Consider the following 451225-nt stretch of genomic DNA (forward strand, 5'->3'; position numbering starts at 1 on the left):
AAGATTGTTCAGTACCCTTCTCATGATCCTATATATCCTTCATAGTTCATACTGAAAGGGAGGCCAATTTCTTGTAACCACAATGTTTTCTCGAAATCTCTCTTGCTCGTCATTTTCAATAACTGTAATGTTGTAGCTGCAGACTGCGGAATCCATAAAAACTTTATTAGTTCGCTAAATTACTGAACTGCGAGATCAATACAGAGAGCATAGCTTCTTTTTCTATTCTAGAAGCTATCCAATTACACAAAATGAAGCTGAAACCAAACTGTTATAAACAATAGACCCTGACTTCTCATGAAGGAAACGAAGATTTCTTGTCAGGACAGGAACCAGCAAACGTGTTATATTATTTATTAGAAATTATAAAATAAAATAAAAAAATTTACGACAAATTTTAAGTTGGCCTAAAGAAATTTTCAATATAAAAACACACACTAACCTGCAAAATTCCTTGAAGATATATTAAAAATAGTAGCATGCCAGTTAAAGAAATAAAAATCGCGAAGAGATTCTCCCATGCATGGTTGCTGGTCTGAAGATTTTGACCAAAAGAACTGCAAAAGTTAGCAGAGCAAGCAAATATCAGATCATACATTCATACAACATTAATCATGACAATCGTATCGTCATTGACTAAGCAATTCCACAATCACCAGCCGTTAAATCAAAATTCAATTGTCGACCATACATGATATATGGATAAAAAAGAAGACATGCTTAAACCAAATGACATAAAAAGGCAACAACAATCGACAAGACAAAACGACAGTTGCAAATCATCTTGACTTGCTTTGTTTTCTGTTTGTAATTGTTGTAACATATGTAGTTCAATTTACAAAATCCAATTAACATATATGCAAACCTTAGATTCCGCAAGCCCCACCAGAAATAGTGCAGCAATTTTGGTCGAAAATCAGTTGTCCCCACCATACCAGATTGAAGAGAATCAAGAAATATACCAAAGTTGAAGACAGTTGCATTTGATGGATTTATAGGACACAATTCACTTAAAAGTATGATATTTCTCAATGTACGATCATCATCACAGTCAAAACTATTAACTTCACACCCATTTTTACTTTGACACGCGTATTGCCAGCAAGCTGTCTCTCTTTGTATAGAGAAAAAGTACCAAAGAGCTCCAAATACCTAAAACAAAAACAAATTAACAATATTACTTGCTGAACAAGAAGAAGAAAAAAAGCAACCGCGAGACACTTGTTACATTTTGGTTTTGCTAATTAGTAAGATAATAAGTATTGAAACTTACATGACTTACGACGATGATCGCAAAGGATTGGTAAATACTTTTAACCCATTTTCCTCTTGGAAATAAGTAAAGTTCTTGGGTTGCAAAGTAAATGCAAAGAACTCGTGGTAGGAATTGAAATAAAATAAGAAAGTTTAGAATCAAAGATGTCGGGCCCTTCATTTTTGTCAAAAAAATGAAAATTACTACCTGCACACATTCCAGAAGCTGAGGCCAAGGACTAAATCCAATCATCATATGACAAAATTTAAATAAACAGAACTAATTGGCAATGGAGGAGTGACCAAACTCTTCACAAAGTTGTACAAAATTTCTACATGTGTGACAATTCATCCTCACACGAAATTTTATAGTGAAATTTATATCCTAACAACAAGTTATCCTCTTTGGACGTTAAAGAAAGAGATGAGATTAGAAAAACAAACTTGTCGTACCTGGGGAATTGGCAGAATCGCTAAAATGTCAATTATCAAGAAACAAATTAGGATGCATGAGCGGGAAATCTTCCTCGTTAATGGGAAAACCCACTTAATTTTCTTCTCCCATACGGTTTGACCATAAAAATATTGGAAAATAATATGCACCATGTAGAATACATCTGTGAGTGATCGCAGAATAAGAACAACTTTCTTTAACTTTTTGTCCAATCCGAGACACTTGTTATCTTCGTTAACAATGGGGATGTATAAGAACAAGGGATCCACTAAGACTGAAAGCACACATGAACAAATAAACACAGGATACCACACTACTGGGATCGTTTTCCAACTTGGATAAAGAATAGACGCCCATTTCGTTGTTGGTATATCTCCTCCATATGTCACTGTAGATTTTTCCTTCACAGTTTCATCTGGAATGCTGAAGAAAATAAAACGAAAACAAAATAAATTTGCACCTATTAGCTATTAGCTAGAAAGAAGAAACATCAACGAAGGAGCCACTGAACCTACAGAAAATAGTCGTTGAGTTAGAGGAACTAACTTAATCTTCTGTTCGCAGATCTCCATGACTGCACATATAGGAACAACTCAGAGTTAGTGAGTGAATGATAATTTTTTTAAAAATCTGATAGTGAAGGAGAAAATGACTCATTTGAGGGGAAGAGAAGAGACAGAAAGGAGTTAGTTCAAGTATGTTTGGAGCTTTACATCAGACCAGAGTGATACCTCTTTGACTCAAATTGGTAGATCTGGATAAAGAGAAGGATAGCAGGAACTCTGCAAATGAACATGCAGCAGGTCCTTGTTTTAAAACAAAACTTGGGAAGCTAAATCAGTATTGAATATGGATTATAGTTGACTTCAAATTAAGACAGTAAGTCCACATCTTACAGATGTCAAGCTAGTTTCATATAAATTAAGATTTCAGTAAGACAAGCTTTCTTCGAGTTTTGGTATAAATCAGTTTATTAATCACTCAACTTAGCAACTTTCCCAAAGTTGCTACTGACTAAGACCTAGAGAGTGAAAGGAATCTCGGGTAGGTAGTAATAAAACATTAAAAAAATAAAAAAAAAATAAAAATAAAAAGAAAAAGAGGAAAACAGATAGGCATCTGGAACATTTATAATTTTCGCAGGTTGCTAATTGAGTTAGACCTTAAAACCGACAAGTCGGAAAGGAAGAAAAAGGAATTGTAAACCTCACAAAGGAATTGTATAAATCAGTTTATTAATCACTCAACTTAGCAACTTTCCCAAAGTTGCTATTGACTAAGACCTAGAGAGTGAAAGGAATCTCGGGTAGGTAGTAATAAAACATTAAAAAAAAAGAAAAAAAAGAAAAAAGAAAAAGAAAAAGAGGAAAACAGATAGGCATCTGGAACATTTATAATTTTCGCAGGTTGCTAATTGAGTAAGACCTTAAAACCGACAAGTCGGTAAGGAAGAAAAAGGAATTGTAAACCTCATACAACATGCAAATTGGACTTTTAATTACTTCGATTGCATTGACTTTATGTGAATAACAAAACATTACCATTCATTTTGGGAATAGGTTTGAAATTGGCATGTTTGTCTCTCCACTCTCAATTTTAACGATTACATATTCTAACATTTTCAATTTTTTGTAATCTGGTTTCGGCATTAGTCTTACTGTTAGAGCATTCCACCCATTTGCCATGACAAAAGGCAAGAGTTGTTACTATTCACATGAGATATGAGGAGATGAATTTGTATAGAGTTTTGGTGTGGGAAGTGAAGAATATGACTAGGTATTTATAATAAATAAAAAATTATGAATTTTTTTTGTTTTTTTGGTTTTTTTCTTCTTCATTTTTTTGTTATTTAAATTGACTGATGACGTCAGCATTAAGTCATCTTACCCAAGCAAGTCTTGCCTTGGGACTTGCCTGGTCTGGTGGAGCCCAGCACTTGCCTTGGCAAGTCTTGGCCGCTGGAAGAAATATACATAAATTGCTGATTGGGGGCCTAGGGGACCTCTTGTCCAGGCTAGCCCCTCTTGCTGGAGTTGCTCTTAGAATTTTCATTAAATGTTGATGTGGCATATGTGAGATCCACTTTTTGAAAACTAAATTGCTTAAAATATGAATAAAAAATTAAAAAAGTGAATCCCACATATGCGTCAAGTAAAAACAATGATTGTTGCTGGTCTTTAATACATTGGCTGTGAACTGCTGTAGGGAGGAGGATATTGAAGCAGAGGAGGAAGAAGTAATGGAGCAAAGATTTCATTTTGGATAAACATTTTAGATTTTGGGAAATAAAGTTTGTGATGGCTTTAGTATATATGTGTTACCCTACAAACACCGAGAGAGAGAGAGAGAGAGAGAGAGAGAGAGAGAGAGAGAGAGAGAGAGAGATGCATGAAAAGTCATACTCCCATAAATGCATGTTCATGTTTTTTTCCTTGAAGTTAAATGCATGTGCTATGGGGTTTCCATATAAAAGCATGTTCGTGTTTTTCTCTGTTAAGTGTCATTTGATCAGCAAACGTGGGATATAAGTAATTGTACGCAGCCCTTCAAGCAAGGCAAGTGGAAAATTTGATAAGAGAGTACTTGTGGAATTGTGAGATTGCTTTATGGATTGACTTGTGGAAAATTTTTCTTTTTTCATTGCCACTTGCTAAAATTTTGTTTTTTTCCTTTTGTTTTTGTGATTGAGTCGGTGCCTGCAAGAAATTGGCTTTAGAAAAGAAAATTAAACTTAATATATCGTTGTGTTATTTCAAGTTTAACATAATTTTAACTAATTATTTTTGTATTAAGCCTTGTTTATCCCCAAGCAATGACCGGGTTTTACAGAATAAGTTACATTTTTGCAATATCAATCTGCAGTTTGCTTACTTCCCAAACACCACCCATAAATTCTCAGTGAATTACTCCAATTTAAACCCAATAAAACTAGAATTTTTAAACATTGACCAACCAAAAAAGTACTAAACTCTAATAACACTTTTAAAATAGCGTGGGTTATAAGTAATTGTAGCACAAGTGGAAATTTTGTCGCATGAGATATTTTCATATGTCATTGAGCAGAAAGACTTGTGGAATTGTGAGATTGCCTTATGGATGGACTAGTTTGTTAGGAAATAAGTTTGTATAATATCAATTAATATCAATACTGTTGTAATTAGGATTTACTTTCCTAGTAAGTTTCCTAGATTGGAGGACTTGTTTCCTTGTAGACTAAGACACTCTTGTATAAACCAATTGTATCTATCAATTAAAATAATTCTCTTCCAATATCAGATTCACATAGTTGACTAGTTGACTAGTTGACTTTCAAGTCTTGCCCTATTTGTCTAGTTGGATTTTTCGTGGCTACTTACTTCACTAAGGTCAATGGTCAGTCAATGACTCCTTACAAACACAACGTCATGGCTCTAGGTCTAGGGTTCCCATTATATGGACATATTTTCATGTTAATTTCCGGGTTGGTTGGAAGAGGAATTCTCCATAAACTTGGGATGGATGTTTGGTCCAACCTCAGACATGAAGATGCTGAGGGAATTTCGAACTAAAGAGCAGAGTTGCTCTGTATTGTTACAATATCAGGTGAAGAATTAATCTAGTGCCTACGCATACTGGATAAATTTCATTTGGGAGCTTTAAAAATAAGAAAAGGGACAATAATGCTGGCTTTTGCCAGCCCAACATAAGCAAATTTCTAATCCTTTTGATTGGTTGTTTAGAGCCTTATACATGAATTGAACCATAATCACTTGAGAAAATGGCAATCATGCAGAGAAGAAGGGCCGCAAAAATCATACTCAGTTGAGGATGAGATCATGACACGGTTTTCATTTCTTAAAAATCAATGTTCTCTCTTGAGCGGGTGTAAATTACGAGAAATACTTTCTTACTCATGTTTCATTATTGCGACTTTCTTTTTTTCTCTTTCTCTCCCTTTGATAAGTGACATGAGGAGATAAATAGGAAGAAGACAAAGAAAAGGGAGTATGAGAGTTTTTCTCATGAATAACCCATTCAAAATATAGTTAATAAATTTGCATATAGCACCTTATGCATTCTTTACATTTAATACATGTATTTTTTTTACAATTTTTTGAATAATACAAGGAAAAAAAATACTACATTTTAAAATTTTAATAAATAGCCTATAATAGGTGAGTCTTTCACTGTAATTTTTTTTTTCCTGTTCCTGTATTTCACTAACTATAACCTTTAAAGTATTGAAGTAATTTCACCTATAGATTTATCTTGTGACGTGTGCATGCCACTTAGATCATTTGGTAGATCAAATGGAGAAGATGAATTGAACCTTGACTGATTTTATGAAAGCAGATGAGTTTTGATAAAATCAGTCGAGGGAAGGGGGGGTGCTGGCTGATGGGTTTTTCTTTTTAATTTTATGTTTATAATATTTTATATTTTTTTTAATGTTTTATTAATATTTTAGTAATTTAAGTTTTAAAAAGTGAGTTTCACATATGACACATTAGTAATTAACGGAAATTCTAACGGTAAAACTAACGCTGGAACCAGATTGCAAACAATTAAAAAGCTTAAGGTATGTAATCGTTAAAATTAAAAGTGCATGAACAAACATGTCTTAAGAGTAAAAATTCATGGTACTAAATTGAAATTAGTAACTACATAATATAAAGTTTGAAATTTCACAATATCTCAGGTGAGACAAAATGTTTATTTCTTCACTTACAATACAATTCGATAATTTCTACCAACAAACCAAAATCCTTGAAGCGATGGATCCCAATCTCCCCTGCCTCTATCTTGCCCCTCCCCTCTCCTCTCGCCCCTCTCTCCTTTCCTTTGTTTCCCTTCCTCTCTTTCCCTCCCTCCTTTAGTTTTCTTCCTCACCCTTTTATTTTGCTGTGACTTTGTGATTTTCTTTTATTTTGCAGGGAGTGTGTGGTTGGGTGTGGGTGGTTTCGTTGTTCTGCTCCTATTCTGGATCTACTTTGTTCGAGGATTGCCTTTGTGTTTCGATGGTTTGGGTGGTTTCCCCTTCCGCCGTCGCAGTTGCTTCATTATTTCCGTTCTTGTGTTGCAGGCCCTTTTTTTTGCTTTTTTTGTTTCTTTTGCACATTTGAGATTTGATTCATGCTGGAAAATTACTTCAGATATGTGATTCGCTCTCTCTGTGATTTGGTGGCAAACGGGGTGACCAAGTGTGCTATGCGATTCTCTTCAGCATTTTGTGCTGCTTTTGTTTTCAACCTGTTTGTGGTGTTGATCAAAATTCTCTTCTAGTTTTTAACTTGTACGAGCCTCTAGTGCTTGATATGCATTTTCTCCTCATACCACTGGCGGCTACTTCTCGGCACCTTCCCTTCACCACCATCTTCAGCGCCTCGACCACACAAGGGTTTCCTTTCCTTGATGACTCTTATGCAATTGGGGTTGCTTTTAGAGTGCTTATGTCACTTATTGCTTGGATTATGGTAGCACTCTTTGTAGCTTCGGGGGCTTGTCCACCACCATTTTATGTCTTGAGCATTAGTTACTGGTTCCTCTCTGGTGGGTGTGGGCTTGTGTTGATTGTGCTTCTGGTTGGTTATGGGTGGTGTGGCATTTCCCTATTCCATATTCGCTGCCTTTTGTGTGCACTTTGCTTTTCATGGCTTTATGTCCTCCTTAAGTTTTATGATGCAGTAGGTTTTATGCCTTCTTGTGTTGCAGTTCCTCGAATTTCTTTTTGGAGTTCACTTTGTTGCAACCGGCTTTTGCCTTATATCTAATAAAATTTGATTCTGACCCCAAAAAAAAAAAAAAAAAAAACACTTGGTGCAAAGTTGTATATATGCATCATGCATGGGACGTCCTTGCATTGCATTCATGTCGTAGTGGGCCCCACGGGAAACATTTGGAATTGAACACAACATTGGCCCAAACTTAATTGGACTATAAAGATTCATTTCATTTCATTATGAGCGATGTTATATGCACCCGTCAATCTACTTAGTGCACCCAACATCTAAAAAAGAATATATCCAAATGGGTGGAGTCTGTTGAATACCGTAATCACTCAATTGATTTTAGGATTGAATACATAAAAATCATCTTATTGCATGCAACAATTTGAGACACATTATGGGTTCAACTCAACACCTAATTGCTGCTACTGGTGGAAAAATACATAATAAACTGAAGATTTGCAAAATCAATATAATGTTTGCAATAATCATTCAATCGATACACAATCCAATTCAGTACAATACTGAAATTCGATAACTCAGCAACAAATGAATCAAACTGGTGACACAAAATCTTTGAACTCTGCACATACAATACAATTCAGTGGTGTGAACAAACCAAAACCCTTCAAGCCATGGATCCCATACTGTACATGATCATTGTATCCTCGTATAAGATTCTTAAAAAACAAAAAACCTCAAAACCAATCAATTAATCTCACCCAAATAGTAGAGAAAATAGTGTTTTTTTTTCAATGGTGTCTATGTTGTTGTAATGTATGTATATACAAACACAAAAATCATGTATAGTAAACAGAGGATGACTGCAATGAAAATTTGATCAGTAATTGAAACTGTGTTAGACTTTTTTCTCGAATTCGAAAGCAGTGGGACTTTGAATTGTATGGAAAAAGAGGCTTGGCTTCTAATGATGTCTGGGACAAAGATCATTTCCCCTGAAACACATTTAAACCCCTGCAGGCTCCAAATAAAAACAAACCCAAGTAATTCATTCAGCAGATGAAGAAGCTAAACCAATCAACCAGATGGAAGCTAGAGCTTAGCCGAATTACCTCAAGCTGATTTCCAACAGTGACAACTAGAGTCTCTGGCCCTGCATCAAAACACAGAGAGCCTCCCTCTCCCTCTGATCGGATGTTGAACTGAGAATGCTCAAGCGGAAGGTGAAGGCACAAAGCATGATGATCCTCACACTCACGCAAATTATTTCCATTAATGATCTCATTCTGCAAATAATTACTACTTGGGTTTTGCTCCATTGAATGATCTTGATGATTGTATCTGTATAGCCTAACTTTTCCCAGTTCACTTCTCATCTTCTTCTCAACTTGCTTCTCTGGATTTGCGAACAAAACTTCACTCACTTGATCTGCAATTGCTTCAACTTTGCTTGCAACCTTCTCCATACTTTTACTGCAAATTAATTAGGAGAATTAGTACTTCATTAAAAATTTAAACTTGGGTTAACTAACTGCAATAACCCGATAAATAAGATACAGAGTTTCGGGTGCTTAATTACCAAAAGACCCGATATTTTTCGTCCTCCGCCACTTTTTGGCCCGATTCACGAACCCATTTAATCTCCTCACGATTGCCAGTGGGCTCAACGAAACGTCGAGTGAGATTTCCGTCATTTCCGAAAACCGATTCGGCTTCCCGAACCACCGATCCCAACTCCTCGGCCGAAATCCCGTGATTGGTGATCCGAAACGCGCCGGATTCTCTGGCCGATACGAGAAGCCGCGCGATGGCGTCGCTGGAGAGCGATCGGAGATCGACTTCGGCGGGAACGGAATGGCGTGTGCCGGAGAAGTGAGGGTGAAGCTGAGGTGGCCATGCGAGGTCGGGGATTTGCAGGCACTTGTCGAGGAATTGCGTGAAGTTTTCGTTGGATGCAGAGCGCGATCCTTTGGCAGTCGGGATCGGTGACGGCGGTGGCGCCCCCGACGTTAACCGGCTCCTCCCGCGCATGATAGCCATGGTGGAGCAGGATAACAGCTGACTGAATCAGAGTGGCGTGGTGGTGATCACTAATTCACTGGTGAGGTTGATCAGTTATCGTGTGAAACATGAAAGGGTGGCAATCTGCTTGTTCTTTTTCTTTTTTCCTTAAAAAACCTTTTTTTAATTTTAATTGATTGCATTGCACGTTCGAGTTGTTTGAGTTGTGAGTTGTGAGCTTGATGGCATGGGACCCATGGGCCATATCAGGGTTCGTGGTTGCTGATGGCCCACATTTTATGGCCCAAGCTAACTACAACACGAGTGATTCGTCCATATGCGTGAAAGTAGTTATGAACTATTGATGCATTGTGTGATCCGCTTGAATTATCAACCACGGATGCATTGTAAAATCCAATTATATCAACGGTTCAAAGTCACTAACATTATACTTACATAACCAATCGATGCAAAAAAGACCCCCAGCCATTATTCTCCACGTGTCAACATATGTTTTTTTCTTAAAATTTCAAAGCTGAATATAGCCGTGTAGGAATACTAATTTTTAATATAAAAATGCCTCTAACCTGACGCCACGTGTCAACACATGTCTTTTTAAAAAATATTTCAAAACTGCGTATAGCCGTGCGACTACACTATTTTTAAATATAAAAAAGACTCCAGCCACGTGTCAGCACGTCTTTTTTAAAAAAAAAAAAAATTAAAAACATGAAGTATAGATGTGAGGCTGTACTCCTTTTATAAAAATAAAATGAAGAAGAACCTCTATCGTTTAAAGCCACATGTCAAAAATAGGTATAGCCAACCGGCTATACTATTTAATTAAAAAATTAATAACAAAAAAGGACCCTAGTTGCATTGGTTTGAAGCTTATGGATATTAATTTGCAATATATCCAAAGTAGATATTAATCTTCCTCTATTTGATGTTTTAATATAATTTTTATACCATATGTTATTCTTATTCAATAATATTTAAAAATTATTTGTATAATACGTGAATTTGTGTGTTACTGAAAATTTTGTAAAAAGTACGTGAAAATTTTAATTTAAATAATTATCTAATTGCTTTTTATTTGAATTTCTGCGTGTTATTGAAAATTGTTGTAAAAAATAAGTGTATAAAACATTAGAAATACGACGTATACGTACAATACGACTATTGTATGTTTACTTTTTAAAGAAAACGTCAGGCGTGTATAGAACACGAATGGTTTGTTGAAAAATACGTACCTACATATGTGTGTGTGTGTGTATATATATATTTTTTAATTATTAAAAAGGTCCCCCAACCATTTGGAGCCACGTGTTAACACATGTCCTTTTAAAAAATTTCAAAGCTGAGTATAGCCGTGCGGCTATACTATTTTTAAATATAAAAAAGGTCACCCAACCATTTGGAGCCACGTGTCAACATGTCTTTTTGAAAAAAAATTTCAAAACTGAGTATAGCCGCCCGGCCATACGATTTTTTCATATAAAAAAGGTCCCCCAACCATTTCAGGCCACGTGTCAAAACATGTCTTTTAAAAAAAAAATCAAAACTGAGTATCGCCGTGCGGCTATACTATTTTTAAATATAAAAAAGACTCCAGCCACGTGTCAACACGTCTTTAAAAAAAAATTAAAAATATGGCGTATAGCCGTGCGGCTGTACTCGTTTTAAAAAAATAATAATAAAGAAGAACCTCTACTGTTTAAAGCCACGTGTCAAAAATAGGTATAGCCGGTAGGCTATACTATCTTTTTAAAATTAAAAAATTTAAGTATAGCCGCACGGCTGTACTATTTAATTAAAAAATTAATAACAAAAAAGGACCCTCCTCGTTGCATTGGTTTGTAGCTTATAGATATTAATTTTCAATATATCCAAAGTAGATATTAATCTTCCTCTATCTGATGTTTTAATATAATTTTTATACCATTTGTTATTCTTATTCAATAATATTTGATAATTATTTCTATAATATGTGAATTTGTTTGTGTTATTGAAAATTTTTTAAAAAGTACATGGAAATTTTAATTTAAATAATTATCTAACTAGTTTTTATTTGAATTTATGTGTGTTACTGAAAATTTTGTAACAAATACGTGTATAAAACATTAGAAATACGTACTTACACGTTCAATACGACTATTGTATGTTTGCTTTTTCAAAGAAAGTGTCAGGCGTGTATAGAACACGAATGCATTGTTGAAAAATACTTACCTACGTATGTGTGTGTATATATATAGTTTTTTTTTCTTTTTATAAGGAAACTGAGTATAGCCGTGCGGCTATACTATTTCTAACATAAAAAAAGATCCCCCAACCATTTGGAGCCACGTGTCCAAACATGTCCTTTTAAAAAAATTTCAAAACTAAGTATAGCCGGCCGGCTATACTAATTTTTAATAAAAAAAGGGCCCAACCATTTAGCGCCACGTGTCAACACATGACTTTCTTCAAAAAATTTCAAAATTAAGTATAGCCGTGCGGCTATACTATTTTTAAATATAAAAAAGAATCCAGTCATGTGTCAGCACGTCTTTAAAAAAAAATACAAACATGGAGTATAGCCCGTCCGGCTGTACTCTTTTTTTAAAAAAAAATAAATGAAGAAGAACCTATATTGTTTAAAGCCACGTGTCAAAAATAGGTATAGCCGGCCGGCTATACTATTTTTTAAAATAAAAAAAATTTAAGTATAGCCGCATGGGTATACTATTTAATTAAAAAATTAATAACAAAAAAGGACCCTCCTAGTTGCATTGGTTTGTAGTATATGGATATTAATTTTTAATATATCCAAAGTAGATATTAATCTTCCTCTATTTGATGTTTTAATATAATTTTTATACCATATGTTATTCTTATTCAATGATATTTGACAATTATTTCTATAATACGTGAATTTGTCTGTGTTACTGAAAATTTTGTACAAAATACATGTATAAAACATTAAAAATACATACGTACACATATAATGCGAATATTGTATGTTTACTTTTTAAAGAAAACGTCACTCGTGTATCGAATACGAATGGTTTGTTGAAAAATACATACCTACATATGTGTGTATATATATATATATTTTCTTTTTTCTTTTTATACAGAAACTGAGTATAGCCGTGCGGCTATACTATTTTTAAATATTAATGACAGGACCCGACCCAATTTTCGCTTTGGAATTCGAGCCAAGTCCTGTGCGTGTCCGACACCTGGCAAATGTCGGGCACAAAAGACCTTTTTACCCTTCTCGTTTCAAATTCTTTTTAGAATTTCCCTTAGACTTCTGCCGGAAATTCGGCAGAGTTTCCCCTGTATTTTGACCAAGCCCAATGTCTTCCACCTGTCAAACAAGCTCAAATATCACACCAACTGCCAGAATATCTCAAATAACAAATCTCAACTCCAGTTTTTCAGTTTTAACTAGATATCAGAGCATTTCTACAAATTTACAGAACTTTAAGAAATTTACAATGAGATCCTATACTTTATGGTGGTGAGGCGGAAGCTGGGAGGATGGCCCGAGTGGTTTCCTTCGTACTTCTACGGCCTGGGGGCGAAAAACAAGTTTAAAGTTGTGAGTGGACAAAAATAAGGTTCTTAAAAACAAGTTAGAACATAATAACCCCCGTTTTGAAATACATAGGGATATAAAAGCTATGATTCGATCATAATTGAACTCGAGACATTCAAATGAACATAGATAAATATAGTTATATAAATGCTCGTATAACTGAACAAAGATATTTCGATATAACACATGCATAAGTATCGAAGAAACTGATATAAAATGAGTGAAAACAATAACTGCATAAAAGTGCTTAAATTCCTTTAAAAACTACCACCTACTTGTACCCCTGTAAAGTCCGTCAAATCCCCTGGCAGGTCTCGGCGACACAAAGTCTAACCGAGTCGCAAACTGGCGAAATCAGGGGACTATGGTCAGCCTGATCCGCCGGCAGGTCTCGATGACACCAAGTCGACTCGAGCCGCTCTGGCAAGATACAGCAGTCAGCCTGATCCGCAATCCTGGCAGGTCTCGGGGACAGAGTCAGCCGAGCCGCAACCCTGGCAGGTCTCGGGACACCAAGTCTGCCGAGCCGCAAATCCTGACACTCACGGTCTGAGCGTCCCCGAAACTTGTGAGGCAAAGTCAAGTGCACTGACGTAACTGAAATCAGACCGGATGTCCGTAGACATCGGTCCAACTATGGGTAATCACCATAAGCAAATGGGTACACGGTGGTTCTAAAATAACTATCTCTGATAAAATCTGATAATCCTTTGTATTCAGGTAAATCTGAGCTAAGTTACTAATTCTGTATCAAAAATCCTCAAATCTGCTGCTCGACTAAGTAACATGAAAATAAAGAGATTTTACGATACAATTCATGCTCAGAAACCATGCAGTAACACTTATTCAAGATCAAATATAAAAGTTAATTATAAAAACTGTTTAGAAAAGAAAAGTCCACTCACGGATGGTCCGAGCTAGCTGGACCCTTCAAATGTCCCTCATGTGGGTTGACTGGACCTCTGGTGCCTGAATAATAAATTAATAAACTGCTAAATAAAAAGAATTAAATTAAACACCCTGCCCCGACTCCTAGAAATATGTGCACTCGTTTTAGAGTCACTCCTACGCCCACTTTAGCTTTTTAGACAGTTAGAACGGCCTTAAAAGACTCGAAACTATACTAAGGGCCAGTTTGGCATTGCTGTGCTGTGAAAATAATCACTGTCAGATTTGCTGTGAGAGAAATCAGCTGTGAGATAAAGCAGTTTGGCGTTTGGTAAAATTTTTGTTAAAAGTGTTGTTGGTATTGGTTTTATGCATAATCAGAAAATGATTGCCGCATAATCATTAAACCCAGCGCCTCTTCGAAACTGATTCCTGAATAATCAGAAAATGAAAGCACCTCATTAGCTGCTTTCCTTTATAGCTTTCTCTCGCAGCAATTTTTAACAATAAGTGATTTTCTCACAGTTTACCAAACGGGTTGGACTTCTTAAAATTTTAAAAAAATCACTCATTATCCCAAATAAGCAATGCCAAACGGGCAATAAGCGATAAACCACCAGACCGGCCGATCCTAGACCCCGTTGGTCCACGGTCTCCGATGGCCAATCTGGGCTTCTCTGAAGATTCCTTATAGAGAAGGAACCATGCTCCGCGAGTTTAGTCCGAAACGGACGGTCGGATTGGCCAAAATCGCGTTATCGCTTAAAATCCAAACTCTAGCCCCAGAGTTCGCGATTTCGGAGTATCCGGGACTCCATTTGCAATCCGTCGAATTCTACACGATCCTGAAATCATGTAGACCGACATATCCAAAATTGAGTGCGATCCAACGATTTGACGACACTGCACCCAAGGATCGCGCGATATGGAAAATTCGTTCGGGGCTCAAACGGACTCCGAATCGAGATCCGCGAAATCCTATGCACTCGTGACGACACTAGGATCACAAAACTACACAGAGTCACTTCACCACCCTCGCCCACTCGCCGCCACACGCGCGGGCAGATTGGGTGCCCAAATCGATTTTTGGGTTGCCGAAAAATCCCCGAACCAAGACTCCAAACTCCTATCCTAGGTAAAACACCCCATTTGGAGTCACTTTTGTTCTTGGACATACCCCAAAAAGTGACCGAAAACGGCCGATCACGACGGCTGAGATTTCGACCGATTTTCAAGTCGAAAATAGAACATTCTAGAGCTAAAATCGATCGAAACCCATACATCAATCAGCTAGAACACGAAAAATAGATGAGAAACCACACCTTACTAGATCGATTTGGTGGAGAATTGAGGGAGAACGAGGAGCTCAAAATTCAAACTGAAAAATCGACAAAAATGGCGATTTCCGGCAAACTCCAGCCACGGCAAGGGCGGCAACGGCACGGGGAAGGACGGCGGGTGAGTGGCGGTTCGTTTGGCACTGGTCTCGGAGATCGGCTCCAAGTGTGGCGGCCGTGGCGACGGTGAGAAAGAGGAAAGGTCGCTGGCTGGGTCGAATCGGGAGGAGAGAGAGAGAGGAGAGAGAAATGAGGAGAGAGAAGGAGAAAAGGGATAAAAATCTGACTTTTTGATCAAATTACCATTTTGCCATTCGCGGTATTTTGATCGTAATTTCTTCGTTACAACTCCGATTCGGGTCTACTCCATGTCTATGGACTCGTTTCGCCGTGCTCTACGCAACAGCGCAAGCGGAATTGCCAAATTCTTTCTCGATCAAAAAGTTAACTTTTTCTCTATTAAAATATGCGAGGGCAAAATCGTCTTTTGGGAAGAATAAAGAAATCCTAATTTCTAGATATTTTGGTTTGGGTTATTACAATTAAAAAGGTCCACCAACCATTTGGAGCCACGTTTTAATACATGTCTTTTTAAAAAATTTCGAAGCTGAGTATAGCCGTGCGGCTATACTATTTTTAAATATAAAAAAGACTCCAGCCACGTGTCAGCACGTCTTTTTAAAAAAAAATTAAAAACATAGCGTATAGACGTGCGCTGTACTGGTTTTAAAAATAATAATAAAGAAGAACCTCTATCGTTTAAAGCAACGTGCCAAAAATAGGTATAGCCGGCCGGCTATACTATTTTTTTAAAATTAAAAAATTTAAGAATAGCCTCACAGCTATACTATTTAATTAAACAATTAATAACAAAAAAGGACCCTCCTAGTTGCATTGGTTTGTAGCTTATGGATATTAGTTTTCAATATATCCAAAGTAAATATTAATCTTCCTCTATTTGATGTTTTAATATAATTTTTATAGCATTTGTTATTCTTATTCAATAATATTTCAGAATTATTTCTATACTACGTGAATTTGTTTGTGTTACTAAAATTTTTGTAAAAAGTACGTGAAAATTTTAATTTAAATAATTATCTAATGGGTTTTTATTTGAATTTCTATGTGTTACTGAAAATTTTGTAAAAAATATGTGTATAAAAATTCGAAATACGTACGTACACATACAATACTACTATTGTATATTTGCTTTTTAAAGAAGACGCAGGCGTGTATAGAACACGAATGGTTTGTTGGAAAATATGTATATATATATGTATAATTTTTTTTCTTTTTATAAAAAACTGAATATAGCCGTGCGGCTGTACTATTTTTAAATATAAAAAAGGTCCCCCTACCGTTTGGAGCCACGTGTCAACACATGTGTTTTTAAAAAATTTCAAAGCTAAGAATAGCCGTGCGGCTATACTATTTTTTAATATAAAAAAGGCCCCCATCCATTTGGAGCCACGTGACAACACATGTCTTTTTTAAAAATTTCAAAGCTAAGTACAGCCTTGCGGCTATACTATTTTTTAATATAAAAAAGGTCCCCCAACCATTTGGAGCCACATGTCAACACATGTCTTTCTTAAAAAAATTTCAAAACTGGGTATAGCCCTGCGGTTATACTATTTTTTAGTATAAAAAAAGACCTCCAGCGATTATGCCCCGCGTGTCAACACATGTCTTTTTTTTTAAAATTTCAAAGCTGAGTATAGCCGTGCGGCTATACTATTTTTAAATATAAAAATGCGTCCAGCCATTAGGCGCCACGTGCCAACCCATGTCTTTTAAGAAATATTTCGCACCTGAGTATAGCCGTGCGGCTATACTATTTTTAAATAGAAAAAAGCATGGAGTATAGCCGAGCGGCTGTACTGTTTTAAAAAAATAAATAAAGAAGAACCTCTATCGTTTTAAGCCACGTGTCAAAGTAGGTATAGCCGCCCGGCTATACTATTTTTTAAATTAAAAAATTGAAGTATAGCCGTTTGGCTATACTATTTAATTAAAAAATTAATAACAAAAAAGGACCCTCCTAGTTGCATTGGTTTGTACCTTATGGATATTAATTTGCAATATATCCAAAGTAGATATTAATCTTCTTCCTCTATTTGATGTTTTAATATAATTTTTATACCATATGTTATTCTTAAGCATTGACCCAACTAACTAGGCATTTAACCTTAAGCCATACCCACAATCCACTCAATTAAGCCACTTGCATAGCCAATACAAGCTATTCTATGTCCAAGAGTAAGTCCTATAAAGACTTCCAAAGAACTCTATTGTTCCAATGTGGGAACTCAAACATGTTTGCAATGCCTTGCATAACCAACAAAACTAAATTATGCTTCACTTTTCAAACAACACTTTCCTCAATTTGTTCTAGAAGATGAGATTTCACGTCTACATGGTGCTGACTGCAACATAAGGTGAGACGTTCAATATGAGTTGCAAGGCAGGCTATCATATGATTATGACTTTTCTTTTAGTTTATATCTCTAATTTTTTTGAACTTAGTAAATAGGAGCACAATATTTACACAAAATAGAAGTTTACTCTGCGGCATTAATGTTGCAGGCTCATAAAAATCATAGTCTGCATATTCTCACTATGAACCTTAAAAATTTTCTTCAGGCTCAACATTTATACAAGCATTACTTACACACACTACTACAAAGCAAGTGTCAAGAAACTTGCTACTTGCCAACCAAGGAACCACCGCAGCTAGCTTCCTGGTGTTTGAAATCCAATGTTCTCCACAGCCCCAACAGTATTAAACAACCGCCTCTTGTTGATCTCCTCCACCAGTGACCGGTGCAACAATTGGCTTCGCACGTCGATGAGCGATTGAATCCTGGGTAGTTTCCTTTGATGATGACAAAGAGGATGATTTAATTCATGAGGTCTCTGATGATGCAGCTGTGAATTGCAGTGTTTGTAGCAATTTGCAGCCCTGCTTTCTGAAGGACAAAATCTAGATTTGTGGCTCTTTCCAAAGCAAGAGATTAAGTCATGGTGGTCAACTTCAGTGCCTGAGAAGTAGTTTATGTTGGAGTCGTTGCAGGAGCTGAAGGAGCTCTGAGAACTTGCATCATCATTGATAAACAGATCACCTGCATTGACAAAATATTAGACCAAATGCAGTCAAAGACAAGCAAAGACTAGTTGGAGGAAGTCCCTTTTAATGAACATACCTTGAAGCCAATCTTGGTCATTAGAAATGTTCTTCCCACAATGGAATTGGGTCTTACAGTGAGAGCTGAAAGCATGGAGAGAGTTTTGGGAGGAAGAACAGGAGGAGAAAGAGTAGAAAGGATGGTGACCATGATCATGATCATCATCTTCATCTTCATAGTTAAAGCTGTGCTGATGAGCATGATAATCCTGGGGTGTGCCCCATTTCTTATGACCTGGAATTAAAGAAGATATCTCTTTTTCTATCATCTCCGCGATCTCCGAAGGTTCCCAGTCACTGATTTCTAACTCTTTCACCATCTCCGTTGCTACAGCAATTGCAGTGTCGTTCACAATGTCAAAGGGAAAGTATATGTTCCTAGCATTTTGCCCTGTTAAGAAACCACCATCATCAACAATGTGCAAATAACAATTTAGACCATAAAGTATGGATTATGAATTTTTAAGGATCTCCTCAATTTGCATGATCAATTAGTCATATATGCAAAAGGGTTGAGAGAGGGAGTACCATCCCGGTCCGAAATCTGAACTTTGAGAAAAATTGTATCATCCTCTGGATTCATTTTCCCAGTAATGATCATGTTTGTGCTTCTTTTCAAATCAACCCCCAAGTCCAAAGGTAGCTCCTCTTCCTCTTCCTCCTCCTCCTCCTCCTCCAACTCCTCCACCACTGCTGAATCATCATTAGGCATCAAATTTTGAAATGGGATTCTTGGGGTGGACAGCAGCTCTCTATCATCAGAGGCTAGAAAAGGGTCAAGCAAGAGCTCATGTGCTGGCAACCTCTTTGAGGCATTTTCCAAACACTTCCCTACAAATCGTTGCGCCTCCAAATCTTCAATCTTGTAGAACGCGTTTGGTAGCTTCCCCTGCAAACAAAAGAAGTCACAATAATTAGACATGGTAAATGACCAAAAATGAAGTGTCACATACTGAAGTGACCACCAAACTTACTGAAGTCACTTTCTTGTAAATTTGGGCAGGATTTGAGCACTCGCTATATGGATATTCTGAAGTGAGCATTTCCAGCACACACATGCCAAAGGCGTATATGTCTACTAGCTCATTATATTCCTCCTCGTATAATTCGGGTGCCATAAATTCCGGTGTACCTGATGAAAAGAGAAGCATATTAAAATTGAAAATTAGGAAGATCAGATTCACTTAACTAGAGAGAGTTGGAGATCATTGCCTATGACACTGTGAGCATGATGGGAACCACGAAGAACAGCTGCCAAACCCAAATCACCAATCTTGACTTGCCCAAGATGGCCATTAACAAAGATGTTGTCACACTTAAGGTCTCTGTGAATCACAGGTGGATCAAGTTTGTGCAGATAGGCAAGTCCACGCAAGATCTGCCGAGCCCAATTTTTCACTGCTCCAATATTCATTCGCTGGTACTTCTGTCTGTACCTGTTTCAAGTTCCACAACATTCCTCATTAATCAAACAGTTTTTCAGTTAGTTTGGTTTCTTTTTTCAAGTACGAGGATTTGAATTTAAGACATTTGAGTTTACAACTCATAACATGTTCTAGCATTCAACTACCTTTAACACGTACATTCTTTTTGAGTGTTCCATGCTAATATATATTATAGTTGTAAGTTGTGGTTCATTACTCTCTGAGGGTGCCGGAGGTGAACATTTCGGTGATGAAGTTGAAGGTTCTCCGATTGGCGTCGATCCAAGACATGTAGTATTGGATGATGGAGTCATGGTTGAGGTTCTTGAGGAGGTGCACCTCCGAGTAGAGACGCTGAAGTTCGTCTGGCGAACCAAAGACATCTTTGAGCTTGACTTGGTTCCAAGCCACCTCCATTCCCAGGACCTCATCAAATGCCTTGTAAACTGTCTTCATGGCTCCTTTGCCAAGCATTTCCCTGAACTGCTTATGACACAGTAATTAAGACCACAAGGCCCTCTTAATTAGTCCTCATGATCTCACTAATTATCATTAAAACCAATTATAATTCTAAGCTTGGTATGCATGCATGGCTGTTAAGAAAAGTCTGGGAGGAGCCTATGGCTAGCTAGCTCGGCTCCATTGAGCCGCTCTGTATGAGTGGAAAGTGTCTGATCTTCATGCCGCACAAATTGGCATGCCGGACAGGTTTATTGTACACATTCATCCAATTGGGCTAATTAAATATTAAAAGTGAATCTTGGATGACACCTTTTTTTTTTTTTTTTCATTTTAAATCAAATTAATACCATTTCACAAATGAAGGTTGACCAGCACAACAGGAAAAATGCTCCAAATAGCTCAAGATTATATTTTTCTATTCAATATGATCCAAATTTACATTTTTGTCATATTAGTTGACGAAAAATGTGAATTTTGTCCTAACAAATTTGCCAAGCGTAGAAAAATCAGAAAAATTATTTTCATAGTTGATGGTATCAAGTTTGAATTAAAACTAGAAAGATCGAATTAAGGATGCTTCTTGAAAGATATTATCCAAAATTGGGTAATTTTCCCTGCATGTAATGATGCAATTTACATGCAACAAAAGTGACTTCATTTACAGATTTTATATAATAATAATACGAAGAGATCAAACTTACACGTCCATAGCGACCAGATGGATCCGTTTCAACGTATGCAGGCAACTGTGGCTTGCCTCCATCGGCACACGTCCTTCCCAACCGGGTGGTGTTCATGGCTGAGAATCCAAGCAACCTCGGAAACTCTCCGACCAAACAAGTCCCGGCTAGCTTTTTCACTTTGATTATATACTACGTATAAAACCTAATAATTATAAACTAATAATTCAACAATACTTATATGGGATGTGTATGAAAGATTCTGTGGCGCGTGCTAGAAGATCCGAGGCTTTCCCTCATGGTTTTCATAGGAGAAGACCCGGAACAGCAACCAGAAAAGCCTCGAGTAATCAACACTAAGCATAATCCAAGCCATTTCCACAACCCCACGTGAACACTCGTAGTTCTTAGCAACCATTTGTGTGAAAGATGAAGTTGAACCAAGGAAATTAAATACAGAGAGAGAAAAAGAAAGATGAGATATATCCAATTCTAATCAAGATTTAGTTTCAGAAAAGGACAGAATAAATGGAGGAAACTGTTAAGAGGTGGATGTGGTGGTAGGGAAGAGGGAATAATATTTTGTCAACTAATGGACTAGAACTTGAAAGAAAATAAGCTTGTGGAGGAGGATTAATTTCCACAAAAAGTTTAGAATATCAAATGATCATATGTAGGACTTTGGCATGAAACTGCGTTATTAATCCTAAACTTGAAGAATCTGTGGCTACACTTTGATGGTACCATTTGTGGATGTAAAAGCCACCCTAAAAAATATGAATCAGAATTAGGGAAAAAAGTTGGAATTGATGAGTTTGAGAGAGACTTTCGAGCTTGGAAAGATATGGGCACCCTGCAAATTCTGCAATCAAAAACAATATGCTTAGAGAAAAAAGGTGGTGGTGGTGAGAATATTGGGATGATTCATTATAAAAGAAAATAGGTAGGACTTTTAGTTTTTTTTCTCCTTCTTATTTTGTTTTTTGTTTGGGGTCCCCATATAACGGAGGTGACGATATTGGAAGAAGTCCAAACTCCAAAACACAGTAACATTATTGCTGACAGCGTTGGTTAAATTGTTTATGATCAATAAAAAGTCAGTGATTGTATTGGGAAGGGGAAGTCTAGGTTCTTCTGTGATGGAAAACTGCACACAGAAGATTCAGAACTCAGATGCCAGGACTTCAATTTGAGGCTTTATTATTTTCACTCAGTCACAATAAATACCTCATCTGGTGCTTACCCTTTCCTCTTTTATTTTTTTTTATTTTTAATTTCCTCGGGTGGAGCTTGCTGATCCTAAACATGTGGCTATGCAATGCTTACCTACTAATTAAGAATTAAACCAGTTTTTTTATAAAAAAAATAGCTGAGATACTAATTAGTGATCTGGTTGACAAAATAGCAAACTTTCGTTTTCAAGTTTTCCAATTTGATTGAACATTTACATCAGTTTGAAAGAGTCTCCTCACCTTTTTTTTTTTAATTCTTATCCGTTCTCTGTATGCATACAGGTGTGCCCTCAAATTTGAATTTGAGGAGTAAAATATTTGTTGACATCATAGGTTTTGTCCCATGTGTGAATTGTGACTAATTTCTAAGTATTGGTTTGATCTTACTTGTTAGTTGTTAATAACCCATTTTGTATTTTATTGTGGATTAGTGCAATAATTCATTTTTTAAGGAAATAAAATACTATGGAGCATGTGTGCTGAGACAATTGCCCAAATTTGTTGTGACACAATTAGGCATTAGATGAAGTTATAATAATACAGGTTGCATAAAACAATACAATTAAGATATCTTCTGGATGGAGATATAAGCTTAACCAAGTTGACTAGAGTGGATGTGCTCCCCACTCTGCACTCGAGTTCAAATTCCCCTCCCTGTAATTTAGATTAGATTAAAGTATAATATTGTTTGTATTTTTTTAAAATTAAAAAAAAAGAAAGATATCTTTTGGATATGCTACATCAAATGGCAAGTAAGTCTTTGGAGATGGTTTCCTTCCTCCTCTCAAGCTAATCATCTACAGTTGAAAGAAAATAGGGTGTATGATCTCATCTTATGTTTAATTGTATACTTGTCTTGTAGAAAAGAAAAACAGCATAGTAGAAAATAGAAATTTCAAATTATGTTGAAGTAGCCATGTCCAAGGACGAAAAATGAATGAAAAAGAAGAGAAATTGTGGAGGGATGGGTGGCCTTCACCAACACAATTTGCCCCTTGCATCACCCAAACATTTACATGGCCCGCGCATTAAGCATATTAGCTGGAAGGTCCTAAATTTGTCAAAAGAATCAATCATGATTTTGTGTGTAAAACTAGCTGGAAGGTCCTACTATGATTGTGCATATCTGCTACGAGCAGATTAAAAGGAAATAATGAGCCATCTAAAAGGCATAACCCAAAAATGAAGATTGTGAATATAAAGTTACATCAAACATCAGCAACAATACTTCCAACAGTGTTCGTACAATTACCCAGAGGGGCAACGGTGGGAACAAAACCTGGGGAAAAGGATTGTAGTCAAACAACCTATACATGAAACTACTCGGTGTGCAAAGCACAGCTATCAAGGTTTTAAAGGGTGTAACAATTATTAGTTGAAATGTACAAATGGCGTCCAACAAACATCATATCTAACTCCATATGTGACGTCTATCGAAAAACAAAGGAAGAAAAAAACAACTCCATATGTAAACGCTTCCAAAAAAGTTGCGGCCGAGCCATATAAGCGCCGAAAGTTCAGGCTCAAGCCAGTATGTTAGCAATTCCTGTAAATCTTTCATCCGACCAACCATATAAATAGATCATCACTCGTGCTGCAGTCAGATTGATAATGGCGGGAAATCATCTTCATCTTTCAAACGGTATGATTGTGCGGCAATCCTACATGTCCAAACAAGAAACGCTTAACCAGAGTCCTATCTGTGCTCATTAGTGATAGATAAATATTCAGAGAAACCACAATGAAAACCATACCTATTTTCATCAGCACCCAATTCAGCTTTTGTCCACTGCATCCCTGGTGATCCATGGCTAGCACTCGAGTTTTGACTGACTGATGAGCCAGCGTTGGTATGCCTGCCACTCCCAGGTGCCTCTGATGGGGCATGCCCAGTTGACCCAAATTCTACAACTTGCTCGGAGGGATGCATTGAACCATTGGTATGAGGGTGTACTTTCTTCCTAGGGGAACCAGAGGGGCTATCTGAAGACACAGATTTTCCCCCACCTTTATGATGAGACATTTGTACTTGTGGTAGATCACGACTGTTTCTCTCAGACATATGATTCTCTGGATTTGGTGTCATAGAATGGCTATTGTTACGAGGAGACCTGACCGGTGCTTGATTTCTTCCCCTTGTTATCATGGGCTTATCTCTGAAATGGTTCTGCAAAATTTAAAGCATAAAAACACTTCAGATAACAAGGCCCAGCGACTGAAACATTTACCTGGAAAGAGAAACTACAAACTACCACAAGATTGACAGAAATCTGCACCTAAAAATAAATTATGATTTTAAGAACCAGAAGTTTCAGAGGCTTAGAATGAGTATACCGTATTAGGAAAGTATGTTCCGGTTCCTCGTGGCTTTGGCATTTCCTCTACACCAAAGCCTGCACTATTAGGTAACATTGGTGGGTTCATAGGATAGAACGCTGGTCTAGGGACAATACCATTGGCATTCATCTGGGAAAATGCATTTGGTCTGCGCTGCACTGACTGTCGAATTACATCCCATGGTTTCTTGCTCTGAAACTGTGAATGCACTGGAGGTGCCACCATGGGAGGAATTGCAGCATTTAGCTCATATTCGTAGCACCAACGACCATAGTTTAGACTACATAAGTGACTATCATGATCCCCACTGAGATCTGTCAAAGAGTTGGAAGGTTTCGGACTTCCAGCAGTACTACTTGACATTGGATAACCAGAATAACTAGGATGGAAGTCTTCAGAGGAACCCACAATAGAACTCAACCGTGACAGATGGTGCTTAGATCCAACAAGAGACAAAACCTCCTGATTACAACCCAACTGATTCTCATCCTGGTTACCAACCCAATTATCAGCCGAACCAAAGCTTTCTGGCAGTTGCTGATCTTGATTTCCATTGCTAATGTCCCCATTTCCAGTTGATGAGTGAGAGAAATAGAGGTGAGGTGCATGATGGGCTTTACCTAAAGGAGATATACTCACTTCGCCATTGGAAGGAGAAGGATTTTGAGCATCACTTGAAATTGTAAGACCTTGAAATCTGGAGGTAGCAAGGTCTTTTGCATCCCCCATAAGACGGTATTCCGAAACAGCAATTCCATTTGAGGAACTGTCATCTTCCGAGAACATTGTTGGGGATGCCACCTTCATACCGCTTTCATGTGGTCCATTCACACATTGACCAGGTATCTGAACATTTGTAACTTCACCATTCCATGATCCCTCGCTATTTAACCCACATTCCCCAATCATGCCACTTGAATAGGCAGATTCTGATTCATAATTGATCTGATCTTGTGACTCTGTACCTGCAAATAACGACACAGAACCATAACCATCATATCTGGACAATGGGACAAGATCTTGGACATCAGGCCTTTGTCCACCTCCATGTCTATCCAATGTGTTTGCGAAAAACTTTCGGATCTCATCATCTATGTTATCTTCTGTCTGAGAAAGGATGCGCCCTAATTTACGAGCACCATATGTGAAAGCACTTCTTATTCGGTAAAAGTTTCCTGTAATTAGGAATACAGGGTTTCATCAACTAATGAAAATACAGAAAGAAAGAAAAAAAGGAGAAGAGGTCTATAGGGAAACGTAGTTCACCTTTACTCACACTTCGGCCAAGATTGTTATTGTCTTTAAGTGGATCAACTATGTTAAAATGCTTTGGTGGAAATGTTCTATAGTTTGTCTCATATCCTCTTGACGGAACTGAGAACATTTGCACACACTCCTTGAGAAAATCATTACTAAGTAATAGATCATTTCCACCATTCTCTGGTGTCTCAACTGCAAAAAGGACCGCAAATAATCTCAATTAAACACATACGCTCATACAGCATGTCGCCAATGCAAAAATATGTTGCTCACCCAAGAGTTCTGGAAGTGAAGATATGCGAACCGGACCACTCAAGCTGATGCAATAATTGTCCCAATCAAATTTACTAAAGTAGTCCAAGAATTTGTATAGGACCTATAGAACATTGAACAAGAAGTTAAATTTATGTCATAGAGATATGGAGCATGCTAGTGCTAATTCATTAGAGCACCCACCGCTAGAGGACCATTCAAAGATGCATGGAAGAGATGGAAGATATACAGGACCAAAGTCTCCAAAGCATATGTCGAAATCAAACCATGATGGGCACCAAGAATCCGGCTCTCATAATAGCACCACGCCTTGATCAGTATGATACTGCGCTTAAAGAGATGGTCTTTGCCAATGAGGCGATCAACCTATACAGCATCGTGGATATTATTAGGGAAGAAAAAAGCACAAGTAAATTCCATAAGACCAAAAAAAAAAATTATAAAATGGCTTGAAAAAGGATAGAAGAGGGTGGCCAACACTCAAAAGAGTACCGATTGAAGATCCTTCAAGGTTATCAGTTATAAGGCATAAATCAGCATATACTTTCTACAGAAGTCTAGAAAGAGACATTGCACTAGGCAAAGCAGAGCTTCCAGTGAAAGCATCCCTTTGTATAAATCTGGTAACCCATTCAATTCGTATTAAACAAATCAAACTTCATTTTCAGTTCAGCTTTGTATGAAAGATTACCTGCTCAAGAAAGCATAGTGTGCATTACCTGCTCAAGAAAGCATAGTGTGCATAGCCCTCCTAACTGATTGAAGGAAATATCAACCACAATATTTTGCACAAGGCACTTTACAAGCTTAACCTGCCACAAGAAACCCTCATATTCTTTACCAAGGAAAATCAAAATTTGAGTTAGGAAAAGAAAGTTACACAACATACTAGCACTCGAAACATAAACTTACTGGACATACATGATGGCATTAATCCTAAGTTGTAACTTATACCTATCATCAATTTCTTTCCATACGAATACAACATCTGTTTGACTCAACCAATGATCTTTAATAAAGTACAGGGGTAAAAGCTAAAAACCTCTGCCCGAATTAATTGGACATCTTTCACCATAAACTCAGCAGTTCCATTTTGAACTTCCCTTTCTAGGACAGAGCAGACGTCATTGGCCAGCGCCTCCTCAACATTTATACCACCAAAAGCGGTCAAATCAATATCTCCATCAGGCAGATAGGTCTTTAGAGGTACAGACCCAAATGGGAACACCTGCCACAATTTGAGTACAAAATCAAAATATGCCGCACATGGTTAAACCCTCTAACCCTCCCTGTAATATCACACATTTGTTGTCGAAAAGCAAAATGTGGAGTTGGGAGGACAAATCAAATGATTTGACGAGAAATTACATATGAAAGTACCCAACTTGCTCAAAGTAAAATTATAAACAGAGTTGCATAGCTTAGCTAACACATAAAATATTAGATATATAAATTCATGCAGGACCAGCAAAATTGGGATTGAAGTAAAATACCCAGCTAATCATAGAAAGCATGTTAGACCAATTGAACCAATGAACTACACTAGTCATAAACTAAACTCAAGGTCCAACCTTTGTGTAGCTAAAGCTAGACTTGACGGAAATAACCAAATTTTAGGGGCTTTAATCACCAAGTTTTCTGTAATTCTCAAACAAGAAAACGTCCTTTGCAGTCCCAACACATCGTAGAACACTAAATTCAACTTCAATACTATGATTCATTCACATGCGTATATATATACGTAATGCGTATGTATATGTAAAAAGACGGACCTCGCAACCAAGACAACCTCTAATGAGCCTCTGAACGTAATCAATGACCGCCTTCCTTCTCCTCTCGGACACGTCAGTAGGCTGAACCTGAGCTATGACCCCCTGCGTCGCTTCCTCGGCTTTCTTCCAGTACTCGGCGCTAATACCGGCCGCGGCCGCCGCCGACGCCGGATTGGATGAAAACAGCAACGAAGTTGATGATGACAACGACGATGCCGAGGACGGCCTCTCCTCCACAACGGCGCCGTTTAGTTCAGACGACCAATCTTCCCGAAGATCACCCATGAAATAACCGAATTACCGTGAATCACAAACAAACCGAATTAAACTTCCTCACGCCGCTTGACCGTAAAACCATGATGACGACGGTGAAGACGAAGACTCGAATTGGAAATCGACGGCGCTTATTCGATATGGAACTTTTATCTCTGGCGATCAGATTGTGCAGATTGATACGGACGGTTGAGCAAAACGGCAGGGTAATTGGAATGAAACGACTTAAATTTGCGATTGGGGAGATGGTTGGTTTTTTTTTCAGATGAAAAGATCCCAAGTGGTGAGTAAGTGGGTTGTCGATTTTATGTTTTTTGAGGTTTTTTTTTTTAAATTGGGGGGATTTTGTTTTCAGCCAAACTATAAAACATAAAAACGCATCTGTCGTTGTTTTGTTTTCTTTGTCCGTCTCTCTCTTTTTTTCCGTTCCCACCTCTTTCCGTTCTCTTGCGTCAATGTGTTTCCCTATTTCCAATTTTACCATTTCAGGCGCGAAACGTCAACGTTTTACCCTCCAAGTTTTAACAATGGGCCAGGGCTGTATTTGAGCACCACCTACTCTACACCTCCTTCCCTTTACAGTCCGATAGCTATGGTTATCTTTTCTTTTTTAACAAAGCGATATTTCAAACTAGTTTAGTGTACGAGAATGGGGATTGAATTTGATTGAAAGGGCGATCACATTGTCTTGGTCAACCGGCCTTTTCAATTTTTAAGATATGATTTTATCTTCAATTTTGCATAATAAGAGGTTTTTATATTATTACCATAAATACTCAAATTCATGTCATCATCTTATCTTTCTCGGTCATTTTCTTTTCTTATTATAATTTCCTTATGCAGACGTTTCTGAATTATTTTGGTCAAAGGGATAAAATGATAAGAAATGCTAAATACCAAATATGAAATCCCACGTTTATGTACATTTACGTAAATAATTTTGCTTAATAGGATACGTATAATTACACAAAAAGGAAATTTTCTTTTGTTTGTATTAGGTGAATGGATCATTATGAATTATAAACTAACAAGAAACCCTCATTTTATATCTTGTTTTATTTGTCGAAAAGATGAAATTTCATTAAACGGAAACATTGATTACAACATAATCGTTATCAATAATACAACAAGGTTATTCAATTGATCGTTTTGTTCTCTATTAGGGGCATTATATAATTAAACCACATGATAGAATGTCATTAATTTATTTCCTGAGGTGATTAGTGTAAATTCCCAATTAGCTAGCTAATGACCCTAAAGCATGATGAGATGTAGGGGTTGAAGGAGGAGGCAAGAGGCGCAACTCAACTATAGTGTAGAATGTCCCACAAAAGAAGTCGACATAGGGATAGAAGAGGGATTCTTGAGAAGAATAGGGAATATACAATGGAGATCCAAACTATGCATTTATTATTCTTTTTAAAGCCATTTGGTCCAATTCCCAAATGGGAAAGTTATCCAAAGTAAAGTTAGAGGGAATATCAAAGTGTGGAGGTTACTTTCAAAGACTCCACCCCCACCCACTTGATGACTTCTATGCCATAAATAAAACAAATTTTGATTATATTCTATGAACACCACCATAAAATGACCAAAATGAACAAAGCATTAACAATGAATACTTGTTAAAATAAAAAGCTCATAAATATGACAAATACGAAGAAGAAGAAAAAAGGGCATATATATATATATATATGGGTAGAACTAGATTGGATTATTTTAATTAAAATGAATAAGAGTTTTAACTGTTGGTATGGTACAAGTAAATTTATCAAATTGTATAGTAATTCAACATATTGTATCTTACACGTTCCACCTAGATGGGTGAATGAGACTCGTAAGAACTGGCTTGGACTCAACTCAAACTAGGTCACCAAACGAGGTCATAGTTTATGTTTGGGCCAAAAGTCGGCTCACATATTTCAGGCTTATTTTATACAACCCGGCCTTCATATAACTTTCCTTTCTGTTTTGGGCCCTTAACCCAAATGCTCCAAAGTCCAGTCCGAATGATATATTGTTCACATTTCTGCCCGGAGACTACTTGCTCATCTGCAACCTCGAGTCTTCAACTCAGACAAACTTTAAGAAGATCGAGTGAAAGCTCTGAGTGAGTGATAGAAAATACAGGATGGAGAGAACTGGAGGGAGATCAATTGTCTCGCTGTTTCTGATCCTTCTTTTGTCTTTGTCCATGTCCTGTATATCTGATGCTTACAGGCCAGGTGACATCGTCCCCATGAGCAAGACGGGTCTTTACCACTCTGTCCGTACTTTCTCAGTCTCTCTCTGTGAAGTATTTTACTCAATTATGGCTCAAAATCTAATGGGTTTTGTTGAATTTGATGGTTTCAGATGAAAACTGAATGGCACGACATGATCGGTCGACATTGCCCAATCTTTGCTGTGAATCGTGAGGTAACCTCAACCTGCCTGCCCTTCATTTTTTTTTTTTTTTTGTATTTCTCAATTAGGGTTTTCTTTGTCTGTTTGGTTTGCAATGGTTAGCGTTTTTATTTGTTTTTCTGGTGTATAAATTTGTAGGTGTTGATTCCTATAGTGAAGCCGATGGGTTACACGGGTGCTGATGCCTACAAACTGTGAGTACAAGTAAAGGCTGAAACTACCGGCCTTATGCTTCGAATTTATTTTCTTTTATTCTATTATCAGTATTGGATTGCTAATAATGAGAATCAGCTAAGCTACCTATAGGTAAAGGTCAAGTGTTTCACAATTGAGATAGTTTATGTAATTTAAGAATTTCAAGTTTTGAGGTTGGCAGCTGAATTTGCTTTTGCATTTGGTTTATTGAATGTGAAAAATCGCAAGTCCATAATTTTACAATTAATAGCAATTGTTCGTTAAATTTCCTTTGACAGGCTAGTCATGTGATAGCAAACATGTTTTTTCAAAGATATCCTTGACAATTTACATGCCAACTCTTAGGGTCTCTTAAGAATCAATTAATACTTGTTCTTTATTTTATTGAGATACAAGAGATGCTTCCTGGAGCCATAGCCTTAGATTGTCTGTCTGCTCCTGAATTAGGTTATCTGGGTAGTGGTTGGATATCTAACTTATGGTCTTTGGAAATTTGTTGTTACAAACATGTCTTTTGCCTTTGCTCAAAATCATGCTTACAGAAATAGTTATTCTCATGCAGATCGTTTCAAGTTGGGAGAGAAAAGTTTTTAATCCCATGGCTTTTTGTGATAAATCGTAAGAGTTCTGAGGTTCCAATGATTGACGTCCATTTGGTAAGTCATGGTTTATGAGCATTTCAACATATTTACCATGCCATCATCTTTTGAGAAAATGGAAAATATGGGCTCCCTGGACAATATTGTTTCATTGAGATACAAACATTGATTCTGTAAATTTAGGAATCTATATGGAAAAGAAAGAAGTTATTATCTGTATCTTTTATTGGCTAATCTGTTATTGTGATCAATTTGTGTGCAATGCAGAGGTACTCAGGAAGTGATTTGCATGGTGTCACTGCTAAAGTTGTGGATATGCCTCACCACTGTATGTAATTCCATTTTGCTCATTTCTTAATCTAGTTCAATGGTTTGCTTTCCATAGCGATTCCAGCAGGCCCTTTTGAAGGGCTTGTGTTGTGTTGTAATTTAGGCTCTTTATTTTGTTTTTGGTGAGTTAAAATTTCTGTGGGTCAGTCCTTAATGGACAGAGGAATAAGACTCCTCGATTTCATTGGTGCAGATATAAGTTTTAACTATCATCTTTGGAAAAGAAAAAAGCACATATAGTTGTAAGAGTTATTTTCGCCCTTGCTTGAGGAGTTTTTATAACATTTTGTCCTGGGCAGATGTAGAAATCCATCCAGACATTCGTAAACAATTTTGGGATCCTCAGCACTGGCCAAAGCATGTGCTGGTCAGATATACATGGTCAGCATCACTTCACTTTTCTTTTAGTTATGATTTGCATAAATCTTAGGATTCCAAATTTTGCACTCTGTGAAATGTGACATTATTTTGTTGTCTGCATGCAGGCAGGAGCAATCAGAGATAGACGTGACTTCCGGATTTTATGTACTGTTTGGATCAGGTAAAAATCTGTGCTTGATCAAACAAACAGTTTATCATTCCCTATCTTCCTGCAAGCCTTGCCTTCAAACAAACAGTTTAGAGAACATACAGTTTCTTTGGCTCTCAAGATGGACAACCTAATGATATATGTATAAATTTGATGAGAGGCGGCCTACAAATGTGGAGCCTTTCTGACACCATTGCTACTAAATTTCTTCATGCATTCAACAGGTCTGATGCTTTCTTTTATTCTCTCAATATACATCTTGCAGTCATCGCGAGACAAATTGGCCAGGTACTTCTTGGAAATATTTGGGTATTTTGTTGGCTAGAAACTATGTTTATGGACAAGCTACCAAAATTTCATTCACTGTTGGTGTGGTGATTAATGCTTTGCTCTACCTGTTTTTCTGGTAATGTGATTCTTTCCAGGTTTGTGAGGGAGAGAGTTGCAGAAAGCAGCATGCCTGCTGGAGGTGTGGCAAAGGTTGAATGATAGAACAACCTTGAAGCATCAATATGGGGTCTTCATGTGCAACTCAGTCCTGAAGAGAATTATATTGGTTGGGGAAGATATGATGCCGTGAACGCATTTCGTTACCTTAATTTGGTAAAGAAAAGCAATCCCCCATCTCTGTCGCAGCCCAAAAGCTTGGACCGAGTTCAAACTAATCAGAGTAACAATTTTTTGTTTTTTCATATATGCCAGATTGATCTGCACGGTCTAAACGTTTCTGTAAACTCTCACAGATGTACCTAAAAAAACATTTAAACCATGCTAATATCAGATTTGTAGAGTAGAGCAATATGTTTCTTTTGCTGATTGGTCTGGATGGTCAAAGCATACAAATCCTGCTCTGGTTTGCCTTATTAGTTTTCATTTTCATATTTTAAGGAAAACAGAAAATAGAAAAGAAAGAAAAAAAATTAGAGGCCAGAGTGCTGCTCGTTCGTTTGCTTATGCTGCACTTTTAACGATTAAAGCAACACTTTTGAAATCCTCTGTTCTTATAATAAGCGTGGGCTTCACAACGTGAAGAAAAGAAACCAAGAGAACTGAAGATATTAAAACTTGTAAATTCAACCAGCCATGCATTAAAAATAAAACACAGGGAAGCAAGCACATAGAAATTTGAAAGTACGAAAAAAACAAAAAAAGAAGATGAAAATGATCATATACGTAGTACAATTAAATAAAATGAAGACATAGAGAAACTTATTCTTTATTGATTAGAGAAGTACCAAACCCTAAACATAAAACTTCCAATCTACTGCCGGCCGACGACGATTATTCTAGCCCTAAGAACACGAAAAGAGAAAAACTAAAACTAAACACGAACGAAACTAGCTCTAATGACCACTTCGATGTAGTATAAATAGCAGCACTCTTTACTTTATCATAATTATTTGGTCTAGATCACAGCCAGTAGCGTTAAAATTTTGAGCAACCGACTGAATGGAACTGAGGAAAGGGACCTTCAAATAGCATGAAACAAGGTGCATGTAACGCCTCGTCCTTGCACCAATCCTAGTATAACAGTTGACATACAACCTGAAAATGAGGTCAAAACTCGTACTATTCTTTAACTTGGAAACCTCATCTGCCCCAAGAGCCACCTGCGTCTCCCCCTTGAAAAACCATGTATTAAATAGCTTCACTCTCTTGGGGCCTACATTGAAATCGTTACTAAAATAAGTTTCGTTTGTTCTTTGGAGCATCAAATTATTAGTCTGGTTGATCGCGGAATAAAGGACGCCGTCAGCATGGTTAATTACGTAGGCGCATTTTCTGTTAGGGTTTTCGACCGTTCCGTTGACGGCTACGTAGTACTGGAGGACGGTGTCGTTTCTGGTGAGGTTGTGCGTGACCAACCAGATATATTTCACTTGATACTTGAGGAGTTCACTCCGGCCATCGAAATGTAAGAAATACATGATCATACCATGGGCAGCTCCGGCAACAAGTAGAGCAGAAGTCACGATCAAAATTAGGACGATGCACCTTACCATGGTCGTGAATTTCTAAAGAGAAAATAAAGAAAGAGGACCAAGTAATTTGTAAATGAATAGCCAGAGGGTTTTTAAAAGATGTGAGATGGCAATTCAAAAATGAATACAGGGTTTGAAAATGGGAGCAGTAATTTCGGGATTTCGTTTTGTGATCTTACAAGTTTAGGTCGAAACTAGGGAAACTAGTGCTTGGCTTATAAGTTTTATTAAAGTTAATTAAAATTGAGTGCTGGGAATTAATTACTTCGCAAGTTCCTTCTTTTAAGAATATCAAAGCGGATGTGATTGAAGATTTGAGATCAATTACTAATTACTATATAGACTAGTAAATTAATTGTATCAAAATTTAAGCCCTACAATCGTGGCAATTATATTCAATCAGCCAACCTTATATTGGCCATTAATAAATCAATAATAAACATTGTAGCATCTATATAGTGTTTGTGAGTTTAATATGTTATCGTCCCTCTAAATAAGAATGGTCTTTAAAAAAAGATTTCTCAGTATTCTCATTTCTCGTTACGGTGACTCTATCATTCTCCTTGTGTAGAGGATTATTTCATCTTAATTTTGTCTAGTGTGAGAGTTCGTATTACTAAAATATTCAAAGTATAAGAATCTAAATGGCTTGGGTGAGACCAAAATTTAAAACTTGTCAAATTAATGTAACTTGCTCCAAATAAAAAATAAAAAATCATAAGGTCTTGAAATTAACCCAAGGGTTGGTTGGTGGAATCGATTTCCTATTATTTTAACAAAAGAAAGAAAAGATCGTTCTTATACTTATGATAGATATAGAATTATATGAATATACAGAAATAAATAAAATAATACTTTCTTTATTGATTTGATAAGCAAACTCCAAACATAATCCGAGTCTACATAGCCAATGCCATTACCATTATTACAACGTACGAAAGAACAATAACACGAAATTAAAGCCAACAATTAAACATAAAATTATTAACTAATAAAACATGAAACCCTATTAATGTTTGTGGACAGTGCACAGGGTAACGTTAAAACGTTGAGAAAATTTTCCGTCGGAGATCAAAGGGACCCTCAAATAGCAGATGGCTTTGTAATTAAAATGCGCATGTCTTCTACCAAGCTTGGTCGAACTTCTACCACTGGCGACCCACAACATATCGAAAACCGTAGCGCTCCTCAGCTTCGAAACCTCATCGGCCGTAAGATCCAGCCGCAACGCCTGGTTCTCCGATGTAGCCAAATAAGCCACTCTGTTGTGGGGTAGATCGAACCGCTCAAAAGTGCTGGCTGACAAAATGTTATTCTTAGACCCGAAATATGCAACGGTCATAACCTGCTCAAAGTGGTAGGCACCTTTCTTGTTAGGGTTTGTAGCGGATGCATTGATGGCTAGGTTGTATTGGAGAGTGATGTTGTTGTTGGCCAACTCAAACTGGGTGAAGGAGGCATCGAACACCTCGTACCTGATGTGTTTAGTACGACCATTGAAAACAAGATAGGATATAAAACCACTGATGGCTCCAAGAACAACTAGTGTACCAATGGTGCTTAAAATAATGCCGACGCATTTAGACATGGCTAATTTCTAGAGCTAATTCTAGAGAATTAGAATGAGAGAGAGAGAGAGAGAGAGAGAGCAGAAAGTGATTGATTTGTGAATGAATAGAATGCTTGAACGACAAGAAAGAATGCAATGTGGTGTAAACATTGAGGGTTTTATATAGGGTTTAGAATGAAACAAAGTGTGTTAGGGGTAGCCGCGTGAAAATTAATTACTAATTAGGCTGTGATTTTGGGATTTTGTATTATCCTCTTACATGTGATTGTGTGAGTTTTGGGAAACTAGTGCTTGTTGATGGGAATTGCTTGGCAAGTTCATTTCTTTGAGAGTGTCACGCGGGCAATATCAGTCAGATCAATTACTTGTATTTACTATAGCCCAGTAAATTAATTAATTTAATCCCTATAATTATGGCAATTTGTGTGAATTTAGTTTTGTGGGCTTGGAGCCTTGGACTTTGTTTGCTTGTTTTTGCTTGGTTCTTCCAACTTCGGGCTGTCTTGTTTCTCATGTGGGCTTTTTTATAGAACATTTCAGGACCAAAAATAAGAACAAATAAAGAACAAGGAACTTTTCGTGCCCCATATTTTGACATAGACAGATGTTGCCGTGTGACTCCAAGGCAGCACTTGGGTTTGTCTGGGATTAAACAAAAGGTGGTCTAGACTAGAGAAGCCTTAATTGATTCTCTATCAACTCCATGAAGCTTTCCTTTCATTTGTTTAATTTTTGTTTTCTTAAGCACTTATCAAATATTCATCATCAGGACCCACACTGACTAGACTTCCAGGGAACAAAGAAATTTGGAAGCTATAAAAAATTCCCAAGTGTGGCTAGTCATTGGAGGATTGGTTGGTCCCCACTACTGAGATTCATGGTACAGGACGAATACAAAATCACTAATCTTTGTTGAGTGACTTCACCTTCTTCTTGTCCCCAACAACGACCCATATGGTCCTAGTCTCAGATTTTAAATCAACCAGCTCAGTGAAATTAGTGCATGTCCCGGTGGCTATAGTGGTAGACGTATATTAGAGCATATCTGTCTGTAAGCAACACAGATTGTTAGGGTTACTAAAGCTTATCTAGTCATTTAGGCGTGTTTATTTTCCATTCCCGATTTTGAGGGTATTCGATTACTAATTTTACGGTAGAATTCACATAATTCTTTATTCCTTATGTGTTAGTAAACGAGGGAGAAGTCAAGAATTAGAATAATTCCAATACCTCTGTGTTAGTAAACATAAAATAAGCAAGAAGTGGAATCAATCCAATACTCATTCATTATAAGTAAACATGCCTTAATTAATTATTAGAGTAGAAAATGCTAAAGGAAGTTGAAAATTAGTGGACCTAATGGCAAATGCATAGCCTCTAGGAACTAGAGTTTTGATATCGTGTTAGGTAACCTTTATACTCTAAAGTTTAAATTGTCAAAGATACTTCTGAAACATACGTGACGACACTCACATTGATTGAACTTTGGTGGCCTTTATTAATTTACCTAATCTATATATTGAGATAACGTAAATTAATGAAAGTAGATATTATACATTTTCCTCCACCCCTCTCATAAGAGCAGTGCAAGCAACCAATTGTTGGACCGAATAGTGGTATGCATTATTACAGAGATTACTCTCTGCTCCAACGTGTTCTCTACCTTTATAAGTACAATGATAATATAACTATATTTCATGGTTCCCCGAAATTATTGGCTCAAACAACAACTTCTTTTTTCACGAACCCTAAACCCTAATTATTTAGTACACGCGCATATGCAACAGTCCAAAACCCACACACACAAAAAGAAAGAAAGGAAACCACCAAAAGCATAGATCTTAGTCCAATAAATTTATCTCCAAAAAGGTTATACAAATACACAAATATACTTAAATTATGAAGCTAGATTGACAAGTTGGTTCCGGTAAACTGCCCCAAACCATATGCTGAAGCTTTGGTTGGTCCTGTTGGGCATCTTCGTACTTGTGAAGGGTTCTCCTTTGCTGCTGGTCCCGACTGATTGGGAACGTGAGGTTGTGATTCTCATACACCACGCTTGCCTTTCTTAACCTACATGCTTCAACCTTTTTGTAATTTGTAAATTGCACTTAGTTTTTTGAGTTTATTTAAGAGGACTTTTTGGGTTAAAATGGTTCAATCTAGTGTACCTCTATGGTTATTAATTATGTCTCTAAGTCCCTCTATTATTAATGGAAACACACTTTACAGCCGAAAGCTAGCTAATATCCACCTTTGATTGGCTTCAACTTGTAACCTAATTAAGTTTCAACATCTTAATTTGGGGTAACTATAGTACTAGTATAGTACGGTAGTATTGTCACGGTATAACTTGTCCACATGTTATAATATAAACCCTGTCGTCTACCCATATTATGACACGTGTATACGGCATGACAATACTATTGTGTTTATATTACTATTTGGTATATTTGTGCTCTCTATAAGCCACACAAGTTGTGTCTAAATTACTTAAACACAATTATTTCCTTATTCTGTTCAAGTTGGACACAAAATTATTGTGTCTTCTCTACATATGACACAAATACTGCATATATGTGATTCAAAAAGACATATTTGTGGCCTTTGGATTGTGATTTTTGCCCAATTTTATAATAGTGCATATTATAACAGTGTATACCAAGCGACAATACAACCGTATTATTCTATAATTTCTCCTTAATTTGGTCATCTCTCATTTCAAGATAACAATGAGCACATTCCTGCTTTATACAGATGCATATGGTGTTTTCCAGTCGCAAACTTTATCATAGATTATAAAAGATTATGCTGAGCAATCAATGGCCTCTCGTGTGGTCCAAATCGATCTATATTTATAAAAGGGCCTCCCGTTGTTGACACCATAATTAAGCAGTGGCATGTTTTGTCCATCAACTTTCTTATTGGACGCCACAAATTTTAACCCTATGTTGCTTATAATGGGGATTGAGCTCATACCAATCAGAAATCTTGTTGAAGCTGTTCCCTTGAAAAGAATTAATAAACTTGGAAGTCTCCTTTGTTGAACCTAACATTTCAGGTACGTGTGTGGAAGTAGGAGACATGGCCATGGTGGACATCCATCATTTTGTTCAGCAACCACAAATAATTGAAGTTATGAACCAATGACAAGGGAAAAAGTTCAACCACGGGTTATTTATAGTTTTTAAAATAAATAAATAAAAACTAGCCGTCCATTTTTGTAAATTGGAAAAAATATATAATAGTCCAAAAAAAAAAGTGAAAATATATTTTTATTAAAAAGAAAGCTTAGGCTTCTAGCTAAAAATCAAAACTTTGGTTACTCAACTTAAAAGACATGAAAAGGAGATTAAAGAAAAGGGAAAGACATGCATGCCCAAGTGGAAAGAAGCCAATAGCGTCTTGGTACATTGTTAATAGATAAAAATAAATACTTTAAAAGCTAATTGTATGATTCTGTCTTAATTAACTTTTTATATTAGAGACTAATCAAATGGTTTAAAGCATCAAAAAGCTGAATTTGAAAGGATTGATTAACTTTAACTTTTTCCAATTATCTTTAAGTGTTGCATTGCAACCATCACCATGCTGCCCATTAAGCAAAGGGAATCTATAAATAAGAATTAATATTTACAAAATTGAAGTCAAAAAAAAGAAAAGAGAAGATCAATGGAAGTAGAAATATTCTTCGTTTCCATTTGTGGTCAGCTTAGTCAAATGAATCCCCAAATGAAAAAGGATCCGTACGTAGTACAGCTGAAATGGATTCTAAACTCATGGCTTTGTGCAGATGTCTTGTTGTAAAGGATGGCGCACACAGACACATCCGTTGATCGACTCCAAAGGGCAGGGCTTAACACAAAAGAAGAAACCAAAGGTGCAAGGTATGAGATTACTTTTGAAAAAAGAACAATAAAAAGTTGAGGAATAAAGTAGTTAAGGGAGTGCTTTTGGTATTACCGATCAACAAAAGCGTTTATTGATACAAGAAATATCGAGAAAGGGAGATCAAATCTCGGACCTCGAGTGCATGGATAAATGCTCTTAATTATTTGAGCTACAAACTCCTCGCACAAAAGCATTTTTAAATAGCGTTTTGCTGAATACGCAAACAATATTTTTGAGACTCGATTCTTCGTAAATGCTTATTGAATTAGTGTTTTTAGGAAAAAATGGGAGATTTCCTATTTTAAGGACATTCTTGTTTTTGTTCACAATGCTCTAGAAAGAATCAAAGAATCAATCATCATTCTCAAACTACCTAAAATGACAAGATCAACTTATATGGTAAACTTTATCGCGGAACTATTCGATAGTAGAACTGGTTTTTCCCCAAGTTCCTCAATCTTGGTCGGGGGAATGTCCCATTACTTGGAGGTATAGGTGTCCTAATTATTGTTCCCTACATGCCACGTAGGTGCCTTTCCTTTCTTTAACCCTACTAATACTAATAGAGTAGTAGATCAGGTCGATAATTCTCATTCAAGATGAATAAACAACGGTTTCCAAGGTTCTTATATAATCATATTCCATTTGCCTATTAATAATAGATAACAGGACCATATTATATAACGACATAAACAAAAAATTATGGCATGTTTTGATGAAGTTCATACTAACGTTCGTGTGAGATTTTGTAAATAAGACAAGAACTAGGTGCATGCATGTTATGGAAGAAATGGATTGCCTCAATTCTCGTGTGGGATGGCAACAGGTTGGGTAGGGGTTGGGTATGACAATACCATTTCGTCCCCGCTCTTCATCCCTGCTTCCGTCTCTGAAGTCATCCCCATTTAATAGGTTTTGGGGAATTCCCATTCTCGTTCCCGTCGGGGGACTATCTCCCATACTCGCCCAAAATCCCTGATTTTTTTTGCATAAAAAATATTTATAATACATTTTAACATTAAGTTTTATATTAAATTATCATTCAACACATTCAAATTAACTATAAAGTTCAACTCAACTATTCAAAATCACATCAATATGAAATTCCAAAGAAGATTAGGAAGAATTAGGAGAGGGATGAGGACGCCAATACCATCCCCTCCCCATACCCGTCGGGGATTTTTCAAGTTCGAGGATCTCCGTACCCGATATCTGTTTGGCCCCGAAATCTCCCCCTGTTAAGGTCGGGTATCCGCCCCCTTGAGGATTTTTGCCATCTCTAATGTGCATGGTGGGTTTAGGGCACCTCCCATTTTTTAGGACAAAATCTGATTAAAGATCCATAATTTCCCAATAAGTTAAACTTAAGACAATTAAATGGACTAAATATCACCTTCCCACTAGTATAATCTAAAGTGAGCCGACATAAATTTAGCTAAGTTGGCTGCACCCAAGTTCGAATTTCTCTCCCTATAATTTAGACCAAATTTAGTGGTCCGGTCAGACTTAGCAGTGATTAGTTGAGCATAACACGTCAGCTTCAACCCTGTAAAGTTAAGAGTCTGAATAAAATATTGAATCAAACATTTTGATAAATTATAGCTTTTAGGGTTTAGCTTCATCACTAGTCTCTCTGATATTCCAATTAAGCCCCACTTGTATATATAAACAGAGAAAGCACATATATAGTTCCAAGTTCCAACTTATTTATATATTATTCGAGTGCAGAATTGTCCTATATATTTTATTTCACTAGAAGAAAAAAAAAACCATCTTATTTTCAGACAGACAATACAATAATGTGACAATAGAATTGATTGGATAAAGCCAAAATTTAGGTGGACATAGACAGAGTGATGCGCATGCTTATTATATGACATAGCCATTTTCACTAAGCTGCACACTGTATAAATATATATATATATATATATGTGTGTATATAATTCAAGGCCTAGGGATATGCAAGTTGATCAAAGCTGCTCTGTTTTGCTCTGTTTTCCCCTGTTTTCCACTCTCCATGTTTCAGTGCAGCATTTCTTGGTTGCTCTATCTTCTTTGCAATAATAGCAAGTGAAAGGCCAAATACACGCTGCCATGGCCGAGGAGGAGAAGTAGCAGCTGCAAAGACAAACAGTGTCCCAAGACCCCAAAAGTGACTGACAGACAGCACAGACAGCTTAAATTGGGGCTTTGAAAGTAAATACAAAGGTCTGTGGCTCTGTTTTTGAAATGATTTTTTAAAAAAAAAATTAAAACTTTGGGTTATGATTATGATTATGATACGTACGTATTGGGTTTTGTTTAGTTGATGTTTATTAATTATTTGGAGGAGGATTTTTTTTTGTTTTTGTTTAATATATGTATTTATATTTATACATAGAAAATGCACATAGGACCCCATTGGACAAGGCGTCTCTAAAACTGGACCGTGGGCTGTACTTTTTATAGGATTGTTTTTCTTGTGTCGTCGGATAAACATGTGCTTGCCTGGTACTGAATCTCGAGGAATTATAAATGGTGGTAATCACCCTCTGATTCCAAAGCATCATGTAGTTGAGGACTATAATGGAGACTTGACAATGAGAGCTAGAGGCGAAGGCGGCGCCACCACCACCTCCACTTCTTCTTCTACTTTCATTCAGACCTTCCTTCAACGCCTCCACCAGCTCCCCAATAATGGCCTTCTCGAAGGACTTCCACTTACTGAGGTATGTACCCTCTAACACCCTCATCTCTCTCTCTTTCTCTCATTCAAATGTTCCGGCATGCATCATATTACGTATGTCTTTCGACATTAATATAGCGTTCTAAAAATTTATCTTTACTTACAATCTATGTGACATGCCCCACAGTCACACGTGAATCATCTTGAGCTTTAAAGATGTTATGTTATGTAAAACTATTTATGTTTTTTAATCATTTTAAGTGGAAATACACAATTAAGTGATCGGCTTGCGTTTGCCCAAAGAATAACCAAAGTATGAGCTAAAGGGCTTAGGAGCGGAACTTCTTTCATGCCTCCGAGGCTCACAGAGAGCATGTTTCAGAAGGAGCTATACCTTTTTACACACACACAAGCCTGGCCCCACAGGCCCACACTCACACGAGTGAAAGGACCAATTTGGAACCTACATGGGTCCCATGATGTTTTTGTAGGAACACGTAAGCGCCCAATTAAGAAATAATTAACAACCACAAACCTCCTAATCATAACAGCATGTTCAGGTATTGGTCCTCCCCAAATGCCTCCCAGTCTAAGCTATGCTTAATTATCTCAACACAAAATTAGGCTAGGCGTAGTTTTGCAGCAATGAATTAACCAAAACACAATGCATTTCTCGAGTCTTGCAACTAAACTGATTGAGAACACAAGTCTGACAGATTCCAGCTTGTGATTAATTAAGAATAATATCAAACATTACTTTCATATTATATAATACTAATCATAGGTGATAACCTTAATTACTCTCAGCTCCAAGTAGAATCATTTACATGACAGCTTTAGATTCTTTTGACGTACGTTGACAATTTTTTTTAATTAGCTTCATCTGTAAAATAGCCAGTGCCCTAGAAAAGTTTACGAATATACCTCACTAACTTAACCTTTTGCCCACTTGCAACTTTTATAATGCATGAAAAGGTCCAAATTGATTGTCAAATGGCTATAAAAATTCTAAAGCTCACTTTTAGACTGCATTTCAGTATTCTAGGACCTTGGGACGAACATAAGCGACATAGAATTGCTGTTTTTTCACGTGTGCATCTGTCATTTTTTGTTTTTTGTTTTTTTAATATAAGTGATAATTTAAGATATAAGGGGGTTTTCAAACAAACACACTATCAATGTGTCATAGAAATTCGAAGTTCGAATCATAAACTCTATATCTCTCACTTAATCTCTCTCTCTCTCATAATGTGAATCTTATGTAGATAGGACAAGAGTTAAGATCGTTGGTAAAGATTGGGGGGCCAATAGTGGTGACATCTATTCTCATATATTCAAGGTCTCTAATTTCAATGCTGTTCTTGGGGCGTCTTGGGAAAACAGAGTTGGCTGGAGGGTCATTGGCTCTAGGGTTTGGAAATATTACAGGCGTCTCAATCCTGAGCGGCCTCTCAATGGGAATGGATCCAATTTGTTGCCAAGCTTATGGAGCCCAAAGATGGGCAATTCTCAGTCAAACCTTTCAGAAAACAGTTTGCCTCCTCCTGCTTGTCTCCATACCCATTGCACTTTTGTGGCTCAACATGGAGCCCATCTTTATATTGTTGGGTCAGGACCCTCAGATCACAAGAGTTGCCAAAGTTTACCTGGTTTTCTCCATCCCTGAATTGCTAGGTCAAGCTCACCTTCTACCATTAAGAACCTTCTTGAGAACACAAGGCCTAACAACCCCACTAACCCTAGCAGCTGCATTTGCAGCCCTCTTGCATTTGCCTATCAACTATGTTTTGGTCACATACTTGAATTTAGGGGTCGGAGGTATTTGTTTGGGCCTTGCTTGCAACACCTTACTATTTAATTTGGGCTTGCTCATTTACCTAACTATCTCAACCCATGCTTTGAAACCTTGGCATGGGCTTACCATGATCTCTGCCTTTCAAGGATGGAAGCCATTGATAAGTTTGGCATTGCCCAGTTGTGTTTCAGTGTGCTTGGAGTGGTGGTGGTATGAAATAATGTTGTTCTTCTGTGGCTGGTTGAGTAACCCACAAGCCAGTGTTGCAGCAATGGGGATTTTAATTCAAACCACAGGGATGTTGTACATTATCCCAATTTCTTTAAGGGCATCCATATCGACACGTGTGGGCCATGCGTTAGGAGCCGGGCAACCGACCCGGGCCAAGTGGGCTGCCATAATTGGGCTTATTGTGGCATTTGCTTGTGGACTCTCAGCATTCATCTTCATGACTGCTGTGAGGGCCAAGTGGGGGACTATATTCACCGATGAGCCACAAATTCTTGATCTGATTTCAACTGCACTGCCAGTTTTGGGCCTGTGTGAATTTGGCAACGTTCCTCAAACAGCTGCCTGTGGAGTGTTATCAGCTACTGCAAGACCTAAGCTTGGAGCCAGAATAAACTTGTATGCATTTTACCTCATTGGATTGCCAGTTGCTATTCTTGGAACTTTTACATTCAAAATTGGGTTTCTTGGGCTTTGGTTTGGGCTACTTTCAGCACAGGCTTCTTGTGTGTGTATGATGGTGTACACATTGATTCACACAGATTGGAACCACCAAACAAGAAGGGCTGAGCAGCTAACACTGGGTGTGCAAGAGACTCAACTGAATGAGGAGAAAAAAGAGGATGAAGAAAGTGGGCTGCTACCTCCTACTGCTGAGCTCTGAGTTTACAAAATATCAAAGTTTCAGGGATAATTTTACATAGACAAACTCAGTACAAATTAATCATATTTGGTCAGAAATCACAAATTTTTTCTCTCTTTTTTTTGGGGGTGTTTACAGCATTGGAAAGAAACAAAAAAAAAAAATCAAAATTACTTGATCATTAATTATTAAATGTAATGTTAATACATCATTTTTCCATCACAGTTCCCATAGATTATCCTTTATGTAGTATGAAGAAATATTAATGTAAAAAAAAAAAAACAGGCCATATCATTTGCACAGTTGATATTATGTGAGGACATTTTTGTTAGATGAAAAACTTGTAAGGTTACATGAATGACAGACCAAAGATTAATTGAGCAATTGTGAACTTCTTTTCACTACGGCAAATGACACATAGCTTGGAGATCGAGACCAACCGATTTTATATCATAATTTCGTCCTTGTTTTCAATCCACTTTTTTCTATTTGAAAACCATGTGATCTGCCTTCTTTTTTCATTTCAACCTGTGATTGTGGAGAAAAACTTACCTACATTCGGAATGTCACTGTAGCACTATTTCGAGTCAATCACCTATTATCATGTATGAAAAAGGTAAAAATTTATCATTTTTTAATATGGGATGTTATTGATTGATCTCTTCTTTTTTCTTTTTTCCCGAAATTTTACAGATTGAAACTCTTTATGTAAACGCGTTATCTTATATATATCTTTTGATTCCTCGGTTTATGTTGAACGAGTGCATAATTTGATTTGATGGGATCTTGGATAATCAATTTCTAAATTTTTAAGGTTCTTGCAAATTTGTGGAAACTGCATGGGAGGTTTCTTTGTCCATACATTTTTGGTATTTCACTTTAATTGCGTTTTGGATAATCAAAATTTGTAAATCAGTACCTAGACTGGGGCTGAAATTGAAGTTTAGAGATTTACACAACATACGGTTTCATCTATTATTTTCTATCAATCCAAATACGCGGCTGTGCACATTTACATTTACTTTCCAATTTAGATACCTAGAATTCAATAACACACAAGCACACACATTCTCTTCTCAGTACTACTACTATAAATACCTCTTATTGTACATCTACATCGTATACCAATTCAAAATTCTCTTTAATTTCCTCAACCATGGGTATGTGCACTTTTTGCTGTTGCTCCATCATCCTTGTGGCCCTAGTTTTTGCCCTAGGCATCACTGGGTTTGTGTCCTGGATCATAGCTGGCTTTGTTCGTGTTTCTCATTTGAAACGCATCAACTACCAAGTGACCGATGCCTCACTTCTCCAATTCAACGTGACAGACAATAACACCACCCTCGAATACAATCTAGCCCTCAACATAACCCTTCAAAACCCTAACGACAGGATTGGTCTCCACTTTGACCGAATCGAAGCCAGTGCCAGTTTCATGAAGCAAACCCTAAATAATGTTAGCTTGAGCTCCTCCTCCTACCTAGGGCACAAGAAGACGGTCTTATTACCGGCATTGTTCAAGGGGCAGCGACAAGTGGCTCTCGGGGCTGATGAGGTCTCCAACTTTAAGAATGCTGGGGATTTTGATATCATGTTGAACCTGGATGTTAAGTACTGGGTCAAGTTTCTTGCATCGAAGGTTAAAATTAAGCAACCTCATATAGCATGCTCTTTGAAGGTCCCTCTAAACAACGGGAAACCTGCCGAAGGTTTTAAGGTTACGCAATGCAAAGCTCAATCATCGGACAAATAATAAGTTAACTTATTGCTTATTGTTTTCCCCTTCTCTAATTTATGACTATAATAATTGGCCATGCATGGTAATGTGATTGGCTTAGGTTTATGTATAAGCCGAATTATTATGTTTATATTGCTCGAATTAATAAATAATTTCTTTGTGTGTTCATATAATTAGTGTATAATTCTTTTTTGAGAAACTCTAAAATTACATTTATAATTCAGCTAAAATGAGATTTTTATTAATTATAGTACATGACAAAAATACAACAAAGTAAGGTACCTTATAACTTGTAAATCAAGCATCTGAGGATGTGTACATAATCTGCCATATAGCTTGTGGATGGTATGGCATATGAATCACGGGTGGGTCCAAATATGTGATTGATTGTGCACGTAGGATGGCTATCCCTGTACATATGGCAACTACTCAATCGTAAAAGGTGTATATATATATTCTTTTCAAGAAGATAAAAGAAAGTGGGGCCAATATGTTTGGTATTTATGTTGACTAATTCATAATAAACAACGGTCACGGTTTTATCTCTTGATATCAAAAGTTGGATGTTGCCGACATGTCGTCCACAACATACATACTCACAACACAAAAAAGGAAAAAAAAAATCCCAGGAAGAGCCACACGTCCATATTACTAAACATTATTTGCTCTACACGTGGTTTTTCTCAATATTCACGTTGGATAATTTGAATGTTCATGCTCCATTCGTCGGTGATCTTAGTCTTTAAGAGCACTTTCATTTATTTGTCATGATAGAAGGTAAGGAGAGGCAAGAGTTGTTACTATTCATGTGAGCAGTGGCAGTCCTTGCAAAAGGCTGCTTGTATTTCCACCTATTGCTATGGCAATCCAAGGGCAATCACTATTAACATGAGATATGAAGAGATAAATTTGTATAGAGTTTTGATATGATAATTAGATTTGAAATATCACCTAATAACTTGATAGTCACACTAAAAAAAAATTCTATAAATTGATATACCATGTACAGTCCCTCATCATGATTAACATTGTCTCTCTTGTTGAGTCTCTTTTTTAAGCCCAAAATCTCTACAGAGTTTTTTTTTTTATCTAATTCAAAATCTTTAATATAACTAATTCGACTCTATTTATAACATTGTTTTACTCATAAACCCTTCACGGAAGATAAATTTAACTTATTTTATTTTAAAATCCTGAGTCCGTCGCAAAGAAACTGAAGTTTGTATCCATATAAATGATCCTTATAACATGCATCATTGATTTGATAATTTGAACATGAATGAGTGAAATGAAATAGTGAAAGAAGAAGGGAAACCGAGGAGGCTGCATTATGAACCAACTCTACTCACACGAATAATCTGAATGTCAGAATGTCCACACACTGGTTCCAATCGGATGGCGATGGAACCTGTGGGGACCACATATGTAGTCATCTGACTGACACGTCAAAGTAAAAAAAATCAAAAGGATGGGGCAGTGGGCCTTTTTGATGAAAAAGATTTGAAATCAGAATCAATGGTCCCCCAAGGCCCCAAACTCTCCACACCCTCAACCTCAATCCTCAAACAAGTCAAGTCATTGCCCCAACCCAACCCAACCCATGTCACACAAAACCCACGTCTATCTCACACGTGTCATTAATTAATTGAAAAAGGCATTTTTCTTATATATATATATTTTTTTCCTTCCTATTTTCATAATGCATATCCAACATACAATACAAACCACTGGAATTTTGGCATATGCATATTTTCTCTGCTCGAAATTCAACCCTTCTAGTCACAAACATGGAAAAAGTCCTCCGGTACAAAAGTTGTGCACCCATCATGGTGATGTGGTACAAAGTTTTTCTATGCCCATCATGCTATGGTGTGGCGACAAAGATTTTTCTTTATTTATTTATTAGCCTTTTCGTTCGCGTTTGCACGAGGTTTTTTTTTTTTTAAAAAAAAAATTTAAGTTTATTTTAAAATTAAAAAAGATAATGGGTAGTTGCGTTCTATAAAAATAGAATACATTATTTAAATTTTCTTTTAATTTTAATTTTTTTAATATGAAAAAAATATGAATTTACCATATTATCCTCATTTAATTAATAATTTCAATTCTTAATGTTTGCATTAACCAAGGGGATTTTATGGTACTTTGAATATTTTACAATTCTCTACCTTTTGCTTTATATATATACATAAAATTCTTACCACCAATAAACATAAATTAACACTAGCCCTCACGCAGGTGCCAATTGGTTTTCTTTTTTATTTTTTATTTTATTTTTAGTATTAAGAAAAGATAACATGGAGAGTTATGTTCCATAAAAGTAGGACTTATTATCTGATTTTCTTTTTTTTAATTTTTTTAATATGAAAAAAAATGTGGGTTTACTATATTATCCTCCTTTAATTAATAATTTTAATTTTTAATGTTTGAATTAACCAAAGGCATTTTATGGTATTTTGAATGTTTCACAATTCTCTGTCTTTTGCTTTATATATATGTTAATTATGTTCCATAAAAGTATGACTTATTATCTGATTTTTTATAAAATTTTTAATATGAAAAAAATGTGGGTTTACCATATTATCCTCATTTAATTAATAATTTCAATTCTTAATGTTTGAATTAACCAAGGGTATTTTCTGATATTTTGAATGTTTCACCATTTTCTGCCGTTTGCCTTATATATATAGATATACTCATAGGTCTACTAAAAAACTAACTATTTTAAACAAAATTTAGAGAACAAACATGTTCTAGGAGGTAGTCGGTGGAGTTGAATTGTGGTATATACATGTTCTAGGAGGTAGTCGGTGGAGTTGAATTGTGGTATATACAGACCTTTCATATTGACTATCATTAATTTCAAATTCAAACTACACTAATTGCGGAGTTAGACTCCATATATCAAAGGCGAATAGTTGAAAAATATGTGAATTTACACATCGATATAAATAGGAAGAATGAGAACGGGTCGTAGTTTTTCATGAGCAGACCATAATGTAAAGTCAACCTACACCATGTAATATTCTAATACATAATAAAACTAATGAACGTTGATAAATAAATAAAAGTAAACTAATGAACCCATCTAAGTACAAGTAAATTCTACCTAACAAAAAAAAAAAAAAAAAAAAAAAAAAAAAAAAACCTCGTGTGTCAAAGCAAAGAAAAACATGACAATTTATAGTGGCCGCCCCTCCTCATCAAGCTGAAAAGATTGGCATTAAAAACGAAAATGGACACTTTTGAGTTCATGCAAATTTGGAGAAATATCAACATCCGCATTAGATACACAAATACTCCAACTGACTTTATAATAAAATAAAATAAATAAATAAATTGTCTCCCTCATTCATTAATTTAATAATTATAACGAAATTAAAAGATTGAATGGATAAAAAAGGATTGTCCTAACTCCTAACTTCCTTCCTAACTCTCAAGCAATGAGCACGAGGCAGAAAAAGCTGACCGGCTTTCAACCCAAAGCCAAAATCGAGCTGAGCCGAGCCGAATACGTTTTGTCGCTATACGATTTCTCGACCAAGAATGTCCAAATCGGCTGATGCCACGACTGAAGCGAGCAAACCTTGTTTATGTGCTCTCCACTTGGCGCTTCTCCATTGGCCATATCACTTTCTGCTTTTGGAAGAAAAAGAAAATGAAAAATTTGCTCTCAACTTTTAAACTTTAAACCCTCCGTCGGAACAGACTCTCGGAATTTTATCTTTCATCGGAGCGCCTCTGTTTCCTCTTCAGTGGGTAGAGAGAGAAAAAAGCGCGATTTCTAGAGAGAGAAAGAAAGCGGGCTCAGAGGCACAGAGAGAGGCTCGTGCTTTCTAGGGTTAGGTTTCCTTTTCTATGTAGAAGTTTAAAAAGAAAAAGAAAAAGAAGCTCCGAGCTTAATTAGACGTTAAAGGCAGCGATTCTAGCTTTATTGTTATTCATTATTATTAAATTTCTTTTCTTGGATGAATTTTCTCGGGAGAATTTAGCGTCGACTGTAAGTTGCTTTTGTGTTGTGTTTATCTGGTTTCCTTGGCTGTAAATTCCTTTTATAAGCCGACGAGGCTTCCAGCTCAAGCAAAGTTGTTCATAAAAGTTTGACAAGAGAGTTCATTTTCGCAATTTATATTCGGAAACAAAAAGAAAAGCCTTGCCATCGGTCAGAAAATTGACTCCTTTTCTTTCCAACAATTTTACTTTTTTCTTTCCTTTTATACTATAAATTCGTGAAGTAGTGCTGGTGGAAGTAGAAGAATCTTCTCTGAATGTTTAGTCTGGATAAGAAAGCTTCAGTCTTGATAGGAATTGGGTTTTTCTGTGATGGTGGTTTGAGGGATGCTATGGAAATTGAAGCAAATGTTCACTGAAGCTTGATGAAGAGCCGGAGTATCGGATTGGGATAATGTCAATTGTGTGATTAAGCATCGTGGAAAGGAAGGGGTTGAAATGAGGAATTCGGGTATCATTTGAGAGTTTCAGCATGAATTGCAGCGTGAACAACGGAGGAAGAGGAGAGAGGGCACATGAGCAAACGGTTTTGCGAAGGTCGGTGGAGGTTGAACCGATATTGGTCCCGCAGCAGCTGACGATCGATGAGAACTTGCTGGTTGACCCGAATTTGTTGTTTATCGGGTCAAAAATCGGGGAAGGAGCACATGGGAAAGTTTATGAAGGAAGGTCAGTCTCAATTCCTTGTCAGTCAACTATTTATGCTCAACTTAGTTGCTCTTTGCTTGCTTGGTGTGATTAAGTAAAGAATGTATTTTTAATTCGTTGTATACTGTATGAATTATTTTCATGTAACATTTGTTCTGGTAAGGATATGCTTGTACGGTTCTTTAGGAACACATTTCAATCCTGTACTTGGATGAATAGGAGGAGGAATCTTTATTATTAGCTGATAAGTGGTTTTTGTTTGTAAACTAGAGGGAGTTACTAGTTGGTTGCCATTACATGAACTGTGCCATTTTGTTATTGCACGGAGTGTTTATGAGTAGTTTGTCTGTTGTCTAGTGTACTGTGTACTAGTTATGTACGTCTAGTCTAATGATTTTCCAGGTACCGTGATCGAATTGTTGCTATCAAAGTCCTCCATCGTGGGAGTACTTCTGAAGAAAGAGCTGCACTTGAGAGTCGTTTTGCTCGTGAAGTTAATATGATGTCTAGGGTAAAACATGAAAATCTTGTCAAGGTAAGTGCTGTGATTAAAGATGTACTCTCTAGTTCTTTTTATTTAAGACATTTGAAATGGAAGTTTTATAAATGTATTCATGCCTGCTCTGCTTGAACTGTTGCAGGCCTTTGGCTTTCAAATTAATAATTTTACTGGATTCTGTAATTTTTTTTTTTTTGGTCTCGACAGTTTATTGGAGCTTGCAAGGATCCTCTAATGGTGATAGTTACTGAGCTATTACCCGGGATGTCACTCCGGAAGTACCTGATGAGTATTCGTCCAAATCCATTGGAACTCCATGTGGCAATTAAATTTGCTCTTGATATCGCTCATGCAATGGAATGTTTACATGCCAATGGGATTATCCATAGAGATCTGAAACCTGGTAACATTTTGAGCAGTACTTAACTACCGTATTTGGTACTGCTGGATAATGACAATAGAAGAGGGCTTGTTAATGCTTAATGAATTTATTGACATTTTTTTCAAAATTAACATTTGATGAAAACTCCAATACTTAAAAAGGGAATAATGTGCTCTAATTGTGTATCTCTGTTCAAAGTTCTGTTAAATAATTAGTGGAAATTGCAGCAGTGCTTGAGCCAGAAGTTTCCGTTGTTTGCTGTTATTTGTATGTTGTATTCTGCTCTTGCTAAGCTGTGCTTATCTAGTAGGCTGCAGACATGGCTTAAAGTTCTCTCCAAGTGGAATTATTCTTTCTGTTGGACTCTGCACTTAGTTCACAAGATTGCTTTCATGTGATCAGTTTATACTATCCTAGGACCAACATTTTGAAATAAAAAATGGTAAAAGAAGGCAGCTTCACTTGCAAAACAAGGCTGTACTTTTTGTCTTAGGTGTTTGTCCATTTATTTTTCAGTTGGGGCCTGTGGTGGTGTTTTTTTCATTTAATCTTTACTCTGAAAATTATTAGGTTTCGCTCTTTAACAATACATATGATGTCTATTGTAGACAATTTATTGCTTACGGAAAATCAGAAACATGTAAAGCTTGCGGATTTTGGTCTTGCAAGAGAAGAAAGCGTGACAGAGATGATGACAGCAGAAACTGGGACTTACCGTTGGATGGCTCCAGAGGTTTGTCAACATGTTTAATTATTTTCAGTCTTTCAGCTATCTGGGGTCTTTCGATGTTCTTGAAATTGGAAGTAGTACATCTTTTTATTTTGGAAAAGTTTCATGGTTGTTTGAGTTGACTGCAGAACGACAAGCTATTACTCTCTTTCTGGCTTTTGAATGAATTCTGTATCTATGATAGATAGAATTGGAGATGATGTATGAGGGGGTTGAACTGGTTACTATAAGCCCCAAGTAATGTTAAAACACTAATTGGGTGCCAATCTTGAAGCCTTATGCACTAATTTGGGTTACTTTGGTTGGTTTTTGTTTCTGAATGTGCTTGAAAGTTTATTTGATCTGCTTCTAACGTATTTTACTATTCCTGCACAATTGTTAGTTCCCTTTGACCAACTATTAGCATTTGCAGCTGTATAGCACTGTGACCTTACGTCAGGGAGAGAAGAAGCATTACAATAACAAGGTTGATGTATATAGCTTTGGGATTGTCTTATGGGAATTATTGACCAACCGCATGCCCTTTGAAGGCATGTCCAATTTGCAGGCTGCTTATGCTGCTGCTTTCAAGGTGCAACAACTAAATCTGTTATTGCTGTTAATACATTTGGCTATTATGCGGAGTCTGATATAAGAAACAATACCTCTATTTATGTTGCTTACTCTTATATTGTTATCCGAGAATGCAGCAAGAGAGGCCTCGACTTCCGGAGGATATATCCCCTGATCTTGCCTTTGTCATCCAGTCATGTTGGGTTGAAGACCCTAATTTAAGGCCTACCTTCAGCCAGATCATCCGCATGCTCAACTCATTCCTCTTCAAACTCTCACCACCCTCACCGCCTATACCAGATACTGACACCAACGAAGCAGCAGCAAGTAATGGTACCATGAGTGAATTATCTGTTCGGACAAGAGGGAAGTTTGCTTTCCTTAGGCAACTGTTCAATGCTAAGAGGACCAAGAACTCACAATGAGCAGTCAAATTTTTTTGGAAACCATCAATTTGTTCCAACTGGGGGAACAGTCTTGCGATAGTGGATACAATTTTTAGCGAATTTATGATTGATTACCTTAAAAGATGATGGTGAATGCAAAGGATGAGAAAATGCTGGAAAAAAATTGGTGCTGATGGGGTAACTCATCAGGAAAATAAATAGATAAATTGAGGATGGTTCTCATTGTGTAGGTGACCTATTGTAAAGGAGAGATACATGGTTTTGGACAATTTTCTGTTCTTATCAATGGAACCTTCCCTTTTTTAGCAAAATCATTTTCAGTATTTGGATTTCTAGGTGATGAAGTATCTGAATCCAGCCAAAGTGTTTTGTCTTTGCATTGCATCTGAATTCTGATCAAGATTTTCAATAATGGGTAAAATAGTCGTAACAGAACTTAAAACCATACGTCGTCGTTTTGAGTACCTAATTTCAATCCAATATATAGTGATGATCCAAATGAGCCATCAAGTTCAGAGCTTTCGGAATGGAAGATGTTGAGTGCGACTCTCGCCGTTTCCCACATACTTTCCAAGCTTCTTCAGCTTCAGCAACTCTCTTCCATGAAACAAGTCGAAGCAGCCCAAGGTTTCCTCACGAAAACAGGTCTCTTCTTTACTCACACATCCATTGTCGCAAAGCTCGTTGCTTTCGCATCACTGTCACCGCTAGGCTGCCTCGTGCACGCTCAAGCCCTGTTCGAAGAGACCACCATGGACGACCCCTTCACCTGCAACACCATGATCAGGGCTTACACCAACAGCGTCTTCCCCATCAAAGCTATACATATTTACAACCATATGCAGGAAACGAATGTTAGGTCTGATCATTTCACATACAATTTTGCGCTCAAGGCTTGTGCTAGAGTGATGAAACGTATGGAAGAAGATGAGGTGAAAGATTGTGGCTTTGTTATTGATCGTAAGGGAAGTGAAATTCATTGCCGGGTTTTGAAGTTGGGCTTTGATCGTGATTTGTATGTTCAGAATTCGTTGATTTTTGTGTATTCTCAGTGTGGGTCTGTGGAACTTGCCCGCTGTGTTTTCGACGAAATGACTGACAGAAGTGCTTCTTCTTGGAACATAATGTTAACAGCTTATGATCAGGTTGCCGATTTCGAATCCGCGGATTATCTGTTTCAGTCAATGCCTGAGAAGAATGTAGTCTCCTGGAATACTTTATTAGCAAGGCATGTTAGGTTGAGCAACATTGAGGCTGCAAAAATAGTCTTCCGAGAGATGCCTGTGAGGAATTCGGTTTCTTGGAATTCGATGATTGCTGGCTATGTTCAGGTTAGAGATTATGATGGAGCATTGAAGCTCTTCCGTGAAATGCAAATTGCTGAGGTGGAAGCTACTGAAGTTACGCTTATATCTATCTTGGGTGCTTGTGCTGAAACTGGTGCATTGGAGATTGGGAGGAAGATTCACGAGTCCTTGAACCTACAGCACCATAAGATTGAAGGGTATTTGGGTGTTGCCCTTGTAGATATGTATTCTAAATGTGGGAAATTGAGTTCAGCTTGGGAAGTGTTTGGTGAGCTGAAAATGAAACCTGTTGGCTGCTGGAATGCCATGATTGTGGGTTTGGGCGTCCATGGTTACTGCAATGAGGCTTTGGAATTGTTTGCGGCTATGGAAAGGCAGCTTGGTGAAGTTACACCAAACCGGATTACGTTTATTGGTGTTTTAATTGCTTGTAGCCGTAAGGGTTTGGTGGAAGAAGGACGCCGGTATTTCAATCAGATGGTTCAAGAATACAAGATTGTGCCTGATGAGAAGCATTATGGTTGCATGGTTGATATTCTCAGCAGATGGGGATTGTTAGACGAAGCGTTCGAGATGATCAAAGCTGTGCCCTCCGGGCCAAGCTCTTTGTTGTGGAGAACCTTGTTGGGTGCTTGTAGGGTACATGGAAACGTAGAATTGGCAGAGCAAAGCTTCCAGCAGCTTGCCAAATTGGAGCCTCTAAGGGATGCAGATTATGTTTTGTTGTCAAACATCTATGCTGAAGCAGAGAGATGGGATGATGTTGAGCGATTGAGGAATGAGATGATTTGTAAGGAAGTCCCAAAAACGCACGGCTTCAGCCATGTTGACATGAAATAATGGAAGCCATTCACTTGGTATGTATGTCATTTATGGATAATTTGTCAGCAAAACAAAACAAAATTGTAACAGATGTAATTTTACCAATAAAAAAATGCCGTTAGTAATATATTACTCAACTATCATCCTCATTGATGCGTGCATATTGGGGCTGGAACTTTAGTTTTCCTTGAGACACTGATAGATGGCAACTTGGCAAACTTGAAGTTGCTACTCAATGGTGGTCCAAGGACCACCTGATTATTTCCCTTGAAAATTTGACCTTGTCATAGCAAGTGTCAGGTCTTCATGTCTTCATGTGGCTGCCCTAGCAGGCAATGGTGCTCTGCCTGCACATTGTGCGTGCGTGTTGGCGTGTGACCTTGGGGTCTTGAAAAGACTGATGAGAATAATGATGCTTGATCAATATCAACTCTTACTCTTTCATTAAAAAATATATATATATCAACTCTTACTCTGGTCTGAAGGGTGTCATTGATGTCACTATCTAATTTACTTTTCTGGCCGTAGACAAAGGTTCCACTTGTAAAAGGGTAATTTGAGGTTTCCCCACTGCAAAGTGCATGGCTCTTTTGTTTGCTTTTTATGGGTAAGATTTGTTGAATACAAAGAGATCTCAAATCCCGGATCTCAAAATTCTGTACATGCATACCATTTGCGGTAGGCAGTAAAGTCAGCTATTTGGATAGGTCTTGAACTTAGCTGAACTTATCTATTTGATTGAAAGCATTTCCTTTATATGGAAGAAACAAATGCAGCTTTTTCCAAGGAAAATACTAGAACCCAAAGTAGACCTTTGTCTTTTTGAGTTAGGGGAAGGCTTGCAAGTGTCAAATAGCTTAGCCTTTTTTAGATGTGCACACAATGCAAAGCCATACTATTTTGTTTTTATTTACCCAAAATTACTAGTTTTTGGCCTAATTCAGATAGAGAAATGCTAGCAACATTCTCTCTAACCTTCTCTTTTGGACATTCTCCCTTCTTCTCATAACAAGTGTCATTTTCCTTACACTTAAAACAATGTCATTAATGCATCACACAAGTTAGTTTTTGTTTTTCAAATTTACCCTTTTAAAATGTATTGGCTTTTATATTTCCTTCAATTTTATTCAAATTTTGTTACGACTTTTTTAGCACTTATTAAAAATTAAATAAGAAAAACGTCATTTTTTAGAATTTACAAAAAAAAAAAAAATTTGTTACATGACATTGTTATCATATTTTTTTTGTTTTTAACAAAACACACAGTTCTCTTTGGAAAAAAAAATTTAAAAACTTCAGTTTTTATTTTCTTATTTAATTTTTTAACAAGGTGATAAGAAAGTTGTAAAAAAAATTAGCTTGTTATTAAAATAAATTAATACATTTAATAAGGGTAAACTTGAAAAACAAAAATTAGTTTGTGTGATGTATTAATGACATTGTTTTAAGTGTAAGGAAAGTAATACTTGTCATGAAAAGAAGATCAAAAGAGAAAATTAAAAAGAAAGTTACTAGCACTCCCTATTCAGATAACCCAGATTCTGAGTATCAGTTTAGTTGGCAACGGCAACTTTTTAGTTTGAATTGTATCCGACATTTTTGAGTCGTGGAGAGATTTTCGTGAGGAGGACGCCGAGGAAAGGGGAAAATAAAAAAGTTGAAACCAATAGTTGAGCTCCAATCCCATAGGTCTCTGTCCTACCTGACCAAATCAAAGTCTAACACGACTGTTTTGCCGACTTTCTCAGAACCGTCTGATCAAATCAGAGATGCACGTGTCAAAGCAAACGTTAAGGTCGAGGAAAATGCACTCACACATTTATGTGAGAAAACAAATACTTGAAGTCAATGCCCTCTGTTGTTAACTCGCAAAGTGGTAGAAAGTACACGGTAGAGAGCAAAATTTACAGAGAGAATTGTGGAGAGACACACAGAAAGAGAATGAAAAATTGGATAATTTTTCCATGGATTTGAGATCTAGAGGAGGAGATAGAGCTTCAGCTTCGTGAATATATCAATTTAAAGATTTTTCGTAGTCAACTTAGAAGAACACAGAGAGAGAGAGAGAGAGAGAGAGAGAGAGAGAGAGAAGAGTCTGCTGAAGAACCAGTCTTGAGCTTCCTTGAGAAAATGGTTGAACAGAGAAATCTTCAAAAACCCAATACTCAAAACGTTATGATTATCCAATTGCTTGTGGGTTTCCGGGAAAGTTTCCAGCTTGGTTCTTCTAATTGAGCTCAACAACCCGAATAGGGAACTGGGTTTTGGATTTGGGTCAGTTTTCCTAGCTGTCTCTGCTTCTGATCAGAGAAAAGTGAGGTGTTCCACAGTATTCTGATGAGAAATGGGAGAAAATGCAGCAGCTTTGCATACAGCTGTGAACTCCGTACAGGCATTAGGAAGAGGCTTCGACGTGAACTTCGATACAAGGTTGCTCTACTGTAAGGGAGTGGCAGGGTCTAGGATACTAGAGCTTGATGAGGAGCACACTAAGGATCTCTGCCTTTATGATGATATAATTGTGCCAAATGTTTCTAAGGACATCAAGCAGTCTCAGGAATCCATGGGGCGTCAGAGTTCTGGAGTCTGCAGCTTCCATGAGGTATGCTTATTAGCTTATGTTAGCCTTTTGTTATTGTACTTTCTTTGAGGGTTTAGTGGATGTCTGCATGTTGTAGGTGCATTAAGGTTTGGGGTTAGGAGTTTGTGAATTAAGTTTAGATTGCAAACAGCTTACTATGCTGAGATTGTGGTGAAAGTGGATAAGTGTTGAACTAATGAGATTGATGTTCATTGAGAAATATGTCATGAAATTGAATAATCAGCAATGAAGAGTTGCAGCAAACTAATTGAAACTTCTTAGGTTTTTTTTATAAAAATTATCGGACCCATTTAATTTGAAGGAGTGGAAATTATTCAGCTCCAAATGCCTCCACCTCTGTGTTTTGTGTTCTTCGTTGTTTCATATGTGATGGACAAGTTTTTATAACCTTGCGCCCATAATAGATAAAACATTGTCTACTTCCTTTTGAAAATGTATTGAACTAGAAAATGTTCAAGCACCGCTTGTTAGTTACTTGTTTGAGCTAGTTTACCAGCCAAACTCGGGATCAAATTCTAAGTTTAATTAGGAAAATAAAGCTTGCACACAAGAGTAGCATCTTTGATTGTTTGAGTGGTATTGAGGCATTCGTGATTATGATCAAGAACATTTGTGGTCCGTTGCATTTTTTTAAGAGGCTGTGACTGCCTCTAAATCTGTGTGTGTATAAAGAGAGAGGGAGAACCCCTCTTAAAAGAATTGATTAGCTTAAAGCATAATGTAGAGAACGAACAGCATAATACTTTCAATGCATGAAGTTATTTAATATATTCCTCATGGCGAATGATTGCAGATGGTTGAGTATTTTAATCAAAAGTCTAATGCATCTGGAGGCTTTCCTCTTGGGAGTTTCAACTTTGCATTTAGCTTCACTGGTTCAAAGCACATTGATGCTGCAGCCACGAAGACCCTTTCTGTGGATGGATTTTATATTCCACTTGCTAAGGTCCAGCTTTTCAAAACACCACTAGTGTTGCAGGAAAATGTGAAACAGGCTGTCCCGACTAATTGGGATCCAACATCTTTGGCAAGGTATGAATAGGTAGATCTTTGGTGAAAAAATAGTGAAAAAATAGTTTTAAATGCTCCCTAATTGTTGGCTACTCTTTCTTGACAGCTTTATTGAAAATTTTGGGACCCATGTCATCACATCTGTAACAATTGGTGGAAAAGATGTAATTTATGTCAAACAACACCAGTCATCTCCTTTGTCTACAATGGAGATCAAAAACTATGTCCAGGATATTGGAACTCAGAGGTTCTCAGACACAGAAAGCAATAGAAGTTCAGGTCAAATGAAATTCAATGATAAGGCTAGTTCTGCTTTGTTTCTTTTCCTTGTCATTATTTAATATAGCTTCCTTTTTTTAAAAAACTTGAAATCTAATTTCTAATTATCATTTTTTTAAAATATATGTTTCAGGGTGTTGATTCTGGTTTATATAACAGTCAAGGGATATACCCTCAGCCCACTACTGCACCATATCTTGCTGGGAAAGAAGTATGTTACAAGTATTTATCATTTGTATACGTATTGCACTTAATGATTTTTGTTTATTCATTTATTTTTTCTTCTTTGAACGTTTAATTTCATTTTCCCAAGTTGTGATACTTACTATATGTGATTTCTCATTACCTTGGATCAGGATGTCACAGTCATTTTCAGAAGAAGGGGAGGGGACGATCTGGAGCAAAACCACACCCGATGGGCAAGAACTGTCCGGTCCTCTCCAGATGTAATCGAGATGACATTTTTCCCGATAACAGCTCTCCTAGAAGGGGTAACTGGAAAGGAACACCTTACTCGAGCGATTGGTCTTTATCTTGAATGTAAGACAACCAAATCCTCCTAGATGGATTATAGTTTTTTTTTTCCTGTAATGTGCTCTATTATTAGCCATAAGGTAATTCTGCTAACTGTTTTGAAATTCTTCTTGCAGATAAGCCTCCAATAGAAGAGCTGAGATATTTCCTAGAGTTTCAAATTTCTCGAATATGGGCTCCTGTATATGACAGGAATCTGGTCCCCCAAAGAAAAGAACCTGTTTGTCCATCCTTGCAATTCAGCATAATGGGGCAAAAACTTTATGTCAGCCAAGAACAGGTAAGGAATTTTTCTAGTAATCAATCTCTCCTCACTAAGAACAGGCAAGGACTTTTTTTAGCAACTTAATTGTCATGATAAAAACATAAATGCTTATAATTTAATTCCTCAAATGTAAAACACAATAGTCATGTCCTTGAGATGTCTAAATAGCCCTTAAGAAACTGATGAAGGATACTTAACTAGATGACCCATTTGTTAATTTCGTGATCTCTCGTTCTGAGTTTGATTCGTGATTTAATGACATAGTGATAGTCCGTCCAAATTACAAATTGTCATAGGTGATTTCATCTAATCCTTTTCAACAAAATTTTGCTACACACAGGTAACTGTTGGACGGAAGCCAGTGACAGGTGTACAGTTATGTCTAGAAGGAAGCAAGCAGAATCGACTTTGTATCCATCTTCAACACTTAGCATCTCTTCCAAAGATCCTTCTACCATATTGGGACACCCATGTCGCAATTGGTGCTCCCAAGTGGCAAGGACCCGAGGAGCAAGATAGCCGATGGTTCGAGCCAGTGAAATGGAAAAACTTCTCTCATGTGAGCACTGCACCTATTGAGAACCCCGAGACCTTCATAGGTGACCTCTCTGGTGTCTACATAGTCACTGGAGCACAGCTTGGAGTGTGGGATTTTGGATCAAGAAATGTTTTGTACATGAAGCTTTTATATTCTAGGCTACCAGGCTGCACTATACGAAGATCCTTGTGGGATCATACCCCAAAAGAAAAGTCAAAGAAACTGACGTCCACCAGTGACTCAAGTTCAGGTTCAAGAGAAAATGTTGCGGGAAACAAGTTGGTGAAGTTTGTGGACATGTCCGAGATGAGCAAGGGGCCGCAAGATGATCCAGGTCATTGGTTGGTTACGGGTGGAAAGCTTGGTGTGGAGAAAGGAAAAATTGTTTTGAGAGTGAAATACTCGTTGCTAAATTATTGAGTCTATACATTTGCATGATTGATGTGCAGTGGTGGTTTTTGTTAGGGAAGAGGCAGTGTCTTTTGATGTTCATCCTGCAATGTAACCTTTGGCTGTGTGATGGACCGAATGAGAAGAGGATGTGTCTTTGGGTTGTTTTAGAGTGTGAGTAGATACTGCCTCTTGAAATATGTTTGTAAGTAAAGTTTGATATGTTCGAGTTGATTTGATGAAAGAAACCATGCTGTAGAGCACTTGTTTCCTTCATTTCCACGGATCATAATTAACTTCATTGATTTTACTTACATTATAATTTTATTTTACAAAATCAAAGATGCAAACTGCAAAGCAGTTTTATGCATGATTTATGAACAAGTCTATGTATAAGTAATTCTTGTCCACAGATTATCTAAAATTGACCACCTTCAAAGGTCTGTCCAAATTTCCAACCAGCAGGCACGACACTGGAGCTGGTGAGTGTGAGTCCATCGCTAGCGGTGACTTTAAAGGAGAGGCTTTGGCCATTGAGGTAGGAGTTGCTCTGCCAATTTTGGCCCCAGTTTCTTGACATTGGCAGCCACCCTGTTTTAGACCCCTTGATCGATACTGCTCTCACATCCCCTGCACCCCCAACATTTGTTATCAACACCAAGTTGAAGTATGAGTGACCATTCATGGTGAACCTTATGCCTCCTTTCTTCACACATGGAACCCTAAAACAAGAAAATTACAACTAGGTAAGCAACACAAATATCTCCCTAACCAATTACATCTAATTAAGTTTACGACGCGAATTTTCATTTCTCAGACAATCTAGTATGTTATGTTGTCAGACTGTCAATCTAATCGTTAATCTGATGAGACAAAATTTAGTATAGTTGTATCTCAAGATTCACAACTTAACAACATAACATATGTACCATCCATGATTTTTGGAACTAAGATATGTTACCTTTTGAAGAGTACGGGGACAATTCCGGCACGATAGGCTGCAATGTGCAAGAAAGCAGGCTCAGCCAAATCGAAGTGTTGAAGAGGAGGATTGCACCACCCACCATTGTCATTGGACAAAGCGTTATTAGGAGGACAGAAGTTGGTGGCTGTGATAGTGATGCCACCAGGGAGGCACCATTTGGGGTCACTCTCATGGTTGCATCTTAATTGATAACATGCCCCGCAGCTCAAACCATTGTTGAACAGAGCAGTGCTTAGAGCTGCTGTGCTAGTTCCGTAGCCTTGGCTGTACAAGTTTCCGTAACCACATGCCCCTCCTACAAAATATTATACTCACCAATTTATAAATTATAATAATTCGAAATTTGAATAAATGAAAAACTGTCACGATCATATCACGAACAAATTTAGTGAGTGTAGAAGTGCTCATTTCGGATCGTGAAACTAATTAAACCAGTATCAATCATTTTAATTTCTAGCTTACCCATTGTGCCAGAAGAATCACTGCCACCATAAAATGTTGCATGGGCAGTTTGCCATTCACCACCATATCTGCCAATGCCATGTGTGGCTTGAAGACTTAGATGGAGGATAAGCAAGAGAAATTGCAGGATGTTCATTGCTTTCATAGCCATTGTTCAATTATCTGATTCAATTTGTGTGCCTGAGAGAGAGAGAGAGAGAGAGAGAGAGAGAGAGAGAGTGTGTGTGTGTGTGAAAGGGAGGCTACATATATAGTAAAGGAAAAAAGAGTGAGAAATATTAGTCGAGCATTGAAATGAATAGTTTGGTTGGGTGCGGTTGTCACGTTGAGCCGACCTGGAATTGAACAACCAAACTAAATGGTTTTGATTCAAACTCGGTGACCAATCACCATCTGATCAAAATATTAACATAAACACATGCAAAATGTTATATGTTGGGCCCTCCTTCCTTGATCTGGTCTTCTTTGGACCCAACTCTCCAACTCACTCGTGCTCTTATCTCTTTTTGCATAATTGCTTTGACTTTTGACTTGGGATTTAAATTTAAATTTTCCTTTCCTCTAAACCGACAAGCTCATAACTATTAAAGGCAAATGTCAACCCAAAAACACAAAGTTTAGATGATAATATAGTTTAATCATGTTTTGTTTAGGGTGGGGTGGGGGAGTTTGTGAAAAGTAAGAAGAATCACGAGAGTAAGAAGAAACAATAAACTGACGTGTAGTGATTGTTGGAGGGTTGAAGTCACATGAATATGGATATGAGGGATAGATAATATAGATTGATTGGTTGACCTACTGGCCGTCCAACTAAGGGCTCTTGTTAGGAAGATGATGATATGTCCGGATTGACATGTACATTGTAGAAATGGAATTGAGATAGTAGTAAATTTCCTAAAATTGTCAGTTTTTTTTTTATAAAAAAAATAAATAAATTTATTTATCTGTGTAACTATTTTAATATGTCTGTAATTTTTGGACTTTTCAAGGTTTGTATGGTATAGTTGATCCCATTGAAACTCTCTTCATTTTTACGGAACGTTCAAAGGAATTTCAATTACCTTATTTTTAGAAAAATTTGCATAAATGCCACCTGAACTTTTAAGCATGTGCGAGATTACCACTTAAATTTTTAATTTTCATTATTAACCACCTAAATTTTATAAAATGTAGCAATTACCATCTACGCGTAACTCCGTTAAAATTTCTATTAATTTAAATTACCGTTTATAAAGAAATCAATTAAATATTGCTGAATTGTTATTGATTTGCAAAGTTTGCCCTGTTGTTTGTGACAGGACCCGAATCAAATTTCGCTTTGGAATTCGAGTCGAATCCTGTGCGTGTCCGACACTTGGCAAATGTCGGGCACAAAAGACCTATTTGCCCTTTTTCTTAAAATTTTGACCTTGACTTCTACCGAAATTTCGGCAGAGTCTCCCCTGTAATTTGCTCAATCCCAAAATTTTCACCTGTCAGAATGAGCAAAATATCTACACAACCAACTGCCAACACTTCAATAAATATGCCAAAAGTTCCATTCTCGCTTTAGGGCAATATATCAGAGCAATTTTGATAGTTTACGGATCACTTAATTGTTTTACATACCAACACTTTTGAACCAGAAGGCGCGGAAGTCACGATGGCCCGGTGGTGGATGTCTTGTGCACGCTACAGCCTGGGGGCACAAAACAGTTGAAAGTGTGAGTGGACCAAAAATAAAGGTTCATAAAATATCTAAGAATATACTAACCCCCATTGTAAAAAAAATTAGTGAAGTAAATCTAATTACGTATTCTGCATTTAAAGCATACTAAACTCAAGGCATTATATGTAAATCATATTCGAACTCGATAATTCTCGCATAAAAGCAATGAAATCAGATACAGTTGAGTAAAACTGAATATCTAAACTATCTTTGAAACATATTAAAATCAACGCTGTTACATATTTATAGAAATATATGCAATCGCTTTCAAAAGCATTAAAACTTGCATGAAAGCATTGAAATCCAAATTCGCATAAACGCACTGAAATCAAACCTGTATAAAAGCAATGTACTCAAAACTTGAATCAAAGCACTGCAATCAATCAAAACTACCACTCGGATGTACCCCTGTAATTCCGTCAATTTTCCTGGCAGGTCTCGGCGACACACAGTCTATACGAGCCGCAAATCCTGGCAGGATACAGGGGACTATAGTCAGCTTGATCCGCTGGCAGGTCTCGGTGACACAAAGTCGACTCGAGCCGCTCTGGCAGGATTCAGGGGACGGTAGTCAGCCTGATCCGCAATCCTGGCAGGTCTCGGGAACACAAAGTCAGCCGAACCGCAAATCCTGGCAGGTCTCGGGACACCAAGTCTGCCGAGCTGCAAATCCTGGCACTCACTGTCAGAGCGTCCCCGAAACTCGTGAGGCAATGTCAAGTGCACTGACAAAACTGAAAAAATTAGACTGGATGTCCGTAGACATCGGTCCAACTGAGGGTAATCACCATAGCTGGGTACATGGTGGTTTAAAAAATATAATATTTTAGAAAAAGTCTGCTAAATAACTGCATTTCAGTAGATCTGAAATTAAACTGCTATTTCCTCTGGTAAAATTCTCAAACTCTGCTTTTTATCACTTTTTAGCATGCTCAACTAAGCAGCATAGGAATAAAAATACTTTACGGCATAAATCATGCTCGGAAAACATTCCATAAAACTTAATCAAGTTCAAATAATGAAATTTATTCATAGAAATGCATTTATAAAAACTCATTTATATAGAATCATATAAAATCATTTATATAAACTCATTTATATAAAATCATTTATACAACTCAATTATATAAAATCATTTATGGAAGTAAGTCCACTCACTCCTGGTCCGAGCTCGCTAGACCTCTTGACGGTCTCTCCTGCAGGCATGTCTGGTCCCGGGTGCCTGGGTAAACCATAATGAATGTTTAATTAATAAAACTGCTCGGTATAACTTTTTAAGTAAAACTCTGACCCCCGACTTCTAGAAGTGCGTGCACTAACTTTAAAGTCATTTTCCTGCCCACTTAGATATTTCAGATATTTACAATCGTCTGAAAAGACTCGAGACTTCATTAAGCGATAAACTTCCACCTTGGTCGAGACGGAACCCCGTGGGGTCCATGACCTCCAATGACCAATCTGAGAGTTGCTTTAAGTTCCTCACGTTTGAGGAACCATATCCTGCAAGTTTGGTCTGAAACTAACGATCGGATTGACCACGATCGTGATATCATACAATTTCCAAACCCTAGTCCCAGGGTTCGCGATTTCGGAGTATCCGGGACTCCGATTCACAATCCGTCGAATCCTACACGATCCTAAAATTATTTGGAACAACATATCCGAAATTGAGCGCGATCCAACGGTTCGGTAATATTGGACCCGGAAATCGCACAATATGGAAACTCCGTTCGGGGCTCAAACGGAATCCAAATTGAGATCCGTGAAATTCTACGCGCTCGTGAAAACATAAGGGTCGCAACAAGATACAGTGCCACTGCACTACCCTCACCCACGCACCCCAGCACGCGCCGGCGGCGATGGGTGTCTAAAGCGATTTCGGGTCGCCGGAAAAACTCAAAACCAAGGCTCCAAACTTCTATCCTAGGTAAAACACCCCATTTGGAGCCACTTTTGTTCGTGGACATACCCCGAAAAGTGGCCGGAAGTGGCCGAAAATGGAGGCCGAAAATCGACTGAAACTTCAATCTCAAAATCCGATGGCTACACTACAAATCGATCTAATCCGACCCAACAGGCAGCTAGAACAGATCGAGAGGTTCAAAATCCATACCTGGGTCGACGAAAATGGTTGCCGGAGGAGGGAGATCGACGGCGTTGAAGTTCGGGTGAGTTCCCGTCGCTTTTCTGCATTTTTCGGCCAGCACAGGCCGTGAAGCCGGCTGAAAAGGGTCGGGAAGGATAGGGGACTCGACGGCGGTTCCATCGCCACCGGTCCCGTGGCCGGTGGTGCCCTGAGGCGGCGCCAGCAAGGCGGGGCAGTTTCGTGCGAGAGGAGAGAGAGGGCTGGCTGGTTTTTATAGACCCAACTTTGAAATATTTACGGTTGTGCCACTGAGACTCTTTTGACCATAACTTTCTCGTTACAACTCTGATTCGGGCCAACTACGTGTCTATGAACTCGTTTCACCGTGCTCTACGCAATGGATCAAGCGGAATTGTCAAATTCCTTCTCGATCAAAAAGTCACCTTTTTCTTAATAAAATATTACGAGGGCTCGTAAAATAAAATATTCCTTAATTATGAATTTTTGGTTTGGGATATTACAGTTTGTGCAGTTGGAGAGAGAGAGAGAGAGAGAGAGAGAGAGAGAGTGGGGGGGAGGTTGGGGGATAACTAATTAGGTTGAATTCTGTTTTTTTTTTTTAATTCTAATAAATTGATGAAAATGTCCTTTAAAAAATATCACACGTTCAACATGTGATTTTATTTAATTGTAATTTTAGCGGAGTTACAATAGAAAATATATTGCTACACTTTGCAAAGTTCAGGTGATTAATAGTAAAAATTAGAAGTTCAAGTGGTAATCACACATATAACTAAAAATTCAGGTGACATTTATACAAATTTTTCTTATTTTTATTCACACGATGACATCATATATTGAATTGTATACATTATTACATTTTGCACATTGTCTTTACATTTTATTATAGCCTGACATACGTCGGCCATAACATATAATATTTGTTAATTATGATGAGATGAAAGCACATAGGAATTGAAGCTTTCTTTAAAAGAATGGTAAAATGTTTGGAGCATAAGTTTGAGCTTCCGTCATTCATTTTTGGCTTCGGTTTCAAGGTTTGTGTTGTTCACTTGTGTTTCAAGCTTTTCCTCGTTGAGTTTGTTGGATAAAGCTTTTCGTTTCTTCTGAGTCTCACTTGGGAGTTTCACATCTGTTGCCAAACCAACAATTTCAAGAAATCTTATTACATACCAAGTGACATCAACTTCCCACCATTCGAAGCCATGCCGAGCTGAGTATTGAAAAGCATGGTGGTTATTGTGCCAACCTTCTCCATGTGTAAGCAATCCAAATACCCTAAACATGCAATGACAAAATATTATTTGAATACACAAATACACAAATATCTACAATATTTGAGTGCATAAAAACTACAATATTACCAGTTGTTTCTAGACATATCACCAGTATCCCATACTTTCTTGCCCCATCTATGGCAAATTGAATTTAGTGCAAAAGTAGCATGGGCAAATAATGCCGCCCTCACACCCTGCAAACAAAGAAAACCAAACGTCGGTTCAAGGCTGAGCTAGAATTTTATTATTTTGCTCAACAAAGCTAGCACTTCACTAACAAAGAAAAACAACATTAGGAGCAATCTTACCAATCCCCAAGTTAAAAAGGGCATTCCTCCTAGGGCATATAGTAAAACTCCAAAAGCTATTGAGTGAAGCGGGTATGTGACATGAAGAAACCTATAGAACTTCTGCCTTTTTAAATCATCAACATTCTTTAGCCGTCCTTCATACTGCAAAAATCAACTTAGGTGTTAAAAAAATGTTACGTAGTGCATGTTGAGAGAGATAGAGAAAGAATGTGTTGTTTTCTATACACTTCCAAATCGAGAACGATAATCAAAGAGCCAACCAATGTGACTAAACCACAATCCTTTGATGGGGCTATGAGGGTCGTCCCACGTGTCAGTAAACTGGTGGTGATTCCTGTGTGTGCTCGCCCATTCAATTGGACTTCCCTGCAAACCAAAACCGTATATAAAAATTTATAAAAAATAAAGTGTTACAATTAAAACTTGTCACATTTGATTCACAGACCTGAACTGACAATACACCGCAATAGGCAAAGAAATATTCAAGCCATTTGGGAAGCTTAAAACTCCGGTGGGAAAGTTGCCTATGGTAAGATAGAGTGACACCTAGGCCTGTGAGATAATAGAGTGCCACGGCCAACCAAAATGCCCTCCAGTTGAAATGAAATGGCGCCAAAAGAACAAGGACATGCAAAGTGGAAAGGAAAACGATTGTGCCTATATCCACAAAGTTCCATTCCCTCCCCAAAAATTCAACCCTCGACTTCACCACCCAAGCTGGCATATGTGTCACACAGACTCTTAGTTCTGCTTCTTTAGCAAGTACCTTTGTCTGATCTGTTTATGAGAAGATGTTCGGGTATATATATAGTTATAGTTTTAAATGGATAATGAGTTTCTAGCTTCTTCGACCTCCTGAGCATTCATTTCCAAGCTAAAACTCTTAAACGAAGAATGTGGCTGGATTTCATGTGTGGGGGATGCATATTTCATTAATTAATTTAGTGGGGCATGATGTTTAAACAACTTTATCTTCATTCATTTGATATACATTGTTGGCTCATTTTCTGATAACTTAAATTTTTAGAGAGTGATAATCTAACATAATATCGTTGCAACTCCGATTTTATAGTCTTTGTTCTGTCTTTCTTTCGGACAGCCTTATTGACAGCTTAAACTTTTGGTCGAGTGGTAATCTACCAATCTCTTCATGAACAATATAAGAAGGGCCTTTTTGCATGTATTTGCTGGAGCTATAGCATTTGCCACGTCCCCAAATATGCGTTGCAAGAATATAATTTCGAAGATAATATTGCAACAATTGCCTGATATGAATGGTGATTGTGGGGCCACGGGAAAAGATATGGTGGAGAATGAGTAAGTTGATGGTTGCAACTTGCATAGACTTCTATTGCCTTGCAGCTCTAAAATTAAAAGATATGGCCTTCATATTAATTCGATTATTAAATATATGGGCCAAGATGCGGACCAATATCCAGTCTATTTGTGATTTTGGTATAGAGCCTGACCTAACAATTAATGGATTACAGTTAGGGGTGGGCATCAATCCAGCCAAATTAATGTAATTGGCTGAATGAAATTATAATTATCGGTTTGGTTTGGTTTTGATCAAGAAAAAAATTAAATTATTTAAAGATTAAATCGGACCGTATATGATTTAGTTTGGTTTGGTTTTGAACTTTTATAAACCGATTTAAACCAAACCAAACCATTTATGTGTATATTTATTTATTTATATTTTATTTACATGAGTAATACTCTAATTAGTTAATTACTATATATGAAAATTTGAATTGAACTATATTAGTTAGTGAAATATGAAGTTTTTTGACATTTTGAGTTTTAGGATGGTTTCGTATATTAAAAAAATGATTTATGTATTAAGCAAGTTGTGAATTTGTTGGTTAAAATTGGGCAAACAATGTTGAAAAAATGCAAAAAGAAAGAGAATTGGGCTTAGGCCCAAATCGGTCAAACCAAACCGTCTTAAATTGGTTTGGTTTGGTTCAGTTTTATTTATAACTTTTATCCAAACCAAACCAAACCGTCATATTGTAATTGGTTTGGCCTTGGTTTTGAGGTGAAACCAATCCAATATGGACCGTGCCCACCCCTAATTACAGCCTATATAAACAAAGAATATAGTTGTGAATGTCAACATGGTCTAATCCAGTTAAAAAGGGTTTTAATTTGTAAATTAATAGTTTCATGTTTGAACCTCCATGACAATATAATAGTGTGTGTGTATGTGTGTGAAAAACCTCATTCCCACATAATTTTGATTATCGTTTGTACTAACTAAAAGTAATATAATTGAGAATAATGCGTGTGTCCTACAACGCATCAACGGCTTACCGTCATCAGATTAAGAGGAATGTGATTCGTCAACCTCCGTTTTGTTTTTGTGTTGACTTTTTGTCAACCTTGTGCCTCATTCATCTTACAAAGGGCCTTATTGATCCCCATGCAGCATTGGGCCCTCCTTAGTAAGAAGTTTGCATGTGACCCAACTCTCCAAGATTTTGTTGTTCAACCTGAACATCAATGAAATCAAGTGGGCGTTTCAACAGGGCGGCTATAACTGGCAAACTTGATGTACAAATCCAAAAGTTTGATTGGGCTCCCCCCTTGAATATGTTATCAATTTACAAATTAAAAAAAACAAAATAAAAAACTTGAAGAATGTGAAAAAAGATGCAACAAAATCAACGGTGGCAAATTGGTAGGTAACCTTGTCGGATTTGAATTGGATGGTGAATTCACAACCACATATGAGGTGGGCCCACAACCATTCAGAGAAATAATAGAGGCCTCACGAGAGGGTCCGTATACTCGTCAGTCTCCCATCTTCCGTTCCGTCGTCCGAATCAATCATAAACGAAGGACAGAGACGTACGACGTGTCGGAAATGCAGGATATATGGACGCGTGTCTCTGTCTTTCTTTCATTACTTGTGATACCGACACTGCCTCGAGGCTCAGCTCCATCCTTCTCTCTAGGTAAACGTGTTTCTTGTCCTCACAATGCATATGACTAGTGCCAAAGGTTCTACTGTTTTATATTTATTTGGAGTAATGTTTTAAAGGAAATATTTCATGTTTTTTTTTAATAAAATACTTATTCATTTATTAGTATTTATTTGGCTTACTTACTCCAGCGTGGCTTAAAAGTATGGTCAAATTTTATATTATCCTTTGAAGTTCAAAGCGACTTAATTTGCTCTTGAAAGTATGGTCAAATTTTACATTATCTTTTGAAACTCAAAGCGACTTAATTTGCTCCATTGATTAGTGTTTGGTGTCTCACTCGTGCCAAAACAGTAAAATGTAACCAGTTTTATAGTGATGCAACAAACATGGAGGCACACAATAACTACAAACTCATCACAATTATTTCATTGGTGCATATTAATATATTTTTGCCTTCTTTTTCCACAAGGAATGCACAATATTAGCTGTGTTAAAAACAACACTTGATTAAAAAAGTGAAATTAGGGTTTCTAACTATCAGTCTTATAATTATAGGAAGGAAAAGAAGACTTTACTCATTTGATTGCGAAAGCATTTCTAGCTATCAATCTTCAAGGCCTATGTGAACGTAGGTAGAACCCTAGTTAGTTAGTTTGCTGGAAATATGAATGAATAATGCAGGGGAGGGCAGCCGTGGAAGGAGGGTGGACCACAACCCATTGTTATTGCTTGTTGGCTTTCGGTAGGAAAGAAAAGGCATGGCGCAATGTCAATGTGGTCGGCTCACTTACACATCAACGGGTGTGGGTGTGGGTGTGGGTGTGGGTGTGGCACACTAACCCATAGTAACAAATATTATTGGTAATGGTCAGTCAGAGAGATCGATGACTATTCAATTGCTCTTGTTGTTGCAAAACCCAAGGACAATAGTCTACAAGGTACAGCTACTGTTTTTCCTAATTTAGAATGCTTGCTTTCTTTTGCAAATGCTATAAGAAATGTGAGACTCAGTTCTATCAATTTCACATAATTATATTCGGGACTCATAGCAATTATCAAGAATAAAAACGTATATATACAAATTCAGATAATCTGCAAAAAATTTACATTAAAATTGAACAACGCAGCATGGGAAGACGAACCCCTGCCTCAGGAAATGTCAAATTTTGCCAATTAATGCAGTAATGCATTCAAGTTCAACTACCAACCAGCAGTCAGTCAGGTTACATTTAATTTAATTTAATTTTTTTTAATAAGCGATAGAAGAGGGTTACATTTTACATTTCTCAATGACAATTACACCCTAGAAAAGCAGTAACTTTACCAACAAAAGGAGACAAAGAAGAAAAAATAAAAAATGGTGACCAACCTTTCCCAATTCATATTGCCCATGTTCTATGAGCTTGACCACGATCCTAAAGCTGGTGACCAACCTTGCCTGTGAGGCTATGACTGTGACTCTTACCCCAATTACAGGCGACCATCCTTGCATGTTAACTGAATTCGGGCGCCTGTAATTGATGAACCACACGTAAACGTAACCTCTAGATCTACTTGTGTTGAATTCATTTTTCATATGAGTATTTTATTAGAAATTCCAGAACACATGCATGCATGTGTTACATCTTTCTAACATTCTTGCAATCTCATTCTCTTGTTAAAGAACCAGAAACTACATCAAAAGATAATTGTTAGATTATTCCAAGTTAAATGCTGAAATAACTTTTAGAAATTTGATCAAAACGAGGGATCGAATCAAATAAGAAAAAAATATATATGGTACTTGAAATAATTGTGTGGATAAACTTTGTTCACCTTGCAATTTTTTCTCCTTTTTTGCAAATATATGAAATGAACAATGGGATTTTTTGATAACCCAACACATCTTTCTATGAGCTGAGACTGTCGTTTATAGCAATGCATGCACATCGAGTCTCGATCATCTTCTGCATGCGTTTTGGAGGGCATTGAAACCAGACGTCTACAGTCAGTGCCATTAGTTCTGGACACAGAAAAGCACAACCTCCCACTACTATTTTTCCCTATAAAAACACCACACTCTGCACCCCATACATCACACACCAACATTAATTCAACTGATCAGAGCACCCCAAGCGAAAGAAACACTACAACAATTGCCATGGCTAGCCTTAAGGTGGTTTGTGCTCTCTTCATGTGCATGGTGGTGGCTGCACCCTTGATCACCGAGGCAGCCCTTACTTGTCCTCAGATTCAGGCCGGGCTTGCTCCATGCCTGGGTTACCTCCAGCGAGGAGGTGTACCCGCTGGGGGCTGCTGCCCCGGGATCAAAAGACTGGTCGGCTCAGCCACGACCACAGCTGATCGCCAAAATGCTTGCAAGTGCTTGAAAACAGTTGCTGGCGCAGTCAAAGGCATAAACACAGGCTACGCTGCTGCCCTTCCTTCCTTGTGTGGCGTCAAAATTCCCTACAGGATCAGCGCCTCCACGAACTGCAATAGGTAAATTTTGTTCATCAAATAATCTGACAGTTTTTTATATATTATGTTTTAAAATTTAAACACACTTTACGTATTATTTATTTTGGGTTTTGTATGTGTTGCAGCGTGAAGTGAAGTGATGATACGGAGAAACATGTGGAAGGATGATATGAGATGATAATATAGTAGAAGTAGCTAGGCTACGTTAAGAATAAAGAATGAGTGTTCTGTCGTTCTAATCTCTTTTTATTTTCGTGCATGTCACCGATATCAGTCGGTTGTGGTTGTACTTGTACGTGATGATGGCTCTTGCCATCTTCCTCAGGCAATCTATATCGTTCGTTTATTTTCCATATGCTAGAACAATCTTGGATCTCGTTCGTTTCTTTTCCATTTGCAAGAACAATCTTAATTAATCTAGTTCGTTTGTTTAAATATATAATTTTTTTTCCTCATTTGTTTGAAGGCTCAGTATCCTCGAAGGGATAGGGGCCATATACCATAATATCCCAAAGTCACACACTTATTTGATATTTTGTTAAATTTAATTCATAGAGATGGACCATATTCATTCATGCGAAATTTTATTGACAAATTAAAAAATTATTTGTGGAAGAATATTATGGGGTGGATCCTATCCAAGGCTGTATCTAACGGTCAAGAAACTTAAATCAAATCAAATGAAATGTCATGATCAGTACCAAAAATAAATTTCTTGTTTTAAAAGTTAAGGTATTCAAAGAAGATATTCTAACAAATTACAAATTGCAATATTTGGATAAAGCTTTTTCTCACATCCCGAATCGGCTTCGCCATAGCACGATATTATCCGTTTTGGGCCCCTTGTCATCACGGTTTTGTTTATGGGAATTTACGAGCAACTTTTCAGTGGGTCACCCATCCTGGGATTACTCTAGCCCAAACTTGCTTAATTTCGGAGTTTCTATAACTTCGAAGCCAGTGAGCTCCCAAAAGGCCTTGTGCTAAATAGAGGTGGGCATGTACATATAAGATATATCACCCCCTCTTCGATGTGAGATGTTACACTTTTTGTTCAAGAGAGTGAGTGTATGAACAAATAGCTGGAAAGCTGAAAAGTCGGTCGGATTTACCATGAAAGAGATGGTTCTTAATAATTTGCCTCGTTTTACAAACATATATAAAAACAATAGATTTTGATGACCAAAAGTTTTTTCGTACCTGGTTTTGGAGCAAACGCGAATGGCAGGGGAGACACGGCTCTGGTGTACTCGAACGTCAACAAGAAACATTTAAGTGAAACAAATCAATTATGCAGTGTGCACCCTTTCACATTAATATCATGGGACCCCGACCTATTGATTGTGCACCTAACTAAGTTGACAGCAAGCCCTGTTTTGAACAGAGATAAGTTTGAGGTGCCAAGTATAATTTTTTTTTCAGCGAAACTGGGGGAAGACATTATCCAAGGTTAATACGATATTATCCTGGTTTTACCCTTTTGGGATAGTCATGATCCATGAGGAACAAAGTTTCAATCAAGTGTGACAATTTTTGTAAATGACACAATAACATAAGATCTACATTATAATTTATATGTCGTGTCTTCATAACAGGATTTTTTTTTGGTTCGATATATAACATGAGCTAGCTTGTCACAAAATTGATACGAAAAATATCTAAAAGAACATGATTTCTCTTTGTTTTGGCCTTCTCTTTCATGTAGGTAGTAAGTTGGGGGATCATTTATGTGATTAGGCTAAATTTGTGCTTAAGAGCATTTAAGGGATCCAACTGCAATCTTAAAACTTGAACATAGTACCGCAAGCATTAAATCCACCCCAACTACCAACTGATTCCCTCCCAACTCCTACACATATTTTGGGGGTCATGTGTAATATTTTTTGTTCACAACTGCACGTTTGTTGTAAAAGGTTAACAACTGTGGGGAAATTTAATTTTACCTTATCTAATTTATGTTGCACGACTGTAAATTTAAAGATAAAAATTAGTATGATAAATAACTCAATTTTATAATATGAAATAAAAATATTATACTTACATCGTATTAGCATTATTTTTAGAGATTTTTTTGTTTGTATAAATTATGATGTTAGAATGAATCTATTTATAAAATACTATTATTTTTAATTTGACAGTCAATAATAATAATTGATGTAATAAGTAGGCATCAATAATTCACCTCATTTCTTCTCTATATAAACACAAGAGCATGGTGCCATACTACTCACTACTCTCAAGTTCCCCAAGTCAAGTGCTTACAAATCCGTTTCAAACTCCTTTTTTCTTCGATCATCATAGTCGAGAGAGATGGCTTACTCTGCCATGACTAAGCTTGCTTTGGTGGTGGCCTTGTGCATGGTTGTGAGCGTGCCCATTGCTCAAGCCATAACATGTGGCCAAGTGTCCAGCAACCTTGCACCATGCATACCCTACGTGAGAGGCGGTGGAGCTGTGCCTCCAGCTTGCTGCAACGGCATTAGGAACGTCAACAACTTGGCAAGGACCACCCCTGACCGCCAGGCCGCTTGCAACTGCCTGAAACAGCTTTCCGCCAGCGTCCCCGGAGTCAACCCTAACAATGCCGCAGCGCTTCCCGGCAAGTGTGGAGTTAATATTCCTTACCAGATTAGCCCCTCCACCAACTGCGCCAAGTACGTATTAAAAATTAAAAGAACTCCAAGTTTTAATTTTGTAGGTTTGATCAAAATTCAACGGTTCATATTATCTCAAAACCTAACTTTTTAAATGTGGATCGTTGAAATTTTGGTCTAGCTTGTTGAGAATTAAATGCGGAACATTACATAACTGACTGACTTTTGGGTTTGTTTTGTTGTGGTGTTGCAGCGTGAAGTGAGCTTGATATGGGACAAGTATTTTCGGCCGCAGATAATATTAGAGAGTCGGAATAAAAATGTGGCTATGTGATCCACTTAGGGATTCCTCACGACGGAATCGTTAAGTTATTCTATGTAATCTTTATCTTTGTATAACTAATAATATTTATGTTTAAGTAATCTTCTTTTTCCTATAATTATTCAAATCCCTCTTCCTCAATCCTAATAATCTAAGAAAATATTTATAAAAACAAAAATAAAACTAGCTTGCTTAAGTCCACGGAGATACAAATTAAGACGTGTATATTTTATAAGGGTTCAGTACAACTGTACAAGAATGCCTGCCCCCATGTGGGTTTGGACCCACACGGATTCGTGCTCGTTGAATAATAATTCAATTCTCTGTTCAATTATGGTTTTTGGCAAGATTTTTTACTGACCAAATCCAAATAGTGAGTTATTGGTATATTGTGTTTTTTTTTTCCCACCGAGGCGATGATAAATACTCTAAATCACAATATTAGTGAGTCTTTTGCATGTATATTGTGTTTTTAAAAAAATGGGGAACTAGGGCTTATGATGGTAAATATCTCAATCTTACAGACCAACCGGAACAATGAAGCTAGATGGTAGGCTGTATGTTGGTCATGTCCATGGTGGTCGGTGCACCACCTGAACTGCGCAGATTATTTAGGATATAATTAAGTTTGATCAATCTGTGCCTAACAGCATTTAAGGGACTCAACTGTAACACCGACTTCCTCTCCCCAACTCCTACGCACGTGTTTGGCTCATGTAAACTTTCTGTTCCCACCTGAATTCACATGTGTTTAAGAGATGGTTACATTTTCTTTTACCATGTTACCAAGGTAATTATACTCACCTTAATATTAATAGTTAATCTAATAAGTACACATTAATCCACATGCTAGCCATAGATAACGAGTTTATACATATAATATCAATAGATAAAACATAACGAGTGAAGTGTAACACTATATGATAGTGTGACAAATTTCACTCAGAAATAACTCATCAACACCAACATATTTATCCAATGATTCGATGATAAGTCTTGTCACTCGACCTTCCATTCACCCAATTTCCTCTCTATATAAATCACCAGACTATGTTGCCTTACTACTCACCCAAGTCCCCAAACTAATCAAGTGAAATTTTCATACACAATTTTTTCTCTGAGCATCAAAGTCATTTTTTATGGCTAGCTATGCATTGATTAAGCTTGCTGTGTTTGTGGCCTTGTGCATGGTGGTGAGTGTACCCATAGCCAATGCCATAACATGTGACCAAGTGTCCCACAACCTCGTTCCATGCCTAGACTACTTGAGGAATTGCGGTGCTGTCCCTGAACCTTGTTGTAGAGGAATTAGCAACCTCAATGACTTGGGAAGAACCACCGCTGAGCGCCGGACCATTTGCAATTGTCTGAAAGAGAATGCTCCTAGCTTGACCGGAGTTAATCCAACCTTGGCAGAAGAGCTTCCCGCCAAGTGTGGAGTCAATGTTCCTTACAAGATTAGCCCCAACCCAAACTGCGCAAAGTAAGTATCAAAAACGCCACAGTGCTCAACTAGGGTTGCATCAAAATTTAATCTAATTTGACTGCCAACCATTGCATTTTGATGTAACGGTTTCATGTCATCGAAACTCCAAATTAACTTGGTTTTTAACTAATACATGTTTCTCATGAAGGAAAAAAAAGGTAGTATTTTATTGATTTTGCTATGTTTTGTTGTTGTGTTGCAGCGTGCAGTGAACTTGATGGGAGATTAATTTTTCGGCCCCAAATAATATGAGAATGAAAACAAAGTGTGATTCCTCATCGTCCCTAGTACTTCGATTTTCATCCACATGGTGATGAATATTGTAATACTTATATGGAATTTATAATAAAAGAAATGTTGTTCTCTTTTCTCTTTTACTTAACTTTCTCCTCTTTAAAAAAACGAAACTAAAAATAGCAAAAGTAGCTCATCTGAGCAACAAATTTTGGACCTCTATTAAATTAAATTCAATAGTTAATGGTGAATTGCTATCGCCCATCTCAATAGAAAAGTTATTCCCATCGATAATTATAATTAGGTATTCAGGCGACAAGATAACATCAACAATTAACAAATGAGTGCAGTCAAAACGAAAAAATAATTTGTCAATTGGTGAAGATATAGATTAAACTCCTTTATCTCATTTTCTTTCATGATCATTACACACATAGACCAATTGGACCAACTCACACTGTTGATGACAGCCCAAGCCGAACCAATGTCTTGCCATATTGGGCTATTTCAATAAGGGTAATGCTAGACTTATCACATTTTTATATTACGTTGTGTATCACTTTTCTAATAGAGGTGGAGCCCATCAATACAATGAAGTCCAACTTTATTAAAGAGGTGGTACACAATGTGGTATAAAAAATGTGATAAGCATAGCATTTTCCTTTCAATAACGATTCGGCTAATCAAGAAAATTCGAGATCACTTACAACCATTGGTTACTGTTGGTCATGGATTGAAACGTTAGGCCACGTTTTTGTTTACCAATCCAAATTGTAGACCTCTTTATTTTGAAAGTGATCAAACGTTAGGACACTTACAAATAAAAAGTGGAGCTCACTTGTCAAGATTTAACATGTACTTTATTCATCAAATATGGCAAACTCTGGTGCACCAATGAAGGTAGCAGTTCTTGTGTTGCTCATGTGCATGGTGGTGGGTGCACCCTCAGCCATGGCCATAACGTGTAGCGATGTGACTGCAGCCATGTTGCCATGCATAAGCCACCTGACTGGTAGAGGATCAGGCCTGGGACGGACCTTTAGTTTGGCAAACCTAGGCTATAGACAAGGTGGCTTCTTTTTTCCAACCAACTCCCTCCCAACTCTCCTACACATATTTTATGTGTAATTTTTTTTGTTCACAACTGCACATTTGTTGTAAAAGGTTAACAACTGTTGGGGAAATTTATTTTTACCTTATCTAATTTATGTTACACGACTGTGAATTTAAAGACAAGAATTAATATGATGAATAACTCAATTTTATAATATGAAATAAAAATATTTTACTTACATCGTATTAGCATTATTTTTAGAAATTTTTTTGTATGTTAGAATGAATTTATTTATAAAATACTATAATTTTTAATTTAACAGTCAATAATAATAATTAATGTAATAAGTAGGCATCAATAATTCATGTATCACATCAATAATTCACCTAATTTCTTCTCTATATAAACACAAGAGCATGGTGCCATAATAGTCACTACTCTCAAGTTTCTCAAATCAAGTGCTTACAAATCCATTTCAAACTCCTTTTTCCTTCGATATCATCATCATAGTCGAGAGAGATGGCTTACTCTGCCATGACTAAGCTTGCTTTGGTGGTGGCCTTGTGCATGGTTGTGAGCGTGTCCATTGCTCAAGCCATAACATGTGGCCAAGTGTCCAGCAACCTTGCACCATGCATAGCCTACGTGAGTGGCGGTGGAGCTGTGCCTCCAGCTTGCTGCAACGGCATTAGGAACGTCAACAACTTGGCAAAGACCACCCCTGACCGCCAGGCCGCTTGCAACTGCCTGAAACAGCTTTCCGCCAGCATCCCCGGAGTCAACCCTAACAATGCCGCAGCGCTACCCGGCAAGTGTGGAGTTAGTATTCCTTACAAGATTAGCGCCTCCACCAACTGCAAAACGTACGTATTAAAAATAAAAAGAACTCCAAGTTTTAATTTTTGTAGGTTTGATCAAAATTCAACGGTTCACATTATCTCAAAACCTGACTTTTTAAATGTGGATCGTTGAAATTTTGGTCTAGCTTGTTGACAATTAAATGTGGAATATTATATAGTTGACTGACTTTTGGGTGTGTTTTGTTGTGGTGTTGCAGCGTGAAGTGAGCTTGACGCAGATAATATAAGAGAGTGAGAATAAAAATGTGACTTTTGGGATTCCTCTTGACGGAATCGTTAAGTTATTCTATGTTATCTTTTATCTTTGTATAACTAATAATATTTATGTTTAAGTGATGAATATTGTAATACTATATGGAATTTATATAATAAAAGAAATGTTCTTCCCTCTTCTCTCAAAAAACACTCTTAGAGCCTTTTCCACTTTGAGGGGGGAGGAAGCCATTGTTCTTCCCCCCTCTCCCCTATTCTCTTTCTCCATTTTCAGAGACAAAGGGTTTTCCCTATTTGTCTTAGTTTTGTTATGATTTTCATCAAACCATTATAGGCGGCTGCTGCTCAGCGTCGGATCTTCACCTGCATTTCGGCATCAGATCTCCACCACCATCTTTTTTGCAATTTCTTAATGTTTGGAATAAGTTGCAGAGACTCTTTGGGTTCTCTGTGTAGTTTTCACCTCTCCTTTTGTGAGAGTTTTTCATATCTCCTTTGTGAGAGCTTTTCATCTTTCCTTTGTGAGAGTTTCATTTATATTGTTATGGTTTGGTTTTTTCAAACTTTATCTTTTTTTTATTATTCTAAGTTTGTAATCTTAGTTGGGATGCCTATGTTAGAGTTTCTTCTATCATGCCTGATCGTTAGTGGAGACACACCAGATTGTCTTAATTTTGATATTAGATGGCTCCGTTATTGTAATGGCCCTTTTGTGGCTAGTTTGTATTGACCCTTTGTGACTAGTGGCTTTTTGACTGAATTATAAATGCAATCATAGAATTTCTCAACCCAAAAAAAAAAACAAACAAACAAACAAACAAACAAACAAACTCTCTTTTCCTTTTGTAAGAGTTAAATAAAAAACGAAACAAAAAATAGCAAAAGTAGCTCATCTGAGCAACAAATTTTGGACCTGTATTAAATTGAATTCAATAGTTAATGTTGAATTGTTATCGCTTATCTCGATAGAAAAGTTCTTCCTATCGATAATTATAATTAAGCGTTCAGACAAAAAGATAACATCAACAATTAACAAATGAATTCAGTCAAAATGAAAAAATAATTTGTCAATTGGTGAAGATAGATTAAACTCCTTTTATCTCATTTTCTTTCATGATCATTACACACAGACCATTTGGACCAACTCACACTATTGATGACATCCCAAGCTGAACCAATGCCTTGCCCTATTGGGGTATTTCAATAACGGTTCGGCTAAGCCTTGGCCCTTCAAGAAAATTCGAGATCACTTACAATCATTGGTAGCTGTTGGTCATGGATTGAAACGTTAGGCCGCGTTTTTCTTTATCAATCCAAATTGTAGACCTCTTTACTATGAAAAGTGATCAAACGTTAGGACACTTACAAATAAAAAGTGGAGCTCACTTGTTAAGATTTAACATGTACTTTCTTCCTCAAATATGGCAAACTCTGGTGCACCAATGAAGGTAGCAGTTCTTATGTTGCTCATGTGCATGGTGATGGGTGCACCCTCAGCCCAGGCCATAACGTGTAGCGATGTGACCGCAGCCATGTTGCCATGCATAAGCCACCTGCCGACGGACCTTTAGTTTGGCAAACTTGGGCTATAGCCTAGGTTAGGTGGCTTCTGTTTTCCCAAGGACGGACCTTTAATTTGGGGAACCTGGGCCATAGCCCAGGTGCGGCTTCTTTTTTCCAGCCGAAAAAATAAAATCCTAGCTTTCCCAATTTAAATAACCTAACCTCATTTAGTTATCCTCTTTGCACAGCACGTAGTCAATAAAAAGAGAGAGGGGGGGGGGGGGAACACACAAAAAAGAGAGGGGGGGGGGAGGAGAACACACAACACAACAAAAGAAAAAAAAAATAAAAGAGAAAAAATAAGGGAGATTCACTATTATACCCAATATGAGGGCTCAAATTATAAAAATACCCTATATAAAATGGACTTTAGAAACACACCCAAAGCCCATTTACAACATAACAAAAAAGCTTTTAACTTTTTATAAATTACAAAACTGCTATTAATTTCTTAAAACAAGCCCAACCCCAAAATCTCATAAAAATACCCAAAGCACTCAATAGGGTATCAAAGTAATTTAATAATCAATATTAAATTCAATAAGACTAGCTATCATTTTTTGGGTTTTTTTTGGGTTTGTTTATAGGAATTCAATTGTGTAGGGTTTATTTATAATATTAGTGCTAGAAATGGGTATATCACTAAATATCTCAAAAAATAACTCTCACACACAGCACGTAGAAAAAAAAGAAAAAAAGAAAAGAAGCACCACCCTACCCTTGCATGTAGAGAGAACAAAAAAAAGAAGAAAAAAAAGGCTCTTGTTGATGTTGCACTCAACTTCAAGACTTAATTCAAGTGAACCAAGTTCCTATATTCGTCATGTAAGCTTCTCTCAATTTCTTGATGCTTTAATTTGAGGATTTTTTTGGAGTTTATGAAGTATCAATTAGGATTTGTAATTGGCACTTATGAATTATCAATTAGGATTTGCAATTGGGACATCAGTTTCAGTTTATGAGTTATGAATTATCAAATAGGATTTGTAATTGATTTTATTGTTCTTGCTGTTTTTTTTTTTATTAAAAAAAATCTTATGTTATCAATGAAATCACATGGTATTGTTGAATTTTCTATCTACTTAGTACCTAAATTTGGCCCACCTTATTTTAAAATCCTGAATCCGTCCCTTAACAAGAATGCCAATACCACCGCTGAACGCCAAAACGTTGTCTCTGGCCTTCCCTCCAGCTGTGGACTCAACCTCCCGTACAAGTTCAGCTGCAGCACGTACGTATAAATTTATATATCTCACAAAATCACATAATCAACGGACTATATTATACGTTAAGTTCACTTGTTATGGCGATAAGTTCTCAAGAGATACATGAATTACATATATATATATATATAGTAACCACTATTTTTATGTATTTATTGGATTTTATTGTGTTGCAGCATCATGTGATGAATGAAGTTGAGATGGACGAGCATCCAATATTAAGAAAAAAATATGGTGTGTGGGAATTAAATATTCCCCATGTGATAGCATCTAGCCGAGCTAAAAAGAGCCTGGATTTGCAGATCAAAGGTCTCATATTTGAATCCTCATGACATAAATTGTGTGTGTAAGAAACTCTCATTCTCTATAATTTAAACTATCGTTTATACTTAAAAAAAACATAATATATGTCATTTTTCATGAAAAAATCTGTAGCATGTATTGCACCGATCAAGAGCTATATATATGACGTACGTAGTTCAACAACAAAGTTTGTCATGTAGTTAAAAGCATTGAATTTAGCTGCCAACTAATATCCATATTTCGGAGCCACATGTTCGTGGCCTTTGTTCTTTACTCTCCCACTTTTTCATATATAAACCCCTCCAGACCACTCGTCCCTACCACACAGTCAAACTCACAAACCTCCATCTACAAGTATACATTTTCACAAAGCTCCTTCAAAGTCTCAATAGTTCTTCTCAAGTTATGGCAAGCTCCCTGGCCTTCAAGCTTGTTCTGGTGGTCCTCGGGTGTACGCTGGTTGGTGCACCCTTAGCCCAAGCTGTCATACCATGCAGCAGGGTGTCACAATACGTGGGACCCTGCATAAGTTACTTGAAGACGGGTGGGGCCGTGCCTGTACCATGCTGCAATGGGATTAGGTCCCTGATCGGCTTGGCTGGGACCACACCTGACCGCCAGGGCGTGTGTAGGTGCTTGGTCGCGACTGCTAAATCAATCACTGGGATCAAGGGTGAACTTGTTAGCGGACTCCCCAGGGCTTGTAATGTGAGGCTTCCTTACCCCATTGGACCCAACGTTGACTGCAACCGGTAAAATTCATGTTATATTACCTCAATTTTCACATTGAAAAGATGGATTAAAATAACCTTAATTATATTTTATTGTGTAATGCAGGATCCACTGAAGTTGAGATGGGGAGGCAGTTTTTGGCCGCGAGATAAAATCTAGTAGGTGCTAAAATAAAGTGGGTGATGAAGAACTCTCTATCATCAGCTCCTTAAAAGTACATGATCCTTGTTTGTAAAATTCTCTCTACAAGATCTGTACTACCTTCTCTTTTATGAATAAAAAGAGTGATCACTTATCCATGTTTTTTTTTAAAATCTCCTTAAATTTTAATTTTTGGAAAAATTAATATAAAAACATTATTATATATGATTATGATTAATTAGAAAAATTAACTAAATTAATAAATTAAAAAGTGGCATTAGTTGTACCGACCATTTCTTTCAAAGTCCTAAATATAATTACGTATGTGAGATTCACAATTATGGATGGGTGCGTGACACCGACCATTAATTTCATTCTGGACGAAATTCATTTAAGTTTCTTTTGTCTTGACCAGAAGGAAAAACTTATGGCAAAACATTATGACAAAAATTAGGTACGTGTTAAGCGTTTTCTAGAAAATCTCTTCTGATGAAAATATATTCCAATCTAAGTTCTAGATCTATCAAATATTAGTTAGATTTTCAATATTATGGTAGGGCTTTTTCGGAGTGATTTTGGATGGGGGCCAATTGAGGGGGCTAAAATCAATTCTATGGAGAATTTAATCACTTTTTATGGTTTTAAGTGATTTTAGGGACAAGCATATGAAATGTGTTTTTCTTAGAATCACTTAAAATCACTTAAAATGATTATATAGACAAGTACATGAGAAATACTTATTCCTGTAAGTGATTCTGGCATTCTTAAAATCACTCCCAAACAAGTCATCAATGTCTTGTGTGCTGCAGCCTTTTAGCTTTTTATTTATTTTGGGCTTCGGAGTCTGTTATATCGGGCCTTTGTATGTCTTGGGTCTTGCTGCCGCTCTGAGTTATCTATGAATATTTTCATACCCAAAAAAGAAACTTGTTTCTCCATGAAAGTTTTTGGTTGAAACAAACAAAGTCTAACCAAATATAGAGAGAGAGAGAGAGAGAGAGAGAGAGATAGAGCTTTTCTGAAAATATCGAATTGTACAATACAATTTGGTCCTTATTAGTTTGTTAATTTTGTGTTTCTCCTTGTAACCGAGAAATTTATACAATAATATTAATATATAACAATAGTTTTGATCTCTTGGACTACAGGGGTTCAAGAGATTTTTGGTTACTATGATGAACATTGGATGTAAATTCAACAATTCACTCACTCTTGCACTCTTTTTAAGAACTATATGATGTAAATTCAAAGATTTGTTATAGCATGCACCACCAAACAACTATATGATGAACTTAATATATGGTGAGGGCCTACTATGACCATGACTTCATGAGCCTTGATTATTTAGTTTGTGATTCAGCTACCTCGTACAAAAGAACAAAACAAAAACCCAAGATTGAAACAAGTATATGGATTTACAAAGACAGACACCCCTCAACGCCTCCTCATACAAGAATACTAAACTTTCCTTTGGGATAGAATTTGTGACATGTCACATTATCTACAATTTGCATCAGTTGTCATGTCTAACCCAAATGACCTTAATTTGTAAATTAGTGGTCTCAGATTCGAAACATCGGACAATAGAAACTCAGGTAATGACCTAATAGTAATAGATAATACTCTGAATTACTCTTATGATAAATATAAAAAAATTAGGGAAAAAAATTATTTATTAAAAAAAGAAAAAAGAAAAAAAAAAGGACCCCAGTATAGCCGCCCGGCTATACTTTGAAAAAAATTATATAAATCTAAGGCGTATAGCCGCGCGGCTATACTATGTAAATCTAATGATATATTTAAAACAGTATAGCCGCGCGGCTATACTATTTAAATATAATAATATATTTAAAAAGTATAGCCATTCGACTATATTTAAAACAGTAAGTCCCCTTCTATTGAGGGATCCCTCAAATAATTATTTAAGGGACGTCCTTTAGCGTACCATACCATTTTTTTCCCAATGATCCAAACCATCTATTTTTTAGGTCTTCATTCATAGATCATCCTTACAAAAAACTAGACAAATCGGAAACCGTTTCGACATCCAATTGTGTCTTACAAAATCAATGAACACGGTGCTTTAAGAAAATACTAAAATTTCAATAACTCAATTGAGTGGTCAAATGATATCTGATTCAAGTGATTTTTTGTAGAGATGATCTTTGAATGAGTATCTACAAAATAGATGGTTTGGATTAGTGAAATACAATCCGGTTTGGATTAGTGACAGTTGGAGCTTGAAGCTTCTCTTTTCCCTACAATCATTTTGAAAGCAAGATGTTTTCATGGATATTTTCTATCAAATTATGGAGTTTGTTGGTGTTAGTACTCCTTTCTGCTGTACTGTTTACAAGTCATGTAGAGTAAGTCATTCTTCAGTCCTTGTAGTTGTGGACAATACTGCTGAGACCATTTAAGCTTGTCACTGTTTCTTCAAGAGGCGAGCCATGCTATTGCTTGTAAACTTACAAGTGGTCATGCAAGAAGCTCTGTTCTTTCATATTTTCATATAAACTTTTCACAATGCCCATGTTGATAAATTGTAACAGAATGCCTGCGTCGCCTTGCTCTTGGGTTGTTGAATTAATGAATTTTATTTAGTATAATTTTTGTGACTGATAACTCAAGTGAGGAAAAAAGCAAATTTCTTCCGGCACTAATTAATGCCCTTTCATATGCGTTCTTCAATAGTTATAATCTGTACATGGCAATGGTTCTTTTTCGCTACTTCTGTATGCACTTTATTGTATTCTGTTAACAAATGGAAGGACATTGTTAAGTTTGCATTGCTCAAATTGATACATTGCAGCAGAATGCCTTGCTACGATATATCCTAATGAAAACTCATAATTTCATGAGTATCTACTTTCTCTCTCTCTGACTCATCATCTTGGTGAGGTCAAATTCTGACCTAGGTAGCTTCGTAATTGGCTAAGTTTAGAAAGTCTTTCATTTATTTGCGGCCGCTAATGATACAGATTAGTTTGCAGGTAGAAGGGATTCAAGTTCATGCAGATGAGGGTGGAACCACACAAACCCGTGGTGGTGTATTATACTGTATCTTTGACCTATTTTATTTTTCAGTTAGTTGAATCTTTAGCTCTTCTCCATTGAGAGCTGTGTCCAAATATGTTCTATGTAATTGTTTCCATTTACGTTTCACTCCAAATCTTGGTTCATCCTTTTTGGGGGATGCTATGGATTATTGCATCTACAAATCTTCTTACTGCACGAATAGCTGCTGGGTGTTTTGTTGCTGCTTTACTGGTTGTACTGTTTATAGCTAAAAATGTAAGTACTAATTCACATATCATTTACTTGATTTTGCCTGTTACCTTGCTTCCTATGCTAAAATGCACCTATAAGCATTCGAGTGGGTACATGCAACAGTTTAACATGAGAAATTTGCAGAAGAGTGTCCTTGCTGTACTGGTTGTGGATGGGGTCATTGGGGTGTCATTTGGTGAGCTTCTTATATTGTTAATAAGATTTTTGCCTGAGAGCTTTCCTTCTGATATTTTTTATGCATTTCCATTTCTTTTGCTGGACAAAGTACAAGGGATGCTCTTATGCCGTACTTGTGTGGTTCTTTCTGACTCTGAAGAGCTTTACTTGTGGGGGTTTATATCTTTCTTGTTTCTCTGCGGAGCCATGTACCTTGGTCTTGTGATTTTGTCTTGAGGTATATGCTTTGCTTCCACTAAAGCTGAAATGAATTACTTGTGTAGTTACTAAAATGGTTATATTTCTGTCATTCTCATCGCCTATTAGCTCAATCACTTTCCCTCCATCATGCTATAACTTCTGTAGATTCATTCTTTCCAACGCGGTGGATCTCAGATATCTTAATTGTGCCAATGAATTTTGTTTATGGGGATTGTATAAGTTTTCTCATAGAGTTCTTTGGAAGTGTTTTTCAGCATGCATCCACAAAACATGTTGGTACACGAATAGCTGCTGGCTGTTTCATCGTTGCCCTATTTGTTGTACTCTTTTGAGCTAAAAATGTAAGTATCAGTGAACCTATCTTCTACTTGGTTTTGAATGCTAGAATGCACCTATGATATGAAGCATTTGGGACAGGCAGCAACACTTTGACATTAGATATCATGGAAACTAATTGGAAAGTAATTGATGAAGATCTAGAAACCCTCAGATTCCTGAAAAGCCTAAAAAGCTCAAAATATGTACTGATATCCGGCATGAAGAGCTATTTCCCAGGGTACACAATTGGTTTGTAAACTCAATTTTTTTTTCTTTTATATATGCCTATAAAGGAATGCAAAACTTGCTAACTAAATCCTTACCCTGTTGTATTTGTACTGCTTGATAATGTACAGTGGACATTTGGAGGACTTTGTATAGGTATTTCGTAATCCAATCAAACATCTTCCTATTACAACTAGCAATGTGATAATCGGATGTTTTATGTTTTGTTGGAGCATGAAATTTCGAGTTCTCCAACAAATAATCTTGTATTCCATGTTGAGAAGTCGGACACCATCTTCGATTGCCACCAATGAGAGGGGAGTACCTGCAAGAAAACACTCCGACACTCAGGAATATTGTGTAGTCATAATAATCTCATACCTCTCTCCCCTTATGCTGGGAAATTAATTGGCCTTTTATAGGCACTGAATCCTTAGACTCCAAGTCTCATATCCCATATTTATCTCCACATTCTATGGTAGTGGATATCATGTTATTTGATTCCCTCCACTTTCTCAGTTTTAGGGTTCATGAGAAGTGGCTTGTTACTTGGGCCTTAATTTTTGCTCCCACAGATGCCCTGTTTTCTCTCTCTCTAGACATGTGTCTAGGGTGTAGAGGGAGAAAATATTCTTTGTGGGAAGAACACTTCGATCATGAGCATGTGAAATTTCATGGATATGGTGGCCTTTGGCAATGAGTATGGTCTTCAACCTTAAGCTTGATCATCTTTGGATTTGGCCTTTGGCCAAGAGTTTGGTCTTCGACCATGATTTTAAGTCTGGCCTTCGACCACAAATATGGTCTTCTACCATGATTTTGAATTTTGCCTTCGGCTACAAGTTTTGCCTTCGATATGGATTTGGCCTTCGGCCTTAAGTATGGTCTTCCACCAAGTTTTGTCTTCGACATGAATTTGGCCTTCAGTCACAAACATGGTCTCGACCACATGAATTTGAATTTCATTCACAATCATGGTCTTCAACCACTTGAATTTGACTTTCAGTAGCAAGCATGAGTTGAGTATTGGCATGCCCCCCATTGGTTTAGAGTGCATGCGTTTACTAACTACACATTGTGGCTCTCGTTCAGCCTCTGTTTTTGTTGATTTTGTCGTTAGTTGGGCTTCATAAATTGCCACCATATAGAAATAGGCTTATGGCTTATCTTGAGTGGTGCAGTAGCTGCCCCCCACCACGCAAAGGTAGTCAAGAGGTTAACAGGCTGCCAAATCTAACCACACGATAATTTCATCAACAAAAATCAGTTTCAATGTACAGTAAAATTTCACCATGTACGAATCAATACGTAGGCTTAGTAGTATCTAGATATTGAGCAGCATATGACTAGATTCAAATTCAGGCATTTTATAGAGCCATACATGCAATTGTTCGCATCTCCCAAACCCAAATGCAAGAGGAATAAGTAAAATACCTTGGCATGTGTCAAATGTATATATAATCAATTTAAAAGCTTCTAATCATACATCTTTGAGGCAATGGCTTCACTAACAATTAAAAAAGTAGCTATCTTGGCTCTCCATTTATTGTACGTAATTTGTAACAATTAGAAGCCATTTTAATTAGCCACAACCACCGGGAAGAAGATGCCCCCAGCACAAGTTCATTGTGTACAGCTGCCATAAATGATCAGATGAGGTGCTGGTATATATTGAACAGCAAGTAACATCATGATTAATACTTTCCCTAGATTCCAAATAAACATAATATATCCTCTTTTCTTTCTTTGCCAAAAAACGGATTGCATTTTTAAAAAAAACTACGTAAGAGGAATGAGAAAGATCTTACCTGTATCTTCATTCCGAAATGAAATTTTGAATATCTTCATTGGCTTAGAAGCTTTGAACGCACACCGACAAGCAAGTGTTTCATACGCTCCTTACTTTTGCATTGTTTGTCTTCTAGATAGTTCTTTGCTAGCGTGCGATTAAAAAGTTTCTCAGTCAATAACTTTTTTTAGCAAAACATTAGCTTTGAAAAACTCTTCTTCTGTACGTATACAAAATCATCATATGTGCGTGTGTGGCCTATTAGTGTATGGCGGCGACATGGGCATATCTCCTAATACAACTATATAGGACTAGCCAACACAATGCAGTGTAGTAAATCACATAAAATTGATATGCATTTGTAGGATAGATGGGCATCCAGATTTCAAAGAAACAGATTCTATGCACCATGTAAATTAATGGCTCAACGTTTTTCTCTTTTTGTCAAAGAGGAACGACCAAGTCCATTTAATTCTAAACTGATCAAAATGAACGAGATGGTTCTTATCTGTGTAGTCCACATCCAAGTATAAATTTGGCATTCTGGCTCCTCATTTTCAAGAGTCTGCTGCTATTCTCTCTTCTCCTGGCGTCTTTGTTAGTTTAGAAATCACAACACCCCATTGTATTTTGTAAAATACACATGAATATGAAAAATATGTACATATTGTATGTTTGCTTTTTAAAAAAACATATATTTTATCAAGTCTTTAAAATATATATGAAAAACAAAAATATTATTAAAAAAATATATATGTAAGTATATAATACAAATATTAAACAGAAAAATATTAAATTCTTTATACAAATAATAACTTTGAAAAAGTAAAAACTCAAAAGGAATTCCATGTAATTTAGACATTTATGATCCGGCCGACCTTTGATGAGGGCTTGCTTGCATTTGGGCAAGAGAAAAATCTCACACGCATTCCCAAACTAAAATATGGTGTGAATGAACTTTTATATTGTATTATTATATAGCCCGTACAAAGCAGACATAAACGAGAACAGCAAATTTAATTTCAAGACATGAATTTTGGTTTCTCGATCCAAGTGCTAGCATTTAAGATCCTCAACAAAACTCCACTGAAGTTTTCAATTCCTCCCAACTACCAAGTAGCACAAACAAAGCCCCAAGATCACAGGCTCACATGCTAGCTCTTCCATTGTCTATATAAACAGCATACCTTCAGCCCTCTCATAGCCACCATTATCTGTCCCCAAATACTAGAGCAAAAGTTAGTTTCAAAAGAGATAATATATCAGCTTTACTTACGACGTCGTTATGGCTAGCTCTGGACAGCTCCTCAAGCTCGTTTGCCTTGTGGCGGTGATGTGCTGCATGGCGGTTGGTGGTCCCAAGGCCATGGCAGCTGTGTCATGCGGCCAGGTGGTGAACAATCTGACCCCATGCATAAACTACGTGGCAAACGGTGGGGCTTTGAACCCTAGTTGCTGCACTGGGGTCAGGTCTCTCTACAGCTTGGCTCAGACCACAGCTGACCGCCAGAGCATCTGCAACTGCTTGAAGCAAGCCGTCAATGGCATCCCTTACACCAATGCAAATGCTGGGCTTGCCGCTGGCCTTCCTGGCAAGTGTGGGGTCAATATTCCTTACAAGATCTCTCCTTCTACTGACTGCAAAAGGTATGAAAAAAAATCCAGTCATTTTTATGAAATTAGATTATATTTTCATTATGATTAGGTACATTATTATGTTCTTAACCAAGTTCTGTGTGTTGCAGCATCAAGTGAGAGGTTTCTGTGGAAGCCAGCAGCTTGAACTAGTGGCATAAGAATAAATTGGTGCTTTGGTTTGGCTGGCTCGTGCACCGCTTTGGGGAGTTTGTCTGCTGTTGGTTTCAGTGGGTGTTGCTCTAGTTGTTATGTCATCTACTTGGTGTTTAGGTTTCTAGTTTGATAGTGGCTGATTTGATTTCCCCTGTGTTTAAATCAGCTTCTTTGTTGTGACTATCTACTGTTTAATTAGTAATTATATATCTTTTCTCTTAACATCTATGCAGCTTCAGTATTTAACCAAAGTAATTAGCATTGGATCAGTCACCAGTGTGGGGTTTGCAGTTAATCAAACTAAAACATGGTTTTTCCTTCTCGACGCCTAGGACAAAAGTTCAGGTTTTTTCTTTTATTATATATGTCTAGCTGTGTCTGGTCCACTGTTATAAGAAGGAGAAAGAATATGGAACAAGCAATTGAATGCTGCTAATTATGGCACCTTAAAGTAAAAAGCAGTAGATGAACTTATCAGATTGAGACATTTCCCCAATGAATTGCTTGACACCATGCATAACTGGAACCCTCATTGGTCAAATTTATTCCCTAGTCAATTGTGAACAAGAGTGACTCACATTAATGATTGGGAATGGAAGCTGCTTACCATTCTCTGCCTCCATATCCCCACTTCTAATTCTCTAGACAAATATACATAGGACCCATTACACACAAAATGTTGGGGTCATAACTCCTCTCTAATCTCAAGTAAATTGCACTTATATGGTCTTAAGTTTGTTTTTAATAGAAAAAGAAAAACAACTACAAGCTTCAATTTTCACCATCTCCAAATATTTGAATGAGTGTGATGATTACGAAGTGAAACGACACGTTTGGAATATCATGAAAAGGTTCCGGCCCAACTAGCAAGACCCAAGCCCAAGCCCAAGCCCTAGAGGGGTGGGCCCAAGTCAGTCAGTCAATGAATGCTGACTTGAGCTATAGTGGTGCTGCTTTAGTTGTTTCAACTGCCAACCGTCTCTCATTCCTTTTCCCACCTAAACCGAACAAGAAGGATTTATGAGGAGGAAGGATATGCGGATATGATGGAGCTATGGTGAGTGAAGTTGTTCAAATCTCATTATATTATTATTAGACATCACTCACCAAATGCCCTTTCAAATCTCATTACAAAATATTGAAGAAACAAGGCACAAATATCCCCAAAGTGGGCCCCACCACGAGCGACAGAAGCTATGCCTGACATAACAGGGCCCCATCAAGATGTGTCCCGCTCATCACGGGCCAGGCCACAGCCTAACCCCCCAACCCCACCTTGGCCCCTTGATCAACGTTTGTCCCGGTGTTTTCTTCCCTAACCTAACATGTTCTGATTTGATATCAATGGTGGGGTCTCTAGACTCTAGTCTATTCTATTTACAAGAAAACAAAATTAAAAGAAAAATTATTTATGTTATACAACAAAGAACAAACATAGCATAGCCACCGACACACGATGAGGTTAGTAGATGTTAATCTTGTAGTTAACACTCCTTAATGTTGGTCAAATAAAAAGTTGGGATAATTAAAAAGAAATCGAATCATCTATTTTTGTTGGATTTAGTGATTTTGACAACATTTTAAGTACATATATATATCAACATTAGAGCAACGGGGTGGCTTGGGCAGAAGGGGACAAAGCCAAGGCTTTGAATTTTGAGTGCATTAGAATGTATGAGAGTCTTCTCTCATGTATGAAATCCCTTAGAACCTTTTTATTTTTATTTTTATTTTTTAATTTTTAAAATTTATCAAAAATAAGAAAACCCTTAGAATGTTGGTGAAATCAAAAGTAGAGAAAAAATGTTGGCGAATTATATGGAGTGTTAAATGCCAAGTGAGTGTGAGACTCCGACACGTATCTGACACGAACATGATAACTTTAAAGAAGTATCAACGGATCATAAATGATCTATTTTCAATCAATTTAATGGTTTCACAATGGCATTTAGCTCTTTCTTATGCTCAATTCTATTGATTTCGTGACAAATAAAATCATTTGAAGCAGAAAATATGATAGCATATTAACATGGACCTAGAAGCATATGCCTGTGTTCATAAGGAATTATGAGAACATTTTAAGTAGATATTTATCAACACTACAGGAAGGGGAGGCTTGGGGAGAAGGGGGAAAAGCTATATAGATATTTGCAAACACTTGGAGATGCTAGTAGGTCACCCATCTTTTAGGTTAAAGTAGCCTTTAAAAATAGGATGAAACGAACCCTCCTTCCATATATAACCCATAACATCAGTTCAAATGCGTGACCGTAACTATCTTTTGCAGGCACTAAAGGAGGAAAAGCTAGACAGATATTTTCTGTTCTTTTTTATTTATTTAAATCTTTTTCTCTGTTCCTTTAAACAGATGTCATACTTATCCATCTGTACCCTATTATGTCAAAAGCAACATACAACCGAATTGGATATTGGCAACAAAATTTCCACTATGCCTGAATCTGCATCCAAGCACAGATCATACATCAAACAGTTTGTGATCGGTAGAAACCACATAGGATTTACTTGGCTCTATTTACAGATACACAACAGGGATTAATAAGATCTGATCTTAAAGCCAGTATCAAGGGTTATTAAAATTCTTAATCATGATTAGGTAGACTAAGATGACACCATTTTCTCTCACTTTTCCCCAACTTTATCTCTCTGCTGCATAAATGCACATCTCCTTAGACCAACTTGACCCCTTCAAAACACTACCAACTGCTGCATAGGCATTAGCCCTTCTCTCTCTCTCTCTCTCTCTCTCAAATACAGAGCTGGGCGTGTCACCTTTTCTTATGCACATAATTGGAAGAAAATTTCTGGTCCTTTTGGCTCTTCTGGATTCTTGACAAAGATGACTATGCAAAGTTACTCCTAGCTCCAGATTTCAGTCAAGATAGGTTCTTTTCTGCTTGGTTGTGGTTCCAAAGGAGGGAAATTTCTATCCTGCTAACGAGGACCATTTCTGATTAAGAAGCTGAGAATCGTTGAGCAGCTGAAAAAGGGTCTCTGATTCGGATAACAGCCACTCTCATAAACAAATAAAGATATGCTCTTTCTGTGTCCCTTTCTAGCTGGAATCTTCACAACAATTCTGTAACTTAAACGACCTACAAGTACCACCTTTCTGTTCTTCACACCAGAAAAGAACGACTGTGCAACCAAAGAGCCCTTCGCTTTCTCTGTTTTTTTCCATTCATTTTTTTCAACTTCCATCTCATCAAGCAAGCTGCTAAAAACCCACCAGAAATATGCATCGACATCTACTCGGCACAGAGCCCAATACGGCGCCGTCCTTTGGGAACAGGACAGATTCATACATTAGCGAGGCCAACTTTGACACCAACATGGTGATCATATTGGCAGCCCTGTTATGTGCTCTGATATGTGCACTTGGGGTCAACTCAATTGTCCGCTGTGCCCTGCGCTGCAGCTACAGGTTTGCTTTGGAGACGCCGGAACAAGCAGCTGCAAGGTTGGCAGCTACAGGCCTGAAGAAGAGCCATTTGCGCCAGATCCCGATTGCTGTTTATGGCTCCGGCGTGGAAATTCCGGCCACAGAATGCCCAATTTGCCTTGGAGAGTTTGAAGATGGAGAAAAGGTCAGGGTGCTGCCAGAATGCAATCACGGATTTCATGTGAGGTGCATAGATACATGGCTTCTGTCCCACTCCTCCTGCCCAAACTGTCGACATTCACTGCTTGAACTGCACCATCCCAAAAAGAGTACCAGGACTAATAGTCCCAGTACTGCTGATGCAAGCCAAAATCAAGAAGCTGCTGCTGTTGCTGCAGCAGAGCCATCAAATTCAACCAATGAGCCCAACCAGCAAGGCAGAGTTGTCATAGTCATTGAGCAGGCAAGTTAAATTAAACCTGCCAACAACAAAAAGTCGAGAACTTTATGGTGGAGCTTCAAAATTTTACAGGGTAGAAATAGTTCAAGGTTACAGTATGAAGCTTATTGATCTAATTTTGAGGAGAGACCAAAGTAGCAATTAGCAAAATGCTTGGAGGTTTTTATTTTTAGCTTGTAATTTTGTACAGAGCATGATGAGATCACTTTGATGAAAATCGTCTTCTGGTGCACTTTTCTGATCAAATGTTTCAGTAAATCATCAAACAATTTTAGAAAAGAATTTAGAAAGAACCAAGTTCTTTTCTTTTTCTTAAATTATAATTATGATTAAACTATAATTGTTTGATCATGTGGAGCTGGACCAGTTAAAGGGTTAGGGTTAGTTTTCAAGTGTGGTCCAGTTTTACAGCTAGAGGATGGCGAGTTGGAACAGACTTTATTCCCATCACTGCTTGCTTATCTCTAACCCAACTGATGCACGACTAAAGTGGCTCTCTCTCTCACTCTCTCGCTCTCCTATTTTGTACTCAACCAAGACTTTTCCATCCGTACTGGGCCTATGTAGAAGAGGAGCTACCTCTTCCTACTTGGCGCTTCATTCTCTAAAGTAAATATCAATGAAGACAAGTAGATAATTCATTCCCTAAAAGCTTAAAACCGTGAGGTTTCGCACCAATTTTTATTTTCTTTTTCAACACCCCGGCAACAATTAATCAGTGCTGCATTAGAACACCGTTGTAACAAGAGCACACGATGGGCTATACTTGACATAACATGAGTGAATTAGTTATATCACGAAGTTGTTAGTGCTTTTGGGTTGATTCAGGCCGTGAGTATTGGTCCATGCACTTAAGAAAGTTGCATGCAATATTAGTGTTGTAAATGGTGAAGTGAAAGAGATTCTCATGCAATAGGAATAATACTTTTTGTTATTTTTAATCAATAGCGCAATGACATGCGAGATAATATTTTCACGTGTCATTGCATTATTTGCCAGAATAATAAAACAGTGATATCTCCGTTACAAAAAAGTTTTTCTACTATAGTAGGCTGGTCCTCTCAGATTGCAATTTATGCCAAAAAAAGGGTGGGAAAATGTCGACATTTTTGTAAGGGTTGTCTGCTCTTGTATTGTAAATTTTAATTGGTGTCACATAGCTAGCAAGGCTTGTATTAAGTCCTTTCAATAGGCATCAATAATAAGTGGACAAGGGACCACCCACCTCGTGTTTCCGGGTCTCTTTTGTAAGTACTTCAGTACTTGTATCTAATCAAGAGCTTTCACTAATTGGACAGGTGCCTAATGGCTATGGATTTTAGCAGACCCAACATCTATATGGAGATGGAGATGAAGTCACTTCGTTTTCATAGGCTTACATGGAGATGGAGGCAACGCCTGGATATGGGGTGTAGATTTCTTTTTTGTACTAAGATATACCGGATTAGATTTGTTAGGGTACACCAAATCTCAATGAAATAGGATAAGATATGTTAATGCGTACAATAATAAAGGAAATATTTTAAAGCAATTCAAATGGACAAGAAATCATAGCAAAGATTGCTTGTTTAAGTATTTTTTAAGGTTTTCGATTTGTTTGAACATCTTTAGGGTTTTCGAGTTTGAGCATCTTTAGGACATTACGAAACATTTAGGGTTTCTGAAGTTTACTCTGTACATAGCCTTTTCGAGTTGTACTTGTAATGATCAAATTTTAGCAGACAAGATTCTCTCATGCCCAGTGAATTCTAAAACGTGTTCGAGGGTGTAACGCTTGTTAACTCTTTTTCTAGATAACTTCGGCTGTCTCACTCCCTTAATCGATCCAAACAAAAATCCATCTACAACACAAGACAATTTCGTAGCGCGAACTCTCTTTAAGGGGTTTCTACATGCCCTCAGAAGTTTGATCAGCGCACCCAACATCTGAAAATTATGGTGCTTGATAGAGCCCAAGTTTATAAAATCCAGAACAATTGGGCCGAATTCAAGGCATCAGTGGCTTTTTGAAATAGTGGAAAAAGCCAAAATCACGGGGAAACGGCTAGTAAGGTCCACACGACGCGAAGACACAGAGCAGATCCAGCTCTTCCACAATGCAAGCAGAGAAGCAGCAAGCATGGAAAATCAGCGTTCAAGCCAAAGCTAAGAACTTCCATTTCAAATTGAAAGCAACCCAAATCGCGCCGTCCACTTGGAAGCTCCATCGACTCTCCATTTCCCTCAAGCTCCGCAAGCTTTTTCTCGGAGTAAATGCAGAATCCACAGGGCATCAAAAAACGAAAAAGAACTCAGAATTCACATCATTATTAGTTCCTGGGCAGCAGCAGAAAGAAACCCTGAAATCCAAATTCCTTATATTTGTGAAGAAGTTTCGATTTCGCAGCACCAAGAAACCTCAACGGTTCTCGTATGAGGTAATTCATATGTCATATCTTTCATTTATAAAGATCAAATCTTTTTCTTGTATAACTTTTTTTCTTTTTTGGGCAGGAATTAATTTCTGCGGGTAATTTGGTGAATGGAGGTCTTGCATTTCTACCTCAATCAATCATCAGAGTTTTGGTCATCTTGCTGCTTCTAATGGTTGCTGCCGCATTTGCCAGTCCAGCAGTGCTTGATTTTAACAATTATTTGAAGTATTGTGGGAAAATACGTGGGGCTTGGTCCAAACTCTTAACTTGATTTACCTGTTTGATATCCCTGTCATATTTTCTTGATTTGATTTGACATAATCTCTACAAGTTTTGATCTTTCGATGTATCTTTTATTTCCTTTCTCAACTTTTGCTTGGGCTAACATCATTGGTGGAGGCCTGGATTGCATTGCATTGCATACTTTTTGTTCTATAAGATGGAGCCCAAATGAATGAGACATCTTAATAGGCCCAATTTCACCAGGCTCCGGATTGGCTCTTGAAATTGTGCCATTCGAACTGACAAACCCTAGATTCAGCTTGCAACCAAACCACAAAAGAGCTTCTAAATCCACTCAACAATTTAATCAACACATCTATTGTATAAAACAAATTTTTTGATCTTGCTTCTTTTCTAGCATTGGTTCGGCCGAAGGAGCCGAATAGGCGGCAAGAGGAGGAGCAGCTACCCCAGCTGTAGCTATACAAATCAAAGAGATGACTTGTTATCAACCTGAATCTTGATCGGTCTTATTTGCTATCCTTAATGTCAGTCCTAATCTCTTGGACTCCTGTAGTCCAAGAGATTTATGGTCACTCACCGTTGGATGTAAATTCAACGGTTGACTTGAATCGGGTAATAATCATTTATGTCATATTACATTTATATATATCATTTTGAACCATTGGATTAATATCCAACGGTGGGTGACCACAATCTCTTGGATTCCTGTGGTCCAAGAGATCGGGACTGTCCTTAATGTTACTCAAATTCATTAATCTGCCGTGCCTACGAAGAACATAATTCTTTCAACTAATATAATATATTTTTACCCTAGGTATAAATTCACACAATAGAATCACAATAGGTTTGAAATTTGAAACTAGGGCATGGTTTGAAATTATTGAGTTGAGCTTTGATGGCCAAAGGGCAACCATAAAATGGATCACGCTCTCCTTCACTACTTTATTATAGTTGAAGGGCTTAAAAGAGATGAACAGTGTAAAGTGTTAAAGAAGGAGGGTGGGGCCATGGGGCGCACAAGTGCCCACGTATGGTGTTCATGATGCAGGGGAAGTACTTCTCTCTAAGCGTGCAGGCGCGTGAAAAAAGCTTCCCTACAACAACAAATGCTAGTCCCACTGTACATTATCATAAGGACAAAGTATGTTGATGTCAGTGGGTCCCACGTGTCCTTTTCTAGGCCGCACGTCGACCGTCGATCTTCCCGCCACGCGCTCATCCGACGGGACGGCTTGCGAGTCAAAGATCTATCGAGATAGGTCTCTTTGACCCACACTGGAAACATGCCCTTCTTTTCTGATTTTTTGTTTTTGTTTTAAAACAAATAAAATAATAATAATTAATTTCCAAACTTTGACTGGGATGTCACTTCAATCGAGGCGCGCTTCGTTGAAAATCGAGCTGCTTCCTTGAATTTACCATTTTGGTCATGCTTTCTGCTCCCCCATCTCTCTTGTTTTGTTGCCATGTTTTAACCAATGTTCAAATGTCCAAACTACCCTCTACTTTGGTATGCAGGAATTGGTTTTTTCTCCGTCACGAAAATATGGTTGGTTGAGTGCAATGTATGTATCCTGCACTTCGATACGTAACCTTTTTATGACTGCAAGACAATTCTGAATCTGAATGGTCATTACTTAAATATAATGGGAACCTATAATTTTTGACCAAGAATTCATGCTTCTACAAATTAAGCATTTCCCAAGTACTACTTTGAAAATTGGGTTGCCCACTTTCAGCAGTACAACAATTATTGCATGTACTAGTACAAAGGAATCTTATTTTCATGTCCACTTTCTTTAAAGTTCAAAGAACAATGAAAAAAGTTCATGCATTTCATGAGCAAGTTTTTATTTACACCCTAATTTTAAAGAAGATAAGTTTATTGATAAGAATGATAGTGATATTATGAATAATCGCTTATTCAATTGATGTAAGTAAATCAACAATTGAACGAGACAACTATTCCTAATATTATACTCTCCTTGATACAAACAACACTCAATTTTGTTCATATCTTGCTAAGTCCGGGCAACACCTTTACGTGCCTTCTTTAATTTGTGGTAAGCTTACACATATCTCAAAAATTAAACCCCTTCAACGAGCACTACTAAGATGATGAGCAAAAACATTCTCATTTTTATAAGAGGGGCAACCTATTCTACCCTTTCTAGGCGCATGACATTTGGAACACATTTCCAACCTAAATAAGGGAAGAAGAATCTAAAGGGTAAAATTGTCAAAATTGGAATGAGAAAGCCATTTCTGTTGTTTTAAGGATAATAATAATGATACTTTTTAATGTTATTTAAATATTGGTTTTTGTTAGGTTTGACCAGTGCTGATTGGGCTCCATTCCTCTTTGAGAGACTCTCCCTCTCCCTCCATCTTTCCCTCTGTCTCTCCCCCAATTCTTATATTCCTAAACATCTTTTCTCTACTTTTCTCTCCCTCTCTAAAATCTCTCTCTCTCTCTCTCTCTCACACTTCTCAACCTTTACCAATCTGCTTTCTTTGACCTGTCGTGCGCTTTTCTTCTCCAAATCGAAGCCACAGATTCCCATCACACCATTTCCCTTTCTCAATCCCATCCCAAGCTGCATGAAAGCTGGTAATTTTTTTTTAATTTTTTTTTTTTTTGTATTTAATGGTTACGTATTTTCATTTTATTGTTCTTCAAATCCAATGAAAGCTTGAAATTTTTTGAAATTTTCTGGGTATTTTTCTTTCTGGTTGATATTTTCTGGAAAAATTCTGGGCACCTGATTTGTCTATTGCTTATTTTGTTGGTTTGCTGCCGATATGCTTATATTGTGTGACTGGTAGCTCCTCAGTGATCATCCAATTGTAATTTGTGGGTTTTCATGTAATATATTTTGTGAAATTTTGGGTTTTATGGATCTGGGCTTGGTATTTTTGTGAAGTTGAGCGGGTGCTGATTATTGGATATTTTGTCAGTTTTTGAAAGGAGCAGAATTGATATGGGATTCGTATCTCGATTCTGTTGAGTTGAAATTTTGCAGCATAGTTGATTGGTAGAGAATATATGTAATGGCCAAGTTGGCATTTGGGAGATTTGGGAATTAAGTGATGTGATTCAGATTGCTGCTCATGACATGGATTTCTATGAGGATATGTTCTCTCTCATTTATCATTTTCCCAATTTCCCCATTCCAAATTTTGGCAGTAGCATGTATCTGTTTCAGAACATTTCTGTATAATTGGAGGCTCTCAATAATTGTTGTTTTTATCCTTTCTGGTGGCTGGGCCACTGGGATTAACTATATCCTTTTATGAGAGGATGTATATTCCTTCTATTAGTCAATTAAATTGGCTTCTTTTGTTTCTTACCTGCCAATCCAAATTTTACCTGATTTGTGGACATAATTTTTTTTTGTCAAAGAGTTCCTCTGGGTTCATTGGTTTAGTTTTGGTATTCATAAAGTTCTTAACTACTATAAGCTTTAAGTTTCGTGCACTTTGTTTCTCCTTCGCAGATAGATAGGCCACCTAGTACAGATTAAAGTTTTGAACATACTATGGGTTGCTTCACAGTTTTGAAGAGCAAGAAGAAAAAGTCTGAGCAGAGTATTTATATTAAACGTGTCCCTAACCATAAGGAGCAAACGCCAGCTACGTTGCCTGAACCCCAAGTACAGACCCGCTCGCTACAGTCTGCACCCCCGAGTTTTAGGAACAGAGTGAAACCTATTCAGCCGGTTAATAGCAGAGCCACCAACAATAGAACACGGGCATTATCTGCTCCATCGACCCTTGATGCAGCAGACCAAGAGGCTCTCTCTTCAGTTGAATATGAAGAACCAGAAGACTCAAAGTACCGGTCCGGAACGATAAAAGAACAGCCGTCCCCAATTCCCCAACCTCTTCCTCTCCCATCACCTCAGGGTGCTGCTGCACTGAGGACTACAGGAAGTTTTAAGTCAGTGACTACTAGCGGCCCTCTCTATGCTTCTGGACCATTGCCACTGCCTCCTACAGGAGCACTGCCTGCTGGAACACTACCTACTGGAACACTACGGAACTTTTTATATGAAGAAATAGCATCAGCTTGTCACAATTTTTCTTCAGACCGATGCATGTCAGAAGGCCTTTCGTCTATTATTTACAAGGCTTCCTTTGGAGATGATTCAACAAGTTCGAAAAAATTTGAAGCTACTGTTACTCGCCTTCACCCATCCACTCAGGTAACTTATAAACATTCATTTTATTAGGATGTGGATTACAGTTTTCTCATGTTTTCTGGTCCCTGATTGCCTTATAGTGGCTGATAATTGAACTTTAGAAACTACTTCCGATTGTGGGTGAATATTGAGATTTTCATCCATTTACAATGTATGAATGTACTCCGTAGATGCTGTGCAATGTTCATGGTGTAGCAAGAATAAATTATGTTACCATGGCATAGGTAATTGAGGACATATGTAGCATCTCATGTTTTTGCAGTTTTTGTTATTCAAATTTTATATCCTTTCTTCAAAGCAAGTGTTTCACATTCATCTCCATTGATTTCTAAGCACATGTTTGATTATATGTCTTGTGCTATAGAACAAAGCAAACCTAATCATATTTAGCATTTTGCCTCTGCTTCTACACTTCAGATGGTTTGTGAAATAATCTCACTTTTTTTTTCTTCTTTTTTAATTTATAATGTTTAGGGTTTAAAGGAGTTCATAAATGAGATCAACACCCTTGCATCTTTGCAACATCCAAACCTTTGTAAATTGCTTGGTTTCCATGCACGTGAGGGTTCAGAACAAAAAATGTTGGTCTACGAGAGGCTCTTTCATGGAAGTTTGGACCGGCTTTTGTATGGAAGATCAGACAAGCCCCCAATAGACTGGAATACAAGAATGAAAATTGCCTTATGTGCTGCACAAGGTCTTACTTTCTTGCATGAAGAAGGGCCTTTCCAGGTAATCAGAGCATTCATGTGTTTGTATACATTGTGAAGTTTAGATTTCAAGTTTTTCTTTATACATCACTTTTTACACATTAACCAGTGTCAAACTGCTCATAATGTTTAGAAATTTTGAGCAACTCAATTTCTAAATAATAATGTCATTGCATGTATCCGTACATTTATGTGATGATTGAATTATCTTTCATATCTACAGGCAATGTACAATGAATTTTCAACTGCCAACATACAGCTCGATAAAGATTTTAGTGCAAAGCTTTCAGGATATGGTTGTGTCGGCCATATTCCTGAGGCAGAGATCTCTAATAATTCCGTTGTAAGTTGAATGCTTATTTTCAGATTAGTTCTAAGTCTTCAAATTTTGTATGTGGGCACTAATTTTATTTTGTGCCTTCGCTGTTCCCACAAACTTTAAATTTTAACATGATCTTTTAAGTCTCTCAATTGAATCCCTTTCTTCTTATCATTGTCCAGGCAGTGGCAAATCTATCAGTAGAGACACTTGAAAGAGGAATGCTCACCCCAAAAAGCAATGTTTGGAGTTTCGGGATTGTGCTTCTTGAATTACTCACTGGTCGGAGGAATCTTGACAGCCGTCATCCCAAGGAAGAGAGGAATTTAGTTAAGTGGAGCCGGCCTTTCCTAGCTGATGACTGTCGACTTTCACTAATCATGGATGCTCAGCTGAAGGGCCGCTTCCCAGCCAAAGCAGCTAGAGCTGTGGCAGACATTGCACAGAGATGCCTTCAGAAGGACCCATCGGAAAGACCCACAATGAGAACTGTTGTTGAGCATCTCAAGATCGTACAAGAAATGAAGTACTCTAGTAGGTTTCCTTTGCAAGAGCCAGCATTTGCTGGAAAACATATGTCAAGATCGCCCAGTCTTAACGGAATAGTAACCCCTGTGCCTCGGTTAAGTTTCTCTCCTTCGCCGCCATCAAGAGCCCGTCCATCCATTTCACCTACAAGACGGCCTGCCCTACCTATGTCCCTTCCTCCACGTGCTTGTTCCTCCACCCTCACTTTGGAGGAGCTAGGCCGGCAGCAAAGCCGGAAATCATCATCAGCAGTTCCTAGGGCTAGTGTTGAGGGATTTTGATTGTCTATAATGTGCTTTTTTTATTTTTTTATTTATTTTTTTGTTGTGATTCAACACAATATATAGAAGATAAGATGTGGTTCCACCTTACCATCTCGCAAGATGGTCAAACAGAGAGGATGCCCTTTTGTAGATATAGTGCATGCCTGGTTTTCTGGGTTCATTTAGCTTCCGTTTACTCTACTACGCAATTCAACCGGTTCAGCTTTTCTTTTTTTTCAAGCCTCATCGCTTTATGTACGTCAAACTTGTGTTTAGATAATATGTTTATAATGAATTAGGATATACTTACTTCCAGCTTCGTCAAATATACTTTTTGTTATCCAATATGAAGGGATTTGAATTTTATATAGATTGCGTTGGGGAAGAGGATTTGGGAGATGTTTTGAGAGAAAGGGTTTGAGCAACAAATTTACACAGCAAATAATTTAGTTCCATAAATATTCACCCCAAATATTTTAATTTTTTGAACAGAGACCAATCACTTTATAATACAAGTTAATTTTATAATTTTTTCGCACATTCACACTCTCAGCTAAAATAAAAAATATCCCAAACCAAGGAAAACAAACATAAAAGTCTATAATTATACAAGAAATAAGTTGATAATTTTTTTTTATATAAAAAGAAACAGGATTTTCATCATAGAGGGTCATCTTGGCCTTGATCCGGCCTTTCTTCACCGCCACTTTCCTGTTCTTGACATTGATTCTCATTATGTTGGTCTTCACTCTCATTAGTGGCTTGTGGCGGCACATGTGAAGTTGAGCTAGTTGCCTGTTGCTCAGACATCAAGCTGGTAAGACCATTATGTTTTAAATATGTCTCAAGAGGAAGGCTTGCTACTTGAACAAGAGACATCATACTCACATGGTTTGGCCCTGCTTGCAGCTCTCCTTCTCGGCCGGGATGGCAATTCAAGTCTAATATTCCCTTCCCAGTTTCAGCCACTTTGCTTTGGCTCTTGGAATCTGATTCGTTGGCAGACCTGGCCTCGTTGTCTGAAGGATCCACATGCGACGATACGTGCCTAGAAGTGCTGTCTACTTCTGCTTCATCCCTAGGGCCCCATGCATGCTGGTTTCTGTAGGCAATCTCTGCTTCTCGCTCTGATTGACGTTTCTTCTTGTTTATCATTAGGGTTTTAAAACGGCGTTTAACGGTATTGCACACATTGCATGTGCAGTTAGGCTTATGTTTGCCCTTCCCACTGGGGGGCTGGATGCACACAATGCATGAGCAGCCAGGACGATGCCTGGGATGTTTTGTTGTCGTAGCAACTGATGCAGTTCCTGGATCAGCCGCATTGTCTCCAAGGATTGCAGCATTGGCCAAAGCATCAAGGCCAGAAGATTCATGCTCCTGGGTTGGCCTATTGTCTGCCACCGTTCTCCTTTTCTTGAATTCTATAAAGCAAACGATTAAGTTAATACAAATATTTCCTAATTGTATTTTTAAATCTACGAAAGATTGCAATTCCACAGGAGTTGGGAGACTCAGGAGTCAGGACCATAACAGATTAGCAAACTAAGCAAATCAAAACATTGCATAAGTGGAGACACCTTGTGATAAAGTAAACTAAGCAGCAGATGTTGTCTGGTCCTCAAACATTAAGAGAGACAAATAAGGTGGCAACATACCCTTACTCAGTCTGAGAAAACTTTCCAGTTCCCTCGGGGCTAATTCATCTGGTGCTGAGCACGAACGCCTGACAAGACAGAGTTAGAGACATGCGGTACTTTTACTACAGGAACCTTCATAGAAGAAACCTATTGCTAACCTGCTTTGATCCCAAGCATTGTCTGCACATGTCCACTTAGATGGAAGTAGAACATCAACTGGCAACCTTCGCCATTTAGAGCAACTATCACACTGTGCCCATTGCTCGTGTTCCCTAAAGAAGCAGAAATATTCAATTGTATCAGAACAAGACAAATTGCACAAAGACAAAGGAGACAGTTTGCTCTTTGTACATTTCCACTAGACAAGCGTCTTTCTTAGAATGAAAAAAAAAAAAAAAACCCATTTAAAATGGTGTATGGTTCCACAACAGTTGAACCAGTCATTCATGATTAACTTTACAAACTAAAATTATACAGAAGCAATATATACATATTAAATATAAAGCAAGTCTTACCCAGTTGACCGGACTATGAAAATACTCCTCTTTCCAAATACAGGAGGTTCCTAAATAACAGAAATTTAGGATTATTAGTGGTCACTTCCCTGACCAACAAAGTAATCTATAATTAGAAATGACTGCAAATATAAGCAAAAACAATACATTGCCTAGTGACCAGGAAATTGATGTTTAAGAAAAAATTTCAATGACATCACTCACTTCATATTCTTCAAATTCAAGATCTTCAATCATGATAGTGCTTGGCTTGGCAGCTGGCGGTGGACGAAGCAAATCCTGAGCCTCTTCCCAAGTAAGCTTCAGCTCTAAAGCATCTTGGCTATCGATGAGCAATCTCTTACTCTTGGACCCAATATTTCTAGTTCTTTTCCTCTCGGGAACAAGTAATGATGGCAGCAGCATGCCTTCCCTTGTCCTCCCTTCTTGCTTCTCAGATTTATGCCAGCTAATATCACCACTAGCTGTAGTCAAGTGTTTGGACAGTGCATTTAGATGGGGATCCATGCTTCCCTTCAGTGACTGAAGAAGGCCAGGGTAACCACTTATTACAGGAAGGTTCTCAAAAACACCCGAAAAGAAAGTTTCACTTGAGTGAGCGCCATTGTGAATGGCAGTAAGATGGGTATCCTGTTTATTTTAATAATTTTCATATCAATAATACATTGTTCATTTTGCTAATATGAAAAATGAAAGAGGCTTTTACCTGCATTGCAACAGAATTTGATGCTTTCCGAAACCCCATAATAAGTTTTCCTTCAGGATCCATACGACTGAAAGTCACTGTGGCAAAATTAATAAAAAAGAACCGCATAAGAAGTAATGTAAAAAATATCTCCACTCAAAGTAGTGACTGCTAACTACCCTTCAAAAGAAAAAGGGCTTTGACAACAAACAGGTTTCCTTGTTAACAAATCACCATAATCAAGGGTTTACGAACCCATGCCATGCCATGTAGTGTAGTCCATGGTCCAAAATGGCCTTCCAGTGGACTGGAAAAAAAAACCAGGAATGCGCACACACACACAGACACACACAGATATGCTAAAGAAGGACTTAATAAATATAGTCGCTAAGAAGTACCAGTATCTCCAGCCTGCAACTGCATGGACTGTATGCAAGGGGTTACACCCTCCAAAACATACATCCTACTGTTATTATTAGGCCAAAATCTGAACTGAAACACCCATTCTTTTCCCTTCACATCTTGAATCCGTAAAGGAAGACCCTCGGGTTGAGAAATGGGAGGAAAATATGCCTGCATGGTGGTTCAGATTTGATTGAAACAAAGTCTTGTAAAGAAAAAAATAGTAATGAATACAATCAAGATGATGGAGATTACCGCAAATATCAGTGAAATGTCGAGTTTAATAAACAGAAGCATAGAAAAAATAAAAAATAAAAAACTTACTTCAGCACATGCTTTAGGGAGTACCAAACGACCAATTCGACCAGCATCACTGGCACTTAGCATCTTCTCAAACAAAGGTACAATTGTGGAATTTGAACTTGAAGACATCAAAGTTAAGGAAATCATTGTTTGAGGTAATGGATAATTATTAAAAATAAGAATCTCCAAACATTTGATGTACAGTTCGGTCAAGAAGTAATTAACATGAGAATAAAACAATTTCATGGATACTCTCCAGATATTTGCTGTAATTCCTGGTCTGTAATCCTGGGCCAATAGCGGGGAAGAAGCTGATTCCGCCCCCGTCCTTCGGCAGGTGGCCTTGCAACACGTGCGTGTGAAGCAATTGTAGAATTTTCCTCCAAACCTGCACCAAGGGCCAATTTTGGGGGCTTTGGAAAAAGATTGCGAGACCTAGCTCCTGGTAAGAGTGGAGAGGATGTCTTACTGTGTTCCCTTTCATCAAACATGGCAGCAGGAACAGGATTTGCTTTTCCCAAAGGTGCACCAAGGGACATACTCAAATTTGTCTGCGGAAGTGAGTCATAGATATCATTTATCCCTAAGTTTGCTTTGAAAACTTCTGCTTTGGGAGCTTCAGATGATCCATTGGATGCCAGATTAAAGTTTGATAAACATGTGCCTCCAATTTCCCCCACAGGAGGCGGAGTATCGGCATGTTTCATTTTCTGCAATAATCCATTTGCATCATTGTTCTGAAACTGAAGCAAGTTCCTAAACCCATTACAATCTTTATTATTTCCCAACTGAATAAGCTTCAATTTTTCAACATTAGTTCCATCCAATTGATTGTCTTGAGCAGTTGGTTGCAGCTCACTGATTTTGGATATTCCAAGTCCATCAGGCTTTTCATCACTTAAAATCTGTGTGAATAAGTTTCAAAATCATCATAAATAACTAAACTATAAGAGTACACTTCAGTATGCAGTATGATTCCACTACAGTCTTCAATGCAAGAAATAACCAACAGTAATGTGATGATAGTGAACATCACAAGAAATTGGTGATATTGACCAAATTCAGACCATGGTACTCGTTCTTTAATGCTTTCTATATTACTCCTTCTAGCAAGAAAGATATACGAACGACATCTACCATCTTTTTGAGGTTAGGACAGCCATGCCTTAATAATCATTATAATTTTACAAAATTTACCAATACAAACTGATCTTACAGGTTGAGGTTCTGAACTTTTTGCACATTTTATACACTTCACACCACCACCATCAAGAAGATCAAGCAGAAACATTGAAGCAATGCATCCACAATGGAGACGCTGCAGAGAACAAATTCTATTAGGTGCAATTGATTAGAGCGGAAGAGCCAAAGTAAGGGGAGGAGAGGTCTGGAAACCAAACACAAAATCCTTTCTTTGTTAGATATGCTCACCTTGCCACATAGTATGCACTCCCTCCAACCAGATTCTTTTGAGTGGAAAATATCACAAAAAATTGATTGCTCATATGCAGACCTAGAGTCGATACAAATTTCATATCACAATACAAGTCATAAGTATTTCATATCATGAAGCCATTTCAAATTTTATATAGAATATTTGCAGCTACTAATAAACAACACCAATAAGTGATCCGCACCCATAAAAATCTAGATTTTCTCTTTCTATTGGCCAAGATCCCACAACCTCATGCGTGGATGCAATGAAATACTTCAAATGCTTGGAATAATCTCAACACAACATATACAGTTCTAGCCATAATTTCCCCCAAAACTCTTTAGTCGCTTTTGTAATGGTTAGCTCCATTTAATTCAGTGGTAATGCGAAATTTTAATTACCACTTTTATAATAAGATTGAGTTGTATACGAAGTATTATATTCCATTTTTCAAATGAATAATACAATTAGTTTGAAACAATACGGATGTAGGAGATAGAATAGAAAAATCAACAAATAAAATGCCAAAATAAACAAAGTAAAATCGGGAAAAAATAAAATTGAAAAATTGAAAAAATAAAATTCCATGCAACGGCCAAAATTAGCATGTAGCCGTCAAAACCAGAGCAGAACGTGGAAATAGAAGACTATCCATTGAAACATCCAATACGTCGATGAATTTAAAAACAGAAAACTCAACCAAATCCAGAGCCAAAGAATTACATAAACATTATGTGCTAAAGCCAACTATTAAACAAGTTAGTGAATTAATTACCAACACTTGAGACAGAGATTGGCGAATCCTCCAGATCGCAAGGCCCAACCTTTCTTCCACTCGATCGAGCTCGAGGTCCCGCAAGCTGAGTTCACGCAAGTGCGCGGCTCCATTTTCGCACTCAAATTCTGTAAATTTCAACAAATTTCAATCCAATCGGAAACTAATCCACATAAATCCCCAATCTAATCCTCATAATTTTGGAGAAAGCCAAAAAACACAAAATTGACCAACTAAGAGGTCCAAATCAGCAACACTACGAACAGAGAGACATAAAAGAGAAGGAAGCAAACCTCGAGCTCACAGCTTTCACCGAAACCAGAACCAGAACTAGTTCATTCGAGCAAACACGAGTAAAACGAAGGGGCGGCCAGTCTGCTACCACTCTGACTTTTCAATCACAGAGCGATTGAACACCGATTTCGTGAGAAACGAGGCGATGAAATGCTTGAAGTCCAATTTCGGCGAGCTGAGAGCTGGATCGGCGGTTGTTGTTAATTTCGGGAGGAGGAGACGTGTGCATGCAAAGTTGAAAATTGAAAGAAAATGCACAAAATGCATGCACGATGGATGATGCTTCAAGACTCGGCCAACTCGCCCACCTCTCTTTTGCTTACTAATTCTTTTCTTCAAATTAAAGAAAAAACAAAAATATATATACGTCCGAATTACTAAACGTGGTTTAGGTCGGGTTAGTCGGATAGTGAGTCTGTCATTTTGCACTAAGTTTGAGCACTATTTTTCTTCAATTATATTAATTTAGGCTATTTAACCTATCATTTGTATCAAAATATATTTACGAACTTAAATTTCATACAAGGAAAAAAAAAAATCAAATTTTACTCTGTGAGAGAGCTGAAATAGAAGAAAAATAAATAAAAGACTTCGGAGTAAAATACCCGTGAAATAGACGGCGGCAGGATAGCACCGTAGAATGCGCCACTACGGAGCTGTTCCAATCGCCTATTTCGCATGCAATAAAGAATCAGTTAGGCGAATTTACGGAAAGCTCACTCTCGCGGTACTTATTTACGGTTCTGCCGGGAAGCTGAGGTCTTGTGCTGCGGAGGCTTGCGGATCTTTGGTCTTCACGGAGTCTCCGCACCGTCAAAGCGCTTGGAGTTGCACGATGGAAATGGTCGAATGAATCGAAGCCGTCGGATTGTTTTTGGATTTATGACGTCATAATAGTGGGTGGTGATGTTAGGTGGCCTGGGAATGTGGGCACCTACCGAGGGGTGAAAGAGAAAGGGCAACGCACGCGCTGGCTGAAGACAGAAGGGTGGAGCCCACAGAATTGTGAAACGGAAGACATGGCAGGTTGGCTTGCTTTGCTGCTGCACGTGTTGGGGATGTCACATTGGTTTGGACTTATGAAAAGACAAAAGAGTGGGACGGTGTATAGGAGTTGGACTAATTAATCTTATATGTTATGATTAATACCATGAATTATTAACACGTAATTGCATCATTAGAAAAGAATACGAGACTAATCAACAACCACCACCATTAATATGTATTGGTTGATGAGATTTTCTTTTTCCACGAAAGGATGGCTATGCTGAACAAAGTGACTATCAACTGGGAATGCATTATAAACCAAAATTATAAATAAACATGATACTAATAATAAAAAATCATTAATATTAATTGGTGGTTATCTTTCTCTATAGAGAATTGTCAAGTAGAGTCAATTACCAATGCAGCTATATATTTTTAAAGTGAATAATATAACAATTCAAAAGGCACACGTTTTTATTTTTTCAGTTTAAGACAATAAAGTTAAATTGTGGTGACGATTATCAATTGATAGTTCATGAGAATTACAATCACGCATGCATAACCGTTACACAGAAAAATTAGGAAAACTACTTCAAAAAGCCAAAATAGTGAGGAATGTAAGAAAAGATTTGAAAATTTTACTTACATCAAAGTGTATATATATATATATATATATATATATATATATCTTTCTATGGATCTCTCTTCTCATGAGCATTCACAATGGGAGGGTGTATAATGAAGTATATGTTAAATATATACTATTTGTGATCGGAATCACCCACAATGGAGAGGTGTAAACAAGTGTAAATTTGCATCACCACCATGAGATGCACATATATATCTTTTTTTACTTCTCTTGTAGGTGAGACCTACATGAATAAAAGTAGACAAAAGTGGGACCTACATAAGAAACGGTGAAAGAAATCAATTATTTATCTTTAGATTTACATCTTCTCTACTGGAGCAAAAATCACATTTACAACTCCCGAGGTGTAAAGAGGATGAAAAAGTGGCTTTACACCCTCAAAAATACGTCCTCCTACTGTGGATGCTTTAAGAAGAGAGACATAAAATAAAATATATACTCATTACATGCAAGTTATCTTGTGAAAAAAGAGATAAAATATCATAAGTTCGAGTTTATCCAATTTATAAGATTAACTAGTATAGTGGTTTGGAGTAATTGCTCCCTCAGGCAAGGTTATGAGTTCGAATCTTAACATCCGTATTGTGTGTGATAATTTAGTATATTATTGCCTTTCTAAATAGGAAAGCAAATCCCTTAAAAAAAATATTTGAGAGTTTCAAGACCTAAAGACCCAGGCCCAAAAGAGGCCCAATGGGCATAGCATGGACCAAGGAAAACGAGCGAAGAGAGGGAAGGTGAGGCCCAAGCCCAACACAAGTAGCGAGGCAAAAGACTCTCAGACACCATAGTCCTTATCTAAGCAAAACACTCAGGCGCATTGTCATGGCCTTCTAAATTTCCGGGAAAACACACACGAATACTGAGAAAATCACACGCCTTTGCTTTCTCAAAACAGCCATAGCAATGGCGGGAATGGCAACATCCTTCAATGTCTCATCAGCTTCCTCCATCCTCAGCCGTCCATCACAGCTATCATCACTTTCATTCTCATCCAAGCCGTTCTTTCTGCCAATGCGGAGTTCTGCCCGAACGCCCCTACGTCTCAGATGTCCCAGTAAGCTCCTTTGACTCTCTCACTCTTTGATTTTTCCTCTTTTACTGATTTTAATTCATAAAGTTTTGGTTTTTGGGTTAGTGAAATGATGTTGGGTTGTGAAAATTTCAGGGATAATGGCGTTTTCTAGCAACGATATCAAAGTGGGTTCCAACATTGAAGTTGATGGAGCTCCTTGGCGAGTTATAGGTACTTATATCTTCTTCTTCCTCCTCATTTGTTTTTTTTATTCGTTTTAGTTTAAGCCGAAAAATGTTGGCTTTTTGGTTATTGGGTATATTACATATTGAGTTTTTCTGGTATATTGTTCACATTAAATAGAAATCTTCATTTCTGGGACCCCTGTCTCTGTATCATATTATATCTAATTGCTGAAGTTATAATTTTTATTGTTTTTATAACTACTATTTTTAGTATTACTCACATGACATTTGTGTTTCTTTGCTGGTAATCTTACGATAGATGTACTCTAGGGAGCCTGTATCTTTAGGTTGGTTTATGGGGCTCCCATGGGAGATTTGGAATTTCATGGTATCATGATGTGTGTGTGTAATTAGAAAAAATCAAAAGCCTTTTGAACACTATGATGCTAATTTGAGACTTTTGGTATGTCAAAGAGTTTCTAGGGATGTTTAAATTGGTTATAGGTGTACCCCATTGTAATCTGCCTCTATATCTGAATTGTCTTGTTTTCATATGTTCTAATATTCCCAGGAGGAATCTTTTCATTTGGTCAGGCAAACAACTATTTATTTGTATAAGTCATAAGTCAATGGAAGCTTATTAGTTTTCTATCTGTTGGCCTTCTGTAGAATTCCTTCATGTGAAACCTGGGAAAGGGGCTGCATTTGTAAGGACCAAGATGCGCAATTATGTATCAGGAAACACTGTTGAGAAAACATTTCGAGCGGGCAGCACAGTAATGTTCATTGATTTCATTGATCCATCATTAATTTCTGTTTTCAAATGTATATAAAGTTTGATGCAATTGTTAGTTGCTAACAAGTAAACAAGTCAACTGAACATGTAGCATATGACATAATTTATTTAGTTTTTGATGGTTTACTGTGTTTCTAAGAAAAGATACTCCATCTGGATTATTTTTCACAAACCTTGTTAAGGAATGAGTCATATATTTATACAAATATCTTGTATCCAAGGTATGCTTCAAAATGTCATGGTGTAAGTATTATGTTCGTAATGCCACCAGACCTCCTCCCCAGGCTGAGGTCGTCACCTTTCGGTGAATCTTTCTGTGAGACCAGATATGTTATGTATCTTCATGTTACATGACACAAATTTTTCAACAATAGATATCATCAACAGATACCAAGTGCAATGGTCAGTCATGTTTAGATGTCTGTACAGTACAGTGACATATATACATTCTCATGTGTGATTGTTTTTCCAGATTAATGAGGCAAATATATACAAGGAAACAAAGCAATTCACATACAAAGACGGTCCCCAGTTTGTATTCATGGACTTGGTATTCTTCAGTAGAGTTTTTACTTGCAAAATTAAAATATGATATTCATTCGTATGGAGTTATGGACTATAAATTATTCACTTTAGTCTTTAGGACACCTGGGATCTATTCCTGTTCTCAGGGAAGCTAGCTGATGCTGTTATCTTTATAAGATAGTGATTGCTATCTTTATTTTTCTATCTCAAATAGGTTTTTTCTTTCGCTTGTCTCAGACTACCTATGAAGAAACTCGTGTAAATGAATCAAGTATCGGGGACAAAACAAAATGGCTGAAAGAGGGAATGGACTGCAATTTGCTTCTTTGGAATGATAGAGTACTTTCCTTATTCTCTTTTAAGCAATCCATTTTTTCTCAAGCAATTAAATTCCCACTTTTTGCTGCAAAGTTCATTATGCACACGATCAATTGTGCCCAAGATGGTTCTTTTTATCCAAGAATAATTGTCCCAGACGGAGCTCTTGGGCACTACCTAAAGAACACAGAGCAGTCTCTCGAGCAATGTTTTGATAGTCATTGACTTTTTTTGTTAGTACGTCTTAGATTCATGGTGAGATGCATATATTTGTTTGTGTGAGTGGCATCAACAAAGAAAACATAGATGATGGTGGTGGTTTGTATTATTACTATGGCCTTTTGAAAAGTAATCTGCTTTTTGTGGTTTACTTGTAGCTTATCGATGTTGACATCCCCATCACAGTGAAACTGACTGTGGTTGATGTTGATCCTGGACTTAAAGGTGACACAGCTCAAGGTAATGCAGTTTGTGTCTCTCACAATTTTCAAGGACCAAATTTAGTATGTTATTGGTGTAAATACCCATCAGTCCATGACTTGTTTGGGGACCTGAAGGCTGGTAAGATGCCAGCAGACAAAAATGCTATTACAAGGTTAGGCTGAGTAGGTGAGCTGATTAATCAGCTCTCAGGTGCAGAATGGGCGCCTGATTGATGTCTTGGGTTTTAGAAGTGATAAACTCCTGTCTATAACTAAATGTCGCAGTTCTTTGTTATCAACAATCAAAGAGGCAACATCTTCTAACTGAACTTTGCTTGCAGGTGGATCAAAGCCAGCGACTCTCGACACCGGTGCTATTGTCAATGTCCCACTCTTTGTAAATATAGGTGATGAAATAATGGTGGATACCAGAACTGGGCAATACATGAATCGCGCATAAGTTTTGAGTCAGAGATTTCTCAACACCGGCCAGGAAAATTTTGTATTGTAATTTTGTTTACCAGGCAGAAACTTTATTAAATTTGATGCTAGAGCATACATATGTTATATCTGTACATCAAGTTAGTGGAAGGTTTGTAAACCTTTAAACTCCTGCTTTAAGTGATTGGCGTATTTGAAAAAAGAAAATAGCTTATATGAAGGCTGAGGATGAGCAATTTTTTTTGTCATTGTTGAGGTTTTGTATTAGGAATTACACCTCTCTTCAATGCCGCGCCATATACACTACAAGCGCCAAGGAAACTCCCCCGCCGATTCAATCCATGAATCAAAGGTTTATAAGATATTCCATTGGTTCCTCTACCACCTTCATACATGATGTTTAATACTAACAGTGCCTCAGTCACCTTTCCCTCAACACAAAGGGTTTTAATTACATTGTTAAAGGTGATAATCCATGGTGAATAGCCCATTCCAATCATCTGCTGCAAACAGACCACAGCTGCATCCATCTTCTTTTCCATGCAAAGAGTTTGGATCATCAAGCCATATGTACTAGCGTCTATGCCCAAAATCCCGTTCTGCATTTTCTCAAACACTTCATGTGCATCTTCGAAGAGGTCTTTTTCCTTCCTCGATCTCCTACATAACCCTCTAACAAGATTGTTCATCAATCTCCCATCTACTTCAAACCCATTTTCAACCATCTCCTTATAAACCTTAAGAGCATTACGAGTTTTACCCCATTTTAACAATCCATGCAACAAAGTGCTGTAAGTAATACAATCAGGGTTGCAGTTTCTCTCTTTCATCTGCTTTAACACATTAAGTCCCTCCATTGGCCTGCCTTCCTTGCAATACCCATTAAACAGAGTGTTGAAAGTGACCACATCTGGTGTCAACCCCATTTCCACAGCTTCATCAAGCAATTCCATTGCCTCATCTGAGCGACCCACTTTACAAAAACCATCCATAACAGCTGTGAATGTGTAAATGTCAGGTTTTATGGCATCTTTCTTGATTCTCATCAACATTTCATATGCATCCTCCACCCTCCCAACATAGCACAACCCCTTCAACAAGCAATTGTATATCTGAACAGTTGGCTTGCACCCAATTCTACCCATGACCTCCAAAACCTCCAAAGCTCTCTGCAACCTACCTCTTTTGCACAATGAATTTATCAGAACAGTGATTGTTGCAGCATTAGGGTAAAACCCATTTTCAACCATAGGGACTAAAACCCTTTTGGCTTCATCCAGATCATTTTTCTCGCAGTAACACCTTATCATGATGGAAAATGTCAAAGAATCTGGCACTAACCTGTAAGCTGATACTTCATTAAACAGGCTCAAAGCAATGTCAGGCTCTTTTGCTATGACTAAAGCCATAAGCAGAGCATTAAATTCAGATACGGTCTGAAAGCAACCATCATGTTCAAAGATACCAAGAATTACACTCGTCTCTCTAAAGGGCAAAGCTTTAATTCTATCAATAAATCTCTGTACCTGCAATCTACTAGCTATGCTATCAAAATCTAGCTTTGGTTCTTCGACACTGGACTGCAAGCCATAATCTTTTGGGTATGACTGGTGGGTTTTGTCAGCAAGATTGACAACATTCAATGGTGTGGTTCCAGTGGGATTTGTAGCAGAGCACGAACGTGCTGCAAAGACAAGTAGCTTACCATGTTGGGTTCTTTTGTTGTGAGTTCTACATAAAGGAGATGGAGATGGAGAGGGAGACTGAACAAGTGTGAAGGGTGTAGGATATGAAGAAGGCATCAGGGAGAGGTCCATGGATAATCTGTGGAGTTCTATCCAGCTTGGTACAGAGAAAAAAAAAATCTTTGATTAGATTTTGGGTAAAACGATAACAAATACAGTGTCGTATGTTGGGGGCAAGGCAGGCACTTTAACGACATCAGCCTACAGCTTTCAAATTTTCATTTTGGGATTTGTCACCGTTCTCAAATAGGGAAGTCGTTAGATTGGATTGTGTTCGTGTTCAGTGCGAATTGACACTGTCCATTTTGTGTAGGGAGGGTGTATTCATGATCTGTAAAATGTGCATACAAGCACTTACAAAAGGAATTAAAAACATAGAACGAAACAAAAGTAAATAAATATTACTGACTATTTCTCAAATGTTGTGCATACTTCAAAGGCGCATGGATCTACTAAATGTCTTCCAAAACCTGGGGTCTTTTGCATCTGGGATTTCCTTCTTTTTTGCACTCATTCTGCTTAGAATGGGCTTGATCATCTTCTTTAGAACCTTGCTTAAGCCTGAGCCACGCCTTTTCTTGGTAACCAAAGGTGGTGGTGGTGGTGGTTCTGATTCTGATGGAGCCTGACAGATTATAAGAGGTTGCTGGGACCGAATTTGGGTTGGCTCAGAGAGACTCCGCCTCAGCATGGCTTGGTTCAGCTGCAACTCAACAGAGAGCCTCTCAAAATGGTCAAGCAGAGAGCTTTTGTCATCCCCAAACGTCCTCAAGATCACTTGCTTATTCACTTCTGCTTGGCCCATTGCCTTCTTTGTCTTCACCATTTGCATTGTGCCATTGCCTCACATGTTTATATCAAACAGAGGCTTAAAGGGTTGAATGTTTCCTTTTTCAATGTGGCTTGAGCTAAGACTGAGAAGCCAAGCTGATGGATGATGAACAAATTAAGGAAGCAAGGAATATATATCACCAACATGGAAACTGAAAAGATGTAATCTCGAAAGGTTTCATAGAATTGAATGGAGATATTGGTTTTTGCAATTATCATATAGCACATTAATCGAGGAAACAATTGTGTATTACACTACGGTCAATATAAAGCCTTGTTATGAATCTATGATAGGTTAATTAGTTCGAACTTGAAATCTCTTTCAATTTTAAAAAAAGAGATATCAAGATATCGTTAAATTATATAATATTATAAAAAACAACTCTATAAAGTTAAAACCATGTATGAGGATGACTGCGATTGAATACTTAAGCCAAAGCCGTGAGTTTAGCAGCCAAACTGGAGTCCGGATACACTTTATTCTTTCTTGCATGAAAGGAATTATGTTTTATTCCATATTTATATCAGCAGTACTCTTTTTCAGTGCTGAAGGCTTAATTGGCACAAAAGTAATTAAGATTCATCTGCATTTGCCTTTTTTCTTTATTTGCGTTCTTCTACAGATTATATTCTAACTAGTAAAAGACATCTTCAATGTGGCTAGATTTGCTTTGAATTGTACTAAATCATACTTCTGGGAGTAAGGGCTAGTTGGCTTACCTCGTACCTTCAGGATAATGTTGCAAACTCACAAAGTCCTCGTGAATTGGATGACTCGTGCCGCATGGAATGTGCCTAGGCAGTAAGTAAAACTTTCCTTCTTCACAATTTAGTAGAGTTTTTGCAGGGGGTTAACATCGACGTGACTGTCGGCCGTCAATGATTTATTACTGTGAAGTTCACATCCATGATGGTTAACAGTCATCCACACACCATAGCTGAGCGGCTCTCCTAGTGATTATAAATTTAGTTTCAAAAAAATGATGTTTCCAATATACAGAGTCTACAAACCAGCTTTCCAGGTGAAGGCCGTCATTTCTCCAAAGTTCAATACTAGGACTTGGCCCAAAATGATATCCATACAAAGACGGCCCATGCATCCATGCACACCGTTTTGATAGGTTTTTTAAAATTATATTTATTTATTTATTGATTTTTAATTTGGGAAAATAAGATCGTAGCAGTAGTAACTGGCTACGTGTTCCAACTGTCCGATTGATGTCTGGACTCTCTGTAGAGCTGACTTATATAGCAACCTAGCGTCAAATCTCTGAAGAACACAGATTCCGATCTAAAACCCTAGATTATCTCAATTCAATCCTAAACCCTCAAACCCCAATCCTTCCACGATTCCGATTCACTTGAAACTTCTGACCCATCTCTCCGTTTCCAGCTCATTGAAAACAAAATTGCGCAGATTTCATCTTAATGTATAAAGGCTGCAACTTTATCCACAAAATGGGATTAATTGCTAGGGTTTTGGCGTGGAGTACCTAAATCCGATCTGAAAAGGAGCGTCGAAGTCTCAATACAATGGATAGAAATGGTTTTCTGACAGTGTTCGTATTTATCTTCATTGTTGCGGAGGCTTCCAATGCTTCTTTGCTCTCCAAGCATAGAATTTTGATTGGTGAGCCTCAAAACGACAGTTCGACAGTACCAGTAACTCTCTTTTCCCTCTCATAGAGTCTAAATTACTTGTTTTTAGGTCAAAAATCGGTTTGGTTTATTTATTTTCATAAATTTTAGGGCAAGGATTCTCCGGTGCCAAGTCCTCCTCCGCCTCCTCCGTCTCCTCCCCCTCCAGTTTCAAGTTCTGGTGGCAATAGGTCTGTTCCTATGGCGGATGATGATCCAAGTAAGAACAAAACGGACACTCTGCCACCCGCCAAGACTCCGAAAGCGGATCCAGGTCCAAGGGGTTTGAATAATAATACTAAAACGGATGAAGGGAAGGATCCGAATAAAGAAAAGAAGGATCCAAATCCGACGCCTGACACGGAATCCAAAAAGGATCCAAACCCGGTTCCTGCTACGACACCGAAACAGGATCCGAATTCAAAGCAGTTGAAAGATGAACCGAATTCGGCGAGTGCACCTCCTGAAGGTGGTAAGGTAAAGAATAAGGAGGACTCGCCTGAAGGTGGTAAGGTAAAGAATAAGAAGGACTCCCCTGAAGGTGGTAAGGTAAAGAGTAAGGAGATAGAGAAGGAGAAGAACGATAATGTGAACAATTCGCAGAATGCGGATAGGGAAAGCTGCGATGGGATAATCAAAAGATGCCAGATCAAGGATGTGGTGGTTGCTTGCATTAAGAGCTTTGATAGTGGTAATTCACATAACTGTTGGTACCTTTTTCCTGACAGTCGATCATAATAGGTTTTCGTGATAATGTGCATTGAGGTTGAAAAGTTGTGTTTGTTTAGAGTGATTATGTGAAAAATGTTTTGTACAAAATTAGGATGCTGAGATTGAATTAAAAGATGATTTTTTTTTTTTTTTTGGGCATTGTGTTTTGCTTGATTGCATGCATACTACATTGGAATGCCTGATGACAATTTTCGTGGTGTGCATTTGTGCTATCGCTAGAACTGATATTAGGTTGTCATTAGTATCAATGGTATGACTTATGCATTTGGTGTTTAGACTTATTCATTACAAGTTATATATGTATAATTGCATAGAAACTTGGTTTGTTCTACAACATAAGGCTTGATAGTAAGGCTTTTCCTCTTGATAATTAAGTTTACAAGCATGTATATGACATGTCAAAATAAAACACGGACGCATCTACAATTTGGATTGGTAGATGAATGCCCTTGAGTTGTAGGCCTCTACTTTCATAAGAATAGTTTGACATTATCTGAGGATTTTCTCTTGGATATAGGTAAAATTTATAAAACGTATTAACCAAAAAGTAAATGCTTAAAGGCGCCCAGCTGTGCCAATTACTTCTCAGAATTGCTTTGATGTCATAGTCACATCTCCTGCAATCTTTCAGACAGTTTCTGGAACATATATAATGAACACAATTGCTGATTTTGCTTAAATTCTGGCTAATGTAGTTTGATGATTATGAAGAGCAGTATTAGACTCAACTTCATTAGTGTCTAAGATTAAGATGATCATAAGCTATGTATATTTTGTGATCGAGATGTTCTCTGTGGTTTACATGAGTAAGTGGAGATGTTAAATTGCGTTATGTGCCTAGTGAAGTTTTTCCAGTATCCACTGCTTTACTATACATTTTGTTTATTAAAGCAGTGAATGCAGAGTGCTGAACATAAATCAATACCATTTGACCTCATAATAAAACCACTCATTTTATTTTCTTTTCCCATGTTGCAGGGTCCAAAGAAGTGGTCATTCTGGTCCAAAACATTGGAGACAGCACTTTGAAGGCAAAGGTTTCTGCAGAAAATACCAAGATGGACCTAAAGATTGCCAAACACAAAAATGAGAAGGTAAAGTTGATAGGAAATTCTACTACAATGTGCATAGCATAAGCATAGAAGCTTTTCAGTGCTGGATAACAAATGCATGTCCAGTGGTGAAATTGCAATGCTCACAGGAGAGTTCCCTGTCATAACTCTGCTACTTTGTTGTTGTTTTCCTGATTGGTTGTTTTCGGTAGTGATTAGAAGTTATAGCTTTTTATATCTTAAGAAAAGGGCATTGTTGGCATGATTAATAAGAGTCCATTTGGTAGGCTGTTTTTTGGCAAAAGAAAATTAAAGCGAGAGTTGAGAGAGAAGAAATGAAAGAAATGAAATATAGAATGGCTTTCTAAAATGAAAACTAAAAACTATTTTAGATGGTTTTTAGTTTTAATTCTCTTCTCCCTCACTGGACAATAAAAAAAGGTTTATTCCCCCTCTCTTCACCTCTGTCTTTCCCCCCTCTAAAATGTTGGGAATATAGTAGAAATTAAAATCATGGCTGAGATATGCAGAAGGGAGGAGGAAGGTGTATGAGAAGGGACATTGAATCTTCCCTACTGCTATTTCGTTTAGAACTGAGATGTTGAAAGGACCTTGTTTGTGTCTAAAACACCCAGCTGAATTTGTAATTCAGTGGAAAAGACTTGTCATTGGATGCATAACCTTACTACAATGCGTTAACCTGCTTCCTATAGGGGCTCATTATTTGCTGGCATGGATGAACCATGAAATTATACTTGTGGTTTTCAGTTACTGTTTTGTGGGGCTTACATTTGCATTTTTCTAAAAGCAAAACCGCAATGTTTATTTGTTTGCCTTTTCAGGTCACTATATCACTTGATATTGATAGAAGCACCAAAATAACTCTAAATACTGCAAACGGAGAATGTGAGCTTCATATGGACCCTCCAGTATCTGATGGAAATTTTTTCCTGCGTCTTCCTTCTTATGAGAAGGTAGTGACCCCAATCAATGGTGCTTACTTCTTGATTGTTACAGTGCTAATTTTTGGCGGGACGTGGGCTTTCTGCAAGGCTAGGAAGAGGAAACAGCGTACTGGAGGTGGAGTTCCATATCAGGAACTTGAAATGGGATTGCCAGAATCTGTTTCGGCAACTGCTGTAGAAACGGCTGAAGGCTGGGATCAGGGTTGGGATGATGATTGGGATGGAGATAATGCAGTGAAGTCACCGGGGGCGCATCTTGTGGGAAGCATCTCGGCGAATGGCCTTACTTCTAGGTCTGCAAACAAAGATGGGTGGGAAAATGACTGGGATGATTAGTTAGTTTAAAACAGCCAAAAAGGGCCCAGAATAGAGTTTGCCCAAAAAGATGGAGGAAGAGAAAATGGGAAAGAAGATAAAGAAGGATTGGTACACAACAAATAGGAAAATCTGAGATACAAAATGAAACCATTTTCGACTAGTGGTTTTTGTGTAATAGGGAGATCCCATAAAATAGGTCTGTATAAGTCATTCATTTGTACTGTAATTGCAAGAGGTAATATATTTTTGGCCAAACTACACTCTTTGCTCCACTTGGTTCGGTTTCTTCAATTCAAATTGCACAATGTTAACCTTGCATTTTTTTTTCTTCTTAATTGTACTTATCCTTTCTTAGAATTCTGTAAACTAGTACATTACTAAGAGCAACTCCACCCATTTGCCCTTAGCAATGGCAAGGGGAGAGTTAGGGCAGCCACTATTCACGTGAATAGTAGTTGCCCTTATAAATAGTATTTTGTGTTTCCACCCGTTGCCATGGCTAAGGGCAATTACTATTTATTTTTTTGTTTTTTTCACAAATTTTTTTGCCTAAATAATTAATTTGGATAATATTTTTGGGTTCCTACATGTCAATCTTTATTATAAAATTCATATCTCATAATCGGAAAAAAATTTCGAATAAGATTTTGAAAAAATAAAACTTGAAAGTGAAAAAATTATTAAATAGAAAGTGAATAATAGTTGAAAGAGACGAAAATGTATGAGGATTTGGTGTTAAAAGTAAAGAGTATTGGTTGGTATTTATAGAAAAAAAAAATTTGGGTTTTTTTAAAAAAAATTTCTATTTTTTTCATTATTTTATTGCACAAAAATTCGCTGCCGTTAGATTGGAGGAAAAAATCCGATTTGAGAGCCCAGACAACACCACTTGGATGCTGGCTATGGACGGCACTGTAGCGCGCTGATGTCAGGGCGCTGACATCATCCAAAACTCGGGCTCCAAGTCGGGCCAGCCTCCCCTGAGGGCCAACCCAGTCTGCTGGGGTCCACCTGTTGCCCGGGCAAGCCTCTGTTGCTGGAATCATTCTGGGTCCACCTGTTGCCCGGGCAAGCCTCTGTTGCTGGAATCATTTTTTGGCCCAACCCACCCCACCCCCACCCCCCCCCCCCCCCCCCCCCCCCCAACCTTACCGCTGGAATTGCTCTAAGACAAAGAACATTTACATAAGTAGCATGTGATCACCGAGCCCCTTATTGGCAGTGACTCTTTCTTATTAGCTATAGCAATTCAAAAAATGAAGTTCAGCTAGGAAACTTCATGTGAAATGGAGACTCTGTTCAAGTTGTACTGGAACCTTTTTCGAGGATTAACAAAATAAAAGATCATATTGTTACACAATGAAAGTTCAAAGTAGGCATTGTTCAAGTTGAAGTAAAACCAACTCAGGCAAGTTCTTGTAAGATAAAGCACCAAAGCTTTGCCTTATATCATACCTTCTCTGCCTGCAATGCTCCAAATTTGTGCACTGTGAGAAGCAAAATGTATGGAGGTAGATAGCTTCAAAAGCCCAATTGAAAATGAGTTGCCTTTGCATTTTGCTTCCCATGTTCAGGTTGGTAAATTTTGTACTGCGCCCCAAGCTGGGACCCAACATGAGAAACAAAAGGCATTGGTGGTGCCTGTCACTCAATTTGAAATAAAAACACCGCACAGCATACAGATATGGTATGTTTTTCACCTTTTTGTTAGCAGGTCAGGTCCATGAAAATGGTGTCAGATCACAGACGTCCCTATCCAAACCAAAGTTGCCAATTTGTAGCGCATGCATACTTTTATTTCACTATAAATCACAGATTCTAGCACAGTTTCAATGTAAATCGCACATTCTCTGGAACCCAAGTACACCGCTGCATTATTTTATATTTCTGAGTCACAGTGCACTAAAGATAAGATAGCATATAAAAGTATACACAAATCAACTTACTTGGGAGACATTGATTCTGTGTAAATACAGTGCTTTTTTATTTAAGTAAAAGAATTGCTTGTGTCCTGTTGGCCCCGACAAGACTTCTTCAAAATGGCCTCACCATTGAGGTCCTTAGTGGAAGCGTGGTGGGTCTATGTATCATTCTGTTTCTCGTTAAAAAGCAGACAAAATAATCAAGGGCAAAAACTTTCTGGTCCTAAAATGCATCGATTTCCAAGGTGGTCTTTTTTTTTCTGAGTCTCCACCTTAATCAACTGGTTCAGATTTGGTTGGTTCGTATGTATATGTTGCGTGACTATAAATCAAAAAGCTCTTTTATTGTAATTTGCAGGACATGGCATGATTGCCATGCACTGCATTATAATCACTGTTGGAAAAAGCTTTGTAAGTGGCCTTGAGGAGCTCCATGTGAGGTGCTTTGATGATGTCCACGGCCGTTTGATTAGGTTCCCCTCGGGTCCAGAACCCTTTGATTAAACAAAGCTTCACATCTAAGGGATTAATTATTGACCATACTTGCAGGAAAAAACAGAGCTTTTGGAATTATGATAAAGAACACAATTGTGTTGATTAGGGTCAGTGGAGTACGCATAAATATGCACATGATGGTGTTTGATTATAAATGCCAAAGTTATTATTATCCATGTTTCGCCTAATGTGCAAGAAATTCTTTAACTCAAGTAAAACTTATTGAAATTAAGCAGAGTTGTAGTATAAATAAAGCAACATGGCATGGGCAACAGAAAAGTATAACTAAAGCAAGAGGGTGTTGCTCTTTTAGATAGCTTATATTCTAATCCTACTTTTTTTCAAATACAAGCAATATTGGGGGAGGGGAGTTTTCTCACACACAATATCGAGGTGTTATAAGTTTCAAACATGAGAACATTGATATGCAAGTTAAGACCTTTTTTCACGGAGTTGCAAGCAATATTTTAATCTTACTACTATTATTGTTATTGTATTCTCTTCTCTTGTTTGAGGCTCTATTTGGCCTTTGAATTGAGCCCTTGAGGCATCACTTAGGATCAGAGGTAGGTGAACTAGCATCAAGTGCATTGCTGGGTTATTAATATTTGTATTGTATCTTAAGATTTTGAGAGTCATTGTGGGGTATACTGAGAGATCTTGAATCTAAACACCATTCAAATTGTCCCATTTCAAACCGGTGAAAAGCAATCCGGCACCATACAAGTGCTATAGAATTCAACAGGCAAAAAAGTACAGACAAAAATACAATACTCTTAAAAGGATTGAAAGACATGGAAATGGACCTCCAACACTATATTCTTTTTTTCTTTTGCTTGAACCAAACCGGATTGTTCTTCACCGGAACATATGAACCTGTTACTTTTCTTAATCTGTAAACTAAATTTATTCTAATTCCTCCTGGACTTCTGAAGGGCATTGGATGAGTTCTAAAATGTTGATTACTTCATTCATGTCCGGGCGATTCGATGGCACTTGAGATGCACATATCAAACCCAGCTTGACCATTGGAATTGCCTCATCTGCTGGAAAATTACCCAGGAGCTTTTGGTCAAGGCATTCCTCTACCCTGCCTTCCTCCAGTGCTCCCCTCACCATGTCACAAAGTACCACCACATCATCCTCCATATATTCCACAGGCCGCTTCCCTGTCACCACCTCCAAAACCAAGATTCCGAACCCATACACATCACATTTCTCAGTAATCTTAACCGTTTGACATGCAAACTCAGGCGCCATGTAGCCAAGTGCACTTTGGATTTTGCTGCTTAAGATGCACCGGTCTAACGTTGGCAACAGCCTTGCCAGGCCAAAGTCTCCTACCTTTGGAGCACCAGAGCTGTCTATCAAAACGTTAGTTGATTTCAAATTGTAGTGAATTATGTTTATTTGGTGCAAATGAGCCAAACCCTTTGCCATCCCTAGAATTATGTTGAACCTCTGTCGCCAAGTGAGGCAGCTTTTTCCAAGTCCATCATGCAGATTCTTATACAGACTCCCGCAAGGTATATACTCGTATATGAGGAGCTGCAACGACGGAGTCCAGTAATATCCTTCAAGTGCCACAAGATTATGGTGCCTGATCTTTCCAAGTCCCTTAACTTCCCTCTCAAAATCTTCTTGGGACTTGATCAAACTTGAGACCGTTAGCTTTTTTATTGCAACTGAACGCCCATTTCTAAGGACTGTTCTGTACACTACTCCAAACCCACCACGACCAAGTTCACAGTCCTTGTTGAGCAAGGCTTGGGTCCCGGCACCAAAGTCAGCATCACCAGAAAACATGACAAGCTTGCCGTAGTTTGGATCAGTAGTAGGGGAACAACTATAATCTTCCCCACCAGATAACTCAAGAGGAGCAGCAGAACGTGAAACTGAAGACCGCGCATGGATATTGAGGACGGTAACAGCTATGACACCAATGGCAATGAATGCAGCTGCGCCTATAGCAACGAGAGCTGATATGCTGAATATGATCTTGTGACCATGAGTTGGTGAGGAAGAACTGCCAATGGGGTTGGAAGAATTTGGGTTGAGGACAATGGGTTTGGGGTGGACGGAAATGCAGGAACGGTTAACAACAGATCCGCATAGGGATGGATTGCCCGAGACAGATGAGGGTGAGATAGTGTTGAAGAAGCCCCCTAAGGGAAGGTCACCCTGAAGGTGGTTATGGGAGACATTGAAGTAGAGGAGGTGGGAAAGATTTGTCAGCTCTTTTGGTAAACTTCCAGAGAATTTGTTTAAAGACAAGTCTACATATTGAAGATTAGAAAGGTTTGCAATGGCTGCAGGAATAGGTCCAGTTAGGTTGTTCTGGGACAGCATCCTGTATAATTGGAGCACATAAAAGAAAAACAATTCAGAACAATGTAACCTTCATATCATATACTTGTAAATGAATTAACATAAAAACAACACTGCTATTATATTTACTACCAAAACAAACAGAAAAATGGAATGGGTTGACCAAGTTAATATTATTTATGTCCAAGAAATTACAGGAGTGTGCTAAATGATAACTGATTGAAAGATTATAATTTCATCAATCAAATGGATCTTGCCCACCCTTGTTCAATCAAAATGCCATTATACACTTGATGAAAAAAACACATTGGAAAAACAGCTTCAGTCTAGCTACCTCAAGTTATAAATTTTATTAGAAAAATTAAGAACTTTCTAATGATTAAGTCAGATGTTGGCTTTCTATTGTAAATTGTATGTAAAGGAAGAGAACTACAAAAGGAGATAAACAGAATAAGAAAACTTACAGAGATGTTAGAGATGAACACTTCTCAATCTGAGATGGAATTTTCCCAGTTAGAAAGTTCTTCTGCAGCCTTAGTTCCTTGAGCGAGACTACCCCTCCAATTTCAGAAGGAATGCTTCCATTTAGTTGATTGTCACTCAAGTCAACAACAGATGCTGTCTTTAATTTACCTATACTTGCTGGAATAGAACCCAGGAGATGGTTCCCAGACATATTCAAGAACTGCAAGCTACTAAGAACCCCAATGTCGGATGGAAGCACATCAGAAAATTCATTGGAAGACAAATCCAAGACCTGAAGACCCCCATTAGAGGCTTCCACTGATGTCAATGAACTATATTCCGCACTTCCACTTAATCGGTTGCCAGAAAGAGAAACACTTTGTATACCAAGCTTAAAAATCCATGAAGGAAGTTTACCTGCCAACAGATTATGGCTAACATCTATAGCTAAAAGTTTGATGCAATTAGTCAATGACTCTGGCAAACTTCCAGTAAATTCATTCCTAGATAAATTTAACTTTTCAAGTAGCTCCAGATTTCCAAATGAGCTTGGAATTCCCCCAGAAAAATTATTACCAGAGATATCTAACATCTCAAGGCTCCTCAAATCACCAAGCCAATTTGGAATTTGACCAGCAAAAGAATTTCCCCGTAAACTCAGAGAACTGCATGAACTAAGTCTCTGAATTGATTCCGGAATGCTCCCAGAAAAGAAATTTTCACTAAAATCAAGCAACTTCAAAAGTAAACAACTTCCAATATCCCAGGGAAGCTTCCCCGAAAACCAGTTTTTTCGGAAGTTAATTACTCTCAAATCATACAAATTTTCCATACCTTCAGGAACTTCTCCCTCCAGCAAGTTATCTGACAAGTCAAGTGCTTGAAGGCCCCTCAAATACCAAATCCCAGATGGCAATTTCCCAGATAGCTGATTAGAGGAAAAGTTCACCGCCACCAATGTCTGGCATATGCTCAAAGACTGAGGAATCTGCCCTGTGAGATTGTTTCTAGCAAATGAAACCACTCTTAGCGACCCACATTGCATAAAAAACTCATCCGGGATCGGCCCAGAGAGGCTGTTCTGGCTCAAATCAATGACTTGTAAGCTTCCAAGGTGAGGGAGATCAGGGTTTATGGTCCCAGTGAAGTTGTTATTGGCAAGTGAGAGTATTTGAAGGAATTGCAACCTCAAAAGGCCTCGGCCTACATGCCCAGATAGAGAAAAGCCGTCAAGAACAAGCTCAGAGACTCGGTTGGTTCTTGGGTCGCATTTAACACCAACCCAGCTGCAAGGATTGTTGTCATCTTCGCTCCATGAAGTGAGCTTGGCTTTTGGGTCTCGAAGCCCGGCCTTGAACACGATCAGGCCCAGAACGTCGTCGTTGAAAACAGGTTCTAAAGCACGTACGAGGAGAGGAGCTAGAAGAATGAAAAAGAAGAGCTTGAATGCCATCTCCAAGTCCAATATCTCTGACAGTACAAAGTGACTGGTCTGCTACGCCCCCATGAAAGTTTCAAGGTCCCGAAGCTTCCAGTTCTGAAGAGAAACAGTGAGAAGTAAGGTGAAGAAGGTGAAGGCAGCAGAGTGAAGCCACAAAAGGACGCGAAAAAACAGAGGTCAGAGATTAAAAAAGCTAATGAATTTCTCAGAGGCTTGAAACTCGAAAGCAAACAAAAACAGAGAGAGAGGATTTTGGTGGTCTCTCTGAACAGACAAATGCACTAAGCCATGTGTAATAATGGACAAAGCAAAAGAACAAAGGTAAAGTAACCCACCAACAACAATTACAACACCCCTCCACTTTTTCCTGCTTTTCCCTTTTCTTTTTTATTTCTTCTTTCGAATTCGTTTAATAAAAAGAAAACGAAATGACAAGTTAAACCAAGTTGATCAAGAATAAATGAACAACCACTGTAAGAGGCCCAATTGAACACGAGCTTGGAACTTGGAATTGGAAGATAGTGATTGAAGGTTGAGTCTTTGAGCTGTAAGAATGAAGAAGGAATCTGGGTTTTCTGAGATGAAGTGGGCTGATGCGAAAGCTCGCCGTGCAAGGGGCCGGAGTGAGAGAGAGCAATGAAATTCGAACCCTAGTGAGGGGAGGAAGCCATTAAAGAAAGGTGGTGGGGGGTCAGCTCTTGTCAGAGATAGTGTAGGTTGGTCTACAAGACTATAAATAACACACAGAGAGAGTGAGAGAGAGAGAGAGAGAGAGAGTGATAATGGTGGGAGTGTGGGAGTGGCTGGGCTCTCTGGCAAGAGAGTAAAAGCGAGGCATTAAAAGCTTCTAACGGCGAAGAAAGAGTGAGTGTGTGTGTAAGATATGCAGAGCCAGCTCCGTTTATTTTATTGCCTGTATTGGCTTCGTACGTGGCACGTCAGCATTTGGTCAAACTAGAATCCGATGTGTTATCCACTTGGCTTTTGACTTGTTTTACAGAAAAATTTGGTTGAAATGAGGGTAACATTGTTTTGCTATCCTAATCAATAATCCTATAATAAATAAAAAAATTACTACAAATGTCATAATTATTGATCATAGATAGCAAAACAATATTATTACAAACAAGAATGTACAAGATAAGAAGCGTAATTTTGAATCAACTAGTAACATAAAATTTATGTCAAAGCTACAATACAACTTGACAAAGTTTGCTTAATTCGTACTACATAAAATTTGAGTGCATGATTTCCCATCTCTGCACTCTTCTTTCTAGTGTTGATCCATTGCTTTTTCTCAACTTTTTTCTGTCCTCCATCACCAAGTGTACTCAAAATTCCTTCTACATGTATTAACGGTTTAAAAAAAAAACCATTATAGGTTGGTCGACCAACCAACACCAAGCTTTGTCTCTGTTCAAACTTCAAACACTGAAAAAACGAACTCCACCTACTTATTTTGGCTGTTACCCCCTTCAGATTTCACTTGGTTTGACTTTTGGAAACTCAAATCTAGTGTTTGACCAATTAAACTGACGCCCAAGTCTCAAGTATCCATGGTGATGGTGTAAGAAATCCTCTACTTGTTTTTCCAGTTTCCACACACACCCATCTGTCCCTCTCTCTAGGATCGATGTGTTTACACCTGATTAAAATAAAGTCTATCTTAAATGTGCTTCTAGGGAGAGATGTCACAGATGGTAGATAGGTGCCGTAAATGGCGCTTTCTATAATAATCAAACCCTTCGTCAAAGTCCTCCACTTTTAAAATAGAATTCATGGTTGGCTTGGTTTCTTTCTAGATAGAAAGCATAAAGAATTTAGAATTCCTTGCACCACTGAGGCCCAAATGGGTTTTGCATAGTGGGCTATCTCCAAATATTGTGATGGCCCAAGAGAAGTTTGGCAAGCAAGTGATTGAGAGGCATGCACAAGGAAGGTAATGCATGCGTTTAGTTTCCCGGATGGTTTAGGCTTTTTATGCTTTGGCACGCTTGTAAGAGAGAGAAGCTGCTAATTAGAGGTGCCTTGCTTGGCTTTTGATTCAAGCGCTGCAAAGATGTTTTGTCCTCTAATTTGCATCTATTCCTTTCTTTGTCTATGTATGTGACCCCATGTTCATGTTATGAATGTCCCAAAAATTCAAGCATACACTTAATCCCTTGTGCTTGATGGTGTAGTAATGTTCATCTATGCAATACTTGCATACCGTTTTTGTTTGATGTGTAGACCTAGATTTACAAAACGAAGAAAGTTTACTGGGATTATTTTACGTCCTTTAGGTTTCATCATTTGATAAGATGATTTTGGGCAAGTTTATGTGTTAGAGTAGATTTTGATTTGACTCAATAAGAAATTACATAAGATTTTGAACTAAAACATCTCAAATGATATTGGAAGGATTATTGTACCACACATATATTTCAATTAAAGATAAAGCAAAACGAGTTAGTCTATGAATCACAAAATTGACTTCACGATATACAGATAAAATAAAACAATAATCAGTTGCGAATAACATTATTATAATTACGAAGAAGGTTTATTGAACATTATTATGTACCAAAAATAATGATCCTACATGTATAATAATGTACCAAAATTTAAACCAAGATTTATTGAAATTTCATATTAGTTGAGGATGATTATGTTGTATGTGGTACGACCTTAAAATTAATGTCGTAAGAAATAACAAGCACCACGTCACTTTACCAGGATTCAGTAGGCTCGCGCGGGACGACTCAACTACCTGACGATTGCGTGTCACCAAGGTATTAACCAAGATTCTTTTTCTCCTAACTACCTGATGATTGCGTGTCACCAAGGTATTAACCAAGATTCTTTTTCTCCTAGTTTTCCTGGGAAACAAACACGCTTCAATTGGCGCGTACCTCGACTCACAGCGCATTTTAGCAAAGGCCCTAAAGCCCTTAAAACTTCTCCTAATTTAACTGCGGTTCTTCAATTTTCTGCTGATTTTCCATCTCTCAGTGAAATATTCTAAGTATATAAACATCATCTCCAACTCCAACAACCTCGCACTCACCTACTTCCTCGTCAGCTTCGCCTCAATTTCAAACCCTTCTCTAAATCTCTCTCCAGGCTCACTATGAGCGTGACGTTGCAGTCGTTCTCGCTCTTAAACCCTAACCCTAGCTGTGGCTCGAAGAAGCCGGCTCCGCTGGCCTTGTGTTCATCACCTTCGTCTTCTCTGCGGTTCGGTCAATTGACTGGAGCTCGCGGTTATGGAGCCCCTATTGTCCTCCCAAAAGGGCTTAGCGGTGCTTATCTTTCACTGCACCGACGGAGCTTGTGGACTCGACCAATTGTCGCTGCCGCTGCTTCACAGGAGGAATCGGTGAGTTGAATTTGTGAGTTTTCTTTTGTTTTATGATAGGACTAAGAGTGTTTGGGTGTTTTCATTTGTTTGGGTCGTGAACACGGGGGATTGAGGTTAATGTATGCCATGTGTTTGATTGCGTAATGCTGTTACTTAGGTGGGATTATCAAGTTTTGATTTTTGGCACTTGGAAACAAGTATGAATATTTTCTGAAATTTGAGTTTGAGAAATTATATATCATTTACCCTGTTTTTTTTTAATTTTTTATAAACTCTATGTTTGATCATAGTCTCGTGAAGATTTAAAGGCCTGCTAACCAATTAGATTTGATAGGAAGAGAGTTATATGCATGGTCTGGGATTGATTTATCATTCATTCGGGGTGCAACTTGTTCTCTTATCATGACATTGATTTGACTTTTCTTTTCCTAGAAGCATCCAGAGATTGAGGTGGAGAAAGAAAAGGATACTGCCAAATTGAAATCTGAAGAATCAGAAGAAGCTTGGAAACAGACTCTGGCCGCTTTCAAAGAACAAGCCTTAAAGATGCAAGGCATCTCACAGGAAGCATATGAGTTATACTCTAAGAAGGCATTAGTTATTTTGAAAGAAACTTCAGAGCAGTTAAAAATACAGGCTGATAAGGCAAGGATTGATTTGAGTGAGATAGCAAAAGAAATCAGTGAAGAAGGTAAAGAATATATATCCACAGCTGCAAAGAATTCCCCCGAGCCAGTGAAGGAAATTGTTGAAACATTTAACTCATCAGCTGATGATCTGAATGATGTTTCAAAAGTCCGCGACTTTCATGTTGGGATACCTTATGGTATGTGTAGCTTATTTAAAAACCGTGATGCCTAGTGTTTTTTATTTTCTTTTTTCTAAAGCTTTTAGTACATATATGCAAGGTACTTTTGGTCATATCATATGCCTATGCTTTGCAGGTCTTCTTCTTTCACTTGGTGGCTTCCTTTCCTTTATGGTAACGGGAAGCATTTCTGCAATTAGGTTTGGGGTTATCATTGGTGGCGCTCTTTTGTTTTTAAGCGTTTCAAGTTTAAGATCATATAAGCAAGGAGAATCATCTCCTTTAACCTTGAAAGGGCAGGCAGGTTAGCACTGGTTTATTTTATAACATACATATCGGAGCTTATCCAATTTTTTAAATTTATATGATTCAGTTGATTATTTTTTTCTATAACTTAAATGCTTATAATGTACTGCTGGACCTGCAGCTATAGCCAGTATAATTTTTCTGAGGGAGGTACGCTTGCTAGCTCAGGTTAGAAATTCCTTCTTTTCTAATTTTCAATATGAAGTTTCTTTACTGGTCTAAATTGATCTGTCTTCCAAACTTCTGATATTTCTTGTTTCTGTTTCTCGTATTTGCAGAGGTCTTCATTTCCGAATTTGACAACAACCCTTGTCAGGTTATTATGATTCACATGTCCGCTCATTTTTGCGATGCTATTTTCTTTCTAGCTTTCTTTCATCAGAGGGAAATTACCCTGGTCTTTCAAGGATATTGAAACAATTATATAATCATTACATAGAATTGTTTTTTTCTCTCAGAATCCATGTTCTGTAAAGGTGAAAAATAACCTGTGGTTTTGGGAAAGACCTAATGGCATATAGTTTTAGAAGAACAGCTTGAGAGAGGGAAAATAATGGAAAAGACTTGCATGGCTGATCTGAGTGGATATTGATGTGTTATTTGGTGATCCTTTGACCTTGCATGGTTCTTTGTTGTTTTTGACTAGATGGCCTCTAGATACTATAGATTGCCGACTACCTCCTAACATCTTCATCTGGCATAAAAATGCTAAACTAGATAATGTTTATTTATGTTTAATTGAGATGAAGATAAAATCTTCTTAGGCCTGTATAAACAAGCTAAATTTTTTTTATGCTTCCTTGAGATGAAATTGAGGACAAAATTGCTTAGTCTGACCTCTTTGAATTCCCTTGTACATAACACTGAGGTTTTCCAAATCTCTCCTTCAGAGCTTTAAAGAGATTGCTATCTGATAAATTGATTTTTCCTGTGCAGTGGAGCAGTTGTAGCTTTCTACGTCTATAAGATTGTACAGAATCGCAAACATCAAAAGGGCTCCAACTTTGAGAAGGAGACGGAAATTTAGAGCGTGTGCAAGGTTAGTTTGCAGATTGTTTCTTATGTAAAAGTACCAAGGGGGTGATGAATTGCAGTATCATTCAAAGTGGTGGGTTAAATAACAACCTCGTGTTTGAAGTACTGATGTGTACATGGTTTCGTGTTTGCAGCAAAGCAAAAGTAACCTTCACCATGCAAAACAGGCTGAGGATATTCTGCTGAACGGCAGTAGCTTGTGTGCTTGATGCTGTTGGGAATGAGGCAAGAGAACTTGGGCACACGTCTTTTTCATTTTTCACTTTGTAATATGGTGTTCTTGCGTCCCTTTTGGTGTTAGATATGATGCTGCAACTAGTCGATTTGTCTTTTCACTATTTTTCCCATGCACCTACCTACCTCTGTTCAAAGTTCAGACTTGTATTCCCATTTCCTTCCCAAAAAAGAAATAAAAATAGTTGTATTGTCAAATTTCTATGTCTTTTTTCTAGTAAATTCAAAGAAAAACAATAAATGCCATATTCCCATTCCTAAAGAAGCGTTAATTACGAAGTAAAAATATTTCCAAAAGAATACGCCAAATTTAATGCTTTTTATTTGTTCTTCTTCCTTTCTCTGAGCAAGCGTCTTCCTTCCCCCAAATTTAATGCTTTGATATTCTTTCCAATTTATTGATGTTATACGCTATGACACAAATTTTTCTAAATGTTAGCTAAAAATTAGGAAGATCGGTATATATAATCTCTCCAACCCGAAAAAAAAACAAAACCCAACCTCTTGTTTCGTCCCCCTTCCTAACTGTGGCCAAAACTTTAAAACTCTTGTGTCGTCCATTGAAAATTGGAGAAAAGACTTACATCGGAGACTGGGCGTCAGAACAATGGACAAAGTTCCTGAAGAAATCCGCCCCAAGAGAACAAAAAGAACGCCAGGGGACAATTACATTCCTGAAAAGTCATTCACGACATCCTGCTGCGCTTGCCCAGCAAATCTCCACTTAAATGCACCAGAGTGTGCCAGTCATGGAGGTCTCTGATCCGAAGCTCTGCCTTCATTCACACCCACCTCAGCCACGCAATCATCAAATCCAATAACCAAAACGACGACGCTCAGCTCCTCCTGGTAGACTTCCAATGCAACTCCGTCATTGCATTGGGATCACAGCCCTTCATTAGTGAGTATTCTAAGCTCATAAATCCATTCGTAGCTTACAATGAACTCCAAGGATGTCCAAAAGACAATTTAGATTTAAGGGCCGCACGGTCAAGGTGGTGGAAACTTGTAACGGGCTAGTATGCCTCCATCACCGCCTTACCACGTTAATTTGGAACCCATGTACTAGAAAGTTTGTGATTTTGCCTCCGGGCACTGTTTCTGCTTCTGAGTATGATCCTAGAAGTTATTCATTTGGCTATGATTCGTGTACCGATGACAATAAGGTTTTGAGATTTGTAAGAGAAAGGCGTGTTTCTTGTGCAGTTGAGGTTTGGTCCTTAGCCAGGGGCTCCTGGAGGAATGTTGTTACTCCAAACTTTGTCGATGAAATGCTTCCCAGTACAATGTTTGGCCCTGTGATTGAACCGGCTTTTGTTAATGGTGCCATGCATTGGATTCAGGATCGTGTGGATGAAAATGTGATTTTGTCTTTTGATTTGTCCACTGAATCATTTGGCAAGATTCTGTTACCCAATGCCGATTCGAGAATCAAATTTAGGATGTTTGTAGATTTTTACTATGTTTCAAGATGCGTAGACTCCCTTGCCTTCTTTGAGAATAATAGAATTCGGAGTACTGCCTTGGTTTCTTGAATGGAAATGCGCAGCAGTGCAATGATAGTGGTTACTTTCACTTGTGGGTGATGAAAGTGTATGGTGTTGCTGAATCATGGGCTAAGTTATTCATATATCCCCGCAAGAAGTTGTGGCAAGGACACCGCCTGGTTTTACAGGAACTAAGATGAAGCTGTTGGTTTAGAAAGGGTGGTGAAGTGGTGCTGAAATGGACATCATCGGGTGGTCGTAAAGCTGATGATGTGTTTTTTTTGCTGGATGGATCCGAACACCAAGGAATGCAATGATTTTCGAATGGATGGCCGCAGCAGCAGCAGAAACTACCACTTCATGGATTCTCGAATGGATGGCTGCAGCAGAAGCGACTACCAGTTCATGGATTCTTTTGTAGAGAGCCTTGTACTGCTCGACCACCCTTGTGCTATTTCATTAAATAGTATACCCGGGCGGCTATACTCTGTTCTCCCCCTAATTTTTTAAAAGAACGGCTATGTTCTTTTTTCCTAATTTTTAAAAAGAAATAGTATACCCGTGCGGCTATACTCTGGGGTTTTCCCCAAATTAATATCTATGTTACTAGGGTGGTTTTTTTTTTCATACAGTTTTTTTTATATTAACTATTATAGCCGCGCGGCTATACGAAGCCGTTATTTTTTTTGAAAGAAATAGTATAGCCGCCCGGCTATACTGGGGTTTTTAATTTTAAAAAAAGAAATAGTATAGCCGCACGGCTATACTGCTGGTAAGAACGCTGCGATGGAGCGAATCTCTCATTTGGAACCGTCTCATTGCCAACTTGACGGCTTGACTGCATTACACCTTACCGCCGGACGACGACAGCTTCTTGTTCTCGCCCAGCGGCTTCTGTTTTTTTTCCAACTTTTTAAAATACTAAGTGATAGTCTAACTCACGTTTGTAGGCTTTGATTTTTAAAATCGTTTTGAACCAGTTCCGTTTTATCACTGATTTATAAAAAGAAAAAAGAAAAAATTGCTCGAGCCCTAATATTAGGCTTGTTTCTTTAACCAGCTTTTGTTAACGGTGCCATGCATTGGATTCAGCGGCGTGAGGAAGTCAAGGTTGAGGATGTGATTCTGTCATTTGATTTTCCGCTGCAATATTTGGCAAGATCATGTTAACGGTACCGCGCGGCTATATTATTTTGAAAAATGCGCCAGCAGTGTATAGCCACCCGGCTACACTATTTGCCATGAAAGAAATGTCAAACTCTTCCTTCAAAATTATAAAAGGCCATATGAGTCCACGAATATGGCAAATCACAAAATTGCACTCTCACCACACACACGTAGGAAACACATGGCTGCACATACGCGAGAGAGAGAGAGAGAGAGAGAGAGAGAGAGAGAGAGAGAGAGAGAGAGAGAGGAGTTTTATGCAAAGTGTGACAGGGTGGGGAGGAGGGATGGTGATGCGATGGATTTTGGGTGCGGAAGAGGCTGCTGCGCAGTAAGGGTTTAAAATTGTTAGAAAGGGCGGCGAGAAATGAGAAGAAAATCTGTCAACATATGTTTAAAGTTGTTAGAAGGTGCTGGGAGGGTCTAGGCAGCGCTAGGAGGGTCTAGGCGGCGCTAGGCGGATCTGGGTGCCAGGGTGGGTCTGGTTCTTTTCTTTTGTCCTTTAAGCCTACTGCTTAGCGATTAATCTTTGAAGCCGATATTTCGAGCAAGAACTGTATCAGATGCACCACCTTTTGACCCCAGCAATATTGTGTCATTGCAGGCACATTTCTGCTGCCACTTTCTTTTAGTCTATTCTTTCACTTCATTTTCTTCTATGTTTATTGATGGGATTCAAAATTATGGCAGCTCATGTTTAGCAAGTTTGAATTTGATGGGACACTGAATCCTACTTTTGTGGAATGGGAATTTAAGCTCCCATTATCAAGCATACGAGCATATCTAAAAGAGCCTATTACTCCCAGGTTTCATTCTTTTCATTTTGTTGGATTATCTTCTTATGATTAAACATAATTGATCTGCTAGGTGCACTTTCTGTTTTAGTGTTTAAAGAATCTCTTTGCTTGTGTTCCGTATAGGTTCGTACACGTAGGTTCTGCAGGAGTTACCCGACCTGACAGGCCTGGACTTGATCTAAGTAAACAACCTCCTGCTGTTCGCTTAAACAAGGAATTGGATTTTATCCTGACATTCAAGTTGAAGGTTTCATACTAATTCAGTGCAAGCTGTTTGATATTTTTATATATAATCAGTGTATCAAAATACCACTTCTTAGCTCTTTTCTGTTCTTTTTCTTTTTCTGTGTCGGATTTAGCTCTTCGATTTTGTACATTCTACATTGATATGTTTTGGAGCAGGGGGAGGATTTAATATGGGAAAGTGGAATCCCATATACAATTGTGAGGCCCTGTGCATTAACTGAGGAGCTTGCCGGAGCAGATCGCATTTTCGACCAAGGAGACAATATAACGGTATATAATCAAATAGAAGATCATTAGTCTCTCTTTGTTGGATGCCTGTGATGACATGTATTGCTCTTTCTTTCCCTTATAATAGTAATAATATCTGAATGTTATGATTTATAGTATTTAGATATATGCAGGGTAAGATATCAAGAGAGGAGGTTGCTCAGATTTGTGTTGCTGCGTTGGAAAGCCCCTACGCATCTGGCAAGACATTTGAGGTCACAGCCCGACTTATGTCCCTTAATTGTGTGCTGTGGCTGTAATTTGCTATTTTTGGAAGTTAAAAGCTTTTGCAGATTCGGAGATGCTTAGACTCAGTGGGGTAAATTTATTAGATTAGATCACAAAAGAAAATGGACCTTCTTCATCATCCATCAGATGGAAATTACATTACAATAAACTAATTATTCTGATGCATCATCAAATTACAGTTTCCATTTTCCTTTTGGGCAGACTCAGACATAGATACAGTCACCAAAACCTGCAACATATGCAAGAATAAGCACACTTTGTTTGCTAAATTCATGTTAAGAAAACATAAGATTTTGCAGTGCATTATATCAAACAAATTGGCTTACTTGGATTAGTGACAACGATAAGGCCAACACCATTGAAATCACAATTGTAGCGTCCATCGGTCTTATAGTAAAGATTCATGGCAAATGAGGCATGGTGTATGAGGGTATTTGGAAAGTAGCATGAACCATGTTCTTGTATTTCACTGCATTCTTTTAATATTCCACAAGTGAGGTTTATGATGTTCTGTAATGCAGAGTCTGGGGTTCCTGGCTTAGGCACACACCAAGTATCCTGCAAACTCAACACAGCATAATAGTAATTAATTAAGTTTAATTAAGCATTTGAAATGATTTTGATATAATTAAGATGATTTGAAATCTTGGTTTAAATTATACTGTTTGGATTTGAGTTACCTCCTTTTCCTGTGGCAGTGGAGGTCCAGATCCTCCTACAAATTTCAAAAGGGAAAGTGAAAGTAAAGTTATACAAATATTTTTGCATATGAAAATGTGCAAAACTCATTATAGTTATAGACACATACCACTCACAAATTGGCAGCAGGGATTGTAACCTGCAAAAATGGTATAGAACCAAAATGTTTAAGTTACTGAAAAAGAAAGTCTGAACTTTTGAAACAAATTATTATTATGAAATTGAAGGCCCACTTGGATCTGCCAAGGAAATCAGACTAGTATTGTTAAAATGACAATTCCATTGGTTTCTTCCCATCTTCTGGTAGTAAGCATTCATGGCAAATGAGGCATGGTGCACTGGCCTATCAGGGTCATAGCAAGAACCTCCTTTCTTGGTAGGGCTGCAATCCGCATAGTTACAGGCATAGTCCAGAGCTGACTGCAGTGCATGTTGTGGTGCTGCAGGCTTTGCCACACACCAAGTTTTCTACAACACCATGTATATATGTAAATTAATTGCTAATTCATTTAAGAATTGTTCTTTTTAATTCTTACCTGTCCATTCACCAACATCGAAATCTCCCCTGCAAAAAAAAAGAGCCATGGATGAACATAGGTGAAATTGTAGAGAGAGAGAGAGAGAGAGAGAGAGAGAGAGAGAGAGAGAGAGAACAGAAAAAGGGGAAAGAAAGTACAACAATGTGGAATGCTCTATAGAGTTGTTGAAAAAAAAAACACATCAACTCTGCAGCTTAAGAGTCCACGAATCTCTACCGTACCCGAGAAGAAGAACAGAAGCAGGAGAGAAATAACAGGACTTGGCAGAGCTAGCTTAGCCATTGCTGTTATGTTATACAAAATAGTCTAATTTCTATGGTTGACTATGAAGAGGAAGATGGGATATTTGTAGCAGTGCTGCTGAGGAGGACACATAATGATCATGCAAGAACAACTGAGTAACAATCTGATATGCTCCATTACAGTCAGATTGCAAATAGGCTGGCATTTGTACTTTTGGGCCACCTGTTGCACACAATAAATTGCTTGCCTCAGCTTCTTTGGTTTGGTTATAACTTACAACCAAGGTCCAATTAATTCCAGTCTTCAATATCATATAATTCCAAATTCAAGTTAAACAGAAATCTCAGAGAGTGTAACACTTTTCTTTGGTCAGAATTCTCCATTAAATTTTTTTTTGGAAGGTTGTAACTGTCAACCTTTGGATCCTGAGAAAATTTGGAGAGTTGGTGGAAAGAGATGTGAAGACATCCAAACTTTTCTTCCTTTTTAAAGACATCTAACTTTTCCCTTTTTCTGTTGCACCAGTTGAGGTTTCTTACATTAGAATTAGATTTGTATTCTTATCAGGTAGCATACCATGCAGCATTGGGGGTCTTAAAAGTTTGGTTCAACTCTCCTTGGAAAATAATAATTTAGAAGGAACTATTTCTAGTTCATTTGGGGGAATTGTTAAGCCTAGAAGACTTGGTTTTATTCAAAAACAATCTCTCTGGACTGATTCCAAAGTCTCTAGAACTCTTGCATCTCAGATTTCTGAATTTGTCTTTCAACAGATTCTATGGAGAAATTCCAACTGATGGAGCTTTTCAAAACTTATCTGCCCAATCATTTTTCTCGAATGGTGCGCTCTGTGGTGCAGCCCGACTCCTTGTTCCACCATGCAAAAAGAGTACGTCCAACCTGAAATATCTTATTCCAGGGATCCTATCAGCAATACTTCTACTGGTTTCTGTATCAATCTTCATACAACGCAGAAAAAGGAAAGTGGAAGTTGCAATAGAGACTGCCTTGTTACCTCAACTTCTTTGGAGAAGAGTTTCACACCTTGAACTTCTGAGGGCGACAAATGGTTTTAACAAAAGCAACTTACTTGGAACTGGTGGTTTTGGGTCAGTAGTGTATAAAGGTACAATTTCAGATGGGATAGATGTTGCTGTAAAGGTTTTATATAAAGGTACAATTTCAGAAGGGGCTTTCAAGAGTTTTGATAGTGAATGTGAAGTGCTGAGCAACATTCGTCACCGAAATCTTATAAAAATCATCGGTTGTTGCAGTCAGATTGATTTCAAAGCCCTGGTAAGGCAATACATGCCTAGTGGGAGCCTTGACAAGTGGCTGTACTCTCAAAACTCTCATTTGAACATCCTACAGAGGTTGAATATACTGACAGATGTTGCATCAGCACTGGACTACCTTCATCATGGTCATGGTTATCCAAAACATGTTGTCCATTGTGATGTGAAGCCAAGCAATATACTACTAGATGATGATATGGTTGCACAAGTTGCTGATTTCGGCATTGCAAGACTCTTAGATGGAGGATTTACATTGATAATTAAGTACTGAAACGTCATTTTGTCCCAAAAATTAAAACACTATTTGTCTAAAGGAAACTACTTCAGTTCATCTGTTTTTGTTTTATGATAACCAAAAAAATAAAAACACCTAAAAAAACCAAGCAGTTATATTTTTCCTTTAAAAGTCTTGGCAGCAAGCACAGAGGAAAAAGGAAATGCTGGAGCTAATTGGGCCATCAAGTTTCAATTTTTACACCAATTTCTTAAACTTAGGCAAAGCTAACTTGAGTGAAGCAAATGAAGAACCAAAAACAGCAATATAGGGAGAGTACGATCTCACCAAAATGAATGAAACTACAGTACGACGCGGAGGAACACCACTAATCGAACACCCGGATGCTATTTCATACTAGAACCTTCAAAAACATCCATGGAAATTAACTTTGTGTATGGGATGGTTTTTCTTTTTCTTCTTTTGTTTGGAAATTATGTCCATGCTATGGTTATTTGCAATTTAAAACTTCATGTGTAGAATTCAATGGTTTAATTATGATCAAGTTCATATCACATGCAACGGAATTTTATGTGCTTGTGCTCAATAAACATTGTTCAGGTTATAACAGGGTAACCCTTTACTTCTTGGCACTTGGGAAACCTTAACGGTGATAAATTATTTGAAAATATAATGATTTTGCATCTTAAGTATTTGACTTGAGGGGGACGAGACAACTCTCTCTAAGAAACTCCGCAAAATAGCCCCGTAAGTTTGAGAGGGGGTCGCAGTGACCAAGCTCGGGCGACTGTTTACCAAAAACATGGGTCTTTGTGAAGTCGTAAGATCATGTATGAGGGCTGACACCTTCTCAGTGCCAAAAGGTGAAGGAAGGTGGTGACCTGATGATAGGGGGTGCTCAATGAACAAATTTCTCTAAATCCTTGCGTGGCATGTGAGTCTTCAATGGAGACTTTTGCTGTTCTGCCCAAGCAATCCCAGTAGATACTAATAGTGGTGGGTGCCGTTGGATTAAGCAGATCGAGTGGTCGGAACTGTACACTGAACTTACGCCAGCCCTAGTTTGCTTGAATCAAGATTATGGACTTGATGCAGGCTGTGCGGCAAGATCCTCATTCATTTACATCCATGTATTTTTTTTTTCTTTTCTTAATTTGTTTGTAACCCTAATTTCGTTCCCTTCCTAGGAGGAGTGGCATGCCTGTGTCCTGTGGACATTTAGTATGATCATGAATGACAATAATTCTTCTCAACACGCACGCATGTCATGTGCCAGGAGAGGCAAGTATTTCTATCTAGCTTCCTATTGTGCATGCATGTTTTACATTTATGAGAACAAAGCGTGACGATTAATGTTTCCTCCTAAAATTTAGAAAGAAAAAAAAAAGGCAAAATGGTCATTAACCAAGGCACAAGGCTGCTGCTAGACACATTGAAAATATTACTCTCACGAGTCATGACCAATAAAATCAATTGTCAAGAGGCCAGAGGCTAGAGGCAGATGAGGAAATGACGAAAAAGATTTGAGGATATAATCTGGTCGCCCTCCTTCACTCCCTCTCAAACAGCCTCTCATCTTATGAGTGCCTCCACCAGTTTCAGATATCCCCACGGGGAACATGGTTGGGAATTTCTCCTTGATTATCCAATGGCATGTACTGCGCCATGATCGCCCGGATCTCCGAATCCATGTATCTCTGCACAAGAGTAATTCAACAAACAACTTTTAGGACCATCGCTTTGTAGAAAAAGGGAAGCAGCGAACACGGAAACAGTGACGCTGTCTTATGATTCATAGTTGAATTGCATCCAAAGTAACGTATTTCTGCATCAACAATTTCAGTGTAGGGAACATACCCGGATTCTGTACTTGTACACTGCATATCCCCCAACTCCAACAGCACCCAAACAGAGAATAATAACCCACATGAAGCCCCAGTTAAACTCTGAAACGCTGGCATTTTTACCTGTTTAAATATAAATAAATAAATGACAGAACAATTAACACAGAAAACCAAGTAAACAAGATGCTATAATAGAGGAGGCAGTAGTACCCAAGTATCAATCAGAATTTGAAAGTGGAAAAGAAGCAGGAATTCTAGTTCAAATCTCCACATGGAAAGGTAGTTCTACTGTCCTAATCTACAACATGGCTAAGTTGAATGGCTGACTAGTTCATCAAGGAAACCGTTCATTCAAAGTTCAAACTCAAATTCAAAACTCATATCCTAGATGCAAATTCTACATCATATATAATGGATCGTTAGAGCATTAATGCTTCAAACAACTGAAACAGAAAAGAATTGAGAATACTCACTTATACATGCATCATGTTCTCGCATGTACAGTAAACCACCACCGCAGCTGCACTCATAACTGCCCCAAGTATTCTTGCATTTACATTGTGCGCATTGGCAATTGACCTTCTCTTTGCACTCATCCACATCTGGAACGTGAACAAAAGCAGAAAACCAGGCAGGTTGACTTGGTATCAATACAAGAGAACAGGGATCTTCTTAACTCTCATCTACTTGGTTACAATATAAAAACAAAGCACATCTATGAAAGCCAAAGACTGTTTTTGAGGTCACCAACTCATTCACCTGTGCCACCATTTAAGGTGGGCTGGAAATCAAGAAGAATGATTGAATTCAAAATTATTTAACTAATAATACCAGTGGTGGCCTTCAAACCCAATACCTAAATTATATGGCCTCGTGGTAGCCTTGTAAACTAATAAGCCCAGGAAGTAGGTAATGTTTTTCTGATAGTATAGTCTTTGGCAATGTGGCATAAAACAGTTTCAGACGGAAAATTTCATGCAAATGGGCCCTAGGAGCTTAAGCTAAATATGCTTCAATGATCAAACAAGTCATCAACTAATTTATCAATGAGAATTACGCTATAATTAATAATTAGAAACATCCAAACGCAGCAAGTACCTTCACATGTTTTCTCCCCATCACCCTTGAATCCTGGCGGACACTTGCAACCATTTGTATGGTCATCCTGGACATTTAGTAATGAAAAATCATCATCTCTCCTTTTTGGGGGAAATTTGATAAACAACATTTAAATCCAAACTTACACGACATGCAGAGTAAGTCCTGCCATTTTGGGTTTTTTTCCAACAACCTCCATTGTTAATTTCACAACGTAATGCTCCTGAAGCTATTCAATCATACAAGAGAAACAATGAAGTGACTAAAGTCAAAACAGGAAAACTAAAATAGAGAATGGCAAGTCAGTTCCACAGTTCACTGATGAAACCTTCATATTCCAACACCCAGTTCTAAAACTTCTGAGCATACTGATTGATTGCTTTTCTTTGAACACATAAAGAACAAAGAAAAAGGGAAATATGAAGTATTGTCCAGTAAGTAGAGACTACAACTTTGACTGCCGATCAGATAATTTATACTTGCAGTGCATGTGAAAATTTGGAAGTTATGCCACAATTAAACATAAACAACATGCACATAATTTACCTTCACAGCGGGTATAACCATCACCAACAAACTTTACACCTTGCACAGTAGGGCATTCACACACTCTTCCTCGGAATGTATCCTAAAACAAAAGAATAATCAGTCTACACCAGAAAATCTAAAATCCCAAACAAACTCAAGAATCAGTAACTATGAACACCCTCCACAAAAGAAAGATACCCTGCATGCAGTAATGTTAGCAGATTTGTCCTGCCAGCAACCTCCATTGTTTTCCAAGCACTCATTTGTTTCTATATCTGCACAAAACAAATAAACAGGAAACTGACACCATCTCAGAGATAATAAAGCTCGAGATAAATAATGAAATGATTCTTAGGGAACCACTGATCAATCTTTTTAAAAACATGAGCTGTCTATGCATCTGGAAGGAATATTAAAATACTACCATTTCAAAAACTTATTCAAGTCCTGGACACATAAACACACATACATTCCAGTCTATTGGAATCTGAACCAAGTGGATTCCCGTGTGACATGAATTCACGGGGAAGGAGGGTTTACAATCATATAAACTCACACATGCGGAATTAAAAGAATCAATTTACATTAGTTTCACATTAGTTATATCAATGAAGAACTAGGACAAACTAGATTAAATGAGGACCTTCACTTAAACAAACAGCAGGCTCAGTGGTCTCCTGGAAACCGGCACAGATGGCCTTGAGAACAGCTCCTTTGTCTAATTTCCCTGAAAAACAAGTAAAGGAACAAACATAAGCCACGAAACGTGATGAAATTAAACACCTGACGTGATACGAAAAAGAATTGTAATAAACCTCTGTACTGTCTGCTGTTTATTACAAGAGTTGGCAATATCGTAACATCTCCACGGGAGCCTTTGCCAATCTGAAACAAGATTTGAGACGTGAAACATGAGTACAATGTATCACAGCATATACAAAACATGAAAAGATGAGGACATAAGGCTAGAGGAACATCACAAAAAGTTCCCAAGCGCCCAACCTGTGCATCCTGTTCGGCCTTCAGAATTGCGTTCTCCTCATCAGCCTCAGGGTCCCCAATACATTTCTGTATCTTCTTGAGATCAGCACCTTCAATGTTACAGAAAACATATTGAAATAGTTACTTTGTGATCCTCAGGTTTTAGCAGAGTAACCAACTTTCATCCACAAAAATCTCACCGAGAGATGAAGATATTTAGACAGCTCACATAACTTTTTTGACATTTTCTTCATATACAAAATCAATTGGATTAATGAATTTTCAAAATTTTGACTTTCTATAGATGTTAATTGGCTAACATACCAAGGGATTCAATAACTTGATTTGCACACTCTTCGTTGTACTTCTTCTCTTTCATTGGGCAACGTATGGCAAAGTCAGTGACATAGTCCCACCAAAGCCATGGCTTTCCACTTTCATTGGCCACTTTATAGAAGCAAGCTTGACGGAGATTTTGAACCACTACATCTTTCCCATCATAACCTTTACTGAAATCTTGCTCAGGATCTGGAGCACAGTACCTCCCATGATTGATACACTGAGACTTGCACTGTTTGCTCAAAACAAAAGCTTCTGGGCAGTACCAAGTTATATAGTGGGGAGTAAACTGAGTGTAACCCTTCCGCTCAAGTACCTGAGCTGCTCCTTTAAAGTTCTTCACAAACTCAATCTGGCTGTCACACTTTGGCCCACACTCATCATTGCTATTCGTCCAGAACTCATACTCAACACGTTCATCAGGATGTGGAAGAGCCTCTGTCCAGTCTAGGTTTATGTTGACCATCTCCCCACTAGACAGAGATTTTTTTATGCTATCTCCCAAAGATTTGCTAATAAGGGCTGAGGGAATTGTGATCTTTTGCAGATAATCAGCATCCGCATTTTCTTCTTCAGGAGTGTCCATGGTAATCAATGGTTCATTTCTGTTATCTGCAACGAGAATTGCGGCTGCTCCACCTTTCTGTGCATTCCATGCCTTCAGTGTGAAGAAACAATCTGCCAGGACATCACAGTCGATTAGTCATAAATCAGAACACACCAGTGAAGGGACACACACAGAGTCTCAATCAAAAGCAGCATGGACTGGTAGCAAGGCAAACAATGTTTCATATGGGGCATGAAAATAGTCCCAAATATCTTACACATGTATAAACATTTAACATATCAGAAGGAGGTTAAGGTCTTGAAATATGAATACCTAAGGACTAACCAACAAACAGGACTCAACATATTCAGTTATCATACCTAAACCAAGCATTTTAAAAACTTTTCACAACAAGTATCAGTGACTGGGGCCTGGACATTAGCAAGTAAGGTTCAGCAGCCAAGTAATAAATTTTTACGATATTCATGACAACAAGATTAGATAGCAACCAGAAGAAAAGAAATAAAAAAACACCAAACTAATCGTCAGCTTTCATTTATAAACCAGAAACAAATCAATTGCATTCTATAACACCCCATAATTATTACTACACAAATTTGCAGACCGATAACAAGCAATTACCACAAACTGATATCTATACAAACCACCTCTAAAGTTCATTCCGAGTAAGTCACAATCCATGAGTATTGGAAGCTAAAAAATGCGAAAATGAAAAGGCTAACCTCCTCGATCGACAAGAAGAAAGGTTGGTAGACCGCCAGGCTTCGATTTGAATGAGACATCGAAATCATCAAAGCCCTTGCATGCCTTTTGATTGGCTTTCGGGTAATACACAGTCCCGACCAAGGTTCCTCCATATTGAGGAACCCCAAAGTTCCCAATGGCACATTCATATACACTTTTCAACGAGCTCGGAGAAGTCACTTTCAAGCTGTTCTTCTCCACCACGAACCTCCCCACGCAAACCCCACAAAGAAGAAACCAAACCCCAACTAAAAATCCCAGCTTTTCCTTCATCTTAGACACTGACACTGAGTCTCCAATTTATTGCTCCAAAGAGACAGAACCAGATCAAACCCAATGTTACAAGGAACAGGTTTTCCCCAACAAAATCTCGTCTTTCTTAAAACCCAGATCGCAAAATTTGATAATTAAGAAGAGGAACTAGTTATTTCGCACTGCAAGTTTTCTGGGTCTGTAACTAAATTTCGTGGAAGCGTAGAAAGGTCAAAGAGGTAATTTTCTTCTAGCGTGTGTTTAGATTTAGAGAAGAAAAGTATCTAAAGTGGAAAATGTTTTAAATTGTTAAAATAAACCAAATTACCACTCCAACTACAATTCTGATTTCTATTCCGTAACTTACCAGAAAACAACGAAATTTCCAATTTTTCCACTGTTTGATTTTGACGGGAACCTTATTCTAGACTATTCATTTGGTTTTCTTTTTCCATTGCGTTGTCTTGAAGCTATTGGATCAAAAAGAAGGATCCACGTTTGAGCTGCGAACGATGTAACATTATACTTTGCATGCAATCCACGTGTTTCTTTTTGCCTATAAACACTTTACTCTCTCACTTCCACTCATATCCTAATTTGTAGGTAATCAAGAAACTAATTACATTCCTAAGTGTTGATTAGGCAAGTTTGTTAAGTTAGTGTATATGCCGTTTTGCGTCGGATTTCAATTTCTCTCCTCATACATTAGAGATGCGTAGAACATCGCTTTGTCAGAAAAATCAACTAATGTCATTTCAATTTAGATCACATTAGTAGAGATAATATATGTTTAATTTGATGCTTTAATTAAGAGTTAATCGTATTATTTTGTTGCATGCTACTCTTGGATAATTTGATGAAGAGAAACACGTGGTTGGCTGCTGGATGAGGCATCTCTGTGGTAAAGAATCATACAAGATCACGCCTGGAGGCTTTAACTGGCGGCGGTCCCATCCCACGCAATTTAAAGCAATTCATGGGCCTCATGACAAAAGCTAGAATTATTGGCACTGGCAAAGAAAGGCAAAAAAAGAAGTTATAATATGATTGGAAATGTAGCAACATAAATTACTCACCGTAAAAGGCCACACCTTATATAACCCAAACTGTTAAAAGTCAGTAGAATTTTTATTTTTATAAAGTATTTATGATATTATTATTAGATGTTGTGTGGCAAATAACCAAGCTTTTTGCATATTTCTTGCACCGTGGACATGCCGCCATACTTTTTGAAGGCAATGTAAAGGCACCAAACCCACTTCCATTATTAAAATTTTGATTTATTTCAAACCCAATGGTCATTTATTTGTTAACAAACAAAAAGTGTAAATCGATCAAACATAATTAAATCAACTAATGTGACTTGGGTATGATGGCTGAGATAAACAATGCACAATTCCATTTGGCATACTTTCAGCTCTAATGAGTTCTTCTTGTCATCAATTGAGAGAGCTATAGCTAGAGTTTGACTGTAAAACAAGTCCCTTCAATTCAATTGAGGATCTAAATTGAGCCAACACAAGTAGAACAAAAGGCAGGAGAATACTTAGACATAAATTGATGCTCTCAGTGAAGATGTACGTGGTGGTGACGGCAGTTATCCAATCCAAAACACTGCAGAAGAGGGAAACAAGCCGCAAAGATGCATCTCCCGATTCTTCTGAAAGTTGAAGAGACTAAATAACAGGGGCAGCAACAACACGATAACAATGGATCATCATAAGGGCTGTCTCCATCTCCATGGTGATGGTGGTGAGGACGACCCATGTTCTTTCCTTCAACTATTAGACAAAACCAAAAGAAACCCAACAATTAAAATCCACTTCTGGAAGACCCCTTTTCTTGAAAATGGCATTTGAAACATAAACAATGAGAAATTGGGTTCATCGGTGGAACATCAAAGAAAGAGCTTGTAGTTCTGAAGGCACCTGAATATATATGAAATTTATGAAAGAGCAAATTGTTGAAGCCAAAGCTGCCAGGGCTTTCCTTTTCTGCACCTATGAATTTATTTGTGAAACTGAAAAGAACTTGACTAGTCTAGAAAGAAACTGGTAATTGGGAAAGTTCAATTCTCAATGTGACGTATAAGAATCTAATATACGAGAAATGAACAACTAACATCGAATTCGGGAAAACCAAAAAAAAAAAGAACAACTAACATCGAAAGAAACCAAGACGATTCTGTGAAGTGAGCTGGTGGACAATATATTCTGGCCCAAGTGGTTGACACCAACAAGTTATTGTTTGTGGATCTTGAAGGACAAGCCCAATCACACACAATTTGGTGCACTTGTTACTTTTTTGTTATGTTATGTATATTATTATTTCCATCGAACAAGTAGACAACAAGATGTGGCTGTAGTTTAGTGGTAAGAATTCCACGTTGTGGCCGTGGAGACCTGGGCTCGAATCCCAGCAGCCACAAATTATGTACTTTTTTTCTTTTTTTTTTTATTTTAAAACTTCATTTTTAAGAAAGTGACAACCTACAGAGATATAGGTGAAATAATTGTCACCAGAGAAGATTCGAGAGCAGTAGACATATATCCAAAGCAGAGATTCAGAGAATGGAAATGGCTCATCATGAATTAGATTATCTTTGTTCTCTTGACTCAACTGAAAGTGATCATACATTTATGGTACAGCTCTAAAATTTGTATCTCTCTCTTCACATACTTTTCTACCATAACTAGTCATTCACCTATTCTCTCTGCATACAATACAACATAGATTCTGTCTCAAGATTTACAGAACTGCTGGATATGATGAAACTGAAGCTTCATCAAGGTAAAAATACAGGGCCAGCAAAGATCTATTCTCGCTTATCCTCCTCCAGATCTTCGGCAAGCACATTGTCATATTCTCGCATGACCGTCACATCTCCACTCACCTTCAAAGCACCACTTGTTAACGAGATGCCCTCCTCGTCAAAATCGTCTCCTGCTTCCTCCAAGTATGCATATCTACATGTCCCGGACCAAAATAGGAACATTAATGAATGTTATCAACTTTTGCGAAGGAAATACAAAAAATACCAAATTCATAATGTCATTTGAATTTTAGATTCAAATCACCAAAAAGGTGTAACGGATGAAAAAAAATCATCAGAAAGCAGAGAAAGAAATGCAGGTCCAAGAAAGGATTTTGGTTACACATGCGATTGAATTTCCACAAAATTTCAACAAGAATAGCATACCCTTTTATGCTTACGATAAATAACACTCAATGGAAACAAAAGGTCTTCTATAACATAAATTTTATGCCAGTCAAGGCCAACAATGGAAACATGCGTTAAGGAAATCTATATAGATTTTTTTATATTTATAACTACATGCAGATATGACTGTTATGATACAAGACACCATGAACCTGTTAACAAGCAATGTCAAACAAAATACCTAGTTGGGTTACGTGAAGGAGCCCAAAGGATACATATCACCGCCAAGAGAGCATATGCAAGCAGAGTCCAGAATGCAGGAATAATCCAAGCAATTTGCCAATACTCACTCAGAGGATCCGTTGCATTGAAATATAGCTGAGTCAACAATATCCAGGGGGGATTCAATTAGTAGTTTTACTGGAGATAAGAATACGAACAAAGACACCACATAATCCAGTATAGTTCATTGTACCCCATGGAATTGTTAATTCACAATATACAACTTTGCACTGAGTAATACCTCAAAGCCAATCCAAGCAACCGAGAGAAGCACAAAAATTGCGAGATAGTTGGTAAATTTTCGGTATAGTTCCAATTTAGCCATGTTTCTCCTGATCTGCATGCAAAAGAAACAAGAGGAAGAAGGTCAAGAGTTGGTCATTAATGTAACATCATATGCCCCCCACCCTCCCAACCCCCCCTCCCCCAACAAACACACACACACTATAGATATAAGTAAATTACAGAAAGATATTAATGGGATGAACAATCTTACATGAAACAGAAGATACTATATTAAAGCATTCATATGATGAAGGTATAACAGAAGGCAAATAGAGAGAGTGAAAAAAAAAAAAAAAAAACAAAAGATTACCTGAAGTTTCTCTAAAGTTTTTGATAACGATGAGAAAATCCATAGAATAAACCATGAATCTAAGAAGGCAACAGGTAGAACCAAAACCAACTTTGTTTTTCCAGAAAAATCATTAATGTTCCCCAAATGTTCAACAAGCTCAAGTGCTTCTGATGCCACGAAATATACCAGACCAAGAAGAAATACTTTTGGTGTTATACCACCCAGTGTAGGCTTCACAACGCCAAAGCCCATGGAAACTACCAAAAGAAGAAGGCGAGAAAGAGTCTTCTTGACAGCGCTAAAGGTTACAGCCCATAATGTAATGCCCATAGGTCTGATTCCAGTTGAATTAAAATTGGCATACTCAAAGTACCACACAGCCATTTCACACATTCCAAGAGCAATCACTGCTGTAATATGGTAGTGCAATTGTATAATATCCTTCCAAAACTGAACAAACCTCAGAAACCAGGCTAGGCCAAGCACAAGGTAAGCTAAAGACATAAAGCCATATAATGTCATCAAAGGAGCCATCTTCCCAGGCAAATAACCATCTGGGTTTCTCCAATCGGTCCTTCCTTTAATCAATGTGCCCTTGAGTTGCGGATCACAGAACATAAAATAAAGGTAGTACATTCCGGAACTATTGATATTAATTGACTTAGTATCCATTGTGGCCTCTTCATCCTTTCCATTAAAAAAGGTTTTGATGCGCACAGGCCAGTCAGGGTTGTCTGGATTTTTGTGGATAACAACCTCTCCCACCGTGCAGTATCCAGAATTCGAAAGATTCCTGGTGCAGCATATCTTTTCGGATTGGACGAAAGAAGCTCCAATCCGAACCCTGTCCTTCACTTCAAGAATGATAGCTTCCACCAAACCAGTATTCTGCTGCATTTCACTTTGCTTATTGGCAGACTCTTTAGTCCTCACAAAAGTGACACTCTCAAACCTGAAATTCCATTAGTGAGCGCGACATCGTCTATGGAGCCAAATCCATAGCAGGAAATCATGATATAATTTTTTTAAAATCAAGTGCACAACCATGATTATAACCCAGGTGATTAAAAATCTCAATTTACCAAATAATTCTTACATGTACAAACTAACTAACTGCACAAAATTCACTATCTTAAAGAAATTGGTATCTATGATTCTAGAACTACCAGGTAGCATATAAAGTAACAAAATTTGCAATACAGAAAGGATAAAAGGAAGTAATAGAAATTAGTGACCTGATGAAGGACTTGCCCTTGAGGTGATGATTGTCTGTGGACGAAGAATCAGCAGAACCATGGACCTTAGAAGCGTAGAGGCCCTCGCTGCCGCCATGGAAGAAGAAGGCGTTTGACTGAGGACTGAAAGCTTCATTTCTGTACTCGTGGATTGAAGCATTACACTGTACGATGCATTCGTTGCATATAATAAAAATAACCCCAAATATGAACCCTAAAACCGAGCCCTTTTCACACCACAACAATCTCTGTTCCATTTCTCTCACCTCCCCTCTTCCTCTAAAACTATCAGCGCACTAGTTTTTGAGACGATAAAGTGAGCAATTCTAAAGTGAGCAAGAAACAGGCAACCAACTAAAAACGACACCGCACCTTACTGGTTGCGGTACTGACTTTCGCTCAGTCTAAATGGCTTTCTCTTGGGATGGTTTTTGCGTTTGGGTTCTCATGCCTTTATCAACTTTGTACGTATTGGGCTTTTTGTTGTCAAACTTTTGAAACAAAATAATAATAATAATAATAATAATCAAGCATTATGGTACTAGACCGAGAGGCATGTTTTTGTTCAGAAAGACTAAAATCAGAGATTATAAAGAGGGGGTTTTTAATAGTCTTTATTTATAATAAAAAAATTGTATCAAAGGGGGGTTTTTAATAGTCATTCGATCAATTGTAGCGTAATTGTTGTAAGGTTGGTTGAACCCCTCAACGTAGTCCCTCAACATAGCCCGCACAATCACACTTTCAGACTTAATATTTTTAGACGACACATTCAAATCATTTGAATCAAATGAGAAAAATATAATTAAAAATCGGAATATGAATAACTTTTTCTGTTCCACAGCATTTCAATTTGAAAATCATTTTCTACTCATTTAGAGCATTTGTTTTTGGTCTTGACCTACTTAACTTCTTAAACTATATCTATAGTGGACATCTAGCCATGTACTTTAGCTTGGCAAATCAGTAGAGTTTAATTAGGTCAACTTACAACAGCATGCCCATATAAATTATTAGGCGTTTTGTGGATTACTCAAACCCCAGCCACAAAAATTTACAATGTCCATCATACATAATACCAGCTGTTCTGAACCATCTTTCACAAACAGATTTTGCCACCTTCAAAACATTATTCATACTCTCTTCCACTTCACAGGCATGCCTCTAATCTGCTGAAGAGGATATGGAAGTGCTTGTTTATTTAGACACCATATTGGTCACCTTGAGCCTCTTCCTTCTAATAAGTTACCATACATATTTATGGCATACCTTCAAGACCAAGCCATCTCATACAACCATTGAAATTGACTCAATCAGAAGAAGAACATGGTTTCTAGAAATTAAGGAGGTAAGTCCAAAACCCTCTTCATGATTTTTGAAAAAGAGCCTCAATTTGAGGTTTCTAGTCTTAATTAAATTAAATGATTTGCAGAGTGATGGTTTGAAGGCTATGCTGGCAGTCCAAAGCTTGAGAAACACTCAAATGGTGGCAATATTCACAGCTTCAATAGCAATTGCCTTTAGCTTGGCCTTGGCTGCTCTGACCAACAATGCCTACAATGCAAGCCACCTCTTAATCGAAAGCCCCCTTTTCGGTTCACAGTCTGGAAGAATGTTTGCTCTCAAGTATGGCTTTGCCTCAGTTATCTTGCTGTTTAGTTCATTATGCAGCTCTATGGCCACCGTGTTCTTCATTGATACCATTTTTCTCATCAACGCCTCTGCTGAGTTCTCATCTTCTGGAATTACACAAACACTATTTGAAAGAGGATACATGTTGGCTCTCATAGGCCACAGGTTGCTCTGTATCTCATTTCCCCTTATGTTGTGGTTGTTTGGTCCAGTGCCTGTGGCATTGTCGTCCCTGGCCTTGGTTTGGTGGCTCTCTGAGCTTGATTTTGTTGGGAAATTCAACAAAAGCAATAGGCAAAGTCTCAGTTGAGGAACAAGTTAAGAAAGCAATGCAGATGCATGTATATTTTTATAATTATAGTCGAAGTCTAAGTTAACTCATCAGGTGATTATATATAACCTTCACTAGTTTTATATAATTATGTTCATATCCCTCTCACTCATCACATGATTATATATAATCGTCACCAGTTGTATATAATTAATGTTCTTATTTCTCTCATCACGTGATTATACAACTAAATACATATTATTCTCTTAACCGATGCTAGTAAGAAAGCTCACAGTAAATAGGTGGTCCAGAATCCTTGTGCAGTAATTTTAGTGCGCCCAATTGATTTTGTTAGGTTCTAACTTCTAACTAAAGCAATTCTTTTGCAGTAGCCATACAAAAGCACCCAATTAGAAGTAGGCACACAACACAAGTTACACAACCATGGCCTTCATGTGGCTGAAAAAACATTCCGAGTTTAAAAATCGAATCAAACTTTATAACGCAATCGTTGCTTTCCCTTATACAATTTCCATGACAAAATTAATCCATTTAAAACATTTGTGGACTGGCCACTAGAACCAATGCTTAGTCTTTTGCATATTCCTCCAACCCCACACCAAAACTTTAATGTCCATTATACACATTCCACAACTCTGCCTGCCAATTACGACACATTCACAAAAGGCATTTGCTGGTGACGAAATTTCCACTACCGTTTGCTCCTCCTTGACTCATTTGGGCTCTCTCATCAGTCACAATATATAGGATTGCTTTGGCTACAAATCCATCTCTGGTTATCTAGGAATTAAATCTTCAAAGAACTTGAGATGGGAGTGGTTGTTTATCTAGACACTATTTTGGTCCCCTTCAGCCTCTTTGTCACAGTAGGCTACCATGCCTATCTCTGGCACAACTTCAAGAACAAACCCTCTCACACCACAATTGGGATCAACATGCTGAAAAGGAGAGCATGGTTTCAAGAGCTAAATGGGGTAATTAAGCCCAACCATATCCATCTAATCAACCCTCTAAACACCATTATTTTATTAATTGTATCTTAGATCACTTATTTTTGCTAATTTATACGATGATGTTGGCTATGCAGGGAGATGACAAGAAAGGCATGCTGGCAGTCCAAAGCTTGAGAAACACTCTGATGGGCACAACACTCACAGCCTCCATAGCAATTCTCATTGAAGTCTCATTGGCAGCTTTCATAAACAACAGCTATAGCGCAACCCACCTCTTCAGCCATGCATTTTTTGGGTCACAATCTACAATGATTTTTGCTCTGAAATATGGCTCAGCAGCATTGTCCTTGGCAGTGAGCTTCTTGTGCAGCTCCATGGCAATTGGGTTTTTGATTGATGCCAATTTCTTGATAAATGCATCTGGTGATCATGAGTTCACATCTTCTGGAAACATAAGAACCATATTTGAGAAAGGCTTCATTCTGGCTTTTGTGAGCAGCAGAATGCTCTGCATCACTTTTCTCATGCTGCTGTGGATGCTTGGTCCTGTCCCAGTTTGGTTGTCATCTCTTGCTCTGGTTTGGGGGCTTTATGGGCTTGATTTTGTTGGGAAGTTGTCAAAAGGCAACAAGCAAAACCTCAGTTGAAGACTGAAGAGAAAATATATACACATATGTTTTTTGTAGTGATTTTGATTTTTATGTTATGCTGCAAATATTTGAGACTTTGGTGTTTCCTGGTGCTCATAGGCCATAATAAAATTACTATCTTCTGATTCATTGCATGATTGCATCCATGGAAGTAGGACCTTATAATTGAGTATAGGCTTTCAACACTTTGCTTTATAGCCTTTATCCATGCATTCAGAAATCAAAGAAGAATGACATCATCTTATCAACAAGAAAAAAGGAAAAAGAGAAGAAGAGGAATGACATCAATGGGCCTTTTTTTAGTAGACCAATGCCATAGCCCAACTGAAACTTCATTTTTGAGCCTTGGGCCGCTTGTTGTTCTTATCAACATCATTTCGTTACTGAACTTTGTCTTGTGCACTACCATTTGCGTTCAACAGCTACTAGGACAAGTCTTTTGTAATGAAATATATTCGATTAACGTCATACTTTCAGCTGCGAATATGTTATATTATAAAATAAATTAGTTAGGACTCGTAAAATTTCTGGATCATCCCTTACAAAGGAAACTGATAAATTAATGTTCAAATAAAATATTCTCGTTCTAGATCTTAAATAAATAAATAAAAATTTTCATACGTTCTAGATAATCATGACTTGTAAAATTTTCTTTAGTGAATTAATTTTGATACATAATATAAAATTTTGTCCCACGAGGGAAAATTCAAAAACTGCCCCTTATCCTAGTAGTTTTAAACATAGGATAAGCCGAAAAAAAGTTCATTATGATACATTTATTTGAAGACCTAAAGATATTTTTTGGGTCTCCTTTTGTTCTAGCAGACTAAATGATTCAAATCAAACCAAGTTGCCAATCACTTTCTCATTAATGACAACAAAATTAGAAAAGCCACAACGTTTAATTAACTTATATGTGTGGAACATTAACTTGGACTGGAAGAAAAGGGATCACCATCATAGCAACGTTCTAATCTTAGATATGATTATTGCTGCTTATTAATTTGAGGGTGGGCTTCTCTTGATCAAATATACATATAAATTCTCTTCAGAAATCACAACACACGATTTTTCTACATCAAACTTTTGCAGAGATTTAGTTAAAGGATTTGTGAATATATCTGGTCTTTCTTCAGGGTCCAAAGGTTTCTTTGCCATAAGTAGTACTACATATAGCACATACGGATATGGCGATACAATACAAATTTCTTAATTATGACTGAAAAACATTTGTTGATTTGTTATATATTTCGGTTATTTGTCCCTCAATTTTATTTTTTATTTTTAAAACCTAGCTATATAGCAGTCATATATTATCATGTCAACTACTTCGAATTAGCTAGCTTATTTCTAGAGATCTACATAAGTATATACATATACATGTAGAGAAAATTGATTTTGATTAAGAAATATCATGTAAGCAATGTAATTAAAACAAAACAAAAAAAAGGCACACAATGGTTGCTTCCTATTTTTGGATTAATAAAGTGTTTACATGATTTTTCTACACTAATAAAGCAACTATAGATCATTCTCTTCAAATCAGAACATGCGACTTTTTCTTTCATCAAACTCTTGCAAGTACGTACGTACTGATCATCTACCTCAACTCATATTGCAGAAACTCATCAAATGCAAAGTCATCATAATTAAACCCCACCATTTTCCTATAAATCGCATCCTCGTCAAGCTGAGCAGTATTGGCTGATGCAAACCCGCTCATGAGCCCAGGGGACGCGAATGCCGGAAGATCGGGAGGCGATACAAGATAATCACTCAATGCTAATTGGTTGTGGTGCTGGGTTGTCATATAATCACTTGGTGTCGTCTCTTCCTTGAAACATTCTTCTCGTTTTAGCGATTTAAAAGACGAGAAAAAGGGGTGCTCTTGTTTGCTTGAGAGGTTGGTGTCGTCAAATCTGATGAACTTTGAAGACTCTCTAGGGCTTGTACAATCCAAGACCAGCTCAGAATAAGCTTTCAAGTAGTCTCTGCATGTGTGATTGCCATAATATGTGGTACGAAACAATGGTGGATCATCTTCAACTTGTTGTACGTGCTTGGTTGCTTGGCATGCTTGATCGAATTTGTGGGTGCACCTAAAGTAGTTCCTGCATTGCATGCTCACAACATATCCAATTAATTGAGATATTAACCAAGGTTGCAATATAAGTAAATAAAGTATATGATAATTTTCTGGTATGTACAACATGTAGATATATTTATGAAAATGTACGAAGTGGTAAACCCTAAAACAATTACAATAGAAAAGAAATCATAATTACAATATACAAAAATATTCTTGCCAACACCTATAAGTTGTAGAGAAATTGTATGTATGTACACGTACCTTGGGTGCTTGGCATTAAGGATGAGTTTTTGTCCGTACTTCCTCCATGCTTGACCATCTTCAGTCAAAGCAGGAGAGTCTTTAATCCAAGAGTGACAAGTCTTCCTGCAAGTAATTTACAACTTCCAAGTCTTGGTTTAGAACTGGATTGATTATTCATTGATCATTAATTTACGCCAAATTGATGAAATGAAGTAATAAAATTGAAAAATGATAGAAGGAAAAAGGAAAGTATCTTTTTGAAAAGAATGAAATTGGGGGAAGACCCCAAAGAACAGCTACAAAGATAGTTTTCATGTAACAAAAAAAGTTCTCCAACAAAGATAGTTTACTTGCTTGACCCCAATCTGAAGCACTCTTGAAGAAAAAAGATCGTTTCACGCATTAATTAACTGAATCATGTACCTCATTAAGACATATACATTGAATACTTTTGACATTGAACAATCAATCAATCATGCACGAAAGAAATTACCTCTAATTAGAAACAAAAACAAAAACAAAAAGTATAATCTTGCAGTGAGATCTATTTGCTCATATAATTACCGTGAGTTGATGAATCTATGTAAATTATGGTAATGAAATAGTTACATATATCAATAGTATAGTGAATGTAATTAATTGATTATATACCTTTTCTTGTAAGAGCCTCTGCGATCCGTGGAGGAGGTCGAAGCACTCTTACAAGTCTCCTCATTAGAAGCTTCACACTTAATAGCATGATCAAGCAGATGATCAACATCCCAAGATGATGCACCTGCACCTGCACCTGCAGCACCACCACCACCACCACCACCACCACCACCACTAGTATTCACTTGAATAATCTGATCATGATGATGAAACTCCTTCATCTCCTTCCCATTTGAGATGAAAAGGGTATTCGAAAATGACCCCAATATCTTATTAACAAAACCTTCACCATTGCCCGATCCCAAATCATGATTATGATCACCATTAACAGTAAGTGACCTATTATTATGAAGATTAATTACCCTACCAAGTTGACCACTGGCAACTTCACGACCCTGGATCAGCTCCTCCATCTCACTTTGCCGATTTGATGACACTCCCTCCGGCCAAAGACCACTACTCCAGGTTTTGTTTTTGTTTTTGTTTATTTATTTCTATTTTTAAGTTTTGGTCGATATCACAAATTTCTGATAAATTTTGGTGATGGATCGGGAGACCATTTTTATATGCGTCAAAAAGACACAATCAGCGCGATTGATGTCTCTCCTTGGATGAACGGACGGATGGCCATCCACGTCATACAACATATTGTCTCATGGCATGCCTGAGGTCACTGTTGTGTCGTCATCGACTCGTTGCTGCCTGGTATATATACTGACCTTCTGGACATTTTATTGTTTATTTATTTATTTTGCTAATTTTGGGGAACCAACAATTTTATTTAAAAAAATCTCAAGTTGTTGTGCCAATGGGACATCCAATAAGATATACAAAATTTAAAGTCATATTTTATCTTATTTTTTCCTTTCTATGGTTGAAATTTAACTCGTTTCAGATGCAAAACATTCAAAGTTTCAACACTTTGCCCCACTGAGAAATTAAAAAGAAGAATTGGGTCTTTTTTAGGGTTTGAGGTTTGTCAACAACTTTATACAAGAGCTACTATAATGAGGAGGTATAGGTGAGGGGTTCAATCTAATCCAACTATGTTGAAGTTTAATCATTGGATTGGATACGCCTCACCGTCATACCCCCTCACTATACCTTTTCCGACTTTAAATTGCGAAAATAATTTATCTCGATTCATGTTCAATATAAACATAATCCAATAACATAAACTGTGCCTCTGGCCCTTAATGAAATTTATATTTGACTCCCAAAAAAAAAAAAAAGTAACCTAAACTCTACCTCTTGATTATAATTACATATAATCCACAATGATTTGTAGTAGATTTGAGTTGTGTTATAGAATTTGAACAATTATTAGTTCACATCTTATTGGAAGTGTAGGTTAAGGATAAGCCAACAAAGTTTTATTGTGGTACAAATCATTTGGAGACCTAAAGAATATCTCTCTTTTAATTCTATGTTTAGTTTTCTAGCGAAGATTATAAAAAAGAAAAAGTAAACTTAACTTGTTGAGCAAACTTGACTCATCCGGCCGGACCAAATCAAATGAACCAAAGCCATTCCCGTCACTTTCACACATGCCTAATCAAAATTTCTAATCCAAAACTTGAAAGGCTATAACCTTTGTATGGAGATAAAGAGATAAAGAAAGGGGTCCACTGTGGTCTACTTTCAGTGGCACGAGGGTTGACCAGCCAATTAGGAATTTAGGATATATTTATGTGAATATCTGGTCTTGTTCGGTGTTGACTGTTCGTACATTCACATTCATAGTGGAACTCTCCAAGCATTAGATTCGATTCACTGGTTGATGGTAACTTCCGATTTGCTGAAGATCTTCTTTTGTTTGACAATAACTCAACAACAAAGAAAATAAAAAAAGAGGATACATATATATATATATACCATATAGAACCAAGTCATAAAATGAAAAGGTATATACGATGAAAAGAGATTATTGGTGTCGTTTCGATGATAATATTCTACTGTCAGATTTATATCATAGTATTAAGATTTCACGACAATATCTATATAGATCCTTGATTTTCTGTCTATGAGTATAGGAGGGCCTAGTTTCTTAAAAGGCGTACATTGTTGCTCAAGTAAAATGTATCATGTATAGTTCAAATACTTTTACTTTTGTAATTTGCTCGTTCATTATGAAACTCCCCAAAACTATGGTGTATAAAATATAATATTTTCCCTAACTTAACATCGTTTTGTTCTGTGTCTCATAGCGAAGACACATTCCTAAACCTAGTGGGTTGAGGGAGGATTTGATTTCCAAGGCAAATTAAACCACACTTGATGTACAGACTGTTAAAGCAAATCTTTTCCGTGCACTGTCTGTCTCTTTTGGACCTACAACAATATAAAATGTATTAGCTTTAATCACCACAATCATGGGTTGGCTACAATATTATTTAATTACATATTTTGATTTTGACATATTTTTAACTCATATGAGACATTTTATGCAGAAATGAGATACAATACAAATTTATTTTCGATGGATTAAACATATATGTTTATTTGCCATAACTTAATAAGGAATAAGACTCTCTACTTGCTTTTGATTAAATCTAATCAGAAGCAGGTGATTTTAGTGATTTGTTAAATCATATTGCATTTCAAATCATTACACTTTTGTAATAAATAAAAAATTACAACTTATTGTATATATATAGTCCCTTTTTATTGAGGGATCTCTCAAATAATTTTATTTGAGAGACACCTTTTTATGGTCCCCTACAAAAAAAATTTCAACGATCCAAACAGTCTATTTTTAAGTCAACATTCATAGATCATTCTTACAAAAAATTAGACAAATCGGAAACCGTTTTGACATCCAATTGTGTCCTACAAAATTAATAAATACGGTACTTCAAGAAAGTATTAAAATTTCAATAACTCAATTAAGTGGTCAAATGATAAATATATGTGTGGATCATAATAATTCAATTATAAAAATTGAAGAACTTGATTGGAATAACTAAAATAAGTAAATGAAATTGAAATTTAATTGGATTACACTTCAAATATAACTTAATTAAAAGGGATTTAAGTAAGTTATATTTTAGAAAGATATTTGATTAAGAAACATCATGGATATACTTCAAGTGCAAGCTTACATAATTGGCAAAAAATGAAGCAAAAAGGTTGCTTCCTATTTTTGGATGAATAAATGTTTACAAACAGAAGTTGAACCAGCGATTATTCCTACATCAAACTTATTCCAAGGAACAAATATATTGCAAACACTTCAGCATCAAAATTCAGATATATTGCAATAATTCATCCAAGTCAAAAGACCCCATCATTAACCTAGAAATCACATCCTCATGATCAAACTCATGGAGGGTTGATGAGACCCCGCTTGGGGGCCCAGAGGACTCGAACGTCGTCAGATCAGGTGACACAAGATAATCACACAACCATGAATAGTTGTCGTGGCTTGTCATCACACGATCATCACTTGTTGGTGGTATCTCGTCCTTAATGATCGATTCTTCCTTGAAGACCAATTCTTCTTTTTTAACTGATGTAAAGAATGAGAAAAAGGGGTGATCTTGTTTGGTATCGCCAAATTTGATGAAATTTGAAGACTCTCTAGGACTTGTACAATCCAAGAGCAACTCAGAAGCTTTTAGGTAGTCTCTGCATGTGTGGTTGCCATGATATGTGGTCCGAAACATTGGTGGATGATCTTGAATTTGTTGCACGTGTTTGGTTGCTTTGCAAGATTGTTCGAACTTGTGAGTGCACCTATAGTAATTCCTGCATCGTATAACATGACCATGATCAACATCAATTATTCCAAAATTATTACTTTATTAATTTGAGTCCAATTAAGACTCGAATTTATATATTTCCATATGGAATTATGAGAGCTATAAGTAGACCAAATCGTATGCATGTTACCTTGAGTGCTTGGAATTAAGGATGCGTTTTTGTCCGTATTTTCTCCATCCATGACCGTCGTCTGTCAAAGCATGAGTGTCGCTAGTCCAAGAGTGTGAAGTCTTTCTGCAAGCAATTAACAGAGTAATTCTTTTGTTTAGAACTCAATTAAATAGTAAAATGAAATGAATGGATTATTGATAATGCTATGGTGATAATTAAGATAAGAGTAAGGGACATTTAAGTCACTCATTAGAGGGAAAGAGTAAAGCATATCCTAATTTTATTACTATATGGCATGGAATGAACCTATCAAAGCAACTGGGGTGGTCCAAAGCTAACTCCTACCTTATTTTGTCTCAATGGAAATTTTATGCATCTATACGAATCTAACAGCTGTTGTGAGTAAATTAACACTTATTATATAGCACGCATGTGAATTACATTGTCGCGATAGAAATTTTATGAATTTATGTGAATCTAACAATTGGTGTGACCAATTTTTTTAATTTTTTTAAATATTGAAGACCAAATTAACAACTGTCTTATTTTATCACAATAAAATTACTAAATTTAATTTTAAGTGTGTGTGGATAATTGTTATGAGCAAAACTTTTCAGTAGAATATATTTCACATGAACTCCTACCAGGAATTAGATCCCACATAGAGCATATGAAAATTTAAGATTAAACCATCAATCAAAGAGTCGTGAATTGAAGAATCCACCCAATTAACAAAACGAGTTGATGATGATCGCTCCGTAAATGGATGTATAAATTTACCTTCTCTTGTAAGAACCTCTACGATCCTTGAAGGTTGAAGTACTCTTACAACTCTCCTCATAAAAATCTTCAGACTTAATAACAGCCGCCGTATGATTAGCATCCCAAGATGATGAATCTGCAGAGCCGCCGCCACTACTGATCCCTTGAATCTGATTACCAGAAACAATCTCCCCGTCAGATTCATTTCCATTTAAGATCAAAAGGGTATTTGCAAATGATCCCAAAATCTTATCAACAAGATCCTCAGCCGAACCACCGCCACCACCAAAACCACTAACAAGTGTTGACTTGTGATCATCAAAAACCCTACAAAGTTGACCTGCAAGCTCACGTCCTTGCATCAACTCTTCCTTCACCCTTTCCCCATTTGATAACACACTCTCCGGCCAAGACCACTCCATGATTAGACCTTAATAATTTTGATTAACAACTAATTAATCCTTAATAATGTGTTTTAGCTATATGTAAGGAGGAGAGTTTTTGTGGTGGGCTGTAGGCTTTATATAGGCGTCAAAAAGAGCCACTCCTCTCAAATTGCAATGCAAGGAAGAAGCAATGAAGGTCCATCCAAAGACAAAAAAGAACCCTACCCCGAGATTCAGGCCCCTCTTCCCACCAACGGCTAGATGAGCCTCCACGTCATACAACATGTGGCGCGATGCTTCTACACGCGCTCTTCTATTAACGTTGCTGTCGTGCGACGTCATCGCTTCTGGTCATTCTGATGTTGTCATCCACTCCTTCCTACCTGGCCCTCTGAAAATTTAATGTTATTTTTTTTCTAATTTGAATAACCAATAAAATGGCAAGTTGATAGGCCATCTAAATATCAGACCTTAAAATAGTATTATCTTCATCCCTATTTGATCAAGACAAAGTTTAATGTTTTGATTTGAGCCTTGGTTGGGAAGGCTGATTTTGAGATGTGATCATGTGATAAAAGGTTATAAATGTCCGGGGCATTTTTGGCTTGTTATTATGAGAGGACAAGAAGTTGGTAGTTACATCTTTGTTTTATCGTGTCCAACCCATAATGTCTCATCATCTCATGTGCTAGTGATAATACAAGTGAAGACAAAACTTTTATGTTTATCAAAGCAAAAGAAAAGAAAAAGATAACCTAAATTTCTATTATGACTGATAATCGTGGTCCATGCTAGATTTGAATGAAGGGATTTCAAATTAATGGATTTAGAAGAGATTGTATCGGAAAATTGTCCATGCTATAAACTATTATAATTCATGTATATCAAGATTAAACAAGAAAGAAAGGAATAAATGTCTAATTATTTCAAATGCATTTAATCTGACATAGTTTTTGTTTTGTTTAGCAAATTTAGCATTGTTGTCAAATCCAAATCCTTTCTTTTAAATCCTTCCATCCAAACGGAGCGGAAAATTCAAACTTCATACTATAATGAAATGTTGTCCAAAAATTGTGTATGAATGATGTTGGCAACCAAAACAAATTGGCATTTCATTTTGCATGAATCTCGCGAAATTCCTAATAGAAAACTAGCCAAACCCCGATCTGCACCAACCTCGAGTGCTTGTTGTACTATACAACCCTACTGGTCTTAGGCTAATTAATAACATCGATCTTAAGCGAGATTAAAAAGGATATAACTCTTGTGAACTTTAACAATAAAGTAATTAATATATAGGTTCTGTTTAGGGAAAAGGATAAGCAATAAAAGACGAATAGTTAGCTTTATCCTCTACTGCATGCATGTGGATGTGGTTAAGTTTAAACAATCTATGAGATCAAGGCAATGCAATCACGTGTACTGTTGATCTAGATTTGATTCACTTCATAGTTCAACTTTCCGCCTGAAAACTGAAAGGGCAAAGCAAAGCAACGTGATCCCAGGCCATTGGCGAGCCGCGAGTGGTCTTGGGTCACCCGCGTATATATGTGTGGTGTGGATTCCATTCCACCACTTCGGTTTTATTTTTCCTCTTCAACTAAAAGAATTCAAATGAAATTATTGAAAAGGAAAGGAAACCTAATGAATCTAGTTTATTGCCTAATTGTTGTGTACATGTACGTAATAATAATAAATAAAAATTGTCATCAGATTTGATTGGAGTTGGAGGAAAGCGTTTCAGAGTCAGCAACTCAGCAATTAGCAATTAGCAATTAGCTTAGAGAGGAAAGTTCACACTCGAGGTCTTGCCGCCCATGAAGAAGGAGTCAACACGTGTGTTAGTTAAGAGAGTTGATTGATTATTAGCTATACATTAATTAATCAAAGAGATTAATCTAAAAGGAGCTGTAGAGAGATAAAGAAGAAGGTCAACTGAATTAAGATTGTGCAATTAATTGTCTTGTTTCCCATATAATCGCTTGATTTAGGGACTGCAAGAGGAACTAGTATTCTTGCTTACACACCTTAATCGTCAAACAAAGTTGTTTTCTTGCTTTACACACCCACTGATAGGTGACTAATCGATTCAACCAAAATCTTTTATACAAATATATGACATTGAGTTATATATGTCTGTATTTGTGGACTTTTTTTAATTAAAAAAAAATCATTTGGCTTCCATTATGCAAGTATGAACAATAGTAAACTAAAAAAATTAAGAAGAAAGCACACTGAAATGAAAGTCAAAATTTCCTTGAATTTAACTTTGCAGTAAGAGTAATTCCAACTACTTTTTTTTTAAAGTAGAATATATAACTGGGGAGATAGAAGAGGAGTTGGAAGTTCACGTGCGCAAAGATTAAACCAGCAAGTTGCAAGTCTAGAACTTCGATTTCGAGCCCATGACCTACCTTCGTCATGATGTATGTGTTTTTTTGGGCATTCGGGATCATTTAGCAGCCCAAACGAGCATTTTAATAATTTGCATTTTTTTTTAATAGAAACTTTCGTTAATTTCCTTATATTTCCTTTTGTTTTCTAGGGTTTTTAGGATTTCTCATATCTTGTAGATTCCAGACTTAATTCTTTAGACTAATCGTTTGATTGACTTATTACGTTGTCATGATGCGTTACAATGATTAATAATGCAGCATTATGAGATATTAACAAAGTATCGTGAACCTTAATCTGAAGCCAAAAAAAAAAAAAAACAGCTGTGATTCTGTCACGTACGGACTAGAAAATTGGACCAACTTGCAAAGTAGAATGTGAGCCACGTTTGTTGTTGAAAGTTTTGGTCACCTTAATTAGCATGAACGTTCACACTGGAAGATTCTGGTGATTAGAAGAAGGGGATGTACCAAAAGTCATAGAAGTTACAGGAGAGTAATTTAATCATGTCAACGACAAGGGACGATTAGTTTTAGGCTGCTTGATCTTATGGTATTAGAAGATGTTGATATAATGCCAAAAGTTGGTCAATGCACTAGATTACCCAAATGCCGTGTCTGCAAACTTTAGTCATGAGAGGAATTTAAAAATGAACTCACCTTTAGGCTTTAGTTGTTAGGTCTATTGGAGTGATGAGGATATAGGTTATTCCTTCCCAGAAACACCCTATACATATTTGAGATTGAAATTCAAATTTTAGGATAGACGTTATGATAGATTTGTGTGTAGTGAAAGTTACGGTAGATCTTGGTATAATGAAAGTTACCATTGAAAGGGAGAAAGTTAAGTAGGTCTATAAACGAATCGTATTCGAATTTGAGATTATTATCGGATTCATTTTAAGACCTAGAAGAAGAGAATCAAAATCTCGCTACTAACGTTAATGACGTTCTTTTATTTTATATATCTCTTTTTTTGTTTCAAATTTTGATATTTCATTACAAATAAAAAGTTCAAGTGTATTCTTGATGCATTTATAGAACTCAAATTACTCTCACACGCATATATAATATTTATATGAAACATATAAAAATCAAATCATATCTTATATTCAGTTATTGAATCAAATCAAATCATATCTTATATTCAGTTATTGAATCAAATTATTATTGGCTTATAGAGCAACTCTAATGCATATTTGATTTGTTAAGTGAATCCTAACTATAGATTATCGGATTGAGAGTCTCAGTCTATCTTTGGGAATTCAAACTCGGTTGCAGAATGTGAAGCACATTCACTGTAACCAACTTGGCAAAGTCCATGTTTGAATGAATGAAAGTTGATAATAGGAAAAAATGTAACTTATTATCATCTTACTATTGATTTCTAAAACGTACGAAATAAATTTGTGCAAAGTATACGTGTAGGGTTGATGGACAAAAAATTCGCTTGATAAAAATATAAATGGTTTGATCTTAAGATTTTTGTAGCTGTTGGCTAAATTTGACTTTGGGGCCAATTTGTAGTTGCAAGAAGGCATTTCATATTTAGAGTAGAAAAAAACTAAATGATACGAAGGATGAACATGTGTTTTTCTTTTACCAGAATTGGCAAAGACCTGATTTCTACACAACCCCCATTATACACAACATAACAAAGGCTAAATTGCCAATACCCGACACCTAAAAGTAGATTAAAATTCAAAATTCATATTGCAAAACTTCATCATCAAAGTAATAAGGCCCCACAATTAAACCAGACATCACATCGCCCTCATAATCATATGGATCAATGGTTGACGAAAGCCCGCTAAGGGGACAAGACGACTTGAACGCCGTCGGATGAGGTGACACATTATAATCACCGGATGATGAACGGTTGTGGTGGTGGCTTGCCATCAAATGCTCATCACTTGGTTGTGGTTTCTCTTCCTTGACGACGACCTCTTTCTTCACTGATGTGAAAGATGAGAAAAAGGGGTGGTCTTGCTTATTGTCGCCAAATCTGATGTAACTTGAAGACTCTGTATGGCTTGTGCAATCCAAGATCAACTCAGAAGCTTTCAAGTAGTCTCTGCATGTGTGATTGCCATAATATGTGGTCCGAAAAACTGGTGGATCATCTAGAATTTGTTGCACGTGTTTGGTTGCTTGGCACGATTGATCGAATTTGTGGGTGCACCTAAAGTAGTTCCTGCATCATTTAACATGATCTTGGTCAACTTCATTTCTTGAAAAACAAATATTGTCACTTTAATTTGTGTCGAATATTCTAATTTATATTTGATTCCCCAATTAAGGTGTACCTTGGGTGATTGGCATTGTGGATGACTTTTTGTCCGTACTTCCTCCATGCATGACCATCGTCAGTCAAAGCCGGAGTGTCTCTAGTCCAAGAGTGTGAAGTTTTCCTGCAAATGATTAACAAGTGACTCTTTTGTTTTAGAACTTCATTCATTTGGAAAAATTCTCATGTGGATGAAATGATTCGTTTGTTGATTACTGATAATGCTATATGGTGGTAATTAAGAAAGGATTAAGGGGTATTTAAGTCACTCAAAAGAGGGAAATAGTAAAGTATATCCTAATTTTGTTAGTTTTTGGCATAGAATAGAATGAATATGAACCTATCAAAAGCAAGTGGCATGGTCCTCACTTCTCCCTTATTTTGTCTTAATAGAAACTTTATGCGTATATCGAATCTAACAGCTGTCATGAATAAATTATTCACGACAGCTGTTAGATTAATATTAACATAATTAAACAATTGTTGTAAGTAAATTAACAGTTGTGATTAGCATGCATGTAAATAATTATTTCAGAAAAATTGTTGTGATTAAATTAACATTTGTTATTAAACAAAATTCTTTAGTGTAATTTCTCATGGGAGATCCTATGTGGGATAGACCTTCATAGAGCAAAACCCTTAATTGAAATTGAGAATCCTCAGCCAAAAAAGATTAAAAGAAATCACTTGAAGTGTAGTAAATAATAATTATTTTACCTTCTCTTGTAAGAACCCCTACGATCCTTGAAGGTTGAAGCACTCTTACAACTGATCTCCTCATGAAAATCTTCAGACTTAATAATAGCATGATTGGCATCCCAAGATGATGAATCTGCAGACCCACCACCACTACTATTCCCTTGAATCTGATCACCAGAAACAATCTCCCCGTCAGCCTCCTTCCCATTTAAGATAAAAATGGTATTTGCAAATGACCCCAAAATCTTAGTAACAAGACCCTCAGCCGACCCAACATCTCCTCCACCACAACCACTAACAAGTGTTGACTTATGATCATCAAGAACCCTACAAAGTTGACTTGCAAGCTCACGCCCTTGGATCAACTCCTCCATCACCCTTTCCCTATTTGATAGCACACTCTCCGGCCAAGACAACTCCATGATTAGACGTTAATAATTTTGATTAAGAACTAATTAATCTCCCTCTCCCTCTCCCTCCCTCTCTCCCTCTCTGTCTAAATGTGTCTAAGTGTGTTTAGCTATGAGATGAGGAGAGTTATGTGGTGTGCTTTAGCTCCAAAGTGATGAATGGGATATATATCTTTTTATATCTGTCAAAAGAAGGTCCTTCTCCTTCCTTCGGATTCCAATCCAAAGGAAAGACAAGTGAAGGTCCATGAGAGACACAACCCGACACAATCCGCGCGTTTCACGTATTTCTTTCCACCAACGGCTGGATGAGCCTCCACGTGGTTGTTGTAAAACGAAATGTGTTTCGCCGTCATCGCATGAAGTCACTTCGGTGTCGTCATCCACCACCGGATCCTACCTGGCCCTGTCTGCCCCTCTGGAAATATAAAGATATTTTATTTTGCTAATTTAAGTAAACCAATAATTTTTAAAATTAAAAGTTGGTTGTTGGGCCTTGTATATTATCTTAATCCCAGTTTTAAAATAAAACCATCTCATTCTCATCTAAATTGGATTAGACAAACATAATTGTCACGAATATAGCCTTAGGGAATTTTGTGGTTATAGGTAGGTTTGGTAGGTGATTAAGGGCAAATAGAGGGGCATTTTGGGTTGTGAATAAGACGACAGTAAGTTGGTAGTTAGATCTCCAATAAGGAACGTGTGGATAAGCATCTATTGGAATTGGAGGAAAATGTCTTGTGTGTCACTCTCATATAGTACAATCAGCTACTCTCATCGTACGATCAGCATTTCGCATCTAATATCTTCATGTGCATATGTGACCTGTTATTATCAGAATATGATTTCTTATATATGCAACTCTGAATATTAATACTAATCTCTTCTAATGTCTAGAGTTATAATATTCTTCCATGAAGCATTGAATTGGTTACTTGGAATATTCAAATTCGATGACACCGAGTTTCGATTTCTATAAAAATAATAATATGAAACCCAGCTTTACTTGCATTGATTAATTTCATGTGCTTCCCATTTTATTATGGATGTAATCAATGGCGGACCTACAGAGGCGCAAGGAGGTGCAGTTGCACCTCCCCTCGCCGGAAAAAGCCATGGATGTGCTGGATTTGCCCCTTTGCTCTCTAGCGTTTTAAAAGGTGTTATCAAGGCGCATCTCGTTGAGTGCGACGATCTGAGGCCTCCTGAAATCGCAAATGGCAAGTTACACGATTGAGGCACACACTGTGTTGTAGAGGAGGAGTTGCAGAGGTGTGTCGCTGATGGAGGCTCTGGTTCACGAATGAAGAAGACAACCCTATTTTTATTTGTCACAAACGGCGTCGTCCTTGATTTATGTTTAATGGTTTAAATGAAGTGTTTTTAAAAAATTCAAACTCTTCGTTTTTTGTGCAAACCGTTTCAAGATTCATTGTTTGGCTTCAATTACTTGGTTGTTATAATAAATATTTCATTATAATAATAATAATAATGTAATACCAAAAGGCTTACCTCAATGCTCCCAATTTGAAGAAGCCCATCTGTCAAAAAAATTAAATAATAAAAAACAACAACGAAGAAGAGTCCTTGCACAATGATCTCAAATCACACTTTGATATTAGAGTTTTTGTTTAATTAGGATTTGATTGATACTACTTGTTTGTTGATCTAATCTTTTCACTGTGATAATATATTTTTATTATTAATTATGTATTTATTTTATCGTGCTAGTCAATCTTTAAATTAACTAAGGGTCTGGTTTTCATAATATGTTTTTTATTGGGCAGTATCAAAATCATTATTGCCCCTCCCCTGAAAAATTTCTAGATCCGCTTCTGGATGTAATTAGTAAGGCAACGAATAAATTAGTACGTATTGTACAAAATAATCAAATTTAGTTTAGTAGCTAACTTTCTTGGTTAACCAAAACCTAGTTAACTTTTCCTTCGACTCGTGAAAATATTCCTAGTAGCAAAGTAGCGTAAACCCGATCTGCACCAAACCGGGTCTTAGGGGAAATGACAATGGCATCGATCTTAAACGAGATTAAAAAGGAGTATCTCTTGTGAAGTGCAATAATTAACTAGTTAATAGGTTCTGTTTATGGAAGAATAAACAATAGCTAGAGCCCTAGCCTCTACTGCATGCATGTGATTGTTTGAGATCAAGGCAATGCCATCATCACGTGAGTGTCGATCCACATGCTTCTGATCATCACCATTGATTCACTTCAATACTTGAAGTTTTGGCATGAGAGGGCATAGCAAAGCAATCCATTTTCTTCTCCTTTCCTTTTGCCAGTTATTCGATAGGAAAATGGTGTGCCCGTTCCTGGTAAAAGTGGTATAAAATTCACAAAATTGTTTGTGTGGATTCCACAACTATTATCACCAAAAACGAACACATTACATTTGGGAGACGTGACATTTGAATTTCTTTTTTACTCTTCCACATTTAAAGAATTAATACTTTTGAATTACATTATTGCAATGCTACGTAGGAGGAAAAGGAAAAGGAAGACTATAGTTAAAGAAACTAGTTTAATATTAGTTGTTGATTATGTACATGTAATAAAAATACATTATCAATAGATTTGATTGAAGTTGGACATGGAGGAATGCGAGGAGCACCACCACGACGTAATCTTGAAATGGGTTTTCAGAGTCAGCAACTGGACATTAGCAAGAAGACATAGGAGACTAAAGGAGAGTTCACACTCTAGCTCTTGCCGCCGGTTGCCCCCTCATAATAAAGAAAGAGTTATCAACACATACAGGAGTTAGTTAGCAGAGTTAATCATTAATTATTATATTAATCAAAGATTAATCAATCTTAAAAGAGCTGTAGAGCGATATAGAAGCAAGCAGAAGGTCAACACTAGTGAAAATAAGAGATGGTACAATTAGTTGTCCCTAAACAGCTTGTTTTCCATATGAATAGGTTTTAATGACTGTAAAATTCTTGCTTACACACCTCAACAAAGGACTTTTAGTTTTTCTTGCTTACACACCTCAATATTTGAGTGGAGTTTTGCTGGTGAGACTGACTGAAGTGGACCTCACATTGTAGGATCTATCTACCCATCAATGGTTCAAATTGTCAACAAACAAGTTTTTCAATACTTTGGAAACATAATATTCAAATCTCTTTATGTGACTTTTTCTTTTTCTTTTTCTTTTTTTCTGAAATTTGTATGAAAAAGTAAACTAGAAAGTTACCTTTCCAGGGTGAAGTGGAAGAAAAGAAAGAATGCTGAATTGAATTTAAAGTCAAATTTTCCTTTGAATTTAGCTGTGCAGTACGACTGTAAATAGTAACCCCAACTACCCTTAGAGTGTTTGATATTAACAGTGTCTCATGACCCTTGAATCTGAAGCAAGAAAACAGCTGTGATTGTGTCTTGGACGGACTAGAAAATTGGACCAACTTGCAGATTGCAAATGTGAGGCACGTTTCTTGTTGAAAATTTTGGTCACCCCAAGAATTAACGTTCACACTGGAAGGAAGGTCATAAAACTTACAGGACAGGCTCGAGGTCAATAAAAATTACACGAAAATAAAAGTGTTATTAACACTGACGGACCCAGAAATTTTTTAACGGAAGTGCAATATTGACTAAGTATGAAAAATGGTTTTTTGGAATAATCATTTTCTCAAGATAATTTTTGGCGACTTTTATTCCTTACATATCAAATAAGAAAACTTGATTTTATAGGATTTTAGTATGAAGTATATATTGACTTAATGAGCCATCATTTTTAGCCTAAATCGTATTTTGTACTAAAACCAATTTTGATTTGGTGAAAATTTAATTTTCTAGTATTTTTATTTGAATTCAAATTAGGAGTGCTTCCTTATTTACATTATAAACTTAAATAAATAAAGTAATATAAAAATAAATGAAAATAAAAGGACAAATATTAGTCCGCACAGAGATGACATGATTAGGTTATTCTGCAAATTTGGTAAGGAATTTTATATAAAGTCGACTTTAGGGTTTAGCGGTTAGGTCCAAAAGGAATTGGGGTAGATTATTCTTTCCGGGAAGCACCATCAACAAATTTGAAATTGAAGTTCAAAGTATAAATGTTTGGCACAATTTGACTGTTTGACCAATACTAGTTTATAATTTCAAGTCCTGTCAATAAGGACTTGAGGAATGGCAAAACAAACTAGATGGCATTGTGGCAAAGATGAAGAACATGTAATTTTCTTTTATCATTTTATATGTAAGCTGTTAAAAAAAAAACTTTCAGACCTGATCTCTCTACATAAATCTATTATATACTCTGGTGTTTCTGTCCTTTTCTTCTTTTTTTCCTCCCTCGCAATCTCTCTCCTTCATGCTTCCACTCTCTATGGACTACCACATCATATGACAAAGCTATGAACATAACCCTCTCATTTTGGCTATTGTCGATGCCCAGCACCTAAAAGACTCAAACAAACTGCTTGAGATTCCTCAACTCTGGGCTTTCTTCTTTCTTTTTCTTCCACCTGATTTTCCTTCCCGACTAGAGTTATCAAATGAGTTTCTGGTAACCGAGTGACCTTCCCCTGTTCTTATCCTTTAACGGGCTACTCCACTTTGTTGTCAAATACCAACATTCTGTTTCATGTGTAGTCGACTAGTGCAACTCCTCTGAGAAATAAGAGGCAAGAAACATCAAGTAGGGTCGAGCAGAAACTCACAACTTAAGAAATAGCAAATGTTAGTTACAGAGCAGGCATAATTCAAATGCTAAATCTATTCACTAAACCCAACGTGATGTTATGATTCAGATTTTACATGTATGACAACAAAGTTGTTATAAAACACAATGTTCAGTCATTTGGACAGAGAGATCAAGTCACTGATCATCATAATATGGCTTCACCAAGTGCAATTACTTACACTCGATTTCCTCCCAAGAAGGAAATAATGAAATATAGACTACTGTATAATTACTGACATTTGTACTACAGACCAAATTGAAACCAAAAATCAAATGAGGTGATTAGCTTCCAACTATGTGATATTATCCATGAAAGATTCCTAATATCTACACTAATTTTTTCCAATGATAATCACTAGCTCTGACCCTCCCCCAAAAAAGGCAACCACTATCAAACAAAATGAAACCTAAATTATTATCTCTACTTCTTTACCTCGCAACATATTCTATATACAAAAGAAAAACCTCACCTTTGAAATTTTGTAGCTGTGTTCCACTGGAAACCCATACAATGGACAAACAAAAGGGAACCCAATGAAATTTTTTCTGAAAGCCGGTAATATACATGTCAACTTGAACCTTCATCTTGCTTTGAGCTCAAATGCTTATGTTGTCTACTTAATATCTCCGCTTCTCTAGCTATCTGGATATCTGAAGGCCAAAAAATTTGATGCACAACTTTCAATACAAAACGAGGGAGCAACGCTACAACTGTTATAAGCAAAATGGCGATCCAATATGTGGGAGACTTTGCCATACGGTATATAGTCCTGCCCCAAAAAGAAAAGGTGAAAAGAAAAATCAGCTCAACATAATAAATCATTTCTAAGTTCAAAACAGAAAGGAAACAGTAGAAGTCAACGAATCTAACCAGTAATTAGGAAAAACAGGTATGGAATCCAATACCACCATACAGGCATATGTGATAACTATTGATCCCCATACTGCAATATGAGTGATAAATACCCAACGATGAATGTCCATTGCCAAATGTACATTCACAAGGACAACAACGGCTATTGTCCACAAACTGCCCATGCTCCATATATCAATTGAGCTATCCTTATAGGTGAAGAGGGGTACATAGAATAGAACAAGACTCTGCCATAGGGTGTCAAGCATTGTGATCCAGAAGAGATGTAAATTGTATGCCTCATGTCTATGGCCTGCACCATAGAGTTTCGGATATTGTAACAGTGTCCTGTGGCTCAGATCTTTGTCCAGTATACCAACCACAATGGTAGGTAGAGAAGTATAAATTACAGAATAGAAAACACTACTCCAATCTGTTAACGCGGAAGTTGTTGAAAAAGCTGTTGATAATATATACCTACAGATAAACAGGAAAGCATAAAACAATCAGAATCATAACAAGTTCCAATATTGTAAATTCAAAGAGAAAATTATCCTTTGGCTCAAAAGATGTTTGGATGTGCAATACATAATGTACTAATGACTTGAATGCACAATGGATGATCTTTCTTGGATTAAACTGTGAGAATTTATGTTAGACTTTGACCTTCAAGGAGTGTTTTGCTATTGAACTAAACTTGGGAAGATTTGGTCACACAAATGTTCAACTATATAAGAATATGGATGAAATAAGATGACACACAAGCAGCAAGCTTCCACGAGAATAAACCAAATAACCAGATAAACATGCATACCAAAATAGCATCATTACAAAAACTGCATTGCGGTAGAAGTTGTACAGAACCATATAGCCAACACGCTGATAATTCCAGTGTCCATGGACCAGAAGTAATCTTTTCAAAAACCGAAACTGTCCCATAGCAAAGTCTGATGCCATCACAGCTTGACGACCCTCCTGACCGCAAATTCCAACTCCAACATCCGCCATTTGAATCATTGAAACATCATTTGCCCCTAAAGAAATGTCATTGATCAGGGGAAGAACAAAAGAAAGGAACTTCACACCAAATAAAACATAGTTTAGGACCACAGTTGGCACGTAACATAAGAAACCAGTAAACTCAAGAATATGAATTGCATGAGTCAGACAAACCACTAGAGACCTATGAATGGATAACTTACCATCACCTATAGCCAGTGTCATATCATCAGTACGGGTCTTAATTAGATCAACAATTCCAGCTTTCTGCAAAGGTGCAACACGACAGCATAACACAACACTACAGGAAGTGGCAAGGTCAAAAAGCTGTGGATGAAAATTAGAAATTAGCATGTAAATCCTCAGCATAATGCGAATTGAATTCAACAATAAAACATGTGCAGCTAGAAAAACACTTTAGATCAAAAGCAAGCTATCAGCCATTTATAAACAAATGCAGCAATGCAAAAGACATATCAAACTGCAAGCTAATTGTTCAATAGATGGAAAGAGAGGCTTGCCTCTGACTCCAAATCCTTCTCCAAAATGTACACCAAACTGTTCCCATCTATTATGAGTGCTAATGGTGCAGTTATCGTTTCTTCTTCCTTCCCTGCATTCCATTGAGGCACACTGGACGTCTTCGCATTCCCAGGTATCTCAAGATAGCCATTTTCAGCATTCTTTTTCAATTTGAAACTCTGATCTCTTGTATTGGATGATGTCACACCATATTTTAGCATAGAATCAGTCAAAAGATTTCTGCACTCATCCTCAGAATTTCCATTTATGATAATTTGTTGCATATCTGCTGTCAAGAGTTTGCACGACAGACCAATCGAAATGGCAGTCTCTTGCTTATCTCCAGTCAGAACCCAGACCTTGATTCCTGCTTGCCTGAGGGACTCAATCGCTTCTGGCACACCATCTTGTAGCTTATCCTCAATTGCAGTCACCCCCAGCAGCTTTAAGTTGCATTCTATGGTAGCTGCCGTTTGACGTAACTTCAAGGATCGATCAGTCAACGAGGTACTTGCATCTTCATACATGCATTGCCACTGCTGAAGTTCTTCATCTGTAAGATCCCTGGCAGCAACTACAAGAGTACGTAAACCTTGTGAGGAATACTCACTCAGATGGCTCTGAGTTGAATGCTTCACATCATCATCCCTTTCAGGGTCATTTGCTAAAGTGCTGAACATAGTAGTATCGGCACCTTTCACCAACACCTTTACAGCATTGTTCGGAAATCTGATAACAACAGACATCCGTTTCCGCACGCTATCAAACTCATGCAGACCCAATACATCCAACCTAGATTCCACATACAAATAAATTTAAATTTTAAAAACGTCAGTAAAAAGATAGCACAGAAGTATGTTAAAGCACACTCATACACAACGCAAGTCGTCACTAACATGATTCAAACATACAACCCCATGTAATAATTATGAAAAAGAATGGACAGCTAATTGAACGAAGAAAGGACAAGAAAGAAAATAGGAGTAGAAGTGAGTAACTTTCTACCTTAGTTTCTCACCATTGACGTCAATAACAATATGCCCAGATGTGCGCTCAAAAAGAGTATATCCATAAGCAGAGGCTGCAGAAACTAGCGCTTGCTCATCAGGAGATTCCCCCTGATAGTCAATAGCTTCTACATCATCTAATTCATTTTTTGCAGAAATGGAAGATGTACCATTACTGACAATCGGAACCACAGTATTACAAGCAGCCAATGTAAGGAAAAACTCATGTGCAGCAATCCTGTCATCTCCACTTAAGTCTTTGTGCAAAAACTCCATGAGCTCATGATCTACAGCAATTTCGCTTTTAAGCTTCCATCTCCTTCTACCTAAATCTACTCCTGCCAAAGATTCATAAAATGAGAGGTATAATTGTTTAAAAAGTAGATTTGGATATGCTTTATGAAAGTATCATCTATATTCCGCAAGCAGAAAATTCAGAGCAATTTGAAACAGCTTTTTCTCAAAATAACAGTTTTAAAAAGAAAACAATGTTTCAAACACTAACATAAACTAAGAGCATATTCTGTAATGTTTTTTCTTTTTGAAGTTTTCTGTTTTTATAACTAAACAAAGAGAGGCGAGAGAGAGATGCAGCGAAGAAGGGATGATAAGAGAAAGCTGGAAGAACACATATCATGATTTTTAAAATAAAAACTGGTAGTTTTTATTTTTATTTTTATATGCTCTCTAACCTTTCTTCCTCATATTTTAACTAGAAAAACAAAAAAAGATAGGCCCTAACTACTCAGCAAGCGATACAAACAAATAATTGCAATGAAAAAAATGTCACACAAATGACATACTTATAGAACCAACATAACATTACACAATTTGTTATGCAAGAGCTACAACATGATCTCTACTACAAACGAGGTAAGCTACAAAGGAAACACAGAGAGAGAGAGAGAGAGAGAGAGAGAACAGGAAAAATTTAGAGTGCCATGTTATACCTGCATCATTCTCTTCCTGCAAAGTGGTCCCAAAATTCCTCCCAAATATGCTTGCTCTTCTGAATTCCATTTTGTTTTCAGTAAGTGTCCCTGTTTTGTCTGAAAATATATATCGTATTTGACCCAAATCCTCATTTATATTCAAGGACCTGCACTGGAACCTTGAGCCAGAGCTACTGTCAAACATATGCCTATCTTCAATCATGAAATATGACTGGCCCAAACGAACCAATTCCATAGTAATATACAGAGAGATTGGTATCATTATCTGAAACACTATGATAGAACTCAAAAAGGAGAAAAAAATCTCCATAGGAATTCCATAAAATCTAAAGGTTTTTCCATTATCCCTCCCAGATAAGTAGTATCTTTTCCTGTAATAAGCCAAGGTATCAATCTGATGTTTATGGTGTATGAGCCACAGGCCCATGCCAGTGGCCACAACTGCACACATAATAAATAGGAAAATTGACAGCCAAAAGGTTTCCCTGTTCATGTAGCTTTCCAGTTTGCTTCTCTTGGAAGGAGAAGCTGCACTATTCAGCATTGCCTTTGTTTCCTGTCCAGCATATACCGCAACACCAATTATCCAGGCTGTGTTCTTCAACTGGCAACCACGCAAAACTATGTTCGATTGGCTTAGCGGAAATTTATGCCCATTAAACTCCATGTTGGCCGTGAACTCATAGATATTCCTATTAGGTTGTTCACATCTGATGAGCCCCGAAAATGTACACCCTTCAGATACAGCTGAAGTTGTTTCCTGCCGGGCATACCTTGTTTTCAGGTTCGACTCACCATCCAAATTCATTGTTTGAATATAGGCAATTCCACTAGGGTCACTTGTCCCTAACAAGACCACGTCACAAGGAATTGTGTCATCAGCACAAATCTTCAGAACCTCACCCACTTGAATATGTTTCCATGTCTTTGGTTGAAATTGGCCAGATTGAAACACTAGAGCCTCCCGGTTATTCTCATTCCTGTCTGATCTATGCCTGCGCCAATCTTCATAGCCATCTTTGATAGCTGTGACACAGAGCACAAACAGAAGGGGAAAAAGAGACACTGTTCTTCCAAAGACTGCTAGAGGTGGAAGCTGGTTCAGAGCAGCAATAGCTAGAAAATACAAATACGCAACCCGGTGAAACTGAATGAAAAGATTCTTGGGCAAGAAGGTAATGATGGTGTACTTGCTAGTTCGAATCTCATTCCCAGTGAACTCATATTTGTCATTTGTCCTCTTCGGATCATTAATATAGATTAACCTTGGATTGTCATCATGTAGCAGGTTATCATCAAACTGCACACTTTTGTGGCGGATCCTCTGACACAACTTTTCCTGAACCCTAGATGGAGCCTGGGAGATTTCAAGAGTTCCTGAATTTGTATTGGCATTATGCAGTTCCATGGCACCCCACGACACCAGGCGTGTTCTATCCTGCGTGGGGTTTTCCAACGGAAACCGCGGAAATAACTGAGACCCGGCTGGATGAAACTGCGTTGCTGCTGCAGGAGTACTGAAATTTTCCAAGGGTTTCTCAGAGCAACCAGAAACGACAGCGTTGTCCTTCACTTCAAATAGATCACTTTGAGCATCGTCATTGTTGTCAAGACTGGAAGAAGAAAAGGAAGCATTGGAGCAGAGACGGGCAAGGTTCTTAGTGAGAGAAGAGGAGTGAATCACTGGTGCTGATGAAGAATCAGATGAGGATAGCAATGGCTGCCCAGAAGTCATATATAATTCTCCAATGTGGTCATTGGAGAATTATATATACACTTCACCCCACTTCTAACCACCATGAACAAATACTGTCAATCAAACCAAAATTCCGATCTCCCAAATGCAGCTTCAGGCAAACACCACTGCTTAATCAAAACCCAGAATCTAGAATCCCTCTAATCCCAAAATTGATGGTGGGTTTCCCATGTATTCACATTCCACACAATGCAATGTGAAATTGAAGCTCCTGCATAAGGGAAAAAATCGACAATGTAGCTCAGTAATACCACCCAGAACCCACATTTATCTCAGAAATATACAGTTGTGAACAAAAAGAAGACAATTTTTATGTACACTCAAAAGGACTAGATCAGAAACAGACCTCCCCTTAATGGGAGAGAGGGAGAAGCGAGGGGAGGCCCCACAGATACCCAACAGCTCAACTTCGATCCAAGTTCCAAATAACAACGGACTTCCACGGATCACCAAGCAAGTAATGCCAACGCTAAAAACGAACAAAGACAAGAAAATACGGTTAATGACCAGTCTGAATCACTGTCCTGCCCTGTCCTTCCTAACCCAAATCCCATTATCGGCCAAAATCAAAACCCAAATAATTGAAATTCCTAGAAACGATTCAGAAATCATATACACCAGAATGTGCTAGGAATTCCGTAAATCCTCAGACGTGAAAATAGAAAAACGAAAACAGGAAAATAAACAATTTATAAATTAAAAAAACCCAAAAAACAACAGACCTCTGAATCCGAATAGAGACAAGGGGAGCTTTATCGTCTCGGTATTGGTGAAACGAAAACTGAGCAGATTTTGAGATGTCCTTCAATGCAATGAATGCGAAATGTCGCAATGGCAATTGGCAGGCAGGCACACTGTGACAAACAGATCACGAATTGAATGAGCAAAAAAAAAAATTGATCTCACCCTGAGTTTTTTCTTATTGTTCGATTTAAGAAATTTTCATGAACCAGATCAGGAATGTTTGGAAGCGTGTTTGATTGGTTCATGCAATTGGGGAAAAAAAGAAGAAGAAAAAACTTAGGGTTCGATGAAGAAAAACGAGATTTAGGTGATTAATTCAGTTTTGTTAGGAAAATTGGGAGGAGGAAGAGAAGGAAGGATGGAGGGAAAGAGAATATTGGGACGTGTCGAATTGGAGGGAAGGGGCTGGTAGGTGGGCGGCACGAAAAGGCCGAGAAAATCGCAGGCGGAGGACAAAGAAAGAAGACGAGAGAGAGAGAGAAATGAGCGGTAAAGCACGAATCTTGGGGCCTTGCTTTTGCCTGGTCACTACTGACGAACTCTTCCTCGTCTTGTCAATCTGTACCTAAGCTTTTTGCCAGCCAACGTTCCCCTTAATTTTTCTTTCTTATCTTGTAATATTAATAGGGGATAATTACCCCAGGGGCATTATCGTAAAATGTTGCTCACTTTATTTGAAACCCTCTCAATTTATAATTTCTTTTTTAGAAACTATACCCTGTAAATTTATGAGAGATCATATTTGGATGTGAATTTAATGAATCAGATATTCCGTGTTATATAAAATCTCTATAAGCTGCAAATATATTTTATGGTATAATTACGTTTTGTAAATTGTTACGTATATGTATAATTATGTATTGTAAATTTATTAGATACGATACGAAATTATACCATATTGGCTCACTAAACCAACCCAAGTGGGTTTGGTCTAGTGGAAATTGAACAGATTAGGCCACACATGTTGGGCGAATGTGATCGAGATCTTCAATGAGGTCCTGAGTTCGATCATCCGCATGTCTTGGGAAGAGCTTTCTCTTAACCCGTGCCCTGCTCGGAGAGGTGACACTCCCTTGTTTAACAAAACCAAAAACAAACAAAAAAACTCTTTGGGTATATTTATATTTTCTTAATTTTTGGTACAACTCCTCTTAAACTCTTTGGATTTTGTAAGGACAAATCAACTAACTTGGACCACTCAGACTTCAGGGATTATGCAATGACAAATCCTTCTCATGGTTTGTATTTTGTTTCCAAAATTACTCCTAACCGTTGAATATAATCATATGTAAAACCTGGTTGGATTGGCAACCGTGAATAGATTAAATCAAGATAATAATAAGTCAGATCATACAATTTAAATTGCACTACAGATATAATTGCCTACATAGAATTCCGTTGAAGCTCACGAATCCCTCCTATGTCAGTCACCGACTCACTTGTGTACTACATATTCATGAACCTTTAAATCTCAGGACCATCGAGGTTCCTCCAACATAATGATGTTGCTCTTGCTCCTGTCGTTTTGAAGCAAAAATATATCATCTTCCCATAATACCCTTACAAAGTTGCTCCTATTGGGCCTATTTAACAAACCAATAATGCACTTTGCCTAACAAAACAACCAATGTCCTTTACGATTATTGAAGAGTGCTTTTCAACCTTAGAAAGTATAACCCAAATTCTAGCAACTTAAAAATAATGAAAGAGTATTAGAAGTTTATTTTAGATAGAATGAGAAAATCAAATAAAATCCATTGCACACACATATAAATGACATATGAAGATATGAGAACAAATATAAATGATATTCATATTCATTATAAACAATTTACATTTGCGAGAAGGGTCAACAATAAGTATAACTATAAAACAACTTGGATAACATAGATAAATATAAAGTTTTCAAAATGTTGAGAAGGATCAAGTGACATTTATGGGCCTTAATTGGCTCCGCCAATGCTCAAGGGACTTACTACGTGGATCGTATGTTATGATACCGTATTAAATTTGAGCAGACAACCCAAAAAAGGTTTTAATTAAGCATAGGTTAGAGTCGCAAACGTGCAACATTTGGTATTTGGAGCGCAATGAATTCATTGTGCATTGTAGAACTAATTTTCTTTGAACAATATGTGGAGCTAAAGCATATGGCTACGCTTTTTTGTCAAACTCGGAAAGTCTAAAATATTTGAACAATGAACTGCGATTTAACATTTCAAACATAATGAGGTATTATATATGATTTTATTATCTTTCTCAAAATTCTTCAAATGCCACCAAAAGACTTCGGGGCAAAATTCAAAATAAAAAGGAAAAAAAAAATTCCATAAAGCAGAACTTTATAGAAGTATCACTTGTCAGTCTTCTCTGTAACGATTTCGGAATTGGACGAAGCAGAACTCAGCTTCTGTGGAGTGTTTTCATCCACCGATTCTTCCATATCTTCAGCTGTCACTTCCTGATCAACAAAAATAGTAATAATAATTAATTAATTAATGTTATAATTAAAAGAAAACAGCACATCTTTCAGTCAATTTCAAAACCACGACTTCAAATCTGATGAATAAAATATTGAAAATGTGATTTGCCTGCGGTGTCGATTCAATTTTAGTGGCCTTCTTTTGTTGCTCCTTCTCTCTCAGCGATCGAATCGGAGACACTCTCTGTTCCAAACGACTCAAATTAATAAATCCATACAAATGAAACAAAAAAAGAAAAAGAAATTCATATGAAGTATATGCAATCGGAGCTTACAATTGATCGAGTATGGAGCTGGTTCAGCCTGTAAATCCTATCAAGCTCGATCTCAAGCATCTTCTGAATCTGGCCTCTGCTCTCGAGCTCCTTCATCTGCATCTCCATCACCAAATCCCTTTCCTCGAGCATCTTCTCCGTTCTCTCCCTGTCCAATCTCAGCCTCTCCATCTTCTTCCTGATGGCGCTCAGCTCCTCCGCCAGGGACGCGTCGATCGGCTCGATCATCTTCGTTGGAGTCGCGTATATCGGACGGTTCTCCTTGTTCGAATCATCGTCAACGCCTATCCATTTCTGCACCGGCTTGAGTTTTGTGAGATTGGAATTCACAAGAGTCGCCGGAGTGTTTCTCGGCAGGAGAGGTTTCCTGCCGCTTTTTGGCCGGAGAAGCTGGTCTCCGGTGACGGGAGATTGTAGCGCTTGCATTTCTTTACTCTCTCTCTCTCTCTCTGAAAGATGCTCGGCAGCAATCGAGTTGTTATCTGCTAGAGATAAAGAAGAGGGAATGGAGAGAGAGAGCTGTTTGAATTTGAAAGTGGAGAGGCGCTAAGTGCTAACGGCTACAATTTTGCGTACAGGTTTATTTATAAATAAGCTTCAGATTCCAACTTCGTTTATTTAATTCTTTATTATTATTTTCAGGAAATGATTGCGTGCCAATCAATACATCCGACACGCTCATGGGTGGGGCCCTCTTCATTAGTTACATCCTATCGATAAACGACAGATCATAATTATTCTGTGGCCGGCCTTATTCTGTTCGCTTCATAAACGACGATAAATTACGGGGATGCAAACACAATATTTGAAGCTTCGTTTGGTTGGACGGTGAAGGATAAAGGCGGTAATTTTGAACAGGTAATATGGAGGGTAATGTAATTTTAAACAGAGACAGCAGTTTGCTCCAATTAAGGTTTTCTTCTCTATCCATGTCACGGATTTCAAGAGTCAAACGTTGCGTTTGACTGGTCCACTGCCTTGAATCTGTTCTGCTGATAAAGTTGAATATCCTTTTCTTGTTCCAATGAATTACTTGAGAATTGAGATCAAAACGACTATTTGTAGGTTGGATTAAAATATGGACAATTTAAGCAACATGACATTTATGTTGGAATCTATTCACCCAATTTTCAAGCTTATATTTTACATATGAATGCATTACAATGGTGAAACCTAGGCCAATCTTATGTATATTATGTACAATAAGGTAACAAAACCGCCAGGATTAGAAGTAATCCATTGGGAGGTCCCAATCATCATTGGTCTTGCTTTTCCTGGAATTGAACTTCTGGTTGCCAAAGCTTCTTCTTGTATGCTTGTCCGATCGTGCAGGTCTTTCGAAATCGGAATATTCGTCAAGCTCATCGAGGGAAGTCGCAACATTTTGGCTGTCCAAGAAACCCTGTTTTACAGATAACCAGAAATGGTCACATGATTCCCAGTGTAAACTTCTTTTGCTTGCATGCATTATTTTTGATACCCTCTTAATAATTTCAAGCACCTTAGTCTAGTGAAGATAGAAGGCGTTTTATCAGATTTGAGACAACAGCCAATGATACTAAAAACGCAATCCAAGGTGCTAATCAGGCAGAAAAAAATAAGTAACAAATAAAGCAAACTCCAAATCATGACTAGTGGACTGGTTTTATAGTGAAGAAAGAGAGTACCTTGGTCAGCCTGTGTATGTGCGAAGCTGCAGCTTCATGCACAATGACAGCATCAGATACAACTTCCAGCACATCTTCAACAAACAAAGCATAAGTACTCACCTGAATTTGTAGAAAGCCGATGGAATTAGAATTTGTGCAAGTAGAATGTTGTTCGAAAAACACAGAATATATCAGAAAAATCCCTTGGCATGCAAGTCCTTCTAATTAAAATGGAAGGAATTTTCAAATATTCAGCCTTTGCAGCATTGATGTGCGCTATTTCCTCTACACCTACCAAACTTGATGGGATAATGGAAATCCCAAATGAATCAAGCTCAAGTGATTCCACAGCCCCTGAATTGATGTTAAAACTGTATCCTCGAACCTAGAAATGCATCATGAAACAAGTTAGAAGATAAAAACGTAGGTCAATGGGTACAAGAAGCTGGAATATTAAAGAGACTCACCTTCCCCATAGTTCGTCGACCCGGTGTTACAACTTGGTATCCTACCTAGCAAAATCACAACTTTCTAGCAAAATCACAACTTAATAGTAAAATGCGGATACTAAAAGTTATAGAACAAAATACACCAAGAACCTTTATATAGTGATCATAAGCAGAGCCTTGGCCCTCTTGGGAAGGGTAATTAGGATATTGTCCTAACATTTAGCATGTAGTAAAACAAACTAACCCACCACATTTACTTAAATCAGAAGCTAAAAATCAACACATGCAGAAACCGAACACAGCGATGAGTACCCTAAACCAAGGGACAATAAAAATGTTAAGCAAGCAAATACAGTTTGGCTATATAAGAGACGAATGAACACACCAATGTTTCCAGTCCAGCAATTTTAAATTCATTCTCAACCACACTCTCGTCCTCCACAAGCACAACATCACCAACCTGCAAACAATCACAAATTGAACACCTTTTATATTTAGGAGGATAATGTACTTATAAATACAATCAAGAAATATACACAATTGTCAAGCAAAATGTACCTGAGTAATATCATCGAGGAGAAAACGTTCAGATTCCCCAGAAAGCAAGTTTCGCTTCACTTCTACAAACATTACCATCCACTGAAGAAAGAATTTATATGTTTAACTTATTAAAGCAAGCAATTTTTTTTTCCCCTCACAAATTGGGAACAACTTGATCAAGCTAACGACTTTTTATCAAACAATATGATAATTGATAGTTTATTACTTACAGAGTTGGTGTTGACCCAAAGCTGTGAAACAAATCCCAAGCTGAGAGCACTTCGGATGCTGATCACTTGCTTTGCAAGAATATTGGACCTCCTCATCACCTGCCTCCCTTTTCTCAGCCCAACTTTTCCATCAATGTGCTTCAACCCCTCCTCATTTTCTAGCCCATCACCATCTGCACCCTCCATTCGAACCCAATTCTCATTTTCTAAGCTCTCATCAGTCTTTGTACTTTGCTTCTCATCCCCCAGACCACCCTCCGATTGCAGAAAATCTGAACCCAATGAAGCATTACCTTCCTTACTGGGATCAATCCCATTTTTCTTTACCGCATCGCTTGGTTTTGCTTCGAGGTCGAAAAGGTTTTCCCTTTTCTCCTTGAACCCTAATTCAGCGCCAAACCCAAAATCCTCTGAGGGATTCTCGCTCGCTCTTCTGCAGAGGACCAAAGACCTACCATTTCTAAGACCTGTTATGTCTAAATTTGTGAAATTTGATAGCTTCAAACAATTTGGGATGTAAAAGTAAGGATGTGGTGGGCTCTGGGGTCTCTGATTGGTTCTGCAAAACCCTAATTGTCGAAATTTTGTGACAGTAAAGGATAGGGGGCTGGAGGGAAGACAGTCACACATGGTTTACTCGAAATACTCGACAGTGTCAACCAATGGGATTAGTTGTTGATTGAAGACGAAGTCGTTTGTAGCTGTAAGTAAACGACAAGTCGTTTGTTGTGTTTTTGTAGACATGAGTTAAACTAGTGTTGACTTAATTATAAATTACTTTTGCTGGAAAAAAAAAAAGGGAATCAAATTAAGATTAGGTTTCAATTCAATTAGACATATAATTCAACTAATTAGGCCTCGTTTGGAAGTGATCTTGAAAATGCCAATAATCAATTTTATGGAAAATCACTTCACCAAATAATTATTTTAACTTATTTTAATGAATTTTATGAAAAAACATATGAGAGATGCTTATCCCAAGAATCACTAGAGTGATTATATAGAGAAGTACGTGGAAGTTACTTTTTCCCAAAAGTGAATGTAATCTATACATAATCACTCCCAAATCAGCCTTTAATCTACTTGGATTATCCACTTTTTTTTGTATCCATAAAAAGATAAAGTAGGATATGAATGAAGATTGAAAATGGAGATACAAAATGTTTTTCACATACAAGGTCCAAATACAGCTTTGGTCAAATGCTATATATATATATTTATCATATAATGTTTAAAGTATTAATGCATAAAAATCAATGTTTAAAACCAATTTGAATTAAAATGTATTTTCATTGAGAAATTCATCTGTCAATCCAAAATGTCATTTTTTAAAAAATTTAAAAAAAAATCATTGAAGCCGACCAAATTGAATGAATTGATCACTTTTTCAACATTTTAATTGATGTATTCATACTCCACTCGTATTTTGTGCACATAGAAGTTCAAGAAGACACTCCTTCTTGTAAAGCATATGTAATATTGTGTATATTTTATTCATCTCTAGGAGAGGGGGGTATTAAAATAATTTTTTTCTTCAATAAAGAGAAATATCATTGGATTAAGAGGTGGCTAATATATAATCTTTGCATATTTAATGATTGGCACAATAATTAGTATGAAAAATGTTAATCTAATAATTAATAAAAGCGTCTCAAACCGACATGGACATGAAATGACAAAAATTGAAGGTTAAAGTTGCTCCACAATCATTTACTCTCTTTTAAAATTTTATGCATCATATGAGCCCCGTTTGCTTTTAAAAATATAATAAAATAATATGATATTTGGCATTTCGAGTGGAGTTAAATTTTTTCCAAAGTGTCAAATTACCACATAAACCATCAAATTCAAATTCAACATTTTGCTTTGATATCTTCCTTGAAAATGCTATAATTAGCATTACACATAAGTTTAAAACATAAAGATGCATCACACCTAGCTTGAAAAAAATGAGAGGTTGTTATTATTATTATTATTATTATTGTTATTTTAATGATTAAAAAGGAAAGATGATAGGATTTGTTGGATGTAGATAGGATGCTATTTTTAGTTATTATTTTATTCTTTAATTTTTAAATACATTATTAAAATTGTTTATACATATAAATAAGAATATATGTATATCAAAAGGTAGAGAATGGTGAAATATTTAAAATATTAAAAAAAAATTTGGTTAATTCAAACATTATAAAATTTAAATTATTAATTAAATGAGGATAATATGATAAATTCATATTTTTTTCATATTAAAAACAAAAATCAAATAATAGGTAACAAAACAAGTTTTTTTGAAATAAAAAATTCAATAAAATGAAAACCAATCTTTGACGCATTGGCAAAGTTGGCGTGCAAAGACCAAAGTACAAACCAATCCGGGAAAAGCATATTCCCAATTAGGTTCAAGTACCTTTAAAAAGTAGAATCATATGCAAATTGGCAACTCGTCCATTATCCAATAATGTCGCACCACGTGTCAGCGTCAACATTCCGAGAACCAAAAGAATTGACTGGTAAATATAAGCGGCGAAGCGACCCCTACGCTTGAGGATTCGTGAAAAAGAGACGTTCCAAAAATCCATTTTTCGTCTTCCGCTTTGTCCCTCCGCTCCGTCTGCACCCTTCCCAGGTAAGCATTCTCTCCTCCTAATCTTCTCTGCATGTTCTTTTCGTCATAATTGGAGTTCCGTTTCTGTTTGGTTACCGAGAAACGGTAGGAAAAATAACAGAAACTCTAGCTTTTAGCCTGAACAACCTGGTTTTAGATCTAAAGTTTCGTTCTTTGCATTACTTTATGTTTATATCATTACACCGAGATCAACGAATTGCTGCTGAGCTGTTTTGAGATCTAGTCATAGTTAAGATGAATTGCTTTCGTTTTGTCCTGACTATGGCGGGCTATACACCCTTCGCCTGAAATCTAAAAGCTTTGCCTTCTCCTATCTCCGTTTCACAATTTTGGGCTTTGTAGGATCTCCAATTATGTTTTTTTTTACTGTAATGTGTTTTGCTTTGCGCATTGGTAATTGTTTGTCTTATGTATTTTTTTTACGCTTTAGCTTTTGTTCTGATAAAGGGCATCTTGAATCCTCCCTAAACTTTTCCTCCAATCAAGTTAAGTGTTTGTGATTTCCCAAACTCTTCCCAAATCAAAATTTGGGTTATGGAGGGAAATTAATTTTGGAGGGAACAATTAAGTAAAGGGATTTTCTTAGGATAATATAGGAATTTTCAAAAAGTTTTGCAGAAAAATTGAACTTTCCCAATGAAGTGATCCCAAGTCTTAACCAATGGACTTTCACTCAAATTTATAGTTGGCTTTACATGTTCAAATTCTTTACCAGTGAAAAAGTTCTCTTCACCTCATTTACATAATAACACAGGTTAAATTAATATCATAGTTGACTTTTGGATTCTTTTCTATGAATGTCTCTATTTCAGTTTGTTTCTTTTACTTAAATTTTGTTGTGATGATTGTGATATCATAATAGAGAAGCATATTTGTTTCCGAGTTGTTTTTTGGTCTCACAGCACTAACTAATCCTTGTATTTGGTCTTGAACTCAGATCTGATAGCTTAATCTTCATGAATTCAAGAACTACTGAAGTATCCGTGTTTTCCTGTAAATCGGGAAACAGAAACAACCCCTTCTTCATCTGGATTTTGTTCTGTTTATTGCCAAAATTCCAAGGAACTCCTTTTGCATTCGTGAGTTTCCTCTTGGTTAAGGCAATTGACAGGAGTCCTTCTGGAGCACTGGCCTTTGAGACTTTTGGGTAGATAAATCCATAGCAGGGATCAATTCAAGTGTCTGTCTGAAGTTAGCATCCCTGCTTTCTACTTAAAAAATGGTTTCCTCTCAGCTACCTGGCTTGACCAAGGCCCGCATGTGCAAACCAATTCAGACACAGTTGCTTTTTTCTATGGATACAATGGATGCTGTAGGTTCAGATCACGTGGAGCTTGATTTCGATGATGTTTTTGGCCCTCTACCAGTTCAGGCCTCTGTAGAAGTGAATTATGGTGATTCGGCTAATTCTGCCGCTTTTGAAGATGCCACTGAGCTTATTTATGATAATCCAGTGGTAATTCATAACCGATCACATTCTTTGGTTGGTCCCTCCTCGTTTGTAAGCCAATCATTGAAGCTCAGCAAACTGACTATAAGTGACACGGAAGATTCAGTGGAACTGGTAGAGTGTGTCAATGGAGATACCATCAAAGAATTTCAAGAACCTTTAATTGATGATGGTGTCACTGAAAAGACTCTTGAAAATGATGAGGAAATCTCCATGAAGATCGAGAGTGTAGGCATTGAAGATTTTGAGGTTTTGAAGGTTGTTGGGCAGGGTGCATTTGCAAAAGTATACCAGGTGAGGAAGAAAGGGACATCAGAAATATATGCAATGAAGGTCATGCGGAAGGACAAGATCATGGAGAAGAATCATGCTGAATACATGAAAGCTGAGAGGAATATTCTAACAAAAATTAATCATCCATTCATTATCCAGCTTAGATACTCATTTCAGGTAATTCCTGCCTGACCCTGGAAGTTAATTTCAATTTTCCTTTTCTGGTGTGGCTTTCTTTTTTAGGATTATGAGCATCCCTGTCCCCAAAAAAATGTCTTATGCATTTGGAACTATATCTTCAAAAGATACTGTGGAGCAATATATTTCAACTCAATGTGCTGATTTGGTGACTTTCTTGATGATGACTAGAGTACTAACTTAATTTATTTTGTTATGCAGACCAAATATAGACTATATCTCGTGCTGGATTTTGTTAATGGTGGTCACCTTTTCTTTCAGCTCTATCACCACGGTCTATTCAGGTACCTTTGGTTTCAACTTCCAATATTTTGTGTTATTTTCTGAGCTCAAAGATTTAGACACTTAATACTTAAGTTTTTCTCCTTTCCAGAGAGGAGCTGGCTCGAATATATGCTGCTGAGATTGTTTCTGCGGTTTCTCACCTCCATGCAAATGGAATAATGCATAGGGATCTTAAACCTGAAAATATCCTATTGGACACAGATGGCCATGTACCTCCCCATCTCCCTCTGTTGAGAATTGTTCTATTAATTGCTCCCAATGAATTGTAACTGACATCATGATCACTGATTTATTAAACAGGCCATGTTGACCGATTTTGGTCTTGCGAAGCAACTTGAAGAGAATACAAGATCTAATTCTATGTGTGGAACTGTAGAATACATGCCACCTGAAATAGTTCTTGGAAAGGGCCACAATAAGGCTGCAGACTGGTGGAGTGTGGGAGTCCTATTGTTTGAGATGCTAACTGGAAAGGTTTGGATTTATTCATTTTGTTCGTATAGATTGAGATGATATATAAATATACAGATGTGATTGAGAGCAAGAATTTCTTGATGGTTAAGTCAAATTCTAACTGAATGTGCAGTCAACAATCATTATATGCATATAATACATGTAGATATTAAAATTAGCATATTGGAAAGCCGGTGTTTGTTGAATTTAATATTGTTAGGAGGTGATCCGAGTGTTCTTTTTAGGCTGTTGTAATATAGTTTGTATGCGCTTTTTGTGTTGGACATCTTCTTCTTCTTCTTCAGTAATATATATATATATATATATATATATATTTCTTCTTTTCAAAAGAGGAAAGAGAAATAAATAAATAAAAGTATTATCTGTCTTTTGATTAGGTGACTCACACAGAGACATGCATTTAAAGAGAATTGTGTCCATAGTGTTTAAGGACCCTAGAAGTTGGAACATTTATTTAAATCATGTAACGTGAAACATTTTTCTTTGCTCTTGCTTCTGCAGCCTCCTTTTACTGGGAACAGGGAGAAAATTCAGCAGAAGATAGTTAAGGAAAAGATCAAGTTGCCATCCTTTCTGTCCAGTGAAGCACATTCTCTGTTGAAAGGGGTATATAATCTTTGTGCTTGTTTTTATCTTGGGTTGTAGGAAATAGGCAATGTTGATCCTTAGTGTCTGTTTCGAGCCTTCCTCAGTTCATGTTTTTAGTTAACTATGAGAGAACTCACTCAACTTGGTTATGTTTTCAGCTCCTACAGAAGGATGCAAGCCACCGTCTTGGTAGTGGGCCTTTGGGGTGTGAGGAAATCAAGCGCCACAAATGGTTTAAGCCAATAAATTGGAAAAGATTAGATGCTCGGGAAATCCAACCAAGCTTTCGTCCCCAAGTTTCCGGGAAGCAGTGCATTGCCAATTTCGATAAGTGCTGGACCGACATGTCAGTTGTGGATTCTCCAGCTGCTAGCCCGAATGCTGCTGGAAACCCCTTCACCGGCTTCAGTTATGTTAGGCCTGCGGCCTCTTTTCTTCAGAAGAATAGCCCCATGTACTAGCACGTGTTGCCCTAAGATGCAAGTTTTCGAGCTCTGTTTTCCTTCTCGCATTCTTAATGATGAAACTTTGTAAGTTGCTTGAAAAAAGCAGTAGCCAAGTGAGGTTTATCTTAGCAGTCTTCTCTTGAGACTACACAATCTTAAAACCATTGCAGACACATTTGCCGAACTCTGAAGCTTGTATGTCTTTTGCTGAAATAAATAAGTATTAATATATCCACATTTTAATTTAAGTTTGTGGCAGATTTTGGTAAATTTCTCTTATGTAATGCTCTCTTGCTAATTCACATTTTAAATTTAATCTTCGTTCCCTAAGGTATAAATAATAAATTCCATTTAAAAACTTTTTTTACTTGGTCGAAAATCCCATTTAAAAATTTAGGAAAGTGCATTTGGGGAAGGGAAATTTCACATGTGGATAAAGCAAGGGACGCGTGTCAAAATGCCAGCCTTTGCTGACACTTCAGCTGGTTCTCCCACAAAACAAAAAGTTCATGGTTCACAACATAACCTCCATAACCATGGCTTATCTGCCCTCTCCAAGTCTAACAACACTTAAACACAATCCTAAGCCTACATGCTTCTCTCCTTTAAAACCCACTTATTCTGACCATCTTTGCTTCATCACAACCCAATTCAAAAGCCACCCTCAAAGGTGCAATGCATTCTTTGGTGACAATATCCCGGGAAATGTTTTGGAGACGACTCTCCATTTGGACCAATTTCCTCCTTTTCAATATGGTTACATGCAGTTTCAAACAGCTACAGAGGAACTCTCAGAAACACAGAAGTGGGGTTTCCTGATTTTTGCTGGGATTACATGGATATACTTAACTGCAAGACCAGGTATTCTCATAGGTGCCATTGATGCATACCTTCTTGCTCCTCTGCAATTGGTTTTGGATAGTTTGATTGGAAGGAGAAGGTTGAAGAGGACTGATTTTGTGATTGGGGACAAGTTGGGAGAAGGGTCTTTTGGTGTTGTTTATTCTGGTGCGGTTGTTCCGAAGAATGTGAATGTTGAAGAGACGGTGCAGAAGAGAGGGAGGGGCAGAGCTCCACAGTTGGATGAGAGGTTCAAGGAGAAGGTCATCCTCAAGAAGGTAGCACTGTAGATTTCGTGCATTTTGATTGACCCTTTACTTGTTTATCAGTGTTTCTGTGATGTGTAGAGAGATTAATCTGATCTTTTAGTTATGGAAATATGCAGGTGAAGATTGGAGTTCAAGGGGCTGAAGAATTTGGCGAATTCGAGGAGTGGTTCAATTACAGGTTGTCTAGAGCAGCACCTGAAACATGTGCTACGTTCCTGGGAAGTTTTGTTGCTGATAAAACAAGTTCTCAATTTACAAAGGGTGGAAAGTGGCTTGTTTGGAAATTCGAGGTACTAAAAAAATTTTAGGATCACTCATTCAAAAATCTAAAGCTTTCAATCCCCCGTTTATGTTATATATGGTGTTGAAGAACTCAATGCTATAATTATATGTGCCTTTGACGCCTTCATCACACTAATTGTCGGTATGTTCATGTGACAGGGAAACCAAACTCTTGCCGATTACATGAAAGATAGGAAATTCCCTTTTAACTTGGAGTCTGTCATGTTCAGACGTGTCTTGCAAGATGTAGACTCTGTCAAACGCAGTGCATTGATCATCAAGCAAATAATGCGTCAAATTATTACTTCGCTCAAGAAAATCCATGACACAGGCATTGTTCACCGGGACGTAAAGCCAGCAAACTTAGTAGTGACAGGAAGGGGACAAATCAAGCTCATAGACTTTGGGGCAGCCACGGACCTCAGGATTGGAAAGAACTATGTACCAGACCGTACCCTGCTAGATCCTGACTTTTGTCCTCCTGAACTATATGTGCTCCCAGAAGAAACGCCAGTTCCTCCTCCAGAGCCCATTGCTGCATTTCTTTCTCCAATTCTTTGGCAGGTAATACAGTTTCAACCCTTTTATATGCGATGTCAAGCATATCAAAATTCCGCTGCTTTACTGGATGTATATGGATATAGCAGTATGGTAGTGACTGTTGGATCTGCCTTCATTTTCAGTTAGTAAAGTTAAAATTGTTTAAATGTTCAAATTCGGATGAGAAAAAGCATGGGGATCAGATCATAAACTAATCTGTTGACAGGCCTTGTGAACTTGATTTACCTTGGGGGTACTCTTATGCATGAATTCTTGTTTTAAAGCATACAAAATCTGTTTGCTAGATGAATCAGACTTTGAAATTATTGTTGCAGCTAAACAGTCCTGACCTCTTTGATATGTACTCTGCTGGAATTATACTATTGCAAATGGCAGTACCATCCTTAAGGTCTTCAGCAGGGTTAAAGAATTTCAATTCAGAAATAAAAACAGTTAAGTATGACTTGAATAAATGGAGGGACTATACTCGGTTGAGGCCTGACTTGTCACTTCTTGATCTCGATTCGGGTAGAGGGTGGGATCTGGCCACAAAGCTTGTGTCAGAGAGAGGTTCCCTTAGGAGGGGGCGCTTATCAGCGGCAGCTGCTCTGAGGCATCCTTACTTCTTGTTAGCTGCTGACCAAGCAGCTGCAGTTCTTTCAAAATTAAGTTTTACCAAATAGTGAGCTGCTTCAAGATGTAAGTATAAAATAAAGTTTGTTTCGTTGTCCAAGCATAAAAAAGATTTTGCTCAAGTATTTTCTTTTGACTTGTGAGAAACTGTTAACATTTTCTTTCCATTTTCTTTTTTGTTACAGCATCTCAAGAATGGAGAGACTCACAAACACGCAAGCCTTTGCCTGCCAGTTCATGGTTGTTGCCATTTTTGCACCTGGTGACCTTTGGGGGTTTGCTTCCAATTTAACAGGCCAGTGGACTCTGTATGCAATACAAGAGATTACAATTTTATAAATGTTTTTCGTTGCCGATGATATTAATTTATAGCAGAGGAGGTTCGACCCCACTTTGTTAATGATTACTATTAATCTTGTATTTAAAAAAAAGAAAAAGAGTGAAGCTCATTTATGCTATGAGCAAGTAACAAAATCATTTCTTTGGCGATCAATATTGGTTCACAAGAGGTTTACAAATATTACAAATCTTGTAAGTCCACCATTTCTACAGACTACTTTGAGTTGACAAAAATTTCAGTTTGTAAAAACTTTCAACATATTTAGCATGTGATCAATATTAGACTTTCCCGCTTAATCCTAACCAATTGCCCCATCATCAATCCGGCAACTAATTAATAATCCAATGATAACATGACATGTGGACTAATGAAAAAAAACTTTACTTTTACTGACTTTACCAGTCGTATCCTATGGCATTCCAAGAAAATAGAAAAACACTTGTAGAGGAGAAAATAGAAAAACACATGTAGAGGAGAAAATCCAAAAACACTTGTAAATGAGAAAATCCAAAAACACTTGTAGAGGAGAAAATCCAACAACCAAAAAAGAAGATAATCCAAAAACTTGAAGGGAAGAGAGAATCGAAGACTCTGCAACAATGGAAAAGGTATATCCTCTTGCGTTTCTTTCTTGTCTGAGCGTATGGGTTAATTTGCGTTGGTATGGGTCCAGGTGGGTCCCCGTTGACGTCGGTATATGCTCTTGCATTTCTTTCTTGTCTTTGAGCGTATGAGTCCAGGTTGGTCAACGTTGGCTTCAGGTGAGTCATGTTGGTCAGGTCATTTTTTGGATGGATCTGGGTATGTGGGCTTTAGGTCGTAGGGTTGGAGAAAAAGGTTGGGGTTCTGGGTTTTCGGTTCTTTTATTTTCTTTCTTCCTTGCTAAAATTCTGACTCAAACATCGCAACTTTCAGGAACCATCAACACCAACTAATGCTTTACTTGATCTGAAAATTCTCTATCCCCCTTCTCCTGACTCTCCCGAGGTACATTTCCTGTACATTTTTCTATTAATTTGTTTGTAAATTTTTCATTTAATTGTTTTGTAAATTTTTCTTCTAATTTTTATGTAAAATTTTCTTCTAATTTTCATGTAAATTTTTGGACAAACTACAGTAAACCCCCTAACCTATAGGGTCATTTACGAGTTCATACCCGATTTTGGGGACATTTACCAGTACATTATTAACGTCGTGGAAACCCTACAAATTCCCCCTCTGTTAGCCAAACCGTTAGTAAATCTGTTAAATGCTGACGTGGCGAATGTGGGTTCCATTTTTTAATGAGGTGGACTTACAGATGAACAAATAAATAATAAAAAAATTAAATTAAAAATTAAAAAGCAAATTAAAAATTAAAAATTAAAAAAAAAAATAGAAAAAGGTAAAAAGATACAAACAGCCCTATTCCATCCCCTCCCTTCCAACCCACCCTCCCCACACCCTCCGAGCCATCGCAACCCAGTTCTGCAACCAGCCTAAGTTGCTGGGGAGGAAGAGAAGGCGAGTGGACGGTGTCGCACCCTGCTGACTAGGGACGGTCGATCCAAGAGGGCAACGGCGGAATCGCGAGGGCTTATGAGCTACGACGACTCCATCGATGCCGGATGACATTGTGGGGTTTGGGTTAGCTACGTCAGAGCCTTGCGAGTTGAGGGAGGCAGGCCATTTCGCGAGTTGAGCCTGAGGAAGTCCATTCCTTGAATTATACTGAATGAATTCGGATTCTGATATTTTTCTCAGCCAAGCATTTTCTATTTCATAGGCACTGACTTTTTAGATGTTTAGATGTGGTTTTGTTTTGTTTGATGAGGAAAGGCAGATGATGAACGTAACTGTGCTATTTGTGAGAGTTCAAATCTCGCTTCTTTTTGTGGGGAAGATGGTGGCTGCAAGGGAGAACGATCAGATCTGTGGGGTTTGTGGTTTGGGGAAATTGATCATCGTTTTGGGGTTTGTGATTTTGGGGAAAACGATCATATATGTGGCATGGGGGAGGTGATGGGTTGGGTTAGAACAAGAGAAGTTGTAAGGCTGGGATCGGTGGCCTGAGTAAGCTTGGGTGGTGGTTTGGTTGGCTGGGGGCTAGGAGGAGCAGAGATCGGGGGAGAGAGAGAGAGAGAGAGAATCAGGGTAGGGTTTTTAATTTAATATGTTTAATTTTTTAAAATAATTTAAAAAATAATTTTTTTATTATTTTTTGTCCACGTGGAACTCCACGTCAATTAAAAATGGGTCCCACAAATGTCACGTAGGCAGATAACGAATTTTCTGACAATCTCGCTAACGGAGGGGGCAAATTGTAGGGTTTTCGCGACGTTAAGAAAGTACTAGTAAATGTCCCTAAAATCGAATATGAACTCATAAATGACCCTATAGGATGAGGGGTTTACTGTAACTTGTCCTAAATTTTTCTTCTAATTTTTTTGTAAATTTTTTTCTTCTGATATAATGAGTTTGATCTTGTGTAACTCTCAGGATGCCGCATTCCTTTCCTTAGGTGTGCTATACGCCTCACATGAGGAAATTCGTGCTTCTCCTAAGGAAAGTGAAGAAATTTCTAGTGTTGAGGGCTCTTCTAAGTGAAAGGGACCGTGAGCTAGAAGAGAAAGACCGTGAGTTGGAAACGTCGAAAAAGACAATAGCAAACTTGGAAATACAACTCGAAAATGTGAGGAACATTTCTCTCCATTTTATGTACTTAAAATGGTTGGTTTCTCTCTTATGTTTCTCCCATTTCAAGTCATTGACGTGTACATGAAAGTTTCAATTGGAGAGACTCCCAATTCCACTATTGCTATTGGAGAGCCTTTTTGTAAGCCGGCTATTAGTGATGCTGTAGAGGAGTATGACAGTGATGGAGAAGAGGTTGACAATGATGCTGACAGTGGTGGATAGCTTTAGAGGTGAGTTGTTGTAGATATCAGTTTATGGAAATCGCTTGTTATGAGTTTGCACATTTGTGTAGTGACAATTATAGCTTTAGATGTGGTTTGTTGTTGATATCAGTTTATGATAATAGCTTCAAATACTGAAAAATTGTGACTTACTGGGAATGAACTTTAGAGTTGGTTTGTTGTAGAGATCAGTTTATGGTAATAGCTTGTTCTCAGTTTGCACATTTGTGTAGTGACAATTATGGGGTGTTATAGAAATCAATTGATTTGTTTATGGTTTATATGTAAATGGCCCACGATTAGTTTAGTACAACTAGATGTAAAAACTGCGTTCCAACATGGAAATTTGTATGAAGAAATTTACATAAGACAACTTGAAGGGTTTGAAGAAAAAGAAAAAGATGGTTTAGTCTACAAGTTCAACAAGTTGCTATATGGTTTGAAACAATCACCCAGGCAGTGGTACTTGAGATTCGATAAGTTTATGAAAGATTAAGGCTATGCAATAAGTCATTTATGATCATTGTGTGTACCACAAGAAACTGAGAAGAGGTGCATATATCTACTTATTGATTTTATGTAGACGATATGCTCATAGCTTCTAGTGATATCACTGAGATTAACAAACTGAAAGCTCATATGCATAAAGATTTTGAAATGAAATATCTCGATGAGGCAAGGAAGATTTTGGAGATGGAGATCACGAGAAATAGGAAGAGGGGGCTGGTGTATTTATTGCAGAAATAGTACCTTGAAAAGTTGCTGCATAAATTTGGAATTATTGAGGAAACCAAACATGTAAGTACACCACTAGCACGTGATCAATATTAGACTAGTTGACAAAAAATTCAGTTTGTAAGAGATTTCAACGTATTTAGCACGTGATCAATATTAGACTTTCCCGCCTAATTCTAACCAATTGCCTCATCATCAATCCATCAATTAATTAATAACCCAATGACAACATGACACATGGACCAATGAAAAAACTTTACTTTTACCAACTTTACCAGCCGTATAGCATTCAGAGAAAATTGAAAAACATTTGTAGAGGAGAAAATCCAACAATCAGAAGAGAAGAGAATCCAAAAACCTGAAAGGAAGAGAGAATCGAAGACTCTGCAACAACGAAAAAGGTATATCCTCTTATGTTTTTTTCTTGTCTTTGAGCGTATAGGTTAGTTTGCGTTGGTATGGGTCCAGGTGTATATTATCTTGCATTTCTTTCTAGTCTTTGAGTATATGGGTTAGTTAGCGTCAGTATGGGTCCAAGTGCATTTAGGTGGGTCCGCGTTGACGTTGGTATATCCTTTACATTTCTTTCTTGTCTTTGAGTGTATGGGTTAGTCTGCGTCAATATAGGTCCAGGTTGGTCCGCATTGGCTTCAGGTGAGTCCTGTAGGTTGTAGGTCACTTTTTTGGATGGATCTAGGTTGTGGGGTTGGAGGAAATGGTTGGGGTTCTGGGTTTTCAATTCTTTTATTTTCTTTCTTCCTTGCTAAAATTTTGACTCAAACATCGCAATTCTCAGGAACCATCAACACCAACTAACGCAAACTAACCTATACACCGTACTTGAGCGTATGGGTTAGTCTGCGTCGGTATGGGTCCAGGTGTATATCCTCTTGTGTTTCTTTCTTGTCTTTGAGTGTATGGGTTAGTTAGGGTCGGTATGGGGTCAGGCGGTTCCAAGTGGATCTAGGTTGGTCCGCATTGACGTCGGTATATCCTCTTGCATTTCTTTCTTGTCTTTGAGTGTATGGGTTAGTCTGCGTTAGTATGGGTCCAGGTTGGTCCGCATTGGCTTCAGGTGGGTTCTTTTAGTTGTATGTCACTTTTTTGGATGGATCTGGGTGGATGGGTTTTAGGTTGTGGGGTTGGAAGAAAAAGTTGGGGTTCTAGGTTTTCGATTATTTTATTTTCTTTCTTCCTTGCTAAAATTCTGACTCAAAAATCGCAATTTTCAGAAACCATCAATACCAATTAATGCATACTAACTCATACGCCTTACATGAGCGTATAGGTTAGTCTGTGTTGGTATGTATCCGGGTATATATCTTCTTGCATTTCTTTCTTGTCTTTGAGTGTATGGGTTAGTTAGCGGCGGTATTCGGCCGGGTGGGTCCACGTTGACGTCGGTATACCCTCTTGCATTTCTTTCTTGTTTTTGAGTGTATGGGTTAATCTGCGTCAGTATGGGTCCAGGTTGGTCCGCATTGGCTTCGGGTGGGTCATGTTCGTCGTAGGCCACTTTTTTGGATGGATCTGGGTCGATGGACTTTAGGTTGTGGGGTTGGAGAAAAGGGTTGGGGTTATGGGTTTTAGATTCTTTTATTTTCTTTCTTCCTTGCTAAAATTCTGACTCAAACATTGCAATTTTCAAGAACCATCAATATCAACTAAGGCAGAATAACCCATACGCCTTAAGCATATGGGTTAGTCTGCATCGATATGAGTCCAGGTGTATATCTTCTTGCGTTTCTTTCTTGTTTTTGAGTGTATGAGTTAGTTAGCGTCGGTATGGGTCCAAGTGGATCCAAGTGGGTTTAGGTGAGTCCGCGTTGACATTGGTATATCCTCTTCTATTTCTTTATTTTCTTTGAGTGTATGGGTTAATCTGCGTCAGTATGGGTCTAGGTTGGTCCACATTGGCTCCGGGTGGGTCATGTTGGTCTTAGGTCACTTTTTTGGATGGATCTAGGTCAATGGGCTTTAGTTTGTGGGGTTGGAGGAAAGGGTTGGGGTTCTGGATTTTCGATTCTTTTATTTTCTTTCTTTCTTGTCAAAATTCTGACTCAAACATCGCAATTTTGAAGAACCATCAAAACCAACTAACGCAGACTAACCCATACGCCTTACTTGAGCGTATGGGTTAGTCTGCGTCGGTATGGGTCCAGGTGTATATCCTCTTGCGTTTCTTTCTTGTCTTTGAGTGTATGGGTCAGTTAGCGTCGGTATGGGGTCAGGTGGGTCCAAGTGGATCTAGGTGGGTCCGCATTGAGGTCGGTAGATCCTCTTGCATTTCTTTCTTGTCTTTGAGTGTATGGGTTAGTCTACGTTAGTATGGGTCCAGGTTGGTCCGCATTGGCTTCAGGTGGGTTCTGTTAGTTTTATGTCACTTTTTTGGATAGATCTAGGTAGATGGGTTTTAGGTTGTGGAGTTTGAGGAAAGAGTTGGTGTTCTGGGTTTTCGATTATTTTATTTTCTTTCTTTCTTACTAAAATTTTGACTCAAACATTGCAATTTTGAAGAACCATCAACAGCAATTAACGCAGACTAACCCGTACGCCTTACTTGAGCGTATAGGTTAGTCTGCGTTGGTATGTATCCAGGTATATATCCTCTTGCGTTTCTTTCTTGTCTTTGAATGTATTGTTATTCATGTTGACCTCAATACTTGTTTTCATGCATTGTTATTCATGTTGTTTTTGGGGTTTATATTTATGGAATTCTTTTCTTTATGCATGTGGCTGTGAAAGATGCTGATGTTGTGTTGTTGCTGGGCCATCTCCTCAATGCGAAACAAAGGGTCTCTCTCTCTCTCTCTCTCTCTCTCTCTCTCTCTAATGGAGTCATTTGAGTCAGTTAGTTTACGTTCTCTCTGTATTTCTTCTTTGTTTGGCTAGTCCTATGTTTGTTACCATCCTTTTAGTTTCTCTACTAACATATTGATATCTGTCTTTATGTTATTTCAGCTTGACAAGGCTTTGGCAGAAGTTAAGAATGAGCTTGACAGTGTTATGGCGAAAGCTGAGAAGATTGAAGGTTTGCAGATGCAACAGAGGAGGGAGGAGAGAGAGCACTTGAGACAAATGCTCCAACTTGTAGCCAAAGCCTATCCCATCTCTTCCCTGTCGCTTTGTCTCACTCACTCTCATCGCATGTCATCTTCTATGGTCTCAATCTTTCATCCAAAACATCGCAGCCGCTCCATCTCCGCTTCATCTCTACTAGTGCTGTCCGATATGAGGTATGTTATGTGTTTAACTTAACTCCTAGTTGCTTAAACTTTGTTCTGTTTTGCTTTGTTAAGGTTTTATTGTATTGTCTTAATTCCTTTTTGTTTTGTTTTGTTTTTCCTGTCATTAGATTGGTCATTGGTGTATAGCTCTGGAACAAGCCACAAGTGGACAGACTCTTGAATATAAGCTTTCTTTGTAATAACTTTTGTAGCTAAAATATTCTCAGTTTTTGGTTGATAGGTCAACTTAATTTGACGTTGGCATATAAGAAATTAAACTCAGTTTGCCAATGTTGATAGGAACTTGTATGGCCCGTTTGGTTCATGGGAAAGGAGACTTGGGAATGGTAATCAATTGCTTTTTCATGTTTGATAAGTTCAAGCATAAGAAATCGTTTCCTGGCCCATGGGAAAGTCAGGAGGAAAGTGAAGTCATCCTCCCAACTTGAGTTTTGTTTCCCCTCCTCATAAGAAAGTTTGGAAAAATAAGTCAATATTAAATAAACATTTTTCATTACCATTTTGTTCCCATTAACAATTTAGAATGACAATATATCATCAAATGTATTCTTTTTTTTATTTGATTTAATATGAGTATAATTTAAAACTTATACAAACTTTGTTTTACATTCCTACTCAAAACAAACATGGAAAAGGAAATAAGTGATATCTCTCGATTATTTTCCCAGTATTACCAAACGTGAAAAATGAATCTTCCATTTCTCATCATTTGGGGAATGACATGAGAAATCATTTCCCTTCAAATTCATTCCGTGAACCAAACGGAGCCTATGTTCCTAGCCAGTTGGCTTTATTAATGACCTTTTGAGAAGTGCCATGCCATTATAATTTTTACTATCGCTCTTTTATTTATTTGTTTATTTTTATAAATAAATAAAAACAATTTTTCTTTAGTAAATTTTGGTTACAAATTACAAAAAAATTTATTATTTTAAGGTGGATATTCCAACTATGTTTTCTTATTTTAAGATTGGATAACAATTTTGGAGTATATTTCCCCATAAGTTCATATATCATTTTACCCAAAAGGAATATCAATAACAACAAGCGGCCCAAGGCCCAAAAATGAAGTTTCAGTTGGGCTATGGCATTGGTCTACTAAAAAATGGCCCATTGATGTCATTATTTTAAAAAAAATTTATTTATATATTTATCAGATGATGTCATTCTTCTTTGATTTCTCAATGCATGGATAAAGGCTATAAAGCAAAGTGTTCAAAGCCTATACTCAATTACAGGTTCTATTTCCATGGAGGCAATCATGCAATGAATCAGAAGATAGTAATTTTATTATGGCCTATTTGGCATTTACTATTAACACAAAAAGGTTACAAACTGAGCACCAGGAAACACAAAAGTTCCAAATATTTGCAGCGTAACATAAAAATCAAAATCACTATAAAAACATATATATATATATATATATATATATATATATATATGTATATATTTTCTCTTCAGCCTTCAACTGAGACTTTGCTTGTTGCCTTTTGACAACTTCCCAACAAAATCAAGCCCATAAAGTCCCCAAACCAGAGCAAGAGATGACAACCAAACTGGGACAGGACCAAGCATCCACAGCAGCATGGGAAAAGTGAACTCATGATCACCAGATTGAAGCCTTTCTCAATTATGGTTCTTGTGTCCCCAGAAGATGTGAACTCATGATCACCAGATGCATTTATCAAGAAATTGGCATCAATCAAAAACCCAATTGCCATGGAGCTGCACAAGAAGCTCACTGCCAAGGACAATGCTGCTGAGCCATATTCCCTCATCTGGAGCACATCCATCAAGTACCATCTCGTCAACAATTCGATAAGCTTTGTGCATTTCCTCCTTATTACAGATACATTTCACTAGAGTATCAAATGTCTTCATATCTATGGAGATACCTCCATAGATATAGCTGATAAGCTCGATTTGGATCGCCACTACTCCATAAGCCCTGTACCACTGCATTATGAAGGCTCCAAGTTAGTCTGTTAGGTGAAACTCCTCCGAGGACCATCTCATCAAGAAAGTTTGCAGCTTCCTGGAACTTGCAAATATTGCAAAAGCTACTTATTACTTTCCCATACAGCCCTGCATCAGGTTTCAAGCCTTGAAGCTTCATCCTATCTAGAATATCCAAAGCTTCTTTAATGCACGTAATTTTGACAAAATTTTCAATAATATGTACTAAATACACAAATTTATCAAAAATAAAAAATAAAAAAAATTATCTAATGGCCGAGTTTTTCATTGTGTCTTTTAAAAAATTTACCGAATAAGACACCTCAATCTTGAATTTCTCCCCCATTTTAAGAATAAGCTTGAAATATGGTTTGGGTTTTGAAAAGTCTAATATGCCCCTTGCACATACAAATTTTTGGATGTAAAATTAGACGGTGTTAGTGTCATATGACATTTCAATATTTTGAAAAATAAAATGACGTTTCTCTTAAATTTTTCTTTAATGTGACAAATTAAAATTGATGTATAAGTTCAAAGTGACATTTCTAAAATTTATTATAATTTGTGTGATTTTTTTTCCTCATGGCTTGATTCTCTAATATCCAAGACATTACTTCTAATGAAAACCAAGATGTCCTGAAATATATACAAATTTGTAGCAAGAAGCTAATGGGTATTTGTATATATATATATATATATATATTTTAAAAGAACAAAAGAAAAAAAAAAGCTAAAGTGTAGCCTTCAAGTCGAGTTTAGTGGACCTCAGATCGAGCCCCGCGTCTTTGACCCATGAAGCGGCAGTCAACAACTTTAGAAGGAGAAATTGTGAGAACCTTTACCAGAAATTTCTCACTGCTTAGCATAACTTACTCTCTAATTTTATTGTAATGTTAATAAAAGATATCCTAAAATTCTAATTTGGCCACCGCTAATCAATCCATTTTAGATATTCAATGTGCCTCCTCTTCACCGATAAACTTTCATTTGTGTTCAATGTAGGGTTTAGGTTTGTAAGAAGATATAAACAAAAATTAATCTATGAAACAGACTTCAAAAAAACAATGAGAGATGCATTGATAAAATATTAATGAAATCATCATCCAACCAATCACGACACAAATTACCAAGAAATCCAAAAACAAACCACCCAAAAACGTTTACATGAAGTAACTAAACAAGTCGAGCTTTAACAGATCTCCATGATGATTCTCCCATCACAATGCGCATTCTCTTCTTGCATGACAGGGGCTTTCCCTCGCAAGAGAAGACCCGTCCATCGCGAGAAATCCCCCCGTTGCGGCGGCTCTCCAGATGAAGCCTGATATGCTTCTTAGGGTAAGCTATATGCTCAAAAGTGCTTGGAAAGTAGACAAACCAGTCGTCTCCACTCTTCCTAGTAATGATGCCTGCCCACCAACCGTCGTTGGCGAACTCATCAACCCTCTCGCCGGGAAAAAAGTCAGGCCAAACTTTAGGGCACACAGGCCGGACCTCGTCCACCTCCGCGATCTCTTCCAGAGCGGTGGACATATCATCCTCCTCCACCAGGTTCTTGTACTTCACCTCATACTTGTCCCCCAAGTTTTCAATTACAGTCGCTTCATAATACGAACCGTGAAACCCGTCTTGCTTGCTGCATACTTCTACCTCATCGCCTACTTGAAAACTTTTCTTGTGGTGAAAGCCATTGCAGAGACTGATTAATGGAAGTGAATTGAGAAGCAATTGGAATATTTAGAGCTCTTTTCAGTTAAGATGGTATGTGTAGGACTCTGTGGAAGACGTAAGTGAGCACCCAAATATTTATAGGTTGTGGTTTCCTGTTGATTTTATTAGGTTTCCTATTGTGTTAAGGATTGAAATATTTTATATTTTCATACATATTACACTACACGGCTTTGCTAGAAAGTCAAAATATTCTAAACTATCCCTTTTATTTTGCGTGAGCCTCCTTTTTTGGCAAAGAAATCCCTCCTTTCCCCTGTAACTCCTTTCATTCCCTTGTAACTACTTTTCTTAAATAGGTTTTCTACGTTCCTGCCAATGCCAATATAATATGTGTTTTAACTTTTCTTTTTGTGTTTTTAATAAATTATTTTTCTACATGCTCAAATCATGATTTGCAAGGCACATGTGTTAGGAATTCCTATTCCCTTTAATTAGGAATTCATACATTTATGCCAATGACAATATGACATGTACATTAAGTTTTTCTTTGTGTTTTTCATAAAATTATTTTTGCGTACTTTGATACATTTCTGCCAATGACAATATGACATGTACATTAAGTTTTTCTTTTTGTGTTTTTCACAAATTATTTTTGCACACTTTGATACATTTCTGCCAATGACAACATGACATGTACATTATTTTTATTTTTTTTATTTTTCACAAATTATTGCACATGCGTAAAACTGTGATTTATAGAAAGGAGGAATATCTCATTCCAGAGAATGAAAGGAGGAGTATCTCCCCTCCCAAAGAAGGTTACAGTCTCTCCATAAAGGTATTATTTGTCCTGGAAAACGTGTTTTCCCATCTGTGATCCCATGGTGGCCAACACTACAGCACCAATATGCATACGCATGCCCATCCTGAACTTGATTGAGACTAGATATATTTTTTATGTTTTTTTTTTTTCTACATATAGACTTGTTATTAAGCTTTGGCAACATTTTATTTGATTTGTATGACATTTACTGGTCTTCTTGTTATAGCTGCATTATAGATGTGATACTTTAGTTCAAATACAATACAATATAATATTGTTGCTGATTTGTCTTTTGATTATTGCCTTATTTTTTGTTGCTAGAAGTTGCTACTGGCTTGCTTCTCGAGTTCTATTTTGGGTGATGGTTTCATTCACGATTCGATTTTATGCTATTGCTTGCCTGAAATATTTTAGTTCGTCCAATATATTGAAAATTCGTTAATCCAATCGATATATAAAAAAAAAGAAAAAAAAAGAGGGAGAGACATTAAACAAACGGAAAGAAAGAGAGAGAAGAGGAAATAGAATATATAAATAAAAAAAAGGGTGAGATATTAAATGAACGGCAAATGGGCCACATTCGACGGTCAAAACATAAATCCGTAATGAATTCACATACTTCAACACCGTAATGGAGAAAGACCCTTCATACTAAAACATTAAACAAGGTTACAGTTCTCCCATGTAATAGTAAACATTAAACATTAAACATTAAACATTAAACAAGGTTACATGCCTGTCCCGAAAAACATGTTTTCCCATTTGTGATCCCATGCTGGCCAACACTACCACACCAATATGCATACGCATGTCCATCCCTGACTGATCAAATTAATTTGCTGTTTTATTTTCTACGTATAGATTTGTTATTAAGCTTCGTTATAAACCACATTTTTTAATTTCAACTGGACCAATCTTCATGGTTTCTCATATACAGATGTACACACATTATTAAGAAATGACAACAATTCGAAGCATATAATAGTTACAGATCAATATCCTAGTATAATGGGAATGTCTCTAGTGGATTCTTCTTCCTGCAGCCCCAATGGCTTTTCCAAGAACATCTAGAGTTGAAGAGGGCAAGTCTTGTGGAGTGAAGGGCTATGATGTTTGATGTTGAGGGAGATTTCGAAAGAATGATTGCGTACCCGTCATCCATGTAGTCAGTTCCTTCAGGGAAGAGCTGCCACAAAAGACTGCCACCTCCGCTCCCTCCTTTCTTAGTAGAGTTGAGGATGGTCTTGTACACTGTGCTGAGAAGGGTGTCCCTAAACGATGAATTGTAGCCCGGGTCTTTCGAAGACACACCAAACTCCGAAAACACAACCGGCATCCCAAGATTTTTCTCTGCATCCTCAATGTGGGCTTCCATCCATGACTTGGTAAATTGGAGATGCAAATCAGAGATTGATTTTGAAATCCTTCATGAACGAATTTAAATAGTTTTGTCACAAGTTGAATATTATGGAAAAAAAATTTATCGTAAGGGACTAACTAAAACTAGTTATTATTTTCAAAAGTTACCAAGAGTCTGCATAGATGTGAACAGAAGCGAAATCAACACCCAAAACCTGGTGGTTCCTTATGAAATCAGTTCCAACTTGTTGAGCATATGTGTTTGGATTGAACTGAACTCTGCCAGGTGATGAGGGACCATAAAATCCTTCCAATCCGATCTCCACCAAGTGCTTTGGATCGAGTCTCTTGACATGAACAGCCATTTCTTGTATCCAATCCTACAAGACAGAACATTGCTTCAGCTACAAGAAAACGATACATTCCAATAAAACAAAAACACACACAACCATTTGTTGAAGAACATGAACCTGCAGTTTATCACCCGAAGGATCTGAGGTGCATCGAGGCTCGTTCATCAGTTCCCAAGCAAAAACTGTGGGATCGTCCTTGTAAGTAATGTTTGTGAGTGTGTTAACTCTGTTGAGAACCGTCTGCAGAGCACAAAATCGACAATCAAAAGATGGTCAAGGCTTGTAAAAACATGCTTTAACTTGCCTTAACATGGGCCTTGTAGTAGCTTTTGAGTGTTGGATGAGAGAAGAAGTCATCATCTGAAGTCAAATTCAGACCAGCTGCTTTTCCCCATTTGACATATTGTGATTTTCCACCATATGCATCCCAGTTGTTGGTTAAAGACAATATGAGCCTGATCTTGTACTTCCTTGCTTCACTTATCACAAAATCCAAACCCTGCAATGCATTGTACGAAATTCAAATTGACTTAGAATTTGAAGAGCATTGAACAAAAAAAAAATGGTTAGAAATTTTTGCCTTGAAAACTTCTTCATCATAAACTGATGGAGATTTCTGAAGAGCTCGCCACTGGCCGTCGTTGAAAGCCCAAGTCCTACAAACAGTTAGACCCACTGAAGATGCCTGTTTGAATGTATCAGTGACCTTTCCTCTTGTGGATTTATCAGCAGCAAATACCATCAACCAGTAAGTGTTGAATCCATTAACATAGAAAGGTTGATCGTTCACTACAAATTGGTTCCCTTTCTTCTGCACCAATTGCCACTCATCATCTTCCATGCCATCATTCAACTCTTCAATCCTACATAATGACATATATACCACTTTATACATTGTGCATATAATCAAACTAAAACAAAAATAAAAATGAAATGCCACTCTTATGGATACCAATCACTTGTGCTTGGATATGCTAAATGATCTTCGGCTTCCTCCACCACGGTCTCCAGTTGCTCCACTCCACTAGAACCATGGAAAGTAGAACTTGAATGGTTGATGAAAATCATAAAAATGGTCACCATAAGAATGCTCTGTGACATCAAGTTTCTTTTGTGGGTATCCATGGGATTGAACTTGTATGACAATGCATGTTTCTTGGGATACGTATTTATACATGTATGGATGATGTCTACACTTTCTTGGATTGGGCAAGTATATTTGAGTGTGGGGCACCAGAAAAAGTATTGAAACTGAAGAGATGATCACATTTCAAACTTTGAAGGGAAGGCAAAAATTGCTTCTTTGCTCTGCCAATTCCTTTTCCTTCAGATCTGATTGGTCTTTCAAGTGTAAGAGTAAAGTTGCAACTAGCATCAATCCCTAAGGTAGTTTCAATTGGGTCCTACAACAAAGTTGTCATGAGCAATAACAAATTAAAACAATTATCAATCTGAAATTGAAATGGGATTGATAATGTGTCTAATTGCCAAAACTTTTTAGAAGATATTGTAATACTAATCTCTTGTTTATATATCTATTTGGTTGAGATAATCTGTCACTATCAGTTTCAGCTCAGATGTCTTGATCATCATCCCATGTTAGAGTAGAGTGCATTTGATCATCAAGAGAACCAATCTAGAACTAGATTGGTTGGTCCCATATATGCATATAAAAAACCAAAGTTCAAAGAGAAAAAGAAAGCAAAATGGATCATCCACCTTTTCCTGCTCAAACTTGGTTTTTCTTTCACCACCTCAAGAAGAAGAAGAAGAAGAAGAAGAGAAGGAAGAGTAGGAAGCTAAAGAAAGAAATGTATGTATTTGTGTCGGTTGCACTGCACAGGTAACATGTTTCCCTTCCTCTTTTCTTTTTGCCTTTTGACATTTGGTTACAACCATGTGTGCGAGGGCAAATACCTCAAATAATAAAAGGGTGCATGTGATACTATCTGAGGAGTTGTTTTAACATGCAGATTTCTTCTTCTTCTTTTTTAGTCCAACAAAACATTGTGGTTTCATATTTTTAATTGCAAAACGTTGTAGTTTAAGGTCCATAGAGACATACTTGCCAAATTCTCAGTTGGGCCTTAGAATTGGGCAACAAAAGAGTCAATGAAACCAATGAATTGTTCACTCGAGCCTTTAAGACTTGGATTCTTGAATGAGGGTGATGTCTTACAAATGAGAAGAACTTGTATATCAAGGGGATAACATTGTTTTGTTATTCTCAAACAATCATGTTTTGTTATGTGAAAAAATTATTGTTTGTGGCGAAACGTGATTAGTTAAAATAGCAAAACATTGCTATCCCTATGATATAACAAATTTCTCCTTAATCGCCTACATCTTGGACTTTGCCTACCACTAATGTGAGTATTCCCACATAACATCTCGAAGTAAGAATAAATATTTGGATTTTAGGCATTTGAAAGCGACTAAATTAGATTTTTTTTTTCTTTTCCAAATACAGTTCTTGTGTCGTTTTTATTATCACAAAATAATACAGATTGCATTTAATTAATTAATTAATTATCAGTAAAGAAATTCACATTGCTTTAATTTTGAGAGTTTCCTTGTCCTTGCTTTAATTTTGAGAGTTTCCATCCCTTCCCAATGAGGGCCAATCATAACATAGCAAGACCTTTCTCTTGGTTGTGTATTTTTATATCATTATCCTTCTTTATTTAGTATATACTTGACAATCATTCATTCATCAAATATTGTATTTTGTCTTTATTAATATGGTAATCCGAACCGACGGTCCTGATTCCATAGAAGCAGCTAAGCCTATATGCCAATGGGCCCCACTCCTATAAGACGCGTCCACATGTTCCAACTAATTCCATTTAAAAACGCGTTTTTCCCTTCTGTGATCACTTACTCACTGATCTGGCAACAGAGCACTTTCGATTTTTGACAAATGAAGCGTCTTAAATTACTGTCCCACACGGAAGGTCAAACCCGTCATTGCACTTTCAACCGCCACTCAATCTTAGCTGGGATGGCATGAGTTGATAATACTCAGTAAACTAATGGCTATTTAGCATATCAAAGAACCTAGTTAAACAGCTAGTTGTAAAGAGCGAGTAAGAAAGACCACGCCAACCATTAAAACCAAACTTCTTTAATTTCGGTTTCTGGTCTCTTCAGCTCCTTTCCCAAATCGCCATTTTCGGGGAGCTCTCTATCAAAGCTGAAACTTTACCAGCGAGCTTTCTCTCTCTCCAGTTCTCATCATTGACTGGTTTGGTCCAGTTCCAAAAGGTAAACCATACTCTTTCTTCTTGGCATGGTTTTCTTTGTTCAAAGGCTAAGATGTTGTAGCTCACAGCCTCATTCCTTCAGTTTGGTCAATTGAGCTTGATTTATGATTTCTCAGTTGATTTGTTGATCCGGGTTTTTGAAAAAGCATAGATCTTGATCTTTGATAGTTGTTTTTTGTTGGGTAAAGTCAAATCCAAAGTGGGTATGAACACCACTAACTTTGAAGCGGTGTTCATTTTTGTTTTTCTTTGTGTGTCCACCACAATCCATGTTGTTTTGGCTGCTAATTATATCCCATCTGATAAAATCTTCCTAAATTGTGGTGGGCCTCCTGAAACCACCGATTCCAATGGCCTGAAATGGACATCGGATAAAGGCTCTAAGTTTGCATCTGGTGCCAACTCCACCACATCCCCAGCTGCCACTCAAGATCCTGCAGTCCCTGAAGTTCCTTTCATGACTGCTAGGGTCTTCCGTTCTGAGTATACCTATAAATTTCCAGTTGCCTCGGGTCGAAAATTTATCCGTCTTTACTTCTACCCTGCTTCCTATGCGGGGCTCAATGCTTCTAATGCTATTTTTACTGTCACTGCTCAGTCCTATACTCTCCTTAAGAACTTCAGTGTTGCTCAAACAACAGAGGCTTTGGATTATGTTTTTATTACCAAGGAGTTTTCGGTCAATGTCGAAGGTGAGACATTGAACATTTCATTTGCACCCTCTTCCAGCGTTGCGGACGCATATGCGTTTGTGAATGGGATTGAGATTGTGTCAATGCCTGATATTTACAGCGCTGCTGATGGTACCATGATTGTGGGTCAATCGAGTCCTTTCTTCATTGATAACAGCACTGCCCTTGAGAATGTTTATCGGATAAACGTGGGTGGTAAGGATATCTCACCGCCAGGTGATACGGGTCTCTTTAGGTCCTGGTATGATGACACCCAATATCTCTTAGGGGCAGCATTTGGGGTTCCTGAAACTGCTGATCCAAACATGACAGTTAAGTACCCTAAGAACATGCCTACTTATATTGCACCAGAGGATGTCTATACCACTGCCAGATCAATGGGGCCAAATGCTAAGATCAACCTCAATTACAATTTGACTTGGATATTCTCAATCGATTCTGGATTCTCTTACCTGGTTCGGCTACATTTCTGTGAGGTTGCCCAAATTTTAACCAAGGTTAATCAAAGAGTGTTCGATATCTTTCTCAACAATCAAACTGCTGAGTCTGCGGCTGATGTTGTTGCCTGGGCTGGAGGCAATGGAATTCCAGTGTACAGGGATTATGTGGTGTTGGTTCCAAAGGGAAGCCCACAGGTGGATCTATGGCTTGAACTGCATCCAGACACTTCTGCTAAGCCAAATTACTATGATGCAATCCTAAACGGAGTTGAGATATTCAAGATTAATGATACAACTGGTAACCTCGGAGGGCCTAATCTTATTCCTCTTCCGAAGCAGGATACCATTGACCCAACTAAGGTTAGATCATCATCAGGTCATGGCAAGGCTAAGAGTGATCACAAAGCAGTTATTGCTGGGGGAGTTAGTGGTGGAATTGTTTTGGCCCTTGTCCTTGGTTTCTTTGCTATTTGTGTGGCACGCCACCGTAGACATGGGAAGGACTCAAGTACAAGCGAAGGGCCATCTGGGTGGCTCCCTCTGTCTTTATATGGAAATTCACAGTCTGCAGTTTCTGCAAAGACAAACACAACAGGAAGTTACACGTCCTCCCTTCCTTCAAACCTTTGTCGCCATTTCTCGTTTGCTGAGATCAAATCTGCCACCAAAAACTTTGATGAGGTGCTACTGCTTGGGGTGGGAGGTTTTGGCAAGGTTTACAAGGGTGAAATCGATGGTGGAGCAACCCAAGTAGCAATCAAGCGTGGAAACCCACTCTCTGAGCAAGGTGTGCATGAATTCCAAACTGAGATTGAAATGCTCTCAAAGCTTCGCCATCGTCATCTTGTTTCTCTGATTGGCTACTGTGAAGAAAACTGTGAAATGATCCTTGTTTATGACTACATGGCTTATGGAACCCTGCGTGAGCATCTGTACAAGACCCAAAAGCCCCCTCTACCCTGGAAGCAAAGGCTTGAGATTTGTATTGGAGCTGCTCGTGGTTTACACTATCTTCACACTGGTGCCAAGCACACCATCATCCACCGCGATGTAAAAACAACTAATATTCTTTTAGACGAGAAGTGGGTTGCGAAGGTTTCGGATTTTGGGCTGTCAAAAACAGGTCCTACATTGGACAACACACACGTCAGCACAGTTGTAAAAGGCAGCTTTGGGTATTTGGATCCAGAGTACTTTAGGCGGCAACAACTGACAGAAAAATCTGATGTCTACTCATTTGGGGTTGTTCTATTTGAGATCTTATGTGCTCGTCCAGCCTTGAACCCGTCACTTCCAAAGGAGCAAGTGAGCTTAGCAGAGTGGGCTGCACATTGCCACAAGAAGGGCAGTCTCGATCATATCCTTGACCCTTATCTCAAGGGGAAGATAACACCAGAATGCTTCAAGAAGTTTGCTGAGACAGCAATGAAATGTGTGTCAGATCAAAGCATTGACAGGCCATCAATGGGAGATGTGCTTTGGAACCTTGAGTTTGCTTTGCAGCTACAGGAGAGTGCTGAGGAGAGTGGCAAGGGTATTGGTGCAATGGAACTTGAGGAAGAGCCGTTCATGGCCTGCAAAGGGAAGAAGTACCCTGATGCAGTGCCTGCCTTTGATGGTAATGTGACAGACTCAAGGAGCAGCGGGATGAGCATGAGCATAGGTGGCCGGAGCCTAGCTAGCGATGACTCTGATGGATTGACACCAAGTGCTGTGTTCTCACAGATCATGAACCCTAAAGGACGTTAAGAAGATTGAAGATATGGCTCCTCCCTTAATCAATCAGGCAATGAAGTTTGCTGTATTTCTTTTTCCAACTTTTCATTCATTTAAGTTACTGTTATTTTCTAGTGTTATTCGAGTCTTCCAATATGATTTGATCACGTTTAGTTGTAATTTTGTATCTATAGTTACATGAAGAGTTTGAAAATAATGTTTCCTACTTCTACTTGCTTTGGTTTAGACGATTGTTGATTTGGCTTCTATATATTCTTATCCTTTGGTATCATGGAGTGTTATAATAAAAAAGAATAGCTTGAAAGAGGTGAATTCATGTATGCGTTTCCGTTGTCCAGGACCATAACAATGTGCATGGGGGCCATGATTGCTTGTCATATATTAATGCCTGTAATGAGAAAGAGAGAGAGAGAGAGAGAGACAGAGAGACAGAGAATGTTGAAGAATATTTCTGTTAAGCCGCGCTAGCAAGACGTGAGAAGGACTGCCTTTTAGCGCGATTGTGACTTCGTTCACGCGGCTATTTGGTTTATGAAAGGGTTGACCCCATGCGACAGAAAATCATCAATAGATTAAAAAATCTGTCTTTACCTAACTTCATTATGCATAAGAATTATGCATTGCGATCGATCGACAGCTGCATACTATGTTTGTTGACGATTGTTGCTAGCATCTCTCTATATATGAGTCACGATTATTTTTACGACCATTGCTAGTGTCTCGTTATGAGTAAATTACGATTGTTTGATTGTTGATGATGTACGCATGTGTTTGACTTTTAAGTCCACATTGATCGATTGACAGCTGCATGCTATGCTTGTTGACAACTGTCGCTAGCACATCTCTCCATATGTGAGTCACGATTGTTTTGACTATTATATCTCTCTTTATTAATTTTAAAGTCCGCATTGAAACGGTCGTTGTATTATTGAGTCGAGAGAATTTATGTGTCCACACAAATTTGCAAGAGAACGTTAGACCACTTGGAACCATTTTAAGAGAAGAGACAGTACAGACAGAAAGCTCAGGTTGTGGACTTATGGTTGCATTGCATATACTGTCTCTTTCAGCAGAACCCTCTAGCCCTCTAACCCAACAACCGTGAGAACTTTGATATTCTTTGACACTGTAAGTGAAAGAATAGAGTGAAACTGCTGTCTGATGCAAACGGATCTTTGGATTTTCAATCTGGAAAGATGTTCATACGATTGGTCGTATTTACAATCCAGGACCAACTAACAAAAAAACAATTCCACGCCAAATATATCCATCAACTCGCAACAAATGTAAAAAGGAGACATTCAATGACCTCAAAATGACATAGAAACCCCAAGTCATTTCTGGCACGGGGCAGAATCTACTACGGAAATTATCTTCTTCTGCAACTCTGGCTTGTTGGCTCCCACTAGCTTGTCGATTTGCTGGCCATCCCGAAGGAAGAAGAAAGTGGGAGTGGCTTTGATATCCCATGAAGTACTGAAATCCTGCACCATACAAAACCAAATGTAAACCACCTGTGAATAAGACATATTTATGATAAGACATTAAACCAGCACCAATCTCCTGGAAACATCACAAATCTAGTTGGGAACCATAAGTATATTAATAAGTAATTTGATTGCCAAGCATATGGTCAGAGGTAAGGTAAAGTCTCTGTCCCAAGAGCAGAACTTGCATGCAATAGATTAATAAACTATCACATGTCATTAACAAAATCCCTAAACACATACAGTCAGTTCATCAACATCGATCACAAGGAACATTAGAGAAGTGTATTGCTCCGATAACTCGCGATATAGTGGTGCAATCATTTTGCAAGGACCACACCATGTTGCACTGAAGTTTGCAATCACCTGTTGGACATAAGAATTTCAGTTTAGATAAAGAGCTAGAAGAAAAAGCTAACAAATCATTCAAACTAAACTTGCCAACCAAGTCACAGGTAAGCTAGTATTCATGCAAACCAGCACCCAATCTAGTAAACCTATGTAATGCATGACAATAGCATGGACCTATAAGTTTAACTGGGAGCAAGTTGCAGAGAGGAGTTGTTCACTGATGCATTTATGACCACGCATTCTTAACATTGATATCTACTTGAGACAAGACTACAACATTATTTGACAGAAAATCAGCTGAATTTCTGTAACACGACCATACAAAGCAAACTAAAGTTCTTTAAGGAGGAGCCAAGATTCTATAACACCCTAAGCTGTCTTTGATTGCACCCAATTGTACTCCTGATCAGATTAAGAAGACTGCATATTAGCATTTTTCATCAGATCATGTCGCTAATTAGTGAAAGGGTCTAAATATTTAAATAAATAAAAAAGATCTCTTATTATCAAGAATCGGATTTGTTACAACTTTCAGGTCATCTATTTTAATATAGAATACCCATGTATATGGATGTTCCATTGAAGAATGGAACTAATAGGTCCCCTTGGTTGCTATTTTGCTCATAATTGGTTTAAATTCTTTGCTAAGTTGAGTTCCTGGATATTGCCACACTTGGTTCTCGATATCCATTTTTACTTGCTAATCAAAGCTTAAAATTGACAGCCTGGACAAAATTCTCAACTTTTCAGTGGATTAGAGGATCTACAAAGATTTGATAACCATATTGTTCTCTCCTATTATATTTGGCTCTTAAATGTGCAGCTTTGGGTGGGATCCCATCTGAGGTCATGGGACTTGCATCGTCATTCGTGAGTCACAATCTATTTTTTTGTCACCAACCCCAAAATTCTTAATGATTACCAGATTCTATATGTAGTAACTCATTACTAATAGAAAACACTGACGTTGGTTCAGTCAAAGACTTAAAAGTACATCACAAATTTGAAAACGAAGTACCATATGCCATTCAACACAATTCATTTCTCTTGAAAGGAAAAATGTGATTAAACTTACAGTTTTGCCATCCCTTTTTGCTTCTTCCATCTTTTGATCCCAACTTTCTGTGGTGGTGATGAGGTGCACATTCGCACCAGTAAACTCAGCACCGCTTTGTTCAGAATCCTGTTCTTTAGTTTTACTCTACAAGTATCATGAAAGTCATAACTTGTCAGATTTCTTTAAAAAGGCAAAACAATAAACACTAAGTGGCATAAAAAATGCTTCACAATCATCACAAAAGCACCACAATCATTGGAAAGATCAATCATATAGTAGTAAATTTTGCTTGCTGCAATATAAATTATTAAAGGCTCAATACAGAAGGAAGAATATAGAATTTTAGTGCATGCATTATAGTTAAAGAAACTGATTTATTGCACAATGTTTATCTACTATCTTCATAAGCTTGAACAGGCGATGCAGACTTGTCCTAATCTGGCTAGGAAGATATTCTATTACTAGCAATTAATACTTGCAAAATCTCAAGTTCTTAAAAGAAAATAATAAACACTGACCTTGCTCACGCAAGCTCCCATCTTGATCACCAACACCAAACTAGTAACAGAGCAGCACCCTGAAAGCTTAAACAATCCATGAATTTCATTAGGACAAATGTAAAATACATACCATAATGCATATCGATAAAGAAGAATGTTGAGAAATAACATATGACAGATTGATGATTGATTGTTGGATCTACTCAAATTACAGGTGACCTCAGCCACCCTTCTTTAAAGGGCATGCTTTCATTAATTCAATTAGTCTCTCAGTATAGACATGGACATTTTATCATTTCAACAAGCATCATCCAAGTATTGTGGTCAAAGTAAGAAAGTAAACAAACCCATGAAACTGAGTGTCAATAGAAATATCAATAGCAAGTACCAAACTTTTAACAACAAGAACCAAAATTTGGAACATTTATCAATGTAACTTCATGCCCAGAATCCCATCTTCTGAAATTTTAAGGGAACACATAGAAGACATCAATTAACAAAAAACAGCTGTGTAAAATTACGTTCTTTCATTGATGAAACACTCAATTTGCACCTCATAAAAGAAAAAGGCAACCAATTTCATTGGCAATAAACATCTTATTATGCATTGTTTGGAAAGAATTGATAATTCACAGCAATAATAATCAACTGTCAAATTACCTTTAGAGTACAATCGAATTATTGAACAAAATAATCCGCCATTACAAGGCGAGGATGAAGAACACAAAATGTGAATTCGAATCGAGTGCGTGCAATATGAGAACAGCGAAGATTAACCCAGAAAGAGATTTTCGAAGCTCAAACCGCGATATAAGAAAATTTGGAGAGGCAGAAGACGATGATTATTAGAAGAACCAAACCTTACAGTAAAACAGAAGATGGTTTTTTCTGTGTCTGAAATTACGTGACGGATTGGGTCATAAGTTTAACTCGTTAATTCCATTTCCAGCTCCAGACCTAAGCTTTGATTAGCCTTTTGTTTAGACCTTTAATTATGTAAATTTATTTGTATTTATTTATTCTACTTTCCATTAATATTCCACTCTTTGTAGGCCCCGAACCTTTATTCCAACTTATCTTTTCTTTCTTTTTTTGTGGTCATATTTTATCTTATCATTTTATTCTGTTACGTTGAGATCTCTTCATAAACTGTGGGCGAGAATTATAATATTTTACTATCATAAATGAATTCTTCTATTCCTTAAAATATCCTAACAAATAATGAGATTATGCCTTGATTAATTGCACAGTTCATTCCCATATTATTTGTTAATTACCCATAATTCCTTCTATGATCAACCTGGTCAACTCATTGTTTGACCAAATAAAACTTTGATTAACTCCATCAAATCCCCATCATACCTTAATTACCTCTGTCGGGCTCAAAGTTACCATCACAAGCAAAAATTTCTCTATAATCACCCAATTCTCTTTATATATCTCTTTATATCTTTATCGCATGTAATTCACGCAATGAGGAATACAATAATGATATTATAAGTGTAGCGTAAATAGTAAGTATTCTATCACCGGAGTTAGAGGTCTCTAATATAACAGTTAAGTCCTAACCTTATTTACTCATACATTGCCTGTGACATAATGCTATGTAAATTTTAATAAGATGCATGTTTTAAATGATTAGATGAAAATGTGGAGAAGATTTGGAAGTTGGAACAGAGGTGGGGCATTGAGCTAGCTTTGCCAGCCGATTGACTGTTGTCTTTCTGTTGAAAGGCACAACCTTTACAGCTGGGGCAAGTCTCCAAGAAACCGTGTGTAGAAAAACAGGACGAGATTAATTAGGCATATCGCTTGGTCCCATAATGGAGACGGCCTAACTATTAAACTTGCTTGTAAAAATTGTAACTAATAATTAAGAGATTTTTTATTTAAACTCCGCGCTTCTCTTGTTCACTTAAATACTTAAATTATTAAGTTGTAAATTTTATTATTGTATAAAAAGACAAAAAAGGTCATCTAACTTAATAATTAACCCTAATACATCTATACACACCCCACCACTCTTCATATTAAGTTTTAGAAACCTCATTACATCTTCTTATTTACAATCTCTCTCTCTCTCTCTCTCTCTCTCTCTCTCTCTCTCTCTCTCTCAACAAGACCCAAGCGTTAGAATTCCAGTTACAGTTCTTGGAGAGAGATAAAGTTGTTCTCTTTCTCTAAAAAGTATTAAATTTCATATTTAGGATTTCATTTGTTTGTGTTTTTTTTTTTTTTGCTAGGAACAAAGAAAATTATGGGGTTTAAATAGAAAATCTCTTTTAGTTCTTATTTTTTCAGTTTGAGGTGTATTTAAGGGTAGTTTGGGAAGATCGTGGGGTTTTATTAGAAATTGTGAAAATTTAAATTAAAAGTTGAGGTGAACTAAGAGAAGTGTGAGGTTTAAATAGAAAATCTCATAATTAATCTATTACCAAATAATAAAATCTAATAGGGTCAAATTATGCTGTCCCACACATCATCTAAACATGGTTTCATGACTAGAATGAATATGTTGTGTATGGTTGGAGGAGGGCCCCTCTTGCCTCTACACCCTCCTAAGTGCTGATAATCACCCACCATTTTGAATGATTGAGTAGTTGCAACTGTTGATGTGAGTGAATTTGATAACGCATTAATGTCTTACAATTATTCATGCATTTGTGAATGATTATCCTTACACTTGTATTCAAATTCGGTTTTTTTTAATTAGATTCTTCTCACGCGCTTACACTTGTATTCAAATTCAGTTTTTTTTTATTAGATTCTTCTCACGCGCTTGAGCGACTGTTCTGTCTTTACATACTTCTGCATCGATTGAAACTCAATATTTTAAAAAATACATTTTAATCTATGGTTCGAAGACGAGCTATCAAATATACCTTAAAAATCGTTTTGTGTTTTGAAAACTTGAATCTCAAAAACTTTGTGGAACCCCTTCGATTTGTCCAATGTTTGACCACACCCGTAAGGCAGTGACAACCGTCTCCAACCTCGGCGCACAGAATAGTGTATTTTCCTCCCCATGTAAACCAATTTTCAATAGAGCAATATACAAGATGAAGCAAACGGCAAATTTAATTAATAAATGATGGTTGTATTACAATATCAATTTATTGATGAAGAGGGAACAACAAACCAAACAGTTCATCGGAATCTATATTTCTTAATCTTTTCAGATACAATAAGAAATGGCAGAAACAAAAACAACACCGATTCCTCAGTTGATGGAATTACACTTCAAAAACTACATTGAAAAGTCTGTCTAGAAAGCTGGAAGGAACAACACCAAACAATAATTAAGGTCCTGGTAAAACCGGAATTACATCCCGTTCAAACCTTCCATTTTTGTGATATAACTAAACAGGAGAAGAACAAAGATTTATTCTTCCCAAATTAAGCCATCCCCCAACCTGTCCCTCCCCCTCTTCCCCCCACAACCCCCAAAATACAAACTCTAAATCTGGAAAAACATCTTCATCCCATTGCATACTTCTGAGTCCAGCTACGTGCAGTGGATTCATACTTGGCTCGATCGGTTTTATACATGTGGGCAATCTCCGGCACAAGAGGGTCATCAGGATTAGGGTCAGTCAACAGTGAGCAAATTGAGAGCAATACCTGATTTTACATGAAAAATGGGGTTAGTAAATACAATTCCAACTATAAGATAACCTTCATAGAAAAGAAACAGATCCCCTTTCTTTTCTTTTTTTAACCTCTAAGTTTCAGTGTCACGTTTAAGTTATCATAAATAAAGGTATGGCTGTAACCAAAAGTATGAACTGGGAAAGCATATAGTCGTCAATCATCTTATGCAACATCTTCAAAGTAACGTCGTCAACTCTTTATAGAAAGAATGGGCAAAATATTGAACGGCTTTTAGCAATAAGCAAGTCAGAGGGAAACAGAGACACGTATATGTTGCTCTACTTCTGACATGATAAATGTTGGAAATAGACATAACTGCAGCCACCTGCTTGTGCTTGTCTGGTAGTATATGCAAGAATTTCAAATCCAGACAGATGATTTACAGAAAGCACAGACAAGCATCTGTCCTTTTGAGACTTCTTTTATATCTATCTATATATCCATCGATATATGCATCAAGGCAGCAGATATACGAGTTCCAGATCAAATGAGAATACAAAGACAAAACACTGTTATGCAGGATAAATTGAGTGGTCCGAAAAAAAGCCAAACCTTAGAGATAGTTAGTGCTGGGCTCCATTGTTCTTTAAGGATATCAAGACAAATGCTTCCATTGCTGTTGATATTTGGGTGGAAGACCTTAGTCCTAAATGCAACCTGAAAACATGAAATTACCGTTAGTATCCTTCTTCAACAAACAATCGCCACACACACCGACACAACAAAGCAGGACCAAACGTTGCACATAAGATGTATGAATTACCTTAGGGGGCTTGAAAGGATAATCAGGAGGAAAATGAATGGTGACTAGGAATACACCTCCTGCATATGGGCTATCAGGGGGTCCCATAATCGTAGCTTGCCAGTGAAACATGTCCTCAGCCACAGGACCTAAATCAAATTAACACATAATTTATTTAAATATCCAATTGGGTACTTATATAACCGGTAATTACATTAATCATTCAACAAATCAATGAAATCAACATGCGCCGGCAACCACATCTCTACAAAATGTGTCAATTTATCATATGAAATTAAAAAAAGTTTTGAACTTTGAGTGTAAGATCATGAAAAAAAATACTAAATTACAAATTTTGAAATTGAAAAAAGTACCGGCGCTGCAAGAAGTTGGAGGATCTTTCTGCAAATCCTTAAGCTCTTTCAAGATGCGCTTGGAGGCCATGATGAAATTGAATTGATTACAGTCTAAAACTCACTTCTCACAACCCAGGACCTGCAAAGCTGCATCAAACAGCAGTTTCAGATTCAATCAGAACAATTTCTATAAACACATAACCAAAATCAAAACAATTTCTCAATTTTGAAAACAAATTATCGTCAAACCAAAACAACTTTCCATCTATGAAATACCTGAGATCGGACTGAAATAGCGGTAGCAGAGGGAAACGGGTTTGAAGAAGATCCGGAGCCGCCTCCCAAAGCTCCGCTACCAACAATACGATCTTCGACCCCCTGATCTTTCTACACAAAAACTCGGAGAGACTTTGGGGCTTTCCTTTTCCACCGGTTTTATAAACGCCCCCGTTTTCACCGTCTCTCGCACTCTGTTTTCTTTTCCCTTCTTATCCGTTACTTTTTTTCTTTCCTTTTTTATATTTGGGCCGTTATTTACGGCGGCTTTCTAATTTTAAATATTTAAATTTGGTGTGAAATTTTGTGGTCCAAGTCGGCGGGTTTGGACTCCGACTTTCCTAATTTGAATCCAACGATTAATTGGATAATTTCAGCTCACCCCATTCAACTCCTAGCCCTCTCTGTATGGGGTGCCCTCATCTACCCACTTTAACCAAACCAATAAATACATAAATAATTGAATTAAATTCAAGATGTTTAAAATGATTGAATTGAGCTCTAATGACCAATGTATATAGATTTCAACAGGAAGCACAAAAATTATAGTTGTAAATCATACTTATTATCTAAGTTGAATAATGTTCAATGTTTAAATGCTAACGCTCTTACATATGAATCACACTACTATTTGATATATATTGTAAGCTTTAAGTCGGAAATTGTAACTTGGCTATGTTTAGTGGGGATGGATACCTCCTTAAAACACTAATCGTGTGACTCATGCAGAATCATCGATAGGTATGCTAACAGTAATACTAAAAAGTTAGGTCATGAGGTCACTACACCACCATCTCTTGTGGGAGTTATGGTTTATGATGAGCTTCCTTGCTAATCGGCGGCAAATGACATCTCTAAATGTTTTACGCTTAACGGGAATTGAGCTCCTCACTATGCTCATTTGAAGGTGTTAACCTTCTTCTATTCATGTATTTCTTGTAAATGAATGCTTAATCTTTTACTCGCTTACTGCCTTTGAGCCTAATGAAAACTTCTTTTGACAACAACGAAAAAGAATTAGAAATTGCAACTAATTTTAATTACAAGTGAACACTTATTTTGATTAGGTTACTATTTTGTCAAACCAAGTCTAAACATTTCTTTTTATAACCCGTTTTTATTCTAATCCTCTTGTTTGCCACACATCATAACCATCTCTTTTTGTTTAAATCACATTAATTAAGGATATGTTAATTGAATTTCTCCTCAAAGTGGGCAGTCGGGTTGCTTATAAAAAGAGCAAAAAAAAAAAAAAGGTAATTTCTCCTCAAATCAAATCCAATATTCCAATCGAAAATGGAAGAGGAATATGCGTTTTGATTTGATAGCATTTGCCTTCTCGACGGGGCCGGGTCGCTAGTCACGTGGCTCCCACATGCGTTGTGCGTTTGGTGTTCCCAAGTCAACGTGAAAGTTGCGGTAGCGTCCGTTTCCCGCAAACGGTAACGCCGTAAGTCCGTAACGCACTGACTTCCTTCCGTCACTGCCTTTAACGAGAAAGTTAGAAGCTACAGTACGACCGACCACATTCCAGGACGATCAAGCAACCAATCAAATACGGCCAAGTCACCACGTCAATAATCTGCTGCTTCCCACTGCATCAACATCCAAATAGACTCGTATCGTATCCATGATTTATTACAGTGATAGAAAATAAATAAAAACGCGAAAAACGCACTATAAATTAGAAACGAAAGGAGAAAACCCTTCCCGGCAAATCCCACAAACGAAATTCAATTGATAAATTTCAGTAGAGGAAAACGCCAACAGCAAGAAATCAGATCCGGACTCGGGTCTGCCCGTGCGGTCTGGATTTCATTCTGTGGCGGGAGAGCAAGAGGCTGAGCATTTTGTGAGCCTGAAAATGGAGGACGATAAGAAGAAGAAAAAGAAGAACAAGAAGAAGAAGAACAAGCAGGTTGAGACCACCGACAACTTTCCGGTTTCCGGCAATGACCAAGTTTCGAAGGACGCCGCCGACGACGGTCGTTTAGACGATGTCCCGGTTACGGGTAACGGCCAAGTTCCAGAGGCCGTCGCCGATGTTTGTTCAGATGCTATGCAAGACGAAGATGCGAATGGGAATAGGCATGAGAGCAATGGCACGGAATGTGTAAGTTTGATTTTGATTAATTTTGTAATTAGTATTAATTTGTTGATGTTTATCTCTAAGCATTCGAATTTGAATTGGATCGATCAACAGCTTATAGTAAAAAGAGATGTACATTGTATTGTGTGCATTTATGTGGTGATTTTCAAGGATTTTGAAATTTATGCTTTTCTTTTTTTTTGAAATTTTGTTGTGCAGTCGTTAGCTGAATCTGAGAAACAACATTGGCTCCAAAGAGAGGTAAGCATGGATATGGCAAACACACAAGATAATTTCTCTCCAATTGTATCACACACCTTTGTTTTTGTTGTCAGTTTTGATATGCAAATGCATCCTGAGCAGTGCACAAAATAATCATAATTTTACAGGCTACCTTAGAAGAAACAATCAAACAATTACAAAAGGAGACGGACTTGCACATACAGAAAGAGGTAATATAATGTGAATTTCAACTGTAAGAATAGTGGAACAAATATTAGGGCATGTTTATTGTATTTGGCTGGGTTTCAAATTTTTTATGGCATTTAATTTTTTTCAGGCTACCTTAGAGGATGCTATTAAACAGTTAAGAAATGAAAATGATTCACATATACAGAAAGAGGTACTATATCTTGATCTGAATTTATGAAGTTGTACTTAGAAAGAGCCAATGACCTTTTTTCTTATCTGGTATGCTTTTTCTACCTTTCCTATTGATTTTGTATATTTCTTCTTCAGGCTAGCTTAGAAGATTTCATAAAACAATTGCGGCATGAAAATGATTCACATATACAGAAAGAGGTAATATTATCTGAATTTAGCTGAGACAATGAGCTGACTAAGAGTTAATGCACTTCTAGTTAGTACCGTGTTCTATCACATTTCATATTACAATTGTATCCTTGTTCTGCATATGTTTTTAGGATTGTCTCCCTAACCATATGATTTACAGGCCGACCAACAGAAGGAAATTGTACAATTACAGAGTGAAAAAGATTCTTGGCTTCAAAAAGAGGTGATTTAAGTTGCATCATCGGGCTATTTTGAATTTTGTTCATATTTCAATTCATTTGGTCCTTTAAGTTTTTTCGTTACCAGCATGCGTATAATCATGCTCTCTTTAGTTTTTTATGCAACATTATATTAAACAAAACTGCAAACAAGAGGAATTGGTTTCTAATGCTGTGTTTGTTGTAGGTTGGATTAGAGGAGAAAATTGGTCGATTAGTAGATGAAAAGGCTACTTTGGATTCAAAAGAGGTTAGCGTCTCCTCCCTTTATCAGAACTCTACAACCAATAATCATTTTGACTTCGCTTCTTCTTGTTTCTCTTTTTCTTTGGTTCAACTTTTGAACTTACTGTACATTGTTTCACAGTCAAGCTTACAGGAAAAGATTAAACATCTAGAGAGAGATAGAGATACCTGGATTCTAAAGGAGGTAATCGCTATTCCAATTACTCTGAATCGTAATTGCAGATGAAAAATCATTTGGCCGCTCAATGAGCTTAAAACTTTTACACTAAATTCGTTGTTATTGCACCTGGAAAATAGTTAGAATTTAGTTATGTCTGTAATAGGAAACAAATAATTTGAAGGAAAAAAAAAAACATGAGTCCATCAACTGTAACACTCTTTTGTTACTGAATCTTTCTTAATTGGGATTTCAGAAAGCTCTCTCGTACACTTTATAATCCATATGTATATTTGCCCTTCATTATTTTATGTCAGAGACTTATTTGTCTTTAAACATGTGTTTCTTACAGGATTCGTTTAAAGAAATGGTAGCAATTCTGAATGATGATGTTGCTAAGTTACGAGCACAGGTATGTAGCTCAATTGACTTAAGTAACCTACTTGATGGATTCAATTTAAATTGATTAGTTGATTTACAAGGTCTCTACATGGCAAACCTAATTTGTTGAGTAGAGAGGAGTTTGACTATTGCTTTTTCTTACCTTAGATTTTATAAGATAGGTAGGAATTTAGTCAGATTGTTTTCCTTATTGCATGCACATCCTAATTTCTGGTCACAAGCAGTTCAAAGAAAATCTTTGTATTTTCTTCTGATATGGAAATTAAAACCAAAGCTGGGCAGGTGTTGGAATTGGAGCAATCCAGGGATAATTTTGTCCAAGAAAATCAACAGCTGATGGAAAACTCCTCTAGTCTGCAGTTGCAAATTAAGAATCTTGAGAGTGTCTCCTCTACTCCCTCATCAGACGAACTTCCAAAGGTAGGCTTCCTATTTGCTTACCTGATCAAATTTCATAGGCAGCTTTATGCATGATTAGGACTAATAGGTTTGTGCGGGATGTTTTCTGTTCCCAAAAAAAAAAAAAAAAATTCTTGCGATGGCATTTGGAAATTTTATTTAAATACTATGAGCGATAGACCTATCAGTTTTGCAGGAGAAAATTTAAAATGTTTTCAATTTTGTAAATCTGACAAAGGTCTCTTTTCTGTTGTTGATTCTATGACACATTACTTGTCAATGGAAGAAATAAATATCTGACTCTGTGTTAATGTAGCATGCTTTGGAACGTGAGGATTTGAACTCTCAGGTTGAAGCAGCATGTGCACTGGTTGAGAAACTAATGGCAGAAAATGCAGAGCTTGTTGAAAAGGTGAATGGCTGCTTTCCTCCATGGTTTCTAAGGAGTAATGTGTACTACTGTACTGTCAATAAATGCCAATGTCTTCGAGCATATCTTTCATACAGTCTTATTATATATTTAGACTTGTGTAATTAGGTTTGACCTGTTACTAATACTAAGATTTTGATGGACTGACTAGTTCTCTACATTTCTTTTATTCCCTATGATGTTTTCTAGGTGAATGAGTTGCATGTTGAACTTGACCGGCGGAGTGCAACAGTTGAGCTCACTTCAACAAAAACATCTAATATAACAATTGCCCCTCCTGAAACTGCCAGTGTCATCGATCCCATGTCCAGATCCAATGAGGATATGTCCACATCAGACCAGAAGCTTGATTCCCCAGAAGTTGCTCCAATCAAACAGGAGATGCCTAGTAATGGTAGCGAGGATTCTCAGCATGTTGCTTTTGTTCCAGAATTGCCATTATCTGATGAAATTAGTGAAATAGTGCAAATTCCGTTGGATGAGAATGAAGTCCGGAATCTAGAGTTGTCAGTTGAGACCGATAAAAATGCTGCTGTGCCGCTTATAGATGCTCCCCTTATTGGTGCGCCTTTCCGGTTAATGTCATTTGTCGCTAGATATGTGAGCGGTGCTGATTTGGTTAACCAAGCTCCTACCAACTCTAGTCAATAGCTGTCTACATACATTGACATGAGCACAGGCATAACTTACCGAGATTTTTGTTGAAGTAAGAATTACTATTCTTTTAGAGATCAAAGGCAGGCCTTTATCTTGGCCATTTACATTGTTAAAGTATCAGAAAAAGGTAAGTTTTGTTGAAGAAAAACCTGTAAGCTATGTGATTTCACTTCTTGGCTCCCTCTTTACGGATGTTTTTCTGAGCAGGTTTCTAGGTTTTTTGGCAATCGAATTCTCATATGCCATTTTGGGGAATTTCATTTGTTTAGTTGCAACTTCTCATTCCACCCAAAGTGGGAGCTTTGGACAAGGTTGATCTTTGATCTAAGTGGCATATAATTAGTATGAATTATTAGGGTTTAATGGGTTTTTTTTCCTTCTAATGAGAGTTGAAATTCGATGACCCACGTGGCAGATGATTAGTACGGACTAGGGTTTATTGGATTATTTATTTATTTATAATCCAGACTAGGGCTAAATGGGTTGAATACGGACAAACAAAACAATCAGAAACATCACTTGAACAATTTTCAGTACATGCAATTGTGTTTACAAAAATTACATCATGCGAGTTCTAAAGGATCAAAGCATCCAAAAATGCTAATGTGATCACTCAATCCATTGGAGCCATAATTGTTTGGAAACTTCTTTGTTATACTAATCGGAGGGGGAGGGAAGAGGTGGCTAAGCTTTTACAGTAGTACTAGGACCCGACAAAGAATCACACAATTGCGAATATACGGCAGAGGTTTAATAATATTGACAGGGGCAAGGCCATGCCCTCATGGGGTCTGAGCATTTGAGTCCTTAGACCTGTTGTCCTCGGATGATGGTCGGTTATCAGAATCCGGTGGCCGGATTTCCTCGATCATCCTAACCACTTCTTCCATAGTAGGTCTCATGTCTGGCACCCTTGCCACGCACGCCATTGCTATTTGAAGCATTTGTACCAGCTCTTCTTCAATATTTTGATACCTCATTAGCTCTACATCAAACACCTCAGCTGTCCACTCCTCTCGAACAACAGATTGAACCCACCTTGGAAGATCAACAACATCATCACGTCCTGGTGATTGTACTGGTGCTTTGCCTGTCAGCATCTCAAGGAGCAGAACACCAAAACTATAAACGTCGGATTTTTGAAAGGACTTCTTAGTTTCAATCACCTCGGGAGCTCGGTAGCCCACACTTCTGGAAGGTATAGTTGCGAAGTTCATGAGAGGAGCTAGGCCAAAATCTGAGATACTGCCATTGAGGTCCTGGGTGAGGAGGACATTGGAGGACTTGATGTTGCCATGGATGAATTTCCCTCCACTGGCAGAGTGGATATGGGCAAGCCCCTTAGCACATCCAAGGGAAATCTTTAACCTGGTTTCCCAGTCTGGTGGATTCTGTCCAGTTTCCCTGTTTCCTGTAGAATAGGACACAAAGGGAGAGAAATCAGTTCTGAGGGGAAAATTCATATGTTTAGTCTGTGATGTATTCTTATTACAATATTGAGCACCATTGAGGAATACTTCGTCAGTTAAAAGAAGTAGACTCCCTAGTCTAAATGCAAAAACTTTACAATATACTTTGTTACTAATGGCAATGAGGAGATTATGGAAGTGCAGTTAGGAAATGAGTAACATAGTAGAATGAGAAAGAACAAGATGAAAATAATCAATACCATGCAATAATGCTGAGAAGCTGCCAGCTGAAATGTAGTCATAAACCAGGAGTTTCTCATCTTTGGAGTAGTAATAAGCACGAAGAGGAACAACATTTGAGTGCTGACTAATCCTCCCCGCATTCTCCATTTGCTGTTCGAACTCCCTTTTTCCCACCACCACTTCTTTCATCCTTTTCACAACCACTGTGGTTCCCTCCTCCAAGATGGCCTTATAAGTAGTCCCATAACTTCCCTTTCCTAGAACTTCAGCCGAAGCTCTTAGTAAATCCTCAAGATCAAAATTGTAAGAACAGCCTTCGAAGAAAACCAGCTTATTTTTCTCAGCCTCTTGCACCCCACTTCCAAAGTCCTCCTTTGGCTGCTCAATCCTTCCGCCTTTTGTTTTCACTACAGCACTGCCTTCACCGTCCTTTTTCTTCAAACAGCACAGCACTAACACCAGAACTGAGAGAAACAACACTGCAAAACCACCAATTGCAATGGCAATGATAGCCCACATACTAAGTTTCCTCTTTGATCCATTTTCTGGTTTCAAGGGGGCTATTGGCCCTGGTGGTGGAAGACTGGGGGATGGTGAAGGTGAGGGAGTGATCAAAGAACAGTGGTTCAGTGGTGGTCCACATAACATCAAGTTTCCTTCAAAGGAAGAAGTAGGGAATTTTTGGAGGGTAGGAGGAATTGAACCATTAAGGTGGTTGTAGCTCAAATTCAAATGCAAAAGCCTTGGAATGTTGATATCAGGTATAGATCCAGTGAGGGAATTGTTCTGGAGGTTCAGTCCAGTGAGACGTGTTAAATTTTGGATTGTGGCTGGAATGTTGCCGGTGAAGGAGTTGAAAGACAAATCAAGCAAGGTGAGATTGGGAGACAGAGAAGAGGGAATATTACCTGTAAAATTATTGTTTTGAAGGTACATGTAGTGTAAGGAAGGAAGGGAGAAAATATCAGAGGGAAGATTCCCACTGAGGCGGTTAGACCGAAGGCTAAGGACAATGAGGGCATCCAGCTTGCCAAGAGTGTTTGCTGGAATTGGACCATACAGTCCAACACCTGGGAGTCTGACAGCAAGCACACGGGTGCCATCCAAAGTACAAGTGATGCCAACCCAAGAACTGCAGACTGCGTTAGCAGGATCCCAGTTAACTTTTCGACCATGAGGAACAACAGAAATAAAGCCAAGAAGGGCTTGTTTGTCTGAATTGAGGTCAGCTATAGTTCGGCAAAGGGAAAGGAGAAGAATTACTGTTGTACAAAACAAATGTGGCTTCATCTAGTATTGTTTGTTGAGAAATCCGTTAAGGAGTCAAGACTATGAGAGTGATCTCAGCAATCTTTCTTCTTCCCCTGCAAAAACAACAAAGGTTTCAGAATAGGCACTTAACCATTTCTAGTTTCTACAGCCTAAAACTGGTGAAAAGTTAGGGCTGAACATGTAGGGAAAATGGAGAGTATTCTCTTTATAAAAAAATTTAAAAAAAAAAATCCAGGAATCAATTTTCACATCTTCCTTCTTATCAGTAGGAGCATATAGGACATGGAAAAGGCACAATTTGTTTATACAAAGTTGACATTGGGAAGGCCACATTTTTGCCCTATCATGCCTTGGAATCTTTGTGCAAAATGTGTAAGTTCAAGACTTGCAAAGCATCAAGAAAGACAAAGTTATCAGAAAGAAATTTAACAAAAGAACAGGAAAAAAGAAAAGAAAAGCAAAAGCAAAATTCTTTTTCGCTAAAGAGAAAGCAAAAGCCTTAAAGCATAGCATACAAAATACTGAAAGAATCCCTTTTCAGCTTTTATAATTTTTCCTTAATGGCATGTAGGAGTTCGATCACTAGTTCTTGATGTGAAGTAATTAAATGAAACACATAGATAGTGAGCCAGGACATACAAAAGAAACCGTGCACAGGTCTAATTAAACTAATGCCATAACAATGAGACAAAAGTTTCATATGCAGAAACACAGACAAACAAAACACTGCTCGAACTTTCATTAAAAGAATTAAAAGACAAACGCCAATTTTGATGGTCCAAAGAGCAAGTCAAGCCTAGTTCATAAGGTAATTGCCATAAATACTGAGATTTTTTTGACAAACGAGAATTCGGCTTCTTAATCTCTCTTTTTTTTTCCAGTCTGGTACAAATTTGACAGAACATTTAGAAAATTTTAGAAAATAAAAAAATAAAAAAAGGAAAAAGATACTGGTAGTTAAGCTTGCCCATTCAGATTCACAATGCATGCCGCAAAAATTCATCCAAGTCATTGCTTCAGCCTATATGAATGAATGAATCAGGATCCAGAAATTAGCAGGAAAACAGAGTGAAATACACGAAATTAGAAACGTAAGGCTTATTTGAGAATACAAGAGGTAGTTAACTGAAGTTAAAGCAAATTTCTTCCATGTTCAAATCATTCTGGAAGTCCTAATTTTTCCCTAAATTTTCTCAGCAACCAAACAGAAAGAATTGCAAGCTGAAACTAGTAAATCTGTGGAACTCTCTTCTGGCCGAAGCTCCCAACGGTCCTATGTTTCATATATACAAAATAGAAATTGTGAAAACCTAAAGACTGGGTTCTAAATGTCCTCGATTCCAAACCCCAAACTTTAGCAGAATAATAGCAAATTAACCACTAAATTCCCCAAATTTTGAAAAAGAAAAATGTACGTTAAGTAACAATGCTAAGAAAAAGAGAAATGCACCTGAAAAATTGAAGAAAGAGTAGAGAAGAAGGACCATTGGAGCTGCAGAAACGGTCAATCTGAAACCGAAGTTCAAAGACAGCTCGAAATGCGGAAGCTTTGAGCTTGAGCAGAATGAGAGTGAGAGTGAGTAAATGAGTGTGTTTAATGCCTTATTAGCTGAACGAGCTTTAACGGCATTTCTTCATGAACACGCAGCTAAAAAGATTAAAAGATTAAAAAGCAGAAGGTGGGTTCTAATTCTAAGATTCGCCAGCAACGCAGAGATTAACGTTCGTCTTAGAGGAGAGAGAGAGAGAGAAAGAGAGAAGAGAAAGAGGGAGCTCACTGCTGCAACTTGATGCTTGTTCGTGAAGCTAAAGGAGTTTTCTGTAAACGCAGATCTCGATGCCTCCTTTATATTCCGAAACTATGTTTTTTCCATTGCTTTGCTTAATTTTGTAGGAGTGAACCAACAAAACAGCAACAACCCAATTGCTTGCCTGCCTGCTTCTCTCTCTCTTTAGAGCTTTGAGCTGGAATTTAGACTAATTAGACACCAGTCTGGAAATCTAGGCCTCAAACGGTCACCCCAACTTATATTTTCTCATTTTGCATTATTTGGTTTTACCTTTTATTACTTGGGTTTCAGTCAGAGTTACTGCTTGTGTGTGTATTTATTTATTGAGGTACTACCGCTAGTTCTTTGCAAGCTCGGATAGTTGACCGTTGATATATTTTGAGGTTTTAAGGGCTGGTTTGGGACTGCTTCTCTATGAAATACTCCTGCTCATAAGCATTTCTAACAAAAACGCTTTTATTATAAAAATTTAGAATTTTCATAAAAAATTAAAGTGCTTCGTGGAAAAGCACTTGGGAATGCTTCCTGAAGAAGCACATAGCAGGTGCTTCTCTAGGAGAAGCTTCTATGACCCAGAAGCGCTTCTAAATTTTTCTGTCAAACGCTGTCAGAAGCGCTTTTAGTTATCAGAAAGTGTTTTTGGCCCTTCCAGAAGGGCTTCCAAACAGGCCCTAAGTAATGGTATGTTTATTAATCAGAAATTGGAATTTTCATCAGGAATTGAATTCCACATAAGGAGATTTCTTGCGTTGACTTTGCATCAAGGAATTAAAAAATAAATTAACTTCGCATCAAAGAATTAAAAAATAAGTGAGAACCATACAACTCTAGAACCAAAGAATGAGGGGATAGAGAGGGCGGTGGACAGTAAAATATACTTTGAAATATGACTATTTTTACTATGACAAAATCCACAATTCATGTTACCCTCTTTATCATAAAAATCAAAATGAAAAGCGACCTATTGTATTTTTGACTGAATTCTCACGTGATGGAAGAAGTTCCTTCCGAATTCTGAAGGAGGCCCACCAATATCAAGACGGATTGTCCGTACAATAAGCCAAGCCATATTAATTTCCATTGGCCATTGCATTGTTGGGGTAAATTATAACCAATGAAATCTATAAGGAGTGAATTATACACTAAGATAAAGAAAAAGAAAAAGAGGCAAAGAGGGGAGTGATCTTTTGGTTAAAAGCAATGAAAATTTGGTCAGCGGCTTTAGCCAAAGGCCATGTGTGTCCATTACGTCTGTTTTATGCAATTGTTGGAAAGAAAAGGAAAAGATTAGACTGCGTGAAAGCATTGACTAATCAAGTGCAATTAGTACTACAAATACAATAATTAGGGTTTGGTTAAGGTGGTGGTTGGATGTATATGATTTTATTATGCGCACCAAACATCAGAAAATTATTTAATTTGGGGTCATAAGCTAACTCATAAACCCACCAACCTAAATCATACTTTGAATAAACCATTTTTAATTTCTTGTTTCAGAAAATGTCATGATCCATACAGCTGTGGGAGCCATGCATATATAAATATGAATTCAATCAATGCGATGCATGATATTTAAGTACAAATTGACAAAATGTGCTTCGAAATGGCAGAGACGTGACGATCTCAAGATAGCTAGTTCTCCATGGCAAAACCTTCTGGAATTTTTTTTATTTCTTTCGATATATACAAGCCATGAAAAGGGAGTGGGAATCGAACGTATGACTTTGAATGCATAGGTGAATATTCTTAATCATTTGAGTTACAAGTCTTTTGCAAACTCAAACTTTTACAAGTTTGAATTTTCATAGAAGGAAGAAATAAGAATTTTTGAGAATTCAACCACATGCATGACGCATATATAGTCGGGTCTTGAATTTTCTTTCAAGAAAACCAAAACACACACACACAAAGAAAAGTCCTTGGTCTAGGCTTTTATTTCCTGATGTGGTTGTATATTAATACATATATGGGTAACATCCAAAACCAGGAGTTGTTTCATATTTACTTATAAAATGCTGAAGAAAGCAAAGAGGTCCCCTTTTTTCTTTGATGTGTTCTGTTGAGTGGTCCTCCTTGAGTGTTTGGTTCAAGCCTCTTAATTGATATGAAGTTTGTTTAATGTTGTGCCAACATGCTACATTGACTTTTGATGATCTTTAATAACTTAGTTTTGTCAAATTCAAACTAGCGGTTGCTCAAGTTGATTGAAAACAGCAAAGCAAGGATCCGATTACCGTTACCATAACAAATAAATAAATAAAAATTTAAAAAAAAAGAAAAAAAAGAAAAAGAATGTGGGTCGGCCTTTTCTTGTTGGGCTACTTGAATAGGCTGCTTAAACCATAATCGGATCAGATGGGTCGGTCCAGTATTCTTTTATTTTAAGAAAAATGGAATCTTTGAAAAAGTTTGGCCCAGAAAAATCATATCATCCACAATTCTGAATTGTCAGTTTTGGGCTTCTAGGCAAACCCATAATCTGAATTGTGAGTTTTCTTGTACTCAAAAAACAGAGCAACCAATTTGTGCAGCTATATGCAAATATAGAAGACATCAACAAGAATAAATGCAATGATTTCACAGGCAAGTACTGGCTCTTCATTCTTCTGTTTTAAGTGATTCATCCATATTAAGAAACCATATAACTTAAAAGAAGAAGAAAGAAAAAAATTACACACGCTTACTCGGGTGTTATAAGAGCCCGAAAGGTTCAGGCAGATGCTCAAATCCATTATCAAAGATGGGTCCTTGATCAAGTTTATCATCCAAACTGTGCAGCCAGTTTGTGCTCTTCAAGTCTTCTTTGAGCAATATCGCATCGTAACGAGAGCTTTCATAGACGTCCGCTTCACTCAGCTTTGCAGAGTATCTTCCACTGTCTGCTTCACTTCCATTTTCCACAGGCCGGTTCATAATGTTTCCATTCTCTGAAATGACTCCATTACTGCCCGCTTGCAGGCTTCCGTTAGTGCGGGCAGATGCTGGCACACTCAACCCGCGAACGGACTGGGGCTTGGGAGTGGATGATGATCGGATGCTCTGAGGGAAGAGGGTGCTGCCTGAAAGTTGGCGACCATTCCCTGTTCCATTTCTTATATCCTACATCAGATAGTAGATCAATTATTAGAATCAATTAAAGTTTCTAAGAAATAAAATTATTGAATTGGAAGTAACAGACTAGACAAATTACTCTTCGAGTGTGAATATAATATGATGCTGGTCAGAGAGACAATGCTAAGAATAATTTTAAGTTGGTGACTTTTAAAAATTCATCGAGTTAAATGATCCATGTTTTTCACAACCTCACAGTTCATTCATATGTTTTCAAGGAAAGGGTATATATACCATATGTCGGATAGCCATATCAAGAGATTTCTTCGAGATGTTTCTCCCAAACCCAGTGCTCTCTGTAGCTGTCGTTGTGGAAGTCTTCACAGGCTTCCTCATGCCCAGATCAGGGATAAGTGTAGCCTTCCGAGGCTCAGGAACATCAGGAAGGTGTCCAGTGGGATGTACACGGCCCCTTCCAGGGGGCTCTGTCAGTCTTCCCCTTGAGGCAATGGGTGATGACTGTCTTCTTGGCACAACCACGGCAGCGGGGGGTTCTGGCTTCCCCTTCAATGAGACAACAGCACCAGGCCGGGACCTTCCAGCAGAAATTGGCCTGTCTGGTAAAGTTGTTCTAAGGTTTGGCGGTGTGTCAAGAGGAAAATCAGGGGGAACAACTGGCTGTGGTGGGGGGCGGATACGTGGACTAGGGGAGCTTGGTCTGGATGAGGGTGCTGAACTGCGCCCATTAGACAGAACACGACCAGCTGAAGGTGAGGGACTTGATGCTGGAGACAAGGAAGGCAATGAACTCCGACGTGTGGGAGTAGATGGACGAGAGTTTGGTCGAGAAGCATGTGAATTCAAGTTTGCAGGAATTTGTGGCCTGGTACTACTAGGAGTTGAGGGCCTTGAGCTTTGCACTGATCGAGGTTTCTCTATGGAAGAGCTGGTTGAAGTTGTACGGGGTCTAGAAGGAGTTGTGGATCGTGACAGCGATGGACGAGAGGTTGGAGTGGAAGGCCTTGCTGTAGATGGAGAGCGGGTAATAGGGGAGGATGGTCTAGTGTAAGATGAGACTGAAGCTGAGCTCGTGTTAAGGATATTGGAGTTTCTGTTTGAGGAATAGTTGTTATATAGTGATGCAGAAGTTGAAGAGCGAGTCACTGAACTGCTTCTAGCAGGTCTTGATGGATGGTTACCCTCAGATTGTGAAACTGAAAGCTGAAACAAAAATTGAAATTAAGAAAACAATGAAGCATACTTTCTGAAAAGTTTCTTTGCAAATCTGGAGGAGGCTATCTAATTTCTAAACCGAAATTCATACTGAACGTGATAAAGTCAACTGGGAAAGACATACCCTTGAAGGCTTAGATGCAGAACCTGATCTGCTTAAACTGTTTCGTGGAGCAGCTAAGGTTGGTTGAGATTCAGTTCCATCTGATGAAGGAAAAAGTGGAGTTTCAGGAGGAGTGAGAAGCCTGATGACAAAGAAAGGTGATAAAAATCAGACAGAAGTAATTTCACGTAATCTTACTAATCTAATTTCATGAAGTAATAATGTAACCATTCAAACAAACAATAACCCTAAAGATGAACTAGTCAATCTAACAATTCAAGCATGAACTATTTACGCAAGACCTTGTTGACTTTGAGTTTAGGCTCGTACAAACCCATTTGTTAACTTTAAGTTTACACTAAGCAGAGGAACTTTTCATGCTACCTGTTTGTCAAAACAAGAGGATGTTGGTGTAGTCTGTCTCAAAGTCAAATACTTCAGGAGACTCCAAAAAATAAAAAATAAAAGCAGACACTGATTCTCTGATGGACTTAGCTTCAGGAAAACTCTAATTCTGAAGTTGCAAGATGGACATAAAATTCCACAAGATTTGATTAACTTAATGTTTGATTGTAGAGTGATGCTTTCTTTGCCTTGTCCTAATCAAAACAGGCACATTCAGATATGATCTCTGTCTTTGGTGTTAATTAAGAGTCACCAAAAGAACATCTCACTTGCTGATTCTATATCAGCAAATCAAGGCAAGGAATTATTCTGAATCCAACATGAAAATTACCACAAAATGAAAAGGGATTTGAAGTAAAATTAATTAAAATCATCCCATGCATAATCAAATCTCACAAAAATGTTTTCTGGGTCATGATCCAGTGGAAGAAATGAATACGAAACATATTTTACCAGTCATAATCGTGCTTTCCACCCTCCGCAGATGACAGCAGATCATCAATGCCAGTCCTTCCCACTTTGGCCGATCCAACTGAAAGCCTCCCCAATTTCACCGAAACTAAATCACACAATCAAATCAGTGTAAAATTGTAATTAGATTAATCCTAAAAATAACAAATCCACTGAATTATCATAAACAAATCTTCCGTTTAAACAATCAAACGGCGCCGTTTGGCGGTTAGTCGTGAACAAAATCGAGCATCTAAATCCTCTGGGACAAGATGCCGACAAATCTCGTTGACTCATTCTCAGCTCAGGCCCGTTATTATTCAATCAAATGACCGAACTCACCAGCAAACACGACAAATCTCAAGGACATTTCTGTCCGTGAAAAAGAGAGAGAAATGTACCATCGGAAGACTCATCGGAGGAAGTTACAGAGAGCGTTCGGCGATTCTTCGAGAAGAGATCCAAGCTGCCTTCGTCGGATTCTTTAGCCAAATTCAAGCTCAGACCTCGCCGGTGCTGCGACCCGAACGGAATATTCCTCCCTCCGACCAGAGATTCTCTAGCATTCCTGTTCATCATCGTCCCAAAATTCCTCTGTGCCTAGACTAGCGCCCGAATGCGAGAGGCACCATCTCCCTCTGTTTCTTCAGCAAAGTGAACGAATTGTCTGCACTGACAGAGTGAGAGAGTGTGAGATCTAATGCTGCGGAGAGAGAGTGTAGTAGATGCAAAGGGAGACAGTAAGTCATCGAGAGCTTCTCTTTCTTCCTTGATGTTATATTTTTTTCACCTTTACGTCATATGTGAGAGAAAGATGCGAGCTTTTAGATCTGTTGTGGTGCAACTGCAATGGCGCAGTTAAAGATCCGAGCTTTCCTCTATTTTTTTAATTATATTTGTTTATGGAAATGGAAGCAGAGGCCAGAGAGACATTGGGTCATTTGGGGTCTTGGGTAATGGGTTGCTTGCTTCTTCTTCTTCTCCTCTACTTCTTTTTTTGTGTTTATTTTACTCAAGAAGAGGAGGTGGTGTGGCCAATGGTTGCTCATTCCATTCATGGTGGTGTGTCAGGGACTGATGAACAAATTACAAGCAGAAGGCCACTTTTCACATTTGGTGTAGGGCCCTATCAATGTTCAGGGCATGTGAGTGGACCAAAAGCCATAAAACAAAACAACTATAAACCTCATATGGCATTCACAACACACCAAACAACTAGAAACTAATGCACATGACATGATTTTACTTTGCATTGGACATCATCTCATTCTTCAAGTCATGGTTTTTTTTGTGGCAAAACCCACCCTTTTTGCTAATCTTTATGTTAAATTGTTAATGTGTTTTGCCTTTACCCATAATTGTTTGTGCCTTCAGTTATAAGAAACCTTTTTGAAGGACTTTGAGAATTGGTTTATCTAATTAGAAGCTATGGTGGTTAAGATTAAAGATGTAGTGATATGGTCCTACAAGTTATATCATATCACATTATTGGACCTACCTCAAGAGACTTTGTTGGTAATTGCATATCCTTCAAGGAACCAAGAGTTAACCCCCCAACCTACCAAAAGATCTGGAGGGGAAATGACTTGGATTAGACAATTAAGTCCATTATATTTATTATTTGAGTAGGTAGTTGCTATCTTTCTATAACCATTATTATCATCATAACCAACAATTTCCTTTTTTTCAAATTTTTTTTTTTTTTCCATTTTGGTGTTTTGTAAACAATTATTAAACAAGGAGATGGAATCTCCACGTTTGTTAACTTTGAAATTAGGTTTTTCATTTGGAAGTATATGATATATATATATATAATAAAATAAAAACTCTTAGAAGAGTTGGTCACCTATATATGCGTAAGCAATTGTTTTATTGTGAATATCATATACATCAACGATTAACAATTATCTATGAAAGTTAACTTAATTATCTCGTCTACAAAGAATATGTATTCTTAACTTATCTTCTCCTCGAAAACAAAATGACAATCATCTTACAATGTTAACGTAACCACCTTCTCTAAATTTTTCTTTTTTAAGAAAAACTTAACTACCTCGTTTACAAAGAACATGTACTCTAAAAAAAAACAAAAAAACAACACATGCTTTTACAATTAGTGTTAACATTGACATTACCAATGTAGCAAAGAAAAGGAAAACAAGTAGTTAATTGATCACTTATTTATTAAGTTTTGATGACCATTTAACAAACGTTTGTCCACTTTGAGTCACAAAGCCCTACATTATTCACATGTGTTTTCAATGCACTTTCTAGAGTTTGTTCAATTTTGACTCATAAAAGGGTACACTCCAACGTTTAGTCCATGCATATGATATTCATGTTTCATGCAACTTGGTGTTTACTGAGGAGGGGGTGCCAAAACAACTCAAATCAAATTTACTTAGGGACGTGAAATTTAAAATAGCCATTTCATCTTTGCTAATTGCTTCATAGCAATGAAGTGTTTTTCGGAAGAGTGCCTTCTAATCATTCCATAGATGCCAGAGCCCAGAACAGAGACGTGACACCCCCTTATTTTATTTTATTTATTTATTATAAATTCTTATTAGAAAAGACGTGACACAACATTTTTTAGGATATGCCTATCAAATATCATATAAAGCCTCAAGTGGTCACGAGTGAACCATTGGCCTATCAAATCATCACAAGCTCCCAATATTACTGGACCATATTGGAAAACGATGCTTGCTACTTGTATGGGCCAACATACTAAGCCCAGCAAGATTAGCCATGTGATGTTTGCTCATGTAGAGACATTCGAAAAGTAATCTGACAAACCCAACTGCACGACATAAGTAAAGAGCCGATATACTTGACTTTGAAGGCTTGCAACGCAATGATCGTTTTGGAATTGTATTTTGTTAGGACTAGAGTATAAATTGTAATGTTAAGTTGTTTGAACATGTTATGTAATCAAACTACATATCTTAGGTTTTACCATCGCTTTGCATAATTGTACATTATTTGAACATATGTTATGTGATCAAACTATATATAGCGCTTAATTTTTAATATCAATACGTGACACGGTAAGAACATACATGAAATGTGAGTAAATATTTGTAATAATAGGCGAACTTTTCTTCAGTCAACTACTAGTCTTGCACTGCTACGTGGTCCATGTGTGACCCATTAGTTAACTGCATGGCTCAGAGTAGCACAATGCTGAAAAAAAGACAAGCAATTATGTGCAGGGGCGGATCCAGGATTGTTATTCAATTTTATTTTTAAGATGAAACAATGCAAAAAATAAAAAATAAAAAACGCACAAAACTTAATCCAATTAACAAAAACATCATTCAATAAATCAAGCTCATATATGTATTATGTAAACCAAAAATTTCATCAAAATAATAACACCAACCCAAATAATAAATAAACTCACCCCAAAATAACCCAAATAATAAAATACCTTGAATATTACTGGAAAAAAATAAAATTTAGAGCACAATGAGTGTTGAACCATTGACCTTACGTGTAAGAACCCAAACCAAAATATCTAAAAATTAAAATTTCTTTATTCAAGCCAAAAGACGGTTTTGCCCTCACATTTTTTTTAAGGGAAAAATTTGACTTTTTGATCGGAAAGGAATTTGGGAATTCCGTTTGCGCCGTTGCGTAGAGCACGGCGAAACGAGTCCGTAGACACGGAGTAGACCCGAATCGGAGTTTTAACGAAGAAATTACGATCAAAATATCACGAGGGGCAAAATGGTAATTTGGTCAAAGTCAGATTTTTAACCCCTCTTTCTCTCTCTCCCCGCAGTTCAGTTCTCTCTCTCCTCTCTCCCTCTCCCGCGACCTCCTCCCCTTCCAGCAGCCTAGCCGCCCCCACCGCGACCCGATCTCCGGCACCGGTCCCGTTCGAACGGCAGCTCGCCCGCCGACATTTTCCGACCGACCTCAGCCCTGCGCACGCCGGATCTTGGCCGGAATCGGCCATTGTTGCCATCGGGTGTGTTCGAAATTTCAGTCGCTCGATCTCCTCCGTTTCTCAACCAATTTAGTCTAGTGAGGCGCCAGGAGTCTGGCTAATCAGCAGGAGGGACCCTCGAGAGGTCCAGCTAGCTCGGACCAGCAGTGAGTGGACTTTTCCTTCTCAAAAAGATTTTATAATTATATTCTATATTTGATCTTGAATAAGTGATTTCAGCATAAGTTTTATGATGCAATACCCTTATTTTATAAAATTAGACTAGCAGCAGATTTGTGATTTTGAGGCCAAATTAGTGGTTTAGTTCAGATTTACCAGAGTTCAGAGTAGATCAGTTTTTATCAGAAACAGTTATTTTAGACCACCATGTACCCGCCCTACATTTGGTGATTACCCAGAGTTGGACCGATGTCGACGGACATTCGGTCTGATTTCAGTTAGTCAGTGCACTTGACTTGCCTCACGAGTTCCGGGGACGCTCGGACCGTGAGTGCCAGGATTTGCGGCTCGGCAGACTTGGTGTCCCGAGACCTGCCAGGATTGCGAATCAGGCTGACTACGGTCCCCTGCATCCTGCCTGAGCGACTTGAGTGACTTGGTGTCACCGAGGACCTGCCGGCGGATCAGGCTGATCATAGTCCCCTGATTTCGCCAGTTTGCGGCTCGGGTGGACTGCGTGGCGCCCGAGACCTGCCAGGGAATTGACGGTTATCAGGGGTACAGTTAGGTGGCAGTTTTAAAGGATTTTTAAGTTTTTAATGCTGTTACGATTTCATGCATTTCTACCAATATTTTGATACTCTGTATATGTTACTCGAATATACTGTGTATATCATGTTAGCATTTATATAAATATGTTTATTTACGTTTATTGAAATGTCTCGAGTTGATTATGAGTAGATTATAATTTTATATCCCTATGTTTTTCAAACGGGGGTTATTATGTTCTCAAATGTTTTCATAAGCAGTATTTTTGTCCACTCACACTTTTAACTTGTTTTTCGCCCCCAGGCCTTAGAAGAACGAAGGAAACCGCCCGGGCCATCCGCTTAACTTCCGCCCCACCACCAAGTGTAGGATATTGTTGTAACACTTTGTAAATTCTGTAAATTTGTTTAGAAATGCTCTGATATCCTGTTGAACTTAAAGAACTGAGGTTGAAATGTGGTTGTTGGTTTAGTCTGGTTGTTGGTAGGTTGTTTTGAGACTTTTTGACAGGTGAAGGACTTGGGATTTGATCAAATTTCAGGGGAGACTCTGCCGAATTTTCGGCAGAAGTCAGAAGAAAACTAACTAAGGAGAAGGGCAAAAAGGTCATTTGTGCCCGACATCCGCCAGGTGTCGGACACGCATAGGAGTCGGCTCAGTTTCCAAAGCGGAAATTGGGTCGGGTCCTGTCATTACGGTCCTTTTCAATTCAAAGACCACTATGATAAATGACATATTTATGCTATTGATGTATACTTTTAGTATTTATAGGTTTGCCCAACATAATTAAAAAAATATTTTAAAAACCCTAACAAATATCTTCCCCTTTTTTAATTTGTGTCGGCACTTCTTTCTTCTCCTTCTCAATCTTCTCCTTCTTCCTCCCCCGCTCTCTCTTTTTCCCTCTCAACCAGTCTTCTTCTTCCTCTCCTCCCCCCCAACTCTCTCTCTCTCTCTCTCTCTCTATCTCTCTTCTTCCTCCCCATTTCTTCTCCCTAGCAGCTTGCATAAGCCCACACCGAACCTAAAAACCCAACCAAAAACTCAAGAACACAATACCCATAAGCCCACATCACCACCTCCGGCTTCCAGGGTCGGCCCTAACTTTTGGGTGGCCCTAGGTGATAAACTAAATGAGGCCCATTCTCTTAGTATACAAGTGCGAAAAAACAACAAATAAAATGATTTTATATAGAGCGTAGCGCGTGAATAAAAAAGGTAGCATGCATTACAATATGACGTATCTCCGTAAAAAAAACATTACCGTTAGATATTTAATATCATGAAGGAAATTACAAATTTACAAACCAACATTCCAGCAACCAATAATGGGAACATGTCAAGATACAATAAAACTAAGTATTTGTTCAAAATACTAAACCCTTTCCCTTAAGATTGGTTTCTGGCTTCAGGCTTTATCACATGAGTTTAGCAAAATCCACTTTGTGGTCTATAGAAAGAATCATACAACATAAGAAAAGAACAAATGGTAGCACTTTGTATCTCTCTGTGTTTTGTTCCTATTGGAAATTGAAACAATAGTTTGCTGGATAGGAACAAATATAAAAAAAAAAAAATTATAAATCTGATTACCTTTTCAATTTCTCATTCTCCTCCTCTCTTGGGCACCATCAATCTCAAAGACAATTTGTGAGCTTTTTAGTGTGAGATTGATTCTTAGGGTTACAATATGATATGAGAAAAGAGGGATGAGAGAAACTGAAAATAATGGATATGGATTGAAAGGAGATGGGAAAAACAGAGAAAAATATAGTGGTGGATTATTAAGAAATTGGTGGATTAAATCCATGGAGAAAGAACTAAGAGAGGGGTTGTTGCTAGCTTCGTAGGAAACGAAGAGGTTCTGGATGTAGGGATGGCAAAAATCCCCGTAGGGGTGGGTCCCCGACCTTAATAGAGGGAGATTTCGGGGCTAAATGGGTATCGGGTACGGGGATCCTCGAACTTGAAAAATCCTCGACGGGTATGGGGAGGGGATGGTATTGCCGTCCCCATCCCCGAACTCGACCCGAAAATATATATGTTTATATTTAAATAAATAAATATATAATTATAATATTTATGTTTAACCCTAAGTTTCACTTCCCTCTCCTAATTCTTCCTAATTTTCTATGGAATTTCATATTGATGTGATTTTGTATAGTTGAGTTGAACTTTATAGTTAATTTGGATGTGTTGAATGATAAGTTAATATGAAACTTAATGTTAAAATGTATGATAAATATTTTTTTATGCAAAAAAATCGGGAATTCGGGGTAGGTATGGGGGATAATCCCCCGATGGGGACGGGGACGGGGATTCCCCGAAACCTAATAAACGGGGATAGGTTCGAGGACGGGGGCGAGGATGGGGATAGTATTGTCATACCCGGCCCCTACCCGACCCGTTGCCATCCCTATCTGGATGGAAAGAGGAATAGCCTTCCTCGTTCGATTACAACACTGGCTTCTTTTTAAAAAAAAAATTTCTAAAGTTGGACAATATGTATATAATATATAAAAAAATTTGGGGCCCCCTTAATTGGAGGCCCATGGCCAAGGCCCTTCTTGCCTACCCCTAAGGCTGGCCCTGCCGGCTTCTTTACCATCCCTACCAGAAGTGGCTCTATTTTTCTAGTATCGAAATCCAATCATGGTGTCCTTCACAGAGATATTGTGCCTGCCTTAATTATAGTCTCATTTGCTCAAATCATAATGTGTTACCCAAGACAAATATAGGAATATTATCCAACCTAATTACATAATTAGACTAAATTGAGAATTCTATATTGAGGACTTTATTTATGGCCCTTAAATGATGCCCTATCTCTTAACTGTTGAATCAAATTAGTTAGCCGTTTGATCAAATTGGTTAGTTACATCCAACGGTTAGGAGATATGACCTCATGTAAGGGTCTTAAATAAGGCCCTCACTATAAAATGACTACTACATTGTATAAATCTATCTCTCATTTCTCACTCATCTCAAACACTATTGTAGGAGAGAATCAAACACAAGACTTTAAATGCATGAATAAATTTTTGTAATCAATTTGAGCTAAAATCTCTTTAGATTTAATTTATATCGGTTACGTGTGCTACCTCTACATATCCAATAGAAATTCATTAAGTAATGGTACACTAGTGCTTTGAAATCTGCTTACAACATGCGTTACGTTATGTTCCACAAAATATGTACCTTGGTCTTTAAAAGAAAAAAGAAAAAAGAAAAAAGAAAAGAAAAAGAAATATATAAATAAAAGTCTTTGTTCTGTACGTATGTGTTTATTCTTCTCTATTGGATTGCACACACAGAGTGTGGTTGGTCGGTGCATTGTGGAAGTGGTATATATACGTACTCAATTACCAATTGAGACTGTCTCTTACAAATTTGGTCATTGTGGGCTATGACTATATTCCCACTTTAGGGTTCAGCCTTCCCCACAAACCTCGACGGTTCATCCATGTTTATTAGAATATAGGACCTTAATTTAGGTGGTGCTCCACTAGGGCCCTCCTTACACGTGTAAATAATCCTGATGACAATCCACCATATCTCACAGTTGTTCATGGTTTGTGACACCAACCCACTCAACATTTTTGCTACTTAAGGGTCTATGCCAATGCTTTCATTCATTGTATGTCTAAATCCATCTTCATCATTCTCGATGTCATTTCTCACCTTCAAACACCTACTTGGCAGTAGTTTGTAGGCTTCTCTAAACGTTACCCATTGCTTCTATTCCATCAAGCAAAATTGCAATTCTTTACAACATTTAGATTGTTTTTGTTATACATAACTATGGTACTAATTTCAGGTTAGAATCACATGAAATGCATAGTTGCCCATTTTTTGTGGCATGCATCTTTCTCATTCTTAGTGTTAGTGCATGTGGTCATCTTTCTCCAACTTCTATGAAGATATGAGATTTTACTGAGTAATCTGCTTTCATTTAATTGTCAATCGTTGATGTGTGTGAGTGTTGTCATATACACATAGCATTGTGACATATTCGTTAATACATTGGTCCTCCTTGACATTCATCTTGCATTTTTAAAAGTAATTGAATGTGGAATAGATAACAATTCTACATCTACAAGTCAATCAGAAAATCTATATGTAAATTCGAACCATCCCACAAAGTTGTTGACAATTGATTATGGGGGGGTTGCATTGCGTAGTCCTGCATACGTATATGATGCTTCAAGTGCTTGACACAACAAGTTGTCCACCGACGACCCAAGTCAATTTTCTTTTCAACATAATAATTCTGGCAAGAAATTTCAATTCCATTCATAATGAGAAGGGTGAAAGTTCCTTCCTTTGAAATCACAACAGCAGATATCTAAAAGTCATATATTATTTTTGTGCTGAATAAGTTCCCACCATCCTTTTGTTCCAAGATTTGTTTAAATAATAATTTTTTACTCCCCCCATTAAGTATAACTTCTCTTCAAACCTTAAGTCTATCCTGTTTTTGGTGATTCGATCAAAACTTTTATTCCCATCTTCCTTATCAATGTGGCCATGGATATATTCCTTCAAATTTTATTTATTTATTTAAATTGCTTGGGTTTTTCACTTGGAAATTGCCTAGCAGTTCAGCCGTAGAACTTACATTATATATAGAGTCTTCGGTCATCGTCAAGTTCATGACTTGAAAGTTCATGTGCAATTACTTCACAACTCACAAGTATTTAAGTTGTATTCAACAAGTAGAAACAAAAAATTGGTTCAGTTGAGCCCCTTATAAAAGCCTCTTCTTACATGTGTCATTTTCCCACAAAAATTCCATCAACTCTTAGCTAGCCTCTTTTCAAGCTTTATTTTTTGGTTAATTAATTTCTCCAAACCCATTATTTTGGATTTGAACACTTTCTTTATTGTTCCCTCGTCTACCACACGCCATTCGTTGCCTCAGTCTTTGTTTATAAAAAAAGGTTTAATCTCGTGATTATTTTGCCTAATTCCTCTTGTAGATAAAGGTAACTGCACATATGAATATTAGAGCAATGGTGCAACGGACCCAGGAGGTGTTTGTACTTGTGTATCTGACCTTATTCTCCAAGGCAACTGGTTTCAAACCCTACCCTAAGCCAAGCCTGCCACAAGTTGAGGGTGCGGCGTTTTGTTTGAGTTGGAGACTGGCTGTGGAGGCCGACAATGTGCGTGCATGGCGCACGGTGCCAACTCAATGCCTGCGCTACATTGAAACCTACATGATCGGAGGGCAGTACGACCGAGACGTCGATTTCCTCGTTGGCCAGATTCTGAGTTATGTAAATGGCATAGCTCTTTCCGGTGATGGCATGGACGCTTGGATTTTGGACGTGGATGACACTTGCATCTCCAATGTCTTCTACTACAAGAGCAAGAGATACGGGTAATATAACTAGGATAATATTCTCTTGTCATACTTATGTTGCGAGATTGATACTTATATTATTAGATCTGTGAATTTAAACTACGCGTTTAAATAAGAATCATCTTATATTTACTTAATTGATTTTGGGCACTTGGTGATATATATGTAGGTGTGATCCCTATGACCCATCTGGGTTCAAGGCATGGGCAATGACTGGAGGCTGTCCGGCAATTCCTGGTATGCTAGGACTGTTTAGCAAGCTGGTGAGTAGTGGGTTTAAGGTGTTCATGGTCACAGGAAGAGATGAAGAAACCCTTGGACAAGTCACTACCGAAAACCTGCATAATCAGGGATTTGTGGGTTATGAACGGCTGATTTTGAGGTAAGAATTAACATGTGTATATGATGGCTGATGCGTCTGCTCATTGGCCAATATCGAATTTGGTTTAATGATTATGCCAAATTTAGTCTAATGATTGGAATTATCCAAGTCAATCAACATCCAAGAAAGTTCTACTTTTTGAGGTGGAAAACCCACCAATTAATCTTGGCCTATTGAAATCCCCATTGCTTATATTAAGTTATCCAATGCGTGTCAACAACTATTTGATTTAGTGGTATTTCTAGTTTCTACGTAACTAGAGAATATCTCAAATTCAAATCTTATGGGACAACTAATTATCAAAGAAAAAGTCTTATGAATGTCAACACCTACCAATCTTGACTTGGTTTAATTTATCAAGAAGATAAAAAAATCGTGATTATTGTGCATGGACCTAATTTAGTTAGGCGTGTGTGTGGGTTTTCAGGACTGCCGCTTACAAAGGGCAAGGTGCAGTTGCGTACAAATCAAGCATTCGGAAGCAATTGGCAGCAGAAGGTTACAAGATTTGGGGAAATGTAGGAGACCAGTGGAGTGATCTACAGGGAGATTTTGTGGGGAACCGCACCTTTAAGCTTCCAAACCCCATGTATTTTGTTCCTTGATTTACAAACATCCAAATTATCAGAATTGTATCATAAATATTTGCATGCCTCTGGAGTTAATCAGTGGAGGCCTTGTTACTTTTACATGATCAACAATTACAAATAAAATCATTGTTGAGTTGAGAGATTCCAAATCCCATGCATTTTGTTCCTTAATCACACTCTTAAAATTATCATAATTATATATTGGTGTAAAAAAATATTGGTCTAAAAAATAGGTCAAGTTTCTGGGAAGGTGCAGGAGCTCACCTTTTTGGACTTGTGTCCTAATTTTGGAAAATACCAAGTCGGTCATGAGGATAAATTTTGGACTTTCCTTGTTCAACTCACCTGGCAGAGGTCATGAGTGTGTCTGATTTCATGAAGAGTTTTAGTCTTCAAAGTGCGAACTTGAACACTGGGAACCATGACCTCTCCCGGGTGAGTTGTTCTCCCTTCAATTTCTCCTATGAATAGGTTTTGCGGAGGGAAACTTGCCCATCTTTTCATTTCTGGAATTTCACCAATTCACAAGGTGAGAAATGGAGGCACCGAAAAAAGGGAAAGGGCAGGAGTGGATTTATTAGGGTGGAGAGACAAAACTACCCTTTGAACAGTGACAATTTGACGGACTATTGGACGACCAAAAGTTGATTTAGACGGTAGGGGGAAATTGGCGATAAAAAAAAGTTGAGGGTGCAAATTGAAAGTAGCTTACAAGTTCAGGGGTAAATCGCCAGTTAACTTTTGAAAATAATAATAATTTATTCATCAAAAACATTTAATATAATTTTTTTATTATAAAAAAAACTTAGAGAAGATTCAGGAAATCAGGAACTTTGGAAGCATTCAACGTACAAAAAGTTCGGACGAAATTTCGCACTAAAACAACAGACACACATAGGTCATGTGTCTCATTCAAATTCTTGTTCAAAGAGTATTATTGTGTTCTTTTGGCTTTCAACTTTTTTTTTTTCTTTTACTCTAAGAACATACACTTTAGGCACATATTCAATCTCTAATTTATCAGAGAAACGGAACAAATATTCTTGACAAGATGAACGATGCAGATGTCTCGAAGCAGATTCAGCAGATGGTCAGATTCATCCGGCAAGAGGCCGAAGAGAAAGCCAATGAGATATCTGTCTCTGCTGAGGAGGTCCTCCCTCCTCCCTCCCCACCAATTTTAATTTGCATGCATCATGCATGGCAAGCAATTCGAACATTGGCATTGCTTTAATCTTTTATATTAATTAATCATGGGGTTTTTTTGTATTGATTTTATATGTTGACAGGAATTTAACATTGAGAAGCTGCAAATATTTGAAGCTGACAAGAAAAAGATCAAGCAAGAGTATGACCGCAAGGCAAAGCAGGTGGATGTGCGCAAGAAGATGTGAGTTCTATTAGAATTTAGATCCTCCTCCTCACAAAGAAAATTAATCTGAAAATTAATGACTAATTGAGGATTTAATTTTGGGTGTGCATAGCGAATACTCGATGCAGCTGAATGCATCTCGTATAAAAGTTCTTCAAGCACAGGATGACATTGTAAACTCCATGAAAGAAGCTGCTGGCAAGGATCTTCTGCGTGTTTCGGACGACAACAAGGCATACAAGAAGCTCATCAAAGACTTGATTGTTCTGGTATTTTATAGTTTATATTTAACCATCCTACATGCATGTTTTAATCAATTAATATAATGTATTTGACAAAAGTAGTGTTGAATTATTCATGTGTAGAGTTTGATGAGGCTCAAGGAGCCAGCAGTCTTGCTACGGTGCAGAGAGGTTGACAAGAAAGTTGTTGAGTCTGTGTTGGAGGAAGCAAAGAAAGCTTATGCTGATAAAGCCAGTGCTTCCGTCCCCAAAGTCACCATTGATGATCGTGTGTTCCTCCCACCTCCTCCGAAAGGTGGCGACTCTCATGAGCCCTTTTGGTAAATCTTTTCTGTTCATCAACTCTGTTTTATTCTTACATCAATCTGTGCACAGCACATACAATATGTGCATTGTGTAACTTATAGGACATTTTGGTCAGCGTGCCTTAAGCTGCTTGTCACCAGTATCATTTGTTTTTTGTTGGTTTGATTGTTTGAAAGTTCTGGTGGAGTGGTGTTGGCCTCCCAAGATGGAAAGATAGTGTGTGAAAACACCCTTGACGCACGATTGGATGTTGTGTTCAGACAGAAGCTGCCTGAGGTTGGTATTCATGGATCAACTCCATCTGGACATTCATTCAGCAAAACAGAATTGAAAAGAAAAAAGAAACTATGAACACAAAGCTTTACTATGCATGATTAGTTCACCTGTTTTCTTCTTTGTTTCTTCTCTGCAGATTCGGAAGCACCTTTTAGGACAAAACAGTGCATCATGAATTCTCTCTACTTGTAGCTGGAGAAGTACTAGAGCAGGGCCTTGACTGAGTTTCTTGGACAGTACTTGTTCTTATTTGGTTTGGCAGTTTACTTCTGAGATTATGAAATTTGCTTCCAAAACAATAACAGCATAGTTTTAGCTGCCTCTGAAATTATTGTCATTAGGGGCAAGCTAATTCATAATATGTCCCATTATTGAGCTAATTTTTGCTTCACTTTAGTCTTTTGCTTATAAATTGAAAACTATAAACTCCTAATCATAAGTATTAGAAAGGACTAGCATATATTGAGAGAAAGAAAAGAAGGTAATTCCTAATTGATATTTCAAAGATCAATAAACTACTTGTACAACATTTAGACCACATGAGGTGGGATACATCTAGCCCTACTCTTTGTAAATGTGGTACAAACTACAGGCTCCCTTAGAATTGAGACATTGTGTAGCTCAACCACCCGGGTCACCTGGACTTTATGCTCATAAGGATAGTGTCATGGCCCCCATTATAGGTGCCAGTGCCACAATGATGATGAACATGAACTCCTAAACCTTCTATGCTACCTAGGAAACAGAATATCTCCTACTCCTACCGGTTTTCCCCTCGGAGCCCCGGGACTTCCTACCCGATTTCTTTGGTTTACCTCCTGCTTGGCCACTAAAAATTCCAATCCTTCCAATACCTTTAGAGAGTGAGGTCAAGAAAGTTTTTCCATTTCCTGTTTTATCCATCATTCCTTGTTTCATAAACAACTGCTCTTTCTCCAACTCACTCAGCCTCACTCTCATTCTTGAAATCTCCAGTTTCAGCTCTCGGTTTTCTCTCCTTAGTGAAGCATAATTATCTCGAGGGGACATGGCTGCACTAGGTACACCGCTGCTTATTCTCTGTGAGAGCAACCCATCTCCTGAGCTTCCGGACAATGCATTTTTCAGACGGAGCTGCTCAAAATACAGAACTCGCACTGTCATCTGTACTGGAAGTCGATCACTTTGTGCAGCGTGATTGCAGGCTTCTTGAGAGAGCTTTTGGCAGTCAATGAACTTGCACAGCTTCTTGCATTCTTGTTCAGTTAGCATTGAATGAACCTAAACAAGAAGCAAACAAATAGAGTCAATCAACTATAAAAGGAACTCAGTCTAAATCCCTTGTAAAACATGTCAGCTCTTGCATTTCATTTATACCATCTGGCAATGCTGAGGCTAATATAATAAAAGTTCATAACTTACCTTCAAATATATGTCAACCGCCCTGTAAAGCCCGTCATCGATGACACGAGCATAGTCAGGCAGTATTTCAATCATAGCAATGAATTTTTGTAAGCTCAGGTATGGATCAGGAGCAATTTCAGCTAGATATGTGTCAATAAGCCTACCAACTTTCAACAATGAATCATGACTTGGAGAACCGAGGCCTTCAGACTCATATCCACAATCTTCACTTTCTTCTTCTTCTTCAATTCGCTGCAGAAAATTCACCAGTATTCGATGAACGGTATCAACATCATACAATGATCCCCCTGCTTGGATTGATGGTATAAGGAGATCATCAAGTGAAACCATTTCCAGCCTAAAAGCAATCCTCCTTTCAAGCTCAAGCCTGCAGGCTATTGTAGCATCTACCATGATTGCCATTCTCAGCATTCCAAACATGAAACTCAGTGGCACCGAACAACTTTTCTCTGTTGGCATTAAGCTTACAAGGGCTTCCACAACAGTCTTCTGGTCGTGTTCTGCCATGCCAGTATTTAACTTCAACTTTCCTGGATTCCAAGTTTGACATTTCCCAATACCCTTTAAGGATGCCTGAGCAAAATGCATCAAAGATGCAAAAATGCTATCGGGTCGAACACCTAGTCTTGTCATGGCACATATAACCCTTTGATAATAATCGATCCTTAGGAGTGATAGATCTTCAACCCACCACTCAAGACAAGCACTTTTAAGCTCTGTAGACTCACCATCACAATTCAACATAGACAACCCTGATACTAGTTGCTCCTTGCAAGCATTCATGGCAATAGCCTCCACACATCTGCTTGGAATCCCAACCTCCTCTGCAATAGAAGGTAGTGTCTCGCAGGTGGAAAGGACTTCCACCGACTTTTCAAGACTCTGAACTACAACCTCATCCAGATAAGTCTCCGTTCGCACAATAAGGTTTTCATCCCTGTAGTCTTCAGTCATTTCCAAGTATTCTGCAGCACAGCGCAGATGGGCAACATTTGCAGTTGTGATCTCAAAGTTGATGCCGTAACAGAATTTCATTGCAAGTTCAAATGCCAGGGGACCTCCCGGTATGTTGAGTAACTCCAGTTTTGCAGTTGAATCCTTGGCATCTGCAACCATTTTCCGAATCTTTCCACTTCGAGACACCAGTGGAAACTTCAGAAAAATAGAACAATATGATCAGCAAAATAGAAAAATAGAAAAATGCAAGGCTACAATGCTTATAGCATAAGATGTCAAAGCTGTGTGTAGAAAACAAACATTTTTCATCTTGGATATAGAGGAAATTACCTTATGTAGCAAAAAGGACTCTCCATCGACAACAATTGTAATGTCCCCGGCAACATCTGAAAAGATACTACATGCACATAAAACCTCTAATATCAGTAATAAGTAACCAGCATGGTTGAAACATCACATAAATTATCCTAGAAAATGACTAGCAAATAAAGGAAAATTTTGTCAATTGAAAACATCCAATCCAAATTGCAGAAGGAACAAGTAATCCACAGGTTGGGCAAAAATCCAAGTTTTCATGCAGAAACTGTAGCACAGCTTAAAGACATCATGTCCTAACAGTGTATTCTTTGACTAAGAATCAATACTATGGTTGAAAAATCCAGTGGAAGCAGATACCAGGCGTAGCTAAAGTCATAATCCGACCGTGGCTAAAGACATTCAGCCTCAAGTAACAATGTGATGGAGTAAAGGGTAGATCCTAGATTCAACTCTTCATCTAAACAAAAGCAAAAATGTTTGGAGAAACGATTTATTGAAAAAGGGGATCAATTTTAAAATGTTGTATCTTTTGTATATTCTGTTAACTAATTAATTTAAAATTGTTCTGTTCTGTCTAATATGGTAATGAATTGACTAAATCTGTGAGCCCCCACGATCAAGAATAAAAAAGAAGAAGTTGAAGCATGCCAAAGACAGAACTATCAAGTACAAAAGGGGGCACTGGATCTATATATATATATATACATACACATTATATAGAACACCAGACAAATGATTGAAACATCTAGAAATCAAAATAAGCAAGCACATAGCAGGAGCTGGCAGAACCAAAAGAAAGAAACAAAAAGACTGAACAAAACTGAACTTTAAAGCTTGAGATGATGATGAGCTAAATTAATGCAAATGCACAAGACAGAGGGAAGGAGAAGAAGAAGAAGAAGAGTTAAGGGTACCGAGTGGTGAAGGAGCTGCAGAGCTTGGGAGTTGGAGAGCGGCTTGAAAAGGAGAAAGGGTTCTCAGAAACCATTCCCATTCATTCGAATTCACACTCTAAAATGACCAGCAGCTGAATCTCAAACAGTGTTCTTGTGGATCATCATAATCATCACAATGACTCAGAGAATAATATGATCTTTTTTTTCCCCTTTACGTAAATAACCTGTTGGTTTTGAGCAATTCACAATTGGAACCTTGCCTTCTTTTTATGGGGACAGAGACAGGCTCGCTGGTTACCTTTTGCTTTTGCTTCTCCATCATTCCTTTGTCTTGTATTGTGTTCTTCTTTGGTTCTTTTTTTTATTTTATCTCTGAAGATAAACAGAAAAAGAAATGCTTTGTCTGATTTTGAGACTAAATCTGCAGTGTCAGACAGACTCACTCACGCCATTCTGGCAAAGACAGAATAATATGAAACATGAATTAGGAAGAGAAAAAAAACACAAAAACATAAACGCTTTGAATTTTGAAGTTGGGGCATACGGACGTAACGCATTGCAAAACCTTTGCGTCCGTTATCCTATAGATTGTTGCATGGTTTTATTATTCATTGAATTTTTAAGATAAATTACATGAAAGTAAATTTGTTGACACTCTTATTTTTTTTCTTACACCACATCAGAATCCCGTTGATTTTATGAAATGTCTTTTTCTTCTTTTCTTTTCTTTCTTTTACTTATATTTATTATAAAATTACTTTATGAAATGTCTTTGTTAAATGAGAAAAGTAATAAAATTAGACGCAAAAAAAAAATTTCATGCTTAAAAAGGGTGATAATGTACTAGGCATGGACTGATGGGACACAAGTGACGCGGAACTCAATAAAGATGATATAATTGGGGGGAGAGAGAGAGAGAGTGAGAGAGAGAGATGTTGCAAGTACATGCTCCATCCTCTTTTTCTTCCAAATCAATTATTTGTTTATTATCAATGAAAGACTCAAATTAACTTCAAAGCATTTTCTTTTCTTTGCTCTGGTCCCGGTTGACCGCATTATAAAGACCAAAGGTAACATGGTCTATTGACCAAACAAAGGTAACATGGTCTCCTTTTAATTTGATCAAGGTCCAATATGGCAGATCCATTACCCAATATGGCTTATCAGGCCCAATGCCTGGTTAGGCAATTCGAGCCGGATATAATTTACAAACCCATTAAAAGCCCTATTCCGAATACTGTTTTTATTTATATTTATTTTTATATAATTACAATGGTGATATTCTTAACTACTCTAATGTATGAACTATGAAGGGGTTTTGAACACGAGTGCAAGGCGGAGGGGAGGCCATATTACCTCAACCGGCTGGCCTAAACCACTGCCACTATACCTAGTACTTATTTAAAGGAAAAGAACAAGAAAATAATGATATAAAGAAATTAAAGGAAGAAAAGAAAAGGCCATAATTTGACAATTTTGTATTTTTAGCGCATAAAATGGCATTTATGTGATATACCGGGGGAGGCAGGGCATTAAGGGAAGATAAAAAGTTGTGTGCGCCATAGCCGATCGATATATCAGGTCAGGAATTTTGATAGCAAAGCAAGTAGCTTTGCCCTGTATAGTTTTCTAAAGGGCAATACCCAAGCCAACAGAGTCACAGTCACTCGCATAACACAAGCCATAGCTCCAGCTCCACAGCAAAAACAACAAGGAAGATGCGTACGCTCACTCTCGTCGCTTCCTATCCTCTGTAAGTTCTTCTTATCCATCAGTCTTTATGGTTTCATTTCAACCCATTTCAGTTCATCAAACTATCTGTTGGGACATTTGGTAGTTTTCAACTTATAGGTTGATTTCAATATCAAGATACGACATTCGAATGAGCATTCTTAGTTTGAAAAGCGTTTAATTACAAAAAGAATGCGTTTTGGAACCTGTTTAGACTAACCATTTGGTTCTAGTTACTTGATGATGGTGGATTGAAGAAAATAATGTCCTTTTTCGTTTAATTTCGTGGCAGATGCCCAATTGTTTCATTTGAATTGTGTCGTCAAGCATCAAACAAGTTATTCTTTCCTTGCAATATAAGCGAGAAGCTTGCTAAAGGTATGCACACTTGCACATTGTCTGCATAGTGAGTGTTGAAGTTTAGTAATTCCTCATTATTAGGTGAACTATGGATGGAAAAGTTTTACCCTTTTTCTGTATTTTTTGCAGCAAGCAGGGTGCATAAGACATATCAACTCAAGGCTGGATTTTGGGAATCCATTAAATCTGGGTAATTGGAGATACTCATTTTCACTGATCATACACTTACAAAATGACAGACATGCACACAAATCACACACTGAATGTGGAAGAATTTCTGTCGGGTATGTTAAATTGGAACGTTGCATTTGTTATGTTGCTGCAAAGAAGGATGCCTTGCTGAAGCGAGAAACACAATTTGAGTTTTAAAGAACTTATAGTTACGTAGTGCTTTAATGTTTAATTGATCAAATATGAAGGCATTGATTGGTTTGAGCACTTCATCAGTGAACTTGCTTAGAAAGAATGTTACTTTATGGATTAATGACACTTTTAAATGGCAATGTGCTTGTACCACTTTGTCGTCTTTAAATTAATACTAATTGAAGTCTAGAAGAGCAAGAAATTAGATTTTATCACAGATACAGACAAAAAAGTATGGTCCTTAACTCACTTCTTATTGCAGTATTTTAAACAACAACACAACACAAGTAGTAGAACCCCCCTCAACGCTTCCAGAAGAGGAAGAAGAACCTTTGCCTCAAGAATTTGTTCTTATTGAAAAGACTGAACCAGATGGAACAGTTGAAGAAATAATATTTTCTTCTGGTGGAGATATTGATGTGTATGATCTTCAAGCCCTTTGTGATAAGGTAAATACACTGCCATTGCTACTTATTTTGCACATGCATCGAAAAGTTAATGCCTTTTGAATTCGCAATTGTGTCTAAGTCACTCTTCATAGGTCAGGAGTCCACTTATTGTGGATGTATCTTACCTGATTGACCTTTCAGTAAAGTTTGATAAGTTATTCTTTTGCTAAATATGAAGTAGTGAATTTTGATAATGTTATCTTATACCCACTGGCTGAAGTTGAATAGCTTTAATATAAATTTAATAGGTAGGCTGGCCTCGGAGGCCGCTGTCGAAACTAGCTGCAGCTTTGAAAAATAGCTACATGGTAGCCACGTTGCATTCAGTTCGGAAATCACCTGGATCAGGTACATAGTGGATACGGCATTGTTGCAGTATCCTTCTTTTTCACACAATTTGTATGACAATCTAATATCCATGCTTGTTACTACATCTAAAACTACTTGATGAATACTTAGTGTACTTGGAGAAGTTATTTGACAGAGGGGAATGACCAAAAGAAGTTAATTGGCATGGCTCGAGCTACATCAGATCATGCCTTCAATGCTACAATTTGGGATGTCCTTGTTGATCCTGGTTATCAGGTATGATGGTGCTTGAAGATTATTTGTTGGACTTACGCACTAATTACATGAGATGTTTTCTTGATTGTTTCTAATTATATCTTTATCATTCAGGGCCAAGGCCTCGGAAAGGCCCTTGTTGAAAAGCTTATAAGGGCTCTTCTGCAGAGGGACATCGGAAATATTTCACTGTTTGCAGATAGTCAAGGTAAAACAGCAGTTATTTATAGCATTTAGTCTATGTGCATCTGCACGTGCATGCATATGGGTTTGGTAGTCTGTTTCTTAAGTAATTATCAGCGTGGCAACATAAATATTTTGCCACCAATCCTCTATATCGGTGTTCCTTCCTATGACAAGTCTGGCTTTGGGTGTTGCCTGCTTTAGCATATTCAACTTGTATTAAAAAAATTCATACTCATTGTCATACTCTGTTTTCTTACTTTGTCATTGCAGTTGTGGAGTTCTATCAAAATTTGGGTTTTGAAACTGACCCAGAGGGCATTAAAGGGATGTTTTGGTACCCAAAGTATTAGTCATCACTTAGAAATAAGTTCAAGTATGTATGTGCTTTTATCATTGGTTTAGCGCTGCAATTTGTGTACATGACATGCGAACACTTACATTCTTGAGAGACCTGTTACAGGGAAAGTATGTCTGGAAGTGTAGGGTTTACTTTTAAGCAGAGTCTGTCTGGAAGTATAGTTGCTTCAGAATTCTAAAGTTGAAAGTAAATAAGGTGTGATTGGTTTGCTCTTTTAAACTAAGGTAATTGGATGCCTGGATGGCCAGTTTCAGAATGTCAAGTCAGTTACCAATTTTGTCATCCTTGAGGAAAAGACAATGCCAGCTTTCAAGATATTTTTGGAGGGCGGCCGCCTCTGTGTGATTTATTGAGTCCTTGTCAAGTAGAGATGTGTTTCATTAATAAATTCTACGAAATGTCAAAATTAGATTTGGAGACGCTACTGACACGTCTTGCCAATGAACTGGAAATACTAATAGGATGAATATTATAATGGAATTTGAAATTGACAACTTATAATGAATAAAAGCCGCAACTTATTATAATGAATAAAAGCAGCAAATTTGTACCTGCATTCGTACTTTGGCACGTCTTGCCAATGAACTCGAATCTTTTTGCTGATATAATTTTTTTATGGATTAAAATCCTTTGTGAAATAAAGATTTAGTAGCTACAGTTAATATTAGAAATCCAGTTAAATAGAAGTTCTAAACAATGTAATCTCAGAGACGAGTACGATATCAACTTAACTCAACCCAAAACCAATATGGTTTTCAATGTTTATGACCACTAACCAAGTATGTTCACTTAATTAACATAAATGTGATTTATGATTGATTGCTTATGAAAATGCTAAAAGCTTACTTAACAAAAATACTTTATACAGTCCCCAAACTAGCATAGAAACTGTCTTGTAACGGGAATATAGCACAATAATATAATGAAAGAAGAAAAAATTATCCCACATAATAATATGCTATTGGTGGAGTATGAACCTCGCAAGAAATTCTCCCTCCAAAACTAAATCACTGAAACAAAGATATGTTGGATTTGTGGTCCACCAGTACAGCACTTAAAGAGAGGTTCGTGGAAATCGGCGCAAAGGATTTTGTAGTGGACTTTAGGTAACAGGTACAGAAAAGTCAACGTCTCTCGAAGCGAAAAACGTCATTGCCTTCACACTCACTTTCTCAAGGCGATAAAAAATTTGGAAAGAAGATGCCGTATGTCATTAATCTCCACTTATCTCTTTCCACTAAAACTTAAAAAACATTAAACAAAAGAAAACAAAGACCGACCTTACTCAACAAACTATGACGATCGAAGACGCCATAATTAATGTTACAACTTATGTTAATGTTCATGATGACGAAAATGATGTAATCTCAGGCCTTCTTTCTCTGCGCACAGACTTCACCATCCTTAGCCTTCCCATTGACTCGGCCGTGATGTTTGTGTTGGGAACAAAGTCCACCACTTATAGTGTCAAGTATGATTTTGCTTTTGAAAATTGAGAGAAAACTTTTCAACTGTTTCCTTTTATCTTTATTTTGTGTTTTGTTGCATGTTCTAGTTTTACTTCTTATGACAAAGAAAGTCAAGATTTTGAATTTAGTGTTTGCAAGTTTTATAGAAATTGCTCATTGGGTCGTTTCCATAGGGTGTTAGAATGCTGAGAATGAGAGTCTGTGGATGTGTCATTGCTCTGTTGTGTTCTTGCTTCGTCCTCCTTGCGGTTGCACAAGTTACACATCCTTCTGAAGGTGAGTTTGCTGCACATATGCTATATTTCTTACTTGTTATATCCAGCTTTAATTCAATGCAATTCAATCATTTTCATATGATTCTTATATGATTCTTATATGATTCAATTGAAAAGTATGAATTATGTTTTGTGCCCTTTGGCAGTCAATGCATTGAGAGCAGTTAAGAGCAGTTTAAGTGATCCTCGGAAGCATCTCAAGAACTGGAACAATGGGGATCCTTGTAAATCTAATTGGACTGGAGTTTTTTGTTTTAATACTGTTGGGGCTGATGGGTACTTGCACCTTGAGCAACTGTATGCATTCTTTTTTCATACTGCTCTTACCTTTTCCATTCCAGATTACATTACCTGCACAGTGAGGGGTAATGTTTTTTTTCTTAATTATGATTGTTGCAGCCAACTGCTGAACATGAATCTCTCAGGAAGTTTAGCACCTGAGCTTGGCCAACTATCTCACCTTCTAATATTGTGAGTCTGGCCTCTCAAAAATTGATCTGTGATTCCACTTTTTTGGAGGTTTTTTCTTCCTGATTATCCTTTTAGTTGTTTTCTAATGTTTTGTATTTCGTTTTCTTCTCTTCCGGAAGAGATTTCATGTGGAATGAATTAAGTGGCACTATACCAAAGGAGATAGGAAACATGACATCCTTGAAACTCTTGTAAGTTGAGTTCAACCAATCTATAGTTCTGCGTACACTTGTTTTTGGAATATCAACATAATTTTCTGTTTTACAGTACACAATTTTCATTATAAAAAAAAAAAATTGTGACGCATTTGTATGCAGGCTCTTGAGTGGAAACAAATTATCCGGTTCTTTACCTGATGAGCTCGGTTACCTTTCAAAATTAAATAGGCTACAAGTTGACCAAAACTATATGTCAGGTCCAATACCAAAATCATTTGTTAACTTGGTCAATGTAAAACATCTGTAAGTACATGTTCAAGCTAAATGCTACTTGAAGTTGGCTAGCATTTTATATTTCTCATGTTTGACAGCTGCATGTACATTAATTGCTTTGCAGCCACATGAACAACAACTCCTTCAGTGGTCAAATTCCGTCTGAGCTTTCTAAAGTACCCACTCTTCTTCATTTGTGAGTTCTTAAAGCGTTATTTCCTTGTGTTTTTGGGAAATTGTTCTGTATTGATACTTGTTGACTGATTCCTGATGGTGTATACTTGATGCAAACTTTTACAGGCTTTTTGATAATAATAACTTATCTGGATATCTTCCACCAGAATTATCCAACTTACCAAACTTGCGCATAATGTACGTCCTAATTCAACACTGTCTGGATTTTTAGTTTGGAGTAACTTGTTTCCTTTTGTGTGATCTCAGTAGGTAATCTGTTTTTTCTTGACGAGATTTTCTTCTTGGTTGATGGAAATTATTGTTTTCTCTTCCATTTGCAGTCAATTTGATAACAACAACTTCAGGGGGACTGAGATTCCAGCTTCTTATGGAAACCTTTCCCGGTTAGCAAAAATGTAAGTTTTAGTATTCGTATCTTTCTCTTGTTGAATCGATGGTTCATGTTTATACTGCTTTACATTAGGACTATAAGCAAGTTGCATTAATTTGGTGATCAAGGTCGTATGCAAGGTAATTCCAATAGGAATTTTAGAATTTCACTGATATCCAAATGACCTCTGAAATACAGTATTTCCACTTCCCGAGATATTTTAAGTGCTTTAATTTTGTGTTTATTACATGTTGCATAAATTTGCTTGAAAGGGTTGCTAATAGTTTTACTTTTTCCTTTTTTCTGATTTGGCAGAAGTCTTAGGAATTGTAGCTTGCAGGGAGAAATTCCTGATTTTAGCAGGATACCTAGCCTTAGTTATCTGTAAGTATTAAGATGGCTCAACAACCTTGAATTAATGGACACTATAATGCATTTATTTACTCTTCTATTTATACCTCTATTATGTAACCTTTTACTGGGTTCATTTCACAGAGATCTAAGCTGGAATCAACTGAGTGGATCCATACCTTCACATAGACTATCTCACAATATGACAACAATGTATGCAAATGGCCCAAGTAAACTTGTAACTTGTCTGTCCAAAAATAAAACTTGTAACTTGTTCTATTTATACTTCTTGCTGCATCAGCATGTTAACTTTAAATGAATGTTACACAAAAAAATTATTACATATCACCGTCTGTGTTTAATCTGAGTAATTTATAAACTTTTCCTGTTTAATTTCGTTATTTATTGCAGCGATCTGTCAGATAACCAGCTTAATGGATCTATTCCTGAGAGTTTCTCTGATCTTCCTTCACTTCAGAAATTGTGAGAATCTCCTAACTTCCCTAAATCTGCATTTCGTATAATATTGCACTTCTATGCAGACTGGATCTGATTTCTGTAATGACTTGTATTACAGGTCACTCGAGAATAATTTGTTGACTGGTTCTGTCCCTGCTATATGGTGGAATGTATCTTTTAGTACAAAAGCGAGACTTAAACTGTAAATTCCTTTACGAAAAAAGTAGCATTAACATTTAGTGTTTGAGGACCTTAATGATTTAGTGTAAATTTTTAGATTGAGCTTATTTAGAAGTTTGATGAATTTTGCAGTGATCTCCGGAACAATTCACTGTCGAACATATCGGGAGAGCTAAATCCTCCAGCAAACGTCACCTTGAGGTATGTTTCCAATGCAATGGCTTCAATCAGATCCCTATTTTCAGAGTTGTTTCTTATATATTGTTCTGGATTTATTAGAGAAGATAGAACAAAAAAGAACTCTGCATTGTTAAGGATGTTATTATAGCTGGACATCTTATTTTTCTCAGTGCAGTTAAAAATGGAGACTTTTACAGATACACAAATTGATTAAATAGTTTCATGGAAATGAGGAAATGCACAAAATAATTGCATGCAAATTAAGAGTGGCATGAATGGTACAATTTCAATTAGGAGAGACATGTTACCAAATTTTAAAAAGCAACACACATTGTTCTATAGTTGTATTCTCAACACAGGTGGATATAGCTAGGATTCCTTGGAGCTTTTTTGTTTTCTCTTCTTTCATTTCCCTTATCCAATGGCATATATTGGGAATTTTATGCTTGCTTTCATGTTATGGAGTGGTTAACTTGCCCATAAATTATGTCTTGTATTTAAAATTATTAGCAAAATATACCTTGTTTTACTTCTAGAACTTCAAATTCTCACTTATAGCAGCTTTTCTCAGGCTTGAAGGAAATCCTATTTGCAAGAATGCAAGCATACAAAATGTAGGCCAGTTCTGTCGATCCGAAGCTGGAGGAGATGGAATCCCTGATAGTTCAACAAATTCAACTCAAAAAATGACCTGCCCTAGTCAAGCATGCCCAATAGATAATTTCTACGAATATGTCCCATCTTCCCCAGTGCCATGCTTTTGTGCATCACCTATAATAGTTGAATTTCGTCTGAAAAGCCCTAGTTTTTCTTATTTTACTCTATATATTCAGAAGTTTGAAATATACTTCACTAGATCTCTCGACTTGAGCCTTTATCAATTATCAATTGATTCATTTGTCTGGCAAGAAGGACCTCGTCTACGGATGCATTTGAAGCTTTTCCCTATGTTCATTAATCCCCACTCAAATACATTCAACTCCAGTGAGGTTGATCGAATTAGAAGAATTTTAACATCGTGGGAAATTCCTCTAACTGATTTCTTTGGACCTTATGAGCTTCTCAACTTCACTCTGCTGGGACCTTATTCAAATAGTATGTACTTTAGCCTGGACATCTTCGTTTCAAGTCATTTTGGTCTAATTTATGAAATTATGCTGCATTTTTCTATTTGCTCATCTACCAGCACCAGCCTATGAGTATATTGGTCAATGTTCCTCCTGCATGTCATAACTCTTCTGTTTCTTAATTTTACTTTGGAATCAGGTTTAGTGCAGGTTTCTTGTTCTTAATTTCATTCTGCATCATGGTAACTTCACTGATATTGTTGTTATAGTGATCGTTGGGCCACGAAGGATGGGCATCAGGAAGGGAATTTTGGCAGCTATTATAACAGGGGCAGTTGCATCGTTTGTCATTCTTTCTGCAACTGTCGTGCTTCTGATCACAAGATGCTCGAGACACCGGGACAGACCACCTTCTAGGAGACATTCATGTAAGTCCTGAATACTTGGAGATACCATCAGGTTGATTATCAATTTATCATCCTAGAAAGTGGTATAAGTTCTTATCACTCTTTGCAGCCTCGAAGATTACAATGAAAATTGATGGCGTAAAGGTGTTCACTTTCAAAGAAATGACACTAGCTACCAGGAATTTTGATAGTTCAACTCAACTTGGACGAGGAGGTTATGGGAAAGTTTACAGAGGTATTTTATCTGATGACACAATTGTAGCCATAAAGCGTGCGGAAGAAGGATCCTTGCAGGGTAAAAAAGAATTCTTGACTGAGATAGAACTGTTATCGAGATTATATCACCGAAACTTGGTCTCTTTGGTGGGATATTGTGATGAAGAAGGGGAGCAGGTATGAGGTTTGCAGTCTTGGGAAATTAGTCATTGCTTCCAAGTTGCAACTGGTTTTTTTGTGCAGATGCTGGTTGAGTGCTTCAATGTATTAGAATCAAATGAATGTAAATATCATTAATCAAATTATGTTCTTGGTGCTTGTGCAGATGCTGGTTTATGAGTTCATGCCCAATGGTACCTTAAGGGACTGGCTTTGTGGTATGAAATTTCCAACATTCCCAGTTTCTTAAATGGCTCCTTCTATTCATTCATGCCTCTTTGGTTATTTCCATTGTTCTTCTCATCATTCCCCATTTTGGGATAAGATTTCTTTCTGCAGCTTGAGTTTCATCTAGCTAATTCTGCATTGAAATTTCTTCTTAAATTCTGTACTTGCTGTGATATGACAGTTAAGGCCAAGGGAAGCCTGAGCTTTGGTATGAGGTTACAGATTGCATTGGGTTCAGCTAAAGGCATTCTTTATCTCCATAATGAGGCAAATCCTCCCATATTCCACCGAGACATTAAAGCCACCAACATACTTCTGGACTCCAACCTTATTGCTAAAGTAGCCGATTTCGGACTCTCACGGCTTGCTCCTCTACAGGATGATGAAGGGACCGGACCTTCATATGTATCTACAGCTGTGAAAGGAACACCGGTATGTTTAGATTATGCAAAGCTTGAAATGAATCAAGAATAATGTAATATCTGCTACTTTCAAATCCGTTGTGAGAAATTGAGAACCAAGAAGTATGCTTTGTTCCATAACTCTTTTGTTTTGGAACCAATCATACGTGCAGGGTTACCTGGATCCAGAGTACTTTTTGACGAGTAAGTTGACTGACAAAAGCGATGTCTATAGCCTTGGGATTGTGTTTCTGGAGCTCTTGACTAGTGCGCTGCCAATATCACATGGCAAAAACATTGTTCGTGAGGTAACACATTAAAACACCACTGCTCTTTCTGTGATCCATCTGCATATACCAAAAAAAAATATTCATGAAAAATATATATATTTATTTGTCAGGTGAATCTAGCTCATCAGGCCGGGTTGATGTTCTCCATTATAGACAGCCGAATGGGATCCTATCCGTCGGAATGTGTAGAGAGGTTCCTAGCTCTGGCCCTTAGATGTTGTTGTGAGAAGCAAGATAAGCGGCCAGCAATGCTGGAAGTGGTGAGGGAGCTTGAAAACATAATCAAAATCATGCCGGCAGCTGACACCGTATTTTCACCATCTGCTGCCTCATACAGTGACCAATCACCAACCTCATCATCCTACTTGACTAGAGACACATCCTATGTGTCCTCCAGTGTTATATGAAGTGATCTTTCCAGTGGTGTTGTCCCAACCATCGCGCCTCGATGATGAAAAAATATCCTCACATGTTAGTCACGTGACGCTGTATATATTCGTGTTGTATGAAAAGAAGTTATCCTTGATGAGAATCTGGGGGTTTCTTTGAACCATTTTCTCCGTTTTCCCGATTACAGACAGAAAAATAACATCTTGTAGCTGAGTTTCGGATCTAAAATGTAATTTTGTCTCTGTTTTTTTGGCTATCTAGAGAATGAAAATGTCAGTAATAATGAGTAGTGTAGTGTATGTACATAAATTAGCATTTGAGATGTTGTTGTTGTAGTGTAACAAAAGAATGATGGTCATTTTACTGCATACTGAATTTTGAGTTGTTGGTTGTTACTAACAGTAATTGAGGCAAAACTGCTCTCTCTTCTTCATTTTTTTTTCTCAGTTTTGGTTAGTGTATTGGACTGAACCAAACTGAACCGGGTGCAAAACATCCTTAATATTTCTGATTGCAAAAAAAGTTCCCAAAATCTCTACTCTTTATAAAAAAATGGTGATTTCCCCGCTCCAATTTTAAAAATGCACACAACAATTTTCCTTCACAACAATGCAATAGTGACATCATAAGTCATTTTCTTTTTTTAATTTCTTCAATTAACCCTTCTCTTTTCTTTTTCTTTTTTTTTTCAGAGTCGCTGGTTTTAGACAAAAACAACGTGCTGCTGAGCGCTGACCAGCAATATTAAATTAAAGTCCCACCAAATTTCTTTTTGCTGATAAAATCAAAGAAATCCCACCGAGGGCCAATTACCAATTGCCTCTAACTTCACTCCTACGTACGTCCAATTAGAATTTGATTTCTTTTGTTTTTGCTTTAACCTTACAGCTGACTTTGAGAATGAAGTTTCCCGAAAGCTGATATCTGCTCCACACAAAAATGTGAGAAGCAATGTTATTGATGGCACTGGTATAGAGAATTCCTTAAGTTTTGAGGATTCAAATAATGGACTGGGCGAGTTGAAAAGCGCGAACAGCAAGGTCTCAGTCTCCACTGTTGCATTATTCACGTTGGCAATGGCTGCTACCACTGGTTTAGGTGCAGTTCCATTCTTCTTTGTGGAGCTTGATCCACAATGGGCAGGGTTATGCAATGGAATGGCTGCTGGTGTAATGTTGGCTGCAAGCTTTGATCTTGTACAGGAAGGGCAAGGTCATGGTGCTGGGAATTGGGTTGTCATTGGGCTTTTAGCTGGCGGCCTTTTTATTTTACTGTTCAAGAAGTAGTGAATTGCTCCCTTATTTTCTTCTCTTACTGTGTCTTTGCCATTTTTGTAAAATTTAGTTGCATTTTCCCTTTAGTAAATTTGGTTCCTGCTTCATAGAATTCACATTTCCGTTGCATTTTGCAGAGAGATTTAACAAATATTTCCCTTGTAATATCTCGTTCAAATGTCTGCTTTTTATTTTACTAGACATGGAGTGATGGGACACAAGTGACGCGGAACTCAATAAAGATGAGAGGGAGAGAGAGAGAGAGAGAGAGAGGGAGGGGGAGAAGGGGATGGCAACGGGTCAGATAGGGGTCGGATATGACAATATCATCCCCTTCTCCGTCTCTGTTTTCGAACCCATCCCTGTTTAATAGGTTTTAGGGAATTCTTGTTCCTGTCCCGGTCGGGAGACTATCCCCCATACCCTCTCCGAATAAACCCACCCCTGCGTGGATTTTTGCCATTCCTAAGAGAGAGGAGAGATGTTGCAAGTACATGCTACATCCTCTTTTTCGTCCAAATCAATTATTTGTTTATTATCAATGAAAGACTCAAATTATAATACTTCAAAGCACACTCTTTTCTTTGCTGTGGTCTCTCTTGACCAAACAAAGGTAACATAGTCTCCTTTTAATTTGATCAAGGTCCAATATGGTAGATCCATTACCCAATATGGCTTATCAGGCCCAATATCTCTGGTTAGGCAATTCGAGCTGGATACAATTTACAAACCCAATAAAAGCCCTATTCCTAATACTGTTTTTATTTTTATTTTTTATATAATTACAATCGTGATATCCTTAACTATCAGTCCCGATGGTCCAAGAGATTATGATCATCTACCGTTGGATGTTAATCCAATGATTCAAAAAAGTTTCTTAAAAGGAGTGCAAGAGTGAGTAAACCGTTGAATTTACAACCAACGGTGAGTGACCACAAATTTCTTGGACTCCTGTGGTCCAAGAGATCGGGACTGTCCTTAATTACTCTAATGTATGAAGGGATTTCGAACATGGGTGCAAGGCAGAGGGGAGGCCATGTTACCTCAACCGGCTGGCCTAAATCACTGCCACTATACCTAGTACTTATTTAAAGGAAAAGAACAAGAAAGTAATTATAAAAATAAATTAAAGGAAGAAAAGAAAAGGCTATAATTTGACAAGTTTGTATTTTTAGCGCATAAAATGGCATTTATGTGATATACCCGGGAGGCAGGGCATTAAGGGAAGATAAAAAGTTGTGTGCGCTATAGCCGATCGATATATCAGGTCAGAAATTTTGAAAGCAAAGCTAGTAGCTTCGCCCTGTATAGTTTTCTAAAGGGCAATATCCAAGCCAACAGGGTCACAGTGACTCACATCACACAAGCTATAGCTTCAGCTCCACAGCAAAAACAACAAGGAAGATACGTACGCTCACTCCCGTCGCTTCCTATCCTCTGTAAGTTCTTCTTGTCCATCAGTCTTTATGGTTTCATTTCAACCCATTTCAGTTCATCAAACTATTTGTTGGGACATTTGGTAGTTTTCAACTTATAGGTTGATTTCAGTATCAAGCTACGACATTCTTAGTTTGAAAAGCGTTTAATTACAAAAAGAATGCGTTTTGGAATCTGTTTAGAGTAACCATTTGGTTCGAGTTACTTGATGATGTTGGATTGAAGAAAATAATGTCCTTTTTCGTTTAAATTCGTAGCAGATGCCCAATTGTTTCGTTTGAATTGTGTCGTCAAGCATCAAACAAGTTATTCTTTCCTTGCAATATAAGCAAGAAGCCTGCTAAAGGTATGCACACTTGCCCATTGTCTGCATAGTGAGTGTTGAAGTTTAGTAATTCCTCATTATTAGGTGAACTATGGATGGAAAAGTTTTACCCTTTTGCTGTATTTTTTGCAGCAAGCAGGGTGAATGTGGAAGAATTTCTGTAGGGTATGTTAAATTGGAACGCTGCATTTGTTATGTTGCTGCATAGAAGGATGCCTTGCTGAAGCGAGAAACACAATTTGAGTTTTAAAAAACTTATAGTTACATAGTGCTTTAACGTTTAAGTGATCAAATATGAAGGCATTGATTGATTTGAGCACTTCATCAGTGAACTTGCTTAGAAAGAATGTTACTTTATGGATTAATGACACTTTTAAATGGCAATGTGCTTGTACCACTATGTCGTCTTTAAATTAATACTAATTGAAGTCTAGAAGAGCAAGAAATTAGATTTTATCACAGATACAGACAAGAAAGTATGGCCCTTAACTCACTTCTTATTGCAGCATTTTAAACAACAACACAACACAAGTAGTAGAACCCCCACTCCACGCTTCCAGAAGAGGAAGAAGAACCTTTGCCTCAAGAATTTGTTCTCATTGAAAAGACTGAACCAGATGGAACAGTTGAAGAAATATTATTTTCTTCTGGTGGAGATATTGATGTGTATGATCTTCAAGCCCTTTGTGATAAGGTAAATATACTGCCATTGCTACTTCTTTTGCACATGCATCGAAAAATTAATGCCTTTTGAATTCGCAATTGTGTCTAAGTCACTCCTCATAGGTCAGGAGTCTACTTATTGTGGATGTATCTTACCTGATTGACCTTTCAGTAAAATTTGATATGTTATTCTTTTGCTGTATATGAAGTAGTGAATTTTGATAATGTTATCTTATACCCACTGGCTAAAGTTAAATAACTTTCATGTAAATTTGATAGGTAGGCTGGCCTCGGAGGTCGCTGTCGAAACTAGCTGCAGCTTTGAAAAATAGCTACATGGTAGCCACGTTGCATTCACTTCGGAAATCACCTGGATCAGGTACATAGTGGATACAGCATTGTTGCAGGATCCTTCTTTTTCACACAACTGGTATTACAATCTAATATCCATGCTTGTTACTACATCTAAAACTACTTGATGAACACTTAGTGTACTTGGAGAAGTTATTTGACAGAGGGGAATGACCAAAAGAAGTTAATTGGCATGGCTCGAGCTACATCAGATCATGCCTTCAATGCTACAATTTGGGATGTCCTTGTTGATCCTGGTTATCAGGTATGATGGTGCTTAAAGATTGTTTGTTGGACCTACGCACTAATTACATGAGATGGTTTCTTGATTGTTTCTAATGATATCTTTATCATTCAGGGCCAAGGCCTCGGAAAGGCCCTTGTTGAAAAGCTTATAAGGGCTCTTCTGCAGAGAGACATCGGAAATATTTCACTGTTTGCAGATAGTCAAGGTAAAACAGCAGTTATTTATAGCATTTAGTCTATATGCATCTGACAATTTAGAGTCTTTCTGAAAAATATGTGTCTCTATACATCGAGAATTGCCCATTATATGGACAGAATACAAGTTAATTAGGAAAGAACACAGGCTGATCTTCAGCCCCTGAAAAACAGCTCACCTTCCACATATACATGTATCTAATTATAGCTAACCTACCACATATACATGTATCTAATTATACATGTATCTAATTATAGCTAACCTACCACATATACATGTATCTAATTAATGAAAGAATCTGCTGGCATTTAAATCTGAAGAATCTGCTGGCATTTAAATCTGATTTCCTTTGACATCCCCCCTCAAATTGATGCTGGTAAATCGACAAGCATCAATTTGCTAACGAGGAAATGATGGCGCTGACGTGGCATGGATTTGGTGAAGATATCGGCAATCTGCAGAGTAGTGGAGACATGTGGAAGGGTGATAACCTGATGATCATAGGCTTCTCGGATGGAGTGACAGTCAACCTCGATGTGCTTGGTGCGTTCGTGACAGACGGGGTTGGCTGCAATTTGGATGGCACTTGTGTTGTCAGCATACAGTGGAGTAGGATGAAGTGGACTGAACCCAAGCTCTGTGAGAAGACCACGCAGCCAAATGATCTCGGAGCACGCAGCAGACATGGCGCGATACTCTGCCTTAGTGGATGATTTGGAGACGTGGTCTTGCTTCTTGCATTTCCAAGAGATAAGGGCATCACCAAGAAACATACACCAGCCAGTAGTAGATCTCCTGGTGTCTGGGCAACCAGCCCAATCAGCGTCACTATAGGCCTGAAGCTGAAGAGAAGAACCTGTAGGGAAGAACAAGCCACGACTAGGTGTGCCAAGAATATAGCGAATGATGCGGCGAACGGCAGAGAGATGGTGATGCCTCGGGGCTTGCATGAACTTGTTGACAGTGTGAACAGCATAAGAGATGTCTGGTCGGGTGATGGTTAGATAGATAAGACTACCAACCAGCTTCCGATAGGTAGTAGGATCCTCAAGAAGGTCCCCGTCGTCACGTCGATATTTCACATTAAGTTCCATGGGGGTGTCAACGGAAGTAGTGTTGGTGAGGCCGGCTAACTGAACCAGATCTTGACTGTACTTGTGCTGAAGCAAGAAGAGACCATGAGGTTGATGATGGACCTCTAAACCCAAGAAATAAGTGAGCGGACCAAGATCTTTCATGTGGAAAGTAGAATGCAACAAAGTCTGAACTGCAGAGATTGCCTCCAAGTCGGAGCCAGTGATGACAATATCATCCACATAAACAAGAAGAACAACGATACCCATGGATGTCCGTTGTAGAAAAAGAGAGGAGTCATACTGACTCTGAGTGAAAGAAAAACCAAGCAAAGTGGAGCGAAACTTTTCAAACCATACTCGCGGGGCCTGCTTCAAACCATACAAAGAACGTTTCAGTTTGCAAACATCATTAGGTGAGGAAGTAGGCATACCAGAGGGAAGTTTCAAGTAAACTTCTTCCTTGAGATCACCGTGGAGAAATGCGTTCTTGACATCCATTTGATGTAAGGGCCAGGATTGGGATGCAGCAAGGGCGAGTATGGTGCGGACAGTGGTCATTTTGGCAACTGGTGCGAAGGTCTCATCATAGTCGAGACCATATTCTTGTTTGTTGCCAAGTGCTACTAACCGAGCCTTATAACGGTCTATGGACCCATCAGAATGAAGCTTGATAGAAAACACGAACTTACTGCCAAGGGGTTTCACGGAGGAGGGACATGGAACAACGTCCCAAGTTTGGTTTTCCTCAAGTGCGAGAAGCTCAGATTCAACCGCTGTCCGCCAACACTCATGCTTCATGGCCTGTGTATAAGACGAAGGAAGAGAAATAGAAGACAAGGTGGCAGGGAAGAGGGAAAGAGGAGAGGAACCAAACCTATCTGGTGGTCTACGAACCCGAGTACTCTGTCTGAGGGGGGGAGGTGCAGTTGCTGGAACAGGAGGTGTAGTTGCTGGAACAGGAGCAGCAGTCGGGGAAGGAGCTGGAGGGGGCTGGGGAGGTGCTGGAGGTTGATGGGAAGTTTTGGAGGAGCGTCGGTGATACACGAGGAGAGGATGAGAAGGGACTGGAGCTGGAGAAGAGATATTTAAAACAGGACCTGCAGAAGAGTTAGTAAACATAGGCAAAACAGAAAATGAAGGAGAAACGGGGTCGTGATGCGTGGGAAAAAAATACTGATTTTCTAGAAAGATTACATTTCTAGAAACTCGAATGCGTCGCAAATGTGGATCGTAGCAAAGAAAACCTTTATGGTGGACTGAATATCCTAGGAAAGCACACTGGATCGATTGAGCCATGAGTTTTGTGCGTTCATGTGCAGGAAGATGAACATAACAGATACAACCAAATGTACGAAGGTTGGAATAAGATGGAGGGCGACCAAATAACTTGGTGAAAGGAGAGTTGTGGTGCAATGTGGGAGAAGGCAACCTGTTGATGAGATGGACAGCAGTGGAGAGAGCTTCACACCAAAAACGAGAGGGCGTAGATGACTCTAACAGGAGAGTGCGAACAACATCAAGAAGGTGACGGTTCTTCCTTTCAGCCACCCCATTTTGTTGAGGTGTTGAAGGGCAAGACCGTTGAGAGATGATGCCATGAGTCTGTAGGAAGTCCTGAAACAAATGAGACATATACTCACCCCCATTGTCAGAACGAAGGATTTTGATATGGGCCGAAAATTGGGTCTGAATATATGCATGAAAAATCTTAAAAACAGAAAAGACTTCATCTTTAGAATGTAGAAAATATATCCATGTGAAACGGCTATAGTCGTCAATAAAAGTGACGAAGTATTTGTAATTAGCATGAGAAGTGACTGGTGCCATACCCCACACATCACTATGTATCAAATCAAAAGGTTGGACCACATGGGGTGTGTGAATAGGAAATGGCAGAGTCTTACTTTTGCCAAGTCTGCAAGAATTGCAATCAAATTGAACAGCACTAAGAGATGGTGATTCTTTATTCCCAAGAAAACCAGATTTCAGTAAATCATGAAGTACAGTAGAGTTTGGATGTCCGAGACGTTTATGCCACGCTCGGTAATCAACATGAGCAGAATTACAAGAGACAAAGGGTGAAAAAGAAAACAAAGGAAATTGAAGAGGAAAAAGACGTCCCACTTTAAGCCCCTCGCGATCATCCTCCCTGACTGTTAATCCTGCACAACACAACCAGATTTAGAGAATTCCACTTTGCAATCATTATCAACCAACTGACCGACAGACACAAGATTGGTGGTAAGACCAGGAGATACAAAGACATCAGTGAGAGAGGAAGAAACATCACCAGTGGCCGTGATAGGTAAATGATTGCCATCAGCAGTATGAATTTTGAGATTTCCAAAATATTTGTTTACATTGGTAAGAGAATCAGCATTGTTTGTCATATGATGGGAAGCCCCGGAATCAAAGTACCAAGGAGATGATGTAGAGAAGGGTTTACCTGAGAGTCCTAAAGCTGAAAATGCAGAAATGATCATTTGTTGAATCATGTCAGGGGTCACAGGTTGAACAGGAGCACTTTGTGTCAGCGGTACTGCAGTCACAGAACTACCAGCACTAGAAGAGCCAACGGAGACAGTATATGCGGTCTCTGATTTCTTGGGGGGTCGAGTAGGACATTCCTTGATGATATGGCCATCCTTTTTGCAGTAGTGGCAGAATTTTCGGGGACAATTTGCAGCATAATGACCAAATCCCTTGCAACAAAAACACTGAACAGTGCTCATATCCCTGCCTCGTGGCTTACCTTGTGCTGCATAGGCCACAGGAACAGATGCAGACCGCCGTTGTTCCATGGTGGTTTGAGTGAGAAGGCGTTGTTCCTCGCGAAGGAGATCATTGAGGCATGTATCCAAGGAGGGGACAGATTCTCGGTTCATAAGATTGGATCTGGTGCCTTCAAATTCAGGTCTCAGTTTCATTAGAAATTGATCCCTCTGGGTAGTTTCATGGACAGATTGAACAGAACTAAGACCTTCGGATGGTAAGTCAGCATAAACTATATCAGTGTATTCACCCCAAAGATTAGTGAATCTAGAGTAAAAATCAGAGATAGAAAGGCTATCCTGTTGGAGAGCGGCCAATTCATGTTCAAGCTGGAACCGACGAGCAGTGTTTCGTTGACTATAGATCTTCTTCAGGTAAGTCCACATCTGAGCTGCAGTCTGAGATGATCGAAGGTTCAAGATGATATTAGGTTCGACAGATCCTAAAATCCATGTCATAACTTGAGCGTCCTTGACTTCCCACTTGGCGTGCTGGTCTTTGTCTTTGTTTTTGTCAGGAGCTGGGTTACTTCCATCAACATGTCCCCACGCCTCCTTACCTTTGACGAAAATTCCGAAGTGAAACGCCCAAGCAGAGTAGTTCTTGCCATTGAAACGAATCAAAGAAACCTCAGACTTATCCGAAGACATGATGTCAAGAGAACTTGATCAAGAATAACCGAGACTAAGAGACTTGAGAGCAAGAGATAACTGAGACTAAGAGACTTGGGAGCGAGAGATAATTCAGAGCTATAGCTCTGATACCATGACAATTTAGAGTCTTTCTGAAAAAATGTATCTCTATACATCGAGAATTGCCCATTATATGGACAGAATACAAGTTAATTAGGAAAGAACACAGGCTGATATTCAGCCCCTGAAAAACAGCTCACCTTCCATATATACATGTATCTAATTATAGCTATTAAGTAATTATCAGCGTGGCAACATAAATATTTTGCCACCAACCTTTCTCTATATCAGTGTTCCTTCCTAAGACAAGTCCGGCTTTGGGTGTTGCCTGCTTTAGCATGTTCAACTTGTATTAAAAAAAAATTATACTCATTGTCACACTCTATTTTCTTACTTTGTCATTGCAGTTGTGGAGTTCTATCAAAATTTGGGTTTTGAACCTGACCCAGTGGGCATTAAAGGGATGTTTTGGTACCCAAAGTATTAGTCATCACTTAGAAAAAGTTCAAGTATGTATGTGCTTTTATCATTGGTTTAGCGCTGCAATTTGTGTACATGACATGCGAACACTTACATTCTTGAGAGACCTGTTACAGGGAAAGTATGTCTGGAAGTGTAGGGTGTACTTTTAAGCACAATCTGTCTGGAAGAATTTCAGAATTCTAAAGTTGAAAGTAAATAATGTGTGATTGGTTTGCTCTTTTAAACTAAGGTAATTGGATGCCTGGATGGCCAGTTTCAGAATGTCAAGTCAGTTTCTAAAGAAATTCAATATTTATGATTGCATTTTCACAAAATTATAAACAGATGCAAGGAAAATAGGTGATGCAGATGTGCTCTAAGAGAGATGTCAGATTTAAACTTCAAATTTCTATATATAGGTCATATTCCAGATGTGGTCCAAGACCTATTTATAAGTATAATGCACGGTTCAGATGGTTGTCATGTACTAATGCACAATTTGGAGTCTTCATATCAACATGACTGCCTTTACAATACCAATTTTATCTTCCTTGAGGAAAAGACAATGCCAGTAGTAAATGTCTTTGTCCTTTTACTTTCATTTATTTTTATATTACTCTATTTACTTAAGTTTACAATGTAAATAAGAAAGTACCCTCTATTTGGATTCAAATAAATATACTAGAAAATCAAATTCTAACCAAATCAAAATATGAAAAATTGGTTTTAGTGCAAAATACGATTTAGGCTAAAAATGATGGCTCATTAAGTCAATATATACTTCATACTAAAATCCCATAAAATCAAATTTTCTTATTTCATGTGTAAGGAATAAAAGCCGTCAAAAATTATCTTGAGAAAATGATTATTCTGAAAAATCATTTTTCATACTTAGCCAATATTTTTACTTAAAACAGTTTTTCATGTATGATATGAATGCATGAAGGAACCTGAGGTCAATATAAGTAAAAAGCTTTAGATGTTCAATCCACAAAGAGTTACAAGAATAACCTAACTCTTACATATTAAAGAAATATTTGCTTGAATAAGCTCTCCCTAAGACAGTACTCATAAGGGTCCAAAGTTTGAGAGCTAGAATACAAAAGAAACGCAGATAAAGCCCCAAATCAAAACTACGACGGACCTAAAAAATGACGTAAATGCCCTAAAATGAGCAGGATTGTGCTAAGATATGTCAGTTCTTATGTCGAATAAGACAAGACTCCTTGGGAAACGATAAGGATTGCACTAATTTTTTGGTTTATTATCACATTCTTAGAGATATTTCTGGTGTATTGCAATGTGTGTCTATTTTTTAAAGTTGATGCAGTTCTCTTTGATAATGAACATGAGTATTTTGTATGGTTTTATCTATTAACTATGAATTAGAGTACTATCATTTCATTTCAAAGGGTCTATTTTGCATAGAATTTTTTTTAACCTTTTACATGTTGATCCTCGAAATGAAAATTTCTGGATCTGCCATTGCGGCAGCCTCTTTGTGATTGAGTGAGTCCTTGTCAAGTAGAGATGTATTTCATTCAGAATTTCATATCAACATGACTGGAACTTGTGGAAACTTGTAAGCAATAATTGCAAGTCTTGAGAGCAATTGGGTCTAATATTAAACTGGAAATACTAATAGGATGAATACCATGAAGGAAGTTGAGGTTCCACCCCAAAGCCAATTGGTTTTGGGGTGGAACCTCAACTTCCTTCATGGTATCAGAGCGGGTTAGCCCACGTGTGAAAGCCCAACGGCCACACGTGCTCCACGTCACCCAACATGTGTTGTCCACGTGTTACGCTTGAAAAATCGCCACACATGCGGGGGCGTATGAGAATGTGAAGGTAAAGAGTCACACATTGGAAAGTTAAGAAACCTAGCAAGGGGTTATAAGGAGTTAGGTTATTCCCCTCATTGCCAATTAGTTTTGGGGTGGAACCTCAACTTCCTTCATGTTATAATGGAATTTGATGTTGACAATTTATGCCCTCTAATAAAAGCAGTAAATTTGTACTTCCATTCGTACTTTGGCACGTCTTGCCAATGAACTCGAATCCTTTTGCTGATATAATTTTTTTATGGATTAAAATCCTTTGTGAAATAATGATTTAGTAGCTACAGTTGATATTAGAAATCCAGTTAAATAACAAGGTGATCTCAGACACGAGTATGATATCAACTTAACTCTACCCAAAACCAATATGGTTTTCAATGTTTATGACCACTAACCAAGTATGTTCACTTACTTAACTTAAATGTGATTTATGATTGATTGCTTAGGAAAATGCTAAAAGTTTACTTGACAAAAATACTTTATACAATCCCAACTAGCATAAAAACTTTCTTGTAACATGAATATGGCATACTATTTCCGACCAATGATATAATGACAAATGAAAAAATTATCCCACATATCATTATGCTATTGGTAGGGATAACAACCTTGCATGAAATTCTCTCTCCAAAACTAAATCACTGAAACAAAAATAAATGTGATTTATGACCACTAACCACGAACCAAGTATGTTTCACTTTGTGGGGGTCTTTTTTCTCCCGGCAGCTGTAAATGGGCTGGGCTGCCAGAAAAGGGAAATCACTGAAATTGCCCCCTGTGCTGGAGTTCGAAAATTAAGCCCCAAAAGCACTTCGGAAGGGCAGCAAAACCTTAGGAAGTGTTCTGGTTACCTTCACCTTCACCAATGAAAATGAGGGCTGCTTACAGGTGTTTTGTGCTTGCTTTCAGATAAGATTTTGGCTTAGCATGAAGAGCTTGTGGCATGGGAGCAGGGGCAGCATGAGTTGAGCACCAAAGAGGAAAATAAGGCTTCTTAAGGAGAAATGTGAGTGTTTAAAATGAGGGAAACCAGATTTGCAGGGTGATCTTGGCTGAAAGGAGGTAAAAGATGAACATCGCTTCTTCCGGCAGCTTGACAGATTCTGAAAATAATCTGTCAAGCAAAGCAGAACGAAGAAGAATAGTGAATGAGGTTACTGGATTTTGCTAGTAAGAGAGGAAGCTTGCTCTCTCAGCCTGGGTTGGTTTTTGCTAGGTGGAGGGGACCTCCTTTTATAGTTGCGGGAAACTATCCTTTCCCAAGAAACCCTGATGGTTTCTTCCCAATCTTGGCAAACCTTCCCATCCTTTTTTCCTCTCCTCTCTTGACTTTCCTATTTGGGTGAGATTTCCCCTTATCTATTTGCACAAAATCAGGAGTTTTGGAGCTCAAGACCCCCTTTCCCGCGGCTGCTTCAGTAGGAAGCTCCACTCTTGGCTACTTTTCTTCTTCTTTCCCTTCTCTTTCCTAGGCCAGCACTGATAAAGGAAAACAACTGGGTGTATATGCTGGTTTGAAAGGGTACTCCTCTTCCTGACAACTTACATGCTAATAGCCCTTGGTCTCTCTGGTGTTTTGTTTTGGAACTTGATCCATTCCCATGTGCTGGCACTTTCCAGCAGCTCTGTTTAGTGATCCTGCAGACCTCTTCTACGTGGCTTCTATTTTTCTAGCAAAGGGCTGAGGCTTTTGTGGCTTATTGTGAAATTTTGTATGGGCTAAGGTACTTCATTAAATAAATGGGCTATTTAAACATTGGGCTTTTGGTTGGGCTATCCTTTGACTAGGCTAATTTTGGTTGAGTTATTTTCCCCTTTTTGCTCACCCATATATTTGGGCCTAAGAAATGGGCTTGGGTCCCGAGCCTCCCAAGCAACCCGGAACCTCCATTTCTCGTCCCATCAATGGGCCTCATGACGACCTATTACCATCCATACCACAACCCACTCAAGCAAGCCCCGGGCATTTTGAGTGGCTTGGGCCCCCTTAGGCTTGTAGTGTGTTTGGGTGTGAAACAACGATTTCATGCTTGGCATGGCATGTCGCTTGGCGTGCTTTAATTTTTTTATCATCCTTGATGTTTAATTTTGGCATGGGCTTGTAGAGCTAGCATGGTGAATTAGCATGGCGCATGAATTTCAATTNNATGTGGCAAGTTTTCGAGTACCTCTTTTTTATGCCTTTTCTTAATAAAATGGCGTTTCGGGCTAATAATTTATTTGGGCCCAATCATGAATTTTTTGGGTCTCAACACACTTACTTAACATAAATGTGATTTATGATTGATTGCTTATGAAAATGCTAAAAGCTTACTTGACAAAAATACTTTATACAATCCCAACTAGCATAAAAACTTTCTTGTAACAGGAATATAGCATACTATTCCCCCGACCAATGATATAATGACAGATGAAAAAAGTATCCTGCATATCATTATGCTATTGGTGGGGATAACAACCTTGCATGAAATTCTCTCTCCAAAACTAAATAACTGAAACAAAAATAAATGTGATTTATGACCACTAACCACTAACCAAGTATGTTCACCTACTTAACATAAATGTGATTTATGATTGATTGCTTATGAAAATGCTAAAAGCTTACTTGACAAAAATTCTTTATACAGTCCCAAGTAGCATAAAAACTTTCTTGTAACAGGAATATATATAGCATACTATTCCCGACCAATGATATAATGACAAATGAAAAAATTATCCCACATATATTATTATGCTATTGGTGGGGATAACAACCTTGCATGAAATTCTCTCTCCAAAACTAAATCATTGAAACAAAAATAAATGTGATTTATGACCACTAATCACCAACCAAGTATGTTCACGTACTTAACATAAATGTGATTTATGATTGATTGCTTATAAAATGCTAAAAGCTTACTTGACAAAAATACTTTATACAGTCCCAACTAGCATAAAAACTTTCTTGTAACAAAAATATGGCATACTATACCCGACCAATGATATAATGACAGATGAAAAAATTATCTCGCATATCATTATGCTATTGGTAAAGATAACAACCTTGCATAAAATTCTCTCACCAAAATTAAATTATGGAAACCCGCGCTCGCAGGAATTTTTGCCATCTCTAAAAGAGAGGTTAGTGGAAATCCACGCAAAGGAATTTTTTAGTGGACTTTATGTAATAGGTGCAGATGCAAAGAAGACGCCATATGTCATTATTCTCATCTCTTTCCACTTAAATTTAAAAAAAACATTAAACAAAAGAAAACAAAGACCAACCTTACTCAACAAACTATGACGATCTAATTAATGTTACAACTTATGTTGATGCTCAAGATGACGAAAATGATGTATCTCAGGCCTTCTTTCTCTGTGCACAGACTTCACCATTCTTAGCCTTCCCATTGACTCGGCCTTGATGTTTGTGTTTGGAACTGTGTGTGCTTCCTGAGCAGTATCTTTCTCTCACAACAAAGTCTCAAAGTCCACCACTTATAGTGTCAAGTATGATTTTGCTTTTGAAAATTGAGAGAAAACTTTTCAACTGTTTCCTTTTATCTTTATTTTGTGTTTTGTTGCATGTTCTAATTTTACTTCTTATGACAAAGAAAGTCAAGATTTTGAATTTAGTGTTTGCAAGTTTTATAGAAATTGCTCATTGGGTCGTTTCCATAGGGTGTTAGAATGCTGAGAATGAGAGTCTGTGGATGTGTCATTGCTCTGTTGTGTTCTTGCTTCGTCCTCCTTGCGGTTGCACAAGTTACAAATCCTTCTGAAGGTGAGTTTGCTGCACATATGCTATATTTCTTACTTGTTATATCCAGATTTAATTCAGTGCAATTCAATCATTTGTATATGATTCTTATACGATTCAATTGAAAAGTATGAATTATGCTCTGTGCCCTTTTGCAGTCAATGCATTGAGAGCAGTTAAGAACAGTTTAAGTGATCCTAGGCAGCATCTCAAGAACTGGAACAATGGGGATCCTTGTAAATCTCATTGGACTGGAGTTTTTTGTTTTAGTACTGTTGGGGCTGATGGGTACTTGCACCTTGAGGAACTGTATGCATTCTTTTTTCGTACTGCTCTTACCTTTTCCATTCCAGATTACGTTACCCGCACAGTGAGTGATAATGTTTTTTTTTCTTACTTATGATTTCATGCAGCCAACTGCTGAACATGAATCTCTCAGGAAGTTTAGCACCTGAGCTTGGCCAACTATCTCACCTTCTAATATTGTGAGTCTGGCCTCTCAAAAATTGATCTGTGATTCCACTTTTTTGGAGGTTTTTTCTTCCTGATTATCTTTTAGTTGTTTTCTAATGTTTTGTATTTCGTTTTCTTCTCTTCCGGAAGAGATTTCATGTGGAATGAATTAAGTGGCACTATACCAAAGGAGATAGGAAACATGACATCCTTGAAACTCTTGTAAGTTGAGTTCAACCAATCTATAGTTCTGGGTACACTTGTTTTTGGAATATCAACATAATTTTCTGTTTTACAGTACACAATTTTCATAAAAAATTTTGTGATGCATTTGTATGCAGGCTCTTGAGTGGAAACAAATTATCTGGTTCTTTACCTGATGAGCTCGGTTACCTTTCAAAATTAAATAGGCTACAAGTTGACCAAAACTATATGTCAGGTCCAATACCAAAATCATTTGTTAACTTGGTCAATGTAAAACATCTGTAAGTACATGTTCAAGCTAAATGCTACTTGAAGTTGGCTAGCATTTTATATTTCTCATGTTTGACAGCTGCATGTACATTAATTGCTTTGCAGCCACATGAACAACAACTCCTTCAGTGGTCAAATTCCGTCTGAGCTTTCTAAAGTACCCACTCTTCTTCATTTGTGAGTTCTTAAAGCGTTATTTCCTTGTGTTTTTGGGAAATTGTTCTGTATTGATACTTGTTGACTGATTCCTGATGGTGTATACTTGATGCAAACTTTTACAGGCTTTTTGATAATAATAACTTATCTGGATATCTTCCACCAGAATTATCCAACTTACCAAACTTGCGCATAATGTACGTCCTAATTCAACACTGTCTGGATTTTTAGTTTGGAGTAACTTGTTTCCTTTTGTGTGATCTCAGTAGGTAATCTGTTTTTTCTTGACGAGATTTTCTTCTTGGTTGATGGAAATTATTGTTTTCTCTTCCATTTGCAGTCAATTTGATAACAACAACTTCATGGGTAATGAGATTCCAGCTTCTTATGGAAACCTTTCCCAATTGGCAAAAATGTAAGTTGTAGTATTCGTATCTTTCTCTTGTTGAATCGATGGTTCATGTTTGTACTGCTTTACATTAGGACTATAAGCAAGTTGCATTAATTTGGTGATCAAGGTCATATGCAAGGTAATTCCAATAGGAATTTTAGAATTTCACTGATATCCAAATGACCTCTGAAATCCAGTATTTCCACTTCTTGAGATGTTTTAAGTGCTTTCATTTTGTGTTTATTACATGTTGCATAAATTTGCTTGAAAGGGTTGCTAATAGTTTTTCTTCTTCCTCTTTCTGATTTGGCAGAAGTCTTAGGAATTGTAGCTTGCAGGGAGAAATTCCTGATTTTAGCAGGATACCTAGCCTTAGTTATCTGTAAGTATTAAGATGGCTCAACAACCTTGAATTAATGGACACTATAATGCATTTATTTACTCTTCTATTTATACCTCTATTATGTAACCTTTTACTGGGTTCATTTCACAGAGATCTAAGCTGGAATCAACTGAGTGGATCCATACCTTCACATAGACTATCTCACAATATGACAACAATGTATGCAAATGGCCCAAGTAAACTTGTAACTTGTCTGTCCAAAAATAAAACTTGTAACTTGTTCTATTTATACTTCTTGCTGCATCAGCATGTTAACTTTAAATGAATGTTACACAAAAAAATTATTACATATCACCGTCTGTGTTTAATCTGAGTAATTTATAAACTTTTCCTGTTTAATTTCGTTATTTATTGCAGCGATCTGTCAGATAACCAGCTTAATGGATCTATTCCTGAGAGTTTCTCTGATCTTCCTTCACTTCAGAAATTGTGAGAATCTCCTAACTTCCCTAAATCTGCATTTCGTATAATATTGCACTTCTATGCAGACTGGATCTGATTTCTGTAATGACTTGTATTACAGGTCACTCGAGAATAATTTGTTGACTGGTTCTGTCCCTGCTATATGGTGGAATGTATCTTTTAGTACAAAAGCGAGACTTAAACTGTAAATTCCTTTACGAAAAAAGTAGCATTAACATTTAGTGTTTGAGGACCTTAATGATTTAGTGTAAATTTTTAGATTGAGCTTATTTAGAAGTTTGATGAATTTTGCAGTGATCTCCGGAACAATTCACTGTCGAACATATCGGGAGAGCTAAATCCTCCAGCAAACGTCACCTTGAGGTATGTTTCCAATGCAATGGCTTCAATCAGATCCCTATTTTCAGAGTTGTTTCTTATATATTGTTCTGGATTTATTAGAGAAGATAGAACAAAAAAGAACTCTGCATTGTTAAGGATGTTATTATAGCTGGACATCTTATTTTTCTCAGTGCAGTTAAAAATGGAGACTTTTACAGATACACAAATTGATTAAATAGTTTCATGGAAATGAGGAAATGCACAAAATAATTGCATGCAAATTAAGAGTGGCATGAATGGTACAATTTCAATTAGGAGAGACATGTTACCAAATTTTAAAAAGCAACACACATTGTTCTATAGTTGTATTCTCAACACAGGTGGATATAGCTAGGATTCCTTGGAGCTTTTTTCTTTTCTCGTCTTTCATTTCCCATATCCAATGGCATATGTTGGGAATTTTATGCTTCCTTTCATGTTATGGAGTGGTTCCCTTGCCCATAAATTATGTCTTGTATTTAAAATTATTAGCAAAAGTATACCTTGTTTTACTTCTAGAACTTCAAATTCTCACTTTAGCAGCTTTTCTCAGGCTTGAAGGAAATCCTATTTGCAAGAATGCAAGCATACAAAATGTAGGCCAGTTCTGTCGATCCGAAGCTGGAGGAGATGGAATCCCTGATAGTTCAACAAATTCAACTCAAACAATGACCTGCCCTAGTCAAGCATGCCCAACAGATAATTTCTACGAATATGTCCCATCTTCCCCAGTGCCGTGCTTTTGTGCATCACCTATAATAGTTGAATATCGTCTGAAAAGCCCTAGTTTTTCTTATTTTCCTCCATATATTCAGAAGTTTGAAATGTACTTAACTAGATCTCTCGACTTGAGCCTTTATCAATTATCAATTGATTCAATTTTCTGGCAAGAAGGACCTCGTCTACAGATGCATTTGAAGCTTTTCCCTATGTTCATTAATCCCCACTCAAATACATTCAACTTTAGTGAGGTTCATCGAATTAGAGGAGTTTTAACATCGTGGGAATTTCCTCGAACTGATTTCTTTGGACCTTATGAGCTTCTCAATTTCACTCTGCTGGGACCTTATTCAAATAGTATGTACTTTAGCCTGGACATCTATGTTTCAAGTCATTTTGGTCTAATTTATGAAATTATGCTGCATTTTTCTATTTGCTCATCTACCAGCACCAGCCTATGAGTATATTGGTCAATGTTCCTCCTGCATGTCATAACTCTTCTGTTTCTTAATTTTACTTTGGAATCAGGTTTAGTGCAGGTTTCTTGTTCTTAATTTCATTCTGCATCATGGTAACTTCACTGATATTGTTGTTATAGTGATCGTTGGGCCACGAAGGATGGGCATCAGGAAGGGAATTTTGGCAGCTATTATAACAGGGGCAGTTGCATCGTTTGTCATTCTTTCTGCAACTGTCGTGCTTCTGATCACAAGATGCTCGAGACACCGGGACAGACCACCTTCTAGGAGACATTCATGTAAGTCCTGAATACTTGGAGATACCATCAGGTTGATTATCAATTTATCATCCTAGAAAGTGGTATAAGTTCTTATCACTCTTTGCAGCCTCGAAGATTACAATGAAAATTGATGGCGTAAAGGTGTTCACTTTCAAAGAAATGACACTAGCTACCAGGAATTTTGATAGTTCAACTCAACTTGGACGAGGAGGTTATGGGAAAGTTTACAGAGGTATTTTATCTGATGACACAATTGTAGCCATAAAGCGTGCGGAAGAAGGATCCTTGCAGGGTAAAAAAGAATTCTTGACTGAGATAGAACTGTTATCGAGATTATATCACCGAAACTTGGTCTCTTTGGTGGGATATTGTGATGAAGAAGGGGAGCAGGTATGAGGTTTGCAGTCTTGGGAAATTAGTCATTGCTTCCAAGTTGCAACTGGTTTTTTTGTGCAGATGCTGGTTGAGTGCTTCAATGTATTAGAATCAAATGAATGTAAATATCATTAATCAAATTATGTTCTTGGTGCTTGTGCAGATGCTGGTTTATGAGTTCATGCCCAATGGTACCTTAAGGGACTGGCTTTGTGGTATGAAATTTCCAACATTCCCAGTTTCTTAAATGGCTCCTTCTATTCATCCATGCCTCTTTGGTTATTTCCATTGTTCTTCTCATCATTCGCCATTTTGGGACAAGATTTCTTTCTGCAGCTTGAGTTTCATCTAGCTAATTCTGCATTGAAATTTCTTCTTAAGTTCTGTACTTGCTGTGATATGACAGTTAAGGCCAAGGGAAGCCTGAGCTTTGGTACGAGGTTACAGATTGCATTGGGTTCAGCTAAAGGCATTCTTTATCTCCATAATGAGGCAAATCCTCCCATATTCCACCGGGACATTAAAGCCACCAACATACTTCTCGACTCCAACCTTATGGCTAAAGTAGCCGATTTTGGACTCTCACGGCTTGCTCCTCTACAGGATGATGAAGGGACCGGACCTTCATATGTATCTACAGCTGTGAGAGGAACACCGGTACGTTTAGATTCTGCGAAGCTTGAAATGAATCAAGAATAATATAATATCTGCTACTTTCAAATCCGTTGTGAGAAATTGAGAACCAGGAAGTATGCTTTGTTCCATAACTCTTTTGTTTTGGAACCAATCATACGTGCAGGGTTACCTGGATCCAGAGTACTTTTTGACAAGAAAGTTGACAGACAAAAGCGATGTCTATAGCCTTGGGATTGTGTTTCTGGAGCTCTTGACTAGTGTGCTGCCAATATCACATGGCAAAAACATTGTTCGTGAGGTAACACATTAAAACACCACTGCTCTTTCTGTGATCCATCTGCATATACCAAAAAAAAAAAAAAAAAATTCGTGAAAAAAATATTTATTTATTTGTCAGGTGAATCTAGCTCATCAGGCCGGGTTGATATTCTCTATTATAGACAGCAGAATGGGATCCTATCCGTCGGAATGTGTAGAGAGGTTCCTAGCTCTGGCCCTTAGATGTTGTTATGAGAAGCAAGATAAGCGGCCAGCAATGCTGGAAGTGGTGAGGGAGCTTGAAAACATAATCAAAATCATGCCGGCAGCTGGCACCATATTTTCACCATCTGCTGCCTCATACAGTGACCAATCACCAACCTCATCATCCTACTTGACTAGAGACACATCCTATGTGTCCTCCAGTGTTATATGAAGTGATCTTTCCAGAGGTGTTGTCCCAACCATCGCGCCTCATGTTAGTCACGTGACACTGTATATATTCGTGTTGTATGAAAAGAAGTTATCCTTGATGAGAATCTGGGAGGGTTCTTTGAACCATTTTCTCCGTTTTCCAGATTACAGACAGAAAAATAACATCTTGTAGCTGAGTTTCGGATCTAAAATGTAGTTTTGTCTCTGTTTTTTTGGCTATCTAGAGAACGAAAATGTGAGTAATAATGAGTGGTGTAGTGTATGTACATAAAGTTAGCATTTGAGATGTTGTTGCAGTGTAACAAAAGAATGATGGTCATTTTACTGCATACTGAATCTTGAGTTGTTAGTTGTTACTAACAGTAACTGAGGCAAAACTGCACTCTCTTCTTCATTTTTTCTCAGTTTGGGTTAGTGAATTGGACCGAACCAAACCGAACTGGGTGCAAAAAATCCTTAATATTTCTGATTAAAAAAAAAGTTCCCAAAATCTTTACTCTTTATACAGTGCACACAACAATTTTCCTTCACAACAATACAATAGTGACATCATAAGTCATTTTCTTTTTTTAATTTCTTCAATTAACCCTTCTCTTTCTTTTTCTTTTTCTTTTTTTTTTCTTTTTTTTTCTTTATTATTATTTTTTTTTTTTAAAGAGTCGCTGGTTTTAGACAAAAACGACGTGCTGCTGAGCGCTGACCCACAATATTCAATTAAAGTCCCACCAAATTTCTTTTCGCTAATAAAATCAAAGAAATCCCACCGAGGGCCAATTACCAATTGCCCCTAGCTTTACTCCTACGTACGTCCAATTAGAATTTGATTTCTTTGTCCCCGAATTTGACGTTGTTTGATTTTAATCTGAATTTATTTGCAAGCCAAAATCGGCGCAAGGGGTTTTTCCCGGGAACCTTCTCTCCTCTGTCTCCATCTGAATTCTTGTTGACTGACGTTGAGGCAAACCCCTCCCCGCGCTCGTTTCCTTTTTGGGGCTCTTTTGTTCTATCGGTAAGTTTGATTTGCATTTACTTTATCTGATTGTTAATTTTGGATTTTTTTTTTCATGTCTCTGATTGATCCTCAACTCTAATTAGGGTTCGCATTGTTCATCGTTTCCTTGATTGATTGATTGCTATGATTTCGTCGGTAAAGATAAGAAATTTGATGAAATTTCCTTTAAGGATATTGGTTGATCAATCGCTTTCCAAATAAAAGACTTGAATTGTTAATTCTTCTTTAGGGCATAGGCATAAGGATGCTTGAATAGTTGATTTTACTTTAATCAATTCTGTAGTTTCAAAATTCTATTACCATTTGGATTTTGCAAAGCACATTGTTTGTGAAGGTGGGATATATTTATATGAGCTTGTGATGATCCCCAAAGTCACCATCCTCCTATGTTGAGGCCTTGAGATTTTCGGGTTAATCTTATTCTTATCAGTGAAGATTGGTCTTTTGTGCTTCCTTTAGTCCTATAATTAATCAGAAATTTACTTATTTTAGCAGTTTTTTATTTTAAAATCTTTTTTTTTTTTTGGGCTTTAAATTTACAGTTTTACAACATAATTTAAATAAAAAGGTGTGGATGGTGTGTGACTGAGGAATTGTTGGTGATAAAATTTTAAAAGCTTTTTTTGCAATGAGCAGGTTGACCACACGGCTCACATCATACAAGGAGTGGTGGCTTTTTGTGGAGAAGTGGTAACTGATAGTTCAATAGAGCCCAGTGCATCCAAGAGAAGAATATAGTGGGCGTCTCTCAAGATCCCGAAATTGATGTTATGATCTTTTTGTGAAATCTGTGTCAGTGTGAAAATGCAGTTCACATTTGGGAAGGTTCTATTATTTTCACTCTTCTCCATAGTTCTCTTTGGGTATGCTACAGCTGAGTTTGAGAATGAAGTTTCGCGGAAGCTGATATCTGCTCCACACAAAAATGTGAGAAGCAATGTTATTGATGGCACTGGTATAGAGAATTCCTTAAGTTTTGAGGATTCAAATAATGGACTGGGTGAGTTGAAAAGCGCAAACAGCAAGGTCTCAGTCTCCACTGTTGCATTATTCACGTTGGCAATGGCTGCTGCCACTGGTTTAGGTGCAGTCCCATTCTTCTTTGTGGAGCTTGATCCACAATGGGCAGGATTATGCAATGGAATGGCTGCTGGTGTAATGTTGGCTGCAAGCTTTGATCTTGTACAGGAAGGGCAAGGTCATGGTGCTGGGAATTGGGTTGTCATTGGGCTTTTAGCTGGTGGCCTTTTTATTTTACTGTGCAAGAAGGTAGTGAATTGCTCCCTCATTTTCTTCTGTCTTACTGTGTCTTTGCCATTTTTGTAAATTTAGTTGCATTTTCCCTTTAGTAAATTTGGTTCCTGCTTCATAGAATTCACATTTCCGTTGCATTTTGCAGAGAGATTTTAACAATATTTCCCTTGTAATATCTAGTTCAAATGTCTGCTTGTGTGCAGTTATGGGTTTTTCTTCTATACAATGCTGGGATATATCAAGCTCTCATTATTCCTTACATTATTTTATTATATCTGTTTTCAGTTTCTTGAACAATATGGAGAAGTTAGCATGTTAGACATTAAAGGTGCTGATGCAACTAAAGTCGTTCTTGTGATTGGGATAATGACTCTTCATTCATTTGGGGAGGGCTCTGGTGTTGGGGTTTCGTTTGCTGGCTCAAAGGGTTTCTCTCAGGGCCTTTTGGTAACTTTGGCTATTGCTGTGCACAACATACCAGAAGGATTAGCTGTGAGTATGGTGCTTGCATCCAGGGGTGTTTCTCCACAGAATGCCATGTTATGGAGCGTGATTACCTCATTACCACAGGTAATTTGTTAGTTTTCAAAATTTATGGGGTTTGAGAATAGATAACCAACTCTAGTGGATTTTCATTCTGATTCCGTTACTCTTTTTACCTTAGACAAACAAATAGGATGTAATCCGTTCAATCTGGTTCAACTTCAAGTGCATGTTTGTGGTATGACTGAAATGACTTGATCTTGATTTATAATTACATTCACTTAAAGAAATAAAAACGCGGAAGAAAGTGGAATTATGAGTTACTTCTGCTTACAGTTGGATATTGCTCACTATTTTTAATCAATGTGGGTCTTTTTTGGTTCATTGGAGGGCTGTTGGGTCTAGGGCCACACAACTGGAGGTGGCCCTCTCTCATCCCATAAACTGCCTTGTTGTTGGTGAAGCAGGATTCGATTGCATAACCAAACCAAAGGACTTTACGAAGCTAGCTGAAACCTTGAAAATAAGCTTGTTTAACGAAATGGCCTCCTATTTGTATTGTTGTTGCAGCCCATTGTAGCTGTTCCTTCATTCATATGCGCTGATGCGTTTAGCAAGTTTCTTCCTTTCTGTACGGGCTTTGCTGCTGGATGCATGATCTGGATGGTTGTTGCAGAGGTGCTTCCTGATGCATTCAAGGTAACATTCCTCATGAGACTTCTCCATGTTGGTTGTTTCTTCAAGTGCTTATGTCCTTTGCAGTAGGCTTTGATAACTTTTTAAAGAGATTATCAAAATGTTCGTAAGATTCTATATTAATCTCCAACACATTTTTTTGTTTTGGGATTTGGTTGTAGGAAGCCTCTCCATCGCAGGTTGCATCAGCAGCTACTCTCTCTGTAGCATTTATGGAAGCTCTTAGCACCCTTTTCCAGAATTTCACCCATGATTACAAGTGAGTTCATTTTAATTTAGGAGAATTCTGTCGCTTGCTTTTGTGTTCCCCTTTGACATGTTCTTTTCATACTTTTCACTCGCCTTTGGAAGTACTCTTATTTTTTACATGTGCTGTTTTGCAGCTCAGAGGATGCTTCTGGCTTCTTTGTTTCATTACTATTTGGTCTTGGACCGTTGCTCGGTGGCAGTGTTCTTGTTGCATTTGCATTGGCTTTCCATCTCCAGCATGCTCTTCTCATGGGTGCAGCATCTGGCATTGCCTTTGTCCTTGGTGCCTGGAGACCATTGCAGCTACTTTTGTCATTAAAGATGGGATTTTTATCTATCATGTTTCTGCTTGCAATGGGAGCTGCGTCTGTCCATATTTTGAGCTCCAGTATTTTGAAGATTGCAGGTCGCAAAAGAACTTCAGTGCATAACTTACCCGCAGTAAATGGTTTTCCAGTGAGCGTTCACACCCTCCAATCATTCTTGGCATGTGGAGCAGTTGCCCTTCATGCTTTGGGTGAAGGGCTTGCACTAGGTGTTGCTGCACCAAAAGCTTATGGACTTGGTCGACACATGGTCCTTCCTGTCTCTCTACATGGACTCCCTCGGGGTGCAGCTGTGGCTAGCTGCATCTTTGGGGCTACAGACAACTGGCACGCAGCCCTTGCGGCGGCTGCTTTAATTGGATTCATGGGTCCAATATCTGCAATCGGAGCAATACTCGCAGGTATTGACTATAGAGGTTTAGACCATGTGATGGTTTTTGCATGTGGGGGGCTACTCCCAAGTTTTGGAAATGTAGTAAAGAGAGCAGTTAGGTTGGATATGCGTAAAAGTAGTTGCGGGATTTTGATGGGTGTGGGGTTTGCAACTCTGTGTTTGACTTGCACTAAGTTGGTCTGCTTGCACACACCTTATTGCAATTCTGCTCCAGAGGCTGTCAGATGAGATATGGTACTCCTGCAGCTCATGCAATGTAATAGCTTAGGTGCTGAGCATGCATAGTGGTGAAAAATTAAGCACATTCATGCTCTGGCATATAAGTTTGGCACCTCTGCTTGGGAAAGGAAGGAAACCCTTGAGGAATTGTAGAGGAGATGCTGCAAGGACTGAGGAGTGGGTGACATTAGAGGAAGCTGCTTTCAGTTCAGAGGAGGATGCATCAACCTTTGCGTGGATAGCAGAACTTGTCTCTTGTACAGACGTTAGAAAATTATGTTATGCTCATTTATGCTTACAGAGAAGGAATGAGGAATTGGGTTTGTCCCTTTGACACTAAAATTTTATCTTTTAGCAGTTTTGATTCAGACAGATTTTACATTGAAGCAGTAGAATTCTGATGCATTGTTTCATTTGGCAGTGAACTTTAATACCAGTCTTGATTCAGACAGATTGTTGTTTTGTTGGGTATGAAACGCAAGGCGGCCAAGCCTGGCATATCGAACATTGCTCCTAACTTACAAATCTTCTGATTTCTTTTTTCTTCTTTGTTTCCTTCTTACCGTGGAAAAGACAGTATTAAGGAAGCAAATCAACTTAAAAATCTTGTGGTTTCTTTTTTCTTCTCTCTGTTTCCTTCCTTCTTACCGTGGAAAAGACAAAGTATTAAGGAAGCAAATCATGCGAAAGGGGGCCAATGTGGATGGGTCGACATGTCGTTTAGTACCTGTAGGCAGTGGTTAGGTGAAGTGGCAATGTCAAGTCGCATCGACAACTACCGCATTGAGAAACCAAAAAACAAAGTATTTTTTGGTAGGCAATGAATCTGACAAAATATGAAACCATCCATTTTCTTAGAAATCGCATTCGTCAACCAAAATGTATACTTCGTTGAAAATTAACCATCTCAGGTGTAATGAACAAGAATTGCAAACCTGAAAACCTCCAGAAAAATGGGCATTGCTAAAATATAATATGAAGCTTATTGTAAACTGTAAACACATTCATTCAAGTTGAGCCAGCATTTCATTTCCAGATGAACTTTTAACAACGCCTAAAACTCCATCAAGCCTAGGATTTTCTTATTATTATAGCTACAAAACACCACACTCTCCAAAGTGTTCAAAGTTATGAACAAAACAGATAGCAAGACAATAAAAACAAGAAGAAAAACCAAATCACTTGTAAGTCGACTGATTGCTCTGCAAATCCTCACTCTCCTCCACCAATTTCTCCTTCTCTGCAGCTGATCCAACCTCCCCTCCTCCTTCCACCGATTTCGCTTCACCGACACTTTGAGAACCCGTCAACCTCGCCAACACCACAAACGAAACCCCACCAAGCACATTGTTCAAGCACCTCAGAACCACCACAGAAGTCTTGAATGCCAGAGGGGGAAGCCCCTTTTCCAGCAAAAACTCAGCCCCATTCAAAGTTTGGTACCTTAAATTACTGCTTATACCCATGTGAGCTGCCCAAGTGAGCGCATTCAATAAAGTTGGTGGAGGCTTGTTTGGGGTCTCGAATTTCGGGTCCATCTTCTTTCTCAGTTTGATCAACCCATTTGACAAGGCAGTCCCAGCTAGCCCGGCAGCGAACCCAACAGCTGCAAAGACGGCTCCCTTGTAAACGAATGTCCCCAAACGGTTCACCAACCCATACGAACCCGGTTCGAACATGTGGCTAGCCGGGCAACTGGCGAAGATCGAAGGCAGAGTGGCAGCTGAAGCAGACAAAGTGGGTGCTAACAAATACATCAGTGTGAAATTGAGTATGGAGCCGACGACGAGAGTCGAGAAGACGAAGTCGAGCTCGTTGAGGCCGAAATTGGGGCGAGAAGCCATGTCTCCGAGAACGCAAGAGCTCACGCCGACCACTTCCTCCATCAGAACCTTGAAAGGGAATTGGGGATCGGCTGCAACTCGAGATCTCCAACCGTTGAGAAACATACCCAGAACTCCAAAACCCTGAAGCGCTGACGAAGATGAAGGCGACGAATCATCGGAATTCCCATCTCCGCCTCCGCGGCTCCAGCCTCCGCTGTTTCCACCAGCTCCGGCGCCGGAGTGGCCATCGCCATTTCCGCCGGAAAACGAAAGCTCTGGCTTTCCATCCCAAATGGGCTTGGGGACAAACGAGATTGCCCGATTTAGGGTTTTAGAGTAGGGAAAGGAGATGGAGGAATTAGGGTTGTTGGAGAAACGGCGATTATCGGAAGGATTAGAGTGGTGTCGAGCAACAGTAGAGTAACGAAGCTGCGCAGTGGCTGCCATGATTGATCTGAATCTGAATCTGAATCTACTAAGCTCAGCAAGTGAGTGATGTAATAAGAACCCTAAAAATGAAAAATGGTGAAGACGGCGGCCCCAAGTAGACAATTACAAACAAGAATATCAAGGCCGGCGGTCACTGTCGTCTGCACTCGCGAACCCTAAAAATGAGAGACGAGTATTTTTAGTGTCATTTCTACGCGCCTGTGAGTTCCATTTTGATCACACGTGGCCTTTGAACTTGGACGCTATTGTGGAAGTTGGTGAGCAATTTGGGCCCCAAATCCCACCAAACGAATTTCCGGGTCATTTTGGCTTAGTTGGTGTGAAAGGGCTTTTTGGTCATTCTACACTACCGGGACCCTGGTTCGTATCCACTATCTGTCGGGCCGGCCTGGCAGTGAATGCGATTATACGATTACAACCCACTTTCCCACCTCGCCTTTTTGATGCATTACACTCTTGTTATTTTTATAAAAAGGCAATTAGATTAGTAGGCTTAACAATACAAATGACACATGATAGAGGGAGTCACAATATAACAGATATAAGTAAAATTTCTCTAGTACTTTTAGCCAGTTAAAAGTTGAAACGATCTAAAGAGAATCACTCTCGAAAATAAACTTTTCTATAACTTATCTCAACGCCATAATTTCTCTGTATCTAGTCCAATGACATTAAGGAAAAAAACTAATTGCTAACCAACATGACTTTCCTAGATAGACTAAGAACAGCAAGTAAACTCAACTATATTTCCGGAATCATAAGAGAAAAAACACAACACTCATAGAGTTTCTGGACTTTATTAAACAAACTAAACCAAAATAAAAAGTCAGCAAAAGGAAAACCAACCGCCACTAATCTTCTCTCGAGACATAACATAAAAAGTGCCAACTAATTACTCCAATGCCTTAATGCACCAATTGAGCAGTGGATTTACCATGTCCAAACCGCAACACCTCAAAAAGCAGCCTTGTAAGATAAGGCACAACCAAAGACAGTTCAAATATGAGACAATAAATATGCCAAGGAAAGAGTAAATCAACATAAGTCCACCAAAGTCGAAGATCTGAAAGGATTCGAGAGAAAACCCTCGGGATCTAAAGTTTTCTCTTTTATTTCTCTCTCTCTCTCTCTCTCTCTCTCTCTCTCTTACCGTTTAGAGTTTTTCAGTCACGTACACTCTTGTTAACTACAAGAGTATAGAACAAGTCAAATATTACAAGTTAGGAATCTCACTAATTACAACATATCGATCATACCCAACTTGGCAAGAGAGCCATAAAATGCTTGAGGCTTTTATGGATGGAGCCAATTGGACAAGGTGTGGCTGCTAAATGGTGTTGAGGGTGTTGATATGCACGGTGGGGTGGAAGTTATAGATATGATGGACTTAGATGAAGACACTCAAGTGGAAGAAGAAATGCTTGATGTTCACAATGAAATAGGGGATCAAGGTGAAGAAATGCTTTATGTTCACAATGACATGGTGTCGTGGAAGCTATAGATATGATGGACTTAGATGAACATATTATTGGTGTTGAGGATGAACATGTTGGTAATGTTGTGGGATCTTCATATATAAAGATCATGTGATGTCTCCTCTTGAACATAGTCTATGCGCTCTTAATGCAGGTGTTAATCATCATGAATAAGTAGTTCTTGATATGAATGGTGGGGTGGAAGCTATAGATATGATAGACTTATATTTTAGCATTTGATCCATAATTGCTAGGCAATGAAAAATAGACTCGATGAATAGGGTTTCCACCTCATTTTCTCCAGAGCCCCCATTTTCTGAGTATTATTCTCACATAGCATAATGGCACAATCGGATAGTCTTTTCATCTCTCCAGCTCGAAGGTAGCAGACAAATTTGTGGATCATCATAAAGGAATGCAAAGGCTTAGTCGAACTCCTTGAAACCCAAATCAAGTAAGGTTTTTGCTTGGGTTTTTGGTTGGATTCTATTTTCTTTTTTATAGTTTTCATGTATGTGTATGTAACAATATGTTTTATATGAGCAAATGTTTTTTGGATAAATCTTCCTCGGTGGAATTCGTTTTGTCCATGCGAATTCTATAAGTTATTACTATATCTTAAATGATTGATTAATCTCTCTTTCGAAACCCTACAGGTTATTAATCATCATGAACAAGTCGTTCTTAATATGCAAGGTGGGGTAGAACCTATATATATGATAGACTTATATTTTAGCATTTGATCCACAATTGCTAGGTGATGAAAATAGACTCGATGAATAGGGTTTCCACCTTATTTTCTCCAGAGCCCCCATTTTCTGAGTATTATTCTCACATAGCATAATGGCACAATCGGATGGTCTTTTCATCTCTCCAGCTCGAAGGTAGCAAACCAATTTTTGGATCATCATAAAGGAAAGCAAAGGCTTAGTCGAACTCCTTGAAATCCCAAATCAAGTAAGGTTTTTGCTTGGGTTCTTGCTTGGATTTTGTTTTCTTTCTGATAGTTTTCATGTATGTGTTCAATCTAACAATATGTTTTATATGAGCAAATATTTTTTTGGATAAATCTTTCCCGGTGGAATTCGTTTTGTCCATGCGAATTCTACAAGTTATTACTATATCTTAAATGATTGATTAATCTCTCTTTCGAAACCCTACAGGTTATTAATCATCATGAACAAGTCGTTCTTGATATGCAAGGTGGGGTGGAACCTATATATATGATAGACTTATATTGTAGCATTTGATCTGCAATTGTTAAGTGATGAAAATTAGACTCGATGTTTAGGGTTTCCACCTCTGTTTCTCCTGAGCCCCTATTTTCTTAGTATAATTCTCACAGAGCGTAATGCCACAACCAGATGGCCTTCTCATTTCTCTGCCTCGAAGGTTGCAAACTGCTTTTTGGACCATCATAGAGGAATGTAGAGCGTTAGTCAAACTCTTTGAAATCCCAAATAAAGTAAGGTTTTTATTGGGTTCTTTAGTTTTTCGTTCTTGCTTGAGTTCTATTTTCTTTCTGATAATTTTCTTGCATGTGTTCAATCTAACAATAAGAAATATAAAAAAAAACGAGAGAGTTTTGAAAATGGTGAGAAGCAAAGAGATAAAGGTTAGGTTTTGTTGCTCTGGCTTCTTGTTTTCGCTCTTCTGGGATTCTTGTTATGACTTGAGGGTTTCTAGTTCTTATTAATCATCCTGAACAATTCGTTCTTCATATGCAAAGTGGGGGTGAAACTTATAGATATGATAGACTTACATTGTTGCATTTGATCCACAATTGTTAGGCGATGAAAATTAGACTTGATGTTTAGGTTTTCCACCTCATTTTCTCAATAGCCCCTAACTTGAAATCCCAAATCAAGTAAGGTTTTGATTGGTTCTATTTTCTTTCTGATAGTTTTCTTACATGCATTCAATCTAACAATATGTTCTATTCCAACTAATATTTTAGGGATAGATTTTTCCAGGTGGAATTCGTTGTGTCCAAACGAATTCTACACATTATTACAATATCTTAAATGATTAAGTAATCTCTTTCTCGAAACCTTACTATGACATATGCGGAAGTGGCTAAAGAAGTCCGCTCTAATATTATTATACATAAGGTATAAATGGTCAATTTTGTAGTGTCGCGAGTACCTAAGGCTTAAAAAGAAAATGAAAATGAAAATGCCAAGTAACATGTCAGCAGTTGAATCTGAAGCCCATCGCCAGGCTTGCATATGGGAAGAGGCTTGCTGTGAGAAGAAACATTTGCCCGAAGCCAAAGATATATATGATTTGATTGATATATCTGAGAAGTAGTGTGGTGAGTGAGAGAAGTGATGTGATTAATTGCAAGTGGACAATATCGCTCAAATTAGTATAGTAGTGAATAGAGTATCGTTCCAACAGGGATCAAGTTAATCTATTAAATGTTAGAGTAATTTATTTTTAATTATATTTGAATTAAACAATAAGAGAATTATGATGATTAAAATCTAACTAAGCAAGTAAAATAAATTGAGATTAAGTAAATAATGTAAAAGAACAAAGATGATAAAGCACTAGGACACCGATTTCACCTAGCTAATCCCACCCAAATCCTTCTAGCTTGTTAATCCTAATTACCTAACATGTTGATAATCGTTTTCCCTTACCTCACCAATACTCTCTTTCGAGTTATATTAGTTGTGTTCTATACCGTCTACCCACTCTATTCCTAGTTATGGATTTAGATGGCTAAGAACCCATTAAGATTTGTGGAAAACATTAAAGACTACACAAACCATAACCTAATCTTCCGAGGTCGGCTATGTAATTTATGATACTTATTACAAGAAGTTATTTATTAGGAATCTCCTTCCGGTCTCGACCCAATTCTTCCAATCATGCAATTAGTGACCAATTAATTGAAAGCATTAAGAATGGTAACAAGCACTCAACATGCATAGATAAATAAAATTAACAATCTCGGAGAATTTGAGTATTCATAACTAGGCTACATCGTAGCCCTAGTAAAATAAATTAGTTCATGAAGGACTTATTGAGAATCTTGATAGTTGATGAAAACATGGAAGGCACCAAATGATTTGTATTCTCCTTTGAGTGTTTCGGCGTGAATGTGTGGAATTTGATGATAGATGATCTTTGATCAATGGCCGAAACTCCCTATTTATAATACTCCTAGAAATCCTACCTATCTAAGGTATAATTACAATTGTTATAAAAATAGGATTCCTTACAATATAATGTCTTCTTTATTTCTCCTTGTTTGACTTGGTAAGACTTGAACCATATTGAACTAGGAATTTTGACAACATTCCTTTTGACAAAAGGAATGATTTATCTTATTTTTAATTAATATTCAATCTTCATCTTCTTGCCCATTTTTACTTCAATTTCTCATATTTCACAATTCCTTCATAAATTTCACAAATTTCACAAAACCAATTAAAACAACCAATTTAATCCAAAGAAATTAACAAATAAATAAGTATATGAGGCATAAAATACATATAAAATATTGGCTTATCAAGAAGGCAAAGATATATATATATATATATATATATATTTATTTATTTATTTATTTATTTATTTATTTATTTATTTGTGTTGAGGCAGTTGTTACTGAAAATGTGAGGGTTAGATTCGTGGCTGAAATAGGGGAATGGTCTACTGTGGACGGCGAAGAAGAATATATTTCTACTGAGGACGGCGGAGGGAGAGAAAATGGTAGAGGTGGTTGTAGCAAAAATGAGGGAATGGTCTAGGGTTCCTACGTGGGTCAGGAGGATGCATGAAGCAAGATGAAGGGTAAAGAGAGAAACTAGTAATATGTACCATATATATAGCTTTGGCGTCTCTTTGGTTTGGTTGACTCCAACTTTCCAAACAGTCAATGTTTTGTCGACAAGTTGGTCAAACTCCAAGTCCAAGGTACAACTTAGGTTAGACTGACCTGATCCGAATTAGAGGTGTCAAACGGGTCGTGTTGGGTTGCTCTGGCTTGTTTAGAGTCGGCTCATTTAATAAACAAGGAGTGCCGAGCCCTATTCATTTATTAAAATCATCAATCCTGGCTTAAATTATAACATCCCACATCGACTAATGAAAAGGGGGTGATGTGCCTTATATGTACATGCTCGCCTTTATCTAGCACGAGGCCTTCTGGGAGCTCACTGGCTTCGGAGTCATGGAAACTCCGAAGTTAAACGAGTTGGGGCTAGAGCAATCCCAGGATGGGTGACCGACTGGAAAGTTGCTCGTGAGCTCCCATAAACAAAATCATTAGGGTATGGGGGGTCCAAAGCGAATAATATCGTACTACAGCGGAGCCGATCCCAGGATGTAACAGTTTGGTATCAGAGCCACTCTGCCGTATGGTGCGAGTGTGCCGACGAAAACGTCAGGCCCCTAAGGGGGTGGATTGTAACATCCCACATCGATCAACGGAGAGGGGTGATGTGCTTCATATATACATGTCCGTCTTCATCTAGCACGTTCCTTTTTGGGAACTCACTGACTTCGGAGTCATGGGAACTCCGAAATTAAGCGAGTTGGGGCTAGAGCAATCCCAGGATGGGTGACCCACTAGGAAGTTGCTCGTGAGCTCCCAGAAACAAACTCGTGTGGGTATGGGAGGCCCAATGCTGACAATATCGTGCTACGGCGGGGCCGATCCCAGGATTGTACAATTTAATCCATATCCGGGGTGGTACATAAGGTAGTGCTAATAGCACTCAAACTAACATTCTAAACTCACATCTTTCCAACATCTCACAACAACACCCAAAGTATCCCACACATAATCAACTAAAATCATAGCCGAACCCAAAGCTCACTTTCAAAACTCACCCAACTCAATTAACCCATACTCAACAATTCCATAATTTCAATTATTAAAATATTATCCGAGATACTTCATATGATAATAAAAACAAATTTCAAAATCCCAACATAGTCAACATAACTCAAATAACGAGGGAGACTCGTTAGTAAGGTCGTTCTAGTACTCCTTGAAGGGTGAAACTACCTCGGAAGACTCACGGTCAACTGAGGGGTCAAACTACCCAAATTGTCACATCCCGGATCGGCTCTGCCGCAGCACGATATTGTCCGCATTGGACCCCCCTCTCTGCCCTCACGGTTTTGTTTGTAGGAGCTCACGAGCGAGCTTCCAAAAGACCCCGTGCTAGATGGAGGCGAGCATGTACATATAAGGCACATCACCCCCTCTCCGTTAGTCGATGTGGGATGTTACACAAACTTAGGCAATATGAGCTCGGCCGTGCTTGGATCAACCCAATCTGTTTGACAATTGTAAATTGCCAAGCCTGCTTATGTTTTTTCACTTGGTTTGATGGATTGACACCTCTAATGTGGATTGGCAAGTTTACATAGGGTTTTTCGGTTGGTTTGGTTGGTTGCTATATCCGAGGTTCTTCTACCAGTATTACAATTACTACTCTTTCTTTGTGGCCATGGTCGAACTAATGTAAACTGTAAACGTTTATAATTTAGAGATGTCATACGAGTTTTCTTAAGTTTGTTTTCCAAAGTGTCATCGTAATTAGCGGACGTGTTGACTTGCACAAGTAGCTCAATCGTAAAAGAGCGAACATAAGACGACCTGTAAACCTAAACTTTTCATATTCGAGCAAACATAAGACAATTTATAAACTACGACATTTTAGATTCGATGCGAATAGACTCGGATTTATCTAACACCATGCCCATGTGAAGTTAACTACGGACAACAAAAGGCCAAATAGTATATAAAAATTTGAAGACATAGCTCACAAACTCGAGCTACCACGATGTGGGTTTGTTTGAACTCTCTTGTTTTGGGATCATTAAGCAAGCAATGTTGAGTTAAATAGCATAAATAGAATCTATCGATGGCCCCACTGGGAAAGATGGTCGCTTCTTTATATTTAGAAAGATACTTATCATCCAAAATCAAGTGATTAGGAGCTTAATGAATCGGCTTGATTGCTTTGAGACCAAGCCAACTGTATGTCGTCTTATATCAATTCAACAACATTGAAGACTCCAAAGAGACAACTTAAATAATTCAGAAGCACATGTAAAGAATCCAGACTCTGTTTACATACTTATAATATTAAAAAAAATATGGCATATGACATGCCCTACAAAGCTAAACTCGACCCCATTGTCTTAAACTCTAATGGTTGCACAATTAATTAATATATATATTTTCACACTTCTCAGAAGTAACTAACACAAGAATAAATCCAATGAATGTATTAGGTTTACACAGAAAACTGACCTCACCAAACCTACTCGAGAGCCAACTATATAAATTTCATCATTTTTTTTTTTTGTTTTTTGTTGTTGATATTTTTCTGTTTCGGGTCTTTGTCAGTCTGTTGTTCCAAAAAGAAAGAAAAACAAACCAAACAAAAACCACCAGAAAGCTCACCAGCAAGAACTGTTAGCCTATTTTTCTTGTAGCCATGCTGATGGAAATGTGTATTGCAAGGCATTCTTGGCCATGAGTTTATAGAGCGGAGGAGTGAACATTTCAAACAGGATTTATATGAGCACTCATCGACCAGTTTTTGCGCGTTTCATTCCGCTTGAATTGAAAGGAGATACACTACCGCTTGGTCCAGGGCTTTCTTCTCTGAAATTTGAGTTTAGCAGAGCCAACTCACGCAATTGCTGCCTCTTAATAAAATCCTGTGACTCATCCTGCAAGTGAAAGGTTTATATCCCAAAAGAAAGAAATGAAGAGCTAAGGTCAAAATTAGGACAAAGGTGTTTTTCTAATTAAAATACAAATACAGAATTGTCAGTAATAGCATCCATAAACAAGTTCCTCTGCAGGGAAAGAGAGCTCATAGCCTTGTGGATCGACTGATCCTAACTTTATAAGTCTGCCTATCAAGCAGAAGTATTGGCGCCCATGCAGCTTAACATGTGGATATGAAGTTTTATCAAATTTCCTCTCAAGACATAAACAAGTAAATATGGGCCTAATAAAAAGTTCCAGGACAGAGATGCAATGAGGGTTAGCCATCCTGATTTCTTGATGATTATCATGACTATCTAACAAGAAATTCAAAAGACTGAAGATAATTACCACAGGTTTGAGCAATTCTTCTATAATTTCCTGCGCCTGTCTCAGCCTTATATCAACAACATTGGCAGGTAAGTCCGCTTCAATTAAGATGTGGAGTGGTTCATTCAGATGCTCATACCCTGGTCTTCCCCGAAGCTTCTCCTCCTTGATATTGGAAAATAATACGAAATGATTAAGCTAGAGAACCAAAAAGGAAATCTTATCAAGTAGCATTATGAAATATTCAGAAATTTTCAACATTCCAAAAGTCAATTTTGACTGATCATAGACAGCAAATTCTTTGTATTAGACTAGAAAAGAATGAACAAGTGTATTACCTTGTCTGGATCCTTAATAGATCCTTTGCCTCTAATGTATACACGACAACCTGTAGTAGCTTCAACCCGTTTCAGAGAATTACCTCTCGGTCCAAGAAGTCGCCCAACAAAATTGAACTAACATCCACAAGCAAACAGAATGTTCAGTTATTTATTATTACATTGAGGGAACCAATCGAGCTGACTTTAAATGCTACAAGTATGCAAATGACTTACATTGGGGTAAGTATCTACAGGAATTTCCAAACGTAAAATCCTCTTCACAGTGTATGAACTAGGGCTCGCAGGTGCACCTTGCCAGTCCATTGTCATTCCATGTGGTCCACCTAATCTCTGCTATGTAAAAGGGTCTTGCCATCTTAGAGAATGTAACATTCATAATAAAAACCAAAGATAATTAATAGAGAAGGATGGCAGGTAGTAAAGTTGAGAAAAAGCATGTGAATTCCAGTAGAATCACGCATTGGAGACACATGTTTATTAAAGAGAGATGACAGGATTAACATTCACACTTTAGGTAACAAATAAGAAACTTCTTGTTTCAATAGAGTACATCCAAAAACATAAATAGGAGATAAACATGTACATACAGGTCATACCCAGCTTATGAGTTATAAATCCACGTTCCAAGACAATCATTGTTTGATTTCTTTATATTTCTCACCTCACATCGCATTTTGTGCTTTAAATATTGTTAGACATGCATATAACTTATTATCTGTGTTTTTATGAATTAATTACAGGTGAAAGAGACTGCCAATACCAAGTTCATTAGCACAAGAAGATAACTCTAAAATGCACAACAAAGCGTATTTCCTTTTAAACTTCTCTCCAACAACATTTCACTTCATGTAGGTACGAACTGGTTGTTTAAATTTCATATATAGCATTTGTGTGGGCTAAAACCCAAGTTCACATTAGGAATTGGGGGCCAAATAAGTTCAAGATAGAAAGCAGAATGAATAAGAAGAAATCAAAATTCAAGTGGGTCTAAAGTACCAAGATCCTTGAATGAGTGCAAAGGACCCTGTATCAGTTTAAAACCCAATCTCAAGGGACTTCTTGCACAATATATAGGCATTATCAGTTAATTGCCGTGGTCCCAACCCTTTTCCTATAACCTTTTGCTATGTACAAGAAATTTTACCTAGGACACACAACTATATAAAGGCATGAAACACATTTTCACCTCAGAGATGGGTAGTTATGTATTGAATGAAGCTGGAGGAGATACAGTATTAAATCGCAGCTTACACAGACAATCAATAAAATAATACACAAAATGCAATGCAGGGATTTCAAAAATCAGAGATGTCTCTCTGAAAATTAACAAAACAATCACCTCTTGAGGGAGTCCATTCCAGCCACCCAATCCTGTCCCAGTAACATTTGACATAAGGTTTGAAGAAGCCATTGGACTAGGACTTCTATGTCGCATTCTGTCAAAGTCACCAAAACCTTGGTTGGACATCATTCCAGAAACCCGTAAAATCTCTGCACAAAGAAACAATCATATGAGAAACTGGCCACACTATTGGAAAGGACATTCCAAGGTGAAGTTATGAAACTATACAGAACTAAGTTAAAAGGCCATCATAATCATGAGAAATAGAAAAGGGGAAGAAACCTCAGCATAGCGTAGACCTAGTTTTTGCAATGTAACACACAACCACACCTTGATGTGGATACCACATAGGAGGGTTGGTCAACAGAAGAAGTTCAATGAGCTGCATTTTCTGTGAGTAAAGAAGCCTATTAAGGTCAACTAATCACCGAAGCAGAGAGTACATTATCACCTCTGTAAACTGGATATCTACTATGAAACCAGGCCAATCTACCTCTAGCCGACTCTTCTCCTAGAAGGCCATCAAAATCAGCATTCCTTGGGTGTTCATCTTGTGTATATTACAAAATATATTTACCTTTACCTTTAATTCCCCTTCCATAACTTTTTACAAGTCATCCACATAGACCCATTTTGGAAGTTCAAATTAACTGAAGTGCAGACATTTCAATGCATTCAAATTCACATTTTAGACGCCTGCACTCGCTATTGCAACTAGGTGATGCATAAGACCTTTAGATGGTATAGAGTCTATGGACATAGGGAAAGAGTGGGGGAATGCAAAGCAGGTACAATTGATGTTGCAACTTTGCATAACTCATCAATATACTCAGTTAAGATTAGGGTGGTAAGTAGTAATGGAGCCTATTGTTATCATAAAACTAGGAATCATTGAAAATGACTCAATTATACACAATGCTTTGAGTCTAATTTCAACGAAAATTCCAACTTCCCCATCTGAAGGGAACGAAAAACACAATGAACTCAGAATTAAGCATTAGAATGTGTTAAAAACAGGGCTGCAGACACTGTTCCACAATGAAATGTGGAGATGAATGCACGATCAGTTAAAGAACAGCCCTTTATAACTGAGGAAACGAGCAGCCAACGGTCATGAGGTGAAAACCAATCAGACCGATCTGCCTAGTAAAGGAAGCACATTTCATATTTCCAAAAAGACAGTCATGGGGACAAGAACAAACGAAAATGGAATAAACCTAGTATGCCCCATAAAAGTCTAGATCCAAAACTCAAAGATGTGTAAGTAAACCTTGATTCAAGAGTCGGCTGCATATCGGAAGTACTTGCATGAAAGGTCCAAGCTTCTGGTGCTCTGCTAACAGCTCTGACAAGTACTGACTAGAAAACAAGAGGACGCATAGATCAAAAACAGGAGCAAAATTTGTTCAACATAATCAAATTAAAACAGAGCAAAGTTCATTACCAAGACTGTATCTTTCTCAGGGCAGTTTAGTTTTTGAAGATTTAAAAGAAAGGTTCTAGAAGGGATATACAAACCTGTCAACATCTGGGGTGCTTCTAATCTGAGGAGAAGCAGCTCTGGCAGGTGAGAAGTTGGGATTATACAAGCCCGACATGGCTTTTCTGTGCTTTTCTCAGAGAATTTGAACACTCAAAAGAATGGGAGGAAAAGGGTTTTAGTTGGTGTTGTTGCAGAAGAAAAAGGGGAGACAAAGCACCATCAATAAAGGGAGTTTGTAATAGGAGAAAAATAAAAATTTATATAAATAAAATAAAGATAAAAGGAAAAGAAAAGGGTCAGACAGCTCTCTCTGAATTTTGCAGAAAGGAAGGAAAATCTTTAATTATTTTCTTCTGCTTTTTCACCAGTTTCCCTTTATACATATTCACCCTTGTCTATGCAGAGAAAGGAAATAAAACAAAATCAAAAATGTAAAAAAAATTAAAGGGTAGTGAGAGACTGTGTGTGAGTGCAAATAAAAATTGGATCTTTTTGGTTTTAAGGAAGCTAAAATTAAGGTGGTAAAGATTCATTCACAGGAGACTTTTCATTTCACAGTGACCCATGAACTCAGAGAGAGAAGGAGATAGAAAGACAGAGACAGAGACAGAGAGAGAGAGAGAGAGAGAGAGAGAGAGAGAGAGTTTTTACTGCTAGTTGAATGTTGGGGTTTTAGTGTTATACACCCAGAAGAAGTCCATTACGAACGGATGACACGTGTTGACCATGCAGAGAATCAAGCTCTGTTGAACTCAACAGAGAGGTCCCAGACAAGCAAATAGCCTCGATGGCCAATGACAATGATGTTGCCAACGAAAGCTTAGCTGGTCAGAGACAACAAGCCGTACCCAAAACTCCGTCGTTTTGCTTGGTCAAGGAAATTTCCATTTACCATGTTTTTGGTTTTGTGTAGAGTGGAAGTGGAGGAGTGGAACTCTTCTTTGACCGTTTTTATGGCTTCCTAATCCTACTGTGCTTCGAAAGGTCCTCCTTTGGTTGGACTTTGGATCACTCCAATGTTTATTCTTTTATCTCAAAAATTTAAGCCCAATGAAATCGTTAATCTTTTTAACCACCATTGTTTTTGTGAATTCATGGTAAACAGCAAATTAGAAACCAAAATTTTTGGTATGTTTCTGGCTGTCCAGTCAAAATGACCTGAAGTAAACAATAACCTCATCCCCTCCCATGTTTTTAAAACGTCTTTTCTTTTAAAACAATAGAGGTAAATGATCACCTAATATGAACCAATATGTTTTTTTTTCTTTTTTGGTTCCTTTCCTTCCTTTTTAGGGCTTATTACTCATGAATACCCTTTATTGTAAGGGTGTCTCATTGATGTTTAACTTATAAAATTCAATTTGTGTCTTGATTGTCTCGTATGAAATGAGTCTCGTAATATAACAAATCACACTGTAAGAGTGAGTTCCAAAACATTTTCTATTAAGAGAGATTCTAACGATAAAAGTAGTGCAAACATGGACAAACTGTCAAGGATAAATCTCTTTTCATATGTGATTTCATTAGAAGAGTTTTACAAACAATAAAAAAATTATTAGGGATTCTAATCCCTCTCTGTATTTCTCATAGTGATAATGTATGTTGATAACAAATCACGCGTCCATGAGCAATTGTCAAAAGCTTGAGAAACACTTATGTGGAACTGAAATAACATTGTTTTATTATCCCTAGTCACTCACGATATGTCCTACATAACAACTTTTTCACATAACATATCGTGATTGACCATATAAAAAAAAACAATATTATCTCCATATCATACAAGTTTTTCCACAAAAGCGCACATCTTTCCATATGTGTTTCATCGAATGTAGACATCAGTTACAAATTGTGCTTCAATTGAACATGAGTATTTTTGACAGTTGGGTTAAAATAGTACAAACAAAAAACACACACACATATTTCTTAATTTTCTCTCTCATTCACCATTCTCTTGTGTCACCTGGCGGTACTTCTCACCTCACCATAAATAGTTTTGTAAAATGAATGAGTTTTTTTTTTTTTTTTGGGAGAAATTCTATTATTGCATTTATAATTCAGTCAAAAAAGTCACTAGCCACAAAGGGCCAATACAAACTAGCCATAAAAGGGCTCGTTACAATAACAGAGGTGTAATATTAAAATTAAGAAAATTAGGTATGTCTCCACTAACGATCAGGCAAGATCGATGAAAAGCTCTTACAAAGGAGATATGAAAAACTCTTACAAAATGAAAGGTGAAAACTACACAGAGAACACAAAGAGTCTCTGCAACTTATTCCAAACATAAAGAAATTGCAAAAAAGATGGTGGTGGAGATCCGACGCCGAAATGCAGGTGAAGATCCGACGCTGAGCCGTAGCCGCTTATAATGGTTAGATGAAAATCATAACAAAACTAAGACAAATAGGGAAAACCATTTATCTCTGAAAATAGGAAAAGAGGTGAAAGGACATTTTGAATTTTTATTTTATAATCAACGACCTATAACTTGATTTTTAAAAATAAAAAATATATATTTATGCAAAAATTTATAAAATCCCAATAAATATTTGATCGGTGGGAAAGCTTATGATAATGGGGAGGGTTAAAAGTAAGTGGTGGTATTTTGTTGCGAAGCTGTAGCTGTCTTCAACAGGTTAATTAATTAGTTAATGATATTAATGGCGATTAGTATAAAGCTAATCCACCTCACACGTATTGGTTTGACAGCTTAATTCAATCTAATAATAAACTACTATGCCAATGTATTTGGATTTTGTTTATGATTATTTCATTTTATTAGTATTCCGTCTGTTTTTCAATTTTGTGACATATATTGGGTTATTTTTATTTTAAAAATAAGAATTATAAAAATGCAATAGCGTAAAAGGTTTTAACGAGGCACATTGCTGTACTGCTTATTTCCAGTAATTCTGACTGATTGTATGATGTTTATTTGATTTGAATGAAGTCCATTTGTTTTTTTATAAAATTAAATAAATATGAAAATAAAGTAATAATATGAAACCAAAAATAGAATGGGGAATATTAATATTAATATATATATATATATATATATATATCTCTAAATGTCAAACTGGGTAGGGCTGGATGGAGCTCCACCAAAAATGATTGTGATGCTGACGCATGCAGGCCACGATTTGACTAGTCTATGTATGAAGTATGAACTCAATTCAAAAGGAAAAAGGCGTGCCAACTCTTTTATTTTATATGGATGGGAAAAATAATAATTTAAATTAATTAGGAATTGCTTTTGATATTTATTGAATTAATTAAGGTCTTCAAGAAAGAAATAATTCAAAATTAGCGTAGGCTTCCCTACGAAAATAAGGCAGGTCATAATCCAATATTTAGATTCAATAGCTTGGTTTCCACCCTTTGTCACATCTAATTATATTATCCACCCCATTTTAAACAAATGAATAAAACATTAACCAAGTGTTTTTAAGGATTCTCAAAAAGAGGAAAATTAAATATTATACACATGGCCTTTTCTTTCTTATGTCATTGTCTTACTAGGGGGCGTGATTGCTTTCGTTCCTCACCATGTTTTTTAGGCGCTGATTCTTTTTTATTTGAGTTGTATGTGTCACCGATTATCTTACATTTGAGTTGTATGCGTTGTCACTCATCTTACACACGAGTTACATACGTCATCACTCATCTTACATACAAGTTACATGCGTCATACAACACGTGCGCACAATGTTAAATGGTGAATAAAGCAACTGACAAGTCACGTGATGAACAACCACATTAACTAATAAAACAATTATGCTAAACGGATGACATAGAGTAAGACACATGCACCTAGTGTAAAACAACAACAAGGCGTGCACGTTGTGTCATAAATAATCAATCATCTCAACAAAACAAAAACAAAAATTCAAGTCTAGAATCAATCTTAAAAGAGTTGATAATTAATTGTGACAAAGATGCGATTATGTTTATATGAAAGTTTGATTAGATTAGGCAATTGAAATTAAACTCGAAACTTTTAAATTCAAGCTTGCTTAACATGTAACTTGAAGCTGAGCTATTACTAATATCGATTACTTGTAATATGATTGTAAACCAAATTGTAGACATCAAAATGACCTAATTTCAAATCCACATATTCATAGGATTGGGAGATGAGATGAAATCATGAAATCCGAATCCGACAATCAACCCGAAATCATAAAGGCTACAAAATAGGGCCCACTGGCCCAAGAGAATGAGAAGAGCAGGCTCCTCCCCTAGAGAGTGCCGCTTTCGAATTGGGCTAAAGGAAGAGGGCCGCTCTGTAAAAAATGAAATTTAAAAGAAAAAACAAAAGGAGTCTCCGTCTCTTGCCTATCGTCTATTGTCTCTGTTACACAGACTCTGGAGGTAAAGCAGCTGAGGAAAGAGAAGAAGAGAAAGCTTGAGAGGGGACGATGTCGCTGGTTTGGATGGAAGCTATTCTCCCTCTTGGGATCATAGCAGGAATGCTTTGCGTCATGGGAAATGCTCAGTATTATATCCACAAAGCCGCTCATGGCCGGGTTGGTACCTTCTTCTTCCATTGTTAGATCCAATTTCGATTCTCTCGGTTTATCTTGCAGAATTGAAATTCGTATGAATCTGGGTTTGAAATTTGAAATTTTCGATCTTTTGGCAGCCGAAGCACATCGGAAATGACATGTGGGACGTAGCCATGGAGAGAAGGGACAAGAAGCTGATAGAGCAGGCGACTGCTCCTTCTTCTAATTAGACCGTCTTTTCCGGTACTCATCTTGTTTCGATTTTGGGTTTCGATTTTGCGACCATTTACCTTAATTTTATTGATTTTTTGGATTTTGGGTTTTTGTTTGCTTGTTTTGGTTTGCCGTGATTTTTCAAGTTCATTGCTTGTCTTTTGCTGCATTAAGATTAATTGTGAAGTAAATGATTTTGCTTTTAAGCTGAGTCCTAATCTGTAAATGGCTTGTCTGCATTATGACTTCGACATATGCAAGTGTATTGGGACGGGTCAAATTAGTAACTATTGAGGCGATGGTGCACAAACGTATATATTTTGCCTATAGAAGCTTTGACAAACCCTTGTTAGAAGGGATTATATCATGTGAGATTGAGAGGTTGAGCTACTACATGAGTGAAGAAAGAATTAGAAGAGTTTGTCATAGTCTTGTTTAAACTATATGCACCTATCAAGGTGCGTTCTTTCAAAGAAATTTGATATTAAATTATGAAACTTATGCTCGCTGTGTTAAATAGATATGAGACTATGTAAGTTTTTGCGATATGAAATTGTCAAATGATCTTACCTCATAGACGAACTACTAGATACTGTTCAGTTATACCTACCTGTATCACATAGATTCACAGGTGATATAGATGGTGTAGTCGCTTTATGGTTTATAGTGATCGCTTTGGTTTGATGCGGGGATGCGGGCCCTTGTCTAGACTATCTGTATGAAGAACTGGATGAGTGAATTTCTGACTTTGCTTATATGCTTGCTGCTTATTCTTGCAAATACTAGGTTGGTTTTTTTTTTTATAATAATTTTTTAATAAATTTTTTTTTTTGGGAGTTCCTGATAGGAAAAATAGTCTTTGATTTAGCTTTCTGTTACAAAATAGCCTTTCATCATCTAAGCTATGATTATAGGAGTTGATTGATAAAGGTTTTCAACAAAAGTGGATTTGAAAAAGTTATTTGATCAGGAAATTTCGTCTTGAGAGTTTCTTAACAGGCATTTCTATGCATCTTAGTTGATGTGGGAGCTGCAAGAACTCATGACATAATTTGATTTTGGGAAGTGTGTGTCACAAACTGACAGTCCCAGATCTTGTATGAATATTCTTTAGTAATCCACAAATTTGATAGTTTCAAGCTCATGTATGGTTTTCATGAGAACAACCATAGTGATTTCATAGTGCAAGAGCCTATCCCTTAAAGGGAGAAAGAGATGTTTAAACTTCAAAGTAATATATGCAAATGCAGAAACCCTTTGTTTATAGTCAATACTAACTTTTTGTTAAGTTTTAAGATATTAGGAAGGAATTTGTGGTATCATGCTTTTGTCTTTGGAAGAGTCTCAGATACAAACTCCAGTGTCTCCATTCTCACTTGTGTAAATGTGCATGTGTATGTTTCCGTTACCTTGACCATGGAGCTTATATGATATTGTGGTGCAAACTGCAGGAACCTTTGCGAAAGGAATCTTGAGAAGTAATAAAGTCATCATCCCATTCGGAAGGAGCCTAGAGCAACTCCAGTCTCAAATCTTTTCATTGTATGTGAATTTTCATAAGCTGTTAAACTGTCCATTGAAAAGTTTATGTACTCCAGTGATTTTTATTTGTAACGTTAACCTTTGGAGATAAGCTTGTTTGTTTGATGAGCTTTGTATGATCCGAGATCATGTAGTTATTTCTGGAATCATAGAGGCTTGGTTCAATATGACCTAAAACTTGATAGGTGATAGAAAAACTTTGATAAACTGAGAAAATGAGCAGAAACTTTGGAAGGCCAATGAGGAAAAGAAAAAAAACGTAACCATGTATGATTTGGCTTAAAAACAATCAATCTGGTGCTCCCATTATACAAGCCTATAGGCATTATGTGGGATTTAAAAAAGATAATCAACTTATTGTGGAACTTTTATGATACAAGTAAAAATAAAAACCGAAAAAGAAAAAAGGAAAAAAATAAATCAGTGTTGCTGTTGAAGTTGCGGTAAGTGGTAGAATCGAATTGAACAAACACATTAGTGGCAGCGATTTTATCATCCACATAAAGTATATACAGTAGGTGAGGTGACCCATCACACTTCTAAAGCTGCGTTGAACTCTCTGACCTAAACAAAGGGCTGCTTTGAACTCTTATTCCGCGAGAAGGCAAATATGGTGCATGAACAAGAAGAGAAAAATAGAAAAGGTCAAATGATTAACTGTAGGTTTTTGAATTTTGTCAAGGGATTAACCGTAGGTCTCACAACTCAGAATCATTAGTTGAATGACTCTAGTTAGGTGAGAAAGATTGCATCTTCAATTTGATGATTTTCACTACCTCCCTAGTAGCAAGACATTGTTGATTTTCTTCTTCTTCTTCTTCTTTTCCCCTAAGGGTGCGGAAATTGATAAAATTTTCTTCTTATGATTTGTCAAACAAAACGTTGACGATTAGGTCTAAACATGAAATTCAATGGTAATATAATGATAATGCAGAAGATTGATGAGTTGGTCTAAGCATTCCTAATGGGAAGAGTGTGAATTACTCTTTTCAAACAGAAACTTCATGTGCCCCCCTAAATCCCTCATATCGTATGAAATGGGGGAGCTGGAAACAATGATTGGTGTTAGTGTTACCTTGTAATGGAGCATTTGTGATGTTGGTGCCAACCAATACACAATTCCAATTAACGCACAACTTTGCATTTGAATCCTTAAAATAAATAAAGAAATCAGTTTACTGGGTCAAGGTAGCAGAGTACTATATTATAAAATTTCATTTTCTGTTCATCAAAATGTTAGGTGGAGAGCAAGACAAACCACCTCTGACAGACACCACTTGAACAAGGAAATGACAAAAGTACCAATGTTTTGGACAGTCCATGGACAGTCATTTGTCATAGCAGGAAAAAAAAAGAAAAAAAAGAAAAAGGGCTTTCAGCCATTTGCAATCTGTTAGCATCAATTAATCAACAAAAGTGAGAGAAGTGAAGTAAAGAAAGAGCAGAAAACGATTGATTGCATTGCAGCTCTCTCTCTCTGCCCATGGTTACCAAAGTACATGATTGTTAGGTCAATTTCTTCCTTTTTACATAGATGAAGAAATCAAACAACCTTACCATACTGAACTGAACCCTAAGTTTTTGTTGGACATAATAATTGACCCAAAACAACATCAGATAAAAAGTAGAACTGCTCAGAGATCATACAGCCTCTGTGTACTTCACTCTTACTTGCCCATAACTTGAAAGGGGGGACAATGATCTCCAAGGTACATTCTGGGGACAACGAAACTTATAATAATTTCTTCTCAATGAAACAACTAAAATCATCACATATAGGATCACTTTGGGCTAAATTCACAGTTTCACACCACAATGAATCATAGTTGTAACTATCAGTGAGTGATAACAGATTTACACTTAAAATCCTAGATTACCCACAGTGACACAAAGAATCTACCGAGAACAAGCAACACGTAGAAAGGAGACACCACCAAAAAAAGGTGTGATTAGATGAATTTCTGAATACAGGAATGAACTTGAATATGAATGGTGGTTGGAAAGAAGTGGAGGCTTGTACAAAATGGTGGCAAGTCAAGGAACATATTCACTCTCGATGGTCGGTTGTGTTCGAGTAAATGTTGCTGCAGGTGCTTTTGTATCTCCAACTGAGGTCATATGCAAGGCTTCTCCTACATCTGCAGCCTTCTCCATCTGTTGCAAACTCTTCTTTTCCCTGTACTTATACGCCCAAAGTACTAGGAAGAACAACAATGCCAGCAATGCTAATCCACCCAGCACAGACCCAACAATTATCCACACTTTAGAATTATTATTCTTCTTTCCAGCACCAGCAGGGGTAGGACTAGGAGAAAATGGTGCTGGAGAAGGAGCAATGGACTCGACTGCTATAGAGAAGTGCCCCTGTTGGATTGTTGAGCATATATTGCCTGATGCCACATTGCTGAAATTGACTGAACCATCCAAATCAAACGAAACGCACTTTGCCACGGTCCCTGCAGGGGTCGGTTTCACATCCTGAAATTTGATTTTTATGGGATCACCAGATGCCCTGATATCCAATTCTGGCAAATTTGTGGCTGATAAGTTGCTAGCATTATAAGCAAGAAGACCGAGCACTGGAGCTAAGTAAGAGTAACCAGGTAATGGGTAATACACCATCGACCAATTGCCTAAGTTTTGGTACACCAAAACAAGCCTCTCCACATATGGATTCTCACTGACATCCTGGGGGATCTCAAATTCTTTGTACATCGCAACACCTCTCCTGTACAAGCTACCACTCCTGAGCCTCATAGCTGCAATCTGAATTCCAGTCAAATTCAAGGGAACCATACCCTTAAAGGTAACACCTGTCTTTGGATGAACAAAAGCCCTGTAAGCATAATCTTGAAGAAGAGCATCAAGAGCACGCTTTTGGCCTCTTGAAGATTGAGCAGAAAGATCAGGCAGCCGTGAGAACCATATCACAACGAAAAGCATCGCGAGACTTCGAAATAGAAGCCCCATCGATGCTTTGAAATTTTGAAACTCAGCACAATGCTACCCAAACCAATGTGGTAAAATCTCAGTTCCCAGAAGACAATATATATACCCAGAGGAGTTTCTAGTTATAAAACCTTGGATCCAAAGAATGATAACTGAAAATGTGCAATAAATTTCTTGAAATTAAGCTTCAAAACCTCTGGCCTTAGACTTCAAAATCAAAACTTGGAGGTAGCAGCCACGTATGTCTCTCCAATTAATAGAACAACGGATACTTGATAAAGGAAAAAAAATTATATTGTCAGCCTGAGAGTAGAGAATGTGTGTATAAAGCGACTTTGAAGGTTTCAACCGTTGCTACTCTTATGCCTTCTTCAGATTGCTTTTCCCTTTTGGAACCCTTGTTAAAGAAGCTATCTCCCACAGACTCAAAGGGCTTGGTCCGCGAATCTTTTTAGCTCAAAAGGAATTAAAACCTTGATTCTTCGCCATAAACCCATTGACACATAAACGAAATAAACCGAAATTAAAGCAACCAAGAATCTCTTTCAACCTCCTCCTTCTTCAAACGGTCAAATATGAGCAGCGAGATTATAACAGTCTAAATTTGGAACCAAAAAGAAAAAGACCGCAGATTCAGTACCAAGATCAAGAACCCAGGTGAAGATTTTAACAGGGGCAGCTAAATACCTGATCTTTGTCCGGATACAGCCGAAGAGTTGCAGTACAAAGCCCTAAATCTTGAGGTATTTGCAGCAGGCGGCAATGGAGCTCCCCTCAGTTTCCTGAGAGCTGTGTAGAAAAAGAGCATGCACCTCAAAAACCCACAATGAGAAACAAATTTTGGACCAGAATTTGCCACCAAAGAGCGCGTGAGAAGCCAATACTCTTCAAGAATCTCCTCATTGAATTTTTTGCTGGCAAAGATCACAGTAGTAAATGGCTTGCCAACAACCCCAAGATATAAGTAGGTACAAAAGAATCAGAGCTTTAATGGGCTTCTCAAAAGGGTCTGCATTTTGACTAAATCTCAACGATAAACACAGAGACAGATTGAGCTGTGATGTCACTGTTGAGAAATCGATTGGAGGAAAATCAGAGAGAAGAAGGAAAGAAACTGATTGCCGGGTTAGCTGTAGATTTGTTTCTTTACGCAAAAAATTTCGGGCTTAATTGTTGTAAAAGATAAGCTATGGCAACAAAGGGCAGTGACCCGTTTGGAGATTAAAGCCCAAAACTTTTACAAGAAATTCTAATGGGGAAGAAGAAGAGAGATATGAGATAAGCTGCTCGAGATTCAGAGAGGACAGCGAGGAGATGTACTGGTGGGGAGTGAAGCGAAACAAAAAGACAGAAAGCATGAGTGTGAGAAATTTTTTTTTAAATATAAAAACCCCAAAAAAATAAGAAACATAAACACCAAAAATGGATAGTTTTTAATTAATTATTTGTATTATGCAATATAATTAGTTTGTTACAATGCATCAGATTTTGTCATTGACAGGTGTGTTTATTATCAAGACTTTGTTAAACACTAAAACCCCACCTAATTCTTCTCCCTCTTTTCTTTCTTTCCTTCTTTCTTTCTTTCTTTCTTTCTGTTTTTTGGTGGACAATGTTACCCTTCATAGTTCAACATATTGACCAAATCAGCCTGCTCTCTCATGGGTTTTGTTCTCTCTCTCTCTCTCTCTCTCTCTCTCTCTCTCTGTGTTTCCTTGTTTGTGAAAGCATAAGAAAACAGCAATGTGTGAACCACGCTTTAAAGTCAAAGAAAGAAACCCAAATGCCAAAGTGACTTGAATTGAATTTAAAAAGAGAAAAGAGCCAAATGAAGTTATTGAACCTCACAGACCAAATGTTACCTATTTAAGTTCCATACATGTGCACAGCTAGGCTCGTGACCAAACTTGCGAAACCAAAAAAAAAAAAAAACTGTGGATTGTGTTTGAAACGGTCAACATTCTCACATTCGGTGTTCTTTCTTACTTAAGACTTGTGAAACAGTCATAACTTTTATAAAAAAAAATTCTTTTTAGCCAACATTTTCCTAATTTGGTTAGTGAAAGCCGCTACTTTGACCTATTTCTATTCGTCAATAAAAGCATTTAAGTGTGATTTGTAACTAAACAAAATAGGAAAATAAAAGTGACCTAATTTGGGTTTTTTTTTTAATATACTAATGATCAAGTTCATATATGGGAAGAGATAAAAAAACAGCTAAACTATGTATACCAATTGACCATCGCCATTCTTAATTCAAATCCAATTTTGCCTTAAAAGAAAATATAATAATTAATTTGTGATCTTAGAGGATAAACATGAAAGATTATGTCTTGTGATCAGTTCTTTGTTCACGTGATGAATATTGTCGATACACGAGGGTATACAATTATGTATAAATAAGATTAACATTTTGAATGTTATAGACACAAAAAAACATACCAATCAAGTATAGTTAAGATTCTCTGAACAAGGCACGTTATGAATGTTGTAGACACGAAATTGTATACAACCGAAAATAGCTAAAATTCCACCAAAGAAAGGGCCAAGTAATTGAATATTGAATCCGATAGGAACAAGCATGAGCCCATTGAAAAGCCCAAGAAAAAGCCTGACGGTCTTATATGTAAATAATGGAAACCGTATGGGGGGATAATAGAACTTCATGTGACATTCCACAAAATCCAAGAAGACATTACATTACAAAGGAAAGGAAAAAATAAAGAAAAAAAAGGAAAAAAAATCCACACAAGAAATGCATGGAATTTTTCTATGTATGGCTTCTGGGATTCTTTCTACAATATATATACAAGCCAGCTCATATGATCTGACTCATCTGTGTAATGATGCAAGTGGGGCCCACATTTCACAGTCCACCAAATGCTATAGTACGCCGCGCGCACATGACTAACAATCCAAAGATCCGAAAAAAAGGACCCGGAAATAAAAAAGGCACGGAAGGTGTGGACGGAAATGGAAATAGAATAGTGGGATGTAAACTGTAAAGCGACCAGAGTGATTGAGTGGTTGAAAATGACCAAATCACCTCTCGAGCAAATGCCAATTTTGCACCAAGGTCCAAGCGCAATCTAGAAGGTTCCAATTCCAATGGCCAAATTACACAAGGACCACTTGCTATTGGTTGCTAGGAACGAAGGGAGCGTAGGGTAGCTCTAGCTCGTGAATCGTGATGCTACCAAAATATATAATGAGAGAAAGAAAGGCCACTTTGTTGTTTGTTGTTGTTGGGCCCATGTTTCTCTGTCTGTCAATTCACTTCTTGGGCCCTTCTCATGTGAATAATATTAGCAAACTCTTTTCCTTTTTTTTTTTTCCCCCTTATCGGTGAGACGGAAGAATCGAATCTGAACCATCTTTCAATTAAGAAAATTATCATTTTGGAGCCCGCTTTTTTATGTTCAAATTTGAATCTTCCTCTCAGTAAATTTGATTAATTTAAATTAATTTAGACTATCACTTGTATTAAAAAAAATTTATCTTTATTTTGTCGGCTCAAGCATTATGATTGATATTGTGCGATTTTGATGGGCTATGTCTTTTTGGGCTTGTACAAATTTGAAATAATGCTAAAAAGAGGCTGGCCCATCTACCCTTTACCTTGTCGGCTCTCCATTTATTTATGTGATGTGGTAACTGGTATGTATGATGTATCCATCATCTGATGGTAACGGGCCCCCTCACATACATGCATCTTAATCTTAGCTAAAACCAAACCCATGCTTGGCCTGATGGCGATGATGACGGATAGATCAAGGGTGGGGGCTGGGTGGGGCCTTGGAAGTTATGTGATCATTGTGATGTGCTATGCATATCCATAGCCATGCATGCATGCTAACATTCACATCGGCCCTTCATCCTCTTTTTATGTAGGGAACACACTCTCAAATGTCATTATTACCCTAAAACCGCATTGTATGTTTTCTTTCTTCGGTTCTTTTAAGTAGAGACTGTGAAGCCAACGAGATCCCCTTTGATTCTACACGCAAATTGTTCTACATTTTCACACGGAAATTGTGAAACCCTTTTGCTTTTTATACGTTTGGAGAAGAGCTGTTTTAAGGATGACATGATGGAGGAGGACAAGGTCATGAATCAAAAAACGATTGAGCTAAAGCATCAAGAACTTGAGGAGATTGTTGAGAAATTATCCAAGTGGTTGCATGCGTCTTTTGATACTGAGAAGGAAGTTGTTGTGGAGATGATGATGCATATGAACAATCTCTCAGCAAGCATAGATAAACTCTAGAAAATGCGTCGCTATATTGAGAGAGAATTACCATGTTCTCTACAATATGGAGGATCTATAAAATCAGAACAACCTTCATATTTTGAAAGCTCACTGACCTTATTCGTGCTCTATCAAAATATGCTGTTTACCGTTATTTGCATTATAAAAATGATTACAAATAACAATAAACATCTTGTTTCGACCGCTTATCTTTTGTCTCTAATTATTCTTTGGCCCAAAGTGCCCACATGGAGCATGAATAAGGTAAATAGGCTTCCAAGGAACAACTGGAACACAACTCTTGACCATATGTACTTGCAAGATGTGTCGTTTATACAGTCTAATTATTTCGATAATAAACAATACTAGATAATTTTGATATGACATAAATGAAGTATTAATACTCACTTGATATGGTTGATTATGTCGATTTACTACCATAATAATGATATTTGAGATTTTTGTTACCATGACAGTGGCATTTGAGATCATTTTTCCTTTTATTTATCTTTTCTATTTGTTTTTATTTTTAGCGTGGGGAGGAGCAAGTGACATTGGTCAACCAAAGAATGATAGAATTAAAAAAACAATTTAAAAGAACAAAAAGAGAAAAGAAAAGAGAGAGAGAGCTTCATTTTTTATTGCCCTTTTAGCTGCTTGTTGGGGTATTGGCCACTTCTCTTCTCGCGCTCTTCCTCATTGAGCGAGAAAGAGAAACACAACACAATACACACAGAAACAACAAAAAACACCAAAATTTCCATTTCCAATTCACCAAAAGTCACGCAGACCCAACCCTCATCAACCCTCTCTCTATATTCTCTTCCACATTCTCCTCCATTCGCTCACTCTTTGCTCAAAACCCTAGCTTCCCTCTTACCCCTTCCATTTCCTCAATTCCTCCAATCGTCAATCGTCAATCGTCTCCGACCACCCCAAGATTCAGGCTTGGCACCGGCGCCGATGAAATTTCTCTGTTTTTGATTTTGGGTTAGGGTTTTTTCGATGCTATCTCTCCCCTGACAACTCCATCGCTGGTTCGCTTTCGAAGGTTAGCTCTGCTGTCAAATTTCTTCATTTCGCGTTCATCAAGTTTCCCTTTTCAGTTATGCTTATAATCACGCCTTTTGTATTGGGCTTTCTTGTTTTACACGGAAGAAACGATTCGTATTGTTTTATATTACATGACTTGCTCTGGGAATATTTGGCTTATTGCTTTATTTGTATATTTAATATTGCGTGATGGCCATGCTTAGGGTTAGGGCATTTAGGCAAATGGAAGTGCCGGGTGGCAATCTGGACTCGTTTAGAGCTGCTTCGGGAAATAGTAGTTCTAGAAGATATGGAATGTTATCCGCTTCCAATATCATTCAGGCACCACTTTCTGCCTTGTTGGAGTACTCGGGTCTTCTCCGTGGCCGCTCTAATCACCAAGAAGCTGAATCTTTAATTAACGGCCGTAGCGCTGCTGCTTTCCGGGATCACCATCATAGTCAGCTGGACCAATCTCCAACCACAAGCAACGACGGGGAGGTTTCCATTAGGATAATTGGTGCAGGGGAGCAGGAGCATGACAGGGAAGGCGCAGGGTTAGTAGTTGGACAGTTGAGGGAAGTTACTGTTCCCCCAAATGAGGTTTCTGCACCACCAATGGCAGGGGTGGCGTCTGTGTCATTGACAACAGAGGAGGGTCAGACAGATGGCAGAACAGATCGTAGTTCGGGAGAGGGCATGCCCCAATCGTTAAATGGAAGTGCTGATGGAGAAGGAGTTGATGGAGCTGGGTCTAATGGCAGAGATTCTTCTTACCAGAGATATGACATTCAGCAGGCTGCTAGGTGGATTGAGCAGGTCCTTCCCTTTTCTTTGCTTCTATTGGTGGTCTTCATCCGCCAGCATTTGCAGGGTATGAGTCTTGCCAACTTTAGATTATGCTTTTCTATTGCAAAAGGTTGATGTTTACTTGTAGTTAGACATCTGTTTAGTTATATCTGCCATTTGATGATTATGGGGTTGATGACCCCTTGGGGATTGCCAACTTCATGTTGTCCTCTTTTATATTCGGCTTCATCAATGATAACCTTTTCAGGTCTGGTATCTATCTGGGAACCTAACAGGAAATGATTTTACTTTTTGTATCAAATTTGTTCTTACTAGCAACTAAATGAGCATACTTGCATTTGTACAATAATGGTTTTCAGTTACAACGACCTAAGGTATATTTAAATGAGTGACTACTTTTCATTCTGCAATGACTACAGGTTTCTTTGTTACAATTTGGATTGCTGCTGTTATGTTCAAGTCAAATGATATTCTAAGGAAACAGACAGCTTTGAAGGTATTTGTGATATGCATTTCTTAATAGCTTTTTCAACTTTCAACAGTTGCTCTTGTGTTTTTTGTTTATTAAGAGTAGATGTGGTTGGTGGCTGCAGGGAGAGAGGAAAGTCGCAGTTCTAATCGGCATCTCTCTTGCATTTGCATTGCACGTGGTTGGTGTTTACTGGTGGTATCAGAATGATGATCTGTTGTACCCTTTAATTATGCTTCCTCCTAAACTTATACCACCATTTTGGCACGCTGTTTTCATCATCATGGTGAATGGTAATTTCCTTTTGTACCATGCTGTTATTGTTTATGTTCTTTTCATATTTTATATTTTATATTTTCTTGTTGCAAATAATTATCTTATGTGATAATTTCTTCTTAAACAACTTGCATTCGATGACATTGTTCATAGGATAGCAATGAAAAAGTGTTAAGACCTTAGCATTTAGGTTTTGTTTCTTATAAGGATTTCAAATATCATCTAGGAAAGTTATTGTTTTTATCTACAGTGTGAAACTTTTACGGTGCACTTGTAATTAACCTTTTCGCTTTTGTGGGCACAGATATCTTTTATTCATTGTCAAAGGCAGAAAACACAAATCTACTCTTAGGCTTGCATTTTACTTGCCTTATGTGTGGTAAAGCTTAATTGTAGTGAAAGCATTTTTTAATGCTCCGCAAAAACAAAAAAAACCTCTTCACACGTGTCTCTTCATGAAGGGTTTAGTAAGAAGACTGTTATTGTTCCTAGATGCTTCTTCATTCCTATTTCTGTGTGTTAAGCTTCTGTTAGTTAATTTTAGTGCCTTGTGATGGTAACTTCAAATTGGTTACTTTCAGACACCCTGGTCCGGCAGGCAGCAATGGTGCTCAAGTGTATTCTATTAATATACTACAAAAACAGCAGAGGCCGAAACTATCGTAAGCAGGTGAAGTAATAAGTAGTTAAGCAAAAGTAGATTTTGGTAAATTTCAGGCTGTTGTAATTAAGGGACAATTTCATGTAATTGACAGTTTTCTCTCATCCATTTTTCCCATGATCTCTTTACTGAAGAAGTGCCTATTTTCTAGGGTCAAATGCTTACTCTGCTTGAGTATTTACTGCTCTTGTACCGTGCCTTGTTGCCAACACCAGTGTGGTATCGTTTCTTCTTGAACAAAGAATATGGGAGTCTCTTTTCATCCCTAATGACAGGGTTATATTTGACTTTCAAGCTCACATCTGTTGTTGAGAAGGTAAGAATTAATGTTGATATAGTTTATGCTCCTGATATCTCCGAAGTTTTCTCACCTCTTCATTAGTAATGTCTTCCAGAAAGAGTTGTTTCTCACTTGTTATTACTGTTTTTTGCTCTCCCCTTTTACGTTGTGGTTAGGTGCAATCCTTCTTTGCTGCATTGAAGGCATTGTCACGTAAAGAGGTGCACTATGGGGCATATGCAACATCAGAACAGGTAAACTGGTATCTTTTTCTGCCCAATTGAATTTGCCATGCAATTGAATGGACTGCATGATGTTATGGGTCCAATCTCTACATGCAAGTTGGTGGTACAATTCCAGTACGATATTCGTTGGTGGTAATATAATCATAACTTCTTTAAACCTGCTGAATGGACTACTTGAAGTAGAGCTAGTGTACGCTAATATGGAACTAAAACTTTTGCCTTGGATTTTTAAGATATATGTGTTTCATTTTGGTAGTTTTGATCCCTTCATGGAAGAGCTGGTGGTTCATTCATTTTAAGTTTTCGGTTGTTTGATGCAGGTCAATGCAGCTGGCGATCTTTGTGCTATTTGCCAGGAGAAGATGCACGCTCCTATCCTACTTCGATGTAAACACATCTTTTGTGAGGACTGTGTATCAGAGTGGTTAGTTTACTTCTGTTGTTTAGACTTTGTTTTTATATATATTGCATTTCATAACTTTTTCTGCTAATTTCCTAGTTACATTTTGTCTTTGTTGAAACTGTTTACCTATGCTACCAATCATCTTGCAATGCAAGTTTCACACTGTGATAACCTCTTTCAGAAACAGAGTATACTTTTGATTTCTTGTTTACGATGATTTACTTGTTAAAAGCTGAGCACATTGTTAGTATTATAGGTTTGAATTGTTAAAATTAGTTTGAATTTCCATGGAACAGGATCATATTGCGAGTAATACCCCGAAGAATTGATGAACAACCATTCAATCGCTTTGGTTACTGTGCCTGTTTTGGCTGCTGACATACTTATTGTTTTTTCAGGTTTGAGAGAGAACGGACGTGCCCATTGTGCAGAGCTTTGGTAAAACCTGCAGATCTTAGATCATTCGGCGATGGATCAACGAGTTTGTTTTTCCAGCTGTTCTGAAATCGTCTACTGTAAAAACGGGGAGTTTTTCTGCTTCGGAGTTCCAAATCTTGTTCAAAGCAGCCATCTCCTGAACCCTGATCCATATAACTATACAACACTGGTATATTTGATTGTATTTTTGCTCTGCCTTGTTCATGGGTTGCCCTTGGAAAGAAAAACAATTGTTGGGTATAACTGAACTGGGTACTGTTCATACGTCCTGTCGAGAAAAAGTCAAATGTATGTAATGCGCCAATTAAGCAACAAAGTTCTTTTGATAACCATATACAACTGTCTATTTGCCATGAATGAAAGTTTCCCTCGCCCCTCCCCCCTTCCTTCACAGCATTTTCCAATATTGTTTTCCTTCTAAATTTTTCTCTTATATATTTTTTGTTTTCATGGGTTGGCAAATGACAATTATAGAATGTAGAATCTAATCTTTTCCTAGGCTTTCTTCGAATGTTGCTCACATGGCCTCACGTCCACCACAAATCGATGAAGCAAGGCCAACTAGCTTCTATTTTTGCACCGCTAACTTCAGAAATTTCCCTCACGAAATGTATATATAAAATGATTCACCCACTCCTTCAAACCCCATAAATCTCTCTCTGAATGTAAGAACTGCATTAACAATGTTAAACAATTAACATTGATTGATCATATTAGCTTTCTTGGAGAGTTCTTGACAAGCTTTGATCCACACACAGTGATGGTGAAAGGAGGGAGGTACATGCACAATTGGGTCGAAGTTGCACCGCCGCTAATGATCTCCCATGAAAAATGTTCAAATTCTCCAAAATTAGAGACTATTGTTGAAGAGGGATCCGAGAACTTTGAGATTCTGTCGAAACGAGTGGTGTTTCTTCTTCCAGTATTTCTTTATTTTATTTCTTACCTTATATTGTATCGACAGATTGCTTGATGTACCTATGTGGGGAAGTTTCCACATGTGAAATATATTAGCAGATTAGAATGTGAGGCGTTTTGATCACCTTCTGAGATGTTATAATACTTTTGCAAAAAAAAAGAAAAAGAAAGAAACCTGAATTTAATTGTTTCCAAATTTTCACCTCTCTCTTTCTCGCTCTCATTTTTCTGGTTATTAGGGACTAAATGCATGCATGAAACCTGATGCAATGGAATGTTGAGAGGAAATAACTAATCCTGTAGTTACTGTATTTCTTTATGTAAAATATTAAGGAAAACCCGCAATATATTAATAAGAAGAAACAGAAGGAAATATTACCCTGTCTTCCTTGTTCAGGTGGCACGAAGACATTTATTTTATTTTATTTTAAAGCATGCATTCTGATTCTTTTGTCGTCATTCATTTCTCTGTCTGTGGTGTTTGATGTCGTGAAGGGATGTCCGCGACAAATGATTGGATTTAAGTTAATAAAGAATGGAACAAAAGATTTTGGTTTAAATAATTGCAGCACATGAGAAGTTGAAAAACCGCACAGGTTTGACCGACACAGAATAAATGTGTCGTAAGAACTGACAATATTATTCAGAACAAATCAATACAAATCAAATAAGAAATCTGAAAACTCAGGAACAAAAATGGTGCACTGATTGTACAGGAAGACAATGGACAATATTTGATCTTGTACTAAGAGGTACACAGGGCACTAGTAGAAACAACCCAACCTCAAACGAAATATTACATCCACAAATAGTATTGTAAGTGGAAGAAGAATACCCCCTCCCACCCTCCTCTTCTTCCTCTTCCCCTTCCCCTCTCCAAGAGAAAAAGGAAGAACAAAAAATAACAAATGCTACTCTAAATCTTTAATAAAAACGAACAACGTTGCTTATGCAGAAGCTCGAGGTCTTTTCGTATCTTCTGCTACAGAAGGTGTTTTTGGAGAAGCTTCTGCTGTAGGAGGTGTTTTCGGAGAAGCTTCTGCTGTAGGAGGTGTTTTAGGGTCAGCTTCTGCTACAGAAGGTGATTTAGTAGCTGCTTCTGCTATAGGAGGTGTTTTAGTAGCAGCTTCTGCTGAAGAAGGTGTTTTAGTATCTTCTCTATTAGGACCTGAGATATTGGAACTTGGTGTGGCCTCATTTGCAGAAACATCTTTATTTTCTTGTGGCTTGTTGAGGAGAGGTGATATTTCTTCAGTAACTGGTGCGGTTACAGGTGAAGGGTCCTCTGGAGGCGGGGAAGGAGGTGTTGAGGGCGGGGAAATGGAAAGCATCCTGGAGACCCCGGTGGAGCTGGTTAAGGGGTAAACTTCAGAAACTTCTTCATCATCTAAATACACAACATCCTGCATTGTGAGCTGGTGATATTCAACAATTTCCCTCAGGAACCGATTCTCGCGAGCATAAACTGAATTCTCATTCGCTAAGCGTGACTTCTCCGCCAGCAGTGTCTCCAGTTGAAGGCGGATCTGATATCATCACATATATAATCATGTTAGAAACAAAGAAGTTTTAAGCACTAAACTGGAGATACATAGATGTGCAAGCATTTGCCTATCGGCTAACAGAAATTATACACAACATGAGAAACAAAGAAGCAGAGAATGCAGTATCCTGCATTAGGAACCTTGACACAGCACAATGAAAACTGACAAGAAAAGCAGGAGACATACCAAGTCGTCATCTGCTCGGTGGTTTCCCTTGTCACGATTCTCGCGATGGCGTTTATTTTCTTCTTCTAGTTGAGAACATCGTTCCTTTGCAAAAGCCAGATCTGCTTTAACAGTTTTCAGCTCCCGAAGAAGTAATTTTGCTTTGGCAGCTGTTGCCATTGCAACCTGTGATCCAAAACAAAGACCATTTATGCATTCCACTGGCTTAAGTGAAGTCTAAATGAATAAACGGAAAATGAGAACGACATTCAAACCCTTCATGAACATATAGATCAACTTTAGAATGATTCAATAACTTCAATCAGATTCATTTAGTCTTTTGATTAGAATATTCTCTACTTCTAACAAGTCACACACAATAACATAATTGCCACCTTACGTCGCGTGATGCCTTGAGTTGAGTATCAGGGTTCTTAGGCTGCTGCCCTGAATTGCTCTGGTTCACATAATAAGCTTGTGCCTCAGGATGGTCTCCCCTTCGTTTAATTTGCAGTTTGATGTCGGCAGTCTTGTTCTCCACAATCGTACGACCTTCCTGAAAGCCATAAACTGCATTGTGAATAAAATTGCTTCCTAAATTACTGAATTTGACATATCAAAAGCACGGAAGTTTTAGCAACCTCAAAAGCCTTCTCGAAAGTGTCACCAAGCTGATTGAGGGAAGTTGTGATTCTGTCCAAGCCCTTGCGGATTGCAGGATTTTCCATTCTTATAGAGTTGTCAGATGACAGATAGGGTTGTTGGAACTGTCTCCAAAAGTTAAACACACCAAAATATTACACAACATAGCTCAGAAAATTCCAATCAAAAGTTATCTGTGCATGAAATGATATTTGTATATGGTGCTGCAGAAAGAAACTTGAAGAAAGCCCATTTCAATATTGCAAACAAAGATCAAGTTGGAGTTCACCTGGGTGCCAGTGGAGGCATTGGAGGACTGTGAGCTGACGCCTCCAAGCATATCATCTTGCAGAAACTCACCATCCTCATCAAGAATGGCTTTAGCTTTGCGAGCCAGAACACCCCAAAACCCAGATTTTGTGGCCGATTCGTCATATGCCGAAAAATCCTGCATTATTTATAAGGCATGATCAAAATAATCTCTTACCACACAAATTAAGAACAGGGTCACAAACCATTGCAAATAAAACCAACCCAGTAATAAGCAGATCAGATCAGAGAAACAGAGGAGATGTTATGAAATTTATAAAAAAGTAACAGTTGGATCCAGAATTATCCGAGGGATCAGAAAAAGGAAACCTTGGATCGGTTGTTGTTGCGCTCAGCGGAGAGAGTGGAAGCACGAATGGCCTGAGCAGCGAGAGATGAAGAACCAGAGAAAGAAGACGAAGATTGCAAAATGGAAGCAGAATTGTCATCAGGCGGGCGATGGATAATCTCCTCCTTGAAAGTTGACGCCCTCGACATCCCCTGCCTTCTTCTGTACGCCATTTTTTTCACTGCAGAGCTTTCTTCCTTTCTTATTGAGATAAAATGAATTTCCCTTTCGCCGATCGTCACCACCGCGATGACAACGACTACGACGAAGGAGGAGGAGGAAGAAGAAGAAGGGTGCTTTAAGAGTTTTATGGTTGGTTTTTTAATTTTTTTTTTTTTTGTTCTGGTGGCGGATGGCTTTGTGGCCTAACTAACCAACTCTTCCGCCTTTTCTTCTGAAGGCAAATAAAAAACCGAAATATGAAATGAATGAATGTTATGCCGCAAACACACAAACCAGAAACAGAAAAATAATAGCAAACACCTCTCCCCCTATATATAATACATTGCCTATATGCCTTCTGTTTCTTCAACACCTGTTCTCTTTCTTTGCCTTTGGATTTTCATTTCCATAACCATCCATCCAACTAAGGCACATACTTTAACTACACAAAACAAATTTAATAATTTCAATTTGGATTTGGATTTTACTACAATACGAATGCGGGTTCTCATTTAACGAGAAAGCTGTTAGATTGACAGATTCACGTTTCTCTGTTAGGGTATGAATTAATCACAATGTGAATGCTGTTGTTGTAATGTGCTGTTGTTGTTGTGGGACAACTTGTAAAAGGACTTCATCATCCAACTGGACCCTCTGGGAACTAGCTGTTGTGACGTGTGAGCCATTTTGTATAATCTATAGTTTATCTTATTGCTTTAGGAGCAAGTAACCGTGTTCGTATGCCACCCTAGTCTCTTTATAATGTGATTGCTTGGTATGACATTGACAGGTCAAGCTCTCAAGCACATGAATCTTTTTATTTTTTCAACAACTTTTTGAGCCAATTAGCACTTCCAAGAGAATGATCTTGAACAATTTTTAAGTTATACATTTGGACTTTCTGTATGACATTTTAACAACGGATTTAAGTACATGAAGGTTCAAATATTTCTTTTGTTTTAGAACTTCGGTCGTTTTCTTACAGCTGAAGAGCTAAATCAGTGTACTGAGTATCCATTGAAGGCTGGTTTTGATAATCACTATGAGGCTGATTTCTCATCTCCAAATGGCGGGTACAGGTTGAAGCTCTCTGATGACTATTTTTATCAGGCAAGATCAGCTCAGCACCTGAACCTTTCTGCAAGAATCTATCTTGTCCTGAAGAATTTATCTTACCAAGTTGGGCTCTCAAATATGGCAGATCAAATGTGAACTGGCGAACCGGTGGCCTGGCTTGGTCTGTTTTTGACACTTGGCTTGTCTCAGCTTTGGTTTGATCGCAATCTTCTCTCGAATTAAATGAACTCAATTTGTTCTTAGTTCGACTAAAACTTGAAAATCCCAAGTTTCTCAACCTTGGTTCCAACAAATTTGACTGAGAAGAATCTGAAGGTGGCTCCAATGATTGTGTTTGATTAACCGACTTCCATTGGGGTGGCTCCAATGATTGCGTTCGATTAACCGACTTCCATTGGTTCAGTATCAGTGGTGTTGAGTTGCTGCCAATGTTTTTGAACCCAGAAACTGAGCAACTGTTGTCTGCAGCATGAGTTTTCAAGGAATAAGAATCCAACTGAATCTCATTTCTTCTGTTCTGATGAAATTCACTGGACTGAATTTTCCCACCAAAAGTACCATGTGAGTTCTGTCTGTCACTACTGGATGCCACTGCAACTTTGCCACTTTGGATGCCAATTTCATCACCTAAAGATCCCTTTCCTCTTTTATCAGCATCCCATGAATGGAAACTGTCACCAGTGCTCTTCTTGATAGAAGGATGCCCATGAAGGTTGCCCTGGAAGTTTTGAGATTGCGATGAAGCAAATATATCATTCAGAGTACTAGGTGCCCATTGGGTAAAGGTAGATGCCAAAGGAATTTGACTTTTTTGCAACTGGAAAGATCCAAGTAACTTCTTTCTTGCAATCTTCTGAGCTGTTGGTCCCAAGTCTTTAACAAACAACATCAAGCTTTCGGTGTAACCAATATCCTGCTGATTAGCCTACACAGAAAATTGACTGTTCTCATGGTAGTTTTTGTGACATCAATCAATGAAACATAAATGAAAAACTACATTAGTTTTCTTAGCCTTGCAGGAAATTTGGCATTAAGTTATCGAGGACCAACGAGATGTACATGTAGAACAAAAACACAAGAAAAGAAGGCTTACATGCTCAAGTTGTTTTAAATTACTAGATAGTGTCAAACCAGTTGACTCATTCTCATCGAGGTACGATGTCCAAGGTCTATATGTACAGCGTGGATCTGCTTCAAAAGATCTAGATCTTCTATAATCTTGAGTACCTATTATTAACAAACACAAAGGTCCAAATTCTGACTGAAAATAGATAGGAAATATCTAGATTTCATGATAAATTTGAATTCAGATTTGTATCATGGAATACACAAAATTGTAAGTAAACATAAATCTAGGTCATAAACCATTTGTCATTTACATAACTCAGTGTGCTGGAAGTTTGAACTTTTGATGACTTTAGAATTACAAAATTAACATAAAACGTAACATATCTTTTACTTCTTACCAGAAAGATTTCTGTGCTCTCTTGCATCAATAGTGCCAGAGCACCCTGTCTTTACTTGACATCTTCTGACATTTGATGAACCACTAAGTGAGCATGGAATAGCTTTAGAAAATTCAGCTATCTTCATGCTAAGGGATTTCATGTTTGTAGCAATTTTAGGATATGAGCTAGACGCTGACCTCCCAGCTTCTCCTCGCGCCCTTCTACCACTTCTTTGTCTTGTCTCTGAGAATTCTAATTCAAATTTCTCAGGATAGGTTTCCAAAACATGAAATACCTTCTTAGTTAGCTCATGTATGGCACGAGCCTGTAAAAACCAAGAGGTTTCACTCAGTTCATGGATTATATTTAGATTTTCTAGTTGAAGAATTCAGATTAAACTTTCCAAAAGTTTTCAGAAGATTGAATTAGCATACCTGTCTAAAAAATATGGTTGCTGTAGAATTAAAATGCATTGCATTTTCGGTTATTAGAAATGCATCATGCTGCAAACAGTTCATTAATTGTAATCAGATGTCACAGTAGATGATATATAAATAGCAAACAGTCTAAACAGCCAAAGACAGCTTTATAACTAGCAGAATCACCAACAGATCATAATCTAGTTTACATATGTTATGCGAGAAAAAGAAAAGTGCTTTCCGAATATTAGAAATTTAAGATTATCTGGCATGCAAGGACATTTTAAATAGTTTATACCAGCAATATCCGAAATTGAATAAGTTTGAATTTTCCATTATGGTGCATACAGAGTAAAATGAGACAAAAATGCCTTAGTGAGCAGAAAATTAAATAACAGAGTCTGAAATATTATGAATCTTACATTACTATTATTTTGAGTTCAATTAGAGGAGGCAATTAATAAGCCATTTGTCCCCAAGTTGAGACAAAATTAAACAAAGAATACTTTGGTGAGGTATTGCCATTGGGAGATTTATGGTTAAAAAACAAACTACAGTGAAAGCAGAACTAATTTTTGAGAAGGAGCATACCTCAAATTGTTCAAGATTTCTATACATTCCTTCATGAAGTTTAGCCCTCATGGTCCCAAAATCCATAGGCTCTTCGATGATTTCATAGTAACCCTCAACCTTATAAAAGAGCAGGAAAATTTACAACCATGACTGAGAAAAGAAAAAGAACATATTCATTATATGAAATGACAAAGTAGCAAGGAGATATACACCTCATTTGGGTCAACTGGTTCCGCAAATATTTCATAGGTATCTCTCCTGTAATTTTTGGAAAATATGTTACAACATAATGAAGAAATTTCCTAATAACTACGTAAAATATAGATGCAACCACAAATAATTCATCGTTAAGATGAATTCATCAAAAGAGTACTCGACAGTTTTTTGAATTGTTGCAGTTTTAGATACACATAATTCATTGTGAAGAATGTTACAATAAAATGGGAAGAGCACCCACCTCTGTAATATGTCAAGGATAAGCTCAAGTATGCGTTTTTCCGGCAACTGCAGTGAAGATTCAGTGGATGGTTGATCTAATACAAGCATTAAGTTAGAATGTGTAAAATCATAAAGCAGCCAATGTACAATGAGACTTCTCAATCAAGAAATGAGGCTAACCAGTAGAGGCAGCATGAACTCCAGGCTTAAGATCTTTACCCCGCACAACCTGTTGATCTGATAGAAAAACAAATAGACTACAGATAACAACAGCAGCAGCAAAGTCATTGAAATAGCAGAGAATGTGATTAAGCAGAAAAGGGGCTCACCACTATTAGTTTGGTGATCATCGTGGCTGGTTTCTTCTCGAACCTGCATGACAGTACAGACGTTAAATTGGTATTGGAAATTACTCAGCTCAAACAACATAATGAGGAACTGGTGACGTGATATGATTACAAAAACCCCTTATAAACAAATATAATGTCACTTTTAGCCCACAACACTCCATTTATTTGGAGAACATAGGAGTTTAAGTGATATAAATTGCAATGGGAGAAAGAAAAGAAAAACAACTTTCCTGGTTTGATGGGGATGAAGGTGTTGCGGCAGCAACTTCTTGAACAGGTCTGAGGTTCCTCTTCTTTCTGGCCCTTGTTCTGGAAGCTGGCCCCTCACTGTTACCCAAGTTGCGCTTCATTCTCTGTGCACTAAAATTACGAGCTGTAGCAGTAGCAGCAGTGCTAGTAGTACTTGTACCAGTGATGCTCAGGAGTGTAGGCGGCTGAGCCTTACAGGCTTCCAAAGCAGATATTCTTGGGCTCCTTCTGTGCCCCTCCACCTTCCACTTTGACTTGTCTAATTTTCTACTACACACAGTTCATGACAACAAAAAGTGAAAACCCCACATTGTTAAAGTTGAGAACTTTCAAACATACTCTCACATTTCTGTACATATGAACAAAAACCCACCTAGACATTTTTACAAACAATGTCTTAGCTTGCCTTTGTTGGGGTTTTGGCCAGCTGATTTCTATGGCTCTAAAGCTTTAGAGAGAGAGAGAGAGAGAGAGAGAGAGAGAGAGAGAGAGAGGCTGATGAATAATGCAGTGAAGAACGTGGTCAAGGGGTTACAAATTACAATATGGGGAGATCAGAATCATGAGACAGAGCTTTGCCAAAGGGTGGTTGTTTCTTTGTATGAGAGATGTGAATATCCCAGATGAGGTAAAAACGTTAAACCCAATATTTGTTCTTCCATTTGGTGCTTATTTTATACCATTCATGGCTCCTCTCAGCTATAAAAAAACCATTAATGTTTTCATGATCTTCTTGTAATGCAATAATAACTGAAGAGAGGGAGGAAGAGCATTCAATTCAGTCTGAAGAGGAATTGGAAATATGGTCAAATAAGCAATGAGGACTTATACGTGGGAAGGGGTACCATCTGCAGAAGACTCTACAGTCAAAATATGTAGAAATCATCATCACACGTTAAAGGCTTTAGGCTTCATTTTGGTACCCTGTTTTACCACAGACCTTTTACTAAACCTGCTCTCTTATTTGGACGTTTCACACACAAAAGAGGCAAACAATTCCTCCACATTCCAGGTACAAGTTACCACAACGCGCGTTTCACAGACCGTGCATCAACACACTGATATATGGTAAACATAAGTTTTTTGTTTGGCAAAAAAAAATGTATTTTTTATTCAAGTTTTCCTCTCTTTTTTTGGGTTGGGCTGAAATAGAGGGAACTTTTCAATTAGGGAAGTCCAAGCCCAAGTTCTTCTTGCTTTTAGAGGACAAGATTTGTATACTCAATGGCCTAGAACACTCAATTGTGGGCTGCAAGCCTGTAGCACCCAAGGACCTTGTTTTTTATTTTTTTTTTTCTAACCCGTAATGGGTTCTTAGATGTGGGCTTTGAGTCTTGTGCCTCGAGACATGACTCATGTCTCGGCTAGGGAAAATTAGGTCTAATTATTTTAGTGCACCAAATACTGGACGTGACACTATTCAAATAAGTTGGTACTACCATGTTCATACCGGCCCATAAAAAAGGCTATAAATATGCTAGAGTCAGTCGCCTACTTGCATGTGAAATGACTTTTTGATGTATGTAACAAATGTCTTTGTTTTAATAGGTGTAACCCATTAAACAAAGAAAAAGGAATGAGAGTTTTGAGTCCTTTTTTCTTTACAAAATTGGACTACATAAGCTAAATGATTTTTTTTTTTTTTGGCACAGTTGGAGTTATGGGCGCTAGTGGTAAATATACAGTTATAGTATTCTGAAAAAAATATATTCATAGCTAGAATTTTTCACAAAAAAGGCTAGGGTTGGGCCCCACTCCCGTAAAGGCCGTTGAAGTGAGGTAGAGACTGGATGACCCAGATGCCCCAAACGCACCTCCTTGGCGACAAAAGCTAGGGCCTAAAGTATAAACGTGGGCCCCATTGTTTGTACGGTGAAGATGATAGTAAGTTATGATTGACGCGCCATATAGTGCTGTGTGGGGTTAGGTAGAATGATCAAATGAGATGGACGGTGATGATTGGATACGATGTGAGGCGTGCGAGCGCACACACAAAATTCGATTTACAGGTTCATGAACGTCTGTGTCTTCCAACCCTCATCTCCACCCTCCAACGACTGACAGAGTGAGAGTTGAAGAGGTCTTGTCTTGCCCAAAAGTTACGCTATTTCTTCTTCTTCTTCGTCTTCCTTAAGAAATTTCGTTTCACTTATCAGATCGTTGGGTTTTTTGTACAATCTTGAAGCTCAAGACCGAATGATCGGAGCTGTTGAGGTATTAAGGATCGGAGTAATTTATTTTCAGCTTCCTCTCTCTGGTAATTACTCTAACCCACGAAAGATTTGCTCTTTGTAACTGCTAATATGATTTGTAATTTGGGTTTGCAATTCACTTTCTTTATATTTCTTTTACAAAGTTATCTACCAATTTGTGCCTAGAATTTGTGTAAACTGCTGTCATTGTGTGGTGGGTGAACAAATTGGTACAGAAATGGGGGTTTCAGATGCAAAGGCCGAGATGTGTATGTGTGCTTTAAGAAGAAAAACTGACAGCTGTTGTTGAAGAAGAAGCTGGATACTGATATAGTGATGTGTTTACGTATCCATAGCCAAATTTTTATTGGGGATTTTGCTGTCTAAGATTAGTATCAGCTCGTAATTGGTTTCGTCTACTTTATTCTATGCTTTTGTCTTAAAATGTGAGCTTCAATACCTCAAATCTCTGGGGGTTTTCTCTTTATCATTCATGCTTTACAGTTTGTGGAATTTTAAAGTTTGGTGTCCAACTAGTGTTACGTATATTTCTCTCTACTGTTGTGCATTGTTGAATCAATTAATCCAATTTCGTAATCGAGTCTGTTAAGTTTTCTTTTTTAGGCGGCCTTTAGAGAGCAGGGTTTAAGTAATTTAAATGTAAACACTTTCTGGTTTGCGGTTTGCTCGGTCATCATCTTGTCCTTGGTCAGCATTTTTTCTTGTAATATCCTCTGTTTTCCAATAGAACTTTGCTTCTCTTTGTTTTTGATGTTGTGCTCTTTTCAGTTTTAGATGGATTCAGTCTCACAGAGATTCTTGGAAGAGTTGCGTCAGTCCATTGTTGACAGCAATGAGGATAGTGGTATGGTAGGTGACCATTCTGTGCAGTCTGCAACATGTGCTCTATGCCAAAGGACTTTTTCCCCCGAGAATGAGGCAACTGGGGATCTTGAAACTATCAGCATGTGTGGGGACTGTAAATTTTTGTACCTTGAAGATCATGGTGGCCCCACACATGATTCTTATCAGGGGACGCCATCTACGAGAAGAAGAGCTAGGAACAGCAGTTCTGAGTCACTTGATAATATTTTCTCACAACAATTCTCACATATGATTAATCTGATGCGGCAAAACCAATCCCCTGGCTCTGGGCTTGAGGATTTTCCTGCAGATGGTGATCCAGCTGCTAGGGTATCTCAACGCACAAGTTCCCGTACTACACCAAGTGGGTCTAGAAGATGGCGGCGGGTACTTTCTGATACTGAAAGTGATGGTTATGATAACGGGGATTCTCTGTATGGGGAAAATGAATCAAATCTGAGTTTTGGTCGATACAGGGCATTTCATGGTGAGAGTGATGCGATTTCTTTTAGTGCTTATGGAGGGGACTCTGATGCTTCTGTAGACCTACATGGTTTCCTGGATACAGAAACGATTATTCAACCAGATGATGGAAGTGCTTTTGATAGTGATACTGACATTGATCCAATGCATGCTGGTCTTGACCAGTGGAACTCAGATGACACTGAAGAAGAAGAAGAAGATGATGATGATGATGATGATGATGATGATGATGATGAAGGGGATGAAGAAGATGATGAATGGGAAGAAGCTGATGCTGAAATAAACATAGTGGAATCTAGAGAAGCCCCAGGTCGGCTTCGAAATCTTTTAGTTTCGAGTCCAGGTGGAAGTAATGGCTTAGTCAATTGGCGCCAACAGGTATATTCTCCTGAATCTGAGGGTATGATTCGCTGGAGAATGAGGGGAAGGAGTCAAATATATACCCGTAACATCTTTTCTAACACGGAGGAATCAGAGTTGCTGCCATATGTTGGAAATTCTGGTGATTATCTAGATGCGGGAGGCTTTGAGGAATTGCTCGAGCATCTTGCTGAGGCTGACAGCTTAAGACGAGGAGCACCTCCAGCTTCCGTGTCCTTTGTGAAAAGTTTGCCTCGTGTTGCTATTCATAAGGAACATGAGAAGCATGATGACTTAGCATGTGCAATTTGCAAGGATGTGTTGACAATTGGTACTGAAGTGAATCAGCTTCCCTGCTCTCACCTGTATCACCCTTCCTGTATTTTGCCATGGTTGAGTGCACGGAATACTTGCCCTCTTTGTCGATACGAGCTACCAACTGATGACAGAGACTACGAAGAGGGGAAGCGGAACATTAGTGGTAGAGTGGAGACCCGCAATGTCCAGCAGCAGAATGCAAGTGAGGACAGTTCCTCTGTTGCTTTCAACAGAGCTGAAGAAGATGAAGAGTTTGCTTTCAGTGAAAGGAGAATGGAGCAGAGGTTCCTATCTGATAGGGGGGCAGCAACAACTAATGGCTCTGGTGGAGAAAATAGTCGGGGGAGATGGTTTCTTCTTGCTGCTGCCCCAATCGTGAGTCTCGTGGGCATTGTTCTTGTGTTGTGGTTAGGCAGTCCCCTAATGGAAAGAGGAGGTCTGGCAGGAAACCACAACTTTGCTGGTCAGGCCCGACGCCCAACCCATGTCACTGGCCCCTCACCCAACCCCAGGGAGAACAGAAGCAGGAGATGGTGGTCACTTTTCTGAGGGGTTCTTGAATTGTTGGTAAATATAGATGCCAAGTTCGGTGTTTTTGCTTTCCTGACTATTGTTTTTTCGGCCTGTAGCACATGTTCTGCTGCAGGCATTCAGCAAGAATTTTCCAATTTTTGATGTACAATCATAAGTCAATCTGTCGATTGATTGTACGGTTGCCTATTTACCTTATATGTGAGCTCAGTGTTCTATGTAATTCAGGTTGTTGAGCTCTCCTGTCACCTCGTAGTTTAAACCACTGAGATTTGAGCTTTTAAAAGCGCACAGCAAGTTCACTAATGCTCTTGCCATTGATCGTTCATGAAAGTTCCTGCGTTGATTTCTGACCATTCCACATCATCCCCTGTCAGCTGTGATATGTTGTTTTGCTCATACACATAACCCAAATTGCACTTCAAATCACAACTAAGCCAAATTCTTGCTCTGAAAAGAACTAAAATTTACTCAAGTTTATGACTAAAAATTGTATTACAAGAGAATGAGATAAAAGGAAAAGAGGGCAAGGGAACCGCCCGTTAAAATATAATTGCTTCCACTTTACAACCAGGTTGGGGGTCGTAGCTTCTTCTAAACCCCCCCATCAATCCTTCGGAAAAGTTAAAAATATACAGGCACCTGCTAAATGTAGATGACAACTCACCTTCCACGGACCTAAAACTTAACGGACGCAAAGGGCAGCTATCACAACAAAATTCAAGGGTTGCTCCTCAGTTCACCATGAAACAGGTTGACACCTTGCATTTTACATGAATGAATTTCCAAGTTTAGCTATATATACCCTTAGCTATTAACATTGACTGCCCAACAAAGAAGGAAATCTCGAAATTAATAGCAGAAGAAGGTAGATAGGTGTGGCGCAGTGACAACTTTGACTAGTTTCTCAAAACAGTATGTTGAGGTACAATACAATCCATCCAGCCATGGAGAAGATAGCAAATATGTGAACCCAGAACAAGACGGCAGCTGCCTCTCTTCCACAGCCTCTTAAATTTGCAACAGCACCTGCAGACAAGGTTGATTTGTTAATACGAAACTTAGATGTTGTTATAAGAGTGGGTCAAGATATGTCTATGATCTATGAGTTAGATTGGGTACCAGCAAGGACAGATGTAGGCATTGTGTGCTGGAGCAGTAGGACAAATCGGAACATCTTATCGCCAGCAGGGAGGAAACCGAGCTTATCGGCCAACATTACAATGCCAAGTCCTACAGGGGGCACCAAGACTAATCGTCCAATTATAATAGCAACTGTTGTTCGTAGACCAAGTTTTGAACTTCCTGGACCTGTAAAAATCACAGAGATGTCACGACTATATTCATCAATACTCGAAACCAAACACGTGGGATGCTTATCGAACAATTATTGAGCAAAGGCATATTTTCTCAATACATGACATATATAGATTATTTATGCAAGGTCAAACTACAAGAACAAATTAATGGAAGCATGGAAAAGGGATGTCAACTCACCATCGACAAGGTTTCCACCTAACGCCAACAGAATGCATGGAATCATGGCCTCCCTGATAATCACCAATATTGTGAGATTATAACAAATAAAGATTGAAATTTAGCAGGAAATGATAATGTGGGAGGAAATGATCCACTCAATGGTGTTTTTGACACATCAATTCAGTTACTGTTGAACATAAATGGAATAAGAACCATTCAGCCTCCAGCATACTATGCATATAATCACAAATTCCATTTGAAAGGTTTATTACAAGTCTCTTCACAAGGAACCCTTGCTTTAATATCTACCATGAGGTATTAAATGGTTGAGGTTCCTATTTACAACAGAGGGGCAGGCAAATCTATTCACGTCAAGTCTTTGCATTCAATTGAGAATCCCAATCCTATAACCACTTAACTGCTCACAGAGATGGAATCCACAAAAATAAGTTTCATTTCCTTAGGCATCTATCACAAACATATTGACCAAGAAAGAGGTTATAGGAATTGTACAAGTTCAATGTTTCCACCACATTACTGCTAACGCTCTTTTATAACCTCACACACACACCACTCCAAATTGCAACAACTTTTTCACAAATCTTCAGTAGAATTCTTGGATTATTAAATTTTATTTCTGTCAACATCAAGAAACCCCTTTTATCTACCAACATCAACCCTGGAACTTGCAACTTAAAAACAAACAATACAAAAGAAAACATGAAAAACTAGTTGGGAGATAAAGCAAATGAATACCCAACAACATTCCTAGTGAAGACAACAACCAAATGCTATCAGGTACACTTAGTATAAAATTCAACTGGACATACCCAAGGATAATACAGCTGTCTGTGAAGAAGAAAAGTGGACCATCAGCGGTAAAGATAATTTTCTTTAAAAATGGTATCGATCCAAGTACCATGGCCAGGATCTGCAGCAAATTTGTGCTTACTAGTTAGAATCTATTATGAGTCCATGGGTTAACGATCCAACTGAAAATCCTTAATAAATACAGCAATTAATTTAGTTTGGCAAATAAATCAAACTTACAGAAGCTATTATAGGGGGTTGAAGTAATTGTTTGAGCTTCAACTTCTCATAGAAAAAAACCAAGAAATCTGTAATCTGCATCATGAATCATGGCATGTAATTAGAGCCATATTATATACTACATACCAGAGATAACCAGACATAAAGAAGCACTGAAGTAAAGCAGAAAATCCTGAAATTTCAAGTGCAAAGCAGTTATCCATCATGGATCTATACATGGAAGCATATCAAAAGTTGAAAAACTTGTAACCAGCCTACCATTGCTATTAAATTGCTGTCTGACAACACACTTCCCACATGCTAAAATAAAAAGTGTCCCTTTTCTCAAAAAAAGTGAAATACATAATTTGCAGCAGATGGGAAGATAGTTCTGACACGACATGTAGGATTGAGTATAGATGAATAAATTCATTCTCACCTTAGGTGTGTGAGAAACATTTGAGTTAGTTTCTGCAACCTCTTCTTCATGTGCTGCCTCTTCGTTTTCATCATGTGTAAGCAGCGGAACTTGATCAGGTATCTTGCCATTTCGAGGGTTTTTGATTGGGAGCTCTCCCTCCTCAATGTCAAAGGTACCCTCTGGAGGGGGGGCCAACATATGAAATACATATGTGTATAGGATGATTGCACCAACCTATATTAGCATCCAAAATAATACACATTGTTTAGCAGTTCATTGTAAATGAGTGAATTAATGTGCAGAAAAAATCTTGAGTCCCTGCATAATTGCAACTTGGATTCAAGTATAAAAGTTTGGGTAATCAAGAGTGAAATGCAAAATACCTACCCACTGGCCAAATGAAATATAGGCAGTCCCATCTGTTTTACATGTAGTTGAATCACCAAAAGGGTTTGATTTGTCTCTACATAAAGCTGAAATCAGAACCAGTGGCACATTCCCAATGTTTCCTGCAATCAATGGTAAGACCCATATAATTCAAAATAACTCAGATTGCGGTAGAGCCTGCAGTTGATACTGAATATATTACATACCCAATTAAGCCACATATATTGTGCTATTATTTATAGATTACAGACAGATTGCATGGGCTGCTAAGTGTGAATTATGCAATAAATGAGCAGAAAAAGATGTGCTAGTCGCATGTTTCGAGTAGCTTAAATTACAAGACTGATCTCAAATCATCATCTTGAATACTTCGTCATCCCACGTTTCGGAATCAATTAGAGGCTCATGTTTAAACTAGTGGTAGAAGAAAGCATACCTATTCCAATCTGTACAATTGTAAACTTGAAGAAGGGGTAAGGTGGACGGACAATGGATGCAACAATATACCCTATTATAGAGCCTGATGTACTACCCAGAACGACATTCACAGGAATAAACCACCTGCAAAAGGATAAATTTCAAGTTATAATAATATAATTGTTGGCCTTGTTGCCATGGAGTGTAAAAGAAACAGAAGAACTAACTCTTACCACTCAAGCATTTTCTGTAGGGTGATGGCTTGTCCAAGTTGAGAGAATATCAAACATGGAAGCAAAAGTGAGAAGACCAGCTGCAAGAAATAGTAGGAAAACCAGTTATATAGTGCACAGTATACACCGGAAAGTTGCTTGCAATGCAAGGGTGAGATGTGGCTTTTGCTTACCCCATTTAAGAGTTTCCTTCCACTGGCGGGGAAGATGTTAACATACTTGGAAGCCATTAGAAGGCCCAAGGAGCACACTGTAAAAACCTTTGCTATGGGCAAAACTGCGATCTTGATCGTCCCAAGTAACGACTCCCCTCCGGCCCGTTGGGCCACGTCCACCACCTGTAAAAACCTTTCCATGTTTTCCCCAACTATCTATGTTGCCTGCCCAGAAGAATTCACCAATTTTTCTTCAAACTATCCCAATTGGCACTTCTCATGAAATCAGAACCAGGCTGCCCACAATTCAATTCTTCTTTCAAAATAAAGCCCCCTAATTTATTATTTGGGAAAATAAAAAAGGGGATTTGCAGTCCAAAAATCTCTTCTTTTCTGGCGAAGCCTCCGTTGCTCGGCAACTTTTCCTTGAACCAGCAAAAACAAAAGCAAATAAGGAAATACCCATTGCGCTATATATCAAATCCCAGCTAAAATCCTAGTCATTGTCGAAATACGAATCCTTGAACCCAAAAACATAAACATTATTTGAATCATCAAATAAACAAAACCAATTGATAAGATAATTAATGTAAACCTCAATCAAAGTAATCAAGTAATCAAAGTAGAAGATGAACACCAAATGTGGCAAGGCAAACAATCCCAACCTAAATCATTGTCGTCATGCGTTCTAGCTGCCGAGGATCCAACGGAGAATTCGCAGCAACCAAACCCTATAGCAATCGGAGAAACACACAGAACCAAATAAATAAATAAATAAATAAACGAGACAAAAAAGGATAAGAAATGAAGAATCCGAAATGGAATAAAACTGAAACTCAAAAATCAAAACAAACAAAACAAAAAAAGATTACGTCGTCGTCTAAGTTACCAACTCTTTGCTGTTTGCTCTGCCTCTTCTTTCTGTTTGTTTTGGTTTAGTTAGTTGGCGCCTTGCCACCTCCCTGTCAAAAAATTTCTATTTTTCTCTTATTAAAATCTAACGAGTGAAAGTCGGGATAAACTCAGAAACGTCGACGGCTCGGCTATTTGTATGGAGCGGCAAATGTGACGAAACTACCCCTAAAACTTTCGATATATTACAAAAAATACCCCTTCCCGCTTGGTCGTTGTGAGCTACTAGAAGTCGGTACCAACGAAATTTCCGCGCAACTCGCTGTCCATCTCTCCTCCCATTCCTAATGTGAACTTGTTTTCTCTTTCAGTTCAATTTTTTTTCTTTGCTTTTGTGGCTGAGGCCTGATGACTACAGTTTTGTAGAGTTGGCAATTTTCTTTTTTCTTCTTTTAGGTTCAAATTCTGGTTGGAGAAAGAACAAAAAAACAAAACCGTAAGGTAAAAGTTCTAAAAATGATGGATCGAGTCGAGAGAAATAGTTGTCACATCATGCACAGTCTCTGAAAAATTCGGCTTGTCGCATCAGGAAAGCGTACGAGAGTTGCCTTGCCTTAATTAACTTTACTTCTTTTGCGTAATCTGCTCTTCGTTAATCACAATAATAGTAAGATTTGTATCACATACACATACCTACCTAAGTTTCTATAAAATTGTTGCAATTACTTGTAGTTTAAGTGTTCGAGAATAATTATTGATATCTTGGTATGTTTGAGAGTGTTTATGAGCAGAAGTACTTTGTAATGAAGCAATCCCAAATAAGTCCACACATGTCGACTGTTGAATTCTCTAATAACACACTATTGTTTGTATGGAAAGAAAAAACAAAGTAGTTTGATATACAAACTTATAATATGCAATACTAATTGTGATATCTACTATATATCCCAGTAAATAATGTAAGTAATGTCATTATCCAAATAAAAAATGTGACATCATCTAGCAACAAAAAAAGAAAGAGTGTTAAGTAATGTTATAGATCTTAGATGGTGGAAAATAGTGATGTTTAATGTAAGTAGAATAGTAGGAAAGTCATAAAGGTTTGTTTGAATTTGAAGGGTAGATGGGCAAAGATGGGTTGAGGAGAGGGTGGGGTGGGGGAGGAGAAGTTTAAGTGTGAAAAGTGCAATGAAGACTGGATCTGTCCCTTGTGAAGCAGAGGTTGCTTCTTTGGAATGGTTGTTGAGAGGATGATGCCAGACAGTGTTTATGATTATATTGTTAGCTGGATATATAATAATAAATATCTTCAGTAAATTAAAGGGTATATATGTCAGATTCAGAAGGAGATAAAATAGCCAGAGAGCTTCTCGAATCCCATTCACATGATGATCGTGTATCTCTCAACCTTCCTCATGGAAATCACCAGTCCACAGCCTGATCAGCTTTTCTGTCACCTCTATTCCCTTATCACTTCACTTGCCATCACTCCAATTAATACCTTCGTTGCGTAATCGAAATAGGTCACGGCAAATCCGTCACATGTAATTTCTAACCGTTGATGTATGAGAATAATTATTTCTGACCGTTGATGCTTAAAATAGGCACCTTTTATTATTACTTCACTTACCACCATTTTAATTAATACTTTGATTACGGATAGAAATAGGTCATGGTAAATCAATCGTACGGAATCTCTAACCATTGATATATGAGTGTACTTTTTTTTTACCTCTATGCATCTGTGTTTTTTAACTATTGATATATATATGCGTAATTATTTCAAAATAAATTGTTCTTTCTTCTTTTATAAATTATTTATTTATTTATTTATTTATGACATACAAATTATCATGTCACATGCATGCATTATTAATTATGCCCAAAAAAATATAATGTCTCATCATGCGATATTAATATGATTAGATTGTTGTAGTGTGATTTAGAAGAAAATATGCACTTGATTTAACCACACAAATATCAAGTAGTGTTTTCTAGTATATGAATGTGGACACTGGACACAGGACAGGACAGGACAGACGGATCCAAAACATATCTCACAAGAACCCTAAATATATGAAATGGGTGTGACAATCAGATTTGTATGCTTCCTAATTGCTTTTCTGAGAAGTGATTGTCGTGTTGGCCAAAGGAAGCAAAGGTGTTGGCTCCTGCTCAGTGCCATTGGCCAAAGGTGGAAATCAAACAACACAATCTGAGTCTCAGACTTTTGGCCAACTGCTTTACTTCAACTGGAAGCTTCCCTTTTAGGCTTGTAGCTTTTCAAGTGGGCAACTACAAAATGCAATTCCAGTTTCGACACGACACTTCTAGGATTTTACTGCCAAAAGAGTAATGGTTAAGCTGTTTGGGATTTAAATTAAGGCCACAGAAAACGCTCTATTTCAAGCTTGGACAATACAATCCAATGTACTTTAATTTTACATTGCTTATATTATTACTCGGGTCAAATTTTTGCTTTTTGAAATGCTTTGCAACTAATTGATTGTTTGTTTTAACTTTGATTTTTCTTTTCCAGTTAGTTTCAAGTTTTGGGCTTGCATGTATTTATTGTTAAGATTTCAGAGTGACAGATCTTTGGTCCACCACTAGCACCATCGATATTGTCCCCAACTTAACTACATGTTTAGCTAGTGTGGGGTTTTATATAAAAAGCCTTGATATTATTAGGAGTGGAACCATTTATTATATGAGACTTTTTATTTTGTTAAGTTTTCGATGTGAGACTCATGTTTTCTTCAACACTCCTCCTCACGTGGGACCAGTCAACATACTCGCTTTGATACTATGTTAAGATTTCAAAGGGACAGACCCTTAGCCCACCATTAGCAACATCTATATTGTTCCCAACTTAACTACTTGTTTAACAGGTGTGTGGTTTTACACAAAATGCCTCGATATTATTAAGAGTGGAACCATTTATTATATAGGACTTTGTTAAATTTTCGATGTGGGACTTGTGTGTTCTTCAACATTTATAACCTCAATCTTGACTCTCCCAAACCCAAGGCCCATGGTCAGCTCAACTTAGTCTGTCCAGGCCCAGCCCAGTTTATAATGGTAATTGGGTTGGTCCAGCCCAAGCCTATGATTCCATAGCCAAGAAAGTTTGTATCAGCGTTCTAATGCATGGCCTTAACATGATGAGTTTGCAGAAAAAATTGATTATTTGATATTTGTTATGGACCAATGCAAATATGTATAAGATCGATAAACTTCCGAATAACATTACATTTATCACATTTCTTGATCGCATTGTATCGTAGATGAGTTATAAATGTAACGAATCTATCTACGAGTGATATGTAACTTCAAGCCAGTGCCTTCATTGCACACGCCTAACAAGGAGTTTGATTCCATGTTGAGGCAGCAGCAAAATTTTGTAAACAGGGCAATGTTGATAATTTGGAGAAAGGGAAAATGAGAACTTGGACAGAATGAGGGAGAGCACTATCTTCAGCTGCAGCATGGCAAATGTCTGGCCCATGCACAATCGGCTCCCATAACCAAATGGCATGTATGCTTGGGGATACTTGCACGATTCGGATACCCCATTTTCAAACCTCTCTGGCTTAAACTCATCAGCATCTGAACCCCAATTTTCGGAGTCACGGTGCAGTGCTGGAATGAATGTCCATATGTGGATGCCTTCTGGCACATCTAAGTCCCCCAACTTCATGTTTGTAAGAGCTTCCCTAGCCATTATGACTCCCGGTCCATAAAGCCGAAGGCTCTCTTGAATAACCATTGTCAGCTGCATGTACATATAGATAAGCAACAATTTTGAAGATTAATGAAACACTCGACAATAAATATTACCGTTTTCAATTTGCGTAAGGTGTCCATGTCTTGCAGGCAATGATGCAGTTGATCATCATCCCCACAGACCTCAAAAATCTCCGCACGAACACGATCTTGCCATTCGGGTTGTAATGCCAATAGCATCAAGGTCCAGGATGCTGCAAGAGCAGTGGTCTCAGATCCTGCAAAGTAGATAGTTCTGCAATTGTCCAGAATAAATTGGTCTGTTTTGTGGCTAGGCATTTCAGTGCTAGAAGCAGCACTTTCAAGTATCATTTGTAATAAGTCCTTTTCTGATGTGCCACACGATTGGCTTTCAGCCTGACGATCCCTCACTAATTTGAGCAACAAAGCGTCCACCTCTTTCTTTAAACTCCTTACCTTCTTGTCATTTTCTGTGGGAAGGAATCTGCAGGGTTTGAACACATGGTAAAAAAACAATTATAAAAAAAAGACCAAAAAAAAAAAGGTTCTAAAGTTACTGACAGAAGAACAAACCAACCTAAAATTGAGAAAGCCAAAGAGCAAACTTGGATGGGACAAGGTGTCCTGGAGGGTAGCAATCTTTGCAAAAATCTGGTTGCCTTGGGAGTAAGAGCTGCCAAAACAAGCTCTTGATATGATATCAGCAGAGAGGCTTTTCAAATCCTCATCAATTGTTATGTCCACAATGCCCTCCTCACTTTCTAGTATACGGCTCTCCCATGTCTTAATTATTGCCTTTGTAGATTCCTCCATCAGACCCACCATGCCCTACAATTCTTCACCATTTCAATCACCACATGCTTGGTTTTAAAATTTTAAAATAAAATAAAAGGACTTTAGAAAATATAGATAAAAGGGTATTCTCTAATATACCTTAACCTTGTCGAGGAAGAATTCAGGAGCAATGATTTTCTTCTGGTATGCCCATTCTTCTCCGTTGGCCCGGATAACGCTGTCACCTAGCAATGGCTGCATTGGCTTACTCAGATATGTAGGTCTGCCCAAATCCAAGGAGTTGTGCAGTTTCAGCTCCCTTAACAACTTGGGATCGCTCACATACAAGTGTTGCTTGCTCCCCGTTGAGTACATGTACACTTGACCTGCATAAATACTTTCATCAAACACTAGTAAATTTTCTCTGTCATTTTGATCCAAAATTCCCATATTCTAAATTATACACGAGCGAGTGACGCTAGCACATTTCTTAACTGAACACATTATGTCACAGTGGACGTGTCTATCAAGAGTTGGAAAGCCACATGCTACATAATATGTGACCAAGAGGAAATATTTCTCCTCAAACTATGCAAATTTACTAAACTTCATACCATACTGCTGCTCCCATTGCTGAAGATAAGGAAAGAATGAGGGAACCCAGTTGTGCTGCACTCGTTTAACACCAGATGGTTTCTGATTGATGTTGATATTGCTGGATTGAATCTTCTTCATCTCTGAAACATTACCAAAAATGAAGGAAGGTGCTGGCCCTCTGATGCCTTGCCTCCAAAGCGCTGATCGAATCCTTGCAGGCTTCAGCCACATCTCCTTAACCAATCGCATTAAGACACTGATTATACCAATCAACACAAGTGACCAGCATATCTTTGCCAGCTGAAAACCCTCCTCTGCCATCTCTCTCTGTTTATGAGAAGAGAAGATGGTTGTGTTTCAAGTTTCAACTGCACTGTGCCATTAATATGCTTTTCCACAGTCTGCACTGTGTCATTAATATGCTTTTTTTGTTGTTGAAAAAGAACAAAACTACAACATCAACAGTCTGCACCAATCTTGTACTGGTCACTGATTTTTCATTTTTAATTGTGTTTGATTAAATCAATGTCAGATGACGAACGTGTTTTTGTTTGGTACAAGGAAGGCCAATGGGGAGGGGACATATTCAAACTCTTAAGTAGAATCTTTGTTTTTTTCGTTGTTCTTTTGCGGGTTTTTTGTTTCTTGCCTGAGTGAGAATATATTCGTTCTTGAAGACAAACAATGAGACACTCGGATGGAATCTAGCCTGGTTTTTCCAAGAAAATAAGTGGATCGTTGATTTGTGAGTTGCTGTTGCAAAGTTTTACGTCAATTATGTTGCCTTCCTTCCATACAATAATACTATTTGGCCGGCGTGAGTAAATCAAGCATCTAGAATTAAAATTCAATATAACATGTGGTTCAATGAAAATGAAGCTTTATATAATGGGCACAGTGGTGGTGGATTCCCCCTTCCCCATGGCACCCAAATCGAATTCAGTGGGGTTTCTTTCCTCTAATGTAATCCAAAAAAAAAAAAAAGTTTTATATAATGGCATTTGCAGTCTGAAATATTTGTTAAAATGTAAACTGTCTAGCTAATTTCTGATTAGTTAGTAGGTTCTAAGTCAGTTTATATTTAATCTGTTCTAATCTTTGTGTTAAGCTGAGTGCCTTGTGCTTATATGCCAGGTGCAATGCTTGAGTCTGTTTTGAATTCCCAGCTGTTAGGACAGCTGTGTATTGCCATGTGTCATATTCATATTGGCTTACTATTACAAACCGTTAGATTTGAATCTACTGATGTAAGAGAACATGTAATAGTCATGAAGGAATATAAGCTCTGCTGCAATGTTCATGCAGAGTAAGCATTCTGTTAGAACAATCTAAGGCTCTCTGCTCTCTCTCTCTCTCTCTCTCTCTATCAGTACATTTCTTGCTCCCTTTGCAATCCAAATATTCAACATGGTATCAGGTGCGCAGGTTGGATCTGGATAGAGGGCGTTGAAGCTGTGGGAGCTGAGTCTGGAAATCCAACGAGAAATTTCCAACTCTCAGCTCATTGAGTCTGGTCTCAGATGGCTGGGTCAGGAGGGAGTGATCTTAGAGCTCCAATATTCAATGGGGAGAACTATGAGTTTTGGAAGATTCGAATGAGAACAATTTTCAAATCTCATGGAATCTGGAATTTGGTTGAGAAAGGCCTTCAAGCTCCAGATTCAAAAGTTGATGAAGAAGGGTCATCAGATTCTGAGATGGTGTCCTTGTTGATGAAGGATGCTAAGGCTCTTGGTATTATCCAAGGTGCTGTTTCAGATGACATCTTCCCCAGAATCTCAAATGAAGAAACCTCAAAAGGTGCTTGGGATATCTTGCATCAGGAGTTTCATGGTGATAAGCAAGTCAGATCCATCATGTTGCAGGGTCTGCGTCGAGATTTTGAGTACACCAGGATGAGGGATGATGAGATCTTGTCTGGATACATCACTCGGCTACTTGAGCTTGTAAATCAGATGAAGGGATATGGGGAAGATCTGACCAAAGGGAGGATAGTTCAAAAACTGCTAATAAGCTTAACCAAGGAGTTTGATCCAGTCTGCTATGTGATTGAGCAAACTAGGGACATTGAAACCATTGAAGTGCAGGAGGTAATTGCAGCATTAAGAGGATTTGCTCAGCGCCTTGACAGACATGCTGAAAGCACCACTGAGAAAGCTTTCAGCAGCATGAGCATAAACTCAAAAGGATCTCAATCAAGTTCTAGTTCTGGCTCTAATAAATCAAAGAAGAACTGGAAGTCCAAGGATAAGAAATGGGATTCTAAACCTCAAAACTGTGCCAATCAAGGGGGAAAACCAAGTCAAGGAGACAAATCTGGAAAATGCAAACATTGTGAGAAGCTACACTATGGTGAGTGTTGGTTTAAAGGAAAACCAAAGTGTCATGGCTGCAATCGATTTGGTCATTTTGTCAAGGACTGTGACCAAGCAAACAAGGCAGGGAAACTTGCTAACATTGCAAATCAGGTAACTGAACCTGCCATTATGTTCTATGCATGTCATGCTGCAACAATTGGAAAGAATGTGAATATGTGGTATGTTGATAGTGCATGCAGCAATCACATGACTTCCCATGAGTCATTACTTGTAAATGTTGATAAAAGTGTGAAGAGTAAAGTCAAAATGGGGACTGGTGATCTAGTGCAGTCAATAGGCAAAGGGACTTTGGCTATAGAAATGAAGGGTGTGACTAGATATATCAAAGAAGTCATGATTGTACCAGGTTTAGATGAAAATTTGCTAAGTGTAGGTCAAATGATAGAACATGGGCATTGGCTTGTATTTGGTGATAATGCAGTTGATATCTATGGAGATAGGCAGCTGGAAGATTGCATTGCAAGAGTGCCAATGAAGGGAAACAGATGTTTTCCTTTAAATCTTGACTATGTCAATCCTCCTATGGCAAACAGAGCAACAGTTGGAGAAACATCCTGGCTGTGGCACAGAAGATTTGGGCACCTAAACTATATTAGTTTGAAGTTGTTACAAGAGAGAGATATGGTTCAGGGACTGCCTAATTTACAAGAACATGAGAAGGTCTGCTCTAGTTGTGCTGTAAGCAAGAACCACAGAAGCTCTTTTGATAAGGAAGGAGCTTGGAGAGCCTCTCAAACACTAGAACTGATTCACTCAGACATATGTGGTCCCATGCAGACCATCACTCTTGGAGGGAACATATATTTCCTCACCTTCATTGATGACCACACCAGAATGTGTTGGGTGTTCTTCTTGCAGCATAAGTCTCAAGCATTCAACATATTCAAAAGGTTCAAAAGCATGGTTGAGCTACAAAGTGGTTATCAAATTAAGAAGCTAAGAAGTGATAGAGGTGGAGAATACACATCTTTGGATTTCTCAAAGTTCTGTGAAGAGATGGGATTAGAAAGGCAACTGACAGTAGGCTACTCTCCACAACAGAATGGAGTTGCAGAGAGAAAGAATCGTACTGTGATGGAAATGGCAAGAGCCATGATGCATGAGAAGAAAATCCCTTTGAAGTTTTGGGCAGAAGCTGTCAATACAGCTGTATATCTACAAAACAGAAGCCCTACAAGTGCAGTGGACAATTCCACTCCATTTGAGAAGTTTAGTGGAAGAAAACCAGGTGTCAAGCATTTGAGAATATTTGGTTCTCTATGCTATATTCACATCCCCACACAGAAAAGGCACAAGCTGGAAGACACAGGTGAGAAGGGAGTATTTGTAGGATATGGTGTATGTGAAAAGGGGTATAGAGTGCTCAACTTGAGAACTCAAAAGATTGAGCTGTCTAGGAGGGTTATTTTTGATGAAGAAGCAATGTGGAATTGGGAAACAAATGAGGCATTGCAAATTCCTATGTCTTGGGGTGATGGAGCAAGTTCAACTGTATCAGATTTGGATTCAGAACCAAATCTGTTACAGCAACAGATTGTGCAGTCTCCTATGGAAACACAAACAAGTAGTGATGTGCATGCTACTCAAGACTCTGCTCCATTAGAACCTTATGATCACACCCCAAAGAAATGGAAGAATTTGAGTGAAGTGTATGCTCAATGCAAGATGAGCATCATTGAACCTGAAAATTTTGAAGAAGCAATCAAAGATGAAGCTTGGGGGAAGGCTATGACTGAGGAGATACTTATGATAGAGAAAAACTCCACTTGGGAATTGGTTGATAGGCCAAGTAGTAAACCAATTGTGGGAGTGAAGTGGATATTCAAAATTAAGCTTAATCTTGATGGCTCCATTCAAAAACATAAAGCAAGACTTGTTGCCAAGGGATACACACAAAAACCAGGGATTGATTTCAATGAAACCTTTGCTCCTGTGGCAAGGTTAGACACCATTAGAACTCTCATTGCTCTTGCTGCTCAGAAAGGCTGGAAACTATGGCAATTGGATGTCAAGTCAGCCTTCTTAAATGGTGTCCTTGAAGAAGAAGTTTATGTTGATCAACCGGATGGTTTTGTGGTTAAAGGTGATGAGGATAAGGTGTATAGGTTAAGAAAAGCTCTCTATGGGTTGAAGCAGGCTCCAAGGGCCTGGTATAGTGAAATCGACACCTACTTGAATCAGTGTGGTTTTCACAAAAGTCCAAGTGAAGCCACTCTCTATGTGAGAACAAAGGAAGGTGTGGGAACACTAATAGTGTCAATCTATGTAGATGACATAGTGTACACAGGAAGTAGTGATGAAATGATGAAAGAATTCAAAGCTGAAATGATGTGCAAGTATGAGATGTCTGACTTGGGTTTACTCCACCATTTTCTTGGTATGGGAGTAACACAAACTGAAGGGAGCATCTTCATTCATCAAAAGAAGTATGCTCTCACTCTCTTGGATAAGTTTGGACTCAAAGACTGCAAGTCAGTAAGCACTCCATTAGTGGCTACTGATAAATTGAAAAGAGAGGATGGAAGTGATGCTGCAGATGAAAGTTTGTTCAGAAAAATTGTAGGCAGCCTGCTGTACCTTACTGCAACCAGGCCAGATATCATGTTCTCTGCCTGCCTGCTTGCAAGATTCATGCACAACCCTTCTAAGATGCACTATGGGGCAGCTAAAAGGGTTCTAAGGTACATACAAGGCACAATTGACTATGGAATTGAGTATGTGACTGGAAAATCTGCACTCTTAGTTGGTTACTGTGACAGTGACTGGAGTGGATCTGAGGAAGATATGAAAAGCACTTCTGGATATGCATTTTCATTTGGAAGTGGTGCTTTTTCATGGGCATCAGTCAAACAACACAGTGTGGCTCTCTCTACTGCAGAGGCAGAGTATGTGAGTGCAGCAGAAGCTACATCACAAGCCATTTGGCTCAGGTTTGTTCTTGAAGATTTTGGGGAAGAACAAACCACTGCAACAACTGTGTTTTGTGACAACACTTCAGCCATAGCAATGGCTAAAAATCCAGTTTTTCATCAACGAAGCAAGCATATTAAAAGGAAGTTTCATTTTATTAGAGATGCAATACAAGAAGAAGTGATTGAACTGCTCTACTGCAAGGGAGAAGAGCAGATTGCTGATATCTTCACCAAAGCACTTCCCAAAGACAGGTTTGACTATTTGAGGAGAATGCTTGGAGTGAAATCAGCTAGCACTATAGAAGGGAGTGTTAAAATGTAAACTGTCTAGCTAATTTCTGATTAGTTAGTAGGTTCTAAGTCAGTTTATATTTAATCTGTTCTAATCTTTGTGTTAAGCTGAGTGCCTTGTGCTTATATGCCAGGTGCAATGCTTGAGTCTGTTTTGAATTCCCAGCTGTTAGGACAGCTGTGTATTGCCATGTGTCATATTCATATTGGCTTACTATTACAAACCGTTAGATTTGAATCTACTGATGTAAGAGAACATGTAATAGTCATGAAGGAATATAAGCTTGCAATGTTCATCACATTCTGTTAGAACAAACATCAGTACATTTCTAACAAATATTCAACAATATTAAGGATGTAATTAATTCTGTGATTAACCACATTTGTCGATCACATTGTACGGTAAACAACAACAGCATTTTATAAACAGGGGAGTGTTGATAATTTGGAGAAAGGGAGAATGAGAACTTCGACAGAATGAGAGGAAGCATTTGTTGGCGTGACTTGTGGATATTGACTTACTTTCCTTACACACCAAGAATTCCTATTATAATTGTAATTGATTTACTTTAATTCCTGATTTCCTACTGCAAATAGATTTAGGAATTTATTATTTACTTACCCATTCAGGTTTCGTTGTATTATAAATATGACCTCCTACAAGGAGAAGAATACACATAAAATTCCCACAAACAATATTCTCTTATAGTTTTCATATTTTAGCAGCATTATCTTGAGCTGCACCATGCCAAAAGTCTGCCCTATACACGATCGGCTCCCATGACCAAATGGCACGTATGCTTGAGGATACTTGCATGCCTCAGACACCCCATTTGCAAACCTCTCTGGCTTGAACTCATTAGCATCCGGACCCCAATTTTCGGGGTCACGGTGCAGTGTCGGTATGAGGGTCCATCTGTGGATGCCTTCCGGCACGGTAAAGTCCCCCCACTTCATTTTTGCTAGAGCTTCCCTTGCCAATATGACTCCAGGTCCATACAGCCGCAGGCTCTCTTGAATCACCATTGTCAGCTGCATATACATGCATATATATAAACACTGTGCGCAACAGCTTTGAAAATTTATCAAACACTTAATAACAATGTCTTTCAAGTACCGTTTTCAACTTGTTCAGTTTGTCCTTGTCTTTCAAGCATTGACGCAGTTGATCATCATCGTCCCCGTAGACCTCAGCAATCTCGACACGAACACGTTCTTGCCATTCTGGGTGCAATGCCAAGAGCATCAGTGTCCAGGATGCTGTCAGAGCTGTGGTCTCAGATCCTGCGAAGTAGATGCTTCTACAATTATCCAGAATGAATTGGTCTGTTTTGTGCATATATTGTTGAGGCTTGTCAGTGCTGTTATTAGCAGCACTTTGGAGTATCATTTGTAATAGGTCCTTTTCTGACGTGCCTCCCGATTGGCTTTCCTTTTGGCGATCTCTCACTAATTTGAGTAACAAAGCATCCACCTCTTTTCTCAAACTCTTAATCTTCTTCTCACTCTCTGTGGGAAATAAGCTGCATATATATAGCCGCATGTCAAACTTAATTTATTTTGATTGGACAAGACGTCCAAAGAGCAAAAACAAAAGCACTCAAGAGAAAAGCAAAACATGAGAACGAACCTAAAATTGAGAAAGCCAAAGAGCAAACTTGGATTAGACAAGGCCTCCTGGAGGATAGCAATCTTTGCAAAAATCTGGTTGCCTTGGGAGTAAGAGCTACCAAAACAAGCTCTTGAGATTATATCAGCAGAGAGGGTCTTCAACTCCTCATCAACTTTTATGTCCACAATCTGGTGCGTTACTTTTGTTTGATCTACGACCCAAAATTGATGGCCAAACTGTCAAAGAAAATAAAATTATGATACCATTATCATCATATACAGTGAGACAGTTGAGCTGTCAAGCTTTTTTCCTTGTTAACTTAATATTCTGAGTTGTTATCCACTAATTATCGATTTAATGATACGTTTCTTTTCGATGTTGAAAGATCTGTTATCTTTCATTTTCCCGTCATTGATATTATTATTCTACGGTTGGTTATCGTGGTATCAAAACATATTCAATTGTACTTGAAGTGCAAACCAACACTAGAAATCAAAACTTAGAACGTGCAATATACGTTAAAAGCTAATTAATTAATTAAAATCAGGCCGATGTGGGTGGTTGCTCAAATGAAGTTTTACAGTGGGCAATTGCAGCCTGAATTGAGGTCTCTCTTGCATACACATACACTTTATTTCTCTCATCACTCGCAAACCCTTTGTGAATCGGCGACGACTTGATCGAACTCGGGCAGCTTCTCGTTCTTCTATCTTTTCGACCAATGCCTGTGCTCATACTATTTCCTATGGCTTCCAAAACCCCTCTAACTGCGCCCAAGTTTATTTCCAAAACCCTCGAATATTTCTCCTCACCTTCTCCTTCTTCTGAATCCTTGCGCTTCCCCTGTTTCTTCTGCGCCAACCATTTGTCCAGAGGCTTCAGAACACTCTTTTTTGATTTTGTCTTCTTCTTGCTTCGACCGGGATCGCAGGCAACTTGGCGGGGCTTCACAATTGATGCTACCAGGGCTCCCAAATTCATGGCTCGAAACTTGAACAGCAGCTTCATTATGCCACCGTTTATGGAGCTTCTCATGTTCGTTGTTTTCCTTGATTAATTGATGCAAGCAAACATGCCACATGGTAATTAGTAAGCCTCATATCACTTCTCACATTATTATTATTATTTTAAGGTTTTATATTAGCGATATTAGAGTAGGAGGGATTCAAATACAAAACATCGAATACAAGATAATTGCTCTAACAGATCTTAAAAGAGCACCTACAGATTTTTTAGTAATACGATATTCTAAATTATAATAAACAGGACAAGGGACTCGAACTTGAGTGCAAATGAGCGGACACGTTATACTTTTATACATTATTTCTCACATCATAATGGAGAATCTTTATTTATTTTTTTTTAAAGGAAAAAAAAAGTGGATCTACTACTTTATGAGGATGTAATGAAATATTATGAACAGTTAATTAATCAGTACATAATCTAATGGGTTAAAACGTTTTCCAAATAAAACAAATTAATGATTCTACGCGTATTATAGTTTTGGATTCACATGATAAATTTCAACAAAGGTTTCTAACTTCCAATATAAAATTGGCTTGTTTCAGTATATACCTGCTACGTGCCACGTCAGCATTGTCCGCGTGGATAGAAAATTCCGACGATGACCGGAGACCAAGGAGAAACGTGTTGACTGCGGGCAATCTCCCTCTTTTAGTGGCGATGCTTCTTTGCAGCATGGAAGAGTCTTGATCAGATCCCTCTTTCCGAGCCCCACAACTGCTTTCCGTGGACGAAGAGCTCAAAGTGCACGACGCTGAAGATGATGTCGTCTCGTTTACTGGTTGGTCGTTAGGAGGATCAGAGATGTTTTGGTGGGTGTGGGTGGAGAGCTCCGGGAGAAGGCTAGATGAAAAAGATAAACGCAAGTAATCTACATGGTCTAAGCCTCCAACACGATCATCGTCATCTCGATCACAACTTGGTTTAGGATGATCATGGTGATCAAGGGCTATTTCGATGTATGATCCATCATCACTCATGCCATCAGCATCATCGTCATCTTCGTCGTCATCATCGGTGAAATGAGAAAGAGAGGAGAAGTTCAAATCGGACTCGGAGCAGCTGAAGGAGAAGCTTCCTCCATGGCTCAGATCTCGCAGATCAGAACAACTCATACTTTCCATGGCATGTAGCGACTATATGCTATATACGAATTAATAAAAAAACTATAAAATGGAAAGTTGGAACACAGATTATATATATATATATATATATATGGAAGAATAAGATCTGCGAAGAGATCTATGGAGATAGATATGCTATATGTTGCATGTGCATGGCCAAGCCAGACAGAAATTAATGAAAGGGAGGAGATTGGGAAGTCTGATGGAGTAAAAAGCTTTGGTCCAAGTAAGACACTAGCTAGGCGGTCACATTTTATAGCTAGGACATCAAGGTGGACCGTATATTTTTTTAATGTTTGAAAATTCAAATCCATGCACATATATACATACGTGGTCCAAAGTTGATTTGGGTTGCTTGTGAAGCGATCAGAATCTGACGAATCAAATCCCAGAACTCATGCAAGTTTTATCTCTAGCCCTTGAATTGCTCTTCAAGATTTTAACGTTGTTGTTTGTTAGTCAAATGAAGGACATAAGAAGAAACCCATTGGCATATGATGAGAAGCTTATAATCTTGGGTATCTAAAAGCTTATGCAATTTCCGCAATTTGAGCCAACCCCATTCTTTGAGGCCATGGCCCCAAAAGCACCCCAAAATATTGTATGAATTTGTATTTTGCTTACATTTGTCGCCCTATATCAAGTGTATTTTGCTTACAATAATGATGAAAGGTGCTTTTCAACTACAAATTTGTAATTAGTCACCTAATCTAATTAATAATTAATCAAGTTAATCAGCCCCTTGATTTCAGGATTTTATGAGCCATATATATGTTGAGAACAAATTCCAGAGTCTGCCAATTGGCCTGCAATCTTCATCAATCCGATTTTTATTATTACATATGGCAAATGAGCTTAGCCAAGTTAGTTAGAACTAACTGATGTGCTATTCACTCTGCATCTGAATTTGAATTATCTTCTCGTAATTTAAATTAAATTTTAAAGTAAATTATCTTTTGTATAGAAAATAATAATAATAAGGGACAGGAGACATTCCATTGCAGTGAGCAAAAATTCAGGAAAAATAATGAGATGGTATATTTCGTTGGCGTCAGCAAGATGTTTGACAAGTCACAAAAGTAACAAAGGGAATTACCGATCGAAATGAATCGTAGTCAGGAGTCAAGACTACCGTGGGGGGCATGCCAGCGGATTTGAAATATTCAATTTTTAGTGATTAGACGACTTTTCATGTCATTTGGAAGTTTCCTTTGCATTCATATAAAAAACAAAATGAATTATTAAAGTGCCAACTAATCTTTTTGACTTGTTTTTTTAATCATTTTAAAAAATAAATAATAATTTTATTTGTTCACAAATAAAATTCAAAAACTCATCCGTCATTTAGACCACCTGTGATATATACGCATGTGTCCTTGAAAAGCATAGATGAAGGTCGAAGTCTTCGTTCCTTAATCCAATTACTTAATTATAATCTACTCAGCCTTTTCACTTAATTTGAGATTAATTATTCAAACGCCGGCGTTTTATGATATGAACAACTGACTTTGAAATAATTTGCATACCCAAGATTTATTGATCCATTTGCTCAATGAGAGACACCATAATAAACACAACCAAAGCTTTATCATTATCAATCAAAGGCAATATGATCTAGACATGATCGAGCCACGTAAGTACGTAGGGTCCATAATTAAGCATGCATGCATGTGCAGATATATACCGTCGGTGGTTCGAATCACATTTGATCATGAATTTACGAGGAGGGAACAAGAACAGTGGTGCGCATCATGTCCTTGAACTCGAACAAGTCAACGAGGCCATCGTGGTTACGGTCAACGGAGGTTATCATCTGCTGAACTCTATCAATCTCATTGCCTTCCTGGAACCCTAGCTTGGCAAGCACCACCTGCAACTCCTTGGCGGAGATGAACCCATCTCCGTCCTCGTCAAACACCTTGAACGCCTCTGAAAGATCCAACTCCTCCTGGGACATCTTCCTCTTTCCTTCGCATTCTGCCGCAGAAGCAATGACAGACTCTTCTTCGTCGTCGTAGGCGAAGTAGGTGTCGGAGAGGGACTGGTGGAGGGAGAGGAAGTCGTCGAAGTTGAGGCCGTCGTTGGAGGGTTGGATGAAGGATTTGATCGTGGAATGGAGGTCGGAGATTTCGACATCAAGGCCGAGGAGAGCGAGGGCTTGGCCGATCTCGGGGACGCTGATGAGCCCGTCTTGGTTTTTGTCGAACACGTCGAAGATGCGGCGGAGGCGGAGGGAGTTTAGGCTGGCGCACCGAAGCCGAAACGACGAATTCGATGACGGCCTCTTGCTAAGGGCGGCACCAGTCGGCCGTGCAGCAGAAGACGCGGCTGCTAATTCCATGATGATAATTAATTTAATGAATGATTTATTTATGTATAAATCAGTGGGGGGGATGAAGAAGAGGATGGAGTCATGGAGAGAAGAAAACAGGAGATGTTTTGTTTTGGTCTGCTCTTGCTTTGGGTGCTGTTTTAACTTATAACAAGGGAGGGTGCGCGTTTGGTGGGGCGTTGAAAGTCTGTCGTTATTAATTTCCTGTTAATTTGTTAATCTGTTAGTTTAAATTAGTTCTAAAAATTTGATTTTGCATTTGCCCGTTGTTTGCATTTCCAACGGCGTAACTAATACTCCAACTACAAGTCAGTCGTCGTTGACCCAACAAAAACAAAATCATTACGAATAAATAATGGGTTAATAAAAAAGAGTCGGTGGAATAGGAGATATCGTGGAATTTGGATTTATGAAAGGGTATGGTCTGTCTGAGTTCCGTGTATTGGCCCACTTTGGGACACGTGCGATAGGACCCATACCCATGCCTACACCTCACACGCTCTGCCATTCGTTTTCAGGCGGTGCATCGTTGACTCACTGGTTCTACTTTTTCTTTTTCTGGTTACAATTACATTTACAGTTGAGTTAATCATCTTTTAATCACAAAACAATCTCCCATCCTTTTCATGTGTATGTTGTGTGTTAACATAATGCCGCTAGCTTACCTAGTTAGTTAATATAATATTACATATGAATTATAAATTAATATTCTTCGAATAATACTGTTTACATACATACTGTAAATGTCTTAATTGATTTATCAATGAGGTGCGACTATCATATTAAAAAGTTCTTCAAAATAAAAACATACGAAACGTGTGCAGTATTATTTTATATTGGTAACGTAACAATGGAGCAATTTAAACCTCATGATAAGTTTGAGAAAAAAGCTAAATTAAGGAAAGATTGCTCCCATATGGTAAGGTTTAATTTTCTTTCCTTATTAATATTTCTAAAAATTCCCACATTACCATTTGTGTATTTATTCCCTCTAAAACATATTTCGCGCCATATTTTTCCCTCCAAAACATAGTTCCCTCCATATTTTTGCCTCCAAAAAAATATTTTCCTTATGTATTTCCCTCCAATAATTATTTCCATTTATATTAATTTTCTTTCCAAAACAGAGTAATTATAGATGAAGTACACATTTTTTTATGAGAATGAAGTGCATTATGATGCATAAAACAACTCTAATAATGTTGAAAATCCAATTATCTCTACATCAAACTTGAACAAAGAGAAATTAAAATAAAAAGGGAATTGATGGAAGTAGGGAGTGTAATTAGTTTTTTTTAATGCATTTTTAGGAGTTTATTGTTTATTAAATTATTATTAGAATTTTGGGAGGAATATTAAACGAGTGGGTTGAGCAAACCGCCAAAAAGCAAAAAAAGGAGGTGAGTTGCGGAGAAAGTGGGTCCAGAAATCCGCATGAGGAGCACTCAGATCTATTAAACTGGAGCCAAACTCGAAAGCAAAAGACAGCGACTGAGTTAAAGTTTATTTACAAACACTATTTTGCAGCTTTACAAAGTAACTTCTCTCTCTCTCTAACCCCATTAACTTTCCAACTCCTTCGGCTTGCGGCTGCTTCAACTGTTCTTCGACTCTGCTCTCACTCAGGTACTCAAGGTCTCCAGCTTTTCCGTATCAAGCTCTTTCTGCTTTTGCTGTTATGGGTTCTTCTTTGTTTGCTCTCTGAGATCGATTTCTTAGATTATCTGTTCATTTCCGTTGTTTTAGGGTTTTAAGTTCCCTGAATCAGGTTTCCCCTGCTCCCTTTTGCTGTGAGAATTAAAATCCTTAACTTTTATGATGAGTTTAATTCAAAGTTCGAATCTTTTGTTGTCATGTAGGTAGTTATTGTTATATCTCATCTTCAGGGCATCTGGGTTATCTATTTAGATTTGCTTCTTTATTTTTTGTCTTGTTTTCTATTTTGATTTTCCTTTCCACCACAAGCCCTTTTTTTGTCTCTTTCGATTTCTGTTAATTTTCAACCAAATTTTCATGCAGGTTCAACTATCTCACATGGGTTTTATCTGAATTTAATTTCTGTTTTCAGTATCTACTTAAAATAATGATTTGCTGCCAAATTATACTTTTACTGATCAAGTTCCCATCTTCAGCTGCTATCCTTTCCCTGTATTTCAATTATGATTACAACTAGATGAGATAATGCTTTTTCTGCCAAATTATTCTTTTACTAATCAAGTTCTTCTTCAGCTGTTACCCTCACCATGGGTTCTGGAGATTGTATCAATGAACTAGATCAGTGCAAACTACCATCTCAGAAATCTTTGGAAAAATTGGATAGAGCTAGTGCTTTGGGGCTTCAGAAGGATGCTGCTGAGACACCAATGAAATTGATGGCAAATGGGATGGCTTCTCTGGGGCCTATTACTCCTAAAGCAGACAGAGAGAATGGGGATTTCACCATTGACTTCATATCTCCGCCCTCATTTTTAAAGAAACCGTCAATGGTGACCTGCCTCAGTTCCAACACCAATAGAAATGGGGATGACCCATTTGGTTGTTGTGCTGATGGTAGCAGCCCCAGGACACCAGTGGATGGTGTCTTCGATCCATTTGCCCCCGGTCGGGATGACCTGGCATTGGCACCCCGGTGTAAAAAAATTGTTAGTAAGTACAGAAGTGTGGTTGCTCGTCAGCTTAATTTTGATTCTCCTGTTCAAAGTTCAGAAGGTGAGATTTGGACTGATGTAGAATCTATTTCGGATGAGGAAATGTTTGAAGCGGTGTATGAAAATCTATTGGAAGTTATTGTATCCGAGCAAACTGAGGGAGTTTTTTCTGAATGTTCAAGGAAAGGTTGGGATTCTGATGACTGCAAAACACCTCCCCCAGAACCGCTTCTAAATGGAGTAGCTGAATCTTGTCCTGGCGCTCCCTTGAGGCCCTCAGGGAAATCAAGGAACATTGACTTGGGGTTAATCAGAAAGCTTGAATTCTAACACCAGCTGACTCATGCGGTTATATGCAGTGAATTTGCGAGAATTCGGGTACTTCTTTCCAACAGCTGATCATTTGCTAATTATCATTTCTGCCCTTCTTAGAGAATATGTTTCATAGGGATCAACTCAGTCTCTCTGTCTCTCTCTGTCTGACCTAGATTATACAGTAGTGCTAGCATTGTACAGTAGTTGTCGACCTTATTTATATTTTCAACCACAGGAAAAGACATTATTTTGATTTTAGCATTGGCTAGTACTCATCAGTTTTTACTCAGAATGTAAGACAAAGGGAGAAATAAAATAGAAACTTCTTCCTACTTCATCAATCATGTGCTGAACATATTCGTGTTTAATAGCTGTCTTATCAACTTTTGTATGCCTGAAATCTCTGCGCTTTATGATTCAGAGCTATAATTTGATGACCGGAATGATTGTCTATGTATATATTGCTCCACTTTGAATCTTGTTGGATGATAAGAATTGGGAAACTAATTGAATCAAGCTATTTTCTTCCTAGTCTTTTGGTAACTTGTTTATAGGATGTCTGAAACAGGGAGTTCTTTGTTTTCCATCTAGGATGCTAGCCATATGTTGAGCAGCACCAAGCGTGCTATAAACAAGGCTACTCTGTTTATGTTCCTTGGTTTTGTTTAACCCTTTATCTCTAGTTCTTGTATTTTCTCCGCAAGAATGAAATTGTCGATGCCGGTATATTTTTGTACGTGGATAAGCTAATGTGGAATCTGATGTCTTGTGCCCGATTTGATGGACAAAAGACATTGTTTTCACATGAATCTTGAGTATATCCCTGTTGGAGAATGAAGTTCTTTGAAATGAGATAGATGTCACTGAGTCTGTGTTTTCTGCTTTCATTCTTAGGAAAAGTTGTGGATTTTATTCAGTGTTGGTAGACTCTCTGTGATTTGTTTGTTTGGATGTTATAATGTAACGGGGTTCAGAAGCTGTTTGCTTTTGTTCCCCCTTCCCTTTCTGTTTTAGAAGTTAAAACAGCATGCTCTCAGCACAAGCTTTAACTCTGGGCAAAAAGTTCACGGGCTGTTTTGATGATGTTGGGTTTGGTGGGTAGGCTTAGAAAGCTCTGTCAGCGATTGGCATGTGCAGAAACGAGTCAGGCCCGTGAAGTCACCCATGCTGGCATATCAATATAAACTATAAAATATATGAACAAGGATCTCTGATTTTGGACATCATATGCGAATTTTTCCATATATTTTATTTTATTTTCGTGCATCAAAATAATCTATGTATGGTTCCCTTTCTCCAAGTTTCAACAAAAGAAAATAAAGAGTACAGAGAAAAGGACAAAAAGCTTCACAAAATTCAAAATAACCTGGGTTTAAGTTCATCCTAACTTTAACTCTGTGCATCATCCTAGCTCAAGCTGATCACAATCTGAAAAGTTTGCTTCTTTTTCCTCCATGGCAGCATAAAAATGCATAATTTACATGCCATTCTTTGGGTTTACTGGAATCTGCACCTTCTCACGAATCATTGAGAAGCAAGCAATATTCTTCTCCAATAAAACTCACAATCACAACTTGGCCTTGCTTTTACAAACTTGCCTCTTCACCGTCATGTCAGGAAAACCAATGGTCAATTGGCACTCGGATACAGCCACAGCATGCTTCTTGATGAACCCCAGCAAGGTAACCCTGCCCGGGATCCTCGTACGTGTTTCCAGCACAAACTCACCACCAAGCACATCACTGATCAAGTTGCTCATGTTGTTCGCCAGCCGGTCCGCCTGCAGCGTAAGGCGGCACGGCAGCGTGGAGTTGCCCCTCGCCGGGATAAAACCCGGGTACAAGTCAGCATCACCTACCTGGTTGCCTTGGTACAGAAGAAAAGTCTTGCCAGTGCCATGCTTGAAGCTGGCGTGGTTTCTGTTCTCCACAAGGATCATGAGGTCGAGAGTGATGTTGAGCTCAATCTGAACGGCGGGGAATGAGATACGAGGAGCCACGCCGTCGACAGATGCAGACAGGATCTGGGTTCTTGGCTGTTTGGTCTTGAACACAGTTAAGGCCAAGATCAAGGCAATGATGAAGAGCAGCAGGATTAAGAAGAGGACAACCCCAATTGCAATGAGACAGGAGCGCTTTCTCTTGTTGGGTTTGGTGAGGTGGTCGCTGTTTTCTGTCATGGTTTTGATTGAACAAAGGTGTTTGATAAATTTGAAGTTTGTTCGTTGAAGACTTGAGAAAGAGAGACAAAGATGAAGAGGTAACAGAGGAAGAATGAGTTGCAGAGGGGTTTGTATTTAGATCGGTTTTGGGTTCTTCTTCCAATTAAAATTGTAGGTGGTTGGGGATTGGGACTTGATTTTAATGCGCGACCCCCCAACCCCCCTCCAATCCAACGGCCAGCTAACAACTAACTCAGCTTTCCTCGGGTCACCGCCTTTTAATTGCTTCCCCACCCGCTATTCTTTTTCTTTTTTTCTTTTTGTTTCCAATAGCAAACCAATTTTTCTGTTATGCTAGTTTGTCACATATCCCCGCCCGTGATGAGATTCGGTATAACAGATGATTATTTGCTCAACTTCTCTGATTTGTCTGATTTGATCAGTTGACAGTGAGTTCGTCTCCTTACAGCAAGTTCGAATTCCTCTTTTTGTAAATTAGAGTAATTTAGACTGATCGCTTATATATATTAATATAACTTCTCTAATTTGCTTGCATGTCTTCCTCAAATCCAGCGGTGTTCGTATTAACAGCATCGTATACTTGCAAGCTTAAATAATTTTAAGGCGGCTTTAAAGAGAAGGGAAAAGATTGTGGCCGGTTGATGTGCCAATGCAACGAGGGTGGAAATAGTATGGTCTCTCATTGTTTGGTTTGAAAAACGACAACATGCACACTACCCAATATGCATGTGTGTAGAGAGAGAGAGAGAGAGAGAGAGAGAGAGAGAGATCGCGTAAGCGAAGTAAGACTTTTGGGGAAGGGCACCTAAGCAATGTGGACTTTTGGGAGCTTCGATGAGTCTCAAATTCTGAACTCAGAAAACACCACAATTCACACAATTAATTTGATGAGCAAATTGCAAACAAAAAAACCAAAATCGAAACCAATCTAATAAAACTTTGTTGGGTATGAAAATTGCCATATGACACAAGTTTGGTGTTACTTTGGGGCGTTGGTTTGGAATGGGATGCTTTCACTTTTTGTTTTTTTTTTAATAATGTTTTTGTGTTAGAATGTTCCCTTGTAACTTGTTTAAGCAGCAAAGAAACAATACCAATGCCTAAAAGACAAAAAAAATTCAGAATCTTTATTCATTTGGGCAATGCTTCTCTCGAACAGTCTTGCTACAAACATTGATATCAAATTGGCATGAGCTGGTAGAGACCGCGTCCGTATGAAACTTGAAGATTTTGAGAAGAGAAAACAATCTGCCAGAGATTTTGATTTGAATGTTGAAGGGCAATGTACCAGCCAAAATGTCCGACTGAATCATAATTAGCTCCGATTCTCCCTGCAAACGATCAGCTAAATTACTAGCGAGCATTAAGTTCGCGGTTTTGGTGACAGCCTTCGATATCACTCCTGCTTCTATAAGAGCCTCACCCACCAACACACCCCTGTAAACCAAGAGCACTGTGCTGTGGGTGTACTTGAAGGCCACACCATTGGGGTTCATCACAGACATGTTCACATCCACACTGATTTCGGGCACATTACGTGACATGTCGATGTGTCTTAAGGCCACGACGTCCACCGTTGTTATGGGGGTCATTTTCTTGTACACTGTCATGGATAGAAGCAGCAGTATAATCGATATGAGCATAAGAACAGAGGTCACTGCCGGACAGATGACTGTGAGCCGGACCATCTTTTTTCTAATTACTTCCTTGTTGAAGAAGGCAGCTTTAAATGCTTAATTTGTATCATTTACCTCGCATGTCCTCCTTAACTTCTGCATGCCCTTCCTCCCCAATTTGCTATTAAATTATTCAAATTATCCAACTGTATGTTGTAAATTATTCAAACATGCTTAAAGAATTTTAAGCCGTAATAGATGGAAAGCGTAAAAGTTGTGTTTGATGTGAAAATGCAGAGACTAGAGTGAAAAATATATGTATATTTATTAGATACTCAATACTACCACTTAATTCCAACTCATATCAAAAGAAAAATACTTGAGAAATTATAGCACCAAACATGTATGTAATTAAAAGATTTATTTAACCCTACAGAGCAAGAAAAGATCATAAGTTGCTCTATGCGCACTTGGGGTCCCCAATAGTCTTGCTCTTGACATCGATATCGAAACCACATAAGCCGGTGGAGATCACAGTGACACCAACCACGCGGAAAACCTTCACTTTGCCGGAGATTTTGGTGTAAGTGTTGAAGGGCACCATACCCCCTGCCACGTCCATATGAATGGCGGGGTTCCCTTGCATACGCTCAGCCAAAATGGTGAGCGTGACGGTCATGGATTTAGTGGCGCCGGGGGCTATCTCCCCGACTTCTATGACCGCCTCCCCGACCATAACACCTCTATAGAGCAAGAATGCAGTGTTTTTTGTGGGCCTGAAGGCATACTTGTTGGGGTTCCTCACAGAGAGATTCAAATCCACAGTGAGTTTAGGCACATCCTGAGAAATTTGAAGGTCCCTTAAGACCACCCCATTCAGCATGGTTATGGGGTCCTTTCCTCTGTACACTGTCAACGATAGAATCCCCATTATAAGTGCTACTGAAATCACAAGACCCGCGGCCATCGCCATGGCGATGTATTGGGGCTTTCCTCCTAGTTTCTTCATGATACTTTCCCCCCGCGTTTCTTCCATTGTTTAACTTCTCCAACACAATATACCAGGCGATTTGTTCTTGCTGTGTTTTGCATACCATGCTCTGAACATCTTTTATAGCCTCAAATTTGCCCTCTTCCTTAATTAACTTATGCATGCCCTTTCTTTCTTCGTCATTAAGTTGCTCAAATCGAACCGTATCTTGATTACAGCGTGCTTAAAATTTATATCGTGTACAAGCATGCTTAAACAAGTTTAAGGCCCAGCTTGAAGGGAAGCATAATGCAGAGAGGGAAAAATTGTGATCTTATTTGCTATGGAAAGCAACAAATGCATGCCATGCATACTATATGCTGTTAACCCCCAAAATGTGTTTGTTTTAAGGCTCCAAACAGAGAAGGGAGACAGAGCAAATTTGGACATAGATTTGTACATAGCAGGAAGACTTTCAAATTAAAATACACTGGTTCTCAACTCTCACAAGTGTTTTGTGAGCAAATTGTCTCATTCTTTCAGGCACTTGGTTCTTTTCAGAATTTAGTCAAACTGAAAATGACAAGAGCTTTCTTTCTTCTTAAATTGAAGTATATATCAACTGAGTATCCAGAACATTGATTGAAAATATACAGGCCAACTTTCACCAAAAGTAGTATCGTTGAGAAGTCTTAGTGTATTTCTGGTTCAATTGTTTGATCTACAAGGTTTGCAAGATAAACAACTGTATTTCTCTGTCAGAATACTCGTTCACAAGAATAGTCTCGAAATTAACATTTATTTCAGAAATAATATCAATGTTTTACAGTTCAAATTGATAGTATGACAACATAACAAACGACGATATAACATTATTAGATACAAAAGGTTATAGAAACAGCTCAATATCGAGTAATTCAAGATGCTGAAAATTGTGATTAATTAGTCACACAGTCCAGTCTTTCAAGTGAATTTTAGAAGGTTCCATCTCTAAGCACCATTCAAGACTGAGTAGCCCCATTGTCTGATCTTCAAGGGTCAGATTTTCTGCACCTTTTGAGTGCTCCTCCTCTGCATTTACATTTAAAATCTGCTGCCATTGCAGAAAACAAGAACTCCTCATCTGGTTCTTGAGGATTCAGAGCCAATATGTTCCGCAGGTGTCCAAAGCATTCCTTCAGGGAACACGATGAAGCAGCAGTGCATCGGTGGCATTTTACGTGGACTTTATGATCGCAGGGGAGATCGAAGGATTTATCCGATTTGATTTGTATGTCAACCTTAACTTCTGCATGTCCTTCGTACCCCATTTGCTTTTAAATTATTGAAATCCAACATATCTTGAATTCTGCAGCATGCATATGCTTAAAGGATTTTAAGCCCGAATTGAAGGGAAGCGCAAACGTTGTGTTTGATGTGAAAATGCAGAGACTAGAGTGAAAAATATAATCTTATTTTCAGTAAAAAGGGACAAATTAACAAATCCAGAATGCAACTTTATCAGTTACGTAGAAGGTAGAAACAACCTAATTATTACAACCAATTCTGAATCATATAAAAAGAAAAAAAACTTTACAAATTAGAGCACTGAACATGTAACCCCACAGAGCAAGAAAAAGAATTCTAAGTTAGCGTTCTATGAACACTTGGGCTCCCCAACAGTCTTGCTCTTGACATCAACAGCAAAACCGCATAAGCCGGTGGAGATCACATTGACCTTAACCATGTTGAACACCTTCACTTTGCCGGAGATTTTGGTGTAAGTGTTGAAGGGCACCATACCCGCCTTCACCTCCATATAAATCTCGGGATTCCCCTGCAAACGCTCAGGCATAATGGAGAGCGTGACAGTCATGGATTTAGTGGTGCCGGCGGCTATCTCTCCTGTGTCTATAACTGCCTCGCCCATCGGCGCACCCCTATAGACCAAGAGTGCAGTGCCTTTGGTGGGCCTGAAGGCCTCCTTGTTGGGGTTCTTCACAGAGAGATTTAAATCTACGGTGAGTTTAGGCACTTTGTGAGAAATGTGCAGGTCCCTTAAGACCACCCCATCCACCATGGTTATGGGGTCCTTTCCTCTGTAAACTGTAACCGATAGGATCACCGTTATTATGAATGCTGTGATCACAAGAACCCCAACCACCGCAGCGGCTATGGGTACAGGCTTTCCTAGTTTCTTCATGATCCCTTCCTCCCTCTTTTCCTCCATTGTTTTACTTCTCCAACACAACACCAGGCGATTTGTTCTTTCTGTGTTTTGCAGCGGCTATGGTGTGCTTGCATACAATGCTTTGAACATCTTTTATAGCCCCATTTGCCTGGCATGTCTCTTTCATAATTAACTTCTGCGTGCCCTTTCCTTTCTTGGTCATTAAGTTGCCCAAATCGAACCGTATCTCGATCACAGCATGCTTAATTTTATCTTGTATCAGCATAACAGAGCAAAATGGGACAAAGATTCGTACTTTGCAGGAAGACTTGGAAAGTAATATAAACTGGTACACAACTCTCACCAGTATTTTGTGATCAAATTGTCTCATTCTTTCACACACTTGGTTTTTCAGAATTTGGTCAAAGTTTGAGCAAATTATCATAGCATGTAGAAATTACAGGAATGGCAGATAGGTTTTTGGATAGACGAAATATTGATAAAATGTTTTACCAGTACCATCAGCAGAAAATCCAACTGAAATTGACAGAACCAATTGTTTTTCAAAGGTTCTACAGAACACTCTTTCACAACACTTGTCTAGAAACTAATATTTTATTTAGAAATACCAACGTTCTAATTCAATTAATAGTATGACAATATAACATAATACAATAAACTATTTCGTAATATAACATTATTATATACAAGGTGATAGAAACAACTAAACATCAATGATGTCTACCAAGTAATTCAAATTTGAAAATCATATTAAAAAGGGAAGATAATTTATATTTAACCAGTGCGCTAAACATACCAAAATATGTCGCCCCATCACAACATGAGGGCTTGTAGTAGAGCAGTCACCAGCCACGAGCAGACAAGCCATATGCAAATCCAGAAAATAAGAAATCCCAGAAGCAAACACAAAAAAGATCACAACTTTGTCTTTCTTGTGCACTTCTGCTCCCCAACTGTCTTATTACTCACATTGATACTGACATCGCAGGAGGAGGTAGAGATCACGTGAAACTTGAAAATTCCAAAAATGACAACTTTGCCCGATACTTTGGTCAAAGTGGTGAAAGGCAACTTACCGGCCATCACGTCCGAAAAGAGCTCCGATTTTTCCAGGAACCGGTCCGCCATAATGGTCAGCGTCACGTTCATGGGCTTGGTATGGTCCGCCGATATCTCACCCGACCCGATTCGGCCCTGGCCCACCAGCTCCCCTCTGTAGTTCAACAAAGCGCTGCCGCTTTTGTACTTGAAGCCCGCTTTGTTCGGGTTCTTCACGGATAGATCCACGTCCAGCGTCAAGTTCACGTCCACGCTGAGTCGGGGAATGTTGAGCGCCACGTCGAGGTCTTTCAAAACGACGGAATTGATTGTCATTTCGGGCTCCCTGGCTTTGAACACCGTGAAGCAGAGGATCACGAGTACGACTGTTGCGACCAGAACGACAGCTGTCACCGCCAGGCAGATGGTTCTGCACTTCCGAGATTGGCGGCGAGGATCTCCGCCGCCGCCGCCCGCCGCTTTGAATGATCTTTCTTCTTCCTTTGATGAGGACGCCACTTCCATCTCACTAATGAAAGTATGAAACCCCAAAGAGATTTATTGTGACAAGTTTCTGAATTGAAAAGATTCTGGATTGCCAATATATATATATAGAAAGATGGAAGCTTTTGGCGTTGGAGCGAGGATGCTTCAGTCGTGAGCTGACCAATTGGCGGTTTGAGTTGAGCCTCACAGTAGCTCCAAAACGTGTCAATGGGGGCTTTTGGGGACCCTTTATAGAGCCACCTAGCCTAATCTTATAAATATAATATAATATATTTCTAAGATTAGAATGGTGAAACATTTGAAATAAAATCGTGGAAAGAAAGTGATTTTAATTTATTCAAAATCTTTTTATGTTTATTCTTACTTAGGTATAACTTGTAAGTAGGGGATGATAGTGATTAAATTAATAAGTCTCTGTGGTTAGGCCGTCTGGATCTTAATGACAAGAGGAAGGTAGGCAGATGCAAATTGCAATGGTGGGCTCCCTGCACTTTCAAACTTCAAACCTTGGTGTTCTTAATCAAGTAAACGCAACTTAGATTAGAAACCCTAAAAGGGGTCGGTGGAGCAATTGAAACACGCTAATTCAGTAATGGTTGATGCCTTAATGAGTCGATGGCTAGATGGATCCACCACACTAGTAGCTTTAGTTTAGTCATTGTTATAGCAACAGGTTTATAGCTTTAATTTGATACGCTCATATTTCAAAATCAAAGGATAAGGATTAAATGGACTTCGATCGCAAACCACAAAATTTGGTGGGATTTATTAATTCACTGTTGGAAATGAGCAAAGACAAAAAAAATATATCCTTAATAGATACGACAATAAGTCTTTGTTCTTTAATTTGTTAATTTTGTGATACAATTAAAAGTCATCGTGTCTTAAATTTGAGGATCGACACGCATTAGATACACTACCATGCAAAAAAATAAAAAAATAAAAAAATACGACAATAAAATGAGTGGCGTGAACAAAAAAGCCTTTGGGAGGGAGACAATACAAAAGACGTAATTTTCAGAAGAAAAGTTTGCAACGTAGAAGATAGATATGTTCACGGCGGCTTGAGGTGGCGAATTGTTGCATGTGGTTGGTAGGGAAGATTTTCCGGCCCATATTTTGGGCTTCTGGGCAATATTGGGTGTGCATGTTATAATAAACATTTTGGGCTTATGGGCTTTGCTTTTTCTCAACTTCTTGACACCAAACCAAACAAGCGCACACACACACACAACACATCAACTGACACATAGCATAAATTGCAGGACATGACAAAAACACAAATTGCAGCCGTTATTTGATAGGGAGAGAGCGACCCTTTTGTTTTTCTGTGATTTTCCGATCAACCCATCTCTTACATGATTATATTAAAGCCTCTGCTTTTGTAGTTGGGCAAGCCTTGATGTTGCTTTAGTGGTGGTAGGTTGAAACTTACAAGGCTATGGCCGCAGCAGCGTCTAGGTGGGCCATTTTACTGAACAACGCAGCAAAAGGCAGTGCAGATGTTGACTTGATTGGTAAGTAATATGGATAATTTGGGTTTGGAAATTGGGCAAAAAAATTGAATGAATGCATGGAAGAGAGTAGGCGCAGGGTGTGGTGGTAGGTGCTTCAACATTCAAAAAGATACAATATTTTATTACCTAACAATCTTCACAAAACAGAAGTATACATTTATACTGTGTGTGAAGCTGTAAACTGTACTAGGACTGTGGGATAGGGAAAACAAGCACATCTACTATGGCCATTTTCTATGGGTTTATTTGTATTTATTTATTATTTTAGAAAATAAATAATAAAAGTTTAGATATTGAAGGATTAAGGTAGTTGAAGAAGATGGGGTCCATGGGAATGGTAATGGGGAGTGAACTGGAGCGGCGGGTGGTGGAGCTGGTGACGGCGAAGCAGAAGGAGAGCCCAGTGGTTTGGGCCATGGAAGTGGGCAACTGGGTTGAGGCAGTTCCAAGCATTGAGTTGGGGGAGGTGTTGGTTTCCCAACTCTGTTTCCAACACAACCGGCCTTCCCTTTGGAAGTTTCTAGACCATGCTCTCTCCTCAGGCCTCCTCTGCCCTCTCCATGTCCTCTCCATTTTGTCTTCCAGGTACCCATCATTTCCCTTCCAATTCTCAGCTCTCACATTGGCCTTGTCATGGTTTTGTTGATTGGGGATTGCTTTGCAGGGTGGTTCCTCATAGACGGGCTCAGCCAGAAGCTTATAGACTCTATCTTGAACTCCTAAGGAGATATGCGTTTTCATTTGGTCCACTTGCTGGTGATGCTTACAAAGAAAAGTGAGTGTGCCAAATCTCAATTTCTGCTCTATTTTGATTTGCTATCATTGAATTCAATACCTTTATGTGGTGCTATATGAATTATTTGGTGTAAGCATAATCTCTGTTACCATTATGTTTGGGTATTTATCATTGGGTTTGTCTTATTTTATTTCAGGTTTTCAAACTTGGTAGAAAGTTTCCATCTTGGTTTAGATGGTTTAATTTGGTTTCAATTAACATGGGTCGAAATGCTTGCAAAAGGGATGCAGGCATTGCTAGCATGATTTTTGTATCAATCAATTGAATGAACTGCTGAAATTTTGCTTTTTTCTATCTTGCAGGATAACAGAATCGATTGATGCTGCCCTTCAACTTTCTCAGACATTTAAGGTTCATGTTGTCAAGCTTGGACATGCATTGGTCCTGTTCTTTTTCAGTGTAATTATTAGCTTGATTGATAGCACATTGGATGATTGGGGATTCAAGATGACATCTCGAAAGAGACCGAGATCAGCTTTTGGAGGTTCAGACAATGATATGGAAATTGATTCCATGGAAAGTCAAAATCTCAAAATTAAAGAACATCATGAACGGATAAGGAAAAGGAATTCTCTTTTGGCCATAGAGGTGCTGGCGAAACTAACAGAAAGCAGAAAATCTTTGGTTCTCCTTCGACTTGTTCACTTGAACATGTATGCCTCTCATTCTTAATATTTGTCACCTTCAATTTGTAGATGTATTAAGAATTCAACCATGCAAATTTTGGCAACGCATGATATTTAAAAAAAAAAAAAAATCTTACATATTGCTCTATCACTGCACATAAAAAAATATTTATATGAACAAGGATGCCTGTTGAGTGTTGGGAGACTAATAATAAATTTTCTGTTTAATCTTCTTTTATTCATAGGCCTGAAAGATTCAATGGCCTCCTGCAGAGGCTACGGTTTCTCAAAGGCCGTCAATTGGCATCCTCAGATTTGAATTCTGCGTTGCAACTATTGGCAAGATTGTCTGCCAACATCCATAGTGTCTTGGGTTTTAAATACCAGTTAAATAAGCACCGGCTCTTTGGTGTGCTTCTTGATATTGGTTCTCGGAAGCCAGTGTTTCACTGCAATTCTGGATTTGGTCACTCCACTTGTTGGGTCCGTTTTGATATATACATGGAGAATGCAATGGATGGCAAGCAACTTTCTATTAAATCATTTATTGATATACTTGCAGGTAAAGTCCCTTTGAAGAGTCTCATATGAATTCATATCTGATATAATTTCTTTAATTATATGTATGTAAAATGTATGCATGCCTATATGCCTTTAGATTCATTTTAACAGGAAAAAAAAATATTTAAGGAAACTGCAAGAAATTCAATTATTTCCTAATTCCACCGACCTAACTGCAGAAGGAATTTTGACGCTCCAAGTATTTAACCAGGCAAGCTGGCAAGAAACCTTCCTAGAACTCTGGCTCTCAGCCCTTCGACTTGTGCAACGAGTTGAGACTTCTCCATGTTAACATATCTTGTAACAGAAAAGAAAATGAAGATAGATAGTTACCTTCTCCTTCATTCTTCATTTGCAGGAACGTGATCCTCTTGAAGGCCCTATACCACATCTTGAGGCCCGTCTTTGTGTCCTTTTGTCTATTGTCCCCTTGGCCATTGCTAATGTTTTGGAGGATAAGATCAAAGTGAATTCCTCTTCTATTGAGGGAGATACAGTGTCTGGGAATATGGAGAGTGGATATGGAGATGAAATGGATGGCAAAGCTAATACTTCAAGGAAGCAGGGACTGATTTCTTCTCTACAGGTCCTTGGAAACTTCTCTGGCCTTTTATGCCCTCCTTCATCAGTAGTTAATTCATCTAATATTGCCGCAACAAAAGCAGCTCGCTTTATACTTAATTCCAAGAATGAAAAGGATGCATCAGGTGGAGGCAGTGATGTTGATACCAGTATAAAATCAGGTTTGTCTTGGAAATCTGTAGTCCGCTTTTAATCTCACCTCAGATTTTGAATCGATCAGTGGTTAATGCATATGTATTTTAGGCGTGAATCTCTTATTGAAGAAAAAGTGTACACATGGATCTTGTTTGCTGTCTATAAAGCTTTGGTGCTTTCTGTAATAATTTTGCAAATGAGTCATATGTTTTTCAGGCGGTGACATGAGGCACCTTATTGTGGAAGCTTGCATTGCAAGAAACTTAATCGACACATCAGCATATTTTTGGCCCGGTTATGTGTCTGCATCCACAATCTCACTGTCAGATACATCACCAGTTCAAAAATCTCTTTGGTCAACTTTCATGGAAGGGGCACCATTGAGGGATTCCCTAATAAAATCCCTTATCAGGACCCCAGTTTCAAGGTATAATGAAAAATATCTGAATATAATTGTAATGCGAGCTGATCTTTTGCTGATTAGTTTCTCCTTTGTTCTGCTGTTCAAGTTTAGCAGAGGTAGAGAAGTTATATCATATTGCATTGACTGGGTCCGAGGAGGAGAAGTCTGCCGCCGCAAAGATCCTATGCGGTGCATCTCTCAAAAGTGGATGGAACATTCAGGTTGAACAATCATGCAGTAACACTAAAAAATTTACATTTGGCTATGTTTCGAGTCCTGTTATATCTATTATAAGCCTAATGGTGTCTTTTATCCTCATGTCACTCTTCAAGTTTGCTAATGGCACCTTTAATATCTTGGGCTTCAAGTTCTAAATGTTAACAATGTTATGGCTGTTAAGAAAAATTATTTATTAAGAAAATTAAATTTTGATTTCTGAACTTTGTTGTTTTCAGGAACATGTGGTGCACTTTGTGGTCAAGCTTCTTTCTCCTCCTGTACCTCCCAATTATAGTGGATCAAGAAGTCACTTAATTGATTATATGTCAATGTTGAGTGCTCTCCTTTTCGGAACTTCCTCCGTTGATACAGTTCATATACTTTCTTTGCATGGTATGGTGAGTGAAGAAGTCTCATGCCATCTCAATTGGTATCATAAAATAATTTGAGCTTAGAATGCCTTACTATTGATTCAACTAAGTCATAAGAAGTTGAAGTTCGGACATTCTTATGCCTACAGGTCCCTGAAGTTGCAGCTTCTTTAATTACGCTTTGTGAGGTCTTTGGATCACTTAAGCCTGCATCAAGTAACAAATCAAGCATTGGTGATGAGTCCTCTCTTTACATGGTTTTTTCTTTAGCATTTCTTTTTCTTCTTCGTCTATGGAAATTCTATAGACCACCTCTTGAGCAATACATTACGGAGAGAGGAGGAGCAGTTGGAGGAGTGCTGACTTTGGAGTATCTTTTGTTATTGCGCAATGGCCACACTGCACCTGCTCGGAATGAAACAAACAGCAGCAGGGATCAGCTTGAATCAGCATCTCGAGAACCTATGTACATTGATTCTTATCCGAAATTACAAGCCTGGTATTGTCAAAACAAGTCTTGTATAGCTTCAACACTTTCTGGTCTCTCTAGTGGAAATCCCGTTCATGAAGTTGCTAATAAAATATTAAGTATGATTTACTGGAAAATAACTAGAACTGGGGACCCATCAAGTAACTCTTCTGGACCATCAAGCAGCAGCATTAGTGGCTCTCCTGCAGATACTGGAGAGGACGTGTGTCAGAGACCAATGCTTCCTGCTTGGGAGATACTGGAAGCCATTCCTTTTGTTCTTGAGGCTATTTTAACTGCCTGTGCCCATGGTAGGCTTTCATCCCGGGACCTGACAACAGGTTAGTTGGATTACTGCACTTGTTAATCCAGGCTCATTATGTGGTTTTTTCCTTTTTTCTTTTTTCTTTGTAATTTCTTCTGTTTCTTTCATCAGCTCATGAACATGTAACTCTCTTGACACTTCAAACAAAAATTAGAGTGTTTAGTGATATTTTAAGATTTTATTCATGAAAGTCCTTCTTATGAGCCCTTAAACGCTTGCAGGGCTGAGAGACCTTGTTGAGTTTCTTCCTGCTTCCCTTGCTGCCATTATTAGTTACTTCTCTGCAGAAGTTACCCGTGGTATTTGGAAACAAGTGGCTATGAATGGAATAGATTGGCCTAGTCCAGCAGCGATTCTTCAATCAGTTGAATCTGAAATAAAAGAAATACTCAATGCTGTTGGTGTCAATGTTCCAAGCTGTGGTAATTTAACTCCTCTTATTTTTGTTTTGTTCGTATGGTTTGTTCTGATTATCCTATTCTGGTGCTGTAGCCCCTCACACACAAACAGACTCACAGAGAGTGACAATGACTGGTTCAATTTACGTACTGTCATACTAACTTTAGAATGTCTTCTGCCTCTCTGTTGCTAAAACCTTTTCAATGCCTTGCAGGGATTTCAACTGTAATGCTTCCACTTCCACTGGCTGCTCTTGTGAGTTTAACCATTACTTTTAAACTCGAGAAGAGCCTCGAATACATACATGCTGTTGCTGGGCTGGCCTTGGAGAACTGTGCATCAGGTTGTCCTTGGCCTAGCATGCCTATTGTAGGCTGTTTGTGGGCTCAAAAGGTCCGCCGCTGGCATCACTTCATTGTTGTATCATGTTCTCGCTCTGTATTTAGACAGAACAAAGATGCTGTTGCGCAGCTTCTGAGAAGTTGCTTCTCCTCATTCCTTGGATCGCTCCATGCTTCAACCTCTTCATTGTCCAGTCAAAGCAGTGTGAATGGTCTGTTGGGCTTCACCATTGCAGACATCGGCGCTTGTCCTTCCGTAGCACCTGGATTTCTATACCTACGTTCTTGTCGGACAATACACGTTGTGCAGCACGTGAACGATGTGATTGTAGGACTTGTAGCAGAGTATGCTGCGAAACTAGCTGAGAGATGTGCAAGCACAGATTCCCCTCACTTGATGTCTAGCCAAGCATCACTGTCCCTAGCCATTGCAAAGGCGAAGGAGGTAGCCTCACTTGGTGCAAGCCTCTTGTGCGTGGCAGGCGGAGTTCAGCTGGTTCAAGAACTGTACAGGGAAACAATCCCAACCTGGTTACTCTCATCAAAGGAAGAGAAGCTCGGGGAGGTGAACGCTGTGTCTTGCGTAATGGAGGGGTATGCAATGGCATATCTGGTGATCCTGTCAGGTTCCATTGAATGGGGCATTGGAGACAACTTGCCTTCACGGACACTCTCAAGAAGGGCCAGGATTGTTGGGAGCCACATGGATTTTCTGGCAGGGGTGTTGGAGGGAAACATATCACTTGGCTGTGATCCTGCAACTTGGAAAGCTTATGTTTCTTGTTTGGTGGGCTTAATGGTGAACTTTGCTCCGGCGTGGATTCGGGAAGTGAAGGTGGAGACGTTGAGGAAATTAGCCAGTGGATTGAGAGGGTGGCATGAATGTGAGCTGGCCCTTTCTCTTCTTGAAAGAGGTGGGCCTTCAGCCATAGGCTCTGCCGCCGAATTAGTTTATGTGTTGGATGGAGTTTGAATTCAAACTCAATCCAAGATGTAGAATGTAGTGATTTTAATCTATCGATTTGGTACTTATACGATGTTGCAATTTAGCCTCCAAATTTGGTTAGCAATCCGATTGGCTTTTTTATTTCAGTTTTGCCCGCAAACAAAATTTAAGACGTAAATGTAAATGTAAGAAAAAAACTTAGAGAAGTACCACTAAATTAAGAGCTTTCTGATTCGCGTACTTTACATCGAACACGAAACTTAGAACCTACTTCCTTACCCAACTCTTCTAATAGGCTAGAAGGCATCTTCTCCTACATTCATATGAAACACTTTCTGGAATATGATCTAATGCGTCTTAATTTATAATAAACAACTTGTAGAGAAAAAAAAAAAAAAAAAATTACTTCCTTGCTGGTATGTGATAATGTGAGAATAATAAACAACAAAATGGAGGAAAAGAATGAAAGTGGAATTTTACATTTGGCGGATTGGCAGATTGGCGGGCCACGTTCAAAATTTCGTAAAAACTGAAAATAGAAATTAATTAATTACGCATATCTGAAATAACATGCCTACATTTTCACCTGTTTATTTCTTAATGCTTATTTTATTCTGAATTTCATAAAGTATATATATGTCTATCTCTTTCTCTGTCTCTGTCTCTCCTCTCCATTGCTGGCTCTGACACTTTTTCAAGGGACATTCTTTTTCTCCTTCCTCTCCCAATTTCAACCCCACACCCAAACACCCACCAGCGCTCTCCAGGGAACCAAATTTCTGAAGATTAGGGTTCTGGAGGGCTTGTTGTGATCTAAAAGGGTTCCATTTAATCTAATAGAAACCATCACAAATTCATATACTGTATAATTTCAAATATATATATACATATGTGCGATATGCGTTTGTATGAAATCAGAATCTGAGAGTTGAGAATGGAAGTGGGAAGGAGGATATCGGCGAGTCCTCGGCCATGCTCGGGTCGCAGAATATTGGCGAAGAAGAAGAGGTCTCGCTCGGATGGGATTGTAAACAGCGTGAAGAAGCTTCAGAGGCGTGAGATTTCTTCAAAGCGTGATCGAGTTTTTGGACTCAGCAATGCCCAGGAGAGATTTCGCAACATGCATCTCAAGGTCTGGTTTTCATTTTCGTTGTATTTCTACTGATGTTCCATTGTTCGACCTCAGTTTTTCATATCTCGTATGTATCCAATGCAATTTCAATTTTTCAATCTCAAATCACTTTCTAGGTTTTGGAAGCATGCGGTTCTCATTGCATATCATAAATTTACTAAATTCATGTTGATTAGTTCTCTTTTTTTTTTTTTTACTTTCTGTTTTTTGGCAGTGCATGTATCATTTGAACTATTTGGCTGGGGCTACAACTTAGAAGAATTCTTATAAGAAAATTAAAATAATAATTTGAATTCTTTACTGACAATGTTTTTTTTTTTTTGTGGAATTGAAAACCCTAATTCTGGGCAGATGTTTTCATTTGAGAGATGTGTTGATCTGCTGTTTCCAACCTGAGTCATAGTTATCACCTTGGTTTATATACTTCTTCATTGCCTTGGGTTTGTGTGTTTAGATTCTGGTGAAGCTGGCCTTGGGTTAAACCTTGTGATCATATTAATTCCTTACTAAATTTTCCCCTGTGAGAACTTGCCAATGAGAATGAGAATTCATTAATTGTCTATTCCACGTATTACGGAGCATTAAGAAGCTCAAGTTATGACCCAGCAGTTTTTCTTTTATTGTTAAAACTGTAAAGCTGACATTCATGATAAACATTAGTTGTATCTGTCAAACATAACTAGGGGGATTATCAATGGCTGTATTTCTTTTTTTGATATCTAATTAGTTCATTTCTGATTCAGGAGGAATACGATACTCATGATCCCAAGGGGCATTCTTCCCCCATATTGTCTTTTCTGATGAAGAGGACAAGGGTTATTGAGATAGTTGCTGCACGTGACATCGTATTTGCTCTTGCACACTCGGGCGTTTGCGCAGCTTTTAGCAGAGGTAATAACATTCCTAACGGAAATAAATATCTTACCAAATGCATAACAATATGTTCTGTATATATTTTCCCAAGGTAGCAAATATTGCAATAGGTTAGGTTAGTCAATCATTTTTCAGTAATGATAAATCACAGGAATTGAAGGAGGAGATACACAATTAAATGGCAGAAGATCCGATTTGTAAAAATCATATTTAAAATGACTAGAAAAGTAGAAACAAGTCTGAATACAGTTTTATCATTATGAGAAAATCCAAAATCTGGACCCAACCAACCCATTAAGACCCAATCATGGGGAGAACCTACGTAAACCAGTTGATTAAACAAAATAGAAAAAAGCTTTCATCATGCCTGCATTCTTACCTATTCTCTGTTGGTTATTCATGTTGCAGAGAAAAATGAGAGGATATGTTTCTTGAATGTAAGCCCTGATGAAGTCATTCGGAGCTTGTTCTATAATAAGAACAACGATTCGCTCATCACAGTTTCGGTCTATGCCTCAGACAACTTCAGCTCTTTGAAATGCAGATCCACAAGGATTGAGTGGGTAGATCTTGCTTAACATTTATGTTTAGCTTTTTCAATGCCTTCATAGGTTATCTATTTCTTATGTTCGGGTATTGTCTATTCATTGGCTAGGTATATAAGGAGGGGCCAGCCAGATGCTGGATTCGCTCTTTTCGAATCTGAGTCTTTAAAGTGGCCTGGGTTTGTAGAGTTTGATGATGTTAATGGCAAGGTGCTAACATACTCTGCACAAGACAGGTATATTTCATTTTGTAGCATTTCTAATATACGATTATCAAATCCATTAAGATACTAACAGATTTCCCTTTTTGGGGGGTATTGAACCAGTATATACAAGGTATTTGACCTTAAGAACTATACCATGCTTTACTCTATATCAGACAAACATGTACAAGAAATCAAGATCAGGTATCTCTCCCTCTTCTTCCCCCCAATCTCTCGTTGAAACAGTTTGCTTGCTATCCATAGTTTGCTGTCTATGTCTCACAAAAACTAATATTTATGCTTAAGTCCTCAATGATTCTTCTGTATTCACCTTACCCCATCATTTCTATTGTTTGTAACAGTCCAGGCATCATGCTGTTGATTTTCAATAGAGCTAGTAGCCATGTTCCGCTGAAAATTCTATCAATAGAAGATGGCACAGTTCTCAAAGCCTTCAACCATCTACTTCATCGAAATAAGAAGGTCGACTTCATAGAACAATTCAATGAAAAGCTTCTCGTTAAGCAAGAAAATGAGAATCTTCAGATTCTTGATGTAAGTAAAGTATAGCTATTATGGCATAACGAGAGTTCTTTTGCAACCTTGGTTATTCATGCCTGAGAAACTTTTTAATTCTCTGTAGGTTCGAAATGCAGAGCTGATGGAAGTTAGCAGAACTGAGTTCATGACTCCATCAGCATTTATCTTTCTTTATGAGAACCAGCTATTCCTGACATTCAGAAATCGAAACGTGGCTGTCTGGAACTTTCGTGGAGAACTTGTGACTTCGTTTGAGGATCACTTGTTATGGCATCCTGACTGCAATACCAATAACATTTATATAACAAGTGATCAGGATCTTATCATATCTTACTGCAAGGCTGATTCGGATGACCATTGGATGGAAGCAAATGGTATTTCATTTGCATTCCAATCTCTCTGTACAGCAAGAAATTAGTAACTCTAGAAAATAGTGGAGGATATTATTTTGCATATAATATTATTTTTTTCTTTTGCAGCTGGATCTATTCATGTCAGCAATATCTTAACCGGGAAATGCCTGGCCAAAATAAATGCAGGCAATGGCGGTCCCAAGGTTGATGAGTGTGACAGCAGTGCCGGCTCCTCAAGCAAGCGAAGCAACTTATCTCTGGTGAGAAGCACCGTTGCCGGGGCCTTGGAAGACATAACTGCTCTTTTCTATGATGAAGAGCGGAATGAGATATATACTGGAAATAGGCATGGTCTTGTTCATGTGTGGTCAAACTGAAGTTGAGATCATTACTTTGTTTTGGAAGCTGCTCTTAGAGAAATAGTTTATTTTGGCAAGCCTTCGTGCATATGGGATATTACGGGTGCGTTGTATCATTAGATGACCTGGAAGTGCTCTTGCATTGTATCATAATATGATTTTTGAAATTGTTAATGTAGCTTTCTGTAGAGCTTAATTTTTTGGGGAATATAGGCAGGCTTTCTAAATTTTGCATCCCATTATCCATATTAAGATTTTTTAGAATCTCAATTACGAAAATGTACTTTTATGGATTGTTGACTGACGCCCAAAATGTCAATAATACCCTTTTTATGCTAAATAGGTGTCATGTCAAACTCTCATTCAAAATTTAAACCCTCCTCTGATGGTGTGTTTATGAGTCAAAAGTCCCACTCGATTGCTCCACCTCTCCACTTTACCTTTCTCATCTCAACGAAGGGAAGGAGGCTTGCATAAAAAGTAAAGTCTGGAGTGAAACAGAAGGCGAATGGCCATCGCTTTCAAAAAGCGAAAAACAAGTATCCACGTAACAATCATATTTACTTCAACTTGCAAAGTACGCATACGCGTAGTTGTCATTGAATTTTTGATTTGTTTGATTGAGGAGGACAAATGAAGATGCCGAAAACTAGGAGAATGAGGCATTTCAGCAACAATGCCAAAGTTGACGGACCTACTTGACGGCGATAACCTTGTCGGCATTCTTTCTGAACCGCCCGTAAAGTTGATTTTACAAATGAGCTTAAAGAAAACACGAACACATCCAGGAATAAATAAATAAATAAATAAAGAGAAAAAAGAAAAAAAGAAAAAAAAGAAAAAGAGGAACAAAAAAGATTAAGAAGCAAAACACCAGAAAGTTAAAAAGGAACTACTTGTTATGAGAATATAAGACATTTGTGTTCATGAATATGAGGGTTCATATACAGAGACAGCTTTTTAATGCTTCGCTTACAGGAAATATATGCAGCTGGAGAAAACATTGGCATATGATGCTGACTTTATACAAAACAAATGTGTAGCTGACATACAAATTTGCATTTCTACCACCATGGTTCATGCGTGCTTTCTCCATTCTTTTAAATGTCAACTCTTTACTCCCCGTTACTTTATAAAATTATTCTAGCTGGGGAGCTTTCCCTCTCCAGGGTTTGACTATCTGAAACGAGCAGAGCAAACTTGCATCCACATTCATCAAGGCACCTGCATTGTTGAACTCTCCACAATAGTTTGGTGCAGAGAATATGGTAACCAACTGCCTGTCTGCGAAGAATTCGTAACCATCTTCAACAACCTGTCAACCAAGGAGAGAAAACTAATTAGCCAAAGGATCAAAGATCACATTAGCAAATAGGTATTTTCACATATACTAAACGTGGATGGTAAATGTGGTGCATGTAACATAGCTCATTAGAAAAGAACGGTTACAAACTGGAAACTTTCTTAACTATCACCGCTTGTATACGATTATGTGTATCTCTCTAATTATGTGATTAAAACAAGATGATAAGAAAAAGATAGAGACCTGATGAGCCCGACATATGAGATCCAGATCATGTTTCATCAAGAACTCTGCCACCTTATCTGCCCCAAAGGTATAAGAAACACCCCTATCATTCTCACCCCACCCTTTAATGTCCCTATCTGGATCCGACCAAAGTAGGTCACACAAGAGCCCTTGGTCGGGCACATCAATCGGCCTTTCAATGGCTCTGAGTTGCTCCAAGTTGTTCAGCTCAGGAGAAAGGCCTCCATGCATGCAGAAGATCTTGTCATCGATGACTGCAGCCACAGGCAAACAGTTAAAGGAGTCGGTGAAAATCTTCCATAGCCGGACACTGAAGCGGCGTTTACACTCATCATAGAATCCATAGATTCTGTTGATGGATGCACACTCATGGTTCCCTCGGAGGAGGAAGAAGTTATCAGGGAACTTGACTTTGTATGCAAGGAGAAGGCATATGGTCTCTATGCTCTGTTTTCCTCTGTCTACATAGTCTCCAAGGAACACGTAGTTGGCATCTGGTGGGAATCCGCCATATTCGAACAGTCGCAACAGGTCTGGATATTGCCCATGTATATCACCTGCAACCCCAAAACAATATCATCTCATTGCTTCCATAACATAGAACATAGAAGAAATAGGCATAGGAGGATAAATTATGCTCTGTTTTCATTGGAGCCACCCAACTCAAGTAATTTTTTTTTGGTTTTGGACAATGATGTACACAAAAAGGCTTCTTCTTATGAGATTTTAATTAGAATTTAAGTACTAATTGAAATTTTGCGTACCGCAAACATTGATGGGAGCTTCCAACTCAAGAAGATTAGGCTGCCTGAGAAAGACTTCTTTTGCAGTTATGCAAAGTTGTCGAATTTCGGACTCGATTAGCTGAATCCTTTTACCTCTGTTGATCCTTGCTTCCAACAGTCTCTCTATCAGCGCATCTAATCCTTCCATTCCCCTACCTTCCCTATCCAACTCCTATCTTTTTTTCTATTTGTTTTTATGATTGATCCTATAACACCTAAACTAGAATTCCATGTATAACTTGTTTATTAATGTTAAAGAAAAGGAAAAAACCCCCACACAGAACCTGATCACAATGGAGATAGAAGGAATGATCAGAAAAACAAAGTATAGGAAGAGAGAGAGAGATTGCAAAAGAATCGGTGGAGTGAGTTATATTTGGTGGGATTTTATTATTAATGTTTTTTGTATTTTTAATCAAAGGAGGTCAGAGGATGCCAACTTGTTCTTTTTTGGGTTTGTGAGTTGTGACATGAACCTTATTTTTTTATGGTTGTGATGTTGAGAGGTTCACACCCTTTGCCAACAAATTAGAAGAAGAAACAAGCACCCCACCATTTCCCCGACTTAGATGGGCTGCTCCACGTAAAAGGGGATAGTTATATGCTATAAATGATTTGCTCATAATCTGGTAGGTTCGTTATATCTTATCAACTACCTTCTCTGGTTTAGTTTAGTCTGTAAGTTGTGGCTATAAATTATAATGCCTGACCAAATCATGCAAAACATCATATCATATTTTGTAAATGGAGAAGAACCCATGTTTCAGATAGACCAGAAGGTCTGGTCCAGAACGACCCTGAACTAATTTTCCCCTTTTTTCACAGAAGCAATTTTCATGGGTCAAAATCAAATCACATGGCTAACAACAAGCACACAACACACGGCACTTCCTTCTACTGATTCATGATCCAACAAAGAAGCTAAATATTATAAAACCATACTTCAAATGATAAGTTGTCTAACAAGGATAATAATCATATTGTGATATACAAAGATGGAAAGCATAATAATAGGAGGCTTTGAAATCACCAAGATGATGACAGCTGCTGACTTGACCAAACAGCAGGTGCAAAAAGGCAGCCCTAAATTCATCACTTCCTAGAAAATGCCATATTCCTTCCGGGAGAAAGCACTTCATTCGTAGCATCTTTGTGCTCACAAGTGAAAAACTTCAGAATTGAGACTTATCAAGGCTGTCGAAATAGGGATGGTCAAGAGCGGCTTTGGCTGAGATTCTCTCGGCTGGATCATATTTAAGCATTTTCTGCAGAGACCAAAATCAAGGCACTCTTAGAATAACCAGAGTAATAAAGAGGCAATTAGAAGTACTAATAAAACAACCAGCACCAGTCTAATATCTCAACTGATAAACTTGTACTTAGCCAATGACAACACATTTGCTAAAACAGGTTCTGCTCATTCATCACATGACTACATTGTAATGGTTCTGCTTTCACACTTGGCAGGCACTCAACAGTCAGGCCAATTATGTTACTATTTAATTCATCAGGCATCAATTCAGCCATAAAAAGCGAGTCCACTTAACGAACATGTAACGGACCAAATAACCATGACACAACAAACCCTAAAATCCGAACCGATATTGCAAACTGAAAATAACCATGGAGACTGTCTTCTTGAAGAAAAAAAAACAGACTGGGTATTACGAGATACTTATATGATGAATAGATGGACCAATAAAAAACACAACGAAGAGATATGTATTGGCAAGCAGAATGAGTAGATCAGCATATATAAGCCCACATGGAATTTGGCAAACAAATGAACTACATTTGTCAAATCATGTACATATTTGCACATGGCAAAAAATGCCAAATTCCTTAATGCAAATATGAATCACAAACCAAACAGTTACAGGGTTGAAGAACACTGTTCAGAAGACAAGGTAATTTCAGCTTTAAGCACTCGAAGAAAACTTACTTCTAGGAGGTCAACTCCATCAGGCCCCAAAGCAGGAACAGCACGAGCCAAGTTTTGAGGCTGCCACTGTGGATACACATGCCAATCTCGCAGAGCATTAACTCCTGGCCATTGCTTGTCTGTTGGTGTTCCTAGCAGCCTACACATATATAGTAATACTAGCAAGTAAAATTTTTGCTTTTCCGTTTCCGCAGGCCCAGAAAATAAATTCAAATCAAAATGCGAAATTGAGCGGGGAAATAAAACAAGCACCTGAAAATGTGAAGCAGCTGCTGGAACTCAGAGTCTCCTGGGAACAGAGCCTGCCTCCTCACCATCTCGGCTGCAATTCAAGAATCAAATAGAAGCATAATCAATCAAATAACTAGTAATTAATTGACGCATTAAATCCAAACGAAATTGAGAAATCGTGAGAGTGAGAAGAATTGAGTACCGAAGATACATCCGACGGACCACATGTCTACGCCGGTGGAGTAGTGAGTCGAACCAAGCAGAACTTCCGGTGCTCTGTACCAGAGAGTAACAATCTCGTGCGTGTAACTCTTGAGAGGTACAGTGAAAGCGCGGCCGAGTCCAAGATCTGCGATCTTCAAAATCCCTCTTTCCTTGTCCAGAAGCAGATTCTGGGGCTTCAGATCGCGGTGGAGGACGCCATGGGAGTGACAGTGGGCCACCCCCTTGCACAGTTGGTAGAGGAAGCTCTGGACCATCGACGGCGCCAAGGGCCTCGGACTAGGACCTTTCCGGTGAGAATCGATGAACTTCTTGAGATCGGTGTCGAGGTACTCGAAGACGAGGTAGAGGACGGGCTTGCCTTCCTTGCTGTCGACGTGCTCAACGCAGAGAAGCCGTACGATGTAGAGCGACTGAGAGAGCATTTGCAGAAGAGAGACCTCGCGGAGCGCGGTGGGAGGGACGCCTTCTTCGTCCATCTCCAGACGCGTCTTCTTCAGCGCGACCAATTGGCCTGTGGCCTTGTCCTTGGCCTTATAGACCTTGCCGTACGTGCCTTCACCTACCTTCTCCAGCTTCTCGTATTTCTCCATTTCTGAGACGTCAAATCAAAACCCTAGAAATTTTGAATTTCTGGTCTCCCTCTTCTTCTGGATCGAACCGTCCACTCTCTCTCTTGTGGTTGGATTTTTAAATTTAAAGGCGGAGGAGGCGGAAGGAGCGCATAGGTGCTGCCCAACGGAACGGGAAGGAGAGGGCAGCACGTGTCCCGCGCTTGCCTTCACGTTCCAAATTTGAATTCAGTTGCCCTCCTTCCCCCCCTCGCTTTTCCAATATATTTGTTTCCATTTTATGTGATCAGAAAATCACAACGAAGAGATACGTGAACATTTCTTAATCGAAAATATTTCTGTGTGCCTGTCTATTTTGTATATAAAAAGAAAAAATCTTACATTTTTAACTCGGAATTGATACTTTGGTGTTTTATTTATTATTTACCTACTTGATATTACTAAATTTGATCATCACCAAATGATATGACAAGCAACATAATAATGGTATATCAATGCTAAAATAAAACCCACCATATCAACTGGAATTCAAATTAAATTAGTAAAAACTTGCCGAATGATGTAACAGTATTTAATCTCCATTTGTTAGAGAAGTCGAGTTTACGGTATTTAATCTCCACTTTTATTAGAGGAGCCGAGTTTACAAGTTCAAAAGGACTCGGAGTTTATGAGTTCAAAGCTCATGAATGAATGACAATGTTGTACAGAAACAATCGGCTTTAAGACCCTGTTATATCTAATAATTTAGTCCTCATATCAACGTCATTACTATTAATTAAGATTTTCTCGGAACTTCCGACTGTTAAAAAAGAAATAGACAATTTATGAACGAAATTATTCATCTGGGAATTAAAACTTCAATCCAAGAAACGTTATTAAAAACACCGCCACGATAGGTGATAAAAGCATGAAACAGCAAAAATCCATTTTCATCTTTCTTGTGCTGCTGTGAGCATGCATGGTTTTATAACTTATTTAACAAAATAACAGGCTGTAATAGCAACTGAAATCGACAGCCTCTTTGCATGACATTGTAACCTAAGTCAAAATTTAGGAAATAATAGATTTAACCCTCTCCTCTATCATGCTGCCTAGTTATCAACAACTTCAATGAGTGTCGTCTCATAGTCGGCAGGAGCTTCAAATCCATGCAGATTCATCACGGTTGCAGCGACATTGGCCAGCCCACCATTGGGAACATCCTTGCGGAACTGGACGCCAGGTGCCAGTCCAGGACCACCAATTGCAATTGGAACCTTAATCAAGAAAAACCAAGACAATCAATCAATGAGAACCCGTGGAAGTAACAGTGTTCAATTTCGATGATTCTGAATGATCAAATGCACCAAAGGACTACTGTTTCCTGGCATAAAAGGGACGACTACGAAAGGCCATGATACATGCCAAACTACCATTTCATATGCATTTGTTATAAATATGCAAAAGGTAGTCAGAGAACTTACTGGCTGAAGAGTGTGGGAGGTAAGAATTTGAATGTTGCCATTCTTGTCAAGAAGAGGTTGCCCTTTCTTGTTTCTCTTCACCATATCCTCAGCGTTACCGTGATCTGCAGTAACGACATAAATTCCACCCACTTGCTCTATTGCATCAATAATTATCTGCAATCAGACAATAGCATCTACAGTAAGGAGACCTAAACCCTTTACAGACAGTCAAGGGGAACAAGTTCAAGAAACAATTTGGGGACACAGCAATAACTAGCTTTCACAAGTAAAGATCTTGTTAAGAAATCAAACATTTCTTTTCGTTTTTAACTTGATATAAATGCAACGCATTGGATATAGTATCTTATTTCATAATTCCTTTTCGTTCAAATTTGATTTCAAACTCTTACAAAAAGCTATAGCCACCATACCTTGACAGCTTCATCAGCAGCCTTGCAAGCAACTACTGTGGCCTCAATGTCACCAGTATGCCCCACCATGTCACTATTTGGTAGGTTAACACGTACCTAAAGAAAAAACAAAACACATTGTTTAAATGTGAAACATGTTTCTTTTTTTTCTTTTTTTTTATAAAGATAACAAAAATCTAATATAGATTCTTAGATATCACATGATCGGTCTATTTATTACCTGCTCAAATTTCTTACTAAGAATAGCATCCCTCGCCTTTTCGGCAATCTCCACTGCCTTCATTTTTGGCTGGACGTTGAATGTGATTCCACTATCACTTGGAATTTCCACATACTCCTCCATTTGAGGGTTAAAATACCCAGAACGATTCCCATTCCAGAAGAAAGTGACATGGCCAAATTTAACAGTCTCGCTGCACATTCAAATATTTGGAAGGAAAGAAAAGGGTCATAATAGTAGGAAGCCTAAAATTCAAACATGAAAAGAAAATTCTGATATGAGCATATTGGTCAAAATCAATTATTCTCCCAACCCCAGATTTGGCATAGCGTCAAAAACAATTTTGGAAAAGACAAATCGACAAACACAAAGAAACCTAGCACTTGACAGCAACACAGATAATTAACTGGGTAACAAATGCTACAGATAATTAACTTCATAACAAAAACTCACCTGCAGGCAAAAGTACGGACACCATTGTACGTTAGATATTCACCAGATGTTCTGTCTATCTCTGGAGGTTCTACAAGGTATTTGCTTGGAAGCTTCAGCTCACCATCATACTGCAGCATCCCAGCATAACGGATTTTAGGGAATCGAACTCTATCAAATTTGTCAAAATCAGCATACTCGAGTGCCTTGGCAATCATAACCATACGGTCTGCGCGGAAGTTGAATGTAACAACAGCATCACCATCCACTATTGGGCCCACAGGCTTTCCGTTCTCATCAACAATAACGAAGGGAGGTAGATACTGGTCACTAGTGTTTGGTTCCTGTCTCAACGTCTTGATAGCTTCAACAGCATTCTTAAATTTGTGGGGAGCTTCACCTAGAACCTGGGCATCCCATCCTCGTTTTACAACTCCCCAGTCATTCTACAAAATACCAATCATCCATACAAATTAACAATTTGATAATGAATGGAAGAATTCAGGGGTCAAGTAAACAGAGATGATCCACAGTTAACTGAGGACAACCTTAAACTAAATATAGGGAAATACAAAGTATGTATGAACATTTTACTTAAGAAACCCTGATAATTCTGGAAACACATATAAAACAAGCAAATGAAAACATTAACAAACCCCCTTCTTACAGACATAAAAGAGGGGCAGAATTCCATAAGCATTGGGATGCAGATCATGAAATTCACAACATTTCAATTATTCACATCCCAAGTTCCAACTTATGAATAAGGTCTTATCTATGCCTATAAAGCAACCATTTTGGTTAAAAGAAATGTCTTCTAAACATACAGTAATCCGTAAAAATACACACAATGGGCAAAACTTCAAAAAGAAATTGTAATCATCATGCATTTAGAAAGACCTTTAAGAGTTCACTCTACTCAATATACCTCATAACGATCCATGGTGACGTACATGCGACCACCACCAGACGCAATTTGTGCATCCACACCTTTCTCACGCAATTGCGCAAGGTAATTTTCAAGTGTTTCCGCAAATCCCACACTTGAGCCATCCAAAACATCACGGCCGTCAGTGAGAATATGAACACGGATCCTTTTAGCACCGCGCTCACTAGCTCCTTTAACCAACAACTACACCAATAGAGAAAGACACGAACAGAATATAAGATAAAAGAAGAGGAAAGCTGAAAGTTGAAAACCCAAACCCAGACAAAGGCAAAAACAGCCCAGAGCCTAGAAAACTCACTAGCAGTTGATCTAGCCGAGAATGGACTCCACCATCACTCAATAAACCAATGAGATGCAATGTGTTAGTAGGAAAAGATTCCTTAATGTACTTGAAACCTTCTCCTTCATAAAGTTTCCCAGTCTCAAGGGCACTGTCAACAAGCTTTGCACTATATTCATTCAAAAACGAATATAATTATTTTGTGACCACATAAACTCTAATCATTCGTATATCATAGTATAACATAACTACAAAGACAAGAAACCCAACAAAACACATATAAAAAATAACACAAAGAACGTAAAAGAAATTGAAGGGCAAGTCTGAAACTTACCCCTGGGCAAAAATACGCCCGGCACCGAGAGCGTTGTGGCCGACTTCACTGTTGCCCATATCATCCTCTGTAGGAAGGCCCACAGCAGTTCCATGAGCTCTCACTAGCCTCCATCTTTCAGGAGCACCCTGTCACAACATCAAACATACATACACACACTCAATATGAATCAAATCCTTCCATTCAACAACAAATATCTAAGATTTAACAAAACCATATAGCAATCCAAATTCCAAAACTCAGATCTGAAGAAACAGGAAATACCTTCTTAAATGAATCCATGACGGGGGTCTCAGCGACATGGATGCAGTTGTACTGATCGGGATTAGCTTCGCCCCAGCCATCCAAAACTATGAGCCCAATGGTCTTCCCCTTTGGAAGCTTTGGGTGATCCGCCAATTTCCAATTGAAACCTGAGGTCCCCATTTTTCTCTTTTCTTCTATCTTTCACACAAAAACACAAAACCCAAATCAAGACCCAGTTGCCCACCAATTTTATAAACCAAACAAATCACACTCAGACAGTCACATACTGATAATACAAACAAATCCATAAACAAACAGAAAAAAGACAAATAAAAATCCAAATGGTCGTGAAAATATCGAAGCCAAAAGCCATACCTCAAGAGTCACAAGACCAAAGTGGTGTGTGGAAGAGAATAGTTGAAGAAGGCAGAAACAACTACAATGCTCCAAAAGCCCGCTATATATAACCAAACTGCTTTCTTCCCACGGTTTTAGACTTAAACGCAAGTCTGATGCCGTAGATTTATTTTTATTTCTATTTCCTTCTTAGGGTACCACTTGGCGTGGGGGCAAAGCCCAGGGGTTTTTCAATCCAGTGCTTTTCGGTCTACGATATTAAAGTAATATCACACGATCCAAAAGTTACACGTGGCGTATATGGATTGAAATCTGTCTATCTTGGACGAAGCAGAAACCACGTGACGTCAAAACCAGCGGCATGCTAATGCACGTGATATATGTAACCAAAAAAGTAACGCAAAGCGGCGACTGATGTCTACCTACCGTTTTGGGGGTTTCTGGTGGCGTTCGGCGAAAGTCGGTTCGAATAATTTGGTTGCCCCGAATGGAATATTCCAGAAGATACTCTTACAAGTCAAATTTCTAATTTATTAGTTAAACTTTGTCAAATTATTTGACTCCTTAAATCCATTTAACTACCGACGCAACTACATAATTAAAAATATTTTTTTTTTAAATGCATCAATTGAATTTTGAACATGATTTCTCTTCTATTTTTATACAAAAGATATTCTACTTTAATATAATCTAAACTACAGGAAGAGGAAATCAAACTCGAATATAGAACGGGGAGTACATCAGCTCTAACCAACTTAATTAATCCCATATATGTGAACATAATTTCTCTAGATACAAGTGTGTGCCTCGATTTTTTTATATAAATATTGATTGTTGCCTTGCCTTGTTGATGCTCCTTTGCTTCACTTAATTCAAGATATTAAACGACTTGATGGATCACCTAAACTTCAAAATATATATGTGTGTTTATAATATTGAAGTCTTTTTTCGGGATTTTGAATTACATTTTTTTTAGTAAATGAGTGAGTGAAGCAATGGAACATGCGTGCATATTGTTTAATGAGAAATTGTGTTAATTTTCATACGTGATGGCATGATAGGTTTATACTATGTAGCTGACTAAAACTCGAAAAGCTAATTTCTTGAATAATAGAAAGTCAGAAACTCCTTCTTTTATTTTTTTTTAAAAAAAGTCAGAAAATTAATCATTTTGATTGCATATAAGTTAAAGAAATGACTCATATTGAGCATGCTTTGACCTTAAGGAGATGCATGCATCTATCTAATGATTTCATTTGAAAGAGCATAAACAATATCCTTAATAATTTACTCCTAATTATAGAAATAAAAAATTTTAAAAACAAACTTACCAAATTTACTATGATGTCAAAAGCATACCGAAAGAAAGTATCTCGTTTGACAAACCAAAAAAAGAAAACGAAAATATCATACGGAAAGAAAAAGAAGAGAAAAAAAGGCTGCGATTTGAGTTAGGCCTTGGGATGGGCCTAAGCCCAATACGGCCAGTTGGGTTGATACTCTTCTAAGAAGAAGTTGGGGCATCGCATGCAAAAACTGTTTGTGAAATTCTATAGTGAGGGTCCGTTCATATGAACTTTTATATCAGCCACAAGATTATTTTATTAAACTTAAGTGAAGTTACTATTCAGATGAATTCTCTATGACTAATATGAAGGTCCACATCTACGATATACGCATGGACTCTCACCATAGCACAACTCAAAAGCGTTCTGCTTTGTTTTTGTTTGGGCTGAAGTATTTCATTTGAGTTGAACAAATATCATTTTAATTGGGCTTAAAATGGGGGCGCTAATAAGGCTTCAAGTTTGGGGATCCGACGGATGTGCTCCACTGAGCTCCTCTGATATCATGGTTCTCTTCTTCATGATATTATAGATCCATCTCTCAATTATAGGAGGTTATGATTTAGGTAAGATTAACGAATTCAAAATATCACATTGGTTATTGGTTTCAATCAATCATAATTGAACTTCATAAATTTTTTTGCTGTATTAACATATCCCATGTTGTAATTAAATATCTTCGGAAAGATATTCCAATAAGTTCAACTTTCAATACATAAAACAGGCAACAAGATATTCCTGTAAAAACTATTTGATCATACCAATCAGCTCTACATACATCACTACATGTTTCTGCTGAAAATTATTAACAATGGAAAACGTAAACCCACAATACCTTGCTGGAACGGAGGATTAGATGCAGAGAGAACCCAAAAAAAGAAAAGAGAAGTGTGTGGTTTCTAAATTATATTTACATCCCCACTTCGAAGCTTGGTTTTTTATATAAAAGGAAAAAACCAAGAGCTTCATTGATTTTTTCCGATTTTTTTTTTTTTTTTAAAGAGAGAAAAAAAAAAAAAAGTTCACGGGGGGAAGGCTGAGACACGACGCGATCGATGCTCAGACCCAAAAAAAGAAAAAGAAAAAGTAAAAGAAAAAGAAAAAGAAAAAGAGAATATTGGGATTGAGAATTTATAGGGGAAGAGGAGGGTGATTTGAATCCACCGAGGGGAAAAAGGTGGTTGACGAAATCAAATTGGTGACCGACCAATCAACTTGATCGCCGCGAAAACGACGACGTCCCGTACATCTGATCAAGCAAGATGACGAAGGCCATGGCCACCGACGTGTCGATCTCGGGCTGCACGATGAGGCGGAAGACGTCGACTCCGAGGGCAACTCCGCCTACGGCCGCCTCCTTCCTCTTGATCTCCGCTACCTTCCTCCTCTTGTTGTCGTACACCGCGCAGAACCGCTGCCCGTACGACCCTTCCACCTGATAGAGCATCGAGTTTTTGTTGTAATTTTTGGACGCGCCTTTGTCATTGTTGGAGGAGGTCACGTGCGCCAAACACTTGTTGTTGTTGAGGATACTCACGTTCTTCCTCACGCAGAACCTCGGGTTCACCGCCGTTTCTCCGTCGTACACCACCCAGTTGTCCCCCAAGCTCAGCCGCTGATATACCAAATAATATTTACGTATAATCATCAGCGACCAAACAAAGAAAGAACAAATTACTTACATACTAATATTTATGCACACATATTTTTTCAGTTTCTTTTTTTTGAAACACATATGTAAAAACATTCTATGTAACGTTTTATTTTACTACACCCACGTCATCAAATAAATTGAGAGTCTAGTAACATAATAGTTTCTGATGTATGTAATTTGTAAAGGTGTATGTATATACCTTGCGGCGGATGGTGAGGAGAGGCTTGCCGCAGGCGTCCATGAGGACGATCTCACCCTTGTGACCAGCCAAATAGTTGTCAACCCTAAAGACCAAGTTGCCCTTGTTGTCGAACACGGTGAAGCCATTGCAGTTGAGCAGCAAAGACTTCTTCCACACGGTCAGCACCGTCGCATCCTCCTGGTTGGAACCAGAAAGCTTGAGCCTCTCAGGCTCGTAGGCAAGGGCAATTTTGGCATTGGCAGCGTTTGGGTACACCTTTGTCATTTCTGGCCTTGCAAAAATCTCTGATGCTCCAAGCAGTAGCAGCAGAGCTCAGAAACCTAGAGTAGTAAAAGTCTTGTTTTTTTTTGGGTGTTTGAATGAATAAGTTTAAGAGACAAGTTGGCAAATATATATACACACAAACTAGATTCGGGGTTTGGGGTGGAAATGTGGGTGTGGTGAGCTTTCGTGGTCCAAAATGAAGGAGTGTAAAATAAGCGTTCAACTCGAACATGGGCGCACCCAATCAAAAGCACCGTCGTTTTGGGATAAAAAGTCGCACCACGAGTGCGCCACCAAAGTGTGACGTCACCCAAATTAACAAAATAAAATAAACAAATACGAATGGAAATAAACGGATAGGATGAGAGAGGTGGCTGATCTTCCTACCGTACGATGCAACATGACATGGAATATATTATTTGTAAATATATTTTTCTCATAATTAGATAGGGGAGGGCTATCTTTATTCTTTACTTCTAAGCCAATAAAAAATTATTTCAATTATTTCAATTATTTCAATTATTTCAATTATTTAATTATTTGGGTCGTATAAAAAAATAAATTATATTTTGTGGTTGTCGACCAATTTGTGGTGGAAAGAAGAGACGCCTGTCATTTGTTTCGCCAGAGATATTTCCTATGCTTGTTAATTATCATTTTATTTATTTAAATTATCATGTTTAATTCTCCTAATGATGCAAGTAATTAGTTTAATTAAAGTGATAACGATGCCCATTGGCTAGGGCGGTTTGTGCGACCCAGACTGAGCCAATTAATAAGTGGAAGACATCGGACTTTTTCTATGAATTAAATTATTTATTTATTTATTCCGAACAAGATATATTTGAAAATTCAGAAATTCAATGGACAGATTTGTTTATGTTTGTTTCCATCCATTTCAATTCAGCATCTATATCCAATGATGGTCCCCAAATTATATGGAAAAGAAAATATCAAACGCTTCCGGATGGCTTCTTTCTTAATGTATTTTTCTGTGCTTGCAAGCCAAATAACCTTTCGTCTAGCCAATGGGTTAGGGCCGCAACGTACTCCCTTAGCATAATATTTAATTCCCGATACGAGAAGAAGCTATGTTGTCAATTCAGTCTGAATCATTATTGAGTATGACAATGTTTAAATACATAATTAACATTGATAGTAACATATGACAAGAGGATGTTACCATCCTCCACACTTAATGAACTATTTTTTTGCCACAACATGCAAGTAATTTTGTCTTGTATTTCTAATTTATAGGCAAGTAGGGAGTTTATACTAAAAATTGAATTTTCTCTTTTGTTTTTGGCCGTATTATAATATAATGCAATACGTGAATATCTCACCAATTCCTCATAACCAATCGTGGAACATATAATTCATTAAAAGAGAAAGAAAAAAAAAAAAAAAAAAAAAAAAAACCCTTGCAAGCACGGGGGCCGCCCATGCAAAGTTTTTTGGACCGACACCAAAGACCAAACATTTAAATCAAAGTTAATAGGTTTGGTGAAAGTTACAACTAGGCCCCAACAAGAGCAAAAGACTTGTGGCTGTGGGGGATCAAAATTCCACAGTAGAATCCGCGTTTATAATCATGGCTTTTCTCTGGCGTTGTGGGTAGCTGGGGGTTGTAATCAGTAAAAGGAGGAATTTGCAATTGATTTTTTTTTTTTCAAATCTTTTATATACTTGATATTGGAAAAGGAGAAAACTTAGAATCCCGAGTGCAATATCTAAATTTTTTTTAATCACTTGGACTACAAATTTTATGCGATTTTTTTAAACTACCAAAAATGAATATGAATATTGTGGATCTGGATAGAATGCATAAAGGAGTTGAAATTGTGAAAAAGGAGGTGGAGAGAGAAGACAGCTTCACGCTGAGAGGGACTTGCACATGAGAGTGGTGATGGGCTCCGAGTGAAAGGACCCCAAATTCCCCACTTCCACCTACTCTTTGCTTTACTTTACCTAAACCTGAATCAATTCCAAATTCTATTCCAAAATCTCGAATTAATTATAAATTCCATTCCCAAACATGAATCAATCCACCAAACTACGTATGCCGTTGTGTTCCTGTTCCAAACAATCCACCTTTTTGCTGCCTTTTTGCTTTCAATGCCTATGCACCAGGACATCATAGGACTATAGCACAAGTAGAATGACCCTAGTCGTGAAGTAAAACTTCCATGTCATTGTCACTGGATACGCGCTTTCTCTACCTCACTTATTACCTAATTCAAGTGGTGGAGTAAAACTTCATTGTCACGAGAATATGTCTACTTTCTCAATTTTACTAATTACGTAAGTTATGTGATGAGTGAGATATAAAGTGCGTGAATACATCGTAACGTGTAAGTAAGTTATTCGGAAAACAAAGAGTTAGAATTAGACTACGTCAATGGTTAGATTCTTTCTCCTCCGTTGTATACAAAAGACCAATTTATGAGAGTGCCCAACCCATCCCTATATCTCCCGAGCTGTTACATCCAAAGATTCAATTGTCATGTATCATAAATGCTCGCCGGACTTCCTCATAATTCTAGAGTTTTCTATTTTGGTCAGACACAGAACACAAACAAGAACAATTCCAAGGTTATACTTGTCAAAGCCTAACATTGTTGTTTTGTTTTGTTTTATAAATGTTTTCACATTAATAGTAATACTAATAAGTGGATGATAATGACACAAATACTTTGGTTCGTATTTATATATTTTGATGTGCTGTCGAACAGGAAGGAGAGAGATGATGAACCACCATGGGAAAATATCACACCGGCCCTCATGTTTCATATGGTCCAAGGGTTGGCCGACTAAACGAGAAAACAACAACGTGCAGCAAAACTCAAGTCAAACAGGCAATTTAGAGAGTATCAGATTTTCATGCGCTGAGAGGGACTAAAGGTCTCTCAACTTTCGTATTGGAGATGAGCACGTTTTTAGTCACTTGAGTCCATTGATTGTCAAGAATGAGAGAGGACATGATAACTTTTCATCCCAACCAAAATGGCCATCTACAAACAACTCAAGAGGTGTGTTTTAACCGATCACACACTGTCACGTGAAAAATTTATCACACATGATATGACGTGATTGGTCAAAGATAACAAAATAATGATGTCCCCGTTTCGCCCAAGTAGAGTGTTTATTGTGTTTTACACCCTGTCAACATATGTAGCTAGACTTTGAGCACAAAGCAGAAAAGTGGTCTTCCCACACGCACAAATATGCAGGCGTGTTTTACTTACTCTTCCAGAGGCGGAAATATGAACAGAAAGCATACAAAACTAGGCGCAAAGCACTTCATTTCTTTTCGATAGGTAAAATAGTTCACTATATATCTTCAGAAAGCACTTTGTAAAAACTCTCTTTTCCCTTCCAATCCCAATCCTGGCACTGGGGCAAGAATTTTCCACCATGGATAACTAGTTCTAACCAAGCAAAAGTAGAAACATATTGATCAAATAAAGAGTTTTGAATGGTATGAACCAGAAAAGTAAAAGAAAGAGTTTTGACTTGGAAAATTGATCTAATTTAGCTAACATAAAGACTGGTAAACATTAGTTTAATCAAGGAAGAAGAGTTCATATAAAACAGCACTACCCCTAATGGTCTATGTTTTGTAAAATTTCTGATACTCAAAGTAGACATGCACAAGATATAGCTTCTGTAGAAATATTTTCAAGCTAAGAGAGTCGTGAGAAGGCACACCTAAATTTATATAGGCAAAATTCCAGGTGATAGGAATACAATGTAAATGAATCATCGTAGATGAAGGGAAAAATTATATTGAGATGGATGATTTATAATTTTATAGCACAATGATGGGAAAGGAACAGAAATTCAAATCTCAAATATACGGTTGCAATGCATATCTGATTAAGATTTAAAGCCATTAACTATTCATACAATGCAATCCCAGCATGATGAACAAAAGGAAAAGATTTGGAACCAATGTCTAAATTAGAATCGACACGAACTCAGACCCGCACAAGTTCAAAATTGACATGATTTTTTCAGACCTACACAAGTTCAATGTATGCCATGGGTGCATTGTCCCCTCGCCTTGGCAGTGTTCTAATAATTCTTGTATAACCACCATTTCTTTCCCCATATCTGTCAGGTACCTCCGCAAACAAGGCATGGACAATCTGCTTTTCATAGATGAAGCCCAGAGCCTGTCTCCTCTTATGAAGGGTTCCATTCTTGGCCAGTGTGATCATTTTGTCAACGTACTTCCTCATTGCACTTGCCCTTGCTCGAGTTGTCTTGATGCGGCCATGTTTAAGGAGCTGAGTAGTGAGGCCTCGCAGAAGTGCTTTCCGTTGGTCAGGAGGCCTGTTGAGCTTAGGGACTTTCCTGCCATGTCTCATTGCCAAAATTCGGCCACCATTATCAATAATGGTGAAGTTATGCTCAAAACTTGTATACTCTGCAAGAAGATAGATAAAATAACTTAAGGGTTTTGCAAGGTCAGTGACATAAACAACAAATGATGGAAAACATATCTCAAAGATGTATGACATATAAGTTACTCTTGCATAAATGTGAGAGCAATTAATCTCAGGATGAAAGTAATCGCGGGTCGCGGAGGGTGGGCGAGGGGTCGTCCGGCGGTCGACTCGTGAGAGAGAGAGAGAGAGAGAGAGAGAGAGAGAGAGAGAGAGAGAGAGAGAGCAGGTTTTCTTTAAAGTCAGGAAATAAAAAATAAATAAATAAAAAGACCCAGGCGCCCAGACCCGCCTAGGCCGATTTTTCGAACACTGCATCTGAATTATATGGTTGAAATGAAAATAGAACACTAGAGGTTACTTTGGAAGGTCATGAAAACAGAACACATACACATATATACAAAGGTACAAACTTCTACTCAAATAACACACAAAGATGCACAATTTCACTCCCACACTGGAACCCAAATGCCTCCACCTCCATTTATACCCCTCTAATTCATCAACAGCAGAAAATTTAACAACAAACCCAAATGAAGTGATGGAGAAAAGAGTGATACCGGAGAGGCCAAGCGAGAGCAGGGGATTTAGGGGAGAGAGACCAGTGAAGGACCCAAATTGGGGTTTGTGGAGAGACTGGTTGAGGCTGACGCTGAGGCGCAGGCTCCGATGCCCGCATGGTGAAGAAGATGAGGATGCAGAAGCCGTACACCTATCTGGTGTTGAAGGCAGCGCCGACCTCAGAGACGCCATGCTCCATCTGCTGCTAACACTTTCCACTGTTCCAGTTGCCGTTGCCAACGCCATTGCCATCGCCATTCCCAAACCATACAAAACAGAGTCTTTTGCTCCTCTTCTTTTCCCAAATCTCTTATCTATGAGCCATGGATTCTGGACAAGGCCATAGGAAAAGTGGGTAGTAGGTAGTGGGTTAGGGCTTTTCTTGAGGCCCAAGATCAAATCTTTTCAATTTGGGCCTTTCTAAAAATCTTTGCCCCAATTGGCCAAAACAATAAAATCTATCTGGTACTAATATTATAAAGAGAGAGGTACATAATTGGAAGTAAAAAGTGGTCCCCACAGACAGTAACAACAACAAAGAGGAGGGAGGAGAAGATCCACAGCCGCAGGTCCATCGCCATCACGGCTCTCATCACAGAGTTTAAGGAGAGAAAGAGGGCAGGCCAGGTTTTAAAGTTTGAACCTTGCAGAAGTGCCACTTGGAGAAGGAAACTAGGATTTTCTTTACCTTTTTATGCTCTACTGTTTGTACTTAAAAGCGTTATTTCTTTTGCTTCCTCGTAGTTAAATACGAATTACTTACTAATTGAGTGCTAAGCACAGTGAGAGAGAGGGAGAGAGAAAGAGAGAGAGAAAGAGGAAGAAGATAAAAAGCTGGGAAAAAGTTGAGAGGCGGAGGAGAAAGCCACTGAAGAATGAAACTCTGCACCACCAGCAGAGTCGGAGCACAACTTCATCATCACCAGCTTTGGCTTTCACTTACTGCTTCTGCTTGTAACGGTCAAATTCAGTCAAGATGGGAAATTGTGGGACGAGGGAGGAATCAGCTGTGGTAACGAATGCTCAAGGTGCGTGCTTGTTCGGGTCTCAGAATCCAGATCTTTCTATATTTGTGTTGTGATTTTCAGCTAAGCTTGCAGCTTTTTGATTGAGCAGTTCAGCAGCTGAGCACTCTGTCTTCGTCAGTGAAGAACGGCGAGAAGAAGCAGAATCACAGCCGTTCGATTTCAGATCTGAGCGATCCTTCAACCCCACGCAACTTCGAGGACGCGCGGAAGAATGCGGTGCTGTACACGCACGTCATCGCCTTCACCCTCTTCGAGCTCGAGACCATCACCAAGAGCTTCCGCTCCGACTACATTTTGGGGGAAGGTGGGTTCGGGACTGTGTACAAAGGCTACATTGACGAGAATGTGAGGGTTGGGCTCAAGTCTCTGCCCGTCGCCGTCAAGGTCCTCAACAAGGAGGGCCTTCAGGGCCACCGCGAATGGCTGACGGAGGTCAACTTTCTCGGTCAGCTCCGCCATCCCAATCTCGTGAAATTGATTGGATATTGTTGCGAGGACGATCACAGATTGCTTGTTTACGAGTTCATGTTTCGAGGGAGCCTTGAGAATCACTTGTTCCGGAGTAATTGAGCTCATAATCTTACAAATTTTGGATTTTTTTGATGGTTTTTGTTGTTGTTGTTGCTAATTTAAATTTGGTGGGGATTTTAGAGGCAACTGTTCCATTGTCGTGGGGAACCAGGATGATGATTGCTCTGGGAGCTGCCAAGGGACTTGCTTTTCTTCACAATGCTGAAAGGCCAGTTATTTACCGGGACTTCAAGACTTCTAATATCTTGTTGGACTCTGTAAGTGGTGTTTCTTGAGTTTTTAGATTCCACAAGTTAATTTCTCTGTTAAATTTTTTGACTTTGTGATGACATGCAAGCTGCTATTAGTCTTACTGGTTGCATGGGTTTGCAGGATTATGCTGCCAAGCTCTCTGATTTTGGGCTTGCTAAAGCTGGACCCCAAGGGGATGAAACCCATGTATCAACTCGGGTTATGGGTACCTATGGATATGCAGCCCCTGAATATGTAATGACTGGTATGGCATTCTTACGTGTTGGATATGCTTGATTCAGAGCTTATGCAGTAGCTTGAACATCATGAGTCTTCTAATTGAATTAGTCAAGTGGGAAACAATCTGACTGCTTCCTATAGAAAAATTGCCAACAAGTATCACCAGTATTAGTATCATTTGAGGAATATTCTGCCATAATTCTCTGCTTGCTATGGAAGTATGTTGTAAGCTTATATTTTCAAATTGTCTTTCGCCCTTTCACTAGTGACAGATCGAGTAAGAATTTTAGATTAAATGGTTTTAAAAGAGGAAGGCTGCACCTGGTATGGTAATGCCAAAGCAGGCTCTTGGGTGAAGGGGAGATCTAGAGATTGAGTAGCTCTTCTTGTGATGAACATGAGCAATAGTGCTTGATGGTCAAAGAGTTTCAACACTGCTTCAGAGAATGACACCTACGTTTACAGTATTCTGAATGCTTGGATGCAGTGCATTTCTGTTTAAATCTTTTCATAAATGCTTGGCTTCTATAGCAACTGGAAATTGAATTCATATAATCTTGACAGCTCCAATGCAATTTCTGTTAAAATATTGTCATAAATGCTTGCCTTCTATAAAATCTGGACTTGAATACATGGATTCTTGGCAGCTTCAATACACATTCTGTTCAAATCTTTTCATAAATGCTACATTAAGGAGTTATCAGCTTATGGATGAGGTGTAGAAGTATTAAGTCATTTTTCATTTAGCTTGGAATCCTAAACCTTAAGCTACACAGACAAATATGGTACACATGCAACGACTCTAATTAGTAACTTAAATAAGTAAGGAATAGAACAGTCCCCCTTTTATATGTTTTGTTCTTGACTCGCAAGGTTTTGGATTTCAAATGCATTTTATTATTGAAGTGACGAGTGACTTGCAGATTGGAACTTGAGAGTATTGCGATGCATGACTACCCTGTTTTCTCTGTTCTGTAACTCACTGATTAAAAGTTTTTCTCCAAGGTCCTCTTCTTATCTTCAAAATTGTATGTATGAACAAATGAAGAAATGCTGACCTTTGCTGTGTGTCTAGTTTTGTTGTTCACATAGTGTAGGAATATTAATTTGCATGTATACACGCTTATGTGCTGCTCTTCTGAATCAAATCCTTATGAAATGGGCAGGCCACCTGACTGCCAGGAGTGATGTATACAGCTTTGGAGTCGTTCTCCTTGAGCTTTTGACAGGAAGGAGATCTGTTGACAAGACGAGACCGAGCAAGGAGCAGAACTTGGTAGATTGGGCACGGCCAAAACTGAACGACAAGAGAAAGTTGCTACAAATAATTGACCCTAGGCTGGATAATCAGTACTCAGTTAGGGCAGCACAGAAAGCCTGCAGCTTGGCATACTATTGTCTCAGCCAAAACCCCAAAGCAAGGCCCTTAATGAGTGATGTAGTTGAAACTCTAGAGCCTCTACAAAGTTGTAACGAACCAAGTGAATCATCAACGGGTGGACCATTTGCGATGAGCAGAATCCCTGAGTATCGAATGCATCACAGGTTTCCTAACAATGTAGGTCCAGGTGCTGTTTGTCGATCCCCCAACCCAAACTATTCGCCAGGAGGTCCTGCAGCATGCAGAGTTAGATGAGAATGTCATCTATATGTATACATGTTTGTACTTTGTATGCGTTATCCCCCGACCTTTTTTTGCAATGACAGAATTTGCTTGTTAAATTATGGATGCATATGTCATTGTTTTCCATATACATAGGGTTGCCGTGTTCCTCTACCTTTTGTCATCGTTTCTGTTTGACACCTGCTTGTATTTAGGTTTGGTCATGCTTTTGCGGCTATGGAAGTTGCATGTTGAAAGCCCCATGTTAAACTCGCGCTGTGTGATTTCCCCCCTTCTAATGAGGGAAAAAACAGAGCAGGCGTCTGTTGAGAATTGAATGTAAAAACTCAAGCCCACCTTAATTCCTAAAAGGAGGTGTCAATGTGTCATTATGTTCAAAGGTCATAGTTCGTCCATAATTATGATAATTAACAATATTAGGACTTAATTGTGACATCCCGGGATCGGCTCCGTCATAGTACGATATTGTCCGCGTTGGGCCTCCCTTTCTGCCCTCACTGTTTTGTTTCTGAGAACTCATGAGCAACTTCCCAATTGGTCACCCATCCTGTGGGATTGCTCTAGCCCCAACTCGCTTAACTTCGGAGTTCTTATGATTCCGAAGCCAGTGAGCTCCCAAAATGCCTCGTGCTAGATGGAGTATACATATAAAGCACATCACCCCCTCTCCGTTGGTCGATGTGAGATATTGTCCGCTTTGGGCCCCCTATCTGCCCTCACGGTTTTGTTTCTGGGAATTCACTAGCAACTTCCCAGTAGGTCACCAATCTTGGGATTGCTCTAGCCCCAACTCGCTTAACTTCGGAGTTCCTATGACTCCGAAGCCAGTGAGCTCCCAAAAAGCCTTGTGCTAGATAGAGGCGGGCATGTACATATAAGACACATCACCCCCTTTCCGTTGATCGATGTGAGATGTTACATTAATCCTAAATCAAGTGTAATTTCTTAATAAAAAAGGCACTATTTCTTAGTAATTAGTTTTATGATTTTGATTTCCGTATTTTGTTACTTTCTTATTTCCAAGTGTTCGCCTATTTGTGGATAATTCTTGGTGCATAAGTTGAATAATCAACAGAATTAGGAACTTAAGTGTAACTGTTATATGCATGGGTTTGTAACTTAAGTGACCTAGACGTGGGGTTCATTTCCCCTTCCTCCAATACCGATTGTAAAAAATTAAAATCAGTATTAGAACACCAAGGATCCTTACCACCAACCGCCCACCCCACCACACAACACCACCCCCCCCCCCCCTTCTCTCCCTTTCTTCCTTCCATGCCCCTTCAGCTAGGGTTCATGGGCATCAATATTAGAAACTTAATTAGATCCCTTTTTTTTTTTTCCTTATCTCCAAGTTTACTTGTTTCAAAAATTTTCTTAAGAAAATCTTGTCCACAATAATTGGGTCGGATCTTGATGATGATTCCATAATGTCCTGCTATATATTACCATACAGTCTGAGACCCTAAACAGAAAAGAAAAAAACCGTTCTCATTGACCCTCTTCCTCTTAAAAAAAATCTCCTGTCCACTGCTTTCCACCACACAAAAATTTATTCGCCCACCTCTTTCTCTCTCTCTCTCCCTCTCTCTCTCTCTCTCTGTGGTTTCTCCCTGGCGGCTAGCTACTGTTGTGTCTGCATGTTTGCTTGGTTGACATGGACGACCTCACAAACAGTAAAAATCCCATAAAACTAGTGCCTTTTCTAATCTTCACCGCCCTATTAGCCATCACTCCTGCAATTGGTAAGTAACTTATTTTTCTGTACAACTTTCAAATTTTTTTTTTTTGTGGTCAAGACTCTTCAACTTTCAATTCAATCATTCACCGTTAAATACATGATGCGCAGCGGCAGGATCTCATGCGGACGGGTATCAGCCGATACCAAACCAACCAGCCGGGACATTGCAGCCCGTCGGCACGACGGAGTATAGGCTATTGATCGACGTGTTAAAAGCTCCTCCTCATGATCATGATGATATACAGCGGCGGCAGAGGCGGCGGCGGCTGGCGCCGTACCAGCTGTGCTTGCTGTGCAAGTGCTGCTCGTCCACCACGTGCACCTCCATGCCCTGCTGCTTCGGCATCAACTGCCAGCTTCCCAATAAGCCCTTTGGCGTCTGTGCTTTCGTCCCCAGGACCTGCAACTGCACCAATTGCACAACTTCTGTTTAAAGCTTAATAGCTTTTCTTCTTCCCTTTGAAATTATATTTAGCTCTCTCTCTCTTCTTTTCTTTGAAATTATTGTTATTGTTAATTTGAAACTGGTGGGTTTTGAGCCGATGGCTAAAAAACAAATGATGACAACCTTGCAGTGTCAGAGAGCTCTGCAAATTATTCGATGTTTAGAAATCTTAAATCAATAACGTCGACCTTCTTTCTCTTGTGTTCTTGTATAAAAATATCATCTTTGAAACACCCCACGTGGGCAACTTGGCTGTATAATAATATATCCTTCAATATATTTCTGCGTACTTATATATATGCATCGATCCACGCCCATCACATATATTCTTGCTTTGCTCATCATATCATGTATTTTATTAGTGTTCTTGAGTTTGAGTTTTTCTCGGGTTAGGTCAATTGGTTATAGCAGTGAGTCAGTGATTTCGTCTCCTTGCATTCACATTCGAGTACTTATAAATTAGATTAATTTAGAGAATTCAGGTTATTGCTTGTATATTATATAAATAATGTTCTTAAGCTAATATGTTGGCAACTTGTTTGCAGAAACCCCATGAAAATGTATGTACAAGTCAAACCTCTTGAATTGAAGGACTGTCAAACTCTTGGAAATTAATGTGGAGAAATCATGTTGTGGGGAAACCCCTTTCACATGTTTAGTTATGATGAATTTTCTTACCCTCCAAAAAAGAAAAAAAAAGTAACATAAGAATACAAAGATTTTTTGAAAAAATTTCTTGATTGGAAAGAGAATACATTTGAATTTGTAACATATTCATCTTCTTCTACAACATTTGAATTTGAAATGGGCCCGTTAGTTTATGTTCTGACCACAGAAGAAAGACAACATATTGTACCTTTCGTCCTTAAAAAAACAAGAAACCCCAAAATAATCTTGATGCGTATGTGGTCATTGAGCCTTGATTCTTAACTTGACTAATGAATCTTAATGGGATGACGAAGACCATGTATTGATAATTTAAAGTAAGTGGGAGAGTCGTTCAATTAATTTTCTGGGTGATTTCCTCAGCTAATGCCAGAGGCAGAAGACCTCAATTATCCATTTCTTTGTCCATATACCGTCGTGTTCCTTTCGAAAGCAACTTTGTACAAGGACTTTGCTGCCACTATTTATTTTAATTTTAATTTTAATTCTAGTTTAATTTGGCACCACTCATTTCATCAATGAAAGAAAATTTATAACAAAAATTTATTAGTATATATTCTCATAGGGATAATGCGAATTAGTGTACGTTTGTGTGCTAATTAACAACATTATCTCTCATATTCCATCTCCCTTCCTTTTCCCTAAAGTTTTTTGTTAATCCAAATGAATAAGGGTATTATGCTTAATTAATTACTGGAATACTCTAAATGTCAGCTCTCGATGTCACTAGCGCAAATTCTTACTCCTCCCTCCCACTCTCTCTCCCATCAGCATCACCACACTGAGAAAAGTTAACTAAAAACTAATCAAAACGATTACTAAAATTAACAACCACCAGAACGAAGTGATGTCTCAATCAAATATGTCACCTGAGGGCTGATATTCTTGTAACCTTGATTAATAAGTGGCTGGATAATGGTGTAATTAATTTACTTAATTTGAAATAGGGTGCTGTTTTACCATATATTTTATGCCCGCCCACGAACATCTTTAAAATAATGCTACGTAATATCCACTATTAGTAGTAAAACGGTCGTTAATCGTTATCTGCATTGCCGCTATTACTTAATCGGCGTTCTTTTTAATTTTTTTTCTTGTTCATGTAAAGAATAGGATGATCTAATCTAACTCAATACCTAACTTGATGAAGCTTTTCGAGGTTTCGATGGTTATGTTAATGTTAATTAATTAGGGCCACTCACATAAATATATATATAATTCGCATTTTGCATATGTCTTAATCTAATCTTATAGAGGAACTGATCCAACCCTTTTTAATTTGTGTGTCTGCATAGTCATACCACTATTGCTTTACCACAGGCGTGAGTTCATGATTTTCTGGTCATGATGAGACAGAACTAGTTAATCCATTCCCATAATATGCCACGTACAAAAATAAGAGGAAAGTGCCATTTCATTTAAATAAGACTATATGTATTATCGACTTATTCAAGCGGTGAGTTCTATGATATCTGCAAGCTTGTATGTACTCTTAGGTCTCGTTTGGTGGCTCAGTCTAAATCGAACTAATGTGCTAATTGTTATTTGGTGATATACTTGTAAATTTCATTTAGAGGAATAAAACTCATAAGGACTGGTTTGAACTTAATTCCAATTCAGTCTTGATTGAGCCACCAAAAGAGACTTGCTTTACATTAACCTATGTCATACATATTCAGATGAGGTTGTGAATTCTAGCTTGTATTCTTGTAGGATAGTTCACCTTTTTCACAATGTATATCTTCTCCCTTTTGAACTTTCCATATTAGTAAAAAGACATCATCTTCTTTTCATGTTACTAATACTATGGTATAAACATTGATGCTTAATTAAAAAGTATATTTTAGTGGATAGGAACTCATTGGAGAGAAGCCGGATTTATGTGTATGGGCTACATATATAGATGGCTGCTTATCACCTAACTCGGTCCCTTTGTTTGAATGGATGTCGGCTTCCAATTCAGAGGCTAGCTTTTTTTGTTATTGTTCTACACGTACATGATAAAAAAGAAAAATAAGTATATCGTGAAGAAAAATTCCAATTGAATATACCCCTTAGTTTATCGTGAAGAAAAATTAACTATTGATTTTAGAAAAGTTGTATTGTTTATTAGGAGAATGCGAACCCGCCCTTAACAAATAAGTGATTGGTTTGTGAGTGCTTTAGTGACTCAAAACCACGGCATGCACTAAGCAACTTGCTTAATTAAGAATCTCTAAAACCAACTGTATTATATTAATTGGCACTAATGGTATTGTGAAGGAGCTGGTAAACTTCTCGAAGTTACTATTTATCCATCTGTCATTCCAATTTACAATCCCCCTTGCTTAATCAAACACCACTAAGTACTTTTTTATACGTTTTTAATGGCCGATTAATCGACTAATTACATTGTGAATGATCACGACAGACCGCAAGACAACAAGAAATGTCCTGGTTTCCAAGTAAACCCACGAAAATTTCTTCTTGGGTTTGAATTAATGCTGGTCAGAGAGACATTAATTAAGCTTAATTACCAAATAGAAAATTCCCAATTGAAATATACAAATGGGAATGTTTGGACCAAAGTTTCAGTATGACGACAAATGGAGTCACATGCATGCAGGAAGTGAGCATCAGCTCATATTCTTTTTGGTGTAAATCATGCTTAGCCAGATCGATCGAGGTTTACAGTAATCATGACTTGTAAAGCAAACCAGACAGTTTGGCCCATGAGGTCATCATGCATCCATAGTCCCACTTTGTCTGCCTGGCTTTAATATGCCGGCCTTTGATCGATGCATTGCTTAGGCCCTCATGAAAACATGAAATTGATGGTGTCTGCTAATGGATTCACAAAGCCTAAAATATCAAATCATTACTTGGCCTACTCCTCGACCATGCACTTAATGTGCCTTCCAAAAGATCCAACATTACAACTAAAAAACATTCTATTAAGACTTTACGAAGAAAAAGTCTATCATAATTTACGTGATTATAATTTGACATAATATGTTATTTGACTGTCAATCACAACCGAACTATACAAGAATACTGTATATATCGTACGGAACAGGGCAGAATATAAAATTAGCAGGTAGCTAGGGTGGTAACTTGTGAGGTCAGAGAGGTCTTGTAATTTTGTATATAAAATTGGAATGCGTGTATATATAAAAAAAAATGAAATAAAAGAGAAAAGCAGGAAAACAGGCAGGTTGATAGAATAATATTAGAGCATAAAAAGCTGGGGACCTACGTAAGAATTTTGTGTTAACCACTAAGCTAGACAACAGAGAACACAAAGCTCTCCCTCTATTTTTTATCCCAAAAAAAAAAAAATTGATCACTCTCTTTGTTTACACGTACAGACGTCCTCTCATAGTATATACCAAAGGCTTCTGGCTATATATACACATATCTTTGGACCTAGCTTTATTCTTAAGTTCAGGCACAAAACCAAAGCTAATCCATTGTCGCTACTCATATTCCAAACCCAGCTATATTCCTCTCTCTCTCTCTCTCTCTCTCTCTCTCTCTCTACCAATATTCATCTCTCTCTCCCAATATTCATCTCTCTCTCGTCTCTGAGACCAACGGCTTCTGCTTTTGAACAGCTAACCATGTCTAGGATACATCCGGCTGCAGTAAATAGATACCAGGATCATGATCAAGATCATCCGCTGGAGCTTCAAGATGTTCATGATCATCGTGTGCCTCCCTCTGCGCTCACTGTGTGGAAGAGATCCAGCATGAGTTTCCAGGGGACTGACGGATTTACAGTATTCGATGACCGCGGAATATTGACTTTCCGAGTGGACAACTATTCGAGAAAAAACTGTTGTGTTAGAGGAGGGCTTGTCCTAATGGACGGAGTCGGAAGGGCCTTGCTGACCCTCAAACCCCAGGTACTTAATTATGGCCTTCCTCCTCTTTAATGTAGTAAATATCATTGTTTGTAACGGCATATACATGGTTTAGGCCAGTTAGTCAGGGCACTGAGTCCATTCATATTCGAATCCCCTTTCTCATATAGTTTAGGCTACCGTTTGTATTTAAAAAAAAAAAAAAAAAAAAGTTTATAACCGATACATGAAAGCTTAATGAATTTGATTTTGTATGAACAGATGTTGAGCATGCAAGACCAATGGAATGCATATAGAGGAGAAGATGGGTGTGGAAAGAGCCCAAAATCTAGCAGGGTGTTTGCCATGAGAAGTGGGTCTGGCCTTTTTGGCAGCAGCAACAAAAGTGAAGCAGCTGAGGTGTTCATGGGAGCTCATGCAACTGGCACCCCAGATTTCAGAATTGAGGGTTGTTTTGGGAGACGAAATTGCAAAATCAGAAGCCGCAGTGGACAATTGGTGGCCAGTGTAGCTAGAAAGAGAGTAAACAATACAGTCTTGCTTGACAATGATGTGTTCAACTTGGTGGTTCAACCAGGCTTCGACCTTGACCTTATTATGGGTTTTGTAATTATCTTGGATCGGATTTGTGGGAAGCCATTTACCCCAATTTTGTGTTCTTAATTATCTTGTGATGTACAGAAATAAACCCATGTAAACAAGATACCATCTTTTTACCCCACTGAATCTCATATTTTGTACAAGAGCCATCACTCCAATTTTCTTGTATTTAAATAAAAGTGGAAGTGTTTCAATGCCTTCTTTTGCTCTATCATCCCATTATTAATTTCCTTGATTCTTTAGCAAATTAGCAACTTCATTCAGATCAGAAGTTTTCAATGAGACAAGAAATATACATCTTGCATCATGTGAGTAGCACGTGACGAATAATCGTGAGAGAAGATACGCATACAACCGTCTCATAGGAGCCGGAATTTTCCTTGTATTTCACCCTAAGGCCAAAGGATAACCTACCACATACTCTTAATCCACAATGATCGACTTCTAAGGCACATGGCATGTTATGGTGTCGTTACAATGCAACACCACATGTCACTAATATTGCCGAAAAAATTTAAACAGGGCAAGTTTTCTGACGAAAAGAATGAAATCAAACTCAGAGAAAGATTACCTTGTTCATGTATATAGAATTTTCTTTCTTTTTTAAGAACAGCATGATAATTATATTGCATCTGTAGACATGCTAAATTTGTATTTATGTGAAAAATAGGGGGGCTGAACTTGCAAACTCTGAAAAGCTTGTCCCGTTCGACCCGCCAAACTAAGTTTTTCTCATGTTCTAGGTTCTGAATTGAATCCGAAAATAGGTTCTAAGCAACAAAACGATAGCTGCATGACAACATGACTCAGGAATAACTTGTAATCTAGAAACTGTGAACGACAGCATGTGAATATTTCGTATGGCTGAATTTCGTAAAACTGCCCAAGTGGGTCATCTGTGATGTTAGTACTATTCCGTAAAACTGCCAAAATAACAGGAGCAGCCAATAACTAGCCATGTATTTGCCTCCGAGATCGCCATCTATTAGTCACCAGAAACATAAGACTTGCCTTCATAATACTTTTTCTCACTTGCTGCCTTCTTCTCATTACGTATCTGCAGGAAGGAGAAAAAAAAAAAGGCTGAATTTTATTAGGTTTGAAGCATGTCAGAAATGCAGAAATCAAGGAATACCAACTAAAACAATAGTTATATATTTATATGCTTAAGCATATGGACAACATATAATGCTTTACGATTGGATGCAAATTTGATCAAAAGAGTATCACAAAGAAGGTCGGGTATAAAGGGGACCTGGTATGCTTCATGATTGGATACAATCCTCCTAATTATCGTGGAAGTAGTGATATCAAGGGGGCTGTCCAAAACTTTGAAGATACCCATACTGATTGGAACTTCATATGGATTGCCTTGTTCCTGCAGAAGAAAAATATGTAACTAACCAAAGCATCCCGGCACCTCCATTATTAAGCAATAGAATAATATACATCACCACGACCAACTTGTTTCACAATTTACCTTCTGAAAATTGTTATTCTCTGCTACCGTTCCATGGACAACTAAAGAGATGTTAAAGGTGGTGATCTGCAGGCAAAAAATACTATGAGCATTCTTTCAAACAAGCCAAGTTGACAAAACTGAGGAAAGTACTTCAGTAAGACAATTTATTGGTAGGTACAATTTCAATAAACATTAATGTTTACCACAAGCAAACCAGAAGAATCAAGTAGAAGAATGAAAAGTGACTAAATGCATAATGAAGCAAATTCAATACAAAGAAGAAGACAAGCTGACCACGTCTTTTGAAATTTCCCATGGAGCACCGATTATAACTTCATCCACATGCCGGCAAGCCAGAACACTCAGGCTTCTTTCGTGAAGGTTCATGATTGGACGATGTGCTCCTCTATGAGCACTGCAGTGAAATTATTAGGATGAAGGCTATCACATATAAAGCGTAGAAAGCTCGTATCTAATACAATTAAACTATTCGTACTTGGGAAAAAAAACTCACAATCAGAGGTTGCAATACTAAACAAGCTGCTATAAGATACAGAAGTTCATGAATTGGTCAGCGATATTGCTTTTCTATTTTATAGGTATGAGTTGCTTCCCAGAAATTAATATAAGTTGAGAACTTGAGAACTTAATCACAAAGAAGGTCGGGTATAAAGGGGACATGTAAAGTTCAAGAATGAAGTTGCATTTCATGAAACATCAAAATGCGAACAACGGATCATTGCAGTAAAAAAGATAGCATACACACAGGCCATGTGTAGGAAAAAAGTTAAAAATAACAAGGGTACCAACCAAAAAGATACATGAAGTAAATCAACTTTCATAAAAGACAACTGATCCTCAGCCAAGTTTTCCAAAGTGGTGACAAGGGATAAGTTTCTGTCACAGCCATTGTGCTACTCAAAACCCATTTGATGAGAAAACTAGCACAACGGAGTATAAAATGACTCACCGACTCTTTCTTTTTCACGTGAAAAAGATAACACACACACATGCGTGTGTGCTAAGAAGTTCTGTGGACATACAATGTTGGGTGGATTTTTATTTTTTATTTCTTTAATACATGCGATAGTCTCAACTACAAGCCATAGTAAATGTCGGGTGGGTTTTTAAATTCTGGTCAAACTACATATGGATCTAAAGTGGGTCCAAGTGACTAAACAGTTACAGAAACTGACAAGGGAAGGTTTTACCATTTCAAAATTGCAACAAAATGCGTAGATAGCTTAAATAAAAGAATCAAACTTGATAGCCCTTCCAGCGATAGGGAAGCAGGAGACCAAACCTGACAGTCTGATCAGTGTGTATTCCAACAAGAAGAAAATCCCCAAGCTCTCGCGCAATCCTTAAGATCTGTATGAAAAGGATGGACATGTAACCAAACAAGTAAGCTTTTTATCCCTTAATTGTTAATTGCCTACATTGAATAGTGAAGCAAATAATGGATGGTAATTAAGCTGAAGAGAAAAAGGAAAAAAGTCCATTAAAATCTAAAGCAAATTGGGAAAAATAAGAGAAACAGCTAGAAGACCATAGTAGCATGGAATATAGGATGAATAAAAAAACCAACAGGAAGTTAAGGACAGCGGTGCTGTTATAAAGTGTGTGTGTGTGTCAGAGAGAACTAAAGACAGGCTTAGTTTTATTTTGCTTTTGTTTCCCAGGTTTTTCCTTGTGTACAAAAAACGGGGGCCAGTTTGGAAATTATTGGAAATCAGATATGTAATCTGACAAGCCAAAAGATCAATATAAAATAATTTGGAAAGATATTTTAAGAAGAGAGGAGGATAAATAGCATGTGAGCAAACTCATCTGCATTACCTCCACATGTCCAGCATGGAAAAGATCAAAAGCACCATCTATATAAACTATGCGTGCGTCCGACTGAGGACCCTGCAATCAGGCATAAAACATACATTAAAAAGTGACAGAGTTCACCTCACCAGTAACATATGTGATGTAGAAATTAAGTTTTTTCTTTTCTTTTTGTTCCCCCTTGTTTAAAAGGAGACTTCATCCGAGGAATCAACGCAAGGGATTGAGTAATAAAAATTGCCCTCTGTCTGTGATGTAATATCCACAAGATATAAACTAGGATATTCATAGAAATTCAGGTAGCTAAAACAGACAAAATGCACTTATTTATTTGAAACAACCAGTAAAGAAAGTTCAGAGATTACGTACTTTCCCATTTGAGAACTGAACAATTCTTCGAGATGTTGGTAGGAAATGAGACACACGAGTTCCGCTTCCGGATCCACCATCTTCAAATTTCTGACTGTGACCATGGCTGAATTGTCTCTGCAAGGAAGAATGGTGCTGGTTCTCACTAACCGATCTCTCTCTTACACAGAGAAGCATACGACCTGTACACAGCATTACCAAAAAACAAAATTAGACTAGCAAATTCCAACTGCCCCAACAAAGGATTAACAACTGTGATTATGTAAAGAAGATTAGTATTTAATCAGCTTCTGTGCTATAATTAGACTTAAAATACGCATAGAAATAGGCATAACCGAGTGAGATGGATAGAATGAAACAAACCAACAATGTCTGTGCTGGAGACCCCTTCTGTGCGTTTGATCTGCTTGTAGCGACCAGCCTTCTTGGCAAGAGCATAAGCGTCAGTTCCATCAGGAAGAACACATGGGTCATCTCCATGAATGATATAGTCTATATTGTATTCATCAAACAGTTTCTTCATGAACTCTTCGGTTATAGCATAAGGTGCATCCGGAATAACCTCATCAACCCATTTCACAGCATTAACCATAATCATCCTACAACACAACACAAGCACAGATGCATTCACATAAACCCAATAATTACGAAGCTAATGCAGCTGATTTAAACAAAAAGCTGGTACCTTTCATCGAGAGGAGTAACAGGGGGGCCTTTGTTGACGATGATTTCAGTGTCGCTGACAACGCCGACAACCAATTGGTCGCCGAGGGCACGTGCCTGACGGAGCGCGTTGCAGTGGCCGTAGTGCATCATGTCAAAGCAGCCGTCCATGTAAACGCGGACAGGTCTGTTCTTCTTCCTCCGCCATGGAAATCCCAGAGGAAGCTGAGGGCCATGACGTTCCTGTGAGCCTAACAGAGACACCCCAAAGCCGACCCCCACCGCCACCACCACCCCTCCGACGAGGCACGTGGCTAGAAACCTCGCCCAGCTTCGAGCGTTCTCTGAGTTCCCATCTTCCAAACCCATTTCGTCGCTTCTGGATTTCACAAATCAAATCAAATGAAAGAGAGAGCTTTAGTCATCTGATTTACCCAAAATTTCTTTTCTTCTATCGAATCAGAAAACCGAAGTCGGCATTTTTTCCTTCTGATCAAAAATTGTCGGGTTCGGGGTTCCCCACACTTTTCTCGTTCTCACTCAATTTTCTCACTTTTTCTTTTTTGTGCGGCGGATGATTCTTGGGCTTGGGCTACTGTGCCACCCAAAGTTTCAATTTTAATTGGGTCAAAAACGACTCTTTTATAGGATTTTCTTAAGCCCATTTTCTGTTATGTTTAGAGCATTCAGTGGGAGGATGTATTTCTGGGGGTGTAAAGCCACTTTTACATCATCTTTACACCTCCGGAGTTTATAAATGTGATTTTTACTCCAGTGAGAAAGATGTAAATTTAAATATATATAATTGATTTCTTTTACCTTTTCTGTTGTAGGTCCCACTTTTGTTCACATTTTCTCATATTTTCTCATGTAAGTCATACCTGCAAGAGCTGTAAAAAAAGATGTATATGTGCATCTAAATTTTACATCTCATGCTAGTGATGCAAATTTACACTCGTTTACACCTCTTCATTGGGGGTGATTCTGATCACAAATAGTATATATTTAACATATATTTCATTATACACTGTTCCATTGTGGATGCCCGTATTGTTTCAGAGAAAGAGGAAAAAGAAAAAAAAAAGAAAAAAGAAAAAAGAAAAAAGAAAAAAGAAAAGCCTGCATTGGTGAGTGGAGGGTGGTGGGCGGTTGGTGGTGGCGTGGACTTGACTTTTGGTTTATTCCTTTTCAAATTCCGTTATTCCACTGTAACTCCTCTTCCTCTTCCTCCTGTTGCCGACGAATAGAAACGAGAGAGAGAGAGAGAGAGAGAGAGAGATCGCGTTGGACTGGTCTTGCTTACAAGTAACAATGGCTTCCACCGAGGGTATAGTACCAATAACCAGGGCTTTTCTGGCTTCCTACTACGACACATACCAATTCTCCCCTCTCTCAAACGACGTCGCTCGCCTTTCCTCTGAGATTCGCTCTTTCACCGCCGATTTGCTTAACAGCTCTCCGGCTGCTGAAGGTCCTTAATTTCTAAACCCTCTAATCTTATTTTTGTTAAAGTGATCATCTTCTTCTTTTTTTTGCTTGTTATTGCATATTGTTTATTGAATGAGCCAATGAGTGTGATTTGTAGGCGAGGAGAGATTATTAGTGAGTGAGGTAGAGAGTGAACCGCCCCATAAAGTTGACGAGAACATGTGGAAGAATCGAGAACATATGGAGGAGATACTGTATTTACTTGAAAAGCCTCATTGGCCTCGATCGGTAAGCTAACCTAAGTTAATCTATGCTGTTGTTGCTTCTGAAAGATCCTACCTTTTTTTTTAATTTATAATTCTTGCTTCTCTGGGCACAGCTTCAACAGCAGTTAAGTCCTGATGATGCTGAACTCGCTACTATTATCGATCGTCTCCACCAAAAGTTTCAAACCAGTTTGAAGACATTGGAGTCTTTCCAAGCTAAAAATTCTGAACGTGTCTTCAACACAGGTTCGTTGCCTCTCACTTGCCCATGTTGCGTTTCAATGACTTATTCAAAACTCTGCTTTGCTCATAATGGAATGTGGGATTCTGCCTGCAGTTATGACTTACATTCCCCAAGATTTTCGGGGAAAGCTCATCAGACAACAGAGGGAACGTTCAGAGAGGAATAAGCAAGCAGAGGTTGATGCTTTGGTTAGTTCTGGAGCATCTATACGTGATCGTTATGCTCTATTGTGGAAACAACAGATGGAGAGGTGAGCCTAGTTACTTTTCGCTTACCCAATTCGGTTAAAAGCAGCATGTCCTCCACCTTACGTTTTATTTGCTCATCACTCTTCCAGGAGGAGACTTTTAGCGCAGCTTGGTTCTGCTACTGGTGTCTACAAAACCCTGGTCAAGTACTTGGTTGGGGTTCCACAGGTATGTTCCTCTGCGCATTTGCCTGCCAATTTTTTTGGCTGGGTTGACCTACCACTCCATATGCTTGTTTGGGTCTTTATATTCACTCCTACCTCTTAACTTGATATGCTGTTCTCCTTCTAACATTCCTTTTATAGTTTTCCCATTTTGCCTAATGTGTTTATCTAGTTGGAGGGTGGTTATTTGATGTTGTTTTGATAAATTATTATTTTTAGATATATTTCAAAAGTATGATTTACTTATTCCATGTTTGAGACTGTGATAATTGGTAACTGTTCCTGCACACTTCTTTTTGGGTGCAGGTTCTACTAGATTTTATTCGCCAAATAAATGATGATGATGGGTAAGTTCTTTTGTGGGAGTAGTGTAATTTCGCTGCCTAAATAATTTAATGTCTTGTTGTATCCTTCATTAACAGGCCCATGGAAGAACAACGACAACGTTATGGACCACCTTTATACAGACTTACAACTATGGTGCTTCTTATAAGAGTCTTTATTTCACTGTCTTGGGGGCGTTTTGAGACTAGAAAATTGTGAGAATTCTTGCAATCTTTTTATCTTTGGTTGTTTTGTTCAAAATGTATTTCTATTTATCTTCTCACTGACGCTTTCTTTGGTTTCCCTTTTTTCCCCCAAATTTGCATCAACACTTATTTGTTGTATGAATTGAGCAGAAAGAAAGAAGAGGTAGCTGTATTGGAACAAGCTGCTGATGTCTACACCACTGAGTTTGAAAGGTTTATAACGTTTATCAGGTATCACTCCTATTTCTGTTTGCAATTGGGTAACTTTAAGTCGTATGTCATCTTGATGATAACGATTTTTATCACTTTCATTATAATAACTACTATTATATTAGTTTTGACGTTTCAATTTACATACCCCTTCCTTTTGCTAGGGGTTTGATTTGACTATCCTTTTGATCCCATAAAAATGTGTAGAAGTAAAATTTTACAAATTCTGGTAGCTTTCTTGTGTATATGCATGATATAATACATGCACACTTAAAACGCCAAAATAAATCTGTGTTGTCTTGCTGGGCTGCAAGCATGTCTTTCCGTTATCTTGCTGCTAGGCTGTGCTTATTCCTATATCAATTTATGTACGCATTTTTGTCAGCGAGGTCTTTGCAAATTCCCCCTTTTTTATCTCAGCAGAGGTTGCCGGTGCATTAGAAGGAAGGTCAGACGCCAGCTTTTCAAAAAATTTAACTTTACTTTTGTATTTTCATATCAAAACTTTTGTTAGTTTTTTTCTGTACAGGAATAATGATGATTACAAAGAGATAAGTGTTCCGGCTGGGAAAACTCATGAGGTTTGTTTACATATCTGCTTGTGAGACTCATTCTTTTTCCTTGTGGCTGAAGGCGATTTGTGCTCACATGCATGTGTGTGTGAATCTATTGATTCATTTCTAACAACTCTGGTTTAACAACTCAGCTAGGAATTAATGTAACTTCATTACTATTATAGGTTTCATTGTCTGTGGACGCGATAAATTCATACATTGCTTGGGATTTTTCGCTTGTGCAAGGGAAGATAAACTTGGTATTGTTCGTTAACCGTTATTGACCTTCTTTTCTTTTCTAATTACTATGTCTTTTTTCTTTGTATGTATGTAGAATATAATTGGCTACAGCTGTAATGTGCATGCTCCTGGCCGCATGATATTAATATATGTTCCAGTTGTTAAAATAGCTCGTATGCTTCTTTGTGCAAAATTTATGACAATGTAAATCCCATATTGAGATTTATGTTTGGTGGTCAGGATATTGGATTTAGTGTTGAGTATACAAATCCTTCTGGAGAAAAATCTGTAAGTTGAACTACGATGGTTCGGTTGTTAATTATACAATGTGTACTTTATTCTCCTCCTTTTCAACCTTCTATTTTCATTTGTTTTGTTTTTCCCTTTTGCTTTCTTATTCCTCTTTTTAACATAATTGTTTTCTTGCAATGACACTGGGGCATTGGTGATTATACCACAGCTCATTTTACCTTACCGACGCTTCGAGTCTGACCAAGTAAGTTTAGCATTTCTGGTTGTGTGTGGTGTTAGATTTGAAATTAAATCTCTTGACTTGTAAACTTGTAATCTTTTACAGGGAAACTTTTGCACATGCGAGGTTGGAAACTATAAACTGCTTTGGGACAATTCATATTCAAGTTTCTTTAAGAAGGTGTGCAGACATGTTTGGGATCTCCTATTTTCGGTTTCTGTTTTTGTTTTACTACACCACTTTACTTGTCATATCATGCTTGAAAACAAGTCGGCCTTTTGGGTTTTAGAGTTAAAATATAACGGTAATACAGAATTTCTTTTTATTTGCAAGTCACTGGAATTTCTCATTAAGAAGCATGCTATTTTCCTATTAGAAAAAAGACACCTTCCATGCTATTTTAAACTTCAGTTTGACGTTTGAGCCATTAAGTTGTGTTAGCTCACTTCTCATTGTCAGCAGAATTGGCCTTTTTGCATATATTCTGAGCATGTATTTTTCAGTAATTCCATGTCACTTGATATACTGGCTGCTATGTCTCCATCTTTAAAAAAGCAGCTTAAATAAGTCAGACGATGTTTGTCCTGATTCTACTTTATTATGATATGAACGAAGAGATCGAAAGCAAAATCTGACCTCTTCTCAATCTAACTAGACTTATTGTAGCTAGTAGCTAGCTACTCATATTCTGAAGGGTACTGTCATCTGACCTTTTTTCAATCTTTTTATGAACTGGTACCCTTTTCGGGCCTACGTCTATTGTACTTTGTACACCCAATATTGGAATGTTCTTACATTTATATCTTATTATTTGCTGGAATATAGGCGCTGCGCTACAAGGTAGATTGCATACCTCCAGTTGCTGAGCCAGTGGCACCCGCAGCAACTGAAGCTAAAGAATGAGCTTCTTGGCAAATTGGAATATTTTATCTTCATGCCAGATAGATGCTGTCAGTAATTTCTGTTGCGTTAAATTGTATAATGTTATTCTTTTCTCTGTTTTTTATACGTTGCATCTCCTGAGGTTGGACATCCAGATTGGTTTCTTTCATTATCAGGGCATGCGATTGATGGTACAGAATGTTGTATTATAGATCCTCTGTATATTATCTATTTACCTGACAATCAGTTATTGAAAATTTCAAGTCATCAGCGACATTTCCATGATCATCCTCAAGTTTAATTAATGCAAAGTGGCTTGATTAGCATTTCTAACCAACGCGGAGTCCCATTTGTCACATAGAAATGAAGGGATTGGGACTGAAGTACATGTAAGGAATCCAGCATTTGGCAATTGTGGAGCAACCAAAAACCCAAAAGGCCAGCGAACAAGTTTCCCAGCGAATATAGACATTGAGTGACTAAATACACGTTTAATTATTGCAAATTGTAAACGAGTTTGAAAGTCTAACAAAAGTACAGAAATCCAGTAGTTCAATAACAAGGCAAAAAACTATGCTACAATCAACAAAGTACAGGTTAAGTGAAGGCATAAACTCGCTTTGCTGAATCAAGAGTGTTTGATAGGAGCATGGCAATTGTCATGGGTCCAACTCCTCCAGGCACTGGGGTGATGGCTGATGCCACCCGCACTGCTTCTTCATAGCAAACATCCCCTGTGAGGCGGTAACCATGCTCCGAGCTGGGGTCCTGCCAGTACAGTACATACATATATATATGTGATTTAAAAGTAAAATGAAAGAATACAGCACAGTTATGTGACTACTTAATGCCATCGTTTTGTCAAATTGCCAAATTCAAAATGTTAATCAAAGGAGTCCAGTATTTACCTCAACTGGATTAGTTCCAACATCGATAACAACTGCTCCGGGCTTTAGCCAATTTCCACGGACCAGATTCGGCACTCCTGCTGCCGTGACCACAATGTCAGCTTCACAGGTGATAAGTTCTGGGTTCTTTGTGAAGGCATGTACAATGCTGACTGTTGCATGGTGCCTCTGCACAACAATTTGAAGAAAACTATGCTTGTACATTAGCATGTATGGATTGATTTTATTATTATGTCATTTTTGAACAAGAATATAATATTACCTGCAACAGCAATGATGTGGGCAATCCAACAATGTTACTTCTCCCAATCACAGTAGCTTTCCTCCCCGCTATTTCCACACCAGACCTGAGCAACATCTCAATGCAACCCTTGGGAGTGCAGGGAATGAACAAAGGCTCCCTTCCTCTCATGGCAAGATTTCCCATATTAAGTGGATGGAAGCCATCCACATCTTTCTCTGGTCTCAGCACATCCAAAACTTTTCCCTCATCCAAATGCTGTCCTAGACAGTTTGTTGTAAGTCATCCATACAACAGCAGCAAGTTCTGACATGTAATGAATCAAAACCTCAGCTATTTAGTTGCCACACAGGTGATCTAAGAGAAATTTCTATCCACTAGAGTGTTCATGGCTTAGGTCTCTCAGGTCTTGGGTTTGTGGTGGGGTTGTTCTTATCAATTCAACTGTGTCGGTTTGCAATCTCACAAGCCTGAAAACAAAACTATGGGCCAGCAAACCTAAAGTCACCCGAACTATGAGATTGTTGGACTAACACAATCCAGATACCGTTTTGCCCAAAATGGGCAGAGATTTTTAAGGAAACAATTCCAAATCGAAATGTGCAGCAGGAAAATTCCAATTTAAAACCCTAATCACATGGATCTTTAGACAAAAAAGTTCAGGAAGCTTCCAGTTTGTGGGTGCTTATGGGAGAAATCCAAGTTAAGGAAGATTTCTAAAATAGGGGCATTTCCTTGAGTGAGGTTGATTCAGTTAAAGTGAGTACTACCAAGTATATAAATTTGTTTCATCATTCTTAACTAAATGATATCTGTAGTTGATCAACTGTCTTTAAGGATCAAAGCATTTTGAAAATACAATTGTATAACTTCAATTCTAATCTAGTTCTATTTGCATCCTGCACTTTCAGAACAGCATATGCGTAAAATTAAAGGTTAAAAAAAAAAAAAAAAAAAAAAAGTATTGGCACAGATTAAGAAATTACTTGTGGTAGAGGAAGTTGCACGAGAATACCGTGAACAGAGGGATCCGCATCAAAACTAGACAAAGCGCCAAGAAGTTGATCTTTTGTGCAATCTTCAGGCAGCTGAGCAACCATGGACTTAATCCCAACTTCTGCACAAGCCATCATCTTGTTACGGACATAAGTCTGAGAGTCCCTTCTATAACCCACCACAATCACCGCCAACCCAGGCACCATTCCAATGCCCTCTTTCATCCTCCTCACCTCACTGCCTATTCTTGTCTTAATTTCATCCGCAATAAACTTCCCATCAATAACAGTAGCTGTCTGCTCGTTAGCTGTGGTGGTGAACCAAAACGAATACTTTAACGCAAATCAAATTGTTAAAAGCTGGGTTTCGCTCACACCATCCAATACCACTTAATTTACACACAACAAAGATTTGAACTTTTAATACTTAAGACCATAAGAAAGCAAATCAAAAGCAGAAAAAAACAGAGTAAAGCTAAGCAGCAGAGATGGGCAAGCGGGAAACTTACAGGAACTTATAGGGGAAGAGAAACAAGAGTGTGCAGGGCAGGGAGCCCAATCATCAGGTATGTCTAGAGAGACAAGAGGAGGAGAGATTACAATTGGGCGGCCATCGTCGTTTCTTAAGGTGTTATGGGCGCTTCTGCAGCAGCCTCTGCTTCCTGATGGAACTCTGAATCTCAGTCCATTCCGCCATGGCAATGCCACTCTCAGAATCATTTTATTACGCTGACGCTACTGCTTCGGCTGTCCCTTGCCCCCCTTGCTTCTATTTCATTTGCGTCTTTCTCCTCTCGACCCTTTACATCACAGCATTACTTATCTACAGAAAACAGAGGGCCCAATTCACTTCCAGGTGAAACCATAAGGCCCCAATCACACACCAGGTAAACTATGTCCTGCTCAAAAAGCCCATGCCCTACAGTATGGATGGGATTTAGCCCAGCTCATTAGTCCATCTACGAAGCCCGACATTCCTAACAGCTGGGTTGGGTATACTCTGTTTTTAGGCTCAACCTGCCTGAGGATAGGCCCATTTGGCCTGCCCCCCCTTCCTTTTGTATTTTTCCGACGATCGTCTTCCTTCAAAATATTTCCTCATTCTTGTCGTGTGGACAAAAGGGCTCCACATGTTCGTCTATGAGTGCTCGATGAGCACTAACACGAACATATGAAGCCTGCCACAAGAATATGAACAAACATTAATGCTTTGCATGCTGGAATTCATTGCATCATTAAAGAATATGAAGCCCGATATAATGTATCTTTTCCCCTAATGATGTAATGGAGTGTCAAAATATTTGGCAGGAAGGAAAAGTTGAAATGAATTCATGAACATACGATATGAGATGGCTTGTTTTAACATGCCCAATAATTTTCTTCCCAAGCACACGAGGAAGAAAGAAAGAAAGAAAAAAGACAAAGACAAAAATGGAAGAAGAAAAAAGGAACAAAAAAACAACAATAGAACAGTGTGTGTGCATGGGTCGACAGTGAGAATCTCCATTGAGGGAAACATTGGAGATATTCTTGTGGAATCACTCGCATGTAATTTTCCTCTCTTTCAATTAATTGAAGCCAAAAAAAAGGTGTGTATCATAATTTGCATGGATCAGTATGCCCACATCACAAATCAAATCAAATCGAAAATTTTATAATTAAAAAAATCTGAAATTTCGATTTGGATTGGGTGGGCATGCATGATTGTGTGCTGTTCTAGATGAATTATGAACATTTGCTAAGACGAAGAGCAGCAAGTTTTGGCCTATGCTGTCAGCCCCTTCCTAAATTTGATTTTAAATTTTTAAATGGATGCATTTGTTGTGTTGTTAAGCCTCGAATGTTTGGTACAACTTGGTGCGTCTTTTTCCTATCAAATGCAGATTATCGCTTCTGCATCAATATTTTTTTAACGCAATGTGCATGCATTCTTCTATGCTCAAGTTCAATTGCATGTGACCTGCCTCAATTTTGATCAATCGCTTTAACATGACAATAAGACTTATCGACACCGTCCCCTCTCACGATACCTAACAATGTTACACGTGTATATATGTGTATGTGTACGCACACGTGCGATGGTTGGATTATGAGTGCAAACGAGTGGAAATGCTCATATGTTGAGTAGTGATGTATGGGATTCAAGTGCATGTGCTATTAGTTTGAATAAGCAATGTACTCGTCCAATGATGTGATTATAATGTACTGAATCGCGGAAGAAAAATTGCTAATAAAATTTACCTAAATCGACATGGGTTTGCTGAAAGAATTCCATTTTGACGGCCTACTACATGGTTCAAAGTTGGAATGAAAAGTCGTAGGTCATCAACAATGGTGAGTTTTATCCAAAATGTGTCTTTTCAATATTGCCAAGAATGCTTATTGGGTAATTATTATTGGAATCAGCAGCTGAGTGAGATGTTTGATGTGGTTATAAATTACAGCGTTCATACACCAAAAGCTGAATGCATCAAAGTCTACACTGTGGGGTAGATTTTAGGGCACATCACATGTTACCTCCAACAAAAGGTTTTTGTTGTCATCTTTGCAATTATGTACACAAATCAAATCAGAATGAAAAAATTACTACCTTAATTTCACTCGTTTATGATTAAAGTTTTGAGTTTAGTGACATCAAGTTGGACTTGGATAAATAGGAATTTGGAATTGGAGAAAGAGTTTTATGCAACGGGGACAACACTTTTTGCTATTCCCAATCAATAATGCAATGACACGAGAGATAACTTTTACAAGTGTCATTATGTATTATTGATTGATGATGACAAAACAGTACTATCCCTGTTACAAGTAAGTTTTTCTGCTGGAATTGAGTTTGGAACCTTGTGTGCAGAACAATGTTGCTATATTTGAAAATTCAAACAGAACAAAAATCAAATAAGACCAAAAATCATCAAAGTATGTGAGAATGGAATTACCAAATGGACCCAAATTACCCAGATGGAATTCTGCCCTACCTCTCTGTCTTTTACCCTAATGTATTATGCCATGTCATTCTCATGACTGTACGTACATTCACAAAAAAATAAATGATGTACTAAAAATCTTTGTACAAATAGCACTTTCAAGATTTCGATTCTTTAGTTACTGCTGCTTGTTTTGATATCTTCCAAATTTTCAAAATTATATATGAATAATAATAATCAAATTATGGAAAAAAAAAAAAAACGTTGCGAATAATATTCAGAATGGTACTGGGAAGAACCCACATTAGGTTAGGGTTGAATGATGCTGAGGGGGGGCCCAGAGTCTCAAAGTGCCGTACTGTCATACTGTCACAGAACAATATTATTACATTTTTCTGTGCTGATATGATATGAAAGGAAAAGAAGCTAAAGAAACAAACAAGAACAGAAACTTAGACAATGAGACATGCATGGCGATGGTGGTGCTGTAAAAAGAAAAAAACAAGAAAAAGGTGAAAAGGGAAAGTGAAAAAAAAAAAAAAAAAAAAGGCTGAGCAATGGAAATTCAGAAAGTGGTCGAGAGATCTTGGCATTTCAAAAATTCAACTGACTCTGTGTTTGGTTCTGCAATAGGGGTGGGTGGTGATGCGTCTCTTTTTCACGTGTTGAAGTTTGCGATTCAATGGCTTTGTCAGTGAGAATTCAGAGAGAGAAAAAGGACGAGAGAGAGAGAGAGAGAACGACGGTCCAAAAGACGAATAACTTTTTACATGCACACCATAAAATCTACTTACTTCACTGCTTCCATCTGTTAGAAAATTACAGTAAAGTAGGTTTAATCTTCTTTTTTTCTCTCTCTCTCTCTCTCTTTATATATTTTAGTTCAAACAAGTCAGCCTACTTTTTGGTAGTATAACGTGCTGCTTTTTGTTCATTTCTGTTTTGGTTTCTCTCTCTCTTCCAGTTCTCAAAAAATTTTTGTTAAGTCTAAAGGTGGAAGATCTGCCATCAACGAATTCACTCAAATTATAATATATATATATATATATATTACTTAGTCGGTAATGCTAAACTCGTAACACCATGCGATAAAATGTTAGCATGTCGTGTGAGTTTAACGTACAACTCCTATCTAATTAGACAAGTGACCGTCTGTGCATGGGATGGGAGAATCAAACAAGGACAAAGTTACTGCTAATTAAGCTTGGTCAAACTAAGTAAAAAAGTAAAAAGTAAAAAAGCTATAAATATATACTATACAATAAAATAAGAGCAAGAGGAAAAAGTTGATGTGGAAAATGCAGTTGAAAGCAAAATGTCAAACACTAGGCTTCAATTTCCATGAACTGAGGTTTGACAGCTACTTCTCTTCGTGGCTCGGTCACGAGGAGGAGCCTCCAATATTTTTTATTATTATTGAGATCTGCCTTTCTATATTAATTACCTCAAACCCTAGTAGTAGAACAGTTGGGAGGAAGGGCCTAAATGTCAAAATATTTAGACTAATTGTAATTTATATGATTTAATCAAGCTAGTTTACAATATCAACGCAGCAATTTTCCTTGCTGTTAACGAAGCAGCAATACAAAAATATTACTTTTAGGCCCCCGGCCTTGGAATGAGCATGACATGTTTTACTCGGTAATCTAATTCTCTAAATCTAATTAGAGAGTAATTAATTGACTAGGGTAGCAACGTTTTCCCATGCGAATATTGAAATGTCAAACACACTGGTGCTGGAATTACGCGTCCTTTTCTTGAACCAAAAGTAAATTCCAAAATGATTAACGATTTAATTAAGTTGTACTGTATCGTAATTAATTAAACAAGACAGTGCCTGATCAGACATTTTTCATCTGGCGGAAGGAACGACAACAACAAATGTATGTCACAATTATGTCTTTATGTTTTCATATTGCCACTTATGAAATGAACCTTGTAACACTTTCGTTACTGTGAACTTTGTAAACCATTTTGTCACCAGGAAATTTGGCAACATGCAAATGTACGATGGTTGTCTTGTCTCTCCAGTTTGTCATGACTCATCGTGACGTGGCAAAATATATAGCAAATCTCCTTTTTTTTTTTTTTTTTTATAATTATTTATAAATAATAATAATAATTTTAATGGCGGGTCTTTCTTCTTTTTTCCTGTAAAGTTCAAGTTCAATGATTAATTAGCTTAATCACATGATTCACATAAATAATATGTTTAATTAAGAAATTTCTGTATCATATGGCTAGCTAGGGTTTATAAGGTAAGTTAGTATCAAATCTGTTTATAAGGTAAGTTAGTATCAAATCTGCTTATAAGGTAAGTTAGTATCAAATCTGTTTATAAGGCAAGTTAGTATCAAATTTGTTTACAAGGTAAGTTAGTGTTTCTGGAAGGGTTAAAAATGTTTTTGATAACATTTAGCAAAAAAGTTTAGAAGTGCTTATAGGTCATATAAGAGTTTTTTTTATAAGCACTTGTTGTGTGCTTCTTCAGGAAGCACTCCCAAATGCTTTTCCAAGAAGACTGATTTTTTTAATGAAAATTCAAAATTTTTATAATAAAAGCCCTTTTATTAGAAACACTTATAAACAAAAGTACTTTATAGAGAAGTAGTCCCAAACGAGCTTGTAATTTTAGGCTCAACTGTGATTGAAAGTTCGACCAAATTTAAGAGGGATTGCTGTTGCAGACCCTGCAGTGGCAGTGCCCAAAATTGGTAAAAATTTGAGGTGATAATTTCATGGAAACTAAATGCTCTCATAAAGTTGATGAAAGAAAGGGGTTGACACGTTTAATTTGTGGCAGGTGGATAATTAAATGAAGATATTAAATAAGGTAATTAGATTAACTTGTAGCGCTAGGGTTTTTGTCTTGTGATTGTGCCCAGTAACAATAAGGTTGAAGAACTCTCCCAGAGACATCAATGCACATCATAGTAATGGTCGTTCCCAAATCCGAACATGAATGAAAACGTCAAACACTTAAAGACGAACCACACAGAAACTCCATTACTCCCAATCTCCCACTCAGAAGCCACAGCTAAGCCCACACCCTTAAACCTTTTTTGGACGAGAGCGTTATTCTAAACTATCCTAATGTATAGTCTTCGAGACGAGGTTCGAACTCGGATACAAAGGTAACGACACTACCTATTTGCATTCTCGTTTGTTTGTTTGTTTCCATCGCTAGCCTAGCTTTGTTTCCCATTAAACCATTAAATAAACCAAAGGCCAAGAAGAGTTTAAATTAAGTTTTCAAATTCATCCATCCATAAGCAGACGTTTAGCTAATCGCCACTCCCATTTTCCCAGCACGAGCAAAACCTCTCATCTGCAATTTTTATTTTTATTTTCTTCTCGGTTATGAAAAAACCCAGATGCATCCAAAAGACATAGCTACGGCGGACTTATATTAATTAAATCAGAAAACAGAGAATAATAAAGGGTAGCTTAATTTAGCACTTGGGAGCTCGTGTTGGGTTGAGACTTGAGCAAGAGAGAGAGAGAGAGAGAGAGAGAGAAACAGACTGAGAGAGAAGAAGGAATCCCAAAGCTGCTGTCCCAATCTTTACACCGTTATCTGTTTGGGATATTGCAACCCCCCATCTTCTTCCTTTGCATTTCTGTTGAGCTGAGATCCCATTTCATTATTTCTTCTATGAAGAAGAGCAAAAAATATCAAACACCTTCTTCTACTCTCTTTGTCCCAGTCATATTTAGTACCAGCTGCAGGTCCTCCAGGATCTCCATCAATCTTCTTCAACATGGCTGCTTGTGCTTTGCTCGGTGATCACAATGGAGAGCATATAAGCGGCAATGGCAGCAGCAACAACAACAGCCATGGCGGAGGAAGCCCATCTTGTCCGATGACAAGCACCACAAACTCCAACAGCCAAGGCAGCAGCGTAGAGCAGCAACCACCTCGCCAGCACCAAAACCAACAGCAGCATCAGCGACAGTCGACAGAGGGATCGAAAATGGTGAGAAAGAGAATGGCTTGTGAGATTGAAGTTCAAAACTACCCAACAAGCAGAAACACAAGTGCTTCTGATTATATGAGGCTTTCCCGTCGGAGCAGCAGCATTATTAATAATAATCCAAATCCAAATCCAAATGCGACCAAAGTGAATAATAATTCTATGGTTTATCCCAACTACTCCACTATGCTGTTACCAGTACCATCTTCCACAAATTTGACAACTTTGACGTCAGCTGGTGGGGCTTTATCACCTGCTTCTGCCTCTGCTTCTTCCGCTGCTGCTTCTGCTGCCAACTGGGGTCCTATTGACCCACTGTCACTTCATCCCCATCATCAATCAGGAGCACTTCCTTCTCATCAGCTTCAGCTTCAGCCCAAGACCCTCACCCCTGCCGTTTGTGGGTTTTCAGGTCTGCCTTTGTTCCCACCCGAAAAGACTCCTCCTTCGAATCAAAGTACTGCAACTCCATCCTCCATATCCATATCCATGGAAGACAGCTCCTCCGCCACGGCGTGGATCGACGGCATCATCAAGGACCTCATCCACAGCTCCACCAACGTCTCCATCCCTCAGCTCATCCACAACGTCAGAGAGATCATCTTCCCTTGCAACCCCAACCTCGCTTCTCTCCTCGAGTACAGGCTCCGCTCCATATCCGAGCCTCCTCCACCTCCTCCTCCCATCCCGAACTTTAACCCCGCCACAGTACCAGAGCTCAGGAGAAGAAGAGAAACCTTACAGCTTCAGCAGCAACAAAACCAACATCATCATCATCATCATCAAGGTCCTGGGGCTCTCAAGCTCAATCTCGACTCGGCTGCCCTACATGACGTCGCCATATTCACGAACCCAACAACAGTTGAGACTGCTTCTATTGCTACCCACGTGATGAACAGCAATGATTTGTACTTGCACTCATGGACAGGAGGTGGAGGAGGAGCTGGTCCTACCCCTATCACCTGTAGCCAAACAAACCCTCACCACCCAAACTCTCCTTTCAATCAGGCAATTCATCATACACAAGATAAGCAACTAGAAAACTCTTCATCCTCATCCCCTGCGGCCGAGTCCACAACACCCACCGCTGCACCCGCCACCACAACTACAGCCACAACAAACCCCACTCCACCGCCAACAACACCATCGGCGGCAGTGTCCCTAATCAGAGAGAGAAAAGAAGAGATGCGGCAGCAAAAGCGAGACGAAGAAGGCCTACATCTCCTCACCCTCCTCCTCCAATGCGCCGAGGCCGTCTCGGCAGACAACTTCGACGAAGCCACCAAAATCCTCTTCGAAATCTCCGAGCTCTCCACCCCATTCGGCACCTCCGCCCAGCGCGTCGCCGCCTACTTCTCGGAAGCCATGTCTGCGCGCCTCGTCAGCTCCTGCCTCGGAATCTATGCGTCCCTCCCTCCCTCCTACGTCCCAATCAGCCACACCCAGAAAATGGTCTCCGCCTTCCAAGTCTTCAACGGCATCAGCCCCTTCGTCAAGTTCTCTCACTTCACCGCCAATCAGGCGATCCAGGAAGCGTTCGAGAGAGAGGAGAGGGTGCACATAGTAGATCTCGACATCATGCAGGGCCTCCAATGGCCTGGGCTTTTCCACATCCTGGCTTCAAGGCCAGGTGGGCCCCCCTACGTGAGGCTTACCGGGCTCGGGACCTCCATGGAGGCGTTGGAGGCCACCGGGAAGCGTCTGTCTGACTTCGCTGATAAATTAGGGCTTCCGTTCGAGTTTTTTCCTGTGGCAGAGAAAGTGGGGAGTTTGGACCCGGAGAGGTTGAACATCAGCAAGAGAGAAGCTGTGGCGGTGCATTGGTTGCAGCATTCGCTTTACGATGTCACTGGTTCCGATTCCAATACGCTCTGGCTTTTGCAGAGGTAACGTCTTTCTCCATCTCTTCATCCATTTGATTCTTAAAATATGATGAAGAAAAAAAATCAAACTGGGTTTCTTTTGCTTTGCACTTTTTGGTGTCTTTGATCGATGTTGCTAATCAAAGTATCAAACTTTATGAAGCTACCGCTGACCATGTGTTAAACAAATAATGTTTTACTGCACCATGCCACCATGCCACCATGCCACTACGACCTATATCTATCTATTTATCTATACTGCAACCTATAAAAAGCTGCCCTCAATCCTTTTGCACGTATTGTTGGTCGTAACATTATGGGAAAGATGCAAAATTTAATTTTGATTTGATACTTGAACGTAGATGCTTTATTGTATACTAATTGGGTTTTGATTGTTGCATGTGTTTGGGGATGTTGATTCAGATTGGCACCAAAAGTAGTGACGGTGGTGGAACAAGACTTGAGCCACGCGGGCTCCTTCTTGGGGCGGTTTGTTGAGGCCATACACTACTACTCCGCCCTGTTCGACTCTCTCGGAGCGAGCTACGGGGAGGAGAGCGAGGAGAGGCACGTGGTCGAGCAGCAGCTGCTCTCGAGAGAGATCCGGAACGTGCTGGCGGTCGGAGGGCCGTCGAGGAGCGGAGAGGTGAAGTTCCACAACTGGAGAGAGAAGTTTCAGCAAAGTGGGTTCAGAGGGATATCTCTGGCTGGAAATGCAGCAACACAAGCCACATTGCTGCTTGGGATGTTTCCTTCTGATGGGTACACTTTGGTGGAGGACAATGGCACTCTCAAGCTTGGTTGGAAGGACCTTTGCTTGCTCACTGCTTCTGCCTGGAGGCCTCCCTTCCATGCAACCACCAACCCCAACCTTCACTATTGAATGAGAGCTTTTGCTTTTATGGAGATGTATGTATAATTAAATGAGTGTTTGAAGGTGGTAGCTTAGGCGGTTCATGAGTTTGAATGTATTATCTTGTTAAATGCTTAATTACCATCATTATGCAGTTTAATTATTTTTTTATTTGAGATCTCTTGGTTTGGGAGTTTTGGAAGAAATTTGGTTCTGGTATTTGGGCTTGATCCAGGCTATTTATGGGCTCCAAACCCTAGAAAACCCAACGGGAAACCCGGAAAGTAGCAGGCCGAAGCATAACACAAGCCACATTTTCCTTTAGGTTCAAAAGAGGCCTGAGGGCTGGAGAGAACGGGAAGATGGTAACCACTTTGATCCAATTGTAAAGAGATAGGTCTTTAAATGAGGCCCTCACTTTAGAATTCTACTAGGAAGATGACAATTGACAAGCCAGATAGTTGAATTAATTTGTTTAAAGAACAACAAAATTGATACAAGATATTTAAAAAACTACTCCATTGACATCACCTAAGACAAAGATAAATAAATAAATAAAATACAATCTCAGAAGAATGATTTCTCTGAAGGCATAGAGACTACTTGCTCTCTCAGCCAACTGTCATTTATATTACGAATGGTAATTGAATCTAATTGGACAAACAAACAATAGCACCCTTCCTGTGTACAGAATTATTTGCACAGCTTTTCCACTAAGCAAAAAAATTTCTTCAAATCACTCCCTGGATTTGTCCATCAAATCACCTTTCGTTTCCCCAAGATGGTAACTCAGAAACTTAGCAGCCTTCCAAGAGCTCCATCCTTCTGCTCTTTCCAAAAATAAAAACAAATTTTTTTTATGTCTTTTATTTACCAAAAAATTACAATTATGTGATTGTCAAACTCAGCGCGGCTATCACGTCCTCGCTTTGGAAGCTTGATAAAAAAAAATTATCAGCACCCACAAAATAGACATCCATCTGTTAATGCTTCCGGATCCGCATATTTCGGAGAACCTCTTGCAGTACAACCAAGGACAACCAGCTCATCATGAATTCCAATTGCAGTCAGTCAAGAACTGATCCTCTCGGTTCACAAAATTCTTCCAGTAACCTTTATATTTTGGGATCCCTAACTCAAGCCAAGGTTTCATCTTTCCATTATAGTGCAACACTGCAGCATTCCTGATTGGATAGACATCTACATTATAGTCATGACCCAGTCCAGAAAGAGCCCAAGAACCATCCAGAGGATAAATTAAATCCTGAAAGGTAAGCAAGCTCGCATGCAGTGCAACAGCTTCGTTTTGCGCCTCTTGTGTGCTCACCTGCCCATGCAAACACGTCAGAAAATATGAACAACTAATGGACAGTGTTTTAACAAAATAAAAACCAAGACAAAAAAATGCAGACTGTTTCAAATGACAATAACATTTCACCAAATTTGATGTAAAACAACGGGGTCAAGCAGTCAATCCTTCTGTAGTGACTCAAGTTAAATTTTCTCTCTCTCTCTCTCTCTCTCTCTCTCTCTCTCTCTATTTTATAAAAATTTCAAATAATTAGCATCACCATGACCACAGGCTAATCAAAGAATAATTGCACTGGTTAGATATTAGGTCAACTTACAATGTGACTCACCTCCTTCACAAACTTTTGGTAAGTTTCACTGATATCAAGCTCTCTCCACTTAACCAGATCAATCACATTCAATCCAGACATCCAAGCACATGAATTTTTATTGAAACTGTTCTCGCCAAGATAGCTCTTCAACAGACTTAACTTCACCGAGCAGAACTGCACAGCGGCATTAACTTTCCCTTCCATGTTGAGGTTCCATAGTGCAGACAAGTCCTGCTGGACAACAACATCATCATCCAGAACCACAACTTTCTCCAAATTCTGGAATATCTCAGGGAGACGATAGTGTAAATGAGAAAAAGTAGATAAGTACTCCGTTCTACTTTGGGCATCAATGCTATGGGAAACACGGAATTCCACAGGCAGTGAAAATTGTAATTTCTGGTTGTTCAGATCAAGCCGCTCCATGTTTAACACCTCAATCGTGGCTTCCTTATATGTATTTCTAAAGAACCATAGTTTCATTGCGAAGTAATTCTCTTCATCTGTTAGGACGTGAAAAACCAGTTTCCCACTTTCCTGAAACATTGCAAATTAGTTAATTAGCGTCATTGCGAGAACAAAAGGAAACTAGCAGCCAAATAGGCATGGGAGAATGTCTATTACATACTTTTGCATGCATTACAGTTGAGTTTATCACAACTGACGATGCAAGTACATTAGTGGAGAATATGACATAGTGCTGCAATGCACGATCAATGTACTTGTCAGCCTGGGAGGCCTCTGTATCGTCAAAAGGAGATCTGAAATATTCCACAGTCAGTCTCATTGACAGGCAGTGGAGGCTCTTCGGCATAGTCTGGACTGCAAGTTGGTAGAGGAAAACACTTTGTCTCATGTGGAAGTTAGCTTCATCCTCAGTCAAATCATATATTTGTCTCAGTTTCTTGTCAACATTATTACAATCCACATGAAATGATTTGGCTCTGGCTATTGCAGCTTGCATCCTCTGTAGCTTCTTCCCAATCCTGATGGAACAATTGGCATTGTGCTTAGTTTATTGGGAAAGCCAGACACATTGTCAATAGCCCATGTTAGAAGATATCCATGAAAACCAGCATAAGGACTCACTGGAGCAAAATTCAAAAACCCAAACAGCGGCATGCCAGAAGTAAAAAATAAATTACGACAATTTATGCACTTTACAAGGTGGATGCGACAGCCAAACTCAGCCATTGGATCTTAAAAGTTCAATTGTAAGTACCATGGATGTGGGTAGTAAAAACCATTATCTTATTTTTGGTTATCATTGATGATGGAACAAAGGGAAATAATGAATAGTTTCCATGACTTACTGTGGTGGAAGATCAGCATCTGTGGTACTTTCACTAAGAACACGCTCCACCTCTTGAATATTTTGTCTCATTTCACGTGACAACTTGTCCTGTGATGGAAGTTTTGCAATACTAGGATAATATGCTCTCGCCACAAATAGGTGATCCTTCAATCTCTTGACCATAGAATCCTTCATGTCTTCTCTATGTTGTTCACGCCAAAGGCAGTAGCTCCCAAATTTCAACTCACATGATTTTCCACTTTGATCAACACCACCTTTCGCATAATCAATGATTTGAACTGAGGCACCAGCTTTAGGGTTCTGTCACAAAAACTCAAATTAAACAGAGCAGAAGACAATAGCTATACAATGACTAGAATATGATGGCATGTCAATCAGATTCCAAAGGGAAAAAAACGACAGATTCATGTATACATTTTCAATGGGAAGTGATTGCAGATCAGCATGAGGGGGGGCTGAAAATCCTGCAATTATTGAAAAAACAATTTTCAAGTTAATATCTATTACATTGCAACCAGAAAGGATAATGGCAAACCTTTGAAGGCATTGAGCTGACAGACCTTTTTCCTCCTCATTGTCGTGCACAGCACTTGGACTTTTGGTTTCATTTTCAGCTGGATGTGAAATATTCTTTAGTATATCCTGGCACAAAATAATAAAAGGTAGTAAAAACAATCAGGTCACCAATAACTTTAGATGCCTGCATCACATCACTCAAATTATTAACCATGTGATGTACATTATATACCAAAAGAAAATATTGCTACAATCGTTCCTACAGGTCTTAAATGCCAAACACATCAAAGTCAAAAAAATTGATTCCCATGTCATGCACTAGTGAAAAGCTGCCTTAGAAAAAAACTGCCTGAACCTTGAAAGGTGGGTGCCCCATGATACAAATTCTCTTAATTATGCAACAACTGTGGAAGACGGGGAAAACCAGTGAAACAAATAGAGCCATAAATGGAGAAACTTTGGCTTGAAGTTGAGTGAGCAAGGTAGAACCAAGTATGATAATTGATTAAATGTTAAAACTTCATAAATCAAAAGCAAATTTGTATGTTCCAAAACAATGAAACAATCGCATTCTTAAGGTACACATGCTATAGTCAAAATATGGAGCCACAATTTTCCCTATATATATTACAATTGATTGGAACCAACCAAGTGCAGTTTAAAATGATTCATTCATTCTTTTCTTCTATTTCATCCAATTTACTTTTATCCAACTTACTCCACTTTCTCTGTAACCCTTATTCCACTTCCTTCCACCAATCACAGATAGTGTGCCTCATTCATTTAGTACATAGTGTACTTTCCATATATACACATCCTCTAGCTCCCGGATTAAAAAGATCTAAAACACATGATATGGAAGAACTCTAGATGTTAGCATATATTGACAGGTACAGATAAAAATTCTAATAAGTAGTTCATTTTACGAATGAAATTGACAGGTAAAGAAGATGCAAGCAAAATTAGGTAATTTTCATATTTTGTTTACACCTTGATGTCCATTAGTCCTTTTCTGTTTCTATTGGGGCAAAGGATAGGAACATTATGTACACAACAGCTGGGGATTAAACCTTGAATCTACCTCCACCATTGATCATGCCACTACACCCAATGCCTATTGGCCCATTAATCAAGTTATTGGATTTAGCCAATGCCTAAAAACAAGAAAATTAAAATGAAATCCTGCCAATTTCATGAAACTTAATTTATTAAGATGAATTAAAGGGTGCATTACTCGGATATTTCGGAGCTTATTTTGTATTATAGTTGCATTTTCCATAGTTATTAGCATTTTCAGAGGACCATCCTACCACATAAAGTTCTTAGATGACCAGGATGGAAGAAAGTTGACAAACGTCATAGGTGAAGGCACACAGCCAGCCTTAGCAGTAGAATAGATGCCGTTACTTCTTTCAGCCCCTTAGATTTACAATTAAGACTTTCCAGCATTACTACTCTTATGTAGATAATACAAATTCCCAGCATAATTCCTCTTCATGAGGCACAAGGTCCACTTTTAAAAGAATTATAACACGAAATCACTGCCTTTATCAATAAATATCACGCATTTCAGTCATCTGGAAGCTAAGTGATGAATCATCTACAGGCCTATTTCTCTATAACTAATTAAGCTACACAGTACTAATAAAATGAAAACGGCGGTATCAAATGAAGAAGGTAATAAAGTATTGACCGTCAGAGCAATATGCAACGAACCTTTGAAAGGGTTGGTGCAAATTGTTTCACAAGATCATCTACATGGTTTGAATGATCCCCCTGCAAGAAACCAAAGCATCACTAATTTATCTTCATCAATGTGTTTCTGTATGCGAATTTGTTTTAAAGAGGTGGGTAGTTAAATGGTACCTCTGAAAGATTAGAAGCATCTCTAATGACGATTTTTGTACCATATCCTCCAAGACCAATCTGACAGCCATTAAAAAAAAAAGAAAAAAAAAAGAAAAGAAAAACCAAAACCGGAAATCAACAGATCAACACCAAGAATGTGGGAAACAGAAAACAGTGCTAAACTAACATAACCAGGTTCTAGTCCTTACTGAAGGCGAACTTTGTTGTTCTGAACCTGTATATTGTGAAGGAAAACAAAAAAAACAAAAACAAAAAGTCGAGATGTGAGAGAGATCCAAACTGCCATTGCAATGGTTAAATCGGATCTGAGACAAATACAGAAACAGATCTAAAAACAAAGAAATTTTAGAGTCATATAGTGAGTGAGTGTTAGTTACCGGGAGAGTGAAAGCCATTGTGAAGGCCGAGAAGGAAGAGAAGAGGAACGAGCATGGAAAGAAAAACCAGACCCAAAACTGCAATCACCAGGCCTCTCCATCTCCGCTTCCCCGAATAAACACCACCCCCACCCCCTCCCTTCATCTCTCTCTCTCCTCCTAATCCGATTTCATACCCACCAATCCCATCCTCTAATCCCACGATTAAGCAACAATTAGCAACAATTAACACCAATTAACAACAGCCCTTCTTCTTCGTCCTCTTCCTGTTGCGCTTCTTCTTGCTGTTGGGTTCTTAATGTTATCAAATGCGAAGCCTCAATCGCAGCCGCATCAACAAGTAAAGCGCTTTTCTTCTTCTGTGGCATGAATCATTCTAATGGCTTTATGGGTTGTTTATGAGCTCACAGTATCTCTGTCTCCCACTGCGATTCAATCAATCTCAAGCCTGGAGGATGGACAGTACGGCACAGATTGGATTTCTTTCTTTGATACAAACTCTGATTTTCTCTCTGCGAAAGTGGTGAAGAAGAGAAAGAGCTTGCCGCACACTGAACTTTTTTTTCTTTCTTTTTTTGTTTTTGGGGTTAAATCTTTACCTTCGGTTAATGCTTTGTGTTTGTTATAATTCTTTGGGGTCAGATCCAATTCTCACATCTGTGAGAATATCACTCGTGACTGGACTCTTCCTTTAAAAAGCCAAAAAAAAAAAACCCAAATTAAGAATTATTTTTCTCGTGATGTGATCATTGTAATTTGTAATGTGCCTTTTTCGTTTTTATTTTATTATCTTTTAATTTTTTTTATTTTTATTTTTATTTTTATAGTTCTATTTATGTTTGGTAGTTAAATTCTTTTTGATGACTATGCTATCCTATCCACATCTCAGAATGCCACCAAAAACAGAAAATATAGCAGTTGCCCATTTTTAAAATTTTAAATTATTCTTTTGCTACTTAAATTTTTTATTTTTTATTTGCTACTTTAAAATTTACCCAACTTGATCTAGTATTTGAATTCAATCAATTGATCTAGTAGTAGTGAGTCCTAACACAACACAATTCGGAAGGTGATCATGGTACAAAACTCAAAGTAGTAAAATTTCAATGCCATCTTTCAGGTCTTACTAAATTTCCTTGCATCCAATCCGAAAAATAAAAATAAAAATAAAAATAAACTTTGTAGCATTCCAGTTTGAGGAACATTGTAACATAACACACTAAATTTCAATTTGGCAACTGAAATGAAAGACCACTATATATTCTTTTCTTGTATCTACTTGCATATATGGATAGAGAATAGAAGGTACAATTACAAAAGAAGAAATTAACTCTGCTGCAGGCCTTTGCTACTACTTGGGTTCAATCTTGGCCGAAACTGCGTATCCACCACTGTAATCAAAGGCACCAGTGCTGTCATTCACTTCCTTTTTCGGCAAGCCATCGTTGTACGGATGCTTAGGAGCTCCTTTTGATGCTGCAGATTCTGTGGCTGATGAAGATGCTGATGTTGAGTTTGTGTTCACGCCATTATTCTGCAGAATGGTTTCAATAGCCTTCACAAGCTCACTCATTGTGGGGCGGTCTGCAGCTGATTCTTCAACGCATTGCAGGGCCAGCTCCAGGAACCTCCCAAACCCAATAAGAGTTCCAGAGTTTCGAATGCTTCGATCCATTAACTCCCTCAAACCATAGTGTTCTTCATCATTCTTGTCCATCATCAATAGTACCTCGCGGACGATGTATTTTCCCTTCTCAAGAGGCTGCCTAGCCGTTATCAATTCAAGCATCACCACTCCAAAGCTGTATACATCACTCTTCTCAGTTAACTGTTGAGTCGTGTAGTATTCAGGATCAACATATCCCTGCAAGAACAAAACAGAAACTTAAGAGTCAAAACTCAAGAATGAGTCAATGGGATGAAATATGTTGAAATCCTAATAACGTAAAGCTTACCATTGTGCCTTTGACCTGAGTTGAGACATGCCCTTTTCCACTGTCAGCTACCAGCTTGGACAAGCCGAAATCTGCAACCTTCGCGGTTAGATGTTCATCTAATAGAATGTTGGTGGACTTCACATCTCTGTGAATTATAGGAGGATTTGCAAGCTCATGTAGGTAAGCTAGTCCACTTGCCGAGCCAAGAGTGATGCGGAGTCTCCTCTTCCAATCAAGATGAATACCAGATCTCCCTGCAATTCATATTTAAGCAAAGGTGAAGTTGGTCACTATATCTATTGCAAACAAGTTATCTCTATGCAATATGAAATAGCTGAGAGTAAAATCTTTGAACTAACCTGACAAGCTTTCCCTGAGTGTTCCATTAGGCATAAACTCATAAACCAGCATCTGTTCTCCTTGTTCAAAACAAAATCCCAAAAGGCCAACAACATTTTTGTGATGAACTCGCGAGAGCAACTCGATTTCAGTCTTGAACTCAAGGCCACCCTGCATTGATCCTTGCTGAGCTCTTTTGATTGCCACCACTTGTCCATCAGAAAGCATGCCCCTGTAAACCTATGGACAACCAACCAAAAGGTGAAAAAAAAAAACATCCTTTAACTTGAAGCAGAATTTCATAGATGTTACTGAAATACTTGAATTAATATACCTTCCCGTATCCACCAGATCCTATCTCATTACTGTCAGAGAAATTATTTGTGCATTTCTTAAGCTCATCAAAAGAAAAACATCTTGCTCCCTTTAACTGTGGTGCACCACCACTGTCTTTTCCGCTTGGTGCCCAAGAAGCTAGAAGATAGAGAAAAGGAGTGATATAAGCAAACCAACTTCTAATGTCAATGACAGAATTTCAATGTATCCAATCATAAACAACAAGAATAATTAATTACCAAAAGGTCGGCTTAATCCAATGGCTCTTTCTGCACGTTTCTTTTGCCTAATGGCATATATTCCCACTACCACGAGGCCCAGTACAACAGCTACACAACTAACTGATGTCCCAATAATAACACCAGTGCTCATAGAACTTTTATTCCCACCTGAAACAATTTTGAGTTTTTATTGTCAGTTTAATCAATCTTCTAATGCAGGGAAATCGCATACGAAGTAACGATGCGATTTAAATTACCTGGGAAAGTATAAGGATATGGAATAAAATAATAGGGTCCAAACCCCTCCGGTGGCTTTTGATTTTGGTGGTTCAAATCAAAACCAATCCTTATAATCTCTGACCTATTAAAATACATTCCTGTAGGTGGAAAGAGTGCCAGCTGAATTTGAAGATAGTCATTAATGTCGAAGAAAGGGTTTTCAAGAGAAACTGAACCAGGAATGAGGCCAAGTATTTCCCATAGAATCGTTTCTAGTGCGTGAAACATAGTCACATTTGACAATTCCCTGAAAGAGGGTGCTCTGAAATACAATGTTCCTTCAAAAGGATATGCACATTGACAACTCTGAGGGCTGAGCTTCTGATTATCGGGGCATGTAATGCGTGCACAATTTGAGCTAGTAGTATACGTTTCTGTATCTTGTTGCGGAAGCTGACAGAATGAATTTGAGCTAGTTCCATTGGTGCAAACTGGGTTCCCTACAAGTCTGCAATATTTAAAAATGACAACTAAGAATGGTGTTGAAAAATACACAACCATAGAAAATCAAGATCAAGGCCCATGAACTGTCTCACATTAATGTATGTTTGTATTCATAACCCAGAGTTATTTTAGGAATCTGATTGTTCTGCAGATCAACAAGCTGCAGTTGTGGACTGATGCTATCACCCAAGTTCAATGTATCATTAAACGCATTGTTTTTCAGTTTCCTGTCAAGGGTTAGAAAAAAACATGAATGGCAAGTTTCCTAAAATTACAGTCAAAACTTGAAGCTTTCTTCAGTATTCTCCTTAAACTTACACTTGCTGCAATGATGCGATGCCGAACATTTTCTCTGGCACAGTCCCTTCAAGTGCTCCAAATTCTAAAACGCTGTGTTCCATAAAAGTAGAGAATTTCAACAAAAAATTACAACAAAGTTTTCAGGGTGTCCTTTTCCAAGACTCATTCATAGATACTAACACATTTTTGTGTAACCTCCTAAGGACTTACATAGTGGTGATTGAGGGTAAGTTTGAGAACCAACGTGGAGCTTCTGATGGGTCAAATGAGTTGTTACTCAGGTCTCTGGAGTAAAATCATTAGGATTTATCAGTACAACAAAAGAAAAACTTGCAGGAAACTTGAAACTTGAAATGACAGCTCCATGCCATCTTACTCACACAGTAAGGAGGGACCTCATTCCAGTTAAGTCAGGTAAAGGGCCTGTCAATTTGTTGTGAGCCAAATTTCTGGAAGAGAACAAAAACTCATGTAAAAGATGATTAAGAATAATTAAGGTAACTGTTAACAGCACATTAGAATATCCTCTTAGAGACTTGATACTCACAGTTCATTGACATGTGTTAGGTTGGTGATATTTGAGGGGACATTTCCTGTCAGAGCATTTCTATCAAGCCGACTGTTGCAAACAAGAAGGTTTTGAATCCAATAAGTATCAAGAAGCAGAAACTTATATGTGAAAGAATAACAAAATCGAGCTGTTTTTGTACTCACAGAACCTCAAGAGTCTGAACTAGTGCTATGGTTGATGGAATCTCCCCAGTAAATTGATTTCCATCAAACAAACTGCAGTTGAAGAATGACAAGCAGTTAGATAAATATAAGTACAGAACATAAACTGATAGATGGCATCTGGCTAAATTAAAAAATGATCGAAGGGATCAACTTACATGTGTATCAGTTTCATCTCAGAGCTGAAAAGTTTGGGATGAATGGTACCTGAAAGCTGGTTCTTGCTGAAATGGCTGCATGTCCATATTATCAGTTTAATGTTTATGCAATAAGCAATGGCATAATCCCTATTAGAATTTCATCTTTTCACAATGAAGAGAGTTTGGGAAATGGAAAAATACTCACAAGTGTTCAGCCTTCAATAGTTTGTCTAAGCCTGAGGTAACGGGGGTTGCAATTGGTAGAGTTCCAGTCAACTGATTGTCTACCAGGTCCAACCAGAGAAGATTGGAGAGGTTACCCAAAGAAGCAGGTATTTGACCAGTAAATTTATTTGTATTCAGAGCCCTGAAAAGAACAAAAGATTTATATAAAGTTGGGAAAGAAAAAACTTAAAATGGTTTGCACTAACAGTATGATTATCAATTCAATTCTTACAAGAAAGTTAGCTCTCCAAGATTGCCCAATTCCTCTGGAATATTGCCACTGAAGCCGCAGCCAGCTAGGATCCTAAAAGATGAAAAGAGTCTTGTATACTTATCCAATATAAAAACTTATATTGCATATACAAAGTTCAAAAGGTGCAAATATGAAAATTGCTTGCTAATTTGTTCTTACAGGATATTTAACTTGCTCAGATCTCCTAATCGTGGAGACAGAGAACCCGTGAGGCCTTTGTTGAATGAAAGGTCCCTGCAATGTTAACGTTTCTACTTCGTTACAAAAAGGATGCCATGCTAATCAAAGATTGAGTGATAACAAAATAATTGATACTGCAAAAGAAATATGTTTTATGCATATGTTTACATACTGAATCTGTTGCATTGCATCTGGGTTCAATTCATAATGTGCTGCAAACATAATGCTGGTACAAAGAGGAGCAATTATACTCACAAGGATATTAATTCAGAGAGTCCCCCGATATCGCCTTCAATTTGTCCTTTCAAGTCCATTGCTGGTAATCCCCTGCACATAAAAAAGTGCAAGGTTGAAAATTTGTGTAAGAAAGTAAGTCACCAATGCCCAGAACTACAAGGATCACATGAAAATTCAAAGATGAACAATGCTCACAATGCGGTCACCCTCGAATTGTTGCAGGTGACTCCTTCCCAGTTCATTCCACAGGGATCATTTGACTTGTCGTTCCAGCTGGGTGGAAGATTCGTCCATGCCCCCTTCAAGGATATGAAAACAGCAGCTGGACCAACAGACTTACAAATCAATCTACTACCCTAACACAAAGTTCGTACACGCATATGTGCAGGATGTTTTAGCCAAAACATTAAGAAAAGCTTGCATTAAACACAATCTAAATGGACTAATTACCAAGTTTGCATGCAAAAACATGAGAAACAGGAGGATCAACATGATATTGCAAAGTCTTTCCTAAGTCAACGCATATCAAGGCCAAAGCTCAAACTACCAAAACCAGTGGGGGACCTATTAAGGCGCGAGGAGGTGCAACTGCACATTCCCTCGTCGGAAAAACCATTGTAGGTGCTTCAAATTGCCCATTTGCTCAGCTAGTAGTGGTGCACAGTTGCATAGTGCACCAGATTACTTTATTTCCATTTTCAACACTTAAGTAAATGTCTTTCTCCTTTTACTTTCATTTATTTTTATATTACTCCATTTACCTAAGTTTACAATGTAAATAAGGAAGTAGCCCTCATTTAGATTCAAATAAAAATACTAGAAAATCAAATTCCCATCAAATCAAAATATGGAAAATCGGTTTAGTGCAAAATATGATTTAGGCTAAAAATGATAGCACATTAAGTCAATATATACTTCATAATAAAATCACATAAAATCAAGTTTTCTTATTTGATGTGTAAGGAATACAAGCCGCCAAAAATGATCTTAAGAAAATGCATGAAGGGACCTAAGGTCAATCTATGTAAAAAGCTTTAGATGTTCAATCCACAAAGGGTTTTTTAGTCTTTCAAAATTGCACATCAGTTAAAAAATTCCTAGGTCCGCCAGTGACCAAAACCCCAATTTCCCATTAACTAGGAAATCAATAAATGGACAAATAAACATTGATATTTGAGACCATACCATCTCTGGAGTTTGTTTCAGAAAAGATCACATGAATCCCAGCAGAGCAGAAAGCCAGAAAGAGCAGCAACCGCATGGTTGCCATGGTGGTGAAGGAGCAAGCAAATCAAGAAAACTGGTGTCTCTGTGAGGCTGATCAGTTAGTCAGCAGAGGTCAAAAAAAACACATTTCTTACCCCAGATGGTCAAAAAAGCACTTTGCGGCGACTTCCCTCCACGCAGACACACCCTTCAATTCAATTCCTTCCACTCTACCAACTACATCACTTGAAGATTTTTATTTAATGAGTCCTTGACAGCATGCATGCATGTATGTACGTGCGCATGTACATGTTCCGACCAATTCAGAGCAAGTTCTGCTTTGAAAGTTTTGCGGATGTACAAATATAGTTAAGCAGAAACAACTCTCTCATGAGCAAAGCTAGCATCTTTCGAATGGGAACAAAGCTACACAATTCTGAATATACGCCTGAAGTCTCCACTTTTTAATCAAATTTTAATTAATTAATTAAGTTCCAATTTCCAACTAAGTCATTCAATGGGTACAGTTGGCGAAAATGGGTCCCAGAAGCTGACATGAAAATCAAGGCTCTCGGGCGTGGCCGCGACCTATTCATGGTTTGATCCACTTTCATGTTGAATGGATGGAAAGGTTTTCACTTTCGTAAGAAATGGATAAAGACAAGATCATCGTTTTCACAAAACAAAAATTTAATTCAAACAGTCAATTTCTATGGTGCGACAGTTTTTAAAAACAACGAAGTTTATTCTACAAAAGATAAAGTATATTTTTTGTGCCAACAGGTCCAAGATTAATAAACAAACTAACCACAAATCGCCGTCTAGTCATACTAATAAGAACCTCAATTGAAGTTTTACCAATTTCATAAAAAATGTAAGCTATATGAATCAAAGACTTAATATCCAGCAACTCAATTAATTAAGAGCATTTAAATTTAAACATGAGATTTTGTGTTAGATTCTCCTCTTCCCAGAGGACACATTGGGACACATTGGGACAAATTCTACTTCAGTTTGGATGGAAAAGAATCCTTTGTATCCCAAAGCAAACATAGCCTGGCCTACATCTGGCACACCTAAAATTATAGTAGCAAAACCAACCATGAACAATAATTATGATATCTTACAGCTTCTCCAATTCCAGTTTCTGAATTCAGTATCCTTCCTTTCCTAGTGCCTTCAATAGTGAGTTTGACCTAATTACCTTTGAGAGGGCAATCCCAAAGCTAATAGAATGTTATGAATCCTATGAAACAATTCAATTGGGTATCTCTTTAAAGTTGTATCGAGGCATTTTCAGATAACATCCATTAAACATGAAAGGCCGAAGATGACATATTTAAAAAAATATATATTAAAAAATAAAAGATTAATGGATTTAATGTGGCTGTCGCTACTGTTGGAGTTATGACTATACAATAATACAATGCCACGTATGACAGGACATATTTGTCTGTAGGTTGGCTTCGTTTCTTGAGGGTTCACGCTTCATTCATGGCGTCGAAGACGAAAGACAGAGACTGAAGGGGTAAGATTTTTTGTCAAATGATCAAAACCGCACAATCTCAATTAAGGGGGATGGGAACAAGAAATCTTGACTTTTTAAAACTTAGCCAGTTGGGCTGAGGCGTTTGCATGCGGAACTTTTCAAAGCACGATTTAATGACATTGGCTTGTTTGATACAAGAAGCTTCACCAAATAAAATCTGATCACATGTAAACAAAGAACAAATGGGATATCAAGGAGAGAGAATGATTCTCCATTTTTACAATATTGACTTGACTTGGATTGGAAGAACTTAGATGAAGCTACACAGGCATCCCCACTTTTGCACCATTTTCCACAAGTCGGCCAAAAGCTCTCGTCTTGACTATTCAAGTTTTGTAGTTTGATAGGGAGGCTGACAGAAAGTAGCATTTGATGCACCAGAACTGTTGCTGCAAACCGGGTTCCCGAAAAGTCTGCAACGTGTAAAAGTGGCAACCAAGAGTGATGGTGAGGGGAAAATACACAATTATCATAGGAAATCAAGATCAAGGCCCATCAACTGTCTCACATTAATGTATTTTTGTATTCATAACCCAGACTTATTCTGCAGATCAACAAGCTGCAGTTGTGGGTTGTGTTATGTTTTCCTATTTAGATCGGTGCACCAAATGCTATGTTACATCAGGTTTTGATTAGAGTTTAAATTAAGTTACACCTTGAGGCTCAACACCTTGTGGAATAAGAAAGGGTTTTGAAGCCTATTAAAGGGGTCTTTT

The 451225-nt window shown here is 38.0% G+C and overlaps 93 protein-coding genes, 1 long non-coding RNA gene, 1 other non-coding gene and 1 pseudogene across 127 annotated transcripts in view; 47 read left to right on the top strand and 49 right to left on the bottom strand.

The window, feature by feature from the left end:
- Window positions 1–2280, bottom strand: part of LOC117630551 (cyclic nucleotide-gated ion channel 1-like) — a 3450-nt gene extending 1170 nt beyond the window's left edge. The window contains exons 1-5 of the mRNA XM_034363256.1: window positions 2255–2280; window positions 1708–2131; window positions 1274–1462; window positions 866–1152; window positions 443–557 (exon numbers count right to left, since the gene is read on the bottom strand). Coding sequence (XP_034219147.1) covers window positions 443–557; window positions 866–1152; window positions 1274–1462; window positions 1708–2131; window positions 2255–2280 — 1041 coding nt within the window. The remainder of the gene's footprint in view (window positions 1–442; window positions 558–865; window positions 1153–1273; window positions 1463–1707; window positions 2132–2254) is intronic.
- A 5677-nt stretch (window positions 2281–7957) lies between these two features.
- LOC117631870 lies at window positions 7958–9537 on the bottom strand. The gene is made up of 3 exons (XM_034365194.1): window positions 8954–9537; window positions 8487–8847; window positions 7958–8388 (listed from the first exon to the last, which is right to left on the bottom strand). Exons 1-3 carry the CDS (start codon window positions 9412–9414, stop codon window positions 8176–8178), a joined length of 1035 nt encoding a protein of 344 aa, XP_034221085.1. The 5' UTR covers window positions 9415–9537; the 3' UTR covers window positions 7958–8175.
- Window positions 9538–17726: 8189 nt separating this feature from the next.
- LOC117633102 (probable serine/threonine-protein kinase WNK5) lies at window positions 17727–22042 on the bottom strand. Its single transcript, XM_034366785.1, has 7 exons — window positions 20955–22042; window positions 20009–20274; window positions 19580–19803; window positions 19342–19499; window positions 18896–19256; window positions 18387–18758; window positions 17727–18305 (listed from the first exon to the last, which is right to left on the bottom strand). The coding sequence occupies exons 1-7, from the start codon at window positions 21048–21050 to the stop codon at window positions 17917–17919; spliced, it is 1866 nt and encodes a 621-aa protein (XP_034222676.1). The 5' UTR covers window positions 21051–22042; the 3' UTR covers window positions 17727–17916.
- Window positions 22043–23328: 1286 nt separating this feature from the next.
- On the bottom strand, window positions 23329–28499 carry LOC117631157. The gene is made up of 9 exons (XM_034364147.1): window positions 27808–28499; window positions 27078–27263; window positions 26755–26847; window positions 26219–26401; window positions 26036–26138; window positions 25769–25954; window positions 24500–25677; window positions 23920–24332; window positions 23329–23826 (listed from the first exon to the last, which is right to left on the bottom strand). Exons 1-9 carry the CDS (start codon window positions 28090–28092, stop codon window positions 23766–23768), a joined length of 2688 nt encoding a protein of 895 aa, XP_034220038.1. The 5' UTR covers window positions 28093–28499; the 3' UTR covers window positions 23329–23765.
- A 1610-nt stretch (window positions 28500–30109) lies between these two features.
- On the top strand, window positions 30110–32953 carry LOC117631342. The gene is made up of 9 exons (XM_034364441.1): window positions 30110–30346; window positions 30436–30498; window positions 30625–30680; window positions 31244–31337; window positions 31548–31608; window positions 31910–31991; window positions 32096–32151; window positions 32364–32427; window positions 32565–32953. Exons 1-9 carry the CDS (start codon window positions 30212–30214, stop codon window positions 32626–32628), a joined length of 675 nt encoding a protein of 224 aa, XP_034220332.1. The 5' UTR covers window positions 30110–30211; the 3' UTR covers window positions 32629–32953.
- A 2177-nt stretch (window positions 32954–35130) lies between these two features.
- Window positions 35131–35709, bottom strand: LOC117630552 (NDR1/HIN1-like protein 3). The gene has a single exon (XM_034363257.1). It carries the CDS (start codon window positions 35707–35709, stop codon window positions 35131–35133), a length of 579 nt encoding a protein of 192 aa, XP_034219148.1.
- A 6350-nt stretch (window positions 35710–42059) lies between these two features.
- On the top strand, window positions 42060–44934 carry LOC117630554 (protein DETOXIFICATION 53). The gene is made up of 2 exons (XM_034363258.1): window positions 42060–42290; window positions 43513–44934. The coding sequence occupies exons 1-2, from the start codon at window positions 42060–42062 to the stop codon at window positions 44932–44934; spliced, it is 1653 nt and encodes a 550-aa protein (XP_034219149.1).
- Window positions 44935–46069: 1135 nt separating this feature from the next.
- On the top strand, window positions 46070–46666 carry LOC117630555 (NDR1/HIN1-like protein 10). The gene has a single exon (XM_034363259.1). It carries the CDS (start codon window positions 46070–46072, stop codon window positions 46664–46666), a length of 597 nt encoding a protein of 198 aa, XP_034219150.1.
- A 3811-nt stretch (window positions 46667–50477) lies between these two features.
- Window positions 50478–54185, top strand: LOC117630121 (serine/threonine-protein kinase STY13). 2 transcript variants are annotated; one of them, XM_034362868.1, is made up of 6 exons: window positions 50478–51331; window positions 51713–51845; window positions 52017–52212; window positions 52800–52924; window positions 53334–53492; window positions 53611–54185. In XM_034362868.1, exons 1-6 carry the CDS (start codon window positions 51135–51137, stop codon window positions 53896–53898), a joined length of 1098 nt encoding a protein of 365 aa, XP_034218759.1. In that variant the 5' UTR covers window positions 50478–51134; the 3' UTR covers window positions 53899–54185. The 2 variants fall into 2 exon arrangements, with proteins under 2 accessions (XP_034218759.1, XP_034218760.1); XM_034362869.1 differs by having other exon boundaries at window positions 51220–51331; window positions 51742–51845.
- Window positions 54186–54373: 188 nt separating this feature from the next.
- Window positions 54374–56170, top strand: LOC117630120 (pentatricopeptide repeat-containing protein At4g18840-like). The gene has a single exon (XM_034362867.1). It carries the CDS (start codon window positions 54414–54416, stop codon window positions 56025–56027), a length of 1614 nt encoding a protein of 537 aa, XP_034218758.1. The 5' UTR covers window positions 54374–54413; the 3' UTR covers window positions 56028–56170.
- Window positions 56171–57846: 1676 nt separating this feature from the next.
- LOC117633034 (MACPF domain-containing protein CAD1-like) lies at window positions 57847–61927 on the top strand. The gene is made up of 7 exons (XM_034366705.1): window positions 57847–58611; window positions 59405–59643; window positions 59729–59924; window positions 60035–60112; window positions 60258–60441; window positions 60552–60715; window positions 61041–61927. The coding sequence occupies exons 1-7, from the start codon at window positions 58354–58356 to the stop codon at window positions 61656–61658; spliced, it is 1737 nt and encodes a 578-aa protein (XP_034222596.1). The 5' UTR covers window positions 57847–58353; the 3' UTR covers window positions 61659–61927.
- On the bottom strand, window positions 61913–63294 carry LOC117633035 (expansin-A4-like). The gene is made up of 3 exons (XM_034366706.1): window positions 63076–63294; window positions 62590–62908; window positions 61913–62350 (listed from the first exon to the last, which is right to left on the bottom strand). The coding sequence occupies exons 1-3, from the start codon at window positions 63224–63226 to the stop codon at window positions 62047–62049; spliced, it is 774 nt and encodes a 257-aa protein (XP_034222597.1). The 5' UTR covers window positions 63227–63294; the 3' UTR covers window positions 61913–62046.
- Window positions 63295–67766: 4472 nt separating this feature from the next.
- LOC117632083 (palmitoyl-monogalactosyldiacylglycerol delta-7 desaturase, chloroplastic-like) lies at window positions 67767–69202 on the bottom strand. Its single transcript, XM_034365472.1, has 5 exons — window positions 68924–69202; window positions 68704–68844; window positions 68476–68619; window positions 68255–68361; window positions 67767–68168 (listed from the first exon to the last, which is right to left on the bottom strand). The coding sequence occupies exons 1-5, from the start codon at window positions 69200–69202 to the stop codon at window positions 67901–67903; spliced, it is 939 nt and encodes a 312-aa protein (XP_034221363.1). The 3' UTR covers window positions 67767–67900.
- A 4027-nt stretch (window positions 69203–73229) lies between these two features.
- On the top strand, window positions 73230–74244 carry LOC117629506 (non-specific lipid-transfer protein Cor a 8-like). Its single transcript, XM_034362008.1, has 2 exons — window positions 73230–73889; window positions 73994–74244. The coding sequence occupies exons 1-2, from the start codon at window positions 73330–73332 to the stop codon at window positions 74001–74003; spliced, it is 570 nt and encodes a 189-aa protein (XP_034217899.1). The 5' UTR covers window positions 73230–73329; the 3' UTR covers window positions 74004–74244.
- A 1842-nt stretch (window positions 74245–76086) lies between these two features.
- LOC117630738 (non-specific lipid-transfer protein 1) lies at window positions 76087–76899 on the top strand. The gene is made up of 2 exons (XM_034363478.1): window positions 76087–76522; window positions 76716–76899. Exons 1-2 carry the CDS (start codon window positions 76179–76181, stop codon window positions 76723–76725), a joined length of 354 nt encoding a protein of 117 aa, XP_034219369.1. The 5' UTR covers window positions 76087–76178; the 3' UTR covers window positions 76726–76899.
- A 934-nt stretch (window positions 76900–77833) lies between these two features.
- On the top strand, window positions 77834–78647 carry LOC117631769 (non-specific lipid-transfer protein-like). The gene is made up of 2 exons (XM_034365062.1): window positions 77834–78267; window positions 78473–78647. The coding sequence occupies exons 1-2, from the start codon at window positions 77924–77926 to the stop codon at window positions 78480–78482; spliced, it is 354 nt and encodes a 117-aa protein (XP_034220953.1). The 5' UTR covers window positions 77834–77923; the 3' UTR covers window positions 78483–78647.
- Window positions 78648–79992: 1345 nt separating this feature from the next.
- On the top strand, window positions 79993–80673 carry LOC117631563 (non-specific lipid-transfer protein 1-like). The gene is made up of 2 exons (XM_034364794.1): window positions 79993–80421; window positions 80616–80673. The coding sequence occupies exons 1-2, from the start codon at window positions 80078–80080 to the stop codon at window positions 80623–80625; spliced, it is 354 nt and encodes a 117-aa protein (XP_034220685.1). The 5' UTR covers window positions 79993–80077; the 3' UTR covers window positions 80626–80673.
- Window positions 80674–84029: 3356 nt separating this feature from the next.
- Window positions 84030–84756, top strand: LOC117631968 (non-specific lipid-transfer protein 1-like). Its single transcript, XM_034365322.1, has 2 exons — window positions 84030–84472; window positions 84558–84756. The coding sequence occupies exons 1-2, from the start codon at window positions 84126–84128 to the stop codon at window positions 84565–84567; spliced, it is 357 nt and encodes a 118-aa protein (XP_034221213.1). The 5' UTR covers window positions 84030–84125; the 3' UTR covers window positions 84568–84756.
- Window positions 84757–91618: 6862 nt separating this feature from the next.
- On the top strand, window positions 91619–92611 carry LOC117632836 (non-specific lipid-transfer protein 3). Its single transcript, XM_034366433.1, has 2 exons — window positions 91619–92241; window positions 92340–92611. The coding sequence occupies exons 1-2, from the start codon at window positions 91880–91882 to the stop codon at window positions 92347–92349; spliced, it is 372 nt and encodes a 123-aa protein (XP_034222324.1). The 5' UTR covers window positions 91619–91879; the 3' UTR covers window positions 92350–92611.
- Window positions 92612–94890: 2279 nt separating this feature from the next.
- Window positions 94891–96527, top strand: LOC117632837 (RING-H2 finger protein ATL74). The gene has a single exon (XM_034366435.1). The coding sequence runs from the start codon at window positions 95640–95642 to the stop codon at window positions 96255–96257; it is 618 nt and encodes a 205-aa protein (XP_034222326.1). The 5' UTR covers window positions 94891–95639; the 3' UTR covers window positions 96258–96527.
- Window positions 96528–98174: 1647 nt separating this feature from the next.
- On the top strand, window positions 98175–99001 carry LOC117632838. Its single transcript, XM_034366436.1, has 2 exons — window positions 98175–98662; window positions 98739–99001. Exons 1-2 carry the CDS (start codon window positions 98342–98344, stop codon window positions 98928–98930), a joined length of 513 nt encoding a protein of 170 aa, XP_034222327.1. The 5' UTR covers window positions 98175–98341; the 3' UTR covers window positions 98931–99001.
- Window positions 99002–101266: 2265 nt separating this feature from the next.
- Window positions 101267–105236, top strand: LOC117632839 (probable serine/threonine-protein kinase PBL1). Of its 2 annotated transcripts, none has more exons than XM_034366438.1 (5): window positions 101267–101516; window positions 102461–103110; window positions 103582–103839; window positions 104041–104160; window positions 104319–105236. In XM_034366438.1, the coding sequence occupies exons 1-5, from the start codon at window positions 101507–101509 to the stop codon at window positions 104943–104945; spliced, it is 1665 nt and encodes a 554-aa protein (XP_034222329.1). In that variant the 5' UTR covers window positions 101267–101506; the 3' UTR covers window positions 104946–105236. The 2 variants fall into 2 exon arrangements, with proteins under 2 accessions (XP_034222329.1, XP_034222328.1); XM_034366437.1 differs by having other exon boundaries at window positions 101268–101516; window positions 102403–103110.
- Window positions 105237–105372: 136 nt separating this feature from the next.
- LOC117631038 (B3 domain-containing transcription repressor VAL2) lies at window positions 105373–111312 on the bottom strand. 4 transcript variants are annotated; one of them, XM_034363961.1, is made up of 14 exons: window positions 110976–111312; window positions 110683–110810; window positions 109904–109985; window positions 109689–109790; window positions 108725–109377; window positions 108494–108590; window positions 108166–108340; window positions 107789–107865; window positions 107287–107604; window positions 107083–107132; window positions 106726–106839; window positions 106586–106653; window positions 105816–106351; window positions 105373–105722 (listed from the first exon to the last, which is right to left on the bottom strand). In XM_034363961.1, exons 2-14 carry the CDS (start codon window positions 110793–110795, stop codon window positions 105588–105590), a joined length of 2520 nt encoding a protein of 839 aa, XP_034219852.1. In that variant the 5' UTR covers window positions 110796–110810; window positions 110976–111312; the 3' UTR covers window positions 105373–105587. The 4 variants fall into 4 exon arrangements, with proteins under 4 accessions (XP_034219852.1, XP_034219850.1, XP_034219849.1 ...); XM_034363959.1 differs by having other exon boundaries at window positions 107287–107712; XM_034363958.1 differs by having other exon boundaries at window positions 105373–106351; window positions 107287–107712; window positions 110976–111311.
- Window positions 111313–113408: 2096 nt separating this feature from the next.
- On the top strand, window positions 113409–116562 carry LOC117632909 (elongation factor P). 2 transcript variants are annotated; one of them, XM_034366537.1, is made up of 7 exons: window positions 113409–113669; window positions 113781–113858; window positions 114482–114588; window positions 115081–115158; window positions 115371–115472; window positions 115829–115910; window positions 116215–116562. In XM_034366537.1, exons 1-7 carry the CDS (start codon window positions 113519–113521, stop codon window positions 116331–116333), a joined length of 717 nt encoding a protein of 238 aa, XP_034222428.1. In that variant the 5' UTR covers window positions 113409–113518; the 3' UTR covers window positions 116334–116562. The 2 variants fall into 2 exon arrangements, with proteins under 2 accessions (XP_034222428.1, XP_034222429.1); XM_034366538.1 differs by lacking the exon at window positions 115081–115158 and having other exon boundaries at window positions 113434–113669.
- Window positions 116537–118868, bottom strand: LOC117632908 (pentatricopeptide repeat-containing protein At5g41170, mitochondrial-like). The gene has a single exon (XM_034366536.1). The coding sequence runs from the start codon at window positions 118129–118131 to the stop codon at window positions 116560–116562; it is 1572 nt and encodes a 523-aa protein (XP_034222427.1). The 5' UTR covers window positions 118132–118868; the 3' UTR covers window positions 116537–116559.
- A 1207-nt stretch (window positions 118869–120075) lies between these two features.
- LOC117632402 (protein TonB) lies at window positions 120076–123913 on the top strand. Of its 3 annotated transcripts, XM_034365862.1 has the most exons (5): window positions 120076–120552; window positions 120640–121219; window positions 122239–122354; window positions 123155–123218; window positions 123330–123913. In XM_034365862.1, exons 1-5 carry the CDS (start codon window positions 120424–120426, stop codon window positions 123611–123613), a joined length of 1173 nt encoding a protein of 390 aa, XP_034221753.1. In that variant the 5' UTR covers window positions 120076–120423; the 3' UTR covers window positions 123614–123913. The 3 variants fall into 3 exon arrangements, with proteins under 3 accessions (XP_034221753.1, XP_034221752.1, XP_034221754.1); XM_034365861.1 differs by having other exon boundaries at window positions 123155–123913; XM_034365863.1 differs by having other exon boundaries at window positions 120409–120520; window positions 123155–123913.
- A 2759-nt stretch (window positions 123914–126672) lies between these two features.
- LOC117632804 (leucine-rich repeat receptor-like protein kinase PXC2) lies at window positions 126673–131103 on the bottom strand. 2 transcript variants are annotated; one of them, XM_034366387.1, is made up of 3 exons: window positions 130582–131103; window positions 128805–130342; window positions 126673–128362 (listed from the first exon to the last, which is right to left on the bottom strand). In XM_034366387.1, exons 2-3 carry the CDS (start codon window positions 130256–130258, stop codon window positions 126919–126921), a joined length of 2898 nt encoding a protein of 965 aa, XP_034222278.1. In that variant the 5' UTR covers window positions 130259–130342; window positions 130582–131103; the 3' UTR covers window positions 126673–126918. The 2 variants fall into 2 exon arrangements, with proteins under 2 accessions (XP_034222278.1, XP_034222277.1); XM_034366386.1 differs by having other exon boundaries at window positions 128805–131103.
- A 2001-nt stretch (window positions 131104–133104) lies between these two features.
- LOC117632648 (protein FATTY ACID EXPORT 3, chloroplastic) lies at window positions 133105–136167 on the top strand. Of its 2 annotated transcripts, none has more exons than XM_034366192.1 (7): window positions 133105–133604; window positions 134022–134412; window positions 134531–134698; window positions 134822–134868; window positions 134979–135016; window positions 135637–135739; window positions 135870–136167. In XM_034366192.1, the coding sequence occupies exons 1-6, from the start codon at window positions 133356–133358 to the stop codon at window positions 135725–135727; spliced, it is 984 nt and encodes a 327-aa protein (XP_034222083.1). In that variant the 5' UTR covers window positions 133105–133355; the 3' UTR covers window positions 135728–135739; window positions 135870–136167. The 2 variants fall into 2 exon arrangements, with proteins under 2 accessions (XP_034222083.1, XP_034222082.1); XM_034366191.1 differs by having other exon boundaries at window positions 133109–133604; window positions 134019–134412.
- Window positions 136168–136922: 755 nt separating this feature from the next.
- Window positions 136923–137504, top strand: LOC117630556 (F-box/kelch-repeat protein At3g06240-like). Its single transcript, XM_034363260.1, has one exon. It carries the CDS (start codon window positions 136923–136925, stop codon window positions 137502–137504), a length of 582 nt encoding a protein of 193 aa, XP_034219151.1.
- A 1651-nt stretch (window positions 137505–139155) lies between these two features.
- Window positions 139156–140313, top strand: LOC117632213. Its single transcript, XM_034365641.1, has 5 exons — window positions 139156–139227; window positions 139314–139429; window positions 139544–139667; window positions 139823–139936; window positions 140068–140313. The coding sequence occupies exons 2-5, from the start codon at window positions 139317–139319 to the stop codon at window positions 140191–140193; spliced, it is 477 nt and encodes a 158-aa protein (XP_034221532.1). The 5' UTR covers window positions 139156–139227; window positions 139314–139316; the 3' UTR covers window positions 140194–140313.
- Window positions 140314–140352: 39 nt separating this feature from the next.
- Window positions 140353–141873, bottom strand: LOC117632212 (PLASMODESMATA CALLOSE-BINDING PROTEIN 2-like). Its single transcript, XM_034365639.1, has 7 exons — window positions 141642–141873; window positions 141418–141446; window positions 141115–141349; window positions 140991–141020; window positions 140863–140897; window positions 140509–140740; window positions 140353–140411 (listed from the first exon to the last, which is right to left on the bottom strand). Exons 1-7 carry the CDS (start codon window positions 141700–141702, stop codon window positions 140386–140388), a joined length of 648 nt encoding a protein of 215 aa, XP_034221530.1. The 5' UTR covers window positions 141703–141873; the 3' UTR covers window positions 140353–140385.
- LOC117630557 (receptor kinase-like protein Xa21) lies at window positions 141736–143229 on the top strand. Its single transcript, XM_034363262.1, has 2 exons — window positions 141736–141818; window positions 142437–143229. The coding sequence occupies exons 1-2, from the start codon at window positions 141736–141738 to the stop codon at window positions 143227–143229; spliced, it is 876 nt and encodes a 291-aa protein (XP_034219153.1).
- Window positions 143230–144417: 1188 nt separating this feature from the next.
- Window positions 144418–149998, bottom strand: LOC117630140 (vacuolar-sorting receptor 1-like). Its single transcript, XM_034362893.1, has 12 exons — window positions 149274–149998; window positions 147969–148661; window positions 147666–147754; window positions 147479–147548; window positions 147307–147390; window positions 146862–146938; window positions 146682–146763; window positions 146282–146364; window positions 146136–146202; window positions 145511–145639; window positions 145051–145160; window positions 144418–144890 (listed from the first exon to the last, which is right to left on the bottom strand). The coding sequence occupies exons 1-12, from the start codon at window positions 149566–149568 to the stop codon at window positions 144792–144794; spliced, it is 1878 nt and encodes a 625-aa protein (XP_034218784.1). The 5' UTR covers window positions 149569–149998; the 3' UTR covers window positions 144418–144791.
- A 1904-nt stretch (window positions 149999–151902) lies between these two features.
- On the top strand, window positions 151903–151974 carry TRNAH-GUG. Its single transcript has one exon. It is a non-coding gene; the product is annotated as a tRNA-His (tRNA).
- Window positions 151975–152109: 135 nt separating this feature from the next.
- Window positions 152110–155237, bottom strand: LOC117633131 (transmembrane protein 87B-like). The gene is made up of 5 exons (XM_034366818.1): window positions 154802–155237; window positions 153585–154518; window positions 153231–153326; window positions 152949–153085; window positions 152110–152513 (listed from the first exon to the last, which is right to left on the bottom strand). Exons 1-5 carry the CDS (start codon window positions 155056–155058, stop codon window positions 152363–152365), a joined length of 1575 nt encoding a protein of 524 aa, XP_034222709.1. The 5' UTR covers window positions 155059–155237; the 3' UTR covers window positions 152110–152362.
- Window positions 155238–155984: 747 nt separating this feature from the next.
- On the top strand, window positions 155985–156743 carry LOC117630558. The gene is made up of 2 exons (XM_034363263.1): window positions 155985–156149; window positions 156234–156743. The coding sequence occupies exons 1-2, from the start codon at window positions 155985–155987 to the stop codon at window positions 156741–156743; spliced, it is 675 nt and encodes a 224-aa protein (XP_034219154.1).
- Window positions 156744–157398: 655 nt separating this feature from the next.
- LOC117632344 lies at window positions 157399–158457 on the top strand. The gene is made up of 2 exons (XM_034365790.1): window positions 157399–157699; window positions 157813–158457. Exons 1-2 carry the CDS (start codon window positions 157535–157537, stop codon window positions 158323–158325), a joined length of 678 nt encoding a protein of 225 aa, XP_034221681.1. The 5' UTR covers window positions 157399–157534; the 3' UTR covers window positions 158326–158457.
- A 1471-nt stretch (window positions 158458–159928) lies between these two features.
- LOC117630559 lies at window positions 159929–166368 on the bottom strand. The gene is made up of 6 exons (XM_034363264.1): window positions 165965–166368; window positions 165203–165307; window positions 164570–165058; window positions 161312–161767; window positions 160679–160783; window positions 159929–160439 (listed from the first exon to the last, which is right to left on the bottom strand). The coding sequence occupies exons 1-6, from the start codon at window positions 166366–166368 to the stop codon at window positions 159929–159931; spliced, it is 2070 nt and encodes a 689-aa protein (XP_034219155.1).
- A 3902-nt stretch (window positions 166369–170270) lies between these two features.
- LOC117631953 (probable WRKY transcription factor 70) lies at window positions 170271–172251 on the bottom strand. Its single transcript, XM_034365297.1, has 3 exons — window positions 171730–172251; window positions 171032–171136; window positions 170271–170919 (listed from the first exon to the last, which is right to left on the bottom strand). Exons 1-3 carry the CDS (start codon window positions 172131–172133, stop codon window positions 170427–170429), a joined length of 1002 nt encoding a protein of 333 aa, XP_034221188.1. The 5' UTR covers window positions 172134–172251; the 3' UTR covers window positions 170271–170426.
- Window positions 172252–176192: 3941 nt separating this feature from the next.
- On the bottom strand, window positions 176193–184250 carry LOC117629945 (phospholipid-transporting ATPase 1-like). 3 transcript variants are annotated; one of them, XM_034362625.1, is made up of 10 exons: window positions 183652–184250; window positions 183276–183398; window positions 181171–183140; window positions 180219–180552; window positions 179213–180005; window positions 178895–179018; window positions 178507–178726; window positions 177711–178169; window positions 177310–177609; window positions 176193–176766 (listed from the first exon to the last, which is right to left on the bottom strand). In XM_034362625.1, exons 3-9 carry the CDS (start codon window positions 182906–182908, stop codon window positions 177408–177410), a joined length of 3870 nt encoding a protein of 1289 aa, XP_034218516.1. In that variant the 5' UTR covers window positions 182909–183140; window positions 183276–183398; window positions 183652–184250; the 3' UTR covers window positions 176193–176766; window positions 177310–177407. The 3 variants fall into 3 exon arrangements, with proteins under 3 accessions (XP_034218516.1, XP_034218514.1, XP_034218515.1); XM_034362623.1 differs by having other exon boundaries at window positions 180219–180558; window positions 183652–184249; XM_034362624.1 differs by lacking the exons at window positions 183276–183398; window positions 183652–184250 and having other exon boundaries at window positions 180219–180558; window positions 181171–183237.
- Window positions 184251–185882: 1632 nt separating this feature from the next.
- LOC117632106 (high mobility group B protein 6) lies at window positions 185883–204991 on the bottom strand. Its single transcript, XM_034365507.1, has 4 exons — window positions 204972–204991; window positions 186431–186881; window positions 186265–186339; window positions 185883–186134 (listed from the first exon to the last, which is right to left on the bottom strand). Exons 2-4 carry the CDS (start codon window positions 186854–186856, stop codon window positions 186027–186029), a joined length of 609 nt encoding a protein of 202 aa, XP_034221398.1. The 5' UTR covers window positions 186857–186881; window positions 204972–204991; the 3' UTR covers window positions 185883–186026.
- LOC117632105 lies at window positions 187508–189950 on the bottom strand. The gene is made up of 7 exons (XM_034365506.1): window positions 189299–189950; window positions 189087–189167; window positions 188914–188988; window positions 188547–188591; window positions 188375–188464; window positions 188098–188199; window positions 187508–187832 (listed from the first exon to the last, which is right to left on the bottom strand). Exons 1-7 carry the CDS (start codon window positions 189926–189928, stop codon window positions 187656–187658), a joined length of 1200 nt encoding a protein of 399 aa, XP_034221397.1. The 5' UTR covers window positions 189929–189950; the 3' UTR covers window positions 187508–187655.
- On the top strand, window positions 191692–195886 carry LOC117632104 (serine/threonine-protein kinase AtPK2/AtPK19-like). The gene is made up of 7 exons (XM_034365505.1): window positions 191692–191924; window positions 192862–193824; window positions 194047–194129; window positions 194219–194339; window positions 194431–194604; window positions 195106–195210; window positions 195351–195886. Exons 2-7 carry the CDS (start codon window positions 193144–193146, stop codon window positions 195651–195653), a joined length of 1467 nt encoding a protein of 488 aa, XP_034221396.1. The 5' UTR covers window positions 191692–191924; window positions 192862–193143; the 3' UTR covers window positions 195654–195886.
- On the top strand, window positions 195886–198591 carry LOC117632103 (serine/threonine-protein kinase STN8, chloroplastic). Of its 2 annotated transcripts, none has more exons than XM_034365504.1 (5): window positions 195886–196756; window positions 196864–197037; window positions 197189–197593; window positions 197905–198272; window positions 198388–198591. In XM_034365504.1, the coding sequence occupies exons 1-4, from the start codon at window positions 196148–196150 to the stop codon at window positions 198250–198252; spliced, it is 1536 nt and encodes a 511-aa protein (XP_034221395.1). In that variant the 5' UTR covers window positions 195886–196147; the 3' UTR covers window positions 198253–198272; window positions 198388–198591. The 2 variants fall into 2 exon arrangements, with proteins under 2 accessions (XP_034221395.1, XP_034221393.1); XM_034365502.1 differs by having other exon boundaries at window positions 197905–198268.
- On the top strand, window positions 200699–205772 carry LOC117632107. Of its 2 annotated transcripts, XM_034365509.1 has the most exons (5): window positions 200699–201213; window positions 201286–201448; window positions 204920–204969; window positions 205136–205410; window positions 205530–205772. In XM_034365509.1, exons 2-5 carry the CDS (start codon window positions 201391–201393, stop codon window positions 205546–205548), a joined length of 402 nt encoding a protein of 133 aa, XP_034221400.1. In that variant the 5' UTR covers window positions 200699–201213; window positions 201286–201390; the 3' UTR covers window positions 205549–205772. The 2 variants fall into 2 exon arrangements, with proteins under 2 accessions (XP_034221400.1, XP_034221399.1); XM_034365508.1 differs by having other exon boundaries at window positions 200699–201448.
- A 4804-nt stretch (window positions 205773–210576) lies between these two features.
- Window positions 210577–213015, bottom strand: LOC117631725 (mannan endo-1,4-beta-mannosidase 6). The gene is made up of 6 exons (XM_034365013.1): window positions 212537–213015; window positions 212165–212447; window positions 211889–212083; window positions 211702–211824; window positions 211400–211611; window positions 210577–211296 (listed from the first exon to the last, which is right to left on the bottom strand). The coding sequence occupies exons 1-6, from the start codon at window positions 212707–212709 to the stop codon at window positions 210873–210875; spliced, it is 1410 nt and encodes a 469-aa protein (XP_034220904.1). The 5' UTR covers window positions 212710–213015; the 3' UTR covers window positions 210577–210872.
- A 1616-nt stretch (window positions 213016–214631) lies between these two features.
- On the top strand, window positions 214632–217984 carry LOC117629906 (receptor-like protein kinase FERONIA). The gene has a single exon (XM_034362571.1). It carries the CDS (start codon window positions 215053–215055, stop codon window positions 217726–217728), a length of 2676 nt encoding a protein of 891 aa, XP_034218462.1. The 5' UTR covers window positions 214632–215052; the 3' UTR covers window positions 217729–217984.
- Window positions 217985–218862: 878 nt separating this feature from the next.
- Window positions 218863–222091, bottom strand: LOC117632707 (thioredoxin H9). Its single transcript, XM_034366258.1, has 5 exons — window positions 221772–222091; window positions 221130–221188; window positions 220630–220755; window positions 219447–219569; window positions 218863–219200 (listed from the first exon to the last, which is right to left on the bottom strand). The coding sequence occupies exons 2-5, from the start codon at window positions 221148–221150 to the stop codon at window positions 219051–219053; spliced, it is 420 nt and encodes a 139-aa protein (XP_034222149.1). The 5' UTR covers window positions 221151–221188; window positions 221772–222091; the 3' UTR covers window positions 218863–219050.
- A 2086-nt stretch (window positions 222092–224177) lies between these two features.
- LOC117630860 (ubiquitin-conjugating enzyme E2 28) lies at window positions 224178–226391 on the bottom strand. Of its 2 annotated transcripts, none has more exons than XM_034363674.1 (5): window positions 226137–226391; window positions 225879–226007; window positions 225526–225653; window positions 225315–225419; window positions 224178–224732 (listed from the first exon to the last, which is right to left on the bottom strand). In XM_034363674.1, the coding sequence occupies exons 2-5, from the start codon at window positions 225946–225948 to the stop codon at window positions 224589–224591; spliced, it is 447 nt and encodes a 148-aa protein (XP_034219565.1). In that variant the 5' UTR covers window positions 225949–226007; window positions 226137–226391; the 3' UTR covers window positions 224178–224588. The 2 variants fall into 2 exon arrangements, with proteins under 2 accessions (XP_034219565.1, XP_034219566.1); XM_034363675.1 differs by having other exon boundaries at window positions 225879–225999; window positions 226137–226334.
- A 1394-nt stretch (window positions 226392–227785) lies between these two features.
- On the top strand, window positions 227786–231854 carry LOC117629850 (myosin-1). 5 transcript variants are annotated; one of them, XM_034362487.1, is made up of 12 exons: window positions 227786–228249; window positions 228445–228486; window positions 228615–228677; window positions 228785–228847; window positions 228964–229026; window positions 229178–229240; window positions 229423–229485; window positions 229603–229665; window positions 229991–230050; window positions 230323–230460; window positions 230756–230851; window positions 231059–231854. In XM_034362487.1, the coding sequence occupies exons 1-12, from the start codon at window positions 228001–228003 to the stop codon at window positions 231518–231520; spliced, it is 1425 nt and encodes a 474-aa protein (XP_034218378.1). In that variant the 5' UTR covers window positions 227786–228000; the 3' UTR covers window positions 231521–231854. The 5 variants fall into 5 exon arrangements, with proteins under 5 accessions (XP_034218378.1, XP_034218381.1, XP_034218379.1 ...); XM_034362488.1 differs by lacking the exon at window positions 228785–228847 and having other exon boundaries at window positions 227815–228249; XM_034362490.1 differs by lacking the exons at window positions 229423–229485; window positions 229603–229665.
- Window positions 231855–232009: 155 nt separating this feature from the next.
- LOC117629849 (probable inactive receptor kinase At5g58300) lies at window positions 232010–236462 on the bottom strand. 6 transcript variants are annotated; one of them, XM_034362485.1, is made up of 4 exons: window positions 236229–236462; window positions 235935–236004; window positions 233196–234542; window positions 232023–232937 (listed from the first exon to the last, which is right to left on the bottom strand). In XM_034362485.1, the coding sequence occupies exons 3-4, from the start codon at window positions 234466–234468 to the stop codon at window positions 232309–232311; spliced, it is 1902 nt and encodes a 633-aa protein (XP_034218376.1). In that variant the 5' UTR covers window positions 234469–234542; window positions 235935–236004; window positions 236229–236462; the 3' UTR covers window positions 232023–232308. The 6 variants fall into 6 exon arrangements, with proteins under 6 accessions (XP_034218372.1, XP_034218376.1, XP_034218375.1 ...); XM_034362484.1 differs by having other exon boundaries at window positions 235901–236004; XM_034362483.1 differs by having other exon boundaries at window positions 235901–236098.
- A 2333-nt stretch (window positions 236463–238795) lies between these two features.
- On the bottom strand, window positions 238796–242709 carry LOC117632601 (mucin-2). 2 transcript variants are annotated; one of them, XM_034366129.1, is made up of 6 exons: window positions 242273–242709; window positions 241884–242149; window positions 241486–241591; window positions 240649–240769; window positions 239586–240512; window positions 238796–239339 (listed from the first exon to the last, which is right to left on the bottom strand). In XM_034366129.1, exons 2-6 carry the CDS (start codon window positions 242059–242061, stop codon window positions 238932–238934), a joined length of 1740 nt encoding a protein of 579 aa, XP_034222020.1. In that variant the 5' UTR covers window positions 242062–242149; window positions 242273–242709; the 3' UTR covers window positions 238796–238931. The 2 variants fall into 2 exon arrangements, with proteins under 2 accessions (XP_034222020.1, XP_034222019.1); XM_034366128.1 differs by having other exon boundaries at window positions 241884–242154; window positions 242273–242606.
- A 7087-nt stretch (window positions 242710–249796) lies between these two features.
- Window positions 249797–252624, top strand: LOC117631645 (acid phosphatase 1). Of its 2 annotated transcripts, none has more exons than XM_034364912.1 (4): window positions 249797–249843; window positions 251125–251528; window positions 251680–251892; window positions 252320–252624. In XM_034364912.1, exons 2-4 carry the CDS (start codon window positions 251143–251145, stop codon window positions 252495–252497), a joined length of 777 nt encoding a protein of 258 aa, XP_034220803.1. In that variant the 5' UTR covers window positions 249797–249843; window positions 251125–251142; the 3' UTR covers window positions 252498–252624. The 2 variants fall into 2 exon arrangements, with proteins under 2 accessions (XP_034220803.1, XP_034220804.1); XM_034364913.1 differs by having other exon boundaries at window positions 249799–249962.
- A 790-nt stretch (window positions 252625–253414) lies between these two features.
- LOC117631924 (V-type proton ATPase subunit E2) lies at window positions 253415–255069 on the top strand. Its single transcript, XM_034365264.1, has 6 exons — window positions 253415–253635; window positions 253772–253872; window positions 253967–254123; window positions 254220–254416; window positions 254579–254678; window positions 254815–255069. The coding sequence occupies exons 1-6, from the start codon at window positions 253534–253536 to the stop codon at window positions 254851–254853; spliced, it is 696 nt and encodes a 231-aa protein (XP_034221155.1). The 5' UTR covers window positions 253415–253533; the 3' UTR covers window positions 254854–255069.
- A 49-nt stretch (window positions 255070–255118) lies between these two features.
- Window positions 255119–258464, bottom strand: LOC117631923 (BTB/POZ domain-containing protein At3g08570). Its single transcript, XM_034365263.1, has 4 exons — window positions 258272–258464; window positions 257370–257436; window positions 256080–257234; window positions 255119–255938 (listed from the first exon to the last, which is right to left on the bottom strand). Exons 1-4 carry the CDS (start codon window positions 258349–258351, stop codon window positions 255414–255416), a joined length of 1827 nt encoding a protein of 608 aa, XP_034221154.1. The 5' UTR covers window positions 258352–258464; the 3' UTR covers window positions 255119–255413.
- Window positions 258465–259831: 1367 nt separating this feature from the next.
- LOC117631846 (histone acetyltransferase TAP1-like) lies at window positions 259832–262374 on the top strand. Its single transcript, XM_034365170.1, has 8 exons — window positions 259832–260006; window positions 260277–260362; window positions 260474–260534; window positions 260970–261156; window positions 261405–261504; window positions 261641–261741; window positions 261835–261928; window positions 262177–262374. Exons 1-8 carry the CDS (start codon window positions 259972–259974, stop codon window positions 262254–262256), a joined length of 744 nt encoding a protein of 247 aa, XP_034221061.1. The 5' UTR covers window positions 259832–259971; the 3' UTR covers window positions 262257–262374.
- Window positions 262375–264384: 2010 nt separating this feature from the next.
- Window positions 264385–270209, top strand: LOC117631499 (probable LRR receptor-like serine/threonine-protein kinase At1g06840). The gene is made up of 18 exons (XM_034364698.1): window positions 264385–264479; window positions 264599–264670; window positions 264797–264940; window positions 265035–265106; window positions 265211–265282; window positions 265426–265500; window positions 265791–265859; window positions 265971–266039; window positions 266238–266309; window positions 266404–266487; window positions 266598–266666; window positions 267217–267740; window positions 267982–268140; window positions 268229–268512; window positions 268661–268712; window positions 268904–269154; window positions 269297–269431; window positions 269524–270209. The coding sequence occupies exons 1-18, from the start codon at window positions 264421–264423 to the stop codon at window positions 269818–269820; spliced, it is 2559 nt and encodes an 852-aa protein (XP_034220589.1). The 5' UTR covers window positions 264385–264420; the 3' UTR covers window positions 269821–270209.
- Window positions 270210–272088: 1879 nt separating this feature from the next.
- LOC117630560 lies at window positions 272089–279514 on the top strand (annotated as a pseudogene).
- A 5072-nt stretch (window positions 279515–284586) lies between these two features.
- Window positions 284587–290977, top strand: LOC117631288 (probable LRR receptor-like serine/threonine-protein kinase At1g06840). Its single transcript, XM_034364351.1, has 21 exons — window positions 284587–284627; window positions 284799–284901; window positions 285036–285186; window positions 285291–285362; window positions 285481–285552; window positions 285672–285815; window positions 285910–285981; window positions 286086–286157; window positions 286301–286375; window positions 286665–286733; window positions 286845–286913; window positions 287112–287183; window positions 287278–287361; window positions 287472–287540; window positions 288091–288614; window positions 288856–289014; window positions 289103–289386; window positions 289535–289586; window positions 289778–290028; window positions 290171–290305; window positions 290405–290977. Exons 2-21 carry the CDS (start codon window positions 284808–284810, stop codon window positions 290699–290701), a joined length of 2817 nt encoding a protein of 938 aa, XP_034220242.1. The 5' UTR covers window positions 284587–284627; window positions 284799–284807; the 3' UTR covers window positions 290702–290977.
- Window positions 290978–291445: 468 nt separating this feature from the next.
- On the top strand, window positions 291446–295784 carry LOC117629982 (putative zinc transporter At3g08650). Its single transcript, XM_034362672.1, has 6 exons — window positions 291446–291709; window positions 292349–292981; window positions 293252–293536; window positions 294020–294148; window positions 294307–294404; window positions 294529–295784. The coding sequence occupies exons 2-6, from the start codon at window positions 292517–292519 to the stop codon at window positions 295340–295342; spliced, it is 1791 nt and encodes a 596-aa protein (XP_034218563.1). The 5' UTR covers window positions 291446–291709; window positions 292349–292516; the 3' UTR covers window positions 295343–295784.
- A 531-nt stretch (window positions 295785–296315) lies between these two features.
- Window positions 296316–297830, bottom strand: LOC117629983 (protein RETICULATA-RELATED 3, chloroplastic). The gene has a single exon (XM_034362673.1). It carries the CDS (start codon window positions 297604–297606, stop codon window positions 296512–296514), a length of 1095 nt encoding a protein of 364 aa, XP_034218564.1. The 5' UTR covers window positions 297607–297830; the 3' UTR covers window positions 296316–296511.
- A 7284-nt stretch (window positions 297831–305114) lies between these two features.
- On the bottom strand, window positions 305115–309891 carry LOC117631787 (KH domain-containing protein At3g08620). The gene is made up of 7 exons (XM_034365089.1): window positions 309358–309891; window positions 309110–309198; window positions 307837–307988; window positions 306711–306827; window positions 306495–306611; window positions 306178–306321; window positions 305115–305786 (listed from the first exon to the last, which is right to left on the bottom strand). Exons 1-7 carry the CDS (start codon window positions 309435–309437, stop codon window positions 305640–305642), a joined length of 846 nt encoding a protein of 281 aa, XP_034220980.1. The 5' UTR covers window positions 309438–309891; the 3' UTR covers window positions 305115–305639.
- Window positions 309892–313638: 3747 nt separating this feature from the next.
- LOC117629609 (NADH dehydrogenase [ubiquinone] 1 alpha subcomplex subunit 1) lies at window positions 313639–315734 on the top strand. Its single transcript, XM_034362141.1, has 3 exons — window positions 313639–313851; window positions 313968–314073; window positions 315495–315734. Exons 1-2 carry the CDS (start codon window positions 313744–313746, stop codon window positions 314058–314060), a joined length of 201 nt encoding a protein of 66 aa, XP_034218032.1. The 5' UTR covers window positions 313639–313743; the 3' UTR covers window positions 314061–314073; window positions 315495–315734.
- Window positions 315735–317203: 1469 nt separating this feature from the next.
- LOC117632270 lies at window positions 317204–319924 on the bottom strand. Its single transcript, XM_034365710.1, has 2 exons — window positions 319222–319924; window positions 317204–319132 (listed from the first exon to the last, which is right to left on the bottom strand). Exon 2 carries the CDS (start codon window positions 318553–318555, stop codon window positions 317620–317622), a length of 936 nt encoding a protein of 311 aa, XP_034221601.1. The 5' UTR covers window positions 318556–319132; window positions 319222–319924; the 3' UTR covers window positions 317204–317619.
- Window positions 319925–323370: 3446 nt separating this feature from the next.
- LOC117631560 (E3 ubiquitin-protein ligase RNFT1) lies at window positions 323371–327790 on the top strand. The gene is made up of 9 exons (XM_034364790.1): window positions 323371–323834; window positions 324040–324689; window positions 325045–325121; window positions 325219–325387; window positions 325952–326040; window positions 326183–326347; window positions 326488–326565; window positions 326877–326980; window positions 327358–327790. The coding sequence occupies exons 2-9, from the start codon at window positions 324059–324061 to the stop codon at window positions 327461–327463; spliced, it is 1419 nt and encodes a 472-aa protein (XP_034220681.1). The 5' UTR covers window positions 323371–323834; window positions 324040–324058; the 3' UTR covers window positions 327464–327790.
- A 1105-nt stretch (window positions 327791–328895) lies between these two features.
- LOC117629934 lies at window positions 328896–331783 on the bottom strand. Its single transcript, XM_034362608.1, has 6 exons — window positions 331306–331783; window positions 330956–331114; window positions 330666–330791; window positions 330425–330580; window positions 330046–330210; window positions 328896–329841 (listed from the first exon to the last, which is right to left on the bottom strand). The coding sequence occupies exons 1-6, from the start codon at window positions 331495–331497 to the stop codon at window positions 329263–329265; spliced, it is 1377 nt and encodes a 458-aa protein (XP_034218499.1). The 5' UTR covers window positions 331498–331783; the 3' UTR covers window positions 328896–329262.
- Window positions 331784–332453: 670 nt separating this feature from the next.
- Window positions 332454–334235, bottom strand: LOC117629935. Of its 2 annotated transcripts, XM_034362609.1 has the most exons (3): window positions 334030–334235; window positions 333657–333790; window positions 332454–333488 (listed from the first exon to the last, which is right to left on the bottom strand). In XM_034362609.1, exons 1-3 carry the CDS (start codon window positions 334169–334171, stop codon window positions 332466–332468), a joined length of 1299 nt encoding a protein of 432 aa, XP_034218500.1. In that variant the 5' UTR covers window positions 334172–334235; the 3' UTR covers window positions 332454–332465. The 2 variants fall into 2 exon arrangements, with proteins under 2 accessions (XP_034218500.1, XP_034218502.1); XM_034362611.1 differs by lacking the exon at window positions 333657–333790.
- A 1229-nt stretch (window positions 334236–335464) lies between these two features.
- On the bottom strand, window positions 335465–335816 carry LOC117629937. Its single transcript, XR_004586176.1, has 3 exons — window positions 335771–335816; window positions 335622–335678; window positions 335465–335536 (listed from the first exon to the last, which is right to left on the bottom strand). It is a non-coding gene; the product is annotated as an uncharacterized LOC117629937 (long non-coding RNA).
- Window positions 335817–338046: 2230 nt separating this feature from the next.
- Window positions 338047–341094, top strand: LOC117629933. The gene is made up of 2 exons (XM_034362607.1): window positions 338047–338297; window positions 339022–341094. Exon 2 carries the CDS (start codon window positions 339028–339030, stop codon window positions 340804–340806), a length of 1779 nt encoding a protein of 592 aa, XP_034218498.1. The 5' UTR covers window positions 338047–338297; window positions 339022–339027; the 3' UTR covers window positions 340807–341094.
- A 145-nt stretch (window positions 341095–341239) lies between these two features.
- On the bottom strand, window positions 341240–345950 carry LOC117629936 (protein PIN-LIKES 6). 2 transcript variants are annotated; one of them, XM_034362612.1, is made up of 12 exons: window positions 345799–345950; window positions 345575–345640; window positions 344928–345334; window positions 344755–344834; window positions 344541–344665; window positions 344105–344226; window positions 343736–343951; window positions 343318–343392; window positions 343098–343198; window positions 342286–342338; window positions 341911–342099; window positions 341240–341817 (listed from the first exon to the last, which is right to left on the bottom strand). In XM_034362612.1, exons 3-12 carry the CDS (start codon window positions 345108–345110, stop codon window positions 341696–341698), a joined length of 1266 nt encoding a protein of 421 aa, XP_034218503.1. In that variant the 5' UTR covers window positions 345111–345334; window positions 345575–345640; window positions 345799–345950; the 3' UTR covers window positions 341240–341695. The 2 variants fall into 2 exon arrangements, with proteins under 2 accessions (XP_034218503.1, XP_034218504.1); XM_034362613.1 differs by having other exon boundaries at window positions 345782–345950.
- Window positions 345951–349107: 3157 nt separating this feature from the next.
- On the bottom strand, window positions 349108–351200 carry LOC117629938 (cytochrome P450 714A1-like). Its single transcript, XM_034362615.1, has 5 exons — window positions 350897–351200; window positions 350442–350668; window positions 350086–350336; window positions 349602–349992; window positions 349108–349536 (listed from the first exon to the last, which is right to left on the bottom strand). The coding sequence occupies exons 1-5, from the start codon at window positions 351198–351200 to the stop codon at window positions 349108–349110; spliced, it is 1602 nt and encodes a 533-aa protein (XP_034218506.1).
- Window positions 351201–356661: 5461 nt separating this feature from the next.
- Window positions 356662–358473, bottom strand: LOC117630561 (cytochrome P450 714A1-like). Its single transcript, XM_034363265.1, has 6 exons — window positions 358437–358473; window positions 358091–358283; window positions 357578–357983; window positions 357191–357492; window positions 356862–356952; window positions 356662–356763 (listed from the first exon to the last, which is right to left on the bottom strand). The coding sequence occupies exons 1-6, from the start codon at window positions 358471–358473 to the stop codon at window positions 356662–356664; spliced, it is 1131 nt and encodes a 376-aa protein (XP_034219156.1).
- A 113-nt stretch (window positions 358474–358586) lies between these two features.
- Window positions 358587–360409, bottom strand: LOC117629939. Its single transcript, XM_034362616.1, has 2 exons — window positions 359648–360409; window positions 358587–359120 (listed from the first exon to the last, which is right to left on the bottom strand). Exons 1-2 carry the CDS (start codon window positions 360217–360219, stop codon window positions 358616–358618), a joined length of 1077 nt encoding a protein of 358 aa, XP_034218507.1. The 5' UTR covers window positions 360220–360409; the 3' UTR covers window positions 358587–358615.
- Window positions 360410–361787: 1378 nt separating this feature from the next.
- On the bottom strand, window positions 361788–362647 carry LOC117629940 (calcium-binding allergen Bet v 3). The gene is made up of 2 exons (XM_034362617.1): window positions 362610–362647; window positions 361788–362547 (listed from the first exon to the last, which is right to left on the bottom strand). The coding sequence occupies exons 1-2, from the start codon at window positions 362632–362634 to the stop codon at window positions 361937–361939; spliced, it is 636 nt and encodes a 211-aa protein (XP_034218508.1). The 5' UTR covers window positions 362635–362647; the 3' UTR covers window positions 361788–361936.
- A 1342-nt stretch (window positions 362648–363989) lies between these two features.
- Window positions 363990–366045, top strand: LOC117629941 (cyclin-dependent protein kinase inhibitor SMR11-like). Its single transcript, XM_034362618.1, has 2 exons — window positions 363990–364177; window positions 364781–366045. Exon 2 carries the CDS (start codon window positions 364795–364797, stop codon window positions 365527–365529), a length of 735 nt encoding a protein of 244 aa, XP_034218509.1. The 5' UTR covers window positions 363990–364177; window positions 364781–364794; the 3' UTR covers window positions 365530–366045.
- Window positions 366046–366728: 683 nt separating this feature from the next.
- LOC117629942 lies at window positions 366729–367966 on the bottom strand. Its single transcript, XM_034362620.1, has one exon. The coding sequence runs from the start codon at window positions 367691–367693 to the stop codon at window positions 367082–367084; it is 612 nt and encodes a 203-aa protein (XP_034218511.1). The 5' UTR covers window positions 367694–367966; the 3' UTR covers window positions 366729–367081.
- Window positions 367967–368823: 857 nt separating this feature from the next.
- LOC117630562 lies at window positions 368824–369384 on the bottom strand. Its single transcript, XM_034363266.1, has one exon. It carries the CDS (start codon window positions 369382–369384, stop codon window positions 368824–368826), a length of 561 nt encoding a protein of 186 aa, XP_034219157.1.
- A 388-nt stretch (window positions 369385–369772) lies between these two features.
- Window positions 369773–370285, bottom strand: LOC117630564. Its single transcript, XM_034363267.1, has one exon. It carries the CDS (start codon window positions 370283–370285, stop codon window positions 369773–369775), a length of 513 nt encoding a protein of 170 aa, XP_034219158.1.
- A 1429-nt stretch (window positions 370286–371714) lies between these two features.
- On the bottom strand, window positions 371715–374324 carry LOC117632690. The gene is made up of 2 exons (XM_034366239.1): window positions 373249–374324; window positions 371715–372693 (listed from the first exon to the last, which is right to left on the bottom strand). The coding sequence occupies exon 1, from the start codon at window positions 374013–374015 to the stop codon at window positions 373368–373370; it is 648 nt and encodes a 215-aa protein (XP_034222130.1). The 5' UTR covers window positions 374016–374324; the 3' UTR covers window positions 371715–372693; window positions 373249–373367.
- Window positions 371919–372491, bottom strand: LOC117630565. The gene has a single exon (XM_034363268.1). The coding sequence runs from the start codon at window positions 372489–372491 to the stop codon at window positions 371919–371921; it is 573 nt and encodes a 190-aa protein (XP_034219159.1).
- Window positions 374325–375584: 1260 nt separating the features above from the next.
- On the top strand, window positions 375585–381833 carry LOC117633159 (mediator of RNA polymerase II transcription subunit 33A-like). 2 transcript variants are annotated; one of them, XM_034366852.1, is made up of 12 exons: window positions 375585–376099; window positions 376179–376289; window positions 376613–376963; window positions 377182–377498; window positions 377677–377768; window positions 377856–378240; window positions 378431–378641; window positions 378724–378838; window positions 379073–379234; window positions 379357–380017; window positions 380223–380423; window positions 380615–381833. In XM_034366852.1, the coding sequence occupies exons 1-12, from the start codon at window positions 375834–375836 to the stop codon at window positions 381712–381714; spliced, it is 3972 nt and encodes a 1323-aa protein (XP_034222743.1). In that variant the 5' UTR covers window positions 375585–375833; the 3' UTR covers window positions 381715–381833. The 2 variants fall into 2 exon arrangements, with proteins under 2 accessions (XP_034222743.1, XP_034222744.1); XM_034366853.1 differs by lacking the exon at window positions 380223–380423 and having other exon boundaries at window positions 375695–376099.
- Window positions 381834–382329: 496 nt separating this feature from the next.
- LOC117632994 lies at window positions 382330–385938 on the top strand. Its single transcript, XM_034366651.1, has 8 exons — window positions 382330–382819; window positions 383563–383710; window positions 384101–384251; window positions 384348–384473; window positions 384564–384644; window positions 384803–384995; window positions 385084–385354; window positions 385460–385938. Exons 1-8 carry the CDS (start codon window positions 382622–382624, stop codon window positions 385708–385710), a joined length of 1419 nt encoding a protein of 472 aa, XP_034222542.1. The 5' UTR covers window positions 382330–382621; the 3' UTR covers window positions 385711–385938.
- A 635-nt stretch (window positions 385939–386573) lies between these two features.
- LOC117631029 (serine/threonine-protein phosphatase PP1-like) lies at window positions 386574–388822 on the bottom strand. Its single transcript, XM_034363947.1, has 3 exons — window positions 388006–388822; window positions 387239–387798; window positions 386574–387007 (listed from the first exon to the last, which is right to left on the bottom strand). The coding sequence occupies exons 1-3, from the start codon at window positions 388172–388174 to the stop codon at window positions 386831–386833; spliced, it is 906 nt and encodes a 301-aa protein (XP_034219838.1). The 5' UTR covers window positions 388175–388822; the 3' UTR covers window positions 386574–386830.
- Window positions 388823–388924: 102 nt separating this feature from the next.
- LOC117631028 (cell division control protein 2 homolog C) lies at window positions 388925–391254 on the bottom strand. Its single transcript, XM_034363946.1, has 4 exons — window positions 390402–391254; window positions 390221–390290; window positions 389969–390107; window positions 388925–389291 (listed from the first exon to the last, which is right to left on the bottom strand). The coding sequence occupies exons 1-4, from the start codon at window positions 391012–391014 to the stop codon at window positions 389199–389201; spliced, it is 915 nt and encodes a 304-aa protein (XP_034219837.1). The 5' UTR covers window positions 391015–391254; the 3' UTR covers window positions 388925–389198.
- A 560-nt stretch (window positions 391255–391814) lies between these two features.
- Window positions 391815–395922, bottom strand: LOC117631026 (2,3-bisphosphoglycerate-independent phosphoglycerate mutase). Of its 2 annotated transcripts, none has more exons than XM_034363944.1 (10): window positions 395706–395922; window positions 395349–395528; window positions 395085–395212; window positions 394769–394919; window positions 394450–394653; window positions 393543–393967; window positions 393090–393282; window positions 392870–392965; window positions 392457–392612; window positions 391815–392249 (listed from the first exon to the last, which is right to left on the bottom strand). In XM_034363944.1, exons 2-10 carry the CDS (start codon window positions 395508–395510, stop codon window positions 392085–392087), a joined length of 1680 nt encoding a protein of 559 aa, XP_034219835.1. In that variant the 5' UTR covers window positions 395511–395528; window positions 395706–395922; the 3' UTR covers window positions 391815–392084. The 2 variants fall into 2 exon arrangements, with proteins under 2 accessions (XP_034219835.1, XP_034219836.1); XM_034363945.1 differs by having other exon boundaries at window positions 395349–395524; window positions 395706–395824.
- A 1772-nt stretch (window positions 395923–397694) lies between these two features.
- On the bottom strand, window positions 397695–399268 carry LOC117630088 (protein LURP-one-related 8). Its single transcript, XM_034362827.1, has 2 exons — window positions 398887–399268; window positions 397695–398648 (listed from the first exon to the last, which is right to left on the bottom strand). The coding sequence occupies exons 1-2, from the start codon at window positions 399151–399153 to the stop codon at window positions 398244–398246; spliced, it is 672 nt and encodes a 223-aa protein (XP_034218718.1). The 5' UTR covers window positions 399154–399268; the 3' UTR covers window positions 397695–398243.
- A 3724-nt stretch (window positions 399269–402992) lies between these two features.
- Window positions 402993–404465, bottom strand: LOC117630089 (50S ribosomal protein L17, chloroplastic). Its single transcript, XM_034362828.1, has 2 exons — window positions 404162–404465; window positions 402993–403582 (listed from the first exon to the last, which is right to left on the bottom strand). The coding sequence occupies exons 1-2, from the start codon at window positions 404418–404420 to the stop codon at window positions 403173–403175; spliced, it is 669 nt and encodes a 222-aa protein (XP_034218719.1). The 5' UTR covers window positions 404421–404465; the 3' UTR covers window positions 402993–403172.
- Window positions 404466–404703: 238 nt separating this feature from the next.
- On the top strand, window positions 404704–407969 carry LOC117630086 (probable serine/threonine-protein kinase PBL8). The gene is made up of 5 exons (XM_034362824.1): window positions 404704–405190; window positions 405279–405752; window positions 405842–405978; window positions 406094–406217; window positions 407359–407969. Exons 1-5 carry the CDS (start codon window positions 405139–405141, stop codon window positions 407826–407828), a joined length of 1257 nt encoding a protein of 418 aa, XP_034218715.1. The 5' UTR covers window positions 404704–405138; the 3' UTR covers window positions 407829–407969.
- A 1431-nt stretch (window positions 407970–409400) lies between these two features.
- On the top strand, window positions 409401–410245 carry LOC117630090. Its single transcript, XM_034362829.1, has 2 exons — window positions 409401–409561; window positions 409666–410245. Exons 1-2 carry the CDS (start codon window positions 409474–409476, stop codon window positions 409989–409991), a joined length of 414 nt encoding a protein of 137 aa, XP_034218720.1. The 5' UTR covers window positions 409401–409473; the 3' UTR covers window positions 409992–410245.
- Window positions 410246–414103: 3858 nt separating this feature from the next.
- LOC117630087 (protein LURP-one-related 5-like) lies at window positions 414104–415292 on the top strand. The gene is made up of 2 exons (XM_034362826.1): window positions 414104–414552; window positions 414772–415292. The coding sequence occupies exons 1-2, from the start codon at window positions 414268–414270 to the stop codon at window positions 415171–415173; spliced, it is 687 nt and encodes a 228-aa protein (XP_034218717.1). The 5' UTR covers window positions 414104–414267; the 3' UTR covers window positions 415174–415292.
- A 436-nt stretch (window positions 415293–415728) lies between these two features.
- Window positions 415729–420083, bottom strand: LOC117630085 (ethanolamine-phosphate cytidylyltransferase). Its single transcript, XM_034362823.1, has 9 exons — window positions 419460–420083; window positions 419138–419373; window positions 418775–418956; window positions 418412–418483; window positions 417876–417943; window positions 416867–416987; window positions 416591–416656; window positions 416366–416488; window positions 415729–416167 (listed from the first exon to the last, which is right to left on the bottom strand). Exons 1-9 carry the CDS (start codon window positions 419804–419806, stop codon window positions 416096–416098), a joined length of 1287 nt encoding a protein of 428 aa, XP_034218714.1. The 5' UTR covers window positions 419807–420083; the 3' UTR covers window positions 415729–416095.
- Window positions 420084–420549: 466 nt separating this feature from the next.
- LOC117630083 lies at window positions 420550–424963 on the top strand. Of its 2 annotated transcripts, XM_034362821.1 has the most exons (15): window positions 420553–420908; window positions 421023–421153; window positions 421245–421377; window positions 421469–421625; window positions 421713–421791; window positions 422094–422134; window positions 422210–422326; window positions 422468–422548; window positions 422913–422975; window positions 423057–423108; window positions 423267–423341; window positions 423562–423609; window positions 423782–423817; window positions 423899–423973; window positions 424619–424963. In XM_034362821.1, the coding sequence occupies exons 1-15, from the start codon at window positions 420749–420751 to the stop codon at window positions 424694–424696; spliced, it is 1326 nt and encodes a 441-aa protein (XP_034218712.1). In that variant the 5' UTR covers window positions 420553–420748; the 3' UTR covers window positions 424697–424963. The 2 variants fall into 2 exon arrangements, with proteins under 2 accessions (XP_034218713.1, XP_034218712.1); XM_034362822.1 differs by lacking the exon at window positions 423562–423609 and having other exon boundaries at window positions 420550–420908.
- Window positions 424964–425146: 183 nt separating this feature from the next.
- LOC117631190 (bifunctional protein FolD 1, mitochondrial) lies at window positions 425147–427596 on the bottom strand. The gene is made up of 5 exons (XM_034364202.1): window positions 427329–427596; window positions 426811–427127; window positions 425846–426082; window positions 425584–425751; window positions 425147–425443 (listed from the first exon to the last, which is right to left on the bottom strand). The coding sequence occupies exons 1-5, from the start codon at window positions 427537–427539 to the stop codon at window positions 425273–425275; spliced, it is 1104 nt and encodes a 367-aa protein (XP_034220093.1). The 5' UTR covers window positions 427540–427596; the 3' UTR covers window positions 425147–425272.
- Window positions 427597–432783: 5187 nt separating this feature from the next.
- Window positions 432784–436610, top strand: LOC117632263 (protein SCARECROW). The gene is made up of 2 exons (XM_034365700.1): window positions 432784–435603; window positions 436003–436610. Exons 1-2 carry the CDS (start codon window positions 433505–433507, stop codon window positions 436460–436462), a joined length of 2559 nt encoding a protein of 852 aa, XP_034221591.1. The 5' UTR covers window positions 432784–433504; the 3' UTR covers window positions 436463–436610.
- Window positions 436611–436890: 280 nt separating this feature from the next.
- Window positions 436891–442811, bottom strand: LOC117631202 (probable galacturonosyltransferase 7). Of its 2 annotated transcripts, none has more exons than XM_034364225.1 (10): window positions 442132–442811; window positions 441943–441968; window positions 441752–441811; window positions 441602–441661; window positions 439930–440011; window positions 439784–439833; window positions 439368–439669; window positions 438683–439040; window positions 438061–438591; window positions 436891–437759 (listed from the first exon to the last, which is right to left on the bottom strand). In XM_034364225.1, the coding sequence occupies exons 1-10, from the start codon at window positions 442274–442276 to the stop codon at window positions 437481–437483; spliced, it is 1893 nt and encodes a 630-aa protein (XP_034220116.1). In that variant the 5' UTR covers window positions 442277–442811; the 3' UTR covers window positions 436891–437480. The 2 variants fall into 2 exon arrangements, with proteins under 2 accessions (XP_034220116.1, XP_034220117.1); XM_034364226.1 differs by having other exon boundaries at window positions 437012–437759; window positions 438073–438591; window positions 442132–442810.
- Window positions 442812–443468: 657 nt separating this feature from the next.
- LOC117630566 (probable leucine-rich repeat receptor-like protein kinase At5g49770) lies at window positions 443469–449024 on the bottom strand. The gene is made up of 19 exons (XM_034363269.1): window positions 448940–449024; window positions 447950–448076; window positions 447773–447844; window positions 447497–447571; window positions 447317–447388; window positions 447065–447226; window positions 446878–446952; window positions 446702–446773; window positions 446535–446606; window positions 446368–446436; window positions 446198–446272; window positions 446006–446077; window positions 445780–445914; window positions 445222–445691; window positions 444983–445132; window positions 444742–444881; window positions 444428–444647; window positions 444087–444322; window positions 443469–443995 (listed from the first exon to the last, which is right to left on the bottom strand). The coding sequence occupies exons 1-19, from the start codon at window positions 449022–449024 to the stop codon at window positions 443483–443485; spliced, it is 2892 nt and encodes a 963-aa protein (XP_034219160.1). The 3' UTR covers window positions 443469–443482.
- Between the last annotated feature and the right edge of the window lie 2201 nt (window positions 449025–451225).

Source organism: Prunus dulcis, chromosome 6 (assembly GCF_902201215.1).
Source record: "Prunus dulcis chromosome 6, ALMONDv2, whole genome shotgun sequence".
NCBI lineage: Eukaryota > Viridiplantae > Streptophyta > Magnoliopsida > Rosales > Rosaceae > Prunus > Prunus dulcis.

Excerpts from the sequence above, each read along its gene's own strand:
- LOC117631870 (XM_034365194.1), bottom strand. The coding sequence starts at position 9,414 with ATGGCTATCATGCGCGGGAGGAGCCGGTTAACGTCGGGGGCGCCACCG. Across the intron at positions 8,848-8,953 it reads GAAAAATATCGGGTCTTTTG|TAAAAGTATGGAGAAGGTTG; the intron begins GTAATTAAGCAC and ends ATTAATTTGCAG. Across the intron at positions 8,389-8,486 it reads CTGTTGGAAATCAGCTTGAG|GGGTTTAAATGTGTTTCAGG; the intron begins GTAATTCGGCTA and ends TGGAGCCTGCAG.
- LOC117633102 (XM_034366785.1), bottom strand. The coding sequence starts at position 21,050 with ATGAACACCACCCGGTTGGGAAGGACGTGTGCCGATGGAGGCAAGCCA. Across the intron at positions 18,759-18,895 it reads TCAGATTTCGGACCGGGATG|GGCAAAATGCTAGGAACATA; the intron begins GTACTCCCTCTC and ends GTTTCTTAACAG. Across the intron at positions 18,306-18,386 it reads TGACCAAGATTGGCTTCAAG|GTGATCTGTTTATCAATGAT; the intron begins GTATGTTCATTA and ends TTGTCAATGCAG.
- LOC117631157 (XM_034364147.1), bottom strand. The coding sequence starts at position 28,092 with ATGGGTGATCTTCGGGAAGATTGGTCGTCTGAACTAAACGGCGCCGTT. Across the intron at positions 26,402-26,754 it reads CACTATGCTTTCTTGAGCAG|GTTGATCGCCTCATTGGCAA; the intron begins GTAATGCACACT and ends GATGCTGTATAG. Across the intron at positions 24,333-24,499 it reads GAACATACTTTCCTAATACG|AACCATTTCAGAGATAAGCC; the intron begins GTATACTCATTC and ends TAAATTTTGCAG.
- LOC117631342 (XM_034364441.1), top strand. The coding sequence starts at position 30,212 with ATGGAGAGAACTGGAGGGAGATCAATTGTCTCGCTGTTTCTGATCCTT. Across the intron at positions 30,681-31,243 it reads GGTGCTGATGCCTACAAACT|ATCGTTTCAAGTTGGGAGAG; the intron begins GTGAGTACAAGT and ends ATTCTCATGCAG. Across the intron at positions 31,992-32,095 it reads GTGCTGGTCAGATATACATG|GCAGGAGCAATCAGAGATAG; the intron begins GTCAGCATCACT and ends GTCTGCATGCAG.
- LOC117630552 (XM_034363257.1), bottom strand. The coding sequence starts at position 35,709 with ATGTCTAAATGCGTCGGCATTATTTTAAGCACCATTGGTACACTAGTT.
- LOC117630554 (XM_034363258.1), top strand. The coding sequence starts at position 42,060 with ATGTGCTTGCCTGGTACTGAATCTCGAGGAATTATAAATGGTGGTAAT. Across the intron at positions 42,291-43,512 it reads AAGGACTTCCACTTACTGAG|ATAGGACAAGAGTTAAGATC; the intron begins GTATGTACCCTC and ends AATCTTATGTAG.
- LOC117630555 (XM_034363259.1), top strand. The coding sequence starts at position 46,070 with ATGGGTATGTGCACTTTTTGCTGTTGCTCCATCATCCTTGTGGCCCTA.
- LOC117630121 (XM_034362868.1), top strand. The coding sequence starts at position 51,135 with ATGAATTGCAGCGTGAACAACGGAGGAAGAGGAGAGAGGGCACATGAG. Across the intron at positions 52,213-52,799 it reads CCATAGAGATCTGAAACCTG|ACAATTTATTGCTTACGGAA; the intron begins GTAACATTTTGA and ends TGTCTATTGTAG. Across the intron at positions 52,925-53,333 it reads ACCGTTGGATGGCTCCAGAG|CTGTATAGCACTGTGACCTT; the intron begins GTTTGTCAACAT and ends TAGCATTTGCAG.
- LOC117630120 (XM_034362867.1), top strand. The coding sequence starts at position 54,414 with ATGTTGAGTGCGACTCTCGCCGTTTCCCACATACTTTCCAAGCTTCTT.
- LOC117633034 (XM_034366705.1), top strand. The coding sequence starts at position 58,354 with ATGGGAGAAAATGCAGCAGCTTTGCATACAGCTGTGAACTCCGTACAG. Across the intron at positions 59,644-59,728 it reads GATCCAACATCTTTGGCAAG|CTTTATTGAAAATTTTGGGA; the intron begins GTATGAATAGGT and ends CTTTCTTGACAG. Across the intron at positions 60,442-60,551 it reads GATTGGTCTTTATCTTGAAT|ATAAGCCTCCAATAGAAGAG; the intron begins GTAAGACAACCA and ends TTCTTCTTGCAG.
- LOC117633035 (XM_034366706.1), bottom strand. The coding sequence starts at position 63,226 with ATGGCTATGAAAGCAATGAACATCCTGCAATTTCTCTTGCTTATCCTC. Across the intron at positions 62,909-63,075 it reads TGATTCTTCTGGCACAATGG|GAGGGGCATGTGGTTACGGA; the intron begins GTAAGCTAGAAA and ends AATATTTTGTAG. Across the intron at positions 62,351-62,589 it reads GTCCCCGTACTCTTCAAAAG|GGTTCCATGTGTGAAGAAAG; the intron begins GTAACATATCTT and ends TTCTTGTTTTAG.
- LOC117632083 (XM_034365472.1), bottom strand. The coding sequence starts at position 69,202 with ATGCCAGCTTGGGTGGTGAAGTCGAGGGTTGAATTTTTGGGGAGGGAA. Across the intron at positions 68,845-68,923 it reads GCGGTGTATTGTCAGTTCAG|GGAAGTCCAATTGAATGGGC; the intron begins GTCTGTGAATCA and ends TTTGGTTTGCAG. Across the intron at positions 68,362-68,475 it reads CCTTTTTAACTTGGGGATTG|GGTGTGAGGGCGGCATTATT; the intron begins GTAAGATTGCTC and ends CTTTGTTTGCAG.
- LOC117629506 (XM_034362008.1), top strand. The coding sequence starts at position 73,330 with ATGCACATCGAGTCTCGATCATCTTCTGCATGCGTTTTGGAGGGCATT.
- LOC117630738 (XM_034363478.1), top strand. The coding sequence starts at position 76,179 with ATGGCTTACTCTGCCATGACTAAGCTTGCTTTGGTGGTGGCCTTGTGC.
- LOC117631769 (XM_034365062.1), top strand. The coding sequence starts at position 77,924 with ATGGCTAGCTATGCATTGATTAAGCTTGCTGTGTTTGTGGCCTTGTGC.
- LOC117631563 (XM_034364794.1), top strand. The coding sequence starts at position 80,078 with ATGGCTTACTCTGCCATGACTAAGCTTGCTTTGGTGGTGGCCTTGTGC.
- LOC117631968 (XM_034365322.1), top strand. The coding sequence starts at position 84,126 with ATGGCAAGCTCCCTGGCCTTCAAGCTTGTTCTGGTGGTCCTCGGGTGT.
- LOC117632836 (XM_034366433.1), top strand. The coding sequence starts at position 91,880 with ATGGCTAGCTCTGGACAGCTCCTCAAGCTCGTTTGCCTTGTGGCGGTG.
- LOC117632837 (XM_034366435.1), top strand. The coding sequence starts at position 95,640 with ATGCATCGACATCTACTCGGCACAGAGCCCAATACGGCGCCGTCCTTT.
- LOC117632838 (XM_034366436.1), top strand. The coding sequence starts at position 98,342 with ATGCAAGCAGAGAAGCAGCAAGCATGGAAAATCAGCGTTCAAGCCAAA. Across the intron at positions 98,663-98,738 it reads CTCAACGGTTCTCGTATGAG|GAATTAATTTCTGCGGGTAA; the intron begins GTAATTCATATG and ends TTTTTTGGGCAG.
- LOC117632839 (XM_034366437.1), top strand. The coding sequence starts at position 102,445 with ATGGGTTGCTTCACAGTTTTGAAGAGCAAGAAGAAAAAGTCTGAGCAG. Across the intron at positions 103,840-104,040 it reads ATGAAGAAGGGCCTTTCCAG|GCAATGTACAATGAATTTTC; the intron begins GTAATCAGAGCA and ends TCATATCTACAG. Across the intron at positions 104,161-104,318 it reads AGATCTCTAATAATTCCGTT|GCAGTGGCAAATCTATCAGT; the intron begins GTAAGTTGAATG and ends ATCATTGTCCAG.
- LOC117631038 (XM_034363958.1), bottom strand. The coding sequence starts at position 110,795 with ATGGAGCCGCGCACTTGCGTGAACTCAGCTTGCGGGACCTCGAGCTCG. Across the intron at positions 108,591-108,724 it reads TTACAGCAAATATCTGGAGA|TTCAAATTCCACAATTGTAC; the intron begins GTATCCATGAAA and ends GATGTCTTCAAG. Across the intron at positions 107,866-108,165 it reads GTTGCAGGCTGGAGATACTG|TGACTTTCAGTCGTATGGAT; the intron begins GTACTTCTTAGC and ends ATTTTGCCACAG.
- LOC117632909 (XM_034366537.1), top strand. The coding sequence starts at position 113,519 with ATGGCGGGAATGGCAACATCCTTCAATGTCTCATCAGCTTCCTCCATC. Across the intron at positions 113,859-114,481 it reads AGCTCCTTGGCGAGTTATAG|AATTCCTTCATGTGAAACCT; the intron begins GTACTTATATCT and ends GGCCTTCTGTAG. Across the intron at positions 115,911-116,214 it reads TAAAGGTGACACAGCTCAAG|GTGGATCAAAGCCAGCGACT; the intron begins GTAATGCAGTTT and ends CTTTGCTTGCAG.
- LOC117632908 (XM_034366536.1), bottom strand. The coding sequence starts at position 118,131 with ATGGACCTCTCCCTGATGCCTTCTTCATATCCTACACCCTTCACACTT.
- LOC117632402 (XM_034365861.1), top strand. The coding sequence starts at position 120,424 with ATGGATAGAAATGGTTTTCTGACAGTGTTCGTATTTATCTTCATTGTT. Across the intron at positions 120,553-120,639 it reads ACGACAGTTCGACAGTACCA|GGCAAGGATTCTCCGGTGCC; the intron begins GTAACTCTCTTT and ends CATAAATTTTAG. Across the intron at positions 122,355-123,154 it reads CCAAACACAAAAATGAGAAG|GTCACTATATCACTTGATAT; the intron begins GTAAAGTTGATA and ends TTGCCTTTTCAG.
- LOC117632804 (XM_034366387.1), bottom strand. The coding sequence starts at position 130,258 with ATGGCATTCAAGCTCTTCTTTTTCATTCTTCTAGCTCCTCTCCTCGTA. Across the intron at positions 128,363-128,804 it reads TGTTCATCTCTAACATCTCT|GATGCTGTCCCAGAACAACC; the intron begins GTAAGTTTTCTT and ends CCAATTATACAG.
- LOC117632648 (XM_034366191.1), top strand. The coding sequence starts at position 133,356 with ATGAGCGTGACGTTGCAGTCGTTCTCGCTCTTAAACCCTAACCCTAGC. Across the intron at positions 134,699-134,821 it reads AACCTTGAAAGGGCAGGCAG|CTATAGCCAGTATAATTTTT; the intron begins GTTAGCACTGGT and ends CTGGACCTGCAG. Across the intron at positions 134,869-134,978 it reads AGGTACGCTTGCTAGCTCAG|AGGTCTTCATTTCCGAATTT; the intron begins GTTAGAAATTCC and ends TCGTATTTGCAG.
- LOC117630556 (XM_034363260.1), top strand. The coding sequence starts at position 136,923 with ATGTCCAAAAGACAATTTAGATTTAAGGGCCGCACGGTCAAGGTGGTG.
- LOC117632213 (XM_034365641.1), top strand. The coding sequence starts at position 139,317 with ATGTTTAGCAAGTTTGAATTTGATGGGACACTGAATCCTACTTTTGTG. Across the intron at positions 139,430-139,543 it reads AAAGAGCCTATTACTCCCAG|GTTCGTACACGTAGGTTCTG; the intron begins GTTTCATTCTTT and ends TGTTCCGTATAG. Across the intron at positions 139,937-140,067 it reads ACCAAGGAGACAATATAACG|GGTAAGATATCAAGAGAGGA; the intron begins GTATATAATCAA and ends AGATATATGCAG.
- LOC117632212 (XM_034365639.1), bottom strand. The coding sequence starts at position 141,702 with ATGGCTAAGCTAGCTCTGCCAAGTCCTGTTATTTCTCTCCTGCTTCTG. Across the intron at positions 141,447-141,641 it reads GCTTCTGTTCTTCTTCTCGG|GGGAGATTTCGATGTTGGTG; the intron begins GTACGGTAGAGA and ends TTTTTTTTGCAG. Across the intron at positions 140,741-140,862 it reads CACTGCCACAGGAAAAGGAG|GATACTTGGTGTGTGCCTAA; the intron begins GTAACTCAAATC and ends TTGAGTTTGCAG.
- LOC117630557 (XM_034363262.1), top strand. The coding sequence starts at position 141,736 with ATGGTTGACTATGAAGAGGAAGATGGGATATTTGTAGCAGTGCTGCTG. Across the intron at positions 141,819-142,436 it reads GATCATGCAAGAACAACTGA|ATTCTATGGAGAAATTCCAA; the intron begins GTAACAATCTGA and ends GTCTTTCAACAG.
- LOC117630140 (XM_034362893.1), bottom strand. The coding sequence starts at position 149,568 with ATGAAGGAAAAGCTGGGATTTTTAGTTGGGGTTTGGTTTCTTCTTTGT. Across the intron at positions 147,755-147,968 it reads TCAAGTTATTGAATCCCTTG|GTGCTGATCTCAAGAAGATA; the intron begins GTATGTTAGCCA and ends GTAACATTGAAG. Across the intron at positions 145,161-145,510 it reads AGAACATGATGCATGTATAA|GTAAAAATGCCAGCGTTTCA; the intron begins GTGAGTATTCTC and ends ATATTTAAACAG.
- LOC117633131 (XM_034366818.1), bottom strand. The coding sequence starts at position 155,058 with ATGGAACAGAGATTGTTGTGGTGTGAAAAGGGCTCGGTTTTAGGGTTC. Across the intron at positions 153,327-153,584 it reads AAACTTTAGAGAAACTTCAG|ATCAGGAGAAACATGGCTAA; the intron begins GTAATCTTTTGT and ends TTTTGCATGCAG. Across the intron at positions 153,086-153,230 it reads TTGCTTGGATTGGCTTTGAG|CTATATTTCAATGCAACGGA; the intron begins GTATTACTCAGT and ends TTGTTGACTCAG.
- LOC117630558 (XM_034363263.1), top strand. The coding sequence starts at position 155,985 with ATGGAAGTGCTTGTTTATTTAGACACCATATTGGTCACCTTGAGCCTC. Across the intron at positions 156,150-156,233 it reads GGTTTCTAGAAATTAAGGAG|AGTGATGGTTTGAAGGCTAT; the intron begins GTAAGTCCAAAA and ends AATGATTTGCAG.
- LOC117632344 (XM_034365790.1), top strand. The coding sequence starts at position 157,535 with ATGGGAGTGGTTGTTTATCTAGACACTATTTTGGTCCCCTTCAGCCTC. Across the intron at positions 157,700-157,812 it reads GGTTTCAAGAGCTAAATGGG|GGAGATGACAAGAAAGGCAT; the intron begins GTAATTAAGCCC and ends TTGGCTATGCAG.
- LOC117630559 (XM_034363264.1), bottom strand. The coding sequence starts at position 166,368 with ATGGAGTGGTCTTGGCCGGAGAGTGTGTTATCAAATGGGGAAAGGGTG. Across the intron at positions 161,768-164,569 it reads TTTGACTTGGATGAATTATT|TGGTCTTTGGCCGGAGGGAG; the intron begins GCAATATATCTG and ends AACCTGGAGTAG. Across the intron at positions 160,440-160,678 it reads CTTAATGCCAAGCACCCAAG|GAACTACTTTAGGTGCACCC; the intron begins GTACGTGTACAT and ends CATGCAATGCAG.
- LOC117631953 (XM_034365297.1), bottom strand. The coding sequence starts at position 172,133 with ATGGAGTTGTCTTGGCCGGAGAGTGTGCTATCAAATAGGGAAAGGGTG. Across the intron at positions 171,137-171,729 it reads AGGGGTTCTTACAAGAGAAG|GAAAACTTCACACTCTTGGA; the intron begins GTAAAATAATTA and ends AATCATTTGCAG. Across the intron at positions 170,920-171,031 it reads CACAATGCCAATCACCCAAG|GAACTACTTTAGGTGCACCC; the intron begins GTACACCTTAAT and ends TAAATGATGCAG.
- LOC117629945 (XM_034362623.1), bottom strand. The coding sequence starts at position 182,908 with ATGACTTCTGGGCAGCCATTGCTATCCTCATCTGATTCTTCATCAGCA. Across the intron at positions 180,006-180,218 it reads GTCAATGGTGAGAAACTAAG|GTTGGATGTATTGGGTCTGC; the intron begins GTAGAAAGTTAC and ends TGTGGAATCTAG. Across the intron at positions 178,727-178,894 it reads GACACTGGCTATAGGTGATG|GGGCAAATGATGTTTCAATG; the intron begins GTAAGTTATCCA and ends ACATTTCTTTAG.
- LOC117632106 (XM_034365507.1), bottom strand. The coding sequence starts at position 186,856 with ATGCAAGCGCTACAATCTCCCGTCACCGGAGACCAGCTTCTCCGGCCA. Across the intron at positions 186,340-186,430 it reads AGCTCCATACTCGATCAATT|AGAGTGTCTCCGATTCGATC; the intron begins GTAAGCTCCGAT and ends CGTTTGGAACAG. Across the intron at positions 186,135-186,264 it reads AAATTGAATCGACACCGCAG|GAAGTGACAGCTGAAGATAT; the intron begins GCAAATCACATT and ends TTTGTTGATCAG.
- LOC117632105 (XM_034365506.1), bottom strand. The coding sequence starts at position 189,928 with ATGTGTGACTGTCTTCCCTCCAGCCCCCTATCCTTTACTGTCACAAAA. Across the intron at positions 188,200-188,374 it reads CCATTATCCCATCAAGTTTG|GTGAGTACTTATGCTTTGTT; the intron begins GTAGGTGTAGAG and ends CTACAAATTCAG. Across the intron at positions 187,833-188,097 it reads ACATACACAGGCTGACCAAG|GGTTTCTTGGACAGCCAAAA; the intron begins GTACTCTCTTTC and ends TCTGTAAAACAG.
- LOC117632104 (XM_034365505.1), top strand. The coding sequence starts at position 193,144 with ATGGTTTCCTCTCAGCTACCTGGCTTGACCAAGGCCCGCATGTGCAAA. Across the intron at positions 193,825-194,046 it reads AGCTTAGATACTCATTTCAG|ACCAAATATAGACTATATCT; the intron begins GTAATTCCTGCC and ends TTTGTTATGCAG. Across the intron at positions 194,130-194,218 it reads TATCACCACGGTCTATTCAG|AGAGGAGCTGGCTCGAATAT; the intron begins GTACCTTTGGTT and ends TCTCCTTTCCAG.
- LOC117632103 (XM_034365504.1), top strand. The coding sequence starts at position 196,148 with ATGGTTCACAACATAACCTCCATAACCATGGCTTATCTGCCCTCTCCA. Across the intron at positions 196,757-196,863 it reads AGAAGGTCATCCTCAAGAAG|GTGAAGATTGGAGTTCAAGG; the intron begins GTAGCACTGTAG and ends GGAAATATGCAG. Across the intron at positions 197,594-197,904 it reads TTTCTCCAATTCTTTGGCAG|CTAAACAGTCCTGACCTCTT; the intron begins GTAATACAGTTT and ends TTATTGTTGCAG.
- LOC117632107 (XM_034365508.1), top strand. The coding sequence starts at position 201,391 with ATGACAGTGATGGAGAAGAGGTTGACAATGATGCTGACAGTGGTGGAT. Across the intron at positions 201,449-204,919 it reads AGTGGTGGATAGCTTTAGAG|ATGCTGATGTTGTGTTGTTG; the intron begins GTGAGTTGTTGT and ends TGGCTGTGAAAG. Across the intron at positions 204,970-205,135 it reads TCCTCAATGCGAAACAAAGG|CTTGACAAGGCTTTGGCAGA; the intron begins GTCTCTCTCTCT and ends ATGTTATTTCAG.
- LOC117631725 (XM_034365013.1), bottom strand. The coding sequence starts at position 212,709 with ATGGATACCCACAAAAGAAACTTGATGTCACAGAGCATTCTTATGGTG. Across the intron at positions 212,448-212,536 it reads TATCCAAGCACAAGTGATTG|GATTGAAGAGTTGAATGATG; the intron begins GTATCCATAAGA and ends GTCATTATGTAG. Across the intron at positions 212,084-212,164 it reads ATGATGAAGAAGTTTTCAAG|GGTTTGGATTTTGTGATAAG; the intron begins GCAAAAATTTCT and ends AATGCATTGCAG.
- LOC117629906 (XM_034362571.1), top strand. The coding sequence starts at position 215,053 with ATGAACACCACTAACTTTGAAGCGGTGTTCATTTTTGTTTTTCTTTGT.
- LOC117632707 (XM_034366258.1), bottom strand. The coding sequence starts at position 221,150 with ATGGGAGCTTGCGTGAGCAAG. Across the intron at positions 220,756-221,129 it reads TGGGAGCTTGCGTGAGCAAG|AGTAAAACTAAAGAACAGGA; the intron begins GTCAGTGTTTAT and ends TGATACTTGTAG. Across the intron at positions 219,570-220,629 it reads CAAAAAGGGATGGCAAAACT|GTGATTGCAAACTTCAGTGC; the intron begins GTAAGTTTAATC and ends TATGTCCAACAG.
- LOC117630860 (XM_034363674.1), bottom strand. The coding sequence starts at position 225,948 with ATGGCCTCCAAGCGCATCTTGAAAGAGCTTAAGGATTTGCAGAAAGAT. Across the intron at positions 225,654-225,878 it reads TCCAACTTCTTGCAGCGCCG|GTCCTGTGGCTGAGGACATG; the intron begins GTACTTTTTTCA and ends AATTTGATTTAG. Across the intron at positions 225,420-225,525 it reads ATCCTTTCAAGCCCCCTAAG|GTTGCATTTAGGACTAAGGT; the intron begins GTAATTCATACA and ends TCATGTTTTCAG.
- LOC117629850 (XM_034362487.1), top strand. The coding sequence starts at position 228,001 with ATGGAGGACGATAAGAAGAAGAAAAAGAAGAACAAGAAGAAGAAGAAC. Across the intron at positions 229,486-229,602 it reads CTACTTTGGATTCAAAAGAG|TCAAGCTTACAGGAAAAGAT; the intron begins GTTAGCGTCTCC and ends ATTGTTTCACAG. Across the intron at positions 230,461-230,755 it reads CATCAGACGAACTTCCAAAG|CATGCTTTGGAACGTGAGGA; the intron begins GTAGGCTTCCTA and ends GTGTTAATGTAG.
- LOC117629849 (XM_034362481.1), bottom strand. The coding sequence starts at position 234,468 with ATGAAGCCACATTTGTTTTGTACAACAGTAATTCTTCTCCTTTCCCTT. Across the intron at positions 232,938-233,195 it reads CTTCTCAGCATTATTGCATG|GAAACAGGGAAACTGGACAG; the intron begins GTATTGATTATT and ends CCTATTCTACAG.
- LOC117632601 (XM_034366129.1), bottom strand. The coding sequence starts at position 242,061 with ATGATGAACAGGAATGCTAGAGAATCTCTGGTCGGAGGGAGGAATATT. Across the intron at positions 241,592-241,883 it reads CTCCGATGAGTCTTCCGATG|TTTCGGTGAAATTGGGGAGG; the intron begins GTACATTTCTCT and ends TGTGTGATTTAG. Across the intron at positions 239,340-239,585 it reads ATATGGCTATCCGACATATG|GATATAAGAAATGGAACAGG; the intron begins GTATATATACCC and ends TATCTGATGTAG.
- LOC117631645 (XM_034364912.1), top strand. The coding sequence starts at position 251,143 with ATGAATATTAGAGCAATGGTGCAACGGACCCAGGAGGTGTTTGTACTT. Across the intron at positions 251,529-251,679 it reads TACAAGAGCAAGAGATACGG|GTGTGATCCCTATGACCCAT; the intron begins GTAATATAACTA and ends ATATATATGTAG. Across the intron at positions 251,893-252,319 it reads TATGAACGGCTGATTTTGAG|GACTGCCGCTTACAAAGGGC; the intron begins GTAAGAATTAAC and ends GTGGGTTTTCAG.
- LOC117631924 (XM_034365264.1), top strand. The coding sequence starts at position 253,534 with ATGAACGATGCAGATGTCTCGAAGCAGATTCAGCAGATGGTCAGATTC. Across the intron at positions 253,873-253,966 it reads GTGGATGTGCGCAAGAAGAT|CGAATACTCGATGCAGCTGA; the intron begins GTGAGTTCTATT and ends GGGTGTGCATAG. Across the intron at positions 254,417-254,578 it reads GACTCTCATGAGCCCTTTTG|TTCTGGTGGAGTGGTGTTGG; the intron begins GTAAATCTTTTC and ends ATTGTTTGAAAG.
- LOC117631923 (XM_034365263.1), bottom strand. The coding sequence starts at position 258,351 with ATGGGAATGGTTTCTGAGAACCCTTTCTCCTTTTCAAGCCGCTCTCCA. Across the intron at positions 257,235-257,369 it reads AGTCCTTTTTGCTACATAAG|TTTCCACTGGTGTCTCGAAG; the intron begins GTAATTTCCTCT and ends ATTTTTCTGAAG. Across the intron at positions 255,939-256,079 it reads CGGTTGACATATATTTGAAG|GTTCATTCAATGCTAACTGA; the intron begins GTAAGTTATGAA and ends CTTCTTGTTTAG.
- LOC117631846 (XM_034365170.1), top strand. The coding sequence starts at position 259,972 with ATGCGTACGCTCACTCTCGTCGCTTCCTATCCTCT. Across the intron at positions 261,505-261,640 it reads TCGGAAATCACCTGGATCAG|AGGGGAATGACCAAAAGAAG; the intron begins GTACATAGTGGA and ends GTTATTTGACAG. Across the intron at positions 261,742-261,834 it reads TTGTTGATCCTGGTTATCAG|GGCCAAGGCCTCGGAAAGGC; the intron begins GTATGATGGTGC and ends TTTATCATTCAG.
- LOC117631499 (XM_034364698.1), top strand. The coding sequence starts at position 264,421 with ATGAATCTCTCAGGAAGTTTAGCACCTGAGCTTGGCCAACTATCTCAC. Across the intron at positions 266,310-266,403 it reads CTTCCTTCACTTCAGAAATT|GTCACTCGAGAATAATTTGT; the intron begins GTGAGAATCTCC and ends CTTGTATTACAG. Across the intron at positions 268,141-268,228 it reads ACCTTCTAGGAGACATTCAT|CCTCGAAGATTACAATGAAA; the intron begins GTAAGTCCTGAA and ends CACTCTTTGCAG.
- LOC117631288 (XM_034364351.1), top strand. The coding sequence starts at position 284,808 with ATGCTGAGAATGAGAGTCTGTGGATGTGTCATTGCTCTGTTGTGTTCT. Across the intron at positions 286,158-286,300 it reads TTACCAAACTTGCGCATAAT|TCAATTTGATAACAACAACT; the intron begins GTACGTCCTAAT and ends TTCCATTTGCAG. Across the intron at positions 287,541-288,090 it reads CCAGCAAACGTCACCTTGAG|GCTTGAAGGAAATCCTATTT; the intron begins GTATGTTTCCAA and ends AGCTTTTCTCAG.
- LOC117629982 (XM_034362672.1), top strand. The coding sequence starts at position 292,517 with ATGCAGTTCACATTTGGGAAGGTTCTATTATTTTCACTCTTCTCCATA. Across the intron at positions 293,537-294,019 it reads TGATTACCTCATTACCACAG|CCCATTGTAGCTGTTCCTTC; the intron begins GTAATTTGTTAG and ends TTGTTGTTGCAG. Across the intron at positions 294,405-294,528 it reads AATTTCACCCATGATTACAA|CTCAGAGGATGCTTCTGGCT; the intron begins GTGAGTTCATTT and ends GCTGTTTTGCAG.
- LOC117629983 (XM_034362673.1), bottom strand. The coding sequence starts at position 297,606 with ATGGCAGCCACTGCGCAGCTTCGTTACTCTACTGTTGCTCGACACCAC.
- LOC117631787 (XM_034365089.1), bottom strand. The coding sequence starts at position 309,437 with ATGTCGGGCTTGTATAATCCCAACTTCTCACCTGCCAGAGCTGCTTCT. Across the intron at positions 306,322-306,494 it reads CTATTAAGGATCCAGACAAG|GAGGAGAAGCTTCGGGGAAG; the intron begins GTAATACACTTG and ends TCCAATATCAAG. Across the intron at positions 305,787-306,177 it reads AAGAATTGCTCAAACCTGTG|GATGAGTCACAGGATTTTAT; the intron begins GTAATTATCTTC and ends TTTCACTTGCAG.
- LOC117629609 (XM_034362141.1), top strand. The coding sequence starts at position 313,744 with ATGTCGCTGGTTTGGATGGAAGCTATTCTCCCTCTTGGGATCATAGCA. Across the intron at positions 313,852-313,967 it reads ACAAAGCCGCTCATGGCCGG|CCGAAGCACATCGGAAATGA; the intron begins GTTGGTACCTTC and ends ATCTTTTGGCAG.
- LOC117632270 (XM_034365710.1), bottom strand. The coding sequence starts at position 318,555 with ATGGGGCTTCTATTTCGAAGTCTCGCGATGCTTTTCGTTGTGATATGG.
- LOC117631560 (XM_034364790.1), top strand. The coding sequence starts at position 324,059 with ATGGAAGTGCCGGGTGGCAATCTGGACTCGTTTAGAGCTGCTTCGGGA. Across the intron at positions 325,388-325,951 it reads TTTCATCATCATGGTGAATG|ACACCCTGGTCCGGCAGGCA; the intron begins GTAATTTCCTTT and ends GGTTACTTTCAG. Across the intron at positions 326,566-326,876 it reads CATATGCAACATCAGAACAG|GTCAATGCAGCTGGCGATCT; the intron begins GTAAACTGGTAT and ends TGTTTGATGCAG.
- LOC117629934 (XM_034362608.1), bottom strand. The coding sequence starts at position 331,497 with ATGGCGTACAGAAGAAGGCAGGGGATGTCGAGGGCGTCAACTTTCAAG. Across the intron at positions 331,115-331,305 it reads GCAACAACAACCGATCCAAG|GATTTTTCGGCATATGACGA; the intron begins GTTTCCTTTTTC and ends TAAATAATGCAG. Across the intron at positions 330,581-330,665 it reads CTTTCGAGAAGGCTTTTGAG|GAAGGTCGTACGATTGTGGA; the intron begins GTTGCTAAAACT and ends TATGGCTTTCAG.
- LOC117629935 (XM_034362609.1), bottom strand. The coding sequence starts at position 334,171 with ATGAAATCCCTTAGCATGAAGATAGCTGAATTTTCTAAAGCTATTCCA. Across the intron at positions 333,791-334,029 it reads AGAGCACAGAAATCTTTCTG|GTACTCAAGATTATAGAAGA; the intron begins GTAAGAAGTAAA and ends TGTTAATAATAG. Across the intron at positions 333,489-333,656 it reads ATTTAAAACAACTTGAGCAT|GCTAATCAGCAGGATATTGG; the intron begins GTAAGCCTTCTT and ends TTTTCTGTGTAG.
- LOC117629933 (XM_034362607.1), top strand. The coding sequence starts at position 339,028 with ATGGATTCAGTCTCACAGAGATTCTTGGAAGAGTTGCGTCAGTCCATT.
- LOC117629936 (XM_034362612.1), bottom strand. The coding sequence starts at position 345,110 with ATGGAAAGGTTTTTACAGGTGGTGGACGTGGCCCAACGGGCCGGAGGG. Across the intron at positions 344,666-344,754 it reads CTACAGAAAATGCTTGAGTG|GTGGTTTATTCCTGTGAATG; the intron begins GTAAGAGTTAGT and ends ATCCTTTTGCAG. Across the intron at positions 343,199-343,317 it reads AACCCCCTATAATAGCTTCT|ATCCTGGCCATGGTACTTGG; the intron begins GTAAGTTTGATT and ends AATTTGCTGCAG.
- LOC117629938 (XM_034362615.1), bottom strand. The coding sequence starts at position 351,200 with ATGGCAGAGGAGGGTTTTCAGCTGGCAAAGATATGCTGGTCACTTGTG. Across the intron at positions 350,669-350,896 it reads GCAATGGGAGCAGCAGTATG|GTCAAGTGTACATGTACTCA; the intron begins GTATGAAGTTTA and ends GTATTTATGCAG. Across the intron at positions 349,993-350,085 it reads TTTGGCTTTCTCAATTTTAG|ATTCCTTCCCACAGAAAATG; the intron begins GTTGGTTTGTTC and ends CAAACCCTGCAG.
- LOC117630561 (XM_034363265.1), bottom strand. The coding sequence starts at position 358,473 with ATGAAAGATAACAGATCTTTCAACATCGAAAAGAAAC. Across the intron at positions 357,984-358,090 it reads TTTGGCTTTCTCAATTTTAG|CTTATTTCCCACAGAGAGTG; the intron begins GTTCGTTCTCAT and ends ATATATATGCAG. Across the intron at positions 356,953-357,190 it reads GGCATGGTGCAGCTCAAGAT|AATGCTTCCTCTCATTCTGT; the intron begins AATGCTGCTAAA and ends GTCACGCCAACA.
- LOC117629939 (XM_034362616.1), bottom strand. The coding sequence starts at position 360,219 with ATGGAAAGTATGAGTTGTTCTGATCTGCGAGATCTGAGCCATGGAGGA. Across the intron at positions 359,121-359,647 it reads GCTGACGTGGCACGTAGCAG|GAAAACAACGAACATGAGAA; the intron begins GTATATACTGAA and ends CAATTAATCAAG.
- LOC117629940 (XM_034362617.1), bottom strand. The coding sequence starts at position 362,634 with ATGACTCCATCCTCTTCTTCATCCC. Across the intron at positions 362,548-362,609 it reads TCCATCCTCTTCTTCATCCC|CCGCGTCTTCTGCTGCACGG; the intron begins CCCCACTGATTT and ends TGGAATTAGCAG.
- LOC117629941 (XM_034362618.1), top strand. The coding sequence starts at position 364,795 with ATGGGTTCTGGAGATTGTATCAATGAACTAGATCAGTGCAAACTACCA.
- LOC117629942 (XM_034362620.1), bottom strand. The coding sequence starts at position 367,693 with ATGACAGAAAACAGCGACCACCTCACCAAACCCAACAAGAGAAAGCGC.
- LOC117630562 (XM_034363266.1), bottom strand. The coding sequence starts at position 369,384 with ATGGTCCGGCTCACAGTCATCTGTCCGGCAGTGACCTCTGTTCTTATG.
- LOC117630564 (XM_034363267.1), bottom strand. The coding sequence starts at position 370,285 with ATGGCGATGGCCGCGGGTCTTGTGATTTCAGTAGCACTTATAATGGGG.
- LOC117630565 (XM_034363268.1), bottom strand. The coding sequence starts at position 372,491 with ATGGAGGAAAAGAGGGAGGAAGGGATCATGAAGAAACTAGGAAAGCCT.
- LOC117632690 (XM_034366239.1), bottom strand. The coding sequence starts at position 374,015 with ATGGAAGTGGCGTCCTCATCAAAGGAAGAAGAAAGATCATTCAAAGCG.
- LOC117633159 (XM_034366852.1), top strand. The coding sequence starts at position 375,834 with ATGGGGTCCATGGGAATGGTAATGGGGAGTGAACTGGAGCGGCGGGTG. Across the intron at positions 376,964-377,181 it reads CGACTTGTTCACTTGAACAT|GCCTGAAAGATTCAATGGCC; the intron begins GTATGCCTCTCA and ends TTTTATTCATAG. Across the intron at positions 378,241-378,430 it reads TGATACCAGTATAAAATCAG|GCGGTGACATGAGGCACCTT; the intron begins GTTTGTCTTGGA and ends TATGTTTTTCAG.
- LOC117632994 (XM_034366651.1), top strand. The coding sequence starts at position 382,622 with ATGGAAGTGGGAAGGAGGATATCGGCGAGTCCTCGGCCATGCTCGGGT. Across the intron at positions 384,252-384,347 it reads TGCAGATCCACAAGGATTGA|GTATATAAGGAGGGGCCAGC; the intron begins GTGGGTAGATCT and ends TTCATTGGCTAG. Across the intron at positions 385,355-385,459 it reads CCATTGGATGGAAGCAAATG|CTGGATCTATTCATGTCAGC; the intron begins GTATTTCATTTG and ends TTTCTTTTGCAG.
- LOC117631029 (XM_034363947.1), bottom strand. The coding sequence starts at position 388,174 with ATGGAAGGATTAGATGCGCTGATAGAGAGACTGTTGGAAGCAAGGATC. Across the intron at positions 387,799-388,005 it reads AGCTCCCATCAATGTTTGCG|GTGATATACATGGGCAATAT; the intron begins GTACGCAAAATT and ends TTGGGGTTGCAG. Across the intron at positions 387,008-387,238 it reads TCATATGTCGGGCTCATCAG|GTTGTTGAAGATGGTTACGA; the intron begins GTCTCTATCTTT and ends CTTGGTTGACAG.
- LOC117631028 (XM_034363946.1), bottom strand. The coding sequence starts at position 391,014 with ATGGAGAAATACGAGAAGCTGGAGAAGGTAGGTGAAGGCACGTACGGC. Across the intron at positions 390,291-390,401 it reads GTCCGTCGGATGTATCTTCG|CCGAGATGGTGAGGAGGCAG; the intron begins GTACTCAATTCT and ends CTTGAATTGCAG. Across the intron at positions 389,292-389,968 it reads ATGGAGTTGACCTCCTAGAA|AAAATGCTTAAATATGATCC; the intron begins GTAAGTTTTCTT and ends TGGTCTCTGCAG.
- LOC117631026 (XM_034363944.1), bottom strand. The coding sequence starts at position 395,510 with ATGGGGACCTCAGGTTTCAATTGGAAATTGGCGGATCACCCAAAGCTT. Across the intron at positions 394,920-395,084 it reads GGGCGTATTTTTGCCCAGGG|TGCAAAGCTTGTTGACAGTG; the intron begins GTAAGTTTCAGA and ends GAATGAATATAG. Across the intron at positions 393,968-394,449 it reads TCACCATGGATCGTTATGAG|AATGACTGGGGAGTTGTAAA; the intron begins GTATATTGAGTA and ends GGTATTTTGTAG.
- LOC117630088 (XM_034362827.1), bottom strand. The coding sequence starts at position 399,153 with ATGACAAAGGTGTACCCAAACGCTGCCAATGCCAAAATTGCCCTTGCC. Across the intron at positions 398,649-398,886 it reads TCCTCACCATCCGCCGCAAG|CGGCTGAGCTTGGGGGACAA; the intron begins GTATATACATAC and ends TTGGTATATCAG.
- LOC117630089 (XM_034362828.1), bottom strand. The coding sequence starts at position 404,420 with ATGGCGATGGCAATGGCGTTGGCAACGGCAACTGGAACAGTGGAAAGT. Across the intron at positions 403,583-404,161 it reads GCTCTCGCTTGGCCTCTCCG|AGTATACAAGTTTTGAGCAT; the intron begins GTATCACTCTTT and ends ATCTTCTTGCAG.
- LOC117630086 (XM_034362824.1), top strand. The coding sequence starts at position 405,139 with ATGGGAAATTGTGGGACGAGGGAGGAATCAGCTGTGGTAACGAATGCT. Across the intron at positions 405,191-405,278 it reads TGTGGTAACGAATGCTCAAG|TTCAGCAGCTGAGCACTCTG; the intron begins GTGCGTGCTTGT and ends TTGATTGAGCAG. Across the intron at positions 405,979-406,093 it reads CTAATATCTTGTTGGACTCT|GATTATGCTGCCAAGCTCTC; the intron begins GTAAGTGGTGTT and ends ATGGGTTTGCAG.
- LOC117630090 (XM_034362829.1), top strand. The coding sequence starts at position 409,474 with ATGGACGACCTCACAAACAGTAAAAATCCCATAAAACTAGTGCCTTTT. Across the intron at positions 409,562-409,665 it reads AGCCATCACTCCTGCAATTG|CGGCAGGATCTCATGCGGAC; the intron begins GTAAGTAACTTA and ends CATGATGCGCAG.
- LOC117630087 (XM_034362826.1), top strand. The coding sequence starts at position 414,268 with ATGTCTAGGATACATCCGGCTGCAGTAAATAGATACCAGGATCATGAT. Across the intron at positions 414,553-414,771 it reads TGCTGACCCTCAAACCCCAG|ATGTTGAGCATGCAAGACCA; the intron begins GTACTTAATTAT and ends TTGTATGAACAG.
- LOC117630085 (XM_034362823.1), bottom strand. The coding sequence starts at position 419,806 with ATGGGTTTGGAAGATGGGAACTCAGAGAACGCTCGAAGCTGGGCGAGG. Across the intron at positions 416,489-416,590 it reads AGAATAACAATTTTCAGAAG|GAACAAGGCAATCCATATGA; the intron begins GTAAATTGTGAA and ends TTTCTTCTGCAG. Across the intron at positions 416,168-416,365 it reads CCAATCATGAAGCATACCAG|ATACGTAATGAGAAGAAGGC; the intron begins GTCCCCTTTATA and ends TCCTTCCTGCAG.
- LOC117630083 (XM_034362821.1), top strand. The coding sequence starts at position 420,749 with ATGGCTTCCACCGAGGGTATAGTACCAATAACCAGGGCTTTTCTGGCT. Across the intron at positions 421,154-421,244 it reads AGCCTCATTGGCCTCGATCG|CTTCAACAGCAGTTAAGTCC; the intron begins GTAAGCTAACCT and ends CTCTGGGCACAG. Across the intron at positions 423,610-423,781 it reads ATCCTTCTGGAGAAAAATCT|CTCATTTTACCTTACCGACG; the intron begins GTAAGTTGAACT and ends ATTATACCACAG.
- LOC117631190 (XM_034364202.1), bottom strand. The coding sequence starts at position 427,539 with ATGATTCTGAGAGTGGCATTGCCATGGCGGAATGGACTGAGATTCAGA. Across the intron at positions 426,083-426,810 it reads TGCAACTTCCTCTACCACAA|CATTTGGATGAGGGAAAAGT; the intron begins GTAATTTCTTAA and ends TGTCTAGGACAG. Across the intron at positions 425,444-425,583 it reads TTGGAACTAATCCAGTTGAG|GACCCCAGCTCGGAGCATGG; the intron begins GTAAATACTGGA and ends CTGTACTGGCAG.
- LOC117632263 (XM_034365700.1), top strand. The coding sequence starts at position 433,505 with ATGGCTGCTTGTGCTTTGCTCGGTGATCACAATGGAGAGCATATAAGC. Across the intron at positions 435,604-436,002 it reads ACGCTCTGGCTTTTGCAGAG|ATTGGCACCAAAAGTAGTGA; the intron begins GTAACGTCTTTC and ends ATGTTGATTCAG.
- LOC117631202 (XM_034364225.1), bottom strand. The coding sequence starts at position 442,276 with ATGAAGGGAGGGGGTGGGGGTGGTGTTTATTCGGGGAAGCGGAGATGG. Across the intron at positions 441,969-442,131 it reads CAATGGCTTTCACTCTCCCG|GTTCAGAACAACAAAGTTCG; the intron begins GTAACTAACACT and ends CACAATATACAG. Across the intron at positions 439,041-439,367 it reads GATGCTGATCTTCCACCACA|GATTGGGAAGAAGCTACAGA; the intron begins GTAAGTCATGGA and ends TTGTTCCATCAG.
- LOC117630566 (XM_034363269.1), bottom strand. The coding sequence starts at position 449,024 with ATGGCAACCATGCGGTTGCTGCTCTTTCTGGCTTTCTGCTCTGCTGGG. Across the intron at positions 447,389-447,496 it reads CTGAGCAAGTTAAATATCCT|GATCCTAGCTGGCTGCGGCT; the intron begins GTAAGAACAAAT and ends TTCATCTTTTAG. Across the intron at positions 446,953-447,064 it reads CTATTGAAGGCTGAACACTT|CCATTTCAGCAAGAACCAGC; the intron begins GTGAGTATTTTT and ends ATGGACATGCAG.